Source organism: Saccopteryx bilineata, chromosome 7, assembly GCF_036850765.1.
Source record: "Saccopteryx bilineata isolate mSacBil1 chromosome 7, mSacBil1_pri_phased_curated, whole genome shotgun sequence".
NCBI lineage: Eukaryota > Metazoa > Chordata > Mammalia > Chiroptera > Emballonuridae > Saccopteryx > Saccopteryx bilineata.
Window position 1 is genome coordinate 58,556,555 of NC_089496.1, and position 565,087 is coordinate 59,121,641.

Below are 565,087 nucleotides of genomic sequence, written 5' to 3' on the forward strand. Positions count from 1 at the left end.
TTCAGGTCAGCAGCTTGTAGCTCAAAATCTCTGACAGAGACACCGGGGATGTAACATGGTCGGCGCTGTCCACTGCACACTCGTGTGGTTGGGTGATGAACTTAAAAAGACAAGTGCGCTCACGAAATTCTCCAAAGAGCGCTTTGAATGACTGCAGGAGATTAGATGTGAAGCCCGCTAGCTGCTGGAGATCAAGATGTTGAGCAGGGTCACTTGCTGTGCATGCATCTTTAAACTCTCCCAGTTCTTCAAAGTGTAGTAAACAACCTGTTTCAATGTTGGCGATGAAGAGTTCCAGCTTGTTTTCAAATGCAAACACTGATTGTTGAAGTCAGACTGTATTTCCAATGCCTTGCATTTTCACATTGAGCTGGTTTAGATGTTCAGTCATGTCCATGAGATAGTAGAACTTCAGGAGCCACTCAGTGTTAGCTAACTCAGGATGCTCGACATTTTTCATTTCAAGAAACATCCGGATTTTGCTCAGACAAGCCGCGAAATGGCTGACCTCCTTCCCTCTTGACAACCAACGCACATTGCTGTGCAGAAGCAGACCAGGATAATTATTCCCAACTTCATCCAGCAGTATTTTAAACTGACCATCATTTAAAGCTCGGGCAATAATAAAGTTGACCACTCAAATGACCAGCAACATCATCTCACTAAGCTGCTCGCCACACATCTGAGCACAAAGCGTCTTCTGATGTAGGATGCAGTGAAAACTTAGGATGGGTCTCTTTTCATGTTCACGAAGAAGCGCTATGAATCCTCTGTTTTTCCCCACCATGCACGGAGCAGCATCAGTACACACTGAAATAAGTTTATTCATCGGTAGTTTTTTTTCTTTAGTGAACTCAGTGAAAGACTTGAATAAATCCTCTCTTCTTGTTGTCTCTTTCATAGTCAAAACAAGACTTTCCTCACGTAGTGTGTCACCGACAGCATACCTTGCAATCACCCTGAACTGGGACAAATTGCTTACGTCTGTTGACTCATCCAAAGTGAGAGAAAAGAATGGTGCTGCATTTATGTCCTTCACTTGTGTTGCCTCATTTTGATTTGCCATCATGATGGTACGATCGTGAACAGTTCTTGCCGACAGAGGCATGTCTTTTATTCGTTCGATTATCTTGTCTTTATCCGAAAAGTCATCAAAAAGTTCATTGGCAACATCAAGCATGAATGTTTTGGCATACTCCCCATCTGTGAATGGGTTTCCATTTCTCACAATTGCTAAAGCACCAGCAAAGCTGGCCGAATTCCAGTCACCTTGTTGGGTCCAAACACGGAGTTGCTGCTGACTAGCTTGCACTCTGCACAGTAGCTCTTGACATGCTTTCTTCCTGCTGTCCCCCGCTGGATATTTCGATGCAAATGTAGTATGGCATGTGTCGAAGTGCCGCTTTATATTTGACCATTTCATCGATGCAATTTTATCATTGCATATTAGACACACTGCAGAACTTGTGCTCTCCACAAAGGTGAATTCCTCTGTCCATTCCTGCTGAAAAATACGATACTCCTCATCTTTTTTTCTTTTAGCCATCTTCTTTGTCAAAAGGGTTTCTGCAATTAGCTAGCTGACTACTTGATTAAAAGGAGGGAAGTTTACTTCCTGACCTCACAACAACTCATGTACGTTATGCATTATCCAATAAAAATTTGGTGTAGTCCCTCCGGAGGACAGCTGTGATTGGCTCCAGCCACTAGGAACCATGAACATGAGCAGTAGGAAATGAATGGATTGTAATACATGAGAATGTTTTATATTTTTAACGTTATTATTATTTTTTATTAAAGATTTGTCTGCAAGCCAGATGCAGCCATCAAAAGAGCCACATCTGGCTCACGAGCCATAGGTTCCCGACCCCTGTCCTTGTACATTGAATTTCCCATTGTTATAACACAGAGACAATTTTTTTTTTACAGAGATAGAGAGAGGGATAGACAGGGACAGACAGACAGGAACGAAGAGATGAGAAGCATCAATCGTTAGTTTTTTGTTGCGACACCTTAGTTGTTCATTGATTGCTTTCTCATATGTGCCTTGACCACGGGCCTTCAGCAGACCGAGTGACCCCTTGCTCGGTCCAAGCTGGTGAGCTTTTGCTCAAAACAGATGAGCCCGTGCTCAAGCTGGCGACCTCAGGGTCTTGAACCTGGGTCCTTCTGCATCCCAGTCTGATGCTCTGTCCACTGCACCACCGTCTGGTCAGGCCAGAGGCAAATTTTTATCAGAAAATGTTAGAGCAGTGGAAATGAATGGAAAGCTTCCAAAGAGCAGGATAATAAAACAAGCCAACAACGTCCCCAGGGCACAGAGCACACTGAATTTCTCAGTCATAACATCGGAAACTTGGTGACCATGGAGCCAAAACTTCAAATGTGAGTCCAATCAGTGGCAACCTAGAATTCTACACTCAGTGAAACAATAAATCAAAGTGATGGTAAAGTCATGACATACCAGATATGCAAAGTCTCAGAAAAACTAGGTATCATGTGTTTTTTTCCTCGGCAAGTTCTTAGATGAGATTATCCATCAATACAAAAACGTAAACCAAGAAAGAAGAGAAGAGGTCCAGCATACCGGGGACCTAACATAGGAGAGACACGAAGGACTGCCCTGGACAACAGCTGGGCGGAAGCATTGAGAAGGAATTTGTACAGAGTGGAGCAGGAAGGTGGAAGTCTCCCAGAGGGTGGGTCTGGGGAAAAATGAAACGAACAGACCCTGTCTAGTCCAGTGTATTGGAAAACTTGTATTGCTGAGAGTTTCACATGACTGTTGCAGATGTAAGAATACATCCATGGGATATTAGACACATTTAAAAAGCTGGAAAAAGAAACAAGGCAATTATTAACTCCAGGTAAAATGACACGTTTATGAGAAAGGAAATATCATTGTGGTACATCAGGGACAGTACCAAGTTATGTTTAAATAGTCACAAAAGGTAAATATATGGGTTTAACCAAAAATGTGGATGGCGCGGATGATGGGAGGAGACAGAAGGCTCTTGTTTGAGGGTGCCAACATTCTGGACCTGGGCTGGAGGTGAGAACTTAGCTTCTCATCACCCAATACTCGAGCTAAGACCTACAGTAAGAATGAACCTTGTACCTGTGAAATTGCCCAATGTATAAATTAAACTTTTTCCTAGGTATATATGTATAGAGGGGAAAAAAACATAGTATACACAGGGTTTGGTACCACCCAGGGATTCAGGCATCCACTGAGGGTGGTGAAATGCAACCCCTGAGGATAAGGGGCAGGGGGGGGGGGTGGCTGTAAAAATATGCCTACAGGCAGTCTTTACAAGTTCAGCTACTATGGTTTAAATAGCACCTGTCGCACAACAATATGGTTCAAATTTCAGTTATCACGGCATAGTAGCCGTAGGTAAATGCATACAGTGCAAATGCTCTTCCATCCACAGGTCACTATGTAGATAACCAGCGCATTGTGACCAGTGACAAATCACAGCAGTTCTTTCAGAGCCTGCCACAGAGGCGTCTCTGAGCATCTGCTATTCGGGTTAGGTACCGACAGAATGTGGGCAATAAATAGTGTCTCCTCCTTTTCTCCCGGGAGTAAACCCCCAAAGCATCATATGAAAAACGGGGAATGGAAAGAGGGAACCGGTCACCCATGATGAAACAAAACAAGCAAGAAACAAGACAAAAAAGAATGGTAAAAACCGAAGTGAAAGTGAAATTTGAACAAAATGTAATTGGAGTTATAAAAAGAAAATAATGCAAAAATAATAATAATAATAACCGTAGGGATGTTGACATTGTAACCTTTCCAGAGGAGCTTACTGAATATAAACTGGAATGAGGAAAGAGTGAACAAATAATGAGGATGTCCCAGCAGACGCCACATGAAATGATTCAGATATTGTCTCATCACAGCAAAAAAACAGGAGATGAAATGTTGAAACAATGTTTTTCCAAAGACACTGCTTAACAAGTTGCTCTTTTGTTTTTTTCCCCAAGAGTTGTTGACATTCAATATTATATTAGTTTCAGGTGCACAGCATATAGTGGTTAGACATTTATATTACTTATAAAGTGTCCCCCCCTCCCAATAAGTCTAGTAGCCACCTGGCCCTATCCATAGTTATTACAATATTATTGACTCATTCCCTGTGCTGTTGTTTAAGTTCTTCTTGCTGTTTTTCTTACAAAGGAATAAAACACTGGACTTCTCAGTGTAATGTTTTAAATTATAGTGTATTCAGTAATCGGTTTTACTATTTTTTTTTCCATTTCCCTATATATATGTTTATAACCATCAATGAAGAGAGTTTGGAATGTCTGGACAAGTTTTTTAAAGGTAAACAATCTTTAATTTTTCCTAGTGATTATCAAGATCGTGTTACCTGGTTCATGGTCCTTTTCACAATCCCAAACTACCCGGCAAGTGAAGACTGCATGTATGTGTGTGTGTGTGTGTGTGTGTGTGTGTGTGTGTACATGGTGGGCAAAATAGGTTTACAGTTGTGAATATGGGAAACATAGTTTATTCTTGTTGAATTAATGAAGCTATTGTCATAACAACTGCATGACGACTGTAAACCTACCCCGGCCCGCCTCCGTATGTGTGTATATGTATCTATACACATATGTCTGTATATACATGTGTGCATGTATATACGTGTATGTGCACAAACATACATGCCTTTTATGTAGATGCATATTGAACACGCATCAACTCTCCACTTTTGGCTGGAAAACGCAAATGATAGCTACGAACCATTAAACGGTCATTAGAAATGTAAACAGAAGTATTCTTTTCTGCCCAGGAAGCCTGTCGTTGAGATTCTCTTGGAAGAGATGAGCTCCCCTCACCCTGGGGGAAACTGAGGCCCGCAGGGGCGGGGCTGGCGCGGCGCGGGTGGGCGGGGACGGCCCTGGCTGGCCCGGCGCTGCGGGATTGGTGCCTCGCCCGCCCGGCAGGTGGAGGCTCGCGCAGCTCGCCCGGTGTGCCCCGCGGGGACAGTACGGGAACGGCGGCGGACACGCACGGAGGCGGTGGGGACAGGATCCCCGGGCACGCACGGCGGAAGGAGCGGGAGCCCCGGGCACGCACGGCGGGCACGCACGGCGGCGGCGGGAGCCCCGGGCACGCACGGCGGCGGGCACGCACGGCGGCGGGAACGGGAGCCCCGGGCACGCACGGCGGCGGGCACGGGAGCGGCGGGAGCAGGAGCGGGAGCAGAAGCGGCGGCGGCGGCGCATGGCCCAAGGCTGATCTATGCGGCGCTTGGAAGGGCTGTGTCTGCGGCGCCGGCGGCGGCGGCGGGGCCCGGCCCGCGAGCGGAGCGGGGACAAGATGAAGTACCAGAAATACCTGACGGTGCTGCAGATGGCCATCGGCGTCACCCCCTCCAACCGCGGCAGCCTGCTGCCGCTCAAGAGGAAGCTGTGGTGAGCGCGGGGCCGGGCTGGCGGGCGGGGCGCAGCGGCCATTCGGGGCCCGGGGCGCGCGCTCTGGGCACCTTCCCGCGACCCCGCTGCGCTGGCCACACGCGGCCGGCTGGGAGGGCGGGAGGGCCGGGCCACGGGCGGAGGGCACCGACTCCCGCTTCCGCTCCCGCCCGCGGCTGTCTGGGGAACCGCGAACCACGCGTGACCTCCGCGTGCGCCTCCCATCAGGGCCGCGTCTCCGTCCGCGGGTGGTACTCGGCGGAGGACTCGCCGCTCCCGCGGTCCTGGCACAGGTTGCCAGGTGACAGTTGCGTGAACGGGGACTGTGGGTCATTAGCGCGCGTCTCTGTTCCTCAGACCTGGAAACTGTTCTTGAGGGACACGGACAGGATGCTCGTAAAGAAAAATGTCCGGGAGGTACCGGCTCCCGTTCCCAGAGTTGGTTTTCTTTCCAGTTGGATTGCACTTGATCCGCATTTAAATGTCCCATGGACTCCCAGGGCAGTCTAGGTGTTCCCTCCACGGGAGACTTGGGTGTGATTTTCTAGTACAAAGGAAACAGCCCAGTAATAGAGGCGTCTTGATAGAAAAGAAGAGGCCGGTGATCTTAGTATTCAGTGCTCACTTCAATTTTAAAATTGATGGCCAGTGTAGTTCATCGAGGTTGTATTCGGTGCAAGGGGACATACTCTCGTTTTAAGGTGATAGAGAAGAGGGAGGTTAGGGTGCTTTTAGGCTTTTGAGAAAAGAAATTTCTGCTATAAAAGACAAAATGAAAGCATGACCCAAGGACTATAGATTCAGCGGCTGAGAAAAAGAGTAAAAAAAAAAAAAAAGCTCCCAATATTGGACCATTTTGGAGGTGAGACCAAGAAATATGGGCTGCGGAGTTCAGCCCTTCCACATACTGTGTGACCTTAAGCAACTTACTGGAGTATCTGCTTGTTCCTCGTAAGATGAGAACGATGCTCTATCTGTCTGGCGGGGTCACACACAGATCAACAGAGAATGCATACAGGAGCCAGCCGCTGAGCCTGGCTGAGGACAGGTTTTTTAGTCAACACCTGTGTCTTCCTCCCTCCTGCCTCCCCCGTTTGTTTAAAATGCAACTGATTCTGCACAATGTAGTTTCATTTGATGGACAGCAAGTGGCAACCCATGGAAGACTAGACAACAAAAGTTCGGCAGGAATTGAATTAAGAAATGTCCTCCAGGCCCTGGCTGGTTGGCTCAGTGTTAGAGTGTCCGCTCGGCACATGGAAGTTCTGGGTTCGACTCTAGTCAGGACACACAGGGGAAGCAACCATCTGCTTCACCCTTCCCCCTCCCTCCTGTTTTCTCTCTCTTTCTCTCTCTCCCTTCTTCCTGTAGCCATGGCTTAATTGGTTCGAGCAATATGGCCCTGGGTGCCGAGGATGGCTCCATGGCCTCACCTCAGGTGCTAAAATAGCTTGGTTGCTGAGCAGTGGAGCAGCACCCTGGATGGACAGAGCATCACCCAGTAGGGGGCTTGCAGGGTGGATCTGGGGCTCATGTGAGAGTCTGTCTCTCTGTCTCTCCCACCTCATTTAATTAAAAAAAAATGTCCTCAGGTCTCTTGCCAGTTGACTCAGTGGTAGAGCATCGGCCTCGTGTGTGGATATCCCAGTTGGATTCCGGCCAGGGCACACAGGAGAAGCGCCCATCTGCTTCTCCACCTCTCCCCCTCTTGCTTCTCTCTCTCTCTTTCTCTCTCTCTCTCTCTTCTTCTCCTGCAGCCATGGCTCCATCAGAGTGAGTTGGCCCTGGGCGCTGAGGATGGCTCCATGGCCTCTGCCTCAGGTGCTCAAAAATGGCTCTTGTTTCAACAGAGCAATGACCCCAGATGGGCAGCGCCCCCTAGTGGGCTTGCTTGGTGGGTACTGGTTGGGGCGAATGTGGGAGTCTGTCTCTGCCGCCCTTCTCACTAAAAAAAAAAAGAAAAGAAAAAGAAAGTCACTGTTAGGAAGCTAGACGTAGTAACGTGAAGATGACTTTTCCAAGTGTGTGGCAGTGGTGGGGAGGGAGAGGTCAGCACTAACAGTCATACACCCATCCTGCGTTTCTCCTGAGCAGTTACCATATCTAACAGACTACATATTTTACTTAACTTTCATGTTATTTTGGGATTCACATTTGAGGCAGGCGGTAAGCTGGGTCCAGGGTTAAAACCACCGTAAAGGAGCACACCCAAATTTCCACACCACATTAAGCGAAGTTGCTGATGTGAATTTAATTTCTACAACAGCAAAGTGGAGAGCATCTTCTACAAAAACTCTGGCGTGGATGGCATTTTAAATAGAGATATCTAATCCTGGGGAGACAGAGACAGACTCCTACATGTGCCCTGATGGGATCCACACAGCAAGACCACTAGGGGGCGATGCTCTGTCCATCTGGGGCATTGCTCTGTTGCTTGGCAGACAAGCTATTTTAGCACCTAAGGTGGGCTATGGAGCCATCCTCAGCGCCCAGGGCCAATTTGCTCCAACCCAGCAAAGGAGAAAAGGGAGAGGGGGAGGAGTAGAGAAGCAGATGGTCACTTCTCCTGTATACCCTGACTGAAAATCGAACCCAGGACAGCCACACACCTGGCCAAGACTCTACCACTGAGCCAACCAGCCAGGGCCTAATTCATGTCTTATATCCTTTGGAAATATTTTTTTTCCTTTTTAGATAACATTTTATTTCTCTAGTGTCATAGCAACCGCACATAGAGGGGAAAGCACCATTATTTGAGGAGAAAAGATGAGGGTATGGGTTCTGACACCAGAGTTGTACCAATATTAGCAAATCAGCAATGCCTGTCAGACCTGGAAGTCACCACCTTGTGCCAGTTGACAAGATGGGAGGGTGTCCTCTGGTAATTGATCCTGGCCTACATGGAGATTTATGTTAGAAACTGTGTACGCTCCCTGTGTTTAGAAAGATGGTTAGAAAATGTGTACGCTCCCTGTGTTTCTCACTTTTTAATGATTGCAGTCAGCATGGGAAGACTGTGTTTGCAACGCTAATGCCAGTGTACTTAAGGGTGCGGTTGAACCATCCAGGGCTTCTGTCCTGGCTTGGCTCATCAGTTTCCTTTGTACAGTGTCCGTCCATCTGTCTTACTCAGGGGTCCCCAAACTTTTTACACAGGGGGCCAGTTCACTGTCCCTCAGACCATTGGAGGGCCGGACTATAAAAAAAAACTATGAACAAATCCCTATGCACACGGCACATATCTTATTTTAAAGTAAAAAAACAAAACAGGAACAAATATAACATTTAAAATAAAGAACAAGTAAATTTAAATCAACAAACTGACCAGTATTTCAATGGGAACTATGCTCCTCTCACTGACCACCAATGAAAGAGGTGCCCCTTCCGGAAGTGTGGTGGGGGCCGGATAAATGGCCTCAGGGGGCCGCATGTGGCCCGCGGACCGTAGTTTGGGGACCCCTGGTCTTACTGAATGGCTCTGCACACCTGTTAAGGGGAGCTATGTTTGCAGACCAATTCATGTGGAAACGGAAACAGACAGACAGCCAGACTCACCTCAGGGGCACGTGCAGAAAGCCCTCTCGTTCTCGGCTCTCCCTCCTCCAAGATGTTGAGGGGAGAGGAGCATTTGCTTTTGAGTCGTTACTGTGGAAGCACCTGGAACCAGGTCCTGTTCCCTCAACCTGCTGCCTGCCTGCCTTTGGGGCCTCCTGTCATTGCCACTGATGGGAAGGAACAGCGTTTCTTGGAGCTGCTGTGATAAGCCACCACAAACCCGGTGGCTTAAAACAGCAGGAAATAGTTCTTATGCAGTTCTGGAGGCTAGACATCGGAAGTTCAGACGTCAGTAGGGCCAGGCTCCCTCTGGAGGAGAAGCATCCTTCCTCCTCTGGCCTCTGGTGGCTCTTACGGCCACATCAGTCCAGCCTCTCTCTGCATCTTCCTGTGGCCTTCTCTCTGTGTCTTCGCTTTGGTCTCTTATGACACTTGCCATTGGATTTAGGGCCCGTCTGTATAATCCAGTATGATCTCATCTCGAGATCCTTAACTTAATTACACTCCGCAAGATCACATTCCATGGTTTCTGGGGTGAGGAAGTATGAGGAGGAGGGTCGCCCTACAGCCTCCTGCAGACGCCCTGGCCACCTCCCTGCTGTTTGCCACGTATGAAATCCAAGTAATTGTTACTCTTGTCTCTTTTATGTGCAATGTAAAAAAAATGTTTTCATCATAATTTTATCGTTGTGAAGACTCGTGATTATAGTACTGAGTGCTCTGAGGAGTGCTTATACCGAACGTAGTGGGGGAAGGAGGTACCATTTCATTTTCTCTATGCTTCTAAAAATATTCCTCCTGACTATGTGGTTCAGTAATTGTTGAAGGCCATGCAGTATCCGTCCATTCATTCAAGTAGTCATCCAATAACCAGATTCTGAAAATAATAAGACCTGTCGGTCATTGAGCGGGCCACCTGCTGGGCCCCTGTGTGAGTGCTTTACAAGTGTCCTCTCCTGTAACTCGTAGCCCTGCTGTGAGGGGTTGTTTGTCAACTGCATGTCACCAGTTTACAAATAGGGTTATTGGCTTGTCCAGAGTCACACATCAAGTTTTATGCCAGTTGATAGGGTTAAAAGCACATTTGATTTTTTTTAAATTTTATTTTAAAAATCACATTTAAATGGGGACATAAAAAAAAAACATTGAGCAGGGACATTACAGTCTACAAACAGAGAACTAAAAACAGGTACAGAATGCCTGGCAGGTGTCTTTTTTTTAATTAATTTTAATGGGGTGACATTGATAAATCAGGGTACATATGTTCAGAGAAAACATCTCCAGGTAATTTTGACATTTGATTATGCTGTATTCCCATCACCCAAAGTTCAATTGTCTTCCGTCACCTTCTAACTGGTTTTCTTTGTGCCCCTCCCCTCCCCAAACTCCCTCCCTCTCTTCCCCCCACTCCGTAACCCCCACACTCTTGTCCAGGTCTCTGAGTCTCATTTTTATGTCCCACCTATGTATGGAATCATATAGTTCTTAGTTTTCTCTGATTTACTTATTTTGCTCAGTATAATGTTATCAAGGTCTATCCATGTTGTTGTAAATGATCTGATGGCAGGTGTCTTACAGGATGTTGTTTTACCAAGCATGGTCCGTGGTCCACTCATAGGTCACAGAAGTTCCCCTACCCGACACCATGGGATGGAAATGGCTCTAATATCCAAGTCCTTTATTAGTGTCTTTAATGAGCAAATTATAGGCAGTTACCCACATTATAAATACAACTAAAGACCACTTACCATTAATTTATTATAGCGAGCTATTAAGGTTTCTAAAGATTTATACTTTTAAATTAGTGTTTTACAAGATTTCCCTGAAGAATCCTTCAGAAAGGGTCAGTGTCATTCTAAAGCAGCTGGTTTGAGGTACGTCACAGTATCTCAAGACTCCTGGTCTCATTCCCTTGTGTGGAATTCCCCTCGTTTTTCTGGGGGGGGGGAGAGGCTATGTTCTTACTCGTTAGTGCTTTCGAGTTGGTCCTGGCCGTCCATGGCCTGTGTTTTAAAATGAACATACAATGGAAAGATGATTAAATCTTACTAGTGTTGATAGTTTGGGTCTTGCATAGCTGCCTTGTGACCATCTGGATTATTTTTGCCTGGTTCTTTGTTATTCTTGAGCTGCTGCTGTTGTTGTTTTTCCACTTGAAATTTGAAGTGGGCGAGAGTGTTGGCCCTACATGAACCATGGTCAAAAAGGGTGGCGAGCCAGGGCTCCTGAGTTATAAACAAGACGCAAGGATGCAGCAGCTCTGCCCACTAGGGGAAACATGGCCTCGGTTCAGAACTTATTATGGAGGTAGAGACAGGCAGAGATTTTCTCCCCAGCCGCCCCCTAGGTGATTAAATGGAATGCATATTTAGGAAAAGAAAAACTTCGTTGTAAACTACAGCTTTCCCCAGAGTTCAAGGGAAACTGTCCAAGATGCTTATACTTCCATTCTTTTTTTTTTTTTCCTGAAGCTGGAAACGAGAGGCAGTCAGACAGACTCCCGCATGCGCCCGACCGGAATCCACCCGGCACGCCCCCCAGGGGGCGATGCTCTGCCCATCTGGGGTGTCGCTCTGTTGTGACCAGAGCCATTCTAGCGTCTGAGGCAGAGGCCATGGAGCCATCCTCAGCGCCTGGGCCATCTTTTGCTCCAATGGAGCCTCGGCTGCAGGAGGGGAAGAGAGAGACAGAGAGGAAGGAGAGGGGGAGGGGTGGAGAAGCAGATGGGCACCTCTCCTGTGTGCCCTGGCCAGGAATCGAACCCAGGACTCCTGCATGCCAGGCCGACGCTCTACCACTGTATACTTTAGTTCTTTATTTCCATGTCGTCAAGGGTCAGACTCCTAAATAAATGGGGAGTAATCCCCAAAGTTTGAGTTACTCGGTGCAGACCTGCACCATCAAGTTGTGGAGAGTGGTACCTTGGGATTTAAAAAACAAAACAAAGCACTTGTATTGTACTCCACATCAGGAAGATGGTCTTCAGTGGGCTTTCTGTACGCAGGTACAACCTGAGTCTAGGTAGACGTTTGTATTTGTGGGAGCATTCAGCAGAAAATTCTTTGAACACATACAGCACCAAACCCAGGGAAAATATTAATTCTCAGAAACAGTCATAAAACAAAAGGGAAGGGACATCCCAAATTCTCCTGCACCTCACACCCCTTCCACCTGCATATGAGTTCACATTTCAGATGCTTGTCTGAACCTGTTTATTCCGTTTCTTTATCTCCCACCAAACAAAAGGGGGAGGGTAGTACTGAGTCATCTGCTTTTTAACAGTTAGCCTCACAAGGACCTGGTTGAAGCTTCAACGTTGCTAAAGTGACTCCACAGGAGCCTGGTTCTATCCTTAGACGAGGCGCCATCGTCTCGCAGAGTCTGTGCCGCGAGTTAGTGCGACCTCATACCCACTTGGAACATACCAGTTCAGCTGTAGTGGTTAGCAAATATTTTTAAGACTCTGGTGGAGCCTGACCAGGCGGTGGCGCAGTGAATAGAGCGTGGGACTGGGATGCGGAGGACCCAGGTTCAAGACCCCGAGGTAGCCAGCTTGAGCGCGGGCTCATCTGGTTTGAGCAAAGCTCACCAGCTTGGACCCAAGGTTGTTGGCTTGAGCAAGGGGTTACTCGGTCAGCTGTAGCCCCACAGTCAAGGCACATATGAGAAAGCAATCAATGAACAACTAAGATGCCACAACGAAAAACTGATGATTGATGCTTCTCATCTTTCTCCGTTCCTAAAAAACTCTAGTGGAGAGAGGGAGGGTCCATCCTTGGAGTGATCGTTAGGATTTTTCTTTCTGTTTTACTTTGTCACTGGGTGTACAATTATAGAGTTAAGTCTGATCAATATCTTGGGTTTTTCATTTATAAAGTTTGGTGGGTATCCATGCTGACTGCAGACTTTCAGTTCTAGGCTTTTAGGATTGGGGAGGAGGAAACTAGTGAAGCCTTTTTAAGTCAGATGAAAGCACAACATACGAAAGTTTTGTCAGAAATGTTTCTGTTCTGTTTGTGTTAATTTTTCTGTAATACAATTATGCCCCATAACTAGCCCTATCAAAGTGAGAGAGAAGAAATAAAGAGAATTTAAGGCTTGTATATTGTTTTACAGTTCTTTTCTTCTTTCTCATACTCCCTCTTTTCTTGAATGGAGTCCTCCGTTATTTTTGTGGGAGCATTCGCCTCGCAGAGGAGAGAGCAGAACGGGACAAGACGCCACGTTTTGGGTGGAGAATAGGTTGCCTCATCCTAAATTGACTCTCTGAAGTGACCAGAAAGGTGGATGCATTGGGTACTCAGCGAAATAACAAAAGTATACATTTTAAAAGCTACAGCAAAAATAGCAACAGTCTAAGTGAGCAGTGCGGAGTGCCGTCAGTGAGTTGCATTTTGGAGTAAATTAGTGGAGAGCAGGAGAATCTGAGAGAGGAACGGTGCAGAAGCCATTGTCCAGAGCAGGTGCGGGCAGAGCGTCCTGAGAAGGTAGGGTGGGTGGCTTGAAGTGGCATTAGTAGGCAGATTGGATGCACTAGGTTGGTTGACATCATCCCTGATTGTTTGTGACAAGCAGTGGACGGCAGTATCGCTTTCTGGCTTATTAAAGCAGTAAGTGTGGGTGCTGGGGCCCGAGAGACAGGGCTGTCCCTGAGCTAGCGTGAGAGTCCCCTGACCTGGAAGAGAGGCTGTCTCACCAGCCTCCCAAGGGCACGTCCCAGCCCTCTGCTAGAGTTGCCCAAGGCGGGCCACCATCAGCACAGCAGTGGGGAAACAGATGTTTTCCAATACAAGTGGAAGTAGACACAAACAATTGCCAAAGAGTTGGAAAAGCCAGTAATAAGAGAATTACTCTCTGCAACAGATAGAGGAATGGTTCCCGAGAAAACAGAAAAGTGATGGTTGGATTGACCTATTTTCAGAAAGATTCAAAAAGAATCTTGTGTGAATTGAAAAGGAAACATACTAGAACCTTTAAAAATTTAAATTTTGCTCATTGCCGTAAGAGGGAACTGGTGGAGTTGACAAAGTTGAAAAGCCAGTTAGCAGCCTGGAGGAGTGAGCAGAGGATCACGAAAGAACAAGAGGATTAAAGCAGGGAGAGAAAAGTTAGGAGACCTTGAAACTATTTCCTACAGAGGCTTGGACTTGAAGTAGGGTGGGGTGATGTCAGGAAGAAGGGAAATGTGCTAGGATCAGTTCTTGTGTAAGAGGAGACAGGCTGCCTGTGAGCCCTGAGTGTTCATAGAAAATGATGACTTTAAATATATACCCATAAGTATCCCTGTGTACATACGTGTATATATGTAGACCTATGTAAGTGTGTGTGTGTGTGTGTGTACTTAGCAAGACTTAGAGTTGCCTAATAACATGTAAAACTTTCAAACTACTAATTGAAAAGGGAGAAAATAATCCAGGGGTGGGCGGGGACAAAGAAAACGCAATTATACTAACACGCGGGGGGAAAAAAATAAAAGAATGCGTTTAAATTTAAAAGCCGCAACACCGTAAAGCAAGAGGTCAGCAATAAATGTGAATGCATCAGCACACATGGTTCCTCTGGTTGGATTTGGTTCCTCTTGAAAGATACCGATTCTCAGCTTGGGCGAAAAGGAAGACCATCTGGCTGTATGTTGTTTTTGCTTAGAATAAAAAAACACAACTAACAGCAGAGAGGGAGGCAGACAGACAGACATGTGGAAAGGTTGAAAACATAGGCGCAGAAAAAGAGAAGCCAGGAGAAGATTTATGGAAAAATAGAGGTGGGGAAAGTTATCAGACATAATAGCGTTTAAGGTAAAATCATCGAGGCAGAGAGTTTTCATATGCTAAACAGTTAAGCCCCTAAGGAAATAGGAGTGCTTAACATCAAGGCATCTAATAGAACAGATTTGAAATATCTAAAGGAAAGTAATGAATGACCTATAAAGGGCAGTGGACAAATCCATATTCATGTTTGGAAACTCATTTGCATAGGAATAAGCAGTTCAGCAAGACAGAGGACACAGAGAATTTTTATAACGTAATAAAATGATGTAATTGTGTTTAAGGATCCCCCCCCCCAGTGGGAGTTCTTATATTCTGTTGATGGACAGACGGGTGTGTAGACTGGGAAGGACTTTTTGAGAGGCGGTACTCAGCAACCATGAAAAACCTCTGACACTGGCTTTTACTTTTAGGGACCTTTCCTAAGTCAGTAATTGCATTGGTACCCAGAGATGTGGTCAGAGATGTTCATTGTTTGAGAAGCGAGGAGGATGGGATGAAGTGGAGGAGGGAGGCATTTACTTTTCATTTTTGTATCTTTCTACACTCTTCAAATATCCTAACGGTATGGGTGGATATATATTTACTTAAAGCTGTAGCTGTGCCTAACCTGGTCTATTTTGTGATCCTCAACCCAGTCTTCTCATAGAAATCAGTTTTGTTTTGCTCAGAGTCTGGTTGGTATATCCTTTCCAAGCAACGAGAGACCCACTCTGTTCCTTCCAGACGACAAGTTAAGTAGAAAACTTGTGTTGGTCACGGAGGTTGATAAATATACATACATGGAATGTATTATACAGAGGAGATCTGACTGTAGAATAAGGAAACTGATTTTCATGAACCTCACTTCCAAGTCAGTCTTAGGGCTTGATACTCTGTATCATTGCCAAGATGGTAATCCATGGAGCGGTACTCCAGAGCACCTTGTTCTGAGGCTGCCCCAGCCAAGGCACAGAAATGAGAGCAACTGACAGTTTTGAGTAAGTGTATATGTGTGTGTATGTACACACCTCTCAATGTGCATTCTGTAGATGGCTTAGATCAGTGGTCTGCAAACCGAGGCTCGCGAGCCACATGCAGCTCTTTGGCCCCTTGAGTGTGGCTCTTCCACAAAATACCATGTGCAGGCGCTACCTGGATAAGGAATGTACCTATCTATCTAGTTTAAGTTTAAAAAATTTGGCTCTCAAAAGAAATTTCAATTGTTGTATTGTTGATATTTAGCTCTGTTGACTAATGAGTTTGCTGACCACTGGCTTAGATTGTTGCCATTTCTTTTTTTTCTTCTTTTTCTTTTCTAAGTAAGAGGAGGGGAGATAGAGAGACAGACTCCTGCATTCATCCCCAACCAGGATCTACCCAGCAACCCCCCCTCCTGTCTGGGGCTGATGTTCTGCCCATCTGGGGCCATGCTTGCAACCGAGCTATTTTTAGCACCTGACGTAGAGGCTCCATGGAGCCATCCTCATCGTCCAGGGTTGATGCAATTGAATCAATCTATCCATGGCTGCGGGAGGCAAACAGAGAGAGAGAGACAGGGAGAAGGGGGAGGAGTGGAGAAGCAGATGGTCGCTTCTCCTGTTGCCCAGACCCGGAATCAAACCTGGGACATCCACACGTCAGGCTGATGGCTGTACCACTGAGCTAACCAGTCAGGGCTACATCATTGCTGTTTCTTATCTGTAGTTTCTGAGCTAACACTGAATTAAATGTTGACTGCCAGGCTGGCATTTTCAGAGTTACGTTCCCGCTTACCCAAAGCGTCCCAAACAGTGTCTGTGGTTCTGCACCATGACAGCTGGTGTGTCCTGGGTGTGTGCAGCAGGCCCCAGGCCGAGCGACACATAACTAACTATCCAGAGGGAAGGAGATGCCTCCCGGTTCCCTGGGAAACCTCCGTCCAGCCTTAATTGCTGCTTTGGAGCTGACAGAGTGGACATTTTGTGAATCTTCATGTTGGAATCTTTGAAGTCCGTTGAGCAAGGTTTCTGAACGAGAGCAGGCTGCAGAGAAATGTTCAGGAAGCGTCTCTGGGAGACTGTGCATCCCCATGACTCTGAGCTTGTGGGTTAACCCGGGAACGTGACATTGTCAAAGCTCTACCGTGAAGACATGCTTGAGAAGAGGGCTCACCCCATAAGCCTGTGTATTTAAACACTTCCCCCTTCTGGCAGGGTCACGCCGTCCTCTGAGAATCCTAACGGTGCTACTTCCAGCGTCAGCCAAGGGAAGCCGTCCCTCAGACGCATCAAGGGGAGAATTCACCGGAGCCGAAGCCTGGACAGTGTGGATTTCTGCGAGCTCGCTGTGAGTAAGACTGTGTGGTACTTTCCTCATTTTTCAAGGGATGCGGAAATTTTCGTTTCATATTTTAAAATTTTCATACAAATGCAACAGGCTTATTTTGTGTGGTAAGCTTTTTTTTTTTTTTAGTAAAAACTGGTTTATCTAACAGATTACCAACCAGCTTACTTTCATAAATGGTAGCCATATGGTTCATTTATAATAAATGGCTCATGATAATTCCGAGTCAAGGACCAAGATCAAGAAATGTTTCCTGAACTCTGCAACAAAGATGGAATTAAGTTCAGTAGAGTATATTTATAATACAGTGTAATCTATTGTAACAATATAATGTAACATACTGTATAAGTATCTTAGAAAATTAGAACTCCACATGTTACAGTAAGTAGAGACCTCAGTATTTGATAAACCTCAAACAACTGACTTCCTGGTAGGGCCAGAAAATTGTTACTCTAACCTAATTAGGACAGATCCCAATTTACTTAACGATGGTGCTGTCTTTCCATTCTAAGTGATGAACATTAATAGTCTTTTAGGAGGCTAGCGACAGGTTTTCAGATGGATGTGTGATAAATTCATGCATGGTGTTTGGAGGAACACAGGAACTTCCAGGTCCCACTGTTTTTTTCTATTAATTGTATTATCCTAGTCCAATGCTATAGAGAGAATGCTAGAGCTCTTGGTGCTGTTGGAAGGTTCTATGCCCATTTATGTGTTGTAAGGTTCAATGGCAAATTAAAGGAATGTTTAGGGTGCTGGGTACCCCAGCTGTTAAGATCCCTCCCCTTTGAGCTCTGACCCAAACTGAATCTTGAAAGTACCAGTAACTATTTTTATTTCAAAAGGTGGTCACAAAATGAGAGATTGAATTCATTGAGAGACAAATCTGAATTGCTCGTTGGAATATAAAGAAGTAGAAATTGAAATCTTATTCGGTTCTTTTGTATGATGGTAAACAGTGTCATTACCGAAGTGTAACGGATAACTAATTCACTTGGCATGTCATAAACTGTGTTGACCTTCTCAGACAGAATCATGGTGCTTGGGGAAGAGGTTAAACTTTCTTTAACTATGACAGGAAAGCAGGCTTTGTTTCACACAAGGTTGCCTTCAGTTCCCCAGAAATAGAGATACCGTATTTCCTCATGTATAAAATGCAGCTTTTTTTCCCAGAAAATTTGGGGTCTAAAAACTGAGAGCATCTTATACCGTGGTTGTAGATATTTTTACCTGCATTTCCCGCTTTTTTGCGCTTGTTTTTGCGCTCATTGTGGAAGACAGATTTGTCATCAGACACACATGAGGACAAACAAGGTAATGGATGGGAGTTTTGACAGTGATGAGGAGTTGTATGAATTTTATGATGAATAAAATTTGACCTCGATAACTTTATGTAATACATTATTTTTTCAGACGTCAGGCCCCAAAATTAAGGTGTGTCTTGTACATGGGGAAATGCAGTACATTGAATAAGAATTTACCTTTTGCCTGCCCACGGAACCAAGGCTTGTGGCCTGACGCAGGAGCCCGCTCCTCCCGCAGGGGTGGAGCGAAAGCCCAGAAGAGGCGGAGTCTCCCGACTAAGCTTGGGCACGCAGCCCCACCCGGCCCGTGGAGTCAAGGCCTGCAGCCTTCCCACAAGCAGGCTCCTCCTGCAGGTGTGGGCGAAAGCCCAGAAGAGGCGGAGTCTCCCGACTAAGCTTGGGCACGCAGCCCCACCCGGCCTGTGGAGTCAAGGCCTGCAGCCTTCCCACAAGCGGGCTCCTCCTGCAGGTGTGGGCGAAAGCCCAGAAGAGGCGGAGTCTCCCGACTAAGCTTGGGCACGCAGCCCCACCCAGCCCGTGGAGTCAAGGCCTGCAGCCTTCCCACAAGCGGGCTCTTCCCGCAGGGGTGGAGCGAAAGCCCAGAAGAGGCGGAGTCTCCCAACTAAGTGTGGGCACGCAGCCCCACCCAGCCTGTGGAGTCAAGGCCTGCAGCCTTCCCACTAGTGGGCTCCTCCTGCAGGTGTGGGCGAAAGCCTGGAATCAGGCGGAAACACGCAGCTGAGCAAGGGTGCTCACCCCTGCCCTCAGGGCTGAGCATAACCCCACCTGTGGGGCGGGGCAAAGGCCGAGGCTACAGAGGCTTGTACACCTGAGCACGTGATCACAGCCACTCCTGTGAAGGAGAGGCAGAAACCACAGCAACAGCCCCAGTGGGCAGGCACCGGCAATGCCCATACCCAAACGCCCTAGGCAGCAGCAGCAGAGGGGTGGTGGGCCTGCAGACAGACCACACCTAGGAAACACAGAGGCCACACCCATGGACTCCAGTGGCCAAAACCTTCTTTTACACAGACAAAATGAGAAGGCAGACAAATGCAACACAAATGAATCAAGAGAAATCCCCAGAAAAGGACCTGAATGAGTCAGATATAACCAAATTACCAGATGCAGAGTTTAAAATAATGATTGTTAGGATGCTCAAAGATCTTAGAACAACAATAGATGGTCATTATGAACACCAAAATAAAGAGATAGCAAGTATAAAAAAGGACATTGAAATAATAAAAAAGAATCAGTCAGAAATGACAAAAACAGTATCAGAAATGAAGAACACAATGGAAGGAATTAAAAGCAGAATGGATGAAGCTGAGAATCGAATCAGCAACTTAGAGGACAAGATAAATGAAGGCACGGAAGCAGAGCAGAAAAAAGAAGAGACTCAAAAAGTCTGAGGAAACTCTAAGAGAGCTCTGTGACAACATGAAGAGAAATAACATCCGCATCATAGGGGTTCCTGAAGAAGAAGAGAAAGAACAAGGGATAGAGACTTTGTTCAAGCATATCATAGCTGAAAACTTCTCTTAATTAAGGCAGGAAAACATCTCACAAGTTCAAGAAGCACAGAGAATTCATTAAAAAGAAACCCAAAGAAATCTACATCAAGACACATCATAATTAAAGTACCAAAACTAAGTGATAAAAGAGAAAAATTAAAAGCTGTTAGAGAAAAAAAGGCTATCCTGCAAAGGAGCCCCCATAAGGATGACTTCCGACTTCTCAACAGAAACACTTGAGGCCAGAAGGGAATGGCAAGAAATATTCAAAGTAATGCAGAACAAGATCCTACAACCAAGATTATTTTATCCAGCAAAGCTATTGTTTAAAATTGAAGGAGAAATAAAAAGCTTCCCAGACAAAAAAAACCTCAAGGAATTCACTACAAACAAACCAATGCTGCAAGAAATGCTAAGGGGCCTGTTGTAAACAGATCAAAGGAGAAAAAGAATATAGCAAAAGAGGAATACAGTTTTAATTTTTTTTTTTTTTCTGAAGCTGGAAACGGGGAGGCAGTCAGACAGACTCCCGCATACACCAGACCGGGATCCATCTGGCACGCCCACCTGGGGGCGATGCTCTGCCCCTCCGGGGCGTCGCTTTATTGCGACCAGAGCCACTCTAGCACCTGAGACAGAGGCCACAGAGCCATCCCCAGCGCCTGGGCCATCTTTGCCCCAATGGAGCCTTGGCTGCGGGAGGGGAAGAGAGAGACAGAGAGGAAGGAGAGGGGGAGGGGTAGAGAAGCAGATGGGTGCTTCTCCTGTGTGCCCTGGCTGGGAATCGAACCTGGGACTTCCACACGCCAGGCCGATGCTCTACCACGAGCCAACCAGCCAGGGCCGAGGAATACAGTTTTAAAGAATAAAATGGCAATAAACAACTACATATCAATAATAACCTTAAATGTAAATGGATTAAATGATCCAAGCAAAAGACATAAGGTAGCTGCGTGGATAAGAAAACAGGACCCATACATATGCTGTCTATAAGAGACACGCCTTAAAACAAAAGATGCACATAGACTGAAGATAAAAAAATGGAAAAAAAAATATTTCATGCAAATGGAAATGAAAAAAAAGCTGGGTAGCAATACTTAGACAAAATGGACTTTAAAACAAAGGCTATAGTAAGAGATAAAGAAGGTCACTACATAATGATAAAGGGAGCAATCCAACAGGAAGATATAACCGTTATAAATATCTACGCACCTAATATAGGAGCACCTAAATATATAAAGCAGACTTTGATGGATATAAAGGGTGAGGTCAACAGCAATACTATAATAGTAGGGGATTTCAATACCCCACTAACACCACTAGATAGATCCTCAAGAAAAAAAATTAACAAAGAAACAGCAGACTTAAAGGACACACTAGATCAACTCGATTTAATAGATATCTTCAGAACCTTTCACCCTAAAACAGCAGAATATACATTCTTTTCAAGTGCTCATGGTACATTCTCTAGGATAGACCACATGTTAGGGCACAAAAGCAGTCTCAACAAATTTAAGAAGACTGAAATCGTATCGAGCACTTTCTCTGATCACAATGGCATGAAACTAGAAATCAACCACAACAGAAAAACTGAAAAATACTCAAACACTTGGAAACTAAATAGCATGTTATTAAATAACGAATGGGTTAACAATGAGATCAAAGAAGAAATAAAAAATTCTTAGAAACGAATGATAAAGAGCATACATCAACTCAAAACTTATGGGACACAGCAAAAGCAGTCCTGAGAGGGAAGTTCATAGCATTACAGGCATACTTTAAGAAGCTAGAAAAAGCTCAAATAAACAACTTGACCCTGCATCTAAAAGAACTAGAAAAAGAACAGCAAGTAAAGCCCAGAGGTAGTAGAAGGAAGGAAATAATAAAGATCAGAGCAGAAATAAATGACATAGAGACTAAAGAAACAATACAGAGGATCAATGAAACCAGGAGCTGGTTCTTTGAAAAGGTAAACAAGATCTATGAACCTTTAACCACACTTACCAAGAAAAAAAGAGAGAGGACCCAAATAAATAAAATTAGAAATGAGAGTGGAGAAATAACTGACACAACAGAAATACAAAATATTGTAAAAAAATGCTATGAAGAACTGTATGCCAAAAAACTAGACAACCTAGATGAAATGGACAAATTCCTTGAAACATATAATCTTCCAAAAATTAATCTGGAAGAATCAGAAAACCTAAACAGACCAATTACAACAAATGAGATCAAAACAGTTATCAAAAAACTCCCAACAAACAAAAGTCCTAGGCCTGATGAAGAACTAACTTCTATCCTTCTCAAGCTATTTCAAAAAATTCAAGAGAAGGGAAGACTTCCAAGCTCCTTTTATGAGATGAGCATAATTCTGATTCCAAAACCAGGCAAAGACAACACACACAAAAAAAATTATAGGCCAATATCCCTGATGAATTTAGGTGCTAAAATCCTCAACAAAATATTAGCAAACCGGATCCAGCAATATATGAAAAAAATCATACACCACGATCAAGTGGGATTTGTTCTTGGGAGGCAAGGCTGGTACAATATTCGCAAATCAATCAATGTGATTCATCACATAAACAAAAGGAAGGACAGAAACCACATGATAATTTCAATAGATGCAGAAAAAGCATTTGATAAAATCCAGCACCCATTCATGATCAAAACTCTCAGCAAAATGGGAATACAGAGAACATACCTCAACATGATAAAGGCCATCTATGACAAACCCACAGCCCACATTATACTCAATGGGCAAAAATTAAAAGCAATCCCCTTAAAATCAGGAACAAGGCAGGGGTGCCCCCTTTTACCACTCTTATTCAAAATAGTTCTGGAAGTCATAGCCACAGCAATCAGACAAAAAAAAAAAAAAAAGAAAGAAATAAAAGGCATCCAAATTGGAAAAGAAGAAGTAAAACTATCATTATTTGCAGATGATATGATATTGTATATAGAAAACCCTAAAGTCCCAGTCAAAAAACAACTGGACCTGATAAATGAATTCAGCAAGGTAGCAGGATATAAAATTAATACTCAGAAATCAGGCATTTTTATACACTAACAATGAACTGTCAGAAAGAGAAATTAAGGAAGCAATCCCCTTCACTGTTGCAACCAAAAAAATAAAGTACCACCCTGGCCGGTTTGCTCAGTGGTAGAGCGTTGGCCTAGCGTGTGGAGGACCTGGGTTCGATTCCTGGCCAGGGCACATAGGAGAAGCGCCCATTTGCTTCTCCACCCCTCCCCCTCTCCTTCCTCTCTGTCTCTCTCTTCCCCTCCCGCAGCCAAGGCTCCATTGGAGCAAAGATGGCCCGGGCGCTGGGGATGGCCCTGTGGCCTCTGCCTCAGGTGCTAGAGTGGCTCTGGTCACAACATGGAGATGCCCAGGATGGGCAGAGCATCGGCCCCCTGGTGGGCAGAGCGTCGCCCCTGGTGGGCATGCCGGGTGGATCCCGGTCGGGCGCATGCGGGAGTCTGTCTGTCTCTCCCTGTTTCCAGCTTCAGAAAAATGAAAAGAAAAAAATGAAAAAATAAAATAAAATAAAGTACCTAGGAATAAATTTAACCAGGGAGATTAAGATTTGTACTCAGTGGCCCTGGCCATTTGGCTCAGTGGTAGAGCATCGGCCTGGCGTGCAGAACTCCCGGGTTCGATTCCCAGCCAAGGCACACAGGAGAAGCGCCCATCTGCTTCTCCACCCCTCCCCCTCTCCTTCCTCTCTGTCTCTCTCTTCCCCTCCTGGAGCCGAGGCTCCATTGGAGCAAAGATGGCCCGGGCGCTGGGGATGGCTCCTTGGCCTCTGCCCCAGGTGCTGGAGTGGCTCTGGTCGCAACAGAGCGACGCCCCCTGGTGGGCAGAGCGTCGCCCCAGGTGGGCGTGCCGGGTGGATCCCGGTCGGGCACATGCGGGAGTCTGTCTGACTGTCTCTCCCCATTTCCACCTTCAGAAAAATACAAAAAAAAAAAAAAAAAGATTTGTACTCAGAAAATTATAAAACATTGATAAAAGAAATCAAGGAAGATACAAACAAGTGGAAGTATATACCGTGCTCATGGTTAGGAAGAATAAACATCATTAAAATGTCTATATTACCCAAAGAAATCTATAAATTCAATGCAATACCAATTAAAATACCAATGACTTACTTCAAAGATATAGAACACATATTCCAAAAATTTATATGGAACCAAAAGAGAACACGAATAGCCTCAACAATCTTGAAAAGGAAAAATAAAGTGGGAGGTATCACACTTCCGGATATCAGGTTATACTACAAGGGCATTGTACTCAAAACAGCCTGGTACTGGCATAAGAACAGGCATATAGATCAATGGAACAGAACAGGAAACCCTGAAATAAACCCACAACTTTATGGACAACTGATATTTGACAAAGGAGGTAAGAGCATACAATGGAGTAAGGACAGCCTCTTCAACAAATGGTGTTGGGAAAATTAGACAGCTACCTGCAAAAAAATGAAACCAGACCAGCAACTTACACCATTCACAAAAATAAACTCAAAATGGATAAAAGACTTCAATGTAAGCCGTAAAACCATAAGCATCTTAGAAGAAAACATAGGCAGTAAGCTCTCTGACATCTCTCACAGCAATATATTTGCCGATTTATCTCCACAGGAAAGTGATATAAAAGACAGGATAAACAAATGGGACTTTATCAAACTAAAAAGCTTCTGCACAGCTAAAGACAACAAGAACAGAATAAAAAGACAAACTACACAATGGGAGAACATATTTGACAATATGTCTGATAAGGGGTTAATAACCAAAATTCATAAAGAACTTGTAAAACTCAATACTAGGAAGACAAACAATCCAATCAAAAAATGGGCGAGGCCCTGGCCGGTTGGCTCAGTAGTAGAGCGTCGGCCTGGCATGTAGAAGCCCCGGGTTCGATTCCCGGCCAGGGCACACAGGAGAAGCGCCCATTTGCTTCTCCACCCCTCCCCCTCTCCTTCCTCTCTGTCTCTCTCTTCCCCTCCCGCAGCCGAGGCTCCATTGGAGAAAAGATGGCCCGGGCGCTGGGGATGGCTCCTTGGCCTCTGCCCCAGGTGCTAGAGTGGCTTTGGTTGCAACAGAGCGATGCCCCGGAGGGGTAGAGCATTGCCCCCCTGGTGGGCAGAGCGTTGCCCCTGGTGCGCCTGCCGGGTGGATCCTGGTCGAGCGCATGCGGGAGTCTGTCTGACTGTCTCTCCCCGTTTCCAGCTTCAGAAAAATACAAAAAAAAAAAAAAATGGGCGAAAGAAAGAATAGATACTTCTCCGAAGAGGACATACAGATGGCCAATAGGCATATGAAAAAATGCTCAACATCACTAATCATTAGAGAAATGCAAATTAAAACCACAAGGAGATATCACCTCACACCTGTCAGAATGGCGCTCATCAACAAAACAACACAGAATAAGTGCTGGCGAGGATGTGGAGAAAAGGGAACCCTCCTGCACTGCTGGTGGGAATGCAGACTGGTACAGCCACTGTGGAAAACAGTATGGAGATTCCTCAAAAAATTAAAAATCAAAATGCCTTTTGACCCAACTATCCCACTTTTAGGAATATACCCCAAGAACACCATAGCACTGTTTCAAAAGAAGAAATGCACCCCCATGTTTATGGCAGCATTGTTCACAATAGCGAAGATCTGGAAACAGCCCAAGTGTCTGTCCATCAGTGGTCGAGTGAATTAAAATGCTTTGGTACATATATACTATGGAATACTACTCAGCCATAAGAAATGATGACATCAGATCATTTACAATAACATGGATGGACTTTGATAACATTATACTGAGTGAAATAAGTAAATCAGAAAAAACTAAGAACTATATGATTCCATAGGTGGGACATAAAAATGAAACTCGCCTTGGCCGGTTGGCTCAGCGGTAGAGCGTCGGCCTAGCGTGCGGAGGACCCGGGTTTGATTCCCGGCCAGGGCACACAGGAGAAGCGCCCATTTGCTTCTCCACCCCTCTGCCGCGCTTTCCTCTCTGTCTCTCTCTTCCCCTCCCGCAGCCAAGGCTCCATTGGAGCAGAGATGGCCCGGGCGCTGGGGATGGCTCTGTGGCCTCTGCCTCAGGCGCTAGAGTGGCTCTGGTCGCAATATGGCGACGCCCAGGATGGGCAGAGCATCGCCCCCTGGTGGGCAGAGCGTCGCCCCTGGTGGGCGTGCCGGGTGGATCCCGGTCGGGCGCATGCGGGAGTCTGTCTGACTGTCTCTCCCCGTTTCCAGCTTCAGAAAAATGAAAAAATGAAAAAAAAAAAAAAAATGAAACTCAGAGACATGGACAAGAGTGTGGGAGTTATGGGGTAGGAGGAGGAGAGGGAGGGGGCTTGGGGAGGGGGAGGGGCACAAAGAAAACCAGTTAGAAGGTGACGGAAGACAATTGAACTTTGGGTGATGGGAATACAGCATAATGAAATGTCAAAATAACCTGGAGATGTTTTCTCTGAACATATGTAGGAAAAAAAAAATTTACCTTTTTATTGCAATGACTGTTTAAAGATTATTGATGGTTTATTCCTTGTCTTGTCTCACAAAAGAGTTTCATGAAGTTTTAATGCACATCTCTTTTTTTTTTTTTTTTTTTTTTGTATTTTTCTGAAGCTGGAAACAGGGAGAGACAGTCAGACTCCCGCATGCGCCCGCCCAGGATCCACCCGGCACGCCCACCAGGGGCGACACTCTGCCCACCAGGGGGCGATGCTCTGCCCCTCCGGGGCATCACCATGTTGCGACCAGAGCCACTCTAGCGCCTGGGGCAGAGGCCACAGAGCCATCCCCAGCGCCCGGGCCATCTTTTCTCCAATGGAGCCTTGGCTGCAGGAGGGGAAGAGAGAGACAGAGAGGAAGGTGCGGCTGAGGGGTGGAGAAGCAGATGAGTGCTTCTCCTATGTGCCCTGGCCGGGAATCGAACCCGGGTCCTCCGCACGCTAGGCTGATGCTCTACCGCTGAGCCAACTGGCCAGGGCCTTAATGCACATCTCAAGGAAGGAAAAAAAATAACACTACCCAAGTGCAGTCAGCACCTGCAGGATTAATTTCTTTTTCACGGTCTCTCTCATTGGACTTTATCTTGAAAGTGAGATGTCTGAGCATCTCTGGAGGGAAGGAACTTTGACACTGACGTTAAAAGAGAGGCAAAGTTGAGGTTTACAGCAGGTTGATGCTGGGGGGGTGGGATGTTGTCGTGAACCAGCGCAGCTAGTAATTTTAGGTCCTGAGTGGGAATGGCACGGAATTAAGAATATAGGCTTAAGCCCTGGCCTGTAGAGCGTTGGCCTGGTGTGCAGGAGTCCCGGGTTCGATTCCCAGCCAGGGCACACAGGAGAAGCGCCCATCTGCTTCTCCACCCCTCCCCCTCTCCTTCCTCTCTGTCTCTCTCTTCCCCTCCAGCAGCCAAGGCTCCATTGGAGCAAAGTTGGCCCCGGGCGCTGAGGATGGCTCCTTGGCCTCTGCCTCAGGTGCTAGAATGGCTCTGGTTGCAACAGAGTGACACCCCAGATGGGCAGAGCATCGCCCCCTGGTGGGCATGCCAGGTGGATCCTGGTCGGGTGCATGCAGGAGTCTGTCTGACTGCCTCCCCGTTTCCAACTTCAGAAAAATACAAAAAAATATATATAGGCTTAAGGAAATAAAGTATGGGGTTGGGAGGGCTGTGCCATTGCTGCTGGCAAGAAGAGAACGTGCCCAAAAAGTGCTTATTCATTTATTTATATGGCAAAGTGGGCCATTAACAAATCAATGAGATTTCTGATCATAGCTCCAAGGCACTCCAAGAATTTTACCAAGTGCAGAAAACCCCCACCATAGATAACATCTTATCTTTACACAAAACAAAGGATAGAAGAAACTTGCCTCCAGTCTTTCCAGGGGACATGAGGGGGGGGGGGTAGGATGAGTATAAATAATCCAGCACCACAGTTTAATAGCCTTTTGCAATTTCACAGAACAAGTGAGATGGGGGGTTGGGCAGAATGTCAGCTTACTGCCAGTTCCCCACACCTCTGTCCTCCCCAAATTTAAACTGCAATAACCCTGTTGGCTTTTTGGTCCCCAACAGGGTGTCATATGTGATCGTTCACTGAGCTTCATGGGCTGTTTGTGACTTAGGCGTACTGATAGCTAGTTGATCTGTCAGGAGTGGGAATGTACTAATAAAGTCTTATTACTGTAATCAATGTGGGCTCTTTGCAATTTGAGTTCATTTTCTTTCTCTGATTCCCCCCAGTCATGGCTGGTGGTGCAGCAATCTATATTTATTACACTCTTGAAACATGGTTTTAGATTGCTAGACATGTTTACAATGAGCACGTTCCATTTGTAGAAAACAAACAAACAAACAAACAAACAAAAACCACCAAAAACAAGGGAAAACACAACAGATTTTCCAAACAATAAGAAATAAGAAGAGCTGGCTAACATATCTACTCCCACTTTCTGCCCCAAGCTATGACAATTAATATCCAACACGCAGAGGCAGAGGCGTGTAGTGTCTTTGGCATGGGGCTAGAAGAGGACGTTTTCCCTCCACTTTTAAAATTCTTACCTTCTTTTCTAAAAGAAGGAAGTGTGACACTCTTTTTTAAAATGTAGATTAGGAAAGGGTTTCATGGGAAGTAAAAGGTGTTCAGGTTTGGCTTTCAGATGTGTTTGACTTTGTCATATAATCATGGAAAACCAAATTTTAAAGCTTAACCACAAAGTCTACAAGGAGGATCTTGGCGAAGAGTCTGTAATGACTTCCAATTATATAGGGAGACATAATCCTAATTCCCTTTAGGAAATAGCTTATCCACCATATGAATTTATCTCTTCATAAATGTTCTCCTCGTTCAAAAAGACTGAGAAATAATCCTTCATACAGTTTTTTTATTTGTTTTTATTTGACAGAGACAGAGAGAGAGAGAGACAGATAGGGACAGGCAGACAAGAAGGGAGAGAGATGAGAAGCATCAACTCTTTGTTGCAGCACCTTAGTTCATTGAGTGCTTTCTTATATGTGCCTTGACTGGGGGGCTACAGCAGACTGAGTGACCCTTTGCTCAAGCCAGTGACTTTGAACTTAAGCCAGCAACTTCTGAGCTCAATCCAGCGACCACGGAGCATGTCTGTGATCCCACACTCAAGCTGGTGAGCCGCACTCAGGCCGGTGACCTTGGGGTTCCGAACCTGAGTCCTCTGTGTCCCAGTTCAACACTCTATCCACTGTGCCACCGCCTGGTCAGGCTACTGTTTTTAAATTTTATAAACATTTTAATGAAAGGTGTGGCTTCCTTTGACTGCCAAAGTAAAAAAGAAAACCTTAAAATAGAAAGACTTAAACTTAGTTTTTAATACCCCTAGTTCAAAATCTCAAATTTACATCATCAACAGAGTAACATTTCTATATTGTGTGTGTGTGTGTGTGTGTGTGTGTGTGTGTGTGTGTGTATATATATATATATTACTTTTAAGTTTGCCTAAGGGGGAAAGAAATACAAACTGTACTGCTTTTGGAAAAACAGAACAAGTGGAACACAAGGTCCACTTGCTATGGGTTTAAGGTCCCCGTTTCTGGCTGAGAAGCCGCTGGTTCCTGCTGAGACTCTTGGCTCCGGTCCCTGGCATTGGGTTGATGCCCTTTGGTTCCCGGGAAGAGGGGAGATTGTTTCAGCACACTCTGAGGGAATGAAGTGGGATGGGCTTTCTAGTTCATTCTCTCAACCCCACGGTGTAACCGATTGACATCTTAGTAGGGCGAGGGGCCTGGGGTCCATCCTGTCTCCCTGGATCTTGAGACACTGTTTCCAGAAACACTTAGTAAAACTTTCTTAGGTGAGGCCTTTGTTGGTCACATCTGTTGTGAAGATGTATTTTGCCTAGAAAAACCTCAGCCTTTCTTCAGTATGATTATTTATTGAGTGAACAAAGGGACTTGATTAGGTGAATAAATACCCTGGCTGATAGGTAGGCTCTGGGGGCTGGGGGGGGAGGGGTGTCACCGAAAGTAGAAACAGAACCACAACTTGCAAAACATGCCCTGATTTGCAAAACAGATAAACGATGCCAGACCACACAGTGATGCCCATGGTAAGCTATGGTCAGGCTCCTTACCACCACTTGATACAGACCCACAGGTCCAAGGTAAGACTAGAGACCAACTGGTCTATCAGTAGCTCTTTGACCACTATTGCTGAGACACAATTGTTCCAGCAACTCCCCAGTTTTTAATATTTAAAAACAATTTTTTTCTTTCTTTTTTTTTTAAATTCAGTGAGAAGAGGGGAGGCAGAGAGACAGACTCCCACATGTGCCCCAACAGGGACCCACCCAACATGCCCACCAGAGGCGGTGCTCTGCCCATCAGAGGCATTGCTCCATTGCTCAGCAATCGAGCTCTTCTTAGTGCCTGAGGTGGCCATGGAGCCATCCTCAGTGCCCAGGACCAACTCACTCCAATCAAGCTATGACTGCAGGAGGGAAAGAGAGAAAGGAGAGGGGGAATGATGGAGAGGGTGGTTCTCCTCTGTGTTCTGGCTGGGAATCAAACCCAGGACTTCCACACACTGGGCCGATGCTCTACCACTGAGCATGCTTTACCAACTGGCCAGGGCCAATATTTTTACTTTTTTTTTTTTTAGATTTTATTTATTCATTTTTAGAGAGAGAACAGAGAGAGAAGTGGGGAGGAGCAGGAAGCATCAACTCCCATATGTGCCTTGACCAGGCAAGCCCTGGGTTTCGAACCGGTGACCTCGGCGTTCCAGGTCGATGCTTTATCCACTGTGCCACACCACAGGTCAGGCTATTTCTTATTTTTCAATTAAAGTTGACACACAATATTGTACACCTGAAACTACTTGTACCTGCTTGACGAGGAAGTTGGTGGGACACGCACCGTTTCACTTGAAAAGTAAAAAGGGGTTCTGTTGCTGGGTTGGGTTTCTGAACTAAAAAGCCTAATGCTAGGACCAGGGGACACCACCGGGTCAGGGGCAATCTGGAGTGGACGGGAAGCCAGGGACAAGTTCATGGGTGGACAGGGAAGAAAGCTGAGGCGGGCAGTTTCCAGGGGGCTGTGGGTGGTTGTCCACAGGTTCACGCGGCTGCAGGTCTTTGGGGGAAAGCGATGGCGTCCTGCCCCTGCCGGCGGTCAGAGAAGCTCGTGGGAGGAGCTGGACGTAGAGTTCATCTTCTCCTTTTCTCTTTTGTCTCGAGGGGAGGAATACTGTGGTTTCTTCCGCAGTCACAGAACCGAGAGCCCTTCACCGCTTCACAATCCACAGACTTGATGTCATGGGCCTGACAGTTCTGTCACATTTCTGACAGTTACAGCTCCTCCCCCCCCCCCCCCAATCTGTGCACAGAGCACATGATGGTGGAACTCACCCCAGGCTGCTGTGCTCATGGTGACAAGAGGGGGCAGGGTGGAGGGCATCGCTGGGAATCGGTTGGCAACATTGGCCAAGGGCACTGGGGAGGAGGCTGCCAATGTAGCGATGCAACGATCGAGTGTTTTCATGCGTTCTGAATGAGAACATTCACAGGAAGAATTTTTTCTTTTAATTTGAAATGGGTCCTGCTTCGGCTTTTCAGGGATGATCCTGTGTTATCTCATCACTTCTCACTTGTGGAGTCTAAGGGCCTGCGTCCCACGTTGTTACCAAACAGGAGAACCTCTGGGAAACATAGCGAGGGACTAGGTGTATCGGGGGTCTGTGCGCACACACACGTGTCATTTCCAGCACGCGTAGAAAACTCCCGGGAGTTGCCTTTGAAATGGATGCCACTCTGTCCCATTGGTCTAGATGAGAGCGTTCTAACTCCTGAGGTTATTGTGACCTCTGAGCATTCGCAGGAAAAATAGATGTTTCAGAATGTGCTGTTGTAGGCCCTGGCTGGGTAGCTCAGTCAGAGCATCATCCCAATACACCAAGGTTGCAGGTTCGATCCCCGGTCAGGGCACCTACAAGAATCAACCAGTGAATGCATAAATAAGTGGAACAGCAAATCAATATTTCTCTCTTTTAAATCAGTAAAAAATTTATAAAATGTGTTGTTTTCTATCCAACATTTTCTGTCATGTCTCAGTAGCAGACAGATGTTTAGTGAGGACTGTCCCTGCACCTGGTGGAAGGGCGGAGGAGGGCCACACAGAACGAGAACGCCAGTTCTTCACGCTGGCTGGGGTGTCCTGAGGAAATACACCAGCAAGAATGGAAGCCCCCTCTCATTTCCTTGGTGCCTGACTGCCTTCTCCTGTAGCAGACGGGGAACGCAATAGGGACCTCGACGCCTCTTTGGTCTTGACTTTGTAGCTTATGGGAAGGCTTGTGCCTCACGGCCGGATGCGGGTGCTGCAGTGAGACCAAACCTTCTTTATGGCCTGTTTGTTCTAGAAGTCCCTCTCATAGAGTCACTGGACCCAGAGGTCATGATTGGAGCTGGCTTTCCTTTTCAGGGGCGCTTAGAGGCTGCCCCTTGGGTCGGGGTGGGGGGACAGCACAGGCTTGGGAAGTGGCCACTGGAGGGTGGAGCTTGGTAGCTGAAGGCTCTGCCTGGGGTGGTGGCCCAGGGTGGAAACCAGAGAGACCCTGGGCGGGTTCCGGAGCACACAGTGGGTACCAGACAGACCGAATACCGAAAACCCAATGTGCCAAGATGCCTTGTTTACCCCAGTACCGAAGAAAGCCCAACTTTTATGTTAACTCACAAGTGGCATGTAGTGAGGCGTGACCAGCAGGACACAGTGGGGAACGGGAGCTGTCATTTCTCGGGGCGCTGGCTTTATCTCAGACTTCGGTGTCCCTGTTTGTGGGAGCCCTGTGGAACGACCCGGCAAAGTGCACAATGCAGACACAGAGCTGGTCTCTGTTCTCCAGGACTTAATTGTCACACTTTCATGTTGTCCGAGAGGCTGAGCCTGGGAAGGATTTAATTTCTACTCAGAGGACTTGATCCTGAATCTTTTAGCAGCCTGAGGTGGACCGTAACATGATTATTTTGGACCTGGGTCTTCCCCGTTTGTCCCCAGGGCAGGTGGCTGGCTACATAGCAGGTCGGTGGCCACACGGGGGCAGGACTTCCCAGCCAGTGCGTGTGGGCAGCCTGGCGGGACCTCCGGCTGGGTCCTTTCGGGTTAAAAAAACTTAATTCTCCCTGCCCCTCTCCAGTGCGTCACTACTTAAATTTATGAGCATGGACTTGAATGTGGAAATGAAAATGGAGAAACCTTTCCAGTTTGTGGTGATTTTGATTGTTTGGATTTCTGGAAGCAGTTGATCTTTGGAGAGATGCTACTTTGGACAGAGGGGATTTGCGAGGAACCCCGTGCTTATTTGGAGGTGATTTATTTGTGCAAAAGGTGCGGGGATGAAGTACACATTAGCAGTTACATAATAGCCACAGTGACATAAAGTCCAGCACAGGGAATACAGTCAGTAATAGCCCAGTAATTATAAATATGTATGGTGCCAGGTGGGTACTACTAGACTTATTGGCAGGGTATTACTTTCTAAGTTAAATAATCGTCTAACCACCCTATGCTGGACACGTGAAAATACTATAATAGCAGACGTCAGCTGTGACTAGAAAATAAAATAAAATAAGTAGAAGAAAAGAAAGGTAAGGGAAAAGGCGATGGATATGTCGCGAACTTTGAGAATCGGTGGGTTATGAGTAGAATGGCATTGGTGGGTCTGGTTTTATTCTTTGGGATGAAAAGTGAAAGTACTTCTGTTCCTAAGAACTTACATGCTCTCAGGAGTCATGCTGTTTGTTGCTGATTTTTTGAAAGGCACCCTAAAGGAAATTCCTTTTCACAAGCAGTCTCAAACCTGTACGTCACTTTTGAGATCCTTTGCCATGTTTAGATGTGGCGTGAGCCTTATTTATTTATTTGTATACTTATTTATTATTAAGTGAAAGACAGACTCCCATGTGCACCCCAACCAGGATCCACCCAGCAAGCCCCTGCTGGGTGATGCTCTGCCCATCTGGCCCACTGTGCCATTGTTCAGCAACTGAGCCATTTTAGTGCCTGAGGTGAGGCCAAGGAGCCATCCTCAGCAACTGGGGCCAACTTGCTCAAACTAATTGAGCCATGGCTGTGGGATCAGGAAAGAGAGAGAGAGAGTGAGAGAGAGAAGAGAGAGGGGGAAGGGTGGAGAAGCAGATGGGTGCTCCTCCTGTGTGCTCTGGCCGGGAATCGAACCCGGGACTTCCACCCGCTGGGCTGATGCTCTACCACTGAGCAGACTGGCCAGGGCTGATATGAGCCATCTTTATAAGGACTTGTTAACTTTGTTTTCCCAGTCTCCGGCGTGTATTAAGTTTTGAGGGAGTCGTTATAGTGAGAGAAGGAGAACCACAGACCAGCTTTTAAAGTATTCTGCTTTTTTCTTTTGACCTAACTACATCCGTTGAGTTATTTCACTCAGGTGACTCCTGATGGCTGGCGTTGTTAATGTTATCTTGGCCTGAAATTTTATTTATTTACTTTTGGTGGGGGGGGGGGAAGGAAATGACATCATTGAGAATATTCTTATTACTACTGTTTGCATTATTTAATAACCTATTTAACCTCTGGCTCCTGCATCAACACGATGCTTTTGTACATGGAATAAGACAAACACGCTGTGGTCTCTGTGTTCATGGCAGGATGTTGTAAATGGGCTATTTAATTTTAAGTGGTTGCTTGTTTATGTTCTTTGAAACTGCTAGCAGGTGTAGGAAGCTCGGAGAGGCATGCTTTGAGGCGGGGTCACAGTGGAATGACTCTGACTTTGTTTTCGTATGACATCAGCTTTAGCCACTGATCGCGGCCTCTCCCTCTGGTAAAGGAACTGTCTTTTCTTTCCTTGTACTTTCTTTCCTCTGCATGTGACCGCACCAGGGCCGGCGGTGGGGTGGGAAGGGAGCATGAAGGACAAGGGGAGGACAGCTGACCTTCAAGGTGAGAGAGTGATGGACAGGATGGACAGGGCCACCAGTTCCCTGAGGTCAGTGAAGAGGTGAATCCCGGAGGGGCTGAGGCACCGGTGGGGGTGCTCAGTGCAGAATGCAGGAGCTCTGGCCCAAGCACGGCATGGTGGAGTGGACCAAGTTGTTGGGAACCTTGGTGACCAAGCCCAGGTGTGGCTTTGGGAGTGAACTGCTGGAGTGGAGTGAGGGTCAAGGCCATTCTAGTAAAGCCAGGAGTTTCAAAGTTATTTGAAGTGACCGTGGGTGGTGAAGCCAGCAGTCCCTGACTGTCCTTTCCCGACTGTGGCCATTGCTGCTCTGGGAGGACCCGGGAGAGCCACCAGCACCTCCCAGGAGATGCAGAAGCGTTAAGAAAATGTCTAACAGTTGATGTTGAAAGAGACAAGGGGTTAGCGCAGGGGTCAGGAACCTATGGCTCGCGAGCCAGTTGTGGCTCTTTTGATGGCTGCATCTGGCTTGCAGACAAATCTTTAATAAAAAAAATAATAACGTTAAAAATATAAAACATTCTCATGTATTACAATCCATTCATTTCCTACCGCTCATGTTCATGGTTGCGGGTGGCTAGAGCCAATCACAGCTGTCCTCCGGGACAACACCAAATTTTTATTGGATAATGCATAAGGTACACACGGTCGTTGTATGGCTCTCACGGAATGACATTTTAAAATATGTGGCGTTCATGGCTCTCTCAGCCAAAAAGGTCCCCGACCCCTGGATTAGAGAGTCCTCCGCTGATCACTGGAGCAGAGGAGGTGAGTGTAAAATGTTCAGGCAAATGTAAAGCATTTAAAGTGGAATGAAGTTCAAGGAGGAACCGGAGACAAAGGCCCTTTGAAGGAAAAGGAAAGAAGTGGTTTGTGGAGGCCCCTTTGAACCAACCGGAGAGGTCACCGCTGGACACCGCAGACACGTAGGGGACCCACGAGTGTCCCCCGGGAGCGTGTGGAAGAGCAGAAGGTTCCTGCCGGCCACGGAAAATGCACACACATGGAGCAAGGAAGCGTGTTGGTTTCAGCGGGATGTCGTTTCTGGGATGCCTGGGTCTCCTTACAATTCCACGAGTGGCCTTTCTCGGCTTCCCCCTCAGTGTGGCGTCGCTGTGACCTCTACACCCTCCACGTGCCACCTCCTAATTTACTTGAACCTGTGGGAAGATGACGGCTAGTTTGGAAACTGGATTTGTTAGCTCTTTTTCGTGCGTGTGTGTGTGTGTCCACAGCCAGATGAAAATGTTTGCGAGCTTCATGTCCTTGAATCACACAGACGCTTCCTGCATCACTTACAGTGACAAAGCTCATCAGCTCTGGCCTCTCGTAAGCATTTGTGACTCAAGTTGGAAACCACTTCAGACGTTCGCAGCTGAGGTGGGTGTCTGCCTTCGTCCTGTGCGCATGTGGAGGAGGCAGACGTTCTTTTTGAAAATTTTTTTACTACTCATCAGCTGCGGCTTTCTTTTAAAGGAGTCGTTACACAGGTCGGCCCGTGGTCTCGTTCCTCCAGCTGTCTGGGTTTATGGCCCAGGGATGTCGACCTTACTGTTTTAACTTGGCGTCGCTGAAGGTGGGGCTGGTATGACAGGCGGGAAGGGGTGCGTGGGGCTTAGATGTGGGAGGGGCTGGGACGATGACAGGGACAGCCCAGCCCTCCTGCTCTGTCACTGGGAGCAACCTCAGTACAGCGTTCATACACATCCTGTGAGTCACCATGTTCCGTTTAATCTCAGGTGTTTAGAAAGACATAGGCAGGGCTGTTTCTCCTTGGCTTGTTTTGCTTTTAATGCTTTATCCTTGTGTGTGTGTGTGTGTGTGTGTGTGTGTGTGTGTGACAGAGACAGAAGAGGCCGAGAGAAGAACAGATAGGGACAGACAGACCAGAAGGGAGACAGATGAGAAGCATCAATTCTTCGTTGCAGCTCCTTAGTTGTTCATTGATGTCTTTCTCATATGTGCCCTGACTGGGGGGGGTGGAGGGGAGGTACAGCAGAATGAATGACCCCTTGCTCAAGCCAGCGACCTTTGGTCTCAAGCCAGTGACCCCGCACTCAAGCCAGATGAGCCTGCACTCAAGCCGGCGACCTTTGGGTTTTGAACCTGGGTCCTCCGCGTCCCAGACGCTCTATCCACTGCATCACCGCCTGGTCAGTCTAATGCTGTATCTTAAAATAGTGCTTACAGAATTGGCCACCAAGCACTGGAACCGTCATGACATGTGGCACTCACCAGAGGTGTGCACAGACATGGTGTACGATAAAAAAAAAATTTTATATAAGTCGGTGATTTTCCTTCTTCTAAGGAAATGAGAGCCCATCGGTCATTGGCGTCAGCAGCGAGCCGTTCTCAGATGTCGCCTCAGTCTGTCTGGGATCCTGGTCTTGGTTCTTAGGCCTGGGTGAGGCGAAGCCAAGACAGAGTGAGGGGTATTTTGTCCTTTCTTTCATATTTCTAGTAAGTTCTCAGATCATTTCATGGGGATGCCACTTGGTTTCAGTGGACATTTGTCCCGTGCCAGGTCTTGGTACTAAAGTCACCAAGTTCACGCAACCTGGGGTCCCTCTTCTCATCATCGCCAGCTTGAACCACCTCTGCAGGGATGTGCTGTCTCTTCCCGTGGGACCGGAGGTGGAGCAGGGTCCTTCCTCTCCGGGGGCCTCCAGGGCCCGCGTTCCCCTTCCTGGCCCTCTCTCAGCGTCCTCCGGCTTTTCTGGGTGTCGGGCTCTCTCTCTGGAGCAGTGGTTCTCAACCTTTCTAATGCCGTGACCCCGCAGTACAGTTCCTCCTGTTGCGGTGACCCCAAAGCAAAAAATAATTTTGGTGGCTACTTCATAACTGTAATTTTGCTACAGTTATGATTCGGAATGTAAATACCTGATAATGCATTATGTATTTTCCGATGGCTTTAGGCGACCCCGCTGGGGTCGCAACCCACAGGTTGAGAACCGCTGCCCTAGAGCGACACAGAGTTCTAGCTTGAAAAACAATAAAAAAGCCTCCCACTGATCGGTCGCCTTCTCTTTCCTGCCCGGTTTTTTGACCATGTGATACACACGCACACGCACACCTCCCTCTCCTGTTTTCATTGCCTCTGTAATCCGTTATTGTCACCACCACCCCCTTGACCGCCTTTCCTTTGCCCTCCTTCTCTTTCATGTCTTCATGGGGTTTGGCCGCTGAGCAACATCACACTTTTCCGGAACATCTCCTGCAGTTAACCTGCAGGACCTTCTCTTTTCTCAAGAGCTCTTCACGCGGTCCTTCTCCCAACACCAAGTCCCCGTGCTTGTTTCCTCCTCCAGGAGTGATGCTTAACTTTTCTTTTTTCCTTAGAGAGAGAGACAGACAGACAGACAGACAGACAGGAAGGGAGATGAGAAGCATCAACTCATAGTTGCAGCACCTTAGTTACTCATTGATTACTTTCTCATATGTGCCTTGACTGGGGGAAGGGGGGGCTGTAGCCAAGCAGTGACCCCTTGCTCAAGCCAGCAATCATGGGCTCAAGCCAGGGACCTTGGGCTCAGACCAGAGACCATGGGTTCATGTCTGTGATCCCACATTCAAGCTGGTGATTTTGTGCTCAAGCCAGCAACCTTGAGGTTTCAAACCTGGGTCCTCAGCATGCCAAGACTACATGCTGTCCCCCTGTGCCACCACCTGGTCAGGCAGATCTTTAACTTTTATTGATCTAAGAGTGACCTCACAGGTCAACATGACCACACCCAGTCTTCCTCAGTCTCCTGCTGATTGATGGGTGTCATCCCTTGAATGGTCCGCTCTTACTGCAGAACCCCAGCCCCCCATGAAGGAGGGTGCCCCAGGCTCCCTGGTCGGCCTTGGGCTCCAGTTTCCGACGAAGGTGCTGCTCAGCAACCCTGCAGAGTCAGAAGATGCCCCTGGGGGCCAGGGAACCCCACTTGTCTGGCACACCTTCTTGGACCCCAGTTCTCCCAGGATTTGGCTCGGCAGTTCTGATCCCATGGTACCTTCAAGAAAGGGTCCCCCACCCCCACGCTCGCCCCCCCCTTATGATTGGAGGGAGGCTTAGTCTGAATTTCCTAGTCTGCCACTCCCAGAATCTGAATTCTTCCTGCAGACACATTTTTTCCCCTTTTTATGTTCTTAATCTCTCTGTGGAGGTATGTGTCTCCATGGACTTGGTGGGGTTTGTTTTTCCTTTTACACCATCTAAATTTGTCTCTAATTAAATGGGCAGGTTTCATTTATTTATACGGACTGTGAGTTCTCATGGACTTGGATATATTTCTATCGTGTTTTTCTATGTTTTGTATCGGTCCTGCTATTCCCAGGATATTTCTATGTCCGGTATTGCACTGTTCGATACACCTATAAATTCATTCCTGTCTCAAAATGATTGTTTACTATTTGATGGGTCCATGTGGTTACTGGTGGGGTTTTGATTATTTGTGGGAATAAGGATAAAGATTGTGCCACAAAAGTCTTTCTTTATATGACAGAGAGACAGAGAGAGGGACAGACAGACAGACAGGAAGAGAGAGAGATGAGAAGCATCAATACTTTGTTGTGGCACCTTAGTTGTTTATTGATTGCTTTCTCATATGTGCCTTGACTGGCAGTGGAGATTATAGCAGACCAAGAGACCCCTTGCTCAAGCCAGTGACCTTGGGCTCAAGCTGGTGAACCTTGCTCAAACCAGATGAGCCTGTGCTCGATCTGGCGAGCTCGGGGTTTCGACCCTGGGTCCTCAGCATCCCAGTCTGACACTCTTATCTACTGCACCGCCGCCTGCTCAGGCAAGTCTTTTTTTTTTTTTTTTTTTTTTTTAAATCTCTGGTTTTACTTACTAACTTTCAACTTTCCCTCTGTACTCAGAGGTATACAAAAAAGTAAATTTTCTTTCTTTCACCTCCCTTTTTGTCCTCGTTCCTTTGGTTTTTCAATAAGATCGTGTATTCTGTGCCTATAGCTTGTTTCACGGGGGAGTGCTGGGGTCACTACACAGTGAGCTGAGCCCCCTGCCCTGGTTATAGCCACATCCCAGGCTTGCCGGCCAGCAGGAGGTGCTGGAGCGGGGCTGAAGGTGGCCGTGGGTTAAATGAGTTCCCCAAGAACACACAGCAGAGGAAGGGAGGGTGAAGAGGTGGTGGGAACAGAGGGTGCCAACTCACTTTTTATCTTCCTGTGCTGCTTGAGATCGCCTGCCGATAGTATGAACCACTGAATTTTACCCTTGAAGGGGGCCAGTTTTACAGCGTGTGAAACATTGCTCAATAAAGCCCTAAAGCAGGTCGATCTGTCTGGCAGAAGAGTTCAGCGAGAGGCGTCGGACGCTGACCTGCTCTAGGCTCTTGGTAAGTGCCGAGGCTGCAGCAGCGGATGCTGGTGTCTTTGGTTTATAAATGCCTTTTTTTTTTTTTTAAAGCAGAAAAGGAGGGACCCGAAGTGACCTGGGCAGACCTCCTTCAGCGAGGTGAGAGGGCTGTCCGGGCCTCAGCTGCTGGAGGGCAGAGCTAGAGGCTGCTCTAAGGGGCGGAGCAGCGGCCCTCTTTCTGGCTGGTTTGCCAGAGCCGCCCGGTGCCCACCCTCTTTCCTCAGAGAAGGGTGCTCTGCTGTCTCACTTGCCCAGGGGAGGCTAAAGACACTCAGCTGGAGAAGATTCCCCTAAACATTTTCTGGTCCTTCTTGCCGTCCTGCAGTGGAGCCCTCCTTCTCTGCTCTGGGACAGAAGGAGGCCTGAGGGACACTGGCCGTGCGCCCCTGCCATGTCTAGGGGCGGAACGGCCACGCCCCGGGCAGCAGAGCACTTGGGCCTCTGCCACAGGAAGAGCAGCAATCAGTGGTGATGAGGACCCGATGGCCACACCTATGAGTCATACCTTAGATAGGCAGTTAGTCATTGTAGATGGGCCCGCATTCTGGTTGTTTGCTGGGCAGAATCAGCTCCTAGATTGCTTCCTGTGATTGGGGCAGGTTACCCAAGATGCTGCAGGTGGCTGTTGGTACAACGCTGGTCCAGGGCGACACCAGCCAGCAGTGCGCCCGAGGGGTTAGACAGAGAGAGAGAGTCAGAGAGAGGGATAGACAGGGACAGACAGACAGACAGGAATGGAGAGATGAGAAGCATCAATCATCAGTTTCTCATTGTGCATTGCGACACTTTAGTTGTTCATTGATTGCTCTCTCATATGTGCCTTGACCGTGGGCCTTCAGCAGACCGAGTAACCCCTTGCTGGAGCCAGCGACCTTGGGTCCAAGTTGGTGAGCTTTTTGCTCAAACCAGATGAGCCCGCGCTCAAGCCGGGGACCTCGAGGTCTCAAACCTGGGTCCTCGGCATCCCAGTCCGACGGTCTATCCACTGCACCACCGCCTGGTCAGGCAGCTTTGCTTTTTACAACTAGGGGGCAGGGGGAGGCAGGGAGGCTTCCTGCCTCAACATTCTAGCAAAGCTATGCATGTCCTCCGAGGAATTTAAGTGTGGCGACTTAGCAGGGAGGCAGAGCTGCTGTTGGGAGGGAGGGGGCTGCATCAGGCGGCATTCCTCAGATAGCGTCTGGCAAGCAGGAGCCTTACACACAGTGCCTGGGGTGAATTCTCTGCTGTTCAGGAGAGCAGCCTGTTGCCTCTCCCGGTCTCAGTTGTGTATTTCTGGGGCAGGAACTGTGAATGCCCATGCCATCTCCAGATCCCTTCCTGGGTGGGCTGGGCAGTGTGGCCATATTCCACTAATGGGTGGCTCTCAAGGAAGGGGCAGCAGGCCTGACCTGTGGTGGCACAGTGGATATAGCGTCGACCTGGATATGCTGAGGTCGCCGGTTCAAAACCCTGCACATGTCTGGTCAAGGCACATACGGGGGTTGATGCTTCCAGCTCCTCCCCCTTTCTCTCTCTCTGTCTCTCTCTCTCTCTCTCTCTCTGTCTCTCCCTCTCCTCTCTAAAATGAATAAAAAATAAAAAAAGGAAGGGGCAGCACGTGGAGAAGGCCATGCTGCCCCCACACCCCTGCTGCCCGCGTGCGTAAGGTTCCGCCCAGCAGGGTCGCCCTGTGTGCCCACATCCTGTGCTGCTTGTTCAGCATACAGATCATGAACAGTTGTCGTGATGTTCTGTATTCCTTGAAGACGTTTTAATGGCTTTCTGCTCTTCCATCTATGGGCATCATCTAGGTCAGAGGTCCCCAAACTTTTTACACAGGGGGCCAGTTCACTGTCCCTCAGACTGTTGGAGGTCCGGACTATAAAAAAAACTATGAACAAATCCCTATGCACACTGCACATATCTTATTTTAAAGTAAAAAAACAAAACGGGAACAAATACAATATTTAGAATAAAGAACAAGTAAATTTAAATCAACAAACTGACCAGTATTTCAATGGGAACTATGCTCCTCTCACTGACCACCAATGAAAGAAGTGCTCCTTCTGGAAGTGAGGCGGGGGGCTGGATAAATGGCCTCAGGGGGCCGCATGCGGCCCCCAGGCCGTAGTTTGGGGACCCCTGATCTAGGTCATTGGTTCTTTGACTGTTAAGTGTTTAGATTGCTTGTATTCTCACCCCCCCCCCCATTAAAAAAAAAAGGATTGCTTTGGCTATAAAGATCTAAGTTTATATTTCCTGATGATCAGCCTCCCAAAGGTAAATCTCTGAGTCAGCGGATGGGAGTTGTTTTAGCTGCTGGTGTGTCTTGTCGATGGCTGTCGATGAAGGTGGCGTACTGAACCTCCCACACATTAGAATAAACTTACTTGTTTAGCTTTCAGGGCGGCAAACAGGCACGCGAAGATATTCCACATATGGGGGAGCGTTTTGCTTTTTTTAAAAAAGTTACTCTTTTTTTAAAAAAAAATTCATTTTAGAGAGGAGAGATAGAGAGAAAGAGAGAGAGAAAGAGAGAGAGAGAGAGAAGGGGGGAGGAGCAGGAAGCATCAACTCCCATATGTGCCTTGACCGGACAAGTGCAGGGTTTTGAACCAGCGACCTCAGCGTTCCAGGTCGACGCTTTATCCACTGCGCCACCACAGGTCAGACGCGCTTTGCTTTTTTAATACCTTTATTGAGATATAATCTAGGTGCCATACAGTTCACCCATTTACAACGTACTGCCCTGGGGTTGGTTGTATATTTACAGAAGTGTGCGTCCATCATCACAATCGATTTTAGAATATTTTTTATTACCGCCCCCAAACCCCACTCCCTTTAGCCATCACCTCCTAATCCACCCCCCTTTCCCACTACACTCCAGGCCTATGCACCCCAACGATTAGCTTTCTGTCTCTGTAGATTTGCCTCCTTGGGTCCTTTCGTGTGAATGCGGCTGCACACTCGGTGGTCCTTTGTGACCGAGCACAGGGTGTCCAGGGTGCATTCCTGTTCTGGACTGTGTGCCTCCTTCATTCCTTGTTTCTGCGACTAGGAGAGAGCCGCGGTTAGGTCAGCAGAAAAGGCCTGCAGGCCTGTGGTTACAGATAGTGTGTAGACAGCCCCTGTGGGAACATGGATGTGGATGGATCGTGATACAAAGTTTCTTTGTTACATGTGACTTTTCCCAGCACCTTTATGTTTGTTGTTTTTTGTTTTGTTTTGTTTTGTTTTTTTTAGAGAGTCAGAGAGAGGGATAGACAGGGACAGACAGGAATGGAGAGAGATGGGAAGCATCAATCATCAGTTTTTCGTTACGCCTTGCGACACCTTAGTTGTTCATTGATTGCTTTCTCATATGGGCCTTTAGCCTTGCTTGAGCCAGCGACCTTGGGTCCAAGCTGCTGAGCTTTGCTCAAACCAGATGAGCCCATGCTCAAGCTGGTGACCTCGGGGTCTCGAACCTGGGTCCTCCGCATCTCAGTCCGATGCTCTATCCACTGCGCCACCACCTGGTCAGACACCTTTATGTTTTTAACGGTTGTAACAATAGCCCTTTCTCTCTCTCTCTCTCTTTCTTTCTTTTTTAATGGATGTATCACAGGGTGGTTTTTTGTTGTTGTTTTTACCCTATTCATTGTTAATGGATATTTGATTTTTTCCTGGTCTTCACTCTTTTGAACACTGCTTCCGTGGGCTGTCCCTTTGAACATTTCTGGGACCATCTTCTGTGGGTAGCTTTATAGAAGATTAGAAATTTCATGGTATCTTTTCGTTTCTGTTAATTATCACTATTCTACTGGTAACCTGTTTACTATCCCATTATCCTTGTCTTTGTTATATTACTATTTTCTTTCCATTCCTTTCCTTGGGGCTCTTAATACCCATTTAATTTTATTTTTAGGGTTTTTTTTATTTTTAGGTTTTATTTACTGATTTTAGAGAGGGGAGGGAGAGAGAGAGAGAAGGGGGAGGAGCAGGAAGCATCAACTATCATATGTGCCTTGACCAGGCAAGCCCAGGGTTTCAAATGGCAGCCTCAGTGTCCCAGGTCGATGCTTTATCCCTGCAACACCACAGGTCAATGTTATTTTTAAAATGTCACCTTCATTATTACTCTTCAAAACATTTATTCTCCTTGAGATAGAGAAACTTATAACCCTTAATTAGACATTTTCCCTCACAGCTAACCCTTGCATTTTCACACTAATTATGTCGTTTTACTTTAATTATAGGAGCATCTAAACTGCTAACCAGAGATTTTTCTTATAAATTTAAGACAGCATGGCCCTTTCTACAAATGTTGTTTATGTGCAGCCTAAGGGTTAATTTGTTCATTTATTTACCAAAATTTCTAAATATCAAAATTAACAGACTGCAGGCCCTGGCTGGTTGGCTCAGTGGTAGAGCATTGGCCCAGTGTGTGGATGTCCTGGGTTCGATTCCTGGTCAGGGCACACAGGAGAAATGCCCATCTGCTTCTCCATCCCTCCCCCTTCTCTTTCTCTTTCTCTCTCTCTCTCTCTCTCTTCCTCTCCCACAGCCATGGCTCTATTGGTTCAAGCACATCGGACCCAGGTGCTGAGGATGACTATGGAGCCTCTGCCTCAGGTGCTAAAAATAGCTCAGTTGTGAGCATGGCCCCAGATGGGCAGAGCATTGGCCCCAGATGGGGGTTGCCAGGTGGATCCCAGTTAGGGCACATGTAGGAGTCTGTCCTAGTATCTCCCCTCCTCTCACTTGGAAAAAGAAGAGAAGGAAAAAAAAATTAAAAAAAAATGAATGGTTGACTCTTGATAGATAAATAGTATGAACTCTGACAGGTTTTGCCACCACACAGACCTGGGTTTGAATCATAGCTCTTCCATCGCCTTGAGACGCAATCACCTTTGTCATTCACTTTCCTGATTTTCAAAAGGACGAGATCACCTTCCTTTCTAGTGACTATTCATCTCGAATGCATGTAAGATGCCTGGTGCACTCAAGTGTAAAAAAAAATAATAATCATGCTGTTCTTTCACGTTTTTGTCATCGAAACAGCTCCATGAAGTGAACCGACCACGTGCGGTCCTGACGTGAACTCATCCCTGTCACTAATGTTTCAGGAAGATGCTAATGGGGGATGTCAAGGGAAAAGCAGAAAGTGGTCCTGAGACTCCAGGGCCCTCTCCTTGCAAGTGCAGGGACAGGGGAGGAGGAGCATCTCACCCGAGTGACAGTTTATTCTAAACGGAACACAGAAGTGATGATCGCTTACAGCGTCGCTGTGGAGCAGGGCTCAGATCTAAAACAAACCCCGGCGTTCGCGCTCCACGGACACGGGTGGGGCTGTTGACGCCCAGACAAAGTCTGCTGCGTCCCCAGGCGGTCTCGCCACTCCTGAGCAGCAAAGCCACACTGGCCTCTGCTGGTATCAGGGCTACGTGCCGGCAACATGACGTCTTTCGAGTAAAACTAATAGCACCTGGAGCAGAGGGGGCACGGCCTACAAAGGAAAAGATAAGGCAAGTTTCAAGTGGAAAAAAAAAAAAAAGTTTCAAGTGAAAACAAAACTTCCTGACAATGTGGACATTTTTAGAGTGGTATGCCCGTTTTCTCTAAGATATAAGTTTTTGTTTGTTTGTTTGTTTTTAAATGAGAGGAAGGGAGATAGACAGACTTGCCCCCTCTGTGTCAGACCTGGCTGGGATCTACCCCAGCTACCCCTGTCTGGGGCCGATGCTTAAATCAACCGAGCTATCCTCAGTGCCTCGGGTGACGCTCGGACCAACTGAGCCACTGGCTGTGGGAAGTGAAGGAAGAGAGAAAGGGGAGTTGGAGGGTTAGAGAAGCAGATTGTCACTTCTCATGTGTTCCCTGACTGGGGATAGACCTGGGATGTCCGCACACCTGGCTGACGCTCTCTATCCACTGAGCCAACCGGCCAGGGCTGGAATCTCTTACTGTGCTGAAAAGCAAAGAAGGTGAAAGAGAGTTGATATTATGTGGAGAAACACAGGAGCCAGCATGGGAGACTGTCATTGGCCAAAGATGGGACAGTTTGAGAATCACACAAACACACACACATGCATAAAAATGCCATTAATGGAAAACACAAGGAATGTGTAAACACCTGTGAGTTTATAGATACACTTTAAAAGGAGGAGGAAGGCACACACACGGCTCATTGGATCCTTGTGGTAAAGTTTGTGACGAGGTTCCTGGTCTTCCCCTGGAAGTGAGCAACGGAAGGAAGGAAAGAAGGGGGACACTGATCTTGCCCTTTTGCGTTTCGAGTCTGGTACAGCTGTGGCTCACACGGGAACGTTGTGCCCTGCGGAAGAATTTCCGCTAATAGCTGCGGAGAGAGCGATGGAGTTAGAAAGTCATCAGTGTACAATACGACCCTCTGTGAAATAATAGATGGAAACGAGGACTGTCGGTAGACGGGACCACAGGACGAAGGGTTGAGGGGAACTTTACAAGGCAGAGGGGGGGCTTTCATCACCCCCCCAGTCCACCGAGGGATGGCTAAGAGGGGAGCACGGGGCGCCCCCACACGCCATATGAGAGGAAGCACGCAGCTCTGCCTAGGAGCTGTTGTTACCAAAACTGGGAACCTGGGTTCGTTCAGTTGTGCGTCTAGAGCAGGGGTCCCCAAGCTACGCCCGGCCCGCGGGCCACATGTGGCTCCCTGAGGTCATTTATCCGGCCCCCACCGCACTTCCGGAAGGGGCACCTCTTTCATTGGTGGTCAGTGAGAGGAGCACAGGATGCGAATGTACTGTATGTGGTGGTGCCGCAAAGCGCGGAGTCGCTCACTACAGTGCTATTTCCGGTGACGTGGCACACACACTTCACAGATCCAGAAGTGCGTCATATGACACACTTCCAGTCTGCACCGCCCCGTCCCACACCACCAGAAGCAGTGTGAAATAACAGCAGAAGTAGGAAGAAAGGCAAAGCGCTTATAACCATTACTACACAGTACAATGGCCCCCGTACTCCCCCAAATGTACAACTAACGGCCCCTATAACCTCCCTTTGCCCAAAGTCTCCCCCCACATTACTACACGCCATGTTTCCCCTATTATAAGACTCTGTCTTATATTAATTTTACCCCCAGAAGGCAGGGCTGTCTTATTTTAGGAGGTGTCTTATAATAGGGGAAACATGCAGCAGTGGGCTTCCCACAGAAGAGGCCCATCGCTGCTGCTGCAGGTGTCCAGGACGCTGTGTACACAGTGTCACAGGCTGGTCACCGCCATCCCTGAACACAGCACTGGAGGCGGTGCTGGGCAAGGTGGCATGTTTTCAAGTTGCCAAGCTAATGGTGTGCACTGACAGACCATTCGTGGAAGGAGAATTTGTTAAAGAGTGCCTTCTTTCAGTTGCCAAAGAGATGTGTCCAGAAAAGGCAGACTTATTTAGTACAGTTAGTCTTTCAGGATTTACAATTACACGAAGGATTGAAGAAATGGGAGATAATTTGCATCAGCATTTGCAAAACTCTGCAAGAAAACTTTTCTGTTTTTCCTTGGCACTCGATGAGAGCAATGATGTTTGTGATTCTGCACAACTTCTAATTTTTATTCGTGGGACGAATGACAATTTCGAAGTCACAGAAGAGCTTGCTGCACTGCAAAGCATCAAAGGAACAACTACAGGAGAGGATGTCTATGAAAAGGTGTCCCAAACTGTGAAGGATTTGGAGCGGGACTGGGCTAAACTAGCCAGTGTGACAACTGATGGTGCTCCTAGCATGGTGGGGTCTAAGAATTAACCAAGAGATGGACAAACGTAACATTCTCATCCAATAGCCATACACTGCCTCATCCACCAACGAGCGCTATGTAGTAAACCATGGAAGTGGGACTCTGTTATGAAAATTGTGGTATCTTGTGTTAACTTCATTAGAGCTAATGCACTAAACCACAGACAATTTCAGTCTGAGCTAAATGTGGCCTATGAAGATGTTCTGTACTACTCAGAAGTCAGTTGGCTGAGTCGAGGGAGAGTTTTGAGACATTTCTATGACTTACTTCCACAGATTACAGCTTTTATGCTTTCAAAAAACAAAGAAGTACCAGAGCTCAGTGATGCAGAATGGAAATGGCACGTCACCTTTCTGACAGATGTAACAGGGCTACTCAACAGTGTCAATGTGCGACTTCAAGGAAAAGGGAAGCTCGTCTGTGATATGCAATCACATGTGAAAACATTTGAAGTAAAATTAGGCCTCCTTATCAAACAAGTGAAGGAGGAAAATTTCTGCCATCTCCCCTTCACTCAAAATCTGTTAGCAGAAAAACCCTTGATTGCATTCCCAAAAGAAACATGTGTGGATTCACTGGAAAAGTTGCAAAAGGAGTTCCAATTCAGATTTAAAGAGCTTCATCTCCATGAACAGGAGATACAGCTTTTCCTCAACCCATTTTCTACTGACACTGAAAATGTGGGTACAATTGACCAAATGGAACTGGCTGAACTGCAGAATTGTGACTCTATGAAAGACGCATTCAAGTCAAGCAGCTTGCCTGATTTCTATGCCTCTCCCCTCTGAGACATATCCTAATCTCAGGAACCATGCACTCAAAATGGCAACCATCTTTGGCAGCACCTATGTCTGTGAACAGACTTTTTCCAGAATGAAACATCTGAAATCTCCAACCAGATCTAGACTAACTGATGCACACTTGCCTCACTTGTTACGGCTAGCAGTGACAAATATGGAACCGGACATTGACCATCTCAGCCAAAAGCAGGCCCACAGTTCCCATTGAAATACTGGTCAGTTTGTTGATTTAAATTTACTTGTTATTTTAAATATAGTATTTGTTCCTGTTTTGTTTTTTTACTTTAAAATAAGATATGTGCAGTGTGCATAGGGATTTGTTCATAGTTTTTTTTTATAGTCCGGCCCTCCAACGGTCTGAGGGACAGTGAACTGGCCCCCTGTGTAAAAAGTTTGGGGACCCCTGGTCTAGAGCTAGCTTCAGAGTGCGGGACGCGTGTGTGTGTGAGTTAAACAGCAAGACTGTGGGGGAACAAGCAGACTGATCCGGACTGTGGGTCAATTAGAACAAGCTCAGCGAGTTAACTAATAAAGGGGGAGGGGTGACTTCTAAGATTAAAGAAGGCATGCAACCATGTAGGTTCCTGTTTGCATCTGGATTAAAGCCTGTTGGGGCAAAAAAAGACCATTTTTTTTCAGAAAGGACTTTTTTTTTTTTTAATTGTGGACCAAGTGTTACAAGATTCCAGGAAGATATTTTTAATCGTGTTATGCATGATAATGACACTGTGGTTATGTGTTTTTTTTCAAAACTCTACACGTTGTCGAGAGGCAGGGGAGGAACTGACAGTTTTTTCGAAAGTACTCCTGCAAAAAAAAAAGGAAAAGGAATAAGAAATGGGATGGACCATTGCCTGAAGCGAATCAGTGAAAATCCTGATACTGTTCAGTCTCGGGGACGGGGTCCCTTGGCAGTTCTCATATTGAAAATATGTCACGATGGAAAGTTTGGGGCTGAGTGTGAAAGAGAGTTGGGAGTCACACTCGTGAAGAGGAGTGTGAACGAGCTGTCTCGGAAGGCAGAGGCAGGCAGGCCCCCAGCGTCTTCCTGAGACAGAGGCAGCCGGAAGGGGGGTGCTGGGTGGAAAGGAATTTGGTCTGAAGACACAGTGGCTTCCTCACGGGCAGCAGCCCTGTCCTGAGTGGCGACGAGGTTCGAGAGGTGAGGGAGCCCCTGCGTGCCGAGGGTCAGGAAGCTTGAAGCTGGCTGGCTGTGGAATGCAGCCTTCCCATGGATACTGAAATTATCCAGGGTGATGAGAAAGCCCCCCTCCCGCATGTTTTGTTAATGAAAAAATTTTAAAATGTAACAAAGCTGGGCAAATGTTACAGTGAATATTCATATCCGATATGTGATTCTGCCTTGATCATTTTTCTTCACTTGTTTTATCACTTCTCTTTCTATTCACCCACCCGTCCATCATTCCATTAATCCATTCATCCATCCATTCATTTATTCATTCGTCCACTAATCCATCCACCCATCATTCATTCATTCATACATTAACCCACCATCTGTTCATCTACTCTCTGTCCATCCACCCACTCATTCACCCGCCCATCTATTCATTGATCCATCCATCCATCATCCATCCACCCATCCATCTATACATCCACCATCCGTCCATCCACCCACAATCTGTCCATCCATGCATCCACCTACTCCTCCATCCACCCACCCACTCCTCTATTCACTCATCCATCCTCTGGTTCATCCATCCATCCATCCATCCATCCACCCACCCACTTCTGACTCCTTTCAGGTAAATTGCAGACCCTGGTGTGCCTCTCTCATGCAGGAGTTTTGAGGATTAATGGGATTAAGCTGTTAAATACTATAGACGTGCACGGTCTCTCAAGTCTGGCCAAGAATCTGTCTGACCTCCGCGTGCACACGATGAGTCAGCGCCTGAGTCAGTGCTGGGAGCCAAGCCAGCGCCCGATGGGATGGAGACGGGGCCACACCGACATTTCCTTCCTCAGCGGGGGCATCAGGGCCCAGGCTGCTGACTCCACGAGGCAGGCAGGCAGGCAGGCAGGCAGGTGGCACCCGCCCCTCTCACCCTGCACCTTCCCATTCCCATACCCCCCCCTCGCAGATGCAGACCCCCCTCTGCTCTCACGGGATCCGTCTGCAAACCAAAGACAGGTGAAGAGAGTGAGATGCAATGTCGGGGATGGGAGGCCGAGGTGGCACGCTCTCGGAGGGACGTAACGGTGATGCCGGTAACTCAGCCATCCGAGCATCTCGCTCCTTTCTGGCTGACTGTGCCTCCTCTTAGGTTGCCTTTCTTTCCTGAATTATGTTTTGGTAAATGCTGAGCTAAGAGAGCTCTTGTTCTCGTGAACCACTCACAGGGTGAGCCTTCCCCTCGCGTGTATGGCGAATGGAAAGCAACAGGACAGACATGTTTACAGCTGGTGTTGGGTGGTGCCTGGCATGTCCATGTCACCGTGTGGGCTCTGTGACCCGGGGCAGGGTCCTGACCTGGGAGTACCCTGGTGCCTGCGTGTCAGTGAGGGTGACACCTTTCTCTCTCTCTCTCAAAAACACACTAAGAGGCCCTGGCCGGTTGGCTCAGCGGTAGAGCGTCAGCCTGGCGTGCGGGGGACCCGGGTTTGATTCCCGGCCAGGGCACATAGGAGAAGTGCCCATTTGCTTCTCCACCCTCCCCTTCCTCCCTGTCTCTCTCTTCCCCTCCCGCAGCCAAGGCTCCATTGGAGCAAAGATGGCCCGGGTGCTGGGGATGGCTCCTTGGCCTCTGCCCCAGGCGCTAGAGTGGCTCTGGTCGCGGCAGAGCGACGCCCCGGAGGGGCAGAGCATCGCCCCCTGGTGGGCAGAGCGTCGCCCCTGGTGGGCATGCCGGGTGGATCCTGGTCAGGCGCATGCGGGAGTCTGTCTGACTGTCTCTCCCCGTTTCCAGCTTCAGAAAAGTAAAAAAAACCCCAAAACACTAAGAGCTAAAGAAGGGTGAACTGGCGTGTCTGCCTAGACTGGGTTGGAGCTTGGACTTACCATGGTAGCATTTACAGCGTGCATCTTTCCTATCTCTCTGGGGTCCCATCTCCCTTGCAGGCCCCCCCCGGGGGGGGGAGGAGTAGTAGAAGAGGATCAGCCAGGCAGGACCCCAGCCCTGTAGTCACTGGGGCGGCTTAGCCATGATACTGGGCTCCAGGACGCCCTTTCTCAGAGCCCAGAAGAGATGAGATAGCCGGGAGCAAGTGAAACACCTTGGAGAACACCAGCTGGGCCGAGTGACATGGGGAGGCCTGGAGTCCCCCTGCCCCTCTTCCCCCGGAGCCTCTCAGGACATGGCTCTGAGACCCCGTGATGATAAGGACGGGAGCTTTATTTTATCCACCCCGTGTCCCCAGTGCCTGGCACGCAGGAGACACTCGGGAAATGCCACAACATATGGTGTGTATATAAACACACGAGACATAAAGCTTTGTTCATTTAAAGGGTTACCCAGGCCAGCAAGTCAAAACCTCAAGCTATATGAAGTGTTTTAAAATTTAAATTTAAATTAAAAAACACTTTTTCCATTGATTTGAGAGAGAGGGAGAGGGGGAGGGGAGGGGAGTAAGGAGAAGGGAAGTAGGAAAGGCAGAGAGAGAAGCATCAACTCGCTGTTCCACTCAGTTGTGTGCTCACTGCTTTGCTCCCTGTACCTGCCCCGATGGGGAATCGAACCCACGACCTCAGCGGGCAGGGACGATGATCAACGCGGCCAGGGCCATGACATGTTTTTTGTTTTTTGTGTTTTTTTTAAATTAATTATTTTATTTTTTTGAGACAGAGAAAGAGTCAGAGAGAGGGATAGACAGGGTCAGACAGACAGGAATGGAGAGAGATGAGAAGCATCAATCATCAGTTTTTTATTGCGAGACCTTAGTTGTTCATTGATTGCTTTCTCATATGTGCCTTGACCGCGGGCCTTCAGCAGACCGAGTAACCCCTTGTTCGAGCCAGCGAGCTTGGGTCCAACCTGGTGAGCTTTTTGCTCAAACCAGATGAGCCCGTGCTCAAGCTGGCGACCTCAGGGTCTCGAACCTGGGTCTTCTGCATCCCAGTCCAACGCTCTATTCACTGCGCCACCGCCTGGTCAGGCAATGACATGCTTTGTATGCTTAAAAAAAAAAATGAACGCTGTCTGCATTGCCATCATTAGCGTCCTTTACATGTTACATTCATTGCCTCCTGTGACTGCGGCCGGAGCCGTGTCCCTGAGGTGTCCTCACGCCACGGAGGCTGCAGAAAGCAGGCCCGCGCAGAGAGAGACGGCGCTCTGGGGAGGGCTTTGAAGATTGTTTTCTCATCTGCTTTTTATTTTTATATGCAAGTAGGGTCCTCTGTAGTTCATCTTATCTCTGTCTTTAGCCAGAAATATTTTGGCTCATAAAAATGGGGTGGGGAAATCTCCAGCCAAGAGTGCCTCAGGAGAGAAGGTTAAGTATTCTGTGCTTTGAAGTGAAATCACTTTTTTTTTTAGTGTAATGCTACCCCCTTCTGTTCCTTTCCTCTCTCCCTCATTCCTGCACTTCCCGGTACCAACAAGAACCTTTATTGTCAGCTTTAAATTCCCCCCGCCTCTCACTCTCACTCACTCACTAATTGCAAGCCTGGAAATGCAACCTTTGTATACAGGGTCTTATGACTTCAGTCTGTTCTCTGCTGATGTACAGTTCCTGTCCCATCACCAGGCACATGAATGTGCCCTCTGTCGTTCTGAGACCTTTCTTGTGCCGAACTGTCTTTTTTGTTGTTGTTGTATTTTTCTGAAGTGAGAAGCGGGGAGACAGAGAGATAGACTCCCGCATGCGCCAGACTGGGATCCACCCGGCATGCCAGGGGGTGATGCTCTGCCCATCTGGGGCATTGCTTCGTTGCAACTGGAGCCTTCCTGGCGCCTGAGGAGGAGGCCATGGAGCCATCCTCAGTACCCGGGCCAACTTTGCTCCAATGGAGCCTTGGCTGCGGGAGGGGAAGAGAGAGATAGAGAGGAAGGAGAGGGGGAGTGGTGGGGAAGCAGATGGGCGCTTCTCCTGTGTGCCCTGGCCGGGAATTGAACCCGGGATTTCCACACATCGGGCTGACGCTCTACCGCTGAGCCAGCCAGCCAGAGCTGTAGTGTCTTTTAAGTACAAAGACTCCTCCAATCACGGCGCTTAGAGCTCATTTCCCCCACTGCCCTGTGTGGCCGCCCACCCCCTGTCTCTCTCTTCCGTGGTGGTGAGGCAGATGTCCTTCCCACGGGGAAGGGAGATCCATGCTTTGTTGCCTTTCCAAGAGCAGAGACGTTGGAGGGCCTTGGGGCAGAGCTGTGGCCAAGGGCGTCTGTTGCAGGAACTATGTCCAGTGAACCCCAGGGTCTCTCTCTCTCTGTTCGTTGTCACATCAGTTCTTCTGAGGTTAGCAGCTCCGGTCGCCACACCCAGGTTACCAGTGTCACTCTTGATGACATCAGTCTTCTGGCCCATCTCCAAATCCATCTGAATGGTGTCGTTCACCTTGATGAGGGGACCAGGGTGGCGGATGGTGCGAGCATCACAGGTCACCAGAGGAGGGTCCCTCTTGTGCCCACAGAGACCGCCCTCACTCTGCATGACCTGTGCTTACCTGTGCTTGGTCCTCTCAGCTGTGATGCGGTGAACAGCAAAGCCACCCTTGGCATCGAGGATCAGAAGGAAATTCTCTCTGATCTTGTTGGCGCTGATGACCTCCGTGTAACTGGCAGGAAGGTTATGTCTGTTTGGACCTTGCTATCTTAATGAACTTCCTCCCCTGTCTGGGCGCACTTCTGTGTGCTCTTCAGGGAAGTGACAAGAGGGAGGCATCCTCCCAGCTTGTGGGGACCGGTCAATGGCCAAGGAGCAGACACACCAGCCAGTTTATCCAGCACCCAGTGCCCTGGAGCAACTACAGGCATCAGACACTTCTTGGGACCACAAGCTGTGGCTGTGCTAGGCACGGATAGACCTTGACCTTGTTGAGGTTATGAACCCCTTGAACGTCTGATGAAAAAAACCACAGGCCCTCTTCCTAAGCATGTGTGTGTGCCCACCTGCATGTACACACCCACACACAACACATCATTTTGCAATCGTCTCAAGGGACCTGCAGACCTTGGTTAAGAAACTCTCTGATTGGAGCCATCTCCTCTGATATCTCTTGCAACAAATTCATCCTTCACGTTTTTTACCAAAGTTACCTTTCCAGAGTAGGCCTAGTTACGCCCCTCCCCTGCTTAAAAACCTGTCTTTGGCTGATGCACGGAAGACGGGGTTGATTGATTCTTACCTTGCTGTCGCCTGAGCTGTTGCCGTTGCCCAGACAGACCGTGCGTCTGCGTCACTTTGCGCCAGCTCTGGCTGCCCCTGTGGCGAGACCCCTTACCTGCCCTCCACCCCACTCTTCTTCGTCTGTTGAAGGCTTCTTTGTTTTTCCCCGGCTCTGATTAAACAGGTTTCCATTCCCGAGACCCATCAGTGAGTCTCTCGTTCATCTCCACTGCCCTCAGTGTCTTCCTCTCCTCCTGCCTGTCCTGAGGCATGGAGTGGGTGAAATCCCGTGGAATTGCTACGTTATAGGTGCACTTAGAATGTACTCTTGGATGTACATACCGTAAAATTCACTGTTTTGGAGTGTGCCGTTCTGAGCATTTTACCAGACACGTCAGGTTGTGTGACGGCCAAGACGGTGGAGACGCAGAACAGTTCTCTTGCGCCCCCCCCCCCCCGAATGTCCCTGCCTGCCACCTCCCTGTGGGGTTCCGTTTCTAAGATGAATACGTGTGGTTCCATCTATTGTTTCATCCCCCAAACTAAGTAGTTGTTTGCTTTTCTGTCTCATGAGGTTGTAGACGCCTCCAGAATCCAAACCACGCCTCACTTTTCCGTTCCCTGGAGTTTCTGATGTGGAGCTGGGTGCATTTGAAAGAGCCCAGAGCCCGAGTCTTAAGTGGAGTCAACACCTGATTGCACGGTTAACACGAGTAATTACGAGGTGTGCTTTAACTGTGAGACGGGGCTTCCCTCGTCCACGCTTTCCTGCCTCTGCCTCCTCCGTCTGAGTCTGCCCACGGGCTCCACCCTGGCCTGCCCAGGCCCTGTGCCCGTCGGGGTAGCAAAGGCACCCGGGGCTCAGAAACCCTTCAGCCTCTGGGTTTTTGAAATGAAGTCATGAGGTTGAGCAGACCTAGCACGTGTTGTGCCTGCTCTGAACCTGGGGCGTCTGGATAGCTTGTCGGTGGCCCGAGGTACCAACGGCTGGCCCGGCGGCATCCCCGTGGGTTTCGTGGGAGGGACCCTCATGGGTCAGCATGTTGATGAGGGAGAAGGTGGACTCACCACTCTTTATTGGCCGCTGTTCAACTCAAGATCATCACGGGGTCGCTTCTGGGCCTCCCGCCCCCTGAATAGCATCAGCAGACCATCCTGGAGCGGTGAGTGCTGCTGGTGACCAGTGTGGGGTCGCTGGAGACCCTCTGACCTCAACTGTCTCTGAGCCACACACCTGTTGTCTTTCCTTGCCTTACCTCTCGGGGCTTCTGGCTCACTTATTTGTACCTTTGGAATCTCCTCTTCTTTCTGGGCACCCCGTTTCCCCGTAACTGATGGTCCCTGTCTAAGCTGGGGGCTCCCTGTGCTTGTGTGTGTTACTTCCAGGAGAGGAGGTGATGAGTCTCCCGTCCTTAGAGCTCTTGGTACGGGGTTGACATCAGTCACCCTGCCTCTCAGTGCTTACAAACACTGATTTATAAACCCATTTTGGGGCACGGCGTGTCCTAGCAGGGTTATCGACAGGCTCGTTGGAGTCATACCACCCCCGTCAGCCTTTTCAACGTCGACAGAGCATTCCGGAAACACCTCACGTAGGTGGGACACACGCTCTCTTCACTGCTGGACTTAATTAAAATTCTTTCCCTCCTATAAACAGCACCAGAGATGTAAAAGTAAACACAACATCGGGGAAAAAAATGTTTCAGAAGAAGTGGAAAGGTTAAGGGAGGGGCGAAAAGTGTTCAAATCAAGACTGTGGTTGGGACTCCCCAGTGGTGGGGTGAAACACTTTGGCAAAGAGTCAGGTATTGTGATTCGTGAACCTGAGTGGAGTCAACCTAGTCAAGTTACTCTTTCCACTCCGTTATTTAAGAAAAACAAAAACAAGAAATCATAAGCCAAGCCTTTGATGTTAAAGAGAAAGTCAGTGGACATGGAAAATAAGCGCCGTATTTATTTCTTCTCAGGTTTCCGTGACATTATTAACACATCTTGGTAGAAAAGGCTCTGCCTTCCTCCCCGCCTCTGCTATTGTTTTGCAAGGAAAGTGAGGGGTGTTAGATGTCCATTTAGATTTGGGGAGGTGCCTAAACGTTCAAATTGTTTTTCCAGATAAGGTGTTTTCTCCAGTGGGTACAAAAACCCCCCCAAATATCACGTTTGCCTTTTGTGAGAGTCCTGCTTCCAGAGCAGAGAGCCCAAGCGCTTCGCAGGGCATGAATCCGGATCATTCTAGAAACTGCTCGGATGGAGATCTGTGATGAAGGCTTCTAGAATACTTAGGGACCTGACTCCGTTTCCCGCTTCCCCGGCTACAGCTCCATCCGCACGGGTGGGTTCCATGTGAAGTCCGGACCTTCCCTGGGTCCTGGCCATCCTGGTGGCCCAATACGGAGACCTGGGTTCTAACCGACAGACGTCAGTTTGGCACCCGTGCACAGAGGCCTTGAGTGTGGTGGTGGTGGGGTGCTCAGCTCCCCTTACAGCTTGGTATGACCGGAGGTTGCCGGGAACAGTGTCCTAAGAGCAACAGCAGGGCGGTGCGTGGCTGGACTGCTGGCCTTGCGCCCAGAGCTACAGAGGTCCTCGGCTCTGGCAAGGGTGACTTTGCTTTTGACTCCTGAGCAGTTCATCCACTACGTGGGTTAGAATGTCTTCTCATTGGATCATCCCATTCGTTGAACTGTCGTCTTAAAGTTATACAACCATTTCTTAGAAAAAGGTTAACACTTAATTTTTATTGGGGAGTTAATGAAATTCTTTGAAGTTGAAAGAGGGGGGGAAATGGTGGGGGAGGGGGCTTTTGGAGCGGAGGGAGGCCCAGCTCAGTGGGAGTGGCTCAGACAGGCCCTGAGGGGCCTCCAGGTGGGAGGAAGGAAGTCCTGGAGAACCAGTGGACACTGAGGACAAACTTTGCTCTGTCACTTTGCCTTTGGCCAACTCCAGCAGGAGGGAACTGCCCGCTCCTTGTTCTGAAGATGTAGAAATAAATGCCCACCCATGTTGACAGTCCCCCTCTCCCCCCAGGCAGAAGCCTTTCTTTAGGGTAACATTTCCACAGAAAAGTCCCAGAAGCCTCCTGTTCTGCATCCGCTGAGGAAGCCAGGCCTCCAGTCCCTGTCCCGTGCTGCGTGCTGTGCCGTGGGCCACCCTGCATTGCTGTCTGTCACACGGAGATCCTCCACCCTTGTGTGGGCCTTCCCACCTGGGCCACTGAATCTTTGATGATTAAGATCTTAGAAAAATTTGGTTAGCAAAGTAACTATTCTGTTTCCACTGTCAGTGGGGACAACCACACTCCCTTCAGACACTGCCCACTGGGAAAGAGTGCACAGCCCGCAGGTGATAGGGCATGGTCCCCAGCGAGACTTCCTTTTGCCTTCAGAAGGCAGCTGACCTTCTGACCAAAGGGACTGGCTGTCCAACAGGGGTTTCCCGTGGTCCCCTCAGGTGTGATAACTTGCTTGAACAATGAACGGAACTCAAGAAAACACACGGGACTGGAGCAGTTACAGTTTTATTACAAAAGACAGACCTCAGGAGGACCAGCCCAGGGAGGAGGTGCAGCAAGAAGGTCTCGGGAAGCAGCACCACGCTTCTGCGTCCCCTCCCCCCTGTGCCCTCTCCCCCCTGCGCCCCCTCCCCCTGTGCCCCCTCCCCCTGCACCCTCTCTCCCTGCGCCCCTCCCCCTGCGCCTCTCCCCCTGTACCCCCTCCCCCTGCAGCGGTGAGTCAGCCTTGGGCCTCACATCCACGTGTTCACCACCCAGGAAGCTCCACGGTGTTTTTACTGGGGCGTTATTACAGAACTGGGATTCCTTAAATCATTGGCCCTGTGATTGGACTCAACCTTTGGCCCGCTTTCCTGCTGTCTGTGCAGGTGGGGTCGGCTGAAAATCCCAGCCCTCTCAGCTCAGGGTTAAGTCTTCCTGGTGACCTGCCCCCCACCCCCCAGCTATGGAGTGACCCTCTGGGGAGTTGCCTCATTAGCATAACAAAGACAAACCATTCCTCTGGAAACTCAAAGGTGTTTTAGGAGCTCCAGCCAGAAATCTGAGACAGGGGCCAGACTTCTTCATTGCACCACAGTTTTATAAGTTAAATGGCACCACTGTTTCCCATATTGTGAAATGACTGATGTCTGCTGAGGGTCTAACCCTTGGTATCACCTGCTGACTTCCCATTATGGAACACGGGGAGGCAGCCCCCTCACCCCTGGCTCTCACTCCCCCCACACCCCTTTTCCTCCCACAATTCCGAGGTTTCTATAGTGTGACTACATACATATTATTTTTACGGCTGAGCCAAGTAGTGTTATTAGGACCACTCCTCCTTCCTTGTGCAAATGCTTGTTTTCCTTGGACTTAAAAATGGCATCTTTTAATTTGCTTAATGTAGGATGCATCTCTTAGTAGGTCTTCTTAAACCGTGTAAAGGAAATGACAGAATCCTTCTCGATGTTATTCCTTACTCGGTCATAAAGTTGACGTCTGTTGGTTTCCCCTGGGACCATCTTCTGGCCCCACTCTGGATGCATTGTTCCCCAGGAACTTCCCACAGCTGTTTCCCTCACATGAGCTTTCACTGTCATTCCAGAAGTTTCCTTTGCCTCTCCAGCTTCTTGGCTCCAGGGGGGCCAGTGTGGGGCCGCTAGCTTTCTGAGAAAGGGTGCCCATCAGTCTGTGATGCTTTGTGCCGCAGTAGTGGCCAGCTGGAAGAGACTTAAACAGAATGGACGTTGAGTAGATCAGATATGTCAGAGTTGGGATGGCACAGGGCGTAGGCTGAGTGATATTTTCAAACGCAAAGGTCTGTCAGAGCTCAACTCTTTGAGCCTCCGTGTGAGGGTTTGGCCTCATGGGCTCATGGACAGGTCACTGCCGTGTTTCTGGTCTCGTGTGCAGACGACAGTATCCAGAAGCCAAAAATGAACCATTTTCTCTGGTGAGCCAGGAAATCCTTTTTTTTTTTTTCCTCAAAACCTCTTAGACAACGTGCATTGTAACCCTGGCCATAGCAGAAGGACTGGAATTTACCATAACTGAATTCTAGTAAGGACTCACCCTTGTAGACTGGTGCTCACCTCCTTTGAAACAGATGACCGCTAAGAGATGGATGAAATGGAGGTTTGTGAGAGACTTAGAAGAGGGCTGCGGCTGGGCCGGCCACGGACCACAGCTGTCCCGGTGTCCAGGGAGGTCAGCTGAATGTCGGAGAACATGTCACCAGGCCACTGGTAGTGGCGTTGGGCATCGTCGTCTAGGCTGGTGATTAGCTTCTCCTAGTTCTGCAGGCACCCTGCGTCGTCTGATGCTCAGTCCTTTACAAGTTCTGGCTCCTTCCTTCTCTTTGGAAACTTTTAGGGAACTCTCTTGGTTCCTGGTATTCTGATACGCTGTGGGGAAGGTGTGTTTTTATTATTATTTTTATTTTATTCATCCTGATAAGCACTTGAAACGTTAGGAACTTGAAACTAGAAAACGTCTCCCACATTTTGGGAAATTGTTCAGTGGTGTTTTCTGCTTCTTGAGTTTTGGACCCCTTGGGCTGAAGCTTTCATTTCTTTCTATCTCCTATTTTCTACCTGTTTATCTTTTTTTTTTTTCTGCTGCATGAGAGAATTTCACAACTTTATCTTCCCAGTTTCTATCGATGTTCCCTGTATTTTTAGTTTTCAAGAGCACTTTTCTTGTATTTTATTTATTTTTTAGTAAGAGGCAGAGAGAGGGACAGACAGGGACAGACAGACAGGAAGGGAGAGATGAGAAGCATCAATTCTTCATTGCGCACCTTAGTTGTTCATTGATTACTGTCTCATATGTGGCTTGACCAGGGGGCTACAGCAGACCGAGTGACCCCTTGCTCAAGCCATCAACCTTAGGTTCAAGCCAGTGACCATGGGGCCAGGTCTATGATCCCACACTCAAGCCAGCGACCCTGCGCTCAAGCTGGTGAGCCTGCGCTCAAGCTGGCAACCTCAGGGTTTCCAACCTGGCTCCTCAGCATCCCAGGCTGATGCTCTAACCACTGTACCACCACTAGGTCAGACTGTCCGCGTGAATATATATATTAAGAGCAGTAAATGACAAGAGGAGTGGAAAATACAGTGGGTGAAAATTCTGGGACACTTTGTTATGTAAGCGAGAGAGTCCAGGGTTGTTCACATTAGATGGATTTCAGCATTCCGGAATAGGTGGTTGGGTTGCTTAGTGAGAAGGAGAAGCAGGAGGTTGAGTAACCGGGCGGGAGCTTGGGAATGATCTGGAATGTTCAGTGGCCAGGAACAGGAGCGCAGTGGGTAAGTTACAATGACGAATCAGCTGGCGTTGATAGCTCAGTTGAAGAGGTTTGTTATTTCTCAGATTAATGTCATTCAGTTTGTCAGACCCTTGCGTTTGTTATTGCCTTTAAATGACATTAACGTGACATTCCCGATTGTAACAGCGATGCATTCTCATTGTAGACACTTTGGAGAACAAAGAGGTAAACATGATCTAATCCTTCCACTCAGAGAAAACCATCATTAACATTTTAGTGGTTTCTGGGCTGCATCTAAGAGCATGTGACTATATGTGTTCCTTTAAAAAAGAAAGGAATTAGAATCATCTGTAGGTTGTCTTTTTAGACTGTGCTCTTTCCACTGAACAATATGTCACAGATTGTGAACATCAAACTTTTCTTTTTCAAGATCACTTCCCCACCTCTTTGAGACTTGATCTTGCCGAGCAGTTGTGGGTTCACGGTGAAACTGAGCACAAACAACAGAGAGGTCCCGTACACCCCTCTCTGCCAGTCTGAGCTCAATGCTTTTCAGATGTAAATAGGCCCCTGTCCCTCCCCTACTCCACAGCCTCCTGTGTCTTCCGGTCACTTTTGAACAAAAACCTGAGCCCCAACGTGGCCTCCGGTAGCCTGCCCGTTCCTGCTCCTCTGCCCCTCTCCCTCCCTCCTGTGGATCCAGACATTTTGACTGATCCGGGACCCATGGGTTCAGCTCCGCCAAAATCTGGTCTGGTTACGGTAGACCTCACACTCAGCTCCAAGAGGTCAAGGAAGCTATGAGGATTGGGAGCCCCCAACACGTCGGTGACCCAGCTTGTCCTGTAGAGCATGATATTTTGTATTGCCTTCTACAAATATGTGTCTTCAGTTGTTCTTTTGGGTTTTTTTTAAAGGGATTTTTAAGAATTGATTTTAGGGGGAGAGAGAGGAAAAAAAAATACATTGGTTTGTTGTTTTAATTTGTTTATGAATTCATTGGTTGTCTCTTGCATGTGCCTTGACCGGGGATCAAACCTGCAACCTTGGTATATTGGGACGATACTGTAACCAACTGAGCTACCTGGGCAAGGCTAGTTGTCTTTTTTTTTTTTTAAGTTAAATTTCCATAAAGGAACTTCCCGTTGTTATGGTCTCCTGTTTCATCTGCGGCAAATTATGCTCAGAGACTATCTTTGCCATTAATACAAATTTATTTAACACAGGTTCACTCTGGGAACTATTTCTTTTTCTTTTTTTTTTATTCATTGAGAGGAGGGGAGACAAAGAGACAGACACCCACATGCGCCCTGACGGGGATCTACTTAGCAAGCCCTCTAGGGGGCAATGCGCTGCCCATCTAGGGCATTGCTCTGTTGCTCAGCAGCTGAGCTCTTCTTAGCACTTGAGGTGGAGGCCATGGAGCCATCCTCACCCCCCGGGCCAACTCACTCCAATGGAGCCATGGCTGCGGGGGGGGGGGGGCAGGGAGGCAAGAGAGAGAGAAGCAAGAGGAGGAACGGGTAGAGAAGCAGATGGGTGCTTCTCCTCTGTGCCCTGACCAGGAATTGAACCCAGGACTTCCACACGCTAGGCCGACACTCTACCACTGAGCCAACCAGCCAGGACCTATTTCTAATACTACTGTTTAATAAGCCGCTAGCATGCAGGATAATAGGTCTTCATAGGCCAGTAAGGAATAACATATTCCAGACCAGTGATGGATTCATCACACCATTGTTCCAGGCAAAGGGCAACTGAAGCAGTGAAGGTCGACCTTAGTGGAGGGATGTGTCCCTTCCTACTTGCTGGTTCTCAGGAGAATCACTCCTTCTACTGTATCAGCTGCCAACTTAGGCCCCTCACTGCTGGGCCAGCACTGCGGTGGTGTCAGCTGGTAAGATGGGCTACTCCAAGGGAGAGGTAGCCACCCCAAGGCAGGAACAGATGTCTCCTTTTTCTGAGACTGCTGTGTTGTTTAACACCCCAGCCAGCCGACAGCGGCCTGGCCACCGCAGAAACAAGTGACCCAACACCTTCAGAGAGCTATTTGGATCAGCAAAATGGAGACTTGTCTGGTGGCCACAACGGAACACTCTCAGCAGGTCCTTCCTGACTCTCAGTATTTGAAGTTTCAGCGTCCACTATGTCATAGCCACTCTTCCATGTGTGATCAATACATCCCCAGTGGTGCCGGTCAACAGGCTGAGCTACCGAGGGCTTATCTGCGGCAACAGAATGCACGACGGCACCCTGGCATGGCTTCTGCAATGTATACAAGCTCCCCCTCCCATCAGCACAACCTCCTTGATGTCAGAAACACATGGCCAGGAAATCGTAACAGACCCAGACACCACATCTGCTTAGATTTCTGTGGTTGGCGAAGGTCCCGTTCCGCGCTCTGCAAAAGGAAGGACAAGTGTCTCAAAAGACGGTCAAGGGGAAATTTTCTGGCTTTTTAACATTTTAAGACTCGGTGAGATGAGGCATGTAATATGGAATGCTAGATTTCTCGGTGCGTAAGGCCCTCATCTTGACCGCTGTTGTGAACAGCAAGGGGACCCTTATAGATGAATAGTATATGATGGTGTGGGTACATTTGACCCTGCAAGGAAGCCAGATGTTAAGTTTGCGGCAGGCGTGTCTTGTGCCTTTGTCAGACAATTCACCTTGAACTTGGGCAGAGATGGCAATCGGCTGGAAAGTTTCTCCGCATTTGGGGTCCCCCTGCTCCAAGTCCTTTGCTTTACATGAGCTTGCAACAGTCATTTCATTTTAGAAGACAGGAGGCACATCTCACTTCCATGGTATATCCTCATCTCTGACTTGTTTTTCTAAAAATTTTTATTTATTGATTTGAGAGAGAGAGGGAGAGAGAAAGAGAGATTAATTAGTTGTTCCACCCACTCATGCATTCCTTGGTTGATTCTTGCATGTGCCCTGACTGGGGATCAAACCCACAACCTTGGTGCATTAGGATGATGCTCTAACCAACTGAGCTACCTGGCCAGGGCCCCCTCTTTGAGCTTTCTGAGCTCAGGGTGGTAGGGGTGCATGGCCACTGTCTGGCCCACTCTGCAACTCAGGGCCAGATTTAGATCTTGAGAGAGGTGGTCGGACGGAAGAAAAAGAGATAATGAAGCCAGCAGAAAGAGAATTTTTGAGCAGAAGAAAGGAGCTATCTAAGAGAAGAAATTATTTTTTTTTCCCTGGGTGCAGAAAGTATTAATTTTGCAAACCATCTCCCCATGAATATTTAGTCTGGGCTCTCTCTGGAGGATGGGATGAGTCACCGAGTATGACCGCAGAGTGGGTCACACTCGGGAAAGGGTGTGGAGGGACACGGGCCTGCCCTGAGCTCACAGGGACGGCTCCCCTGGGTGCAGCGGCCGCATAGAGGCTGTGGGAAGGCGCTGATGACGAGTTCACTGTGTCCAAGGGGACACTGTGTCCCGACAGAGAACCACTGTAGTTGTCCTTAAAAGTAATAATCAGTTTACGGAAGGCATACTTTTTAAAGGCTCAGTTTCCTTTTCAATTTACTAGAGCTCGTCATTTCATCTAATTATTTTGCATAATTTTAATTTATTGGATTTCCCTCCAATATTTAAAACTACACTTATAAGTTTAGTATATATATATAGTATATATATATATGTATGTATAGATAGTAATTATATAACATATATAATAATTTTCCATTAATCTGAGAGAGAGACAGGCAGGGAGAGAGAGAGAAGCATCAACTCATCATTCCACTTAGTTGTTCCCTCAGTTGATTGCTTCTCATATGTGCCCTGAGCAGGGATTGAACCCATGACCTTGGTGTGCTGGGATGATGCTTTATCCCCTGAGTCACCAGTCCAGGACCTAGTTTATATTTTAAAACCTATAAACTCTCTGAGAGGCAAACTTACAATCTCAATAGTAAAAAAAAAAAAAAAAAAAAAAAAGCCTCACACAAAAGCTAATAAGTTAAACTTCTACATACAGTAGTCGGGTTATCTCAAACATAGCAGTATTATTTACACACAATACCTTTCTGATATCTCTTTTAGCTTACGGACAACAAGACCATTCTGACAGGTTTTCTACAATATTAAGAACGCTTTCCACGGCTGTCGCTCAGTTTATCTTCTATTTAACACGAAAGCCACATACAGACACACACAAGCCACGTCCTGGATGTCCTGTGAGGTCTCTTCTTTTGTTTCCTTCCCCAGGATTGGTTATCCAACGAAAGAAACAGGTGTCCTCCCCCCCACACACACACGCACACACACACACACACACACACACACATATACACACGTCTTTTTTTCCTTTGTCCTTCATTCCATTCAATGGCATTGATAGAATACATGATCTCCGAATTAAAAAGGGAGAAGGCGAACACTGTTTAACTGCTAAAACATTGTGTGTGGAGGGTATTCTTGCAGAGATGATATTTATTTTATCATTGTGTGCCTCAGTCATGATGCAAGTTTATCTCCCCGGGAGGAGCAAATGTGTAGCTTATTGAAGCTGGCGCACAGCATGTGGAGTCAGAAAGAATCCAGGAGAACCTGCATTCCGGGCATTCCCCAAGCGTTCTGAAGGGGGACAGAGTCACCGCCCAAGAGCTTTGCAAGGTGGCAGCAGGAAACTGGACCGCGCCTTGCTCCCAGTCCCGAGGCACACAGCTGAGGGCTTGGGAGAAAAATCTCTGACTTTATTAGATTCCAGATTTAAATGTCTTTGACAACAGTGGGAGGAAGCAGACAGACTCCCAGAGGGCTTCAGGTGACAGACAGACCGTCAAGCAGAGAGGTCTCGCTACATGTTGGACGTTCTTTTCTAGCTAGAAGCATAGTCCTGAAACACAAGTGGAAGCTGGTAATTTATTTATTTATCTTTTCATTAATGAGATCAACCATTTTAAAGGTACTTAAATGCTTTCGGCATCTCTGTCCTCTCCTCCCTTCTCAGCGTCCCCGGGAATGGAAGGGTCAGGAGGGGCTGTGGGAAGGCCAAGACAGAGTTAGAAGGCATTACAGAGCTGTGAGGTTGTCACCTCAGCCAAGGGCGTAAGCAGCCAGTTGCTCACGTCCTGGGTCTATTTAACTGTTTCTAGTGACTCTTGGGAATGTCCTCCGCCAGGTTAATCCAGCAGTTTCTTGTTTGTTTTTGTTTTTAACATTTATTGATAACCTACTGGGTGCATCAGACCGATGGGACCCATGACTCAGAGGCCGGGAAGGACAATTAGATATTTTCTCTGTTAGGCGGAGAGACACAATGGTTCTTTGTCTTGTCCCACACATGGAATCCAGCCCCTGAAAGAAGTCCCTTCTCCATAAACCTACGGACAAGTTTAATTCCGATCCTGTTCCCTCTCCCGTGCGTGAGCTTGCATGCCTGCTGGGCTGCGTGTGGCCCGTTTCCTGAAGTCCCTCGAATGAGTTGATTTAAAATGAAAGTCACAAATCATTTTTACAAAGATTCTTCATGTCTCTAGAATCAGCAAGTGTTACCAGGGAGTCTTTTTGTTGGTAATTTTTTTTTTTTTTTTTGGTGTATTGATTGATTGATCTTGTAGACTAGAGGAAGGCAGACAGAGGCAGATTCATTGATTTTTTTTTTCACTTATTCATGTGTTCATTGGTTGATTCTTGTATTATGTGCCCTGACTGGGGATTGAACCCACAACCTTGGCATATGGGGATGGCGCTCTAACCAGCTGAGCTACCCAGCCAGGGCTGAGGCTCATTTCCTAGTAGAAGTCTGTCTCTGTTGTATAGCTTGGCACCCACTGAAGAAATAATCCTGCCTTTTATGTCCCGGAGTCAAATGTTAAGCCGAACCTTCTAAAGTCTTTTGTGTCTGTTACTGCTTTACCTGAAATAATAATAATAATAATAATTATTATTATTATTATTTTTCCCTAAGTGAGGAATGGTGAGGCAAAGAGACAGACTCCTGCATGCACCCAACTGGGATCCACCCAGCATGCCCACCAGGAGGCGATACTCTGCCCATTTGGGGCATTGCTATGTTGCAACCAGAGCCATTCTAGCACCTGAGGTGGAAGCCATGGAGCCATCCTCAGCGCCCGGGCCAACTTTGCTCCAATGGAGCCTTGGCTGTGGGAGGGGAAGAAAGAGATAGAGAGAAAGGAGAGGGAGAAGGGTGGAGAAGCAGATGGGCACTTCTCTTGTGTGCCCTGACTGGGAATCGAACCTGGGACTTCCACACGCGGGGCCGACACTCTGCCACTGAGCCAACCGGCCAGAGTCTTATTATTATTTTTTTAAGTGAATTTCAATTAATGTAAGATCCTGAGCGAGTAAAGATTAGATGCGGAGCGCTTCCAACACCAAAGCCGCAAAGGAACTGACGTGTCACGCGGGAAGTTGGAGCAGCAGGGAGGAGAAACCAAGTGAGCTTCCAGTCTGCATGGACTGAAGTTCTTCCATTTTAGGGAGCGCTCCTGTTACTCAGGTCTTCACCCTGCTCTCAGAGGTGCGTGATGTGAGCCCCGGGGGAGTGGTATAACCGTGTCACAGGAAATGCCTTAGGATGCTTTCAGGATCCAGACAGGTGGGCTGGCTCCTCAGATTTTAAGTCACTATGTTGCCTGGTCCTGCCTTGTGCCCGAACCCCTCAGAGGAGTGGAAGTTCTGGGTGGACGTCACTCGTTTTGATATTCTTGGTGGTGTATTCTGTATCCTCCAGCGCACGGGCAGTCCCGTCTTTCATCGTGCAAAAGGGTGCCTCCCGACAGAACTTTCTACACTGTTGGCATGTTTGCCACTCACGACCCGTGACTGTGGGTCACTTCGAGTGTGGCTTTAGTGTGTCTGAGGAATTAGTTAATTTAATTGAATAGTCACACCTGGCGAGGGCCTGCCACATCAGACAGCAGAGGTGTAGCATTTTGGGAGAGGCACCCACAGGCTGGAAGGAGGCACGTTCCTCCTGATGGGAGAACCGAACCCCACCGCGGCTGTGGAGGAGAGCTGTGGACTCGACCGCGGCATTGCCAGGAGAAGTTCGTCCGCAGGCACTTGCCCGGTGATTTGCTTTAGGGATACATACGCCGAGTGGAAAAGAGGATTTGAGTGAGTAGAAGATGACACAGTCCGCTGCGGTGCTCCACGGCTGCATGAGACCGAACTCACTGAAGCCACCGCAACGAGAACAAGGTTGCGACTGCTCTTCAAACACCTCCCAGACCAGAGGCCGGCCTGTCTTACTCCTGCTCTGGGGTGGTCCTGGTGCCTCCCGGAGGGGCCCACTGGCTGGGACATTGTAGAGAGGGTTTGCTTGGAGTTCCCAGGGAGTTCTAAGCCTAGATTTAAGGCTCCTTAAAAGGATCTGCTAAGTGACTGGCAAGTGTGGGTACAGGGTGGAGAGGGTGGTGGCCTGCATCTAAAATAAGAAATCCTGATGTGAGAGATTCCATCCTTCCTTCAAGTTGGGGTTTCCTAGCCGCACGTAGACATGCAGCAAATAAATGCTGCTTTCCACTGGGGAAGAGAAGGACCATCTGACACCCTGTAGGAATTGTGTTGCCCTGGCCAGAGAACTCGGCTGGTGAAATCATCGTCCGGATGGGCAAAGGTTGCTGGTTTGATCCCCAGTCAGGGCACGTATAGGAACCGATAGATGTTTCTCTCTCTCTCTCTCTTAATCTCTCCCTTTCTCGTTTCAGTCAATACATTAAAATTTTTTTAATTAAAAAATGAATTGTTTTAATTGGTATTACTACTTACTGCTTGTAATCATGAGTTCTGCCTTTATCCAAATGCTTCTACTTCATGTTTATGTGCGTCGGAATCGGTGACATAACACCGTTCACGTGATCTTGTGTGATAGGTATCTCATTGGAACGAGTCACACGTTCATTGCTGTAATATTAATAGTTATGGATTACATGGCGTTTAGAACCGTTTCTTATTGAATTAGGAATCGGACTTTTTGTCTCAAAACTCATGATCAAGTTCTCCCACAAGGAAACACGTTCAATTCTCACTGTGTTGAAAAGGATGATTCTGCCGGTTTGTGCTTGGTTTCGGGGGGGGGGGGGGGGCGAGCGGCCACGCTCTGGCCCATTGTCAGGCTGGCTTATCGGCTTGGAACAAACAGACAGCGATGTGCTGAGGTTTCTACTCTTGCATAATAGGGTGGAATCCTTGTGTGGCCCTGGGCATTGTCTCTGACCGCTGTCTGCTGCGGGCTTGTCTCGTGGTGGACGGTGCCAGTTCTGATCTGTCCCTTGGCGGAGATACGCCGTTGGGGAGGGCAGGCCTGCTCTCCTCCCCCCACTACTGTGTCAGCCGGGTCCCAACGGGCCCGATGGATTCCGACAGCGCACAACAGTGGGGACTTCGTGAGGCTGTGCAGCCCCGTCCTGACCTGCTCCCTTCTGTCCCCTGCAGGCCTGGCTCACCCTGTCCCCCCCCCACACACAGTTTGAGAGGGGGAAAGCTGTGACACGGGTTATTTGGTGTGACAGTGGGGACAGACACGGACATTTTGGGGGAGAAAAGAAGAAAAACACCTTTTCCTTCCTGCCCCTTGATTTTGTTTTAATTTGTACCTTTGTGCCTGTGTAATTTGTTTGGAGCTTTGCCCAGTGGGGGACCTGGTGCACCCTCAAGTGTGCTGCGTATTCTGAGCCAAACGTGACATAGCGATCGGGAGGTCTGCCGACACCAGGGAGACTCCTGGATCTCTCTCCAGAGACAGGTCCGTTTGGCTCGTGCCCTGTGAGACCCTCCAGGCCACACGGCCTTGTCTAGCCGAGCGGTGGGCCCTGCACCCTCGCCAGAGGGAAGGAGGACCCGCCCGGGAGATCTACCGGGTGGGGATGTTAAACTGAATGAGAATAGAAGCCGGAAGTATGATCATGTAGAGCCAGAATGGCCTTGATCGTGAGGAACGGTCCGCTGGGTTTCTCTTGCATCTCTGACTTAATTCAGATGAGAAATGGACTCATTTTCTGGGACGTTTGCTCTCACACGGTGAGGTGCACGGGCCATGCGGCCACGCTGGGAGCAGGGTCCCGGGGAGTGGGGGGTCTGTACAGCATGGCCATGCTGGGTCTTCTCCCCCAAGGGGTCTCCAGCCCCTGCATTAGGTTTTAGGGGTGAACAGCAATGTCAGCTTTGAACTTTGGAGCAACTGAGATCCGGAATTCCCTTGTTTAAGACTGGAAGACGGAGTCCCTTGTTGCTGGAGGAACACAGCCACTCGGCTTCTTTAATGAGAAATTCTTCTGCCAGACAGACATCACAAGGGACGCTCAGAGCCGCATGGAGGCCCCTACCCCACCCCAAGCCCGTGGTGAGCTCGGGACGGAGCTTCGCCCACGGCGTGGGCTTGTTGAGTGAGGACGTGTCCCTGCGTGAAACCCCAGGTCCCTTTCCAGTGCAGCTTTGAACTCGAAAATGATTCTGTGGTCATGCCTGACATCCACATCTGCTTGTAAAGGCTGAGAAAGCCGTGAGACGGGACCCCCCAGTGTAGGGCACTGCCCTCCCTCCGGCCTCTGAACCGTGTTTTTGTTAGGCTTGCCTGCAATTATGTCTTGTCTGGGTTTTGTGGGGTTTTTTTCCAGTTCTGATCTGTGCTTTCATCTTTGTTTGATATTTTACATTTGGACCGGAGCTCCAGGCCCTGAAGAATCATCTCTGACTGAAATACAGCAAGACCTAAGTCTCAAAGACAAGATGTAAATCTACAGAAAGGAAGGCATAGAAAGATGCTCTCCGGCCATCTAGGGTGGGACAGGTAATTCTGCATTTGTGCTCACAGTGTAAACACCTCTCTGACCCTGGAGCCTTCTCGAGTTTGTAGTACAAACAGCCGGCGGGCTGGATTTGCTTCTCCTGGACCCCACTGTGGTCATCATCGGTCTCTGTCCTGCCTGCCTGGCCTGCCTCCCCACAGCTGCCTGCCTGGACCTGCTCTCCTTCAAAATACCCCAGAAAATACAGAAACTTAAGGCCTTCCATCCAAAGAAACAACATAAGAACTCAACAGTTGTTTATTATTATTTTTATTTTTATTTTTTTTTGTATTTTTCTGAAGCTGGAAACGGGGAGAGACAGTCAGACAGACTCCCGCATGCGCCCGACCGGGATCCACCCGGCATGCCCACCAGGGGCGACGCTCTGCCCACCAGGGGGCGATGCTCTGCCCCTCTGGGGCGTCGCTCTGCCGCGACCAGAGCCACTCTAGCGCCTGGGGCAGAAGCCAAGGAGCCATCCCCAGCGCCCGGGCCATCTTTGCTCCAATGGAGCCTTGGCTGCGGGAGGGGAAGAGAGGGACAGAAAGGAAGGAGGGGGCTGGAGGTGGAGAAGCAAATGGGCGCTTCTCCTGTGTGCCCTGGCCGGGAATCGAACCCGGGTCCCCCACACACCAGGCCGACGCTCTACCGCTGAGCCAACTGGCCAGGGCAGTTGTTTATTATTTTTTAAAATAATTTATTTCTCATATCTTTTGAGAGACAGAGAGAGAGAGAGAGAGGAAGGAAGAGAGAGAGAGAGGAGCATCAACTTGTTTCACTTAGTTGTGGACCCATTGATTGCTTCTCCTATGTGCCCTAATTGAGGCTTGAACTGGCAACCTTGGGGTCAAGCTGGCACCCTTGGGATCAAGCCGGCAACCCCAGGATCAAACCCGTCACCTCGGCACTCCGGGATGACACTCTGTCCACTGTGCCACTGGCCATGGCCGTTTCTCATATCTTGTAGCAGGAAATCTATTTTAGTATTTTACAGTTTGGTGAGTTGTTGCAACGATCTGTCGCTGAGTAAGTAAGTAAGCTCCTCAGAACTCAGTGGCTTGTTGATGACTGTCTGTCTTGGCTCTTTGAGTTGGGGGTTCCCCACTCTAGGGGTTTCTCCCGGGATCACTGCCAGATGGTATTTGGTCCGGATACACTTCAAGGCTCACCTGGGCCGTGTGTCCAGGACGGGCTGTCCGTGTGTGTGTGTACATGTTTGGTGCTTCCATGGTGGCTGCTGGGCCAGCCGGGGGCCGACAGTCATCTCTTTCTCTCACCGCATGACCAGAGTGGACTTCCTCTTAAGAAAGTGTCCTAGGGCACACGGGTGGTTCCCGCAGCCAGCGTTCCAAGAGGCTCAGGTGCCCCGTGCCAGGTGGCTTCCTACGACTGTGGTCTCAGAAGTCACCACAGTTCTGTGCCTGCCACGTTCAGGGGAGAGGAAGGCACAGGGGTCGATGGCAGAAGTGGGTGTGGGGCGTTGTCTTCAGTAATCAGCTCTCACGTCCAGGAAACCAACTAGCTCCATTTCCCCATCTTAAAATATTAAATATCCCCCACTCCACCCCCAGCGTCTGAAGACGCTCTCTCTGACCTCATTTCCTGTTTTTGCAAACTTCTGTAGAGCTATCTTGGGAAGTCACCCAAAAGTTGGGTAAGTGAGCCGTGTGTGGCCGATAGGCTTCAGTTACCAGCTCTAAACGAGGGTTCAGAGCCGTTCTTAGAGGATTGTCTTTGCTCCTCTTTGTCTGGTGGAGACACTGCCCATATTGAGGGTGCAGCTCTTGGAAATGCCCCCCCCTCCCGCCCCCAGCCATCGGAGGAGACGACCCAGAGGGGGCGGGAAGGCCCCCGGGGACCCTGGCAGGTTATCTCACACATACACACACGCACACACACACACACACACAGAGCGCCTGGGTTTCCTCTCTTTGTCTGAACCTATCGGTCAGTGAGTGTGTTCGTGCTGTGAATCGCCCCATCCTTCCCTTACCCTTTTCTTTGCTTCTGCCCTCAATTCCAAACCGCTCTCCTGCCCGCTGCTGGCAGGGTGCTGTTCCCAGGCAGAGTCTTCGGCCTCCCTCACCTCCCCACGAGGGACAGACCGTCCCCCCTGACAGGAATTGATAAGGGCACTCGTTATGTAACAGCTCAGGGCAGAGCTCTTGCCCCTTCAGGTCAGCGTTCTGCTGCAGGCGGAAAGGGTTCGTCCACGGGAGTGGTTTTCTGTGTTCATTCCTGAGACTGTCCCAGCGGTGCAGTGAATCGAGCCTGGCTGTTTACAGGAACGTGGTCATTGAACATGCTGGTCTCCCAAGCCCCAGACTGACCTGCTACGTTTGGAAGGATTTACTGCAACATTACACAGAGCTCTCTACGGACTGCAAGATCCTTTTCATGCTTACCACAAAAACAGCCTTGACACATAAGACGTGTTAAATTTATGAGAGAACTACATCTTGTAGAGTCTTTCTCTCTCTATTTTTTTTCTTTTTTCCCCTTCTTTTCCAAGTGAGAGGAGGGGGATAGAGAGACAGATTTCCACATGCAACCCAACCAGGATCCACCTGGGAACCTCCATCTGAGGCCGATGCTCTGCCCATCTGTGGCCATGCTTGCAACTGAGCTATTTTTAGTGTCTGAGGGCAGAGGCTCCATGAAACCATCCTCAGAGCCTGGGGCTGATGTGCTTGAACCAATCGAGCCATGACTGCAGGAAGAGAGAGAGAGAGAGAGAGAGAGAGAAGGGGGAGGGGGAGGGGTGGATAAGTAGTTACTTCTCCTGTGTGCCCTGACCAGGAATCGAACCCAGGACATCCACATGCCAGGCCAACACTTTACCACTGAGCCAACTGACTTAGGGCCTCTTTTCTTTTTTTAACCTTTCTTCTATGTTTCAATCACTAATCTACCCAATGGTATTTCCAATGAGCTGATTGATTTCACGGACACATTCATTCGTTCAGCAAACGTAATTTTCCATACCTACTCTGGCCTAGATAAATATCATGTAGGAAAGATAAGAGGGCATCATCCTGCCTGCAAGATGCGGGATCTTCAGAATCAAAACTGAACTTGGAGAAGTAAATATGTCTGAGCGCCTTGAGGAGGCGGCCACGTCAGCCGCACCAGGCAGTGAGCCTCATTGTCATGTGGATGTGTGGATGATGCCCGCTCAGTGTGACAGGGGACAGGGGGGAGGGGTTGAGTGTCATGGGCAGTGTCCATGGGAGGTGGGGTGAACCTCGTCACATCGTGAGGGGACGACCTGGAGACAGCTCCTTCTGTAACCTTGACCTCCGAGCGGGGCTTGAAATACGGGAGTATATTTATAGGGCAAATTCCATGTGGTCCAGAGATCGCTGAGCTATGTGCTTTCTCGTTTTCAATAAACATTGCCAGATTCCCCAGAAACATTACATCTCACACATACCCTCCCCACCCCTCAGTGACTTACCCCCCACCCTCCGGCGTCTTGCACGGTTACCGGGGTAGGGAGGGCGAGAAACAGTGTCTCCTGGCGTCTTGGATGTGACCTCTTGAAGTGTGTGTGTGACGCTGAGTGTCTTTAGGATTTTTGCTTTGATTTTGAGATTCCCGTTTCCTTTCCTGTGTATTTTTTGGTGTGTTTTCCCCATTTGGTTGGCTGCTTATTTTTTGTTTGGATGAACACTCCCTAAAGTGAGGAAGTTGAGCTCACTGTGTCTGTGTTGCAAATGTTTTCCCTATTTATCGTTTGAGTGTTAGTGTAAGGTCCCTCACCGAAGGAGACGGGCCCTCCCATCTTTGAAATTATTCACAGGCTTCCTCGGGCCTCCACACTTTCTCTTAGGATTTTCATTTTCATCATTAGAGACATTGACCCTTCGAACTGTGGAAACTTGGAAACTGATGTTGGTATGAGGAGTGAGAGGAATCTGTTTTTTTGTTTTTTCCAGATAGCTACTGGGAGGCTCAGGGCCACTGGTGGTGGTTCTGCGGGTCCCCATGCACCTGGGAGACCAGCTGTCTCCCTGGCCGTCTCGGGCCAGGGCAGCCCCCGGAGAGAGACCGTGGGCGGTCTTGTCTTCTCCCACAAGTTCCTGATGTCTTCATTTGAACCAGAAGGCGTCTTTATTTTCATGAAACCCACCTCACCCCTTTAGTTAATGTGTCCTTGGGGCGGGGGGAGGCGAATTCTAGTTCTCAATAAGATCAACAAACGTGGGGACGCACTCCCAGACTCCTGTTTTCTGGTGTGACATTTGACTTTACATAAAACAGAGGCCTGTTTTTCCTCTCTCTACCCCCTGCATAAAAATACACGCTAAGGACGGCTTTGTGATATAGTAAATAAGGTCCCACGCACATTCCGCACGACATGCTGCGTGGGGGAACTCACATAATAAAATGAAGAATGCTGCCCTCCTGTTTTCCGACCCAGGCATGACGTGGCATTTGTGCCCTGCCCTGTGCCCATCAAAGCCGTGTTCCGATGCAAAAATGATGTGTTTGGACACAATGGACACTTCTTCTTCATAAATAAAACACCCCCGATGGCAGCGGCCTTTGTATTTGCTCAGGGCGAAGGCAGAGTCTAAATATAGTTGGTGACTGAGGCTGATGCTAAATTTGTGAGGGAGCACTGTGTGGACATGATGGTGGGTGTCATCAGAAGGGACAGGACGGTGGTGGTGGTGGGGGCAGGACTCGGTGGCACGGCGTCGGGCAGCGTGGTGGAGGGGTAAAGGTCATGCCAGACATACACGCAGATTTCAAAGAGAAGGTTTCACAGAAAATTAATACCCTGTTATTTTTGAAAGGGAGAAGGTGTCAGATCACTGGAAGAAAAAGAGGAGGAATTAAAAAAAAAAAAGCTGAAAGCTACATCTGCATCCCAGTTTGTGTCAGGTCTTCCTCGTGTCCAGGGTGAACATGCATGTATGCCGTTGCGGTCGGTGCTTGGGAATTTCTTTCTGCCGGATTGCCAACCAAGGGCAGGTCTGTGTTAGCTCCCATTCCTACCAGCCCGTGGCCCCAGGACGTGTTTCTCTGCAATGCTCAGCCTTTCTCTGCTCCTCCTTCCTGTTCACTGCTTCTCTGCCTGGGCTCCTCTTTCTGGCCGTGGTGCCTCCCACTGTCCTAGAGGCTCTTCAAAGCCCAGTGTGTTGACCGTTGGGTGTCGGCGGTGACGTCTGGCTCCTGCCGTGTGCGGGAGGTTGCCGCGGGATGCGGGTACCCCCCGTAGCAACCCCTCCTTGGCTGCCGAGGCTCCTACGAGGTTTGTGGGTGTTCTTCAGGGAACGCACGGGGAGCTTCACGGGGGTTTCTCGTATTTTGTGCACACCGACTCGTTCCTATGTTTGGTAAACGTACGTTAAAATGACTTCCACAAATAAACACAGCACATCTTCGGAACACGATCATGTTCTAAAAGGCCCTCCCGATTCTTATAGATGCCACAACTTCCTCTCTGTGTAAGAAAAACAGTCACTCGGGGCCCTGGCGGGGTAGCTCCGTTGGTTTTGGTGTCATCCCGATACGCAGAGGTTGATGGTTCGATCCCTGGTCAGGGTGCCTACAGAGACAGATTGGTGGTTTGGTCTCTTTCTCTCTCTCTCTCTCTCAAATCAATTAAAAAAAATAAATCACTCAGTGTCTCAGGAAGCTGCGGCCCATGCCTTTGGGAGAACTGTATTTTGAGGGTGGCCTGACCCGGCAGAACAGAATTTCCGACATGATGGTATGGTATCCACTGCGGAGCTGACACAAGACCAGAGACCCACCACCTCCTTCCCCGTGGACATGGGCTTTCAGAAGATGGGCTGCTCTCGGGAACTGCTGAACAAGGAATCCTTATCCTAGCCGAGGGGTTGCTGTCGATTTGTGAGGGTAGAACCAGGGAAAACAACCATCTAATCTTGTCCTGGAATAGTTTCTTGATCTCGTGACTTAGTGCGTTTCCTGTTAAAAATCCACTGGTAGATTCCAACACAAGCAAATTCCGAGGGTCTTCTTGGCTCTCGTGAGCCTCCATGGTTTCCTTAATTGCGGCGTCATGGAGTTGGCAGGGCCATCCTGGTGAAGGGGATGGGAGAATGATTTCAAGCCTCCTAGATTCAGCATCATGTTTGCTGATGATAACATAGGTCCTTTTGATCTTAGAAAAGAGATTTACAGGCAATATCTAGGTGTTTGCAAAACAGAACAGGTAAAAGGGATCATAAACAGCACACAGATGTTGGCCACTGGTTCCCAGTCAGGCAAAGGGGAAAGAAAGAATGCCGACCGAGTGTGAAGGGTTTGCAGGAGAGAAAGAGCCTCGTGCGTAGCTAGCTGATAAGAAACACCGGCCTGTGATAAGACAGGCAAGACCTCAGGGACACAACCCTAGAACCACAGAAAAGATCTTGTAGATTCCAGGCTCCTTCCTCCATGCTTTTCATTCCCCTCGTTTGGATGCGAGCCCTGTGGAATCAAACCTGGCCCCGGAGCTGACGGTAACCAGAGCCGGAAAGAGGTGATAGGTACCCGTCTGAGCAGGAGGAAGCCTGTGTAAATCTCTGTGCTAAAGCACCTGCGGTGGGCCAGGAACCCTGTTCATCTCTCGAAACCAGACGCCTCACATGGCCTCTGCCCTCAAGGAGCGAACGCTCCCTTTGCGTTCGGCGTTGTTCTGTGTTGGTTTCGGAAGGGCAGCATCGTGATTAGACCATCGTGGGCTTTACAAAGTGTTCCCCCGCTATTTCCAGTCCCTACCGGGCTCCCTACGTAGTTACCACAATATTATTGACTGTACTTCCTAGGCTGGACGTGCACCCTGTGGCCGTTCTGTGACTGCCAATCTTCCTTCTCCATCCAGTCACCTTTGTCACCCGCCCCCCCACCCCGCCCCCGCTTTCCTGTGGCAGCCACTGGTCTGCTCTCTGTTTATGGGTCTCTTTTGGTTTTGTTTGCTTACTCGGAAGGCACTTACACCCCGAGAGAAGGACTCGAGCACACACCGTTGAGACAGAAACAGAGTGGTGTTATTTCACAGTGACCCCAAGTCCAGCATCTGGTATGAATGGGGAGCCAGGCGTGGTCTATCCGCAGGACAGACTCTGCAGCCCGAGGGAAGCATGAGGTCCTGTCACCAGCTTCCCATCGTGCTCAGTGAGAGAGGCCAGTCGTGAAGGGCTCTACATTGAATCATCTCATTCATATGAAATGTTCAGAACAGACAAATTCGTAGAGACGAAAAGGAGATTTAATGGTGGTCTGCGACCAGGTGGTTGGGGATGGGGCCAGGCTGGGGAGGGACTGCTGATGGGTCTGAGGGTTTGGTTTTTTTTTCATGGGGTCCTGAAAATGTTCTGGAGTTAGGCAGTGGCGGTGGCAGTGAACAGACTAACCACCACTGAGTCAGCTACTTTAAAAGGGTGAGTTTTATGACGAGTGAGTTACAGCTCAATAAAGCTAGTTTTCAAAATCCCTTTGAGAGCTTTTCTAAAATACGCACGTGGCCCGCTCTGTCCTCCTGCCGTGACTCGGGCTGAGTAGACCGGGAGGGTCTCCATCGCTCCGCCCGCCACCTTCTCTTGTGACTTTGTAAACCAAGAGCTATGACTAACAGCGGGCACACGTGGGTTATCCTAGAGCATGTGCGAGGTGTCTTCTAGATATTTAAGAAGACACAGCCGTGCAGATCCGGGGGTGCCTCTGGGTGGGAAGCAGAGGTGTCCTGTATCTTCTCTATGATGTTTGGAACCAGGCAGCCGGGGGGCAGGGAGGGCAGCCTGTGACACTGAGTCACGTGACGAGGTCTCCCAGGGAGAGGAACAGAAAGGAGCATCCCTCTTGAGGTCAGAGTGCAGGCGGTAGTGATATCCAGAGCAGGTCCCAGAGCAAAGACTTAGATGTGTTAATGGACTCATGATCACATTCGCAGTAGGGAAGTGGTTCTCAAAGTGTGCGCCAGGGTGCACTGGTGCGCCCTAGAAGCTTTCCAGGGGCGCCCTCTGGTATTCCAGAGAAATATGTGCCTGTTGGGGTCAAAAAACCAACAGGGTTTTTGGAGTTTAGATTTTCAGGGGACAGAGGTGTGGAGAATTGGCTGGAAGCTGACAGTCTGCCCAACCCCCACCTCACTTGCCTGATTAGGTTGCAAAAGGCTGTTAAGCTGTGATGCTGGATTGTTTACACTGCCCTCCATGTTCCCCAGAAAGACTGGAGGCAAGTTTCTTCTATCCTTTGTTTGGTGTCAAGTTAAGATGATATGCATGGTGGGGTTTTTTTGCACTCAACACAAGTAAGAGTAAAAAGAGAGAAATTCTTCAACGTATTGACAAGGAAATGAGAGTTTGCCTTTCAAATATATGCCCAAACATTGAAGAAATCACTAGGACACATCAGACTCATGTTTCTCATAAATACAAGAATGAAAAAACACATTCACACCAGGACCTGCCGAATTTACTAAATCTTACTAAGAATGTATCTATATCTATAAAAAGATAACTTTTTTGTCGGTTTTTAATTTTTTTTAATTAGTTCTTTTTTTTATTTTATTCATTTTTTAGAGAGGAGGGGGGGGAGGAGCTGGAAGCATCAACTCCCATATGTGCCTTGACCAGGCAAGCCCAGGGTTTTGAACCGGCAACCTCAGCATTTCCAGGTCAATGCTTTATCCACTGGGCCACCACAGGTCAGGCGGTTTTTTTTAATTTTTAACCTCTTTTTTACAAATTCTAAAAAGCATAACTCAAAAAATGTAACATAAAAATGTTTTTTTAATGTCAGAGTAAATTTAATTTTGACATATCAGTTTCCTTACACATGATTCATGGGAACCTCGCGGTGGTGCAGAGAGGGAGCAGTGACCATCTGCTGGAAATGCAGGGGCCTTATTGGCCCTTCAGTGTGTTGTGTGTCTCCCTTGTGGAAAAGAAAAACACCCCGTCGTTGCTTGATCCCACAACACAGAGTCACATTGCGACATTGCGTGAGTCGCTCTCAAAGGATATTCTTCTAGAAGGTCTGGCTAGATCTTGCTATAAGGAAACAGTTTTCATGATCCTGGAAACAAGTATGTTTTATAGAGCTCTGAATTTTTCTTTTTTAGAGGTACTGGTATTTGTTTTAGTTTTGATGTGTGGATAAGTAACCACAGGGTATCAGTTCCTCTTATTCAACTTGGATGGCACAGGCATTGTGTTAAATATTAAGCTTGTACAAAAAAAAAAAAGAGCTCCTTTGAAGAGTATATTTCTCTTTCACCTATACTTCTAATTAAAACGTTATTGTCGTTTTACATAATAAGACTACATTTTCTTTGTAAGTGTCCATGCAGAGAAGTTCCTTGTACACCTGGTTTAGTTTCCACAGTGGTAATTGTTGGAGAGCTCACACACAGGGTAGTATCACGAGTCGTAAGGGCATAGGAGCAGCCCTGTGGAACCGTCTGTGTGGGGAGCAGGGAGGCCTGCAGATGGACAGCCGTGTGACTGAGCCCCCTGGACAGCGAGCCCTTCAGGTGGCCGCAGCCCTCGTCAACATCTCGACTGCACCCTCACAAGAGCCCCAGAGCCAGAACCACTTGCAAAGCGGCTCTGGATTCCTGACCTTTACAAACTTACAAACTATGGGAAATAACACATGTGTCATTGTAAGTCATGAAGTTTTGTTATGTGTCTATAGATAAATGCAGTTGACCATCAAAAACAGCAGGAGATTCCGGGCACTGACCCCCCCCCCTCGCTCCCTTGAAAGTCCACAAATAACTTTGATTCTCCCCAGATTTAACTAAAATCCCCCCATACCCACAGGAGATTGGTTCCAGGACACCCTGCAGGTACCAAAATTTTCCGATGCTCAAGTCCCTTCTATAATGTGACGTTGATCAGGGCCTCCTCTACATCTGCGGACTGCCAACCAGAGGCTGAAAATGCCGATTCCGACCCAGAGTGGATCGAATCTACGGATGCAAAATCCAAGGATATGGAGAGCCCAGTGTATATATATTGAAAAATAACTTTGGGCCCTGGCCGATGGCTCAGTGAATAGAGCGTTGGTTGGCATAATGGATGTCAGAGGTTCGCTCGATTCCTGATCAGGGCACACAGGAGAAGTGACCATCTGCTTCTCTTCCCCGTCCTCTCCCCCTTCTCTTCATGTTCTCCTCCTACAGTCAGTGCCTTGATTGGTTTGAGCATCGGCCCTGGGTGCTGAGGTTAGCTCTCTTGGTCTGAGCAAGTCAGCCTCAGGCACTAAAAATAGCTTGGTACTCGAGCATCGTCCTTAGATGGGGTTGCCGGGTGGATTGCAGTCTTGGCACATGTGTGAGTCTGTCTCACTCTCTCCCCTCCTCTAACTTTAAAAAAAAATAACATTCTTAGTTAGGTGGACTTGTGCAGTCAAACCTGTGTGGCGCAAGGGTCAAGTTTAATGCACAACTGGAATTACATTTTAGCAATTACATTACTGTTGCTCTGCAAACAGTAAGTACTCAAAAAAATATTTACTAATTTCTCCATAAAGCATTTATTTGAATGAAGCATTTGTGTGTTTTCAGACACTTTTCTGTGACTCCTCCTAGCCCTTTCCTTTTCCTCCGTGTACCTTTTCCCAGGTTTGACATGATCAAATCCCAACTCTTTAAATCCTTACGGTGCCAATTTACCTTTATAAACACATATTGGAATGGAGTGAAAGAACTGGTCTTTTTTTTTTTTTAACTCTTTCTGTTTCTCATATCCTCTTCTCTCCAAGATTTACCTGGCCTGTGTTTCATTCCTTCATTCCACTAAGGGCTCTGATACCAGGTCAGCAAATGAGTACACCCATCATGATGGATAGCCTGTGTTAGGTACCCCGTAATAATGGAAATGTGTTTTTTTTTTGTTTTTGTTTTTTCTTTCTGAGGCTGGAAACGGGGAGAGACAGTCAGACAGACTCCCGCATTCGCCTGACTGGGATCCACCTAGCATGCCCACCAGGGGGTGATGCTCTGCCCACCAGGGGGCGATGCTCTGCCCCTCTGGGGCATCGCTCTGTTGCGACCAGAGCCACTCTAGGGCCTGGGGCAGAGGCCAAGGAGCCATCCCCAGCGCCCGGGCCATCTTTGCTCCAATGGAGCCTTGGCTGCGGGAGGGGAAGAGAGAGACAGAGAGGAAGGAGAGGGGGAGGGGTAGAGAAGCAGATGGGCGCTTCTCCTGTGTGCCCTGGCCGGGAATCGAACCCGGGACTTCTGCACGCCAGGCCTATGCTCTACCACTGAGCAAACCGGCCAGGGCCAATAATGGTGTGCTTTTTATTTTGAAGTTCACCACTATCTCTATTCTTGCTTCCCTCTGTGTGTATGTATTCTCATCACCTGCTGAGATCGCAACCTTGTGGCTTTGTTGTCATCCCAGGAGGTCGCTGTGCTTCCTTTACTGTCTCCAGGATGTCTGTTCCTCTGTCATTTCTGGGAAGACCAATTAGATGTAGCTGGAAAATCTGTCTTTGAAGAGATTCCAGGATCCGCTTAAAGTTCAGGGGAGGAGAAAAGGAAGAAGACACATCCTGAGCGATACTGTCTCTTTTGTCCCTGGGTGTTTATAACTTTCTTATATGTAGTGTCATTTTAGTGAGATTTGGGATAGGAGATAAAGGCACGTGTAAATAAATGATCATTTCCATTGGGAGGCCTTATGAAAACTGGCTTATTTAGCCTATATATATATATATTTAGGATGTTGGAGGATCCATTCTGTTCTTACCTTCTTAGCATAGCAACAGCATTTGACACAGCTCACCGTGAAATGGCTCCTTCTCCTTCCAGGGTTCTCTTCACTTGGCTGATGACGCTGTGTGTCCTGCGCCAACTCTGACCTCTCTCGGTTGGCGTGCCCCAAGATGTGGCGCTGAGTATCTTCTCTGCCTTCACTCCGCTCCTTAGTGAGCTCCCCCACCTCTGGCATCTTCCGTTGAGAGGACCCACCATCTTAAACATTGATTATTTTTTATCCATCCAACCTTGACCTCTTCCCCGAGGTCCAGCGTCACCTTTCCAACTGTCCACTCAGCCAGCACCGCTACCTGGATGTCTGACACGGGCCTCGCAGGTGATATGTCCACAACTAGCTCTCAACCTCAGTCTGGAAAGCCGGCTCTCCCCACAGGGCTGATGATCTTATTTGATACCCACCCCACTATTTCAAGAACTCTGATAGAAAATCTTAGCATAAAAAAGAATTTTTTAAAAAAGATTTTATTGGCCCTGGCCGGTTGGCTCAGCGGTAGAGCGTCGGCCTAGCGTGCGGAGGACCCGGGTTCGATTCCCGGCCAGGGCACACAGGAGAAGCGCCCATTTGCTTCTCCACCCCTCCGCCGCGCTTTCCTCTCTGTCTCTCTCTTCCCCTCCCGCAGCCAAGGCTCCATTGGAGCAAAGATGGCCCGGGCGCTGGGGATGGCTCTGTGGCCTCTGCCTCAGGCGCTAGAGTGGCTCTGGTTGCAACATGGCGACGCCCAGGATGGGCAGAGCATCGCCCCCTGGTGGGCAGAGCATTGCCCCTGGTGGGCGTGCCGGGTGGATCCCGGTCGGGCGCATGCGGGAGTCTGTCTGACTGTCTCTCCCCATTTCCAGCTTCAGAAAAAATGGAAAAAAAAAAAAAAAAAAAGATTTTATTAGGCCCTGACCAGTTGGCTCAGTGGTGTAGTGTTGGCCCAATGTGTGGATGTCCCGGGTTTGATTCCTGGTTTGGGCACACAGGAAAAGTGTCCCATCTGCTTCTCTACCCTCCCTTCTCGTCCCCCCCCCCCCGCCACTCTCTCTTTTTCCCTCCCCTCCTGCAGCCATGACTTGATTGGAGTGAGTTGGCCCCAGGTGTTGAGGATGGATGGCTCCATGACCTGTGTCTCAGGCGCTAAGAAGAGCTTGGTTGCTGAACAACAGAGCAATGCCCCAGATGAGCAGAGCATCACCCCCTAGTGGGCTTGCCAGGTGGATCCCAGTTGGGGCACATGTGGGAATCTATCTCTGCCTCCCCTCCTCTCACTGAATAAAAGAAAAGAAATAGAAAATAAAATGATAATAAAGATTTTATTGGTTTTAGAGAGAGGAGAGAGACGAGAGAAAGAGGCAGGAAGGAAGCATCAAGCCATAGTGGTTGCTTCCTGTATGTGCCTTGACCGAGCAAGCCCGAGGTTTTGAACCAGCGACCTCAGCATTCTAGGTCAATGCTTTATCCACTACGCCACCACAGGTCAGGCCCTTAGCAATTTTATTGACTGCCCTCGTTCTCTGTAGCCTGCACCCATCAGCACATCCTGTGGTCTCTACCTTTAGATGTTAAGAGGAATCGACAGGCAGGTCGTCCACCAGTGCTGCCTGGTCCTGGCCACCATGATCTTGCCCCCTTGGCCACCGCAGCGCCTCCTGACAGGTCTCTGTCCCACCGTGACCCTCTTGCTGCATTCTCTGCCCGGCTGCAGAGCGTGGCTGTTAACACAGCGGCTCCATTTTCACTCCCCTTTCAGATGCATCTGGTCACTCTCCATCAACACAGGAAAAAGCCAGGGAGACCCAGCGTCCCCTGCCCGCCTGACCACGGCTTCCTTCCTGTCCTTGATCGGTTCCCGGTAGCTCTCACTCTCCTCCAAGCACACCAGCCGCCTCCTGTCCCTCGGTCACATCGAGTGTCCTCCCGCCACAAAGACCTTGTACTTGCTGTCCCTCCCACCTGGAGGGTCTTCTCCAGATGTGCATGTGGTTTGCTTCCTATACCCAGATGTTGCCTTCTTAAAGAGACCTTCCTGAATCCACAAACGGAACTATCCCCTGCCTCCCCCCACGGAGTCCCTATTTTCCCTCCTCACTTGATTCCTGCCCTGGCACTTATTAACTACCATCTAACATTTTCCATATTTTTATTTATTTTATTTTATTTCTGTCTTTCTCCGCTACAGCGGGGAGGACCTTTTGTTCTGCTCTTAACTCTGAAGTCTCCAGCGTAACAGGTGCTCGGTCCTTCAATTGGGTCTAGAAAATAACTTGTGTCATCTTCAGCATGGTTGCCTACCTCTTTTGACTTTTCATTGATATCAGCAGAAAAATAATAACACCAATAAATAGCAAGTAACAGGTCAAATTTAAAAAAGGAATCAAAGAATAATTCAGTAACAACAAAAAAGAAGGAGCAGATCCTTATTGAGCTCGTTGACTCTTTCCTCACGGCACCAACTGATAAAATTCAGTGCTTACCCTGCTTTGTATTGACAGGAAAACTGAGGCTCAGAAAAGTTAGGCCGTTTGTCCACAGGTAGACAACCTATCACCAGCAAAGCCAGGGTCATTGTGCAACGTTGTTGCCTGGAACCCCTGAGTAGTTCAGCATTTCAGAAGTGAGGTTTTCTTCTCCCGTGTGGAGAAAAATGTGTTACTGCAGAAAACTGATTTATTCTTGTTGCTGTGGGCATCACGTGTTCAGGAGACCACAGCATGGCTCTTCCAGGAACGTGGCCTTCTGATCTTGTAAGTGGAGCCCCTGCTCACCTACCTCTTCCTGGAAGCGACCTACCCTTTGCTCACATTTTCATTGCTCTCTCAAACAAAACAAAAACCCTACCTTGGGCTGGACCGGGAGGCCAGAGAGCCCACTTGATCCCACCAGCTCTGCAGAGGTCCCTAGTGATAGGAATCGTTTATAGATCTCTGGGCCTTAGAAGCCCAAGTTAAACCCAACTTTATTACGTGTAGTGTGTTTAAGACCTTGTAAGACAAAGACCACAGATTCCAATTTGAATCATGTTAAGGGATGGTCAACAGGGTATTTTTACCCTGTTGATGATAAATGTTGTTTTCCCAACAGTCATTAAAAATTATTAAAGAAAAAGAAGGGCTACCTTTTGACCTTTTAAAAATCTTGTTTTGAAAAAAATTTGTTTGTTTTGTTTGTTTTACAAATCCTGCTACTTCTGGCTGGAAAGTTGAGAGACAGGTCAGGATGTCACGGCTCACCCACGGCCGGCCGTATATCACCAGGTTAGACACATTGAGCGCTGAGCAAGATGGAATTAGCCAAAAAGTAAAATTATAGCCTACAAAGCAATGCAACTTTTCCATAGTTTTCTTATAACGTAACTCCAATTAAATGGTAACTAAGTGTTGCAAAGTATACGTCCTTGAAGGGTGGGTCTCCTTTTAATGAGTAGTTAAGGATCATTTTCAGATCAGCAGGGTGTTTGTACACAAGTGTCAATTACTTTCGGTGGGCTGAATATTTTGGTGGAAATATTCTCCCCCACCACCACCACCTTTCTGCGTGGTCAACTATTTGTCTGGAGCTAGCCAGACTCACCTGCAGCCTGGCCCAGGCTGCATCTGAATGCTGGGCTCAGCACCTGATGGGAAAGTTGAAGGTCCAGCCTTCCAGACTCGTGGGGAGGGTGTCAGGCTTGCCTCCCTTCCTGTCAGCCTGAGGTGGTCATAGTCCCCCTGTGTGGCTTCTTGTTGATGATCATGGGAAATGCCGATGTCTTGTTTTTAGAAGAGCAGCCCTCAAATGCTGAGTCCTCTGGTAAATAAATCCATTGTTAGTTTTGGAAGGAATGACCGAGCTGTTTTTCAGACTAGCTTTACCATTTTACCTTCCTGCCCGCAATGTCGAGGTGGTCTCTGATGCTTCATCCATTGTTGTCTGTGTTAGGTGTCAGCCCTGCCCCCACACCATCGCTTAGGGATGGCGAAATACCTACAGACAGTCCAGAGAAGTATTACTGGAAAAGGGGGGAAAAAAGAGTAAAAATAATTCAGTATCACAGAGCAGAAAGAAACAGGACATTGTCATTTTGTGTGTGTGTGTGTGTGTGTGTGTGTGTGTGTGGCGGTTAAACAAAGGTAAGATCTATTTCTTTAGCCCTGTTATAATTTTCTATTAAGAAGTCTTAAAAAGACACAATACTAAGCCTACCAATTTAAATATTCAACAAATAATTTTTAAAAAGTTACAATGGCTTCATCAGAAGCCAGAAGAAAACATTTAAAAATATGGTTATATTTTTCTCACACGATGTTCACTTAGTCCTACAATTAATTATTACTGATGGGCACCGTTAGCTAGTTCTATTTTTGTTTTATTTCAAGAATAAACATTTGTGTCACAGAAAAGGAAATAATATAGAATAACATACAATTTTTTATACGTGTCAATTTTTTATGTGAAAGCAGTAACACATGGTTATAACTACTCCTATATCATGTTATTATGGCTGTGTTACTGCTTGTCCTGGGTTAACTCTCAAAAATTTGGTCATCCCACGAATAACTTCTCTGAACAATAGTGGGAGCAGTACAAGTACATCTGGCCTGAACTCTTGTCCCTTGAGGTGGGGTGGGGATGAGGGAGGGCACCCCTCTGCTCATGTGTTTGTGTACCCCTCCTGACTCCGCAATGTGAAGGATTGACCCATGTGGGCTATGATTTTCCCCTTAGTAAGGGAACTTTCTGCTTTTAGCATCACACGTTCCACACTTGTCCTTGAGTAATCAGACATGACCTCACACCCCAACCAAGGCAGGAGTGCAAGTAAAGGCATATGATGTTACAAACCACAAACCTGAACTTGACTTTGGATGGTGTGCACACAATGCAGTACACAGGTGACGCATTATAGAATTGTACACCTGCCACCTGTATAGTTTTATTAACCAGTGTCACCCCGATATATTCAATTAATAAAAAACCCTCAAAAAATAAAAACATTGTTTCTGGCACATAGGAAGAAATAGTATTCATACTTTATTCAACAATACATGAAAAGTGAATGAATGAATGATTGAAAAGTATGCTGTATGACTAAATTGTCTGGTTCAGCCTACTGTGAATGAAAATTAGAACTCTTTTGGGTGCTTCTCAAGTTGCTTACTTGACTTACATTGATTCTGTGTATGGGAGTATCATGTTTTGTGCTATTTTAGGCACCGGATTCTTTCGGCCCTCAGGACATCAGAGAAATGAGTTTGGCTTTGTGAGAATGTTCCTGCATCACCCAGAGTCAGGAAGCCACACCCTTTCAGAAGCACACACTCGCTCACACACAGATTACGCATAGCTGGGTTGTGTGTGTGTGTGTGTGTGTGTGTGTTTTCATTTACCCAGCTCTTATGCAACTTTCCATTTTTGTGTAATATTCACTCTCTAATGGAAGTACTAAGCATATGGAAAATTAGCCTTTCACAGAGACACAGTGTGTAGTTTTATAATATATATCTTTCCAAAATTTGTTAAGATCTGCAAATAACCACATCCCACACTGGCCTCAGAGAGTCAGGGCTGGAAAAGGTCTTCAGCTTTTGCCTGTTCAGATCACGGAAAGTTATGGCTAGAAAGGGTTTTAGAATTAATCCACCTCCCCTATGCACCCTACACACATACCAGCCCCCAATGGACCCCCTTCTGTTGTGCCATGAGAAAACTTTTGCCCCAGAAGACCTTTCCAAGATTATAGTGTTTTCTTTCTTTCTTTCTTTCTTTCTTTCTTTCTTTCTTTCTTTCTTTCTTTCTTTCTTTCTTTCTCTCTCTCTCTCTCTCTCTCCCCCCTCCCTCCCTCCCTCCCTCCCTCCCTCCCTCCCTTCCTCCCTCCCTCCCTTCCTTCCTTTCTCTTGTTTCCCTTTCTTCTCTTCCTTCCTTTCATTCCTTTCTTTTGAAAGAGGAAGGGTGAATGGGGGGGAGAGAACGAGAAGCATCAAGTCGTTGGTCCGCTTTCGTTGTGCACTCAATAGCTTTTTTTTAAAGATTTTATTTATTTATTATAGAGAGGAGAGATAGAGAGATAGATAGAGAGAGAGAGAGAGAGAGAGAGAGAGAAGGGGTGAGGAGCAGGAAGCATCAACTCCCATATGTGCCTTGACCAGGTAAGCCCAGGGTTTTGAACCGGCAACCTCAGCGTTTCCAGGTCAACGCTTTATCCACTCGCCACCACAGGTCAGGCCTCAATAGCTTCTCACACGTGCCGTGACAGAAGATCAAACTGGCAACCTCAGGCTCCAGAGGCGACCTTGGGGTTTCAGCATGTTCTTTTTCCTTTTGATGCTTTTGCTATCTCTGTCCACACTTTGTTAACCAAAGAGAACATTTAATTTAGCGTTAGGTAAAATGTTAATGAGTCTGATGGCTTTTGCTCGGCTCCTGGTGTTGCCCTTCCAAAAAAAAAAAAAAAAAAAAAAAAGAAGAAGGCAGAACTGTCAGGGTCAGGAGATCAAAAACGGTCTCCCCAACTGAGGGACCCTCTGGGGTCCCAGTTTCTGCTGTGCCCGCCTTAAGCTTGGCCACACGTCTTCCGTGTGCCCCCCCCCTCAAGTTTCGTTACGCAAGTGATGAAGCAGCCAGTTTTCCTTAGCTTTACAGTCGGTTCTTCTCAAATAGTATACTTAACCCTCTCTTTTGTGTGTGTGTGTTGTTACACCTTATTGAACAAGGTGAATTTCAAACTAATAATCCAAAAAGCATTTTCAACATTAACTCAATGAGAGTTTGCTAGTTTAGCCTGGCCTGTGGTGGCGCAGTGGATAAAGCATCAACCTGAAACACTGAGGTCACTGGTTCGAAACCCTAGGCTTGCCCAGTCAAGGCACATATGAGAGTTGATGCTTCTTGCTCCTCCCCCCCTTCTCTCTCTTCACTCTAAAATGAATAAATAAAATCTTGAAAAAAAGAAAAAAAAAGAGTTTGCTAGTTCAAAATAGTATGAAATATTGTCATTGACTTACAAGATCCTTGTGCTTTAAAAATGTACTTACAAAAAATTCTACCGTGTCTTTTAAATTGTAAATGAAGAGGTTGGATCACTTTGCAGGTACATGTGGGTGGCATTTATGCAAACAGTAATTCTAATGTACTGAAAATAGCCATATTCATAAGAAATTAAAATATCAAATTAACTTTAAAGTATTTCCAAATAATAAGCCAGTGTTATGGAGAAACATTTAACGCTTGAATTTGTCTTTGACGAGTTACAGCGTTTTGCTGAGACAAAAATGAGCTATGTGATCCTTGTGAGGATTATTTTAAAGCTATGTGATCCCACTAAATTGATCGGTCATAATATAAAATCCTTTAATATTTTCTTTTAATAAAACGAACAAAAAAAATCTTGACTAAAACAACATAGGCACCTCAGTGACTTCTGTGTAGTTTTATTCTGTGGCATGCTAAACCCTCTCTAATTAATCCTTGTCCCTGGGCCCAGCATTAACAGGTAAATACGATGGTGAGGAGGACACGTGATTCGCTCTTAGCACGCGTGCTTAGGGCGAAAGCTGCCCTCTTAGAAAGTGTCTCAGACGTGTGCCTGGATGCTGGGGCCCTTCGAGGAGGGCGGGTCAGCCTGGCGCTCACAAGGGGGTGTGTGCTCTGTGCCCTGGTGACTTGAGTTGCAGGGTAGTTTCAGGGAAGAAAGGCATGGCCATCTGCCAGCCATCCCAAAGATTATTTCTGTAGTGGCTGGTTGTCGTTGGCCAAAACGGGAACCAGAGCCAGAACTTGTTAGTCACAAACAAACAAACAAACAGTCTACACATCTGCAGTTCATCTCCTGTACCTACCTGCCTCTACGCATGGAATAGCTCCCTGGTTTTATGTGGAGTTCTCTCTCAGATACCCATACTGAGTACAGGCCCTACCCCACGTAACTAAGAAACTAACCCTTTGCTTATCTTATGTTTGTGTAGTCCTCCTATGGGGTTTAGCCTTCTCCATATCAGTTTGCCCTTGGCTGGGGAACAAACCACCCCAATACTTAGCATCTGAAAAAGCAATCTTGATTTTTTTTTTTTTGCCGGTTGGCAGTTTGGGCTCCCAATCCGATCTGCTGAGCCGTCCTTTTGCGAGACTTGCCTGGGCTCACTCCTGCAGGTGCAGTCAGTGTGTGGCTTTGGCTGGGACGGCGGGGTCTAGAATTCCCTTGCTCATCTGTCTGAGGGTTGGCAGGCTTTCAGCAAGGGTGTTTTATTTCTTTTCCCTGTGACCGCTCCAGCAGGCCAAACTGGGTTTCTTCCTGCGGTGGCCTCAGGGGTCTCCACAGCTAGAGAGAGCAAGCCCCTGTGCCCCCAGTACTTTTCATATTTGTGTCTTCAGCCAAACCAGATCACATTGTATCTTAGACTCCAGGGATCCATCTCTTGACAAGAAGAGCTACAATGTCACATTGTAATGGGACATCCAAACAGGATGGTAAGAGTTTCTGACAATGAGTTACAATCGACCTAACTTTGCTAACAGTAATATTTGTTTTTATTGTTTTTTTTGTGATAAAAATGTTTTCAAATGTACACCACATTCAAACATACCCCCAAAGTACGCAGGATAATACAACAAACCTCCCATATACCTGTAAGGTATTCTCCCCCACCAAGAAGGAAAGAAAGGGGGCTGGAACCACCAAGGGTGGAATAATAAAAGGCTTTATGGAGTACAGAGCTCGCATCCTGCCTGACGAGGTTCCCTGGCCCCGAGGAAAGATGGAGGCCAGGGAAGTCACAAGTGGTGACCTGTGTGGGAGATATTTAAAGGGTCCCTAGGGTGGTCGAGCTAATATGACGTGGTGAAATCTCACTGGCTGGCAGATGGTCGCTTTTTTTCCAAAGGGCTCCTGGGAAGTTTCTTCTGGCACGCCTGGATGTGGGCAGTCCTAGCCAAAGTTCCCGGCTAGGGAACCCACGTGACCTTCCTCCAGTGCCCAGCGACCTTACAATACCCATCACCTGGATTCACCAATTTTCAATTTTTGCTACATCTGCCACCTCTATTTTTTAGTTTTCTCTTCGTGAAGTATTTTAAAGCAAGTCTCAAGCATCTTGCTGTTTCAACTCTGTTAGTGTTGATGTGTATCCCTGATACCATTATCACATCTTGGTATCATCTAACCAATTTTCCCAGTCAACTTAAAAATACCCTTTCACAATAGATAGATTTGAATAGGAAGCCATCCACATAAAGTCCGTGACAGTCTCAATGTGCTTTGGTTTTTCCTTCCTTCCTTCCTTCCTCCCTCCCTCCCTCCCTGTCTTTTTCTTTTTTTTTTTTCCTGTCGACTTTTTTGAAAACTAGGCCACTTTTCCTGTGTAGAACCCCCGCCCCACGCTCTGTATTTGTTCATATTTGTGGGGTTCTGAACTTCCATTTCTATCTCCTGTTTCTGTTCATGAGGTTAGCCCCACGGGCTGATTGCATTCACGGTCCACTCTGAAGATAGGCATCCTTTGTAGACAGTGTTTTGTGCTTCCAAATTGCATCACAGAAATGTGTGCTTGTCTTTTAATGATGCTAACTAACACTGATCCGCAGGTTGATCCCTTGGTGACTGTTGCCCGAGTCTGTTATCTCAGTAAATGTTACAGGAAGGTGATGTTCTCATTCCTCTTTCCTTCCAGATGTCTTAGCTGGAGTTCTTTTTATAAGAAACTCTACCTCACCAATTCAAGTTACTTGGTTACCTGCCATAGAGTTCATACAAAAGATACTCTTTTCTTTTGATCCCCAGCTTGCAGAATAAGGACTTGGTATCCAGGTTATTTGCAATAAGTAGTTGTTTTGGTGTTCTCTTGTTTATTCTTCTTTGTTATTATTATGAATTTATGGGTTTTAGATATTTGGTGAGTTTTAATCAACTGCATTTTTTGGGGGGAAGTCTCAGATTGTTTCATCTTTGGCCAATAGGAACTGCCTGTTGGCTTTTGTATCCTTTGATCCATTATTCTTTGAGAACTTTCTTGCTTTCTGCACAAACTGTCCCAGGATTGGCTTGTATATTTCTTGCTCTGTTCCTAGCTGGAGATTACAATATTTGGGAAGTAGACATGCTCATTGCTATTGAGTTTTCATTATTTCTTGTCCTTTTCCATGGCAAGAACTAGGAAACATATATATCCAAGCACTTCTTCTTTCTTAAAGCTTTTTAATGGTTATATTGAATTTTTAAAACTCAAACTACAAAATTTTATCTTCTTTGAATTTATATATTTTTATCTTTTCTTGTAAATGGAAAATCTTGGTTCCTAACAATGTTAATGTACACTAATATATGTTGATATATTAACTAATATATAACTAATGTAAAAACATAATATTAGCACTATTAGCATATACTATATATACTAACATAGTATTAGCATTATTACTTTGAAATTGTTATATTTATATGTAACTTTGAAATTATTATATTCATAATGTAATAAAGCTAATATGATACATGGTTATATGTTAATGCTAATATACACTGCTCACAAAAATGAGAGGATCAGGGAACGTGCAGATACTCCAGTACTTCAGCCTTTTGTATAGTGCATTTTCACCCATGAAATAAGTTGGTTCTGCATCTCATTTGCATAATCAAACAGCTTTCTTTGACTTGTCATTTGCTTTTCTGATGTTCATGTTTAATAAAAAATATCAAATGCTTCTTTTTTTATCGCTTCATATTCATTTGAAATATCCCCTAATTTTTGTGAGCAGTATATATTAAATATACCAGTATATTAGTTAATACACCTATATATAACAGCTAATCATTACTTAGTAGATTAACGAATATGTAACAGTTTATTTAATGCACACACACATATATAACAATTTCAGAGTAATAATGGTGATGCTATTACTAACAGGCTATTGAATGAAATTTAAGACTTCTTTACAGTACTATTTTCCTTAGAATATATTTATACTAAGAATATATAGTCAAAGCACTTTGGGGAAGAATCATTGAAAATAATTCTTTACCAGGGGTCTCCAAACTTTTTACACAGGGGGCCAGTTCACTGTCCCTCAGACCATTGGAGGGCTGCCAAATACAGTGGTCCTCTCACTGACCACCAGTGAAAGAGGTGCCCCTTCCAGAAGTGCAGTGGGGGCTGGATAAATGGCCTCAGGGGGCCGCATTGTGGCCCATGGGCTGTAGTTTGGGGACACCTGCTTTATACTAACTCTTTGTACATTTTCTTGCTTTATAGATTCCTTTCTTTCTTTCTTGATTTCATTTTATTTTTAAAAAACATGTAACACATTTTCATGTTTCCAAAGTCAAAACTATATAACAGAATACATCCAGAAAAATCTTATATTATTGATGTCCTCTCCGTCTTTTAAAGCCACTTCTCATATTTGTTCTTAGTTGTCCTTCCAGTGTTTCATTTGCAAATATATTTTACTCGCTTTATTTTATTTTTTTTAATTTTATTTATTCATTTTAGAGAGGAGAGAGAAAGGAAGAGAGAGAGAGACAGAGAGGGAGAGAGAGAGAAGAGAGAGACAGAGAGAGAAGGTGGGGTGGAGCTGGAAGCATCAACTCCCATATGTGCCTTGACCAGGCAAGCCCAGGGTTTCGAACCGGCGACCTCAGCATTTCCAGGTCAACGCTTTATCCACTGCGCCACCACAGGTCAGGCTTTACTCACTTTAAAAAATAGTTTTAAGTATAAAAGTGTATTTACTTCTTTTTAAATGGAGTTCTACTACTTTTTCTATATTTTATTTGTTTTAGAAGACTATTATTATAAATGTTTTATCACAAACACATTGCCCTGGCCAGATAGTTCAGTTGGTTAGAGTGTCGCCCCAAAACACAGAGGTTGCCGGTCGGATCCCTGATCAGGGCACATACAGGAACAGATCAATGATCCCATCTCTCTCTCTCTCTAAAATCAATAAGTAAAAAGTAACACACACACACACACACACACACACACACACACACGCACAAACATTGAAAAAAGAAAACCCAAACACTATACTTTCAAGGACTGGACCTTTCAGCTTCTCTTAATAGAATTTTGAACTTCTCCCTACTCTGCCGCCATCTTGGATCTCTGAGTTAATAGAATTTTAAAAGATTTGGCATAGGAGTGAGATTAGGATTATTTATTTTTTTGTTGCTGCAATGCTTTGATAAAGTTCTCCTAATTCTAGTATTTTGAATATACATTGTTTCTTCTGTGACATAATCAAGATGGTCTCATATTCAATCACAGTGTCATGATACTTACCCTTGGCATTTCATGCATAAACTCATAGCTCCTACCAGAAGTAACATAAGTATGCCTTTATAAGGATATTTTTTTTTTGTAATGGAAACATACATATAAAATGTAAACATACAACATGCGAATATGGATCTAGTTGTTCATTCGGTCAAGGCTATTTTAACAAATTGTTCATTCCAAGACTTACAAAGATTTTTTTTTTTTTTTTTTTGCACACATAGTGTTTTTTCATGCTGAGCCGCAGACACCAAAAATCCCACAGGAAGTTGTCTTTTCTGAGTGTTGTGGTTTTTAGTTTTCGGTTCAGTTTGCATTAGATGATCAGAAAAAAGATAAAACTGTTCAATCAAAAGAAGATTTTTTGGTTAAACTTGACTCTAGATGAGAATCTCAAATTTGTTTGTATTTCTTCCCATCTGGAAATCTGGAGGAGCTATAACCACTTTCATATGGCAGCGTTAAAGTTGTGGTATAATTTGAACATTTTTTTGGTGCTCAGTGGATAAACTTTTCATTGCTAAAAGGGCAATTACGTGAGGTTATGCTTTATGCTTGCCACTTCTTATGAAAGCGTCTCCCCCCAAATAAACCGAAGAAATGGAGCCGTGTTTTTTAGTGTTTGATAACAGTGTTTAAGCATTATTTTTATGAATGATAAAAACTGTGTTTGGAACAAAGGAGATGCATGAAACACACATTCTTCAGTTTAATTTAGATATATTCAATAAGTACCATTGAAAAATTTTTAAAAAGGGATACTATTATTCATTGAACTGTTTTTATTAATATAGTTTTAAATCATAGTATTCTCAAGGTGGAACTTTTTGCTTGATTTCGCTATTTTCTTAAACCATGGCAAAAGTAAAATAAACTAAAACTGTGATCAAATATATTAGATATGTGACAAATTGGTGTAATCTAGCATTTAAGTCGTATACAGGAGACTGGGTGAAAAGTGACAGGTGAGGAGGGAAGGTTTCAGTGCATTTGTAGATAATGCCTCTCGTTGAGGTGCTGTTAAAGACAGTGTATATACCTAGGTCTAGCCAGGTTATGTGAACGGCACATCTAATTATAGTAAGATGATAAAGATAATGTGAGAGGCCTCCACAACTACCTTTTAAATACAAATAATCTCCCAAATGTACTTAAAAAATAGCGTTTGCTCATAAGGAAATTTTAATTACAGTTCTTGCAAGAATAAATAATACTTTGTCTAAAAACAAAAAAATACACAACCTTTAAAAAATAATCATTTCTCTGGGCGGGGGGAGGTGAATAAGGCTATCAGTTCAGGTAGCTTTGGATTGCAAAATATATATGGTACTTTGAAAATCTTAATTGATATTTGCATATGATAGGACAGATATTTCTTGGTTAAGATAAGGTTGATTTTTTTTCACACCATTGAATTCTAAAGAGAAAAACCATCCTATAAAACTTGAGGCTTTAAACTCCTCTATTTCTTGTGTACTTTTTTTGTGGCTGTTTAGGGATGTTACCATATCATGTTACGCAGAATTTCTGGCATGTATGGAGCGCTTTACATCTGACAAAATGCAGGATAACGTTTCTTGCCTATTCCTGGGTGGCAAGTTTGAGGCAAGCAAAGCCCAATCAACTGGACCATGCGTGGGCTGCGAGCGTCTCTGCGGAAGGACAGAACAGGGTTTAGGGTTTAGCACCACAAGGCAGCCAGACCTCTTCACCCACCCCTAAGAATTTCAGCATTCCTGATGCCAAAGTCTATTTTTAAGATCTGGCTGGTTGGTTGGGCTGGAGAGGGGGTGGGGGTGGGGGAGAGACAGAGACTTCAGCTAGTCTTGAGGCCTAATGCGGGTGAGCCAAGATACCACGGGCCTCTGGGGCATCTTTCAGACTGCTGGCCTGGCCCAGCGTGCCCATGACATCGCCACCAGTTTTAGGGAGTCCGTCGGTCTGTGTCGAGGACGAGCGCAGGTCCTTTTGACCTTAATAGGAGCTCATCAGACAGCAAAGCGCTTTGCAGGACAAACGCCTTCTGCCTTCCACCTGGAGGCAGGACCCCAGCACGTGGTGTGTCCCCAGGTTCCAGGAGGCAGTCAGGTGTCTGCAGGAGCCGCCCTCCATCCCGCGTGGGGCTCTGCCCGCGTGGCTGGCTTGAGGACCAAGTGGACAAGCCTCTGTTAGAAGTCAGAAAGGCCCTGGGGCCAGGGGCCTGGTCCTGGGGGGATGACTTCCGGCGGACCCTGGATCAAAACAAACAGGAAGCCTCGCAGGCCAGCGGAAACGCAGCCTTCCAAGTTACTTCGGAAACGGGGCTCTTCCGCGACAGGGGGTCGCAGCCCGGGAGGAAGCGGGCCCGGCCGGCGCTCGCCCTCGCCCCGCCCCCGTGACCACGCCTCCTGTAACCACGCCCACAGAGCCCCGCCCCCAGCGCGCTGGGCATGCGTAGTGGGCCGGGCCAGTGGTAGGTTTGCGTGGCCGCCCGCAGTTGCCGGCGCCGGCTCAGCCCCGCGTCGCGTTCCGGGGAAGTTCCGCGCTGAAGGCGGCTTCTGAGGGGCCGCCGGGCGGGCCGCGGGACGGCGGGAGGCCGCGGGGCGGTGGAGGCCGAGCGGGCGCGGCCGAGGCGCCGGCAGCCGACTCCGGAGACCGAGCGGCGCTGGCAGGGGGGAGGCGCCGGCCGGGCGCGCCCCGCGGAGCGGCCTCGGGCGGGGCGCGGGCGTTCCCGGACTTTTGTCCGAGTTGAGTCCCTCCCCGTGGGCCGAGCCTCCTTGGCCGCCGCCTCAGCCCTCAGCGCCGCTCGCGCCCAGGCGATGTGGATCGGGGCTGCAGCGTGAGGGCCGGTGGCTGCGGGCGCGGAGGGTCGGTCCGAGGAGCGGCGCGCGGCGCTGGAGAGACAAGATGTCCGCCAGGGCCGCGGCCGCCAAGGTGAGCGGGGCTGCCTGCCCTCCCGCGGGGCCGGGGGCCGGGGAGCGCGGGGGGCCGGGCAGGTGCATCGCTCGGGCCCGGCCCGGGCACTGCGGGCGGGCGGGCGGGCGAGCGGGCGGGGACGCTCAACAGGTCGGCGCGGGGCCGCGGCTCGCGGGGGCCGGGCCGGCCGGAGCGGGGCGCCCCCCACCCGCCCTCCCGCCGGGCGCGGGCTGTCCCGGCGAAACCGCGCAGTTTCGGTCTGATGTCACTCCCGGTGAAATGCGCACCGCGATAAGCCCTGCGGACGGGACCGCTCCTTCGCCGCGGCTCGACCGGGGCGCCCCTTCCGGCCGGTGGGATTCGGGCAGCGCCGGAAACAGCCCCCCAAACGCTTGTTCAGGATTCCAGTTTCAGTGAAACTTTTCACAAGTGAACACAAAGTGTCCCTGCAAGCGGAAGATGACCTCTTCGGCGTCCAAGTTAGCAAAACTCCGTGGTGCAGCCAGAAAAGGGACAGCTTCCTGCGCTTTCAAGTATTGTGGCCTTTTCCCAAGTTCTCGGAAACCTGCTTGCGTGTTACAGCAGAAAGCTGAGGTTCCCGAGAAGCAGAGTCCTCCTCCCCTTTTGCACATTTTTATTTATTTTTTATTATTTTTATTTTTATCATGGAGTGGTGCTTGTTCTTCTTAACAATTAATTACAGGACTGCAGAAAGGGAAGGGTAAAACTCTCCCGCTTTTGCAAATCTAGACAGAGCTGGGAAACAGTTTCGAAGTCCTTAAGCAGGTTGCGGTTTTGTGTACTAATTTTTCAGTTTGCAGTGGGCATGCCTAGTATCTGCCGGCAGGTATACTGTGGTGCATAAATTATTTTAAGGAATATGGGATTCTTGCTTCGAGAAGACCTCAATTGTGTATCTTTTCGACTGTCTGCGGATGAAAAACACTCTAAAGATAAAACTTAATCCAGGGGGACTTAAAAGAAAAGGCCTAACTTTTGTTTTGATTTTAAAAGCAGCCTACATTGCTTACCTTTTCTCTGGGGCTTCCTTTCCTAGGAGGAAAGGCTTTGTCTGCGTATTACAGAGCGTGTCACTTTGTCCCTGAAGTGTGGTGTCTGGCACTTGGTAGCCAACACGGCCCACTTTTAAAAAGGTTACTTCAAGACTGGAGAGAAAGAAGTTCTTGGTGAACTGCCATAGTAAGATGGAGGAGTAGTACTTTCCCCCCTGTATTACGAAACTGAGATTTTTATGCCATGATGACAAGCACCACAAGTTAAATATTGTATTGTACGGACATTTGCATTCCTTAAATATTTATGATTTGAAAGCTTATCAGGTTGTTGCTATTATTTTGAATGCTGTATTATGAGGCCACCGTGAAAATTATATAGAGCAATGCAGGCCATAAAACAGGTGAAAGGAGATAATAACCGGCCTTCTGTGTTCAAGTCATATTTAATTTTTTAAGGTGATTAAAGTGCTTATTCAGAGACAGGCTCTGTACTCACTACTTTACATATGATACTTTTGTCTCCCTCACCCTCAGTTTAAAAAAAAACAGAAAATGTCATTGAATTGGCAGCTTCTTTATTTTTAGCATGATAGTTTGTAGAACTCTTCTCTAAGTTAATCCCTTCAATTCTGTTCTTTGTGAATAGTTGGATCGCTTTCTGTCCCGACTATGCTCTGTATCATCATTGCCTAACTCGTTCCCACGATTTTGTAGTAAGTAGCGTTGCACTTCTGTATTTGTGTACTTATATTACTATAGGTCTGAGTCTTAAAAATGGAATCGCTGGGTCAAAGGGTATGTGCATTTAAAATTCAGATAAGTACCAGTAAATTTTTCTCCAGAAAGATTGTACCTAGGGATAAATGTAAATTATTGGCAAATTACCAGAACTTTAAAGAAGGTCATAAAATAAAACCTGGATAAATGAGACCATAGACTGACTGGATGGGAAGAGTCTATAACATTGTGGAACATACTAATTTTCCCTGAGTTAATGTATAAGTGTAATACAATTTCAAGTTGAATTCCAGCATTGTCTTACAGAAAACTTGATATTGATGAGATAGTTTATCTGATAAAATAAATGAAGGATAGTCAACGGAATTTTGGAAACAGGTCCTATCAGAACCTAACATGTTACAAGTCCAGAATAATGTAACACAGGCTGTCCTTTCAGAGTAGACAGTGGCCCTGAGTCCGGAAACATCTGTGTTTATGAGCTTACAGTGATCGTGGTTATCAGCATTCAGTGTGTCGGGCTGTGCTGAGTGCTTATCGTGAGTGAACTGATTTAATTCTCAGAGCAGCCCTAAGAAGTGAGCAGACACTGTTATTTCCACTTTATGGTTGGGGGACTCGAAACAGCTGAAAGTAACATACCTAAATTCACTTAGCCAGAAAGAGGGAAAAATTGAGAATAGAGGATAAAAATATCACTGTAAATTATTGGAGAAAGGACAGGTTATTCAGTTAGTCATAGGCCAAAAATAAATAAGTAAATAAAATCCAAATGAGGCTGACCAGACAGTGGCGCAGTGGATAGAGTGTCGGACTGGGATGCTGAAGACCCAGGTTTGAGACCCCCAGGTCGCCAGCTTGAGCGCAGGCTCACCAGCTTGAGCCCAAGGTCGCTGGCTCGAGCAAGGGGTCACTCAGTCTGCTGTAGCCCCCCCGGTCAAGGCACATATGAGAAATCAATCAATGAACAACCAAGGAGCTGCAGCAAGAAATTGTTTCTCATCTCTCGCCCTTCCTGTCTGTCTCCATCCCTATCTGTCCCTCTCTGACTCTCTCTCTCTGCCACCAAGAAAAAAAAAAATCAAATGAAATTTGAAAAAGAGAAAATAATAGAATACTAGAAGGAAGTGTAGGATACTTGTTAAAAATAAGTGCCTTAGTTGAAAAAGGGCTTCTGTGTGCATGCTAACTTAAATAATAACAGACGGGTTTTTATGTGTGTGATACAACCTGATTTTGTGAATACAGTCACTAGTGTATCTGATATAAAATTACTAAGATGCTGAAATCAGGATCTGAGGGTGGTTTCTGTCTCACCAAAGAATTGTTAATATAAGAAAATGGCACAAATAATTATTAGGAACATTTCCATTGGTTGAATCACGCACAGTGGCTGAAGGGAGCTGCAGCGTTTCACTTTGGAGGAAGCAATGCAGCTTAAAATCGTGCTGTTGTACATGCTCATTAGATTTGCTGCTTAAACGTTTTCATTATATCTCTGAGACTGTATCCTTTTTCCTGTGGTCATCTCTAAAATTACAGTGTAGTTTAGTTTAGTATGACAATTATTTACTCCTTAGGAATTGATTTATTGTATCAACTAAAGCACAATGGACTTTTCTTAGTAGGTGAACATTTGAAAGTTAACTGTAGAAATTAGTTAAATTAATGAAAAAAGCTAATTGACAATTAGTCTAAATTGATAGGAATCCTGAGTGGTGGTTGGTTATAATGTCATTTTAATTTTGGTAATTAGTGGTCAATGCATATTTGTTGCATATTGCTGTAAGGTAAACCAAAACCTCAAGAGAGTCAGAGAGAGGGACAGACAGACAGGAACAGAGAGAGATGAGAAGCACCAATCATCAGTTTTTCGTTGCGACACCTTAGTTATTCATTGATTGCTTTCTCATATGTGCCTTGACCGCTGGCCTTCAGCAGACTGAATAACCCCTTGCTCGAGCCAGTGACCTGAGGTCCAAGCTGGTGACCTTTTTGCTCAATCCAGATGAGCCCACGCTCAAGCTGGAGACCTCGGGGTCTCGATCCTGGATCCTCCGCATCCCAGTCCGACGCTCTATCCACTGCACCACTGCCTGGTCAGGCAAAACCTTGCTGTTCTTTATGAGAGTTCACTTGATTGTCTGCCAACGTTAATGGGCTTTACTGTAGTAACTAGTAACTTTTTCTGGACCTGCGAAGTTTATACAATAATTATTCACTAGAAATATTTTACAGTATTTAAGGCAAATAGGCTTTTAATTTTTTATATTTTAATGTGTATGGCATTTTAGACATTCATGGTGAAAACTAATTTATGTGCTTGGCTGATAACCCAGACTCTATTTACAGCCCTGAAATTTGTTTTAGGACAGCTCTGTTAGCTACACTTCAGACCCCACACTGCCTTTCTCCCAGGTTGTGTAGTGGTACAAGTGGTGCTTGCTGTTAGAAAGGCCTCTGTTTCTTCTCTGTCTTTTAAATACCGATGTTTTTGTGTTAGAGATTTGCAGACTTTTATTTTATATTCAAGAGGCTTTTGCTGTCCATTGATTGCTGTCAGCAAAGATAGAGGTCAGCCATCCACACCAACAAATAATGAGATTGAAACCAATCTATGACTTTGAGGGCTATAATTCAGTGTGTATAGTACTGTTTCCTGTTTGGTTGGAAGGAAAAAGATTACAGTATTTTCACTCATTCTTTTTTTTTTTTAATCTTGGAAACAATGTGCTGGCTCTGACTTTTACTTGCTCTTTAATCTTTCTTCTATTTAGAGAACAAATGTAAACTCAGTACAGTTCTAAGAATAAAACAGTATAAATAAGATCACTATGCTGCTAAGGAAAATGGCTTTAAAAGAATAATTTTGGTGAAAATTTTGGAAATGTAATTGTTTCTGTATAGAACCCTGACATGATAAAAATTTAGTCTCCTGAAAGCCTGTCCATGTGGTGCTGCCACCAGGCCTGACGGCTCCACCAGCGTGTCCCGTGCAGGTCGCATGTGGTGCTGCCACCAGGCCTGACGGCTCCACCAGCGTGTCCCGTGCAGGTCGCATGTGGTGCTGCCACCAGGCCTGACGGCTCCACCAGCGTGTCCCGTGCAGGTCGCATGTGGTGCTGCCACCAGGCCTGACGGCTCCACCAGCGTGTCCCGTGCAGGTCGCATGTGGTGCTGCCACCAGGCCTGACGGCTCCACCAGCGTGTCCCGTGCAGGTCGCATGTGGTGCTGCCACCAGGCCTGACGGCTCCACCAGCGTGTCCCGTGCAGGTCGCATGTGGTGCTGCCACCAGGCCTGACGGCGCCACCAGCGTGTCCCGTGCAGGTCGCATGTGGTGCTGCCACCAGGCCTGACGGCTCCACCAGCGTGTCCCGTGCAGGTCGCATGTGGTGCTGCCACCAGGCCTGACGGCGCCACCAGCGTGTCCCGTGCAGGTCGCATGTGGTGCTGCCACCAGGCCTGACGGCTCCACCAGCGTGTCCCGTGCAGGTCGCATGTGGTGCTGCCACCAGGCCTGACGGCGCCACCAGCGTGTCCCGTGCAGGTCGCATGTGGTGCTGCCACCAGGCCTGACGGCTCCACCAGCGTGTCCCGTGCAGGTCGCATGTGGTGCTGCCACCAGGCCTGACGGCGCCACCAGCGTGTCCCGTGCAGGTCGCATGTGGTGCTGCCACCAGGCCTGACGGCTCCACCAGCATGTCCCGTGCAGGTCGCATGTGGTGCTGCCACCAGGCCTGACGGCTCCACCAGCGTGTCCCGTGCAGGTCGCATGTGGTGCTGCCACCAGGCCTGACGGCTCCACCAGCGTGTCCCGTGCAGGTCGCATGTGGTGCTGCCACCAGGCCTGACGGCTCCACCAGCGTGTCCCGTGCAGGTCGCATGTGGTGCTGCCACCAGGCCTGACGGCTCCACCAGCGTGTCCCGTGCAGGTCGCATGTGGTGCTGCCACCAGGCCTGACGGCTCCACCAGCGTGTCCCGTGCAGGTCGCATGTGGTGCTGCCACCAGGCCTGACGGCTCCACCAGCGTGTCCCGTGCAGGTCGCATGTGGTGCTGCCACCAGGCCTGACGGCTCCACCAGCGTGTCCCGTGCAGGTCGCATGTGGTGCTGCCACCAGGCCTGACGGCTCCACCAGCGTGTCCCGTGCAGGTCGCGTGTGGTGCTGCCACCAGGCCTGACGGCGCCACCAGCGTGTCCCGTGCAGGTCGCGTGTGGTGCTGCCACCAGGCCTGACGGCTCCACCAGCGTGTCCCGTGCAGGTCGCATGTGGTGCTGCCACCAGGCCTGACGGCTCCACCAGCGTGTCCCGTGCAGGTCGCATGTGGTGCTGCCACCAGGCCTGACGGCTCCACCAGCGTGTCCCGTGCAGGTCGCATGTGGTGCTGCCACCAGGCCTGAGGGCTCCACCAGCGTGTCCCGTGCAGGTCGCATGTGGTGCTGCCACCAGGCCTGACGGCTCCACCAGCGTGTCCCGTGCAGGTCGCATGTGGTGCTGCCACCAGGCCTGACGGCGCCACCAGCGTGTCCCGTGCAGGTCGCATGTGGTGCTGCCACCAGGCCTGACGGCTCCACCAGCGTGTCCCGTGCAGGTCGCATGTGGTGCTGCCACCAGGCCTGACGGCGCCACCAGCGTGTCCCGTGCAGGTCGCATGTGGTGCTGCCACCAGGCCTGACGGCTCCACCAGCGTGTCCCGTGCAGGTCGCATGTGGTGCTGCCACCAGGCCTGACGGCGCCACCAGCGTGTCCCGTGCAGGTCGCATGTGGTGCTGCCACCAGGCCTGACGGCTCCACCAGCGTGTCCCGTGCAGGTCGCATGTGGTGCTGCCACCAGGCCTGACGGCGCCACCAGCGTGTCCCGTGCAGGTCGCATGTGGTGCTGCCACCAGGCCTGACGGCTCCACCAGCGTGTCCCGTGCAGGTCGCATGTGGGCACAGACTCAGTACAGAGTGCCGGTTGAACACTAGGGCTGAAGATAAGTTAGCGGGTGGAGAAGTTATTTTTTGTTGCTGAGTTTTTGATCAAATGTTAAGATGAAAAGATAGTTCACATCTAAGATGGTATTTCTGATATATTTGACCAGAACTTGCTTTGTATCTCTGAATTTTGAAAGACAGTCTTGAAACTTCTTATTAGTTTAACAACTTTTAATCTTTTAGGAAGAGAGAGACATTAGGATAGTTCACCGAATTTTAAATTTAATCTAAAATTGGCATGTTTCAGAACAGTATTTTCAGTATAAGGGAGCAGTAAAAATAGGCCTTTTGCTGTCTGTCACCCAGAGTGCTTCTTTATTTATTTATTGCAGAGAAGAGTGGCTTCAGGTTGCTCTGTTATGGTTTAGCCAGGTGCTTTATTTCCATTCCTCTTCAAACAGATAAATTCTCAGCAGTAAGAAGTGTGTGGTGAGTACATGCGCAGGGAATTTCCTTTTACACCTAAAAATTGGATGAAATAAATGACTTTCGATGATCAACTCTGCCTCCTAAGCACTGCTTTAAAAAGTCAGAAAACCTATGTTGCCAACATTTGTACTACAAAACACCTTTTGTGACTTAATAACAAAGCCCTGGCTGTGGTATATGTAGTGTTAAATACCGGCTCTCAGATGGTCCTTAACTTTGGGATACATCGAAAAATAAGTTTTTATTGGTTTGAGTTGTACGTTTCAGTTCAAATATCAGAACCACCTAACTCACTGGAGAATGCTGGCAAGTGAATTGACTGATGAATGACCTCAAATCATTCTAGTTTATCATGCCCAGAAGGGAGGTGGGAACAGGAGCAAATACTACTTTATATAGTTAGTTATTAAGAACATAAGATTAACATATACCTGGTGTAATTAAAATTTTTTTTGACTTGCTGAAATTTCTTTGTGTGTATGTGTATGTGTCCTTTTTTTTTTTAATAGTGTTTATTCCCAAGAAGTGAAAAGTCAGTCTTTATCCTTGATTATCTTAAGAACTTCCACTTTCTTGGAATTGTTTCTAGTAATCTTTGACATTAATGTTTCTGGTAAACTTAATTTATGATTAGCTCTCTTAATTAGCTCTCTTAATGATCCAGTACAGGACCATATTTGTAATGACTAGTGTTTTTTGGTTAGTTCAACAAACATTAATTGAACGCATTTTATTTTGGATCCCTGTTCTTTGGAAACTTAATAGTTTTCCACTGCTTTGTACTGGCTTCATCAGTTGTGAGATGTGTAATTCATTTTTAGGATCCAAATAATTTGTACTGCTTACCCTGAAAAATAAACCTGAGTACTATTGGTCATCTTATAACAGTGTTCTGGTGTGCTTTTTTGGTTGGGGAAAGTGATGGAATTCTATCCAAAGCTAGAGCTTGATGTAACAGTTGATTTTTTGCATTTTTAATTTTAAAAAAGCTTCAATTAAACCAGGACACACCCATGTGTTTAGTGAATGTATCTCAACAGAAAAAGTTTAAGAACTACAAAGTAATTAGAATTTACTTTCATGCTTATAACTCCTTGAATATACTGATGTGGATAGTATGCTAGCTGTTACTATTTACTTAGGGTCTAACAAGATGTGAAATAGGTAACAATTTAGATTATTTTTCAACACATATTTATTGCAAACCTAGTATATACCAGGCACTGTGGTCGATGCTAGAGGGGAAGCAGTGAGCTGTGTCTGTGCTCAGGGCAGGGCGCAGTGCAGTGGGTGTGGGCCAGCAGCAACGGACAACGTGCTGTATGTGATTCGCAATGCCAGGATCCCTCACCTGCCATTTCTGGACCATGACCTTCCCCCAAAGACTACAACTATCTTGTCATTTCTGGTCCCCATTTTGTAGCTTTTCTTCATAACTGTACCCCTTAGTCACTCATTCCATAAGCACTGCAGCTTTGCCTGTGAACTCTGCACAAGACGGGACCTTCCTGTGTGGCTTTTATTGTGTGGCTGCTTTTGCTCAGCACTGTGTGGGTTGATGTTGAGAGTAACTGCAGTTCATTAGTGTACATTGTATTTGCGGGTGAAATTCCTAGTAATCATTGTATGAAGGCTTGCTGCCAATTGGCTGGGAAAAAATGGTTTGAATTGGACTTTTGTAGTTTCTTGGAGAGAAATCTTTCACATCTTATGAGGAGCAGGACTTGGAGAAGCGTGCTTCCAGTCACTGGAGCACCAAATGTGTGAAAGACAGCAAGTGCTTCTGCTGCTCACCTTGCGAATCCAGTGGTAGTGTGGAGGGTGTTTTATGATTAAGGTCTTAAAAGCCATAATCAGGCAAAATATGTGCTTTGAACAAAAATAACTAAAAACAAGGCTGCTTTTAAACTCTGATTGTAGGAAGTCTTTCCCATGGTGTCACGTGAAAGAACTTTGGCAGATTTATTTACTGGCTGTTGTTTTTAACAGTGGTAAGTGCTGGAATATTCACACAAACATACACACCGCCTGTGTTTGATGCTGCTGTGCCTGTGGACCAAGGAGACGGCGACCCTGGCCCCTGGATCTACACTCTGGTCCTAAGTGTGAGAAACGCGTGTCAGGAATGAGGAACAGCCTTGCAGCACAGAGCACTGATTCTGAGGCGGGTGCCGCGCTGCGCGTGCTGTGTGCCATTTCGTCTGCCCCTCGCTGCGAGGTGCCTCTTGTTATCTCCCTTGCAGAGGTGGAGTCTGAGTCAGACGTCTGCTCTGGCTGCACACACACCTGCTTACAGCTTTATAGTCCATGTAGGCATCTGCTCAGCTGCCCCGTGTTCTGAAGGAGTGTCGGGGAGGTGCCTGTGGAATGGTATCAGGTGAGTCCAGACCAGACCTGGTGTGAGTCATGCAGGCTGGAGAGAGTGCTCCAGGGTCAGAGGGCACGGGCTGGTCCACAGGAAGTGGCTGTTGCACAACCCCAGCTGGTTGTGGGCAGGAGGAAGACCTGCCAGATCTTCCGGTTTTTTAAAGCAGGTTGTAAATCCAGATTTGTATGTAAATTGTTTTCCCTTAGATGCTGTCAGCTGATTTTATTTGTTTCTTTTTTTTTTTTTTTTTTGGTGCAATAGAATACCTGTATAAAAATACATAAATGTGCATTAATGAGTTGTTATAAAGTGTACGCCTGTGTAAACCTCATCCAGGTCAAAGCACAGAACATTGCCGGCTCCTGGGGAGCTCCCCCACTGCTTGCCTCTTCCTAATGAGATTACCCTGCTAAGAGCTCAGGCAGCCTGTCCATCGGTGCCACATGCTCTGACCTTCCTGGTCACACCTTTCCTCTCCCAGGGCAGCTGCTGTTCTGACTTTGTTGTTCAGATTCATATGTTGTTGACCTGAACTCATTCTCTTCATTGCGTCCAGTATTGTGGAGTGACTATACCACAGTGTCTTTAGTGTACCAGCCACGGACATTTGGGTTGTCTCCTAACCTTGAGTGTAAAGAGTGATGCTTCCACGACCACTTGTATCTGGCTCTTGGTGAACGTTGCACAGGTCTGTGTATTTAGGGTGGCATTGCTGCTGGATTGTTGACTGTATCTGCACGTTTAGCAGGTGACGTCTCTTTCCAGAGAGCTGTTCCGGGCACACTCTTCATCCTCAGTGTCTGTGGCTCTGCGTTGTCCTAGGTGCCTGGTGTCAGACACTCATTGTAGTTTTAATTTGCAGTTCTTTGACTAGACGAGCAACTTTATATTTATGGCCTATTCAAGTCTTTTTGTCTGCCTTTCTTTGGTATTACCTTTCTTCTTGATTTGTCTCATTTTTTTGATAAAAACTAGTTGATTATATGTTCTGAAGATACAGTTTTCAACCTGGTGATCATCTCTTAATGGTCTTTCCATGACTAGAAGTTTTTGACCTGAATGTAGTCTGAGTGTGGTGGCACAGAGAAAGGCCAGTGAGGGGAAGGGTTTCAGGGGAGGGCCAGTAAGTGGACCACGTCCTGCACAGAGAATTCAGGTAAAACACGGACTGAAAAGATGACCACTGAGTAACCTAAGTCTTTGTTGCTTTATGATGTTAGGCTTGGATCTTGGGTCTGCCACGAATAGCTGCTGTCTTATCTGGGAAGTGCAGTGGGCCCCAGCCCTGTTGCCTTGCATAGCATGGTTTGTGCTCGGCACAGTGCCCAGCACATCGGGAGCTGTTGTGCCAGCTCTTGTCTTTTAAAAACATTTAAGTGAAGCCCATCTTAATACCAGAGGAGAGGCCTGTAGGAGTCATGTGTGAGTGTGTGCCCTTGTATAGTTAATCTTTGTGTGTATGTATGTATATGTTTGTTCACGTGATAGTGGGAAGATGTCAGCCCGTAGGTTGGGAGACTCAGCCAGCACGGTGTGGTTTCAGAAAAGACCCTTGAGCTCCGTGGATACTTTTTTAGAATTGCATTAGCTTTAAATAAGAGGCACAGTCTTGAGTCTGATGGATTTGGGAATGGAGATTAAAGACTATTCCAAATCTAGTGCACCTGGCTCAGTTGGGTATTCATCCAGTATGGTGAATGATTGATTAGCAAATTCTCTTCAGTTTTTGCCTCCTGAGCACCTTGTATCTTTCCATTCTTCCATCAGTCGGTCCATTCTTTCTGCCATTTACATCCCTCCCCCAACACACACACACACAGACACACACACACACACACACTCTACAACCCATCACAATCTCGCTGTATTCCTCTAATAGACTCCTGAGCAGTATCACATCCCTTCACCTCCTTCCAGTCTATTTTTCTAAAATAATCTTTTCAAAATCCCTAGTTTGATTAGTGCTCCCCCCGGCAGCCAGTGCACACACTCATCCTAACACTCCTAGGCTTCTTAACTGCCCTTAGGAGTAAAAGACCAAGAGTGTAGTATGGTCAGCGAGCTCCTACCGGCTCGCTTGGCCCTGCCGGCTCGCTTGGCCCTGCCAACTCGCTTGGCCCTGCCGACCCTCTAGCCTCACCTTGCGTCCGTCTCCTGTGCTCTGTGCTTTCAAACTGGGCTGTCCTCTCTCGTTCTTGCCAGGTCCTGTAGTTCCTGCCAGGTTCCTTTGAATTCTACTGGTGGCACTGCCTGCCTGCCTGCCTTTCTTCCTCTCTCCTTCCCTTCCAACTTCCCCCCTCTCTTTCAGTATTTTTTTAATCTTGTGATTATGTGTTTGTTCATAAACTTTTTTAGTCCTTCGGTTCTCCCAGTAGACTGTAAGCCCATGAGAACAAGACCCGGACTGACTGTATCCTGTGACTTGCAGAGCCTAACAATGTCTGGGGTTTCATGAACGAGAGAAGCACGTTCCTACCCCAGAGCTCTTGCACATGCTGCTTTCTCTACCTGAAAAATCTCCCCCCCACCACCCCTCCTTCACCAGCCTCTCTCCAGTTCTCTTCATCAAGAACCTTGCCCTGAACCCAGAAACTAGGTGTTCCTGTACTTTTCCTGTATAGCACTTAAAACTTGTTCTAATTTGTCTCCTGTTTATTTGACTAGTATCTGACACTACTCCTAGACTGGATTTGCCTTTTTTTACTCTGTTGTTTGCACACTTACTGGTAACAGACCCGCTTAAATTCAGCCTAGAAACTCCCAGAAGCTCCTAGTGCGTCTCCAGGACTAGTTGCATTTCTGTTTTCTGCAGGGGAAGGCAGCGCTGGAGTAGCCAGCACCAGGGACATTTGCTTGATGACCTGGCACCTTGGTAGTAGCCCTCTTGGTTTGGGTCTTTCTTAGGTCAATAATCTCTAGTCCCCCAAATGAATTTGGTTTCCCTTGTTGATTAGTGAATTTGAACCCTTTCCACACATGTGTATTGGCCATTTCTGTGCCTCTTGGGGTGGGCTTCCTCAGTCTTTTCTTTTTTTTTTTTTTTTGTATTTTTCTGAAGCTGGAAACGGGGAGAGACAGTCAGACAGACTCCTGCATGCGCCTGACCGGGATCTACCCGGCACGCCCACCAGGGGCGACGCTCTGCCCACCAGGGGGCGATGCTCTGCCCCTCTGGGGTGTCGCTCTGACGCGACCAGAGCCACTCTAGCGCCTGGGGCAGAGGCCAAGGAGCCATCCCCAGCGCCCGGGCCATCTTTGCTCCAATGGAGCCTTGGCTGCGGGAGGGGAAGAGACAGAGAGGAAGGAGGGGGTGGGAGTGGAGAAGCAAATGGGCGCTTCTTCTATGTGCCCTGGCTGGGAATCGAACCCGGGTCCCCCGCACACCAGGCCGACGCTCTACTGCTGAGCCAACCGACCAGGGCCCAGTCTTTTCTATTAGGCTGTCTTTGACGGGAAATCTTTGTATATTCTGGATGTGACTTTTGTGTTGGGTAGATACTGGGTTACTTAAAAAAAGAACAGTTTTACATGAAAATAAATGATGTTGCTTCTTAGTTATGGATGGGAAAAGGCATAAGTTTTAATACCTAAACAGCTTGAATTAACTTATTATTGATGGTGTTTACCTTATTTGGTTACGGTGGTCTTTCCCCTCTGTAAAGTTACCATATTTTTGTCATTGGTAAATGTTGACTGTGCTGACCCTGCTGCGCCTCAGACCTTTCACCCACTAATGTCAGCCTCTGGGGTCTTCTCTGTGCCAGCTTGTGGGGTCTGCCTCACGGGCAGTGACTTCCTTTTGCACTAATGTCAGCCTCTTCTGGGGTCTGCTCTGTGCCTGCTTGTGGGGTCTGCCTCACGGGCAGTGACTTCCTTTTGCACTAATGTCAGCCTCTTCTGGGGTCTGCTCTGTGCCAGCTTGTGGGGTCTGCCTCACGGGCAGTGACTTCCTTTTGCACTAATGTCAGCCTCTTCTGGGGTCTGCTCTGTGCCTGCTTGTGGGGTCTGCCTCACGGGCAGTGACTTCCTTTTGCACTAATGTCAGCCTCTTCTGGGGTCTGCTCTGTGCCTGCTTGTGGGGTCTGCCTCACGGGCAGTGACTTCCTTTTGAGAAGACCTGTCGCTTTCTCTTATTTTTTTATGAGCCCACAGGTATCTTTTATTTTATAGGATATCTTAACACTATCGTTATTTATTTTGTTGCTCAAGTTCATTCTAGCTTTGCCCATTAGAAGCTCTTTCAGGTTGCTTCTGTGTTCCAAAACCTATGCTTTTTTTTTTAGCAGTTCCTAAATTTCTGGGACCACATAATGGTAGTCCAGGTTTGTCTTATATTTTCCCTGCCTTAGCCCTGAAACCAACTGCTTCTCCAAGGAATCCTGGTTTGTTTTGATTAGAGAACAGAATTTATAAGTTGACACCTCCATGCTAACTGTGCTCACTGCTTTGGGGTTGTTTTTGCTTCTAGGCTCTCCCAGCAGACAGAGCTAGGACACAGACACGTGTATATCTACGTGTACCTATAGTATATGTAGATATACATATAGTATATTTAGAATCTGGGCTTGTACTGATAGCCAGAGTCCAGTCTCACATCACAGACTTCATTTCAACCTTCCTTTTCTTTTTTTTTTTTCATTTTTCTGAAGCTGGAAACAGGGAGAGACAGTCAGACAGACTCCCGCATGCGCCCGACCGGGATCCACCCAGCACGCCCACCAGGGGCGACGCTCTGCCCACCAGGGGGCGATGCTCTGCCCATCCTGGGCGTCGCCATGTTGCGACCAGAGCCACTCTAGCGCCTGGGGCAGAGGCCACAGAGCCATCCCCAGCGCCCGGGCCATCTTTGCTCCAGTGGAGCCTTGGCTGCGGGAGGGGAAGAGAGAGACAGAGAGGAAAGCGTGGCGGAGGGGTGGAGAAGCAAATGGGCGCTTCTCCTGTGTGCCCTGGCCGGGAATCGAACCCGGGTCCTCCGCACGCTAGGCCGACGCTCTACCGCTGAGCCAACCGGCCAGGGCTCAACCTTCCTTTTCTTATCTATAACTTTTTTCTATAAACCCAGGTTTCATTATCTGCAATGCGTGTTTATTTGTTCACTTCTAATATACATAAACTAAATAACATGGTTTTGCCTGGCCTGTGGTGGTACAGTGGATAAAGCGTCAACCTGGAACACAGAGGTTGCCGGTTCAAAACCCTGGGCTTGCCCTGTCAAAGCACATATGACAAGCATTCAACAAACAACTAAAGTGAAGCAACTATGAGTTGATACCCCCTCCCACCCTGCTACTCTGTAAAATTAATAAAAATCTTAAAAAAAAAAAAAGGACATGTATTAACCACATTTAAATGGCTGTTTTAAAAAATCAATAAATAACATAGTTTTAAAGTTTTACTCATACCCTCAAGAGAAAAACTTACTCTGTTTACAAAATTGCTCTACAGTTTTTGTTTCTTGCTTTAAATCATTTAGGCAAGGTATTTTTTTCAGCTACTTAGGGTCCTTCCTTCCCTGCCTTCTGCAGTGTGGTGGTCAGCTACTCATGTGTAATACAGTTAGGTTCCTTTGTTACTGTTTGTATTCCATTGTGGATCCTCCCAACCCCTTTATTATAAGGGCTTTTTTTGGGGGGGGGGGATATGTGAAGGATATATATATATATATATTATTTGAGAGGTAGGACTGAATAAACTATTTTAGATATGTATTTAATGATATTTAAGGGTTCAACAATTTTTAAAATACAGTTAGTCCTAAACATTGTCATTAGATTCTTGGAAACTGAGTTTAAATGAAAAGATATATAAAGAAACAAGTTCTACTATGGGTTTATTGATATAAACAAGAGTTAAGTTCCTATAGCATATTTCTGATTTTTAAAAAAATTCCCAAACTCCTAAATAAAAGCTCAAACCCTTCTCTAGTACATTGAAGTAAATGTGAGTTATACATACATTTAATTTAAGAAAGATGAATAAAAATAAGTATTTTCCAATGTGCTCATTCTAGTTCAGGGTCATGGTGCCAGGCGGGAGCACCCTGGACACAGGACACCCTTCATTGCAGAGCCCCTTGAAGTATCCACGCTCAGACCGGGCAGCTCAGACATGCTGGTTCACCTGGGTGCACCGCAGTGGGATGTGGAGGGACCCAGAACCCTCGGGGAGAGGGCAGACACGACACACAGGCTCTTCTCAGCAGTGTTACAACAAAATGACTGAACCAAACGACGGTATTTGAGGACCTGGTGTATATGAAAATTTTATTGTATACTATCATTTTTATCTTGTGTGGTGTGTCCTCCGGACAGTACTCTCCGTTTCGTCCCTCGCTGCTAGTTCTCCAGTTTGTGTGTGTTTTCCTCTAAAATATCTGTAGTCCACAGGTCATCTTGGTCCTTTGGTAATTGGACCTTTTCTCTTGTGTCTAATACAACCATGTTGATTACTTCTGGGTCCTTATCTACTCCAGATCTCAGGCTTGATCTTCAAACCTGCGTGCCCAGCTGCCTGCTGCACATGTCTCTGTGCTGCTTGTTCCACAGGGGCCTTAAATTAAGATTTTTAAGCGGAATTTGTAGTCTTCCTGCCTTTTCCCTCAGTTGCCTAAGTCAGAACCCTAACAGCCATTTCTGACTCCTCCCCGTCTCATCTGGTCTCCGCCCTCACTGGGGCATCTTCCACCCAGTGGCCTGAGTGTGCACCCACCACGCCTACAGTGCCCGCATGTTTCCCGCTGCATTTCTGGCCTGCAGCGTAGGAGGCTGTTGTGAAGGTGCTCATCCTGCTCCACTTTACCCTGTGCCTCTCCACGTCAGAGCCAGCGTCTGGGGCAGCAGCAGTGACCTCCCCAGAACAGCTCTCCCTGCTGTTGCCTGGCGTCCTCCAAGCGCATGCTTCAGCGTGGCTTTCTGAGTCTCCGCTCTTCATCACGGGCAGCCCTCTCCATCTTCCGTGGCAGCACCTCCTGTGCACAGCTGTGGGCTGTGCACCGGACCGGCCTCGCCCTTGAGCCCCAGGTGGCACTGGGACCTGTTTGCCTCTGTAACACTTAGCATATCTGATTAATGTTTGTGAATGAATGAATGAGTCTTCTATTATTGTTGTTACTGCTATCAAGATGGTAAAACTTAACTGTCCATGTATTTAGATACTAAGAGTTAAGATTTTCCTTTATTTGGAAACCACTTGCTCTATTTATTCTGCTTTGTGTTTGGTCTTCTCCAGTCGTAGCTTCTTCCTGTGTCTTCATTTCCTGTGTTCTCCACACTCGATTTGTCACAGCCCTGAGGACAGTGAGGCTGCCTGGGGCTGGGATCTGAAGTTTTGGCAAGAAGCCCTTCCGAGTAGATGATCTGAGTAGTGTCGTGGCCAGCTGGAGCTTAGAACAAAGAGACCAAACAGACTTTTGGTGGATTCTGAAATGCAGCTTTCTGCTTCTGCAGAAATTGTGATTCTCGTCGGGTGATGCTGACTTAAACATGTACGATGAACTTGGAGCCTGGGAGCCATGAACGGCAGTGTCAAATGGAGTTACAGTCTAACAGCATTTTGAAGCCAGAAATAACTTCTTACTTGAGGAGATTTCATCCCATTCCCTAACTTTGTAGGTCACTTGTCTGGTTAGTGGTGGGTTTGGGCTCTCACTTTGCTCTTCCTGGTCTAGCTCATTTCTGTGTAACAGCATTTACGAAGTTACTGAGGCAGGTGTCCCCAAACTACGCATGTGGCCCCCGAGGCCATTTATCCGCCCCCTCCTCTGCACTTCTGGAAGGGGCACCTCTTTCATTGGTGGTCAGTGAGAGGAGCACTGTATGTGGCGGCCCTCCAATGGTCTGAAGGACAGTGAACTGGCCCCCTGTATAAAAAGTTTGGGGACCCCTGTCTAAGGAGTGGGCGGTGGCGCTGAGTCATGCTGGAGGAGTGACCCTCTCCTTGGTCCCCAGACCTAACTGCTTCCGGGTGATACTGGAGAACACCAGCAAATCTTCGCCGGAGTCAGTTACATGTTTTGCTCTTTGTAAAAAGAAAATGACAGGTTTACTGTAGGGTGTTGAGCTTTAGAAATCATTGATTTGACTAAGTAGCAAGTGACTTTGGTGAGGCTCTGCAGAGGCTGCAGTGAAAAAGTCAGTGTCCCCACCCCTCCCCCAGGTCCATCTCTGCACCCAGGGCCTGGTTTCCTTGTCTTCACAGGAAGACGTTCTCCTCTTCCCTTCACACAGTTCTCACGAAAGCTGCTCAGTCACCAGGGCACGTGTGTGCTGTCAGGTTGTCTCTAGTATCTGAGAGGGTCACTGTAAGAACCTCCTTCCTCTCCACCCTCAGCAACTTATTAGGACTCTTTCAGAGTGCAGCCAAGTTGAATCCTGACAGCCAGGGGTTTCTTCCTGTGTGTGCTTGTCACAAGTGCGTGTGTCCGTCCAGCCCTCTCCAGAGTCGGCCGAGTGCAGACGGCCGGGCAGAGCTGTGCTGCTGTTGCCACCGAACGAGCTGGAGGCTGAAGAGTGAAGAGGGTAACAGAGCTCAGGGTCTAAAATGGGAGCACGTTTTTTCTGTGTCTTTTTAAGTGGTAAGATTGGCAGACATGGTCACTCACTTATATTCTGGGTTAAATTGATTTAGTGTGCTGCTCAGGGGCCCAACTACCTACCTGTTGGGATGTTTCATTCTCTGCTGACTCCTTGTACAGAGGCCTCCTGTCCGGTGTGTCCAGCTCGTGAGGCTGTGTTTGGCCTTAACAGAGAGGGAGAGGTATTATATTACACTTTTTGGGGAAGCATTGAGTTAGTTGAGATGTCTTTTCTAATTTCTCCAAAGAAGAAACCTATTTTGATTGGAATGCAGAGGAGAATTGTTTTAGTATTTTTATTTTTCCTCTTATATAAACAATAATTTAAATTTATCTTATTGTATGCCTCTTGAAGCTGGTACACTAAGAGCTTAATATATAAAATCCCTTAGTAACAGTAAACTAAAAATACTTTTTATGATTAACAATAAAACAATAATCTTAAATATTGTTTGATTTTCCTAAAAGCTAAGTTAAAAACAGGTATTTGAAGTTTCAAATGGGATTTGGTGAATGTGGCTCAATGTACTTGGGCACTCTACTCTGGTTGGGACTGGAGAAAAGAAAGCCAAAAATTGCCACATGAAGAATGTGGCTTTGAAGGTGACCAGAGGTCATGTTTTGTCTGTCCGTCAGCCTTTCTCTTTCTACTCATGTTTAAACAAAGCGAGGCTAACAGTGTATAAGCTGTTTCACAAAATTACATTAAATTAATTTATCCATTAGTGTTCTCTTACAAAGTGGACAGCTATGTGGTCAGTAAAACCACATGGAGAATGATGAACGTTTGTGGACTGGAGGAGACGCTGTCAGGGTGTTGCCAGTTGCAGGCCCCTCGCAGTGCAGTGATGGGAAAGGGACTAGAGAGGCCTGGCCGTGGAGCAGGTGGTGAGCTGGAGTGTGGGCAGCTGAGCCAGGATGCGCGGGCAGGGACTGCAGGTCAGCTCCTCGTGTTTGGCACACCTACTCATGCCATCCTTGCCTCACACTGATGAGGGATTTTCCTTCAGTATGTTAAGTCCTGGTTGTCAATGTTTGTTGAAAAAAAATAACAAAACAGCTTTGTTTCCCACGGAGGTCTCACTAAAGGGAGGCTTTGCTGCGTTGATTGGAAAGTTGAAACAAAGCGCGGGTGAGGCTGGCCGTCCTTATCTAGGAGTGGACAGAGGGAGCCTTTCTCCCTCCCGTGGTCTGGCAGGAAAGTTTATCTGGTCCTCTGAGTTTAGGGAAGCAGGCTTTCTTCAGAGGGATTCATTTTCCGAAGTGGCATTAATCTTTAATTAAAGTTGCTCTGGGAAAGAAGAAATAGGCCCCTGCCACTTGATGGCCATATTCCCATGATGCTGCTGACAGCGGTGCCACAAAGAGCAAGTGGCACTTGTGAGGTGGGCAGTCAGCACACGGGGTGCCAGGAGGTGCTCTGAGAGGTGTGCTCAGCGCGCTCCCTTCCACCATCCGTTGTTGGCTCTGCAGAGGCATAAACAATGATTCGTGGATGGATTTTGTTTAGGGACCTCAGTTCCATAAAGTGGTCAAAGAAAAAGACTGACTGTAAGTCTCCAAGACCAATGAACCCAATTTATAAGAAATTTACTTTGAATTTTTAGTGCCCACCCCTTGGGTAGTAACTGATCTCCTCTCTAGTAGAGTGTCTTCACAGGAAGTGACCCTGAGCTCCACAGTGCTTTGAGCATTACCTTCATTGGAACTTGCGTTGCTCTGACTTCATGGTGATTCTTGGGGAGCTTTTCTGGTTGTTTTGTTGTTGTTGTTGCGTGTGTAGGCATGTGTGCAGGCCTCTTTTTTCCCTTAGAAAAGCCTTTCTTTCAGAAAAAGTCTTGAGAAGACAGTTGTGTAGTCAAACCTTACGTAGGTGGGGCAGGGGTGTTTAACTGTGACATTGAAGCAGCCATTGGCCAAACCTATCAATGGTCCTATCTCTCTTCTTGTAATGTGGATATTTATAATTCTGAGTTCAGGGGGATTGGACTTTTGCTTCTCTGTGCACAGCGTAAGGAACACTTTAGAATGTTTTATATGTCGATGCATATTTTAAAATAATACCATTCCAACTTGTACTTGTTTCTGTCTCACACGGAGTGTGAAGTTGCAGAATTAGCCAAGTGCTCATTTCAGTGGGCAAGCAGTGCCCACAGGATGGCACCTGTCCAAATTAAGTTAAAAACACAGGAAGTTCCTGTGTGTTGTTTCCCGTCTCTTACAATAAAAGCAAATGAAAAACCTTCCGTAATTAGTAAGCTCTTTTCAGAGTATCTCATGTTAACAGTATGGATTTTCATGTGCTAAATTGTTTGCTAGATGTTCTTGCTCACTTGATTCAAGGTGTTTTCTGGAAAGATAAATAACTTGTTTTTCTTCTCGTTATCAGAGCACCACAATGGAGGAAACGGCTATATGGGAACAGCACACAGTGACGCTTCACAGGGTGAGTTTCTGCTGCAGTAAATAATCTTGTATAACTCAGGATATTGGCAGCTTTGGAGAAACAATAGAGGAAAGCCAGATGTCAGGAAGCCCGAGGAAAGGGGAAAATCTTTTCTATATTCCTTTGTTTAAAATTAGAATTGCAATAAATTCTTTATTAAGGTCAAAAGTGAACATTACTTTTTCAAATATCCTTTTGAAAAAGGATATTTGTATATTTCCTATTTGTATATTTACTGTTTTTGATAAAAGACACTGTACACTGCATAAATGGTAAACTGCTTCAGCCTTTCTGAGTATATCTACAGCTAGTGCTCAACTTACGACCACGATTGGTTCAGACTGGTTGTAACACGATTTGGTCGTAAGTTGAGTAGGCTATATGTATAGTACTGTGAAATGATGTTATAAAAATGTTTAAGTCATATTTTATAATTTTCTTTTATTATTGTTATATCATAATTTTCTTCATTTTATGCCATTTGTATCATCTCTACACCATTTTGTTTCTTATTTTTACATTCATCAGTTTTAAGTAAAACACTGCATTACCAGTACAACTGGTTTAATATTTGCAAAACATACAAAATTACAAAATACAGGTGCATACAAAAATACAAAATACAGGTGTAAAAAATACCATAGGAAACATTTTCCCAATTGCAAAACATATCAAAATATATAAATGTGTACGAAACATTTTATTGGCCAGCACTGTCGTACGCCCAGCTGGGCAACGCTTGCGCTACCAGACGCGGAGCAGTCGTGGCTAGCGATTGTGGTCGTCAAGTCGAATGGTCGTAAGTCGCATAGGTCGTAAGTCGATCAATACCTGTACATGTATTGTAGGATTGAGGTTTAAAGTGAACCAGGTCATGTGGGTCATAAAATCCTCGAGGATACTTGTTGATTTGACACACGCTTCCCCTGAGCTGTCACTTAATACAGTTCAGAGACACAGAGCCAGCAGCCATGACTGGGGGAGGGGCAGTTGTCTGCCCTGAGCTTGAATGTAGGTCTGCCTCTTCCCTTTGGAAATGGGCACAGGGCCCAGGCCCTCTCTCAGCCTGTTCCACAGGTTTGCACTGGGCTGGTGGCACCTGTGTGTGCTTGACATAAAATTAGTCCCTCCATGACTCCCTTGCTCTCCCCGTGAAGAGAGCTGGCTCTGTCACCCCGTTAGAGAGTGACTAGAAGGAGAGTAAGAGCAGTTCACCGTCCACCCTCACTGTTTCTGCCAGCTGTGTCCATTCCCAGGACAATGGAAAGGGGAAAGCGTGCTCCTGAACGCTGCCCTGTTATCTGTGAATGTTTGCATCTGCACACAGGAGATAATGGGTAAATTCATTATTAAAAAACAGTAATTTCGGCCCTGGCCAGTTGGCTCAGTGGTAGAGCGTCGGCCTGGCGTGCGGAAGTCCTGGGTTCGATTCCCGGCCAGGGCACACAGGAGAGGCTCCCATCTGCTTCTCCACCCCTCCCCCTCTCCTTCCTTTCTGTCTCTCTGTTCCCCTCCCACAGCCGAGGTTCCATTGGAGCAAAAGATGGCCCAGGCGCTGGGGATGGCTTCTTGGCCTCTGCCCCAGGCACTAGAGTGGCTCTGGTCGCAACAGAGCGATGCCCCGGATGGGCAGAGCATCGCCCCCTGGTGGGCGTGCCGGGTGGATCCCAGTCGGGCACATGCGGGAGTCTGTCTGACTGCTTCCAGCTTCAGAAAAATACAAAAAATACAAAAAACAAAAAACAGTAATTTCAGATAAGGTGTAGTGGATTTTTTTAATGCCTCCCTAAATGATAAAAGAAATCATTAAGCCTGACGCGTGGTGGTGCAGTGGATAGAGCATCAGCCTGCGATGCTGAGGTCCCAGGTTCTAAACCCCAAGGTTGCCGGCTCATCCGGCTTTGGCATGGGATCACTTTCCATTGGCTTGTTTTCTTACTATTGAGTGTTTTCTTATAATTGTGGTAAGAACATTTAAAATTTGCCATCTGTTCAAGTCCTTTGTCAATTTTATCATTGGTTTATTAAGTGTTGAGCTATAGGAATTCTTGATGTATTCTGGATGTTAACCCCTCACCAGCTAGATGAGCTTCCTGTTCCGTGGACTGTCTTCTCATTCTGCTGTTTGTGTCCCTTGGTGCACAGGTGTTGTTACTGAGTTTTGAGAGTTCTTTCTGCCTTTGTCAAAAACTAGTGACCATAATATGCGGTCTTTCCTTGATCTGTGTATCTGCCTTTCTGTTGATATCTTGTCTTGATTACTATGGCTTTATATTAACATGCATAGTAAAAAATGTGCTAATTGGAAGTGAAGGGCCCTGGCGTCTAGCATCCCATTTCTGAGAAACATTGGCAGAGGGACGAGGCACTTGTGCTCCCTGAGTGACCGCGTGGGCTCTGGTGCCAGTGGTGGTGGTGGTGGGGGGGTGATTTCAGACTGTTCTTTTGGCAGGGACCTGGAGCACAGACACTGTGTGCTGCCAGGTAAGGGCAGTCCATCCTCATTCTGGGACATCCAACGGTCAGTGACATGTAAGGCAGAGGTAACTTCATCTATGCGAAGAGTAAAAGTTTGTGGATTAAAACTCCACTCTTCCTGCTGTTAACTGTCAAGACTAGTGAGTGGTAGACCTCTCTGCTGCGTCCGTCTTCTGTTTCCATTCCCAGAGGGTGCTTTCTTCACCTCTGTCAGGGTGTTAGGGACTAGAGATCCTAGTCATTCTTCACGGCCGAGGAGTGGTGGGTGCTCCCCTGGGTGTCAGTCATTGCTACAGCCCAAGGATTGGGTCAGAGAACAGTGCAGTAGGGCACCTGGCCTCGCAGATTCTGTCTGCTCCCCGTGGTCCTCAGTGACGGGTGGACGGAGACACCTCAGGAGTGAGTTGTCTGCCCTGTGTCCTGCTGCACCACACTTTTCTTAGGGCTAGGAAATCTTAATTTTATACCCCCTTAGTGCTTGGTACTTAGCTAAAAAATCCCAGTAAAACTTAATTTCTTAATGACCACCCTATTGAACAAAGTCACTTTCAGGAGCTGACAGAGCAGCATTGTCCAGTAGAAACATAATGCAGAGCACATACGTAATTTCTAGTCTTCACAGTAAAAACGTAAAATACAAGTAAAATTAATTTTATAGTAGGTCTTATTTAGGATGGTATATCCAAAATATATTACCATTTTCAACATGTAATTAATATTTTAAAATTTACATTTTTTCATAGTCTTACAAACTGATGGCACATTTTACAGTTCAGCCCACCTCTGGAAAGACTAGCCACTTTCCATGCTTGGTAACGTGTCTCTTGTTTGTCATTATTGAGTTTCCTGACCGGACAGAGATTAAACACACAGTTGTGGCTGCTCGTGGCTGCTGTGGTCTTGAAGATGAAATGCAGGGAAGGGAAGGTCCCGGGTGCTCTTCCTTCCATTATTTGGGAGCTACCGCTGCATGTGTGGTCATGCTCTACCGCTCTAAACCACCCCCACCACAATCATTCACATTATTTTGGACATTTTCTCATGTAAACATATAAAACCCAACTGTCTTTTGACACACCTAAAAATTCATATTGTAAAGCTATATAAGAAAAAATAGAATGTTTTGTGTTTTCTGTTGAAAATTCCTCAGAAGGCAACCAGCCCAGTCTCTCAGTAAGCCCAGCACAGCCTGTGGTCACTGTGCAGGAGTAATAATTCTGCTATATCAATCTTGATTCCTGGAAACAGTATTAACATTTTTACACACGCTGTTCCTGTTCCTCTTCCCTTTTAAAATGGCTCTACACCATCTCATACAGCTGTTAAATAACATAGCCTTTCTACCCTGGTCCTTACCTGACCTGACACTGCAAGTATGCATTGTCCTCTCCACGTGTCCCTTGTCATTGTGATTGTCAGAATGTTGCCCTCTGTTAGATCCCTTAGGAAGAGGTCATGAGAACAGCATTCCCTGTCCTGGCATGTTTATCTGCCCCCTTCCATAGTCAAAGGTCAGTTTTACTGATACAGAATCTTGACCTTTCCCTGAGTGTCTGTGTATTATCTCTGGCATAATGTGTTGCACTCAAACTGTGATGATAATCTAACTTTCTTTTCTTTTTAAGTTATGAGCTCTTTTTGCCTAGATGCCAAAGAATCTGTCTAAAAATCTAGGCGTGTTATTTGAATATATCTTAGTTATATGTTAGTCCCTATGAATTGATATTCTCATAACTCAGATATTACAGTGATGTGTGTCCTTTGAATACTTTATAATTTCCATGAAAAAAAATAACATCAGGAAAGTTTTTACTATTTTTTTTCTTCCCTTTTTTTGGTTTGTTTTTAGAGACTCCTGCTACCCATAAGGTTGTGTCGTGTTGGCCGCTGTGTGCTTCATGGGCTTGTATTTCTAGCTAACCTGGTTCTTTAAACTTTCCCATGAGGTCTTGAGTTCTGTCAACTCATTTCTGAGTTTTTATAATTCTTAACATACTTTTTCATGTCTTGTATACTTTCTTATGCCTTTTCGTTTGTTTTGTAATAGTGACAGTTTGGGTTCCTCTCCGGTGAGGACCGGTATTTTGGGTTCTTAGGTCTCAGGTGTGTCAGTCACCTTGTGGGTTTCCTCCCATGTAGATGCTGGGAACACACACGTCCCATAGGCACTTGTCTCACCTGCTTGCATTTCGCACTTGGGATATTTTGGTTACCTGGTTCTGTTGTAAGTGTACATGGACTTTTGGTTTGTTGTGTACTTGCTCAGATTGCATATTGGGAATTCAGAAAGGTTCAAAATCCATGCTACCACGGCTGCGACATTTTCCAAAAGTGTGTTTTTAGTGCTCAAAGTAGTGCTAGTTAAAAAACAAACAAAAAAAAAATCTCTATAAAGGGGAACTGAATTAAAACTGAATCGAACAATTAAATACTTGTGTTCAGTTCTCTAATGTTGACGTGCACTTGGTGCTGGGCCCTGTCGGTACCCTTGGTGGAGTCATAGATGTGTGGGACCCCCTCCCCAGGCAGTGTGGGGGCCAGGCAGCTTCCACAGCAGCACGGGGTGCCTGCCGTGGGGGCATGCAGGAGAGCCACGGTGGTTTTCTGTGTGATGAAACGACCTGGGTCTGGAAGGCTGAGCTGAAGCTTGTGAGGTTCATAAGGCACTAATGAAATCGGAGGCTCGGAGGAGGCAGGGAAGCATGGGGTGTGACACGGCGTGACGTGGCACTCAGGCAGGGTCTGGACCTTGTGTTTGGAGCCAAGATGGTGGGGCAGCAAGCTGGGGTTCTTTTTACGACGCCAGACAATAAGGAATTTGGGCCTGTGGGCAGTGGAATGACAGGATGGGGTGGCGGTCGAATAATCCTCAAGCTTGGACTTCGAGCACTCCGTTTCCTCTTGGGGGTGCGTGTTTTCTTTGAGAATAGGTACTTTTTTAATTACTTGGAAATACTTTGAATTTTTTCTGTATAGGGCTGTTCTTAGTCATTGTGGTAAAGATTTCCAATTCATTTAGATGCAATTTATTATAATTATTAAAATTAAATGTATTATAAAATGTTTGATATGATTCTATCTACATAATGTGCATAAAACATTGTAGTGAAACATCTGTCCTTCTAGAGAGATGTTAGCATAGTTGAAGATTGAAATAACATTTGGTTGTCAGAGCTGTTGATGTTTGATTGTGTAATGGGGCACCAGTGTCCATGCTAATGACCTCTGTCACTCGGTGACTGTGGTGGTGGTCATGGGCCAGGGCCAGTCCTTCAGGAATGCGCTAATAATCAGAAATACACAGTGTTTCAGTATTCGGGATTTTAAAAGTATTTTGGTTCTTAAAGAACAATTTTGCTCTTACGCCATTTAATTAATTAGCGCATGCATTCCTGTCCCAGGATAGATCAGCACAGGGGTGAGTGGGGATCACAGGTGTGGTAAGATTGTAACTCTTGCATTGTAATATTTTTAGTTTACAGAGGATGACATGATGAGCAGTTATTTTTCTTAGTAATAACGTGTTGTTGTAATTATTATCCAGGCTCCCGGGTTTGGATTTGGAATAGCGATCTCTGGTGGGAGAGATAACCCCCACTTCCAGAGTGGGGAGACCTCCATCGTCATCTCAGACGTGCTGAAGGGCGGGCCGGCAGAAGGGCGGCTGCAGTAAGTGGGGTCTCCTGGGGGTCGGCACAGGAGCACCAGCTGGGGTCACTGCACACTCTTCATTGAGCGGCTGCCTGGGAGCCCTTGATACTAACACACGTTTTTCCCTGTCTCAGCCCTTACCTTAAACAGGAGGTCACTGTAGAAACAAAGATAATGAGCAGTAAACTTTTACCTTTAGGAACCTCTCACCCTGAGTGTTGCCCCTTTTGTTCAGTAAGATTATTAAGGGGAAAAGAGGGAAGAGGTAACATAATGCACAAAAATAAGAGTTTTATCATAAAGATTAAAAGAAAAATGGAAAGAGGGAATTTTATTTTTTTAAAAGGGGGACTAACAAATTTCAGCTATACATGTGACATAGTGTCTTTTATGCCCAGCATTTGTACCACCTACAGTCCTATGCGCTGTGGTCCCGGGCATCCTGTGGGAAAACATTAATGGTTTTAAAAAATAGGTGATCTGTGGTTCGTTACTTGCTAACCCTTCTTGTGGAAGATCTGAGAGTAAATAGTTTGACATTTTATCAATGATCTGAAGACAAATAGGTTAATTACTCCATAATTAGGGTATCTTTTTGAAGTACTTGTCTTGGAAATATCTTCACCAATTTATCTGTATGTTTTTTTCTAACATGTTATTTTCATGACTTTTTTCCTTAGGGAAAATGATCGTGTTGCGATGGTTAATGGAGTTTCAATGGATAATGTCGAACATGCCTTTGCTGTTCAGCAACTAAGGAAAAGTGGGAAGAATGCAAAAATTGTAAGTCTCTTTTACCTTGACTTAGTAAAGGTACCAGCTTTATTGTTATGTTCCTAGTGTTTGAATCTCTTCCTCTTTAAAAAAATGAAATCTTGCCTGATGGGTGGTGGTGCAGTAGATAGAATGTCAACCTGGGATGCTGAAGTCCTAAGTTCAAAACCCTGAGGCCACCAGCTTGAGTGTGGGGTCTGGCTTGAGTGTGGGATCATGGATATGATCCCATGGTTGCTGGCTTGAGCCCAAGATCATTGACTTGAAGCCCAAGGTCTCTGGCTTGAGCAAGAAGTCACTGGCTCAGCGGGGAGCCCCCCAATCAAGGCACATAAGAGAAACAATCAATGAACAACTAAAGTGCCACAACTACAGGTTGATGCTTCTCATCTCTCTCCCTTCCTGTTTCTATCTCTGTCTCTGTCTCGCTGAAGAAAAAAGAAAAAAATGAAACCTGGATCCATAGGTCTAAAGTCTTCTTGTAGTCCTGGCTGTGTGTTCTGTCCCTGGTGTGTTTATTCTCTCAAAGGTCAGGTGTCAGGATTTTTCTGGTGTGTTTATTTTCTCAAAGGTCAGGTGCCAGGATTTTTCACTCGAGAAAGACAGATGGCTGAGTGGCTACTCGTCTCTTCAGGACTTGGTCCTTCTCTGTAGGTACTTAAGTGAGATGGACTCTTGGCATGTGGTCTGTTTGAAATACACAAGATGTGGCAAAAGTAGGTTTACATCCATTTGTATGGAAAATAATACAATAATTAATAAATAATAAGAAGAATAAAGGGTGTGTTTCGTGTCCTTACAACTATAACTCATCCCAGGGTCTTAGAACGTGGCCTTCATTGCAGGATGTCTCTCTCCACCTACCTGGCCGTCACCAGACCTCAGGGTTATCACGTGCAGGTTTGGCTGTTTGCGATTGAATGCTCACCCCTACCCCCGGCTCCTAATCAGGTCTCCTGGCCCTGTGCTGCCACATTTTCGTGGGGGTTGTTGATATGGTCACTTCTTCATAAATTGAGAGCCTGTAGGCATTAGGCTTTATTAATAAATGATCTCTTTTTCCATTGACTTAAAATATCAGCACTTTGCTAATATAACTACCATAAACATGCTTAATTTTGTTTAATAGGTGAAGTGAGGATAGAAATAGATATTGCTTATAACAGTGAGCATGTGTAATTTTTACTAAAATTCTGCACATACTGGAAAAGCGTTGTGAAGCAAATGGACAGGCAAAACGCCTTCCTAGAGACGCCATCTGTGAGCACAGCAGCCGATCCGCATGGTGGCGGCACAGGTCTCTGCATAGTCCCCAGCCCATCGGGGGTGCGTGGTGTTCCCAGCATGGCTGTGTGGAGTTAGGCCCTTAGGAGGCTCTGTGGTGGCCAGTGTGCCCTTCAGAAAACCAGAGGTCACCGAGAGGTGAGTGTCATCAGCACATTCTAACCTTGGCCAGACTGATAGACTAGCGTGATCTTTCAGGTGAAGTGTGTGAATTACAAGTGAGTTCGATAATCTGACAGTTGTATGTTGCCCACGTATGTTTGTTTCTTACTCATGTCCTCTGCATTCATGTGGGTGACGTCACCCTAGAGTGGTGTGTATGTGTGGTTTGCCTTTTGTTACATGGATTGCATTGGGGTTTTTTGCCCGTTTGCTTTTGTGACCGTGTATAAGGTGTTTGTGGTAGTTTTTTGGTTTGTTCTTGTATCAGTTTGTTTCAGATGGGAATGCTTTTTAGTTTTATATTGTTCTGTCACTGTCACTTGTTTGGTTCTGTCTTTGGTGTCATGCTTACAGAGCTTTACCTTGATGGAGTTACCAAAGCATATACCCTGTATTTTGTTCTCATAATTGCCTGATTTCATTGTTTTATTGTATATTTGAGTCTTTAATTCAAATAAACTGTTTTGAAGTAAGCAATTTTTCCCAGAATTTCTGTTTCAAAATTTTCAGTGTTAAAATCAAGCATAAACTTTGGCTGGTATGGATTTGATCCCTGGTCAGGGCACAAGTGGGAAGCAACCAATGAACAAGCAGCTAAATAGAACAACCAATGAACGCTTCCCTTCCCCATCCTCCCTCTCTCCCTTCCTCTCACTGTTTCTCTAAAAATCATTCAATACATAAATAAAAAGCCCTGGCCCAATAGCTCGTTTGGTTGGAGTGTTGTCTGGGAGTGCAGAGTTGCTGGTTTGATTCCCTGGTCAGGGCACATATAAGAGCAGCTCCCTGTTCCTGCCTTTCAAGAATAATTGCCAGATCTGCTAAATGTCTTCCTTGGGGGTTCATTGCAGCTGACTCATAATTAGAGCATCAAAGCAAGACTAGATATTTTTCAGTAAGTTAAGCACTTAGCTGAGTGCAAACCTTTCGTTAATATGCACAGTTAATAAGGTGCTGCTTCTCATAAGAATGCGGGAGGTTGACGTGGAGGTGAGCCAGGAGCCCTGTGCAGAGCATGTCACTGGGTCACTGTCTCGGCCCTGGGGCGGTGAGTGTGGAGGCCACTCCTGACAAGGTGCCGGGCGCTGTCCTGCACACGTGGGCCTCCGCTCCGCACTCTTGCAGAAGGGTCTCTCCGCTCCCTGGTTGTAGTGAGTGAGCAGCAATAGTGCTGCGTGTGGGGCGGCCCTGTGACGAAGGAGCCGGGGGAAGAGATGTGGTCGGGGGAGACAAGGAGCTGCACGGAGGGAGGGAAACTTGATTGGCAGGTGAGTGGGCAGGGGCAGACTTGGGGAGAGTAGTGGGAAGTGAAAGCTGTGAGCCCCTGGGGGTGGCAGTGGTGGGAGAAAGGTTTTGGAGGTCTAAGGTGGGGACACAAGCAAGAACCCACCCTGAGGGCTTTCGTTCCCACAGGAAGGGGCTCAGCTGGCCTTTGAGACCAGAGGAAAGGAGAGCCGCGTGGGTGATGGGGTGGGACGGGCCTTGTATGTGGCTGAGGTCTTGGAGAACGACCTGTGCTAGTCCCGTGGGAAAGAGCACGGTGAATGGAAGGACCGCTGTTGGTGAGAGGAACCTCTAGGACCTGCATGTGGACGTGCGCCGTCTGCGGGAGGTGCCCGATTGCGGTCTGTCGCAGCGGGGGGCTGAGGGCCAGGAGGAGGTCACATCAACACCGCACACTGTCTCGTTCAGACATGGGAGGAAGGCAGGTGAAGCAGGAGGGAAGGGATGCTCTGAGAACAGTGAGGGGCGTTGGAAATCAGACAGGCATGGGACATGTCAGTAGATGACACTGTCGGAAGTGAAGGTGAGGAGGGTGCCCCAGAGCCAGTGGAGTCAGGTGTGTGCCCGTGTGAGAGGCCAAGTACAGACCAGGGCCACAGGGCCGTTTCCTTGGGAGGTAGCGCCTGCCGACCTCAGCCTGTAGAGGGTGGAGGAGAGAGTCAACGGGAGTGACCAGTTACCAGAGTCTCTGAGGAAGGAAACCTGAGTAAGTGATTTTCCCGTAGACCAGAAATTGCAGGTCGGAGGCAACAGGCACTGAAAGCAGTTTGTGGTGAAGTGTCCTGCGTGTTAGTTCCAGCACGCAAAGGTGGATGATGGCATGCAGGTGGAATGCACGTACCTCACAGAGGTTTTCTAGTTTTTCCATTGATTTGAGAGGGAGAGAGCATCAGCTCATTCCACATAGTTGTTCCATTTAACTGTGCACTCATTGATTGCTTCTTGCAGGTCCCCTGACCAGGGATCAAACCAACAACCTCTGGCTTACTTGGACAGCTCTTTATCCACTGACCCACCTGGCCTGGGCCGATTCTGAAATTTTTAAGGAACCAAATTGGGCTTGCAGATTTACCATGGTGTGGTAGCAATTACAGCGTATTTTTGGTATTGGAGTATAGTGCCCCAGTTCTTATTCAAACCACCGATAATTATTAGTTTTCCTTTAAGTTTGTGGTTATTACATTGAGAAGGTATTTCTGAATTGAAGGGTTTATTAGGGCCACTATTTCAGGTTTGGTTCTCAAGCAAATTTGTGTAGCAGGAGAGCAGAAACCAACCATTGTGCACATGCATTCCTTAGTAGTGTATTATAATGTGCATTATAGCTCTCCGGTTCATAATCGATTTAATTAATGTGGCACCAGAAAAATGATTCTCCTTTCTCTTAGGAACTGAAGCCTCCTATGATATGAAAACCAGTCAGCTTATTTTCTTATCTTTTTTTATCTGTAGACCATTCGAAGGAAGAAGAAGGTTCAGATACCTGTGAGTCGCCCGGACCCTGACCCGGTGTCTGAGCACGAGGAAGACAGTTACGACGAGGAAGTGCAGGACCCCAGAGGCAGCCGCGGGGGTCTGGTCAGTAGGCAGAGCGAGAAGAGCTGGGCGAGGGACAGAAGCGCGAGCAGGGAGAGGAGCCTCTCCCCGCGTTCGGACAGGCGGTCTGTGGCCTCCAGTCAGCCTGCCAGGCCCACCAAGGTCACTCTGGTGAAGTCGCGGAAAAACGAAGGTACCCTCCCCCAGCTTTGTGTCTCTTTCATGTGGACGGGAAGTAAACGCGCTCTTCGTGTCTCTGCTTTGGTTGCTTGTGGTCACCTTCACTCTCGTGTCCGTTGCCCTGCGTCTCTCCTGTACAACAGGCCTCGGAAATTATGTTTTCCCTCCTTGACTCGTTCTGTTGTAGCGGGGAGGACCTCAAGTCAGTTGTCTGCAGCCGGGTTCTGGATTCTTGTTGTGATTAAAATAGCTAGGCACAAACTGTGCTGACAAGAAGTGTCACACCATCACCAAGTTCAGATTCAGTATTTTCCTTAGTTGTTAGGAACACTTAGAAAGTGGTTTTTTTCCTCTTTTCTTTTAATGCATATTTTATTGATTTTAGAGAAAGAAAGAGACAGAAACGTCAATCTGTTCCCGTATGCGCCCTGACCAGGGCTGGAACCAGCAACCTCTGCGCTTTGGGATGACACTAACCAGCTGACCTACCTGGCCAGGGCTTAAGTCATTTTCTTTTTTTCACCCTGATTCTGTTCCTACGTGTGAGTGCTCTCTGTATATCTGCCTTATGTTAAATTGTAACTCCTGTAACCTTTAGAGGTTGGAGTAGCAGGTTTATTAACTTATATTTATGCCCTGGCCGGGTAGCTCATTTGGTTGGAGCATCATCCTGAAGTGCAGAGGTTGCTGGTTCGATCCCCAGTCAGGGCACTTACAGGAACAGCCTGACCTTTCTGTCTCTGTTCCTGTCTCTCGCTCTCTCCCTTTCACTAAAATCACTGAAGTGAACATAAAGGAAAAAAAGTTCTCTATTTCCTATGTTGGTTTTGTTTTCTTTAGTGCAGTAAGACTCGAGGTCTTTGCTCCCTCCCAGCAGAACCAGCAGCGGTCCTTTCCTATCGACATCATCTGGTAGTCATTGTTCTAGTTTTTTTAAAATGTACAGCTTTGCAGACCTCTGGACAGCTTTCTGGACTCTGCTGATAATTTCCTCAACTCTGCTGCCCTCGCCCACGGATACATTTACTGTTGCCCGTTCTTGGGCACTGGTGGCACTTTTAGCTCCAGCCCAGATTCACCTGGCTAGTTGCAAAGCTTGCCCGCCCTTATATCAGCAGCATGTGCTCGTCCATGCTCATGGGGTGTCCCTCCAGTGTCCCAGATGTGCAGGGTCAGACGGAGACAGGTTTGCTCCGGAGCCTGGGAAACAAAAGCAGTGTGTGCTCGGCAGCACCAGTGGTCGCTGACGCGGTGACCTCTCCAGTCTTTTCGGACCGCAGCCACGTGACTGTTGGAGTCGCATTCATCAGAGCTTTTGAGTAGCTAGTTGTCATCAGCTGGTGAGACAGAAAGGTCTTCCCTTTGGGGCTTCCCCTCTTTCAGGAGAGCAGGGACACGGGGTGTCAGTCTCCTGTCGAGCCACACCCTCCTGCTGTGCTGACTCTGGTGATGGAAGGGAGTGCTGTCTGCAGGGTGACTGAGGAGTTCTGTTACTGCACTCTGTGTGGTCGTCATCAGTCTTATGCTTTTAAACTAAGTGTGTAGGACTTTACACTAAAGACATTGAAATATATTATTTCAGAATACGGTCTTCGGTTGGCCAGCCATATATTCGTAAAGGAAATTTCACAAGATAGTCTGGCAGCAAGAGATGGCAACATCCAAGAGGGCGACGTTGTGTTGAAGGTACCCCCTTACTCTGCGTGGTGTTGAGTGGGGACAGGGGACAGGCTTTCATGGGACCACACGGCATCTGCTTGCACTGGGAGCAGTTTTCCAAACAATTGAAAGCTAATGTTTGGGGCGGGCTGGTTTGTCTCCCTGTCCATGTTTCCCTGTGAGCACTGATGTGTGTGTTAGGCATGGTCGTCCTGAGAGGGTTAATCCCCGTAGATCGACGTCACTGCTAGGAGGAGCCACTGTGTGGACAGATACCTTTCTTATACATGAGTAGTTTTGACAACTGCTCCAGATCATATGGAAATGTTTATTTTGTTAATTTGCTTATGAGTAATAAAAGTTGATAGGCTTTGGGGGAAGCAGTAGGGTTGCTGGCTCAGGGTCCTGACAGTCATACTGCAGTAAAGGTTTCGTTATTTCAGGAAGGAGGACTTGGATAACAGACAAAAGTGAGGAGACTGTTTTGGATTTGCAGTGCAGATATTCCTGCTCAGATTAGATGAGAGCTAACACTTGTCCTCGTGTCATTTACTTTCGACCCATAGTTTCTTCTCCTGTTGCAGATAAATGGCACCGTGACCGAGAACATGTCGCTGACAGATGCAAAGACGCTGATAGAGAGGTCTAAGGGCAAGCTGAAGATGGTGGTGCAGAGGGATGAGAGGGCCACCCTGCTGAACGTCCCTGACCTCTCGGACAGCATCCACTCTGCCAACGCCTCCGAGAGAGATGGTGAGTTCTGCTCCGTGCGGAGTGTCCTGAGAGCCCTGGAAGGTCTGATGTGTTTGAGTGAAACCAGCTACCATCGAAATCTAAGAATTGCAAATATGTGTGTGTGTGTATATATATAGTTTTATTTCTTCCAGGTTTATTGAGAAATAACACTTATCACTGTGTACATTTAAGGTGTACAGAGTGATGATTTGATGTTCACATCCTGTGAGATGACCACAGTGCATTCAGTTAACACCTGTCATCCTTGAGATACAATGAGAGGAGAGAAAGACCTCCTTGTGATGAGGGCTGTTAGGCCTGCCCCCCTTAAATTGTTCCTGTGCGCCCTGTGGCCCGCCAGTGTCATCACCGTGTTTTCATGGCATCCCTGGTGCTTGCCAGTGTCATCACTGTGTTGTCATGACGTCCCTGGTGCTTGCTTGTGTCCACGTGGGAAATCCGCACCTTTGGGTCACCACCTTCCGGCTCCCCCTCCTCCCCTCTGGTCGGATGTGAGCTCGTTTCCCGGGGGGGTGGGGGGTTGTGTTGTTCCCGAGAGTCCATGTGTGAGGGAGGACATGCAGTGTCTGCCCATCTCTGCTGACTGGTGTCACCTGGCGTGATTCCTGCAACGCCATCCCTGTGTCCCTGGGCCTGTCTTCCTGTGGACAGATCCTGCTGTCGGCCAGCGGTTGACAGTCACTGCGTGGGTCAGACGTCTTGTGTGAAGTTACACTTGCAGCTCGTCTTCGCTACCCCAGAGCGCCTTGCACTCTACTGTACCCACTTCACGGGAAAGTAAAGGGCACCCTTTTATTTAACAGACATTTCAGAAATTCAGTCGCTGGCGTCAGATCACTCTGGTCCGTCACATGACAGGCCTTCCCGCCACAGCCGGCCGCGATCCCCAGACCAGCGGTCGGAGCCGTCGGACCACTCGCGGCACTCTCCGCAGCAGCCCAGCAACGGCAGGTAACCGTGCCCGGCAGCTCGGGACGGGCGGTTCTGGGTGCTGGGTGGTGTTTGGGGCAGCGTACAGATAGAGCCACTCGGGACAGGTAGTTCTGGGTGCTGGGTGGTGTTCTGGGGCAGCGTACAGATAGAGCCTCTCGGGACGGGCAGTTCTGGGTGCTGGGTGGTGTTCTGGGGCAGCGTACAGATAGAGCCACTCGGGACGGGTGGTTCTGGGTGCTGGGTGGTGTTCTGGGGCAGCGTACAGATAGAGCCACTTGGGACAGGCGGTTCTGGGTGCTGGGTGGTGTTCTGGGGCAGCGTACAGATAGAGCCACCCGGGACAGGCGGTTCTGGGTGCTGGGTGGTGTTTCGGGGCAGCGTACAGATAGAGCCAGAGGGCGGGGTTTGTTTTGATAATGCAAAATTAAATTTTTCTATCTCGGTTTAACCCTTTGAATCAATAGTGAGTTTTTTTCCATGCTCGCTGACCCCCAGGAATGTTTTTTCCCCCCAAAATGAAATTAGTTCCATTTACAGTTTTATTAACTTAAAATGTTTGATAACCAACTTATGGAAGCAAGAAGAACATACATTTGCCCTTTCTTAACATTGCCTCACATATTTTTAAAAATTTTTGTTCGATGGTACTCTGCATGGCCAGGAGGCACGAGGACGTACATGAACGTTCATGCTACTGAAAGAGTTAAGTACTCCTTATCTAGGAGAATAGAGGTCAGTCAGACTTTTCCTTAAAGGGCCAGTAGTCAGTGTCTTAGGCACAGGTGCCGTACGGCTCTCACTGCTCAGCTCCAGATCAGCACACGTGATGTTCTCCGTGAAGTCTGGGCAGTCCCAGACTCTGCAGGCCACCTGCTGACCTGCAGTTCAACAGCAGCAGGACATAGAGATTTGTTTGGCTTCCTGGGTTTGTGCCCCAGCCCACCATTGGGTCTCGCTTGACCTTGGACCCTCCCTGTGCTGGCATTTCCTGTTGGCTGTCAAGTAGGTGTGGCCGTGTTATGGAGCTGTGAGGATCCCAAGGGGCTTTGTGGAAGCTGACCCAGTGTGAGCTGCTGCCGTTAGGATGGGGGGTGCTGGTCCTAGTGTCCTGAGGTTCAGGTCTCCTCTCGTATCTGCCAGGGTGGCACCATTTCTGAGGTCTCCACTGCAGGCGCGGGGAGTGAGGCTGTGAGGTGGTGGCGTCCCAGCAGCCCGTTGGCAAGAGGCTGGCGCCAGTCTTGACCTTCCAGTCTTTGACCTCACTGTGTAGAGAAAGGAGGGAAGTGGAGGTTAATTGCTATTTAACCTTCACGAGACGGAAAACTGTAAAGCGCCCCATTCTTGTCACGACCTACTTATGTGCCTGTGGACAGAGTTCTGAGGAAACCGCATGAGCTGTTCCTCATTATAACCAGCAGAGCGTGTGCCCTCACTATGTGCAGAGCAGGGCTCAGCAAGCCACAGCCTGTGGGATGCGTCCAGCCTGCTGCATCGTTTACAAATAAAGTTTTATTGGAACCCACCCTGCAATTATGAGATAGCAGCAGAGGCTGTGTGGCCCACAGGGCTGCACAGAGACAGTATGCCAGTCCCTGGTCCACAGCGTTAAAGTGGTTTTGTTTGTAAACTAAAAAAAAGTCTGTGTGTAGAGAGTCGTTATATTGATTTTCTTCATCCTTTGATGTTTGTTTTGTGTTCTTTATTCACTTGTTTCAAGCCCACTTTGGGCCATGACTGGTGCCCGTGAGAAAAACCAGGTGTAATGCAAGGAGGGTCTAGAATGTGTAAGCTACAGAAGTGACTTCCTCTGCACAGCACAGCGGCAGGTCCCCGTGCAATAGGGAGCAATGCCTCCATCTTTTGGTGGGTAACAGAAATGCACTAGAGAGAGTATTGATCTCATGTTGATTGCATGAAAAATTTAATAGAATGAGCTTTCATTCTCTGAAATGTCAAGTCATAATGATTGTATTAGGGGAAGGAAGGTGACAGGCAGTGTGGTGTGAGCAGGAGTTCTGTGTGGGGAGTGGGTCGGGCTGTGCTGCACATGCAGGACCGTCTGTGGGTCACCACTGGGGAGGACACTCAGACTAAAACGTGGTCGTGGGTCCTTTGTGACCGAGTGGCAGCTGTCCCTCATGCCCTAAGTTGAGAAAGCTTCTGCTAAGTCACAGGAAAGAAGGAAGCAGTGGGCCCATTTCTGCATCTCCGGTAGCACAGTCTAATTCTAGTCACTCATATGTGTGACATGATGACAGCTGTCAGGGTGGGTCCCAGCTGCTGCTGTGTGAAGTTCTGCAAGTGTTTCACACACACCCCTCACGTGTACGGTGTTTCCTTTCATGACTGAAGTCTCCGGAGCAGAGAGGAGGAGAGGGTCTCTAAGCCTGGGCCCATCTTGACACCAGTGAAGCATGCAGACGACCGCACAGCTAAGCTGGTGGACGACGTCGTGGTGGAGAGGAATGAGAAACAGGCACCCACTCTGCCAGGTGAGCCTCACAAGGCGCTCAGTCCAGAAGACATTAGCACTTTGTCGGGATTTACAGTAGACATAGAAGGTGTTGCCGCCATTATTGTTATCATCATCATCGCCATCATCGTGACGGCTACTACCTGTATTTGAGTCTTTCTGTGTGTGACTCAGCATTTCCTTCATGGGTGGCAGGTGGGTGTAGGTCAGTTCCTGGATGTTTTCTAGACAGAAATTGTTCCTGGTTAATAGCTCCTCAGTGAGTAAGCTTTCTCATCAAGAGGAAGCAGTAGATTACCTTAAGAAAAAATGTCGCAGCTATTTATATTGACAGTTCCCACAAACACTGTGAAGTTCACCTGCAGAGCTGTATGTGAGCTCAGACGTGAGCGTCTCAAGGTTTCACGGTCTGGTCGCTCGGATGGCCTGGAGGCTTCAGCTCTAATGGCTGTAGTCCCTCTGCTCACAGCTTTCTCTGTGCTTGTTCATGGTGGGAAGGGGGGTATTAAAATTAAAGTTTACCACAGGGAAGGAGGAAGGTCCTCCTGTATTCTTACTCCCCTGTTGTTCTTCCTTAAGCATAGATTTTTCAGACCATAGCAGCTGGTTCTGTGGAGAGCCCAGGTGACCGTGTGACACACAGCCTTGCTTTAAGGACGTTAGACTCTGTAACTAAGGCGTGTTCTAACAGCTGTAACATACATGTTCCTATGTTCCTACCAGGTCCTCTGAACACGTGCCTTTGCAGACTGTCTTGTTTGGCTGTTTCACGGGTTGCTTACACATGGTTACTTCATTTCTTAGTGAGTGATTGCTGCATAGCTTACATTTTCTCTCGTTTGTAGAGCCGAAGCCTGTGTATGCCCAGGTTGGACAACCAGATGTGGATCTGCCTGTCAGTCCGTCTGACGGTGTTCTGCCTGACTCAGCGCACGAGGACGGGATGCTTCGGTAATGCAGCGTTAAACTGGTGTCACCTTTGCTTTTAAGGGTTCTTTACAGTGAGAGTTCAGTCGCAAACCATGTTGTGTATATATATATATATATTTAAATTGAAAGGCAGGGAGGCAGAGAGACAGATTTCTGTATGCACCCCGACCAAGATCCACCCGGCAAGCCTCCTTCAGGGTGATGTTTTGCCCATCTGCTACTGCTATTTTAGCGGCTGAGGAGCCGTCCTCAGCACCTGGGCCAACTTGCTCCAGTCATTCGAGCTGTGACTGCAGGAGGAGAGAGGGGAGGAGGAGAGGGGGAGAGGTGGATAAGCAGATGGCACTTCTCCTGTGTGCCCTGTCCTGGAATCGAACCCGGGACTTCCAGACACCGGGCCGATGCTCCACCACTGTGTCAGGCAGCCAGGGCCACAAATGCTTTTAGAAATAGTGTCTACCATGAATGTTATGATTAGGGTTTTTTGAAAATTACTTGTGTGGTAGAATCTGAGATTAGAGAACAACAAAGGAGCTTTTTGAAATTTTGCTTTTTTTACCACTGTCTTCTACCTAGTTCCTAAGTCATGAGTTAAAAAGTTATAAAAAATTTTTTTTAGACATCAAATTTTTTATAAGCTAATGCGCTGGCATTTGGAAAAAAAAAGTGTTTATTTCTGCATTATTGACATTTTGGCCAGGTAACTTTACCATGGTTTGCTTGTGGCCTGTTTAATAGCACCCCGCCCCCAAAGTTGTGACCACTGCAGATGTTTCCAGATGCTGCCACATGTTTCCTGGGAGCAGAACTCCCTGCTCCCTCCCCCATTACCCCTCTCCCCTCCATGAGCCTGTTCTGGGCATCTCTAAGGTTTTGATACTCTACATCTCTTATTGCTTTTTATTTTATAGTTGATGGGATTGGAGTATAAATTTTAGAACCAAATTTCAAACCAACTTGATTATTGAATTAGTTTCCAGTTGCCTCTGTGGTAAAAGGAACATGGTGGGATTCCGTGAGATGGAGCCTGAGGCTGTCCTCAGGCAGTGGTGTCTAATGAGACGTGTTCGTCACATTGGGCTTTGCATCTTGAGGCCACGGATTAGACAGCATTAGAAGAGGGCTCCAGGGGCCTGGGCCATGAAGACTTGGGCGGGGGCATTTGGAAGAGCTCTCTGTGCACTTGGTTTGGAAGATGAGTCTCCCACGAAAGGGGTGGAGGCCAAGTGTGGGGCTAACCCGGAAAGGCTTGAGTGAGGTGAAGGCATGGGTTTCACAGTAAGGGACCTTGGTGACTTCCCGAGAGCCCCCAGCAGCTGACTCGCAAGTCCACCGGTAGTGGTTGTGGGGATCAGCGTGTGGGCGCCTGTCCCGCCCCGGTGTCAGGAGGCCTGTCGAGGTGTCTGCCCCGAGAGCAGGGCTTCTCAGCCTCCCAGCAGCACGGCCGGCCATGTGACCTGCGACAGGGTCACGGGGGGAGGCGGGGGCTGCTTAGTTGTTGGGAGGGCAAACACTCTGAGTTGGGCAAACACTGTTTTTATGAAGGAGTGTTAGGAATTAGTATATAAAGGGGTACTTGCACACTAAATTTGGATATTTTAAAACTTAGCAGAAAATAAAAGTGATGTTAAACGTGATTTGGAATTCTAACACTAAACTTAAGTTTCATTCAGTGAGTTAGTGTGGGGGAAGGAAATTCAGAGGTGATGGTCCTTTATTTTATTATGGTTTTCACTGGAGCAGTTCACTGTAACTTTTCAAGCTTCTCTTAACTGCTTCAAATAAGATATTTGTTTCAACAGGCCCAGCATGAAATTGGTCAAGTTCAGAAAAGGAGATAGCGTAGGTTTGCGGCTGGCCGGAGGGAATGACGTCGGAATATTTGTAGCTGGTGTTCTAGAAGACAGCCCTGCAGCCAAAGAAGGCCTAGAAGAGGGTGACCAGATTCTCAGGGTATGTCAGTCCGTCACTCCCCCGGGCATGCAGGCTCAGCTCTCCAGACAAGGCCTCCACGTGGCAGAGCTCCTGGAATGGGTGGCGCCTGGCCGACAGTGCTGTCTTGTGACCCAGGGGAGCGCTCAGGGAAGAGCCGCAGGTCCCGGTGTGCTGTCACTCCCCTTCCTGCTGGGCGTAGTCCCTCCCCAGTGTGATGCTTTGTCTCGTTGTCATCATCGGTGTTCGTAGAACGTACGAAACAAAGCAAGTCCCCTGTCCCTGTGATGTGCCCCTCGTCCAGTTCAGCGGAACACTCAGGCGGGCAGGACTGCCATGAGCCACAGCTCCCCAGCAGGCCCCCGTCAGCTGTGCTGTCTTGTCCTGTGGGGAGGCAGGAGTACTGGGCCTCCCTCGCCCCGACAGGACGCACACAGGAGGAGGAGGGCACTTAGGCAGGTGTGTGAGCTGCGCTGGCTCTGAAACGCAGACTCCATGGGAGTCAGGAAAGCCCTGTTGATGTGTAGTCCACCAGCGGGGTCCTTTTTCTCTCTCTCTTTTCCATAACTGGGTGGCCAGTAACATAGGAACACCTTTACCCAGCTCTTCTCTTCTCTGTAAAATATCCAAACCCCTGGTAGAGGAGCCCCTTTAATCAGAAGATCAGATGTGTCAGATGTGAGTTTATATATTTGCTCTCTTTCTTCCTCACACTGCCATTGCCACCTCTGTGTCGTGTTTCCCTGCTGGGTCCTGGGTTCAGGCTCCTGGCCCAGGGTCCTGCTGGGCTCCGGTTTTCTCTTTGCCTCCACTGTCTTCTTTCTCTCCCGTTGCTGTTGGGCTTCATCGGGTCTCTACCTGCCTTTCTGTCAGCGCTGTTGTCGAGGGGAGTAGGTAGCTTCACCCTGATCACGAGTGAGCCTGAACTCGCAGCCCTCGTGCACCCGTCCCCTTCAGCTCCTCCTCCTGGTGTCCGTGGTGCCCTCCTGGCCCCGCGGCCGTGTGCCCGGCCTGCTGCTCGCTCCCGTCCCCGTCCTGCTGTCCTCAGTGGTCCTTCTAAGCTGCAGGGAGTCCAGGCAGGTGTCACGTCATTTTAAAAGTATTTTTTCATAGCTTTTGTTCTGGGTCGTAAAAGTAGTGTTGACTCCTTTTTTAATGTGGGAAATTTCCAAAAGATGAGAGGAGCCCCTCCCTGTAGCCCTGCACGCAGTACTGGTGACGTCTGGATGAGGTCACTGGGGGTCCGTAGCACTGTCTGGTACCAGAAACGGCCACCGTGGCAATGCCATCAGCTGCTGTGCGTGCCTGGCTCCCCTTCCCCTTGCGCCCTGGGGGTCTCTCCTGAGGGGTCTCTCCTGAGGGGTCTAGTGAGGCAGGCTCTTCTGTGCGCAGGACCTGTGCAGCCAGAGGCTCTCCGGTAACAGCAGCTGTTGGAGTTAGAAGTCACCTGTGTTCACAGGGGTTGGAGCTGCCGTGGTCGTCCTTACTGTCAGGCTGCATGGGGCGGCCCCTTCAGTGACGGCACGGCCACTCACCATCATGGGGCTTCTACTTGTTTTACGTGACAGTGTGTTCTTTTCTCCAGAGTAGAGTAGATTCTTCTCTCTTAAAGATGGGACGTTTTTAAGTTAGGCAAACTCTGAGAATACCTTTTTCCTGTGTAATGAGTGTTTTTGTAATTGTGAACGTGGCCAAGAGTGATTTCCATGCATGTTAACAGGTGAACAACGTCGACTTCACAAACATCATAAGAGAGGAAGCCGTCCTGTTCCTGCTCGACCTGCCCAAGGGAGAAGAGGTGACCATCCTGGCTCAGAAGAAGAAGGACGGTGAGAAGTGTGGAAATGGAGGACTTACATTGGGATTTTCAGTTTCTTTTAAATAGATCAAAGTTAGGTACATGAATTTGTTAATCTCAAAGGGAGTGTATTTATTTTAGGTCATTAGGGGCTTACAATCTGACACCCTGCTGATGAGTTCAGCATAGTAATAGGGCTGGCCAGCCTTTACGGCGCTCTGACGGAAGTGGGGTGCTGCCCAGCCTGTGAACAAGGCACAGCCAAGTCCCGTCTGCTCATCAGCCGTCAGAACACACACACGTGTAAACAGGAAGCGTCCAAGTTTGGTGCTGACGTCCGCCGGGCATGCTTCCTGGTGTGTGTGAGCACTGACTCAGAGGGGGCCTGATTCCCTCTGTGATCAAACAGGTACATTGTTACTAGGACAGGGTTCTTCAGCCTTCACGCTACTGACATTTAGGTTAAATAATTCTGTTGTCGGGTCTGTTCTGTGCTTTGTAGGGTATTTAGAGCACCGCTGGCCTCTGCCCACTAGATGCAACTCACACCCTCCTGACACCCATAGTTGAAACAATCAGAAATGTCTCAGGTATTGCCAGACACCCCTTCAGGGCAGGGGTGGGGGCAAAAGTGTCCTTGTGTGAGAACAGCTTATTTAGAAAACGGGACTAAGTAGTGCTTGCAGGGAGGTTAGACAGTTTTACCTAGAAAGTGCACGGCTTTGGACAAGTTGCTTGATGTGTTGTGCATCTGTCACCTGCAATGTGGAGGGCCTCAGAGTTCCCATGTGACGTGGCAGCTCGCTGTGTGCCCTGTGCACAATTGGCAGTGACGTCTGCCGGGCCCTGTCACGTTGCTCGTGTTGTCTGCAGCCTCTTCCCGGCTTGTGCTGCCGCCCCAGCTGCTGACGGCACTGTCACGTTGCTCGTGTTGTCTGCAGCCTCTTCCCGGCTTGTGCTGCCGCCCCAGCTGCTGACGGCACTGTGTCTTGGTTCTTTCTAGTCTACCGCCGCATCGTGGAGTCAGACGTAGGAGACTCTTTCTACATCAGGACCCATTTTGAATACGAGAAAGAGTCTCCCTACGGACTTAGCTTTAACAAAGGAGAGATATTTCGTGTGGTGGACACCTTGTACAACGGGAAGCTGGGCTCATGGCTCGCGATTCGAATTGGCAAGAACCACAAGGAGGTGGAGCGGGGCATCATCCCAAATAAGAACAGGTGCGCATGTTAGGATGCTGCTCAGGTAACGTGAGTTAATATAGGTTTTGTTGTGTTCGTGTTATACCTGTAGTCGGCTTAGTTGTGCAGATGTCTTTATTTTAGTTTAACTGTTAGGATGTAAACTGCAGCCTGCACCACACAGCCTGACCTGGTGGTGCAGTGGATAGAGTGTCAGTCTGGGACACGGACAGTCTGGGACGTAGATGACCCAGGTTTGAAACCCTGAGGTCTCCAGCTTGAGCGAGGATTCATCCAACTTGAGCACGAGGTTGCTGGCTTGAGCGTGGGATCATAGACATGACCCCGTGGTCTCTGGTTTGAGCTCAAAGGTCACTGGATTGAAACCCAAGGTCGCTAGTTTGAACAAGTGGTCACTGGCTCAGTTGGAGCCCCTCCAGTCATGGCATGTATGAGAAAGCAATCTATGAACAACTAAGGTGCCGCAATGAAGAATGGATGCTTCTCATTTTCGTTTCTATCTGTCCCTACCTGTCTCTGTCTCTGTCTCTGTCTCTCTCTCTTTCTCTCACTTAAAAAAAAAAATAGATGTAAACTGCATGTGAGATTCTGTCCAGAATTCTGACATTTTGTTCATTGTGCTCTTTTCCAACTTTGTGTTGTTTCTGCCATGTCTTCTCCAGAGCTGAGCAGTTAGCCAGCGTCCAGTACACACTTCCCAAGACAGCAGGAGGGGACCGTGCCGACTTCTGGCGGTTCCGAGGTCTGCGCAGCTCTAAGAGGAACCTTCGGAAAAGCAGAGAGGATCTGTCCGCTCAGCCCGTTCAAACAAAGTTCCCCGCCTATGAGCGAGTTGTTCTTCGAGAAGGTGGTCTATTTTGTACACACTAGCCTAATACCCTTGAATGTCATCGGTGTGCTCCTGGAAGGAGATGTGCCAACCAGGCTCCTTCTCATTTGAATTTCTCCCCAGCCGGATTTCTCAGGCCTGTGACCATCTTCGGACCAATCGCTGACGTCGCGAGAGAGAAGCTAGCACGGGAAGAGCCGGATGTTTACCAGATCGCAAGTGAGTCGCGTAAGCGCTGACTGGGCGTGGGGTGAGGCGGGGTTCTGCTCGTTCCTCCTCCACGGGACAGGTCTGATCGGAAACACTGGGGTTCTCGGGTTTTTTTGTTTGTTTTTTGCATGCTTGTCACTAGAGTCACAGAATTTGCTCTGCCTTTTTAGCGAAGACTTTTGTGGGAATTGGGCCTCTGAGGTTCTAGGTTAGATGCGGGCCCAGGCTGCAGTGTGAAGCCAAGGCTGTGCCTCTGTCTGGGTTGGCTTGTGCTGATATGTGCCTGGTCTCTCACCAGAGCCCCATGCCCTGGCAGTCGCATTGCTGCTGCTGGGCCGTGGGCCTGCTGGGGTGCTGACTGCAGCCCTCGGGCCCCTGACAGCAAGTTCTCGTGTCCTGTGGAGAAGGCTCGGGAGCGGGCCGTGCAGAGCCGTCTTGGAGTCTCGGCCACAGAGCACAGGGCACTCCTGCAGGCGTCTCTGTGTCCTCGTGGCTGACTTCTTTCTCGAATGGGAAAGGAGGTGGAAAATCTGCAAAACATGCTATACTAATACTCTTTAAGTATTTTGTTTATATCAACTTATTTATTTTTTTTTTGGCTTTAATGGAAACAGTCTTTTTTTATATTTTATTTATTGGCTTTAGACAGAGGATAGAGAAAGGCAGGGGGAAGAATGGGAAACATCAACTTGTAGTACAGTCGTCCCTAGCCATACTGGGGTTCACTTTTCGTGTCTCACTATATCGTGGATTTTTAAATTGTCTACGTCTAATTTTGTATCATGGGTTTTTTGCTATATTGTGGGATTTTACGTAGGTTTGAGAGTGTAGAAAGTTAGCTTAAGAGCATAGGAAGTGTTTATAAGAGTGTGGGAAAGGTTTATAAGAGCGTGGGGAGGGTTTATAAAGCCTTAAAACATAAATATAGCCCTGGCCGGTTGGCTCAGCGGTAGAGCGTCGGCCTAGCGTGCGGAGGACCCGGGTTCGATTCCCGGCCAGGGCACACAGGAGAAGCGCCCATTTGCTTCTCCACCCCTCCGCCGCGCTTTCCTCTCTGTCTCTCTCTTCCCCTCCCGCAGCCAAGGCTCCATTGGAGCAAAGATGGCCCAGGCGCTGGGGATGGCTCTGTGGCCTCTGCCTCAGGCGCTAGAGTGGCTCTGGTCGCAACATGGCGATGCCCAGGATGGGCAGAGCATCGCCCCCTGGTGGGCAGAGCGTCGCCCCTGGTGGGCGTGCCGGGTGGATCCCGGTCGGGCGCATGCGGGAGTCTGACTGTCTCTCCCTGTTTCCAGCTTCAGAAAAATTAAAAACAAAAAAAACAAAACAAAACAAAACAAAAAACATAAATATAAGGTCGCTACTTCGCGGATTTTCGCCTATTATGGGGGGTTCTGGAACCTAACCGCTGTGATAGACAAGGGACCACTGTAGCTGCTTCTTGTATGGGCTTGACCGGGCAAGCCTGGGGCTTTGAACCAACAACCTCAGCATTCCATGTTAGTGCTCCATCCACTGTGCCACCAAAGGCTAGGCTACAATCTTCATATCATGTTTTAAGTCTTTTTAAATATTATTTTAAAAAATATTATTTCCCATTGAGAGAATTGCCGTAGCTGACAGTTTTTCTTGGCCACGTCAAAGTCTTAAATAATCTTCACTCAAGTTCCATTTCCTGATTCTCCCTGAAATTTCAGTACATAGTTCACTGTGTAGTACTTTGATTGTTTGAACACATTGCACCCAAATATCCCATGATTACTGACATTGGGGGGCATTAAATTTTGCCCTGAGGCAAGTGCATCTCTTGCCTTCTCCTAATCCCAGCGCTGTTGGGACAGCTGGTCTGACCCAGCGGTTCTCACTTCGGGTGCTCGTGCCCCATTGTCTGGAGACATTTTTGTTGTCACCGGGGGCTGCTACTGGTATCTAGGGGGTGAAGGACAGAAATGCTGCCCACTGGGCCGCACTGCACAGGACCTGCCAGTGTCACAGAGCCTTGCATGTCCATCGTGCCCGTAGTGGAGACATTGCAGCCTAACAAGTGACTGTTCGATGTTCTGTGCTTCCTGTCCGTGAGCAGAGAGTGAGCCGCGGGACGCGGGGACGGACCAGCGCAGCTCCGGCATCATCCGCCTGCACACCATCAAGCAGATCATAGACCAGGTGAGCTGTGGGCGGCCTGCACACCATAAAGCAGATCACAGACCAGGTGAGCTGCGGGCGGGCTGCACACCATAAAGCAGATCACAGACCAGGTGAGCTGCGGGCGGGCTGCACACCATAAAGCAGATCACAGACCAGGTGAGCTGCGGGCGGCCTGCACACCATCAAGCAGATCATAGACCAGGTGCGCTGCGGGCGGCCTGCACACCATCAAGCAGATCATAGACCAGGTGAGCTGCGGGCGGCCTGCACACCATCAAGCAGATCATAGACCAGGTGAGCTGCGGGCGGCCTGCACACCATCAAGCAGATCATAGACCAGGTGAGCTGCGGGCGGCCTGCACACCATAAAGCAGATCATAGACCAGGTGCGCTGCGGGCGGCCGATCTCGCGTCAGCTGAGCATTGTTTTCCAGTGGGACGAGCTTCGCTTCATGTGCAATTACACAGTTGTTTTCTAGTTATTACTGGGATGCCGTACTGAGAGGCGGTCAGTGGTAGTTACTTTCAAGGGAGTAATGTTGCATGCATCCAAGATGATTTTGGTTACCACAAAAATGTGTAATATTCAAGCATATCAATAGACTGTTTTACTGCATTAGTACAGCTCAAGCTGCAGTCTGTTTTTACTCTGCTGCACCACGTGTAATCGGTCTCACCAGCAGTTTTCAACCGATGTGCCATAGAAATTTTAAAACATGCAGCCTCACTGGCCTCTTTTCCCTATATTATCAAGTAAAAAATGACAACAGCCAACACAAAATAGCTGTCCAGATGAATGAATCAAAATTACACCTAATTTTTTTGTCAGATTGGCAGAAAGTGTGTTTTATTAACATAGCGTGTGTGTGCCGTGATACAGAAAGGCCGAGGATCGCTGATGTGACCGGACAGATGTAGAACTGTCAACTTGCAAAACCAGGATTGTCTTGAAAATCAGCTGGTTAAAAGTTGTTTTTTTAACGTGGGCTAAAAATTTTGTTAATTTCTGATTGCCAATGTCCTAACGTGTGCTCCTAAGACGACATGCATACGTGAAGGCCCGCTGCCGCTGCCCCTGGTGTCCTCAATGTCGTCACTCTGTCTCCAGGACAAGCATGCTTTGTTAGACGTGACGCCGAACGCCGTCGACCGCCTGAACTACGCCCAGTGGTACCCGATTGTGGTGTTCCTCAACCCTGATTCTAAGCAGGGCGTGAAAACAATGAGAATGAGGTTGTGTCCAGAATCTCGGAAAAGTGCCAGGAAGTTATATGAGCGATCTCACAAACTTCGTAAAAATAATCACCATCTCTTCACAAGTGAGTGTTTGTAAAGGCCTTTACACGCCAAGGTCTGGGCTGCAGTCTGGAGGCAGACGTGTGTGTAGTCCCAGCACAGTCTCACAGGACTGGGCCCTGGAGCCTTCTGGGCGTGTGCCTGGTGCCCTGGGGTTGAAGGAGAGTGTGCGGTGCCAGAGCAGGGACTTCAGTCTGTGTATCTCAGTGACTCGGCCGTGCAGCGGGCTCTAGCAGGGTCATGAGTCCTGACGTCACTGACGGTGTTGTTTGCCTCTCACAGCTACGATTAACTTAAACTCCCTGAATGACGGCTGGTACGGGGCACTGAAGGAAGCGATTCAGCAGCAGCAGAACCAGTTGGTGTGGGTTTCCGAGGGAAAGGTAAGAACTTTCCTTTTATTTTTTAACCTCTTTACTGAATTATATAACTAGCCAGAGATGCCTTTGAGTTACATTGTTCTCTAATTGGGCAGCTTTTATAATTTGTGTGTAGGGTTATGAAAGTTGGTTTTGATAGCATTATAGTCAGAAATTTTCCCAGCTATGAAATGACCATTTCGGTGGTGTTCTCTCAAGAGGATTCCTGAGTATAACTCCAAGAACAGGCTGAGTTCTGACTCTGCCCCTGTCAACCGAGGAATGACCTTGAACCTGGCTCCAGTGCCCTCTGAAAGCAAGGGGAGTTGGTGGGCCAGGCAGTGTTTCTATGCTGCATTCTCCGCACCTGGTGCAGGACCTGCTGTGAGGAGGTGGGCCCTGCAGGCCAGGGGTGGGGACCCTGCAGGCACAGCTGGGGGGGGGGGCTGTCTCTGCCCACGTTCTTGCCCAGGGGTTTTTCCATTCAGCACTTGTTAATGTTCTTAGAGCATACCAGAAAATGTTGCATAAGCATTTGTGTCCTCTTTGACTTGATATTTTGATTTTATATACATCCAGATGGCCAACGTTAAAATCCTAATTTCTGCTATCCTTCTTTCTGGCTTGAGAGCAGCCTTTGCTGGGAAAGGCCTGTTCACTTTCTCGGGGGAGTGAATAGTTTTCTCAAAGTGCACAGTTGGAAGAACAATTTGATTTTGAACTCTTACCTTCAGATCGTTGTACTGTCAATACACTTTGGTTGCTGGGGAAGACAGAACGCCTGTTTTAATTTTGTTGTTTCTGTTTCTGTGTTGGCTTGGGTTCTGTGCTTTGCCCTGCAAGGCCCCCTCCTGCCTGGCTGGGGACAGGTGCTCTGACTGCATGCTGCCGCTTGGGACACCCTGACTCTCCAAACTGCACACACTGCTGCACACACACCTGCTAGCATGCTGACCGCCGGGCTCGCTCCTCCCCCACGGCGACACACCAGAGCTGCCGCCCCTGCTCTTCAGCATGTGCTGTGCAGAGCCCGCTGGGACACTGACGTGCTCTGGGCCCTGGGAGAGAAATCGGGGCGGGAACACCCTGCACTTCGCAGCAGTGTGGTGGTGCTGGCCTCACAGCCCCGTGCCGACCAGTGACAGCACCACCTGTCCACACCTTTGTCCTTGGGCTGCCAGCAGCCCGCCTGGTCAGTCCTGAAATGCGGTCAGCTTATAAGTGCACAGCATCCTGTCGTCCTGTCTAGGAGGGTTCTTCAACCTTCAGATCTTTATTTTCTATTATTTCTCTTTGTGATGGTATTGTTTCCTTGCTTTGCTTGGATTTAAAAAGGAGAGGTCTGACTCTCCCAACTTTCCATGTGAGAAAAATAGGTTACTTGTTGGGATCAGTTGATGTGTTTTGTAAGTCAGAAAAAGTTGTTACAGTTTAAGTCTATCTTGATTTGTCCCACTTTCTTCCATTCAGGTACATTTATCTGAATAGGGTCTTAGAGCCTCTTCATTCACGTGGGCTTTTCTGAGCTAACGGCTGTTGGGAGGAGTTCCTTTGTCCACGGTCGGATACGTCTTGTCCGCTCCTTGCTCAGCCTGGGAAGTCCTCCTAACCCTGCCGGGTGCACATGGAGGCCCGTGTCACCCCTGCCCACTGTAGCACCTCAGACCCCAGAAGCTGGTGGCTGCTTCGGCGAGGTCCAGTCACTCTTCCCCAGGGCCTGTCTGCTTCCCTGGCTGACTGCTGGTGACCGTCCCCCAGAACCCTGGCAGGGAGGAGACCGCAGTAGACAGGCGACTTCTCTTGGGCAGCAGCCGTCATAATGCACAGGAGCCATGGTGGTGTCACGGGGCAGACGTGCTGTGGCGTGGTTGCTACGTCCCGAGCACCGGGTGCTTTTGTGCAGACCGGAGCCTCCAGGAGGTCTAACCCACCTCGCCTGTCCTCTCAGAAGGCAGTGACAGGGTCGGGCCCTTCCAGGGCAGCCATGCTCTCTGCAAAGCCCTGTTCGGTGGTTCCGGCTGTGTGTGTCCTTCAGTCTATGCAGGAGCGGAAAGGGGTTGTCTGAGCTCTGCATGCCAGATCTTCGCTCTCCTGCCCGGCGGGCACCTTGTCCAGACAAGATCTATTTAATCCGACTCCACTTTCAGCTTAGTGCCCTCTTCCCTCCCCTCAGATGCATCTCCTCCCCTCTCGTCCACTCAAGATGGCGTGGACTGAAAAACAGCCCCCCTGGCTCCAAGTTCCTGCAGCAGGAAGCCGGCTGCCTCCCTTCGCCCCCGCTGGGTATAGACGCCAGGAAACAGTCCCAGCGCTCTCTTAGGCGACGCTGCTCTACCATTCTCCCTCAGCTAACTGTGTGTCCGTTTCCATGGTTGCTCCGGCTGTGCGTCTCCTTGTTTCTGTGAGCGTGGTCTGGGGGCACTGTCCCTCTCACCTGCTTGGCCGACAGGCTGGGGACCGGCTAGCTCTAGGGACCCGAGTGGTGCGAGGACCTTCCGTTGTCCTCCGGGGCTGGTCTGAGCCCGAGTCCAGCCTGGTTCTGCCTGGCCAGCAGCCCCCCCCCCCCCCCCCCCCCCCCCGTGTCTGGGCTTCCCGCTCTCAGAGCACACTCTGTCTGCGTGTGTGCCTGTCCAGTCCTTCCTGACCTTTCGTTAGCAGGGATTTCCAGAACTAGGTGGGATTTCTTCAAAGAAAAATACTCCTTTGATCTCTTGTAAAATGAAGGCCATCTCTTAACTATTAAATAAGGTTTTTAATTTACTTTTATTTGACCTAGGCGGACGGTGCTACCAGTGATGACCTTGATTTGCATGACGATCGTCTGTCCTACCTGTCCGCCCCGGGTAGCGAGTACTCAATGTATAGCACGGACAGTAGACACACTTCTGACTATGAAGACACAGACACTGAAGGCGGGGCCTACACTGACCAGGAGCTAGACGAGACCCTTAATGACGAGGTGGGGACTCCGCCGGAGTCCGCCATTACTCGGTCCTCCGAGCCCGTGAGAGAGGACTCCGCGGGGATGCAGCAGGACCACCGGGCATACCCTCCCTACTCACCACAAGCACAGCCTCAGCCCGCCCATAGACTAGACTCCCCCGGATTTAAGACAGCCTCTCAACAGGTAAGCGCGAGCCTTTGGCCTTCTCTAGGTAGAGGTGCATTGTCGGATAGTAGAGTGGCGAGTAAGTTCAAGGATACATTCTGTCCTTTCTCCAGGTTAAGAATTAGTTTTTAATTTTAAATTCAGGATTCCAAAGGACTTAAATCTAAACTATGTGTTCATCTTACTTGGCAACATAACAGAGGGGTTTTTTTTAAATGTAGGACCTGAAATCATAGTTTTGTTATTTAGCACACTTAAAATGAATGACTACCAACCACGATAGATGGCCATGGGAAGTTAGCAGTAAACAAAAACACTATTTAAAATATTTAAAACACTTCACAGAAAGCAGAAGCCTCATCTCCAGTCCCTTACCCTTCTTCTGAAACAAACCCAGCACCGTCACCCTCTGCTGTTAACTGTAACGTAGAGCTCCCTGGTGTCAGGCTGGAGGGGCCCCCATGGGCTGATTCTGAGGCAGCTCACGTAAGGCTAAGGGACCAGGACACTGGGCTGTCGCCGCATGCAGACCCCCCCCCCCCCAGGTCCCCGTGTGCAGCCCATCCCGCTCCCCACCCGCCGCGGCGTCCCTCTGCCGTGGCGTCCCTCTGCCGTGGCGCTGTGGCACGCACCCGAGCGCTTCCCGTTGGCCCGAACCATTTCCGTTTGCGGTTGCATGGCTTCTGGTGGATACGGATTATTTGGAAACAGGCCTTTTAATTGGGAATTTGCTTAATAATTTTATTGGTTTTATTTTGGGGTTTTCTGCATTTTCCAGCCAGAGGTTCTTACTATAGACTTGACACTCTCCCTCAGACGTTTTTATGTTTGATAAATTATGGAATCTGTAAATTTCCTTCATGATTTTTGTTTACAGTATTCAAATCAAGGGGAATTGGTGGTTCAGTGCATTGGTGTTCTACTAAATTGAATAACGATTTTTAGCTTACTCTGTTCAGCGCGTGAGAGCTGTGTCTGCCTTGTAAACCTTAACCTTCTACTGAAACTTTCTCCACTCATCTCTGCCCTGGTGTTAAATGGTAGACCATATCATTCCCACCTACTGAGTCCTAGTTTTGTATTTTCAAGTAGACTGGAGTTAGAAACGAGCCTGTGTACTCACCTGTGAACCTTTCATACAGGTGTACAGAAAGGACCCCTTTCCCGAGGACGTGATGAGGCAGAACCACATTCTGAAGCAGCCGGCTGTCGGCCACCCGGGGCCGAGGCCAGAGAAGGAGCCCGGTCTGAGCAGCGACTTGCAGCCCGCGTTCGCTGAGAAACCAGCCAGCAGGGACTTGGAGCAGCCCGCCTATAGATACGACAGCTCCAGCTACACAGACCAGTTTTCCCGGAGCCTGGACCCTCGTCTCTGCTACGAGGAGCACGTCCCTGCCTACGAGGAGCACTGGTCCTACTACGAGGACAAGCAGCCCTACCAGCCTCGGCCCCCTCTTGACGACCAGCACCCCCGAGACCTTGACCCCAGACAGCATCCTGACGAGTCCTCAGAACGGGGCTATTTCCCACAGTTTGAGGAGCCAGCCCCTCTGTCTTATAACAGCAGGCCACGCTATGAACAGCTCCCTAGAACCTCCACCTTGCGGCACGAGGAGCCGCCAGCCCCCGGCTACGACGTGCACAGTAGGTACCGAGTGGAGGCTCAGCCCTACTCCTCGGCAGGCCCCAAGGCCTCGGAGCCCAGGCAGTATTACGACCAGTACCCACGAGCTTATGACCAAGTGCCGTCCCACGGAATCACCTCCAAAGCAGGCCAGTACGAACCTCTCCATGGTGTTGCCGTGGTCCCTTCTCTGGTATCTGCCCCACAGCAGAAGCCGGAAGTCCCGCCTCCCAGTACCAAACCTCTGCCTCCACCCCCAACTCTGGCGGAGGAAGAAGAAGACCCTGCCATGAAGCCACAGTCTGTGCTCACGAGGGTGAAAATGTTTGAAAACAAGAGGTCTGCGTCTTTGGAGAGCAAGAAGGACGAGAACCACACTGCTGGCTGTAAGGTGAGGGTGGGCTGTCTTCCGGCCCGAGGGAGCAGCTCGGGAAGCCTTGCAGCCCCCCCCCCCCCCCCCACTGCAGCCTGATTTGTGACTTGTCTGTTCTGCTGTGTCTGGTTTTTTGCAGCCTCCAGAGGTAGCGTCTAAACCTCCAGCGGCTCCCCTCATCATTGGTCCTAAAGCCACTGCTCAGAGTCAGTTCAGTGACCATGACAAGACGCTGTACAGGTGGGTGCACTTCCTGATGTTCGTGTGGGAGCTGACCCTGCACCCGCACCCTGTAGCCAGGAGCAGGCCTTCCGCATGTTAGAGGAGAGGAAGGCGGGAGGACCGAGTGTACACGGCCGCCTCTAAGGAGAAGTGAGGGTCTTTGTGACAGCTTCGGGAAACAGCATCTTGAAAATACGTTATTCCAGCAAATGATTTAAAAAACTTTTAAAGCTGTTAACACTTATTTTGTTTTTTAGTTTTAAAAGTGTTTTTAGACAAACGAAGTCTTAAGTTTTGAGGGATAAGGAAAGAGACTCAATTGGCTGAAGTAACACATTGACCACGTAGCATGTACTGCATGCTTCTGTTGTGCTGCCCTCTCCAGTGAGGGGAGGCAGCGTGGGGGGAGCGCATGGCCTTTCAGGACCCAGGGGAACTGGGGGGACCTGGTGGCCCTGCCCCCCGCAGTGGCCTCCACCTGCTCACAAGGACAGGCTGGGCATGAGTGGCCGTCGGAGAGTCGTGTGCCGCAGGGAGGAGGAACTAACAAGTGCGCGTTCCTTATGGTCGCATGACGTCCGCGAGGACCATGAACGGCAGCTGTGTCTCCTCACCAGGGCCGTCCGCACACACGTCATGCAGTAAACCTGAGGACTGAGGACCCTATTTTGGGGTGTAAACCTAGCTTCCTTGTTTTGAGGCAAAGTTTCTAAAGTGCACTAAGCAGAGCACTAGTGACGGTGTGAGCTCACTGTTCCCCTCTGCCTCGTGTGCCATCAGGACGGGGTCGCCCAGAGCTGTGTCCTTGTATGAAGGTCACGTCTTGGTCCTGCAGCCTGGTTCTCAGAAACCTTCCTAAGTTGTTAAGCCCTTGGTCGCTGGTGGTCACTGTCATTGGTGTGTGTGCTCAGGGAAGGCTCCGCTGTGTTCTCTTTCTGGTTAACTGCTTTGAACCTGCTCTGAGGCCTCTGACCAGGTGACCCTCAAGCCTAATGGACTGTTGGAGAACTCGGGCAGAAGAGGCTGCTCATGAGCATTGTGAAGCCATGGGATTTGTATATACTCTGACTGTTGGCCAGCTTGGCCAGGCCCTGAGCGGTCACACTGGCCTGCCACGGGTCAAGAAACAGCTGAGTCCCACTCTGTGTGACGTCAGGGCCTGAATGCTGTTCGTTTGCCATTCCTCGTCAGGGCCCCCGAACCTCAGAAGCCTCAGCCAAAACCCCCTGAGGACATCGTCCGCTCCAATCACTACGACCCCGAGGACGACGAGGAGTATTACCGAAAGCAGCTCTCCTACTTTGACCGCCGCAGTTTCGAGAACAAGCCTCCCTCTCAGGCCGGTGCGGGCCCCCTCCCGGAGCCCGCCAAGGCGCTGCCCCCCCAGCAGCCACCACTCCTCTCCGGTCTCGCTTCCAAGTGAGTGCTTCCCGTGGCTGACCTCGTGACGGGGAGGGACACCGGAAGCTCGGTGTGGAGTCGGTGTGGTGCAGCTCACGGTGTGGTGGAGTCGGTGTGGTGCAGCTCACGGTGTGGTGGAGTCGGTGTGGTGCAGCTCACGGTGTGGTGGAGTCGGTGTGGTGCAGCTCACGGTGTGGTGGAGTCGGTGTGGTGCAGCTCACGGTGTGGTGGAGTCGGTGTGGTGCAGCTCACGGTGTGGTGAGGGCCGGTGGGGGTGCAGTGTACGCGCTCCCCTGGCGCTGGGCACGCAGCCCCGTCCCAGGGTGCGTGGTTGCTGCGTCTTAGCCCTCGACAGCACCTCTGCAGCTTTTGCCCAAGAAGGAGGAGGTGAGAAGATGGGAACAGTGAAGACCCTGATTTTTAGGTGAAACGTGAGAGTTTCTCCCTTCTGGGCAGGCAGGTAGTGCTTCTCTTTACTTCTCGTGTCTCTGTGAAGAGAGACGGGCTGGCTTGACGTTGTTGGAGGGAAGATGATGGAGAGTTGGTTCTTTGAGGCCAGAAAGTGCTTGTCATCTTTATTATAGTAGCTGGGGCCCTTCAGGGACTTGGGCCCAGCTCTAGCCAGAGCAGCAGCTGCGGGAGGGGACGGGATGCAGGGCGAGCGCCGGCCGCCCTTGTGCTGTACTGGTCTCTCGGGCTTCGCTGCTGGTTCTCTCCCTCATGGGTGTGTTGGGAAGCAGACACACACGTGTCTCTGGGCTCCTTCTCCTGGCTGTCTCCTGTCAAAGTTGCATGACGGAGAACGGATGCTGAGTGGCACAGCTGGGCTCTGACATCGGCGAAAGCAGATGGGGGTGTTAACAGGAGCTTGCTCGTGGGGTACAGCCTGGCTGAGCCCACCTGGGTCCCTGGGGCCGGAGGAGAGATCGAGCTGATGATGGGAAGTCTGAGCTAAGGGAGGTTCTTTTAAAAAGCCCTTCTAGATCCTCTTCCTTTTTTTTTTTTTTTTTTCTGAAGCTGGAAACGGGGAGAGACAGACAGACTCCTGCATGCGCCCCACCGGAATTCACCCGGCACGCCCACCAGGGGCGAAGCTCTGCCCACCAGGGGGCGATGCTCCGCCCCTCCGAGGCGTCGCCCTGCGGGGACCAGAGCCACTCCAGCGCCTGGGGCAGAGGCCAAGGAGCCATCCCCAGCGCTCGGGCCATCTTTGCTCCAATGGAGCCTCAGCTGCGGGAGGGGAAGAGAGAGACAGAGAGGAAGGAGGGGGGGTGGAGAAGCAAATGGGCGCCTCCCCTATGTGCCCTGGCCAGGAATTGAACCTGGGTCCCCCGCACGCCAGGCCAACGCTCTACTGCTGAGCCAACCGGCCAAGGCCGATCCTCTTCCTTTTAACATACTTAAAACTCAGTTGATGGAGGCGTTGTGTCTGGACCCCCCTCACACCCCTGCCTTCGTGTTCGAGTGCGTGACTGGTGCCGCCCAGCCCGGTGACGTGTCAGGGGCCCATCACAGGCCCCTTGTCCTGAGACCATGTCCTACTGTCACTCGTTTGAACCTCATCCACGGAGAAAGCAGTGGATGAGAGACGCAGTGCGGAGGGGTCTCCTGCTGGCGTGGGGACCCCGCGGAGGCTGGAGGTTGTGCCCCAATTGCCGTCAGGCAAGTCCCTTCGGTGCGGTGGTTACACCTTTGCGGTCATTCTGGCGTTAAGGGGCATTTTATTTACCTTTTCATTTATTTGGTAAATAAAACATGGCCTAAAGTAAACATAGGTCTAGAAAGTTCTGCCAGGGGATCAGTTAGCAAGGCGGATTTGGTTGTGTGCTCATCTGGGACCTGTGCTGTGTGACTGGTGCGAGCCCAGCGCCTCCCTGCGGGGTGTGGTGGGCAAGGCTGGGCAGGCTGCTGAGTGACAGCCTGGCCGTTGCTATAGGCACAGCAGTGCCATCTCCTGGGGGGATCTGAGGCTCCCAGGGTCCTGTGGGACGTGTCAATCAAGACGACTCCAGAGTGCGTCTCCTTCCCTGAGGGGTTTGCTGCCCCGTACGGAGGAGGAGGCGTGATGCCCAGTGCCCCTCTGCCATCGGGAAGTCTGACATGGGGCCTTGTTTGTCCCACGTTTCAAGTTTGTGTCCTGTGTGTGACCAACAGGTTGCTTGCAGCCTTGATTTTCTGAAGTAAAATGTGGAAATGGCAAAGTCACCTTCTTCTGGGTAACGTGTGCTTACATTCTGCTTATAAACACCCCCAGATGTTGGGTCTTAGAGAGGGGAGATGCCTTTGTCAGCCTAGGACAGGCGCCCTGTCTCTGTTCTGGCGAGCGGGGAGTCGCCCTTGCTGCAGAGAGGGCGGTCTGACACCAGTCTCTCTCCTGAGTCAAGTTGCTGTGGACTTCCAGGTGTTAGAATGACCGTGGGTGGTTTGGGGTGGTCTCCAGCCTTTGAACAGCCGAGTGTGAGGTTCCTGTGCGCCTGTTTCTGCAGGGGGGGTGGTGTCAGAAGGGAGGAGCTGGAGATGCCAGCGTGGCGGCTTTGCGGGTGTCTCCACCCCACGGGGTGTGAGGTCGGGCCTTGCTAGAAGGTTCCCAGGGAGCGTGTGGTGTGCCCGGTGGCCCTTTCCCTGGCAGGGGTCCACACGGCTGTGTCATCACTCGTCCCAAATCTCCACTGTGGGGGCTGCTCATGCAGCCCGTGTTCCCGAGCGCTGCCCTGCACTCGGTTCATCCCTGGTCACCGGGAGCACTGCAGCAGAGGGGGGAGGTGGCCCGCGTCGTGCAGCCCGTGTTCTGAGCATTGCCCTGCACTCGGTTCATCCCTGGTCACCGGGAGCACTGCAGCAGGGGGGGAGGTGGCCCGCGTCGTGCCCTGCACTCGGTTCATCCCTGGTCACCGGGAGCACTGTAGCAGAGGGGGGAGGTGGCCCGCGTCGTGCAGCCCGTGTTCTGAGCATTGCCCTGCACTCGGTTCATCCCTGGTCACCAGGAGCACTGCAGCAGGGGGGGAGGTGGCCCGCGTCGTGCCCTGCACTCGGTTCATCCCTGGTCACCGGGAGCACTGCAGCAGAGGGGGGAGGTGGCCCGCGTCGTGCAGCCCGTGTTCTGAGTATTGCCCTGCACTCGGTTCATCCCTGGTCACTGGGAGCACTGCAGCAGGGGGGGAGGTGGCCTGCGTCGTGCCCTGCACTCGGTTCATCCCTGGTCACCGGGAGCACTGCAGCAGAGGGGGAGGTGGCCCGCGTCATGCAGCCCGTGTTCTGAGCATTGCCCTGCACTCGGTTCATCCCTGGTCACCGGGAGCACTGCAGCAGGGGGGGAGGTGGCCCGCGTCGTGCCCTGCACTCGGTTCATCCCTGGTCACCGGGAGCACTGCAGCAGAGGGGGAGGTGGCCCGCGTCATGCAGGGGTCAGAGGTGTCTTCTGTTGTAGAGCGAGTGACATTGACTGCTGGATGTGTGTCTCTTGGTTGATATTTTAAAATGACATTGAGTTTCATTTGCTACACAATTCTTGGTTAGATTGACCATTTTCTCTCATTTTTCTGTTGCACATGTTTTGCTCCTACCTAGATTTCTTGGCTCTTACACTAGCTATGACTGCTTGAGAAGGAGCGTCAAGTGGTAAGACTGGCCTTTGTGTGAAGCTGTGTGTGAGCTGTCCCTCGCCGTGTCCTTGGCATTATGTGCACTTGCAGATATGAACATCTTCTCCAAACACTCAGTCTAAATGCGGAAAACAAGATAACAGTGTAGTTTAAAAGCTCACGATCAGAGACTCTCGATGGAACCATGTAGCGTGCGCCCAGCGTGTCTGGCTGGTGCACATAACGCCAGGGCAGCCGTGCTGCAGGTCTGGGGGGCAGTGTGGCAATCATGGGTCTGTTTCCAAGGTTCTCTTGTGTGAATTTTGTGTGTCACAGTAACAATTGGCATCTGAGAAGTAAGCACACATGGCGAAACATAACTTCAGCGAGCCTCTTCTAGAATTAAGGGGTGTCTGCTCTTGTTAACGAGCAGTGGACCTGGTGATCCAGGCAGGCTGAAGTCCTAGCATCAGTTCTCCCGTGTTGCTGGGCGCACTCACACACCACGTGTTGTGGCTGCTTCACCTAGCTGGAAGGTTGTGGCTGAGACCTTATGGCCCAGAAAGCTGCAGCATTTCCTGTCTGGACCCCCGACCTTGCCACCGTGTGCATGGTGGTCTGCGCCAGGAGTCAGCCTGTGTTCCCTAGATACAGAATCAGAGTGAGCCTGAGGGAGATTTGGGCAAATAAGTATTTTTGAGAATAATTACAGACTTTCTCAAATTGTGATCGCCACGGTTAAATATTACACGTGTACCCAAAATTCCACTTTCCGTGTGGTTGCGTCTCCAGGTGTCTCCTGATGCCGTGCAGTGTCTGTGCTGTGCTCTCCGGGCTCATCTGGGGGGGGCAGGGTTTGTCGGTATATTTTTGTTAGAGTAGCTGCCCGTAATAATAAGAGTAAGTTGTGAAACTATTAGGTTTTTAAAAAAAACTTAGAGGTTTTTAGAGAAGGAGAACTTGCTTTGTCCACGTGAGCCCGTTTTCAGATGCTGGTGTTGTTTTCATTCCTCACAGGGGCAAGTCTCCTGAAGCTGAGACTGCAGACAGACCGTTCAGCGAGAAGCGCTACGAGCCTGGCCAGGCTACGCCACCCCCGCCCCCGCTCCCGCTGCCTTCCCAGCACCCCCGGCCGCCGCTGCCTGGCCCCAGCTCCGCAGCCCACATGCATGTGCACGCTAAGGGCACACACAGGGAAGGTAGGACATACAGAAGCTGGTGTGACCACTGGAATAGAGTGATGCCTGCAGAATTAAATTCTTGTTTCTAAGCAAAATGGTTTTCATCTAAGAAATAATATAAAACTTTTAGGCTGGGGGCCCTGGCTGGTTGGCTCAGTGGTGGAGCGTCAGCCCGGCGTGTGGAAGTCCTGGGTTTGATTCCCAGCCAGGGCACACAGGAGAAGCGCCCATCTGCTTCTCCACCCCTCCCCCTCTCCTTCCTCTCTGTCTCTCTCTTCCCCTCCCGCAGCCAAGGCTCCATTGGAGCAGAGTTGGCCCAGGCACTGAGGACGGCTCCATGGCCTCCATCTCAGGCACTAGAATGGTTCCGGCCACAACGGAGCAATGCCCCAGATGGGCAGAGCACCGCCCCCTAGAGGGCATGCCGGGTGGATCCTGGTTGTGTGCATGCCCACATGTGCTTTGGGAAGGGCCACATAAGAAAAGAGATGTTGGGAGATGGAGGGAGCAGTTTCCACTTCCGTCTGTTTCTCTGCCTCCCCGCTTCTCACTTAAGAAAAGTAAAAAATAATAAAAACTTTTAGGCTGAGAACAGTAAAAACAGGATTTTGGTCGAAGTATTTCAGTTGCTATAATGAATGGTCCTGTTGGACAAGCCTTTTCACTAATAGATCTTACTCTGTTTATTAATGTACGCAGTCTCTGGAAGTGGTGTTTGCTCACCAGTGTGTCTGATACGAACTTCTGAATAGTGATTTGGAAAAATTCCTGTTCTGTTCCCTCTCCACACGAGACACAGGGAAGATGTCAAGTCTCACATAGTCTGTGTTCCTCCATCCCTCGCCCTGGGCACTCCTGTTCCACAGCAAAGTCGCAGCAGGGTGAGCAGCACGGAGCTGCAGCTTGTTCCTTGTCATGCTGTGCCCTGCGCTCTGTGCCCTGCTCCGCGGCTCTCCTTGTCCATGCCAGCCTCCCCCTTCCTGTGGCCGGCTCCTCCTTCCTTCCTGTTCCCTTCCTCCTTTTTCGTCTTTCCCTCCACCTTGACACCTCTGCTCTCCTCACGCTCCCTCCATCTCCAACATCTCCTTTCTTATGTGGCCCTGCCCAAGGCACACCACAGGGAAGGTCGGACATACAGAAGCTGATGTGACGACCTCCTGTTGACACTGCTCCTACCAACTCCTGTGTCTCCACCAGACAGCTGTATTTGTAGGTCGATGTCGCTTCCCGCTTCCCGGGAGGGCTTCTTGCACACGGGCAGTCTTGAGTGGAGGTTGCACCCCTGCTGTCCCTGTGGACGCCTGTTCTCTGTCCTACCCAGCACCCACTGGGCCCCCAGTGAGGTCGGTGGACAGATGCGGTGAGAACAGAGGACTGTCTCCCACCACACTCCCGTCTGGGGGGGGCTCCATGTTTCACCTCAGGCCTTTGCCCTGGGGCCTTTTATAGCGTGGGTCCCTTCTGTTTCAGACTTGCTAGAATCCTCGTCAGACACTTCGTGTGTGTCTCTGTGTGTGCGCGAGCGTGCACAGATGCTCCTAACTTGCTTCTCTGTCCTGGGGGTGGAGTAAGGTCACTTACATGACAGTGGTCACAGGAATGTTGGTTTGTCATCTTTTCTTGTATTGTTCTTGCCTGGTTTTGGTGTCAAGATTGTGCTGGTTTCATAAGGGAGCTAGGACATGTCCCTCATTCTCTTTTCTGGAAGAGTTTGTAGAGCATTGATAGTTTCTCCTCAGTTTTGTCTCTGGCTCAGATTGGCATGGTTACGTGCCACCAGAGTACGTGGGACTTCCCGCTGGGCGCGTCTTGCCAGCAGTGGGCTTCACGAGACTGAGGTTTGCTGATCTAGTGGGTCTGCAGTCATGTTTCCAGTTTGGAGTTTCACAGTGAGGGTGAGTGTCTCACTGTGCGGTTAGTAGGTATTCCAGTCGCACTCCATTCAAGTCTCCGCCCACCTTCCTGTCAGGTTGTCTGTCTCATGATGGACAGGTGTTCCTCATGAGTTTTGGGTCCTAATTCTTTCTGTGTTATTAAATAGCTGTACCCAGTCTGGGGCTTTTCTTTTGACTTTGTGTTGAGTTGTCAGTACTGATTTTGTTAACTCAGCTGAACTTGTTCTGTTTTGAAGTTGTGGACATGACAGAGGTGTCTCCAGAGGCCAGGACCCTGGCAGCAGGGTGCCCTGCAGCAGCACGTGCCCCCCTCAGGCCCTCAGCGTCACATAGCCTCCTGTGTGGAAGGCGGCCCCTGATTGGCCATCCCAAACGAGGCCTTGGCTCTGGCACCAGGACCAGTTCAGATGGAAGCGATGTTAGAGGGCTGTGAAACCTCGTCTGAAGAAGTTTTAGAAATGCTGTTTCTGTGGTTTTTTACAGGTAACTTGGTGTCATTGGATTTTCAGAATTCTTTAGTGTCCAAACCAGAGCCCCCTCCCGCTCAGAACAAGCCAGCGACTTTCAGACCACCACAGCGGGAGGACGCCGCCCAGCCCACTTTCTACCCCCAGAAAAGTTTCCCAGACAGAGCACCAGTGAACGGAACCGAGCACACGCAGAAAACGGTCGCCCCGACGTACAATCGGTTCACCCCAAAGCCATACACGAGTTCTGCGCGGCCATTTGAGCGCAAGTTTGAAAGCCCCAAGTTCAGTCACAACCTTCTGCCCAGTGACACTGCTCACAAGCCAGACTCGTCTCCAAAAGTCCCAGCTTCTCCCAAAGCCCTCGCGAGAGCCCACGGCTCCACACAGGCTCCCGAGTTCGACAGCGGCATGGAGATGTTCTCCGTCCACGAAGACAAGGCCAAGTACCAGGTCAACAGCATCAGCACGGGGCCGAAGGCCGTTCCTGTGAGGTAAGCATCTGCCCGTCCTGGCCTCGTGTCTGTCTGCTGAGAGTTTGGTGTAGCGCCTCTGACTTGGGACCCAACACTATAGTTTCACCTCACACTGGAAACTGAACACCGCTGGCCAGAATGTTGCCGCGGATGCCGCTGGGCAAAGGACCTGTGAGGTGTGTCAGTGAGGCAGGACCACGGGGCAGCGTGTCCACAGGTGCTGAGCTTAGAGACACTGGCCTGCCCGGGGTTTTGTGACCAGGGTGCAGGCCTGTGGCTGTGGCTCCTTGACCTCTCCCCTTGGCCATGAGAGAGTACCCACGTTTCCTCTCCCCTGTCTAGTCAGCAGGGATGCTGGGAAGAAGAGGGTGCCGTGAGCGCAGAGTGGCTGTTGGGGACAGTCTGGGTTAAGCCTGATTGCGGCAACCGTGTGTGCAGTGGGAGGGCCACCGGGGGCCACGTTGCTGCCCTTGTTCCTTGTTGTTGTTCCGTGGTGGGGAGCAGACCCGAGCCAGCCACACGTGTGCCCCCCCCCCCCGCCTGCACCCACTCATGGCCACGCCCCTGCACTGGGGCACTGGGGAGGGGGACAAGCAGGCCGAAGGCGAGGCTGCACGCCCTCCACACGCCTTTATCTCGTTCGTCTGTCTTCCGTTTCCCTTGGGGTCCTGGCTGAGCCCCTCCCTCGGGAACCTGGGCAGCCCCGAGTGGAAGCACTGTTGGGGTCACGTCCTTCTGAGAGGCCTGTCCTCCGTGGTGCTTGATCCCTGCTGCTTCGTGTCCGTGATGGCAAGGGCTCACGGGCACGGAGGGGGCTGTTGTGACCTCGCTAGTGCGCTTGTCACCCTACTGTGCCACCAAGTGTGCAATGCACCATTGTCTGGGTATCGCTAGGGAAGAGGCCAGTGCTAGTCACGACATGCCAGCGCCTTAAACACCAGTGCTGTGGGTGTGAGGACGTACTTCTTACTGCCAGTGACGGTTGTAGCTGGTGAGCAAGGTGTGGGCTGTATGCAACCTGGTGACAGACGTGGGCGATGAAAGTAGTGTTCTGAGTCACCATGACAGTGAGATAAATCCGGGAAGAATTTGCTTAGTCCATGAGAGAGACTGTCCCCAGGGACCGAGCTTGCCCAAGTGAACGAGGCCCTGGGCGTGTGGAGTGACGACCACAGGGGTCCCAGAGCACCTGGGGTCCCGACAGTTCTCTCACGACCGGTTTCTGAACTCAGTCCTTCAGCCGTGGAGGACGACGACGAGGATGGGCACACGGTAGTGGCCACGGCCCGTGGCGTGTTTAACAGCAACGGCGGGGTGCTGAGCTCCATCGAGACGGGGGTCAGCATCATCATCCCCCAGGGGGCCATCCCCGAAGGGGTGGAGCAGGAGATCTACTTCAAGGTGTGCCGGGACAACAGCATCCTCCCGCCCCTGGACAAGGAGAAAGGTAACCTCCCCTCCTAGGACACTGGGCACCTGTGGCCTTCAGGGCTCTGGGGGGGACAGGGGGGCTGGGTCCTCCTGCTTCCAGACCCCACACAGAGCTCCCTATCATCAGAGGCAGCTTCTCCATGGGTGCTGGGTGGGGCCCCTGGTGTCTGTAGGACAGTGAGCTCTGCACCTGCCCCATGGTTTGCTGTGCAGACGTCTGTGTGAGGGTGCAGGTAGCGGGCTACGGACTGTTCCTTCTTTCTGCTGTGCAGTCAGCGACCTCTCCAGACTTGTCTGTGACTTGTCCACCCTCCCTGCCCAAGAGACAGGGCAGGGACAGCCACGCGTCAGACTCTGTCTGCCCGTCACCAGTTTGTAGCACGTAAGCCTCAGGTGGGTCTGCTCCCCCAGGCCCAGCACTGGGGCACCCCAGGGGAGTGCGCACCCTCCCAGGCATCATGGGGCCTTGCTGGGCCTGTCAGGATGGCGTGAGGACCTGCGGGGACTTCCCGGGTCCCAGAGCAGTGTCTCAGGGCCTCGTGAGGGACTTCCCTGGCTTCTTACATTTTGCCAGAACACTAACGTATGTTGAACTCCTTAAACCAAGTCTGTAACATTAGAAACATATGATGTAAGTAACGTATAGAAAGTGCATTGGGCCCTGGCTGGATGGCTCGGTTGGTTAGAGCATCGTCCCCAAGCACAGAGGTTGCCAGTTTGATCTCTGGCCAGGGCACTGACAGGAGCAGATCAATGATCCTGTCTCTCTCCCTCTCTCCCTTCTCTCAAATCAATAAATTTCTTTAAAAATTTATGTAAAGCCCATTGACCGAGCCTCACGCTGCTTGAGGGGCCGGCCGCCAGTGCAGTGGTGGTTCATTCCTGGATCTGGGCCGACCTTGTTCAACAAGCTGGAAGCATCAGGTGCACACGCGGCATTCAGAGGTTTCGGGGCGGGCGGCATGCTGGCCCGATCTGGGCCTGTGCTGGGGTCCCGTGGCTCCTGGGGAGTTGAACGCTGCATGTGTGGCTCCTGTGAGGTCTCTTTGGTCAGCACGGCCTCGGCCCATCCGGCATTGGGGGCGAGGGGCCCCGTGGTGTGGAAGGAAGGCAGCCGTCTAACCTCCTTGTCCCCTGACCGCAGGTGAGACGCTGCTGAGCCCGCTGGTGATGTGCGGGCCCCACGGCCTCAAGTTCCTGAAGCCCGTGGAGCTGCGCCTGCCACACTGTGCGTCCATGACTCCTGACGGTTGGTCTTTTGCTCTAAAATCATCCGACTCCTCGTCGGGTATGCTGTGTTCTCTCTGTCCTTTGGGGGCTCTGGGACTGTCATTGATTAGTGCCTGGGCTGACGGCAGCCCACACTGTCAGCGTTGCTCTGCCTCTGGCCTCGTGGGTGTCGCCAGCATGCCGTGTGCCCCGCCCACGTGGGGAAGTAGGCAGTTCTGCCTGGGAGGCGTGGCTGGTCTGGCCACAGGCTGACTGCTGCTTGGTGCTCAATACAGTGGGAGAAGTGGGCCTTTCCTGTGTGTGTGGGCCTTTCTGCCTTCTCACTGAGACGATTTAATTCCTTTATGTGATTCTGGTTTTGGGTTATGGTCTTGAATCAGTCCGGGAAGCTTGTAGATCAGAGAGGCTTGAGAGACAGGCTTGCACGGGACCATCCTCAGCCTTGGTCTTCCGTGTGAAACTTCTGTCACATACTGTGCGTGGCTTTCCTTCCTCAGACCCTCATTCTAGGGCTTCCGCTGCGCTGTCACCTTCCTCCCTTCCTCAGGGACTGGGGGTGACCAGTTGGAACTTTGTATATTTTTGGCACTGTAATTACTTTAATTGAACCTGATGCCAAAAAACAAAAAGGTATCGTTCTGCTTCTGAATTTCTGTAAGTCAGGTGAGCACCGTGCAGCTGTGTGGGCATCGGGAAGCGAGCTGCGTGGTGTGAAGCTGCAGAGCAGCGTGCCTGGATAGGAAGTCCCACGTAAACGTGTATCTCGCCAGTGCCCCGCTCCCTGGAGAAAGCTGATGAATTAACACAGGGTACACAGGCTGTTTCCTCGGGGGCACCGCTGAGCAGCATCTGTCAGTGGGTGTTTCTGGTGACCTGGCAGCAGTCGGGGACACTGGAGACGTCCCGATGGTCGGGGTTGGCATGAGCTGCAGCTGTGCCTCACATCCCGGGTGTTCTCTACGTGTCCCGGGAAGCACGTGTTCTTGTGTTCCTTCTGTGCTTTGTGCCATAGATTCTATGGCATATAGAACATGCTGCATTAGCTGAACACAGGAGGTGTTCACGCACCTGCACGCTCACCTGGAGAGAACGCACCTCATGATGCGACGTCACTCGAGTGCTTTGTGCTGCAGGTTTCTGTTCACAAAGTCAGACAGGTTTTGATGATTACTGGCTTAATCCTTACAAAAGTTAGAATATTAGGAAAAAGGTTACCTAAAGAAGGTTTTAAAATTTACTTCCAAAGCATAACTCCATTTCGTTGTCTAAGGAACTTGTTATTACCTGCAGTCTCATAAGCCCACACACAGCTGTGGAGAGAGCTCACTCAGAACTTGGGTTTGACCCTGAGCCATTGTGACAGATGCCGCTCAGGTCGGCGCCACGGCTAGGGGTTCCCCCCATGCACAGTGGGCGTCTGGGCCAGGTGGCGCTCCGCGGCGGACTGTCCTGTGTGTTGTGCTGTGCTCAGCAGCATCCTGCCCCCCCCCCCCACAAGCGAGGGCCAGGAGCGAACAGTGGAGTCGGCACTGGGGCTGTCCCTGCTCCTGGCCGGGGCTGTCTGGTTAGGGAAGCAGACGCTGGGGCTCCTGTTAGTATCACTTAGCTGGGTCTGCACCGAGATGCAGTGTCCCTGCTGGCTCACACGCCTGTCCACTCCCAGGACACACAGCCCCAGCTCATTTCCTGGTCACAGCCCCTCGTGACTGCAGCCAGAGTTGGGGCTGAGGGGTTCACCCCAACTTAGTTTCTGTCATGTCAAAGAGGAGGGTCCTCAGAACCAGATCCTGCGGAATTTCCCGGGTTTCGTTTGTTGTCACTCAGCGGAGAGGCCTGGTCCTGTAACTCCTGACCAGACTGAAGGTGCAAGGAGGGCGTGCAGTCAGGCACACGGGTCCCTGGTGTGTGGGCCCGGGCTCATGACCATGACACTGACTGGGACAGGCCCGTGGGTCCTCGGGATGGGGAGCCCTCGGGTTGTGGATGGTGCGATGTGAGCTGTGGTCATTGTGATGGCAGCGCAGTGATCTGTGCGTTGTGCCTCCCTGTGGGACTGCCGCTCACTAACGAGTAACACTCAGGCACCCGGAGCTGGGTGTGAGTGCAGGAGGGCCAAGAAGAGAAGAGGTTACAAGTGCGTGAGTCTAGAAGTGTGCCCTTGACTGCAGGCGTGATGGCTGGCAGCTGAATGACACCAGCGTCTTCTTCTCTCGTAGGTGACCCTAAGACCTGGCAGAACAAGTGTCTTCCTGGAGACCCCAACTACCTTGTGGGAGCAAACTGTGTCTCTGTCCTGATTGACCACTTCTGACCTGGACACAGGAACCTGTTCAGCAGTGTGGCCCGGTGACCTTCGGGCGAGTGGGAGGCTCTCCTGAGCACCGGGCTGCAGTGTGTTAGTGTGACTTTGTTTGATGAAGACGCGAGCGCTCCTGAGCCTGGTCAAAACTCCCGCTGCGGGCTGCCGTCTGCACCTGGAGGGGCGTGGGCGCGTGGGAGATCTGTTGTACTTCTTACAGTCTCCGCTTACTCCACATACTGATTTGTGTTAAACTACCGGTCAAGGGGTGCGTCTGAGTTCTCTTCCGAAGGACACTGTTTCCCACTTGGTTGTGGCCCTGGCCTGACGCACACGTCCTGTTTTATTATGCATGAGATAATGGGCACACATTGTAAAACGCACCTGGAATACATACCCAATGTAGGGATCTAACGATACTAACAGGGAACCCGATAGCTTTGGGGCGGGGGCAGTGAGGACCAGGACTGGCAGGGCGTGTGGCTGGCCCCGTGGGCTCCGGACCTGGACACTAACCATATCACCAGACACTAACCAGCAGGAATGCCTTAGCCTGTTTCTAATTCCTGGGTCGTCCTCTCTGTGTTACTATGTTTTCATGGCTTTCGTGTGCATCCCGACACTGAATCATGAAGCAGGTTGAGTAAATTGTGGATTTGGTGGTTTCCAAAACATGAAGAAAATAATGGTATGATTTGGGGATTTTTCCTTTTTTATTTTTTTTGGTAAGGGGCAGCAGTGGTTTTGTTTTTTGAGCTCTGCGTTTGAAAATTTTGATGTTTTAAGGATGCTTGTATATAACGCGTGCATACCACTTTTGTTCTTGGTTTGTAAATTAACTTTTTATAAACTCTACCTTTTTTTATACATAAACAAAACCGAGTTTCTTAAGGCGACCTTTGTACTCTCTCCTGTACCTCTTGAGCCTTGAACTTTGACCTCTGCAGCAATAAAGCAGCATCTGTGGGACATATAAGGTCATGTTTTTTAAGAGAAAAGAATGCACAGTTACATTTTTAAGTACTGCCTTTAAAAGACACAGTTACTAAAAAAAAAAAAAAAAAAAGACACAGTTACTCAGAATTCTCTAGTTTGATTAAATTCTTGCAGAGTATTCCTACCATAATTTGTGATACAATGCTGTGCCTGAAAGTGTATTTTTTTACTAGTAGACGATCTATGATGGCACGCACACCTCTGTCTGGATAACACACTACTACATCTTGTTCATCGCTAGGTGTGACTGGAGTTCTTTTGCAGTTATTAAAAAAAAATCTCAAATTTCTAAATCAGAATAAAATTTTTTAAATAAAGTGCTGGCTTGGTCTGTCCGCTGCTTCTGGTCTCATGCAACTTTTTAAAGCCTGTTTTAGATCTGCCCACGTCATGCTTGGTGGGCGCCCATGACCAGTGCCCCGTGGCCAGCACGTCCTGTGGGCTGAGCAGGCTGGTCACAGGAGCCTGGAGGTGGGGCCGGGGAGATGCTGGTGAACGGTGGCGTGGGGGCCGGCGCCTGTGAGGTATGTGTGTTGGGATGTGTTCCTTAGAGCAGCGGTTCTTAACCTGTGGCCATCGGAAAATACATAATGCATATCAGGTATTTACATTCCGAATCATAACTAGCAAAATTACAGTTATGAAGTAGCCACCAAAATTATTTTTTGGTTTGGAGTCACTGCAACATGAGGAACTGTAGTGCGGAGTCATGGCATTAGAAAGGTTGAGAACCACTGCCTTAGAACCACTCTGGACAGAGTTCTGTGTCCTGCTCTGTCCCCAGAACGTGGGTCACTTGGGCCTTTCCTCGTGCATCAGGGGAGAAGAGGGTGTGGCGCCCTGTAGCTGCTCCGGCACAGTGGCCGTGCTACTTAGCACCAGCTCTTGACATTTCGGTTGTTGCTGCCTGGTCAGCATCTGGGTAGGTTTCGTGTATCTTATTTTTTTTATTAAGATAACGATTTACGCCAAGTATAAGTATTTGTTTTAGCTTCCAGGTCTCCACACTGTGACCGACACATAGTCTTAGAACTGTGTCAGCACGGGGAGCAGTTTCACCCCCCAGGTCACGGTGCCCGTCACACACTGCCCCCTCTGGCCCTGGCAGCCATGCGCCCTGTCCCGAGAGCTTGCTCGTGCTGAGGCGTCACAGAAGGGGCATCCCATGGTGGGCAGCCTGGCGTCTAGTGGCTGCCCAGGCACAGAGCACGCTGACATGCTCGGGAAGCTGCAGGTGGGAGCACCGGGCTCTCCCTGCGGAGTAGCATCCGCAGTCACTGTGACTGCACTACACTGCCCACCTCCGGGCAGTGCCCAGGGCTGGACATTCTGAGAAAGGCTGCCGCGGACACTCCCAGACAGGTGTCCCTGTGACTGACCTCGTTTCACCTGGCAGACACCTGGGAGTGGGGTCACAGGTGCACACGGTGAGCATGTGTAGGGTCGCTACAAGGAAAGTGCCACCCGATTTCCAAACCACCCTTCTCAGCAGTCTACGCGTCCAGGTGTCAGCCCCAGAGCTGTGACTGTCGTGTCTTCTCTGCGGTTTCACGGACTGTCCCTCTGGGGCTTGACTGGGTGTCCCCATGATGCGGATTGATGAGCTCCTTCTCATGTGCCTGCCGTTCGCACCTCCTCTTCAGTGAGGAACCTGCTCAGCTCCTTTTTCCCACGTTCTGCACCTCTGCTGCCTGACCGTGTGCTGATCGCCTCGCAGTCCCTCTCGGGTTGCAGTCCATGGTCCCCTGTCAGCCCCGTTTCTTCGCCTCGGCCACCACATTGGGGACTTAGTGCCCAGACGGAGCCCTTTGCTCGTTTACTTCCCTGTCTACATTTGACTCTTCAAAAGTCACGTTATTGAAATACTCCTCAGAGGCCAGCTGATCTGTCCATTCAGGATGCCCACGTGAGTGTCTTTTACTGAAGTCCCAGCGTTAATAGATCTCTCTGCACAATAAGGGGTCATCACAGGCCTGCAGGAGGCCACGGAAGGACTTCGAATAACCAGAGGTGGGACAGTTTGAGCAGCATAATAAACAGTAGTACAGAACCAAGATCACAAGAGAAATAGCCTCAGGTCCACGATCGTAAAGGAATGATTTAATACAGAAGGATGTCTACAGTGGAGAAGATAGATATCTTGGAAAGGTGTGGGTGCAGAGTGACTTCACAGTCAAGACACCTGACGGACCCTTCCTGCTGAGTCCAGGGGCTCAAGGTCAATACCAACAGTGATTAGTCCAGTTGCTAGTATGTGCCCTTGATGGGGTGTGCTCAGGGTGGCCTTTTATACCTCTGATGTCTTCCTCCCCCAAAACCATATTACCCCAGTCTCCCCAGTGAGAGAAATATCAAAACACACCCGGGCTGGCGGAAATGCTACAAAATATCTGACCAGTAACATGCAAAATGGGCAAAGGTATCCAAAACAAGAGTGTCTTGAGGAACTGTCACATTTGCAGGTACTAGGGGGTGTAGGACATCAATATACCTTTTCGGGCCTGACCTGTGGTGGCGCAGTGGGATAAAGCGTCGACCTGGAACACTGAGGTCGCCGGTTCGAAACCTTGGGCTTGCCTGGTCAAGGCACATATGGGAGTTGATGCTTCCTGCTCCTCCTCCTTCTCTCTCTCTCTGTCTCTCTCTCTCTCACTCCTCTCTTTCTAAAAAAATCAATAAATAAAATATTTTTAAAAAAATATATTAAAAATATATATATATATATATACCTTTTCGGGAGACTGGATTCAACCCATAGCAGGCAAGGTGGGCATCACTGCCCTATAGGTGATGTGGTCCAGGCATTGGTCACATTGATCCTTCTTTCTTTGCAGTGAGGCTGGAGCCGTGCTCGCCACAGTGCTCAGGGGTTCAACCACGGGGATCAACATCCCCCTCATGAGAATCTTGTAAACCTGAGTGAACCTTTTAAAGGGAGATTTAAAAAAACAACAAAAAAAAACTAGTTAGGCACCAATTTCAAGAAAATGAATCCTTTCATAAGGAACCTACTTGCAACAGCACCTCTCAGGGAAGACAAATTTTTCTCCTATCTTTTGGAGTGTTGCTATATTTGTGCAAGATAGATGTAAAGAAAAGGTGTTTTCAGGAAAAAAGAACTGACACTTTATTGAATAATGACTGTAGGGAGATTGTCAACAGAAAGACGGGCCGTTTGAAGATTTAATTAATGTATATGAGGAATGTAGGAAGTATTAATAGCTGATAATTTACACAGCCGTTTGTTAAACTTGTGAGGAGAATCGCATTATAGGTCCCTCGGGGCGTTCATTTGCATTTTAACAGGGATTCTTGTTGGAGTGCTTTATGAAGCACAGTCATTCTTATCAGCGTGTTTATGAGTATCAGTCCCTTCAAAAGCCTTCTGCATGGCTTCTTCAAACATCCCATTATAATAGCAAAAACTTCCTCCAAACTGAATTGTCCTGGAAGTTGGGAGGAGGCCCTGGAATGTTCTGGATCTTGTACCAATTCCGAAGACATCTTCGTGTGCAGCCATCCTCATGGGTCTGAGCTGTCGTCCTTAATGAATACAGGGTGGAGACCCCCTCAGGACCCTTGGTCTCTCTCTTTTCCATGAATTGTGCTTCAGCTCAGTGTTTTGTTTTGTCTGACAACACAAGCTCCCTCCTTTGCGTGTGCCCACGGAGAAGGGGCGTTAGGATTTTAGGTCCTAGGGTACCACTTACGAAGTTTTGTGCGGCCTAGGATGCTGCCACCCCAAAACACTCATTTACCAGAGAGCAGCCTACTTTGACTAGATGATAACGGTAACGGACTCAATTTCACTGAGGAAGTCATTTCCTCAATGGGACCCTGGTGTCCTGGGTAAGCTGTTCCAGTTCCCTGTCCTCCCTGAAAGACACAGCCTGTCAGAAGATCCCGCGGGCCCCACAAGTCGACGGACTCACGGGCTCAGTGGTCTGTCTGCCGGAGCTGTAACTCGGGCTGAGCTGAGTGGGCACCCTGAGGGGTGTCGGGGGAGGCGGGCAGGGGAACTCAGCACACGGGGGAGCCATGCAGGCGGCCAGGGAAGAGGTCAGCCCACCCAGCAAATACTGCTGTGCAGATGCCAGGTGGGCAGGCCCAGGCTGGGGCGCCTGCCCTGGTGAATGGGGGCCAGTTGAAGCCACCCTGTCCACTGTACCCCCTTGATGGGGGGGGGAGGGTCATGTGCAGGTCACAAGCACACCGGGTCATCCAGTTCTGTCTTTTAAATATAATAGACGTAGGGCTAGGGTTGACTGCATAGCGGTGAGCATGCTCACAGGCAAGCAGGAACATCGGAAATGGCTCCTGGCTTGACCCTAGCTGTCTTTCATCATGTTTTACTACCTAATAGGATCCCCAAACCTGGGAAAACCGTTTCTCTGATGGAGAAATGGTACCTCAAAGGCCACTCATCAGGGCCTGAGGGATATTCCTTGCTCCTGGGTTGGTCATTGCTTATAAACTTTGTTCCTGGAGAGAAGTAAACACACACGGTTCGCTGACAAAATCCAGGTCCATACCGCTCTTCTAATTCTGGGTCAGAACCACGAGATTTTTCACGAAACCTCACCTGTGTGACATCCCCAACTCCTTCCTCCTGCAGGGAGAACCCTGGTTCTCGAGAGTAGGAGGGACGGCAGCATCAGAGTATCCCCATCATTCCTCCTCTGCTCAATCCTCTACGATGCAGCCAAGAGTCTTAGGATAGTAACAGGGAGGCTACCACTGCCACCCAATGACCGAGAGCAGTGCAGGTTCGGCACACGTTCAACCTTAGACTTAGGAAATGGCCGTGTTCTCCCCGTCGGAAACCCGACATCCTCGGAGACGGGCAATGTTAAGTGGGCGCCCATGACAACGTAGGTCACTCCCAGCGGGAAGGGCCCACTACCGTGCGGAAACTCACAGCAGAGGCCTGTGCCTCGCTGCAGCAGAGGGCCAGGGACGAGGTGGACGGGTCAGAGAGGGAAGACCGTCTGCTGGTTGGTCCGGCTACTTTTCCTGGCACGCCGCCTACAGCCTACACACGCATGGAAAAGGCCAACATTGCCCCCGAGGACCACATCTCGGCAACATTCTGCAGCGTTAATTGTGACGGTCACCCAGTGGGCACTTAAAATGAGTGAGGCCCATTTGTCCCTGAGCAAAGCGATTTCCTTTTGTTTCTTAAAAAAAAAAAGAAAAAAGAAAAAGTTTTTCAAGGACTTCCGGTTGAAGGTGACTCTCACGCTTCCAAACCAAATGATATATTTTACTCCTGTTATTTTCTGCTCAGCTTGATGGGTGAGAATTATCAAGTCTCCCTGTGCTTTGACTCATAATTCTGATACATTTTTTTCCCTACAGGCAAAACACAGTTTTCGTGTGTATGGTTAGGTTTGAGTCAGAGGGTGTGACTGTGAGAGCTGCTTCGTCTCATGAAATCATAACATATGTTTCTAATAACCTGATTTAATAGTAACGCTCGTTGAGTGGATTTAAGTGGAACTTACTTCTTCAGCTTGCATGCCCTCCCTGAGCAATTATGATTTCTCGGGGGCTTCTCCCAAAATTCTCGTCAGTAGCTCAGGAGTAATAATAATATATATATATATATATATATAAAACAACTTCAATTTAACAGAGAGTTGACGATATACACTTCAATTGCACCAACATTAACTGAAGACCGCTATCCGCCAATGATCCCATCAGGTATTATTTACGGGATTGCAAGCATTCATGAAACTGTTTCCACCTGACTGAATAATGTCACCCCGCATCCATAAGGTGGCCTAATAGTTGCAGAATACTTTTATATAGTCGCCATCTAATTTAAATGTCATCACAGAACCTGTGAAGTATTACTATTAAGTGTGAAGGCCTGTCCAAATTAGGTCTCTTCCCTTTCTACACCAAACCGTCCTTTAATTATTTTAAGTATAAAACACCTTGGGTAGTGACATTTTTTTCTTTGTTCTGATATGTTTTTATTAGAATTGTGTACAGTTGTAATCCTTCTATCATATCTATTATATACAGTGATAATTCAAGTGTCTGAGACTCTGGTAACTAACTGACAAATTCTAATGCTGGGCTCAGAATATGATTTAAAAAAACACACGCCTGACCAGGTGGTGGCACAGTGGATAGAGCGTCGGGACTGGGACGCTAAGGACCCAGGTTCGAGACCCTGAGGTCGCCAGCTTGAGCACGGGTTCATCTGGTTTAAGCAAGGGGTCACTGACTTGGCTGTAAACCTCTCCCCCCCTCCCCCCCCCCCCGCTGTCTAGGCACATATGAGAAAGCAGTAAATGAACAACTAAGGTGCCGCAACGAAGAATTGATGCTTCTCACCTCTCTCCCTTTCTGTCTGTCTGTCCCTATCTCTCTCTCTCTCTCTCTCTCTCTCTCTCTCTCTCTCTCTCTCACACACACACACACACACACACACAGCCACTGAGTTTCTCTTGGGAAATTTAGATTCGGGCCATCATCTGACAATTGGGAAATGTGAGCAATCTAGCTGTAAGATGACGTTCCTTTTGTTGATGTTTGCCCCGTCACTATGTGACATGGGACTTCCCTCTGCACTCGACGCTCTCTGGAGATGGGCCCTCGCAGCTGACCTTGCCCTGTGCCCTGGTCAGTGTTCTGGACTCAGCCTACCAATCCCAGCTCTTTACCCCCAGCCTGAGTGGACTCGCAGAAAAACACCCCTTGCACCTTCCCAAAAATGTCATGATCCACTGACACCAGGGTGCCCCTTCTGCCATGGTCATGCTCAAACCCTTCTGGTGGCCAGGACAACACCATGACCGCCACGCCAATGGCCCCCCCAACCCTAGTGACATCTTAATATCAAGTCTTCCTGTGCATGACCCTGGTGTCTTTCCATTTATTTAGGTTTCCTTTGGTGTTGTTCAGCAACGTGGTGTGATTTCCGATGGACGAGTCTTTCACCTCCTTGGTTAAATTTGTTCCCAGGCGGCAATGAGGGGTACCTTTTGTAACCCAGAAAACAGAGTCAAGTTCCAGTTTTCATACACATGTTATTCTCTGTCCGAGTCCCGGGAGGCCTACACTGTTTCCAAACCTCTGTGTGTGAACATCGGCACAAAGGTGGCCCCGAGCTGGTGGTGATGCTCAGAGGCCCCTGGGAACAAGGTCAAGTCACCGATGCCCAATTCCCTGACTCGAGATGGAGTGACGGGGTCGTGTGACAACTCTGTACTCGGTTCTGAGGAACGGCCGGCCTGTTTTCCGTCAGTACGGTTTAACATTCCCACTAGCAACAAACCAAGGTCTGCTTCCCCTCCCGCCTTGCTGTCCCTTGTCAGGCGCCCGTTTTTAATATCTTATTAGAGTCATCCTAGGGGATGTGAGGTGGCATTTCATTGGATAGTTTGTTTTGTTTTTTCTGGTCAAATATACAAGAGACAGAAATGACCCTGGGGACCCTTTCTCAGTGTGTAACTGCGGGGCATTCTGTACATTCACATTGTTGTGCAACCATCATCCACCCCAGAACCCTCTCCCCTCCCCCGTTGGAAACTGTCCTTGTCCCCCTTCCTGCAGCCCCTGGCCACCACCGCGGGACTTTCTGTGTCTGTGACTGTGACGACTCTAGACCTCAGGTAAGTAGACTCCCACGGGATCTGTCCTTTTGTGACCGGCTACATCCCTCAGCATCATGTGACCGAATTACCTACCTTTTTTAAAACACCCCCTTCTGTTCTTCCATCCATGCACTTGGGAGGGACACGGGTTATTTCTGCCATTTGTCCGCTGTGAATAATGCTGCTGCTATAAACACAGGCATGCAGCTGTCTCTAAGACACCCAGGAGTGGAGCTGCTGGCTCTTGGAAGATCCTGTGATGGTTCTTCTAGGTGTGACTTTCGAGGTGCCCTCACACTGTTTCCCCCACAGTGGCTACAAAGTGTGCCTGGTGCGAGGAGAGTCCTCCGTGAACTTCTGCTGGAAGCATGAACTAATTACCGAATGAGTGAGGTGTCTCCAATGACAAGGGAACTGCCAGGCAGTTGGGATCTTGCCCTGGCATTTCCCAAAGCCTGCCATGGCCGCCCTGTGGAATTTCTAGATAGAGAACATTTCCAGGAAATACACTGGAGTACTCTAAGTCAGTTGTCCCTAAGCCCCCTGGGCTGTGGACTGGTACCAGTCCGTGGGCCATTTGGTACCGGTCTGCAGAGAAAGAATAAATAACTTACATTATTTCCATTTTATTTATATTTAAGTCTGAATGATGTTTTATTTTATTTTTTTAAATGACCAGATTCCCTCTGTTCCATCTGAGACTCACTCTTGACGCTTGTCTCGGTCACGTGATACATTTATCCATCCCACCCTAAAGGCCGGTCCGTGAAAATATTTTCTGACAAGCTGGTCCGTGGCCCAAAAAAGGTTGGGGACCACTGCTCTAAGTGGTGCTGATGCTGGGATAAGAGCAGGAGGGGAAAGCAGCTTTGGCCTCCTGCCGGCCAGCAGCGCCAGTGTTCTGAGGTCAGCCACTTGGTGGGATTCCCCGCCCCTTGTTCATCCCCAGGCCATCCCATTAAATTGGAAAATAAATCCCATCCCTGCGAAGGTGTTGGCTGATAAAGGCTAGAGCTATTGCCCCGACAAGAGGAATTTGCATTTTAATAGCTCGGCAAGCCCCCGGGGAGTCAGTATCTCTAACCATGAAATTTCAGGCACCAGGGAGGCTCTGCAGCGTCTGTTCTCCAAGCAGGTGGGGGTGGGGCACTCAGGTCTGCGTCAGGCTGTGGAGGCAGAGCCCACCGTTTCCCGGGAGCGCCAGACGTTGCCCCGTAACCCCTTCAGACTTCCTGACGCTCCTGGCTCTCCTTACTGTGTCCCCAGAGCCTTCTCCCCACACCCACCGGGCCACAGGGCAAGACACGGCTATCTAAACCCGCAAGTGTTCTCGGCGTTCCCGGGAAGCTGATCGTCAGGGATTTAAAAACCTGTCCTTGTGCAGAAGGGAGTGGAGATGATCTCGCAGGTCCTTAGACTCCTTGTGTGCCATTTGCCTTAGGCCCAAACTTTTGGCGTGGATCAAAAGCCCTTACTGCGCAGGAAATGTGGGTAAAAGACATCCGCGGTGCCTTGGGGACACTTTATTTATTTATATGTATTTTTATTGAATTCACTGCAGTGGCATTGGTTCATGAAATCATACAGGTTTCAGGTGCACGATTCTAGAATGCACCATCTGGATATTGTGTTGGTTGTTTACCACTCCATGTCCAGTTTACCCTCCTCTACCTCCCCCCACCCGCTTTCCCTCTGGTCATCACTACACTGTCGTCCGTGTCTATGAGGTTTTCAATTATTCCCTTAATTTGAGAAAAAGACAGAGAGAGAGAGAGAGAGAGAGAGAGAGAGAGAAGTATCAACTTGTTGCACTTAGTTGTGCACTCATTGATTGCTTCTCATATGTGCCCTGACTGGGGTCCAACTGTGACCTCTGGCCTGTGGAGATATGCTCTATGCACTGAGCCACCCTGCCAAGGCTATGAGATTTTAAAAATTTTCTTCTTTGCTTAATTTCTTCACCTTTTTTCACCCAGTCCTGCAGCCCACTTCCCCTCTAACAGCTGTCAACCTGCTCTCTGTTACATCCCAGCGAGATAGGCCACAGCAGACACAAAGTGAATTTTATACATTTTATTGCAGACCTGCACAGGGACTGCAGGCAACCCATGCAAGGGAGCACTGCAGCCCCCCAAACCTGTGCAGGGACTGCAGGCAACCCACGCCTCCGAAGAGACTGGAGCACTGCAGCCACGAGCTTCTAAAATGGCTCCTTTTTATAGGGTGGCTATCTAGGATGAGCAAGCATCATACAGAAGCTGATGTGGCTGTTAGTCATTGGCTAGGGAGGTCGTGCGCAGTTACGGCGGGGGGGGGGGTATTACTCAGTGGAGAATTTCAAACATAAACTTCTGATAAGGGTCTCTGACTCAATGCAGGATGTTGCTGAACTCTTTGTTCTCAGCGTCACAGGGACCTTGTACACTCTTGGCAGCCCCAGCATGTCAGTACTCCCTGAATCTAACACTCTCTATGAGTCTGTCACTATTTTGCTTGTTTGTTCATTAGACTCCACGTATGAGTGAAATCATATGGTACTTGTCTTGCTCTGCCTGGCTTATTTCAGTATATTTTCCAGGTCCATCCATGCTGTCGCAAAAGGTAAGATTTCCTTCTTTTTTCCTGCTGAGTAGTATTCCATTGTGTATATGTACCACAACTTTTTTTATCCACGCATCCACTGATGGACACTTGGACTGCTCCCAAACCCTGGCTATTGGTGCACTGGCAACGTTTGAGTCCGGCAGGCCCTGGTCCTGAGGTCTGGCTCGGGAAAGCCTGGAACTGTATACAGAAAAGCGGCGTCCTGGACCTCAGAACTGCGCCCTGGAGAGGCCGCCGCCGCCGTCACACCTGGGGCGGCGCGCTTGGAATGCCCCTCACCTGCGCTCCCGCGCGGCCGGGCGCTCTCGAGGGTCCCGCCCCTCCCGTCCCCGCAGGCGCGCGCCCACCCTGCGCCGGCCTCCGGCTCGGCCCCGCCCGGCCCTCAGACCCCTCCAGCGCCGCCGGCCGGGGAAGCGGGCGCTCTCGCCCTTGACCCACCGGCGGTGCGCACTCCCGTCCCCGGCCCCGCGACCACACCTGCGCCTCGGTCCGGCCCAGCGCGCGGCGGCGGGGCTCGCGCCCGTGCTCCACCGGGGAGCGCGCGGGGCCGAGCGGGGGAGGGCGCAGCGCGCGGCGGGCGGGCGGCCCTGCGGAGCGGCAGCGGCGGCATGGACACCGGCACCGGCGGCAGCAGGCGCCCGGCCCCCCGCGCGCGGCCGCCGCAGCCCCCGCGGCCCGCAGAGCGTCCGGCCCCGCGCGCGGCGCAACTTGCATGAGACGCGGGGGGCCGGGCGGCGCCGCAGGCGGGAGCGGGCGATGCCTCCGGCCGGCGGCCCCCGCGCCCCGCGCCCCGCGCCGCCCCACAACCCGTCCCGCCCGCGCGGGTGCCCGGGCCGCTCCCGCATCGTGCTGGCGCTCGGGGCCACGCAGATGGCGCTCGGCTGCCTCATCGTGGCCGTCAGCTTCGCGGCGCTGGCGCTGACCACCTCGGCGCGCGTCCGCCACTCCTGCCCCTTCTGGGCTGGCTTCTCGGTGAGTGTCCGCGAGTGGGGACTCCTCAACTCCGGCGCGGCCCCTCGGGGACGCCCCGCTGCCGCCCGGGCGTTTGTCCCCGGCCCTGTGGCCGCCTGTGGGTACTTTTCAACGAGGACAGCAGGCGCCCGCCCTGCGCCGGGGAACGTGGGTAGCGGGCAGTGGGCAGAGGCCGGACCCGCGGGGACCCTGCGCGCTGGGACCCACACCAGTGTCCGCGGCGGGCGGGCGGGGTCCTGCGGGCGCGCGCGCACTTGGCGGCGGGGACCCCGCGATTCCCGCGTCCTCTGGGTCTGCGTCCCGCGGACGGCGGGACTGGGATCTGAGACCCCCAGGGTGACCCCGCATCAGAGGACCCCCTGAGTGTGACTCCTGCGGGGGAGAAAAACCACCAGGAAATCTCTATGATGTGACTGCCCGCAGGCGTAGACCCTTCTGGTGGAAGTTGCCTTCCCCATCTTTATTGAGGCAGATGGACCCATGGAGACAGGACAGGTAGACTCCGCGCAGGTGTCTGTAAGCAGAGGCACTTGAGAACTCCCGTCATCTGTCACCACGTTTGGGTTTGGGGGCTGAATCACATCGTATCAGGCTTGAACACTCAATTTGGTGTGGTTTGATTCTACCTGGGGAGATCCAAAATCCAGATCAAGTCTTGGCGGTGACCTGTTCGTGGTGTGTTCTTAGAGTTTTGAATTTTAAAAAAAAGCAAACACAAATCCTGTCCACCCGTGTTTGTTGTTTTGTCTCTGGTGACTGGCCTTTGCTCTCTAAAGTTCATTGCGTGGCTATGAAAACGAGATCCCAGCCCCATCGACACCATACACCTGGATGGATCCAGGTGTAGTTGTTCATCCTAATGGGAGCGTTAATTTTCAAAGCTGCTTTCAGACCAAGGGTGAGTGTCGGAGAGCTGATTAGGGAAAAACCGAAGGAGTGGCCACAGTTGTGAGCGTCCAGATGCCAGGGAGGAGGCTGGAGGCAGGAATCTTGGGAGCCAGGACCCAGAGGCACCACACTATATATAGTCTCCGGGGTGTCTGTTGCCGTTTTGTTTTTTTAGCATTATTTAATATGCATGGTTTTCCTATCTGTTCGGTGGGCGCTGGGGTTTCTGTCTGCTGGGACCAGCCTACAGGCGGCAGACTGGTAAGTTAGTTTCACTTCTTGGCCTCTTGTCTTTGGTACTCTCAAAGGGCATAAAAAAAAACAAGCTGCCTTTTTTTTAAAAAAAAAATTGATTGATTTTTAGACAGACAGAGGGGAAGGGAGCGAGGGAGGAGAGAAACATTTATTTGTTGTTCCACTTAGTTGTACATTCACTGGTTGATCCTCGTGGCATTTCCAGAGGACGCGCTTTTAACCAGCTGAGCTAGCCAGCCAGGGCCCCAAACCACTGCCTTTTAATAGAAAACACGAAAGGGAAAACGTTCATTGGACATGGCGGGAAAAGCTATTTATGTGAACAATGTACATCTGCCCCATTTTGTGCTAAACTGTTCAGTAACAAGGGAAAGCACCAGTTCAGTTTGCCGCCCAATGTTACGACTCTCAGCAACTATTCGCTGAAGTGAGTCTAAGGTCCCGTGACTCACAGTGATCCCACGTGTACCCGCTGTGTGGGGACTTCCCCTGGGCTTTGGGGGCAACTGTGAACACAGCAGACTCTCACCTTTCAGAGATTTTAAGGTAACTTCTGCACTCAGACCACCTCCCGCTCATCCACCCTTACCTCCACTGTCTCCTGGGCTTGTTCTCGGGTTTTGAACATGATTTGCCACAAGCAGCTTTAAAATCCTTTCCAAAGAGTACGACCCCCCCCCCCCCACACACACACAGACACAAATTGTCTCTGCCCTTTGCAGAAACGATGGTTGGTTCCAGTTGTGTTGGAACAAGTTTTCGTGTTAGCATGGGTCTCCTGCCCTTCTGAGACCTGGAAACCCCTAGCAAGGATACTTTTCATTGAATCTGCTCTGTAGGGATTAGAGTTCCCCTCTGGCTTCTTTGTGGCTTCTGAAGTGGGGTGGCTGTTGAACAATCTCTAGGTGTCTAGCCTTCTCTGTGGTTGGTAGGAGGTGAAGAACCATTGGAGGAACGACTCTCCTCTGTTTACAAGAAAACACCACCTGGGGAGAACAGCACAGGGGCTTCTGGGCAAGATGGCAGCGTCAGTCAACACAGCGCTCGCCTCCTCGACAACCACATCAGAGTGACGTGGAAACTGCAGAACAGCCATCATTTAGAGCCCCATAAAACCTGGCTGAACGGAAGTCCTACGACTAGGAAATTAAAGAAGAAGCCACACTGACACCCGTGGGGGGTAGAGAGAGGGAAAGGGGCTGTCCCACACCCGCCTGTGGCTGATAGAAAATCTTCACTGCAGCCTGACCAGGCGGTGGCGCCGTGGAGAGAGCGTTGGACTGGGATGCAGAGGACCCAGGTTCAAAACCTGGAGGTCATCTACCTGAGCACCGGCTCATCCGGGCTTGAGCGTGGGGTCGCTGGCTTGAGCGTGGGATCATAGACATGACCCCATGGCCCCTGATTGAGCCCGAAGGTCGCTGGCTTGAGCAAGGGGTCACTCGTTCTGCTGTAGCCCCCGAGCCAAGGCACATATGAGAAAGCAGTCAGTGAACAACTAAGGAGCTGCAACAAAGACTTGATGCTTCTCATCTCTCTCCCTTCCTGTCTGTCCCTCCCTCACTTTGGCTCTGTCTCTCTCTCTCTACCCCCCTCTTTCTCTGTCCCGCCCCCCAAAATCTTGGCTGCAGAGGTCCCCCCTGAGGAGTGTGGGGGGGTGCTGGTCCCAGTTCCCACACCAGGCCCCCCATCCCAGGATTCCAGTGCCAGGAAGACAAGTCCCCCTAACTTCTGGCTATAAATACCAGTGAGGTTTGAGGCAGTACCATCATTGTCTTTTTAATAGAAAAAATACCAGTATACTTTTATTTTTAAATTTTTCCAACGATTTGAGAGACAGAGAGAGGAAAAGGGGGTGGGGGGAGAGAGACAGAGAGCAACATTGATTTGTTGTTCCACTTATCCATGCATTTATTGGTTGATTCTTGTATGTGCCCTGACTGGGGATTGAACCCACAACCTTGGTGTATTGGGATGGCACTCTAACATAGCCGGCCAGGGCTCAGTCAGGGTTCTTAGTTGCAGAAAACAGTCCAGCTGAGCCAATTTCATGAAACCCCGTGGAGCCAGGACCAGGGCCAAGACCCCAGCACAGGGATACGACAAGGGAAGGTCGCTCTGAAACCACCACTCAGCACGGACCCCCTCCCCTCCAGCCTGCTGAGGACCTGGTGCCTCTGTGGCCTCAGGAAGCTGGCCACCTCATCCCCTTGGGTACCGGGTCCCACGAGGCCCACGGATAGGCACGGTAGTCACCAGCCCGAGCCCTGGCCTCAGGGAAGGCTAGATGGGGATGTTCTCCAGGTGCAAGACAGGTGTCCCAATGGTGCCGGTTAGCCGCAGGTTTGACAGAAGTACCTGCTGTGGAAATGTTCTCTGCTGGGGGTGTGTGGGGGGCAACTGAGATTTGGAGGGGGTGTCCAGTTGGAGAATGGATGGGACTGGAGTTGAGGAAATTCAGTCCACCACCCCCCGCCCCCAATCTCTCATTTTTATTCACTCTGAGTGGGGCAGGGGGCTGACTGTCTCTGACCTGTTTCCTCAGCTGTGAGAGAGGGCTCAGGAAGTGTGGTGTTCTAGATCCTTCCGGCATGTGGAACGTCACTTAGGCTGGATTTGCTGCGTGAACGAGTGAATCTGTTCTGGGTTGGGCCTCGGAGAAAGACCAGTGAGCCAGAGTCATATAATCGAGGAGGGAGGGGAGGGCTGGTTAACTTTGGGCAATGATTTTGTTTCGCATTGGAGCTTGCTTACATGCTGGTGGTTTTAAAGTGCCGGAAAGCCTTTGGATTTTAGCTTTTTGAAGAAAAGTTCATTTATGGTGAGAACAAGAAGACTATAGTCGTAAACCTGTTATACGGTATTTAGTGTCTACGTACGGTTAACATGACAAGTTGTTTTCAGTGTTTTTTTATTATTTTTTATCAGTAATACTGAAGATTGAATTTTGCAATGCCCATATTTGACTAATTAAAAAAAAAGAGAATAGTTTGTATTCTACCTGTATTAAGAGAGTTAGCGTTGGGTTCAGAATGAAAAGTGGGGCCCTTAGCAACTTTTTTGTTGTGACATCAGTGACTGGGCTCAGCACATAATTGCTGGAGAATAAAACCTGTGACATGTCCTCTGTTATGAAGACCGCGTTCTGTTAGGCATCCTGTTTTTGGTAAAAAGAAATACTGTCGTAACTGTCTTATGTCATAACATACTTCCATAGACTAACCAGTGGTGGTTACATCGATAACTACACCTGTCTTCTTTAGTGTCACGGGCTTAAACTCTTCTCGTTCACAGTATAATCGTTTCTTTTATCTATGTTAGTCACTTTTTTTTAAAAGGATTTTACTTATTGATTTGAGAGAGAGAGAAGGGGGGAGGAGCAGGAAGCATCAACTCCCATATGTGCCTTGACCGGGCAAGCCCAGGGTTTTGAACTGGTGACCTCAGCGTTCCAGGTCGACGCTTTACCAGCTGTGCCACCACAGGTCAGGCTGTTTTCTCTTGATCTCTTTTGACCGTGGGCGTGGGCATGGGCTGCCTTTTTCAGGACATGTCTCCTCTCCACGCTCGGGTTCTTGCCATTTAATATCCTCTCAGGATGGATGGCATCATTTTGGGGCATGTTGAAAACGACGGCTGCATTTTCTCTTGGGGTTTCACCTCTGACGTTGGCATTTCCCCAGAATTGCGCGAGGTGCCTGCGGAGACTTAAACAGCTACTCTTGGAAGTCAGCTGGCGCTTTAGACCGAGAATGACATCGGCCATTCTCATCAGCCCGTCCCCGCTGTGACCATTCCACACCCTCTCAGAAGATTCCGTGGCTGTACCTTGCTTTAAACCTTGCCGCTTACTCGTGTAGGAGGTGGTCTTCCTTCCACACAATAATATGTTGGTTTAGTTCTGTATCTACTAGGGATAAATTCTATGGGCAGTCTCTCCTTTTTTCTTTTTCTTTTTTAAGTCGTATATGCCAGCTCTGAAGAGCACATGGCTAGCAAGCCCACTCTCCTTTCTGCCTAACTGCACATTATTCCTGCAGAATAGACTTCAGATGAACTTGCAGGTTTTAGCAAACACGGGTCATTTCTGGGGTATTTTTTTTTCTTTTGGTCAGCAGTGGTGTTTTCTGAATCCATTCATTTCTTTTCTTTTCTTTCTTTTTTTTTTTTTTTTTTTTTGTATTTTTCTGAAGCTCGAAACAGAGAGGCAGTCAGACAGACTCCTGCATGCGCCCGACCAGGATCCACCCAGCACTCCCACCGGGGGCGACACTCTGCCCATCCAGGGCATCGCTCTGTTGCAATCAGAGCCATTCTAGCGCCTGAGGCAGAGGCCACGGAGCCATCTCCAGCGCCTGGGCCAACCCTCCTCCAATGGAGCCCTGGCTGCGGGAGGGGAAGAGACAGAGAGGAAAGAGAGGGGGGAGGGGTGGAGAAGCAGATGGGCACTTCCCCTGTGTGCCCTGGCCAGGAATCGAACCCGGGACTCCTGCACGCCAGGCTGACGCTCTACCACTGAGCCAACTAGAAAGGGCCTCCGTTCATTTCTTTAGGTCCCAGTGTCATGACGTAAATGCAGAGCAGCCCTCCATACTGTGGGGTTCACATCGTAAAGGGGATGTCGCAGACGGCCCCTTAAGTCCCTCGGTCCTCCCCAGGTCAGCCCTGACCTCGGAGCCAGGGTGTCCTGGACCTCCCAGGAGTTGTCAAGATGAAAGGTGGTTGTTTCTCCACGTGGGCCTGCTTCCCGAGGATCAGACACTTCCACCGTGAAATTCTGCATGGCTTTACGTTCTCATGGTCTCAGGTCCAGCATTTGGAATGACCATGAGAGCCCAGCTGGAAAAGGCAGTAGGTGTTGAAAATATATATGTTCACTGAATAAATACTTGGTAGAGAGAATCACCTGTTCCCCCCCCTCGCCTCCCCACCTCCCAGCTCACGGATGTAGGATTTGCAAAGGCGGGGAGGGGGGCGGTTGATAAAGGACCCCTGCGGGTAAGAAGAAAATCTCGAGGGAGGCTAACACACACCCAGCCTGGGGCAGAGCTTCACCTATGTAACCCTTCTCCTACGAGAGGAGTTTAGACAGGTTCAGTTTTATTTACGTATGCATTTTTGCTACTTGAAACACAAAAATAGGGTTTTCTTCTTTTCTTAATTAAAAAAAAAATGTGATTGATTGATTGATTTTTAGAGAGGAAGGGAGAGAGAAACAGAAACGTTGATGTGTTTCTCTATGTGCTCTGACCAGGGATCGAACCGGCGATCTCTGTGCTTCGGGATGATGCTCAAACCCACTGAGCTACCCGGCCGGGGCAGACCTGTGCTGTTCGGATGTGGGTGTGTGTAAATAAGTGAATTACGAAAGCTCCATGGCACAGGGGTTTCTGTGGTGGGACTGCGTCTCCTACTTCTTAGGGTGACCGCTCTCTGTCATCACGAGGCTATCGGATGGACTTGATTTGACGCCAGTGGATGAGTGCCCCAAGGAAGTGTCAGCTGGCTCGCTTCCAGGGCCCTGTTGTCACATCTTTATTTTGGGGCTCCTCCACCGTTTGAAACCAGCTCGTTATCTCTGAAGCAGGCACAGGGCCATTGTTCCATATGGCCACGACCAGAGGCACTGTCCCCACTGGGGGACAAGCCACCTGAAAGAGGAGTGTCACCTCGCCAGCTCGGAAGGACATGTGGCATCTCGTTCAACTCACCCCCCTCCTTTATTTATTTATTTATTTTGGCTAGCTGTTGACATTGTGATGGTTGCTTCTTACTTCGAAGGAGGTGCTTTACCCACCTCGATGGGACTTGCACGAACTGGACCTTCCGATGTTGTGTACAGATGACGTTACTGACCTGAGGTGCTCCCCACTGTGGGCTCTCTGCTCCCCGAGGGAGGAGTTCACCAGGAGGGGGTTCCGGTATCTGTCTTCTTCCAGAACAGCACCTAGAGCAGGGGTCCCCAAACTACGGCCCGTGGGCCACATGCGGCCCCCTGAGACCATTTATCCGGCCTGCCACACTTCCGGAAGGGGCACCTCTTTCATTGGTGGTCAGTGAGAGGAGTAAAGTACGGTGTCACTCACGTACAGTACTACTTCCAGTGACATGGGACGTATGCGTCACGGCTCCGGAAGTGCATCCTATCACTTGTTAGGGCTAGCAGTGACAAATATGGATCTGGACATTGACCATCTCATTAGCCAAAAGCAGGACCATAGTTCCCATTGAAATACTGGTCAGTTTGTTGATTTAAATTTACTTGTTCTTTATTTTAAATATTGTATTTGTTCCTGTTTTGTTTTTTTACTTTAAAATAAGGTATGTGCAGTGTGCATGGGGATTTGTTCATAGTTTTTTTTTTATAGTCCGGCCCTCCAACGGTCTGAGGGACAGTGAACTACCCCCCTGTGTAAAAAGTTTGGGGACCCCTGACCTAGAGCGTAGGCTGAGCTCAGCAAATAGCTGTTAAACGAGGGGTCCGTCCCTCTGGCAGGGCTGACCCATGGGCTGCAGGGTCGCGGTCAGGATGCACGGTCGTTCCCATTGGTCCTGGCTGGTTCTGAGCCTGGGGTCTTTCCATCTGACCTGTGAGACCCCTCCGTGCTCCCCTCCCCCAAGTGCAGCGTTATATCGTACACCTGGAATTTTAATTTTACCTCTTGCATCCAAGCTTGAACAATTCTCGTCTTTCGGTGTGTAGCGTACACCTTTGCTCTACTCCCAGCCTGTTAAATCTACCCCTTCGGAAACATTTGGGTTTAATAATGACGGAATGGATGAGCTCGTGTGCAACATCACGAACTCAGCTAAACTTGTTCTTTTAGGTATTGCGAAAAAAATTTTCTTTTAATTCATGACTCAAGGGTGTTGGCACTGGCCGTTTGGCTCAGTGGTAGAGCGTTGGCCCGGTGTGCAGACGTCTCTTGTTCGATCCCTGGTCAGGGCACACAGGAGAAGCACCCATCTGCTTCTCCACCCTTCCCCGTCTCCTTTCTCTCTGTCTCTCTCTTCTTCTCCTGCAGCCAAGGCTCCATGGGAGCAAAGTTGGCGGGGGCGCTGGGGATGGCTCCTTGGCCTCTGCCCCAGGCGCTGGAGTGGCTCTGGTCGCAACGAAGCAACGCCCCAGATGGGCAGAGCATCGCCCCCTGGTGGGCATGCTGGGTGGATCTGGTTGAGCGCATGTGGGAGTCTGTCTCTCTGCCTCCCCACTTCTCACTTCAGAAAAATAAAAAAAAAACATCCTCCAAATCAAGGCTTTCCCCATCACTCTGTGTTTCCCCCTGTGGTGGTCTGGTCTTTCTTTCCCCTGGATCGCTCAGTCCCTCCTCTGTGCTCCATTTACTTACTTAGGAGGTCTCCTCCTTCTAGAACGTACACCCCAGGAGGGCAAGCTTGTGTAGTTTACCGTTCCTCCAGACCAGTGCTGACCACCCGTCTTGATAAACAGGTCGATTACGTGAGTGTGCCCCAAATCTCGGCACAGCCAGACCTTGGAGACGAGGACGGGGCCCCAGGAGATGCTCCGGGTGGTGGCTGAGTGTCTGCTCTAAGCTGGGGACTTGGGTTCGGGGAGGGAGGCTGCTTGTGGCATAGGGACAGACAGGCAGGATCCGGAAGGGGTGCCGTTTGCTGGTCAACTGGACCCGATTCACCGTGTCCGAATGAATGACTGTTTAAAAGTCTTGCAAAGTGAGAATGTCCTGGTCAGCTGGGTGGACTCCCCTCCCCTCTCTCATGGAGACCTGGCTTTTGCAGAGGGGAGAGCACCAGCCTGCATTCTGGTGCTTCTTGCTTGATGGTCATGGAGATGGGTGGCTTTCAAATGAGGGTGTGTGGAACCTTAGGGTTGTCTGTTCCTTTTCAAACAGAGCCATTCAGTGTCAGCGGCTCTGCGGTTTGATGTTCAGCCCAAGCGTCCACTATGCAGAGGGCCCTGTCCCATGTGGTTTGCAGGGCCCAGAGTACCAGGCATTCTGAGGGAGGCGGCATAGGTGTCTGCCGTTGGCCCCTTTTACACCCGAGTCATTCAGAGCAGGTGGCCCCAAGAGGCTTGCTTCTGCCCTTTTCAAAGGTCAGGGAGAGCAGCCCGAAAGGAAGGCACTGCACAGAAAAAACAGCTTTTCTTGACGGTTCGGTACTCAAGGCTGAGACTGCACGCAGAAGGAAATGTTGAAAGAGGGGATTTGAAGAGGAAAATCTCCTAGCAGATGAAACGTGGCTGACTTTTTAAAGAGCCTGACTTGAGATGTCAGAAGAGGCTCCTCGGGCGGCTGTTCCCTGCAGCATTTAGGAAAGGTGCCTGGGCTCACCCTGTGTGTGAGAAACAGCAGCGGCTTCGAGAGCCAAGAGCTCGCTCATGGGTGCAAGTGTGACCGGACATGGTCATTACAGAGGGAGGGCAGGTGTCCTCGTCGGCCCAGGTGGCCATAAATAACCCCAGACGGGGGAGTTTAAATAACACACGTTTCTCTCTCCCAGTTCTGGAGGCTGGAAGTCAAGATCAGTTCCCGGTGTGGGCTCTCTTTCTGGCTTGCAGATGGCCACATGTGTGCCTTATGCCCACATGGGAGAGAGAGAGAGAGAGAGAGAAAGATAGAAAGAGAGAGAGAAAGAGAGAGAGACACACATAGAGAGACAGAGATCTCTGGTCTCTTCCTCATCTGATTAGGGTGCTAATCCCATCATGGGCCCCACCCCCATGACCTGATCTGACCCCAACCACCCTCTGATACCATGACACCGGGCATTAGGGCTTCAACATGTGAAATTTTTGTGTGTGGGATGGGGACACAATTCAGTCCAGAGCAGAGGGGGGTGGTAATCACGGAAGGCAGAGACGGAGAATTTCTTGTGTGCCTGCCTGGGTGTGATTACCGAGGCTTGCTTTTGTCTTCAGTGAAGTTGAAAACGTTTCCATTTCTCTCTCTCTCTTTTTTTTCTTTTTTAATTTTTCTGTTGAGAGAGCATCAGCTCATTGTTCCGTGTAGTTGTTCCATTTAGCTGTGCACTCACTGATTGCTTCTCGTACGTGCCCTGACCGGGGGTCGAACCTGCGACCTTGGTGGGTTTTACCCACTGAGCCACTCAGCCAGGGCCACTTCTCTCTCTTATATATATATATTTTTAAATTTATTTATTTATCTCTCTTTAAAGCAGTAAGCACAGACTTGTTAGATGCTCCATATTTGTTGGGTTCCAAGACAGATGACAGTCTCACGGGCCTGAAGCATGTGCCGTGGGGGAAGAACCAGGATCCGTGGAGCTGCACTAGAAATGGACCTCATGGGCAGCGGCCACCTTAAGGTCATAAGAAACGCCAGATTCCTCATCTGATTGTTGGGATCCATTTGTACTCCTTGTGGAGGCCAAGAAGGTGACTGTTTTCCAACTTCCTCTCCAGGTTCTGTGGGACCCAACTCTTACGGCTCTTTTTAACAGAAAGACACAAATTTGGTTACAAAAGTGGGTATTTATTCGGAGTGAGAAAATAAATCACATGTCATAAATTTAAAAATGCTTAAGATGTACCCAGGCTATCATGCAATCCAGAAAAATAACATTTGGGAAAAAAATGTTTTTAAGAATTGCAGGGCTCTCCTGCATTCCATTTTTTTTTTTTTTTTTTTTTTTTTGCGTTGTGTTGTGTTGTTTGGTGCTCCTTGGTGCTTATTAATGGGGCAGTGATTTTATAATTTGGTTTTTTCTTGGCTCTCAAAGATTTTTTTTTTTTGTATTTTTCTGAAGTTGGAAACGGGGAGGCAGTCAGACAGACTCCTGCATGCGCCTAACCGGGATCCACCCAGCATGCCCACCAGGGGGCGATGCTCTGTTGCAACCAGAGCCATTCTAGCACCTGGGGCAGAGGCCACAGAGCCATCCTCAGCGCCCCGGGCAAACTTTGCTCAAGTGGAGCCTTGGCTGCGGGAGGGGAAGAGAGAGACAGAGAGGAAGGAGAGGGGGAGGGGTGGAGAAGCAGATGGGCGCTTCTCCTGTGTGCCTTGGCCGGGAATCAAACCCGGGACTTCCGCACACCAGGCCAACGCTCTACCACTGAGCCAACCAGCCAGGGCTGGTTCTGAAAGATTTGAAAAAAAAAAAATGTTTCCCCTCTCGTGTGGCTGATTAAAAAATGATTTCATTTAGTTTTTTATTGTTGAGGCATTATTCACATCACGTTCAGCATTTTATTTTATTTTTAACATTTCAGAGAACCTCTTCTTAAATTTTTATGTATTGATTTTAGCGAGAGAGGAGGGGAGAGAGAGAGAGAGACAGGAACATAGACCTGCTCCTGTGTGTGCCCCAACTGGGGATCGAACCAGCAACCTCTGTGCTTGCGGATGACACTCTTAACCAACTGAGCTCCATGGCCAGAGCACCGTTCAGCGTTTTAAAGTCTGCCACTCAGTAGTGGCTCTCAGCATATTCCAGGGTTGTGCCATCATCGTCCTGATCTAATTTCAGATCATTTTCATAACTCCAAAAAAGAAATCCTACACCCCTTCAGCAGGCACCTCCAGCTGCCGACGGCCAGTAATCTGCTTCCTGTTGCGATGTTTCATCTAAATGGAGCCTGATGGCGTGTGCCTTCTGTGTCTGGCCTCTGTGACTTAGCATGATGTTGTCAAGGTTCGTCCTTGTTATGGCTGAACCAGTATTTCCTTCCTTTTAATGGCTGGTGATATTCCGTTACGTGTTGTATAGCACAGTGTGTTCCACCATTTATTTGTTGATGGACATTTGCCTTGCCTCGACTTTTTGGCTGTTATGAAGAACTCTTGCTGTAAGCATCAGTGTACTTTTTGGGTCCAGAATTTCTGTTCGTTTCTTTTTATATCTTCTCCCTTTTATATGAGGCATTGTTCTGGGACTCTCCTTGACTTCCTTAGTCACGGTTTCCTTCCGTTCTTTGACATTCGACACTGGCTTCAAGTGTTTGCCTAGTAAGTCTAACATCTGTGCTTTATCAGAGACAGTTTTTATATTTGATCACCTATTTTTTTTCCCCCCTGTGTCGGATCTTACATTTTTGTTCCTTTCTATGCCTCACTAAATGTTCATTGAAGAGGGGACATTTTTCATGGTGCTGTGTCTTATCTCTGCTGGTCACATCCTCTGCTCCCACCGGGGTTTGTCGTCGTAGCGACCGTGATAGCTGTTCTTTGTTTTGTCGTTTTCTTTTTTTTATTTTCTTTTTTCTTTTTCTTTTTATTATTTATTTTTTACAGAGACAAAGAGTGAGTCAGAGAGAGGGATAGACAGGGACAGACAGGAACGGAGAGAGATGAGAAGCATCAATCATTAGTTTTTCATTGCGCATTGCAACACCTTAGTTGTTCATTGATTGCTTTCTCATATGTGCCTTGACCATGGGCCTTCAGCAGACCGAGCAACCCCTTGCTGGAGCCAGCAACCTTGGGTTCAAGCTGGTGGGATTTTTGCTCAAACCAGATGAGCCCGCGCTCAAGCTGGCGACCTCAGGGTCTCGAACCTGGGTCCTCTGCATCCCAGTCCGACGCTCTATCCACTGCGCCACCGCCTGGTCAGGCTGTTTTGTCGTTTTCTTGAATGGATTTGGCAATGTCTGTATTTCTTACTGTGTGTGGCCACTAAAATGTCTTGGTTTATTGCAGTGATTAGACAGACGTTTCCTTAGATACCTGGAACTAAGAGAGTGTCCCGGTCCGTCCAAGGGGCCTTCAATAACCAGGCAGGCAGGTGCCCGCTCTGCCTTAGCCTTCCTTCCCTGCTCGTGTAGAGCCTCAAGGTCAAGCCAGAGATGAATGTCCACTCCCTTCTCGGGTGTCCCTTGAGCACGCACACAACTCTGTGCATGTGTGCGGACTTCAGCATTCCCAGGAATACTTACTTCAGAACTTATTGTTGCTCTGACGGCGTTTCATTCCCTGGACTTTCATCCCAAGCTTTCTGGGTAGCATATTGTCCGCCCAAACTGATACATCTCATCACCCCAGGAAGTGGAGAATCAAGTGGTCACCCGGACATGTTTGGACAAACATCCCTGGGTCGTAGCTTTCACACTGTCCCTGTCAGAGGACCTAAAAATAAGCCTCTTGATCAGGTCTTGCGGGGAGCCCCAGACATGTCCCGAGAAATGATGACATTTCCTCATGTAGGCTCTTTTCTGCCTCCTCTGAGGTTGTGACTATGGCTGTCCCCTGACGAGGCGACCCCTGGGAAGGGCAAGGCTTACTGTGCCGAGACTCAGGCATTTTTCTTGAACGAACACTCCCTGTGTTGCCATCCATCTTTGATCGTGTTTAGAGTTCCTGAAAAGCGGATTCTGACCGTTTTTACAGTTTTCCTGTGGTTTTTACTGCGCGGTAGAATTCTGCAGCTCTTTAGTTTGGTATTTTTATAGACATCACTTTAAAAAATATATATTTTTTATTTCATTGATTTTAGAGAGAGAGGAAGGGAGGGAGAGAGAGAAGCAGCGATCTGTTGTTCCACTTATTCATGCATTCATTGGTTGACCCTTGTATATACCCTGACCAGGGCTCGAACCTGCAGCCTTGGCATATTGGGACGACACTCTAACCAGCTGAGCTACCCGGCCAGGGCTGTTGACATCACTTCTTAAGTTTTCTTTTTTCTCTCTAATAACCTAGAAAAGTTTATGTCAGCAGATTTAAGATAATTGTCAAGTTTCCAAAACATCTGCTAATTATCCTTGACTGCTTTTTGCTCCGTGAAGCATACTTTTTATTGTGTTGCTTTTTGGTATTTCTTAAAAAACTCCCAGTTACTGTATTATCTTAAACCAGCGCCCCCACTGCCTCCCCGCAGATGCTCATGGGACCGGGCAGGTGACAGGAAGAGGGTGAGCAGAGGCTGTCCGTGCTGCCCCTGTGGCTCCCGCGGAGTCGAGACCTCTGTCTTATTTTTCAGCAGCTGGAACATTTTGCTTTCGATTTTAATTTTTTTGAGGTGACATTCTTGTAACATGAAGTCAGCCGTCCCCCAGGGACCCTCCATTGGCGTATCGTCCGTTCACCTTGTTGGGCAGCCATTCTTTCTGTTTTCTTTTTTTCTGAAGTGAAAAGTGGTGAGGCAGACAGGCAGACTCCCGCATGCGCCCGACCGGGATCCACCCGGCACGCCCACCAGGGGGCGATGCTCTGTCCATCTGGGGTGTCGCTCTGTTGTGACCAGAGCCACTCTAGCGCCCGAGGCAGAGGCAACAGAGCCATCCCCAGCGCCCGGGCCATCTTTGCTCCAATGGAGCCTTGGCTGCGGGAGGGGAAGAGAGAGACAGAGAGGAAGGAGAGGGGGAGGTGGAGAAGCAGATGGGCGCCTCTTCTGTGTGCCCTGGCCAAGAATCAAACCCGGGACTTCCACACGCTGGGTCGATGCTCTACCGCTGAGCCAGCCAGCCAGCCATCCAGCAGCCCTTACTTCTAAACGTTCTCACCACCCTGGAAGGAAACACCACGGCTGTGCAGCACATCCTCCCCGTCCCCCCCTGCACTCCCACCCAGCCCACGAAGACCACTGGTCTGCTCGTAGTTTGTGTGTCCTGACTCTGGGTACTTCAGAAGGCTGCAGTTCTGCATGATGTGGTACTCGATGCCTTAGTTCACAGAACCGGACATGTGCACGCGTCTCAGGAACCTCCCGCTGTCTGCTCGGGGCTCTCTCTGGACCACTGTCCCTGCCTGCTGTGTCAGAGACGGGCGGGGTTTCCCTCCCGGATAGCCTCCCCGGCCACCTCCTATGGTCCCCAGGCTGGCACTCAGCAGGTGTCCAGTACCGAGAAGCCATTACTGGCCTGGCGTGGTGTCTTTCTGGTACTAAAAGTTCCTGAAACATTCCCTAGACGTCTGTGTGCATCCATCCTCTGAGCTCTCAAGGCCAATAACCACAGCTGGAATCCTGGCTTCTTGGTCTCCTAGCAACGGTTTCTCTACTAGCCCCCCCCCCTTTTTTTGAACTTTTTGTTGAAGGCTAACACGAACTTGAAGAATTGCACACCTTCTTGGGTGCTTCACTCAATGGCTTTATTATATATTACAAAGTGAACATCTTTGCATGAGCAGCTTGTGTTCTGTCTGGCCGTCTGTGCTCACTAGGAGGAGTGATGAGCAGTCCGGAATGATGTGGGGTTTCTAGGCACTGGGACACAGGCAAATGATTGGGAGGCAGGAGCAATCAGGGGAGGCTTCAAGGAGGAGGCAAGCTGGAGCTGGCAATGGTAGATGGATAGGGCTTGTCCAGTGGGGGTGGGATGGGGAAGGACAGTGGGGTAGGTTCCCCCAAGGTAAGTAGGGGAACCAGAAATAAGCAGGGTGTACTTGAAAGTGAATGGGTCACCCTGCAGACTGAGCCATCACCAAGAAGTGGGGCAGGGCTGGGCAGTTCTGTTTCCAGCTGTTCCCCTGGACACCGTGAGGCGACCATGTGTGGTCCTAGAAGGAGTGATGTGATGACAGGACAATGTGGCCTTCTCGCTGTGCAGCCCCTACACCTAACTCCTCTGACAGAACCTCAGGAAGGGCCTGTGTCCAGGATGGGAATGCTCACGTGTCCTTTCCTCAGCATTTTAGCCAAGCCGCCTGCGTGCAGACGGTTACAGAACAGTCCCCCCGTGCCCATGGGGGGACATGTGCCAGGACTGTGACCACCCACAGAGAGGGCCCACCCTGACCATCCTCACCCATAATAAAGGTCAGTGTATCAACTGGGCACAGTAAGAGACTAGTAACAGTAACTAATAAGGAAGGATGACAATATAGTGCAATAAAAGCTATGTGCATGTGTTCTCTCTCAAAACACCTTATTGTGCTATACTTACCCTTCTTTAAGTTTTTACAGAGACAGAGTCAGAGAGAGGGATAGACAGGGACAAACAGACAAGAAGGGAGAGAGATGAGAAGCGTCAATCATCAGTTTTCATTGCAACACCTCAGTTGTTCACTGATTGCTTTCTCATATGTGCCTTGACCGTGGGCCTTCAGCAGACCGAGTAACCCCTTGCTCGAGCCAGCGACCTTGGGCTCAAGCTGGTGAGCTTTTTGCTCAAATCGCATGAGCCCACGCTCAAGCTGGCAACCTCGAGGTCTTGACCTGGGTCCTCCATATCCCAGTCCAACACTCTATCCACTGCGCCACTGCCTGGTCAGGCCATCTTTAAGTTATTAACAGTTTTTTATTGATTGATTTTAGAGAAGGAGAGGTGAGTGGAGACACTGATTTGTTGTTCCACTTATTGATGCATCATTGCTGAGTCTTGTACGTGCCCTGACTGGGGATCAAACCTACAACCTTGGCGTATCAGGAATGATGCTTCAACCAACGGAGCTGCCCCGCCACTGCCCACTCACCCTCCTCCTTGAGATGACAGAGGACCGACGTGATGAGATGAGGGTGGGTGACCGGGTCAGGCAGGCGCGGTGACACCGGACGGCAGCTCTGCTGACCGAGGTGGCCGTGCTGTGACTAGGAGGCGGGGGAGCCTGCACAGCGCAGACGGGCAGGATGACTCGCAGCCCAGGCGCGATGGTGTGAGACTCCCTCACGCCTCTCTCCGGAACAGCATGCAGCTGAACGCTGGCGGGCTTCCCATTGCCTGAACTCTCCACGCAATACTGTCGGGCTGTGGGTGACGGGGTGGGGGGTGGGGGTGGGGGTCACGGAAACGGAGGAAAGCGAAACCCAGGGTGAGGGGAGACGGCTGGACGTACCATGTCCCGGACATTCGTCTCCGAGGCGGCAGGGACGTCCTGCCATCGCTCAGGCTACACATCAGGCAGTGACCATCTGGGCAACGGACAGGGTGTGACTGTTGGCCGGGACACTACCTGTCTGCATCTCCAGAAAACAAAAACGAAAGCTTTCTCCCCTCGTCCATTGTCCAGAAACCTAAGTGGTGTCTTGATGCCTCGTTCTCCTTCACCCCCACCCCTTGGTTCTCGGGCACACCCAAGCTGGCCTTCCTCACCCCACTCTGCGGTGGCACGCCTGCACCTGGGGACCCCACACTGCTGCTTACCTGGGGCCTTCTGCGTCTTTCCTGCCTGTCTGCTGACCTTCTCCACCAGCTGCCCGACTACAGGAACACAAATCTGACCTCGGAGTGTCCCAGCGTCAACGCTCTCGCGCTCCCTCTCCCTCCCTCCCCTTTTCTTGTCCACCTGGTGGTTGCTAGGGCTGGTGGAGCTGACTCAGCCCTTTCCTGCCTCTGGGGGCCTTGGCCCTCCTGTCCCCCGCCCCCCAGTCCTGAGCCTCACACAGCTGGTGCCTGGTTTCCTGCCACAGTGCCCCCCCCCGGCACACCCAACATCAAGGAGCCCTCGGCTCCCACGCCTGCATTCCCGGTGTCCCTCTGGTGGCTGCCTCCTCTGTCCACCCATCCGATCAGTCCTCTGCTCCTGTTTGCTCAGTACCTGTGCCTCTCGTTTCTTGACGACCACATCTCACCCATCTGGTTTACGGCTGACTCTCCAGGACGCCAAAGGGCACCTGTCGCGCAACTGGAACTTGGGGAGCAGTCGTTGGATAAAATGAACGAACCCAGCCTTCATAGACACCAGGCTGAGCCGGGCCTGGCCTGGTCTGATCCGGCTTCCCTCACCACAGACCCTGTGACACCCATGAGGAGGTCTCTACTTCCACAAGCACTTGCGGGGTCTGAGAGCTGCCAGGGACGCCACTGACCGCGCTGAAAGAATTAGGGGGCAGGGGCAGGGGCAGGGCAGGGGCAGGGGCAGGGGCAGGGCCTTCTTATTTGAAACTGATGGCATGTTGTTGTTTCAGCGTAAAGGGCTATAAAATCATTGAAGTATGACCGACACCTTGAAGAACTCGAGATTTATGGGAAATAACTTTTGGGGGGGGTCAGGTGGTTGATACTCTTGAGAGTGGACACAACACTCGGGAATTGAGGAATTAAGAGAATAAGGAGGCGCTGAAAATACCTGGTGTGGTCTGGTTCTGGGAAGCCATGCCCGCTGTTCTTTTTATCGCTGCTATTGGTCTTGGGGTAGAGGGTGTGTTGGGGGGTGTTTACAGGGGTGTGTCTGGTCTGGGGGGGCGTGCCATGCCACTGTTCCCCATGTCTCGTTCTGCACAATAGTGGTCCCTCCTTGCTTCTTCCTGCAGAACTAGGTTCCCCAATGCCCCTTCCCACACTGAGGTCCTTCGGGTAGGGAGACCATTTCTGCACCCCCGTTTCCCACACGGCTTGACCTCTGGTGGTTTCCAGGAGTCTTGTCCTTGTGGACACGGCACCAGCATTGACCAGATGTGGGGACGTCAGGCGGACTGTTTTCATTGTGATCTGGACAGCTCCCAGCTACATGGCTCCCTGTTGTGCGTGGAGGTGGGGGTCACCTACCACCCCCCCACACACACTTCCCTCCTTGTCTCCATAGTTTGCTGTTCACAGCATTTGATGAACTTCGGTGCTGAAATGCAGAACCCGAGGGCACTGACAAACTCATCTGTCCGCTTTTAAGTCAGCGTCCCTGCCCGTGGCGATGATCCTTCGTTCGGCATGTGGCTTCTGAGGGCTCAGGCCCCGTGCTCTTGTCCCCAGCGGTGTCCCCACCCTTCAGTCCTTTGTCCAGGCCTGGCCTCTGTGCCTGGGACCCCACCCACATCCCTGCTGGGCTGAGCAGGTGGTGACGGCCAGGCCTGGCCTCTGTGCCTGGGACCCCACCCACATCCCTGCCGGGCTGAGCAGGTGGTGACGGCCAGGCCTGACCTCTGTGCCTGGGACCCCACCCACGTCCCTGCCAGGCTGCGCAGGTGGTGACGGCCCCGCCCAACATGTCCACATCTTGTCACCTTATTAGGGAGAAGAGGAAACGGGCTTACCTGGCACCCCCTTCCTGAGGACACACGAGCCTTCTGCTTGGATAACCCCCCTCAAGATTGACGTCGGGTTTATTGACTGCGGCTTCCTCCGTGGGCTTTTCTTTCCATCCCCACGGCTCCCCTTTATGCTTTACAAGTAATATAAAAAAAAACCCCGCCTGGCACACCACAGAGTGGAAGTCAAACAGCGTCAAGAGGCTGACAATAGAAACAGCCGTCCCGTCCGCCATGTGCGTGCGCACCCCCGACTTCGAGTTGGCTAGCCTTGTTTGCTTTTATTCCTTTTTTTTTCCTGAAAAAAAAAATAGATATCTTTTTGTGTGTGTGTGACAGAGAGTCAGATAGGGACAGACAGACAGGAAGGGAGAGAGATGAGAAGCATCAATTCTTCGTTGCAACTCTAGTTGTTCATTGATTGATTTCTCATATGTGCCTTGACCGGGGGCTACAGCAGAGTGAGGGACCCCTTGCTCGAGCCAGCGACCTTGGGCTCAAGCTGGTGAACCTTGCTCAAACCAGGTGAGCCTGCGCTCAAGCTGGCGACCTCGGGTTCTCAAACCTGGCGCTCTATCCACTGCGCCACCGCCTGGTCAGGCTAAAAGTATGTATTTTTTACATTCATTATTTTGTACCAGGTGTACAGCATCGTGGTTAGCCAATCATAGACTCTGCAAGCTGTCCCCCCGATACTTTTACATGTCCAGTTTAATAGCATTGGGGACGGTCACACTGTGGTGCAACCATCACTACCCACCTCCCTCTCTAGAACTTTCCCATCTGCAGAAGCCGGACTCTGTCCCCAGGAAACACTAACTCACTCCTCGTCCCCTCCTCTCCCAACCCCTGACAGCCACCATTCGGCTTTGAGTCTCTGTGACGTCTGTGACGCTAGGAACCTCGTGATATATGGGTCTTGTTGTCACTGGCTTATTTCACTGAGCCCAGCATCCTCAAAGTTTGTCCATTTGGTAGCAGGTGACAGAATTTCCTTCCTATTTAGGGCTGAGTCGTATTTCGTTGTGTGTACAGGTCACATTTTCTTTGTTTGTCTCTCCACCAATGGACATTGGGTTTCTTTCTGTCCACTGTGGTGCATGATGCTTTTGTGGACATGGGTGTACACACATCTGAGCTCCTACTTTCAATTCTTTTGGGCATATACCCAGAGTTGGGCTTGCTGGGTCACATAGGGTTCTCATTTCTTCTTTTTAATTTTAATTTTTTTTGTTGATTTTAGCGAGAGAGAAAGGGGGAGAGAAGAGAGAGAGAGAGAGAGAGAGAGAAGCATCAATCTGTTCCTGTAGGTTCCCTGACAGGGGTTCGAACCGGCAACTTCAAGGATGAAGCTCTAACCAACTGAGTTATCCAGCCAGGGCCATTTCTTCTTTTTTTTTTTATAACTGGCCCCATCTTTTTCTCAGAATCATATTCTACTGGGTGTCAGGGGAAGAACCTGAACCTTGCCAATTTGATATCTTGGTCAGTTCTGTCCATTGTCTGCCTGTCTGCCTGTCTGTCTTTCTGTCTAGCTAGCTATCAGTTTTATTGAGATACAGTTTATAGACTATACTCTCCGCTCATCGTAAGTGTACAGCTTGGTGAGTTTTAGTAAATTATGTGGTTGCCTATCACCAAAATCCAGTTTCAAACATGCTCATCTCCTAAAAAAAGGATTAAACTGGTCAATCGTATGTTATATGTATTTTACCACAATTAAAACAAACAAACACCAAATGAATAATTAATCCCTTCGGGGTAAAAATACGGGGATATTGAGAACAAACTCGTGTTTGGATTTATTGATATTGATATCGGCCTTGGTTTGGAATATGGTCTCAACTGTTATATTCGGTTGGCAAACTTAAGTGACAGTGAAGTTAAATAAACTTGGCATTTACAAAATGAAGAGAAAGGCTTGCCAACGAGGTTCTCCGTGACAACGCATTTATCACCCAGATCGCACATGACAAGGCAATAAGTTTACAAAGTAAGGTTGGTGTCAGGCATGTCCAACATCCGTGACAGAGGTAGAAATAGATTTCTTGCAATCAGCCCAATGCTGTTACGATAGTTATCGTCTTGAGAAGACCTCATTTGCAGAAAAATGTTCTATGGCGGGGCGCGTAAAAAAGTTGTCACTTGAGAAGTTTTCCTTTTATTGAAAACTAGAAAGCAACCAGAAAATGACTGAAAAGCTAGCAAGCATTTTTTCTTCTTTCTTGTCAATGTACAGCTTCTAGGAGTCTGGCTTCTAGGTTTTATTCACTGCAAAACGGAGTGCTGGCTTGGACGTTGGTGTTCTTTTTGTGGTGGCCAGCTCTGGGCTCTTCCGTTTCCCAGTCGGCGTTTCCAGTGGCTCGCTTAGGAGAAGGCTAATCGTTTACTTGTAGTGGCTCAGTTTCTCAAACTGTGTTAAGGACTTGACCTCCGTTGGTCATGACCTTGTAAGAGCTGGAATGGACATTTGGAAACACTCTCTCTGATGGGTCTCGATGGTGGAAATAGAGGGTCCTGAGTCAGTGGACTTAGAAGAACGTGATGTTGTCGGCCAGAGGACACTTGGAGACACAGACATGGTAAAGACTTGATGTTGTTGCGGTTCGCAGCAAGGGAGGACCCGGGGAAGGACTTAGTAAGAATCTGTGCAGAGAACAACTTGTGGAGGCATAAGGTAGAAATATGCCTTGTTGAGACTGTGAACTTGAAGACTCCTGAGGTTGGGCATTGCCTGGCACTGCTTTCTGCTTCATGATTAACGTCAGGATAAGTAGGCCATCAGCTCACAGGGCCACCATCCTTCCCTTTTCTTCCCGTTATCAGTGGGCTTGGGTTGTTAGGTATCCGGGCAGCCTACAGCCTGTCCTGGGTTCCCTTCACCTAAGAGGTTAGAACCTGCCCAAGAGGGTAGAAGGGGATCAGCAGCCAGATTAATCTCATCTTTTTCTGTGACAAAGGAAATCAGGAGACAGTCTAAATGTCCACCGTGGGAGGATGGATGTCCATGGATGTCCACAAGTCCATTTTTTTTTTAATCTTTTTTTTTCTTTTTTATTTATTTGTTTTTTTACAGAGACAGAGAGTGAGTCAGAGAGAGGAATAGATAGGGACAGACAGAAACGGAGAGAGATGAGAAGCGTCAATCATTAGTTTTTCATTGTGCGTTGCAACACCTTAGTTGTTCATTGATTGCTTTCTCATATGTGCCTTGACCACGGGCCTTCAGCAGACCGAGTAACCCCTTGCTGGAGCCAGCGACCTTGGGTTCAAGCTGGTGGGCTTTTGCTCAAACCAGATGAGCCGCGCTCAAGCTGGCGACCTCGGGGTCTCGAACCTGGGTCCTCTGCATCCCAGTCCTACGCTCTATCCACTGTGCCACTGCCTGGTCATGCCACAAGTCCATTTTAAAAAAAAAAACTCAACTGTGAACGTAGTCTTAAAAAAACAAAATGAGCCCTGGCCGGTTGGCTTAGTGGTAGAGCGTCGACCTGGCGTGCAGGAGTCCCGGGTTCGATTCCCGGCCAGGGCACACAGGAGAAGCGCCCATCTGCTTCTCCACTCCTCCCCCTCTCCCTCCTCTCTGTGTCTCTCTTCCCCTCCCGCAGCCAAGGCTCCATTGGAGCAAAGTTGGCCTGGGCGCTGAGGATGGCTCTGTGGCCTCTGCCTCAGGTGCTAGAATGGCTCTGGTCGCAACAGAGCGACGCCCCGATGGGCAGAGCATCGCCTCCTGGTGGGCATGCCGGGTGGATCCCGGTCGGGCACATGTGGGAGTCTGTCTGACTGCCTCCCCATTTCCAACATCAGAAAAATACAATAAATAAATAAATAAATAAAATGAGCTTGAGCTAGGTATAAATCCACTCGAGGCCCTGGCCGGTTGGCTCAGCGGTAGAGCGTCAGCCTAGCGTGCGGAGGACCCGGGTTCGATTCCCAGCCAGGGCACACAGGAGAAGCGCCCATTTGCTTCTCCACCCCTCCGCCGCGCCTTCCTCTCTGTCTCTCTCTTCCCCTCCTGCAGCGAGGGCTCCATTGGAGCAAAGATGGCCTGGGCGCTGGGGATGGCTCTGTGGCCTCTGCCTTAGGCGCTAGAGTGGCTCTGGTCGCAACATGGCGACGCCCAGGATGGGCAGAGCATCGCCCCCTGGTGGGCAGAGCGTCGCCCCCTGGTGGGCGTGCCGGGTGGATCCCGGTCGGGCGCATGCGGGAGTCTGTCTGACTGTCTCTCCCTGTTTCCAGCTTCAGAGAAATGCAAAAAAACAAACAAACAAACAAAAAAAAAATCCACTCGAATAGCGCCCGTGGTTGATGCTGCCTTTGGGTGTCTGGGTACATTTTCCTTTCTATAATTTTTCATATTCTCTAATTTTAGCAGCATGGTTATGTATTATTTATAGAGTCAGAGAAAAGCCATTTCCATTTTGGAAAAGAAAAATTCCCACTCTACCTGATCTCCCTCTGAATTCCCGTATAATTTCCAGCGCCAGCATTTCCTGTAGTGTGCACAGTGGAAGGCTGCTTCTGCAAGGTGTTAAATATGCATTCCGAATTAAAAAAAAAAAAAAAAGACTCCAAGCTCACTTTTGGAGAAGGCCTCACTGTCTGAGGTTGAACTATTTTCTCCTCTCCTGGGCCCTGTATTAGAACTTCTTAGTGTTTGTTGTTCTGATAGGCCCTGTGCCTCTCAGTGAGAGGGATGATATCCCATATCATGGATTCAGACTTCACGGACCGTGGAAACCTTTTTTTTTACATGCGTCTCTTGAGAAACTAGTATTCTGTGGGAGACATTCTGAGACAGGCTCACCGCTCCCAAAATTATTCATTTGATTAATGTGCCTCATTTTCCCCCAGGGACCCCTTGCCCTCCCAAGATCTGGTATAATTGTCTGGGACCTGGCCAAGAGGTCCTAAGTGACTGCCCTACTTTCTTCTAACCCCCTACTTACCCGCCCCCCAGGTTGTGGAGTCCAATCTCTCACATCCCCATGCTCAGGGGTCATCTCAGCACTACCAGTGTCTTATCCACACTCGACACTCAACATCGTTGTGATTCCTTGTCATCTTCCTTCCATCCCTGGTCTATCCGTATGAAGCTGACTTTTCTGAAGCGTCCAAAAACAGATTTACTGATGATTTTGTCAGGGAGACGGTGGTGGTGGTGGGGATTTCCCTTGTGTAGTTGAGAGCCAGCGCCACTAACATTGGAGCCACCAGGGACCTTACTTTCTTATTTTTCTCTGATTCATCCTCTGTCCCTCCAAACCCCTCGATTATACCCTGCTGTTTCTTCTTTTTCAGATACAAGAATTTCACGTTTCTTTCCCCTTCTGTAATTCACGGACTTTTTATCTCAACCCCTTTGAAAGTGTCACAGGATTGTTAATGCTCACGGAGAGGCAGGAGAGCAGATCTTAGGTCCCTGGGGTCCGTATTCTAGGGGAGAGGTCACCTCCTCGGTGTCACTCAGCCAACATGCCCTCGTTTTGAGTACTTGTTCAGGACTTCCTGCCGCCTTTGTCATCGGCAATCATGTTGGCGGCTGTCCCAAGCTTCGTCCGTTGCTCATGACATCATGATTGAGGAAATTAACTGATCTTAATTCTTTTGGTGTTCCGGGGAAAGAAAAATCAGATTTGCTGTTCCCTATGGTACCATGAAAAAAAAAAAAGGAGAGATTTAGGAGTTTGGGCATAATTTAGAGAATTTAAACTCTCTATTTAAATGTCCAAGGATGAACTGTTTTCTTGCGGGTGTCAGAGTTGCTGGTGGTGATTATATGGTTTGAGCATTTAAGATTTTGCATTACTAGAAAGAAAACTTTTACTTGATGTCATCTAATAAATGGACATAGTAAAAAAAAAGACTTCAAGTTGCTAATAGGCTCTCTCTGATTCATTGCTTTTACACATCATTTTAGACTTCTTGATGGCAATAAGGATTTACCTTTCGACTTCACTGTCCTCTCTCCTTCCTTTTCCTCATGCTCCGGAGGGGGCATATGACAAATTAAAATGTGTAGTATTTGTATTTAGGTTCCCATGCTGATGCAAATGTTATTCGCGGCAGAATGATGTAGTGTCTTGACTGTTGCCTAACTTACCTTTTGTTTTCCTGGAGCTGACACTTGCCTTGCTTCTTCCCTTTGCGTGGCCATCCCACCCCTCTCCTTGCTGTAACCCTCTCAGTCCAGTTGTGCCCGAGGTCAGTTCCAGCAGGTCATCTCTCCGTTCCCCCTTTCTTCTCAGACACCTCCTTGTTCTCTCTTGAGCGGGTGACTCTGTAGGCCTGTTGCACACTGGAACCTCCCCCTTGTCATAATTTTTGGAATTCCATTTGCACCCCCCCCCCGTTTTCTGAATCTCAGGTTTTTCCCTGATTTGGGAAAATCTCAGGTTTTTCCCTGATTTGGTGTTGTTCCCTTGTTCTGGTGGAGCACAGCCTGCATTAGTTTTCTCTAGAACAATGCTACAGGAACAGAATGCCTGGCCTCAACAGGCCCTGTTGGCTTACACTGCTGTAGTGTGGGCTGTTGCTAGTTGATCCCCCACAACACAGACCTGTTGTTTTAACCTTTTCGGGGTTAAATAAAAACAACCTATAGAATTCTGCCAGGGTGAACACATTGTTCTCAAGATTGCTGTGGCTATTCGGGATTGTGTGTGGTATCAATTTTGGGGATATCTGTTCTAGTTCTGTGAAGGGACACCCCTGGAGTCTTGATTCCAGTTGTTCGAGAACACTAATGTGCCGCTAACAGCTTCATCCCGATGCCGGTTCTGATGTGGTTCTGTTGATGGTGTGGAGAGAAAAGAATTTTAAATGACCCACGTTTGGAGAAGCTTAGGCTGTTGCAGTTAAGATTTATTCAGGATTGCAACAGAGGGTTACTCACAGGTATTCAGTGTCTCTTCTCTGTCTGTCCTTCTGAGGAAAAAGTCCAGTCTTCATTATGACCGGTATAAAAACCAAATACCAGATACTGAGCACGTGGTCTAGTCCAGCCCAGGGGCTGTTCAAAGCCTGTACTTCGGAGACCATCCCGCTGAGCCCGGAACAAACGTGGCTAGCACATGTCTCCAAGCCGGAAGGCATCAGAGAGGAGGGGAAAAAGGGTCAATCTCCGTTAAGCACGTGTTTATATTTTGGGGCTAGGACAGACCAGCTTGCCTTTAAAGCCCACCAATCAGATTCTTTAAAACTGCACCGCTTTATGTTGGTCCCTCCCACCAACCAATCAGGTCCTTCTTCTAGGCTGGACTGACAGGCCCCTATGGCTGTCAGTCTGGCTTCCAGGGAGCATGTGTTAAGGTGGAGGCACAGCGGCCCCTCCCCCCACAGGCTGGGTGGGGCTGGTTTTACCCTGAGGGGGCTGGAGAAACGGGCACAGTGGCCTCCGGGAATGTACCAGTGAGCCTGTGCGTGCTCCTGCCTTCCAGCCAAATTAAGCTGCATGGTAAGGTGACCAATCGCCCTCCTTTAGGGAGGACAGTCCTTCTTTTGTAAGTTCCGTCCTCCCTCGAAAAGTGTCCTCCTACATGTCCTCCTTTTTTTTTTTTTTTTTGTATTTTTCTGAAGCTGGAAATGGGGAGGCAGTCAGACAGACTCCCACATGCACTCGACCAGGATCCACTGGCTTTCCCACCAGGGGGTGATGCTTTGCCCATCTGGGGTGTTGCTCCACTGCAACCAGAGCCATTCTAGTGCCTGAGGTGGAGACCATGGAGCCATCCTCAGCGCCCAGGCCATCTTTGCTCCAATGGAGCCTTGGCTGCCGGAGGGGAAGAGAGAGACAGAGAGGAAGGAGAGGGGGAGGGGTGGAGAAGCAGATGAGTGCTTCTCCTGTGTGCCCTGGCTGGGAATCGAATCCGGGACTCCTGCACGCCAGGCCGATGCTCTACCACTGAGCCAACCAGCCAGGGCCATGTCCTCCTTTTTGATATTGGAAGACTCATCTGTTAATGCCCGTATTCGATCAATGCAGAGTTGATCCATTGCGTGTGATGTGACGTATTTGTATCTAAATGAGTACTTTCTTCTTACAATGATTATTAAAAATTAATAGGCATGTAAGCATAATGACAATATAAAATATGACATGTTTTTATTATGCATTGATGCTAGTATAGTGGATTATTGTTGCAATGAATAAAATGTTTCTTTTATTGATGATATTGCTTTCTTCCATTTATTTTTGTCCTTTTTGTTGTAAAAAAATTGATCACCTTATGCATGGATGCTGGAGCTTCTTGGAGCTGGCATAAGACACACCTTAATTTGGGGGCCAAAATTTTGAAGAAAAAAAGTATTACATAAAGTTATCGAACTCAAGTTTTGTTCATCGTAAAACTCATACCACTCCTCCTCACTGTACAAACTCCCATCCATGAGCTTGTCCTCATCTGTGTCTGATGACAAATTATTGTCTTCAACAATGAGTGCAGAGACAAGTGCAAGAAAGCGGGAAATGCAAGTAAAAAATGTACAACCATGGTAGAAGACGCAACCAGTTTTCAGACCCCAAATTTTTCAGGAAAAGGTGCATCTTATCCATGGGGAAATATGGTAGCTACCTGCCCATGTTGCCAGCCCTTCCTGGTGGTGGAATCCCCTGGACCACCATAAACCGCCTTGCAGAAGCAGCAACCAAACCTGGCTGCACCCCCTAACCCCTCTGGCCTGTCCGGGTGGGACCTTCCCGTTGGTAGGTGAGGTGCCTGCTGCATGTTGTAAGTCATGCCACTTGGAGAGGAGGGCCCCCCTGGGGTCTCAGCCACACCTGGCCGGACAGGGTGACCCGATAGGTGAGCATCCTCTCCCCTGGTCGCGGGAGGGGTGGCCACCTGTGCTCCTCTTCCTGAGTGATTTCAGTAATTCTGCTGCGCAGCTGGGTGGGCGTCTGGACCAAAACCCCTCCAGGGAAAGGAAAACACGCCATGCTAAGTGCTTCTGCTCTGAAGTGTGGGCAGAGTTGCTGGGCAGGACATGTGTGATGGGAGCTTTGGTCTCCAGAATGCCATCGCTGGTGTTGGCGATCATATCCCGGGCGCCCTGGGCACGCGTGGTGGGTGGGCTGCATCCCGGACACGCGGCTGCAAGCGGGACCCCGCGATGGGGTGTCCTGACCAATGTGTGAACGCATCTCCCTGCGCGTCCTTCTCAGACGCCCTAAATTGCTGCTCCTCTTGCTGTGCTTACTTAACATGCCGCCCGCATCCCATTCTGATTTTTTTTCTTTCTTCTTCTTCTTCCTTTTTTTTTTTTCTGCTGAGCCAGACATAATTGCCTTTGTGAAATCGCGCTCTATTGATGGGGCAATCAAATATTAAAAATAGCACTGCCAAGTTTGGCAGGAAATGTAATTAAAGGAGCCGTGAACCCCGAGTGTGCGTGCGCATGCGTCTCTTCCCTCCTGTTTGTAAAGGGTCCCTTCGGACTGGTGCTGTGAGGAGGGAGAAAAAAATCAAACCTCGATTTGAGATGATTTATATGGAAATGATACTTGAATTATATATTTGCAAGATCATAGACACTACTTAATACATTTTACCCGCGTCAATGTGGCCTCTTTTTTTTTTTCTTTCTTTCTTTTTAAACTGAGACTCCTGCACATAGGCCTGGAGAATGAACACAAGCTTTTTCTGTTTATTGGTGTCGAGTCTTTCATGGGATTGGTTAGGGGTCCAGGGTGGACGCTGCAGTTTACCTGATGCATTTCCTCAAACAGGTGACTTCACATCTTGGCGACTTGGTTTCTTTGTAGGAAGAGGAAATGTGTGCACCCTGTAGCAGCTGCTTAGGGAGGTCATCGCTGTTTGAGTCCCTTGAGGTCTGCTCTGTGGAGCTAAAACCAAAACTCTCCACCACCACCCCCTCCTACGATTCCCCCTAGTCATTGGCATTTTGGGAAGTCCAGTCAAAGTTGTCAGAACCGTGACGGAATCTGGCAGGAAGAGGGGAGGAGATGGTTCGTGAGCAAGGGACTGTGTGGAGGGGTTGTGACTGGTGAGCCCAGGTCACGATGTATTTGGGAAATTGTAACTTCTTGTGTCGGGATTTAAATAAAAATTCATAGACTAGATGGCAGGGTAGGAGACAGAGAAAGCTTGGGAAATAATCTGCTGCACCCAGTGAATGTCCTTGGGAAATTCTGAATTGAGCTGAAAGTTGGGTCATAAACCTGGATTCAAAGAATAGATTCGAGTGTTGGCCCGGCATGTGGAAGTCTCGAGTTAGAATCCCGGCCAGGGCACACAGGAGAAGCGCCCATCTGCTTCTCCACCCCTTCCCCTCTCCCCTCTCCCCTCTCCCCTCTCCCCTCTCCCCTCTCCCCTCTCCCCTCTCCCCTCTCCCCTCTCCCCTCTCCCCTCTCCCCTCTCCCCTCTCCCCTCTCCCCTCTCCCCTCTCCCCTCTCCCCTCTCCCCTCTCCCCTCTCCCCTCTCCCCTCTCCCCTCTCCCCTCTCCCCTCTCCCCTCTCCCCTCTCCCCTCTCTCTTCTCTTCTCTCCCCTCTCTCTTCTCTTCTCTTCTCTTCTCTTCTCTTCTCTTCTCTTCTCTTCTCTTCTCTCTCTCTTTTCTCCTCCTGCAGCCATGGCTCAATTGGAGTGAGTTGGCCCTGGGAGCTGAGGATGGCTTCATGGCTTCTACCTCACGCACTAAGAAGAGCTCAGTTGCTGAGCAACAGAGCAACACCCCAGATGGGCACAGCATCGCCCCCCTACTGGGCTTACCAGGTGAATCCTGGTGGGGTTGCATGCAGGAGTGTCTCTGCCTTCCCTGCTCTCGCTGAATAATAATAATAATAATAATAATAATAATAATAATAATAATGGTTTCAAGAAGGGACCATGATGACCAGGCACAAGACCCATGTGTGCTCCATGTCTGGCACCCAGCGTGGGACACAGTGTTGCAGCAACTGTTTGCAAATCACTTGGGCTCTCTCCTTTGAGAAGTCTCTTCTCTGCACCATAAAAACAACGTATTTGTTGACACAGTACGTTGATTCCATTAAAATTGCATTAAGTGTACTGGAGAGCTATCAGGGTATAATGAAGCCGGTGTACTCACAGACCCACATCCACTTTCTGAGCCGCCGGAATGAGGGTCAGAAGGGAACCTGTCTGGCGGACAGATCGCGCCTGCCTTCCCAAAGGGTTACGAGCAAAGGCAGCCTGGACGATGGTCAGACTCCATGCAAGGCTGACACCAGTGGAAATCTGTCCCTTCGAGATGCCTTGGCCTGGGTTTTCCTGAGACATCCTGTTCTTGGGGCCCGACACGCCCTGTGCTCCTGAGTCCTGGGTCTTCCCCATTCACCTTCCCAGAGCACACTCCATTCTTGGAATTCCTGCCTGGAAGGGTCCCCTCAATTCCTGAACGTTCACAGGTGCTCCTCGGAGGGCCCTCTACGGTCCAGACCTGACCACTGTGGGGCCGCAGCCTGCCCACCTCCATCCCAGGGGAGGCTCCCTCCTGCCCTCTGCCCTCACACCGGCCCTGGCCCTCCGAGGCTGCCCGGGACGGACGCAGAGACTCGTAGGCCTTTGTTTTCTCACCTGAGTTTCCAGGTCAGCTGGTGTGGCCCGCCCCACTTTGAACTGGAAGCTTCCATTTGGGCTTGAGTCCATGCCATGTGTCCACTCTGGGATCCAGGCTGAAGCGACAGTGGCTGTCTTGGCTGTGGCCAGGAGCAGGAGCAGTAACATGTGATGTCCCCAGATGCCTGGGAGGTGACAGCCACCCCCCACCCAGTGTGGCCAAGCGAGTCCCATGGCCAAGTCCAACGTCAGGCAAGGACTAGAACTTCTAATCCGGGGGGCTCTGGGACGGAGAGCAAAGACCCACTCTGCCACATACAGGTGTCTTTTTTATTTTAAACATAAACTTTTACATTTTGTTAATCCTATCTATTGGGACTCTTGATTCTATGGTGTGGCTCAAATGCTGAATTCTTTTCAAGATTGTTTTTAAACAGAAATGTGCTCCCTTGTTCTTCTAGGATGTGTGTGTTTCGATTTCTGTTTCACGGTTCGACTCTTCTAGGCTTTATTTTGGTAGAAAGGGTGAAGCAGGAATGACGTTTTCTTTCTTTCCACCTGGCTAGCCAGTTGTCTTGCAGTGTTTTGTTTGTTTATTTTTTGTTTTTGACAGAGACAAAGGGAGTGAGAGAGAGGGACAGACAGACAGGAAGGGAGAGAGATGAGAAACATCAATTCTTCACTGCGGTATCTTAGCTGTTCAGTGATTGATTTCTCATATGTGCCTCGACCTGGGGGGGGGGGCTACAGCAGACGAGTGACCCCTTGCTCAAGCCAGCGACCTTGGGCTTCAAGCCAGCAACCCTGCACTCAAGCTGGCGACCTTGGGGTTTCGAACCTGGGTCCTCCACGTCCCACTCTGATGCTCTATCCACTGCACCACCGCATGGTAGGCTATCTTGCAGTTTTTAATGAAATAGAATTTCTTTCCCCCTCATTAGCACATTGCTTAGACACATATGCAATTGATACATTCCTTGGGGTCTTCTGTTTTAAGTATATCTTTTAATAATTTTATTTATTGGTTTTTAGAGGGAAGAGAGGAGAGGAGAGAGGGAGAGAGAGACAGACAGACAGACAGAGAGAGAGAGAAAGAGAGAAGGGGGGAACAGAAAGCATCAACTCCCATATGTGTCTTGACTGGGCAAGCCCAGGGTTTCGAACCAGTGACCCCAGCGTTCCAGGTCAGTGCTCTATCCACTGTGCTACCATAGGTCAGGCTTAAAGAAATGAAGTTTTTTGCATCTAGTACTGAACCTATGCCCTTGGTGGGTGATTAAGTTCGTCTCGCTCTCACTGTTATGCGTTTCACAGTCGTCCACCTGCTCCGAGATGTTCCGCGCCGTTTGCTTGCTGTCGGAAACGGGATCTCCGCCTCGGTTTGCGACACACACGTGAGCGTTCAAGTCAGCCTTCTCGGAGGGGTTGCTTCATGCCCTCAAGTGTTGCCTTTGAACCGGATTTGAAGAGCTGAGGAAGATCCTTGATCTTAGGCAGTGAGAAGACTTTTCAGTTTGGGGAGGACTGGGATTAGAGAGCTCCCTCACTGATTCCAGCCCCCCCCCCGTGTCAGCAGCCCCCACCCCTACCCTGCCGTGGGCTCCAGAGATGACAAACTCTTATTCTCTGTCACCCACCTCCACAGCAGGAAGTCCTTCCTCGTTTCTAATGTTATCGGCTCCGTTTAGGCCGGCAGCAAGTGTGTGTGGGTGTGGGGGTGGGTGGGCGGGGGGCAAGCTGGGACCCTTCTGGCCGCTCTCAGGTGCTTGGAGAGGGAAGCTCTTCTTAGAGCGGCATCAGCCTCGCCCCTGGCTTTCGGGCTTCCTGTCACATCCTCGTAATTATAGGTGACTCCTGTGACCCTCCCCGGGGTCTTCACAGTCTTTGTATAGACTGCGGGCTTTGGATAACAGCCCCAGCCAAGGAGACAGGGCAGAGGCTTCGCAGGACGCGGTCGTCTTCACGGTGAACTCGGTTCCCGACCCCCGTGCCTGGCAGGAGTGGCCCAGGACGAACCTGTAGAATTGCAGCAATGTCAGGGCAGGCGGCCTGCCCTCACTGGCGGCCTGCGTTGAGCACCAACGGCACCAACGAAGACCCGATAGTCCCAGAGCAGGGTACGGACACAGGGCTCCCCCTGGTCGCCGAGATCGGAGCAGGGAGGCATGCTCACCCAGGAGGCACGCCAGCACGAGGGCTTTGAGGAGCCTCTTCCACCCGACTGGTGGTGGCTCGGTGGGCGCAGCACTGAGGTCACTGGTTTGAAACCCCGGTCACTGTCGCGATCTGGTCAGGGCACATAGGAAGAGCAACCAAGAGGCCCACAACTAAGTGGAGCAACGAGCTGATGCTTCTCTCTCTCTCTCTTCCTCCTCTCTCTTATCCCTCCTCTCTCCATCCCTCCTTCCCTCCACCTCTCAAAAAGAAAGGGGAAAAGCCTGTTCCAAGATTTCTGCCGCGGTGGTCCCTTGTTAGAGCCGGTGCTGGTGTTTCTAGAACGGGAGAGGCAGGAAAGGCCCTGCTTCTGCGGAGACACAGGGAAAGGCGGGCATTTGGGAATGATCATCTTGTATTCTGTTCTGGTTGTCACAGACTGTGGGGAGGGGGCCCTTAGACAGAAGTTAATTCTCTTCCAGTTCTGGAAGCTGGAAGTCTGTGATCGGGGTGCCACCACAGTCAGTCAGGGTTCTGGGAGGGTCCTGGCTCACAGGTGGCCCCCTTCTGGCTGTGGTCTGCCCTGGCCTGTCCACGGTGTGTGCGTTCTGAGAAAACAACTGCTTTCTTTCTCTGCACCTGCAGGGTCCCTAGTCCCTTCATGAGGGCTCCTCCTTCCCAACCCCACGTGACCCTAATCACCTCCCTCCTTCCCAACCCCACGTGACCCTGATCACCTCCCTCCTTCCCAACCCCACGTGACCCTGACCACCTCCCTCCTTCCCAGCCCCACGTGACCCTGATCACCTCCCTCCTTCCCAACCCCACGTGACCCTAATCACCTCCCTCCTTCCCAGCCCCACGTGACCCTGATCACCTCCCTCCTTCCCAGCCCCACATAACCCTGATCACCTCCCTCCTTCCCAGCCCCACGTGACCCTGATCACCTCCCTCCTTCCCAACCCCACGTGACCCTGATCACCTCCCTCCTTCCCAACCCCACGTGACCCTGACCACCTCCCTCCTTCCCAGCCCCACGTGACCCTGATCACCTCCCTCCTTCCCAGCCCCACGTGACCCTGATCACCTCCCTCCTTCCCAACCCCACATGACCCTAATCACCTCCGAAAGATGCTGTCTCCAGATGCGATCACATTGGGGGTTAGGGCCTCAGCTTGTGGATTTGAGGAGCACACGGACACTCAGCCCTAACCATGAGTCTTCAGTCACAGGGTAGCAAATCACCACCAGCTTTATACCCATTCATTGTCTCGCCGTTTTCTTGGGTCATGAATATGTTTTGTTTTTAGTGTGTGTGTGTGTGTGTGTGTGTGTGAATAAGGTGCCAGAGTCCTTTGTAGAAACATCTGAAAGATCATCCAGGTCTTCTTGGCAGTCCTCCTGCTCTGGGTGTGACGGAGGCACAGTTGAGTCTGAGATGTGGTACTGCCTGTGGCGGGAGCGTTTGAGGGTGACCTGGAGTCTGTCACCAAGGGGACCTTGTGAGGCAGTTCAGTGGCATCCTCAGTCCTTCCGGAACCCCCGGGGGCATGTAGCCAGTCCTGTCCAGCTTGGCCCCCGCGTGCCTTGCCCACGCACACCATGGAAACTTGGGCGGTTTATCCTCATGGAACTCCTGCATGGAAACACCAGGACCCAATGAATAAGGGGGCCTCCTGGGCTGTTGCCCTGTTGAGGGGGGAGCCGTAGCCTCCTTCTCCTCACTGTGCCCGGTGGGGTATTGGGGTGAGGGACAGGGACCGTCCTGGAACTGAGGAAGCAGGAGCAGGGGCACCACTGTGGGAGGGAGAGGTGGCAAAGGGGAGCCTGGGTTGGGGAGGGAGAAAACAGGTGTGTTTTTTTGTTTGTTTTTTTTGTGTATTTTTCTGAAGTGAGAAGCGGGAGGCAGTCAGACAGACTCCCGCATGCACCTGACCAGGATCCACCCGGCATGCCCACCAGGGGGCGATGCTCTGCCCATCTAGGGTGTCGCTCTGTTGCAACCAGAGCCATTCTAGCGCCTGAGGCAGAGGCCACAGAGCCGTCCTCAGTGCCCAGGCCAACTTTGCTCCAATGGAGCCTCGGCTGCAGGAGGGGAAGAGAGAGGCAGAGAGGAAGGAGAGGGGGAGGGGTGGAGAAGCAGATGGGCGCTTCTCCTGTGTGCCCTGACTGGTAATTGAACCCGGGACTTCCACACGCCGGGCCAACGCTCTACCACTGAGCCAACTGGCCAGGGCCTAGCAGGTGCATTTTTGAACATGAGCTGGGGAGATACCAGGAGCCCTGGGCTGGAGACTGACCCGCAGAGGGTGTTCATGTGCAGAGATTAGAGGGTGCCTTCTGGGTCTGTTTTCAATCCTGGCTGTGATTTTGAAATCACACAGCCACGTGACTTCATGGACCAGAGTGGAGTGAGGTCTGGTGGAGAGGCTCTTTCCAAAAACACGTTCATTCTTGGGCTCTTGTGTGGGTTGCCCCTCGGGGGCGTCTGGGGCCTCCCAGAGTGGCTGCAGGCTGGGGAGGCCTGGACAGCCGATGTACCTCGTGGTAACCTGCTCCCCGGGGTGTGTGCTGCGTCCGACAACGGCCCCTTTCCTGGGCCGAACGGGTTGCTACTGTGTTGCTGACTGTTCGTGAAAGCTTACAGAGCGTCTCACCTTCCTTCCTGCACCGTTTGTCTTCCCAGGTGCTGCTGTCGGGACTCATTGGCGTCGTCTCCTGGAAGAGGCCTCTCTCCCTTGTGGTGAGTCGCACCCGGTCCCCGTGGCAGGCGACTTGGGCACAGGGCACTGCCTGCCGCGGTGTGAGCATGGGGAAGGGGGCAGCGGAGAATTCTGGCTCCTTTGAGGAAAGGGGACACCAGACCTTGCTAAAAGCATCCGAGGCGATGGCCTGCCGTTGTGCGCCTGACCAAGTGTCACCTCTGAGTGTGGCTCCCGGGTGTCTGCCTGAGGTGCACCCGCCTTCCCCTCTCCGTTTGTTCTGTTCCGGTGCCACCCTCCGAGGACATGCCCCGTGAACGGAGAGTAGTGTAGGTGCGTGCGTTTAATAAGTGTAGATGCATGCATTCGGATGGCTAGATGTGTGCACGCGCTCACACAAACGGGACGCAGTTTAACGGAGTTCAAGAAATGTCCGCTTTCTGTGTTTTGAGGACCGCGCGCCTCTGTGAAGGGGACGCCTGCTGGAGCAGGAGAGGGACGGTGTCCCATGGTGCTTTGGTGCAGGGCTGGGCACCCAGGGTGCAGAGGGGGCTGGCGGCTCCATCCCAGAAGGGCCCCGAGCAGACATGTGTCAGGTGGTCTGTGGGCGTGTTCTTCTTGGTGGACGCAGGAATATCCTCCTGTGTCCGTGTCTGGGCTGGAGGCAGAGGCCTTCCGGTGCTGGAGAATGGAGTGGATGGCGTGGCTCTTGTTCTTCAGGAGTGATCAGTTATTTAAAGCTTCTTCTTCTTTTTTTTTTTTTTTTCTGAAGCTAGAAACAGGGATAGACAGACAGACTCCCACATGCGCCCTACCGGGATCCACCCGGCACGCCCACCAGGGGGCAATGCTCTGCCCCTCTGGGGCGTCACTGTCGTGACCAGAGCCACTCTAGCGCCTGGGGCAGAGGCCAAGGAGCCATCCCCAGCGCCCGGGCCATCTTTGCTCCAATGGAGCCTCGGCTGCGGGAGGGGAAGAGAGAGACAGAGAGGAAGGAGAGGGGGAGGGGTGGAGAAGCAGATGGGCACCTCTCCTGTGTGCCCTGGCTGGGAATCGAACCCAGGACTTCTGCACGCCAGGCCGACGCTCTACCACTGAGCCAACCGGCCAGGGCCATTAAAACTTCTTTAAGTGAGGAGGCTTGGAGATAATGACATGGGCTGGGCAGGGGCGGGCAGCGGAGAGCCAGGAACACAAACTTGTGCGCCATGCATAGCTACCCCTATCCCCTACCCCCCCCCCCCACGAACGTAACCACGATGCCTTCTAGAGCGTGAGGGCGTCGGCTCAGGGGCGATGCCTCTTCCACAGCAGGTCAGCTCAAGGGAGAGACACTCCCTCCACATGAGTGTTTTACAACAGACGTGCACAGAAGTACAGAGAGGAGTGTCACGGACCCCCACGGACACCCTCCTCACACACTCATCTTCAACAAAATAAGAACATCGATGTGTCTTGTTCCATATACACCCCTTGCTGGGTTATTTTATTTTTTACCTTAGTCTTTTTTGTTGTTGTTGTTAAATATATTGGGATGATATTGGTTAAAAGGATCATGTGAGTTTCAAGTATACAATTCTGAGATCTGTATATTGCATTGTGAGCCCACCAACCAGAGTCAAACCATCTTCTGTCCCCGTGTATGTGGCCCCCTCTACCCCCTCCCCTCTACCTCCTTCCATACTGGGTTATTTATTTATGTATTTATTTATTTTAAGAGAAAGAGAGAGAGAGAGAAGCATCAATTTGTTGCCCCACTTACAGATGCCTTGATTGCTTCTCCTGCATGCCATGTGCCCTGACCGGTGACCTTGGGCTTCGAACCAGCGACCTCAGCACTCTGGGTCGATGCTCTTATCTACTGCGCCACCACTGGTCAGGCCCTGCTGGGTGATTTCAAAGCAAAGACCCGTTAGTGTGTCGCGACGGTGACTTTCTTGTGCAGAGGGACATGGTGGTGGACATGCTGGTTGGCGCCTGCTGTCCTTAGACTGTGTTCCCTTCCAGGGCCCTTGGGGACAGTCTGCTCCATTGCTCCTTACCCACCCCGAGGTGCAGAAGGAAGCCCTCTGACCCTGGCCACCAGACAAGGCACAGGGCACAAGAAATAGGAGGGAACACCCATCAGCGTATTGTGGGATGTATAACACACACATCCATGCACGTGTATACGTAAACTGTAGGTAAAAATCGTGTAAAGGTTGAGCTGATAGAGGTTGGCAACACAGGCAGCTTGAACTGCACATGAAGAAGTCTGTCACTTGCAGCTACACTGGTCAGTTTAGATGTACACTCCAAACCGTAAAGCAACCACCGAAACAAACTATAAATTAAGAAGGAGCTGCCAACCAAGCAAACCCACGGGAGTCATAGGAAGTAGCCAGTTAACCCAAAAGAACGCAGAAAAAAAAGGGAACAAATAAAAAGTCAGAAGGAAAACCGGGAGCAAGATTCGGTTCCCATTTGAATTTCTTCCGTTTATTGCTTGTTTGTATCTTTTTCTGTTTTATTTTTTGTAAGACTGCATTTCATTGATAATGTGGAGTTTCTTCCTGTAGTTATTCTCTGTGTTAAGGGGTTAATGTTTTATCCCAGCCTATTGTCTGTTGTCTGTCTTTGAATGTTTGATGAAGTGTATTTTTATATATAGAACTGTCGATCTTTTTTTTTTTTAGTTCAGTGAGAGAAGGGGAGAGAGACAGACTCCCGCATGTGCCCCAATAGGGATCCACCTGGCAAGCCCCCTACCAGGCAGTGCTCTGCCTATTTGGGGTGTTGCTCCATTGCTCAGCAACAAAGCTCTTCTAAGCACCTAGGCAGAGGCCATGGAGCCATCCTTAGCGCCTGGGGCCAACTCGCTCCAATCAAGCCATGGCTGTGGGAGGGGAAGATAGAGAAGGGGAAGGGATGAAGAAGCAGATGGTTGCTTTTCCTGTGTGCCCTAACCAGGAATTGAACCCAGGGCATCCACATGCCAGGCCGACACTCACCACTGAGCCAACCATCCAGGGCCCAACCTTTTATCTTACAATATCTGGTGGGTTTTTCCTTTCTATGGATTTATTATGGCTTCTAGTGTTTCTTTCTTCATGTAAAAGATCTTTCTGGCTCCACAATTCTGAAATTATTTTCCTGTGTCCTTTGTGCTTCTAAAACATTTATAGTTTAGGGTTTTTTGTGTTTTTTTATGTCTAAGTAATTGGTCCAAAACTAATTTTTGTCTGTGGCCTGAGGTAAAGGTTCTAACTTTATCTTTTTCAAGTGGGTAGCCATTTCTCCCACACTGTTTTTTTGTGTCCAATGTTTCTCCTCACATTTGAAGTGTCCTCTTTCTTCCCACTGCTACAGTTTATCAATCTCTGTTCTATTTCATGAACTTACCGGTCCATTTCTAAGTCAATAATATTACGCTGCTTGGATTAGTCTTGCTTTAATAATAAGTCACCCCTTTATTTTTTCATAACTTTCTTCATTGTTTCCATGTGTTTTCTCTTTGGTTATCAACTTTAGAATCAGTTTGTAAAGTTCTATATTGACAATGATTTGATTTTGGTTGGGATGACGTCCACTCTGTAGATTAATTTCTGGACAGATAATAGCTCTACTGCTGAGAGGTGGAAATATATTTTCTGTTATAATTTCTAGAAAGACTGGGTGTTGCTCTTACAACACACCATCGTGAACTGTTGTCTTAGAACTAATTGTCCGTCTTTTGAGAGAAAATTGACAGAAATTTCTATTACGTTTTTTGGGTTTTTTTTGGTATTTTTCTGAGGTTGGAAATGGGGAGGCAGTCAGACAGACTCCGGCATGCGTCCAACCGGGATCGACCCAGCATGCCCATCAGGGGGTGATGCTCTGCCCATCTGGGGCGGTGCTCTGTTGCAACCAAAGCCATTCTAGCACCTGAGGTGGAGGCCATGGAGCCATCCTCAGCGCCCGGGCCAACTTTGCTCCCATGGAGCCTTGGCTGTGGGAGGGGAAGAGAGAGACAGAGGGGAAGGAGAGGGGAAGGGGTAGAGAAGCAGATGGGCGCTTCTCCTGTGTGCCCTGGCTGGGAATCGAACCCGGGACTCCTGCACACCAGGCCGATGCTCTACTACTGAGCCAACCGGCCAGGGCCTCCATTACGGTTTTTTTTTGTTTGTTTTGTTTTTTCTTTTTCTGAAGCTGGAAACGGGGAGAGACAGTCAGACAGACTCCCGCATGCGCCCGACCGGGATCCACCAGGCATGCCCACCAGGGGCAACGCTCTGCCCACCAGGGGGCGATGCTCTGCCCCTCCGGGGCATCGCTCTGCCGCGACCAGAGCCACTCTAGCGCCTGGGGCAGAAGCCAAGGAGCCATCCCCAGTGCCCGGGCCATCTTTGCTCCAATGGAGCCTTGGCTGCGGGAGGGGAAGAGAGAGACAGAGAGGAAGGGGGGGGGTGGAGAAGCAAATGTGCGCTTCTCCTATGTGCCCTGGCCGGGAATCGAACCCGGGTCCCCTGCACACCAGGCCGACGCTCTACCGCTGAGCCAACTGGCCAGGGCCTCCATTACGTTTTTAAAAATATTTTAATAACTAACTGATGTTAGAGAGGTAAGGAGAGAAAGACATGTCAATTTGTTATTCTACTTTATTTATGCACTCATTGGTTCTTTTTTTTTTAGATTGTATTTATTCATTTTTAGAGAGACAGGAGAAAGAGAGAGAGAGAGAGAGAGAAGGGAGGAGGAGCAGGAAGCATCAACTCCCATATATGCCTTGACCAGGCAAGCCCAGGGTTTTGAACCGGCAAACTCAGCATTCCAGGTTGATGTTTAATCCACTGCACCACCACAGGTCAGGCTCATTGGTTGAGTCTTTTATGTGCCCTGACCTGGGATTGAACCCACAACCTTGGCATATTGGGACAACATTCTAACCAACTGGGCTCCCCGGCCAGGGCTCCGTTAACTTTTTAATTATATCCATTCTCATATTTTTTTGCCCTTCTAAGTTTATTTTATTTGGAGGAGGGAGTAAGATGTTCTGCCTGCTGTAAGAGAAATCGTTGCTACCAAAGTCTTAAATTTTATTATTATTTTTTATTTATTAAATTTTTTTTTACAGAGACAGAGAGTCAGAGAGAGGGATAGATAGGGACAGACAGACAGGAACGGAGAGATGAGAAGTATCAGTCATCAGTTTTTCGTTGGGACTCCTTAGTTGTTCATTGATTGCTTTCTCACATGTGCCTTGACCATGGGGCTACAGCAGACCGAGTGACCCCTTGCTCAAGCCAGTGACCTTGGGTCCAAGCTGGTGAGCTTTGCTCAAACCAGATGAGCCCGCACTCAAGCTGGTGACCTCGGGGTCTCGAACCTGGGTCCTCCGCATCCCAGTCCGACGCTCTATCCACTGCGCCACCGCCTGGTCAGGCGCTACCAAGTTCTTAACACTCTCCTTCTCTTTTTATTTCCTTTTCAGGATATTTCTTCCGTGTTAGTTTCTAAATGAGTCCTCTGAGCCTTAGCTGTTTCCATTCTGTGGTTGCACCCGTCTGTTGAATTTTTCATTCTGACAGACTGTCGTGTTCCGGGGAAATTCACAAAGCTCTCGGTTCCCTAATTGCTTCTCTCTCCTAGCACTGTGTTCATAGCTCATGTGGCACCTGTTGGGGTGGTCTCCCCATCGGAATCTTTCCGTCAGGGCTGCTCAGTGCCCTGTGTTCTCAGCTCCTCCCCTCAGGACGGTGGGTCTCTTGACTCGTCTGCGTCTTGGTTCATGGTGATTGTTTTACTCGAATGTGATCAGCCCACCTTTGGTTGGCTTGTTCTTATTGACAAAAGATGCACTGTGTTGATGATGAGTGTAGGTAGCTGGCGTGGTTGGTTGGTTGGTGCCCTTTCTTTCACTGGGTGTAGGGGGGAGTGGAATGTGTGGTGGTTCATACTCCCCCCCACCACATTCTGATTGGTTTTGCCCAGAATAGGAAGGTTGTCTTTGGCATCTGTGGGAATGAGAGGTCCCTGTTGATTGGAAAGATCTACTCAACGCTTGCTAGGAGAGGAGGCATGCCCAGGAAGGAACACCTCCCACCCCCAACGTCACTATCCAATGTGAAGGCTTCGGGTCCTGGCCTGGTTGCTCGGTGGTTAGAGCGTCACCCCAGCGTGCCAAGGTCGCGGGTTCCATCCCTGCTCAGGGCACATACAGGAGTCAACCAATGAATTCTTAAATAAGTGGAACAACAAGTTGATGTTTCTCTCTCTCTCTAAAAATCAATTAATAAAACAATGAGTGAAAGCGGAGAGGTCCCTCTATGTGCGCTTGTCCAGGCAGGAATGGCAGGAATGGCTAACGTTTATTGATCCTTCTCCGCGTGCCAGGCTCTCCCCTGAGTACTGACCTCTGACGCGGGGAGAGGCGTCCTGCCCGTGGCGCTGCAGCCGAGACGCGGCAGGGGTCAGGGTTAAACCCCACAGCGTGTGTGAGCCCACAGGCTCTCAGCCCCTGGGCCAGGATCTCTGTGCCCTGTGTGCCCGTCAGCACCAGCCCGAGTCACCATTAAAAAAAATATATAAATACTGCTCTATAGAGTCCTTGTGACATTTCTGTTCACCTTCCACAGAGACAGACACGGATGTGGTGGGCCATACAGACGTAAAAACATTCTCAACATGTACTTCTCATGACACCCTGGGGGGGCTTCTCTGTTATTGCTCCACGCAGAGGAGGGACTAAGACGCAGGATGGGTGTGTGTGTGTGTGTCTGTGTGTGTCTGTGTGTGTGTCCGTGTCTGTGTGTGTGTGTGTCTGTGTGCGTGTCTGTGTGTGTGTGTGTCTGTGTGTGTGTGTCTGTGTCTGTGTGTGTCTGTGTGTGTGTCTGTGTGTGTGTATATGTGTGGAGGGTAAACTCCCACCCAGGCCAACCGGCCCTGTTGTTTCATCCCTTAATCATTGCACCACCTTCCTTACTAGAGACTTTAAATTTAACAGGGGAGAAAAAAACGCTCTTTCTTTAGCTCCCTGGGCCAGAAATTCAGCTTCCTTGGCAGCGCAGACTGACTCCAGCCCAGTGCCCAACTACGTGAACTACTTTTATGTCCAATGAATTTTTTTTCTTTTTTTCTTTTTTTTTTTTAGCGAGAGAGAGACAGAGAGAGGGACAGATAGGAACAGACAGACAGGAATGGAGACAGATAAGAAGCATCAGTTCTTCATCACCTTAGTTGTTCATTGACTGCTTTCTCATATGTGCCTTGACCAGGGAGACTCAAGGGACCCCCTGCTCAAGCCAGCGACCTTTGGGCTCAAGCCAGAGACCATAGGATCATGTCTATGATCCCATGATCAAGCCAGATGAGCCTGCACTCAAGCTGGGGACCTCGGATTTTTGAACCTGGGTCCTCAGCATCCCAGTCCAATGCTCTAACCACTGTGCCACTGCCTGGTCAGGCCTGATTCATTTTTTTTCCTGTTTTTCTTGTTCATTACAAGCATCCAGATAGAGGGAAGATCTTTTCTTTTTCTATGTTCCTGTCTCAGAAAAAATGAGGGGGCTTCCACAGTTTTGCGTTCATTCCAGCAGATGTCGAGGTAGCTCTTCCGCTGCTGCAGGGAGTGTTCCAGCCCCCAGCCGGCCCACTTGTGTTCACTAGGAGCCGTGCTGAGCCAGGCGCTGCCCGTCAGAACACATCCGGTCCTTGGCAGCTTCCTTCCTTGGCACTGTCCCCAGAGTGGGAGGAATTCGTGTGTCTGATGTTTAGTCCCCAGTTTGGGCCCAATTCTTAGCACAATGTCGGTTTTCTTGGAAACCGACTGACAGCTGGTGAGAGAAACAGCTTTGATTGCCTCCCCATTCCGCGTGAGTTCTGCTCTCTCCATCTCTGTCCCCTGTGGTATTTAATGACACGGGCAGACGCCCAGCAGCGGGACCTGTGTGACAAATGGACTTCAGCCTGGAGCACGGTTGTTTTTCTTTCTCTGTCTGTCTATCTCTCCATTGCTATGCTCATCACTTTCCAATGGAAGAAAGCTTAACCTCCTACCCTGCATAGATTAACTTCCTTCTTAAAAGTGTCTCTGAATTTCTGAGCTCACAAATAACGTTTCCCACTGCACCCATCCGAAATTCAGTCCTGGTCTCGTGAAGGCTTCCTGTGTTTGGCCATATTTTGGGGGGGGGAATAATTGAATGAGTCACTTTAACCTTTCCTACACATTGTAGAAAGCCTGTAGGGCTCAGATATAACTTTAATATGTTATTTGAGAGATACAGGTGAGCTGAAGGTTAATAGATGTCATATCCACTGTATGGGGCATCATTATTTATTCAGAAAATGTGTTATAGGTCCGTGTTGGGGGATTCATAAAGTCAAGATCATCTTTTCAAGAGGAAGCATTTCAGCCTGACCAGGCGGTGGCGCAGTGGATAGAGCATCGAACTGGGATGCGGAGGACCCAGGTTCAAGACCCCGAGGTCACCAGTTTGAGCACAGGCGCATCTGGTTTGAGCAAAGCTCACCAGCTTGAGCCCAAGGTCACTGGCTCGAGCAAGGGGTTACTAGCTCTGCTGAAGGCCCACGGTCAAGGCACATATGAGAAATCAATCAATGAACAACTAAGGTGTCACAACGAATAACTGATGGTTGATGCTTCTCATCTCTCTCCGTTCCTGTCTGTCTGTCCCTATCTGTCCCTCTCTCTGACTCTCTCTCTCTCTGTAAAAAAATAAAATAAAAAATAAAAAAAGAAAGCATTTCACTCGAGCACCCTGAAGAAGAAGGTTTTGTTCGTCAAGTGCTGAAGAGGACAGGAAAGGGGTGGGGGTAGACACAGGTCCTGCAAACAAGGCCGAATTTTACTCTGCTGAGAAAGCAGCTGAGTTTCTAAAAACCCCACTGCTGCCACCACCAATCTGGTATGTAAGAGCTAGCCTGCCTATCAGTCTTAAGTTTCATCAGAGAGAGGCGGTCTCACCGGAAAACCAAGACCGACATGAGCAAATTAAACCGTGATGAAAGGCGATCACTCAAGACCAAGTGAAATGAAAAATGGTCATCGATAAGATACCCCCTTTTCTTAAAACATGACCGCCATTCCTAGCCACTTGAACCTGTTTGCTTCCAAGTATAGGTTCCTTCATGTGGACATATCAGGCTTCTGTTTAATTGAAAATGAAATTTTATAGCCCTGGCCGGTTGGCTCAGTGGTAGAGCGTCGGCCTGGCGTGCAGAAGTCCCAGGTTCGATTCCCGGCCAGGGCACACAGGAGAAGCGCCCATCTGCTTCTCCCCCCTCCCCCTCTCCTTTCTCTCTGTCTCTCTCTTCCCCTCCCGCAGCCAAGGCTCCACTGGAGCAAAGATGGCCCAGGCACTGAGGATGGTTCTGTGGCCTCTGCCTCAGGTGCTAGAATGGCTCTGATTGCGGCAGAGCATTGCCCCCTGGTGGGCATGCTGGGTGGATCCCAGTTGGGCGCATGCGGAAGTCTGTCTGACTGCTTCCCCGTTTCCAAAATTAGAAAACAAAAAAAAAAAATAAGAAAATGAAATTTTATAGAGGAAACCGAACAAGCCCGCCAACAGTGTGGGGATTGCCGGGGGGAGAGGAGGGTGGAGGAGGTAGACGAGGGTGGAGAGGGAGTAGGTGGTGGTGGAGGGGACTAGACTCTTGTTGGCATGTCCGTGACTCCGCGTGTTGTAGACGATGTGTTGTAGAGCAGCACACTTGAGACCTATGTGATTTTATTAACCAGTGTCACCCCAGTAAATTCAATAAAAAGTATTTTTGTTTTGCAAGGGACAATGAACTTAGAGAAGAATAATAAAAACCAGGTAGAGAATGGGGTGCACACTATATATTGGAGATTTGAAGTTGGAGGGGCAGGTGGGTGACAGAGTAGAATCTTTGTATCCCGAGAGAAAACATAAATCAAATCCAAGAAGCAAGAGATGTGCAAGGTCTAAGGGTGCAGGAGTACTTCCAGCTGTAGACACTTTGGGGAGAAAAAGATGGTTGGTGATGATGGAGACGCCATCTGGTTGTTGAATCTTCTCTCTAGCTTTCATAGTTGTCACCAGCATCAGGAGATGGTGGCTGTCCCTGAAAACCCTGCTTGTCCATGTATTAGCTTCTTAGAAGTCCTTCCCTTCCCAGTGACACTTGAGCAACTAACTCCTTGACCGCAGCACTGACTTCATCACCTGATGCTTGTGATCTGGACAAGAGGGAGCTACTGTCAGATCAAAAGGATCTTCTGTCTCCTGGTCTGGGGGATTGGAGCATGGAGTCTTGGTTGGCTGAAACAGACCAGGGAGGGTCAGGTCCGGGGTGACTTCTTCCCTGAGCGTCACAGGTGCAATGACCAGTGACATACTTAATGTATGTTTTGCTACGTTGGCAGTTGAACCCACTGTGTTAGTGTCTTGCAGATTTCTTAGCCTTGTGTTTACTATAAAGACGGTTCAGAGGGATTGGATGGTCTCCTGAAAAGAATTGTCTGACGTTCACCTTGGAAATATACCGCCTCCTCTTCCTAATAGACTTCCTTTGCCTGATAGCCTCCACGTTTTAGAAGAAAAAGAAAAAAAAAAGTCGTTAAGAAGGGGAGAAAAATGATCTAACACACAGAGGTAGCCCTAATATCAGAAAAGTAATAAATGGAGTGCCTGTAGATTGAAATTGCGTATTCTTTCTGAAAAAAGGCAATTACTGTTACAACGATAGAGTGTTCAAGAAATTATTATGGCTGAGAAGGATGTGCTATGTCTGTCTGCAGCCCCGTTAATTTTAAAAGTATCACCCGGCATACAAATCATAAGACAAAAGTGCTGAACTCTACTAATTGAAAGGGGATTTAATAAGCTATTCCAAGACACTGTCTGTTCTTTTCCAGCTTCAGAGAAAAAATTATAAATTATAGGCTATTAGTGATCAGATTTCCTTTCAAATGCCCAACGTCTTTGACTGAAGCATATTATACTCACGGGTTTTGTCTTTGATTTCTGAGTCCTTTTACGCCATCCAGTAAGTAATGAGAATATTAGAATAGAACATACGTATATTTTACCCCAGTTTTATGTGTCTTAAATCAAATGGTTGTAGGTTTCGGTTTTTTAATTTTATGTTATTAAAATACAAAAATTCTGATTAGGGATGGAAGGAGGACACAAAGTATCAAACTTGGATTGTTTTTGCTGTATTCACTTGGATTCAACCATGGATAGAAAAATTAAATTGATTTAAGATAGGACTTACGGAGATGCTACCACCTGATAATGACTATTAGAAGTCTGCACTGATCATTTGCAGATAGATTTCAGGAGGAGGAAGGAAATGGTCCGTCATTCTTGGATGAGTTAGGTCCTGTCAGCAACCATAGGTCTCAATGTTCTGTGTAAGTGATCGATGTGTGTTATGTGGGACGCCTGGGAGGTGCAAGGAGGTAGCTGAGAAGACACAGCGGGGGTCCTGCCCCTTCAGCGGCCCCTGCAGCCCCGCCCCACTCAGTCCTTTTCTACCAACAGCTCTTTGCACGGTGACCCATCCTCATTGTCATAGCTCCCACTACAGCTAGAGTTCTGTCAAGCTCTCGTTTGCATCACCTTTTTTTTGCTCTATTTGGGTTTTCGGTTCTTAAGTGGATGAGTGTCCATCATCTCTGGATTGCGCCATTTAATTGATACAAAGTGATCTCGTCCCCATTTAATGTTTTACAGTCTTGAATTTGGCTCTAAGATGAGAGGACTACACTCTCATCGTCCCTCTGTTAAATTTGTGTTAAAATTTGCCCGGCCCTGGCCGGATAGCTCAGTCGGTCATGAGCGTCATCCAGCAACATCAAGGTTGCTGGTTCGGTCCCCGGTCAGGGCACAAACAGGAATCAACCAAAAAAAAATGCATGACTGAGTGGAACAACAAATGCTTCCTTTCCCCCTCCCTTCTCTCTCCCTCCCTCTCTCTGTCTCTCTTAAAAAAAAAAAAAAATTGGCCCTGGCCAGTTGGCTCAGCGGTAGAGCCTCAGCCTGGCGTGCAGGGGACCCGGGTTCGATTCCTGGCCAGGGCACACAGGAGAAGCACCCATCTGCTTCTCCACCCCTCCCCCTCTCCTTCCTCTCTGTCTCTCTCTTCCCCTCCCGCAGCCAAGGCTCCATTGGAGCAAAGTTGGCCCGGGCACTGGGGATGGCTCCTTGGCCTCTACCCCAGGCGCTGGAGTGGCTCTGGTCGTGACAGAGCGACGCCCCGGATGGGCAGAGCATCGCCCCCTGGTGGGCGTGCCGGGTGGATCCCGGTCGGGTGCATGCGGGAGTCTGTCTGACTGCCTCCCTGTTTCCAGCTTCAGAAAAATACAAAAAAAAAAAAAAAAAAAATCAATAAAAATTAAGCCCGTGCTAGATAGTCAGTCGGTTGGGGTGTCGTCCTGCAGCACAGAGGTTGCCGGTTCAATTCCCCGGTCAGGGCACACACAGGAGCAGCTCCATGTTCCTGTCTCTCTCCCCCCCTGCCTCTCTCAAAGAAAAAAAAATTGCCTGATCCGAAGGCCTGTCACAGGGCCTGTCATTTTTACTTTAGTGTCTAGAATACATCTGCTGTCTCTTCTACGGATCAGTTTTCTTAAACTAGGATAAGCTATTGATTGTGAAATCTCTATTTTTATTTGTGGGTTGTTTCAGTGATTCTTTTTCTATGAAATTTACTCTGTTTTTGGTGCTTCCGACTTTTATTGCTTTGTTTAAATACTGCATTCAGTGTGTTTGTCAAAGATATTTAAAGGGCAGCTAGTTTTTTATTCACATTTCAAATACCTTTTCTCTATTCTGTTTTACATAATGAGATACGTGTTCATAAAATACAACTTTATTAAACATAACCATGTGGCATGCCGGAATCGTGAGTAAAGTTATGAAGTGTCACTTTGAAGCATACACCTGAATCCCCTACAAGTCAACACAGGAAGCCCAAGTCACCCACACCAACCCTCTTCTCATCTGCTGCTTCTCTGCAGACCAGTGCTTGGAGGCTCATCATTCTCTTCCCACACTCGTACCTGTCCCTCAACGATGGGTTCTTCTTTTAATTATTATTAAGTGAGAGGAGGGGAGGCAGATACAGACTCCTGCATGTGCCCCAATGAGGATCCACCAGGCAAGCCCACTAGGAGGCGATGCTCTGCCCATCTGGGGCTCTTCCTCTGTTGCTCAGCAACAGAGCTCTTCTTAGCACCTGAGGTGGAGGCCATGGAGCTGTCCTCGGTGCCTGGGCCAACTCGCTCCAATTGAGCTGTGGCTGCAGGAGGGGAAGAGAGAGACAGAGAGAAGTGAGGGAGGGGTAGAGAAGCAGATGAGTGCTTCTTCTGTGTGCCCTGACCAGGAATTGAGCCCCAGACATCCACACGTGGGGCCGATGCTCTACCACTGAGCCAACCAGCCAGGGCCTCAATGATAGATTCTTTTTAGTTGCTTTTGAACTTTTTTGTATGTGTATTTTTCTGAAGTTAGAAGCTGGGAGGCAGAAAGACAGACTCCCGCATGCACCCAACCGGGATCCACCCGGCATGCCCACCAGGGGGCGATGCTCTGCCCATCTGGGGCGTTGCTCTGTTGCACCCAGAGCCATTCTAGCACCTGAGGCAGAGGCCATGGAGCCATCCTCAGAGCCCGGGCCAACTTTGCTCCAACGGAGCCTTGGCTGTGGGAGGAGAAGAAAGAGATAGAGAGAAAGGAGAAGGGGAAGGGTGGAGAAGCAGATGGGCACTTCTCCTGTGTGCCCTGACTGGGAATCGAACCCAGGACTTCCACACGCCAGGCTGATGCTCTACTGAGCCAACCGACCAGGGCCGCTTTTGAACTTTCTAGACGTAGAATCACACTCTGTGTTCCCCTGTGACTTGCTTCTCATCACTCACCCTGGTGTCTGTGAATTCCTCTGTGTGTATGACACTACTTCTGCTGTGTAGCTGGTGAGATATTCTATCGTGTGACAATATCACAGTGTGTGGGGGGGTTCTCCTTTGTGGACAAGTGGGACATTTATGTCATCCTTTTTTTTTTGCCATTATGAACTGAGCCGTTGTGAATGCTTTTAACACCATTCTCCTGTTTATGGGCCAGCGTCCCTCTAGTGTAGGCACCCAGTGTGCAGTCTCCCTAGTAATGGGGGGGCATCTGTGCTGGTGCAGATGTCCAGCTGTGTTCCACAGTTGTTTTCCTAGGAATTCACAGATCATGACTTTTGTGTTTGTGTGAGAGAGACAGACAGACAGACAGACAGATGGAAAGACAGGAAAAGTGAGAGATGAGAAGCATCAACTGAGAGTTGTGGCACCACCTTAGTTGTTCATTGATCGCTTTCTCATATGTGCCTTGATGGAGGGGCTCCAGCAGAGCAAGTGACCCCTTGCTCAAGCCAGCGACCATGGGGTCATGTCTGTGATTCTGTGCTCAAGCCAGATGAGCCTGTGCTCAAGCTGGCGACCTTAGGGTTTCGAACCTGGGTCCTCAGCATCCCAGGCCAATGTTCTATCCACTGCTGCCACCGCCTGGTCAGGCTCATAGGTCATGACTTTAAAAGCCTGCCAATCTGGTGGGTGCAACATAAAGTACCTCGTGGCCTCAGTGTGCATGTATCTCCTTCCTGATGAAGTCGGTCAACTTTTTTTTTTTTTTCTTTTTTCTTTTTTCTTTTTTCTGAAGCTGGAAATAGGGAGAGACAGTCAGACAGACTCCCGCATGCGCCCGACCGGGATCCACCCGGCACGCCCACCAGGGGCGAAGCTCTGCCCACCAGGAGGTGATGCTCTGCCCATCCTGGGCGTCGCCATGTTGCGACCAGAGCCACTCTAGCGCCTGGGGCAGAGGCCACAGAGCCATCCCCAGCGCCCGGGCCATCTTTGCTCCTATGGAGCCTTGGCTGCGGGAGGGGACGAGAGAGACAGAGAGGAAAGCGCGGCGGAGGGGTGGAGAAGCAAATAGGCGCTTCTCCTGTGTGCCCTGGCCGGGAATCGAACCTGGGTCCTCCGCACGCTAGGCTGACGCTCTACCGCTGAGCCAACCGGCCAGGGTGTCGGTCAACTTTTAGTCTTCATTGGTCATTGTGTTTCCTGTCTGTACTGTGTGAGCTTCGTGCTTTACCCACTTTTATTGTTTTATCTTTATCCTAGTTATTTGTAGAAGTTCTTTATATCGTGTCTGCTGAAGGCTGTTTGTTCAACATGTGAAAACAATCTCTTTCTAGGTTTTGATTTACCCTTTCACTTCCTTTGTGGTTAAATTTTGTGCATTCACGTAGGTACCTTTTATAAAGAGATCTGCCCCGGCAGGATAGCTTGGTTGGTTAGAGCGTCGCCCCGATCCGTAGAGGTTGCGGGTTCGATTCCCCAGTCAGGAATCAACCATTCTGAAGGGAACAGGGCACGTGGAGCAAGCACACCCACGGAGGAAGGTCTCAGACAGCCTTGAACATACCTCGCAGGATGACAGAAGGTGTTTCTTCTCTGACCAGGTAGCTCCAGGTGCTTGGAGCAGCATCCCAATACTGGAGAAAATGGACACTGTAGGCCAGGTGTACCTCTGCCATCGTGAAGATGCACTACTATAAATGTCACCGTCATACACATTCTAAGTCACTTAGTGTGGAGCAAAACCTGGATGGGTTGAATGTCATGGAAACAAGCAATAGAATTCAAATGCTTGTGCCTCTTGACTAATGGAATCAGAAAAGCTGTCAAGTGACAAGGGACGGGTCCTGTCGTGTGATAATAAGCAGACGAACCAAGGGATGGACCCCCCCAGAGAATACTGAGGGGGGGGGAATATAATCTAGGAATGATTGGAAGGTGTGTTCACAAGGGAAAAAAAGTAATAAAATGACCTGGCAAATGAGATGACGGCAGCGACCGAGGATCGTGCCAGTTTGCCTGGCTCAGGCTGACGGGCAGCTGGCACGCTGGAGCGGGCGGCAGCTGGGGCGCGGGGGAGGCGTGTGGAAGGACAGGCTCGGAAATGGCAGCACGATGAGTGAGCGAGCGAGCGAGTGAGTGGAGCTGTCAGATGATGAATGAGTTACAGGGCACAGCGGGCAGGCAGCTGAGAGGGGCCGCGGGAAGGAGGAGGAGGTCTGCGTCCCTCACACCGCCCCTCAGTAATAGGCTGTTTTTAGGCCCTAACCGGGCAGCTCAGTTGGTTGGAGCGTCATCCCAAGACACCAAGGTTGCGGGTTCGATTCCCCCTGGTCAGGGCACCTACAAGAATCCACCAAAGAGCCAGATCTATGGTGGTGCAGTGGGTAAAGCATCGTCCTGGAACCGGGAGGTCGCCGGTTCAAAACCCTGGGCTTGCCCGGTCGAGGCACATACAATAAGCAACTAATGAACAACTAAAGTGAAGCCACTATGAGTTGTTGCTTCTTGCTCCCTCTCCCGTCTCTCTGTAAAATCAGTAAATAAAATTCAAAACAAAGAATCAAGCATGGAATGCACAGGTAAGTGGAACAACAAATCAATGTTTCTCTCTCTCCCCCCCCCACCTTCTTCCTTTCCCTCTCCCTTCCTCTATGTCTAAAAAAAGTTAATAAAACATTTTAAAAATATATTTTTAGCCTGACCAGGCGGTGGTGCAGTGGATAGAGCGTCGGACTGGGATGCTGAGGACCCAGGTTTGAGACCCCAAGGTTGCCAGCTTGAGCACAGGCTCATCTAGTTTGAGCAAAAGCTCACCAGCTTGGACCCAAGGTCACTGGCTCCAGCAAGGGGTCACTCGGTCTGCTGAAGGCCCGCAGTCAAGGCACATATGAGAAAGCAATCAATGAACAACTAAGGTGTTGCCCTGGCCGGTTGGCTCAGTGGTAGAGCATCGGCCTGGTGTGCGGAAGTCCCGGGTTCGATTCCCGGCCAGGGCACACAGGAGAAGCGCCCATCTGCTTCTCCACCCCTCCCCCTCTCCTTCCTTCCTCTCTGTCTCTCTCTTCCCCTCCCGCAGCCAAGGCTCCATAGGAGCAAAGATGGCCTGGGCGCTGGGGATGGCTCCTTGGCTTCTGACCCAGGTGCTAGAATGGCTCTGGTCGCAACAGAGCGACGCCCCGGATGGGCAGAGCATCGCCCCCTGGTGGGCGTGCCAGGTGGATCCCGGTCGGGCGCATGCGGGAGTCTGTCTGCCTCCCCGTTTCCAGCTTCAGAAAAATACAAAAACAAACAAATAAACAAACAAAAAAACAACTAAGGTGTTGCAACGCACAACAAAAAACTAATGATTGATGCTTCTCATCTCTCTCCGTTCCTGTCTGTCTGTCCCTGTCTATCCCTCTCTCTGACTCACTGTCTCTATAAAAAATAAATAAATAAATAAAATTTAAAAATATATATTTTTAAATGCAAATGTATAAGCACCAAAAAGAGAAGAAAGTCATGTACGTAGTCACAGTCCTTGATCAGCTCTGGCAGCTGTTACCACAGCGAGGCTCTATTCTCAACACCACCCGGGAAAACTAGTTAAGAAGGGGTTCCTCTGAGCAGGCACAAGCACACCCACAGAAAGTCTGCAGCGTGAGGTTGCGTTAATGTTTTTAAGTGTTTGAAATTAAATTTGGGAGCAGGCAGGAATGCCTGCTGTTAACACTGCTCTTCAGTTTTGTCCTGGTGACTCTAGCCAATACAAGTAGCCAAGAGAAGAGTAAATCACAAGTGTAAGAATCAGGAAGGGGCCCTGGCTGGTTGACTCGGTGGTAGAGTGTTGGCCCAGCATGTGGAAGTCCCAGGTTTGATTCCCAGTCGGGGCACACAGGAGAAGCGCTCATCTGCTTCTCCACCCTTCCCCTCTCCTTTCTATCTCTCTCTTCCCCTCCCGCAGTCAAGACTCCATTGGAGCAAAATTGTGCGAGGTGCTGAGGATGGCTCCATGGCCTCACCTCAGGCACTAAAATAGCTCGGTTGTCAAGCAGCAGAGCTATGGCCCCAGATGGGCAGAGCATCGCCCCCTAGTGGGCTTGCCTGGTGGTTGGGTGCATGCGTGAGTCTGTCTGTGCTTCCCCTCCTCTCAATAAGTATTTTTTTTAAAAAAAGAAGGGAATAGGAAAGGGAAAAAACATAATTCTATCCTTCTTCACAAACTGTTCCTCTACATAGAAAATTCGGGGCCCTGGCCGGTTGGCTCAGCGGTAGAGCATCGGCCTAGCGTGCGGAGGACCCGGGTTCGATTCCCGGCCAGGGCACACAGGAGAAGCGCCCATTTGCTTCTCCACCCCTCCCCCTCTCCTTCCTCTCTGTCTCTCTCTTCCCCTCCCGCAGCCAAGGCTCCATTGGAGCAAAGATGGCCCGGGCGCTGGGGATGGCTCTGTGGCCTCTGCCTGAGGCGCTAGAGTGGCTCTGGTCGCAACATGGCGACGCCCAGGATGGGCAGAGCATCGCCCCCTGGTGGGCAGAGCGTCGCCCCTGGTGGGCGTGCCGGGTGGATCCCGGTCGGGCGCATGCGGGAGTCTGTCTGACTGTCTCTCCCCGTTTCCAGCTTCAGAAAAATGAAAAAAAAAAAAAAAGAAAGAAAATTCGGGAGAATCCACACACTATTAGAGCCCATAAGAAGATAAGAGATGACCAGTTACAAACACAAGGAGCCTTTGTGTGGAATGGCACAGCCCAATTTAAAATTGTAATTTAAACATTTAATTAAAAGCTAAGGTGAAATGTAATAAAAGATACGGGAGACCTTTACCAAGGGACGTAAAAGTCTTGATTAAACGGAGGAAGAGCCTAGTTCAGGCAGGGAAGTTGGGTGTGAGAAAAATGGCAGTCCTTTTAAATTAACCTGTAAACTAAATGCAACTCTGATCAAAATCTCAGAGGAATTTCCCATTGCGGAACTCAACAAGCTGCTCCTAAAGTTCATGCAGAAGAGGCAAGATCAGCCAGTTTTGAAGTAGACCTGGTGAGCGGTCATTCACTCTACCAGGTACTGAGGCTTAGTATAAATCCATAATGATTGAAACGGGATGGTGTGGATATAGGAATAGATCAGTGGAACAGTATAAAGAGCCCAGAGATAACCCATCAAGATCAATATTCAATTTGTCATAGAAAGGATGTTATTTAAATTGGTCCGACAGGGATGGAGAGAGAGAATGAGAAAGAGAGGGACAGATGGACAGACAGGGACAGACAGACAGGAAGGGAGAGAGATGAGAGGCATCAACTCGTTGTTCCATTTAGTTGTGTGCTCATTGGGGTTGCTTCTCATACGAGCCCCAACTGGGACTTGAACCGGTGACCTCAGCACTCTGGGACAACACTCTGTCCACTGTGCCACCAGCAGGGTTCACCGTCTTTTTGATATTCCTTCTAGTCCTGACCTGAAGACAGACTGTAACCAGTTTCCCAGCTCTTCCTAGTTTCTCAGAATTACATCGACAGCCTTTTTTTTTTTAATGTCACTCTTCATGTCCCCATTCCCCAATGGGGGGTGGGGTGGGGTCTCATTGGGTATTTTTGGACCTTCTCCCAGTTCCTAGCAAGGAACCCTCCCTGCCCCCTGTGCACTAATTAGAATGTGCTTTGGAAAGATCCAACGCGTCAGATCCGAGTCTCACGTTTTTAGAAAAATGCAGCATGCTTCCTCGGTTTCTCTAAGCCCAGTGGGTACATGGGGCTATGTCATGTGTGGTGTGGCTCTTAGCAGCCCGGGTTCCAACCACTTCTATGTGTTTATCGCAGCACAGCAGGCTGGAAGGGAACCCTCCCTCCCTTCTTCCCACCAGCAAAAAACATCTCAAAGCTCTTCAGCCAAATGAGGATTTATTCCGTGTTCTGCCTCCTTGAAAACACTCAGCATTGCCTTCCATTAGGAGCTACCTGTAAATAACCAGTGTAAATAATTGAGTGCCTGTGATTTCGCGGTTACCACGGAGTTTGCATTTTGCATTCGGTGTTACGGCACCAGAATTTCCATGGAGTCATCGCTCCTCATTTTGTTCTCTGTGAATTTTTCACCACTTTTAATTCTTTTTTTATTGATTGATTTGAGAGAGAGAGAGTGTGAGAGGGATCAGTTTGTTGTTCCACTTAGTTGTGCATTCACTGGTTGACTCTTCTGTGTGCTCTAACCGGGGATTGAACCCGCAACCTTGGTGTCTTGGGATGATGCTCTAACCAGCTGAACTACCCAGCCAGGGCCACCCTGAATTTTTATACCATCTGACTTGGCATTTTCTGTTTCCTTTCATTAGGTACATTTGCAAAAAATTGGCCCTTGGCTCAGTGGTAGAGTGTCAGACCAGCATGTGGATGTCCCGGGTTTGATTCCCAGTCAGGGCACACAGGAGAAGCACCCATCTGCTTGTCTACCTCCTCCTCCTTTCTCTCTCTCTCTCTCTCTCTCTCTCGCTCTCCTCCTCCTCCTCCTCCTCCTCCTCCTCCTCCTCCTCCTCCTCCTCTTGCAGCCATGGCTCCATTGGTTCGAGTGCATTGGCCCCAGGTACTGAGGACAGCTCCATGGAGCCTCCACTTCAGATGCTAAAAATGGCTTGATTGTGAGCATGGCCCCAGATGGAAGTTGCTAGGTATATCCCCATGGGGCACATGCAGGAGTCTGTCTCTCTGTCTTCCCTCCTCTCACTTGGAAAAGAAGGAAAAAAATCATCAGTGGCTTTTCCCCAGTGAGCAGTACCCACTACCTCATCGTGGACCTGAATTATTGACATTTTAATTATGCTTTGGTAACCAGATACCAATGATATGTATTTCTTTTTCTACAAGATTTGTTCAGAAATGCAGTGTAGGTAGGTTTTTATACTCATTTAATTATAACAAAAGAACAGCGATGACGGTGTTGGAGAAGCCATTCCAGAACGTTCTGTTCTGGTTCTAGGTGTTCCGATCTCTAATCTGACTGAGACGTTGCCCAGTGTGAAGACCCCAGCTGCCCAGGTAAAGGAAAGGCCCAGGTGTCACGACCAGGCAGACTGATTCTCGGTCTCTCAGTCCCCTTTCTCCAGAGGAGTCTGGGCTGGCAGCCGGAGGCAGGGGACCTCAGAGCCTTGATGTTGGTAGGGTCTTGGCTGTGAGCTGTGGACCTCAGAGTCTTGGTGTTGGTAGGGTCTTGGCTGTGAGTTGTGGACCTCAGAGCCTTGGTGTGGGTAGGGTCTTTGCTGTGAGCTGTGGACCTCAGAGTCTTGGTGTGGGTAGGGTCTTTGCTGTGAGCTGTGGACCTCAGAGTCTTGGTGTTGGTAGGGTCTTGGCTGTGAGCTGTGGACCTCAGAGCCTTGGTATTTGTAGGGTCTTGGCTGTGAGCTGTGGACCTCAGAGCCTTGGTGTTGGTAGGGTCTTGGCTGTGAGTTGTGGACCTCAGAGCCTTGGTGTGGGTAGGGTCTTTGCTGTGAGCTGTGGACCTCAGAGCCTTGGTGTGGGTAGGGTCTTTGCTGTGAGCTGTGGACCTCAGAGCCTTGGTGTTGGTAGGGTCTTGGCTGTGAGCTGTGGACCTCAGAGCCTTGGTGTTTGTAGGGTCTTGGCTGTGAGTTGTGGACCTCAGAGCCTTGGTGTTTGTAGGGTCTTGGCTGTGAGTTGTGGACCTCAGAACCTTGGTATTTGTAGGGTCTTGGCTGTGAGCTGTGGACCTCAGAGCCTTGGTGTTTGTAGGGTCTTGGCTGTGAGTTGTGGACCTCAGAACCTTGGTATTTGTAGGGTCTTGGCTGTGAGTTGTGGACCTCAGAGCCTTGGTATTTGTAGGGTCTTGGCTGTGAGCTGTGGACCTCAGAGCCTTGGTGTTTGTAGGGTCTTGGCTGTGAGTTGTGGACCTCAGAGCCTTGGTGTTGGTAGGGTCTTGGGTGTGAGCTGTGGACCTCAGAGCCTTGGTGTTGGTAGGGTCTTGGCTGTGAGCTGTGGACCTCAGAGCCTTGGTGTTGGTAGGTCTTGGGTGTGAGTTGTGGACCTCAGAGCCTTGGTGTTGGTAGGGTCTTGGCTGTGAGCTGTGGACCTCAGAGTCTTGGTGTTGGTAGGGTCTTGGCTGTGAGTTGTGGACCTCAGAGCTTTGGTGTGGGTAGGGTCTTTGCTGTGAGCTGTGGACCTCAGAGTCTTGGTGTTGGTAGGGTCTTGGGTGTAAGTTGTGGACCTCAGAGCCTTGGTGTTTGTAGGGTCTTTGCTGTGAGCTGTGGACCTCAGAGTCTTGGTGTTGGTAGGGTCTTTGCTGTGAGCTGTGGACCTCAGAGTCTTGGTGTTGGTAGGGTCTTGGCTGTGAGCTGTGGACCTCAGAGCCTTGGTGTTGGTAGGGTCTTGGCTGTGAGTTGTGGACCTCAGAGCCTTGGTGTTTGTAGGGTCTTGGCTGTGAGTTGTGGACCTCAGAGCCTTGGTGTTGGTAGGGTCTTTGCTGTGAGCTGTGGACCTCAGAGCCTTGGTGTTGGTAGGGTCTTGGCTGTGAGCTGTGGACCTCAGAGCCTTGGTGTTGGTAGGGTCTTGGCTGTGAGCTGTGGACCTCAGAGCCTTGGTGTTGGTAGGGTCTTGGCTGTGAGCTGTGGACCTCAGAGCCTTGGTGTTGGTAGGGTCTTGGCTGTGAGCTGTGGACCTCAGAGTCTTGGTGTTGGTAGGGTCTTGGCTGTGAGCTGTGGACCTCAGAGCCTTGGTGTTTGTAGGGTCTTGGCTGTGAGTTGTGGACCTCAGAGCCTTGGTGTTGGTAGGGTCTTTGCTGTGAGCTGTGGACCTCAGAGCCTTGGTGTTGGTAGGGTCTTGGGTGTGAGCTGTGGACCTCAGAGCCTTGGTGTTGGTAGGGTCTTGGCTGTGAGTTGTGGACCTCAGAGCCTTGGTGTTGGTAGGGTCTTGGGTGTGAGCTGTGGACCTCAGAGCCTTGGTGTTGGTAGGGTCTTGGGTGTGAGCTGTGGACCTCAGAGCCTTGGTATTTGTAGGGTCTTGGCTGTGAGTTGTGGACCTCAGAGCCTTGGTGTTTGTAGGGTCTTGGCTGTGAGTTGTGGACCTCAGAGCCTTGGTGTTTGTAGGGTCTTGGCTGTGAGCTGTGGACCTCAGAGCCTTGGTGTTGGTAGGTCTTGGGTGTGAGTTGTGGACCTCAGAGCCTTGGTGTTGGTAGGGTCTTGGCTGTGAGCTGTGGACCTCAGAGCCTTGGTGTTGGTAGGGTCTTGGCTGTGAGCTGTGGACCTCAGAGCCGTGGTGTTGGTAGGGTCTTGGGTGTGAGCTGTGGACCTCAGAGCCTTGGTGTTGGTAGGGTCTTGGCTGTGAGTTGTGGACCTCAGAGCCTTGGTGTTGGTAGGGTCTTGGGTGTGAGCTGTGGACCTCAGAGCCTTAGTGTTGTTAGGGTCTTTGCTGTGAGCTGTGGACCTCAGAGCCTTGGTGTTGGTAGGGTCTTGGCTGTGAGCTGTGGACCTCAGAGCCTTGGTGTTGGTAGGGTCTTGGCTGTGAGCTGTGGACCTCAGAGCCTTGGTGTTGGTAGGGTCTTGGGTGTAAGTTGTGGACCTCAGAGCCTTGGTATTTGTAGGGTCTTGGCTGTGAGCTGTGGACCTCAGAGCCTTGGTGTTGGTAGGGTCTTGGCTGTGAGCTGTGGACCTCAGAGCCTTGGTGTTGGTAGGGTCTTGGCTGTGAGTTGTGGACCTCAGAGCCTTGGTATTTGTAGGTCTTGGCTGTGAGCTGTGGACCTCAGAGCCTTGGTGTTGGTAGGGTCTTTGCTGTGAGTTGTGGACCTCAGAGCCTTGGTATTTGTAGGGTCTTGGCTGTGAGCTGTGGACCTCAGAGCCTTGGTGTTGGTAGGTCTTGGCTGTGAGCTGTGGACCTCAGAGCCTTGGTGTTGGTAGGTCTTGGCTGTGAGCTGTGGACCTCAGAGCCTTGGTGTTGGTAGGGTCTTGGCTGTGAGCTGTGGACCTCAGAGCCTTGGTGTTGGTAGGTCTTGGCTGTGAGCTGTGGACCTCAGAGCCTTAGTGTTGGTAGGGTCTTGGCTGTGAGCTGTGGACCTCAGAGCCTTGGTGTTGGTAGGGTCTTGGGTGTGAGTTGTGGACCTCAGAGCCTTGGTGTTGGTAGGGTCTTGGCTGTGAGCTGTGGACCTCAGAGCCTTGGTGTTGGTAGGGTCTTGGCTGTGAGTTGTTCGTGGGGCTCACGGATCTGGGGCAGGAAGGCGGCTCTCCCACACTGGCCACTCAGCCTGCGCTCTTGGCATCTGAGCAACCTTGCTATTGCCGACCCAGGTCAGCGCACCTGTGTGGACATTACCAGTGCCCAGTTCAGAGGATGTGTGAAGACATCAGAAAGGAACCCTCTGATCGATTGTGTCAGCTGTCGGCAGGGAGCGAGGCTCTCCCATTTGAAGTGCGCTAGGGAAGTTGGCTCACAGAGTGTGCAGAAAGGAGCATGTGAGCCCGGCACCCACGGGTCACCGACGCTTTCTAGTGACTCTCTGGAGGGACCCACGCAGCTCCCCAGTTCCGTCTGGATTGGAGAGCCCCTTTGGACCTTCCGGAAATCCTGCTATATGGTTATTCCTGCCCCCCTGTCAAGTGGACACGAAACCCTCATTCTCAGTCTCACATGCCCCCTGTAAATGGATCTGATCTGGGGGGTTGAACCCCGGGCAGCCAGCCAGCTCGCCCAGTTGTCCCATGAGCGGTGAGGACGGCATCTGTTTGCTCACAAGAGCAGTTTGCAGGGGAGGTTGGGCGTGACTGCCTGAGATACTGATGCTTCGTGATGGCCGTTTAGATTCTTAAAATAAACTTCATCTTCTAGACCAGTCTCAGATTTACAGGATAATTGCAAAGAGAGTACAAAGAACCCCCACAGTTCCCCCTGTTAGCAGCATCTTTCGTGCATGCACACTGTCCTTTTTTTTTATAATTCACGAGCCAATAGCAACCGTTATTGTAAAGTCCACAGTGTGTCCAGGTTTCCTTGTTGTTGTTTCTTTGTTTTGGGGTTTTTTTGTTTTTTTTAACCTATTTCCTTTTTCCCTAGCGTCCCATTCAAGACGGGAGATGACAGTTAGCCGCCATGCCTCCCTAGGTGCCTCTTGACGGTGACATCTTCTGTCTCGCCTGGCTTTTTTTTTTTTTTTTTTTTTTTTCATTTTTCTGAAGCTGGAAACAGGGAGAGACAGTCAGACAGACTCCCGCATGTGCCCGACCGGGATCCACCCGGCACGCCCACCAGGGGCGACGCTCTGCCCACCAGGGGGCGATGCTCTGCCCATCCTGGGGGTCGCCATGTTGCGACCAGAGCCACTCCAGCGCCTGGGGCAGAGGCCACAGAGCCATCCCCAGCGCCCGGGCCATCTTTGCTCCAATGGAGCCTCGGCTGCGGAAGGGGAAGAGAGAGAGAGGAAAGCGCGGCGGAGGGGTGGAGAAGCAAATGGGCGCTTCTCCTATGTGCCCTGGCCGGAATCGAACCCGGGTCCTCCGCACGCTAGGCCGACGCTCTACCGCTGAGCCAACCGGCCAGGGCTCGCCTGGCTTTTTTGTGACCTTGACAGTTGTAAGGAGGACGCTTTTTTGTGACCTTGACAGTTGTAAGGAGGACGCTTTTTTGTGACCTTGACAGTTGTAAGGAGGACCCGTCAGGTGCTTTGTAACCGAGAGTGACCTTTTACTGGGAGTTGTCTGATGCTTTTCTCGCAATTAGACAGGGTCGCGGTTCAGGCTCGGGACGTGCCTCCCACTCACTTGTCACGGGATACCAAGGGCACACGCTGTCACCACAGCGTCACTGTCGATGTTGACCTTGATTGCCGGGCAGAGGGAGTGATTGTCAGCCTTCTTCTCTGGAACCTGTCACACTTTCCTCTTTCCATTTCTCTACTGTCTCCATTGGAAGTGTCCTCCTTGTCACACACACACACACACACACACACACACACCCCACGCGTAAGGATGGGGGAGTTTTATATACAGGAAAATAGACGTGTGTATCCTGACAAACGTAGATAGTCACACCTGCAGATATTTCTGCTCCCGTTCCTCTCTGCGCTCAACGCTTGACTTCCGGCCACTGAATGTTTGGGGCTTTTCCCCGCACAACCAGTTCTGCGCCTCTCTGTACACCAACTGGTGCCCTATAGTCGCACCGGGAACCCAGAACTAAGGACAGAAACATATACTTATTGCACGGCACGGGTCTCCCAAATTCTGGCGTGGACCAGACCACTACTTTCAAGCAGTGGTCCCCAACCATTTTTGGGCCACAGACCAGTTTAATGTCAGAAAATATTTTCCCGGACCGGCCTTTAGGGTGGGATGGATAAATGTATCACGTGACCGAGACAAGCGTCAAGAGTGAGTCTTAGACGGGTGTAACAGAGGGAATCTGGTCATTTTTTAAAAATAAAACATCGTTCAGACTTAAATATAAATAAAACAGAAATAATGTAAGTTATTTATTCTTTCTCTGTGGACCGGTACCAGATGGCCCACAGACCTGTAGTACCGGTCTGCGGCCCGGGGGTTGGGGATCACTGCTTTAAAGCATCAACGAGTCCCTGGCCGGGTAGGTCAGTAGGTTGGAGCACTGTCCCAGGACACCAAGGTTGCAGGTCACTACCTGGGTTAGCGCAGACTCCACAGGTTAAGGACTCCATCCCACAGAACTGACCCCCCCCACACACACACATACACACTTCAAGTGCTGATTGCATGTAGTGGGTCTTGAGGCTATTCACAACTTCTGTGCGATTCGGTCACACGTTAGAGGTTCCCACCACCCAGTCTTCATGGCCACTAGGTTGCTAGAATGGCTTCCGGAACTCAAGAGAACAGTTTACTTCCCATGTCACTGGTTGAAGATAAAAAGGCACAGCATAGGGATAGCCAGGTGGGGAGATGCGCAGAACGAGGTGTGGGGGAGGTGCAGGGGGTGCCCATGACCTCTCCGGACACTGGAGGCTCTCCAGACCCCGTGGTTAGAGGAGTTTCTTTGCGGATTTCATTATGGAGGCGTGATGGACTCCATCCTTGGTGGCTGGGGGTTGATTTGGATAGCTGGGGGTGCAGTTGGCGATCGTGGGGGTCATCCAATCCAGACATCCTTACATCACTGTGGGAGCAGCCAGGGCTGACTGAGCTTCTTGTTCAAAATAACTACTTAGTGTTTTATTTGTTATTGATGGATTGAGTGATTGGTTTTTTTAAGAGAGAGAGAGAGAGAGACATCTGTTCTACTTATTTCTGCATTTATTGGCTGATTCCAGCATGTGTCCTGACTGGGGATCAAACCCACAACCTTGCTGTATCGGAGCAATGCCCCATCCAGCTTACGGAGCTCCCTGGCCAGGGGCTAGCTGGTGCCCACGCCAGAATTCGGGAGACTGGTGCGATGTCATAAATAGATGCTTCTTGTTCTTTGTTCTGGGTTCCTGGCACCGAGTTTCTGAAACCTTTCCAATTTCCAGAAGGATGATAAAAGTGCCTTTTGGATGCTAACTGCTGCCCGTTTGGAAGAACCTCACAGGATCTCGTGTTTCCGTTCATCTGAACTGGGGGAAGAAGACAGCCTGTCTTCAAATGTCTTTGGCATCCGCAAGGGGTCAGGGGGGGTATGCTCTCCAGCACCCCCTACCCCGCCCCCGCCCGGGGCTCTGCAGCAGCTGTTGGCGTGCAGAACAGGTGTAAACACAAGCTGGTCTTACTTTTCATAGCTTTTCTTCTTTAAAAAAATAGGATAGGTATATTTGGTGGCCTACAGTTCAATTTTAGGTTGTTTTTTGTTTTTGTTTTTGTTTTGGGGGGGGGGACAGACAGACAGGAAGGGAGAGAGATGAGAAGCATCAACTCATAATTGCAGCTCCTTAGTTGTTCACTGATTGCTTTCTCATATGTGCTTTGACTAGGGGGCGGGGAGGGCTCCAGATTGAGCCACTGACCTCTTTCTTGCTCAAGCCAGTGACCCGGCACTCAAGCTGGTGAGCCCTACCCCAAGCTGGTGACCTTGGGATTTTGAACCTGGGTCCTCAGCATCCCAGGTCGACGCTCTATCCACTGCACCGCCACCTGGTCAGGCTGAGTTTAGGGTTTACTTTTACGTGTAACCTCTAGCAAACTGACTTCTCTTTGAAACTAGTGCCATAGAGGACAGGGCACACAGGACGGCTGCCATCCACAGAGAAAGGTAATGTTCACTTTGCAGACGTCGGTTTCTACCCAGAGACAACCAGTTTGCATCCTTGCACCAAAGCCAACCTGCAGAAAAACCCTTGATAGATGATCAATCCTTCAAGCCCGTGGCTGAGAATTTGCCATCGACGTATGAGCAGCTGTCAGGAAAGGAGGAAAAATGTGCACCCCCGTCCAGATGTTATCTGTTAACTGCGAGAGCCCAGTGTGGGGTGGGACGGGGTGTTCCCTCAACTCAGCACCCATCATCAGAAGAATCTAGCGGTGTCCAAATGACCCCAGTGTCCCAGGGAAAAAGCCACCCGCTCAGCAAACATCATTGTGAGACGGTGTCTGGTTTGGTACCTGTTTACCCATTGGCCCTTGACTTCTCATCTTCTCTGTGGAGTGGTGCTGAGAATTCTTCTCTCCGTCCATCCCACATGGCTCTTCTGGACGGGACTTTGTTGGTACTGACCCCTCTTTGAGTGGGTTAGCCTCTAAGGCATCTTATTGTTTGATGGTTAAACCCTGCGTGTTTTTTTGGGGGGGGGTGGGGGGGCTGGGAAAGTGGTAGGAACATTCTTGGAGTGATAGAAGATCGAATTTTCCGCTGGCCCATCTAATGGCGCGGGCATTTGGACAAGCCGGCGGTTACGATCATGTTGATGGGAGAGTCTTGTTCCATTTTTGCAGACGTGGTGAATTTAAATGTGATTGGCTTTGAATGTCAAGCTCGCGAGTTAGATCTGGTTTCTTAATGCTTTTGAGGTCTGTCTCAGACTAGTTCTTATTAAAATATATGATCCTGTTTACCAGGGTATTTTTAAAAGGAGCAATATTTTCCCTGTGGCTTTATAATTAACCTAATCTGGTTACTGTGTTGCTTTTTATTTTTTTAATGGAACAAAAGATAGACTATGTCAGCAGAGTTTTAAGAACAGCAGACAGCAGAGCATCACAGATTAAATAGTACGTATGGTAGCTTCCTGATTGTCGCTCAGACTGACTCCATGTTACCCGGTGTTTGAGTCTGGTGGTAATTGAGGGGTACATTTGGGCCTAAGCTTAGTCTTATCCCAACATTGCTATTTTGTATAATTATCGAACTGAAACGCTCAGTTCTTTACTTGCTCTTGAAGGCGTCGTTTCTGATCTTCCGTTGACTTATGTACTTCATCAGGTATTTTCAGTAACTTGGCTGCATTAATACTACTCATATGTTCCTTAATTTTATACGTGCAGAAAGGTTAAATATATATATATATATATATATATATATATATATATATATATATATATATATATAACTAGCCTTCTATTCAGTTCTGCTGCGTGGCCAGCCTTTGTTGTAGCGTCTGTTGGCCTCACGACTTCGGTTGACGTGTGTTCTTAAAGAGGAAGGAACAGAGGCTCCAGAAACACAGGAAATTAAAAAAAAAAAAATCAGATGCGTGACTAAGCAGCAGAGCTGAGTCCTGAACCCACGTCTTTCATCCTTTTTTTAAACTTTTAATTGTGGATCATTTTAACATTTGCAGAGGTGAGGAAAATAATGCACTTGCTACAATTGATTGCAACTCCAAGCGGTTCCTGTAACATCAGCACACGCTCCCGTCTCTCCCCCGGATTATTCAAGCAAACCTGGGGCAGTCTATCATTTCATTTTAAAAATATGAAGATATGATTTTCTAGAAAGGATTCTTTAAATTTTTTTTTTTTAATTTAGTGAGAGGAAGGGAGGCAGAGACAGACTCCCACCTGCTCCCTGTCTGGGAACCACCTGGCAAGCCCACTAGGGGGTGATCTTTTGCCGCGGACCAGCGTGGCTCCTAATGGTGCAGAATTAAGGAAACACACTTATTAAGAAAAAATGGGACCGGGAGGACTCTTCAAATGCTGATGGCAATATCCGAGTGGCCCATAGCCCCGGTTTGCTTTATTATATAGCCATATGCAAATCAAGGAAGTTCCTGATACAAAGTTGCACATCCAGGCTTAAACAGGAACTCTGGCAAAGCATAAGCAGGGATCCCCCTACCATGCATAAGTGAAGTCAACCAACATCTGAACAAACAAAGAGTAAGAGGAAGGGCATGTAAATTGCTTCCAGCAACTTAAGGAAGCAAGTGAAGTGGGTGCAAACACTCAGCATCATAGCCAATATGGAGGTGAAGGGGGGAGAACTTAGCCTTTTGCTAAGCCTGGAATCTACAAAGGCTTTTTGCCATTTATGGTCCACAACAATTCTTTGCCCATCTGGGGCCCTTGCTCTGCTGCTTGGCAACTGAGCTATTTTAGTGCCTGAGGTGAGGCCATGGAGCAGTCCTCAGCACCCAGGGCTGCGGGAGGGGAAGAGAGAAAGAGGGAGGAATGGAGAAGCAGATGAGCGCCTCTCCTGTGTGCCCTGGCTGGGAATCAAACATAGGACATCCACATGCTGGGCTGACGCTCTACCACTGAGCCAACTGGCCAGGGCAAGAAAGGATTCTTAAATTAAAAAATGGATATGGTCACAATGCCATTATCACATGTAATAAACACCTGTAATTTGACCATCAAATGTCCCCTGTTGAGATTTCTCTATCCTTATCTGTTTCTCTCTCTCTCTCTCTCTTTGCATTCAGTTGACATGTCTCTTTAAGTCCCTCTCTTTTCCATTGATTGATTGATTAAGAGAGAGAGAAGCATCAACTCGTTGCTTCCCTTAGTTGTTCCATATAGTTGTGCACTCATTGGTTGCTTCTCATGTGTGCACTGACCAAGGGTCAAACCTGCGACCTCAGTGCACCAGGACAATGCTCTATCCATTCAGCAACCCTGCCAGGACCTATTTCTGGATCTCTTGATTCTGTTCCATTGGCTTTTCAAGTCATGCACCTTTGTCTTCCTGAATCTGTGGTTTATCAACTGCCAGGCAAGGTCTTGGTCTGGCTTGTACCTTCAGTGCTTAAGACCCTGGTCACTCTATATAGCTGTTGAAGGAACGTTGGATAGCTTCCTTTTGCGATAATGATTACACCTGTCAAAGGAAACCACAATGCGTTTCCTTTGATGCGCTCAGCAATGCGGAATCATGGCGTCAACACAGGCAATGAATGGCAGAATCGTACCCTCCAGAAACGAGGAGTCTTTCCCATCATGTGGGAAATCTCTCCATGCCTGTGATGCTGAAACACTTGACCCACACACAGTGTTACATTTTTAAACAATTGTTTTTGTTTGAATTGAACAGAACAGTCCCTGAGCTTTATTCTAAACTTCAGACTGGGGCTCCTTCGCAGTAAGACGCTTTGGTGTCTAGAGTTACGGGGGTTCTAACTCGCCCTCCTCCTCCTGGGACCTCTTCATGGTCATTTATCTCATTTCTCTCCCTTCCTCCCCGGGGTCCCTGTGGCAATGCCGTGCTCTCCCCGTGCCATGACTGTGCCTTTACCTCACGGCTGCTCTGCTCCGTGCTGTTCCCAAACTGTTTATTTGAGGTGCCACGGTGAGGCTTCAATTCTCACTTTGTAATTGGTTTCTTGCCCTCCCTCTCTGGTCCCTGATCATCGCCGTCCCTCTGATGATCACCTCCAGTCCTTCTGGCGTCAGGCTTATGCGCTGACCAGGATCTCAGAGTCCACGGAGGACTTGGGGATCTCCCATCTTCTTGGACTTCTTGGACTTGGTTCCGTGTGTTGATGTGCTTACTTGGAGGGGTGGCGTGTGCACCCACTCACCCTGCCATTCTCCCTCTCGCTCAGCTCAGCTGTGGTGTACTCAGCGGTGTCCCTGTCCTCCTGGGCTTCCTCTGGGGCCCTCTGCCCTGAGGACCTTCACAGCAGTTTGTCATTCATTCCTTGTTAGAGACGGGTGCTGCCCACCCACTTCAGTTTCTCCTCCCCATGTCCCCCCCAAAGAGAATGACGGTGTCTATCCTTAGCCCTTGCAAAGGTCCTGGTCCTTTGACTTTGAGTATTTTATATGTAAACTGAAAAAATAACGTGATCAACTTTAAACAGTGGCTGTTAACCTTCTCATTCTACCTGATCAGGTTATCATCCTGTTTCTTTTCTCTTTCATTCTTTCTTTCTCTATTTTGTATCAAAGAAAGGACAGGGATTCCTGCGCAGTTTTAGTAGAGAGACACATTTGAAATGTAACATTCTCATGTAGCAACAGAAAACCACAGAGAACTACTGCTCAAAACCGTTGGGTTCTTGGCAAATGGACGTAAAAATAAAAAAGGTCATTTAACAGCTTTTTTTTTTTTTCCTACTGGTCTTAGGTTCCTCGATATCACTTGCTCTTGTGGGAAAAAAATAGAAGATGCGTATAAAAAAGGGAGCTCGGTGTGATCCGAAGAGAAGTCTCTCTTTTTTTGGAAATGTGCTGAATGCTGAGAGTTAATTAAAATCAAGTTCTGTCACAGGGTATTCTGAACCTGTTATAATGTTTAGCTTTTTTTCCTTGAAAAGAGGACACCTCTTTCTTTTCTGTAAATGTCACTGGCCACACCCAGATCCACCAGCCACACCCCACATCATCTGGCCCTTTAATATTCGAGTGAACTGATGTGCACCAGGGGAAGGGGAAGATCTCTTGCATTTTAGTTTCATACATGACATTGTAGTCCGTGAGCCAAGGTTGAGTTAGTATTTTGCCTACGTCGTGATGTGTACCTTGAGGTTATATCCTTTGGCAGACGGACATCTAATTTTCCCCGCACCATTTTTTTTTGGGGGGAAGGCCATTCTTCTCTACAGAATGGCCATTGTACCTTCGTCCAGGTAGAATTGGTCGTGTTTGTATGCTAGGTATCTCTGGGCTCACTGTGCTGTCCCGGTGACCTCTTGTGTGACTACCGTGCCGTGTGGATTACTGTCACTGTAGAGTCAGGCTTAAAATCCAGTAGTATGAACTGCCCACCTTTGTTCTTTTTTATAAATTTAGTGAGAGATGCGGACTCTTGTGCTTGCGCTCTGACTGGGATCCACCTGGAAAGCCCACTAGGGGGCACTGCTCTGCCCACCTGGGGTGTTGCTCCATTGCTTAGCAACAGAGCTCTTATTAGCACGTGAGGCAGAGGCCATGGAGCCATCCTCAGTGCCTGAAGCCAACTCGCTCCAATCGAGCTATGGCTGCAGGAGGGGAGGAGAGAGAGAGGGAAAGAGAGAGAGTGCGAGACATGAGAGGGGGAGGGGTGGAGAAGCAGATGGTGCTTCTCTTGTGTGCCCTGACTGAGAATTGAGCCCGGGACACCCACACGCCAGGCCAACGCTCTACCACTGAGCCAACCAGACAGGGCCTCCGCCTTGGTTCTTGTTCACTGTTGTTGTAGCTCCTCAAGTTCTCTACGGCCCTCAGGGTGCGCCCTTGCCTGGGCGTCTGGCTGTAACGTGTGGCAGGCTCTTGCCTTCGCGCATGTCGCTCCCATGTTTCCCACTAGGCCTGCATTTGCTGAGCAGGTGCACGAACAAAGCATGGAGAGGAAAGAAGCCATGGGGGCGGCATCTCCTGCTGTAAAAAGAGGTCCTTTTCCTCCTGTGGCAAGGTGAAGGGTAAAACACCTAGTCCCAAAATTAACAAGACGCATCATGAACCTACAGGGGAAGGAGAGCTCTGCAACTCGGCAGAAAAGCCACATGGTTTAAAAAAGAGATGAGGCCTGACCTGTGGTGGCGCAGTGGATAAAGCGTTGACCTGGAAACGCTGAGGTCACCGGTTCGAAACCCTGGGCTTGCTTAGTCAAGGCACATATGGGAGTTGATGCTTCCTGCTCCTCCCTTCTCTCTCTCTCTCTGTTTCTCTCTCTCTCTCTCTCCCTCTCCCGCTCTCTCTCCTTTCTAAAATGAATAAATAAAATAACTAAATAAAAATTAAAAAAAAATAAAAAGACGAAACGAGATACAAATGCTCACTCTTAAAACCGTGTCAGCTCTCCGTAAAAGAGGATATAGACGTAATTAATCCCAATCATGGCAACCACTGGGTTGGGATGAGTATTACTGTCCCAGGACTCTGGGAACAAAGTGCCACTTACCAACCCAGTGGCTTAAAACTACAGAGCCTCCGTTAGAGGAGGGGTCAGATCAGGTCTTCCCAGGGGGCGTGCCAGGGAGCCCTGAGGTCCCTCCTACCTCTGGGTGACAAGTTGTGTCAGGTAGCATGGTGAGTGCCCACATCCCGGGCTCCAGACCGGGTGCATGCCATGGTCCCTGCAGGCAGCAGCGTCTAGCACTCAGACGAGCGTCACAATGTTCTGAACCAAAGCTGCGTGTTGCGGGTCGGGGCCCAGGGAACTTACAGAAGCCTTGGTTCCCGTTGCCCCGGTGTTGTGAGTAGGTGGGGTTGCAGGAAGACAGGGTTTCTGGAGAGAGGGGTAGCCGCAGTCGATGACGTCGAAACTCTTGTCATCATCTCTACGCGATACTTCCGGCCACGTGGGCTACTGTGTCCTTCACCGCCCTCTGCACTGACACAAGGCAGAGAGACTCCCAGAGGGCAAATGTGTCTCCAGATTAGAGCCTCAGGGTGATGGAAACATGAATAATTCTGAACTGATTTGAAACCCATTTGCATTATTAAAAGACGTTTTAATATGACATTCTTTGAGAAACGCTAGAAGAAAAAAAAGGAGCAGTCTTTAGTTCTGTCAGCATGCTTCCATTGTTGTAAAGTACCGTACCCCAGATGCTGATAGTACTGCCCCTCACTTCTGCAGGTTCACATAGAGACACCAAGTCCGGATGAGTTTTGAAGGGTTTTATTAAAGGAGGAGATTTATTAAATATGCCGGCTGCATATGGCTGACACGGGGTGCTTGCAGACCCAAAACATGTGCACCAAATACATCTCGGGCTGTTTCTATACCCTTGATCACACATGGGCTGGGGAGAGCATGACATCATGGCACAAGCTTACAACATTTGTTTAGGGCAGGGGTCGGGAACCATTTTGGCTGAGAGAGCCATGAACGCCACATATTTTAAAATATAATTCCGTGAGAGCCATACAACGATCCGTGTACGTTACGCATTATCCAATAAAAACTTGGTATTGTCCCGGAGGACAGCTGTGATTGGCTCCAGCCACCCGCAACCATGAACATGAGTGGTAGGAAATGAATGGATTGTAATACATGAGAATGTTTTATATTTTTAACGTTATTATTTTTTTATTAAAGATTTGTCTGCGAGCCAGGTGCAGCCATCAAAAGAGCCACATCTGGCTCGCGAGCCATAGGTTCCTGACCCCTGGTTTAAGGGATACACAAAAACATTAAGACTTTCAAAGTAACACAAAGATATTTACAATCTTTCAGGGTTCATCTTCCCTCTTTTGCCTAGAGCAGAGGTTGGGAAACTTTTTGGCTGAGAGAGCAATGAATGCCACATATTTTAAAATGTAATTCCGTGAGAGCCATACAATGACCTATACACATTATACATTATCCAATAAAAATTTGATGTTGTCCTGGAGGACAGCTGTGATTGGCTTCAGCCACCCGCAACCATGAACATGAGCGGTAGGAAATGAATGGATTGTAATACATGAGAATGTTTTATATTTTTATGTTATTATTATTTTTATTAAAGATTTGTCTGCGAGCCAGATGCAGCCATCAAAAGAGCCACATCTGGCTCACAAACCATAGGTTCCCGACCCCTAGCCTAGAGGTATGTTACTCTCAGGATTCCAGGAAGGGGAGGAACTATGATCAATGCAAGGTGGTATGTAAATTCTGTCTCCCATTGAAAGAGAAGAAGTTTCTCAGTTAACCTTTATTTTAGTTTTAAAACTAAATGACCCATTGTTCTTGCAAGCCAGAAACTTCTACATTCTTCTCCCTCCTCTCCCCAAAGAAAGGACGGGACAGGAAAGCCTGACCTTTCCTCCTAAAATATCAATATTAATTTTGCACTTTTTGGCACCTTACTACACCATTACAAAGTCGTGTGGCTGAAAACACAGGTTTCACGTTCTCAATCACCTTCTGGTGTCTTTCTCAACCACGGAGACGGTCAGAAACGGAAAGAACTCATTCTTCTCGAAGTCTTCTCGGAAAGGTCTGCTTCCCACCCCAGCGGAGTCAGGGGTAATAAAACGAACGCTCCCGCCACAGACATGTGTAGATAGATACAGAACGATAGGAGTTGAGGATGACAGACCCTGGGAGAACGGGGACTTGATGAAGGAGGCCTGTGGTCACCCCCATGTTCTGCCCGAGGACATTTCCACACAGCTGTGTGCCGAGCACGGCAATCACACTGAGCTCAGGGCACAGAGACAGGTGCCCAGAGAGCTGCTCATGAGGAAAGATGTCATCGGGGCTGCGTTGTGGACAGAAGGGAGCTAGCTGCCTGGGGGAGGAGCCCCAGACATTTTCACTGGGACTCTCAGTGATTTAGCTTACTGAATAATTAAGCTGTGCGTCGGAAGGGGAGAATCCTCCAGGCCTGACAGAGGACAGTGCAGGGCTGTGAGTTTAACAGTCCAAAAGTTGCAAAGAGAGACCCGGAGTTCCAGCCATGGGCGGGCATCGCCTGGGCACCTGGCTCACAGCCCGGAGAGGCCTCAGCTCGGGAGAAGGAGTTACTCTCCACCAGGGGTTTGGGAAACAACAGTTCCCGGGCCGAATCCACTCTTTCGGCCGCTGTTCTTGTGCAACCCATGAGCTAAGAATGATTTTTACATTTTTATAAATGACAGTGGAAAAAATAGATGCAACAAAGAGCCTACGTGATCCGCAAAGCCTAAAACATTTACTACAGAGCTTCAAAAACCTGGCTCCCATGGGGAGCTACTCCTGTTTTCATTGTAAAACAACAGAAGTTTTTTGTAGTGTGTGTGTGTGTGTGTGTGTGTGTGTGTGTGTGTGTGTAGGGGTGGTGGTTAGATTATAGGCTACTTAAGAGATTTTTTTTCTTGGCAGCGTTTACCTCTAAAATAATAAGTAATGGCTATAAAGTAAAAATGATAAATAAAGGTATTTCACTTAACAAAACCCAAGACAATTGTTGCTAATCTCCAGGGACTTTGTTGGAGCACAGAAATGTCTCAATTCATCACAAGAAGATTAGGTATGGCCTTCAGCAAGCAAAAATCCCAGATAATCAGAGGACATTGTTCTGGAGGCTGTTTGCTTTCCTGTAATTTTGCTGTTTATTTATAGTCTTTAACAGATGGCCAGAAAAAAAAAATCTCTCAGCAAACAGGCAAAGTAGTAAACGTTTTTTTTTTATACCAAGTTTTGTGTCTGAGCCTGGGACTTCAGATGGTACCCGCGACTCAGTGGTGGCGGAATGGGGTTGCCCATGAAACCAGAGCTCCCCGGGAGCTCCCTGCGTATTTGAAGCCCTGGGTCCTCGTCTGGCTTTTTCCACAGTGAACCTGTATGTCCGTTGTCCCTGAAATTTGTTTTGTACTGTTTGCTCAAGTTTTCCCTCTTCATCCTCACACTGCAGCTAGCCGAGACACCCTGCAGCTAGCCGAGACCATACAAGTTTTGCTAGAGGCTCCTTTCCTTTTTTTTTTTTTCTTTTTTTTTTTTTTCTGAAGCCGGAAGCGGGGAGAGACAGTCAGACAAACTCCCGCATGCGCCCGACCGGGATCCACCCCGCACGCCCACCAGGGGCCACGCTCTGCCCACCAGGGGGCGATGCTCTGCCCCTTCGGGGGGTCGCTCTGCCGCGACCAGAGTCACTCTAGCGCCTGGGGCAGAGGCCAAGGAGCCATCCCCAGCGCCCGGGCCATCCCTGCTCCAATGGAGCCTTGGCTGCAGGAGGGGAAGAGAGAGACAGAGAGGAAGGAGGTGGGGCAGGGTGGAGAAGCAAATGGGCGCTTCTCCTATGTGCCCTGGCCGGGAATCGAACCCGGGTCCCCCGCACACCAGGCCGACGCTCTACTGCTGAGCCAACCGGCCAGGGCCGAGGCTCCTTTTCTAATAAGACCTCACGAGAAACATGAAAAGGCAGAAACTATTTATTTACTTATTTGACAATTGAGAAAAGACATTTTTAAGAGATGTGTTTGATGACCAAGACCAAAAACAAGCAAACAAACAAAACCTATCCAATATATCATGACCAGCTTTTCACCCATTTTTTTTTCACCTGAAAATTTAAGACATAAAGTCCCTCTATTCACCAACGTTTTAATGTCGGAGGGTGCTGCTGGGTCAGGGAGGTACTGATTCTAGCGTTTTTAAAAAGACAGACGGTTCACTTAAACTGCAGCAAATCAGAGCTGGCTGTTTGAATACACGTACGCAGAGCGCTGACACGAGAGGCAAATAAGAATTCTCCTGGAACTTAATAAAGTTGAAGCCCGTTAATAACCTGACAGCTTCACACTAGGTATTCAAACGAATGAGAAGTTAATGAAGAGATCTCACTTTAAAGTGGGCATATTTTATCACCCTATCCTGCTTGCCAAAAATAAGGACGTCTCATTTTTCTCCTCCCTCCCCCCTCTCAGCCATTTCAACGCCTTTCACAGAAATTGGGAAAAGGGGGTTGGTGCAAATAGCATATTACCCCTCCAACCCCCAGGAAAGAAGAAAGGTCTTGGAATCCTTGAATCCTTGAGATGTTTGTCAGCCTTGTCCATTACGAAACCTTCTGTCTAGGAAGGTTCTCCGTTTTTATGTTTATTTGTCTGCCTGTTCTTTAATCTCCAAGTCCATGACACCCAACATTGATTTCCAAATGCCGTGATTCTGAGAGACAGACATCTCACTCTGGATTGCTAGGTATGTGCCCGTCTGCCGAGCAGCTTGGGTTTGGTTCATGAGCTGAGGGTGACCTCGGTGACCCCAGCTGACCTGATCCTTGGTCCCCACCGAAAAGGAGTCAGAAAGAGTCCCTTTTAAATGGTATTGTTGTCCCTCATTTAGTTCATATTTGTGTGTGGTCATTCAGTTTTTGAGATACATGTTACGTGTTCTGAACAAGGAGTGTGTTTTGTTTGTTTTTATTTTTTTTTATTTTTTTTTATTTTTTGTCAAGTGCAGGGAAATGCTCGATGTTTTTCAGGAATGATGATAACAACCAAAACCGATTCTGACCTTAGATGCTGGAGAGTTGTTTTTTTTCTTTCGGATGAATTCTGGGCATTCTTAATTATGTCTAAATGAATGTAGATTTCAAAAGAAATGCAAATTCATAAAGAATTAATTAAAAAAAGGAAAATTATGCTTTTTAGAAAAAAAAAATTGTGAAGAACCATAAACAAAGTACAAAATCAGACTGCGTCTGGGCTCTCACCAAGGTTTTCTGTAATTCAAGAACCCTTAGCAACAGTTGCAGTATAATTTACAGGCCCTGGTCAGTTGGTTCAGCGGTAGAGCATCAGCCCGGCATGTGGAAGTCCCGGGTTCGATTCCCGGTCAGGGCACACAGGAGAAGCACCCATCTGCTTCTCCACCCCTCCCCCTCTCCTTCCTCTCTGTCTCTCTCTTCCCCTCCCGCAGCCAAGGCTCCATTGGAGCAAAGTTGGCCTGGGCCCTGAGGATGGCTCCATGGCCTCCGCCTCAGGTGCTAGAATGGCTCCAGTTGCAACGGAGCAACGCCCCAGATGGGCAGAGCATTGCCCCCTGGTGGGCATGCCAGGTGGATCCCAGTCGGGCACATGCTGGAGTCACTGTCCATTCAGATGTAAAAATAAATACCCATTGCTGCTCAGGACAGAGTGTCTTTGCCTCCCCTAGGGTCCCTGTTTGATCTGGTTCTTGGGTGAGAGTGTCCTGGAACCTTCTCTGACAGAGGCACACCTGGAGAACATGCTTCCCACCCTGCACTTGCAATAATAAACTCTTGTACTGACATAATAAGATCCTGCCTGGGAGGGGTGGAGAATTCTTGTTTCCTGGTTAGTTCTTTCTTCTTCCTAATCACTAAATGTTATTATTCCATTGTCTATTCTTTCCAAGATTGCCATTGAGAAAGAGGAAGACAATGTGATGTTAAATGTATTGTTTCTGGAAACAACATGTTCTTTTCTGGATGGAAGCTTGGGTGGTGGTGTTTTTTTTTTAAATTCCGTTTCTTCTCTGCAAGTCAGATTGTAGAAAAGGAAAACACATTTGCTAAGATCTGTGGAAGTAATGGCCACAGATTGCAGATAGTCTTGAGTTTAATGAAATGGTTCACGTTGGCTGTAAGAGCTGCACAATTATATACAAAGTGCACACATCACAGATTATAAGGGACGGTACCCTGGGGCTCTCTTTCCTTTCCCATTGAGCCCTGAGGCTGATGGAGTAGGAATTAAGAAATTTAAGAGATTCACTTTATTGCAATTCTTGATCAGCGATGCTCAAAATTAAACGGTAACCTCACGAGGGAGCACATTTCTTTCTGTTTGTAGCATTCTTTCTTACCCGTTTCTGCTCAAATTGTGGTTCTGAGCCCAAGGCAGTTTTAACAGGATCTTGTGCTTTCCAAAAGATAAACTCATTTGACCAAGCAAAACACTTCCCTGAGACAAGATGCTTTGTGCGGTGGTTTGCTGGTCGTTGCCTCGCTGATGGAATTTCTTGCGAAATATAAATACTGGAGCAGTGGAAAGATGGGCAAGCCAGGCAAACCTGCCTTCAGCCAACGGTCCTTGGTAATAGACTCTCGGCAGGTGGTCAAGGGTTGGGAGAGTTTCAACCTGAGCCAGAGGAGAGGTGGAGAAAGGCAGAGCACATGGGGCCTCCCCTGGGTCTTTTATTCATTTTAGTCCAGCTTTGATTAGAAGTGTTACCCTTCAGCGGTAGAGCGTCGGCCTAGCGTGCGGAGGACCCGGGTTCGATTCCCGGCCAGGGCACACAGGAGAAGCGCACATCTGCTTCTCCACCCCTCCGCCGCGCCTTCGTCTCTGTCTCTCTCTTCCCCTCCTGCAGCCAAGGCTCCATTGGAGCAAAGATGGCCCGGGCGCTGGGGATGGCTCTGTGGCCTCTGCCTCAGGTGCTAGAGTGGCTCTGGTCGCAACATGGCGACGCCCTGGAGGGGCAGAGCATCACCCCCTGGTAGGCATGCCTGGTGGATCCCGGTGGGGCGCATGCGGGAGTCTGTCTGATTGTCTCTCCCTGTTTCCAGCTTCAGAAAAATGCAAAAAAAAAAAAGAAAAGAAATGTTACCCTTCAAATCTACCTAGGGCCAGCCGGTAGGTAGTGTGTGGGTTCTTGACTTCGGGCCGGAAAAATTTCACAGCACGAGTCCAGGGGATGTTGAGAGTACGTTTTTCAAGCTTTCAAGCTGGGGGCAAGTCAAACCAGGAAGGGCTTAGGACAGAAGAAGCAACAGGAGAGAGTGTGGGCAGGGCTGCCTCGGGTTTCCAGAAACCTTACAGGAAAGAAGTGAGCTAACAATGGGAAGTCAGCGAAAAGGGGGCCTCGAAGACAGGAGGTGGGGTGTCAGCCCAGGACGAGCTGTCGGTACCCACTGCTCCCCCGGTTTCTAGTCTCGTGGGGACCCTTAGCGTTTAGGAGATGCATGCCTGTGCAGGAAGAAGAGGGGAAGGGGGCAGGGGGAAGGGCAGGGCACAGGTGCGCTCCAGGGATAGAGAGAGCGGGTTGGATCCTCCACCCCTGAAGTCGGTCAGGGTGGAGGTCCCAGGGGAGGATCTTTAATAGAAGAGTCATCAGTCCTCCAGGTGTGTCCCTCTGAGGTTATGGTCTCCACTGATTGGTCAGTGCCAGGGCAGGGGGTCATTAATAATGCAGCTGGTCCTGAGGTCAGCAGTGGTATTGCTTGTGTGGTGTTGCTGCTTTTCTGGGCTTGGAGCCTTCCTTGTTCCCCCTCTGAGGGGGTCTAACCTGCATGACTAGGAACCTGTCAGAGAGGAAGTCGGGGAGGGGGGTTTGAACCCCATGACCAGAGATTAACTCGGGGGTCTATTAAACGGCATGACCAGAAGCAGTATGAGGACAGGTTACCCTGCGGGCAAGATCCTTGTCTTCTTGGTGTTGTCCGTTGCTAGGCACCTGGGACGTTGTGCCATGGTGACCTTCTGCTCTGCTCACCTCTAACTGCAGAAGGGGAGGCTCTGTCTCCTTTTCCAGCCTCTTGTCTTCCCCTTCACCTGACTTTTCGCCCACATTCACCAGTTCCCTCCATCTGTAAACATCCCCGCAGTCTCTGTGCTTCCTGACAACGCCCTGACCCCCTGAGCTAATCGGCCAGGGCTTCGGGGTCAGATGAATGCTTCTCTCTCTCTCTCACCCCCTCCTCTCCCCTTCCTGTCTAAAAACCAGTAAATCAAAAAAATTTAAACAAAACCGCCCAAACACTACTGATTTTCAGATTCTTGATCATCGCTTTCTAGACCACTGTCCTGGGCTTGAACTTGGCCACACACTTGTTAGGGAGTCTTGGTTCCGGTTCTGTACTTGCATGGTTTGCCAAGGACACTTTTTACTTATTTTTATTATTTTTATCAATGTTTAAACTAAATGAAATGTTTTACAGTTTTATTTTTCAAATAGTATTTAAAATTTTTTCCCATTGATTGGCGGGAGGAGAGGGAAGCATCCACCGCCTTGGTTCCACGTCCTGATGAGCTCGTTGGTTGCTCTCGCCCTTGCCTGGGGCTCGAACCTGCGGCCTTGGTGCGCGGGGAGGACGCTCTACCCACTGAACCACCAGACCAAGGCTTAAATTATTTTGAGTCTCACTTCTCACTTTATTTTATTTTATTTATTTTTATTTTGCTTTTTGAAATGGTTGCGTCTGGAACCCCAGCGTGTAATAAAGACCGCGGCGGCGGCCGCAGAACGTCGCCCCAACCCCGTGACGCAACGCGCAGTGTCTGCCGACGCGACGCGTCGTCGCTGTGACGCAAAGGCGCGCGCGCCGCCCGGGCCCCGCCCCTGACGCACGGCGCGCCGGCCCACAATCCCCTTCGCCGCCGCCGCTCCCCCCTCCCCCCGGAACCCCAGCCCGCCGCGCCATGCTGCCGAGGCCGCGCAGCCGGGGCCGCCCCAGCTCCCAGGCCGAGCGGGACGAGGCCCCGAGCACCTCCCGCGGCGCAGGCGGCTCTGCGTGGCATGGCGCGCGCCGCGCCCCGGCTGCCCCGAGTCCCGGCTCCGGCTCCGGCCCGGGCCCGGCCGTGGGGCCGCGCTCGCAGAAGCAGCTGGAGCTGAAGGTGGCGGAGCTGGTGCAGTTCCTGCTCATCAAGGACCAGAAGAAGATCCCGGTCAAGCGCGCCGACATCACCAAGCACGTGCTGGGCGAGTACCGGGACGTCTTCCCGGAGCTGCTGCGGCGCGCGGCCGAGCGCCTGGAGTACGTGTTCGGCTACCGGCTGGTGGAGCTGGAGCCGCGCAGCAGCGCCTACGTCCTGGTCAACACGCTGGAGCCGGTGGAGGCGGACGCGGCGCTGCGCGGCGACCAGGGCACGCCCACCACCGGGCTGCTGATGATCCTGCTGGGGCTCATCTTCATGCGGGGCAACGCGGTCCGGGAGACGGAGGTCTGGGAGTTCCTGCGCCGCCTCGGCGTGCACCCCACCAGGAGGCACCTGGTCTTCGGCGACCCCAAGAAGCTCATCACCGAGGACTTCGTGCGCCAGCGGTACCTGGACTACCGGCGCATCCCGCACACGGACCCCGTGGACTACGAGCTGCAGTGGGGCCCGCGCACTGGCCTGGAGACCAGCAAGATGAAGGTGCTCAAGTTCGTGGCCAAGGTCCACAACCAGGACCCGCGGGACTGGCCGGCGCAGTACTGCGAGGCCCTGGCCGAGGAGGAGGACCGGGCCCGCGCGCGAGCCCAGGCCAGCGCTCCGGCCGCGGCCCCGGCCCCGTCCTCCTGAAGCTCTGCGCTCCCCCCACCCCCCAGGGGACCCCCGGGTGTAGGGCGCGCGCGGGGTCCGCGGACGGGAGCGCATTTCTGCAGCGCTGACCTGTGTGTGTCGCTTCTAGGGCGCGTTTGGCAACTTTTGTCCTTTTCCTACCATGAAGTGTTGGGCTCCACATTTCATTTAGAAAAGACAGGAGGAGAGGATTTATTTTAATTGTCAGGCTTTTTAAAAAATTATTATTGTTATTGTTGTTACTTTGTACCGTGATCTAAAACAAAGAACTCATCGGTCAGTTTAGTTGCTTTGGAGCCGAGAAAGGGAAAGTTGGATAGGCTCTTAACGACCACGGTTTGTAAGGAAAAATAAAAGCCTTTATAAAGTAAAACGATAATGGTCCATGTCCTTTTTACTTTTTGTCTTAACACAGTTATCTTATGTTTTTGGCGTATGTAAGCATTGTACGTCGTTGTAAGGAAAGCGTGTTTTCTCCGAATAACAATTTTTTACATTCACAATTATTCAACTCGGTAATTCTGTGGTTAACCATTGAGCTTAGCTTTTGTTTTTTGGGGTTTTTTTGCTACATAACTCATCGGGTGCTGGTTTTTCATGACTCAAAACCAGCATTTTAAAAAACATTTTTGGCTGCATATGAAGGTAAAGAGTGTTTTGTAGATGTTGCTTTGTGGCGTGTGTTTGCGCGTGCGAGAGTGTAGATTGGATAATATAAAATATGTTTCCCTAACTGGGGGGTGGGTGGGGGCAGGTCACAGAAAAGTTGATAAATCTGCGGTGATTACCTACCTGCCTGCTTGGGAAGCAGACCAGCTGGGTTCGTATCCACGCTCTACCTGAACAGCTGACACCTGTTGCTCGCCTAGAAAAGGATCTGATGAGCTTCCATTGTGTGGGCTGCCTGACGATTAGATGTGGAAGTATTTGTAAGGTTCTTGGCACAGTACCTGGTGTGGAGGGTTTCATACTTGGTTTCTTAAAAATTTTTTTAAATAAATTATTTTCTTTGGTCAGGAGCAGTTTAAAAAAAAAATTTATTTAAAGGTTTCCTTTCATTATCTTGCTCTGAGTCATTCCTAGAATTAGAATTATTACTGGCTCAAAAGTTAGGACAGCATTCTTTTAGTCTTGACTGTTCAAAGGTTTTATGAAGAAAACATAATTCCTGGTGTGGAGAATGCAGCCCATGAGAAATATAGTAAGAGGCAGAGAAATGAGAGGTTAACCTCTCCCTTGGGCCTCAAAGAGAGATCATTGGAGGATAGTGAAAATTGGGCGTAGGTTTTGAGGTTGACAAACTGAAATTGAATTATGGCTCATGCTGTGTCAGTGTGGTGATTTGGGGTTGGTTTTAAACTCTCTGAACCTCATTTTATCTGTAAAGTGGGGAAAAAAGAATCATTATACCCTAGTCTGTTGTATGGATTAAATGCACCCAAAGAAAAGCGCTCATGGTCTCCTCCCTTATTCATAACGTCTGGCGAAATGCTGCTTATTGACAGAGCCAACAAATAATTTTTCAGTGGGTGACTAAGTGTAATTGTTTTGGGAGGAAGGTATTGCTCCTTAACTGTGAAATGAGGTAAATAATTAAAAAGGTGATGAACACTGTCATCTGGAAACATCTTAGAAGAGTCTGGTGGGTATGTGGTGGTGTGGAGGAAGGCAATAAATAGGCTTACCAGGTTTCATTCTGTTGATTTGGAACTTGCCTTTATATCATCCGTGGAATGTCTTTGGTCCTTGAACTTGGTTTGCACATTTCATTTCTGGATCCTGGTCCCTTTAGCTCAGGACTGCCTTTCCTTCCCCTCGGGTCTGCATTCTGATACATAATTGGTATTTTCACCTAGGCCAGGGGTAGTCAACCTTTTTATACCTGCCGCCCACATTTGTATCTCTATTAATTAGTAGTAAAATTTTCTAACCGCCCTGATTCTAGTATTTTAAAGGTTTTCTAGTATTTTCTTCTAAGTGTTCAACATTTTGATTCTGACATTTATGGTTTTAATCTTGGGGTATGGTGTGAGGTATGGATATAATTTGCCTATTTTTTTTTCTGTTGGCTCCTAGCATTAGTTTTTTTTGTTTGTTTGTTTTTTATAGGGACAGAGAGAGTCAGAGAGAGGGATAGACAGGGACAGACAGACAGGAACGGAGAGAGATGAGAAGCATTAATCATCAGTTTTTTGTTGTGAGACCTTAGTTGTTCATTAATTGCTTTGCTACTATAATTCTATAGATTCATAATAGTTTTTTCCCTTCTTTTCCAGTTCTTACACTTTTTATTTTAGTGTTACTATTTTTTGCATTGGCTGGAGCCACAGTACATCATGAGAAAAAAGTGGCAACCTCTTCCCTCAAGGATGTTCCTGATTCCCGGTTTCTGATTTTAAAGGGAACAATTTTTAAAGTTTATAATCAGGTGTGTTGTTTGCTTAGTTTCCCCCCCCCCCCATGAATATTTTTAACTGGGTTCTTTCATTTCCCTCTTGTTCCTAGCTTACTTAGAGATGTTTAGTAAAGTTATGAATGGCTTAACGTGTATTTTATCATACTCTGCTAACGATTACATTGTTTATACTCTGTACACTTGGTCTATTTTTTGGTGTCGTGTGATTAACACCAGTGTCTAACCGTTCTTGTATTTCTGGGACAAGCCCTGTCCCTACTCTTGATTCATTAAAGATTATTCTTGATCCCAAAGATGCGTTTGGTCAGGTTTAGCCCGAGTGTTCGCTGACAACCGAGGTTGGGTTTACTCTGTCCACCCAGCACAGTCCCCACCAATTACATGAATTCTGGAAAATTGACAGAGTGACTGTCACGTATATCCTGCTTTTCCGATATGACCTGTCCCCAAGGGTAACAAGACAGTTAAGGAGGGGAAATCTATGTATACCTGATGCCTCGGGATAAAAAAAGGAGGAGAAATGATAGCGTGAAACCAGCACCATCTTGGAAATCCAAATAAATTAACGGGTCTAAGCAAGCATCAGAATGGCTGCTAACATCGTCTGCCTTCCGTTAGCCTTCTCAAACCCCTGGATCACACCACCAAATTACCAGAACCACAGGGGGTTCGAGGTACTTATGTCTGGTGATGGGGGACAATCGGCAGTCCAGGCTATAGGAAACTACAACACATTTCAAGGAAGGAAAAAACGGTGAAGGGGAAAGCCCTGTAAGTAAAAAAACAAACACATATATATCCAAGAAAAACAATCTACGGTTCATAACAAGTTGGCATTCTGTGTAACCTGATTCAAAGTACAAAATTATCTAGGACAGGGGTCCTCAAACTTTACACAGGGGGCCAGCCAGTTCACTGTCCCTCAGACAGTTGGAGGGCCGGACCATAAAAAAAAACAAAAAACTGTGAACAAATTCCTATGCACACTGCACATATCTTATTTTAAAGTAAAAAAACAAAACGGGAACAAATACAATATTTAAAATAAAGAAGTAAATTTAAATCAACAAACTGACCAGTATTTCAATGGGAACTATGGGCCTGCTTTTGGCTGATGAGATGGTCAATGTCCGGTTCCATATTTGTCACTGCTAGCCGTAACAAGTGGTATGACTGCACTTCCGGAGCTGTGACGCGTGCGTCCCGCGTCACCGGAAGTAGTGCTGTACGTGAGCGACACCGGAAGTAGTGCTGTACGTGAGCGACACCGGAAGTGGTACTGCCCGTGAGCGACGCCAGGCTTTGCGGTGCCGCCACAGACAGTGCTCCAGGACCACGGGATGCGGATCCTCTCACTGACCACCGATGAAAGAGGTGCCCCTTCGGGAAGTGCGGCGGGGGCGGATAAATAGCCTCGGGGCCGCTTGCAGCCCGCAGGTCGTAGTTTGGGGACCCCTGATCTAGGACAATTAAGGAAATGTAATGAATTTTGAAGGTAAGTGCTGTGTTTTGGTCACATTTTTTTTCCTTTTTTTTTCCTGTATTTTCTGAAGCTAGAAACCGGGAGGCAGTCAGACAGACTCCCGCATGCGCCCGACCGGGATCCACCCGGCACGCCCACCAGGGGGCGACGCTCTGCCCACCAGGGGGCGTCGCTCTGCCGCGACCAGAGCCACTCTAGCGCCTGGGGCAGAGGCCAAGGAGCCATCCCAGCGCCCGGGCCATCTTTGCTCCAATGGAGCCTTGACTGTGGGAGGGGAAGAGGGAGACAGAGAGGAAGGAGAGGGGGAGGGGTGGAGAAGCAGATGGGCGCTTCTCCTGTGTGCCCTGGCCGGGAATCGAACCCGGGACTTCTGCACGTCAGGCCGACGTTCTACCACTGGTCACATTTTTGAAAAGGAGTCTTACGCCTTTAGAATCACACACTTTTAATTTTTTTTATTTATTAATTTTAGAGAAGAGAGAGAGAGAAGGGGGGAGGAGCAGGAAGCATTAACTCCTATATGTGCCTTGACCAGACAAGTCCAGGGTTATGAACCAGCGACCTCAGCATTTCCAGGTGGATGCTTGATCCACTGCCCCACCACAGGCTAGGCCCACACACTTGAAATATTTAGAGTAAAATCATTCAATGTAATGCCACAGAATTGCCTGAAGGGGAGAAGTAACTGAATCACAATAATGAGTTGACTAATTGTTGAGAGTGGGTGATGGGTGTGTGAGCTCCGGCTCACCACTGGGTCACAGAGGTATGGAATTCTCCATAAAAAAGAAAAAGAAAAAAAAGGCTTTCTAAGAAAGAAACGTTTGCTCGTTTTCCTCTAGAAATTTCTAAGTTGTTTTTGAGATTCTTAAACTATTTGGAGCCTATGTAGTATTTGCCAGTTTACTTCTTTTTATTAAATGTATCAGAGTGACGACGCTGGTTACCAGGATCACCTGGGTTTCAAGCCTACGTCTCCATGATGCGTGAGCTGCGCATTGCGTTGCGTTTCGCTTCTAAAATATCTCAGGACATGTTTCAAGTAAGATCGCGGCCCCTGACAGCAAACAGCCCTTCAGAGGTGACCGGTTTGATGGAAGGGAAGGCAGGTTTGAAACTGGGAGGCCTGAGACTCTCCTTGGAACCCCGTGACGCGGGTCATCATTTGATCAGCTGAAATGCAGCCCGGTGCTTCCCCTCTGAGTGTCTCCGAGCGAATGACCCGTTTTTTGTTGTTTCTGTTGTTCGGTCGGTTCCCAGATCACCTTCTTCATGCTGCTCTCCGCGGTGTGTGTGATGCTGAACCTGGCCGGCTCCATCCTCTCCTGTCAGAACGCCCAGCTGGTTGGCTCCCTAGAAGGCTGTCAGCTGGTGAGTGACCGGCGGGACCCACAGCTTCTGGGGAATGAACGTAGGTCCGGGCTGGCTTTCGTACGGAAGTAATTTTTAAAAAAGCAATCGTATCCTATCCTTGGCTTTTATTCTGCTGGGACTGCATAAGGAATTGAAAAGTTGATTCATTCCGAGACATTCTGAGGTGACAGCTAGTGTCCCTTTGTAAATCAGCTCCCAGGGGAGTAGTTCTGAGCACCGCCTGGTAGGTGCCATTTCAGAACGAATCTGTTTAGGAACGAGGATGTTTTGGCATTTTGCAGCAATTGATTTTTTTTTTTTCTTCCCTGGGATTTGAAAAAAATCAATGCTGTGAGTCGATTTCAAGCGCTGAGATATTCTATATTGCTCACAAAAATTAGGGGATATTTTATGGTTTCCTATTCATTTTGAAATATTTCCTAATTTTTGTGGCTCTCTCTATAGATGATAAGAAGTACACCAAAGCAATTTTGCACTCGTTTTTCAATTGAAAACGGGAATTGGGTTTTAGATCTAAGAAAACTAGACACGGTGCGCTGTGTACGTGGTTGGGAGTCAGGACGTTGTGTGTTGCGCGGGAATCATCCTTCCGCACTCAGCTCCCAGGACGGTAAGACCAGGGAGGAGTCAGGTATGTCCGGTCAGGTTCTGTAAGGGTGCAGTTGGACTCCTGACGAAACTGTGGCTGCCGGGGACGGGGGGTGGGGTGGAGGGGGCCCTTTCACAGCCGCCTGGGTGGGGTAGGGAGGGGCCCCTTTCACAGCCGCCTGTGAGAGTACCCAGCCTGTGGCCATTGTTTCCGAGAGAGCCGGGGCTGTCCTGAATTTAGCTGTGGCCGTCCTGCCTCAAGGCCACAGGTCCGTTCCCCGTGGCCGTGCCACTAGGGTCCCCAGGGGCAGCTGCGGCCTCCGCAGGCCTTCCCGACCCAGGCTGCCGGGTCTGAGAAAGGCTGCCCAGTGTCAATGCCGAGGTTCCTGCTGAGTCAGTTCTGAATGCCGACACTGAGAGCTTCCCGTGTGGCCCAGACCGTAGTGATCCAGTGTCCCGAAATGATGCTCTCAGAGCATCCCGGCTGTGGGACAGCGTGTCCCCGGAGCTGCTGAGGACCCCCCCAGCCCCGAGCCCGTCCCCCTCAGAAAGGCTGACCTCCTGACTCACATCCACCGCTCGGTCGGCTCCCTCTCTCCTGAACGCTCGGTGCTGTGAGGACGGTGACCCCGGCAGCTCCCGGGGACCGGCCGTTTGCTCTGTGACCCTCTGATCCCAGGACAAGGCCACTGCCTGTGGGAGGAGGTGGCCATGCCCAGAGGTCCAGCCCCGAGAAAGCCCAGGACCCAGCCTTGCAAGGCCACCTCCTCCTCGTCTTGTCTCAGACCCTGTTTCCTGGGTCACGCTCTGTATGAACGGCTCGGAAAGGGGCACTTTAACTCTCAATCTCACACTTCTGTATAGTATACATACATACGTACGCACCATTTATGTATTTTTTTTTCTGTGAATCACCTGGGGACCTTTACCCATTTTTATATTTAATGGTTTATCTTATTGATTTGGAAGTGCTTTTTATATATTTACGGTTTTGAATCCTGCAGCTTATGTTGGTCAGATATATTTCCTGGGTGATTGTTGGCTTTTTAATTTTATGTTTTGACATAGGAAAATTTTAGTTTCTGTGTGTTGGGATCTATGACTTTGTGCTCTTACCTTGGAACCAAAGGCAAGATCTTCTTTCTCCCAATATCATGTGACCCAGTCATTTCTCCTGGTTATGGTGTGCTTTCTTCTGTTTCCTTTTTATTTTAATAGTTAACTCTTTAATATTCTGGAATTTATTTGATTAACTTAGCTACCCACCTCCTCCAAAATAAGAGGGAAGCTAGCTTTGCTAAATCTGTTTCCTGAGTAACCTAGTACTTCCCCCAGTGATTTGATGCCACCTGAGTTCTTTCTTTCTTTCTTTTTTCCCCCTGAAATAAGAAGCCGGGCGATAGACTCCCACATGTTCCCGACTGGGATCCACCCAGCATACCCACCAGGGGGTGGCGGGGGGGCGATGCTCTGCCCATCTGGGGCATTGCTGTGATGCAACCAGAGCCATTCTAGCGCCTGAGGCAGAGGCCATGGAGCCATCCTCAGTGTCCAGGCCATCTTTGCTCCAATGGCTGTGGGAGGGGAAGAGAGAGACAGAGAGGAAGGAGAGGGGGAAGGGTGGAGAAGCAGCTGGGTGCTTCTCCTGTGTGCCCTGGCCGGGAATCAAACCCAGGACTTCCACATGCTGGGCTGATGCTGCTCCCACTGAGGCAACCAGCCAAGGCTGGCACCTGAGTTCTTAAGTGTCCTTGGGTGGCACTGCCAGGGGCCATTCATTGGAAGGGTGCGGGCTGATAGGATCTGGGTCTGCCTGGTCCCAGCAAAGCTCTTGGGGGCACAAGGCCTGGCCAGAGGGGCCTGAGCGGGAACCCCAAACTCACCGGCACACAGCTCCAGAGCCGTGAAAAGGGCCAGTGGTTTGTGACCTCTTTGTTCCTTCTTTGTTGTCGGAGTCCAGGAAGGGAGCACTTTGATTGGCCGGGACAGGAATGCATCTGTTTAACGGTTCTTCCAGGGGGACCCAACAGATGATTCCCAGAAAGGAAGTTACGGTGGAGGAGGGGGGGCAGGAGGTGCATGCTGGGGGTGAGGTGGGCAGGAAACACAGTGTCCACTCTGACGGTGCGGCATGCATGGGCACACACGTACACAGGTAGTAGATCTATTTGTCTTGCTCTCTCTGGAGTGCGGAGTGGTGAACAACACCCTCACGGAGCAGTGGCTAGTACCTGTCAAAGGACAGCTGAGCTGACCGCAGTTTTTGGTTATCAGGACCACAGTCGCGAGGAACTCCCGATGCATAGATTTTGTGACCACCTTCTTCCTCCCAAAGCCTGCCAGACATTTTCCCCTGAGGCTTGTCACTGCCTTTGTAGCCAGAGCTCTGGTCTCAAAACTGAAAGCATCTGGTAACCAAGCCAACGCCAATTACGCAGCCCCAGCCCCCGGAAGAGCCCTACGTCACCAGGGCAACCCTGGTTTAGCCTCCCCGTGAGGAATGACACACAGGGAGAGGACACGAGACTGTTGACGACACCCGGTTGGAGGAGGAAGGGAATCGTGGCTGAGAGTCCACAGGCGGCTGTTGGTCACCATCGGATTCCTGCGCGGCTTCCACCGTTGCCAGAAGACACAGCTTTCATTGTGCTCACCGTGGACCAGGGAGAGTCTTGGCCTGTCTTGATTCCATGAGAAATTTACATTTGACTGACCTTTGCCGTTGGTCACCTTCGCCCAGAATTTCCCGTTGTAGCAACACCGTTCCCTTTCCGTGTGACTTCACCATCATCCTCAGTAAACAGTCCATGGCTGGAGCTGCCCATGAGTGCTGGAAACTGACCGCTGGGGACAGCACAGGCCTCAGGGTCTGGCACCTGCAGCTTCAGCCCTGGCTGGGCCCCTGGGTCTCTGAGGACCTCGCAGTTCTCAGACCCTCCAGCCTGCTCCACAGCTCTCCTCCTGACTTCCGAGCTTTTAAGAACACCCAAATTGTGTTTTTTCCCTTTTCCATGGTTTTAATTACTCGAGGCATTTACATTTATTCAGCATTTACTGAAAGCTGACAAGTCATGGGCACAGCGAACGCTGTCATAGTAGATGTGGTGGCTGCCCTCAGGGGGCACCTGGGACCTCGGAATGTGGGACTGGATGACACACATGTCTCGGCAGAGTGGGGCTCAGGGGAGAGGCTCGCAGCTCCCGGCATGGGAAGCGGGACAGAGCCTCTAGCGTGCAGCAGGAGCGGGGTTTTTTTTTTTTTTTTTTTGCATTTTTCTGAAGCTGGAAACAGGGAGAGACAGTCAGACAGACTCCCGCATGCGCCTGACCGGGATCCACCCGGCACGCCCACCATGGGGCAACGCTCTGCCCACCAGGGGGCGATGCTCTGCCCCTCCGGGGCGTTGCCATGTTGCGACCAGAGCCACTCTAGCGCCTGGGGCAGAGGCCACAGAGCCATCCCCAGCGCCCGGGCCATCTTTGCTCCAATGGAGCCTTGGCTGCGGGAGGGGAAGAGAGAGACAGAGAGGAAGGCGCGGCGGAGGGGTGGAGAAGCAAATGGGCGCTTCTCCTATATGCCCTGGCCGGGAATCAAACCCGGGTCCTCCGCACGCTAGGCCGACGCTCTACCGCTGAGCCAACCGGCCAGGGCAGGGGTCTTGATGGATGAATAGGAGTTCGCTAAGCCATGAAGTTGGGTAGGAAACGGCTGCCCCAAGGAGCGGACCATGCCAGCATGTGACCTCTTTCTCCGAATATCATGTGACCCCAGTAATTTCTTCTGGTTATGGTGTGCTTTCTTCTGTTTCCCTTTAAAAAAAAAATAGTTAACTCTTTAATATTCCGGAATTTATTTGATGAACTTAGCTACTTACCTCCTCCAAAATGAAAGGGAAGCTAGCCCTGCTAAGTCTGTGCAAACGCACAGCTGAGTGTGAGGGGTTTCCTCTCCTCCTGCAGTTTGTCTGTCATTTCCCATAACTGCCTGGCCTAGGTTCCTTCACGTCCATTTGTTCTTTCTTACCTGTCACTTTTAAAACAGGGATGGGAAGTAATCTTGATTGCTGGTGTTCTCCGTGGGTTCTGTCCACGACGACAACACGGTCGTTTTGGCCTCGACACTGAGGCATGGCGGTGTACCAGTCACCGTGCAGGTCAGGTGTGCCAGCCCGGCGGCAGGACGCTGGGCTGACCGTGGCTCTGTCTGCGTCCCTCTGTCCAGATCAAGTTTGACAGCGTGGAAGTGTGCGTCTGCTGCCAGACCCAGCACCCGGCCGCCGGCTGTGGACACCTGGGCGAGACACTGAAGCTGAACCCGCTGCGGGAGGACTGCAACGCCGTGCGGCTGACCCTCCAGGTGACGCCGGGCCCCGGGCACCCGGCAGATGCTTGGGAAGGGGATCGGGCTCCTCCACCTGCCCCTTTGGGTCCCTTCTGGTTCCTGATCCCCCGATGTGGGGTCAGCGCGAGAGGGCGTCTCTCTGCGGGGAGGGTCTGTGGAGGGTCACGCGTCTTCACGCCGAGGGCGTCGCCTCTCCCAGCTCCCGTCCCCCATGGTCACTGTGGGGGTGCGGGGGGCCAGCAGGCACACAGGTCTTGACAGACATGGGCGTGGTGGGTTCTCCTGCGCGTCGGACATCTCGGCTGCCCCCGCTGTCTGTGGATGGGTGACCGGTGGTTTTCCCTTTTTTTTTTTTTTAAAGAAATTCAGGAAATGAGATTTGATCGCTTGTCCCTGGCTATCTGCTCAACAGCACCTCATTTTTCTTAAGTGACAGGAAAGCATTTATATTATTATTTTCCTTTCTGCGACTATTCTTTTTTTATTCCTGAAAACCAGAACTGACTGCTGGAAAGTGCCTATGGACTGTGGGCTTGCTTTATATAGAGCGGTCGTGGCCACCTGTGGGCGCTCTGTCGTGTGTGTGTGTGTGTGTGTGTGTGTGTGTGTGTGTGATACAATGTGTGTGTGTGTGTGTGTGAGAGAGAGAGAGAGAGAGAGAGATACAATGTGTGAGAGATACAATGTGTGAGGGATACACTGTGTGAGAGATACAATGTGTGAGGGATACAATGTGTCAGAAATACAATGTGTGAGAGATACAATGTGTGAGGCACTGGAGAACCCAGAGAGCTGCCCTGGCGTCTGGGGCAAGAGGAGGAAGGTGCTGCCCCCCCCCGATATTGGGAACCTGTGATTGGTCCTCCAGGGGTGTGGCTTCAGATGCCAGCGTGGTGACCCCTCAGTCCAGGTGAGGGCCTTGTTCACTTCAGCACACTGGAGCTGGTGGACAGATGAGCAGGGCAGACGGCACGGAAGGGGCCTAACCCTCCCCCATGCCAAGCAGAGATTCCCAGAATCAACCCCCCCCACACACAATTAAACAAGGAGGCCACGGACCGGGCCGGCTTGAGTGGTTTCATAGCCTGTGTGTCAGCCGGGCCCCAGCCAGTGTCACGGCCCTGAGACCCCAGTCAGCCAGCCGGGTCTCTTCCTTCTCTGTCCCTGCACCCTCCCCATTCACCCCTCTTGTCACCTCCTGACCCTGCTGGGAATCTGTGTGTGCTCAGAAACATTCTTGGGGTGTCCAGCGTGCCTCAGTTTACCTTTTAACAGGCCCCTGGGGGCGTTTAAAGAGACAGGTCCGGTCTGGGCGGTATGAGAGAAAAAGGTGCCTATGCTTTTTTTTTTTTTTTTTTTTTGTATTTTTCTGAAGTGAAAAGCAGGGGAGAGGCAGAGAGACAGACTCCTGCACGCGCCTGACTGGGATCCACCTGGCACGCCCACCAGGGGACGATGCTCTGCTCATCTGGGGCGTTGCTCTGCTGTAACTAGAGCCATTCTAGTGCCTGAGGCAGAGGCCATGGAGCCATCCTCAGCACCTGGGCCATCTTTGCTCCAGTGGAGCCTTGGCTGCGGGAAGGGAAGAGAGAGACAGAGAGGAAGGAGAGGGGGAGGAGTGGAGAAGCAGATGGGTGCTTCTCCTGTGTGCCCTGGCCAGGAATCGAACCTGGGACTTCCACATGCTGGGCCGACGCTGTACCACTGAGCCAACCGGCCAGGGCCGTGCCTGCACCTGAGACGTCCTTGGGCATTTACGGAGGCTCATACACAGGCGTATCGAGACGGGCTTGGTGATGGTGGGAAAATCACAGAGCAGGACCTCCACGAGGGGCTGAGGACATGCCACCCGGCCCCCCAGGTGACGCTCCCCTGCATCTCTCTCCCCAGGACCTGCTCTTCAGCGTGTGCGCCCTCAATGTCCTGTCCACCATCGTGTGTGCGCTGGCCACGGCCACGTGCTGCATGCAGGTGGTGTCCTCTGGCATCCTGCACACGGTGAGTGGCCTTCCCTTCCCAGCCCCGGGGCAAAGGGGGCGTTCCGGCTGCCACCTCCAAGGGGTCTGGGCTCCACAGAAACGTCCCTGGGTCACAGACGCTGTCGTTTGAAAAACACGCGTTTAGCCAGCAGGGTCTGATAGTTGCGGTGACAAACGGAGGCAGCATTAGCTTCTGCGGACAGTGGGCCCCGTGGGGTGACGGGCTCCCCGTGAGGTGACGGGCTCCCCGTGAGGTGACGGCTCCCTGTGTTCCAGTTCCTGCCCCAGAGGGCGCGGTCCTCCAGCCCGGCCTGTGTGACCCCCCACAGCGCCGTCCTGCACCAGATGCTGGACTTCGACGAGTTCATCCCCCCGCTGCCCCCGCCACCGTACTACCCGCCCGAGTACGCCCACACGCCCACCGCCGGGGCCCCCAGGTGAGCCCGCCTCCTGGCCAGTGGCTGTCACTGACCGTGGAGCCGCTGTTGAATTACAGCCGCTACAGCCACTGAGGTCACATGTTTAACGAACGGTGGGACCGGCTGCAGGGCCATTTTAGTGGACGGGGCTGTGGGGGGGATGGACATGGTGCTGACACCACCCGGGGAGTCGGGCTTTTATCTCACACACGGGGCGTCCGTGCGTCCAGGGGAAGCTCTGACCAGAGACGGGCTCTCTCGGCGAGCTGCTTGCCGTTCCCGCTCCTTCCCCGCGAGTGACCGCTGGGTGGTTCTGCCTTCTCAGGGGCCTCCACCTGGACTTCACGCCCTCCCCGCTCAGCACGCTGTACGACCTGGCCATCAACAGCCCCAGCCTGCTCTACCCTGCCGAGCTGCCCCCGCCGTACGAGGCCGTGGTGGGCCGGGCGCCCGGCAGCCAGGTGAGCCCCGGGCCCAACCCCGAGACCCCGGCTGGCTGCGCGGGGGTCTCCCCGAGCCTGCGGGTCGCCTCACCCTCCCCGCCCCGGAGCTCGCTGTTTGCAAGTGTGTCCCCAAAGTGAGTCTGAAATAGCAGGAAAATGCAGGGTTTTTTCCTTTGGGCTCTTCCCAGGGCTCAGGTATGCCATTGTCATCGCAGTGGGGCTCATGGCCTGGGTGGGGCCACTGAAAAGAGGCCGGACAGGCGGGGGGCAGGGGGGCGGAGGATTCCCGAGGTCTCTGCGGGCACAGCGAGTCCATTCATTCCAGGACAACCGACAGGGCCGTTGACTGCCGGGCCACCTGGGGTCCCCGCTGCGCTGGCCCCGAGCATACAGGGCCCTCACTGTCCCCCACAAGGGAAGCGGGAGCAGAGGGTGGTGAAAGGAAGGGGTCAGCTGTGCAGGCAGGGGCTGCCGGCCTCCTGTGGGGGCCCTGAGGCCCCTGTGTGGCTCTGATACGGAAGGCAGGGGCTCTCAGGGCAGCACCTGGCCTGGGAGTGCACGGCGCTCTGACTGCGGAAGGTCAGACGAATGCCCTTGACCTCAGCGAGGGCATCCTCAGCCTCGTCCCTGGGACATCAAGGACCCAGGGGACTGGTGGGGACGTTAGCGCCCGTCTCTCGGCATCCCTGCGAGACACTGGGCCCCCGTCAGCCCTTGTGGCGGGGGGCTATTTCTGTGGTGCCCCCAGAGCAAGTCCACCTGGAACTCACTGGCCACCCTGTCCCCTCCCACAGCTCCTGGGTGCAGACCCGCTGGTGACCGGCTCCCGGGACCCCGAGGCCGTGGCTGGCTTCAGCACCCCAGGTGACTGCACCCCAGGTGACCTCACCCCAGCTGACCTCACCCCGGCTGACCTCACCCCGGCTGACCTCACCCCAGCGGCATTTGAACTGAGCTCACAGCTCTCACAGGGTGTCCCCCTCCTCTCTCTCCTCTCCTGCCGCCCCCCAGTGTTCTGTCACTCGGCCGTGGGGATGTCTGACCTGCCAGCAGCTGCCCGGATGGGGCCGTGCCTGGTCTCTGCCTCTCAGTCACCTGTGGGGTGTGGAGTCCACCTCGCAGCCCTCCTGGGGTGACCCTGGGAGGTGCTCTGGCCCCCGGCCTCGGTGCATTTGTCAGCCTGGCCAGTGTGTCCGCACCCCCAGGACGACAGCTCTGTCCGGCCTGGGTTTGAAGGGCAGGCTGTCCACACCCCCACAGGGATCTGGGAGGCCATGCCTCCCTCTCTGCTCTGATGGGCATGTGGGCAGGCTCTGTCCCTGCACGGGGGTGGCGCTGTGGTCCCCGGCCCCAGTGCTAATGCTGTGTCCTGTGTCTTTCAGCCCCGGCCGACAGCACGGGCCGCCCAGCGTCCGAGGGCGCCACCATGCCTGGCCCGAGCCACCTGTCTCCCGAGGGCCCGGCGGGAGCCTCGCAGCCCGACCTTGCGTCCCCTGAGGGCCTTGACCGGGGCACACGGGCACATCCAGGTCCTGGCCGCATGGCCCGGTCCACCAGCGACCCCACCGCGTGCTCGTCCAGGGCAGCAGGTACAGCTGGCCCCGCCCACCCACGGCCCCAGCGGGTGTCGTTGGGCCTCGCTGACCCCGGGTTGGGGCCCTGGGAGCCCCGAGTCTGTGCAGGGGCCTGTCGGCGGGTCCTCCTCGGCTGGCCGGGCATCTCCGGTGTATTCCTCGGCCACGGAGGCTTTCTGTAGTGTCACCACGGGCTCCCTTTTCCCTTCTGTGTGTCAGCCGAGTTCTCTGTGGATTAGACGGTGCCTCTTGGCACCCGGGCCTACTGCCAGGGGCTTGGAGCAGCCCTGTCTCACGCCGCTCTGGGCCCTCATGAGGGGCTGCTGTTCTAAGACTGGGTGACACCTGCTGTGGAACATGGGGAAGTGACGTGCGGTCCCGGGCTGCGGGGGTCTGACCCCAGCTCCTCACAGGAGGTGATATGGGGTCCCGGGCTGCCGGGGTCTGACCCCAGGTCCTCACAGGAGGTGACTTGTGGTCCCGGGCTGCCGGTCTGACCCCAGCTCCTCACAGGAGGTGACTTGTGGTCCCGGGCTGCCGGTCTGACCCCAGCTCCTCACAGGAGGTGACATGGGGTCCCGGGCTGCGGGGGTCTGACCCCAGCTCCTCACAGGAGGTGATATGGGGTCCCGGGCTGCCGGGGTCTGACCCCAGCTCCTCACAGGAGGTGATATGGGGTCCCGGGCTGCGGGGGTCTGACCCCAGCTCCTCACAGGAGGTGACATGGGGTCCCGGGCTGCCGGGGTCTGACCCCAGGTCCTCACAGGAGGTGACGTGTGGTCCCGGGCTGCGGGGGTCTGACCCCAGCTCCTCACAGGAGGTGACTTGTGGTCCCGGGCTGCCGGTCTGACCCCAGCTCCTCACAGGAGGTGACATGGGGTCCCGGGCTGCGGGGGTCTGACCCCAGCTCCTCACAGGAGGTGATATGGGGTCCCGGGCTGCCGGGGTCTGACCCCAGCTCCTCACAGGAGGTGATATGGGGTCCCGGGCTGCCGGGGTCTGACCCCAGCTCCTCACAGGAGGTGATATGGGGTCCCGGGCTGCGGGGGTCTGACCCCAGCTCCTCACAGGAGGTGATGTGTGGTCCCGGGCTGCCGGTCTGACCCCAGCTCCTCACAGGAGGTGATATGGGGTCCCGGGCTGCCGGGGTCTGACCCCAGGTCCTCACAGGAGGTGACATGGGGTCCCGGGCTGCGGGGGTCTGACCCCAGCTCCTCACAGGAGGTGACGTGTGGTCCCGGGCTGCGGGGGTCTGACCCCAGCTCCTCACAGGAGGTGATGTGTGGTCCCGGGCTGCCGGTCTGACCCCAGCTCCTCACAGGAGGTGACATGGGGTCCCGGGCTGCCGGTCTGACCCCAGCTCCTCACAGGAGGTGACATGGGGTCCCGGGCTGCCGGTCTGACCCCAGGTCCTCACAGGAGGTGATGTGCGGTCCCGGGCTGCGGGGGTCTGACCCCAGCTCCTCACAGGAGGTGACGTGTGGTCCCGGGCTGCCGGGGTCTGACCCCAGCTCCTCACAGGAGGTGATGTGTGGTCCCGGGCTGCCGGGGTCTGACCCCAGGTCCTCACAGCGCCCCGGAAGCCTGTGCTGTCTGTGGGCTGGGAGAGAATGTGGTTACGAGAGGCTGCGTGGGACCTGCTGGTCCCTCTGCGTGCACGAGGTTCTGTCGGAAGAGGAGACAGGCCACGTGCCAGGGCTGGCGGGCTCACCGGTTGCTCCCAGAATGCCCTGGGCCTCCCAGATGTGTTCCTACAGTGGACAGGGCAGGTGGGGCTTTGATCTGGCTCTGGATGGGTCGGTCAGCTGATCACCCATCACTGGCTCTCTGGGAATGCCACCAGCCCCATGCAGGGAGCCATCAGGGCCACGGAGCTGGTGCCGTGTCCCAGCCCTTGGCTCTGGTGGGCCCTGGGCATGGGGCCCTGGGCGCTCTAAGCTCTGCTGCCCGTCAGAGGGGGCTGCCGTCTGCTCAGGACCTGGTGGAGGGGCAGCCGTGTCTGTGCGTACGTCAGAGGGGCCCCTGCCCTGCTGTGAGCTGGAGGTCCTAGCCGAGGGGACCGAGGGAATCCTGCCCTGCTGTGAGCTGGAGGTCCTAGCAGAGGGGACTGAGGGAATCCTGCCCTGCTGTGAGCTGGAGGTCCTAGCAGAGGGGACCGAGGGGCCCCTGCCCTGCTGTGAGCTGGAGGTCCTAGCAGAGGGGACCGAGGGAATCCTGCCCTGCTGTGAGCTGGAGGTCCTAGCCGAGGGGACCTAGGGAATCCTGCCCTGCGTGGCCCTCTTGGCCTGTCCCCTGTCCTTCAGCTGTGCCATCCTGACTCAGAGCTGAGCAGGGCCAGGCCATACCGGGCACAGGGCGGGCACAGGAGACAGGGGCGTGTCCAGGCGCCAGCCCAGGGCCCGAGAACGTCAGAGTCGAGCCCGTCCGGAGCGTGCTTGCGTCTGCTTCCGGAAGGTTCACTGAACAGCGGCTTTCTCCCTTGGTTTTCAGTGGCCCGGTCTGTGTCCGTCACAGCAGCCCACGTCCGTCAGCACCCGGCATCCCCACCTGGGGAACCGGACGCCTGGAAAACCCAGCAGTGGCTGGAGCCAGAGCCCTCCCAGGTGGCCTCCAAAGAGCAGCCCTGCCCTGTCCCGGACAGCAAGGCCTACACGGACACCCGGGTTCTGGTGGCTAAGTTTCTGGAACACTCCAGCTGTGCCCTCCTGCCCGAGGCCCAGCCCACAGCGGGTGCCGCCTGCCCGGAGGTCAGCTCAGAGGAGCACCACGGGGAGGAGCCCGCCTTCAGCGCTGCCGTTCTGGATCAGCTGTGAGCGGTCACGGGTCTCGGCAGGGACATGGACAGGCCTGGCGTCGGGGGCCTCGCTGGGGAGAGGCCAGCAGCCCAGGGGCACCTGGGGCGGCCCGGAGTGGCTCCTGTCCCCTCGCTAAGGAGGGCTTGATCAGTCATTCCCTTGCGGGTGACACTTCCCACCCAGTCCGGTCGTACAGAGCAGGACCCCCGTCGCGTCCACCGTGAACTCTCTGACCTTGCGAGGCATGGAGCCCCTGGAACTGACCTGCGTGACAAGGGGACAGTGACAGTGACTGGCATGAAGACACGCGGGATTTTCAGAGTCGGGGCCATCAAACCCCAGGACCCTCCCCATCCCCGATCTGGCTGAGCGTTGAGTGGATGCAGGTGGTGTCAGGCCACGAGGCTGTCTTCTCACGTGGTTTCATCACTCGGACGTGGACGGTGTGAGCACCGGTGTCCTGCCGACACGAGCAGCAGGCAGGGGCTCTGCGGAGACCCCCCCTCGGCCCAGCCCCATGGAACTTCCTCTCCAGCGTCCCTGTGACCAGGTCGAGTCGTGCAGAGACACGTGGTGTTGCATCCGTGTCAGTGAGCACCCGGGACAGCGCGTTTTCCCCTGGGTCAGCGTCCGGGGGGGCCCGGCGGATGGAGGTCCAGTCCAGGGAGAAGATGCTGGTGCCTCCAGAGATGAGCGTCTCCTGGGTCAGCGGGTCTCAGGTGGCCCGGCCACCTGTGGGCTGGAGGACCCGGGTCATGAACTGTTCGTTTGTGACAAACACCTACCGAGTCAGCTCGGCAGAAGCAGAGGCCCGGCCTCCTCTAGACGTGGCAGCCGTGGAGACACCTGCACCCGGCCGCCCACGACAGCAGTCAGGACAGCTGAACTGGCCCTGCAGCCAGTGGTCCCTGCGGTGGACAGGCCAGCAAGAGCCACGGGCCGGGCCAGAGAACCGTATGGCACCTGCCCTTCCTGCTCTGCACCCTGTGGTGGCATCTGTCTGCGTCGTTGGAAGCTGAGATGGGGCCGGGTGTCCAGCCCAGAGACCCAAGCCCTCCTGTGGCCCCAGGCAGTGACAGCCAGCTGGGAACCGGCCCCTGCTGCCCACGGAGATAGCTAAGGACTCTTGAGAACCCAGGACTCCCTGGAGACACCAGAGGTACATTCACAGGTCCTGTACTCAGACCGGGAAGTGGGAAGTCTCTTCTCTGTCTCAACCAGGGGCGTTTCCAGTCCCCCAAAGCACGTTCCCTTGCAGGCAGTTAGGTGAGGGCTTTCCCAAGGGGCCCCCGGGGTCCTGTGTCCTCTGGGTGGTCTGGGGGGAGCCCCCTGTGCTCCCCTCCCCATCTTTGGGGGCAGCTCAGGCCGGTGTGTCTGCAGGAGACGGGCCTGGGGCTCTGTCAGTCGCTGCTTCCCCCTCCTCAGCCCCCCTCACCCCAGCACCCCCTTTAAGGACGAGTGGCTGTCTGGCCAGAAGCCCCTGCTCAGTGTCCTCAGCCCACACCCCTCCTGCTTGGTTTTGTATTTCTGTTTGCAGGGGGGGGCACTTTCCCCAGGTGTGTCCCTCCTCCTGGGCTGGCACCTGCCCACCTGCTCAGGGCCCCACCTGGGCGTCTGGGAAATGTCCTGGGAAGAGAGGTGGTTAGAGCCGTGGGAACGGGCCGGGATCCCACGCCTCAGCTCCCTGGGGGGTGGGGGCGCGGGAACTAGGAGCCCCCGGTCGGTTGAGTAGAAGAGACACTGAACGGAAGGCAGGCTGGGAGCCTCCGTCCCTCTCACAGGCTCCCCAGCCCCCTGACAGGTCGTAGTGGGACCCCCACCTGCACAGGCCTGGGTCCTGGGTCCCGGTACTCTTCCTGCTCTCTCCCCGGGACCTGAGGTGGGGACCCTGGCCAGGGGCCGTGAGAACAGGAGGTGGGTGAGCTCTGGGCCCCACGCTGTGGCGACTGGGGGCGGAGGCTCCTCCCTCACGGGGGACTTAGTCTCAGGTGGCCTCAGTGGTGCAAGTTCAGTGCCTGTGACAGAAACCTCACCCCCCCTACCCCCCCCCCCCCCCCCGGCTGTATTGATTCGGATGCTGCCCTTACGGCAGAATTTGTAGGAAACAGTTTTCAGGCCACAGGGGACCTGTTTGTACAACGGGAAGCTTGTGTTTATTTGACGTATTGCAAAGTGTTTTCATGGTGATCAGTGCTTGATGTACACCGTTCCTGGCCTGTGTCGGAGGTCTGACAGGGCAGAGAGGGCAGCTGGGAGAGCACAGGCATGGCCGGTGACCAGGGCCCCAAGGGCGGGCACAAGCTGGGCTCAGGGGCTGGCCCGCAGCACGAGGCGCCCTTCCTGGGGCTGCCGGGTGCCCGGACACGTGCACGCCCCATGGTGTTGGCACTCAGCTGCCCTCCTGCACGCGACCTCAGAGGCCCCCCAGGAGGAGTGCCCCCCCCCCCGGCTCAGAGCACCCTGCAGTCGGGGCCTTTATGTGCATCCTCGACTGCGTCCCCCTCCCCCGTGTGTCATTTGTGAGCTGGGGGGTTCCTCTCTGGGCCCCCTTCACCAGCCTTGTCCTGGGCACTGCAGGGACGTAGCCCTGGACTCTGTGACTTCCTCCTCACCCCCCGAGGGTGTGGGCTGTCCTGGGCGGGCTCCTGGCGGGAGTGAGGGTTGCTTGTAGGTGGGCCAGAGGTCGCACCTGCCTGTCCAAGGTCCCCGAGCCCCCTGACCAAAGCTCACGCTCACCCCGGCCTCCCCACACCAGGTGACCCCGGATGATAGCCGCGGAGAGAGAGAAGTTACGGGGGGTCCTGTCCAGTCCTCCTGTCTGCAGCTCACCTGCAGGTAAGGAGACTCCTGCAAGCTGGTCGGACCATTCACACACGCACACGGCTCTCGGGTCTGAACCAGGAGGCGCCTGCGGCTCTCCCGTTCACACACGCACACGCCTCTCGGGTCTGAACCAGGAGGAGCCCGCGGCTCTCCCGTTCACACACGCACACGGCTCTCGGGTCTGAACCAGGAGGAGCCCGCGGCTCTCCCGTTCACACACGCACACGCCTCTCGGGTCTGAACCAGGAGGAGCCCGCGGCTCTCCCGTTCACACACGCACACGGCTCTCGGGTCTGAACCAGGAGGCGCCTGCGGCTCTCCCGTTCACACACGCACACGCCTCTCGGGTCTGAACCAGGAGGAGCCCGCGGCTCTCCTGTTCACACACGCACACACGCACACGTCTCGGGTCTGAACCAGGAGGCGCCCGCGGCTCTCCCGTTCACACACGCACACGCCTCTCGGGTCTGAACCAGGAGCCCGCGGCTCTCCCGTTCACACACGCACACGCCTCTCGGGTCTGAACCAGGAGGAGCCCGCGGCTCTCCCGTTCACACACGCACACGCCTCTCGGGTCTGAACCAGGAGGAGCCCGCGGCTCTCCCGTTCACACACGCACACGGCTCTCGGGTCTGAACCAGGAGGAGCCCGCGGCTCTCCCGTTCACACATGCACACGCCTCTCGGGTCTGAACCAGGAGGAGCCCGCGGCTCGCCCGTTCCGTTAGCCGGCAGCCTGTCTCCCGACTGGGCACCATGGACAAGCGGCGGGCCCAGGGACCCGTCACCACGGATGGGGCAGAGCCCTGAGGCCGCAGCCCGGAGGGAGGCTGAGGGGCCACAGGGTCAGCGGGCGCTGTCCACTGTGTGGGGGTGGGAAGTCGCACGTCTGCTCCGGCTAACAGACCAGCCACACGCAGACATCTCTTCATCACGACACCAGGTTTATTGGGGGGGGGGGGGGAGCGAGTCTTCCTACGGTCGGCGGCATGCAACGCACAGGTCATCCCGGGACACGGCGACCCTGGAGTGGCGGCTACTGCGTGGTAAGGCTTCTTCAAGTCACAGTGTATTCTTCGGGCCGGGCCAGAGAGAGACTTCCAGGCCAGGTGACGTCAGGTGACCGTGATCTCTAAGGGACAGAACTAGACGGGGCGCTCTAATACTGCTTGCGGCTGTGGCTCCCCGGGTCTAGGTGCCCGGTGGGCTCCGTCCTGGGGGAAGCGTGTGTGTGTGGACAGGCTGTGCCCAGAGGGCTGGTGCCCGGCCACCGTCCTTGTCCTTGGGAGGAGCGTGCCCAGGTAGGTGCGGAGACCAGGGGACAGGTGGCAGGTGTAGTCGAGTGGCTCGTCGGAAGTCAGACCAGACGCGTTGGTAGACAGTTCTGGGACTTTGACGTAGTGGCCGTCATCCTTTATTTGACGCTGAACGGCCCCTGTTCCCAAGTTCAGCCTCAAAGCTATCCTGAGGGCCGGTGACCCATGGGCAGGGCAAGGCAGTGGCACCATCAGCCCCCGGGGGCCACCAGGGCCCCCTGATGCCCTCGCTGTGCGGCTTCAGGACAGACAGACACCACGCCGCTCAGGGACGCACACACCTTGTCGGCCTCGATGAGAACACGGGTTGGAACACGTGACTGTCCTCAGTGAGAACACGGGTCGGAACACGTGACTGTCCTACAAACACAGGCTCCTGCGAGCCTCCTTGGACAGATGCACCCCTTTTCGTCAGAAAGAAGAAGTGGGTGGGGAGGCTGCCCTCCTGGGGAGCCGGGTCCTGGGCTGCGGCTGAGGGCAGGTCTGGCCCCGGCTCTGCGGAGCGCCTAGATGTACAGCGGTGTCTCCTGGCCCGTGAGCAGCCTGAACATGGCGGCTGGCATGGTCTTCATGTGGATCTGCAGGCGAGAGGGGGGCTGAGGAGCTCCCTCCCGGCCCCCTGCGGCCCCCCGGGTAAAGGACGAGGGCCCCCGTGGCCGTCCCCGAGGATGGCTTTGCAGACAGTGTCCCCGGGCCCCGCCCAAGGCTCGAGCTGTTTCACCTCAAGTGCTGGGTCTCCCTCAGCCCGAGCTGCCACCAGGCGGTGACCCTCCTGCTGCGTGGCCGGGCCCAACGGTCTCACCTCTCCCACCGAGTTGGACAGAGCCTGCACAATCTTCTCGTGAGCCATGGCCACCACGCTCTGCCCGTTGATCTCGATGATGCGGTGGCCGACGCGCACGCCGCCACGCTCGGCGATGCCGCCCCGCATGAGGCTGCAGATCTAAGCAGAGGGGCCAGTCAGCGCGCCGGCCCGCCACCTGGGAGGCACGCACGCACGCACACCTGTCCCCAGCAAGGGGACGGGCTCACATTCCGACAGATGCTACCTGCAGCTACTCTCTCTCTCGAGGGTTTCACGGCTCTTAGGGGTCCTCATGCTCGTAGGCAGGGAACCCCAACGAGAGTCAGGGGGCGAGAAGCTGGTCAGCACCCCCAGAGGTCAGGGGGCCTGCGGGGGACTCCGCTGTGGGCGGTGGCACAGCAGACCCTGCAATGATGGGATGCCTGTCTCGGTCAGTCTCACCCACCCTCCGCTGGCATGTGGCTCTGACTTCACGGGGTGCCGTTCTCGGGGAAGCAGATATTCCCCACTGGAGACCTCACCCCTTGCAGGGATGTGCAGGGAGGGGGAGGAGGGGCTGTTTAGAAAGAGCGCTGAGGGGTTCCCCGGGGCCTGTGCTGGGGGGGTGACAACGCTGAGATGGGGCAGGCACGTGGGCACAACTAACTCCGCTGTCGGCAAACTCTTCCAGGGACCCTGGGGACCCGCTGCATCGCACGCTGTCATCACTGGGCGCGGTGGACCCAGTGAGCGGGAGGCCGGCCGGCGGGCACACACACTCCTGTGGCGCGGACACTGGCACCCTGGGCCCTGCGTGCAAACACGCCGGCCTCGTCCACGCCCCGGACCAGCGGCTCCTCCTCCCTGTGAGACACCGACAGGCAGTGCCACTTTGCCCTCGGACACCAGGTGGTGCGGCCTTCACTTCCTGAAACCCAGACGGACTTGTAGCCGTGACAGAGGCGCCCTCTGCCCACGTGCACGGCAGCCGAGCCAGCGGCTGGGAGGTAAAAGGTTCTGGGCGCCTTTGCCGCAGACGTGTTTGCTGTAGCAGCGTGTGCGCCCACCCGAGGGACAGGAAGGGGCCTGAGCCAAGTCCACACCTCCCCCAGTATCCACACTGCACGCCAACAGCAGTAGGGCCATTCTGGTGCCTTCCAGAAGATTTCCCAGGAACCTGGGCTCCCACGGGCACGATGCAGGCCAGAGAGAACACTCGGACGCTAGGCTGGAGGACTCTGGCCTGAGAAGCAGGCACCAATTCCGGGGCCAACCAGCACTCACTCGAGCCTCACATCACCTCCTCCTGGAAGCCCTCCCACCTGCTCAACAGATGAACAAGTGGATGTCTGCTGGCTGAACACACGCTGCAGTGGCTACAGGGGTCCTGCGTCCCCTCTGGAGCAGGTACTCGCCGAGGGCAGAGCTGGAGGGCCCGTCTCCCTTCCTGACCTGTGTACCCAGCCCGTGTGGAGGCGGCGAAGGATAGAGAACGTGGACTCACGATGCCGTTCTGCACGCTGAAGCCCAGCTGGTACTTGAGGTCCGGCCGCTTGATGAGGACGGTGGTGACCGGGGGACAGCTGACGATGTTGAGCTTCACCTGCGTCTGGTTCTTCAGACCCTGGAGGACACAGGGGAGGGGTCACAGGTGACACAGTGGAGGAGGACACCCCTGGCTGGGGAAGGCAGCCTCAGTGCCCCCCCCGTGAGGGCTGAGACACCCCCACCCTGACTATGTGCTGGGTGTCCCAGGTGGCAGTGCCCTTTGACCCAGGCTCAGGGGCACCTGGGTAATGCAGGAGGTGCACAGCTGGTTTGGGGGGACAGGGGGCCCCAGAGAGAACACAATGTCACCAGGCACCTCGGGCCAAGGTCCTGGGGTCAGTGCCCGTGTGTCAGCGTGGCTACAGCTTCCGCTCCCTCCTGGGGTGGGGTGCTTGGTGACCCCACACACACACACACAACCCTGTCACAGCCTGGTGACAAGTGTCCACGCCTCTGGCCGCACTGACAGAGGCCTGTCCCACATCTGTCTGTCCACCTGCGAGGTCACCCATCAGGGGACCAGTGCGAGGGGTCAGGCTGATGAGAAGGCAGATGCGGCCTCCAAGACCCCGTGCGGTAGAGACAGCACAGCAGGAGGCTCTGACAGCCCTGCGGCCCAGCTGTGAGGCCCCGTCCTGCCTGGCTCTCCGGAGGTCACAGCACAAACCCGTGGAGTGGCCTCTTGCTTAGACCTGCCTCCCAGTTTGCCCAGGACGTGGGACACAGTGCTGACCCGGCAAAGTCCTGGGCAAGCCGGGGGGCCGTTCCCCCGACACCCACAGGTGCTCAGCCCGGGCCTGCAGTCAGCGTGGGGTCAGTACTGGGCTGAGGGAAACCAATCACACCTCCCACCGTCTTGAACTTGGCCTGGCACGGTCTCGGGTGGCTCTCTGGACCCGAAGCCTTGAGGCGGGGGGTGGGGAAGGTGGGAGGCTGGGGGGCCTACCTTGATGATGCCCTGGCAGGTGGCGAGGGGCAGCCCCACCAGGCTGGTGCCGTTGATGGACATGATCTGGTCTCCGATGCTCAGCTTTCCCGAGCGGGCCGCGGGGCCTCCGTTCATCATGTTGGCCAGGATGACGGTGGGCAGGATGGAGCCCCAGCCGGACTCCACCACCACCACGCCCAGCATCTCCCCCTTGTGCTTCTCTAGCTGCAGCTGCCAGAAAACCGAGCTGGGTCAGCGGGTACCCCCCCCCACGCCCCCTGGGGGACAGCAGACTGTCCCCTCCCCGCACAGCTAAGGCTCCCCCAGCCCCCAGGACTCACACCCTGAGTCCTTCCTCTTGTCTCTCTGCCTCAAAGGTCTGGTTTTGAGAGCTGCCTGTTAGTGACAACACACAGGACCACTCCACTCACTCAACAGCATTGGGGGCGTCGTCCCCCACCCTCCGGCATCAGCTTCCCACCCCCCCGGGCGGAGCACCCAGCTCCCTTCTTAGGAGACACAGCCTCCCTGCTCCACCTCCTTCCACACCCAAGTGTCGGAGCCTGCTGTGGGGGTGAGGCTGCCGGGCCGACACAGGCCCCCCAGCCCTCTGTCCAGGGGGGAGGACCCCGAGGCTGACACAGGCCCCCTCTGTCCAGGAGTGGGGGGGCCCCGAGGCTGCTGGGCCGACACAGGCCCCCCAGCCCTCTGTCCAGGGGGGAGGACCCCGAGGCTGACACAGGCCCCCTCTGTCCAGGAGTGGGGGGGTCCCGAGGCTGCTGGGCTGACACAGGCCCCCCAGCCCTCTGTCTGGGAGTGGGGGGGCCCCCGAGGCTGCTGGGGTGACACAGGCCCCCCCCCAGCCCTCTGTCTGGGAGTGGGGGGCCCCCGAGGCTGCTGGGGTGACACAGGCCCCCCCCCAGCCCTCTGTCTGGGAGTGGGGGGGGTCCCGAGGCTGCTGGGGTGACACAGGCCCCCCCCCCAGCCCTCTGTCTGGGAGTGGGGGGGTCCCGAGGCTGCTGGGGTGACACAGGCCCCCCCCCAGCCCTCTGGGAGTGGGGGGGCCCCCCCCAGCCCTCTGTCTGGGAGTGGGGGGTCCCGAGGCTGCTGGGGTGACACAGGCCCCCCAGCCCTCTGTCCAGGAGTGGGGGGACCCCGAGGCTGCTGGGCCGACACAGGCCCCCCAGCCCTCTGTCCAGGGGGGAGGACCCCGAGGCTGACACAGGCCCCCCCCCAGCCCTCTGTCTGGGAGTGGGGGGGTCCCGAGGCTGCTGGGCTGACACAGGCCCCCCAGCCCTCTGTCTAGGAGTGGGGGGGTCCCGAGGCTGCTGGGCTGACACAGGCCCCCCAGCCCTCTGTCTAGGAGTGGGGGGGTCCCGAGGCTGCTGGGCTGACACAGGCCCCCTAGCCCTCTGTCTGGGAGTGGGGATGGGGACTGCTGGGGTGACACAGGCCCCCTCTGTCCAGCAGGGGGGGGCCCCGAGGCTGCCGGCTCACCTCCTTGCAGTTCTCCGAGTTGGAGAAGTGGACGAGGTCGTCGTTGTACATCTCCTGGGTGCTGATGATGTCGCTGTACTCCTTCTGGCTGAGGTCCTCGGGGTTGATGCCATTGGCCCGCAGGAACTCCTGGTAGGCCACGCTGAAGGCCTGGCCGATGGACTGGGCGATCAGCTGGGCCTGGAGGGGGGCAGCCCTTAGAGACCAAAGCGGCCGAGGGCCCCCTGCTGCCGTCCTGCAGGACCCGGTCCTCGGGGCCCCGACGCTCCAGCACAACACAGTGTCAACCGTGCAGGACTAATAAATATTTCCTAGACACCGAGTGCCGTTGCCTTCACTGGCGACCGGACTGTGTTGCTTCCCACCCGCCTTCGTCCACGGGCAGCTGGCTGAGCTCTCGGGGGCGGGGGACACTGTCATCCCCCCACAGTCTGTTGTCTTGGGCAACAGAGCCCAGGGCCAGCGGGGGAGGAGGTGTGTGTCCACTGCACTGCTGGGGAGGGGTGGCCAGGCCAGGCTGAGGCCGGTGACAGCCCTGAGCCCAGACCCCACGGGCAAGCCCAGCAGACCACGTCTGTCTGTCTCAACAGAACCACCTCTGTGGGCGGAGGATGGCGGGGGGAGAGCTAGGACCCGAGTCCCTGGGAAGTGTGTGTGTGTGGGGGGGGGGCAGAGGCCACCCTGGCTCCCGCTGCCATGGGGGGGGGGGGGCTCTGCGTGGCGGGAAGGACCTGAAGATGGGAGAGGACACAGATCCGGCCTGAGTCCCTGTGCGATGTCACGGCTCCCACCAGGGCGTGCAGGCTGGCGCTCCTCAGAGGGGGCTACGCTGCACGGACCGGCCTCCCAAACAAGACTGACCCTTCACACGAAGGGTCTTCACCCGGCCACAGAAGCCTGGCTCCCTCCCACACCCAGCGTCTGGGCACCTGCTGCCCTGTGGTCAGCTGGAGGCACAGTCCCCAGGGGCCACCAGGTGGCACCACCAGCCTGGACACAGGAGAGCACTGGGAGGGGGCAGAGGCTGGGCATCAGGCCCTGGGGAGACGGGGAGGGGGCAGCGGGGAGGCCAGGACCTGCCCCACCCCACAGGGCTCCAGGGTGGGCAGCTGCCCCCGGGTCCATCGGGCCCTGACGCAGTGCTGGCGGGGAAAGGGACCTGGGGGCACTCTCCCTTCTACCCTGGGGGACAGCTGGTGGGGGCTGCCTGCTGTCCTCGGACTCTGCCCTGGGGTCCGCCAGGACCCCCAGTCCACCCTGTGGGGGCTCCTGGGCACAGTGAGGCCGCCCACACCTGCACGTGCTGAGGGCTCCGGGCCCCTCCCCCCTGGGCTGGGGCACTCAGGACCCTGTAAGCAAGGGGCTTCCCATGCCCTCGCTCACAACCAGGGCCCGGGCGTCCACTGAATTGAGGCCACGAGCCTAGCCCAGGCATGTGGGGTGTACGCGGGGCCCCTGCGATGGCCCGGGCACGTGGGGTGTACGCGGGGCCCCTGCGATGGCCCGGGCAGGTGGGGTGTACGTGGGGCCCCTGCGATGGCCCGGGCAGGTGGGGTGTACATGGGGTCCTCGGTGGGGCCCCTGCAGCTCCTTTGCCCCAGCACATGCATCTCTGCAACTCATCTGCTTGGCCCAGAGGGGAAACTGAGGCTCCAAGAGCAACACTGCTGTCCTGCATGCCACCAGGTGTTCCCGCTCGGCTCACATCGGACCCTCCAGCCCTGTATTCACCCCAGCCACCTGCCTTGATGGAGCCCCATTGGGGTCCTGCACCCTGGGCAACCGCTCGGGGCCCCTCACACCCCCCGGGGTTCCTTCTCACTCCTTCAAGGACACGGATGGATGGACATACACTGTGTCTGCCTCTTCTCCCGCTGACCTGACTCCACTGGGGCCCAGCAGCTCTGACTGACCCCTCTGGCCCAGTCTCTGAGACCCCCTCAAGCCCAGTCACCCAGAAGTGTCCAGCAGGTGTTCATGGGCCTGTGCACAGGGGACGGGTGCATGGACCCATGGGCCTACATCCACATCTCTTCTAGAAACGGGCCGTGGTGCCAGAGCACTTCGAGTGACTTCGACCCAAAACAAGGGACTGCTGCCTCCACCCACCCCGCCCTTGACCATGAAGCTGTCGGGCCCTCTGTGCGGCTCCTGCCCCCTGGCTCCAATCCCCGTGGCTCCTACCCCGTGGCTCCTGCCCCGTGGCTCCGATCCCCGTAGTTCCATCCCTGTGGCTCCTGCCCCGTGGCTCCAATCCCTGTGGCTCCATCCCTGTGGCTCCTGCCCCATGGCTCCATCCCCGTGGCTCCTGCCCCGTGGCTCCAATCCCTGTGGCTACTGCCCCGTGGCTCCAATCCCTGTGGCTCCATCCCTGTGGCTCCTGCCCCCTGGCTCCATCCCCGTGGCTCCATCCCTGTGGCTCCTGCCCCGTGGTTCCAATCCCTGTGGCTCCAATCCCTGTGGCTCCTGCCCCGTGGCTCCAATCCCCGTGGCCCCAGGTCCCCGAGGAACCCTCCAGGCCATGTGAACAGAGCTCACCCAGCAGAACAGCTGGAGACTTCTCTGGCCCCTCCTGCTGTCCTTCACCGAGTCTCCCACAGGGGCAGCTAGGAGACCCCGTCTCTGCCGTGGCCACCTCTCCTGGCCCCTCCCCCCTCCCTCTGCCAGGCTCTGAAAAGTGCCCCCAGCCCGTTGGAGGAAGCAACCCATGGCTTCCTGGTCCCTTCATAAGTCCACCGTTGCTTCAGCCTCAGACTGGGTCACCACGCCTGAGGTGGTGCCACCAGAGGAGGCGGGCCAGGCTCAGTGCACACGTGACGATGCGCGTCCTGACCACGTCAGCCGGAACCCCTTAACGCCAAGGGGAACAAGGCCCGTTGAGTGACTTTGACAATCGAGACAGTGCCCAGGACAGTGGCTGCCGGTTCAGTGCAGAAACGGCTCAAAGGACTGACATCGTAACGGGACACGCCCGTCACGTCACTAGCTGTGCCCTCAGAGCGTCTGAGATGCGGCGGGTTCCACTGGCAGCGTCAGGGATGGCGTTCCCGGAGCCCAGGGTCCCGGGCCCTGCGGGGTCGGAGCCTGGGACCGGCCTCACATCAGCACCGTCACTTACGTCCTCGGACTCAAAGACGTGGCAGACCATCTTGTACTGCTTCTTCCCCTCCGGGGCGCCCGGGGTGGTCTCAATGCAGTCCTGGGAGGCTGCCCGGGGCATGCGCCGCCGCGCCATCAGCACCACGATGCTCCCGATGTCTGCGATGTAGGAGATGGTGCGCAGGGCGTGGTCCATCATGGTCTCCTGTCCGGGAGGCGTGGGGGGGTCCAGGTTATTAGCCAGCACTGCGGGGAGCATGGCACCGGAGGACACGCAGGGGTCACGTGGTTTCTCAGCCTTGACACGGCCAACTCTTAGGGCCAGGCCACCCTTCCCGGTGGGAGTCTGTCCTGCACCCCGTGAGGCGTGGAGTGGCGTCCCTGGCCTCCGACCCGCAGAAGCCAGCGACACCCACCACCATCCCAGGTTGTGACAGCAGAAAATATCTGGTGCCCTTGCTAAGTGTCTGCTGGGGGATGACACCATGCCAGGTAGATGTGGCTGCCGCATTGGTTAACACAAGGCTTCAGGGCGGTGGTTCACGGTCAAGGCCACTCTGCCTTCATTCTGCCCCACAGCTTCCAAAGTGACCCTGCTGGTCAGAGGCCACGTGGGGCTCTGGACAAGGATCCCCACCCCAAGTGTGCGCCTGGCCCAGACCTCCTGCCGAACAGAGGAGGGGAGTGCACAGGCCCACGTGGGCCACGCTGAGTCCTCCAGGGAGCCCCACTGGCTACACCTCGCCCTGCAGTCCCTGCGTGGGACGTGGGATGGGGATGAGGGATGGGGGATGTGGGATGGGGATGTGGGATGGGGATGTGGGACGGGGGACATGGGATGAGGGGGACGGGGGATGGGAGACGGGGGACAGGGGACGTGGGACAGGGACGAGGGGGACGTGGGACGGGAGACGGGGGACGTGGGACGGGGACGTGGGACATGGGACGAGGGACATGGGACGAGGGGGACGTGGGACAGGAGACGGGGGACGTGGGACAGGAGACGGGGGACGGGGGATGTGGGACGAGGGGGACGTGGGACCTGGGACGAGGGGGACGTGGGACCTGGGACGAGGGGGACGTGGGACGTGGGATGAGGGGGACGAGAAATGGGGGATGTGGGACGTGGGACGTGGGACGTGGGACGGGGTGGGACGAGGGGGACGTGGGACGAGGGGGATGTGGGACGTGGGATGAGGGGGACGAGGGGGACGTGGGATGAGGGGGACGTGGGACATGGGACGGGGACGGGGGACGAGGGGGACGTGGGAAGGGGATGTGGGATGGGGGACGTGGGACGAGGGGGACGTGGGATGGGAGATGGGGGACGTGGGATGGGAGATGGGGGACGTGGGATGGGGGACGAGGGGGACGTGGGATGTGGAACGAGGGGGACGTGGGATGGGGGATGTGGGACATGGTGGGACATGGGACATGGGACGAGAGGGACGGGGGACAGGGTGGGACGAGGGGGACGTGGGGCGGGGGACGTGGGATGTGGGACGGGGGACATGGGAGGGGGACGTGGGACGGGAGACGGGGGACATGGGACGTGGGACAGGAGATGGGGGAGGTGGGACGAGGGGGACGTGGGACGAGGGGGACGGGAGACGGACTTGGGATGGGAGACGTGGGACGTGGGATGGGAGATGTGGGACGTGGGATGGGGACATGGGATGGGAGACAGGGACGTGGGACGAGGGGGACGTGGGGTGGGGGACGTGGGATGAGGGGGACGTGGGATGGGGACGTGGGACGAGGGGGACGTGGGATGGGGGACGTGGGATGGGGGACGTGGGACGAGGGGGACGTGGGATGGGGGACGTGGGACGAGGGGGACGGGGGACGTGGGACGTGGGATGGGTGGGGTTTGTCACAGGAACCTCTGTGCTCACCTGCGTGTCCGCATTCAACACCTTGATCCTCTGGGTGGAGATGAAGAGGTCCACCTCGGTCAGCGTCTGGGCATCGCCCTCGGAGCTCTGAGGAATGACAGGTGGGCAAGGTGACTAGTCAGAGCCTGGCCGCGTCACCAGTGGCCCCAAAGGGACAGTCGGCTCTGGGGCCGCAGCCGTCAGCCGCTGAGGCAGGCGCCTTCGAGGGCGGTCTGCAGCTGAGTGAGTGCTGACCGCAGAGGCAGGAGGGGAGGAAGGAGACGGCTTCCGGGAGGCCGGGCACGGAGGGAGGCTCGGCGTGCGCACGTGGCCCCGGAGGCTCTGCCTCAGCGTCCTGGAAGCCGCCTCTCTGCCCGCTGACCCGATCCTGCGACCAGGCAGATACTGGGTCCCTGGGCTCCAGCTCCCGGGTCTGGGATCCTGAGTGTCCCCAGGAAACAGGGAGCGACATTTCCAAAGAAGTCGGATTAAAACGTCAGCGTTTTCTTCTGGTGGAAACAGTCACGGTCACGTCTACGCTCCTGCCACCCCTGTGGGCTTGGGCCTGGACTTCCAAAACCCCTCAGGGAGGCAGGACCCCCCTGGACCGTGTGCTGCCCTCGGATGGCCACCAGTGGTGTGCGCGTGGGATGGTCTGGAGGCCGAGTAGCCTGCTCAGGGTCTGCCCCAAACCAGGACAGCCTTCTGCTGGCCGGCAGACTTGGGGGACTCCTCATGACCACCATGCGGTGTGGATGGTGCCTGACCTGGTAGATATCTCCTGCGGTCACTTGGGACCCACGGTGCTACACCTTTTGCTTCCAAAGAGCGCACGCTATGACTAATGCCTCCTAGGGAAGTTTGGGACCAAGAGTCCCTCCCACCCCCCGCCCCGCCCCGCCCCGCTGCCGACTCCTCCGGCATTCCAAGTCACAGGAGGCCCCAGGCAGCGGTGAGAAAACCAGATGGTTGCTGGGATTTCAAGGGACCAGTCGTTTGGGCGTGCAGCCTGCTGCAGGGCGATGCCGATTTTTTAAATGACCAGAAAGATAAGAGAATCCAGTTGGAAACAGTCTGCACCCGACTGGGGAGGAACGACTTCTCCCGTTTTTAGAAACTGGGTTAGACCACGAATCTGGACGCTTTGGAAGGACGTATGCTGGGGGCGTCACTCGAAACCTTCCTGCCGAGAAGCAGGTCAGGACAAGAGATGACACGGAAGTTGCGGGTGGACCGTGGTTTCTCGTTTTCGGGACAGTTTTGGAGGTGACGTGAGCTGTGCTCAAGGTGGGAGCCAGCGGAGGGAGCTGACCGCTGACCGCTGACCGGGAACAGGGAAGGTCACCCTGTCACACTCCCCGCGGGGACACGGGGAGCATGACCTGGATCCCACAGAGGGTCACCAGACCACAGGGTGGGCCTGTCTGCAGACGGAGCCCTGACCCCATGGTCCTCAGGGGACCTGGGAGCGGCTGGCTCTGCTGGGGACAACCCTCCCTCCCGGGCCTGAGACCCACAGAGCACCTGCCATCGTCATGTGTGTGGCTGGCTGTGGGCAGACCAGAAAGGGGCCTTGGCAGTGACTGTGAACCTCTCCCTGCCTGGAAGGTGCACGGGGGCAATGGCCTGTCCTGAGCCCCCTCTGCCTGCCCCCAGTCCCGAGGAGCAGCCTGCAGGCCACAGGGAGGGAAGTGTCACCCAGGGGAAAAGGACCCTGACAGGCCCTCTGAACACATCCCAGAAAACAGTGTTCTAGGCTGGTCGGAAGACACGACCTCTTGCTCTAGACGCTACAAGCCAAGTCGGAGCCTCCAACAGCAGGCGTTTGCTACTTTCCACGTCAGGGGAGGAGCTGGAATGTGCCCGGCGTTGACTAGATGACCAGGGTCCCCGAGGACTGAAGGTCAGCCCCATTCCCAAAGGCCTGTTCATGCTCCAGAGACTTTCCAATACAGCAGAGGTCGGGAACCGTTTCGGCTGAGAGAGCCATGAACGCCACGTATTTTAAAATGTGATTCCGTGAGAGCCATACAATGACCCGTGTACGTTATGCATTATCCAATAAAGAATTTGGTGTTGTCCCGGAGGACAGCTGTGATTGGCTCCAGCCACCCGCAACCGTGAACACAAGCGGTAGGAGATGCATGGATTGTAATACATGTTTATCTTTTTAACATTATGATTTTTACTAAAGATCTGTCTGCGAGCCAGATGCAGCCATCAGAAGAGCCACCCCTGGCTCGCGAGCCGCAGGTTCCCGACCCCTGCGAGAGGAAGCATCTCATGGGAGAGCCGAACTCCCTTGTCAGCTGATTGAGTAAATTAAACTTAATGAGTCTTTAAATATCAGAGCAACTTAATTAATTCACCACAGGAGGCCCAGGCACTGAACGTGCCGCATGGGCATTGTCAAACGCCCCATTTTCCGCGTCTCTGTAAAACAGTGACGCTGCAGCCTGAACCCTGCCTTGCGAGTCCGTCAGGCAGAGTTGCGGAGAGAGAGAAAAGGGCAGTGGTTAAAATCTTCTGTTGGTGGGCGGTTAAAAGAAAAAAGGAAAGGTGTCTGGTTTCATTCAGAAGTCCAGTCCTTCCCTACCTAATGCATCACCTGGGTCCCAGCGGGAACCCTTACCCCCCTCCCTGTCGCCTGCACAGGGCGAGTCCAAGCCCCACGGGACCCACGGTCCTACACACCGCTTTCTTCTTGATCTTGGCAGCTTTCTGCATCCTCTGAGCAGCGTGTAAGAGAAAAGAGAGCAGGAGGGCACCGTGGGGGGGGGAGAGAGGGAGGAAGGGGAGAGAGGGAGGGAGGGGGAGAGGGACGGAGGGGGAGGGAGGGAAGGAGGGGGGAGGGAGGGAGGGAGGGAGGGACGGCAGAGTTATTTCACTTCTGGGGTCAGACCTCATGCCCAGGGCACAGGGACGCAGTCACCACACCTCAGCGGGTCTCATGCTGAGAAGCCCGCACACCTTATCGCTCAAGTGCTGGACTTCCCTGGCAACCCCCGTGTCCACCAGGGCAAGGTGAGGAGGTGCCATCTGCCAGCCGGGCTCCAGGGTGGAGCCGCAGGGCCTGGGTGTCTGCTAACGGCTCGGGCGGGCAGGACTCTGTGGACCCGTTGCCTCTGTTTACAGAGGTCAGTGGATACGCTGAGGGCAGGGGAGAGGCTGACACGGTCTCACCGTGCAGAGCAGCCGAGTTCCTAGACCGCTGCCCCCCCCACACACAGACGCACACACACGCACACACACGCACGCTTGTGGCTCGGGCTGTGTCGTCCTGCCCAGACAAACCAGAGTCAAACCCCTGAGCCTGGAGCTGCGGGTGCGCCGAGGTTTCCTGGGGGCCGTGAACTGGAGCCAAGTGTAATGCGTTTCCCTTCTGCGAACAGCACCCCCAGTGGCACCAGAGATCCATAGACTGGGATGCAAACGCCATACGAATGTGTTTTACAACGGTGTGCTTCCAGACCATCGTCTTTAAGAGGTCCCATTTCTAGGGCCCTGGCCAGGTTGGCTCAGCGGTAGAGCGTCAGCCCGGCATGTGGAAGTCCCAGGTTCGATTCCCAGCCAGGGCACACAGGAGAAGCGCCCATCTGCTTCTCCACCCCTCCCCCTCACCTTCCTCTCTGTCTCTCTCTTCCCCTCCCGCAGCCAAGGCTCCATTGGAGCAAAGGTGGCCCAGGCGCTGGGGATGGCTCCTTGGCCTCTGCCCCAGGCGCTAGAGTGGCTCTGGTCACAACAGAGCGACGCCCCGGAGGGGCAGAGCATCGCCCCCTGGTGGGCATGCCGGGTGGATCCCGGTCGGGCGCATGCGGGAGTCTAACTGCCAACCTGGCTTCTCACTTCGGAAAAATATAAATTAAAAAAATTTAAAAAATAAATAAAACCAAAGGTCCCGTTTCTAGGTGGCCCAGAGGCAGGTCCCCAGCCCAGTGTCCTCCCACTCGAGGCCAGAGTCTCCCTCGGCCCCACCAGGCCCCTCGGGCGTCCCCGTGGGGGGCTGCTGGTGCAGAGCCCTTGTGGTGCCTGTGCCCCGACCCGCTCCCCCCTGCCCCTACCTTGACCCGGCTGACAGCCTCCTGGGCCTGCATCATCCTGATGTTCTTGGAGGGGTTCCGTTCCGACAGCAGCTGGGTCGACCCCAGGTAGTTGGCGGCAAAGATGATGCCATCAATGAGGTCCTCCGGCTCACAGGGCCCTGGAACTGAAGGGGCACAGTTAGTACCTCCCCAGAGGACAGGGGTCAGGGGACAAAGAAGGGCTGTGTGTGCCGGGCAGGGAGGTCGGTCCACTCCATGGTGCACGGCCAGGAAACCCAACACTAACTGTCAGGAGGACAAAAATACTGGGACCCTGGGCAGCTGTCACTCGAGGCACCTCTGTCACCTCCAAGGTGACAGCCAGCTGCTACCATTCCAGAAGGGACCTTGCCTTATCATATGGCACTGCCTCCACCTCCGAGGTGTGCCTTTTAAACACGCTTTTCAGGAGGAAACCCAACCAGAAAGGTAACAGTGCCCTCTGCTTTGACAGGAACATGCAACTGCCCTCCCCCCGAGATAAAATTCAGCCACTTACCAGCCACGAAGCTTGGGAAGGATGCCACCTTCTTTGTCTGTTAGGGAGAAATAACAACAGTTGTAAGCAGGGGGCCCACAAGGTGTCGGCTAAGATGAGCAGCATCAGGTGGACAGGGGTTCCCAAGGGGTGAGATCCATGAAGCAATGGAGTCTCATGCAGGGACCAGGATGTTCGGGAGGGCACCTGTGATCTACTTCCGAGGGAAAACCTGCTTCCATAATTATTCTTTTTTTTTTTTTTTTTTTTTATTTTTCTGAAGTTGGAAACGGGGAGGCAGTCAGACAGACTCCCACATGCGCCCCACTGGGATCCACCCAGCATGCCCACCAGGGGGTGATGCTCTGCCCATCAAAGCTGGGACTCCTGCATGCTAGGCCGATGCTCTACCACTGAGCCAACCGGCCAACGTTGGCCCAGCATGTGGAAGTCCCGGTTTGATTCCCGGCCAGGGCACACAGGAGAGGCGCCCATCTGCTTCTCCACCCCTCCCCTTCTCCTTCCTCTCTTGTCTCTCTCTTCCCCTCCCACAGCCGAGGCTCCATTGGAGCAAAGATGGCCCGGGCGCTGGGGATGGCTCCTTGGCCTTCTGCCCCAGGCGCTGGAGTAGCTCGGATTGCGGCAGAGCATCGCCCCCTGGTGGGCATGCTGGGTGGATCCCGGTTGGGCACATGCGGGAGTCTGTCTGACTGCCTCCCTGCTTCTCACTTAAAAAAAAAAAAAGAGCCGTGGGGTACAGAAGGCCATTACCTGACACCCAGGGACGGTGACCTTAGCACCTTAGCTCACGGGGACCTAGAACCCGTACAGCCCGGTGGTTCTCACAGCGCGGGCACGCGAGCTACCAGGGCCTGGCTAGAGCAGGAGGAGCCCGGATTCCACTCCATGGGCAGCTGTTGGTTCTTCGTCAATGTTATAAAATCTCACCTGGACCTCATCACCCAGGAAAGGGAAGTGACTTGCTTTTGGCCTCAGTTTAATAACCTCCGTTACGGCAGCATTTGTTTACAAAGGACCGTTTCTTCAAATCACGCTGTTGGTAAGAACAGCTGTTCTCCACTAGGGTGCCTCTCCTCTCTGGGGTGGGGGGACATGTGGCCTTGCCCATCTAACGTTCAGCTGTCACCACCCGAGGAGGGGGGTTCCCGCTGGCTTCGGGTGGGGCGAGACCAGGGATGCTTCCAAATAGCCTACAGAGCGAGGTCACCCCACGACACAGAACTGTCTGCCCCAAATGTCAGCGACACCACTGTTGGAGAACCCGGGTTTAGAACATGTCAGAGGACGGGAGCAGCAGTGACCCCTCACATCCCCCCGGCCGTAGGGACACCCAGCCCTTCTGGGCCTGCTCCCTGTCCCCCAAAGGCACTGGAACAGGGCAGGCGGGCGGGCAGCCCCCACGGGGCCCTGGGCCGCAACACTCATCCTCGCAGGAATTACCTCTGGGACGTTGTTGTTGTCCACGGGTCCGTTGAGGTCGGAGCGCTGCTGCCTCCTGGGCTGCTCCTCGCCGTTGCAGACCTGGGACGGGGGGCAGAGGTCAACGCAGCCTTCGAACGTGTCGGGAGAGGGAGCCGTGACACAAAACCGGAGACACCGCATGACACGGCTTTGCAAAAACCACATGTGTATGTCACACGTGTATGTGTGTATGTGTGCTGCGTATGTGTGCACGCACATGCAGGTAGATCTAAATTAAACTTTTCTTTAAATGTATACTTTGATGCTTCTAAAATTCATTGGAATCATGTTTTCCAACTTCAGTGACATTTTTTTTTTTTTTTACAGAGACAGAGAAAGAGTCAGAGAGAGGGGTAGACAGGGACAGACAGACAGGAACAGAGAGATGAGAAGCATCAATCATTAGTTTTTTTGTTGCGCATTGCGACACCTTAGTTGTTCACTGATTGCCCCGGAGGGGCAGAGCATCGCCCCCTGGTGGGCATGCCGGGTGGATCCTGGTCGGGCGCATACGGGAGTCTGACTGCCTTCCAGTTTCCAGCTTCAGAAAAATACAAAAAAACAAACAAAAAACAAAGCAAAAACAAAACAAAACACTGTACAACAACCTGAACCCGATGTTCTGATAAACATCTTGGCTCCCGTCAGTGAAACTCACACCAGGCACTTTTGAGTGCTCATGCTCATTTGTCTGCTCGGTTTCACTGAAAATAGGGCAACGTGACCCACGCCACTTCTGCTTCGTGTGACGTCACCACCCAGAGGCCGCCCCCTCCTGCTCCCACCGGCTGTAATAATGGCCAGACGTTGCCAGGCTCCCTCCTGAAGACCAGAGCTCAAGGGAGGGGCAGCGGGGCAGCTCAGAGCCACGCATGGCATGGTTCCCCCGGGGACGGTCCTGCCGACCCTCACGTGTGACGCTGGGCCAGAGGAATCCCGGGGGCTGATGAGGGATCCACCACCTTCCCCGGGACACATTCCACCCGCCCTGCTTTCAAAGCCGTCAACCATCCCGCCCATCGAACAGGCCCGTGAAGATGCCTCCCTTCGACCCAGTCTGGAGGGTCCCTGGGACCCTCTGCAGGACGGGGACTCCACACGGGACCCAGCCAGGGTCGCGGACCAGCAGGGTCAGGCCGGGGGCCCGACTCCACGCCCTGACCATTTCCTCAGGCCCCTCAACCCGTTCCTGAAACGCAGACGGCTCAGGAAAACCACCACATCATCCTCTCTCCTCTGTCCCCTTACGATGCAGGTCGCTCCTGTGATATTTATCTGGCAAATGACAGGGGGCTCAGATAAAGAGTATGTTCCTGTCATAGTTATTCCCATGGGGTAAAGGGGAACCCTATCTTATCAAAGCCAATCTGTGGTTTAAAAGAATTGTGACAAGACCCACTGGGCACACGAGCCAGGGGAGTCTGTGCTTTCACATCTCTGGGCTGACCTGTGAGTGGGGGGTTTCCTCCCGTACCCCCCTCCCGTGGCCAGGTATGCCCTGGAACATTCCTACGCTGAACAGCTATTCACGGGCTGTCTGAATTCGAGTTTAGCTGGGTGTCTTGCCGTCGTTACTTTGCCACATCTGGCTGCCACCTCCACGGAAGCCTGTGTGGCACCCTCGGGGACCGGCTTTGTCCCCTGCACCCTGTCTGCGGAAACCTCCACTGACCGCGAGGCCTCCAGGGTGTCCGGCATCCTTCTCTCTCTCCGTGGAGCCCCTAAAGGGCTGGCTGTTCCCAGGGTGGGGGGCTCAGCACAGCATGTCTGAGTAGAAATCCGTTTCTCTAAACTGGCCTCTGTGTTTCAACCCTACGGCTGAGAGCACCATCCAAAGGCTGAGTGTGCACGGCTGGTCCGAACCAGCACCGGCTGTGTGTCCTGTTCCGCACTGGGCGTCCCTCTCGGGGACGAGGAAACACGCGCAATAAAGGTCTTGGCTCGGGACGGCTTCCCATCCAGCGTGAAGGTCCTGCCTACCTCACACCTCCAGTGGAGCCAGCTCGGAGGGACACACACACACACACACACACACACACACACACGGTCAGGCCTGAGGGGAGGGGAGGGGAGAGGAGGGAGGTGGTGTGCCCAGAGGCCAAACCGTCAATCCTTTGGGCTTAAATCTTCCTCCTTTGAGTGTACCCAGAGCCCCGGGCATCACCGATGGGCACATAATCCGTCCAGAAGCTGTGCTGATCCCTCAGATGTCAGATGTGGAAGAGCCGCATAACGGAATTCCAACGTTAAAGCAAAGCGAGCTACAGAACCAGAGGGGGTCATGTCTGCTTCTATTCAATTCTCAAAAAGAAACAATGTGCCCCGGAATCCACACCTTTGCTGCAAACATGGCACAAACACAAACACACACACGCACACACACGCACACACAAACACACACACACAGTTAAAGGTGAGCAGCCCCGTGTGACACACACACACAGTTAAAGGTGAGCAGCCCCGTGTGACACACACACACAGTTAAAGGTGAGAAGCCCCGTGTGACACACACACACACACACACACACACACGCACACACAAACACACACACACAGTTAAAGGTGAGCAGCCCCGTGTGACACACACACACAGTTAAAGGTGAGCAGCCCCGTGTGACACACACACACACACACACACAGTTAAAGGTGAGCAGCCCCGTGTGATCTTTCCAATGGCAGCGACCCTCTGAGTCAGAGGCAGTCTCCTGGCTCCACGGCAGGGCCGGGCCAGCACTCTGCTGTGCTCCCCTGACTGCTGGCAGCACACAGCTCCCGAGAACCCCGTCCCAACACGTGAATAATGAGCAAAAACGAAGGCGCCAAAGGAAACCAGTGCTGACAGGAGAATTCCGTTTCCGGGGAGTGGGGTGGAGGGGCTCACCCAGCCAGGCCCCATGCCCTGTGCGAGAAATGCTGAGACCACACCCTCCTCTCCCACCAGGAGGGTGTCTCCGTTTCCGTCAATGTTCTGGGTCCTAAATAATGATAAACCGCTGAGTTTAGACTCAACGGAGCTGCCTAAGGCCTTCCAACGCTAACACAAAGCCCCACGATTCATCATCTGAGAAGCAAGCTATGGAAAGAAAACATCCTGTTCAACTTTTATGAATATGCAAAACAGAAAATTCAGTTTTCCTAAAACTGAGGGCAAAAAAGGGAGACTAGAGCTCGCTGTTATTTTCTTTTTAGCAGTGTATTGGTCGAGTGGGGGTGTAGCTCAGTGGCAGAGCGCACGCGTGGCACGCACGAGCCCCCGGTTCAATCCCCAGCACCTCTACGTTCTGAGAGGCAAACAGTATATTGGACGCTATAACTTTCTTTGAATGATACTAAGTATGACCTCCGCTATATAAAGAGCCCAACGGCGTTAGTAACGTGGGGTCCACTCTGGCTCCTGCCCAATCCACTCCCGCCCAGGTGGGACCGCGTCTGTTACTGAGCAAGACATGCAAGGAGAGAGGGGACCCTCCCGTCCCACTCAGGACGTGGCCGCCCTACCCAGGGCTCATTTTAACCCTCACTGTCCTCCTGAAAACTTCCCAGAGCTGTGAGGACCCACTGCCCTGCGACCACACACCCAGCAGTGTCCACACAGGGGTCAGCCCCCCTCTACCACGGGGACCCTCAAACTAGCCCTGACCGGCCCTGATGCTTGCTTGATCCTGGTGACTCGGGTTCAGACCAGCTCAGCCTGGTTTTAGCTCATTCGAACTGGCTCACGCCATTCATGAGCCAGGAGCCTTTTTACCCTCCCTTCTCTCTTCATTGTGATAAATATACATGTAACGGAATTTGTCGTTTCAACCACCTTAAGTGAATAGCCACGTGGCTCTGGGTGCATTCACGTGGCGGGACCACCAGCACTGCCATCCGTCTGCAGAGCTCAACAGCATCCCCGACGGAAACTCCGTACCCACTAAACCCAACTCCCCACTGCTCCTCCTCCTTCCCCACCCCCACCTTCTACTTTCTGTCCCCACGAGTTTAGTTATTCTAGAAACCTCGCACAAGTGGAATCATGCAGTGTCTGTCCTTGGTGCCTGGCTGACGTCACTGGACGTGGAGTCCGCAGGCTTCTCCCATGTTGTAGCATCTGCCACGGTTTCCTTCCTTAAAGGATGCATGATACTCTATCTGAAGTAGAAACCCTTTTCTTGGGGGGGGGGCTTTATCATGAACTGCGCCACAAACCCTCCCACAAATACCCTCTGAATATGGACCAGACTGCCCATCTTTTTGATGATCTGAAGTCACTGTTTAAGTTTACTCTTTTTATTTCTGTTCTCGGTGTTTACCCTGGGGGGGTGTAGGTTAGACATCACTGAGACGTCGGGCCCGGATAACCGCAGGCAGCAACCCCTTTGCCACACCTCTCATCATTCGCAAATTTGATGCAGTGAGAGGCGTCTGGAGCCACCCTTGCTTTTGTTTCTGGAGTGAGTGTTGAGAATTGGTGAATGATGGGGTTATCCCTCTTTTTTTTTTTTTTTTTTTTTGTATTTTTCTGAAGCTGGAAACAGGGAGGCAGTCAGACAGACTCCCGCATGCGCCCGACCGGGATCCACCCGGCACGCCCACCAGGAGGCAATGCTCTGCCTCCCGGGGCGTAGCTCTGTCGTGACCAGAGCCACTCCAGCGCCTGGGGCAGAGGCCAAGGAGCCATCCCCAGCGCCCAGGCCATCTTTGCTCCAATGAAGCCTCGCTGCGGGAGGGGAAGAGAGAGACAGAGAGGAAGGAGGGGGGCGTGGAGAAGCAAATGGGCGCTTCTCCTATGTGCCCTGGCCGGGAATCGAACCCGGGTCCCCCGCATGCCAGGCCCTACTGCTGAGCCAACTGGCCAGGGCCTTTATCCCTCTTTTTTTTTAAGATTCATTTTTACATTTGACAAAGTGGCTAGCATGCTATCTTTCGTATACTTGGGTTCCAATGGATGGATGGATGGACGGGTGGATGGATGATGGATGGATGGATGGATGGACGGGTGGATGGACAGGTGGATGGACAGACGGGTAGACGGAAGGATGGATAGGTGGATGGGTGAGTAGATGGATGGGTGGATGGACGGACGGGTGGATGGACGGACGGGTGGACGGACGGATGAGTGGGTGGACAGATGGGTGGATGGATGGATGGGTGGATGGGTGGGTGGGTGGATGGGTGGGTGGGTGGGTGGGTGGATGGATGGATGGATGGATGGATGTAGCAGGGAATAGATTGAAGCAAGAGAGAGTGTCCTTTTTCAATGACCAGAAAAGAACAAAGCAGTTACAGTGGCCAAAGATACCCAGCAACACAGAGAGGCCTGGCTTGGGGGAGGGTGGTCTGGGTCTGGGTCCACCTGATGAAGACTTTCGGTGGGGCTGAGCTTGTGTTGTGTGTAACGGTCAACAGCCAGCAGACCCAGAGGTGCTGGGAGGGAACAGGTGTCTCCCGCTGTCCCTGGGGCTGCTCCGAGGGGGCAGGGGCCTCAGAGTCTAGGTGGGGAGTGTCGAATTAGAGGTAAGGGCTACATCGAAACCAGGCTGGCCAAACAGGTCCCCGAGGCAGGATCAGGAGCCACTTGCAAGCGTTTGGGCTGATGAAGGCCTCCACCTCTGTGCACACGCACACACACTCTCACACACACACACAGACACACTCACACACACACAGACACACTCTCACACACACAGACACTCTCACACACACAGACACACACACACACAGACACACTCTCACACACACACACAGACACACTCTCACACACACACTCACACACACTCACACACACACACAGACACACACTCTCACACACAAGCGGCAACATCCCTACAACCAACCTGACATTGTGCCCCGAGCTGCTCTCCTGAGTGGCACCCCCAGGTCCAAAGTCTGGCTCGGTCTCACTGACCGATAAGGCCTGACCACACCCGGAGCAGGACAGAGTGACCCACCATGGGCAGACCCAACACACACCCAGCACCTGGAACAGCCTGTGACCATCTCAGGAAATGCCTCCTAAGTGCCCAGGGACCAGACGCAAGCCTGGACCGTGTGCCCTCTGCTGACATGGAGAAGTCGAGCAACGAGCTTCTATGACCCAGTTCCAAACACCCTCAGCTCCAGTAGTCTGGGCCTCGGCTTGGTCTCAGGCAGAGAGGGACCAGCTTCTCTCCCACGAAACAGAAAGAGCTCACAGAGCAGCTCTTGGCAGGCTGTGGGGCCCGCCGTCCGCCCTGGGACCCTGTCCTGTGTCACCTCCTTCCTCAGCATTTCTGAGCCGTGCTTGGTTCTGCTGAGCTGTCCGTGGCGACACCCAGCGTAGGGCTGGAAGCTATTCTCTGTTGGCCGTCTGGGACCACAGACCCGTGTCATCTTCAGCAGCTGGCTGACTGGCCCCGGCTGCGACCCAAATGTTCTAGGGTGAAAACCCTGTGGCCGCCATCACCACAATGTCACATCTCAGGCGAGCACCCCACACGTGATGCCACGCTTCTCGGTGAGCGCCCCGTGTGCGCCATGAGGCGGTGACGCATCTCTCAGGCGCGTGCTCAGCGCTGTGGCCGTTCTTCCTCCTCGGAAGGTGTTTCGGAGCGTCCTAGGGAACGTCATGTGACTCACCGCCTCGGTCCGCTGGGCGTCCCTCAGGCCCCGGAACACGGGAGGGTCGGAGGGAGAGGCCCGTGGGCCGACACACGCACGGGCAAACCCACGTGATCCAAGCCAAGCTCCACGCATGGCGGCGTCCATGCCCCACAGCACCTCCAGGTCCCCCCACCGGTCCTTACAGACGCTGCCCAGCTCCCCCTTCCACGAACCTCCACCCTGCGATCCACCAGAGTCCACGGAGCTGCCGGCAAGACCCCCTACCTGCCCTCACACCGTCCCTGCCCCCAGCTGCCCCCTGGCTGCCCTCCCCACCCACAGCTCTTCTCTGTCCCCGTCTGCCTGGTCACTGCCCTCCACCAGGCCCCTCCCCTTCCTCTGGTCACCTCAGGGCTCCTGCCCCCCACCATCCAGCACCCCCTCTCTGGGCTGAGGACACGTTTATGCACCTCCGTGTTCAGTCCTGCCTGCCTAGTCAGCTGAATACCCAAAGTCCCCCTCAAAGTCCCAGAATGTCTCTGCGTGTCACCACCCACGCCGGAGCCTGTCCCCGGGCAGGTGGCCTGGAACACGTGAACCATGAGGGTGCCGAGTGCCCGGACCCAGCTGGACAGGGGACTTTCTCTGTCTGTCTCCCTCCAGAACAAGGTCTCCAGTAAAGGCTCACGCCATTTCCATCTCTGCGGCCCTGGTGCCTGGCATGTCCCAGGTGATTCCCATGGGGTGCAGGAGGGAGGGAGGGAGGGAGGGAGGGAGGAAGGGAGGGAGGGAGGAAGGGAGGAAGGGAGGGAGGGAGAGGGAGGGAGGGAGGGAAGGAGGGAGAAAAGGAAGGAGGGAGGGAGGGAAGGAGGGAGGGAGGGAGGGAGGGAGGAAGGGAGGGAGGGAGGAAGGGAGGAAGGGAGGGAGGGAGAGGGAGGGAGGGAGGGAAGGAGGGAGAAAAGGAAGGAGGGAGGGAGGGAGGGAGAGGGAGGGAGGGAGGGAAGGAGGGAGAAAAGGAAGGAGGGAGGGAGGGAAGGAGGGAGGGAGGAAGGGAGGAAGGGAGGGAGAGGGAGGGAGGAAGGGAAGGAGGGAGGGAGGGAAGGAGGGAGAGGGAGGGAAGGAGACTGAAAAGGAGGGAAGGGAGGAGGGAGAAAAGGAGGGAGGGAGAGGAAGGGAAGGAGGGAGGGAGGGAAGGAGGGAAGGAGGGAGGGAGGGAAGGAGAGAGAAAATGAGGGAGGGAGGAAGAAGGAGGGAGAGGGAGAGGGAGGGAAGGAGAGTGAAAAGGAGGGAGGGAGGGAAGGAGGGCAGGGATGCAGCCGCTGGCCAGCCTGGTGGGTCAGAGTTGGCTCTGAGGGACCGTGGGAGTGGATTCCTGGTGAAGGAGTCCCCGGGGAGCATGTGTAGTGAGAGAGAGCCCGGTGGTCCCGGCTGGGCTCGTGTGCTCAGGGGAGCCCCTGGGAATGTGTGGGCGTCACCCTGTTCCATGGCACTAAAGTTGCTGTGACGTACTGATTTCTCTCCCCTTCTCAGAGTGCTCTTTCCAGAAAGCACCGGCCGGGCCCATAATGAGCAGAAATCATAAAAACCCCGAATAATCAAAACATGCTTTCGTTTGCCATCTGAACGTCCCGTAAACCGAACGCTTTCGACCCGATGGCAGTCTGGTGTGTGCCCTGCCCACGGGGGGCGCACACCAGGCAGAGAACACCAGCAGCCCAGGCACCGGCCGAGGCCCAGAGGAGCGAGATTCTTACAGGGCATCAGGCGCACAGCAGACACTGTTGGAGCACTCGCCCCGTGACAGGTGTCACAAGGTGGCTCGAGAAAGGGGGCCTCGCAAACACTCGATCCAGTCCTTGCCAACGCCGGACACACAGAGGCACCAGGGACCTGCCCCCTGGCCACACTCGATCCAGTCCTTGCCAACGCCGGACACACAGAGGCACCAGGGGCCTGCCCCCCGGCCACCTGGCCACACTGCACACCCACAGCACTTTGAGCCTGGGTGCTTGACAGACCGGCTCATGTGACTGGTGGCCGGAGCAGCGCTGTGGTCAGAGCCCCCGGGGAGGAGCCAGGCACCCAGAGCTCACCCCTGGAGCAGCGGTCCTCTGTCCACCCCCACCGCCTGGCTGCCGGTCTCAGAGGACAGCAGGGGAGAGGCACGGAGATGCCAGTTCCACCTTGGTACTTGGTGCCAGTGTGGACACAGTGGGCACGCAGGAGAGCTGCCCCGTGTCGGCACGCCCCGCCGAGGGTGTGGGCACGCAGGAGAGCTGCCCCGTGTCGGCACGCCCCGCCGAGGGTGTGGGCACGCAGGAGAGCTGCCCCGTGTCGGCACGCCCCGCCGACGGTGCGGGCACGCAGGAGAGCTGCCCCGTGTCGGCACGCCCCGCCGAGGGTGCGCGCACACAGACAGGCACGGGCGCGACGGAGACTCGAGAGGCGAGCAGTTGCAGAAAGGACAGGGCGTGCGTGCGGGGGGGGGGGGGGAATACCCACAATCAGGTTCTGCATGCGGAGTGGGCGGAGCCACGTCTGGACCCCAGGGACAGGCGCCTCCATCACTTACTCTCAGTGTCCTCGTGAGAGAAGAAGCGCGGGAAACAGGAAGACCCAGTGGGGAGGGGGGCCGAGACCCCGGAGTCAACGGGCCACACGCCCACCGCTGACTGCTGTCCACACAGTGACTCGGGCCACGGTCAATTAAGATGCTGCCGGCTGCTCAGAGATACGACGGTGTAACTGTTCACGCTTTAGAACGAGCCGGGACAGAGCGCGGGAATGCTGGGTGAGTGCGCTCTCTGACCACAGCCCTCCGGGGTTCGGCTCTCCACACCTGAGCGTGGCGCCTTGTGGAGATGCATCAGGCCTGGACTCGGCAGTTCTGGGGTCGGCACCCCAAAGTGCCCCTGCTGCCCCCCACCACACTTTAAAAGTGAGAGTAAAAGCCCCGGCCAGGTGGCTTCGCTGTTTAGAGCGTCATCCCGATAATGCCCAGGTTGCAGGTTCGATCCCCGGTGAGGACACACACAAGAATCAACCGATGAGTGCACAGATAAATGGGACAACAGAGCAACCTCTCTCCCTTCCTTTCTCCTTCTCTAAAACCAGTCGGCAAATAAAGCTTTTAAAGAAAGAAAAAAGAGGACAAAGGCATCAAATGTATGTCCTAGAACTCTAACCATCAGCCAATGGGACTTATTTTCCAAACACAAGCTCTTTCTATAAATATTTCTCAAACTCATGAACTCTCCTAGCAAAAAAACAACCATGGAGGCTTTAAAAGCTGTGAACACAGCTCATTCACACTTGTCCACAGAATGGCCACACAGGAGTTTCCTCACACAGAAGTCTAAGAACTGCGTGAGGATGGCCGACGGTGCTGTTTTTTTCAAAGGCAGCTTTTCGAACGTAGTTATTAGCACACACACCTGCTTTGCTGTAATTAAAAGGAAATATGGTTATGCTCGAGTCCATTAGATTCATCAGCATGCGTTCTTCCCAAGACTTGGTCAGACCTCGGTGTAATTATTCTTCACGACGGTTATTTACAGCCGACTGGCCGGCATACCAAGGCCCCTGGGCTCCCGCCCTGGCTGGGGAGGGGGTGCTGACAGTCCCACGGACCACTGCCCACCACAGGCAGGTCCAGGCAGAGCAGGCAGGGTGTCTGGGGAGCGTGAGGGGCCAGTAAGCCCTCTAGACCTTCCTGGTGTTTACTAAGTGCCTCTGGATGAGCCCGAGGGAGCCCAGCAGGCCCGCGCTTGGAGCTGTGCCCAGGCCCACAAACCCTGAGCCTGCCCCCCCCCCCCCCCCGGGGCACTGGAGTCATACCTGCTCCTGGGGCCACGCCGGCCTCTCCTCGGGAGTCCTGGTCCGGGTCTTAAAGGCTCTCTGGGGGTCTGCGGGCAGCCTGGCCTCAGGGGGGAGGTGGAGCGACCGGGGCCTCCCCTCGTGTCGGCTGGGGCCGCCTCTGGCCTCGCCCGGCTGGCCGCCCTCGGCGCAGTCCGCGGCCCCCGGGGCGTGCTCGGGGCCGGCCTCCACGGCGCTGGCCAGGCTGGGCATGCTCAGGCTCATCTTGAGCTCGGCCACGATCTGGTCGATGTCCTCCTCCTGGTCCTCCGGGTCCCCGGCCGCACGCCTCGGGCGGTAGGGAGCCGCGCCGCCCTCATTCCCGTTGGCCTCGGGCGAGTAGTAGTCCTGGTAGCCGTCTTCGCTGGGGCAGTAGTGGACGCCCTCCTCCCGGTCCTGGGCCTCCAGGACGGAGGTCTCGTCCTCGGGGGCGGGAAGGGGGCCGTCCCGGTAGTCCAGGTGGCTGTCGTGGCCGTGGCCGCGGGGGCGCAGGCCGGCCGCGTCCATCCACTCCTCCACCGCCTCCTGGCACTCGTCCGTCCCCAGGGGCAGCGAGCCGGGGCTCAGGCAGCCCACGCCCTCCAGGTAGCTGTCGTCCTCGGGGCAGTAGCGGATGTAGTAGGTGACGCCCTCCTCCTCCTCGGGGAGGCCTTCATCGTAGTCCTCCTCCTCCGAGGTGTTGTTGACGTAGTCGGAGCTGGAGTCCCCGTCAGGGCTGTGGTCCGGGCTGTGGTCGGGGCAGAGCTCCTCGGGGGGCGTGGGGCTCTCGGGACGCAGGGCGGACAGCTCCAGGCCGGGGGGCACATGGCCCTCCAGGGGCAGCTCCGCGTCCTCGCCCTCAGGATCCTGGCCGTGGGGGACGGGCTCCGGCCTCGCTCTGAGGTCCAGCATGCTGCTTTCCGCGCTCTGACGCCTGCGGTTGGCCATGGTGGAGGCTCACGCGGCCATCCTCGCCAGGGGGCAGCCACTGTGGGAGGAGCGTGGGAGAGAACAGAGTCAGACCCCTGCAGAGCGTGGGAGAGAACAGAGTCAGACCCCCGCAGAGCGTGGGAGAGAACAGAGTCAGACCCCCGCAGAGCGACCGGGACCCAGAACAGAGTCAGACCCAGGACAGAGTCAGACCCAGAACAGAGTCAGACCCAGAACAGAGTCAGACCCAGAACAGAGTCAGACCCAGGACAGAGTCAGACCCAGAACAGAGTCAGACCCAGGACAGAGTCAGACCCAGAACAGAGTCAGACCCAGGACAGAGTCAGACCCAGAACAGAGTCAGACCCCCGCAGAGCGACCGGGGCCCAGGACAGAGTCAGACCCAGAACAGAGTCAGACCCAGAACAGAGTCAGACCCCCGCAGAGCGACTGGGACCCAGGACAGAGTCAGACCCAGAACAGAGTCAGACCCCCGCAGAGCGACTGGGACCCAGGACAGAGTCAGACCCAGAACAGAGTCAGACCCCCGCAGAGCAACTGGGACCCAGGACAGAGTCAGACCCAGAACAGAGTCAGACCCCCGCAGAGCGACTGGGACCCACCCCGTCTCCCCAGAACCCAGGTCACGCACGTCTGTGCCCACAACGCGGCTCCCCACCCCAGCGGACTGGTCTGTGGAGAGCGAACCACGCCCGTCCGGGAAACAGGACGGCAGGTGGGGCCAGAGGAGGAGGAGGAGGCAGAGGCGCGGTGCCCACCAGACGCCCACTTCCTGAAAACACACACCCAGTGTGCTCAGCCCTGGCGAGCAAGACGAACTGTCAGAGGGGATTAAATATATGACGACAGAATATCTGGATGTCGTTTTAAAAAGGAGCCCCCTGGCCACATAGCTCAGTTGGTTAGAGCATTGTCCAGATACACCAAGGTTGCAGGTTCGATCCCCGGTCAGGAAACATACAGAAATCAACCAATGAATGTGTAAATAAGTGGAACAACAAATCAATGTTTCTCCTTTTCTCCCTCCGTCTCTCTAAAAATGAGTAAAAGAAGGTGTGGAACTAAACTTTATAGAATGTTATGAATCGATGCGCTCTCAATAAATGTTTTCCATAAATGTGACTTAAAGCAGTTCTTTAAAAAAAACAACAAAAAACTTTGTCTCCATTTGAGATCCAAGTCCTCCATGTGGAGGAGAGAGCTCACCAGCCTGACAGTGGGGACCGATGGCCATATGGAGGTGCCCTGCTTAGGATGAATCGTGATCATCACGTCAAAGACACACCCTTCACGAGGGACCGCGGGGAGAGCGACGCCAACGCGCAGGAGAAGCCAGCCACCCTTGCTCTACGTCCCTCCGAGAAAACGAGGCCCCATGTCCAGACTTGGCCGGTTCAGGAGCAGCTCAGAAATCAGTAGAGAAATTCAAGGGCAACAGCTGGACTGTTGAGACCGAGCGACTGCAGCCCGGACCAGTGAGCACAGAGCTGGTGACGACACTGGCACGGAGCGTGCAGTTCCTTCAATGCACACCAGCCACGGGTGCTGGTGAGGACAAGCAAACAGGACCGAGTCCCCTCTCTCACTCAGGGGTCACCCCTTCCAGTTCTGCCAAGAGCTGTGCGTCCCTGCTCTCGACGGGCCTGACCAGGAGAGTCCCCTTTGGGACACACCTAACGCCCCCCACTCAAGGTCTGCCTGTTAACACCACCTCCTCTTCTCTGTAGCAGGAGAGCACCGTGCCTACAGCCGGCCCTCCATGCACAGCCTCCCCCGGGGTGGGGGTGGCCATCCTGAGATACAGTGTCACCCGGCTGGCTGAATCCTAGGTAGGCCCCTGTGCTGTGGAAATTCAACTTACCCCAAACTCCGCGGTCATTCATACCTGCTCACTAAGGAACAGGGTCCTCTCCTTCACATATTTCTTGGAAGTACCAGACCTTCTTCCACAAAATGAGGGGTCTTTAAACTCACTCACCAGAGCATCTAAGGGACCACCTCTGTGTGATTCAGGGGTTGGGTCTCATAACTGTAAAAATAAAAACTGCAGTAGGTATCACTAACATTGGAATGTAAATCTCAAAAGTCTTCTCCCTCCATCCCAAACCCTCTGGAGTCCCCTACCTTCCCTCCAGCAACTAAGGCCACGTTTTCTTAAAAATGACTCAGAGGAGACAGAACACACTGGGAAGTGACTAAAATACTGCCTCTCAGAACACGACTCAGATTCCCGAACGGCAGCGTGCGAGAGGCAGGCTGGGGGGAACGTTCCCCTCTGTGAGTCACCTCATCAGTTCCTACGCACCCACGTCTGAACGCAGCTGCCCTACAAGATGCCTTCGATACGTGGTGAGCCCGCTTTAAAGTAACCGATAATAATAACGTGACTTTGGTGGATCTCAGACTTCACGAGTCACTGAACAGGAAGGCAGACTGAAGGAAACACAGCCTAAAACGGACACAGAGGGAGCTGCCAGGGGAAGTGGGGGAGACCCCAAGGCTGCTCTCTCTCACATGATGGCTTCCAGGGCTGGGTGGTCACAGAGTGCCGGGCTTCGGGGGGAAGGACGAGAGGGAGGGCGTGGAGCAGGGCCACTGAGAGTCCAGCCAGCGGTGCGGCTGCACACGTCACGGCGAACTCGTAAGACCAAGAGGAGGAGAACCAGTCCTGTGAGCCCCGAAGGCCAGGGTGGGGAGGGAAGAGGCGAGATCCAGGTGGTCAGGCTGACCTCGGACGGACTTGTCCTGGGGATGCGGTGTCTCCCACAGGCTCCCCCCTCCCCAGCGGCAGCCTCTTTCTACGACCGCTACAGAAAGACACTGGAATGTCACATCCTGAAGACAGAGCAAGAATTCAGTGACAGGAATTTAAAAGACCAAGTCAGAAACAGCCCAGACGCGGTGCAGAAAGACCAGAGAGACGTCCAGACTCTCTGTAGAGCCCTTGACTCCTGAGTCAGGGGTCCCAGGTCCGATACGTGGGAGTTCCGGGAAGAGGAAATGAGAGAAGGAAATGATCACAAACGGAAAGACATTTCTGGGACCCACGCGGAGCAGACTCGGGCAGCCCTGGTCTGTGTTCTGACGGTCCCTCCCGCACGGCCCCAGTCGGTCAATCATCCAACGAGCCACACATCCACTTCACGTGGCCACACACGGCTCACCACTTTTCATTTTGGGCGTCCTCGCATCTGGAGAGCGGTGCCCTCGGCCCCCACAGGTCAGGGAGTCCGGGAGGAGCAGGAGACGACCCTGCAGACTTCCGAAGGCTCCGTGAGAGACTGCCTCCTCGTGGGCACGGGGCACAACTGCCCGGAGGTCCAGGCTAACAGCAACAGGGACTCGAGGTCACCTTGACCTGCAGGGAACGGCCCTGCTCCCCGGCACGTCTCCTGACGAAGCCCACGTCCCCCGTCCCACCAGGAGGAAAGTGCCAGACAGACCTCGATGGGAGGCTCTTCCCTGAAACACCCACCCACGCAGTGCTCAGAACAGTCAAGGTCCCTGAAAACAAAGGGCATCTTGAGGAGCTATCAAACCCCAAAGATGTGGAGATCAACTGTCACGTGGCTTCCTGAACAGGGACCCCCGGAACAGAACAAGGACATCGGGGTAAAAACTGTGGAGATCAGAACGAAGTGCAGGCTGTCGCTGACGGAAGTTTACTTAACCCCTTTTGAGTAGTAAGTGTACTTCAAGCTCGCTGACCCCCGGGAGTGAGGTGTTTTTTTTTCAAAAAAATGAAATTAGTTCCAGTTACAGTTTTATTCACTTAAAATCATGTTTGTTTGATGACCAATTTGTGGAAACAAGAAGAACATACATTTGCCTTTTTTTTAATGTTTGTTGCCTTACCCATTTTTAAAATAAAAATTTTTGTGCGGCCGTACTCTGGTCAGGAGGCACGAGGAAGTACATGAATGTTCGTGCTACTCGAAGGGTTAACTGGCTCGTCACGGGCAGCCAGTGTCAGGTGTCAACCGTACAGGACACATGGTGACCCCCTCCCCACTCTAACATCTTCTCAGCCTCTCCGTCAATCTCAAGCTATTCTAAAATTAAAAGTACACTTTTTTTTTTAAAGAGAAAAGTTGGTGAGTTCTGATAATGAGACAAAGCAGGCTTTAAGAAAAGTGCCATTCCTGAAAGAAAAGAAAAATAATTCATGGTTTAAAAAAAAAAATGTATTCTAAGCAGGGGGCACAGCCTGTCAGGAATACATTCTAAATTTAACCTGAAATGGAGGTGTACTGAGGTATGAACCACCCAGACTTGTAAGGGGAGAATGGACAAAACTATAAAAAGACCATTGCAGGCCCTGGCCGGTTGGCTCAGTGGTAGAGCGTTGGCCTGGCGTGCAGAAGTCCCGGGTTCGATCCCCGGCCAGGGCACACAGGAGAAGCGTCCATCTGCTTCTCCACCCCTCCCCCTCTCCTTCCTCTCTGTCTCTCTCTTCCCCTCCCGAAGCCGAGGCTCCATTGGAGCAAAGTCGGCCCGGGTGCTGGGGATGGCTCTGTGTCTCTGCCTCAGGCGCTAGAGTGGCTCTGATTGCGGCAGAGCGATGCCCGCTGGTGGGCGTGAGGGTGGATCCCCATCAGGTGCATGCGGGAGTCTCTCTTCCCGCTTTTCATTTCAGAAAAATACAAAAAAAAAAAAGACAAATTTAAATTTATAGCCAGGGTGGGAGCTCGAATACACTCCTCTCGACAAGGGCAGAGCCAGAATCAGGACAGAAACAGAAGATGGTGACACTACAGCTACCCAGGGTCTCCTCTCTGGCATCTAAACCTCGCCACGGCGAGGAACCACACGTGTGCGCACAAGGAAAACTGCGTCCAAGTCGACCGCTCTCGTGACAAGCTCGAAACAAACTTCAAACTGTTAATATCACAAAGAACAGGTTTCTGATGACAGTGCAATTAAGTTAGAAGTAATTAACAACAACAATAAATATATATATAACTAGAAAATAGACAGACTTTTGGAAATCAACCTTTAAAACAACCCCCAGATCAAAGAAAAAATTACAGAAATTAAAAATCTCTTGGAGGCCCTGGCCAGTTGGCTCGGCGGTGGAGCGTCGGCCTGGTGTGCGGGGGACCCAGGTTCAATTCCCGGCCAGGGCACACAGGAGAAGCACCCATCTGCTTCTCCACCCCTCCCCCTCTCCTTCCTCTCTCTCTCTCTCTCTTCCCCTCCCGCAGCCGAGGCTCCATTGGAGCAAAGATGGCCCGGGCGCTGGGGATGGCTCCTTGGCCTCTGCCCCAGGCGCTGGAGTGGCTCTGATCGCAACAGAGCATCGCCCCCTGGTGGGCGTACCGGGTGGGTCCTGGTCAGGCGCATGCGGAAGTCTGTCTGTCTCTCCCCGTTTCCAGCTTCAGAAAATACAAAAAAAGAAAAAAAAATCTCTTGGAACTTATTCGTCATGAAAATACAATGTACCCCCAAAATGGGGCTGTGCGCCCGTAGAAATAGCTGCACTGTTCACCATGCCCAGCAAGAGGCAGCAACCCAAGTGTCCGTCAAGGGGTGGGCGGCACAGCCACCCCAGGGAATGCGATGCGGCCGTGAACAGAAAGGAGCTTCTGACACGTGCTACAGTGTAGCTGAACCTTGAGGACAATATGCTCGGTCATCCCAGGTCATCCCAGGGAATGCGATGCGGCCGTGAACAGAAAGGAGCTTCTGACACGTGCTACAGTGTAGCTGAACCTTGAGGACAATATGCTCGGTCATCCCAGGTCATCCCAGGGAATGCGATGCGGCCGTGAACAGAAAGGAGCTTCTGACACGTGCTACAGTGTAGCTGAACCTTGAGGACAGTATGCTCGGTGACATGCACTAGTGCCAGGGAGAATAACACTGTGCGGTTCCACTTAGCAGGCTGTGAGTTCGTACAGAAAGACGGCACAATGGTGGTTTCCAGGGGCTGGGGGTGCAGGGGGAAGGGGAACTGTTTCATGGGTTGAGCGTTTCAGTTACGCAAGATGAAAAAGCCCTTGGAGACAGCTTTCCCGACGGCGTGAACCTACTTAACATTCTTGAAGTGTACACTCAAAAAAATGGTTGAGATGGCAAATTTCACATTATGTGTTTTTTAACCACAAAAAAAATTTTTTTTTTCTTAAGTGAGAAGCAGGGAGGCAGAGAGACAGACTCCCGCATGAGCCCAACCGGGATCCACCGGGCATGCCCACCAGGGGGCGATGCTCTGCCCATCTGGGGCGTCACTCTGTTGTGGCCGGAGCCATTCTAGCGCCTGAGGTGGAGACCACAGAGCCATCCTCAGTGCCCGGGGCCAACTTTGTTCCCATGGAGCCTTGGCTGCGGGAGGGGAAGAGTGATAGAGCAGTGGTCTCCAACACCCGGGCCACGGACTGTTACAGGTCTGTGGGCCATTTGGTACTGGTCTGCAGAGAAGCATAAATAACTTACATTATTTCCGTCTTATATACATTTAAGTCTGAACGATGTTTTATTTTTTTTAAATGACCAGATTCCCTCTGTTACATCCATCTAGAACTCACTCTTGACGCTTGTCTCGGTCATGTGATATATTTATCCATCCCACCCTAACGGCCGGTCCGTGAAAATATTTTCTGACATTAAACCGGTCCATGGCCCAAAAAAGGTTGGGGACACTGTGATAGAGAGAAAGGAGAGGGGGAAGGGTGGAGAAGCAGATGGCTGCTTCTCCTGTGTGCCCTGGCTGGGAATCGAACCTGGGACTTCTGCACACCTGGCCGATGCTATACCATTGAGCAAACTGGCCAGGGCCTTAACCACAATTTTTAAAAGAAGTATATTACAGTGAAAGCACGCTTGCAAGGAAATTTTTAACCTTAAATTCCTGTATGAGGCCCTGGCCAGTTGGCTCGGTGGTAGAGCGTCGGCCTGGCGTGCGTAAGTCCCGGGTTCGATTCCTCTCTGTCTCTCTCTTCCCCTCCCGCAGCCAAGGCTCCATTGGAGCAAAAGATGGCCCAGGCGCTGGGGATGGCTCCATGGCCTCTGCCCCAGGCGCTGGAGTGGCTCTGGTCGCGACAGAGCGATGCCCCGGAGGGGCAGAGCATCGCCCCCTGGTGGGCGTGCCGGGTGGATCCTGGTCGGGCGCATGCGGGATTCTGTCTGACTGCCTCCCCGTTTCTAGCTTCAGAAAAAAAAAAAAAAAAAAAATTCCTGTATGAGAAAAGAAGAAAGGTTGGAAAGATAAATATCTAGATAATCCACTCACTCCCATGGTTTGACATGAACAGCACATTAGCACATTACCCCCCCCCCCAATAGAGCTGGTTTATTGTGCTCAGTGACGTAAGAAATCGGTCTGACTTCCACCGGCCTCTCCTTGCGTCATACCTGGAGGGCAGGTCAGAAAAGCCAGTTTGGAAAAGGGATGCGTTAACACAGAATTCAGTCCCTGCCCGACCCGAATGTGGGCTCCCGTCTCCACGGGGATCTACCAGGACGCTGCAGAACTCGTCCAGGAACGCTGGCTTAGACTCATGTCGTTAACTAGAACGAGACACCGTTAATCAGATCTGAGGAGCGTTAATGAAAAGATACATCAGAAATGGCAAACGTCCTTCAGTGAGGTCGCACTAATTACACCAGGCTCAGCCCCGGAGCGGCACAGGGGGCCCTTGTGCCAACACACTTCTTTTGTTTTTTAATTTTTTAATTTTTATTATTTATTCATTTTAGAGAGAGGAGACACATACACAGAGAGAGACAGAGAGGGGAGGAGCTGGAACTCCCATATGTGCCTTGACCAGACAAGCCCGGGATTTCAAACCGGTGACCTCAGCATTTCCAGGTGGACACTTTACCCACTGCGCCACCACAGGTCAGGCCACACTTCTTTTAGGTCTTAAGACTGGTTTGGAGGTTCTAGCAGGAAGCGCAGTTCCTCACATACCCTTGACCGAAGAACGGTCCCTCCTCTAGCGGGGAAGGTCGTCCTCTTCGACCGAGCGCGCAACTTCGGGAGGGACGCACAGGGAGCCGTGAGGGAGGAAGGGAACACCTGCCCATCCAGCCAGGTCAGCTGAACCAACCCTGGCGGTCAATGGGGTGACAGATGTCGCAGCCAGACTGCCCTCACATCCCACACTTCTTTTAAAAGAAGGTGGTGAGTTCTTCTCTGGGATCGTAAAACTTAAAAAAAAAAAAAAAAAGTTGGGTGTCAGAACAAGAACTGTTGGGTATTTGGAGACACACTCACACCAGGTCCAGACACAAAGCATCAGACCAGCCCTGCGGCCTCCCTCCTCCTCCTCCGGGGAAGGAGACGAACGACTCTGAGGAGCTATCATGTGCTGTGCGCACCCCATCCACATGTGGCTCAGGATCACAACCCCCCCCCCGAAATTAGGACTCTCTACTTTATAGGTGAGGCAGGTGACCTTCCGAGAGTTTCGGGAACAAGAGCCGCGTGGTGACCGTGGGTTTCCCGGGTCCTTGCACAGGCGGCACTGGACCTGAGGTCCTGAGGGAGCGTGACAAGTGGTGTACAAGTCCACACAGAGGAGCGGACAGGCAGGGAGGACAGACCAGGCTGACACGTGGCCTGAACGTCCCCCACGGCCCCCTGACAGGGTGGCCCACGGACTTGGTCTATCAGGACGGACAGCAGCACTTGAAGGAAAGTCGACCCCCGCAGCCAGGACGGACCCCCACGGGAGCCCCTGCTGCTGGTCACTCCCAGGGCTCTCTTGCAAGAGGACGCCAGGTCCACCCTCTGGGCACCAGCGCCCGAGTCACCGGACGGTGCCTCTGCTTACAGAACGAACAAAGCCAGGCCCCCCCCCCCGAGAGATTCCGGCTGCATAACCGACGTTTAAAACACCCCCTCTCGTGGCTGCTCTTCCCTCACGGAGGGGAAGACGCTTTTCTGTGGGCACACGGCAGAGAACCGAGTGAGCCCGGTCACCAAGCAACGGTCCCCCTTACCACGCAGAGGGGCGGGGGCCTCGGGAAGAAAACGGGGCAGCTCGTCCACAGCAACCGGTTCTGACGCCTCAATAGTGTTCGGGGATCTGAAGAATCCCATGAGGCCTCTCTTAGCCTCAACAAGAAAAAACAAAACAACGAAACCACCTTATTCCTGAGAGGCACCAAAAGAACCGCCCGCAGCTGCAGTGAGGACCACCCCAGTTTCCACTCGTAAGGAAAACGCGAGCAGTTCCTAGAGGGCACTAAGCGAGTGACCATGTGAGCCCGGAGTCCCCAGGAGGGCAGCACTGCACCACCTCCCATAGTGACAGCTCTCCCGCCTGCCTCCTCGCTGCCAGCTACAAGCAAGGTCCCCTCCCTTTCCAGATCCCCCCAAACTCCTCACCGTCTCCACAGCAGAGGGGACAGGGGCTGAGGCCTCTGCTGCCTCTCGGGCTGAGATGCGTTTACAACTCTAAGTAGTAAACCGAGCGAATGGAGGGACCTCGCTGGGCTCACACAGGTAAACTCACAGACTTCAGAACCTGACAGCCGGAAAAGAGCCCTTTACTCTAACAACCGAATGTGCCAAAAGCCAGGCGCGCCCTGGGACGCTCCCCTCACACGGGCTGACAGTACAACATCACTTCGCTGCCTCACGAACGGGCCCCCTCACCCCCAGACACACCCCAGCGTCCGTTCTGGACTCTGGGACGAGACCACTCCCCACGTGCCGGGAAGGAATGCCTGTCCAAGCACGGCACAGTGTGCCGGGGGCCCCGGGTGCAGCCCAGGGGCCGGGTTGGCTGGAGAGGTCCAGGAAGACGCGCTGCCCAGCGCTGCCCCTTCCGACCGGCAGTCGCTCTGTCCCCTGAATGTGTGAGCACCCATGGAACCCATCGGCACCCGGCCCTGTTCCTCACCCCTCCGTCAGCACCCCTGGTCTGCACACCGGCTTCCCTAAGATCGGGCCACTGGGTGTCTCTGGCCCCAGAACAGAGGCACCCCCTTGGCCCCAGTCCAGAGCCCACCTCCTGCCGATCACCCTGCAGCAGGGACCGTGCTGGTCCCCCGGGCGCACCCCCTGCATAGACCTACCCCCGCAGGTGCCCCCAGGGCGGGAGGAAGCCCCACACTGACCTTGGTCAGCGTCCTCAGTGTCCCAGGACAGTGTCACCCCCAGGGAGACAGCTCCATGGGCTGCCCCTCACCCCAGAGCAGCCCAGGAATGCTCGTTTTAGCCAACATCAGAGTGTTCCACACCGGGTCCCGGTCACTTCACAGTGGTGGACCCTCTGGGAGACCAGCAGTGTCACCCAATCTGACAGTGACAGGTTCTGAACGGCCTCGATTGTTGGTGATGTGACGTGTATCTATTTCTGGTATGGGCATCGAGGTAGGGGTTACACAGATGGATGAATTCCATGAGGATTGTGACTTACAGGGAGGGGATGGGGTGAGTGTCACTGCTGTCCCTGGGGGTGGCAGAGAGAGGTGACCCATCCCAGTAGAATAGGTGCCCAGCAGTGAGCTTAGAGCGCACCAGCCCCTCGGCTGTGACTCAGCCCCCAGCCTCAGAACACACACACACACACACACACACACACACACACACACGGCTCTCCAGGACACACACACACACACACACACACACACGGCTCTCCAGGACACACACACACACACACACACACACACGGCTCTCCAGGACACACACACACACACACACACACACACGGCTCTCCAGGACACACACACACACACACACACACACACGGCTCTCCAGGACACACACACACACACACACACACACACACACACGGCTCTCCAGGACACACACACACACACACACACACACACGGCTCTCCAGGACATAACTGCGGTGACCGCCCTGTCCCACCCAGAGTGCAGCATCCCCACGGTCCCCACAGTAAAACGATCCCGTCCAGAAGCAAAACCTCACTCCATGGGAGGCTCGTACTTCTTACCAAACACGAGTGGTTTGGGAAGGCCCAGAGAACCCTCCTTGGGATGAAGTCTTTCTGAACAAAAGAGAATTAAGAGAAGAAATGACTTTGGTTTCAGACACGAGCCTGGGCTCAGAGGGGGGCCCATTTGGGTACAAACATTTTGGCGAGCAGGAGGCCCGGTCACAGCAAACCAGTGACAATTCTAACGAGAGGATCCTACATTCCCCCAAAACAAATAATTTTAGAAAACGGTGCTTTCGCTGTTGGTCACGTAAGTATTGCTCTGAGAACACCGCGTGGTGTGCGTTGGGCAAATAAAGCCACAGCTGATGTTTCCTCCAGGAAGGAGAGAGGCCCGCATTTCAATGAAGCCCTCATGGATATGCATCTCCCACAACAAAAGCTTGACCCCTTGGGTTGGCAGCGCTCGCCTCTGGGGACACTCTCAGAGCCGGGGTGGGGGTGCCTGTGGGGCTGGTGGGGGGCAGAGGAGAGGAGAGGAGAGCACAGGAAGAAGCAGGCGGCCCCTCACCCCCTCTGCCCGGGTTCGCAGCCCTCCCTGCCTCTCACGCACACGCGCACACACACGGCTGTGTCCTAAAGGGACAGAAAGGAGGCCACCACGCTTCTCTTGAGCAGAAGGAGCTCTCTGTACCTGCAAGGCCCGTGGCTGTCCTGAATATCACATCCCAGCTCTCGTCCCCCCTCCGCCCATTCGGCGGAAGACAGACCAAGTCAGCAAGCAAGGAACTGGAGGACCCTTTCCACACCACAGCGACAGCAGGCAGCCTCCTCCCCTACCTGGGGCCAGTCTGCCGGGGACAGCTGAGCTGAGAGCTCATCGTAGACAGCTGAGCCCCTCGGAAGTCGGCCTTCCATCTGTCCGCAGGGCACAGGGGCTGGCCTCTCTCTCTGGGACGAGGTCGCAGGGCCGCCGGCACCTGCTGCCAGCACCGGAGGCGATGGCTCTGTCTCGGCACAGAGGTCCCCTCCGGACCCGGCGCTGTCACTGGCTGAACAAGCCCGAGCGCTGCTCCCCTTCCCTGGACAGGCGTTCCTAGCAGTGGTTTTCATCAGGGAACTGGGAGAAGCCCCCGGCCATCCCAAAACTGGCCCCATGCGGCTGCCTCTGGTCTAGAGATAGAGGAAAGTGATTGGCTATATCCCTTCAGAGGCCGACGACCGGGACCTGCTCGCCCGACCTGGGCATCTATTCACAGGGCGGTTCCATCACTTTCCGAGCACACGGCCCTCCCACTGCCTTTCACACCCCTTCGGGACACCGGCCTCAATGCTGTCACCCTCTGCCATGTGGACGACGGGGTCGACCTCGGAGGGGGTTGGAAAGGTGACAGGCAACAACATTGCCCGGTCCAGAACACAGCCCAGGACCCCATCCAACCACTTCCTTCTTCACCTGCGGACCTACCATCTGGGGACTCCAAAAAGGAGAGATTGGGGGTGAGCGTACGCCCTCAACCTCCTGTCCAGTGACAAGGACACTTCCCCGGACCCCGGGACACGGGGCCTCCGCTCCTCACTCTGCTACAAGTTAGCTCTGTGACCTTGTGGACAAAAAAAAAAAAAAAAAGGCCACACATAGGGAAGGCCAACATGGCAGCCTCACAGACTCAGAGACCTCAGGAACCACACAGGAGGGTCTGAAATGAAAACCTCCTAACTGCAAGCCAGTCAGGGCCTGACCGGTGGTGGCACCGTGGATAAAGCGTTGACCCAAAACGCTGAGGTCGCTGGTTCAAAACCCCCAAGGTCACTGGCTCAGAGAGTGGGCTCATCAATGTGGGGTTACTGGCTCAAACAAGGGGTCACTGGCTCAACCCCGTCAAGGCACGTATGAGAAGCTATCAATAAACGACTTAAGTGATACAACTATGAGTTGATACTTCTCACCTCTCTCCCCTCCCCTCCCTCAAAACTAACTAAATAAAAGGGGGTCATGCTGGGTCATAGTGCCTTAGGCTGGTATCTTCCTTGACCAAAGTCCTGAGCCTGTCCACTGTCCCTTTGCCTTTGTAATCACACACACCTCTGGAATGTCACCATCAGGGTGATCACCTTCTCCAGACCCCCCCCTCCAGGGCACAGTTCCCACTGAAACACGAGACCACAGGGCCCCTCACTGTCACCCTGTTCCCCGCACACCCTCTCTGCATGCCGCTCATGGAAACACGAGACCACAGGGCCCCTCACCGTCATCCTGTTCCCCGCACACCCTCTCTGCATGCCGCTCATGGAAACACGAGACCACAGAGCCCCTCACTCTCAGCCTGTTCCCCACACACCCTCTCTGCATGCCGCTCATGGAAACACGGGACCACAGAGCCCCTCACTCTCAGCCTGTTCCCCACACACCCTCTCTGCATGCCGCTCATGGAAACACGGGACCACAGAGCCCCTCACCGTCATCCTGTTCCCCGCACACCCTCTCTGCATGCCGCTCATGGAAACACAAGACCACAGGGCCCCTCACCGTCACCCTGTTCCCCGCACACCCTCTCTGATGACGCTCATGGAAACACTAGACCACAGAGCCCCTCACCGTCATCCTGTTCCCCGCACACCCTCTCTGCATGCCGCTCATGGAAACACGGGACCACAGAGCCCCTCACCGTCATCCTGTTCCCCGCACACCCTCTCTGCATGCCGCTCATGGAAACACGGGACCACAGAGCCCCTCACCCTCATCCTGTTCCCCGCACACCCTCTCTGATGACGCTCATGGAAACACTAGATCACAGAGCCCCTCACCGTCATCCTGTTCCCCGCACACCCTCTCTGCATGCCGCTCATGGAAACACAAGACCACAGAGCCCCTCACCGTCAGCCTGTTCCCCGCACACCCTCTCTGATGACGCTCATGGAAACACTAGATCACAGAGCCCCTCACCGTCATCCTGTTCCCCGCACACCCTCTCTGCATGCCGCTCATGGAAACACGAGACCACAGAGCCCCTCACTCTCAGCCTGTTCCCCGCACACCCTCTCTGCATGCCGCTCTCGGCCGCTGTTAACTGCCCCGCACCTGCCAGGTGGAAAAGAAGTACGTGTCTGTCCGTTTCATTTTTTATCCGATCTTGGCGATTTTTCCCCTTTGCTCTCTCTCCCGCCTCCCTCATCCATCACCAAGGGATTTCCTGTAACCCTTCCGTCTCCCCTTAGACCCTAAAGTGTAAAAAAGAAAGCTGCAAAACCGCCGTCTCGGGAGCGTTTTCTCAACCTGCTGCGGTTTCGCTTTCCAGCAACTGTCGTCTGGTGCAAATAAACTTGTGAAAATCCTCACGGGTGTGGTCTGGATTTTCCCGATGTCAACAATCTTAAGCGGGTGTGACAGAAAGACCAGGGTCTTCTCTGGGCAACTGTCCACCTCTGGGCAGTTGTGACCAGGAAAGGGCGAGCCCAGAGCACCGGCGGGAATTCTCCCCATGTGTCCACTGGGCCCTGGCCGGGGCCACTGGGCCACCCCAGCACATGGGGCTGCGTCCACCTCCTCCAGAAACTGGGACGTGTCTGTGGGCTTGGCCGGCCGGGCTTCTGCCCTGGGAGCCCCGCCCGCCTGCCGCCCCTGGGGCTGCCACGCCCGGTGGAGGGAGCCAGCTTCTCCTCTGCCCGCCCCGTCTGCAGGTCTCTGAAAGGACAGTCTTGCTCCCGTGTGGCCCGATCACCCCATGCCTCCCAGACTCCCTGCAGAGGCACCGAAGCCCCGAGACTCTTCGGAAGGACGCACGGTGCTGCACCTTACGTAAGGCTTTCCCACGAGCAGAACCAGGCCCACATCGCAACCCGATTTAGAACCGGCTTTCAGGTGTCTGTTTATGGCACCACCCGGGCGCCCCTGGTGGCCAGCGGGTGAACCAGGACCCTGGGCTCCTGACCACCGCAAGTCGACGGCATCTTGCTCCTGTCTGTCTCCTCTCCTGTCCCCAGCAGCAGTTTAACTCGGGGGCAAGGCCCCCACCGCTGGGCCCAGCACCCCTCCCCTTCCCAGGTCCCCCAAAGGGAAAACAGAACTTTCCTTCTCTGGGCGGTGGTGCCCGGTCCACACCCGCTCGCCTGCGCTGGCCAGAGCCGTGTTGCGTTATTCTTGCCACCTGCCTCTCTGCCCAGATGGCTCGCCTCACAGACCTGCCACGAGGGCAGAGACCCGGGAGGGTCCTGGGGAGGCAGGGGGTCACAGTGTGACCGCTGGATTTTCCAGGGTCCAGGGCTCGGGCACAGAGAGTGCTTCCGACAATCCGTCCTTCAGCCGCGTGACGTCCGACGCTGCGGGCTCCGTTCTCTCAGACACATGGCTGCTGAGGCCACTGGCGTGTGGCTTCGTGACTCACTCATTTTCTCGCCAGACGCTCCCTCAGCTGCCATCGCAGGGTCCCTGCTATGCTACAGGGCCATTTCTAGCAAAAAAAAACCCCAAAAAACAATGTGCAAATTGCTACCATCCAAAGGGTCAGATGCCTCCATCTTGGAAGCTCATCTTTCCAAGTTTGCAGGTGACCGGCCACAGAGGACGGGTAATAATCACCCCCCCCCAGTCCTCGGTTTGGGAAGACCCTCACTGCCTCATCTAGGGAGCTCCTTAGACGTAACGAGCTCAGTGAGTAGGGACCGTTCTTCCTCGCTGGGGCGGTGGAGACGTGGAGTATTTCAATCCATTTTGAAACCCACAAATTTACTCTAAAGCCAAACCAACTGTCACATTCTGTATCTCTAACTTGTTTTTCACATGTCTGCTTTTACGTAAGACCCTCTGAGACTCTGTGAAGTAAACCTGGGGCTCCCCACAGCAGGGCCGGGCTCGTGTGCATGGCGCTGGGGTCGGGACACACAGTGTGTGGACCCAGCTGTCCTGGGACCTCTGACCCCTGTGCCCTTGGTGGCTGCAGGCTCCGTGCCAGGGGTGTTCCCAGCCACATCTGACGCCGCACCCAGTCTCCTGTTTGGGGTTCCTGCCTGGCTTCGGTGAACAGGACAGTGCCACGCTGAGTGTGAAAAGCCAGAGCTCAGTGCCAGGGTGTGTCCAGGTCACGGGAATGGGAGCTCTGCCCGTGGGCTCAGCCCAGCCGACCGCAGGGAGTGGAGTGGGGGGTTCAGACAAACCCAGCTCGCCCGCCCGCCATCCCTGACCTGGCTGTCACTCATGAGGACTCTCTGGGCAAAGGAGGCTCCTGTGTTTGCTGCCAGGAGCCTGATGCTGCCTGCCTTCCCCGGGAGGGCAGCTGGGATTTCGCGTTCTATCCGGGCAGTACTGGGTACTGAAGGTGGGTCATCAGGCGGCTGAGGGCCAGAGAGATGCATGCCTGCCAGTCATACTGAATGAGGATGTGGACTGGCGGCAATTCCGGGCAAGGTGACGAGCAGGCCTGTGGGCTCAACTCCCGGGGAGGTGGGTGTGACAGTGCAGCGGGCAGGGCGTCACAGGTGGCACCTTCGACCCTCCCAGTACCACGGAGCAGCAAGAAGGGAGGCCATCACCCCCACTGCACAGTGGCCTGAGGAAATAAAAGTCATTACGTGGTGTGCCCAAGGCCACACACGGAGGGTGGGAGCTGGCACTGAATCCAGCCCAAGAACCCACGCTCTCAGCCCCTCTGCCACGTTGATAGAACAAGTGCAAAGAGGCATTTCTAGCGCATGAGCCAAAGGAAGGGTTAGAACATTGAACAAGGGCACGCGAGGTGTGAATCGGTAATTCCCAGAACAACAGACGCAGGAAACACAGGGGAATAAGATTAGAGACAGCCCCTGTGGAAAACAACTCAGCTGCTTCTAACAAATCTGAAGCTGAGCCTGCATTCTGTCCCATGACAACCTCACTCCTTTCTGAATACTCTCGACGAGTCCAGCCCACAGTCACAGGGAGACACGTACACGGGTCCCCAACAGGCCTGTTTGCAGCAGCAGAGACGGGACCCACCGGAACCTCCAGGCACAGGAAACAGACCGACAGCTCTGCCAGGCAGAGAAAACGTCCGCACCACAGCTGTGTCTCCACACACACAAACCTCACACACGTAACGGGAGGCCAGAGAGGGACACGTTTCAGAAACACGCCTGCGATCTGACGTCACTGACACGTGCAGAAGTGGTAGGACTCGGTAAACAAACAAACACAGTCGCAAGCACACACCCAACTCTAACAGCACCTCCCTGCACGGGGAGACAAGGGCGAGGCAACTGGGGAGGGGCTTCACTATCTCGGTAACTGTGATGGCTTAAAATACGACCCCCAGCCCTGGCCGGTTTGCTCAGTGGACAGAGCATCAGCAAGGTGTGCAGACATCCTCAGTTTGATTCCCGGTCAGGACACTCAGGAGAAGCAACCATCTGCCTCTCGCCTCCTCCTCTCTTTTCTCTCCCTCTTTCCCTTCTGCAACCAGTCGCTCGACTGATGCGAGCTTCAGCCCCAGGAGCCGATGACAGCTCCACTGGTCCAAGCACTGGCCCCAGGTAGGGGTTACCACTGGATCCCGGTCGAGGAGCATGCTGGAGTCTAGTCTCTCTATCTCTCCCCTCACTTAAAAAAAAAATTTAGACCACCAATTCTTTGACACGGCCTTCAATAGAGGGAGACTCATCCCCCTCGCCTTGGTCATGAGCTGGATGTGGCAAATTGCTTCTAGCAAACAGGAAAGGGACAGCATGTGGCGAGTGAGACCAGGTCACAAAAAGTACTGCGGTCTCATCGAGAGTCTCTCCCGGGTCTGCGGGAAGCAGCTACCATGCTGGGTGGACACTCCATCAGCACCACGGAGAGCGCTGCGCTCTGCGATCAGCACCACGGAGAGCGCGCACGGGGCTGCGATCAATCAGCGCCACGGAGAGCGCGCACGGGGCTGCGATCAATCAGCGCCATGGAGAGCGCGCACGGGGCTGCGATCAATCAGCGCCACGGAGAGCGCGCACGGGGCTGCGATCAATCAGCGCCATGGAGAGCGCGCACGGGGCTGCGATCAATCAGCGCCAGGGAGAGCGCGCACGGGGCTGCGATCAATCAGCGCCATGGAGAGCGCGCACGGGGCTGCGATCAATCAGTGCCAGGGAGAGCAGAGAGGACCAGCCCTGTGGCCTCCTGCCCCCTCCCCCACCCCACCCTGTGAGGTCCAGCTCCAAGTGGCTCCTTCAGCCTTAGTCCAGCCTTCAGCTGACCGCAGCCCCAGTCCACATCTTGACTCCGAGCCAGTCAGAGTCACACAGCCGAGCTGCTCCCAGACTCCTCACCCGCTGGTGCCCCAGGAAGTCAAGTCCAGGTCCTGGTGGACTGCCCACTGTCAGCCCCTCAGAGGGGGCACCCCAGACCCTGGCCTGCATCCACAGCTCCCAGCACAGCCCCTGGCACCCAGGAGGGGTTCTGCTACCTGATTCCGGACCCCCACTCTGCTCCCTGCACAGCCGACACAGCCGCCAGACCTGGAGCGAGCGTGAGAGTCTGGGCGTCCTCCCAGGATGCTGCCCTTCCAGAGTGGAAGCTGAAAACCGCGGGGGGGGGGCAGGCGCCTGGGGCAGCTGAGGGGTCTCGCCCCACCTGAGACCTCAGCAGGATCCTGGCCCAGGGTGGGGGGAGCCCCATCTCCTGCATAGGGACTAGGAGGTGTTAAGTGAGCGTTAGCAAGACCATCGAGGAACAGAGCATGTGTCTTCACACGCACTCTCCCCAGGCAGGCTGCTGCTGACCTCGGTACAAACACTGAAGAGAGACGAAAGGAGACTGGGACACGGTCAGCCAGACTCCCTCGTGAACACGCACACAGAAGTCCTCCGTGGAAACATCAGCCGAGTGGCCCCGCAGCATCTAAGCAAACACATCACGATGACATCTGGGCTCTCACCCCAGAAGCGCCCAGTGGGTGCTATACTAGAAAAGCTAACGAGGCCACTGCACACGTCACCATGCTCACAGATCATCCCGCTTGATGCAGAAAAAACCATTTGACCAAATTCGCCTCCCATTTGTAATTCAAGGCGGAGGCCAGATTCTTAGCAGATGAAGAGTACCAGAGGTGTGTGTGTGTGGGGGGGTCTTCCCTTCACAGAGACAGTCACGGCCCGGAGTCAGGCCACCTCACAGCGGACAACCAGACACAGCCCCGCAGGGAGCAATGAGAACCGGCAGCCTCGCTGCTTCGGTTTAACACTGCCCCGTGGCTCCTAACCAGAGAAACAAGAAAAGGCAAAGAAATCCGAGGATGAAGACTGGGGTGGACAAGACCCAACTGGCCTCATTCGCAGGGAACAGGCTGCCCACAGAGAAACCCCGAGAGACCCCACAGACGACTCAGCACAGCGGCCGGAGCGCAGACATGCAGAGACCCCAAAGCAGTCACGGAGGTCACTGCAGAGGACACGCCACCGGGACGGGAGCCAAAAACAGGGGCCTCGGAACCCATCCGACGTAAGAGACACAAACAAAACCACAGGCGCCTTTACGGAAAGAGACCCACGACTTGACTGTGAGGGACAGGAGGAGACCTCGTAAAACAAGGTCCCTCTGAGCACATTTCTATTTGGGGTGTGGTTTTCCAAGTGGGTGTTTACTTCTGCGTAGTCACGAAGGTGGGATGGGTGGGTCAAGGTCAGGGCGCATGCCCAGGGGTCCATGCAGTCTGTCCTCTCCAGGGGCTGGAGCACAACTTTGCCACAGAATTACTGGAGGCTGCAAGTCCAAGACCAAGGAATCGGCAGGACTGGTCCCTTCCCTGGCCCCCACCCTGGTCTCTGCTCCATGTCTACATCCTTATTGCCTCATCTGTCTAAGGACAGTGGTCATCTTGGGTTGGGCCCTCCCTAATGACCTCACGTTAACGTAACTACACCTGCGAGTCCCCATCTCCAAATACAGTCAGTCACGTGCGGCCGTCCTGGGGGTGGGACTTCCACCTACGAATTTGTGGTGGGCACAATTCATCCTATAACAAGAACTGATGACATGATTCTCCCTGCTTTGATGGATGCGGGTGTTCCCTGGGTTACAAACGAGACAGGTCCTGCAGGTTTGTGCTTAGGTTGAGTTTGTATGTATGCTGGAACAGGTACATACATGTACCGATCAATGACATGCAACTTAGACGGCTGTTTGCCTTAACACGGTGTTTATTTTTACCCTTCTGTGCACATATGTACTTAAGACAATTTCAAACCTACAGAATCGAGTCTTGCTCATAACCCCGGGGATGGCTTCTACTTAAAACGTCCTAAAATGGAATGTGGAAACAGAAAGATCTGCTCACTGAAGTTTCCCGAATGACTGAACTGACACTAAACACACGGCCACAGCCGATGAGGGAAGGCCTTGGAAGTGTTCTGATATTAAAATCACCCAGGCATTTCTGCCTCCAGAAACACTCGGGTAAACAACCCTCCCGCTCTGGAAGTGTAATGCGGTCTGTGGAGTTTGGGGCTGGCTCCTGAGATCCAGACCGGCCTGGGTGCGCTCAGCACTGGAAGACACTGATGTCATTAACTGCGGGCGGAGCCCAGTGGGCTGAGCTCTAGGCAGCTCTCCAACCCCAGGGTGGGCTGTGGGCGGTCCCGGGTGAGGGCTACCCGCTCCCAGCAAGATGAAACAACCAACATCTGATCATCGGAGTCACCTGCAGGGATACGCAGCCCGTTCGCTGCCTCAAAAATCATCCGCTGCAATCCAGGGGCCTGCTACTTCAAGACAGGAAGGGGCTTGTGGGGTCACCCCCCCCAATCTGCATCTTTCTTATAATGCAGCTTTGCCTGGTGTAGACCCGAGCAACCCTCAGATTCCTCCTGGGTCGGCCAGGGAGGCGGGTCCGTGCTGCGGGACAGGTGGGTACTAACTCACGGAGCTGCGGTTTGGGCACAGTTCCCGTCTTGCTCACTCAGAGTCTCCTGTGGGCCCGGCTCCCCCTCCAAGGGCCAAGGTCGGCCACTCGATACCGTGGCCCTGCCTTCTCGTCACGTGACCACCAGGAAGAAGACACACGAGGAAGGTGGGTACTCTCAAAGCTTCTCCTAACGGTCACATCTGCTTGCCTCTCATTGGCCAAAGCAAGTCACACGGGCTCTGACTTTGAGGAGGTGGAGAGGTGCCGTCCGGAGAAGCAGTGACACCTGCCATTCCGACAAAGACACCACGCCACAGAGGTGGCCCCCCAGGCTCCCAACATGCCCTCTGAGCTCCTCTGCGGTCACCTTGTTGACAGCAGGGACTCTGTCTTGGGAAACGTGGTGGGTCTGGTGAAGAGAACGTATGTCTGACTGAACAGGGCTCCCTCCCAGCGTGGGGACAGCACACCCAGTGGATGGGACCGGGTCCCGCCCAAGACCACAGCCACGCCCCTGGGGAACCACGCGAAAGCCAGCCCTGAGCATTACGAGAGCTGCACGCCCCCGGGCACCCGGGTGATGCCTCGGTGGACACCCCTCCCCATTCAAGTCGCTGCCACACGCCCACGGGTGGAGGTGCCCTCTTTGTTCCTGTGTTCCTTGCTAGCTATCGTTGCATCAATGGCTGTGAGAACAGCGTCTCAGACCCCGTTAATCACCCAGAGGAAACTGTCTCACGGAAGGTGCATTTCTCTAGGTGGAGCAGGTGGGCGGCTGCAGTAAAACCCTTTGAGCCAGTGTCCCTCCTGGGCTGATTAAACGAAGCCACAATGGCACGGTCACTGAAATTAATCACGAGAGCCTGAGACAAGCCACGGGGCCGGGATCAGAGGAGCCAGAGACACCCGTGTGTCCTGAGTGGCAGTGTTCTGAGTGGGATGTCAGGATGCTGGTGTCTGATGCCCCAGGACGGGCCACAGATAAGCATCTGGGGGCGCCACCACTGTGAGTCACAGCCTCGGTGCTCGGAAGACACAAGCAGCAGCCAGCAGGTCCCACGGGGGCGGGGATGAGGGGCTCCCCTCCACCCCCCAGCTGCGCCAGCTCAGGGGCTCTGCAGGAGGGAGGCGGGGAGGGGCCAGTGCTGCTCACCCAGCACGACACCTGGGAGGCCTCAAGGCCCCTTGGGGCACTGCCCCTGGGCCAGCAGGCTCAGTGTACACTGGTCAAGGCCCGGATCTCCAAGGGGTGGGTGGGCAGGCCTGGCGTCCTGTGTGTGAGCAGGGGAGGCCCTGGGGGTTGCCCTCCGATGTGAAACCCCCTGCAATGGGCCAGCCCCCCACCGGGCCCACACACTCTGGAAACAGAGCCTGTACTACCCGGTCCTGGCGCCCGGACCAGATGCAGGCCCACCAGGCCCACTGGGAGGGCGCAGAAAAAGTCCAGGAGCCTCTGAAGCTCCGTGTGCGGCACGAACCTCCAGCAGGCCCGCTGAACCCGCCTACATCACCCCCCCAGTTCAGCCACTCTCCTCCCTCCACACGCCGGTCACCAGATCAGGCCGCGCCCGATGTGGGAGGAAGACGTTCACAGAGGCTTCGCCTGCGCCTGCTGTCCGGGACGCCCTCTCCGCCCTCCACAGGGCTGAGGGTCACCCCGGGGGACCCACCCCCACGGGGACGTCCATGCGTCCGGAACACCTTCCCAGAGGATGACTCTGCAAGTATGTCCAGAGCCGTGAGGGGGACCCCCAAGTTCCCACAGTGAAGACTGAGAAGTATGTCCAGAGCCGTGAGGGGACCCCCAAGTTCCCACAGTGAAGACTGAGAAGTATCCAGAGCCGTGAGGGGATCCCCAAGTTCACACAGTGAAGACTGAGAAGTATGTCCAGAGCCGTGAGGGGACCCCCAAGTTCACACAGTGAAGACTGAGAAGTATGTCCAGAGCCGTGAGGGGACCCCCAAGTTCCCACAGTGAAGACTGAGAAGTATGTCCAGAGCCGTGAGGGGATCCCCAAGTTCACACAGTGAAGACTGAGAAGTATGTCCAGAGCCGTGAGGGGATCCCCAAGTTCCCACAGTGAAGACTGAGAAGTATGTCCAGAGCCGTGAGGGGATCCCCAAGTTCCCACAGTGAAGACTGAGAAGTATGTCCAGAGCCGTGAGGGGGACCCCAAGTTCACACAGTGAAGACTGAGAAGTATGTCCAGAGCCGTGAGGGGGGTCCCCAAGTTCCCACAGTGAAGACTGAGAAGTATGTCCAGAGCCGTGAGGGGGACCCCAAGTTCACACAGTGAAGACTGAGAAGTATGTCCAGAGCCGTGAGGGGACCCCAAGTTCCCACAGTGAAGACTGAGAAGTATGTCCAGAGCCGTGAGGGGATCCCCAAGTTCACACAGTGAAGACTGAGAAGTATCCAGAGCCGTGAGGGGGACCCCAAGTTCACACAGTGAAGACTGAGAAGTATGTCCAGAGCCGTGAGGGGGACCCCCAAGTTCACACAGTGAAGACTGAGAAGTATGTCCAGAGCCGTGAGGGGGACCCCAAGTTCACACAGTGAAGACTGAGAAGTATGTCCAGAGCCGTGAGGGGATCCCCAAGTTCCCACAGTGAAGACTGAGAAGTATGTCCAGAGCCGTGAGGGGATCCCCAAGTTCACACAGTGAAGACTGAGAAGTATGTCCAGAGCCGTGAGGGGGACCCCAAGTTCCCACAGTGAAGACTGAGAAGTATGTCCAGAGCCGTGAGGGGGACCCCAAGTTCCCACAGTGAAGACTGAGAAGTATGTCCAGAGCCGTGAGGGGGACCCCAAGTTCACACAGTGAAGACTGAGAAGTATGTCCAGAGCCGTGAGGGGGTCCCCAAGTTCACACAGTGAAGACTGAGAAGTATGTCCAGAGCCGTGAGGGGGACCCCAAGTTCACACAGTGAAGACTGAGAAGTATGTCCAGAGCCGTGAGGGGGACCCCAAGTTCACACAGTGAAGACTGAGAAGTATGTCCAGAGCCGTGAGGGGGGTCCCCAAGTTCACACAGTGAAGACTGAGAAGTATGTCCAGAGCCGTGAGGGGGGTCCCCAAGTTCACACAGTGAAGACTGAGAAGTATGTCCAGAGCCGTGAGGGGATCCCCAAGTTCCCACAGTGAAGACTGAGAAGTATGTCCAGAGCCGTGAGGGGACCCCAAGTTCCCACAGTGAAGACTGAGAAGTATGTCCAGAGCCGTGAGGGGATCCCCAAGTTCACACAGTGAAGACTGAGAAGTATGTCCAGAGCCGTGAGGGGATCCCCAAGTTCCCACAGTGAAGACTGAGAAGTATGTCCAGAGCCGTGAGGGGGACCCCAAGTTCACACAGTGAAGACTGAGAAGTATGTCCAGAGCCGTGAGGGGATCCCCAAGTTCCCACAGTGAAGACTGAGAAGTATGTCCAGAGCCGTGAGGGGGACCCCAAGTTCCCACAGTGAAGACTGAGAAGTATGTCCAGAGCCGTGAGGGGATCCCCAAGTTCACACAGTGAAGACTGAGAAGTATGTCCAGAGCCGTGAGGGGATCCCCAAGTTCCCACAGTGAAGACTGAGAAGTATGTCCAGAGCCGTGAGGGGGACCCCAAGTTCCCACAGTGAAGACTGAGAAGTATGTCCAGAGCCGTGAGGGGATCCCCAAGTTCACACAGTGAAGACTGAGAAGTATGTCCAGAGCCGTGAGGGGATCCCCAAGTTCCCACAGTGAAGACTGAGAAGTATGTCCAGAGCCGTGAGGGGACCCCAAGTTCACACAGTGAAGACTGAGATCGCGATTTTAAATTACTGCTGATTGAATAAACAGAAAGGCCTCCTGTCTGCACCCCAGATGCAGACGGCAGCATCCCAAGTGACCCACGTGACCCTGGAAGGCCACCCTGTGCCTGCAGCCACCACCGTGCACCTCACAGAGAGAGAAACGTCTGGAGCACCCTCCGCATGTCCTGGACACGGTCACCACCTCCCCAGCTTTGCAAAACGAGAGCATTTCTGGCCGACCCCTGAAGGGGCAGTGCTGCCCTGAGCAAAGTGTGGCCAAGGCATGGGCCTCCTGCACCAGCGCTCGGCCAGGGGACAAGGACACAGGGTCCCCCGCCATCAGCCCTGCTCTCCTGGACAGAGGCGTGACAGTCTCTCTCGCTCACAGGGGCCTTCTGTTTGCTGTCCCCACCCATTCCTGGGTCTCCTTAAAAGTCCAGGAGCTAAGGCCCTGGCCAGTCAGCTCAGTGGTAGAGCGTCGGCCTGGCGTGTGGAAGTCCTGGGTTTGATTCCCAGCCAGGGCACACAGGAGAAGCGTCCATCTGCTTCTCCACCCCTCCCCCTCTCCTTCCTCTCTGTCTCTCTCTTCCCCTCCTGCAGCCAAGGCTCCATTGGAGCAAAGATGGCCCGGGCACTGGGGATGGCTCTGTGGCCTCTGCCTCAGGTGCTAGAATGGCTCTGGTCGCAACAGAGCGACGCCCCAGATGGGCAGAGCATCGGCCCCTGGTGGGTGTGCTGGGTGGGTCCCAGTCGGGCGCATGCGGGAGTCTGTCTCTCTGCCTCCCCACTTCTCACTTCGGAAAAATAAAATAAAATAAATAAATAAAAGCCAGGAGCTCCAGAATGACCCACGTGGGCTGTCCCTCACGAAGGCCACCAGCTGGGGGGCAGATGTTTAGTGTGACCTGCCCAGCTGCCCCCCAGGGCCGGCAGAGGCAGCACGCACACCCATGTCCTCCGCTGACGGACACCACCCGCCTACCCTCCGCTTCCCCAGTGTCCTGGCCCACGTAGACCAGGAACGTGGGAGAAGAGCTCTCTTTGGAGGGCTGTGCCCATTGGGGGGAAGGGTGGGTCTGTCTCCACCTCTGGAGCAGGGGTTCCATACCCCTCGGACAGCAGCCCTGCGTCCCCGGGGGGAGGGGTTGTGCCGGGTCTCATGAGAATTCACAGGCTGGAGGCCGTGGCCAGCTCATCCCCATGAGGGAGAGAGAGGAGCTGCCTAGCGGGAGCTGCCTGCTGCCCGGGGCTGTGGAGTGTGGCCAGGAGGGCTCCCTAAGGGGCCTGGGGCGGGACACACAACTTGAGGGACGGGCACTTCCTCGGGTCTTGGAGGTGAGCAGCAGGTGCCCAGAGGAGCACGTGTGAGACGCTCACAGACGCATCTCGGGAAAGATAACCCAGAATCCATCGTCTGCTGGACCTGAGAGCAGCAAGCCCTGAGGGATGAGGCCGGCCTCTGCCCAGACACTCCACGCCCGGGGCCAGCCCTGGCCAGCAGGGACCGAGGCCCGAGACGAGAGGTCACACACGAGAGGAGAGGTCACACACGAGAGGAGAGGTCACACACGAGAGGAGAGGTCACACACGAGACGAGAGGTCACACACAGTCCTCCACCACCAGCCCCCAAGACAGGTCAGGCTCCAGGCTGGTGGGAGATGCCCCGGAGAGCCTACGACAGCTCGTTTTTATCACTCAAATGAGACTCTTTCTGGGACTGACAGTCACCAGGGAACAACTTACTGCCTTTAGAACAACAGAAAATCTCCAGGACGTCCCTGAGTGTTCACTTGGGCAGAGGAACCAGTAGCCCCCGAGGCAGGTTCAGGGGGACAGCGCCAATAAACTGGATAGAAGGACGAGTCACGTCCCCAGTGGGACAGAGCGGACGGCACTGGATTTCGCCACGGGATTACTCAGAACAGCGCAAAATTTAAAACTTATGAGCTGTTTATTCCTGGAACTCCCTGCTGTCAACTCCAAGTATCTAAAACGGCTGAAAGTATCGTTTTAAATAGGAACGGTCTAAATACACCAATGAAAAAATAAAGGTCACCACAGTGCGTAAAGCTACGAGACCCAACTGTATTCTGTCCACAGAAAGCCATTTTACATATAAAGACCCTGAGAGATTGGAAGTAAAGGGGTGGATACACCCTAATTCCAATCAATTAAAAAAATGTTGCAGTACCAATACTAACTTCAGACAAAGCTGACTCAGAACAAGGAAAATGATCGTGGAAAAAAAGGGGGCGTTTAGATCATGAGATCATTCAACTCAGGCCTCCGATCAGAGATCACAATCCCAAACGACTAGGCATCAAAACACGTAAGGCAGACACTGATGACAGAAGTGAGAGAGGAGACACACAAAGGCACTGCTGTGACCAGAGGCTTCAACAGCCCGTCCATGCAGGCAGGCAGGCAGGAAACCAGCAAGGACAGTTCATGTGAATAACACCATCAGCTGGGGGCCCAACTGATGTCTGGAGAGAATCCCAGCTAACAAGAGCAATGCCCACATTCTCCCCCACGTGGATGGGACACTCAGCTCACCAAGTGTCCTTGTCCCTGGGGGCCGCCACAGCCAAAGCCCACAGAAGTCTGGTGGCTTGTGAACCACACACACGGGTTTCTCACAGTTCTAGAGGCTGCAGATCCAAGGTCAAGGTGCCAACGCAATCAGGCCAGGGGGTCTCGGGCTTCTCCTTGTGCCCCATGTAGCGGGCACGAGGGAAGCTACTCCGGACGTTGGTAAGGACACTGATCTCATCATGAGGACTCAACCTAGTCCCCTCCTGACGGGTCTCGGACTTCTCCTGTGCCCCATGGAGCGGGCACGAGGGAAGCTACTCCGGACGTTGGTAAGGACACTGATCTCATCATGAGGACTCAACCTAGTCCCCTCCTGATGGGTCTCGGACTTCTCCTGTGCCCCATGGAGCGGGCACGAGGGAAGCTACTCCGGGACGTTGGTAAGGACACTGATCCTATCATGAGGACTCACCTTAGTCCCCTCCTGATGGGTCTCGGACTTCTCCTGTGCCCCATGGAGCGGGCACGAGGGAAGCTACTCCGGGACGTTGGTAAGGACACTGATCCTATCATGAGGACTCACCTTAGTCCCCTCCTGATGGGTCTCGGACTTCTCCTGTGCCCCACGTAGCGGGCACGAGGGAAGCTACTCCGGACGTTGGTAAGGACACTGATCCTATCATGAGGACTCAACCTAGTCCCCTCCTGACGGGTCTCGGACTTCTCCTGTGCCCCATGGAGCGGGCACGAGGGAAGCTACTCCGGACGTTGGTAAGGACACTGATCCTATCATGAGGACTCAACCTAGCCCTTTCTGAAACCACCAGGATTTCAGTATGAATTGGACTGGGGGCTGGTTTGTTTGGACACAAACACTCAGACCACAGCACCAAGGTAGACCCCCTTGGGGGCCGTAAAGAACACCAGAACAGCCGTTTAAAAATAAAACTACAAGCCCAGAATGGGGTGATGCTAAAAATCAATTAACAGGCAGATTAGGTGCAACACCTAAACATCTGCAAATCAAACAATGCGATTCTAAATAACACCTGTATCGGCAAGAAGATATCAAGTGAAGGGGTGTGTGTGTGTGTGTGTGTGTGTGTGTGTATATATTTTTAAACTAAATGAGAATGAAAACATCGCTGGTCAAAATGTAGCAAAAACGGTGCCTAGAGAGAAATTTATGGCAGTAAATGTGTCTAAGGGGAAAGAAGAAAGGTCTAAACTCAGTCACCTCACCTTCTGCTTCAAGAAATGAAATGAGGTCAAGAGCAATTGGGACCTCAAGCGTGCAGGAGAAACAGAGCAGACACCAGATTGTAAATCAACAGAATTGGAAAAGGGACCCTCGCCGGACCGCATCACAGGAAACGCACGTCCACAGCACAGTTGTCTCTCCCAGACGTTCCCATCTTTCTGCCCCAAAGAAAAGCCGATTTGTAAAAACAGAACACAGTGAGAAAAAATAAAAATCAGAGTCACTGCGTTCTGGCTTTTGAGGATGACGCTGGGGCAACAGAACACACACACACACACACACACACACACCCATCTCCCAGAACACACACACACACACACACACACCCCCGTCTCCCAGCCCCCTCAGCACGCAGGACGCTGGGGCAACAGAACACACACACACACACACACACCCATCTCCCAGAACACACACACACACACACACACACACACACACACACACACCCGTCTCCCAGCCCCCTCAGCACGCAGGACGCTGGGGCAACAGAACACACACACACACACCCATCTCCCAGAACACACACACACACACACACACACACACCAGTCTCCCAGCCCCCTCAGCACGCAGGACGCTGGGGCAACAGAACACACACACACACACACACCCCCATCTCCCAGAACACACACACACACACACACACACACCCGTCTCCCAGAACACACACACACACACACACACACACACACACCTGTCTCCCAGCCCCCTCAGCACGCAGGACGCTGGGGCAACAGAACACACACACACACACACACACCCATCTCCCAGAACACACACACACACACACACACACACACACACACCCGTCTCCCAGAACACACACACACACACACACACACACACACCCGTCTCCCAGCCCCCTCAGCACGCAGGACGCTGGGGCAACAGCACACACACACACACACACACACACACACCCGTCTCCCAGAACACACACACACACACACACACACACCCGTCTCCCAGCCCCCTCAGCACGCAGGACGCTGGGGCAACAGAACACACACACACACACACACACACACACACACACACGTCTCCCAGCCCCCTCAGCACGCAGCCTGGAGCCACGACGCACACAGGAACGGTCCACAAGCCACAGCGTGGCAGTGGCGCCCCAGCCCTACTCACCCCAAGTCTCCGGGCGCCAGGGGACCCTGCGCCTTCCACAGGGCAGTCCGGGCCGGGCGGTGGGCTGGCCCACACGGGGTTCAGCCACGCTGACACCTTCCTCCCGGAGACTGGCAGGAAAGAGGAAGACAAGGGGCATCAGTGGGGTGCCCACTTACGGACAGGGGAACGGTGCCGCCCTAGACGGGGCTGACAGCTCCCACGCCAGCAGCTCAGAACCGGCACCGGACTCCGCAGAGCGGCCAGACACAGTGAGCGGCCTCAGAATCCCGAGCTGCCTCCCTCCGTGTCCCTCCCCCCGCCCCGAGGGAGGCCCCCACTTATTCCCGAAGGCTGGTGAGCACAGGTGACCGGGGATAGGGGGCCCCGGCACGGTGACAGGGCTCCCAGACCCTTCTGGAGCAAGATGCGGGAAACAGGCGGCTTTGATGTCTCCGGCTTCCTGCGGGGAAACAACACACCTTCTCAAGGTTTGTTGCCAACTTGTTTTTCCAAAGTAGCAGAATGCTACAGGAGACACAGGGCTGGGTGTCTGCTATTGAGGTTACTCCTCTTAGCATCTGTGGGTTACCCATGGTGGGGGGGATGCTACAAAACAGTGAACAAATCCTTCACAAAGAAATGGTGACCACGCACACGTGCACAGGGAGAGCCACCCTGGGGACAAGTGACATGTGGGGGAGCCAGTCGCAGCCCACAGCCTGCAGAACCACATCACCTGGGCGGTCTGTACACGGCCCACAGAGACTCCCAGCCTACCGCGCCACTTAGGAAGATGAAGGAACCCACCCATGCCTCAAGGGTCTCCTTGCCTCAAAGGATGATGGGAGCACTGAGATACTGGGGTTCAGGGTCCTGGCCCCTCTCATCCCTGTTTCTCCATCACGTTACCATCTGGCATCCACCTCCCCCCCGCTGACCTCTCCTGCTGTCCCTCTGCCCTCCTGGCTCTTCCTCCCACCCAGCAGACAGGTGTCACCCCAGGGCCTTTGCATGGGCCACTCCTCAAGCTATCCACAGGGCTCCCACCCTCCGCTTCTCCCTGAGCACCCCACTTAGAACTGTGACTCCACTCATGTCTTTCCTGGCACCCCCCTCTGCTGATGCTTTCCTGGGGCACTGGCCACCACCAAACACGGGACGCATTTTTAATTTATCTCGGTTACTGTCTGCTTCCCTCCCTGCAACGTCAGCTCAACAAGGGCCAGGATTTCTGGTCAACACTCGACAGGCACTGGTGGAGTGAGTGAGTGAGTGAGTGAGTGAGTCTGCCCTCTGCCTGGGAGGGAGCAGGGACACTCGACAGGCACTGGTGGAGTGAGTGAGTGAGGGAGTGAGTCTGCCCTCTGCCTGGGAGGGAGCAGGGACACTCGACAGGCACTGGTGGAGTGAGTGAGTGAGGGAGTGAGTCTGCCCTCTGCCTGGGAGGGAGCAGGGACACTCGACAGGCACTGGTGGAGTGAGTGAGTGAGTGAGTGAATGAGTCTGCCCTCTGCCTGGGAGGGAGCAGGAACACTCGACAGGCACTGGTGGAGTGAGTGAGTGAGGGAGTGAGTGAGTCTGCCCTCTGCCTGGGAGGGAGCAGGGTGAGCTAGCACCCTTGGCCCCGGAACCTGCACTGTTCAGGGTCAGCTGCATCGGCCCTTGGACATGAATCTGAGGGTCACAAACATTCAGTCTGGGGTGTGTGCACATGCCTGGTTAGGGTCCTACATCAATGACGCAGTCACTTCAATAACTGCACCGCCCCTTGGACATGAATCTGAGAGTCACAAACATTCAGTCTGGGGTGTGTGCACACGCCTGGTTAGGGTCCTACATCAATGACGCAGTCACTTCAATAACTGCACCACCCCTTGGACATGAATCCGAGGGTCACAAACATTCAGTCTGGGGTGTGTGCACATGCCTGGTTAGGGTCCTACATCAATGAAGCATTCACTTCAATAACTCAGAGCAGGGCGGGGTGGGGTGGGATGGGGCGGGGCGGGGTGGGGAGGCAGGAGGGCCTGCTAACAGAAATTGTCTGAAAGGAGACGGTGGTGATTGTCGCCCCTGGTGACCGCTGACCTCCTCAGCGTCCCTGCTCAGGTGCTACATTCTGCCCACCCAGGGACACTGCACCCCTTGTCCCACCCTGAGCCCATAACCCGCCCCATCCACGCTGTTCTGGGGGGCGTCCCAACCTGCAGCAGTGCCGGACGGCGACCGGAGGAACGCCCCCAGGACACCTGTGGAGGGAGATGTCCAGGGAGGCCGAGTGGCCGCTTCAATCAGGATCTGGGGGCCCCCGCTGCAGCCCCCCACCAGACCCACACCGAGTTTGAGACCATCTCTCCTCTCGTTAACCCTCCCACGTGCCGGGCACGGGCTGGGCGTGAGCCAACGCCCCTTCAGCGAGACCTGGAAACCCAGCTCCCATGGCCCCTCAGAGCCCCAGCTGCAAGGGCCTGCAGGCAGAGGGGGCCCAGGGGGCGCAGGGGGCCCAGGCTCTGTGTTCTGAGGGGTCAGCACCGGGGGGCAGCCACGGGGGAGGATGCCAGGCAGGCCTGCAGAACAGCCTGTTCCAGCGAGACGCCCACACCAGGGCTATTTCCTGTTCCGACAAAAGAGAGGCTAGTTTTCGTTTTTGGTTCTCAGACTGAAAACACGCAGCTAGCTCCCTGCCATTCTCCTGTTTACGTCCTCCCCGGCGTGAGCGGGGTCAGGAACACTGACCGGTGTCCCGGAGCCCTGGCCGCACCAGCGCGGCATGTGTGCCTTCCCACGGGGCCATGGCAGCAGCCCCCACCGAACCCCGCCTGGCCACCCCCTCCTGGGCCGTCACAGGGAGGCCAGGGCCTGGGGACAGCCATCCTGCTTCCTGCTTCCTGCTCCCGAGACCTGGCCCCCACACAGGATCTGGTGGCCCCAGCACCCCATCCACAGGGCCCCGTGCCACTCTGCCCCACCTGGGACAGCTGCTGCCTGTGCTGGCTAACGGGGACAGATGTCAGAGCACAGAAGAAAGACTGAGAGACATCAACCACACGTGATGCGGACATCGCACTCGCTCGCTGAAGGAGGGACCCCCGGAAACCCATCCTCACACACTCGCTCAGTTAACAGGCGTCCTGTTTTTGAAACAATGGATTTTTCCAAGGCGCTGATCATCAAACTGACTGGGAAAACCACACACTACACGTTTAATTACATTAACAACGCAGAGCGCAGTTCAGAACGATCCGTACGTGGAGCTGGGGTATGTACACACAGACAGAAGCACACGTCCCAGCTGAAAATCCTAAATGCCAAGACTCTCTACGCCAGGCGTCCCCAAACTACGGCCCCCGCGGGCCGCATGTGGCCCCCTGAGGCCATTTATCCGGCCCCCCGCCGCACTCCCGGAAGGGGCACCTCTTTCATGGGTGGTCAGTGAGAGGAGCACTGTATGTGGCGGCCCTCCAACGGTCTGAGGGACAGTGAACTGGCCCCTGTGTAAAAAGTTTGGGGACCTCTGCTACGCACTGACTCTGCTAATACTGCTCAGGACACGCCCCTGAGCCCTTGAAAGCCTCGCACATCATTGCACAGGTGACTCGAGGGACAGAAAGTGCGAAGGGTCTGTGTCAGTTCCAGGTGCAAAAAAGAGACCGCCTTAGAGGCCCCACGTCAGATGTGCTCCCGGGTGGCAAGCTCCCACGTCCCCTTGCTGTCCCCACGAAGGGCCCCCCGGTCACCCAGCACCTGTCAATTACTCTTCAACTGCCCCCCAGCACCCACGTCCACTGGTCAGCCGCTGACCGAGTCCCCAGGCACACGCTGGAAACAATCCCTGGACGACTCCCAAGAGTGGTCCCAAGTCGTCACCACGCCCGCCCAGTTCCTAAGCAAATCCACTGCCAGCAGGGCCTCCGTGGGGTCCTCCTACTGGGGTCGGGGGAGAGAGTCAGCGTGGGCCTTGCACGCTGTCCAGCGCGACTGGGCCCCCAGCCCTTCCCTGGAGTGCCTGCAGGCTCGGTGCTCTGGGACGAGTCTCAGCTGCTGGTCCCTGGGTTCCGCGTCGAGGCCAGGGAGAAAGGGAACCCCAGTGCACAGCAGTGGCGGCCACGGCCAGGTGCACTTAGTTCCGGTTGGTTCTGCGGCCCCGAACCTTCCTGGAACGCTGGGCCTCCTGATGCTCAGAACCACAAGACGCAGGTATTTTCACAGTCGAGAGGCGCAGGGGATCCTGACTGTGCGTCTTTTCTTTCTTAATTTTGATCCTTCAACCACAGAACAGCCCCTGACAACAATGTTGGCAACCCAAGTTTAGATGCTCCATCCTCTGACCAGGTTGTGGCTGAAACCGGCAAACCTGAGCGGTCCGACTCCCAGGAGACAGGAGGGCCGCGGGGTGCCCATGGAGGACGCCCCGTTCCCGCCGGCCCGTGGGACACTGCGCTTTGCTTGTGACTGAGAAGGACCGTGGCAAAACGCACAACCTGTGAGGGCAGACACTGGGAGAGGTTCTCCAAGCAGGCGGCTCGCTGAGGACCAGGGCCCATCAGCAGGCGGCTCGCCCGAGGACCAGGGCCGACCAGCAGGGGGCTCGCCTGAGGACCAGGGCCGACCAGCAGGGGGCTCGCCGAGGACCAGGGCCCATCAGCAGGCGGCTCGCCGAGGACCAGGGCCCATCAGTAGGGGGCTCGCCTGAGGACCAGGGCCGACCAGCAGGCGGCTCGCCGAGGACCAGGGCCCATCAGCAGGCGGCTCGCCGAGGACCAGGGCCCATCAGCAGGCGGCTCGCCGAGGACCAGGGCCGACCAGCAGGGGGCTCGCCGAGGACCAGGGCCCATCAGCAGGCGGCTCGCCGAGGACCAGGGCCGACCAGCAGGGGGCTCGCCGAGGACCAGGGCCCATCAGCAGGGGGCTCGCTGAGGACCAGGGTCAACCAGCAGGGGGCTCGCCTGAGGACCAGGGCCGACCAGCAGGGGGCTCGCCTGAGGACCAGGGCCCATCAGCAGGGGGCTCGCCTGAGGACCAGGGCCCATCAGCAGGCGGCTCGCCGAGGACCAGGGCCCATCAGCAGGGGGCTCGCTGAGGACCAGGGTCAACCAGCAGGGGGCTCGCCTGAGGACCAGGGCCCATCAGCAGGGGGCTCGCCTGAGGACCAGGGCCCATCAGCAGGGGGCTCGCCTGAGGACCAGGGCCCATCAGCAGGGGGCTCGCTGAGGACCAGGGCCCATCAGCAGGGGGCTCGCTGAGGACCAGGGCCGACCAGCCTGCCAGGTTTGCACCGAGCTCTCAGTGCCACCTCTTCCCTTGACCAGTCCCCACCTTCCTCTCCCCCCAAACCGAAACCACCCTGCCTGCCCAGGGCCAAGGACAGAGCCCTGCCGGCAGCCAGGCAGGGAGGCTCCGGAGGGGAAGGCTGGCAACAGGGACGGCCAGGCTAAGCCGGGTCCGACAGAAGGCACGAGACGAGTTTAGAAACACCCAGATGGACGAGGAAGGGAGCCTGAGCACAGAAAGGGGCGCCTCGTGCCCCACCGTGGACGATGCCGGTCTGGGTCTGACCCCAGGGACAGCCCGACTGTCCACCGTCCAAACAACTGAAAATCCCAGAGGGAATTTCTGTAAGGAATCAGAATGCCCACTCGTCAGGGCTGGAATCCTTGCCCGGCCAGGCCGCCTCTGGTCTACATGATGAATGACCTTGGCCACACAATTGCGCGGCTCTTTCTTGCCTACCCACTGGACGCTGGGTCCTCGGGGGGGGGGGGTTCCATGAGGGGACACAGCTCCGTTCCAGCCCTGGGTGTCGGGGAACCTCACAGCAGTGCACCAGGCTCAGAAGAACCACTCATTCCCGGGGCTTCATTCCTCCGTTCACCCGACAAGCAGAGCCAAGGGTCCACAAGGTGCCAGGCACGGTCTGGCCACCAGGGATACAGAAGTGGCGCGGGAGGAGACAGCCAACAACAAACAAGGCTTACAGGCAAATAACACAGGGCTTGTTAGATACCAAGAAGAAACACAAATCAGGGCTAATAAGCAGCGAGGCCAGTGGACGCAGGTGGGACAGGAGGCCGGCACGTACACAGAGAACCAAAGCAAGTGATGGGGAGCCAGGTGGACTGCCGGACCAGGCACAGGCCACAGAGTGTGGAAACAGCAGGTGCAAAGGCCCTGAGGTGAGCATGAGTGTGGCAAATCTGAGGGCTGGGGGATAAGAGGGAAAGAGCCCGTCGTCAGCTGGGATTGTCCAGGATGGAGGTGAGGTCTCCGGGGCCAAGATGGCCGGTGGGGGTAGGGCGGGGATGGTGCAGGGCAAGGCTGGGCAGCGAGCCCATCTGCATGGAGCCTGAACAGCCCAGGGGCACCCCGAAGGGGAACCAGAGAGGGAACTGAGAAGACCTGGTTAAAGACTGTGGGCGTGGAGGCACCAGAGAGCCATGGACAGATGGCTGGAGCACAGGACAGCAGACCTGGCCTGGGGCGACCCTGCAGCCCCTCCTGGGGAACCCCCAGCCTGCGCAGAGATCCTAATTCCCACAGCAACAGCGCCCCCTCCCAACACGTAGGGCGCTCGAGCCCACAGGGAGTCTCAGCCCTGCGAGCGGTGTGACCTGGGTGTCCCCGTCCTCCCCCCCCCCCCCCCGTGGGACCGGGAAGGCAGAGACAGCGTGGAGGAGAGGAGCAGAGCGGGAAGAACGCGCCCACCACGCTGACTCAGCCTGAGCCACCAGCTGCTCCGAGACACCAGCTGGACCCAGCCTAGGTGGTGGGTGGGGGCGCGGGGAGGGGGAGGCAGCCAGAAATCCTCCCCACAGGCACACAGCCCAACCACCACCAGCAGGGCACCGGGGCCACCTTCCAGTGAGCAGCCGTCACAAACGTGACCCGCGTGGGGACCGACTGCTGGACTGCACTGGCTGTCTCACTCCCTCGCCAGTCCCCTCCCGCCGCCCAGCAAGGCCGTGGCCGTGCCCGCCACCAGGCTCTCACCCACTCTCTCCGCACCCCTACGTCCAGCCTGCAAGGCAAGGTGTGCTGGCTCCTGCCACTCGTGCTGGAAGACCCTGGAGGGCGGCCGCTGATGTGCTCAAAGCCCCTCGGACTCGCCCTGACAATCTAGGTTTCCCTGTTTTCACACTGGGGTGCCCTCACCTGCCAAGTCATTGGTCCGGCGTACAAAACCAAGGACAGGAGGAGGGGGTGCAGGCTGGGGAGGGGGTGCAAGCTGGGGAGGGGGTGCACCCAGGCTCTGCCCCCTCTGACCCCCCACCCCAGGACAGGCCTCACAGCTGCCCAGGTCAAGCAGAGCCCGGCCTGACGCTGACCTCCCTGTCCAGCCGGCATGTTTTCCCTCCGAGCCCCGCAGCTGTGACCAGGAAGGTTCCCTCTCGGCTTCCAGGGGTGTGACTAGTGTCTCTTTATTTTTATCCAGCGCAGCTTAGCTCAGCTGGCAAACGGGATTATTTATGGGCCTATGTTTCACAATCCATCCCCACCAATTATTCCTGCAAAGCTAATATATTTTTTAAGAGGGTTGGAAATACCCAAGGGACAGTTCTGCAAACAGGTGAAAGGGCCCCGTGGCAGGACAGGTGTCTGAGAGAGTCAGCAGAGTAGAGAGGGAAGCGTCCACTGTCACCTACTTGGGCCTCCTGCCAGCATCCACCCTGCCCCTCATGCACACACCTGTGTGGTTCTGCCCACACCTCTCCCGGGCATGGAAGCCCGGGACCCTGGAGGTGGACAGTCAGTCAGTGGAGAGGTGCACGGCCATGCTCTGGAATAACCGCCCAGAGATCTGGAGAGACCAGCTCCCACAGTGGATGCAGGGTGCCCCATCGCTGGTACTCCCACTCATTCCTAGCCCAGCTCTGGGGGCCACTCCCAAGGGTCTGCCCACCAGGGAGTCTGTCCCCAGCAAGCTCCAACTTGTATGCCGATGCCGGGGACAGGTCTGTGTCACTCTCCACCCAGGGAGACCTTCCCCAGCCCAGGCTGGGGGGGGGGAGGGCGGCAGCTAAGAGAGCCGCCCAGGAATGAAGGCACAGCGCAGGTGTGCTGGTGGCTCTGGACTAGACTCCAGACCTCCTCCTCTGCCTGGTGGACTGCCCAGGAAAGGAGGAGAAGCCCCCCACCACCTCGCCAGGGGACCACTCACCTGAGGCCTGAGCACCGGCCCACCCACAGGCTCTGAGAACCTGCAGGCACCTCCAATATGGGACTCGGGAAAAGTTGGTTCCCTTGCACCCTCAAAGCGTTCAGGTCATTATTCCTAAAATAACTGTTCTTTCTCAAAGAGAAAAGCAGAGGAGAAATCCCAGGAAGGGAGGCCAGAGGCTAAAGAGGCCAAAGGCCGCTCAGCCCACAGGCCCAAACCGCGGAATGCGAGTCCCAGTGTTGGGTGCTTCACGGTCTGTAGATGAGAAGGCGCTACCATAGATGTGAGTCCGGCCCCTGAAAGGCCGCACCTGAATAGATCTGGAAAAATGAAGTCTTCGGTCCGCGAGTAGGTACTAAGTTAGGACTGGCCGGGTCCACCGCAGCCTGCGATGTCCGGGAGGCTCAGGCAGGGCGGTCACCCGCGGGAATCCGCCGGAACCCCCGGGCAAGTTCGTCCCTAGCCTTGGCACGCAGGCCCGCCGCCCGCCCTCGCGAAGCCCAGCTCGGGGCGCGGGGGCTCCACGGGGATGTGGACCATCAGCGCCCCAAGTGCCGGCAGCCGAGGGAAGAGGCCAGCCGGTGGGGCAGGATCCCGCTGCGCCCGGCCCCACGCGCCAGGCCCAGGGGACCAGGTGTGCGGAATTTTTAATAGAAGAGTTTCCCCGGCTGGGCCTCATTAGAGAGGGGGAACGGGAGGGGGCGAAGATTCGAGCTCGGCTTCCCGGGGTGGGGGGGCCGGGAACCTCCAGCCGCCCCCAAAGTCGGGAGTTGTCGCCCGGAACGGAGACTTGGTGCCAGCGCCCAGCAACGCCACCGGCCGCACTGGGGTCCGCTTCCCCACGAAACCCGAGCGGACAGCCCCCGCCGGCCAGTGCCCCTCGTCCGCGCGGGGCACCCCTCGCCGCGGAGCCCCCGCCTGGGATGCGCGCGACCCGGCCCCGCCGGTCCAGGGGGCGCCAGTCCGCACCTCCCCCCCACCGCACCCCACCGGGCGCCTGGCCATCCGCAGCCCCGCCGGGTCCGGGCGCAGCGCTGGGGTCGCGGCCACCGCTCCCCGCACCGGGCCCCTCGCCGGCCTGCGCCCCGGCTGCGGCCGGGCCCCGCTTACCTGGCCCGGGTCCGCGAGGCCGCCACGCCCCAGCCCTTTGTGAGCTCGCGCCCCGCCGCACACGGCGCTGCCGCCGAGCCCCGGAAGCTGGATGGCGGCGGGCGCGCCCCGGACGCGGCGCGCCGCACGCAGGGCCGCCTTCTCCGCGGCCCCCCGCCGGGACGCGGGCTCCGGGCACGCCCGCGGGCTGTGCGCGGCGCGGACAAGGGAGACAAAGATGCAGTCGCGCCCGGCCCCTCCCCCCGAGCCGGCGCCGGGACCGGGACCGGGACCGTCGCCGGGGCGGGCGCACCTGGGCTGATCCTGCGGGGCTGGTCTGGGGGACCCGGGCGCGCCCTGGACCTGCCTGCTCGGGAACCCGAGGGTCTGGTCCTCCGGCGTGGAGAGCGGGCGGCGCGAGGTCCCCGCGCGCGGCGCTGCCCCCTGGCGGCTCGGGAGCGCGGGCGGCGCCGAGGGGCCAAGGCGACCGCGCCCAGCTCGATCCTGCTCGGTGCTGAGGACGCGGTGGGGGGCCCCCGCGAGAAGCCCTCGAGGATTGCAGCTTCGGGAAGCCCCGTCTGCGAGGGGAGGTCCCCAGCAAAGGTCGCCCCGGTCGCGGGCTGCATTCCAGGTCTTCCCTCCCCAGCCCCTGGTAACCGCCCATCACTCTCCATCACCCTCTTTTCTGGTACCCTGTGCTGCCTCAACCCTCCCCCACCGCAGGGGCTCACCCCAGGCCTCCCTCTCCGGCCTGGCCCGAAGGAGGAGACCCACACACACAGTGCGAATAACCCCACTCGAAGCCCTTGAAGGTTTGTGCTGGAGACGCTGGTGTCACCTTGGACCCCTCTGGCTCCTTCATTCAGTCCCACAGCAGGGCAGTCGGTCACTTGCCAGTTCCATCTGGAGACGTGCTCAGAGCTGGGGCTCAGGTGCCTCCTCCACTAAGTCCTGGTCACTTGCCTTCTGTTTTCTTCTTGCCTGGATCAGGCTGGAGGGATGATGGAGGGAGTTATGGAAAGTCCTGGGTGGGTGAGGGGGGACCTGTCTTGGAGCAGGAGGGCTGAAACCCTGAGGGGAGGGGCTGGAAACGCTGGCCTGAGCCACCATGGCGGACTCTCTGTGGACTTCCTGTGGCCTTGAGATCTTGGGCTCCCTCCCATTCTACAACTCCCTCTCCCCCTCTCAAATAAAATAAAATACCACACACGCTGACCTGGAGAGCCAGACCCTCCATTTGGGGGGCAGGGGCGGGTCATGGTGGGCAGTTTTGTAACCAAATGCCGAATGGAGACAGCAAAGACTAAGCCCAGAAGCAAGTCAGGCGCAGCTTCCCCACCGGATCCCTCAGCCCCAAGGGGCCCTGTCTTCACTGTTGTGTGCAAATAGTTAAATGTGCTGGTCGCCCAGCCGACAAAAACTTCAGCTTCACCTGGGCCTCTCTGGTCCACACTTTTCTCCAAATGCCAATGGACGGCAGCATGAGAAGGGAGGGGCTCCACAGACTGAAACACGAAGTGTGGGGTGCAGGTGCCCCCAGCTCCTAGCCCACTGCAGAGTGGTCCTCACAGAGGGAAACCAGACCCCTGGGTCCGCCTCAGCTCCTAGCCCACTGCAGAGTGGTCCACACGGAGGGAAACCAGACCCCTGGGTCCGCCTCAGCTCCTAGCCCACTGCAGAGTGGTCCACACGGAGGGAAACCAGACCCCTGGGTCCGCCTCAGCTCCTAGCCCACTGCAGAGTGGTCCTCACGGAGGGAAACCAGACCCCTGGGTCCGCCTCAGCTCCTAGCCCACTGCAGAGTGGTCCACACGGAGGGAAACCAGACCCCTGGGTCCGCCTCAGCTCCTAGCCCACTGCAGAGTGGTCCTCACGGAGGGAAACCAGACCCCTGGGTCCGCCTCAGCTCCTAGCCCACTGCAGAGTGGTCCTCACGGAGGGAAACCAGACTCCTGGGTCCGAAGGTGGTGGCACAGTGCTGCGTGGGCGGACTTGCTCTTCCTTGGGCCAGCGCTGAGCCTCCGCTGAGGTCAGCCCTCACCAGGCACAGAGTTGCAACTGTGGCTGATGGCCACAGACCACAGGGTCCCAGACACAGGCCCACCCGGTTCACTCATGACTCCCAAACGACGGTGGGCTCAAACCGTCGCTGCTCAGTGAATTTTTAGACTCTCGGAGTGGTCCAAGCCTTTCTCAGCACTCCACAACATTGGAAAGCCGCAGTGTATAATTGCCAGATTTGACTTCAGAGAGATTCCTGGCCCTGGCCGAGTGGGTCAGTGGGTAGAGCATTGTCCTGGCGCGCTGAGGTCTTGGGCTCCATCCCTGGTCAGGGTCCAGTACGTCAAGAAGCAACCAATTGCCCTGGCCGGTTGGCTCAGTGGTAGAGCGTCGGCCTGGTGTGCAGGAGTCCTGGGTTCGATTCCTGACCAAGGCACACAGGAGAAGCACCCATCTGCTTCTCCACCCCTCCCCTTTTCCTTCCTCTTTGTTTCTCTCTTCCCCTCTCTCAGCCAAGGCTCCATTGGAGCAAAGTTGGCCCGGGCGCTGAGGATGGCTTTGTGGCCTCTGCCTCAGGTGCTAGAATGGCTCTGATTGCGGCAGAGCGACGCCCCAAGATGGGCGGAGCATCACCCCTTGGTGGGCATGCCGGGTGGATCCCGGTCAGGGCGCATGCGGGAGTCTGTCTGACTGCTTCCCCATTTCCAGCTTCGGAAAAATACAAAAAAAAAAAAAAAAAAAAAAAAAGAAGCAACCAATAAGTGCACAATGAATGGAACAACTAAGTAGAACAATGAGGATGCCCCCTTCTCCCTCCCTCTTGGAAATCAATAGAAAAAAAAATTTTTCTTAAAGAAAAATTTCTGCATGGCAACCACCTCCATAAGCAAAGCCAACAGCAAACCAGGAACAAAGTATGTATTTGCAACCCACATCGCCAGTAGTTCATTTCTCTCATATATAGGTAGCATCTGGAAACAGTGAGGAAGAAAACAATAGAAAAAATAAATAAAATCAGGCAAAAGTAAGGAGCAGGAAAGGAAGTGGAAATGGCTTTCTGGACCCCTGAGGAGGCGTCCCTGCTTGCCCATCGTGAGAGATGATGACTTTGGGGAAAGCGTGAGGACTCAGCCGGACACCAACTGGCACCCAACTGGCACGTCGCCACAATGGAGGAGCCCAGGGACCGCGTGCTGGTTGACCTGGGAAGCTCTCAGAGATGTAATGTCACTGTCTGTGGTGTACCACCGTGCGTGTCACCGTGCGTGTAAAAACGCAGGAAAACAGAGTGAGCCGACACGTGCTGGCATGCCGTCACAATCTGAAATGTACACTATCATCTACCCCCAAGCAATGGCCTCTCGTCATCCTGGTTTTTGACTCTTTATAGAGAGCAGCAGACCTCTGAAATCTCTGTTCTCTTTCCCCAGGGATAAAAAAGATACACCCTCTGACCAGGAGTCACAGAGACATGCACGGGGTTGAGCTGCGTGGCTGTGCTACCTACCGCCTCAGAGTGGCCACACTCATGAATTGCAGGCGTGGTGCTCAGGCCCTTAAGCCCAGAAAGCTCAGGCGAGACTTCTTGCAAAGTGTTTGTAAAGTGAAGCTAAAACCTTGTCAGTTCCTGAGCAGGCCCCGTAGGTCAGTTTTCAAAAACTAATGCACGCCTTCCTTGCGCAGGGCAAAAGATGAATGCTGGAGAGGACGTTCCCGTATACAACTCCAGCATGACGGTATTAATGTTCCTTTCATCTCCAAGCTGAGGGTGGGAATGGGTTTGATTGATAAAAGACGAGCGCGCTCTCTGTGTCGAGGGCAGAATAGCTCCCCTCCCACGAAGCTGCTGCTCGGCACAGCTCACGTCTTGTGTGAACTCCAAGCTCACGAGTCTTCCTCGCCCCTTTACGCTGCGTGGTCAAAGTGCCCTGAGCGGGAGGTGGGGGTCCTGTACTCTGGCCAAGGCACCAGCCAGACCCAGGCTTCGGGACATCCCCTGGGCCCTCCGTGTGTCCAGGGGAGGAATTTAACATCAAAACCCTCCCCGAGGCCCAGGATGCATGAGAAGAAATGTGACCTGAGCCCCCGCAGCCCCCACCGCAGTCTCCGACTCCCTTACCTTCAGGATCTAAGTCAGTGGGGAAGCCCCCGGCCAGCGCACACTCTCACAGGTGTTCCCACGATAGGAGTGACAGACACCTCCTGTGGCAATGCCTCTGACGAATGGCTCCTTCCTATGATGTGAAAAATCAGACACTATTGATTTTTTTTTGTTTCTTTGACTGAAATGCTGTGAAGGGGGCTCTCTTCCCGCCGAGGCTGTAGCGGTAAGTATAAGCCCCGAGCTCCTGGAGCCCCTGGTGAAGGGGCCTGTTGAGACAGAGGAAGGCAGGGCCAAGGGCTGGAGGCAGAATCCGTGATGATGTCACGGGAAGTCCTGGGTCCAGCCACGCCTGACTTCCCTGCCGCTAGGCGTTTCTGTTCCCTAAGTCTGCTTGAGTTCCTGTCGCCTGCAGCCCCTGGCGCCTCGCTGGGCAGCATGAGCACGGTGGTTTCTTGGCCGTGGCGAGTACCACTCCGCATAGGGAGAAGCGCAGCCTCGAGACTTCCAGGAAGAGCCGCGGGACCTATGGACACCGGCCTCTTTCAAGTCCAGAACTCATTCCACTGGGCCCCTCTGGGAGCTGCGGGGTGCGCTGAAGAAGGGCCGGCGGTCATGGGGAGGCAAAGACCGCGCTGGGCCCGGTCAGGGTGTCAGCCGTGGAAGCTCTGGACGCAGGGGGCCCTTTGCAGGGACTGGCGCCGGGCTCTACAGCGAATGGCAGTGTTGCGTGGGCTCGCCGGACGGCTCTTCCGGTGTGGGTGCACCAGGCCGAGAGCGTGCCTCTCCTGTGGCTGCCCTTCTGTCCTCGAGACCAGAGTCCCCGCATTTCCCACATCAGAACTCGGGCCAGCCCTGGGCGACTGTGCGGCGACCTGGCAGTGTCGGGAGGTGTCTCTGTTCATCACAGACGGGCGTCTGCTGGGGGCGCCTGGTGGACGGAGACCAGGGATCCCGCCCAGTACCCCATGATGCACAGGACAGCCCTGCCCCACAACACCCCAAGGGATCTGGTCTGAGCCAAGATGTCTTCTAACGTGTCCATTTATTTACATGGAAAAGAGCCTTATAAATATTATTAAGTCAACCACAGGTAGGGAGTGCCTGGCCCTGGCCGTGGTAGCTCAGTTGGTTAGGGTGTCGATCCAATTCACCAAGGTTGCTTGTTTGATCCCCAGTCAAAGCACGTACAAGAGTCAACCAATGAGTGCATGAGCAAGTGAACAACAAATCCATGTCCTTCTCTCTCTCTCTCTCTAAAATCAACAAAAAACCAAAAAGCAAGTAGGGGGCGACTTAAAGAAAAATGCATGGTACATTTCTATGCTGTGAGAAAAGAGCCAGACAGTCACGGGCTGTGAGCCCAGCTTTTGGGGCCACTCCGGGTGAGGCAGGGTCTTGTCACGGCCATCCTGCCTGGCCAATCCTGAGCAGAGCAGGGGCACCTGTGAATGTTCCCGGTGATGCCCGGGCCCCAGTCCTCCACGCCCAGATCTAGGCCTGGTCCAGCCACCCCCACCCAAGTGCAAACGCTGTCCTGGCCCAGGGGACCAGGGGCGGGTCTGGGCTCCACGCCCACCATGGAGTTCCCGCTGTGCTGGGTGAGGCCCCAGGAGGAGCCACGGTGCTGAGGGACAAGGACGACCCTGGCACCGGTGTCAGGGACAAGGAGACAGAGGATGCCCGCCCACCCTCTGCTCCTGGGCTGCCTGGCACCCGCTCTGGCTCCCAACGCCCCCCCCCCCCCACCAGCTCCCACGTCCCCACCCGGTCCCTGCGCTGGCTCCTGGCTCCTTTCCTGGCTCTGCCTGCCCGTCTTGGAAGCGTTCCTAGAACATGCCTCACAGAAGGCAGAGGCTCCGGGAAGCCGCCTCACGGTCCCCCCAGAAGGGACGGGGAGCTCGTTTCTCTGCGGCAGGCGGCTCTCTCTCTCTCTGGCTTTCTCCGAGGAGCTCTTGTTAGAGCCACTCCTGGCAGAAAGCCCCGCCAGGGTGGGGGCACGGGCTCCTGTGTGGCCCTGAGCCCCTGGGGGCGGGAGAGGCCGGCATCCCAGCAGGGCCCACACCCCTGCTTGACAACGGCTCCAACTTCTCAGCCACCCCCAACACCACTGAGTCCTCCGCCACAGTGCTGATCTCCAAAATGCCTGTTCCTTCTCGGCATCTCATGGGGCCTGCCAGTCCTGGTCAGCATGCTCACCTGGCTAACTGTCCCCCTGCACCCACCCCCTGTGCCCTGTCACCCGCATGCTCTTTGACACAGCTCAGGGCACACTGTCAGCTCACAGCCCAGTTCCTGGCCAAGGGTACGTATGTCCTCAGACGTGTTGACAAAACAAACACATGAAAGAAAAATCCGTAAGAGACAGGCAGTGGGGGCTCCAAGGCCAGGCAGCCTCCCGTGGCACACGGTCTGCAGAGGAACATGACCCCGAGGTCACACGCGGCACAGGAGGCCGCTGGCCGCCCCACCGCTATCTCACTGTCCCCGTCTTTGCCACGCTGGGCAGTGGGAGGCGGCGTCTCCAGGAGGCCTGAAGTCACCCGTTCATGTCGTGTGAGGTGGATGTCCTTTCAACATCCTTGATAGCTGCTGATGTGACCGCGGGTGTTGTAAGAAATAAGTTATAAATGAAACGCCCGTGGTGCTCTGGCTGACATGAGGGGGTGGCGGGGACGAGAGTGGAGGCGGGGAGCCCAGGTGAGGTGGGCGGAGGGCAGCAGATGGACCAGAACTACTGGAAAGACGGAAGAGAGAGGCCTTTGGGAGGGCACTGTGTGTGCGTGCATGTGTGTGTGTGTCTGCACACACTCAGGACTGGTGGACGAGGGGCCGTGTCAGGACCCAACTGCAGTCTCCGCCTTGTGCAACTTGAAGAAAGATGAGGGACCTCCCAGGAGTCAGGACCGGGGTGGGGGTAAGTTCGACTATGTTTTCACCGTTGCCATGAGAACCACTCCGTTCCTGTACTTGCTCTGTGCTGGTGCCTCCATCTGACATCTGATCATATTTTGGGGGTGGCCAATGCCAGACAACCTCTGTGCCCCTGACACGGAATGGAGCAGACATGGGGGTCTTCAGGCCTTCTTGGCTACACACCTGTTTACAGTAAGAAGACCTCGATAATGCCCCCCCCATACTGGCAAATTTAATTGTTACAACACATATGCAGACGTTATGGACATCACGGGACACAAACAAAGGCAAAGAATTTCAAATGCCGTGAAGGATAAATGCAGGTGGAGGCTTTACTATCTACCTCCTCTCTCCATTCCGGTGGGGCCTCCCCGACTGACCTTGGGTGAGACGAGTCGCAGGGACGGGAACTCTTAAGGAAACCGGCACCGGGCTGTGGGAGTCCAGGGCTGCCGTCCCTCCAGGGAGCTATTGTATGGCACCTGAAAAGCTCACCGCGAGGCCTCTGCAGCTCCTGGTGGTCAGGATGCTGCACAATCAGAACACTTGAACATGGGCGTGTGCAGATCTGGCAAAGCCCCCATGGGCTGGCCTCTGTCCTGTGTCCCTCGTGGATGTGACGTGGAGGCAGCCCCCACTGAGCCTCCTCACACAGATCCCAGTTCCTCTGTCTGGCCCTTGATTTCAGGGGCTGGGGTTCCGTCCGGCTGCCTTCCTCTGAAGTCTCAACACAGCCAGACAAGGGGGAGACAGGAGCTGTTTGTCATTAAAGAAAATGAGGGTGCGGGGAAGGGAATTTGGTGCCTCTGAGTCCCCCTGGGAAGCAAAGTGTTCTGGTCACCAGGCAGGTGTCAAGTGGGGCGACTGGCAGGCATTTGTCCTGGGGGGGATGGGCTTAGTTGGTCTGAATTCAGCAACCAGAACATCCTGAGTCAGTGTCATCGCCTTCATGTGCAGAAATCACATCGTGTGCCTGCTATACCCACGGGAAGCTGAAACGGGCCAAAGACATGCGGCAGCCTCCTCTCCTGGCTCTGAAGAAACTTATCAAGACAGAGAAGCCACCTTACATCGATGAGTTGCTTTTTCAAGAGGTTGAGCCGCCTGACCAGGCGTTTGCACAGTGGATAGAGTGTTGGACTGGGACATGGTGGACCCAGGTTCAAACCTCCGAGGTTGCCAGCTTGAGCACATGCTGCTCACCAGCTTGAGTGCAGGGTCGCTGGCTTGAGCATGGATAAGAGACATGAGCCCATGGTCGCTGTTGAGCCCAAAGGTTGCTGGCTTGAGCAAGGGGTCACTCACTCTGCTGTAGACCCCTGGTCAAGGCACATATGAGAAAGCAATCAATGAACAACTAAGGTGCCACAACGAAGAATTGATGCTTCTCATCTCTCCCTTTCTTCCTGTCTGTCTGTGCCTAACTGATCCTCTCTCTGACTCTGTCAAAAAAAAAAATTAAATAAATAAGAGGTTGAGGCAACCAAGTAAATTTATTCAACAACATCCTGACTGCTAAGTGTGAGTGTCATGCAAGGCCCTGGGGCGCAGCAGTGAACAACGAAATCAGGAACAAGAAAGGCAGCCAAAAAACCCCAAAACACATAGAGAAATCAAGATAAATTTTAAAATGAACTAAGTGAAAATGGAAACATAACTTATCTGAATTTGTGGGACTCAGCAAAACAGAGGGATTAGAAGGAAATTTGTACCAACAAATGAATGTAACAGAAAATAATCTTAAACCCCCAGTTTAGGAAATGAGGCAGAGATGTCGAGACGTCCTGTGAACCCGTCCTTGTTGAGGGTGACGGACCTCAAGTCTGACTCTGGGACTTTCCCTCAAGTCAGAATTCTATGGGGGCGAGGGGACATGAGGAATGAATGCTAAAGAGCTGACAACGTCATTCACTAGACATACCGTTGGCATACATTGTTACCAAATGTGATCCTGCCTAGGAAAGCAGGGTTTTATTAAATTATCAATTTATGAATTAAATTCACAAAGTGAATTTTATTTTAAAAATATGTATTTTCATTCAGCCCATTGCTTTTTTACTTCCCCAAGACTGGTGGATTACCTGAGTGCGCTGGGCAATCTGCAAGCGTCCCCGAGACATTGCTAGTATGTTACTGACTTCTACTTTGATCAGTTACGGCCACAAACTGTCTTTCATATGGCTCTATTATTTTAACTATCTCGATGCTTCTCCCAAACGTGGTTGAAAGGAAATGTGCTCTCTGCATGGGTTGCGGTCCTGTTGAATTTTTCTCTATGCGGAAGCCCCGGACGTGACTGCCATTCTGCCTGTTGGCCCCTTCAGTCCTGGGAGTTCTCACTCTCGGGCTGGCTCTGCTGCCCCAGCACATTCACAGTTCACACTGTTGCTGTCTTGTGTCTGTAACGTGCCTCTCTGCCCGGGCCGTTTCTTTTGTTCTGAAGTCTCCTTTGTCTGAGAATCCCGCCACTATAGAGTTCTTTGGGTGGGGGGGGGCAAGTCTTCCTTGCCCACTTCTTTTACCGATCAATGCCATTGTATTTGAAGTGCGTGTCTTGCCGCCAGCATATGGTTGGGTCATGTTTCCTGTCCATTCTCCCGATCAGTCCTCTACCTGGTGTGTGCAGACCGCTCACAGCTCATGTAACGACTGATCCTATGGTGTAGGTCTGTTTTTATTGTCGTTTATCCCATTCCCCTTCTCTGTCTCCAGGCAGGTTACTTGGACAGTCTTTGTATTCCATGTTTACTTACCTGTTTCTGAGGGTGTCTCTTTGTATACTACGTTCAGCAGTTCCTCTGGGATCACATCACACACCCGCGGTCTACCGCAGCCCATCAGAACCAGCACTAAGCTCTTCAGGTGGGATGCAGACACGCACCCACCACACAGACCCTTTATTCCCCGCTTTGGCGTTGCTGTCTTAACCGTCCCCTCTGCATCGTACACTGAGAACCACAGACCATGTTGTCAGTTTTGCTTATTCCATCAGAACCAGCACTAAGCTCTTCAGGTGGGATGCAGACACGCACCCACCACACAGACCCTTTATTCCCCGCTTTGGCGTTGCTGTCTTAACCGTCCCCTCTGCGTCGTACACTGAGAACCACAGACCATGTCGTGAGTTTTCCTTATTTTTTAATTTTTAAAAATTTTTTTAAAGATTTTATTTATTCATTATAGAGAGGGGAGAGAGATAGAGAGAGAAGGGGGGAGGAGCAGGAAGCATCAACTCCCATATGTGCCCTGACCAGACAAGCCCAGGGTTTTGAACCGGCAACCTCAGCGTTTCCAGGTTGACGCTTTACCCACTGCGCCACCACAGGTCAGGCGTGAGTTTTGCTTTTAACTTCTAAATGACTAAATGTTGCCCCATCTTCCGTGACGAGTGCCACGTGCATGCGCCTGCTCACTCACACGACACCCAGTCACCGTGAATGTAAGGTGCTCGTCGCTCTCTGTATGCCTTGCATTCTACGCGTCCACCTGGCCCTGGTTCTTGAAATTCGCTCACACTTGTTTCTAGTACACTGGAAGTCTGAGCCAGGACCATGGACCTGCCTCTCAGCCCGAGAGCTCATTCCCTGCTTCTCCTGGTCTTTTCAGCTCAGTCACCCTGCTTTGTAAGTGCTCACACTGACTGGGAAGTGGTGAGTGTTCCCCACTGGACCATACGCTTCTTAGCAACAGGTTCTCTTCGCTTCCTGTATTCCTTTAGGGCCCGTTTTGTTTCAGCCCCTGACTAACAGTTAACTCTACAAATTCACTGCCCTCTCAGTGTCTACTGATTTAAAAGAAAACACAGCTATCTATGCATCCAACAGATCATGCACCCACCTTCCCACAAAACATCCCTCTCGTACCTCCGTACATAGCTGCCCCGAGGAATCTGTGAGGCATGACTTGTTCTAGAACAAAAATTCCAGGACGGTAACTCCATTGTGAGTCCTTCCCACCTCAGTCACACACACAGGACACGCAGCATGTGTACACACGCACACACACGCACACCCTTTCACACAGCTAACCTCTTGTACTCAATGACCCCATTTTAGAACAGGAATAACTTATTTCTCCCGATATCATTTTAATAATACCCCCTAGGTAATTAGGAATTAAGATTTTCTTTCAATCAGGAAAAAGCCCAAAGTCGTTAACAAATATTTATGTGTGTTGTGTATCTGTATACAACACACACAGACCCACACATACACATAACTCTTTGACTCTTTTCCTGTGACACTAAGTGAAGCGACAGGAGGTGTGTGGGACTCAGGGCCACAGGCATCGTCCTGACAAGGCTTTCCCGGTCAGCAGACTCCGCGCCGAGCAGACCGCAGTCACGCCTGCTCCAGCTCCACGAGGACGCCGCCGCAGTCTTTGGGGTGGAGGAAAACCACGGGTTTCCCGTGGGCCCCTATCGTGGGCTTTTCACTGAGACAACGGACCTTTTTTCCCTTCAAGTTCATCACGGCAGCATCTATGTTGTCCACCTTGAGAGAAGGACATAAATAAGAACACATCAAAACACCTAACCACAGCGCCTCCCGACCCAGGAGAAGCTTCAGTGTCTCAAACCACCACAGAACTAAGAAGGAAGAGAAGCTGCTAAAATGGTCCTAGGTGAGCAGCTATGAAGCTAAAAACTTTCAGCACCTGTAGACATCTCTCCTCAAAACGTAAATGACACGTGCTGTTTCGTAACATTTCCTTCTACTGGCACTACTGGTGACACGGCACAAACCACTTCGCCCCGAGAGCCCTGGGCCCCTCACCTGCAGTAGGAGGACGAGGCCCCACACAGACAGACCAAGGGCTAAAACGAGAGAATGCAGAGCTCTCGGTGCAGGTCCTCCACCCTACATGCCCTGGCCCCCAAACCTCTCCGCCTGCCAAACTACCTACTTCACACACACACACATCACTAGTGAACTCTCACCAAAATGTCTTCTTCCAGTCCAAAAAGTCCAAACACATGTAATTCTGCAACTCTCCTCTAAACCACTTCTATTCTCTCCATATTCACGGCCGTCTGGGGACAGAGCACACGTGACCCCAGGCACTTGTGGAGAAATGACTTCTCTATCAGGAAGACCATCCTCTCAGACTAAGAACCACCAGGTGGGCGAGCAGAGCACGGCACGAAGGGCCATCTTCCGCAAAGGTCACAGACCACCTGGCATTTACTCATCTAATAGCACTCCAGACAGGTTAATTTTACAAGCACAGAGACTAACAGAACACCTATGGACCCAGTACATACATCTGACAAATGCTCACATTTACAGAATCTTATTCTCACAGAGCCGAGGATCATACATACACTGGATTCTAAAACTGGTCAAAAACCCGGTGAGGACCCTACACGTCACTGTGAATGAACTATGATTTCTTCAAACAACGTGCATTCCACTCGTGTGCTCCTGATAGGGTTCCTTGTACTGTAAACGCTGAGGGCTCTATCCGAGCCCTGCCAGATGGTGAGCGTGGTCACTTGTGCCGTGTGAAATAGCCGCCTGTTCTCATTCTTCTCGGAGCAGTAGGGCTCCTGCTGATAGTGACCTCTTTGTACCTCGACACGGTGATTTTCAACCTATTGATCTTGACCTCTTTTCCCATTCCCCCATCATTAGCCTAAACCCAGTCTTCCCACTTGAAAATAATTCTTAAATTATACACTGTATGAAAATTTAAACACACAGACCAAGTTAAGCACTCCCTCAGCTACCACTGAAATCATCTTCCTCTCCAGAGGCTAACGACTAGACTCCTGACATGTCCTTCCAAATCTTAACATTCCTTCTTCTTCCTTCCTTTGTCCTGGTAACCAAACGCCCTTTCTTTTATAAAACGAGGTGGCAGCAGATGGACGCATACAAGTTTTCCTTCTGCGAACAACATAGGAAATTTAAAACCTCATCCAGCTGCCCACTGTGCTGCTCTACGGAAATGTCATCATCACATGACACCCCCACATCTGGGAGCCGGTGACATGCAGACGCCCCGTGGAGGGAGGCCAGCCATTCCTGAGGGCTGATGGTAATGCCGGAAAGAGGATGGGATTTTTTTTTAAGTGGCATTTCCTCCCTTCCTGTTGGAAGAGCAGCCATTTCCCTGCAGGCAGGAAACGAGCTGCCTCCCTGGCCTTTTACCTGCAAGTTGCACCATCTTCCTTCCTAAGGGACATGTGAGAAAAAACAGCCATAAGACACACAAAAGCGGCCCTGGCTCAGTGGTAGAGAGTCGGCCTGGCGTGCAAGGAGTCCAGGGTTCGATTCCCGGCCAGGGCACACAGGAGAAGCGCCCATCTGCTTCTCTACCCTTCCCCCTCTCCTCCCTCTCTGTCTCTCTCTTCCCCTCCCGCAGCCGAGGCTCCATTGGAGCAAAGATGGCCCGGGCGCTGGGGATGGCTCCTTGGCCTCTGCCCGAGGCGCTAGAGTGGCTCTGGTCATAGCAGAGCGACACCCCGGAAGGGCAGAGCATCGCCCCCTGGTGGGCGTGCCGGGTGGATCCCGGTCGGGCGCATGCGGGAGTCTGTCTGTCTCTCCCCATTTCCAGCTTCAGAAAAATACAAAAAAAGAAAAAAAAAAAAAGAGACACAAAAGCATAAATGAGGAACAAGTCATCTGTTACCTGACTACCTAGAACATAACACTGGACAACGGCTGCATTTCCTTACACCTTTCCTACCTCGTTTTGGAAATAACGTCCCTGCCGCGTGCTTCCCCCGCCAGCCGGGCCGGGGGCGGCGCACGCAGATGAGCTGATGTCCTGTGTGTGTCTGTAGGGCCCTTCGCTGACCCTGGGGCCCTGGGGCCCGTGGCCTCCTCCCTCGGCAGTACAGCCCCTACCCCTGCACTGCTCCTCCCTCAGAAACGCACTTTCATTTTTTCATTTTTTTTAATTGAATTTATCGGGGGGCACTGGTTGATAAAATGATACAGGTTTCAGGTGCACAGTTCTACAGCACATCTGCACACGATACTGTGTGTCTCCCCCAAGTCACAGCCCCCTCCTCCACCATCTCTCCCCCCTTTAGCAGAGCGGTCTCCAACCCACCTGTCTCCCTCCACCACCCTGCCCACCGCCCAGCTGTGCCAAGTCCCTCTCTCTCTCTCTCACACTCACACACACTCACACACACACACACACACACACACACACATCGGCCAGGTGGGAGAGCAGGGACCCCAAGCAGGAGCAGTCGCGGGGGACCGAGCTGTGCCAAGCATCACCTTCAGCAGCCGTGTGTGGGGGGTGTTCTGAGGGGCCCCAGGGAAGGGTCCTTCTGAAAGGAGGCGTTCCTCAGGAATTAAAACAGCAGCTGTTTACCAACCAGCAGGGAAGCATGTTAATATTTTTACAACTCAACACAAATTTGTTGAATAAGCAAACGTTTTCAGTGCCCTTCAGGCATTCATGGGACTGACCCTGCTGTCTGGGTAAGTTACTTGGGAGAAGCCTGGCTGGTTCTATCTGGTACCGAAAGTGTCTCCTCGGGGAGAGGCCTGCAGAAGCCGGGAGGCAGTCACGGTGGCATCACCGGTCAGCCTGATCCAGAAAGCAGGGGTCCCTGTGTGAGTCCCAGATCACCTCCACTTCCGTAGAGGCCTTGCCCTGGCTCCTCCCCGGCGGTCACGGTGGTGCCGGTGTGGTGTGGACAGCAGGACTGCCGCCAGCCTGGGCCGCTCGCTCAGGCCTGTCTGCCTCGTTGGGCCCCTGGTCTTCACAAAGAGCAAAGACTATGGTGGGGAGCGTAGCGCAAATGTGGGCACTGCCGCCCCTCATCCTGTCCGAGGCTGTCTCCATCTCCCTCTAATCCAGGGGTCCCCAAACTTTTTACACAGGGGGCCAGTTCACTGTCCCTCAGACTGTTGGAGGGCCGGACTATAAAAAAAAACTATGAACAAATCCCTATGCACACTGCACATACCTTATTTTAAAGTAAAAAAACAAAACGGGAACAAATACAATATTTAAAATAAAGAACAAGTAAATTTAAATCAACAAACTGACCAGTATTTCAATGAAATTATGCTTCTCTCACTGACCACCAATGAAAGAGGTGCCCCTTCCAGAAGTGCGGCGGAGGCCGGATAAATGGCCTCAGGGGGCCGCAGTTTGGGGACCCCTGCTCTAATCTCTGCGTCCAGATCCCTGCTGCGCTCCTAGACTCGCGACTCAGACGTGCTCTCGACTCAACTGAACTTCTCACTCACACTGGCTTCCTTTGCAGGCTGGGCTCTGCTGTCGGACACAGTGCAGCGGGGCAGGGGACAGAAGCTTCAAAGCAGGGGACCCGCCTGTTGTCCTGGGGGGGGTCTGAGACCAACCCCCAAGGCCACCGCAGTGAAGACCTGGAGCAAGAACTGGCCCCTAAGAAGGGGATGAAGGTGACACACGGGCCCGAGCAGCTCCCTTGCTTGACTGCTAGGGTCGGCTGCCTCACACAGGGCAGGCGGTCCGCATGGCGAAGTGGGCGGGCCTGGGACCAAGACAGCTCTGGTTGGACCCCAGCCCTGCCGCTCACCACTCACGTGACTGTGGGCTGGCTACACCAGGTCCGCTCCCCCCATCAAGGGGGAGGACGGTGCCTTGCGGGACAGCGTGGGGGTTAGAGGACACAGCACACAAGGGATCCCTGTGCCGCCAGAGGACCCAAGGGTGCCGCCAGCCCCTCGGTGCCCTCCACAGCCTTTCCCTCCACCGGGGGAACGCCCCCTCCTGCCCACCTGCGGAGCCCCTGGCTGGTGTCTTCCCACCTCCTCCCCCTTCCCCGTGCTACAGAGTGACTGCTCACACTCAGGGCAGAGCGCTGAGACCGCCCGTGCACACAGTGCCCCCCCCCTCACAGCGGAAGCAAGCGCCCAGCAGAGCACACGCCGCAGGCTCTCGAAGACATCTGCCATGGGCACCAGGCCAGCTCCTGTGGTCCACACCCCTCTCTTCTGGACTAGGGACCAGGCCTAACCGTTCACGGGGCCGGTCCGTCTATCAGAAGAGTTTACATAGTTGCCTGAACATGAGCTTCTAAAGATAAACACCCTCACGAGAGAGTCCCTGCCTGACCCTCCACGTTTCCTTCAGGAACTGTGACCAGGTGCCACCGAGGAGATCTTGAAATATCAGTCATTAAAAATGTGCTGTTTGCCTGACCAGGCGGTGGCGCAGTGGACAGAGCGTCGGACTGGGATGCCAAAGACCCAGGATCGAGACCCCGAGGTCGCCAGCTGGAACACGGGCTCATCTGGTTTGAGCAAAAGCCCACCAGCTTGGACCCAACGTCGCTGGCTCGAGCAAGGGGTTACTCGGTCTGTTGAAGGCCCGCAGTCAGGGCACATATGAGAAAGCAATCAATGAACAACTAAGGTGTCGCAAAGAAAAACTAATGATTGATGCTTCTCACCTCTCTCCGTTCCTGTCTGTCTGTCCCTGTCTATCCCTCTCTCTGTCCCTGAAAAGAAACAAAAGAAAAAACCTGTGCTGCTTGTGTGCTACGAGACAAGTCACCAGGATGCTCGGGATAGAACACAATTACATGAAAACTTAGCATGGACACTGAGCGTCTTACTTTATCCAGTCTCTTAGCTGCTGCTTCTAATTGCTTTGTGACAGCAAAAGCAGTTGCATTCCTATTACGTTGGAGGTCAAATGTGATCGATCAATACTGTAGTGAGAACTCAAATCTGTTTGGGTAACTTTGGTGCCTTTTATCGTGGCTGCTGAATCCCGGTTCAATAAGCCACACACTATTACTATTTCTAGAGGAAAAGGGGCTCTGAGTAGGACCAGCAGTGCCGTTCCCCTTGGAGAACTCTGTCGAGTTCCCGACGGCAGGAACACTGGCGTCTCCAAGACCGACAGACACTCGAGAGGGAGGAGTGTTCCCGCCCCAGGCCCTGGGAGAGACGAGATACCTCAATGCAGATGTGGTGCATGCCGCCGGCTCTGTTTTTCTGCAGAAACCCCGCAATCGGGCTGTCGTCTCCCAAAGGGTGAAGCAGCTCCACCTTGGTGTTTCCCAGGTCGACAAACACGACGGACACGCCGTGCTCGGGGAGGGGGGCCACCTCGCTCACCTGGCCCCCCAGCACGTCCCGATAAAACGCCCTGGCCTTGTCCAAGTCCGGCACGGCGACAGCCACGTGGTTCAGCCTCCCCAGGTTCCACACGGCGCCAGCCGCCTGGTGTGAGCACCGTGAGGTGGAAAAGGCTCTTGGTGTGGGAACTAGAGCTGAGAGTCTGGAAAAGAGACCTGGAAAAGAAACAGATAATGAAAGAGTCGTTGATATCCTTCTTTTGAGATGAACGAACTATTTAGATTCAGAACACAGCACGGCATTTTTCAAGTTTATGTTTACTGGTAACACGTAGAGATGGCGGGTGTAACTGAGTCACGTGCTATTTTCCGCAGGTCACACAGGGTGCGTTTGAGTGTGACGGTGAACCAGCACACCTACTGACAGGAGCCAGCAGGTCACTTCCCTGCCTAGAACCAGCCGGAGACACGGTCGTTAAAAGCCATGACCATCCTTAATGTGCATTTTGTTTGAAGGATGATCAACTAAGACAAAATAGCTCACTGTTGGAAGACAAAGAAGCAAAGATCAAGAGGGTGCTTTGACTAATGAGAATTTCACCCAAAGGGACCAGATTTTAAAAAATTGTTTCTTATAACTGTGAAGGATTAGAAGCCAAACTGCTTCTAGATGTAACTCTTCTTCATTGAGACCCCGAAGGGACCTGCGCTGTGTCCCCTGTGCACCAGGGTTACCCTGTCCCTAAATACTGGACTTGAAGCCACGTTCTCCCCAGAACGAACATTATACAAGGTCTAAATAGGATCTTGTAAAGTTACATCACTGAATAAAAAAGTATGAAATGGCAAATGGAAGAATACTCTTTAAATAGCAGCTTTTTAGCTCTTGAGGCTGAACCCTTTAAAACAGTACCTAGGATCACAGAGCTTTGGCGAACATAAAATCCCCCTTGACTGAAATTCTTTTTTTTTTTTCTTGTGGGAGAGACAGAGAGAGTCAGAGGGGCAGATAGAGACAGACAGACAGGAAGGGAGAGAGATGAGAAACATCAATTCTTTGTTGCGGTTCCTTTAGTTGTTCATTGACTGCTTTCTCATATGTGCCTTGACCGTGGGCCTTCAGCAGACCGAGTAACCCCTTGCTCAAGCCAGCAACCTTGGGCTCAAGCTGGTGAGCCTTGCTCAAACCAGATGAGCTCGCACTCAAGCTGACGACCTAGGGGTCTCGAACCTGGGACCTCCACATCCCAGTCCGAAGCCCTATCTACTGCACCACCGCCTGGTCAGACATTGACTGAAATTCTTGATAATGAGGACATTCAAGTGACACTATTTGATTTTATTGGGGGCCACAAAGCTTGTTGGGAGAGGCAGCCTCATGCACGCAGTTGTTCACCCCCCCCCCCACACACACACACACATACACACATCCTCGCTGAGAAAAAGAGCCCATCCAGCCTGGGCCAGACCCACCCCCTCGTGCTGGGAATAGCTCTTCCTCTTTCAGGCTCAATGAATGCTCCTTTGTCTCTGCTTACCGCGTGAGCAGTGGGCCACCCCCACTGTTCCATCTGTCTTCCGAGGGGAGGGGACAGGGTTCTTACTACTGTGGCACAGAGGGGTGTGCAAAGGTGACCTGTCCTGTGCTGGCCGCTGGGAGAGACCCGCTGGCCCTGAAGGACTGACACCTGCTCCTGAAGCTGCTCTCGTGGTCTGTTTCCTGTGGAGGTCAAGCGTGTTCCCGCAGGGCTTGGAGACTCTGATCCGAAATGCAACGGGCATTTGTTTCGAGTACCCCGCAGGGACCGACAACCAGTGCCTGGTGCTCTGCGCCACAAAGACAGACCTGAGGCACCAGAGGTCAGAAGGCAAAAGTTCAGCCTGACGTGGTCTTCTGCTCTGCCCCAGCCTGTATCACTGACTACCGAAATATCTAAAAGTCCTTGTGATCATAGCTTGACACAGCCCTCTTATGTGACCTCACTATGGTCCTTCTGGTATACTCCAATGCAGGACACACATATATAAATGTACACCTGAAAGTCAATTTCATAAAAATACCTAGTCTTCTCTAGATGTGCTAATATATATTTATTCTATTGTATTTTATTTAAAATCCTGGTACTTGCCACTAAATCTCTACCTTGCTAGCGTGTTAAGAGTTAGGTATTTGGTATAAATATATATAATACAGTGCCCGACACGTCTAATGGGTGCAGTGAATCAGCCATTCTTACTGTTAATGGCATACAATGCTTGCTTGCTAGTGAGTGGCATGCAGGGTTACCTATGGAGACCAAGACACTATCTCAAGGGCATGGAGATAGTGAATGTAAAAAACGTTGCCAACCAGCAAAATCACCGGTCCACCTGCTCGTACCTTCCTTCCCTGCATCCCTGCTACATGTGCAATTTGCAACGAAAGCTCAATATAGAATATATTTGTATTAAAAACCATGGATATGGCCAATGAGCTTTAGAGTAATGCAATGCCAACTTACAATATTTCCAAGTTAAAATGAGTTACCTAACTCCCTAACTCACTCACACTGCTCATGACAATTGTTTTAACTTAGGAATGACTTCTAATATCAAAGTCAAGTGGAAACTACACTTCTAACAACTCTGCCTTCAAAAACCTAGAAACAGGTTATCATCTGCAATCCAGATGTGCCTTAGTCGGAAGGCATTCTCCCTGCTGCTGGGACCCAGAATCCGTGGACAGAACCTCTGAGCATTAACGTCTCACTGACCTGACCTCCTCTTTCCTGTGCAGATCCATTGGTTACTTCCTCGGTTAGTTATGCAACATTTCCCAGAGTAACTCTAAGAGCCTGAGAGTACTCTTTTTCTCGTTGAGAGACAGGGAGAACAAGCCCGACCGAGTCATTTTCTTCAAGGTCACACTAGGTGGCAAAGCTGGGCCTCATGCCCAGGTCTGATATCCAAGGTAATGTTAAACCATTGTGTTCAGTTTTGTCATTCCTCTGACATGCTTTACCCCTCTTTGAGCCTCAAGTTTTAGTATCTTTAGTGTACGTCCTATGAGCAATAACTGCTTGCTAAGAGATGACTTTCTGAGAGATAATAAAATGACTTTTTTTTTTTTTTTTGCAAAGGGCTACCTGCAACGGTACACGGACACTGACCTGTAGTTTACCAAAGCAGAGGCAGGAGGGTCTGGGAGGGCGTGCTATTCGCACAACTTGAGTATCACTAGTTAATAGGAGATGCATTCTAACAAGCTGTGCCTGGCCCAGGGACAGCTTATATATACCAGCAGTCCCAGGTTACCAACAAGATAGGTTCTGTAGCTTTGTTCTTACCTGTTACTTGTATGTAAGTTGGAACAAGTCCATCTACCCTATTAAATACAACTTAGATGTTTCACATACTACTTATTTTTACCTTTCTGTGGCTATACACAAACATTTTCAAACCTATAGCACCTAGCTCTGCAGAACCTATCTTGCTGGTAACCCAGGGACTGCCTGGAGTATTTTTTCGTGTACACCCATCTAAACGGATAATGGACTCGCCATGGCCGATGCGCAAGAAAGCCTACAGGGACCAGTCAAGAACCGGCTCAGCGTGACAGGGGACTTCGGTGACACAGGTGGCATGGAGCGCTTTCTAGGAGAGAAATCTGATGTTATCGCGGGGTCACCCCTTTGCACCCGTCCCGAAGGCTCTGAGCTCAAGGGCGAGTCACACACGTTGGGGAGGGACGCGGGGACACGCCACCTGGGCTCCCATCCGAGCAGGGGATGTGACACGGAGGGAGACCGCTGCCCTCCAAGAAGGCAGGGAAGCCAGAGCGGAGGGGCCGGGGTTGGGGGGTCGGAAAGCCTGCGACAGTGTCACCGCTCATCCCATGCGACCTTCTGTTTAAGGGACGGAAAAGAGGCGCCTGCTTGTCCCTTTCCCGCCCGTCTGGACGAGAGCAGGTGGAGCGCGCGCCTCCGTACACAGCCGCCCCCCACGAGCGCCCGGAGGTCAGCGGCGTGTCCGGCAGGACGTGCCCTGCTGCTGGGTCCCCCGCGTCCCACGTGCGCGCTCGCGCGGACTCGCTGTCCCTGCGCCCCTGGCTCCTGGCCCGGCCCCGCCGTCCCCGCGGACAGCTCCCCTCGCCTCCCGGAGGCCTCGCGGGCAACGGCAGCGCCACCCGCACCCCGTTCCAGGGCCGGGAGACGCCCGGAGCGAGGACAGGGTGTTCCCTCGCGCTGACCGGGGCGCCTCGGGAGGACACCGGCCACCCGCCGCAAGGTGGGGCGGCGGCTGGGAGCGCACGTGCGCAGAGCGTGGGGGTCCGGGCGCTCTGCCTCCCCGCCTCCCGCGGCCCCGGCGAGCCCCGACGGCGCCGGGTATTCACCTCCCGCGCTCGCCACCGCGGCCCTCAGAACGCGCGACATCTTGGGGGCCGACGGGCTCGACGCCGCCGTGCGTCAGATGGCGCGAGGACGCGGCCGAGGGGCGTGACAACGTGGCCGGAGGCGGGGCCTACGGAGCGAGGGGGCGTGGTGAGTGGCGGAAGCTGGGGGCGGGCCCGCTCTTCTCTACAATACAACGTGCAACCTAATGCATCCGAAGCCGACACAAAAGGAGGGCGCGTCACCCACTGTGGGCCCCTCAGGAATACAAAACAGAACGTCTGGAGAACTTCCGCTCCCCGCCCCGTTCGCTGCGCAAGCGCCGGGGAGATTCTCGCGCTGCCATTGGCTGCGGCTGGGGCCGGAACTGTGCGCCGCGGAACCTTTGCCTCGCCGCCGCCGGTTGCGCGCGGCGCGTCCTAGTGACGCATTTCCGGGCGCCCCTGTTCCTGGGCATGCGGCACTGAGAAGCCGGGTCGTGAACGGCCATGGCACCGCGGGTGTGGCGTCGCCGGACCCTGCAGCGCTGTCTGGACGAGGTGGGGAAAGCCACGGGCCGGCCGGAGAGCTTTCTCACGTGAGTGCGCGAGGCCCGGACTCGGGGTTCTGTCCACGTCTGTCGTGGCGCGGGCTGCAGAGCCCTGGATGGAGTAGGGGGAATGGAAAGGGAGGCGTGGATCTCTTTTTCCCCCCAAAATTGCAGATCGGGTACGCTTTCTTAGCCTATCAGAACTTTAAACACGTTTTTAAAAGGCTGCACAGTGCGGGTCTCCATTGAGTCTCAGCGCACCTGCTACCCCCGGGTATTTCCTGCCTCGTATTTTCCAAAGCACCCAGTTCTGGCCGGCGCGTCCTCGTACTTGATTGACAGCGTGAACTTGTCGCTTGTCGTCTGGCCAGCCCAGGGCCGAGCGTCTGGATAATCGGGGCTGTCTGTCATCCCTCTTCCCAGCGTTAAGCGCTTTGTGTGTATTTTGTCGAAGGACTCATGACCTGCGAGAGTGTGGTTCTGAGATTTGTGTCTCACACCTCGCCTCCTCCTTCAGCTCCAGGCTCCCAGCAGCTACAGCCGTGCGCTCTCCACATCTCAGATTAAACAGGCTCCCACTGAACTGTCGGTTCTGTTGACTCCCCCTGTGCTCTGCTGCCCCCAGTTCTTCCCTATGTCCCCTCCGCCGGCCTTCTCTTTTGGTAAATGGCCCCTCTGCCCTCCCAGTTATTCAGACATATAACCGAGCTACTACTTCTTTTGTTTTCCTTTTCCTCAATTCTGCATCTTGTTCTTGAGCAAATCCCGTCCGTCCTAACTCCAGCCCGCATTCTAAATTCCACTGCTCAGCATATCCACTGGTCTTAGCATAGTTCTTGCCCATCCTTTGCCTAGAAGGCTGCATCAACCTCCTTCTCACCCGCTTTTTATTCCTTTTTCTCCATAGATTATATCATGTTGCTCTGCTGCTTAACAGCCTTGGGATGGCTTCTCTTCACACTGAAAAGGGCAAGCTCTTAACCCTGAGCCTTGGGCTCGGGCTCCCACCTGCCTCCCTAAGCTTCCTTCACCACCCTCCAGCCACGCTGACCGTCCTGTTCCTCCGACTCACCAAGCTCAGCTCCATCTTGGGAAATTGATTCTTGCAGTTTCTTCTACCTAGAATGCATGTTTCCAGATTTTTGTGGGACTGTCTCCCTGTGTGTGGCTCTCACTTCAGATGTCACAGCCTCGGTCCTGGAGGTCGTCTCTGTTGACCGTGGGCTGGCTGCATGCATGGGGTGGCACAGAACATAGTGGAGTTGAGAGTGTGAGGTTGGTATTTACGCTGTAGCTGTAGGCAAACTGATCTGTAACAGACTCCCTGCCTGAAACCCTCCAGCAGATTCAGAGCTTGGTGACACATATATCAAGGTGGCTCATCAGCAAGACTGTTCATTCTTGGGGACCAGAATCTATACTTAAAATGGACATGTCATTCATATTTGATTTTGCATAAGAGTTGGTCTTTTTTTAATTTCAGAGTGCTGTGAAATTGTTACCTGTGATTATCAATCTCATTTAACTAATTTCCTCCCCTGCTCCTTTAATAGGGTTCAAGATAAATTGGCATCAAACTTCACTTCCTTAACAAAAATACTTTACGACTTGAGTAAAGCACTGGAGAATGGCAGTGTCCATGGGAGTCCTTTACAGAAACTGGTGATAGACCGTTTTGATGATGAGCAGATTTGGCAACAACTGGAATTGCAGAATGAGCCGGCATTACGGTACTTTGAGAACGCCATGAATGAAAGCATTGCGGATGAAGACATCAGTCTTCTTCCGGAAGGTGAAGGTGAAGACCAGGAGTCTGAACAGGGTGGCTCGAAGGTGGAGGCCAACGGCCAGGCAGACCCAGAACAAGGTGCGGAGGAGGAGGACGCAGCAGACCTGAGTGGTGATGACCTCGAGGGGGAGGGGACAGCTGAACCCTCGAGCAGAGCTGACCTGAGGGAAAGCCCAGTTTTCAGTGACGAGGGTTCTGACCTTGACTTTGATATCGGCAAACTGGAACAGCAGAGCAAGGCGCAGAACAGAATGCCCAAGAAACCCAGAGAAAAGTCCATTGTGGACGACCGGTTCTTCAAACTTGCCGAAATGGAGACCTTTTTAGAAAACATGGAAAAGGAGGAGGAACGGAAAGATGCTGCTGAGGAGGAGGAGGAGGAGGAGGTGGCTTTGTTTGAAGATGTTGGTTCTGACACAGATGAGGGAGGACTGTTTGGAATTCAGAAACTTAAGGTAAAGTTTTGGGAGAGGAGGGGAAGGAGTGCTCCTCACAGAACACTTGTAGCAAAGGACCACAGTCACACACGTTAGAGATACTCAGAACTTTCCCTCAAATGTGTGTTTTTTTTTGTTTGTTTGTTTGTTTTTCTGAAGCTGGAAACAGGGAGAGACGGTCAGACTCCTGCATGTGCCCCACTGGGATCCACCCGGCACGCCCACCAGGGGCGAGGCTCTGCCCACCAGGGGGCGATGCTCTGCCCATCCTGGGCGTCGCCATGTTGCGACCAGAGCCACTCTAGCGCCTGAGGCATAGGCCACAGAGCCATCCCCAGCGCCCGGGCCATCTCTGCTCCAATGGAGCCTCGGCTGCGGGAGGGGAATAGAGAGACAGAGAGGAAAGCGCGGCGGAGGGGTGGAGAAGCAAATGGGCGCTTCTCCTGTGTGCCCTGGCCGGGAATCGAACCCGGGTCCTCCGCACACTAGGCCGACGCTCTACCGCTGAGCCAACCGGCCAGGGCCTCAAATGTGTGTTTTCACCAAGCTCTAGAGACCCTCATGAAAGGAAGGCATTTGTATCCTTTATTTAGGCAGGGATACTTTGGAAATAATTGTAGTTAGAAGATTCAGAAATAGGGATGCTCTGCTTTATCAAATATGTTATAAAGCATCCATACTTTCAGGCCCTGACTGGTTGGCTCAGCAGAAGAGCGTCGGCCTGGCGTGCAGGAGTCCTGGGTTCAATTCCCAGCCAGGGCACACAGGAGAAGCGCCCATCTGCTTTTCCACCCCTCCCCTCTCCTTCCTCTCTGTCTCTCTCTTCCCCTCCCGCAGCCAAGGCTCCACTGGAGCAAAGTTGGCCCGGGCACTGAGGACGGCTCCATGGCCTCTGCCTCAGGCGCTAGAATGGCTCTGGTTGCAACAGAGCAACGCCCACTGGTGGGCGTGCCGGGTAGATCCTGGTTGGGCGCATGTGGGAGTGAGTCTGACTGCCTCCTCGCTTCTCACTTCGGAAAAATACAAAAAAAAATCTATACTCTCAGTGTGTTACGGTCCGGGTGTCCTTAGGGTTTTACAGTAGTGTTATTAGTTGGCCAGTTTTCTGAATATATGATACTTCAGTGCACGCAATAAGCATGATTTAATTCCTTTTTCTATCCTTAATGAAAAAAATTTAAAGTCTTTGGTTTCAGTCAGGTAAAAGTTCCAGAAACCTGAAATACAAAGATTATTTTGACCCGGTTGAAAGTGATGAAGATATAGCAGGTGCTCATGGTGGAGAACTGGGATCAGATGAGGAAGAGGAAGGAATTGCCAAAGAAGAGGAAGAAAATGCTGAGGAAGGAGAAGGAAGCATTTCGGAAATGTGAGTGTTCTGAATGATCCTTTCCATGTAGGCCAGGGCTGCCCAGTCAGACGGATACTCATAGTTGTCAGGCCTGTTTGTCCTAAGAAATTAAGTCTCCAAGATCACACAGTCACAAGAGAGCCCTAAGAAAGTCAGCTTCAAAGGGCATTGGAGAGTGCCTAGTGCAGTGGTAGAGAGACCTTTATTACAAGCAGCTTTGGTTTGTTTTTTTGTGCCAATAAAAACACCTGTTTTTAGTTGTGTGAGATAACCTTGTGTTATAGGTGGATGAGTAATTTGTTTTCTTTGTGTTGGACACTCTTTGCTCTATTTCACCAAAACCCCTGGCTTGTTTCTTAATAACTGAAATGTCTTTTTTTCTTCTTAGTTTTTTGTGTGTTTTTGTGTGTGTGTGTGTTTTTCTGAAGTGAGAAGTGGGGAGAGAGGCAGAGAGACAGACTCCCGCATGCGCCCAACCAGGATTCACCCGGCATGCCCACCAGAGGGTGATGCTCTGCCCATCTGGGGCATTGCTCTGTTGCAACCAGAGCCATTCTAACGCCTTACCAGGGGTCCCCAAACTTATTACACAGAGGGCCAGTTCACTGTCCCTCAGACCATTGGAGGGCCGCCACATACAGTGCTCCTCTCACTGACCACCAATGAAAGAGGTGCCCCTTCCGGAAGTGCAGCAGGGGCTGGATAAATGACCTCAGGGGGCCGCATGTGGCCTGCGGGCCGTAGTTTGGGGACGCCTGCCATGGAGCCTTCCTCAGTGCCCAGACCAACTTTGCTCCCATGGAGCCTTGGCTGCAGGAGGGGAAGAGAGAGATAGGGAGAAAGGAGAGGGGGAGGAGTGGAGAAGCAGATGAGTGCTTGTACTGTGTGCCTGGCTGGGAATCAAACCCAGGACTTCCACACACCAGGCCAATGCTCTACCACTGAGCCAACCGGCCAGGGCTCAGAAATGACTTTTTAAGTTCTGAATATTTAGTTGCACTAGTTAGAAAGGAGAAAAGTTTTAACTACCAGAAAGTTTCTTTTTGTTTGTTTTGTTTTTCCTAATGAAAAGTGGTGTTTCTCCTTTTGTAAGTTTTCTGGTGTTACAGGGATGAAGAGAATGACCTTGAAGAAACTGAAGACAATAAGCAACATAAAGAAACCTCGAAAAGGGTGACGTTCGCCTTGCCAGAGGATGAGGAGACTGAGGATGCCAGTACCTTAAATGTACAGAGAGCTTCCTCAGAAGTTAAATCCTCTTTTGAAATAAGACAGGAAAAGGTAATAAGTAGGAACTGCAGGAATTTGTTACTATGCATAACGCGCCTGTGGACCCTGCCGACTGCTGACTGACCTGTTTTTCGTGGTGAATGCTCAGTTATCCTTGAGCCAACCACAGGTCTCCCTGCTCTGGGCAGCTCGCAGCAGCTCATTTGTAACGGTCGGTGCCGCACGTCCTAACCTTTAAGTAACAGGCAATCGAGGGCTGTTTAATCAGTTCCCACATAAGAAGAGAAAAGCTCCCCAACGTGCTTCCTGTGAAGTTATTAAAGCAGGACTACCCAGACCTGAGGAAGGGAACATTAAGACGCACAGGCAGTCTCACTGATGAACAGTGACGCAGAAGTCCAGAGGAGCCCGGGAAAGGACAGAGCCACCACTCCCCGGGGGCTCGCTCTCGAGTCAGGGTTAGAAATGCTCATTTAAGTCTTCGTTGTAACAGGTTAAGGGGGGAGAAACTATAGGGTCACCTCCAAATAAGCCAAAATAAAGAAAAGATAACACTATTACCACTGGTATTTACATTCCCAGGGCAGCATTAGCCAGTGCAAGTCTGAAAGGAAATGAGTTTTAAAAACCCAGCTAACACTGGGAAAACAAGGCAGGTGAACTGAAAAGCCACTAGGGAGAAAGGGAGTTCAGTCTTGTAGCAGAGAAGGCCAGTGCTCTGTACTCTGTGTAGTCGTTTTAGACCTTGTCTTTCAGACATTCAGAGACGGTTGGACTGGGGTGTGGACTCCGAGTGTTGGGCTCCACCAGAGACCGACGTTCTAATGAACCTCTCTTAACCTCGGAATAGCGGAATAGCTACAGTCGTCCGTGGCCAGTGAAGAGATCGGTCCCTTGGCTAGTAGAGCCCGGAAATACAACCCCATGCTTATGAGGGTGTAGTTGTGTCACACACTGACCGGAAGGTCAGTGGGCAGAGGTCCTCTGCAGCTTCCCCGCCCCCTGCCACCACAGGTGACAGGACTGGGACGTCTCTCGCATAATAGAAGGGGCAGGAACACCAAAGAAGTACAAGGAATGGCCCATTTTCCCCACTTTTAAAAATACACTGCTCACAAAAATGAGGGGATCCGGGGATGTGCAGACACTCTAGTACTTTCAGCTTTGTGTATGGTGGTGCATTTTCACCCATGAAATAAAAGTTGGTGTTGCATCTCATTTGCATAACTGAACTTTTTTTCTTTTTTTAAAAAAATACTTTTTGTTTATTCATTTTAGAGAGAGAGACAGACAGAAAGGAGGAGCAGGAAGCATCAACTCCCATATGTGCCTTGACCAGGAAAGCCCAGGGTTTCGAACTGGCGACCTCAGTGTTTCCAGGTCGACATTTTATCCACTGTGCCACCACAGGTCAGGCTGAACAACTTTTTTTGACTTGTTTGCTTTGTTGATTTTCCTGCTTAAAAAAAAAAAGTTAGCCTGACCAGGTGGTGGCACAGTAGATAGAGCATCGGACTGGGATGCAGAGGACCCAGGTTCAAGACCCCGAGGTCGCCAGGTTGAGCGTGGGCTCATTTGGTTTGAGCAAAGCTCACCAGCTTGGACCCAAGGTCGCTGGCTCCAGCAAGGGGTTACTCGGTCTGCTGAAGGCCTGTGGTCAAGGCACATGTGAGAAAGCAATCAATGAACAACTAAGGTGTCGCAACAAAAAACTGATGATTGATGCTTCTCATCTTGCTTTGTGTCTGTCTGTCCCTGTCTATCCCTCTCTCTGACTCTTTCTGTCTCTGTAAAAAAAAAATCAAATGCTTTTTTTATCACTTCATATGTATTTGGAAACATCCCCTAATTTTTGTGATCAGTATATTAGTTGCTTTCACTTCACTCTGCGTCTAATTCTGTTTCCCACATGTGTGATAAGTCTCTCTGTGTCTCTCTCTCAGATGAATGAGAAAATTGCGTCTTTAGAGAAAGAGTTGCTGGAGAAAAAGCCGTGGCAGCTCCAGGGGGAGGTCACGGCGCAGAAGCGGCCAGAGAACAGCCTGCTGGAGGAGACCCTGCACTTTGACCACGCCGTCCGCATGGGTGTGTGCACCGGGCTCCCCGCAGTTCTCATTCAGAGCTGGACAACAGTGCAGGGCCTAGGCCCTTCAGCTGGGTGCCCCTGTTAGCATTTTGCCACATCTGCTCTGTGTGTGTACTTTCCTTCCCACAGCCATGTGACACCTCACTCCGAGGCACTGTCACATGGCTCTTCCCAGCACCAGGACAGTCTCCTCGGTCAGCATGATCCCGTGAGCCCACCCAAGGATCACTGACACATAGTATCAACATGCTGTCTCAGGTCTCTGCTAGACATCTGTTCACAGTGCCTGTCAGCACTGTCTGCTGACTAAACCGTGAGCTCCAGCCAGAAGCCCTGATCACCCGTCAGACTTCCTAGTACCCGTGAAGTCAAAGTGAGGTCCACTTTATGCCGTGCTGGAGGGAATGGAAAAGGGGGAGATGCCCCGGGGGTGTGGGTTAAAGGGGTCAGCACTGACTCCCTTATACACTGGTGTTGTGGGTCTCACACTGGAGGGAGGCACCCCTCTCTGATTCAGGAGTGGGGTGGGCCCAAGAATGCCCATCTTCTGCATGTGCCCAGGCACTGGTGCTGCCGGCCGAGGGGACCCTGGGAACTGCGGGCCCGGCTCCCATCTACCTAACGAGGATGTGCCTTGTTGCCTCTAGCACCTGTGATCACCGAGGAAACCACCCTTCAACTGGAGGACATCATCAAGCAGAGGATCAGAGATCAGGTCAGTGAGAACAAAACGAACGTCATTTAAAATATACTGGAATTTTTGTAGAGAGAACACGAGAGTATTTTGGGTGTGGGAGTAACACTTTTCACAAAAGTGTACGTCAGTGTTCACCACAAACGCCAAGCCTACACTAAAGGCCGCCTCACCTTTTGTTGGGCGAGGCACTAGTTTCACTGGTGCCCCGGAAACACAGGCGCTGTGCCAGCAGGGACGGGGCAGGCGCGGCCAGTGTCCCTGTGCACGCTCGCCTGCAGGCCAGCGTGGGAGGGAGCTGGTGCAGGGTGGCGGCGCGGTGGCTGGTGTCTGACTCGGTGTCACACCCAGGACTCCTGGGCCAGGCATAGTATCTGGTGCCACAAAGAAGGGTCGGGTTTTCTTGAAATGCTGACAACCTAGCAAAGGGCTTTTGTTTAAAGACCGATCCTCTTCACACTTAGACTAGAACTTGTGTGTGACGTGACAGGAGACTGCGGAACGCGTGTCATGCTCGCTTAAAATAGGAGGGTCCAAAGAGTGGGCATCGCACGTGGCAGCTCTTTAGATTTGAAATGAGAGAAGACAGACTTGGATCTCGACTTTTAAGTAAGCCATGCCGGGGAAGTAGGGAGTTGACATTGGTAACAGGCCTGACCAGGCAGTGGTGCAGTGGATAGAGCGTCGGACTGGGATGTGGAGGACCCAGGTTTGAGACCCCGAGGTCGCCAGCTTGAGCGCGGGCTCATCTGGTTTGAGCAAAAGCTCACCAGCTTGGACCCAAGGTCGCTGGCTCCAGCAAGGGGTTACTCGGTCTGCTGAAGGCCCACTGTCAAGGCACATATGAGAAAGCAATCAATGAACAACTAAGCTGTCCCAACGAAAAACTAATGAGTGATGCTTCTCATCTCTCTCCGTTCTTGTCTGTCTGTCCCTGTCTATCCCTCTCTCTGACTCTCTGTCTCTGTAAAAAAATTGGTGACAAGAGAAAGACTCACACAACACAAAAACACAAGAGGATTCTCGAGTGACCCCGTTTTCATGCTACTTACTCCCTGTGGCTTGAGTGTCGCTTCGGAGTTGATGGTCACCTCCTCGCTGTGACAGTGGACGTCTCAGAGGCAGGTTCTTCCCTGCACCTGGGAAGGAGTGACAGGTTTCGTGAGCTTCTGCTCCACCTGCCCTTTAAATTTCAGGCCTGGGACGACGTTGTCCGGAAGGAGAAGCCGAAGGAGGACGCGTACGAGTACAAGAAGCGGCTGACGCTGGACCACGAGAAGAGCAAGCTGAGCCTGGCTGAGATCTACGAGCAGGAGTACATCCGACTCCACCAGGTGGGAGCCAGAAACCAGAGCCCGGTCACTGGAGGAGGGAGTCAGAACCAGTGCTACTGCGGCCGGAGTTCACAGGGCACAGAACACGGGCTCCCGCTCCCGTCTAAGCGTGAGGCAGCGCGCTCCGAACGGGGCTGCAGCGTCCCCACCGAGGGGAGGGGCTGATACGTGACCGCCTAAGCCTGAGGCAGCGCGCTCCGAACGGGGTTGCAGCGTCCCCACTGAGGGGAGGGGCTGATACGTGACCGCTGTTCCTAACTTTCCGCAATTATACTAGTGCAACAATTTTTAAGTCATTTCTCATTCCTGCTATAGGAGTGCTGATGTGTTCTGTAGGGTTATCTGTGGATGCATTCTGGTGGGTGTTTTTGAGTTTTTCTTCTTTTTTACTTAGGTTCTTAAACTTTTGGTTCAATAGGACAAAGTCCTGTTTCAAAAAATGTTCTATCCCCAATGTCATAACTGAATTATTTTTTATACCTGACTTAATAGGAATGTGGGCAGTATGTGCTTGGGGCGGGATAACACCTTAATTCTGCAGAAGCACTTTAAGATCCCAGATTCTGTAAATCAGTGCTAGTTAGCGAGAGCACACGGTGCCCTCCGCGCCACCGGGAGACTGAAGAACTGGATGTGATGGTGCCACCGCGCCCCGTACACCCGCGTTTCTTGTTTGGGGGTGCTGGCACCGTTGCGGAGCATGTCTTTAGAATGAAAGCTGTGAGGATGGGAAACAGGGAACCCTCCCTGGCTTTGCATGTGTTGTCCTGTGCTGTATCTTAAGCCACTTAGTCTGACGGTGTCAAATTTACTTTCTAAGCAAAAAAAAGAAGAGGAAGAAAACCCCGAGCACATGGAAATTCAGAAGCTGATGGACTCGCTCTTCTTGAAGCTGGACGCCCTCTCGAACTTCTACTTCATCCCCAAGCCGGTAACGCACATCCCGGGTGTGGTGCAGCAGGATGCAATCTCGGCCGCTTCTGAGCTCTTGTGGTTTCTGTCTGTAAAAGCCTGTTGTTAGTCGCTGGAACATGTATCACGGCGTCCACAGTGACCGTTGTCCCAGTGAGCTCTTTCCTGCATCTTCTTCCATCTGTTTCTGATAGTGAGCTCACACACACACACACACTCGTAACCAAGAGCCCCGTGATATTTAGGAACTTAACAGGTTCTGTTCACCGGTAGAAGAGATTGAGAACATTCACAGTCATGGGAGGGAGATAGTTTAGTGGCAGATGAAAGGTCTGGCGTGTGAATACAGCACAAATGTCACACGCACAACAGTGTAGGAACTGGTGCCCAGGCGTAGTATGAGACAGAAGACCCTGGCGTACTCGGGTGACGTAAGTGCGGCTGCAACACAGCTGTCGTTCGGTCAGCTCAAGGCTTCCTCTGCCACACAGCTTACGTCTCACATGACCTCTCCGAGGTATTTTTTGTGTTAGATTTTATATAAATTAACAGGTTTGCAGTTCAAATCCTTTCTGTTAGGACTGCGTCTGACTTCCTGCTAAATGTGCTGACTCTCTCTTTCCCAGCCCGTTCCAGAGATGAAAGTCGTGTCGAACCTGCCGGCCATCACCGTGGAGGAGGTGGCACCCGTGAGCGTCAGCAACGCGGCCCTCCTGGCACCAGAGGAAGTCAAGGTCAGGAGCCAGGGCTGAAGCGTAAAATACCGGTTATAGCTGGACCTCCCCTTACTGTCACTTCCCTTTGTGGTTCTTCTAACAGATTTCAGTAATGAAAGTAACGATGTTATAATAGCATTCCATATTCAAACACCAGCCTTCTGTAGTCAGGCATTATTATGAGAGTTGCTGTAGATTACTGTGAAAAGCTGCTGGTGAATATCCCGTCTCAGTGTCCAGTGATGACCCACCTGAGTACTAGCAGGGTCCACTTGACAGCAGATGGCCTGTAATGCTGACATACGGGCAGTCTTCCAACACCATCTCTTCCCCTCACATCCATCTGTGCGTCTCAGCAGTGCAGTCAGAATGGGGGCGTGTAGGCAGCCCGCCTTGTGCACAGCGTGCTCGCCCGCACCGTCACCACGGTGGTTTCCACCGGGGTCTGACTCCCAGGGGCCCAGCAGCTCGGCCCTCTTCTCCCCTCCCCTGCTGTGCGGCCGCACACTCCAGCCAGAGCCTCTGGGCCCCCGTGGTGACAGCCCCGCGGCGGGGCGGGCAGCACATATGCCCACACAGATTCTGGCCCTGCCTGCACCGTGGTCAGTGGTCAGGGCTGGGTGCGGGCTGGCTCGGGCGTCCCCGGAGCTCCTGCAGGGTTGGCCTCACCAGCGTGTGGGGACTCCTTCCCAACAGGAGAAAAACAAAGCCGGAGACATCAAATCCGGTGCGGAGAAAACAGCCACAGACAAGAAGCGCGAGCGGAGGAAGAGGAAACAGAGGAAGCGCGAGAAGCTGAAGGAGAAGGAAAAGCGGAGGAAACTCCTCGAAAAGGCCGGTGTGGGCCAGGCAGGGCAGCTCAGCAGGGCCGCTGCCACCGAGACACTGAAGCAGCTGGCCCGGACGGGCCGGGCGGCGCTGCTCAAGGTGAGGCCGCAGAGCGGTCCTGTTGGCTGGAGGGGCCTCTGGGAGGAGTGGGGGGGGCAGCTCACGTGCCTCTGGGAGGAGGGGGATCAGTTCACGTGCCTCTGGGAGGAGTGGGGGGGGCGGCTCACGTGCCTCTGGGAGGAGGGGGGATCAGTTCACGTGCCTCTGGGAGGAGTGGGGGGGCAGTTCACGCGCCTCTGGGAGGAGTGGGGGGCAGTTCACGCGCCTCTGGGAGGAGGGGGGATCAGTTCACGCGCCTCTGGGAGGAGTGGGGGGGCAGTTCACGCGCCTCTGGGAGGAGTGGGGGGCAGTTCACGCGCCTCTGGGAGGAGTGGGGGGCAGTTCACGCGCCTCTGGGAGGAGTGGGGGGCAGTTCACGCGCCTCTGGGAGGAGGGGGGGGCAGTTCACGCGCCTCTGGGAGGAGTGGGGGGCAGTTCACGTGCCTCTGGGAGGAGGGGGATCAGTTCACGTGCCTCTGGGAGGAGTGGGGGGGGCGGCTCACGTGCCTCTGGGAGGAGGGGGGATCAGTTCACGTGCCTCTGGGAGGAGTGGGGGGGGCTCACGCGCCTCTGGGAGGAGTGGGGGGGCAGTTCACGCGCCTCTGGGAGGAGTGGGGGGCAGTTCACGCGCCTCTGGGAGGAGTGGGGGGCAGTTCACGCGCCTCTGGGAGGAGTGGGGGGCAGTTCACGCGCCTCTGGGAGGAGTGGGGGGCAGTTCACGCGCCTCTGGGAGGAGTGGGGGGCAGTTCACGCGCCTCTGGGAGGAGTGGGGGGCAGTTCACGCGCCTCTGGGAGGAGTGGGGGCAGTTCACGCGCCTCTGGGAGGAGGGGGATCAGTTCACGTGCCTCTGGGAGGAGTGGGGGGGGCGGCTCACGTGCCTCTGGGAGGAGGGGGATCAGTTCACGTGCCTCTGGGAGGAGTGGGGGGGCTCACGCGCCTCTGGGAGGAGTGGGGGGCAGTTCACGCGCCTCTGGGAGGAGTGGGGGGCAGTTCACGCGCCTCTGGGAGGAGTGGGGGGCAGTTCACGCGCCTCTGGGAGGAGGGGGATCAGTTCACGCGCCTCTGGGAGGAGGGGGACCAGTTCACGCGCCTCTGGGAGGAGGGGGATCAGCTCACGCGCCTCTGGGAGGAGGGGGATCAGCTCACGGGCCTCTGGGAGGAGGGGGATCAGCTCACGCGCCTCTGGGAGGAGGGGGATCAGCTCACGCGCCTCTGGGAGGAGGGGGATCAGCTCACGCGCCTCTGGGAGGAGGGGGATCAGCTCACGCGCCTCTGGGAGGAGGGGGATCAGCTCACGCGCCTCTGGGAGGAGGGGGATCAGCTCACGCGCCTCTGGGAGGAGGGGGATCAGCTCACGCGCCTCTGGGAGGAGGGGGATCAGCTCACGCGCCTCTGGGAGGAGGGGGATCAGCTCACGCGCCTCTGGGAGGAGGGGGATCAGCTCACGCGCCTCTGGGAGGAGGGGGATCAGCTCACGCGCCTCTGGGAGGAGGGGGATCAGTTCACGTGCAGGCACGTTTTGTACAGGAGTGTGGGCTATTTTCGATTTCAGGATGAAGGCAAAGACAAAGCCTTGAAGTCGTCTCAGGCCTTCTTCTCCAAACTGCAAGATCAAGTGAAAATGCAGATCAGTGATGCGAAGAAGACGGAGAAGAAGAAGAAAAGACCAGAGCTTTCTGTCCATAAGTTAAAGCTGTGATCTATTTGGCTACGTTGTAAATGTGGATGTGTACATTCATATTCTGTCTGTCGTTCTGTTTCATAAATAAAGTCTTTGAGAACCTTTCTGGCGTGGATGGCAGACACTTGAGAACCTCACAGTGTGAAGACACAGACTCCAGACCACCTTCAGACAGCCCCATCCTGCTCTTTCTGGGCACGAAGCAGGACCTGCTCGCGAGGAGTCTCTTCCTACACGGGGCCCTTGTGAGAGCCAGCTTGGGCACCAGCGCAGTGAGCAGAACTGGCCTACAGGCGTTCGGGGCCTGGAGCCCGCCAGCCTGTCCAAGCCAGTGTCTATAGCAGAGGGCTCTCTGTGGGGTCTCAATTTTCTCCTCCCACTGCCCTGCCCTCCTTGCAGAAGACAAGGGGGTTCTCATGCATGTGACTTACCTTTCTCTGTGGGAAGTGAGCTCGTCACTGCACAAAGGCTTCATGGGCCATCGGAACCGTCCAGTCAGGTGTGATCTAAACAGAACAGAAGGTGAAGACAGGGAGGTAGCCTCCTGGTCAGGTGGTCGTGGCTTTCAACCTCCCCAATCCAGGGAAAACCCTTTTTTTCTCAGAACCTAATAGTACGCTGTGGAGGAAAGACTTAAACCTTACAGGGGTAGAGAACTTTCCTGGTGGTGTCAGGGTTGCTGGGCAACCTTGTGCCTCAGGTCCACTCCTGGTAAGCTCCCTGCTGCTCTTTCTTCCTCTCAGCCACTGTTTGACCTCCAAGTCTGCTCAGATGCTACCTTCACAGGGAGGTCTTTCCTTCCCACCCTCACCATGAGGCTCCTGGCTGTATTTCTCTTCCAGGTGCTCATTTTTTAATTCACCACCTAATTTACTTTATTTCTCTTCCTCCACTAGAATATATTCTCTGCAAAGGCGGAGGGAATCTCCTACCCCCATTCCTCTGTTCACTGCCCCTCAGCGTCGAGGACAGTCCATAAGGCGAGGAGCACGCAGTAAGTGTTGGCTAACGAGTTCCCTCTGCGTGCTCCTTTGCTCTTGGGTTTGTTCACGGGCTCGTGTCTGCAGCGACAAAGGATCGGGGACTCGGTTCAGAAAGTTGGTATTGGTCATTGTTGGGGACGCTGGAGGCAGCGGTCTCAGGGCTTGAGCGCTGACTGACGCACTTGAAATAACTTTTCAGTTAAACAGCCATTGTTATAAATTACATAACCTCACAATTAAGCTATATTAAAAGCAAAAGTGATACACACCCCAAAGTGACCGCTGCCTTGTTACAAGTGATCCACCCTTATCTGCGGTCTCAACATCTGCTATTTCGGGTACCTGCCTTCCAGAAATGTCACATGGTTATCACCAGATTCAAGGTCAGTCACATGACTTGTCGAAGTGTGTTCTTATGATCGCTATACAGTGCTCACAAAAATTAGGGGATCAGGGAACGTGCAGACACCCCAGTACTTTCAGCCTTTTGTCCAGTGCATTTTCACCCATGAAATAAAAGTTGGTTTTGCATCTCATTTGCATAATCAAACTTTGACTTGTTTGCTTTTCTCATGTTTAATTTAAAAAAATCAAATGCTGCTTTATCGCTTCATATTCATTTTGAAATATCCTCTAATTTTTGTGAGCAGTATATTTTATACTTAGTTATCGTGCACCTGTAACGTTGAAGTTAAACGCAATCACCGGGACGTCTGTACAGGGAAAATGTGGTCTCTGGGTTCGGTGCCACCCGTGGCTTCGAGGCCGAGCCCCGGAATAGGGAGCGCTGCGCGCACCGCAGGGCCCAGTCCCCAGGGCAGCCTCCCCTGCACCCTGACTGCTCACCCCGCCATCCCGACTGTACTGAGCCCTCCCCGTGGTGAGGGAATCGATCGATCGCTCGGGCCACCACTGGCCGAGCCCGGCGAGCGGGCGCGGGGATCGGCTGCGCATGCCTGAGCGCGCGGAGGCCGCTGGGAGGCGCGGCGGCCGGGAGGCGCGGCGGGGCCATGCGTGCGCCCCGCTGCGCACGTGCGCGGGGCGGGCCAGCGGGACGGGACCCCGCCCCCGGAACGGGCGCTGTGCGGCGGCCGGACAGCGTGCCCTGGGGCGCCCGAGCCCCGGCATGCAGACGGGTTGCCCTGGGTCCTAAAGCAGGTCCGACCCGCGGACCGTCCGGGCCGCACGCGCCCGCCTTGCGGGGACCATGCGGACCCGCGGCGAGCGGGGGGATGACAGCAGGCCGAGGCCCCCGGCCCCGGGCGCCGCCCGCCGTCCCGCCGCGTGAGCCTCGCGTTTCCGACACCACGATGCCGGGAGCGGGACCGTCCGCGGCGAAAAGGCCCCGGAGGAGTTTATCGAGCCGCCGGACCGAGAAGGACAAGTCCCGGTCCATCGTGCTGCTGTTTCAGAACGCGCCGCCGGCCCGGCTCGCCTGCCCCGTGTGCAGGGCCCTGGTAGCCAGGTACGACCTCAACCGGCACCTGGACGACAGGTGCGCCGGCGGCAGCGCCCCCACCGGTCCCGCTGCGTCCCCCGCGGCGCTGGCCGGTGCTGCCGCCGGCCCTGCCACTCCAGAGAAGCCGCCACCGTCCAAGACGCACGTCACTCCCGACCCGGGCGACCCGGCAAAGACGGGCTCCAAGAAGCAGACCAGCCCCTACTTCTCCGGGGACGGCGGCGCGGCCTGCGGACAGCGGGGCGAGCGGACCCGGGCTGACGTTACGGTCGTGCCCTTGGGGAGCCCGTCGTCCAAGTTCCGAAGGCTCCTGGAGGCCCAGAGAGCGGTCGGGAGGAAGGAGGAATCGGCCCCTCGTCCCCCTCCGCGCCCCTCGGCTGCCGCCGTGGTGTGCAGGACGGAGAGCTGCTCGGAGGTGGAGGACCACGACCAGAGTTTGGAGAACAGTTCTCAGAAGGAAAACCTGTTTGCCTATGATTCTCTTCGGGAACAAAATACGGAGACGGCCGCAGAAGGCGCTAAAGTAAGGGAAGCCGGAAACCAAGAGCCTGCCGAGGACTCTGGGCGAGCCACCTACCCCGCTGCCTTCCCCGGGGATGCTCCTGTGCCACCCCCAGAATCGCCTCCTGGGGACAGAGTACAGTCCGCTTCAGGGGACAGTCTTGCAGAGCACGAGCATAGCCAACAGGTAGCTGGGGAAGGGCCCGAAAACCGTGAGGCAGGTGTTGGTGAAGAAGTACAGGTGACCGCAGCTTCGGACGCTGAAACACCGTTCTCCAGCCAGGAGGCACAGCCCCACAGCCCAGCCCCTGACGCTTCTAAACGCAGTGACACCCAGAAACGGCCTCTGGGAGGGGACAGAGGCTCAAAGAATGAAACCACTTGCGGGGTTCCTCCGGAGCCGGGGTCACGCCTGGGTGCCCCGGGTGAGCTGCTCCCCGCCTCGCCTGGCCACCCGTACTACCTCTGGAGCTTCCTGGTGGTGCTGGGAGCCGTGTTTGAGAACGAAGAGGACGGGGCGCTCTTCAACGAGCAGGAGAAGGGGGTTGTGACTAGGTTCCGTCAGTTGTCAGGTATCTCACGCCCGGTTTGGTGCTGGTCCTGATTCGGGGCCACGGTGGGGTGGGCTGTCATCTCCTGACCACAAGGAGTCAGTGTGGTCCTGAGAATCATCTGGGCCTCTGGTGGCAAGCGGCCTTCTACAGGGTTCCTTTAGGGCAGGGGTCCCCAAACTTTTTACACAGGGGGCCAGTTCACTGTCTCTCAGGCTGTTGGAGGGCCGGACTATAAAAAAAGCTATGAACAAATCCCTATGCACACTGCACATATCTTATTTTAAAGTAAAAAAACAAAATGGGAACAAATACAATATTTAAAATAAAGAACAAGTAAATTTAAATCAACAAACTGACCAGTATTTCAATGGAACTATGCTCCTCTCACTGACCACCAATGAAAGAGGTATCCTTCCAGAAGTGCGGTGGGGCCGGATAAATGGCCTCAGGGGGCCGCATGTGGCCCGCGGGCCGTAGTTTGGGGACCCCAGCTTTAGGGAATGATGTGCATGTGGCACGGACACAGGGTTGTGTGCTCTGCGGTGTCTGCTCTTGCTGTCCCGTGCCTTTCTCTGTGCAGAGCGGGTCCTTGAAGGACGTTCATTCAACATCTTTCTGTTCTAACATTGGTTGGAACTTAACTCTTGTTTCCATCTATGAGTCCATGGTGAGATTGGTTTCAATATAAAGTCACAGAGCCTGTTGACATTATTGATCACTGTAAAACAACTTCCTCTAAGTTAAAAAAAATGCAGTCCAACTTAGAAAAGCGTGCTCTGCATTTTGAGTGCGTCATTTGGGTCACAGGTAGGTCGTCTTGTTTCTGCTCAACCTTCCCTCAAAAAAAAAAAAAATGAAAGCAAAAGGAAGTAACAGGAAAAAACAAACGAAGGTTTATTGAGACATAGTCTAACCACCCCCACCCCACCCCAACAATATTTTAGGTTCCCGGACTCTGCCTCTTAAAGTCTGGGTGTGGAGGAAATGGAAACTCAGGCTAAATTGGTCCATTTAAAAATATGAGCCCGTGCCTCAGCTCCGTGGCAGCCGGGGATGGCTGTCAGCCAGAGGCGCAGGTTTGGAACAAAAGCCACCTTTGTGACAGCGGCCCTGCCTGTCTGAATGGCTCGATGGGACCATATCCCTCCCGAGGCAGGAAAAGCTTGCTCGGGGGTCACACTGGCCTCAGGTGAGACGGCGCTGGGTCTTACTCCTCAGTCCGTTTTTTAAAATCCTAACAGTACTATCAACATGTAAGGGAAAGGTCTTTGTTTTAAGTTGATGCGATGGAGTTACTATGGAGTTCCTCGTGTTTTTTGCGTGTGAGCAGCCCTGGGCCCAGTCAGCCGCATTCGTGTCCACGCGGCCTCCATCTCTGCCTGTGCGTTCTCGCCGGGGCCGTGGACAGGACGCCACCCACGGGCTCTTCTGTCCAGAGTGGCCCTGCGTCTCTGGTTGGGTGTTGGTTGTCTTGGTGCAGGCACGCGTTTGAGCAGCTGGTGGCTCTGGGTGTCCGTCTCATTGGGAAGTAGGACCGTTTTCCCAGAATGCGTTCTGCACGGAGATGCCTTTACAGTGTGTGTCTGTGTGTGTGTGTCTGTGTGTGTGTGTCTGTGTGTGTGATCGTAGGTGCTGCCCAATGCTTCATTTAGTCTCTAGCCTCTTAAAAAAAATGTTGGACATTTAAAAAATATAATTCTACCCTGCTAGAGTTGACAGAAATTTTGTGATATTCCAGGCACAGGGCAACAGAGGCCCAAAAGGTTGAACAGCTTGGCTGCGACCACAGAGAAGGCTGCCTTCCCAGAGCCGGACATGTTTTGAAAATTGTTTTGGTTGAAATTATTTTCAATCAGAAATGGAGGGATGCATATTAAGTGGAAAGCAGAGAACAAAGTACCTGGGAATCTAGGTCCGGCTTCTCTGCGTGGGTGGAGAATGGTGGCAAGACAGTCATGAACTTGGTGCTCAGAACTTGTGCAGGGGTCGACGCTGGGACTTCTTTAATGGCTTACAGGCCAGTCGTTGAAGGTCTCACCTTTAAGCTCTCCACCAGCCTTGGGGAGATGGTGTCAGTGTCATCTGCCACCCCGTCCTTTTCATAGAAGAGAAGATGGAGTCTCAGTAAGGTGCGGTGACTTTCACACAACTCCCAAGCGGCCGAACTGGCCCTGGGCTCTGCGTCCTGGGTGTGCTTGCTGTCCTCGGTGACAGGCACACACAGCAGGGAGACAGTCTCCACAGGGACTTTCCATCTGAAATAAGTTACAGCTCCCATGGGGGAAGAAAAGGTTTTCTTGGAAGATCATTTGAGGATACCTATATGTATTTCTGATGAGAGCGTACTTTTCCACGGTTTTAGAAAGTAAATGGTGTCTGTACTGCATGTTGTTTTGGAGAAGGAAGATGATAATCCCCCCCCCCCATTTTTCTGATTCCAGATAGTGGTCAGAAGCTCTATGTAAGGCTTTTCCAACGTAAATTCAGCTGGATTAAGGTGAATAAACTGGAATATGAAGAGATCGCCCCAGACCTAGCGCCTGTGGTCGGAGAACTGCGGCAAGCCCGCTTTCTGCAGACAGGTAGGCTGTGCTGAAGGCAGCAGAAGGTGAGAATGGTATGTGGAGGATCATGTTTCTGCAGGACCTGGTGCCATGTCCTGGTGCGTGCTCCATCAAGAGCAACTGTGTGCGTTTCCTACGCTGAGTGTTTAATCTCAGGACAAAAACTCTCCCTGTGACAGGACGCTGCTCTTCACCTCCGGGGGAAGGCGGCCAGGACAGCGAAAGGGCATCTGCTCTCATTTCCTTGACTGTCACAGGTTTAGGACCCGCAGCCTCTTAGGGACAGGGGTGGGGACGGGCCACTCCGGTTCCTCAGCAGTCTCCTTCCAGCAAGAATGTCCTCATCTCACGCAGATTCCTCAGGTTACAATGGAATAAAGCAGTTTGTTTGATGCTAATGTTGTCTATAGAAACCTTAACCCCCTCACAAGCCCACGCATGCACACACACGCATGCATGCACACACACACATGCATCACACACATGCACACCTCAGTTTGCAGATGATTGCCTCAGGGGTTGTTTAGTTGATGGAAGCCCCTGTGAGCGGCAGGTCACCTTGCTTACCTTCCCAGCGCCACCCAGTGCCCCCTGACTGAGCACATGTGTGTGGGGCACTTAGGTATGAGCAGAGGACACATGTCAGTCTTGGGTTCGAGGTGCTGGTGGTTTAGGGGAAATAGGCCAATCGAGGGAGAGCAGGTTTCCCTGAGGCAGAGTCTGACGTGGACACAGCCAGTGCAGAGGGCTGACGGCTGGTGGGCAGAGGCTGTGGGGACAGGGAGACAGACGGAGAGGCGTGTAAGCGCTCAATGCGGGGCCGGGCCAGGCGGTGGGACCCAGCACCCTGCACGGGCCGAGGCTGCCCGCATGGCAGTGCCGTCGGGGTCTCCTGGGAGGGCCGGGGCTGCCCGCATGGCAGTGCCATCGGGGTCCCCTGGGAGGGGCAGGGCTGCCCGCATGGCAGTGCCATCGGGGTCCCCTGGGAGGGCCGAGGCTGCCCGCATGGCAGTGCCGTCGGGGTCTCCTGGGAGGGCCGGGGCTGCCCGCATGGCAGTGCCGTCGGGGTCCCCTGGGGGGGCCGGGGCTGCCCGCATGGCAGTGCCGTCGGGGTCCCCTGGGAGGGCCGGGGCTGCCCGCATGGCAGGGCCGTCGGGGTCTCCTGGGAGGGCCGGGGCTGCCCGCATGGCAGTGCCATCGGGGTCCCCTGGGGGGGCCGGGGCTGCCCGCATGGCAGTGCCCTCGGGGTCCCCTGGGAGGGCCGGGGCTGCCCGCATGGCAGTGCCCTCGGGGTCTCCTGGGAGCTCGGGCCCCACGTGACCACAAGATCTGGTGCAGGTTCCAGAGATCTCCACCTCACCCTTCACAGGCATGCCCGGTGACTGTCAGGTGAGCCCTGACTTGCCTCTCAGTAACCTAGAAGCAGCAAACTGAAACCCCCGTGGCTCACGGTCACACGGGGTCAAGTCCACATCCGGCCTCTGATCCACACGGCCCTGTGCGTCTGGCGCTGGTGTCCCTCAGCTCACTGCTGCGGCCACTCTGCTGTCCCTGTTCTTCCACATGCCCAGTGCATGCCTGTCACAGCCTGGTACTTGCTGCCATAGGGGTCACCCTCACTTCATCCAGCTCTGCCCTTCTGACCACATGAGCACGCTGTTTAAGGTCACCTGGCCTCTCCCGGGTCTGTTTTGCTTGGTGGCCGTTGCCACCACTTGACGTTGACGTATCTGCTTGTTTGTCACGCTGGGAGGTGAGGTGCTGTGGGCAGGACTTGGTGGTTCACTGCAGGGCTCCAGGGCTGCAGAACGCTCCTGGCACGCAAGGTGTGCCCAGAGGCACCTCCTGAGGGGCACTGCCTGAAGCTGCCGGGGCCTCCAGTGGGGCCGGAAGGTCTGCTGCGGCCCAGCTGGGGGTCAGGAACGCGTCTGTGTCCACAGCCATGACACGGACGTGGATGGAGAGTGAGAGAGCCCGCGGAGGGAGGGCCCGGGCAGGGGACGGCGGTGGTGGCTGGCTCGGACGTGCTCCCCGCGGTCCAGTGGGAGGGTCTGTAATTCGAAAGACAGCAACGGCACCAGTGAGCTTTTAAGACGGGCGCCCACTCCATCGCGTGCCTCCCACACCTCTTTGTTTTATGCAGGTTTTCCTTTCCTCCTTCGCGAGGAGTTCTGTTACCGCTTTCCGAGTTACCTCTCTTTTGTACCCTTTAGTAACTGCTTTGGCAAACTGGTTGATATTTCCACAGTAGAACTGCATTTCACCTGCAGTTCCTTAAAGCAAATAAATAAAACTAGGAAAAGGCTAAAGTTCTTTAAAACTATTAAAAAAATTTTTTTTTCAGAATCAGAGTTGCAAGACCTCCCTGACGTGCTTGAGCTCCTCTCTGTCCCTGAACTGAGGGCCCTGGCGAAGACCTTCCGCGTGGCGAGCCACCGGCAGAAACAGCAGCTGGTGGAGGCCTTGCTCAGCCTGGCCCGCCAGCCCTCGGTCTGCATGTGGGGCAGGGGCCCACCTGGCGTCGGGGCAGTGATGTTGCAAAGGTGTGCTGGCTCTTGTTGTGTAAAGACGCGCAGACTCTCGGGGCGCCTGTGACGCGTGGTCGGCGTGCGTGCTTCGGAGCTGTCCCCATGGGTCCCTTTGCGATTAGCCTGCGTGGGCGGCAGCGTCTTCCCGCCGACAGCCCGTGCCTTCCTGGCTCTGGCGTCACAGCCCTGTGACACCGCGCGCTTGTCTAGACCCAGGGAGACCGGGAGGCACGGGGGTGCGGGTGCTGGGCCTTCTGTACATTCCAGTCTTGTTACTCGAGAAAAACGTGGGCTCAGCTACCGCTCTTGCAGGACATAAGGGGTTGAGTTCCTTGCGGCTTAGAATAATGAACGTCCCCTCATCTTTATTCTCTCTGGAAGTCATTTGTAAAATCTGACACCTAGTAGCTTAAAAACAGGAAGTGACTTCTCTCGTCTGGCGTCTACTCCTCAGGGCCAAGGACCTGGCAGGCGGCTCGCTGCGGCTGTGTGCGGGCCCGCGGGCTGTGTTCTCCCGCGCTCTGCTGCTCTTCTCCCTGACGGACGACCTGGAGGAGGAGGAGGCTGCCTGTGGCGGGCAGGGGCAGCTGTCCACTGTGCTGCTGGTCAGGCTTGGCCGAGTGGCGTTTCCTCAGTACACTGTCAACCGGAGCACCCGTGTCTTCCAGGACAGGGACGACCTCATCAGGTCAGGGCACAATAGCTTGCTGTCACAGCTACATGTCTGTAAACTCGCGAGAACTATAGTATTTCATGGTTTTCTTTCCAAACACAATAGAAACGTAAATTCATAGAACAGTTATTTTGTTATCTTTCTGCCTGATGTGGATACATGTCTGAGACTATAAAGAGAATGCAGAAACGTGCTTCAATGACAGTGGCCAATACCAGTGAGTTTTGGGTCAGAGCTGCAAACATTTCCCCTGGCATATGTTCCCAGAGAACTCCGGCAGGGAGCGCTTTTAAAAATGTAGGCATCTGGCCCTGGCTGGTTGGTTCAGCAGTAGAGCGTTGGCCCGGCGTGTGAGGGTTTCAGGTTCAATTCCCATCTAAAGCACACAGGAGAAGCACCCATCTGCTTCTCCACCCCTCCCCCTCTCCTTCCTCTCTCTCTCTCTCTTCCCCTCCCGCAGCCAAGGCTCCATTGGAGCAAAGTTGGCCCGGGTGCTGAGGATGGCTCCATGGCCTCTGCCTCAGGCGCTAGAATGGCTCCCGTTGCAACGGAGCAACACCCCAGATGAGCAGAGCATCACCCCCTGGTGGGTATGCTGGGTGGATCCCGGTCGGGCGCATGTGGGAGTCTGTCTCTCTGCCTCCCTGCTTCTCACTTCAGAAAAATACAAAAAAAAAAAAAAATGTAGGCACCTGAACACACCTGCCTCGTGAGTACGCCCTCGGCATGAACGAGTTTGAATGAAGATGAACGTTCTCACAATAACGCTTCAGATAAAGCCAATGCCAACCTCAGTACCTGTACCTGACTCATATATCTGACAGGTTAGAAATTTTCACCCATCTGTACATAGACTCAGTGGACATTTGGTTTGAGTAGCAAATGCAGGTTTCAATAACAAATGGTATAGGTATTACAGTACAAAAATACTTGCTCTGGCCGGATAGCTTGGTTGGTTAGTGTCATCCTGCTAGGCAGAAGTTGCTGGTTCGCGTGGCGATTGGGACACATGCAGGAACAGGTCAATGTTCTTGTCTCTCTAAAATCAATAAATAAAAATCAGAAAAAAAACCCAACTTGCATTTCCTATAAAATAAAAAAGAAAAATAAATTTGAATTTCCTAAAATGTTACCTCTGATCCTTCATTTGAGGTTTATGACTCAGATGAGCTGAGCTCGAGTCTGGTGTCTGATTGCAGGAAAGTCGTTTGTTGTCTGGTCTCCAGTGCTGTTGAAATGAGTGCTTCAAAGCAGTGTCGGTACAAACTGGTTTTAGCCCATTTTGCATGAGGCGGCAGGAAGCTCAATCTCTTGTTTGTGTTCACCTGGAATAATCTTTTTTTGTTGAATTTTCTAGGATGGATATTTCCTCTCACCCTGATTTTAGTTGTCTCTTCACTTTTAGTGACTCTACTTTGCTCTTTGTGAGCCTGAACTTGGCAGCCAAGTTCCAGTCTCTAGTCTAGACCAACGAGCCGTGATGCCACTCTGCCTGCTTCCTCCCCTGTAGAAGGGGGGTGGTCACAGGTATTCCTACACACACACGTGGCTGCCCCCGAAGAGCTGAGAGCCTCAACTGTGGGGGTTTCATATTTCTTAGTGTGGCAATTACCATTACAGCTGAAGATTACCTTTTAATTCTATGATTGACAGAACTGTGGCTGACAAGTTCAAAAGTTGAGTGTAGAGATAGGAAGGAAAAAATAAAGCACACTCTTAGCCCTGGCTGGTTGGCTCAGTGGTAGAGCGTCGGCCTGGCGTGTGGAAGACCCAGGTTCGATTCCTGGCCAGGGCACACAGGAGAAGCGCCCATCTGCTTCTCTACCCTTCCCCTCTCCTTTCTCTCTATCTCTCTCTTCCCCTCCCACAGCCAGGGCTCCATTGGAGCAAAGTTTGCCCGGGCGCTGAGGATGGCTCCATGGCCTCCGCCTCAGGCGCTAGAATGGCTCTAGTTGCAAGAGCAACACCCCAGATGGGCAGAGCATCGCTCCCTGGTGGGCATACCGGGTGGATCCTGGTCAGGCGCATGCGGGAGTCTGTCTGACTGCCTCCCTGCTTCTCACTTCAGGAAAATACAAAAACAATAAATAAATAAACCATACCCTTTTTTTTTAGAAAGGTATGCTGAAGGTAATAAGAATAATTAAAACTCAAAGGGTCTTAATATGTCAGTGGGTTTGGACTTGGCACACTTGAGGAAGGGCAGTTGCTAACACCTGGTAACATGGTCCCAGGCCCAAGGGCATGTTCTGCCCTTCTCTCTACTTGAAATAACTGCTCGTTCTCTTCTTGACTCAACAGTATCCGTGAGGTGCGTGTTGAGCACCTGTTGGGTGTCACGGTGGGGGGGCTGTCACACAGACAGGATGGGATCTCACCGTGGTGGGGCTGCCTCTCCCCCGGGGCAGATGGGAGATGGGCTGGCAGGAGACGGCGCACTTTGTAGCAGAGTCAGGCAGACAGCCTGTCCCTGGAGAGAGGACACGGGTTGAGACAGGAGAATAAGCAGTCAGTTGGGCAAAGGTCTGGGTGGCCATGTCCAGGCGACACGGGAGCGTGCACACGGCCCTGAGGAAGGGGACAGCTTGCTGGGCTGGAGAAAGTCCGATCTCTGTGGCCAGAGCCCCGAGGGCCGTAGTGGGCGGGGTCCCACAGGGCCAGGGCGCTCGGCCTCAGAGTCCCTGGGAAGCTGACGCTGGTTCCACGTATGTGACGGGACACATCATGTCCTAACACGGTGTGATGCTTTCATCCTCCCGTGTTAGTGATTGCCTGCTCCCATGAAGCTACGGGTTCAGTTGTTAGTAGAATACAATTTAGGTAATTTTATTCTAATTTTTTTCAAAGGCATGCTTTCTGCCCTTCTGCATTAGAACTAGTGGGATGTGGAAATGTTTTATGTAAGGGCTCCTTCTGGTCTGCAACTCGGATGGCGTGGGCTCTTTCTCCAGATACGCAGCTGCCGCCCACACGCTGAGCAGCATTTCTGCCGCCATGGCCAACGGCCGCTGGGAGGAAGCCCACGCCCTGGCTCAGGGTGCCAAGAGAGACTGGGACGCCCTGAGAAACCACCCTTCCCTGAGGTGAGGTGCTGTGTTTTTAGGTGCCTGTAAAAACTGACATACTGACGAAGTTGTTCCAGCCACTCCAGGTGATTTTCTTCATGAAGAACTTTCTCTTTTTGCTCTGTGGCCAAAACTGCTGGGGAGGTGACCGTCCTGGATGTTTTGCACAGAGTTAGAGGGCTGTGTAGAGACAGGAGGAAATGTCTGTGAGCCTGAGGGGATTTCATAGAGTTCAGGGAAAAGTGGGCATACAGGGGGGCTGTCCGCTGGCCACCTGTGGGTGTGCTGGCTGCCCTGACCGGCCAGCTGAATTGAACATGGCGGGGGGGACCCAGGAGCAGACGGGCATTGTGGGAAGCATAGCAGATGCGGTCTCTCAGTAGAAATTCAAGTATAGGTGTTCTGAGAAAGAAAACTGAATTGAACATCTGCCAAATTTCAAGGACACAGCACACGATCTTTCATTTTCTTTTATTTGTGGGATAAATAAACATACCCCACATATAAGAAATTTTCCCTTTATTGTTACATGGTGGTGAGAAAATTAGTGTTATTAAATACATCTTCCAAAAGGAATGTTTCGGAAATGTTTATGAAAATAATATTGACTTAAGAGCCATCGCCAGGAAATGGCGTTGACTGTTTGGACTGAATGTTTTGTCTGTATTTTGTTTGGGAGTATCCTGTAATTCAGACAGAAGAAGGAACCGTTTCCTTAGAGGCCCTCTAGAAACAAGGTGACCAATGTCGCCCTGGTGTACACTGTGACATGCATATGTGTTGGAGGGTCTGCTTCAGATGATTTCAGTAAACGTGTTCACATTTCTCAGGCCAGAGGAGTTAGTAGGTGACTTTCTTCCTTTTAAAAAAGACAAGATGTCATAGCCAGGAAGTTACTGCATTTCCCCACGTATAAGATGCTCCCGTGTATAAGACGCACTTTTATTTTGGGGCCCAAAATTTGAAAAAAAAAATGTATTACACAAAGTTATAGAACTTAAGTTTTATTCATCAGGAAATTCATACAACTCCTCATCCACACAAAAAAGTGGGAAATGCAAGTAAAAAAAATAAATCTACAACCACTGTATAAGATGCACCTAGTTTTTAGACCCCAAATTTTTCAGAAAAGTGTGCGTCTGATACGTGGGGAGACACGGTAGCTTGCTGCGTAACAGGTGGGGAGGCCTCTCTTCTGGGATGGACTCATTCTCCTTTTGGCTTATTTCGACCATTGAAAGACGGGGAAACCGCGATTAGTGTGCACAATGCAAAAGGTCCAGTGGCCGGACCCAGGTTCGGTCTGAGGGCCGTGGTCTGCTGCCGTGCCTCAGAATCCGACCGTCTGTTCCCGTGTTCCCGTCCCGCTGCCTCCGTGGTCCGGGAGCTGGTGCCGCCTGGGAGCACGCGGCGATGGTGTGGAGGACACACCTGTTGAGAAGACAGGCGTCCGGTCCTCCCCTCACTGCTGAGGACGTCTCACGGTGCGCACACCAAACCCCCGTTTCAGGTACCACGAGACTCTGCCGCTCTTCCTGCGGCGTTTCACCGTGGGGTGGATGTACACGAGGATTCGGTCCCGGGCCGTTGAAGTCCTGCAGAGACTCCACATGTACGGGGTGAGGACACAGACATCCACCTGGCTTTCCGGGGATGTGTCCATGGCAAGCTGCGCAGGGGGGTCCAGCAAGCTCTTGACATTTCCACGGACACTTCCCATGGGCCCCAGCTGCCTCCCGGGGGAGTGGGACATGGCTGCAGGCGGACAGCTGACCTGTGAGCTGACGAGGATGCCCGGTGTGTTTCGGCCCACTCTAGGGGTCGTCCTCGCCTTCCTGGGGACAGGAAGCTCCGCTCTGAATACATGTTGCCAGTCTGGTGTTTCCTTGGGTGTGTGACTAACGAGCTCCTTCCACTGTTGCAACAGGAGGCGGTCCAGGAACTGGAGGAGCTCTTGTCCCAGACAGTCTACTGTCCTGACCGCAGGGGCCGCTGGTGGGACCGGCTGGCACTCAACCTCCACCAGCACCTGAAACGTCTCGAACCGGTTGGTACTCGGTAGCTGTGGACACCTTAAACGTCGGGCTGTAATAAGGACATTTTTAACAAGGTCACTAACACAAGTGTGGTGATGGGGGTGGGAGACTTGCTTCCGCCCCATGGTCACTGATTTGGGAACAGGGCTGGCCGCTGACCTATGCTGGGATGCGGGACTTCACCTAGGCCTGAGGGGCCAGGGGCAGGAGGCATCTCCACCCCCAGTAGGCGCTTTCCAGAACCGTGCTTTTGGTTTTGGAAATGGTGGCTTTGTTGATGGGTGCAGGGGGCCCCCAGGTAGCGAGGTTGCTGCAAGGCGTCTTGTTACAGGTGCTTCCTGGGGGACGCTGCACTCTGGGGGTGCTGTGCACTGCTCCCGAGCAGGCCACTGTCTTCCGGGCACTGCTGTTCTCCGTGACAGGGGTCTGGGGAGTCACGGGGCCCCATTAGGGACACCCTGTGGCCAAGCGTTACGGGGCCAGTGAAGGCAGCGGCAGCTGAGCCGGCACCACAGTGGCCCTTTGTGTGGCCGCCTGAGTCCCCGTCTCCATGGCAGCCTGGCACTTGCCAGGATGGAGGGGCAGTGCCTCTGGGAGCTTTTGTTCTCCCGGCAGGTAGCTCAGCAAGGGAACCAGGTGACGTCAGGCTGGAAAACGGACCCGGGCTGTGGACGTGTGTCGGGCTGTGGACTGTTGAGGGGAGCAGAGGAGGGCGGGGTGCCCCTTACCCCGTGGTGTCACGCAGCAAAATCCGCAGGGGGGGCAGCCCGCCCGGGAGGCTGCGTCTCTCACGTCATGAGGTTCAGAGGAGGGGGACCGCTGTGCCCTCACCCGGGTTCCAGCAGGAGTGTTGACACGTGTCCCGGAGGAGGCCGAGTCCCACAGCCTGTGGAGCGAGGGAGGCCTCAGTTCCCGTCAGCCTCTTCCCAGGGAGCTCTGGCCACGTGCACAACGTCGTCATCCTCCTACGCTCTCCACCTCCCTGCCTTCCGCCTGGTGCTCCCGCCAGGCCAGGCCAGGCCGTGCCGGAGCGGCCCTGCTGCCCCTCCCCGTGCCGGCCCCACGGGCTCTGGCCCCTGCCTGGGCGCTCTCGGTCTCCCCAAGGGTGTAGCGGCTGAGACCTGATAGGAAGTTGTGTCCGGAGCACGCCCAAGATGCTCCCGACATTTTTAGTTGGGAACCGTGATTCCAGAGGGACATCCACATGGCTGCTTTGTCCACTGCTGATCAGAAAACCTGTGACTAACGGTGGGGTTTCCTGTCGCACGAATCGATGGACGCGGCCACAGGGTCCCTCCGGGGCCTGATGTGGGACCACGTTCTTCGCTAGGCTGCCAAGTGCATCGCAGAAGGGCTGGCAGACCCCCAGGTGCGGACAGGACATCGCCTGTCACTCTATCAGAGAGCCGTGCGCCTGAGAGAGTCCCCGAGCGCTCGGAGATACTGGCACCTCCTCTGTCAGGTGCCGGAAGTCACCGTGCAGGACGTGACACACGTGAGTCAGCATCCTGTTCCTGAGTGAGCCAGCCCGGGAGTGATGTTCAGTGTCACCTCCTGTTCAACGCAGACCGCCGGTGCTCCCGTAGGACAGTGGCTCGGCCACAGTTCTGTTCTCACACCAGCCCCCCCTCGGGCGGGGCTGGCTAGTGGGTCTGCTCAGGCATTTCCCTGCGTCGAGTGAGAGGCTAACAGCCTTGATCCGTTTATCCTTTGTGGTCAGGGCACCGGGAGAGCCGCTCTGGGGTCCTCATGCTTCCTAGGGACGCATCCTCGCAGGCACCACGGGCAGGTCCCACGCCCTCCAGCTGCCGAGAAGGGGCGGGTTTGGGGCACGTAGGACATTGTTCTCAGGACATCAGTCCAGTCTAAACCCTCAGCTGCAGTGAGGCTCACGGACGGCCCCCTGCTGCCGTCACAGGTGACCATCACAGGCCGGCTGTGCCCGCAGCACGGGACGAGCAAGTCAGTGTTTGTGATGGAGGCCGGGAGGGCCCCCGCCCCCGCCACAGTCCTGTGCTCTGTGGAGGAGCTGGCACTGGCCCACTACAGACGCAGCGGCTTCGACCAAGGTAACCAACGCCAGGTCCTGTCCTGGCCACCCGGTCACCCGTGGTCCCTGTCAGCTGCCAGCCTCCCGCCAGTCCCCTGCAGAAGACACTGCTGACCGGGAGGGTGTGGGAGAGAATCGGACTCACCGTGGCTGTTAAAGACGGTCTTCCGTTCAGCCGTGCAGAGTGGTGCGTGGTGGGGCCCAGACCCAGGGACACGGCTGCTCCCACATTCTGAGTGTCACGTGGGAGGGAGGCAGCTGACATGTTGCCCACAAACAAAATGTTCAAGTCCAGGGCTTGGGGCCCGGGCCAGGCTGTGTCTGATGGGAGGGGCTCTTCGCGGCCGGGCACGGCTGTAAGGAGGCAGAAGGACCAGGAACCCAGAGCAGGTGCACAGCGTTTTAATTCCCATGGTTAGCGAGGCTCCTGTGGGGGACACACAGTATTTAGAAATGAGCTGGGAATGGCGTGCAGATGGTGTTCGAGTCCAGGATAGTCCTGTGGCTCCTTCGAGCTGACTGGCGGGTCGCGGTGACGGTGCTCCCACAGAAGGGAGACCGCCCGTTCTTGTGTGCTGGGCCCTAGGGATCCACGGGGAAGGGTCCACCTTCACCACCCTGTACGGCCTCCTCCTGTGGGACGTCATCTTCATGGACGGGGTCCCAGACGTCTTCAGAAACGCCTACCAGGTAACCAGCCTGGTTCCCGGGCCCCAGGCCTGTGTTCTGTAGGTGAGCACACACTTCTGCACATCGGTGAGTCATGCCCACCTGGACCACCTGTCTGCAGCCACCCAAAACCTGCCTCTCATGGCCTTTATGTCACCATGCTGGTTCCACTGACCTACCTCACCCTCCCATTCAAAGCAGGAGCGTTATCTGCGGCTTTGACCTGAGCACCTGTCTGGGTCCAGGTGTCAGGTGCTGTGACAGGCGCTGTTTGTCACGTCTGTCTACTTGGAGTTCACCAGCGTGACACGCTGCTCTTGCAGTAGGATTATGTGGTTGTTACGCATCCCCTGAGGACAGGGCCACTCCCCAGCTCTGGGCTCTGAGCATCCCCGATGTGTCGGTTCTTGGCAGGCACTTCCGCTGGATTTGTGCACGGATGGCTTCTTCGCGAGCAGGAGGCCCACCATCGAGGCCAGGCTGCAGCAGATCCACGGGGCCCCCACCGAGCACCTGCGGGCCTGGGTGGCTGCCACCTGGCAGGCCCAGGAGGGCCGTGCGGCATCCATCGTCAGCTGGGACCGCTTTGCTTCTCTGCAGCAAGCTCAGGTGATAGCCTGCATGCAGGACACAAGTACACGTGTGTGTGTGTGCATGCCTGTTCATGACAGCCCCCCAGCTCTGATGCCAGTCACCAGTGGGGGCACGTTAGGCACATGAGCCCCAGTCACGCCTCCTCCCCTGGCCGACCGCAAAGACGCTGCCCCTGTCCCTGTGGCCTCGATGTCATCCCTGTCACGCTCCGAGTGCTTGCCCACAGCTCCTCTTCCCCTGCCCAGCAGAGCTGCGGGGGTCCCAGCCAGTGGTTCCAGCAGCAGAACCACAGCTGGTGTCTCTGGAACCCGTTACCCCGTCCAACAACCCCTAGGGCACCTCAGGGCCTCAGTTACTGGGGAGCGGCTGGTTACCCATGTATCGTCTTCAGGACCTGGTTTCCTGTTTGGGGGGCCCTATCCTGAGTGGCGTGTGCCGGCGCCTGGCTGTGGACTACCGGCACTGCCGGGGGGGCCTGCCCGACCTGGTGGTGTGGAGCTCCGAGGACCACCGCTGCAAGGTCAGTGAGCCCCAGGGGACAGTCCCACGTGCAGGCTGATGAGCACCTTCACCCAAGGCCACACCTGGCCACTTCATGCTCGGCTGTGTGTGATGGAATCCCTAGCACTGCTGGACGGAGCGCGGGCTCCTTGGGTGGTGGGGGTCCCCCATTCCTTGCCTGTGAGCGGCATCTCTCCCCAACAGCAGCCGGCGTGAGCGAGGTGGAAGTCCATCTCCTCTAACCTGACCTGGAAAGTGACCGTCCACCACTTTTGCTGTATTCTACTGTTGGAAGCAGGTCACCAGGGGCAGCCCCCTTGGGGAGGCACTGTGTAGGCATGCACGTGAAGGGGCCAGGATGGGGAGCTATTTTCAAAGCTCCCCGAGTGGGCACCTCACGTGTCGCAGGCCCAGCTGCTGCCCACTGCAGGTTTAGAGATTGAAAAAAAAGAATTGTGGACACACACCCTTCATTAGATACAGGTCATCCCGGTCTGCGGCCTGTGTTTAGTCCTCTTCATAGTGTCCGTTTACGAGCAGACATTTTACACGGGCCGCGACGCAGCAGGACTAACGCGTACACAGCTCGTGAGCTGTTCTGGCTCACTCAGTACGCGGCTGTCCTGTCTCTGTCAGACACTGACGACTCTGCCTCTGCTCCTCCAGCTGGTGGAAGTGAAGGGCCCCAACGACCGCCTCTCGCACAAGCAGATGGTCTGGCTGGATGAGCTGCAGAGGCTGGGGGCCGACGTGGAGGTCTGCAACGTGGCGGCCACGGGGGCCAAGGGCTCAAGCCTGCGCTGAGCGCCGCGGGCCAGCGGGAGCCTTGCCGTACGGGACCTGAGGGCCTCGGCAGCAGACAAGTGATGGTGTCACCTTTAGTTTGCACTTTGTTGTCGGAAAGAAAGCGGATAGTGGTCTTGGTGCTGGCCTGGGTACCCGCCCCAGTTCCACATGGCGGGTGATGGGAGATATCCATGTGATTGGACTCAGGAGGGGACCCGAGCGTTTGGAGAAGTGTGCACCATTCCTCTCTGTTGAAAACACTCGTTTTCCTGTGAGGCTCGACCCGGCCAGCTGTTCCATACTCCCGTCTCAGGGTGACCCAGAGAAGGCTTGGGAAGTTGACATTCTGATTTCTTTAGGAAGATCCAAGTCTCCTGAAGTCCTCATAACATTGGTCAGGCCTCAGTCACGAGAGGAGGGGACAGTCTCTGTCCCCGCCCTTTCTGGGAACAGCCCTGATGACTAGGTCAAGGGCAGTTCTCTGTAGGGAAGGTGTAGGGACGGGCCCAGCAGGCAGGGCCAGGGTCCCGGTCCCCACCGACCAGCTCTGGGACCTGGGACATCAGGAAGACATTGCTCTCAGCTTTTTAATTTATTAGGTGGGATGAGAAGTTCAGCCGTGGTCCGCGGCCTTCACCACAGCCAGTTGTGAAGGGGTATGGGAAGGGTCAGTGGTCACTGCTCAACTTCAGTAGCAAGAACGCTGGGTGGGTTTCTCACACACACACACGCACACACACATGCACGCACACAGACAGCTGCCACACCCGCACACACTCAGGGACAGCCAGAAGGAGACGGCTTTGCCCCTGGAGTCACGACGTGTTTGTGGTGACTTCACAGCAAAACGACAACCGGCAGCTGGGGAAGTTTTATTCAACGGTCAGCATTTCCTTCACACTCCTCTCTGCTGGACAACAAGCCGCCTCCTGCTCCTCCTACCTGAACTCGAGCCAGGGTCTGTTTCAGGCACAAAGGTTTTAGTTTTCTCTACAAGTTCAAGTTTGGCTACCAGAGGTGACCACGGCCCAAGCGGGCGCCTCCCTCCGCAGGGGGGTGTGGTGAATGTGACTAGTTCCCACTGTTAGCGCAAGCTAACATACTTCTTAAATAAAGTTAAGACATTTTTGGTTTTAAAATTGGTTTCCATCGTAAAGTAACAGTAAGACATTGTATACACACCTGTAAGGTCAATGCTGGAGTCTGAGCCGTGGGGCACAGCGTACATCCCCTGCAGGTACTGTTGCTACGGTGACCCCATGCGGCCTGCGGGGCCGGACAGCCGCGCAGCAGCTGGGACATAAGGCTGAGAGTTGTTTTTCCTGTTACGCACGGCGAGCGGTTGCACAATAATCATACAACCACCATCACGTCACTACCTCTGATGATCATACAAAAATATGCACACTTCCTATCTGAAAATAGCATTCATAGTACCTAGTTTTTCAGCTTGTAAATCAAAAACTTACTAAAGGAATCGAAATAAAGGTATGAAGGGAAGAAAATTAGAGACCGCTCAACCTTCTCCGAATGTTAACACACCGAGAACAAGTCGTGGTGGTGAGAAAGCAGCTTCATGAAGAGGGAGAACCCTTCAGCACACTTCCGATGGCAGGACAGTCGTGAGGTGTTTGGAGGGGTGGGACTGGTCTCCTGGGAGGACTGTGGAACGTTTGGTGGCAACAACGCTGTCACGCAAACTGGAGAAAAGCCTTTGCTTTCTAGGCAGCACGTTGGCACAAACGCTGGGTTGACCCCACAGGACGAATTTCCTAAGACACCACGTAGGAACGTGTGTCCCTGAAGTCCAGAGGCATTATCAAACAACTTGTAAAAGGCAGATAATTCAAATGGAAACAGCTATGCACTGCATGGAAAGGTAGAACACTTTTTAAAAGACTTGTTTAGAAGAGGACCCAAGTTAGCCAGACACTGCTATAGACTTTGAGAGCACAGACGGCAGTTTAAGGAAGTGACAGCCGGACACTGCTATAGACTTTTAAAGCATAGGTGGCAGTTTAAGGAAGTGACAGCCGGACCTGAACACACTGCTGCTCCTCGGTCCCCTCGTGGTGCTGTGACCAAGTGTGTGTGTTGTAGGGGGCCCTCTTGCTGTTTATTAAATGGCAGTGTTGTAAGGACATTTTTATTCCTGTTCTCCACTCCTAAGCATGAAGACAGCTGCCCGAGGGGGGACCTCTGTGCGGGTGACCTGGCCCCTGACCTCATCAGTTTTATCCAGGGCAAGTGCCAACAACAGTCGGCCACACTGGAAACACTGAGGAGCCCCTTTCTGGGGGGGGGCCCCTCTGTGCAGGCACACCCCCCCCAGCCAACCACCACAGGCCGGCCATGACTTCTGAGGGATGACAGTGGCCTTGGAGACAGACTCCTGGCTCCTGGGATGAACTCAGTGTGAAAAGCCCTTTTCTAATACGCAGTGGGATTTTAACTCCCTAATTTCAAAAACCAATTATATTCAACAGTATTGTTCATACCTTAATATTAACATCAAAGGCACTTCTAAGTTAAATACAGTGTCTACAGCAAATGCTTTTAAAGTTAACAGTGCATATCATTTTAAAGTTAGTCCTAAGACGTTAAGAACACACTCAGGATTTGAAGATGGAGGGATCTAGGATAAATTATGGTGTCCCAACACGGAGCCCTCAGGTGAGTTCAGTTAGAGACGAGAAAGCAACCAGAAACCACACGCATACTCACGCCTCCTGTGGGTTATCGACGCTTCCTGAAAATACGCTAACCGTGAACTTAACTTTCCCAACACCTGCTTCTCTCGGGTGCACACCTGGGGGTCAGGTAAGCACTGGCAGGTGGCAGGAAACAGGGACGCAGACACATCTGACTGATCTGCCCACAGATTACCGGACGCTGAGCCTGACCTAACAGGACAGACAGAGGAAGGACACCAAACCTGAAACGTGTGTCTGTCTCCTAAGAACAGTGAAAGAAACACAACTCGACATGTCCAACGTTAGTGCAAATCTCAAGTTACTCTTCTGTATAGAATCACTAGAGCTTCAAAGGCCTAGGTTAGCGACTGTAATTCAGAGGGGAAAGTTTCTGGCTTCCCTCGTGGTGTGTGGGAAACGGCCCTAGTCCTCGTTCACTAGTGTCTCGGTGGACAGCCAGATCTTGGCCCCACTCAGAAACTTGCTCAGCGGCGTTCCTGAAATGCTCCGTCTGCACAGGTTGCCGACGGGTGAGAAGGGGAAGGAGGAGGAGAGAAACTCGGGCGTCTCAGCGGTGTCGTGGGGGCCGCGGGCCCGGAAGTACATCCTGCTCTGGTCCAGCTCCGAGTAGCAGGCCTGCAGGGGGCCGGCCCGGCGCTGCCGCAGGGTCCTGCTGAGCACATCCACCTCGTCGGCCAGCAGCGAGAGCTTGTGGAAGGCGGTAACGGAGCCCCCGCGGTGGATCTGGGCCTCAGGCACCCAGCGGAGGTAGCACAGTTTCCACAGCTTCACGTGCACGCCAGACAGACGCGGCAGAAGGACGCCGTGCAGGTCGGCCGGCTTGGAGAACCACTCCCGGAAGAACGTCTCCATCCCTCCATCCTGGCCCTCGGCCAACAGAGTGGGGGCCGACAGAGCAGGGGCCGGGGCGGCCTTCCCTCCCAGTATCAGTGAGTTTCTCCGCGGGAGGGACTCTTGGTCACTGATGAGTCCGTTTTTGAAGGAGGCTGGCATTCCTCTCAGCGTGGAGCTGTAGTTTTTCTGCACGGGGGAGAGGGGAGCATTACTGTCCGCGGCTTCCCTTCTCAGAGACAGCAAAGGCGCGCCGGCAAACAGCGCGGGGCTACGGGACACTGGTGGAGTCCGGACAGAGGACACTGCTCCTCCCTTCCACGCCGTTCCAGCCCCTCATGGGGCAGCCTTTCGCCTGGCGCTGCCCTGCCCCCACCAGCCGGCACCGAGCGGGAGGGGTGCTCACATGCACATGGCTAAGGTTTCTGGCTCAGAACCCTATCCTGGCTGACTCTGGAAAGAACAGGCAGATGGACAGGTTTCAGGAGTGAGCCTCCAGGCTGAGCTGCAATCAGCTGACTCTCAGACGCCCAGAAGAAAAGTCAGAGTCTATCCGGTCAGTTAAGAAGGAGTGACCTCTCAAGCCTGCACTGAAGGCGTGGCACGGGAGGGACTTGACTTTCATGCTCTGTTCTACACAAGGCCCTGGCTGCGGGCAGTGCCAGGCCCCTTGCTAGTGCTCCCACCAGTTACCTGGGTCCGCCGGAAGGACTGTGCCGAGCCGTTCTGCACCCGGGGCGTGCTCCTCCCAACGTACAGCGGGTTGTGGAAGAGGGTGCGGTCCTTGGCTGTGAACTGAAGGGACCAGTCCCACACCGAGGGAAATTTTAAACCCTTCTCATCACCCAATTGGATATTTTTGCTTATAGCAAATTCCTGTAAAATGAAATTGTTGAACCTCTGTGAGAGCCGCCACAAGAAAGGTATGCTCCCACGACTTCCTGTTCTTGGACGGCTGCTCACCAGCAGACAAGCCACCTTCCAGAGCCAGAGCGACTCCAGCCCACGGAACCATGCGCTGTCCTTCCAGAGCAGGGGCTGCCAGCTCTGCAGGCCCGAGGACACCCACCCCCGCGTGAGCGAGCATGTCCTCGTCCCGAGAACACGGAAGCCAGGCGTCTGGGCCGTGAGGTGCTACTACGAGAAGTCAGACTTCATGAATGTGGTGACATGTGTCAAGGTCCCTCTGGGACTGCAGCATCCTACTGGCTACGCACATGATGACACATGTGCACCATCACCTGCTGGGTGTAGAACCGGTGAGCGACTCAGCAGAACTTCCCCTGGGAGCAGTCGCTCCATGTCCCTCCCACTGCATTCTCACGGAGAGCCACATGTCACTACCTAGGGCCCTTGGTACCGGGATCACAGTGCAGGGGCCGGGAGGCTCGTGCAGCCTGGTGACCTGCTGCCCATTCTGCCCAGCACGACAGAGCCAGGCAGCACTGTGCTGTGGGAGACAGGTGATGGCCTTGCTGTCAGCCGGCCCATGCTCGCCTGCCTCTCTGAACCCACACGTGGCACAGACACAGCTGTGTCCCCATGACCTGGGAAGGACTGTCCTCACACAGGGTCTCTCTGATTACTGGGCAGCCCAAAGGTGAAAATATAAACGCAAAAGCACAGTATTTCACACAGTTAAGACAAACTCACATCTGTAAACTACTTTAACATAATAACGTATGTCAGAAAAAAATACATAAACCACTCGCTCATAAAAAGAAAACAAATTCCTAGATTTCCAAGTCTTCAAATAATTCAGAAAACTCATTCGTTATGGCTTTGCTGTAGCTAAAATAATTTTAAGTTATAAATTTTACACCGCTCACAAAAACTAGGGGATCAGGGACCCTGCAGACACTCCAGTACTTTCAGCCTTTTGTACAGTGCGTTTTCATCAATGAAATACAAGTTGGTTTTGCGATCTCATTTGCATAATTGGACAACTTTCTTTGACTTGTGGTTTGCTTTTCTGACATTCTTTTAATAAAAAAGAATCAAATGTTTCTTTTTTTATGGCTTCATATTCATTTTGAAACGCTCCCTAATTTTTGTGAGCAGTGTACAAATGCAAGTTGTCCTTCAAGTCCATCTCGAAAGAGCTGCAAAAGCCAAGCCATGGCCCAGGCCCCTACCGTGCTCTGCTTCACGCGCTGGTGCGGGGAGTTGAAGAGGAAGGTGCCCAGCAGCGGGAGGCGGGTGCTGTCGCCCAGCACGGCCAGGTAGGTCTCGGAGAACTCGAAGGCGGCCGGGTGCTGGTCCAGCAGCTGCCACGTGGCATCCAGGAACAGCAGGAACAGGGGGGACTGGCAGGGCAGAGGCGAGGGTCACCTGGTGGGTCCTTCGTCCCACATCCACATTCCCGTCTGTCACGGATGCTGGGGGACGTGACTGACACCTGAGCAGGAAGCGCTGGCCTGGGCGGGGCCGAGGGCCTGCACAGAAACTGAACGCGGCCAGGCCAGGCCACACGGACGCTTGGCCTGACACACATCTCCCCGCTGCCCAAGAAGCATGTGTACAGACGGGCAGAGCACAGGGAAGAATGCATCTCAGCCCAGCCTGGAGACAGCTCTTTAGGTCATAAAGCCACCACCCAAACCCAACTGCTGTCACGAGCTGTGTCTGGCCCTGCAGGCTCTGCTTCCAGAACCTTCTGCAGTGTCAGAGAACACAGGCTGCGCCTGCGCACAGCCGCTGACGCCCACCAGGACTCCCCAGCGTTTCCCAAGCTTCCAGCTGAGGTTCCCCACGTTCTACGGTTTGTCCCTGAACGTGACATGTCACAGTCATTCACAGCCTGATGGGGGACCCTGGCAGCCATCGCCCCAGCTGTTACAAGAACACCCCTCTTAACTTCCCATCTCGTCACTGTGTCCCCAAGCAGCCACGTCACCCTGACAGGCCAAGGCCATCACGGCCAACGACAAGAGCCGGCCAGGAGTGCGGCCGGTGCAGAGTGCAGCGAGCGGCCAGGGAGAGGAAGGTGGGCTCTCACACACCTCCTGTGCTGCTCTGAACTGCAGAAGAGCCCACGCTGCTCTCCGAGCACCTCCCCACTCGGGTGGCCTCAGTCCCCTCCCTGGGCAGCCACAACACTGTCATCAGCATTGCTGCTCGGCACTGCAGAGGAGCCCACGCTGCTCTCCGAGCACCTCCCCACTCGGGTGGCCTCAGTCCCCTCCCTGTGCAGCCACAACACTGTCACCAGCATTGCTGCTCGGCACTGCAGAGGAGCCCACGCTGCTCTCTGAGCACCTCCCCACTCGGGTGGACGCAGTCCCCTCCCTGGGCAGCCACAGCCCTGTCACCAGCATGCCCCCTCCCCCATCGGGACGCAGTGCAGCCGTCAGCCCGGAGAGGGCACTGCTGCACCCACTGCGGTGCCCCCGCAGGACACCAGGCACGCCTGCGCACACTCAGACCAGCCTGAGCACGAGGTCCTCACCTCCTTCTCCGACCTCTTCAGGTGGTTGCACCTGTCCAGGAAGGGATGCCCTGCCATGACCCAGTCCTTCTGAACCAGGCTCTGGAAGCCGGGGATGGTCCGGAAGTAGGGGTCCAGCATCACTTGGACCAGAGAGGCCACAATGCAGCTCAAGTCTCGTCCCTCCTCCTCTGTCAACAAAGCGGAAAGAAAAGTCACCACACAGGGAAAGCTGTGGGGGTAGAGGCAGTGCTCCAGGCCGGCAGGAGCATCCATGCAAGGCCACCAGCAGCTCGAGGCTGCCGCACTTCCACGCCAGCTGACTCGGTGTGGGACGGGAGATGGCCTTTCATGTGGACATCCGCCAAGTCATGAATCGCACCCCTTGCAGGATTGTGGCCGAAACCTTCCCCAAATTCACTCTGCCCGTTGTGCCAAGGACAGTAAACACAAAACCATCCTACTGACAACTCCACGCGGTGAAGAGGGGACGGGGCTGTCCCCCACTATCTGGAACGGTGGCCCCCATTTCCCTCCCACCTCCTAGAGCTGGCGCCCAGTCCACCCTGACATCGAAGCCAGCCAAACCAACCAGGAGAAAATTACTGACCAGTATCCCTTATGCTCAGACGTGAAACCATCAACAAAACGTGAGCACACCCACATCCGCAGGAATGCGTCACTCCAAGAAGCGCGAGGCTGGCTGACCGTTGGCCATCAGCGAAAGGAGCACCCTGCGCTGACCAGAAAGGGCACGGGCAGCACGGCTGCCTCGTGTGACGCGCAGAGAGCTTCCATGTGACGGAAGCCACGCTCATTCGGGATGAGAGCTCCTGGGAAACCAGGCGCAGGGGGGCTTCCACCTGAGCACAGGAGTCGACCAAGAGCGTGACCAATACCCCAGACAGTGAGGACTGGACACCGTCCTGCTGAGGCCAGGAGCGAGACCCGCGTGCTGCTCTGGCCACGTCTGCCCGATCGCGCACTGGACACTGGGAGCTCTAGCTGGGGACTGAGGAGGAAAAGAAACCAGGTGTCTGGCTCAGAAAAGAAGACACAACCTGCACATCTGCAGACAACACGCTCCTGGACGCGAGGGCCCTAAGACCCCTCGGGAGTGCCAGCGGACCCGACACACGAGCCAGCGAGGTCGCAGGAATTCTAGCAGCCGCCTCAGGACACAGACACAAACCTGCCTGGACGGAAACACTTCAGACATAAAAACAACACTGAACAAGATGTGTAACAAACTGGGTGCACGCCTCGTACAAGCTATACGCTGAGACAACACAACAGAGAGGCCACAGGAGAGGGGCGGCCCCGCGGCCAGGCAGCCACATCCTTCAGACGGCAGCACGCCAGCAGCACCAACAGGTCTGGCACACTGCTGCCAGAATCCCAGAACACGTGGTCGTCCCCAACAATGGACACCACTCAGGAAAGAAGCCCTGCTGACACGTGCTCCGTGAGCTTCAGAACCAGGTCACAGGACGGGGCAGACACACAGGGCTACACACGGCATGACTCGTCCTGGGGCAGCCTGACAGATGGAACCCTGAGTCCAAGCCCGTGGAGGCCCAGGGCTGGGACACAAGGAATGTTCTAGGGGCGATAAAAACAATTCTAAAACTGTACTCACTAAAAATTATCGTTCCCTACATTCAAAACGGGTGAATTTTATAGCACGTGAGCTTTAAAGACACATGCTGTGGGCCACTTAGAGCACACGGGCGCACGAGCCGACCCGTGCTGGGTGAGAACGCCCGCCGCACTCCCGACAGAGGGCACTGCTGCCCCCCAACACGGCTGTGAGTGCCCCCGCCGCACGGGGCACTGGCACCTGAGGGCAGGGCCACCAGCTCCGTGGCTGCAGGACAGCACGCTCACCCTGCACACATGAACGTGGTGGGTCACCTCCTCCACAGCACCTTCTGCTTAACAGAGGAGTATGTTGCCAGCACTGCTCCCAAACATGAGACAAAATCCACTGACGGCCTATTCGGCCGAGTCAGCCTCTTGATACCACACTTTCCTCAGAGCCACAGCCCAGCAGGGGTCAGAGGCGCATGAGCTGGAACTTGTGTGAATGGGACGGATGACCACAAGGTCAGGGAGAAAGGATGCCAGGCCAAGACTGAGGCCCTGCATGACCCCACGAGGACTGACGGCCACCCCACACGGCAGGGAGGGAGACCACGTCCTCTCGAACAACGTGCGCAGCCCAGGCGCTACAGCGCGGGAACGCCGGTGCCCGGCCCTCACCCTGCAGGACCACGGAGACGCGCCGGCTCTCCAGCATGCACACCAGCTCCGAAGAGTGTCTCAGGAACGCCCTGGGGACAGAGAGGGAAAACACTGCCAACACCGGAGTCCCACCACACGGCGGCCAGCGTGCAAACACCTGACATCCAGCAAAGCCCGATTCCCCGCTACCTGCCCTGGTACTCAGTGCCCTTGAGACCCTCTCGGTGCTCATGGGGTTCCCAGGAGAGAACACTGTGACTGTCCTATCAGGACAGGTTGTATCCCCTTTACAGTGGGAAGGGCTGACTCAGGTCACAGTCCTGAAATGAGGAACCCACACAGGAGGGGAGGTCAGCCGGGTGCTGGGGGACAGGGGTGGGCTGCGCTGGGGGGACTCGAACTGGCAGCGGGAGGGAGCCCTGTGGTGCTGAGCTGCGTGCCATCCATGGTGGTGGCTATGGGGACCCACACGCGTGACTAGCAGCACCGAGGACACCACTGCCCAACTCCTGGGTCCCACGCCACAGTCTGGTCCCGGCAAACACTGCCGTGGGGGGGGGCAGGGAGCGGGGGAGGGGGAGGGGGGCCAGGACGCGCTCCTGTGCTGTGTCTGCACCTCCTGTGAGTCCATGATAGATAGAAAGTTAGAGAAGAAAGGACACAGCTGTACAGACCTCACGTGCTCCAGCCACCGGGTGCTCTCCAGGGAAGACAGCCACTTCTCTTCAGTCTCTTCAAAGGGCTCTGCAACAGGCGTGACTACACGTCATTACCTACACACAGTCACACAGACGCACACACTCAGGCTTTTCACGCTTCCTTTTACACAACCACAATCAGGCGCTCCATCGGTCTGTGACATCTCAGGGCTGGCCCTCCCTCGCACGTGGTTACCCAGCCCCGGTGGCCGAGTGCGGCAGGAAGGAGGCACCTCCCCGTCGGGGCCCATCCTGCCCACCCAGGTGTGCCCTGGCCTTTCTCAAGGTGACCCCACCTACACCCCTGCTTCAGTCACACTCAGTTCTGACGGGCTGAGGACCGTGCGTATGACTGTTGTCACCTCCCCGTCTCCCTCCAGGCGGCACCCGCCCTCTGCGTAGACTGTTGTCACCTCCCCCACGTCTCCCTCCAGGCGGCACCCGCCCTCTGCGTAGACTGTTGTCACCTCCCCCACGTCTCCCTCCAGGCGGCACCCGCCCTCTCCTGACACCCAGGGGACTCGGCCTGCTCTGCACACGCTTTACTGTGGACACCACAACTGACCGCCCCCAGGGACGCACTGCGGGCCCCTGGCACGTGTGAGCTCAGACAGGTGCACAACAATCTGTGCTGCACAGATTGCCACACGGTCTTGTGCACTTAGCCCTGGTCTGAGAGGCAGCGAGCCATCTGCAGAACCACGACCCAAAGAGACACTGGCCCATCTCCCTCCCACACAGAAGTCCATTTCCTGAGGGCTGCTGACCGTCCCACTCATAGTCATTTGAACAGATATCTCAGTGAGCCTCTCATTAAATAAGTCTATTTCTGTATTTTTAAGGACTATCACGTTTCCTGGTGTGCCCTTCACCAATGGGCTATATCCTCCATTCCCTACACACAGGTGTGTACAAAATAGCTGTGAAATTACCATTAACGCACAGTTGTTTCAGTTTCACAAAAGCCACTTGTACTTCCTGGATACTGGGCAGGGTCTTATCCAAATCTGACTTGTAAACGTCACTTCTCTGTGGATGGCTCTTAGTTATTGCAGTACAAATCCTAGTAAACACAAAGACCTTTAGTCACTCCTCATTCATTTATTCAACATGCGTTTCCTGGACACTTAACTCTGAGCCAAGACCCTGCTCTACGAGCTGGGGACAGAGAAACAGGACAGGCTGGGCCTCTGCCTTCAAGGGCTCAGGGTCCTGGTGCTGTTGGGGGACAAAAGAGAAAAGGGTCCACGGGGAATGCCATGGTGACGTCATCAAGTGAACACAGGCTAACGCAGGCCCCCTGGTCAGAGGCGGCCACTCTGTGCAGCTGGTACCGAAACCAAACCCCGGATGACTGGAGCCACGTGCAGATCTGGGGACAGTGCTTGGGGCCAAGTGGACAGCTAGTGCTCTCGAGACCTCAACGTGGAAGAAGTCTGATCAGACTGGAGATACTGATCTGATGGTCACAGAGGCCACCGGTGAGCTTGCTCAGGAGAGAGATGCAGAAGAGGAGGAGGACATGGCCGTGGACAAGAGGGCGGGCCTGCGCGGGCCCAGGGGGCAGGAGGCGTCTCCCAGAGGGAGAGGAGCAGGTGCTGCACGAGGGACTGGCAGGGCGCCTGTGGCGAGCGGCACTGAGAAGCGACAGGAGGCGTGCTAACGGCAGCAGAGCCCCCCCCCGTCCGTGGCGGCTAATGAAACCGCACATGAGCCACTGTGCCCACAGGCCGCAGACTGCATAAGAAAAGGTGACTTCCCCCGAAGTGCCTCAACAGGAAGTCTGTGCTGGAACGTTAAAGTAGCCCTCTGGCAAGATGTCAGCAGCACAGGGCCTTTGAACGCCTTACAGTGGAGAACGGACCTATGTTTAGACTCAATGGCGTATCAGTGAATTCTAACACAGTCCCGTTCTTTCCAAAGTGGCGATTCTCAGTAGGAGGTGTGGTGCTAACGCACGAGACCAGGAGTCCCGGGCTCACGGACGGCCGCATCCCTACCTCTGGTCGACCTTCCTCTGCTGCAGCGCGTCCTTCACAAGGGCCATGCGCACCAGCGCGCTGCCATTGGCGTGGCTCCAGCACCAGAGCTAGGGCAGGACAGGGCAGAGTCACGGGCTGCGTGGGGCACGGCCTCGCCGCCACGGCACCCAGCACGGGCCACTCACCGGCATCCTCCTGCCGACGAAGGCGTGGGAGAAGGTCTTGAGGTCCTGGTCTGCCAGGGAGCTCGGCACCACGAAGTACTCTGGGAGGCTAGAGGGAGCAGACCACGCGTGACCCGGCGGTCATCCAGGGCAGCAGAGCTGGACTGTCCGCACAGGTCACCCCGGCCACGCGCACGGGGCCAACCCGGACTCACCACGTGGATACCATGTAGCCCTCGTTGATGGAGCAGACCCTCCAGCCGGAAGCGCCCGTCCTCTTGATCTCTCTGTCCCAGTCCGAGTAGGTCTCAAAGAGGGGCGTTTTCTGGGGGCCGCCACCCCCAGCAGCACTGCTGCCTCCCGTGGGCATCCCGTTAATGGTGCTGGCTAGAGGAAAAACCATACTGTTAGTTCTGTTGTGACAGTCGACATCATCCGACATGCCCTGCCCTCTCCTGATGCCTCCTCCAGAGGTGGCCTCCTTCCTGCTCGTCCTCCAAGTCCCTCCAAGTCCCTCCGAGACTGGAATGTACCCAGCAGCCCTGGCCACAGCTGGCCTTCCCTCTGGGAGCCCGCATCTCATCTGTCCTCCTCCCTTCTGCCCCCCCCCCCCAGTGTCCTCCAGCTCAGCACCTTCCCACACAAGCAGGGCCGCCTGACCCTGAGGACCTGCCGTGGTCACTCAGGACCACTCGACACTTCCCTCCCCCCTGCCGCTGACCGCCCCCCAGGGATAAACGGTGCCCACGGCCCGCGTCTCCTCTCGTTTATTCTCCTCGGCTTCCATGGAAACTGCTTGCGGGCCTGTGTCACCCCCTGCCCCAAATTCCGGGGAGCCAAGTCACTGCTCATTTTCTCCGTGTTCTGCTGGAAAAAGAAATGCTGGCGAGCATCTCTGTTTCCAAGCCATCAGATCCAGCCCGTGCTAACGGAATTCTCAAGTCTTTCCTGTGTTTCACAAACTCTCTCTGCTACTTCTACTCAGGGCTTCTCTGACAAGCTCACGGGATCCCCTGTCCCCACCAGAGTGTCCGCCCACAGGGACCGTCAGCAGGAAGTGCCTGATTAGAAGTCCCGTAGCAAGGAGCCTTCTCTGCGTGGGGGCTGCTGCCTCCCCAAGGGGAAGGCGTCCCCACCGTCAGCCTCATCTCCCTGCCACTCTGGGCCGGACGGCAGAGTCTCCCAGCCCCGAGACTTGCTGCGTGGCCACAGCTGTGGCAGGTCTCCCCATGACCCCCGACTTGTGACTGTGCTGCATCTGCCACACGCCCACCTCCCTGATGCTGCCTGCTGCCCTGAACTTCCCACGGAACCAGCATACCCGGAAGGCCGCCCGCCCGGAACTGACCTGAACCTGACTTCCCATGACTCCAACCCCCGCCCTCCTCTGCAGCCACGAAGCCCTCCAGCGTCCCACAAACAGGCCACCTGTTCCACACTTCATTAACACCCAGCGTGAGTTGCTGTCTCCCAAGAGCCTGTGTGAAGGCTGGACAGTGACAACACAGTCAGGTCTGACGTCTGGCCGAAAGCCCAGCACCAGACCAGCGTGCTGGACATGCCCATATGACCCGGACACAAGAGGAAGCCACTGCCCTGCACTGCTCAGGTTGTGAAGGGCATGGTGCCATGCCAGCAAGCTGGGATGTTGTCAGCATTGTCTGGTGCCTCTGATTTTAGCAGAGCTTGTTGAAAACTAAAGTGCTAACTCCAAGCACAGTTCCTGAGTCCCTCTCCGTCTGAACCTTCTCGGAATAACAAAATGATAAGGAACCGGGAGCTGTGATCTCAGAATGCAGAACCTTCCCGGAATTCCCGGCAGAGCCCACTTCACATGTCATGGTCCCAAGCCCAAACCCACAGAAAGAGACGCAGTGTCAGGAAATCTGAGTGACCACATGACCCGCATGGTCAGCCAGCAAGTGCAGAAAAACGTCCGACAGAGTTTAACACCTGCTCGTGACTTAAAACAACAAACTTTAGCAAATCAAAATAAAAGGGAATTTCCTTAACTTGATTAAGAATATTTATCAGAAACCCACAGCAAACATCATCCTCGTTGAAACCAGGAAGCTCAATGTTCTCACTAACGCTCACCATGGTGCCTGAGGTCCCTGCCACACAATGACAGCCACCACCAAAACAGGAGGAAGAACTTCTACTCATCCTCGCAGGGCTGAGCCCGAGACAGAGCCCTCTGCAGTGCTCTGAGGGGGCGGGCTCAGTGGGCGGGGCTGAGCCCGAGACGGAGCCCTCTGCAGTGCTCTGAGGGGGCGGGCTCAGTGGGCGGGGCTGAGCCCGAGACGGAGCCCTCAGCAGTGCTCTGAGGGGGCGGGCTCAGTGGGCGGGGCTGAGCCCGAGACGGAGCCCTCTGCAGTGCTCTGAGGGGGCGGGCTCAGTGGGCGGGGCTGAGCCCGAGACGGAGCCCTCTGCAGTGCTCTGAGGGGGCGGGCTCAGGGGGCGGGGCTGAGCCCGAGACGGAGCCCTCAGCAGTGCTCTGAGGGGGCGGGCTCAGGGGGCGGGGCTGAGCCCCAGACGGAGCCCTCTGCAGTGTTCTGAGGGGGCGAGCTCAGTGGGCGGGGCTGAGCCCGAGAGGAAGCCCTCTGCAGTGCTGAGGGGGCGGGCGCTGTGGGCGGGGCTGAGCCCGAGACGGAGCCCTCTGCAGTGCTCTGAGGGGGCGGGCTCAGTGGGCGGGGCTGAGCCCGAGACGGAGCCCTCAGCAGTGCTCTGAGGGGGCGGGCTCAGTGGGCGGGGCTGAGCCCGAGACGGAGCCCTCTGCAGTGCTCTGAGGGGGCGGGCTCAGGGGGCGGGGCTGAGCCCGAGACGGAGCCCTCAGCAGTGCTCTGAGGGGGCGGGCTCAGGGGGCGGGGCTGAGCCCCAGACGGAGCCCTCTGCAGTGTTCTGAGGGGGCGAGCTCAGTGGGCGGGGCTGAGCCCGAGAGGAAGCCCTCTGCAGTGCTGAGGGGGCGGGCTCAGTGGGCGGGGCTGAGCCCGAGACGGAGCCCTCTGCAGTGTTCTGAGGGGGCGAGCTCAGTGGGCGGGGCTGAGCCCGAGAGGAAGCCCTCTGCAGTGCTGAGGGGGCGGGCTCAGTGGGCGGGGCTGAGCCCGAGACGGAGCCCTCTGCAGTGCTCTGAGGGGGCGGGCTCAGTGGGCGGGGCTGAGCCCGAGACGGAGCCCTCTGCAGTGCTCTGAGGGGGCGGGCTCAGGGGGCGGGGCTGAGCCCGAGACGGAGCCCTCAGCAGTGCTCTGAGGGGGCGGGCTCAGGGGGCGGGGCTGAGCCCCAGACGGAGCCCTCTGCAGTGTTCTGAGGGGGCGAGCTCAGTGGGCGGGGCTGAGCCCGAGAGGAAGCCCTCTGCAGTGCTGAGGGGGCGGGCTCAGTGGGCGGGGCTGAGCCCGAGACAGAGCCCTCTGCAGTGCTGAGGGGGCGGGCTCAGTGGGCGGGGCTGAGCCCGAGACGGAGCCCTCTGCAGTGCTCTGAGGGGGCGGGCTCAGTGGGCGGGGCTGAGCCCGAGACGGAGCCCTCTGCAGTGCTCTGAGGGGGCGGGCTCAGTGGGCGGGGCTGAGCCCGAGACGGAGCCCTCTGCAGTGCTCTGAGGGGGCGGGCTCAGTGGGCGGGGCTGAGCCCGAGACGGAGCCCTCTGCAGTGCTCTGAGGGGGCGGGCTCAGTGGGCGGGGCTGAGCCCGAGACGAAGCCCGAGACGGAGCCCTCTGCAGTGTTCTGAGGGGGCGGGCTCAGTGGGCGGGGCTGAGCCCGAGACGAAGCCCGAGACGGAGCCCTCTGCAGTGCTCTGAGGGGGCGGGCTCAGTGGGCGGGCTGCGGGCATGTAGGTTAGGACGGGAGGCCTTGACTGCGTGCTGTTCTCGTGGCTCAGCTGCCCAGGACTGCCCGTCTCCATGGCAGGACTCGGTCTTGAGCACACGCTGCCCTCCGCAGGGACGTGCAGCCGACAGGCTAGCACCGGAGTCTGGGAGCGCTAACCTTTCCAGAAGACCCCCATGGCCTGACGGTGCCCGCGGCCTGCTCTACGAACGGGACTCAGGTCCCAGCAGCCGCCGGCCCAGCCACTCGTCTCAGAGGACCTGGGCCTGGTAGCCAGGTGACAGGTTCTAGGACGCGCTCCTCAGCCACCCAGAGTGAGGCCCGATTCTCAGAGCTGCTGCCCCAGCTACGTCCACGACACGGCTGAGGAGTCTGAGCAGGACTGTGTCAAGTCCTCTCGGAGACGCCTACCTGTGTTCACAACGGCTCCCAGCAAGTCACGACAGGCAAGTGGCCAGCACAGGAAGAGAAGTCGAGCAGCGTGACAACTCAGCAGAAGTCAAGTGTGCAGGCAGAAACAAACTGGTCGTGAGGTTCGAGCACGGCGGGTCGGAGCACGGGCTCTCCCCGAGACCTGAGCCTGTGGGCTGGGCGCAGCTTCGCGGGCCGTGAGTCCCAGAGGTCCCCCAGGGGCTCCGGCACAGGCGGCTGGTGAGGAGACGCAGGGACTCAGGAGACAGGAGGACCCACTACAACCTGACAGCTACACGGGAATGGGGACAGGACCGCCCCGCCACGCAGGGACCTCAAAGGCCCCCACGCTGTTTCAAGTGAGCTGTGCACACTGGGAGTGGTTTCCAAACAAGCATTCAAGGAAGACCCAATACCAAGACCTATGTTAATGAAAAGCATAAAATCAAAAAGCAAAATAAACGTCACTGAGCACGTCCACTTCCTGCCGTGCGTCTACATCACGGCCGTGGGTGACACTGGCCGTGGACAGAGCTGCTGATCCTGAGGCTGCAGGGACCTCACGGGGTTCTCAACGCTTCAGAGGCACAACATGACTTCTCAACACCTGTGTCACAAAAGCACGTCTGTGCTGTTTGGACATAATTTGCCCAGCAACAGCCTGACTGATGAAAGCAGAGTCCTGTGGTTTCCTCCAAGTTCAAAGACAACAAATGGAAGCATTGTTCTCCTGCGACTGGACAGCCTGTCATGTGGGGCGGACCGCCTCCCAGAACGCAGGACCCGGCCGGGCACCTGGCTGACCGCCGAGCTTCAGAGACGGTTTACACTCTGGCCACGCCGACTGTGACGGACACCCGAACGCCCAGGGCCCACTGAAAGACCTCTCCTTAGCAAACGGACGGCAGGACCGCCCTCTGCCTCCGGTTTCCTGTCACCCACCTGCCCCACGGAGGACTTCCTCCTCCCGCCACGCGTCCAGGTGCCACCCAGGAGCTCGTGGGGATGGCTGGGTCTCTGTCACTCCCACTCGTGCACTCTGACTGTGGCGTGGTACCTCAGGCTCCTTCTGACCTTAAAGGTGCAGCGTGCGCTTCTGCAACGGCAGGAAGGGCACCGTGTCTGTGACCCCAGGAGGAACCTCCACGAAACCCTGCCACGTGTCACGTGAGTACTTGTCAAAAGAGAGTCTTCAGCATGTAATATGAAGTGTCCATAAACATTTTAAGTATTAGTTATCAATTGTATCAACAAGCTACACATGAGAAAATAGAGCTGACTGATACACAGCGACAGGCTGAATCAGCCACCTAAGGCATCACTAACCCAGACGCCCACGAGGAACAGGTGACGGCCACTGTGGGGAGTCCCTGAGGTGGCGTCCGGTCACCACACACACAGGAAGTCCCTGCACGTGCTCTGCACGCAGCCACTTCTGCACAGAACGAGGGCCCCGGCACTGGTCTGAGCTCAACAAGCCACAGATCTGTGCTCTGCACGCAGCCACTTCTGCACAGAACAAGGGCCCAGGCACTGGTCTGAGCTCGACAAGCCACAGATCTGTGCTCTGCACGCAGCCACTTCTGCACAGAACGAGGGCCCAGGCACTGGTCTGAGCTCGACAAGCCACAGATATGTGCTCTGCACGCAGCCACTTCTGCACAGAACGAGGGCCCAGGCACTGGTCTGAGCTCGACAAGCCACAGATCTGTGCTCTGCACGCAGCCACTTCTGCACAGAACGAGGGCCCAGGCACTGGTCTGAGCTCGACAAGCCACAGATCTGTGCTCTGCACGCAGCCACTTCTGCACAGAACGAGGGCCCCGGCACTGGTCTGAGCTCGACAAGCCACAGATCTGTGCTCTGCACGCAGCCACTTCTGCACAGAACAAGGGCCCAGGCACTGGTCTGGACCACGAAGATGTGGAGCGGGCGTCAGAGCGCCTGCAGCTCCTGCTCCTCCCGCCCTCGACCACCACCCGGTGACCAGGCCACAGTGTGCTCAGGGCGCGGGACGCTCGCCTGAGGCAGCACAGGACCCGCCCTGCTCTCTTAAAAGACAGAAAGGGGGTTTGCTTTACATGAAAAAATAAATGTAAAATGTCAACTGTATCACTCAGGCCCAGGTTACAATTAGGGAAAATTAGCGCTTTGTGGTCCAAGTTCTAGAAACACAGAGCCCTCAGAAGCAAGCTGCCCGCTCTGCTCCGCCAAGCAGACTGCTGCGTGCCACCGGGAAAGACACCGGGCCGGCTGTGAGCCCGCTGCCTCCACATGCGCCTGCAGGGGCTGCGTGGGGCCACGTCCTGACGCAGTCACAGCAGGGACGCTGGAACGCTTGCACTCTGCAGACCTCACACATGAGGGCCACAGGTCTTGAGGAAACAGACTGTGAAGACCAGCACAGTTAATGATTTATAAGACCCCCTCCAGGCCATGCTGGGTGGATGGGTCTTTCACTGTAAACATGTAACTGATTTACTTCTCCTCCTTCAAGAGTGGGAAATCATGTGACCCAGCAAGCACACTGATGTACAGTCACCAACCCACAAGGGGCTAATCTCTCTCTGTTCTTTTATGAGGTTTTAAAATATGGTTAATCTGCTTGACCAGGTGGTGGCGCAGTGAATAGACCGTCAGCCTGGGATGCTGAGGACCCAGGTTCAAAACCTCAAGGTTGCTGACTTGAGTACGGGCTCACCAGCTTGAGTGTGGGGTCACTGGCTTGAGTGTGGGATCTTAAGATATGACACCATGGTCGCTGGCTTAAGCCCAAAGGTCACTGGCTTAAAGCTCAAGGTCGCTGGCTTGAGCATAAGGTCGCTGGCTCGAGCAAGGGGTTACTTGCTCTGCTATAGCCCCCGGTCAAGGCACATATGAGAAAGCAATCAATGAACAACTAAGGTGCTGCAACTATGAGTTGATGTTTCTTATCTCTCTCCCTTTCTGTCTGTCCATCCCTCTCTCTCTCTTTCAAAAAAAATAAAATTAAAAAATAAAATAGGATTGACTTAAACTTTTAGTATAAAAAGGAATGCACAGAACTGCACAGCCATCTGGACTTTCCTGTATGGCCACTGCTGACCACATGTGGACAGAACAAGTTCACACTTATAAAAACTGCCCAGGATACACGTGTCCCTGGACTAATGCTCATCTTCCTCTCTTCAGCCGTACTCAGAAACGTCAAGTCAGCGTTCTGACCGCCTTTGTGAAGTCCGCCAAAACATTTAGGCATTTCAGCGCTGGCACAAAACCATACCATGCCGGAGAAGATGTGTTTAAATGCCTTTTAATTTTCTGCCAGTTTTCTTGAAAGGTAAGACTAACGAGCTAAACGTGACAAGGGGGCAGGCCTCTTCCTCCAGCACAGAACACAGGCCCCTGACCCGAGTCCTACGCTGACCACAGCTCACAGCTCTCCCTGCTCGCCTGTTAGGAAACAATCAAATACTCTCTCTCTCTCTCTCTCTCTCTCTCTCTCTCTCTCTCAGGATCCAGTGCTTACTCCTAACAGCCGTGGAGCTAATGAGTCTAGTCATTAAAATTCACGTGGTAGGAGACTTCTAGACACATAAGAATAAGAAACGTACACAGTGTAAAGTCAGTTACAATATCGAACGTTTTCATATTTACCTGAATTGTGGTATTTTTTCCCAACATATTCAAATGCAAAGAGCAGCTGGAGGTCTGCTGGCTGGGAGTAATGAGCTATGGCAAGGCACACCTAGGAAAAATTCTACATTTAGAATCGGGGTGACACACTTGTTAAACGCAATGCACAACAAGGCCTCGCCTCCCGGGAGCAGCATGGGGTGACGCACAACCGCACCAACAGGGCTCCCACCGACCGGGGGGTGGGGGGCGCTGGCTGCTGTGTCCTAGACACCGGCTAACCTCCAGTGAGTGGGCTGTAAGTGCTCAGCAAGTGTTTGCCAAGCAGAGGTACAACAGGGAAGTGACTTATTTCAGATAAATGGCACTTGAAAACTACACAAGCATTCCCCCAAGGGGCAGTGACACAGCCACTCCTAAATAAATAAAAAAAGGAAGTTTCCCATCCAAGTGGCCTGACCAGGCAGTGGCGCAGTGGATAGAGCATCGGACTGGGATGAAGAAGGACCCAGGTTCGAGACTCCGAGGTCGCCAGCTTGAGTGCGGGCTCATCTGGTTTGAGCAAGGCTCACCAGCTTAGACCCAAGGTCGCTGGCTCAAGCAAGGGGTTACTTAGTCTGCTGAAGGCCCGCGGTCAAGGCACATATGAGAAAGCAATCAATGAACTAAGGTGTCACAACAAAAAACTGATGATTGATGCTTCTCATCTCTCTCCGTTCCTGTCTGTCCCTATCTATACCTCTCTCTGTCCCTGTAAAAAAAAAAAAAAAAAAAAAGGGAAGTTTCCTTTTGGGTGGACTGTAATTTAATACCAGCAATTTGGAAGGCTTTATTGCAAGGTATGAAAACTTGATGTTCATACTTCGTGGATTAAAAAATGTAAACTTAGGCCCTGACCGGTTGGCTCAGCGGTAGAGTGTCGGCCTGACGTGCGGGGGACCCGGGTTCGATTCCCAGCCAGGGCACACAGGAGAAGCGCCCATTTGCTTCTCCACCCCCCCCCTTTCTCTCTGTCTCTCTCTTCCCCTCCCGCAGCCAAGGCTCCATTGGAACAAAGGTGGCCCAGGCGCTGGGGATGGCTCCTTGGCCTCTGCCCCAGGCGCTAGAGTGGCTCTGGTCGCGGCAGAGCGATGCCCCGGAGGAGCAGAGCGTCGCCCCTGGTGGGCGTGCCGGGTGGATCCCGGTCGGGCGCATGCGGGAGTCTGTCTGACCGTCTCTCCCCGTTTCCAGCTTCAGAAAAATACAAAAAAAAAAAAAAAAGTAAACTTAATAGAAAAGCTACAATCACAAAAAATAAAAATTATCAAGAAACCCCAAAATTCAAGGGTTGGCTCAAAGAGGTATAGTGAAAAAAACCCAAAAACCTGCGTGGCTAAGTGAAAGGGTCTGAGACGGCACCTGGGCCGTAAACCGTGGGCATGGATCACACGGGCAGCGCCGGCACCCTGACCAAGCACGTGCCAGGGGACCAGGAGTCGGTTCCTGTCTGGGCCCTGGTCGCATCTCTGTGAGATGAGGACGAGGCTGGCGGCCGAGGAGGGGACCGTCACCTCCACGCTCGGCCTCTGCAGGCGCTGCACACGGGACGTCTGGCTCCTGTTGTTCTGAGCAGCAGGTGGATGTCATGCCTGATGCCTACAGAGCCCTGAGCAGACGGTGGGACAAGCCCAGGTAAACGAGCAAGAAGAGAAGATACTGAAGACACAGGCAGGGGAGAACAGCAGACAGTCCACTGGAAGAGAGGAGAGCCACTCGGAAGGAAAGCGCTGAACCAGTGTGACAGGCTCTGAACAGCGAGCCAGTGAGCAGGAGTACGAGCAGGAGTACGAGCAGGAGTACAAGCAGGAGTACGAGCAGGAATACCATTGTCTGTTAGTCTGGGTGGGCTGAGCAGCTCTGAGAGTTCACAGGGGAGTGCCAGCCTCTTGTTTAATATACAATAAATACCATGTTTCCCGTCTCACTGAAACGTGCCCCTGAGAGCACAGAGGCCAGGGTTAGCTGTAGTCTGCTATGAACAACAAGCTTCTAGGGACATGCATGCCACCTCTCTCTGGGCCTGCGGCAGAGCCTCCGGTGCGAGCCCCCTCATGAGCTCAGGGCTGAGGCGCCACATTCGCATCCTGAGGCTGCGTGGCCGTCTCCTTAAAGCACCTGTTCTGGCAGAAAAGGAGTGCGACAGGCCCCCGGGCACCACGCCCAGCCTGTGGGCTCTGCGGAGCTGATGCCTCTGCGTCCCTGTCACAGGAGAAGGGTGTGCACATGCTGTCTAGCCCGGGTCCCAGCCACCTTCCCTGACCGTCTGCTCGGGAAGTGGTCCCTGCTCAGCTCGCCGGGCCTCCTCCATACGTCACCTCTGTCCACCTCTCCTCTCCACGGGCTTTCCTAGACTGAGCTGACTTCTGTGCCAGCTGCAGAAACCTGCTCTCTGCACAGCAGCTGCTCCAACACGAGCTTTCCTCAGTGCTGGTGGCAGTACTTCCAGGCAGTCAGCTAAGAGTCACACGTGTCAGCAACAGGTGAGACACACAGTTCTCTGCGTTCCTGCCATTGTTAAGTCCGGCCTCCCAAGGGTGGAGGCGACACCTGTCACTCTTCCCACAGGCACCCGAGAGCCCGCCCTGAGCCTGGGGCTGCGTGAGCAGCACACTCGCTCTGTTCTTGGGAAGCGACTCTGGCCGGGAGGCAAGGACAGGGGAGGGGACGGGTCAGCTGTCTGGGGGGAGTGCAGCAAGCGACACAGCGAGGGAGGAAGGCAGCGGCGAGTCGCGTCGTTTGGGGACAGAGACTGGGAGGACCTGCCACATGGGCGGGGCACGCCTGGCGACCTCTGCGTGCCCGCCCTGTCTGCGGAGCTCTGTGCACCCACGTGCTCGCTGACACGCTGGTTCCCACCGCAAGGCGAATGCTCCAAGCCTGTGACAATGTCCCTCCTCTGAGGCTTCTAGAGAGCAGTCACAGGCCTTGTGTTCACTAGAGAGTCACATGCCACTGATGACGGAGCCTGCCTTTATGGTCACAGAACAAAGACTACCTGTGAGGCACAACCCAACGCAGCCCGTTTCTAAACAGCCCCACACAGCTGACGTCCCAGTCACAGGGCTGGGACACAGACGCTGCGTCTCAGAGCCAGCACACTTAGAGACGACTGCACAGACACTGAGAGGGAAGCCCAGGCTGACCCTGCACAGAATGGCTGACCCCTGGGGCAGGGAGCACACCTGAACTTGGTCGGCAGTGAGTGACTAGTGGATGTGGCTTCCTTTCCTGTGACCTGAGCGAGGGGCACCTTGCGGGACCCAGAGGCACATCCTCCCGTGTCACGTGGGTCACTCTCGCTGTTGGCGAGGGTCCCGGAGACGGGAAGGCCAACCAGGCGTCCTCTGCCCTGAGCTTTTCCACTGAGCCTCCTTTCAGAGCCTCCGTCCACGTTCCTGGCTCCTGTCACTAAGCTTTGAAGACTTTAGGAAGTAGATCTCATCTCATATAAAACTGTTCAGATTTTGTCATGCTCTCACTAAAGCATCAAAATATGTCAGAGACACTCCACATCTTTGAACACCAAACAGTTCATTTGCCCTGGCAATCAAAGGAAATAAAGACAATCTTCTATTAAAGAAGTCAAACTAGGGTGAGCACCTTACTACAGGAAACACAATTCTCAACAACTTCTGAAGTGACCTCAGGACCAAGGCTCCAAGGCTCCCTCCTGTCTGGCAGGAGCCCTGCTCTCTGCCCTGCGGTCTCCCCTACGGCCGGCAGGAGGCCGCCCAGGAGCACTGGGCTCCCGAGTCCCCACACTGGGAACAGCACGGCCCCCTATGTGCCCATGGTCTGAAGGCCACCGAGAAAGTCCCCGATTCAAGGCAAAAGCGACAATTCAGGAAAGGCCAATTGTTCCTTTAAATCCATGAGCTGCCTTTTCCCTTCCAGGAAGTAGGCCGGAACAAGCCGTATGCGAGAATAAAATGGAGATTCAGGGCATGGACCTCACTCACCATCTTTACACATATGAACTGATACATGTAAGTGCTAAGTCGTTAAAAACAACCCTTCTCCACCCTGCTTCCGGCAAAGGTTCTCAAAAGGAAGTGGTGGCTCACAGCGGCTCTGAGCTGGTGTCTCACCTGCCGGTACAAGCCCTCTCAGACCTCCCCCATCTCCTCCCGCGCTGTGACAGCCCACGGCCGCAGACACGCGTGCGGGGGGCGGGGGGCGGCTGCACAGAGCCGCCCGGTTCTGTCCTCACGCGGCTCGTACAAGACTGCCAGGGGCTTCAGCGCAGTATTTAAAGAGTGTGACCCCGCTCTGCATTCTGAGAGGTCACATTTCAAATAGAAATGTAAGTGCTTTCAGTATTTCAAAATCCATCACTGGTGCACCCACCAGGGAACTCTGAGTGAGCATCCTAGTCATTCTAGAACATATAAGATCGAAGCTTTTCCAGAAAGAGCTAAGCACTCAGTCCCCATGAGATAAAGCCAGTCTGCAGCTGCCCCGGCTGTCAGCTAACTTTGGAGGGGAACTCCCCTTGACATGAAATCAAGCTAGAATTTTTGTTTTTAGCTGATGAAGGAATTAAGCATTGACAAGTCACATGTGATGCAACTCTCTGTATTTGGAAACATGTAAGTTAGGGAAAAATTGTCCCATTTATTTCTTCCTGCATGTCCTGCCTTAAAAAAGACATAAAGGGTATTTCTTTCGGGTCTGCGGTAACGTGCTCTTTATAGTTGGAGACAGCGGGGAAAGGACTCCTGCGAGAAACCTGGTCTTGGGGAAGGAACAGGAAGCTGGCCGGCTCTTCTGTGGACAGCTCAGGGAGGCCCGCACTTGACAAGCAGCACAACAGACAAGGGGCTCCCTGAATTTCCCGAGCATGTATTTCTTTGATCATTTCTGTGGGTGCACTTTTCACGTTGCTACTTTGTACTATTTTTCATTCCTTCATGCTTCATTTACTCAGTTAAACTTAGCTCATTGCCTCCAACTTCAAAAATGACCAACAAGCAATCTAGATGGCTCAAGAACCCCAATTTCCAATCACTGGATGTGTCCTCTGGAAGACCCGGCACAGCGGGAGATGCAAACCTTCTGGAGGAATACTGGGCCCGGGTCACGTTCTTACACGGCATCCTCTTCTCACTCGGCACCCAAAGCTCTGTGCTATTCCCACGCTCGAGACACTGCCCCTTCTCAAGACAGGATCTCACACACAGACTCTGATGCTTTAACTGATAAACCACTAGCACATATTTAGGTTCAAGAGAGCAGGCAAGAATATTTCATACACAGCCTACCACCTACTGGAGTCTAAGTCTCTCCATGTAAGAGCAGGCCTCTCAGTGGATGTGAACAGCTAAGGGGCCTTCAGAGCTGCCAGCTGAGTCTCACTAGTGCCGCAGGCTGACACGTGGCCTCACAGGCTCTATCTGAAGACCTCCAGCCAGATCCCACCACCGCTCTGCCAGGTAAGCTAGTCCCAGTGGCCGTGACCGTCAGATACACAGCTCACGCTGGCCATCCTCCTGTGGAGAGACTGTGGATTCTAGTCCTAGAAATAAGCCTACCACCTCCTGACCAAGTGCATACAGTGCCCCAGATGGGCAGAGCCGGGTGGATCCTGGTCAGGCGCATGCGGAGTCTATCTGACTGCCTCCCCGCTTCTAACTTCGAAAAAAACCAAAAACCTTCTTTAATGTGCTAACACTTAGAAAGCCCCTCCCCTAACTAGACACCTTCCTAACCCGTACATAACTAATTTCCAGTTTGCTGACAAAGTCCTGAGGTACTGAATTCAAAGTCTCACCAATACTCAATTACCTCCCCATCTTTTCAACCTTTAAAAAAACCTCAGCCGGTAATGGCCTTGACATAAAAGATATACTAATCAGCCCTGGCCGGTTGGCTCAGTGGTAGAGCGTCGGCCTGGCGTGCAGAAGTCCCGGGTTCGATTCCCGGCCAGGGCACACAGGAGAAGCGCCCATCTGCTTCTCCACCCCTCCCCCTCTCCTTCCTCTCTGTCTCTCTCTTCCCCTCCCGCAGCCGAGGCTCCATTGGAGCAAAGATGGCCCGGGCCCTGGGGATGGCTCCTTGGCCTCTGCCCCAGGCGCTAGAGTGGCTCTGGTCGCAACAGAGCGACGCCCCGGAGGGTCAGAGCATCACCCCCTGGTGGGCATGCCGGGTGGATCCCGGTCGGGCGCATGCGGGAGTCTGTCTGACTGTCTCTCCCCGTTTCCGGCTTCAGAAAAATACAGGAAAAAAAAAAAAAAAAGATATACTAATCTCCACACAATACTTTGCAATATTTTAGGAGCTGAATAAAAAAAAAAATTACAGACTACATTAAAGCCGCCATAAACCAGCCCAAAGAAATAGTGCTATTAACATCCTTGGCTCAGTCTTTAAGTGGTTACCTGGTCACTTCACTTTAAAAAAAAAACAAAGACCCTAAATAGCGGAGAGATCAGAACTTGCACACAGAACTAAAACTGGAGCGTATGGTGCAAAACCCAGACCCCGACAGAGCTCAACCAGAAAGTATTACCTTTTTGGCACTTTCGGGACCTGACTCGTCAAAGCGAAACCGGACGATTCTGAAGTCTTTGCAGTAAATAATAAGCTCGGTTGGATTGAACTTCAGTTTCTGGTTGGGGCCCAGGACTTTCTGCTTCCTCTTCTGGTCATTGACTAAATGAGAAAATAAAGAAACACGTAAACGTGAACATTCTTCCTGGCGTCTCACTCTTTGGTGCGTTACCAGGTCACCATGTTTCGGGTAATGACACCACTTCTCCGGACACTCACGTTTACGGGGTCCCTAGAACCTCAGGGGACTGATTTTAACACTGCTTTTGAAGACGTTTCAAATCATTCTTTGCACACTGGCCACTATCAACATCGAGATGTACTTTTACGATTAAAATTTTATTTTAAGACAGGACAAACACTAATAAATATTAAGAGGTATACAGTCTGTTATCTCCATTTTGAAATGATTTTTTGACCTCTCTCTTTCATTAATGATCCTGGAACTCAAAAAAAAAAAAAAAAAGAAAAGAAATAAAACCTACAGAAATAAAATTCCAAGGATCTGAGTATCTTCCAGCCATGTTTCCAGGGCACAATCAGAATCAGCTGTACAGACCAAGCAGAGAACCACATACCCGTGACGATCTGCTCAACGCATGTTAAAGGGACATCGTGTTCACCGAGGAGAAGATTTCTGTAATGGAACTTCTGAAATAAAAAGTTACATCCATGTTAATTCTTCTCCCAACAGTCTCATGCTGGTAACACGATCTTCAGTCACTTTCAGAGTCAACAGCCTGACGCGATCACAGGGCACACATGCACGCACACGCACACGCACCTGCAAAGGCATGGGGTCATCCATGACAAAGGAGATTTTGAAGTTACTGCAGATCACGCACACGCATGCACACGCACGCACACGCACCTGCAAGGGCATCGGGTCGTCCGTGACAAAGGAGATTTTGAAGTTACTGCAGATCACGCACACGCATGCACACGCACGCACACGCACCTGCAAGGGCATCGGGTCGTCCGTGACAAAGGAGATTTTGAAGTTACTGCAGATCACGCACACGCACACGCACGCACACGCACGCACACGCACCTGCAAGGGCATCGGGTCGTCCGTGACAAAGGAGATTTTGAAGTTACTGCAGATCACGCACAAGCACACGCACGCACACGCACACGCACCTGCAAGGGCATCGGGTCGTCCGTGACAAAGGAGATTTTGAAGTTACTGCAGATCACGCACACGCACACGCACGCACACGCACACGCACCTGCAAGGGCATCGGGTCGTCCGTGACAAAGGAGATTTTGAAGTTACTGCAGATCACGCACAAGCACACGCACGCACACGCACCTGCAAGGGCATCGGGTCGTCCGTGACAAAGGAGATTTTGAAGTTACTGCAGATCACGCACAAGCACACGCACGCACACGCACACGCACCTGCAAGGGCATCGGGTCGTCCGTGACAAAGGAGATTTTGAAGTTACTGCAGATCAGCTTCCCCCACAGATCGTACTGATTCGTGTCTGTGGCAATGCATTTCCTCACAAAATTGACTTCGTTTACAACAATCTCTCCTTAAAAAGAGAAAAATACCGCTGCGTGAGCTACGGCTGCACTAGGAAATGCCAACCATCGCTGTGTGACCTCAGAGGAATGCTGCAGGAGGATGACAGGAAGGAACGCTGGAGGCCTGCAGTGCTCACAACCACAGGGCCAACAGGCGCTCCTGCACTGGCCAGACACGGACCAAGGCACGAGGGGCTGGGCGCCTGAGCCCGGCCTGCCCGCCTGGCCTGCCCCCCACCCCCGGCCTGCCCTCCTGGCCCGTCCGCCCTCCCGGCCCCTCCCGTGGAAAGGCATTCTGGGGAAGAAACAGGCTCCGCCCTCTCCTTCAGAATATGACTTGATCGAACATTTGTATTTTATCAACATGCAGCCACATCTCCCAAACCAAGGTCTTCGGCTTCTTTTGTAAGGAATGAGAAAAAAGTTTGGCTTTAAACCTCAAAATTAACACAGAATGCCATCTATTTATTTAGGATATATTCCATAAATCCAAATGGGGTTTTCCTCTGATCTCAAATTATAACTTCGTGACAGAAGTTTAAACTACAGTTTTAGGGTTAAAAGAAAAGATTAAAGAATAAAAACAAGAAACCAAAACAAAAATTAAAACGTGCTTTGAAAAGAATAATTTTGCATAATATACTTAGAGCTTGGTTATCATCGCTTCTTAATCTCAAGGTCCAAAGCTCAGCCAGGCACAGTGACATCTTTAAGCCACCAGCCTGCAAGGCCAGTCACAGGGCCAGGGCCCTGACCCCCAGTCTATTCCACTGGCATAAGCCCCTTCCGCAGTCAGATGAACGGGCTGCCACGACCCCCTGGCCCCGACCGCTCCGATTGGGAAAGGTCCCAGTCAGAGTCCCAGCAGTCCTCTGGCCAAGTGACCGAGAGAGGGACAAGCCTGGCGACTCTGCACAAAGGGCCGATTCACGTCCCGGGAGGGGGCAGGCCCGCGAGGTCTCATCACGCGACCCAGACTGGCACACAATCCAAAACTTAGGAGTTTATTTCTGGAATGTTCCGTAGTATTTTCAGGCTGTGGGTGAGTGCGGTGACAGACGTGGACACCAGAACACATACTGGGGGGACTGAGGGCCTCCTGTGCAGGGCAGCATGCAGAGGCCAGCAAGGTGGCACACGAGCACGGCACGGGTGGACGCACCGGGACCTGACCCGGCTCAGGAGGACCTCACTCTGGAGGCGTAGGAACAGCGGGAGCTGCAGGTACAGGCAGACGGAGAATCAGGAGGGAGTAACAAGTGCGGCCTCAGCGATGAGCGGTGACCGGGGGCACCGGACCCTGAGAGTCCCAATGTGGGGCGCAACCTGGCACCCAGACACCGCAGGGGCTGCGCTGCTCCTGGTTCCAAGCTCTCCGCTTGTTCTAGAGCAATGTATCTACAAACCAAGACCCTACGAACACCAGTCTACAATCATCCCTCACCCTACTACACCGGAATCACACAATGGAACACACCCGAGAGAGAAAGCCCTCACCTCAGGCTGCGGAACCCCACCCCTGTAGGGGCAGGGGCGGGACCTACAGGGAGCGCACAGGGGCCAGATGTGTGGTGAACACGTACAGAGCACACGAGACATCTGCCAACGACGGCCACCCCCACTTCCCAGACGGCCCTTAGCTGTGTGCTGTTCTGATCCGATCACAAAGGACTCCGACAATCAGTGCATTCACCGAGCAGGGTGTCTCAGAAAGAAAATGCTGCTGGCGTTGGTGCTACAGAGGGGACAGGCTGGGTGGGGCCGATGCAGCCAAGCGCAGGGCGGAGGCCGGGCGGGCACTCGCAAATGAAGAGCCGCAGTCCTTTCCGGATCTGCCTCCTGCTCCAAACCTGCTCAAGGGGCCTCCCTGAACCTCCCCTGCGGGAGCATCTCCCCAGGGACCGAGATCGCCTGGGGCAGGAACTCACCTTTCCCAGCCTCTACTCCTCAGCCAGAGTGCAGACATGTGCCCAGTGCCAACTGACTCACTGTGGGATGCAGCACACGCCCTGCTCTCCTGCCCCTTGCCCAGCCTCAGACCAGGTCACAGTCCCAGGAATGAAGAGGCTGCCCCCCCATGCACCGCAGACCGCACACCCTCAGACAAGGTGCTGGCACACGGCCGGACAGGAAGTCCCTGCCTCCTGAGATGCCCCACTTTCTGGCAGCTGAAACAGCCGGGAAGCTGCTCCTCAAGCAGGGATGACTGTCACCGCCGAGGGGACAGAGTGAGAACTCCTTCCGGGATGACATCCAGTCCATGCCTTCCAGCCCCAGAGCCTAACCTGCTCACGTCACCTGTGTAGTCAGGGAGGCCCCGCGTCAGTGGTTTGAGGCACGGCCTGGGTGTGAGCGCAGAATTCCACTATGCCCTTCCTCATGGTGACACTGGGCAGGTCACCCTCGGCAACTCAAACGGAGACAGCGGGCACCTACCAAACGAGGCTGTTATGAGGAGCAGCCTGTAAGCTGCAGGTCAGCGAAAGAGCATAGCGGACATCACACATGCAGGAACCCGCTTAGTAAGCAGCAGAAGCCTGTGTTCGCAGGGCTCCAAGGTAACGACTCTGGAAGCTCGCTCTGCCCCACCCCCACCCCGCGTGACCGCGCTATCTGGACCGACCCACGGAACTGCGGCTGCCGGCAATGCTGCTGGGGAGGTGGCACTCAGCACCGATCTGAAAGCGGCCCGGGCACGCCTGTGCTCGTGCTGGCACACTGGTGCACTGTCAGCAGACGGGCTCAGAGTTCTGTCAGGCACTCAGCACCACAGTGCAGAACGCGGTGGACGTCCCAGCCGCGAGGGTTATCTGGCACAACCTCCATTTTATGGACTTCCACGAACCAGGCACCCTGGAAATCACCAGCCCACATAAAACACGAATCACATTCAATTATTAGTTGGCTGTTAGTTCCTTCTGTGATGAAGGTCATTTTAAATCGGGTTTGTTAAGTTTCAACAGAGCACTCTAACAACTACACACAAATAAACAATTGATTTTGTGTCCCAATTTTCATCTGCTTATTGAATCACAAGTTCAAGCTCCGGGCAGCTGAAGCAGGACTTCCTTGAACCCGAGGCACCATGCCAAAGCCTAGCACGAGACCCTGCATCTCAGAACAGTCACGTCTTGTTCCCTGTGCCTGTGGACAGCCCAGGTGACGGGCCAGGCTTGCTCCTGGTTTCTGACTGCTCAAGGCCAGGTCCTCACCGCCTCGCTCACTCTCGCGGCCGTCTTGCAGACTTCACAGGCAGAGCAGGACGCTGCATAGCTGAGGAGGGGCAACGGGGGTCCTAGTGGTAGTCAGACAGGTGACACGGCAGGTGAAGCAGGCTGGCCAGACAGGAAGGAGGGAAAGGGGGGGCTAAATGTGTAAGGAACAGGGTAAGTGCACATGGGTCACCGGGTGCCAGAGCTACTGAGTAGGCAAATATAGAGCTCTCGTGGATGCAAATACAGCCGTGCATGCAAATACAGAGCTCTCCTGGATGCAAATACAGCCGTGCATGCAAATACAGAGCCATGGAACAATTACCCTGGGTCAGAAGACGCAGATTTGGCTGTGATTCCCTAGGAGGAGACCGCATAGGGTCAGGAAAGGAACAGACACCTTCCCCAGAAAACTGCTTCTTCAGTAGAAAGGTTAAGCTTTTAGTGAATTCTACAGAGTGGCAGACCCTTCAATGTGAAGTTCTTCAAGCTTATGGGCAGTAACACTTTTCATAAGCACACCTTAAATACAAAAGCTGAGTTTTACAAACCAAACACTGCCTTTGTAGCTGAGACCAGTGCTGTTTATTGGCTGTTGGGTCACAACAGGGGAAGAGGCAAATCGCAGCCTGAGAATGGCCTGGCCTGTTCAGAGCAGAGGGAGCAGAGGTCAGAGGCTCACGGCAGGCACAGCTTCCCGCAGCCAGCTTCCATGCCTGGAGCAACGGAGGCTAAAGGCCAGCAGCCCCGACAGCAAAGGTGACTTGGCAGTTCTGCTCACTTGAGGACAAGCACAGGGGGATCAGTCAGCACACACTTTAAAATAAGATCATGGGAACAAAACTCACTCCCATAATCAAGTTTAACACAACTTTTGAGTCGTGGACCTATAAAATGCGGTTGATGCTTTTAACGTGTTTGTTCCTACTTAATATTTATATTTTTAAAGCACACCATGGGAAGGCTCCCTAATTGTCCAATTACCACCTGTAAAAGTTGAGTCACTTTACTGGGTTTAGCATAAAGTAATGACTGAAATCGTTAAATGTTGACAGTGGCCATACAAACTGGCACTGGGTTGTTATGGGTTTAGAACAGGCTTTTCTAAACAGCTGCTGACTTCCCCCAATGATCACAGCAAACGGCGAACTTTCCCTAACTATTAAACAAGGATCATACAACTCAAAACACCAGTCAAATATTTTATACGCTTTAAAACTAAACTACTGGCCCTGGCCGGTGGCTCAGTGGATAGAGTGTTGGCCCGGTGTAGGATGTCCAAGGTTCAATTCCTGGTCAGAAGCAATCATCTGCTTCTTCCCCTCTTTCTCGCCCTGCCCCCTTCTCTGTCTCTTCCCCTCCCACAATAAGTGCTTCATTGGTTTGAGCCTGGCCCTGGGCACTCCACTGGAGCAGGTCAGCTTCACGGCTTCATGCACTAAAAGCACCTTGGTGCTGGAGCAATCCCAGATGGGATTGACCGGTAGATGCCCCCCCCCCCCCAGGCACATGCAGAAGTCTGCCTCACTGTCTCCTTTCCTCACCTAAGAAAAACAAAACAACATAATAGTTCCCAGGTCCCTCCATATTGTTGTAAAAGGTAATATTTCCTTCTTTTTCATAGCCCCATAGTATTCCACTGTATATATGTATCACAGCTTTTTAATCCACTCGTCCACTGACGGACACTTGGGCTGTTTCCAGATCTTGGCTATTGTGAACAGTGCTGCCATAAACATGGGGGTGCATTTATTTTTTTCAGTCGGTGATATGGTGTCCTTGAAACTATTATGTTGAGTGAAATAAGCCAGACAGAGAAAGAAAAATATATGACTTCCCTCACTTGAAATATCCAAGCAATAATGAGAACTGAGGAACGGAATTGAGACAGAGGAGGGATCACAGGGACCAGAGGGAGAGAGGACAGAGCAAGAGGGGATGAGAGGATGGGATAACCCTGAAGGGAAGGGGGGAGGGCGCTGTAGGGAGGAGGCAAGGGAGATGTTGAGGAGAATAGGGGGAGGGGGGATGCATTCGGGGTGACCCTAGAATCTAACACAATTAATTAATTAAATAAATAAAACTTTAAAAAGCAAAACAAAACCTAAACTGCTACCTGCCACCAATGCCCACCTCAACCTCCAGGGTTCTCTGAGCACATTTTCTGCTCACCCATTGCTTCCCCAAACCCCCGGAGGAAATTCTGCTCCCAGAGGGCGAAACATAGTTTCACCACAGACATGCTGGACATGCTGGCCGTCACAACCAGGAGCTGGAAGGCGGGGGGCAGAGGGCAGGGTGCTGACAGACACCCCGGGGTGCACAGAGCGGGCCAACCGTGCCGCCGTGGGGAACCCCCAGCCTGTCTGAACCGAGACACCAGCACACCTGCAAACGCAGCTGACACCTTTGAAACGCAATTGCCAAGTAAGTAACTCAAAGTTCACCCGCTCCATCCGGGGTGCAGAGTCCCAGGCACGACACCAGCGGCTACTCAAGGTCCGTAAACACCTGAAGAGCTGCGGATGGGCCGGAACAGGGAAGGAGGAGGGTGTTCCCGACCTAAGCAGTCACAGGCCGCTGTCAAAACAACACTGGAGCCCGAAACCTATGTCATTCTAATTCACCATGTCACCCTCATAAATTCAACCTAAAAAGAAATGCATAAAAAGAAAAACATCCCAGAAGACAAGAAGAGGAAGTGGTGTCGTTCTCCCCGCGGCCTGGGATGCTGGAGTGTCCCAGAACCCACGCCGGTGACTTTCTGACCCTGCTGCTCAGTCCTCAGGACACCCGCCCGCTCTGCCCCTTCAGGAGTCGGACCCTCACCCGGGTCAGCCTGAAATAAACCCGGGGCCAGCCAGCCCGGGGCGCCCGTGAGCCCAGGGGCCAGCCAGCCCGGGGCGCCCGTCAGCCCAGGGGACAGCCAGCCCGGGGCGCCCGTCAGCCCAGGGGACAGCCAGCCCGGGGCGCCCGTCAGCCCAGGGGACAGCCAGCCCGGGTGAGCCCAGGGGACAGCCAGCCCGGGTGAGCCCAGGGGACAGCCAGCCCGGGGAGCCCGTCAGCCCAGGGGACAGCCAGCCCGGGGCGCCTGTCAGCCCCGGGAACGACGCCGGACCGAACCCGAACCCGAACCCGAACCCGGCCGCAGCCGCGACTCGGGCACCCGTCCGCGCTGCCGCGTTTACCTGGCAAGAGCGCGGGCTCCAGTCTTTTAATCTTGGGCTCCGAGTCCGTCTTGCCGTCCGTCTGAAACACAACGAGCGGGGTAAGTCGGACTCCAGGGCTCTTCCGCCCCGGGGCCGCGAAGGCGAACGACCGTCCGAGCGACGTGGACGCCGGCGGCCCACGCGGCTCCCGCCCCCCGAGGTCCCGCGCGTTTCCCCCGAGCTCTGTCCGACGCGGGGGCCGGGCACGGACACGGGGACCCGCCCGCGCCGCTCCCGGGCCCTGCACGCGGCGACAGGTGGGCAGCCGGCCGCCCGGTGCCCGCGCTCCCCGGTCCGTCCGCTCCCCCGGGCGGCGTCCCGCGGCCCCGAGCCCGAGCGCAGGGTTCCCGGGGCCGGCGGAGGCGCCGCGCGGCTGGGACGGGGACATGGGGCGGGGGACACGGGCTCTTCGCCGCTCCGGCCCCCCGGCCCCGCCGCTCCGGCCCCGCACCGGCCCCGGCCCCGCACCGGCCCAGCCCCGCACCGGCCCGACCCCGCGCCCCGGAAGCGCCGGCCCCGGCGTGGCTCTACCTGCGGCGGCGGCAGGAGGTAGGACCTGAACGTGGGTCTAGGCGGCTTGAGGGAGAACATGGTGCCGCCGCCTCCGCGCCCCGGGACCCGCCGCGGACCGGTCGCCGCGCTGCCGCCTCCCGTTCCCGACGCCCGCGGGCTCCGAGCTCCCCGCGAGGCCAGCCGGGCCCGGCGCACTGACGGGCGGAGACGCGGCCGAGCGCCCGCCCGCGCGGGGCGGAGCCGGGGCAGCCGGGGCAGAGTCGGGCCGGCTCGGGCGCCACCGCCCATCCCCGGAAGGGGCCCCGCGTCCCGCCTCCCCGCCCCGAGAGACAGCGCGCGCGAGGCCGGAACGCTAGGTTTGCGCCGCGCACCCGCTGACCCGACCTCCTCAGCGAGGGTGCCGGGAGGAGCCGGGCGCAGTAGCCATCTTGGGAGCGCAGCCTGGGGCGGACGCTCCTACGGCGGCTCGCGGGGTTCAAGGCATCTCGCGGGCATCATGGCGGCTCCCAGGAGGATCTACGGCGGCCCGCGGGAGTCATGGCAACCCGCGTGGGTCCTAACGGTCCTTAGGAGGATCTACGGCGGCCCGCGGAGGTCATGGCGGCCCGCGAAGTTTCTAGCGCCCCCCCTAACCCCCAGGAAGGGTCTACGGTGGCCCGCGGGGGTCATGGCGGCTGCGAGAGTTGGCTACTGTCCGTGGCTCAGGGTATCCTCTGTCGCGACTGTCCCTCCTTTCCGGGGACAGCTCCTCTAACTGCTGCTCGGCAGTCGCCCCGCTGGCGGGCTCACTGCTGTCCGAAGGGGTGGGGAGGAGCCGGGCGGAGGGAAGGGGCTCCGGGGCCCGCGGGGTGCAGGCGCGGGGAGCGGCCACGCGTGCAGCCGGCGGCGGTCCGGCCCCGTCGTCCGGCCCTCGATGTCCTTTGTAAACTTCTGCCCTCATTAAACTTGAACGTGAAAAAAAAAAAAAAACCACATGAAGCAAGTTGTTGTCCCCCTTCTTTTCTTGCCCATTCTGAACACGGGAAGGTGACCTCGAGCAGCTAAGGGGACCCCAAGCCCCAGGCGCGCGGGGCTCCCCCGGGGCTGCGGTCCGACCACGTGCGCATGCAGGGCGGGCAGCGGATGGACCCCAGCTCGCGTGGGCATCCGAGCCCGGGCAGCCGGTGGTGGACGGGGCCGATCTGACCCTGCTTCGCCTTTGTAGGAGAAAAAAACCCTCATCCATTATTCCATAATTCATGTCCCAGGGAAGCTCCAGTGTGGCCCTGCCAGTCGCAGTGACAAGTGTCGCTCATGGAGGCATGAAAAAAAAAAACTTTTAAAAGATTGCAACAATTGCCTTTTTTTCTTTTTAAACATTTTTTTTCCTGAAAAGAATTTATTCTGAATTCGGAACCCTACTGATGCTTCTAGTGAACTTGTTTGAGTGACACATGATTCGGTTCAGAAACCAGTGGTGTTTCAAGATGTTCAGTTTGCCGGGCTCTAGGTGTTAAAAACACTAGGGTGCATATGCATTAAAAAAATTTTTTTTTATGAATAGTTTGTGATTCCTTGACATTAAATGGATTAAACAAAACAGACATGAGAAAAAACCAGATTTGTGGTTACTGGGTTGGGGGAGAAATAAGGAGATTGGAGAAATGTGATTAAAATTAGGTGCAAACTTCCAGTTGATTGCTGGAATAAGTAAGTCCTGGAGATGAAACGAATAGCATTGTGACTATAGTTAGTTACCACGGCTGAATGGTATATATGAAAGTCGTTAAGAGAGTCAATCCTAAGAGTTCTCATTGCAAGGAAAAAGACCTTTGTGTTTGCTTTTTATTATAATATATTCATATGAGATAATGAATGCAAACTAGACTTGTTGTGGTCATTTTACAATCTATGTAAGTCAAATTTTAAGGCTGTGTACCTTAAACGTACGCAGTGATGTGTGTCAATTGTATCTCAATAAAACTGGGAAAAGTGGATTTTTATCCACGCATACCCTTCAAGCATTGTGTGGATGGTTCTTTAGTTTAAATGACACTGTGACTTGAGTTTTCCTGCATAGGTTTCCTTAGAATCTGTAACTGTAGCATGTGACCACATGATTGAAAAGGAGAAAGACTACTGACCTAACCCTAAATGTTATGACAGTTTCAGATCTCTAATTGTATTAGAGCTTTCTTTTTGATCAATTCAGCCCAGTTCAGGGATTCTAATCTATTAAAAATCTCAGTTTCAAGGCCCTGGCCGGTTGGCTCAGTGGTAGAGCGTCAGCCTGGCGTGCAGAAGTCCCGGGTTCGATTCCCGGCCAGGGCACACAGGAGAAGCGCCCATCTGCTTCTCCACCCCTCCCCCTCTCCTTCCTCTCTGTCTCTCTCTTCCCCTCCTGAAGCCAAGGCTCCATTGGAGCAAAGATGGCCCGGGCGCTGAGGATGGCTCTGTGGCCTCTGCCTCAGGCTCTAGAGTGGCTCTGGTCGCAGCATAGCAACGCCCAGAATGGGCAGAGCATCGCCCCCTGGTGGGCGTGCCGGGTGGATCCCGGTCGGGCGCATGCGGAAGTCTGTCTGACTGTCTCTCCCCATTTCCAGCTTCAGAAAAATACAAAAAAAAGAAAGAAAGAAAGAAAGAAAGAAAGAAAGAAAGAAAGAAAAAATCTCAGTTTCATTTAGGTGCTAATTTATCCCTGATCACTCCTTTTGGCCTAACCGCAGTGAATGTCTTATCTGCCTATCTGCCTGTCTGTGTTTCTTACCTCCCTTTTCAGTTTACAAGGTGTGACAGTCTGAATCTCAGATGACAAGGGGCGTGATCATCTTCCATATCTGTGAGACGTGTGCCTCCCTCCACCCCCACCCTGGGCCCCACCAGTTCCTGGGTACCCCTACCCAGTGCATGAAGCACATCCCAGAGGTAGTAGGTGTCAGTGCCTACAGGCCTGAGGCTGGTCTGTTTGTGCTAGAGACCCACGCGCTGAGAACTCACGAGAAGTGCTCTTGGGGGACAGTGAAGGCCCAGGGTCTAATTCTAAGCTCTGTGAATGTTGGTGGCCTGTCCTCTAGCCAGAAGAGACCCCTTTCTGCCCCTTATTTGTATAGTCAAGAGTGGTGGTGGTCAGGTGACCTAACGGGGTCCTAATGAGTGGCCTTTCACCGCAGCATGGGGGCCTAGCACAATAGTGGACCCGTGCACTTCCAAGCTGAAAGACAGAACATCAGGTTCTCAGCCACAAACAGGCTCTGCGATTCCTGATGGCTCCTACCTTGACCGCATACCCTTGACGCTCTGGCTACAACTTTGCAGCCACAGGGGGGGGCGGGCACAGACAGAGGTACAATTCATTCGTCTTGACTGCTGTCCAGAACTGTATGACAACCAGAAAATGCATAGTGGCTCCTTTATTTTTACACACTACAAAACCCTCGGTCAACCTCAACGATGACAGCGTGATCCTGTCTTTTCTGTCATGGTGTGTGACTTGAAAACTCCGACCTGTAAAGCAGAAACCCATGCCAAAGATATGATGCTTACAACTCCTTCTACCTCTCACTTCTCGTAGGTCACCATTTCACTTTTCTTCTCTCCCACCCCTCCTTTCTTTCACATTTACTTTCTCTTTATTTCCTCTTTCTTTTTTTTTTTTTTTTTTTTTTTTTTTTTCATTTTTCTGAAGCTGGAAACAGGGAGAGACAGTCAGACAGACTCCCGCATGCGCCCGACCGGGATCCACCCGGCACGCCCACCAGGGGGCGACGCTCTGCCCACCAGGGGGCGATGCTCTGCCCATCCTGGGCGTCGCCATGTTGCGACCCTCCTGGGTGTCGCCATGTTGCGACCAGAGCCACTCTAGCGCCTGGGGCAGAGGCCACAGAGCCATCCCCAGCGCCCGGGCCATCTTTTGCTCCAATGGAGCCTTGGCTGCGGGAGGGGAAGAGAGAGACAGAGAGGAAGGCGCGGCGGAGGGGTGGAGAAGCAAATGGGCGCTTCTCCTATGTGCCCTGGCCGGGAATCGAACCCGGGTCCTCCGCACGCTAGGCCGGCGCTCTACCGCTGAGCCAACCGGCCAGGGCCTATTTCCTCTTTCTTACATAGTTCTGTACTCCTTAACGTAAAGTAACCTAGTGGTGGCACCCAGAAGCATTTCTTAGGCTACTTGGTGGCCCTCAGAAATAGAACGTATAGACTCTTGTGTACTGATTAAGTAATTCATCCCGACTGGAGTATTGTCACTTTCATTTGCTCCTACTCCAACTAAAAAAAAAAAGAAAGAAAGAAAAGAAAAAGAACATGATGTTGACTCACAGCTGCCAGCAAAATCTTACTTTAAGTTTTAATGCATTGCATTTTAATCGCAAGTCCAAATGGGCCAAATGTGCTGAATGCAAACGTTTTCAGGAACGGACGATGATTTTAGATGGCCGGGGTGGTTCTCCTCCCTGGCTGCGATTTAAAAACCCAGAGGAACCGACCACACCCATTAGCATTCAGTTTCGGTGGAAGCCGCCTCTTGCTTAACCTTCCGTTCCTCCATCTTCATCCCAGACACGGCCTGGAGGCTGCTGACGCTGCTGGCGTGCCCAGATCTGTCCAGCTTCCCCGGGCTGGCGTTGGCGTGCTGAGGGCGGCCGTGCAAACTCTTTGACCTTGACGACGGGAATCCCAGCGTCTGGTTCGTCTTCACAGTCAGAGAGTTCTCCTTGCTGGCTCTCTCAGCCACGGCCAGCGACCCGGGAGGGATTCGAGGGGCTGTCACAGAGAAGCGGTTGTCACCCCCGGTCTCTGCCATCACAGGGCCCTGAGGCTCGCCGGCGCCCGCTGCCTTGCAGGGGATGTCGGTGCTGAGAGAACGGGTGACCTTCTGGACCTGGTACTTCCACTCCGTGGTCCACAGCTCCCCTGTCGAGGAACAGGCCTGGTCCATGATGGACCTGTACTCAGCGGTCCAGTTGTTCACCCCGCCGACCAGCTTTCTCCCGTGGGAGGAGACGAAACTCCTGGACGTCGTGGTCTCACAAGCACTGAACATTTCGTCTGGGTGACAGCCTGTCATTTGGGTGGCTTCCAAGGGACAGGAAGTGGTACCTTCCAGCTCTGCTGTCTCCACTGTGAGCTGAGCATCCTGGAAATCGGACGTGCCTCGTCCCGGAGTGACATCTGTTTGACTGAAGCGCGGGGAGGCCGTTTCTTCCCCCTTGGAGTCGCTTTCCACCGCGGTCCCCACTCCCGGGCCCACCTTGGTCTCGGAAGAAGCGCGCTTCCTGTGCCCCACGGCGCGTGGCCGGCCCTGCGGCGTCGCCGGGGCGCTGGAGGTGGGGAGCAGGTGCAGGCTGCCTTGCCTCTCCGGCCGCAGGTGCATCCTCCGGTCCCTTTCTTCCTTCGCACGGAAGGAGCAGGCCTTCTTCCCCAACCCCACCCTCGCCGGTGCCGGCACGGAGGGCGCGGCGTCCTCAGCCGCGGGCTCCTCCTCTCCGTGGACGCGGTGCCCGTGCGCGCCACCGCCCTCGGCGCTGTGGACGCTGCCCTGGCGCAGCAGGTGGGCGGCCTCGCACTCGGAGGAGGCCCGGGACCGCGTCTGCATCAGCGCGCCCGGGTCCATGCCCGCCAGGCCCTCCAGCGCGCTCGCCATCCGGCCCGAGAGCTCCTCCAGCTGAGCGAGCCGGAGGTCCACCGTCTGCAGGGACGCCTTCATGAAATTCTCTCTCTCGTTGATCTCTTCCAGCCTCATGGACATGTTTTCAACTCTGGGGGGGGGGGGGAACACAGGGATGGGCTTAGTCAGTGGAGGTCCCTCGAACAGTAGACAGATGAGCAAGCAAACAAACAAATATAACATTATGTGTGTGTGTGTGTGTGTGACAGAGACAGACAGAGACAGAGAGAGGGACAGACAGGCAGGAAGGGAGAGAGATGAGAAGCATCCATTTTTCCTTGCGACACCTTAGTTGTTCATTGATTGCTTTCCCATAGGTGCCTTGACCTGGGGGCAGGGGAGGCTACAGCAGAGCGAGTGACCCCTTGCTCGAGCCAGTGACCTTGGGCTCAAGCTGGTGAGCTGTGCTCAAACTAAATGCGCCCGCGCTCAAGCTGGCGACCTCGGGGTCTCAAACCTGGGTCCTTTGTGCCCCAGTACAATGCTCTATCCACTGCGCCATCACCTGGTCAGGCCGTAATGTGGTTTTTATGGATATGTGATTTTTACAGTTTTTTGAGAATCCTGGAGCTCAATGGGCACGGTTCCTGCACTTGGTACACTCCTGACAAAAGTGCTAAAAAAAAATACTGTTAGGAGCATAAAGAATCATAAAGAAATACAATTAATACCTATAGCGCTGTTTACCATTGACTGCTCCGAGTGCCTCATGGACTGATTGACAAGTATTCCAGGCATCCTGAATCCTCACAACAGCTCTGGGAGATAGGTACCATTATCCTCACAGCGGCCGAGGGGATTAAGGCACAGAGGGTGCGAGTGACTTGTCCAAGGTCACACAGCTGCCCAACAGTGGCACTGAGATGGGAAGTCACGCAGTGTGGCCCCAGCCTTCGCTCTGGCTTCTGTGCCTCAGCTGCCACACTGCAGCCCTTCTGACAGGGCCGTGGCGAGCCCTCAGTTCCTTGGCCCCCAGTGATGGCCCGTGGCCACAAATTGTTATGAAGACAAAATAACATGCTTTAAAATCCTTACCCAAAGTTCAGGGGAATTCAGGACATAAATCGTGAGTCACTAAGTTCAGATTGTCGGAGGGTCTACCCCAGGGACGGGAGGTCATTTCATTGTCTGAAGAAGACCAGCAGCTTCCAATGCCTTGTGAAGATGCATGATTAGTATGCCCCTAGTGGGTTGTAAGAAACTGAGACCACAGCTGACGGCCACTCTCCGCTGCTCGGTTTCCCTTTAAACCAGGGGAAGGGGCCACAGCCTAGGAAACTGTGAGGTGGCCTGAGCTACAGCCTTCCGGTGGAGAGAGTGCTGTGAGGAATATGCCCAGTATGAATTCTTTCCATGGGCTCGTGAAATCTAATTCTACAAGGCCCAGGGCCCAGGACCGCCTTCTAGAGGTTGACTCTGCCCCGCAGGGGGGTGGAGCAGGGCAGATGCTGGCTCCCAGTGGGGAGCCTCTGAATGGGAGGGCAGTGTGGCCACCTGTTCAGGGAGGTCGTCCCTGCGTGAAGGTGCACACCTGGTCCGACTCTGTTAGGCACCTGTTTCTTTCTTCCTCCCAGGTGCTCTTAGAGATGCACAGGCAATCTCCGGGGCCCCCGATTTTTGCCGCCTCTGTTTCTGGTAGGACTTCGCCACCCTCTCTATGCAGCCTTACAAACCCCCTCACCTGTTCTCGCCTACCCCTCTCTGTCACCTTGGCCCTCCTTTGCCCGTGAAGTGTCTGCTTCCTGCTCGACCACGTGTCCCCACCCTCACGGCCGCTGCCAGCCGCCCGCCCCTCTGCGTTCTCCCAGCACTGAGCCTGTGACAGTGGCTGTAGTCTGCGGTCACACTGACAGCTACCCTCCAGCACATGGGAGGGTCCCGGGTTTCTATTCTTAACTCTTTTCATGGGGCCGGGACTATTTTTATGTCCCCCATCCCCCCCAGAGGAAACCACATTATTTGAGTGGGAAGGAAGTTTACAACCAGGAGGACCGAATAGACCACATTCACCTTCTAAAGCACAACAGCGTCTAAGGGCTCCCTCTCCTCTTGAATCTCAGGGGTCGACAAAACAGCTGGTCCCTGTTCCTCTTTCCATGACTTTGGTTGGAAAAGAGGACTTGCTTTTCTCTGTTAGATGTCGCGCCTCCTCGCTCACTTAGAATTGTCACCCCTCACGATCCCTTCTGAGTGATGCTGCCTCTATACGCAGTCACGCTTGAGAGCCTTTCACAAACACTAACACGACACCTTTTCACTCAGGCTTTTTTTTTTTTTTTTTTTGTATTTTTCTGAAGCAGGGAGGCAGAGAGACAGACCCCCACATGCGCCCAACCGGGATCCACCCGGCATGCCCCCCAGGGGATGATGCTCTGCCCATCTGGGGCATTGCTCTGCTGCAACTGGAGCCATTCTAGCGCCTGAGGCGGAGGCCATAGAGCCATCCTCAGCGCCATCCTCAGGGCCAACTTTGCTCCAATGGAGCCCTGGCTGCGGGAGGGGAAGAGAGAGACAGAGAGGAAGGAGAGGGGGAGGGGTGGAGAAGCAGATGGGCGCTTCTCCTGTGTGCCCTGGCCGGGAATCAAACCTGGGACTTCCACCAGCCAGGCTGACGCTCTACCACTGAGCCAACTGGCCAGGGCCTCACCCAAGCTTTGTAGTTAATCTACTGGATGTCCCAACGCTGGTATCTGTCACCTCAGTGAGAAGGGACTAATACATTTGCCTTTAATTATTATTATTATTTTTTTTACAAAGACCCCCAATCTCCAGGCCACTGTCACACAGAGAGCAGCTTCCCCACTGGGGTCAGTTCCAAGTCCGGGGAAATCCAAACAAGCCTTTTGAGCCGGTCTTTCAGGGAGCCCCCAGACAGGATTAAATGCATAATCACTGTTCTTTGTGGGTGAGGTCCCTTCTGCTTCCTCTGGTACCAGGAATCCAGCCCTGTGATTATAAGGGCTCCCACTGGGCCAGGGTGTTGGGGGCTGGGGGAAGGACTGGGTCAATCAAAATGCCCTAAAGCTCACTTTAAAACAACAACAACAGCAAAAAAAAAAAAAAAAAAAATCAAGTTCCACCCATGTTTCTCGAATAAGCATTCTGTAGGCTGCTACAAGTCATTGGTTCACTTCCAGAGTTCAAAAAAAAAAGGTGATTTTGAAAGTTTGTTTTTTCTTTTTTTGTGTGTGTTTTTTTTTTTTTTTGGCCAGTTTTGGTGTTCCTTTTAGAAAGGGGTAAAACTCCAGAATCCCTTACTGAACCATTTTTTGTTCACATCAGCTCCCTCCACGCTTTTGGTACATGAATGAGGAGCGGACACCCCCCCACCCACTCTCACACATTACAGACATGCACACACATCAGATTGGGGGTGAGCCCCGTCGGTCCTACCTGACTTTATGGGGTTCCTTTCCTAAGCTTCTCCTTCTTGAAAATCTCCCTGGCATTTCTCGTTCCCTGGAGCTCTCCCCCTTTCCAGTCAGAAATCCGGGACGTTAATGACAAATCTGCTGCGACCCACACTTCCACAGCAAGGGTGGCGTGGCCATGTTGTGAATAATGTTCACTGCATCAGTGAAACAGTGCAGAAAGCAAACGTGCTCCAGAGACTGGTTTAAAAGCCACGCAGGTGCAAACCGGCACCGCCGTAGGGGGAAGGTATCATTGCAGACCCAACACACGCTTTTCTCTGTGCCTTAGTGTCTCTATTAGTTGGGCTATGTGATTCTGAAACATGACACCGCGGAACCTTTAAAGCAGTATCACTAAAGAAAAGGCGTTTCTGTTGTGGCGTTGTAAATGGCGTCCCCCACATCACGCAAGTGATAGTACAGCAGCAACATATACAGGCGGGGAACCTTTGTGGCTGCTTCCGAGGGAGTCCCTAGGAATGGTACGACAGCTTTGGACTTCCGTAGACGCTTATCTCTTTTTTGTTTGTTTGTTTGTTTTGGTTTTTTTTGTGACAGAGGCAGAGAGAGTCAGAGAGAGGGACAGATAGGGACAGACAGACAGGAAGGGAGAGAGATGAGAAGCACCAATTCTTTGTTGCGGCACCTTAGTTGTTCATTGATTGATTTCTCACATGTGCCTTGACCAGGGGGCTTCAGCAGACCGAGTGACCCCTTGCTCAAGCCAGATGAGCCTGCGCTCAACCTGGCGACCTTGGGGTCTCGAACCTGGGTCCTCCACATCCCAGTCCAACGCTCTATCCACTGCGCCACCGCCTGGTCAGGCCATAGATGCTTATCTCTTAAATACGGGGTCCAAGTTCATATTCTCATGGTAGGAGCGCCTATGCGTCTCTCCTGAGGACAGAGCTTAGACCTGTGGAGTTCTGTAGTCAGCCGGTTATTAAGACTTTGTTTTACATGCTGTCGGCTTCTCCCGGGGCAGCTGTCACCCTCCCCCTGAGAGGCAGCTCATAAATTATACGGGAGCATTTCCTTAATGACAGAGTTAGACGCTCACTAGGGAACCTGATGTGAGTGGAACAACCAGGTCCGGTTTGCGCTTGGATAAAATGAAATAAACCCCACATTTCAAGATCTCAGGGTATCCTATAGTTGAGTTCTCAGACCCGTTCCCACCCTGTAATTTTACTGCAGCCTAATAGATCATAAAGTTGTCTAATCCAGTCTGAATTCTACATCTGGCTGTCTTCATCGCCACTGACTTCTCCACATGGGGCTGCCTTTTAAGTGTGAGTAATTGTAGGGGGAACACCCAGGCTAGAGCCCTGACTGTGCTTACCTACTGAGTTTTTGTGTGCGAAAGGGCTACACAAAGAACACAACCTAAATCTTAAATTGGCCCTGGCCGGGTGGCTCAGTGGTCGAGTGTTGGACCAGTGTGTGGATATCCCGGGTTCAATTCCCAGTCAGGGCACACAGGAGAAGTGATCACCTGCTTCCCCACCCTTCCCCCTCTCCCCACCCCCCTCTTCCTACGCATTTATTGTTTCTTCCTCCACATCTATTGTCTCTTCCTATCCATCAGGGTTTTCCATGCATGCAAAACTCTTGGCCTCTCTTCAGTCTTTTACTTATCCTTGAGGGGGACTGATTTTCTGGTTGGGTTTAGGGACGAGGACACCAGCCTGCTTTTGTGTGTGTGTGTGTGTGTCTCTCTCTCTCTCTCTCTCTGGGAGCCAGCTGCCAGCACAGAGCAGGGGACTGTCACTCTGTCTTGTTCACATGACAAGCTTGGTGGGGAAGGTTGACTCTACCTGTGAGAGGGGAGGTGGCTCAGACTGCCCGGGACTGAGTGGGTACATCTAGTCCTGGGGTGTGTCTTTCGTAAGAACTGAACCACACCCTCTAGCTCCATAGTGATTACTAATATAGCCGGTATTTTTTTTTTTTTATCTTCATCTACCTGATATCAGCCTCCATCTCTGAATCAGCTCTTACTGTCAGATATGGAGCCAGAGTGTCACTCACTAGGCTCAGGAGAACTCCAACATTTAGTCCCACTCATCCATCCTCCATCATCCAGACAACTGCAACTCCTATTCATGTATACGACCGAGACATTTCAGGTGGGACCTTCCCAAACTTCTCCCCCAGCCTTCTCTCCATCCAGGAACTAGCGTGCCTCCCTTGTGGTTGCCCCCTCACTTCTCTTCCCCCGTGTCTTTCTTGTAAGGGTCTCGGTTCCCGGCATCTTTTTATCCTGGTCTCTTGGAGAAAGAGACTGTCAAATACGATCTCGAGGCCACGGATTGCTGAGAACCTATGGAAGCCCCGGGGAAACCCAAGACTTTGACCCAGATCCACAAAACAGACGAGGAACCACTGAACCGAGAAAAGTTTTTGGGGGGTCAGAGGAGAGAATCATAACCTGTTAGTAGAGGTTTGGCTACTCAGAGACCCGTGCGTAGATCCGTAAGGATAGGACCCACTGCACTTAACATGTCTAACCAAGGAGTTTCAAGCCTGCAGACTGAAATATTGCACATATAAAGTAACGGAACAGAAAATACGAGAGCGTCGAGTAGAGGAAGTGAGGAGGGGGTGTCCGCCACAGAGTCCCCACATCTACCTTAATACCTTTGTTATTATTAAGTGCCAAGTGTGGTGCTAGCTTTCCTCCAATCCCTGAAGAGAGGAAGAGCCGCCGGATTGCTCGTTGTTCCAGGGGAGGAACTGGAATCTCTGACAGAGTCTCGTCAGGACCTTCCCCGACTGGACTGCACGTTAGCCTGTGACCCTGTGACAAGGGGCGCCAAGCCTCACAAAACAGAGCAAAACAGAACCCTGTATCTAACGGCAGATGTGCGGGGGACTCCCAGAGAGGGCCTTCGAGCCCCAGCGGTTAAGGATACACATGACCGGTCATCCGCTGCTCAGAGGAGCACGGGATATCTCTGCCGACAGGTTCGACCTCTGCCGGGCTGGCAGAAGGGATTTATAGAGTGTCCTCCTCCGACCTAGTCCTCTTGGCTCTCCGGAGTCATCCCTTCCAGCAGAGAGATAACCCCGCCAACACCAACTCGTGTTCAGGGGTTGCTCATAGGAGGGGTTCTTCCTGACGATAACGAGTGGGCAGCAGGATAATTTGCATAGATTAACTGTTCCTAACTCCCAACTGTGGATACCCTATCGGGTATTCCAGGACAGAATCGGATAGAAATGGGCATTCCAATCAGGAGACAAACTTCTGGGTCACCAATTGTTTCAAAAGATGGAGCTCTGGGCCCTGGCCGGTTGGCTCAGTGGATAGAGCATTGGCCCGGTGTGCAGACGTCTCAGGTTCGATCCCTGGTCAGGGCACACAGGAGAAGCACCCATCTGCTTCTCCACCCCTCCCCCTCTCCTTCCTCTCTGTCTCTCTCTTCCCCTCCTGCAGCCAAGGCTCCATTGGAGCAAAGTTGGCCCTGGATGCTGAGGATGGCTCCATGGCCTCTGTCTCAGGTGCTAGAATGGCCCTGGTTGCAACAGAGCAACGCCCCAGAGGGGCAGAGCATCACCCCCTGGTGGGCATGCCGGGTGGATCTCGGTTGGGCGCATGTGGGAGTCTGTCTGACTGCCTCCCCATTTCCAACTTCAGAAAAATACAAAAAAAAAAAAAAGATGGAGCTCTGATTTTGTGGGGGTGCACAGGCTCCCCCACCTCATCTGCAGTGTGAGGTGGTCAGAGAAGTCTTTTGTAGGGAATGGGCATGGAGCAGAGGTCTAAAGGATGGTAGAAGGCAGAGAGGATGGCATGTGCAAAGGCCCCGGGGCAGGATGGGAGTGGTGACTTTGAGGACATGAGAGAATGCCAGCAGAATTGGAGGATGGTCTAGGGCAGGCGTCCCTAAACTACGGCCTGCAGGCTGCATGCGGCCCCCTGAGGCCATGTATCCAGCCCCCCACTGCACTTCCGGAAGGGGCACCTCTTTCATTGGTGGTCAGTGAGAGGAGAACTGTATGTGGCGGCCCTCCAACGGTCTGAGGGACAGTGAACTGGCCCCCTGTGTAAAAAGTGTGGGGACCCCTGGTCTAGGGAGAGGCTGGACAGAGGGCTGGGCCTCAGAGGCCTGGGGGCGGTGGGGCCGTGGCCGGGCTATTAAGGAGAGTGAGGGGGCAGAGGTGACAAGCGCTCACTCACTGACCAGACCCTGTGAACTGAGAGGGATTGGCAAGCACAGGAGCAAGAGAAGGACAGGGAAACTGGCAAATGGTGACTCAGAGGATAAACCAGTGGAAACAGATCAAGTCAGAGGAAGGGCAGAAACATCTGAGCCCTCCAAAGTCTGACTTTCCAAGTCACCCCTAGTGCCAAAAGTGAGGTGAAGAATAACTAATGTTATTCCTACTGCTCCTGGGCTGTCCTGGCTCAGCGTCTCCCCAACCCCCCCACCCCCCCCCCCCCACCCCGTCTCCAGTATCCACCTGTGACTCAGCTGAGCCAGGGAACAGGATGGGCAGGAATGTGGCCGTCTCAGCCAAGGGAAACGGGAAGGAGCCTGTTTTTACTGCACACGCAGCACACTTTCGTCCCCATTCTGTGTGAACAGAGCCCCAGGAGGAAAATGCAATTGAGTAGTGACCTGATAACCACATTCCTGGAGCCCCCGCCAAGAATGGTAAAAATTGAAACAATGCTTGGTGGGGGGGGGAGGGGGGAGGCTGCATGAGGCAAAACACAATCTCCATTGGAAATGACCTTCTGCGATGACCTCCAAGCTAACGTCTCACTGAAGGGTGGAAGTTTTCCGTGAAGAAGTGATTTGGATATCTTGAAAGCTTGTGGGATCGCTATGAAAATAGCAAGGAAGGGCTTTCCAAGCAGCATTTTGGAAAAAAAAAAATGTACCCGATGGAGACCAAAAGTTGGTGCAGATAACCCTTTGAGTTCGGCTGGCTAGATGACAAGGTGACTAAGTCTAGGAGGTGAGAGAGGCCAGAGAGCTATGGTTGCCAGGGGCTGAGGAAGAGTCACCGGCCTGAACATGCACCAGGGAGATTTCAAGGTGCATCGTGAATTCTGTTGCCATATTGAGGGGTGGGGGGCTTGACTGGGAACTGTGCTGAAATATCCTTTTAAAGTCCTACCATGTCTTTATGCTTCTCGGTAAACATGCGTGTCTGTTTCAGGAAGCTTTAATTCTGAGTGTCCGAGGATGAAATGATGGGTTACAGCCCTATCTGGGATGTCCCCTTCTCCATGCTTGCCCTTCTTTCCACACTGGTGGTTAAACTCTTTGGAACAAGATTTTTTTTTTTAAATCAATTAGCATGATCTTTTTATTTTAAGTGAGAGGAGACAGAGGGATAGAATTTCACATGCACCCCAACTGTGACTGGAGCTGTTGCTCTGCAACTAAACTATTTTTAATGCTGGAGGCAGAGGCTCCACTGGAGCCATCCTCAGAAGCGGGAAAGGGGAGGAACACATAAAAACCCCGAAGTTTGAATAAACCAGAGACCAGGGAATGCCTGTGCAAATGACCTGTGGCATCGCCCTTGGAATGGAGGGGGCGTGGAAGGAGTGGCACACCTCTCACAGGTGACACGGATGCGCTCGTCGCTGGATGACTGCTGCTCGTCCTCCTTCTCCTGGAAGTGCTCCTGCACGCACTGCTCCTCGAACTCATGCAGCCTCTTCAGCTCCTCCTCACTGAGAAACAGCTCTGTGTGAATAAGCATGCACCAGGTGAGGGAGAGCCCAGGTAACCACAAGGGGTCCATCCTGAACTCCTCAGCTCAGCCTCCAGGCAGTCTGCCAACTCCTCCAACCGCTTACGACACAAGAAGAGCGTGTGTCATAAGCAACACTCTTCCTTCCAACGGCTCACTCTTTTTAGCTCAATAAAACAAAACGACAGCCTGACCAGGCGGTGGCGCAGTGGATAGAGCCTTGGACTGGGATGCCTGGGACCCAGGTTCGAGACCCCGAGGTCGCCAGCTTGAGCGCGGGCTCATCTGGTTTGAACAAAAGCTCACCAGCTTGGACCTAAGGTCGCTGGCTTGAGCAAGGGGTTACTCGGTCTGCTGTAGCCCCACGGTCAAGGTACATATGAGAAAGCAATCAATAAACAACTAAAGTGTCACAATGAAAAACTGATGATTGATGCTTCTCATCTCTCTCTGTTCCTGTCTGTCTGTCCCTATCTATCCCTCTCTCTGACTCTCTCTCTGTCTCTGTAAAAAAAACCCAAACAAACAAAAAACAAACAAAAAAAAACTACAGCGATTCAGAGAGTGAACTCAAGTACAATTTTCTGCAAAACCTTTTGCATGTATTTTTATGGATAGAGTCAGTGGTGGGATTCAGCCGGTTCACACCGGTTGAGCAGAGCTGATACCTAATTCTTTGTTGAGTTCGGTGAACCAGTTGTTAAAATGGCACTTGTCTCCCATTTCCAGCTTCGGAAAAATACAAAACAAAACAAACAAACAAAAAAGAACAAACAACAAAAAAAATAGCACTTGTCATCAGGGTTAAGGTGTAGAAATCACAAATTAACATTACTCTTTTTTGTTTGTTTTTTTTGTATTTTTCTGAAGCTGGAAACGGGGAGGCAGTCAGACAGACTCCCACATGCGCCCGACCGGGATCCACCTGGCATGCCCACCAGGGGGCGATGCTCTGCCCATCTGGGCCATTGCTCCATTGCAATCGGAGCCATTCTAGCACCTGAGGCAGAGGCCACAGAGCCATCCCCAGCGCCCGGGCCATCTTCGGCTGCAGGAAGGGAAGAAAGAGACAGAGAGGAAGGAGAGGGGGAGGGGTGGAGAAGCAGATGGGTGCTTCTCCTGTGTGCCCTGGCTGGGAATCGAACCCGGGACTTCTGCACACTAGGCTGATGCTCTACCACTGAGCCAACCGGCCAGGGCCTAACATTACTCTTTTTAATGTCTATCTGCACAGCAGCGTATTCTCAGCGCCCGTAGTCATGTTTGTTCTGTCCACAGGCAAAAAAAAATTTCAGGTGAGAACGCCAATCAAGAAGCAATATAGAAATATCATTTTTTAAAGATTTTATTTATTCATTTTTAGAGAGAGAAGACAGACAGAAGGGGGGAGGAGCAGGGAGCATCAACTCCCATATGTGCCTTGACCAGGCAAGCCCAGGGTTTCGAACCGGCGACCTCAGTGTTCCAGGTCGACATTTTATCCACTGTGCCACCACAGGTCAGGCAATACAGAAATATCTTAAATAATAGTTTTTTTTTTTTTTATCAAATGTTATTTAATATTTTTCATTAATATTTTAAAACTCTTTCTTACCACATAAGCTAGTTTTGTGTACCTCTTTTATTGTTCTTATTGAAGCATTAAATGCATAAAATAATAAACTACCTTTCGGTATATATACACACACACACACACACACACACACACACACACATATATATATTTATTTATTTATATACTTAAAACAGTCATTAGGGCAGAGAACTGGTCATTCAATTATTCAATATTTGAATCCCACCACCGGATAGCGTCTAGTGTATACTGCATTTCTTTTCCACTCTCCTTAGAGGCAACACGTGCAAGCATTTTGAAAGGAACCCTGATTTGATGCCGAAGGGTCACTTTCAGGGACTCTCTGGACGGCTCCTCTGTTTAAGAGCAGCCTTCCCCATAATTACCGACCAAATCAATGAGGCTGGAATACAACCAGCGCAAGATGAGAAGCGTTAAAGAAAGATGAGCCATTGCGTGGGCAGGTTGTGTCTTCAGCCATTTCAGTAGTTTAATGAGAGATGTCCATGAGATGTCTCCCTGGAACACTCTTTTTGAAATTAGCCCAAGATGGCCCCGGCTGGGTAGCTCAGTTGGTTAGAGCGTCGTCCCGATATATACCAAGGTTGTGGGTTCGATCCCCGGTCAGGGCATATACAAGAATCAACCAATGAATGCGTACATAAGTGAAACGGCACATCGATTGCCCCACCCACCCCCAAATCAATCAATAAAAAAATTTTAAAAAATCAACGAACATTGGCCTGAGATAGAAAGGCAAAAGGTTTTGCACATACTCAGTCCGCGGTCCTGCTCGTCCTGGTCGCCTTCCCTTTTCTTCCGACAGCGGCCACTGAGGCGCATGATGATGATGTAGGCATGGCTCAGCACGATCATGGGCGGGGGCAGGACGGGCCGGTCGTGAAAGGTCATGATCAGCTGGTACCGCTGGAACTTCCAGACTTGGTTAGAGATGGACTTCACTTCGAAGAAGGTGTTGCTTTACGAAGCGATACGTTTTTAGTTAGTCATAGTATAAACATCTGATGTGGATCGTTTTGGTTTTTTTTTTTCCCAGTGCAATCAGAGTTACCATGAAATGACAAGGGACAATGGAATGGTCTTTGAGAGACACCTGGTTCTGACTCTCAGATCACCCTGTCTTTTTGTGTATATCTGTCAACATGGGGCTCGGGTACATGCAAAGGTACTTGACTCCTGTACGTAGTCATGAAGAGTGTTGAAAATTGCTACCCAAGGGGGCACAATGTGGAGGGTAGAGGATGTTATATTGAGTGGGACACTTGCAATCATGTCAACACAATTAATGAAAAATTAAAATTAAAAGCCCTGGCCAGTTGGCTCAGCAGTAGAGCATTAGCCTGGTGTGTGGCAGTCCTGGGTTCAATTCCCCGCCAGGGCACACAGGAGAAGCGCCCATCTGCTTCTCCAACCTCCCCCCTCTCCTTCCTCTCTGTCTCTCTCTTCCCTTCCCGCAGCTGAGGCTCCATTGGAGCAAAGTTGGCCCAGGCGCTGAGGATGGCTCCATGGCCTCTGCCTCAGGTGCTAGAATGGCTCTGGTTACAACAGAGCGACGCCCCAGATGGGCAGAGCATCACCCCCTGGTGGGCATGCCGGGTGGATCCCGGTTGTGCATATGCGAGAGTCTGTCTCTCTGCCTCCCCGCTTCTCACTTTGGAAAAATACAAAAGAAAAAAGAAAAGAAGTTGCTACCAACCACTTTCTTGAAAACCCGCACTGAAGCCCACGCGCTCATATGCTTGGGAAACTTTGTTCCACGTATTTAAAGGTACGAGCTCTTCAGCAAAGCGTGTTTAAGGATTCAAACTTTCATTTCAGTCTACTTTTATTTTGGGTAACGGAATGGATTCCTTATTGAATGTTATTGCTCAAAGACCCGTTGTTTTGGATGGTGGGTCGGGACTGTCCTTGTCTTTTAGCTTCCAGGGAGGGTGGTAAGGGAGTGATTGTTAAATTGGAGTCCCCACCAATGGTTGGGGACCTGCGAGAAGCCAGTTTATCTCTCACGACTTTTACTTTGTCTCTCAAACCTGGAGTTCGAACTCAAGTGTTTTTGGTGCCCTGGTTGGCTCTAAGATTCTATATTTTGGTGATGAATTTTGTTTTTCTTCATAGGTTTCACTTCAGAAGCTACAGTAATTTTGTTCAATGTTTATTAAGCTGTGCACTCCTTGATTGCTTACTCAACACATCGTGCCAAAATGGTCAAGTTTCATAAGGAACCCGATTTTCAATTGGAGCCATTTTTTTCCCCTAGTGTATCAACAACAAGGAGAATACTTTCTATATACTATTACGGCAACTGTCACAGCTTACAGAATCGACATTGCTTTCTGTGCTGCCGATAATTCATTAAAAGCACAGCTAGACCCAATCGTCTCTACCTCTGGAGACCTTCATCTAAGAAAATATTTTTATCAGATTAAAACGCCCCCCCCCAGAGTGTTAAAGATACGAACCAAGGTTTAATTGAAGTGGACTTAAAAATCAACTCTTGACCGATGAACACAGGAAGGATAGTTAAGGTGAGACAGAAAAGACCGCAACATTCTACCCAGCCCTGGTGACATCCTGTGTGGCGGAGGAGGGGAGTACAGAGACAGACCTTGAGACCCGTCAAGGGGTCACTAACACGGCCGTCGGCCGCGACACGTACTTGAACACTGCGATGAGCAGGTTGACCAGTAGGATGTTGGCCACCAGCAGGTAACAGGCCATGATGGCCGGGGTCAGCCAGGCGCCCGGGATGCAGGGAGGGAGACGCTTGCCTTCCTCGTCATACTGGTTGTCCCCGCAGGGAGCTGCAACGAAAAGCCTGTCTTTTTTCTGTGCTTGCTTTTACACACACAGTGAAAAGAGGGAATCGCTTGAAGAGGTTATTAAAGAGCTATTTCTTTTTTTTTTTTTTAATATGATTTTTACCCCCTGGGGGAAAATATCAACGCAGATAAAGAAGATAAGAAACTCCTTTGTGCACTCAGAGGGAGTCATTCTTCACTTGTTAAATTTGTAAACATTTCCCCATATCCCCCCCACCCATTAATTTGAGAGAGAGAGAGAGGGGATGTGAGAGGGGAAAGGAGAGAAGAGAGAATGAGAGAGAGAGAGAGAGAGAAGCATCGACTCGTTGCTTCACTTAGTTGTTCCATTTAGCTGTGCACTCAATAATTGCTTCTTGTGTGTACGAGCCCTGACTGGGAATCAAACCCGTGACTTCAGAGCGCCCGGACAGTGCTCTACCCACCAATCCTCCTGATCAGGGCTCCCCATTACTTTATGGTGTTTCTCCCAGATACAAGTTCTTACTTTTCAAGCAGCTACATCTCTCTCTGTGCTTTTTCTTCTTTCCTATTACCCATTAGAAAGTTACTGTCTCTCCTAATTATTTAACATGAGCCTACATTGGCGTCTGGGTTTCGCTCATCATTAACTCTGGAAATAATTTCGCTGTGGGGTGGGAGGATCTCTCTACCCCCCACCTCCATTATCCATTATTCCCCTGTTCTGGTGCCACATTTGAAAAGTAACCTTTTCTCTCTCTCTCTCTCTCTCTCTCTGTACATTTGAAATACTGCTTTGATCACAGGGGACCTATGTCCTGGAAGAAAAGATAGAATGGTCCCCAACAGGGATGGGTGAGGTGACCTTCATCAGTTTGTAGCCTACGTACTTCTTTACTGATGTACAGTTTTAAAAAAGAGACCGAGACACCAGAAAAACCAGAGAGGTTCCCTGCGCCTGGGGGTAAGACTGTCGCTAATCAGCTAAGGAAGAGACTAATTCACGCACATACACATCGCGGTCTAGTCAAACCATCGTTTCCGCATAAACTTACGATTGATTTCCATGGCGTAGACTACAGAACCACCGACCGGATCGCCGGGTTTTATTTACGTTTTTTTTTTTAGTGGTGGGGGGGGAGCGGGGAGGAGAGAAAATAAGACGACAGTTGAGAGGAAAGTAAAATTATTAACAACACAAGAAATGCAAAGCTCTCCACCGGGGAACTACACATTCACACCTGGAAACGGTGGTCTGTTGAGGATGCTTGTATGCTCTGTGAGTTCTAGGCCATGTAGATATGTTTCACGAGTATTGATTTTTGTCGTGCGTCATAAGCAATAGCAAATGATGATCATTTTAACGTTCAAAGGGAGCCAATCAGGCATCCTTTATCTCCCAACATGCACATCGCGAAGGCACCAATAAATACAAACTACGTATGCAACAGTCAGCTCAGAAATCCAAAACCAACATGAATGGTGTTGCTGGTAAGAGTGTAGCTTCCAATGATCTCTACCTTCTCTCTTTACCCAATTTAATAATAATAATAATAATAATAATAAAACAAGAAAACTGTTACAGCATATGTCTGGACCCGGGGACATTTTCTTTCCTGTCTACCTAGCTGACATTCTTGAAAAGCAAATTAGATTTGTGTGTTCTGGGGTTTACTAAGAATTGACTTTGAGATGCCAGTGGTAATAATGGGTCCTGAATTGTGTGATAAAAGCTAGCCGGGGGCGTTGGGTGAAGTAGTGGTCAGACTGACCTAACTGGCAGCCAACACACAGCCCCGTGGTTCCTACAGAGGGAGGATGTTCAAACTCTCCTCTTCCCGACGGAGACGGAAGGAGACTTGACTTGGGGTGCTGGATGCACAATACAACATGCAGGTGAAGCATTCGACCAGGCGTCCCCAAACCACGGCCCGCAGGCCGCATGCGGCCCCCTGAGGCCATTTATCCAGCCCCCCCACCGCACTTCGGAAGGGGCACCACTTTCACGGGTGGTCAGTGAGAGGAGCACTGTATGTGGCGGCCCTCCCACGGTCTGAGGGACGGTGAACTGGCCCCCCTGTGTAAAAAGTTTGGGGACCCCTGCCTCAGACAATCATAGACTTGACACCTACGTCATTTTATTGACCAGGGTCAGCCCCAATCAACTCACTTGATCTTAGCCAAAAGGCTGAGAAGTGATGGCCCCCAATACATTCAATTAAAAAAAAAAAATTCCATCTCCCAGAGGCCGAGCCCCGGAGACAGGAGATCTCCTATCCACCAGCCACTTTGTGATAACGCCAACGTGCCAATAAAAATATTGGTCCTGCCGTGAATGCTGGACTGCAGAGCCCTGGTGACGGGTGGTGCACTGGCCGTCTGGGTCACAAGGACATGGGAGCCTGCCTTTCCCCATGACAACCTGCTCAGCCTGGGAAGGGGCTGGGGGTGGGGGAGGGCTACCTTCCCCAGACATCCACGCAGGATTGCCGCTGTCTTCCTCTGCTAATGTCCAGATTATTGCTGATAATTTAAAATATATGTATAACACTCCACTAGGAGAGCAGAAACGGACAGCGGTGTGGAAAGAGAGCTTGGGGTGTCTCGCCGATGAGGACGGCATGAGCCACCGGCACCCTGCCATGCCGTGCCCACTGTCCCCTTCTCCCGGCAAAACTCTCAGCTCTGTCTCGGGTGAGGGAAAGGAGACTCAGTGGGAAACACGTGAGGATATCGGCACTGGAACCACCGTCTCGTGTTAGGGTGTCCACCAGGTCCAGCGAAAGAAACAGAAGACTCAGAATTCCAGGGAGTCATTTCTAGACCTGAAGGAGTGACCGACTACTGACCGATGTCTCAAACGCCTACACTTCAGGGAACGGAGCAGTGGTTTGGTTTTAGGATTCTCAAAAAGCTACACTTCCTTTTTTTGTTCTCTCTCTCTTTTTTTTTTTTGTATATTTCTGAAGTTGGAAACGGGGAGGTAGTCAGACAGACTCCTGCATGCGCCCGACCAGGATCCACCCGGCATGCCCACCAGGGGGCGATGCTCTGCCCATCCGGGGCGTCGCTCTGCCACAACCAGAGCCATTCTAGCACCTGAGGCAGAGGCCATGGAGCCATCCTCAGCGCCCGGGCCAACTTTGCTCCAATGGAGCCTCGGCTGCGGGAGGGGAAGAGACAGACAGAGAGGAAGGAGAGGGGGAGGGGTGGAGAAGCAGATGGGTGCTTCTCCTGTGTGCCCTGGCCGGGAATTGAACCTGGGACTCCTGCATGCCAGGCCGACGCTCTACCACTGAGCCAACCGGCCAAGGCCAAAAATCTACACTTCCTAATCTGCACTTGTTTCTCCAAAAAAATCATTCGATGTCTATGGCAGAATAATAATAATACTAATAAATACTTCATTCCCAGAGTAAGACACACCCTTCCATTCCTGCGGGCCTGGTCACCTGCCTCGGAAGCAGGGAAGAGAATCTTACTATGAATTCTAGTCTTACGGTCTATCTGGTCTGCAAACACCTCCCCATAGATCATCCAGTAGGGCATGTAGAAGATGTTCCGGGCCAGCTTCCAGGACGGCTCCTCGTCCGGGTGCAGGATGGCCTGGCGGGCGACCCCGAAGCTCATCAGCACAACCAGCATGATCACCACAAAGTACAGCATGTCGATCATCTGCGGGAAAGGAAACACCTCTCTCAGCGTCTTAGCGCCTGGGCCAAGGCCACTCGGTCGGGACATAGCTCTCCCTGAGGGCTTAGCAGTGCTTTCTCTTTCTTTTTCTCTTCTCTTTCTCTCTCTCTCCTTCCCTTCCTCCCTTCCTCTCTCTCTCTTTCTTTCTTTTATTTTTATTAAGTCAAAGGTGGGGAGGTGGTCAAACACACTCCCGCATGCGCCCGACCCGGATCCACCCGGCATGCCCACCAGGGGGTGATGCTCTGCCCATCTGGGGTGTTGCTCTGTTGCAACCAGAGCCATTCTAGCACCTGAGGCAGAGGGGTCATGGAGCCATCCTCAGCGCCCGGGGCAACTTTGCTCCAATGGAGCCTTGGCTGCGGGAGGGGAAGAGAGAGACAGAGAGAGTAAGGGTGGAGAAGCAGATGGGCGCTTCTCCTGTGTGCCCTGGCTGGGAATTGAACCTGGGACTTCCACACACTAGGCCTACGCTCTACCGCTGAGCGGACCAGTTAGGGCTTTCAGTGCTTGATCAGGATGAAGAAAGCATCTCTCCTTTCCCTCCATCCTGCCCTTTCTATACTCTGTGCCACGCACATAGTTTAGTCTCTTTTCTTTATTTTTTACATTTCTCCATTGATTTGAGACAGAGAGAAGCATCCACTTCTTGTCCCCTCAGCTGTCCCGTTGAGTCATGTGCTCCTTCATTGCTTCTCAGATGTGCCCCGACCCGGGGATCAAACCCACGATGTGTAGCATGCCCGGCCAAAGCCTTATCCACTGAGCCACCTGGCCAGGTATACATCTTACTCTAGAACAGTGGTCCCCAACCTTTTTTGGGCCATGGACCGGTTTAATTTCAGAAAATATTTTACATGACCTAGACAAGCGTCAAGAGTGAGTCTTAGGCCCTGGCCGGTTGGCTCAGTGGTAGAGCATCAACCGGGCGTGCAGGAGTCCTGGGTTCGATTCCCGGCCAGGGCACACAGGAGAAGCGCCCATCTGCTTCTCCACCCCTCCCCCTCTCCTTCCTCTCTGTCTCTCTCTTCCCCTCCCGCAGCCGAGGCTCCATTGGAGCAAAGATGGCCCGGGCGCTGAGGATGGCTCCATGGCCTCTGCCCAAGGTGCTAGAGTGGCTCTGGTTGCAGCAGAGCGATGCCCCAGATGGGCAGAGCATCGCCCCCTGGTGGGCAGAGCATCGCCCCCTGGTGGGCGTGCCGGGTGGATCCCGGTCGGGCGCATGCGGGAGTCTGTCTGACTGCCTCCCCGTTTCCAACTTCAGAAAAATACAAGAAAACCCAACCAAACAAACAAATAAACAAAAAAACATTGTTCCATCTTCAATATAAATAAAACAGAAATAATGTAAGTTATTTATTCTTTCTCTGCGGACCGGCACCAAATGGCCCACGGACCGGTACTGGTCCACGGCCCGGGGGTTGGGGACCACTGCTCTAGAGCAATGCTATTCTCATCTCTTTCTCTGCTTCTCCTCCACTGTCGCCCGTAAACAAAGACCCCTCTAGCAACCAGGACTGTAGGTGAGAATCACAGCACAACATGTGAACACGTGAACACGTGAGGAAAGCTGGGGAGGAGAGGGCGGAGCTATCGAAGGAGGCGACAGACTGTTGTGTGTGCGCCCGTCACTCAAACGCTGAGCGGTCACAGCGGGCAGTGCTCTGGGCACCAGCACAATAGCTATTATAATTTCTCGTTTTGAACGTTCGTTCCTGAATGCGAAGGACCTTGCCGGGATAAACGAGCCCCTGCATCCTTTCGCTCAAAAGCCTCATGCTTCGTGAGAATTATCCCTAAACTTTAGGAGGCTCCCTCCCTTCTGGGACCAATCGGAATGGGGACGTTATTTCAGGTGACGCGGTGAGGACCCGCGCGTTCTGTCTACGCCTCACGTTCTGCAGCCTGTCCCGGAGGAAATGTGGCCACGGGTGTGTCTGGACCTAACGACACACATGGCCTGTGTCCGATCCAGCCCAGAGCACGCACACTGAAGGCTGTCTGGAACACCACTGTGGAACGGCCTGGGGCCCCCTTTGTCCCTGTCTTTCGCTACATGTGAGGAGGTTATCAATCAGGTTATTGATGTGTGTATATGTGTGCATGTGTGTGTGTGTGTGTGCGCGTGTGTTTGCAGAGATGGCCCTTGCCTCATGTTGGTTAACTGGATTTTAAGTCATTGACATGTAGGAGAGCCAGGTATTTCAAAGCAAAAAAACAAACAAACAAACGAAAAAAAAAAAAACGAAGAAAACATGTCTCTCAAAGGAAAGACCAAATGAAATCTACCGGAGTCGTGTCCAAGGCCTGGCCTCATCCTAACCACAGCCCTGGCCTCTCCACTGACCCACGGGGTGTCCGGACTAACCATCTTTCCGATCATCATCACGTAGGGCCCCAGGTACTTGTTGACACCGAAGATGTCCAGGACGCGAATGTACCAGAAGATGATGTCCACACAGTAGATGACGCGGCCGTAGCCCATGTACGGCTGCTTCTGCAGGCGAAGGACAGCGCCGATCATGAACACGGAGATGGCCACCAGGTCGGTGATGTTCCAGTACTCCTGGAGCCAGACTTTTATCTTCTGGCTGAGTTTGCCCGGCTCAGACATGAGGATCTGCGAACCAAATGCCGAGGACCGGTGAGCCGGGCGGGCTGCGTGGGAGCCCTCCTTGCCTTCGCCACGTGGACAGACGGACCCGGTGGAACCCGAGTGTCTGGTTCCCTTTCCTTCCCTGCTGGGGACCTCCTGACACTGGGCCTCTCGGGGCGGGGGAGGCAAAGGTATCCAGAAAAGGAAATTCCACGGAATCCTCTGTGTTCCCAGATTTGGGATTTCACAGGCTCTCAGGAAATGCCTTCTCCATGTCTGTCCTCCGGCTCTAATGAAAGCCACTGCCTGTTGATCTCTTTCCTAACTCCCCAAACATCCAGGAGGGAAGCCCTGGAGTGGAGATGCACCCGTGTGGTCCCACGCACGGGCCCTCCACCGCCGGGGAAGAGAGCAGAATCCGGTGAAGAGATAGATGTTTATCTGCCAGAATCCCTTTGCAACTTGGGAGAAGTCATGGGAAAGTTAACCTTGACTTTCTCCTACGTGAGCTTCTACCCTTGGAAAATCACGGATTTAAAAGTAACTACTTCTGCCCTGGCTGGGCGGCTCAGTGGATAAAAGCATCGTCCCGGTGCACCAGAGGTCAAAGGTTTGACCCCCGGTCAGGGCACGTAGGAGAAGCAATCAATGAATGTACAACTAAGTGGAACAGCTAAGTGAGACAATAAGTGGGTGCTTCTCTCCCTCTCTCTCTCTCTCTCTCTTAAATCAATAGAAAAAATTATTAAAAATCACTACCCAGGCATCCACAGAGCAAGCCCCATGGTCACACAAAGGCGTGCAGAAGCGTGAGGACCTGCTGAGAACAGCCACACCCTTGTAGTCGTGACAACTCTGGGTAGTGGGTCCCAGGGACCCCAGGAGTGAGAGGAGGGGGTGACTATCGGCCAACAGAGAAGGGCTTTAACAGTGTGACAACCAGAGATGCCGGCTGATGGCCCCCTTTTTCCTGTCCCCGGAGGGTGTGCTCCTGGCATCAAGCACAAGGTCTGAGTGTGGCTGATGCCCAGCAAGACCACGGTGGCACGGTGCTGTGGCTGGCCCCTTGGGAAACCCTGTCTGGCCCTCTGCAGAGTCTGAATGAAGCCCAACTAGAAGAGGAGGAGGAGGAGGAGGAGGAGGAGGAGGAGGAGGGCTGTAAATTTTTGGATCAGACACTCTTGGGGTTTCTCAGGCTCTCCTTAGACTGACGGCACTAAAGCCACTCTACCCGGGAGAAGTTGCCAGTTATATACATATATATGGGCCCTGGCCGGTTGGCTCAGTGGTAGAGTGTCGGCCTGGCGTGCGGGGGACCCGGGTTCGATTCCTGGCCAGGGCACACAGGAGAAGCGCCCATCTGCTTCTCCACCCCTCCCCCTCTCCTTCCTCTCTGTCTCTCTCTTCCCCTCCCGCAGCCAAGGCTCCACTGGAGCAAAGTTGGCCCGGGCGCTGAGGATGGCTCCATGGCCTCTGCCTCAGGCGCTAGAATGGCTCTGGTTGCGGCAGAGCAATGCCCCAAGATGGCAGAGCATCGCCCCCTGGTGGGCATGCTGGGTGGATCCTGGTAGGGCGCATGCGGGAGTCTGTCTGACTGCCTCCCCGTTTCCAGCTTCAGAAAAATACAAAAAAATAAAATAAAATAAATATATATACATATTATGTAAATGTATATATACATTTTTCAGTTTGGTAAATGGGTCAATAATAATCGCAAAAAGATACTCTCGGTTCTATAACCGAGAAGGAATATGCAGCCCTGCTGTGGGCTTTTTCGGTTCAAGTTCATTGTTTGTTTTTTCTCCGATACAAGCTTTTCTCTTTAGAAATGAATGCAGTGAGTTAAAACCTGCAGATGAGGCCCTGGCTGGTTGGCTCAGCGGTAGAGCCTTGGCCTGATGTGTGGAAGTCCTGGGTTCGATTCCCGGCCAGGGCACACAGGAGAAGTGCCCATCTGCTTCTCCACCCCTCCCCCTCTCCTTCCTCTCTGTCTCTCTCTTCCCCTCCTGCAGCCAAGGCTCCATTGCAGCAAAGATGGCCCGGGCGCTGAGGATGGCTCCATAGCCTCTGCCTCAGGCGCTAGAATGGCTCTGATTGCGGCAGAGCGACGCCCCAGATGGGCAGAGCATCGCCCCTGGTGGGCATGTCGGGTGGATCCCAGTAGGGCACATGCAGAAATCTGTCTCTCTGCCTCCCCGCTTCTCACCTCAGAAAAATACCCCCCCAAAAAACAAGAACAAAAACAGGGAAAGTGTCAACTCCCGAGTCCCCCTGTTCCCAGTGTCACCTCCTAGAAAATGGAGGCAGAATCCGGAGCCTGCTGTGGTCACTGGCTTCTGTCTCAGGTACCCAGCAGCACTGAGGGGCCCGTCCTGGGCGCCCAGACCCGTTTCTATCGCTAGGGGCCACCTCGGTTGCCTTGCGCTTGGAGTACCAAGGTCGCGGTCCTGGGATGCAGAAGCAGCTGTGCGTTCAGCAGGGGCACAGCATGAACTTGGGGGGATGGGGACCCCCGAAAAGGAAAGTCCCACCGCACTCCGGATGCTCCTGGCATGGGTTTTGCCCTAAGACGGTCCCTCGGGGGCGCTGTCGGTGGATTGGAGGGGGGCCGCCCGGGACGGCAGGACGCGGGGAGGGTGGGCACTCACCTCTCGGACTTTCTCCAAGGCCAGGGTCACGATGTAGGAGATGACCACCCACTCCTGCAGGCAGGGCCAGCGTTCCATGCGCACCAGGATGATGTAGTTGAACAGCAGCAGGTAGCCCAGGTACGAGATCTGGAAGACAAGGAGGACAGGAAGAGGGAGGGAGGGAGGGCCGTGTGTCGGTGAAGGCAGATGGCCAGCTCGGGAAGGAAGTCTGCAACCATCGTTCTGGGACGACGCCCGCCCCCCAAAACCCACTCTTCATCGCTGGCCGGGCGGACTCAGGCCGGGGAACACTTCCTCCACATCCCCAGTGCGGACAGAGCACGTGAGGCAGGTGGAAGGCACCGTCAGCATCAGCGCGAGGGGACAGCTGCGGTGGTCGCAGTCGCCCTCCTGGGGGAGGTCAGGAAATAGCACGGAAGTCACAGCACCCTGGGGGGTGGGGAGCTTTTGAATCATTTCCGGGTGCGTCTTCTGCATTCCTGTAGACTGGACCGTGTTACTCACTCTTCCTTGCCTGCCACATACTTTCGTAAATCTTTCCAGGGCTGGTGGGTAGGTGTGGGAGGTTTGGGAAGGAAGAAGAGGAGCCATTGATTGGCTTGGGCACACAGAGCTGTCCTGAGTCCCCTTCAGGAGCACTGACAACAGGGTCCCTCGCTGTCTTGGTCTTTACGAGAGCAAGGTTTGCAGTGACAGGAAGTGGTATGGAGCTACTGTCTGAGCTGTGAACTGGACGACCCTTTAGCTTCAGGGATCCTCGCTGCTACAAGGCCCCTGCTGAAGTCTGGGGGGCCGGGCATGTGCTAATAACTGTCTGTTTGGGTTGGGCATTCTTTTTTTTTTTGTATTGTTCTGAAGTAAGAAGTGGGGAGAGACAGACAGACTCCCGCATGCGCCCGACCGGGATCCACCCGGCACGCCCACCAGGGGGCGATGCTCTGCCCATCTGGGGCATTGCTCTGTCGCAACCAGACCCATTCTAGCTCCTGAGGCAGAGGCCATGGAGCCATCCTCAGCGCCTGGGTCAACTTTGCTCCAATGGAGCCTTGGCTGCGGGAGGGGAAGAGAGAGACAGAGAGGAAAGCGCGGCGGAGGGGTGGAGAAGCAGATGGGTGCTTCTCCTGTGTGCCCTGGCCGGGAATCGAACCCAGGACTTCCACATGCTAGGCTGACGCTCTACCCGCTGAGCCAACCGGCCAGGGCCCCTCCTTTGTTTACTTTTAAATAAGATGTTATTTCCCCGAGTTTGTATGACTAAAGACATTTTAAACAGCCCTTTGTCGTAAAGCAAATAGAACACAAATGCTGTTTTATGAAACGGTGTACTGAGGGCTGGGGTGGCCCCATCCCCACCTACACATCCCTATACGACAAGACAGCTACATCAAGTCTTAGGTGAGGACCTGGATTAGTTCTGGCTTCATTTCCACAACTTATTTTAATTCCGTGACTTGTCAACTCTTTCTAAAGCCCTTCATGTTGTTTTACTCTTTTTTAAAAAAATAAAAATAAAATTTTTTTCAAGGCAACACGGGTTAATGACATTCTGTACATTTCAAGCATCTGTTCTGTCGTGTGCTCTCTCCCCCCTCCTCCGAACTCTAGTCTCCTTCTGGCCTTGACCCGTTTCTGGGTTCTAACCTATCTAACTCTTCAAAATACACTGCATGCCAGGCGCTAAGGGCGGGGGGGGGGGGGCGAGGGAGGGGGCGGTGGCTTCACCGTGTAGAACCAGAACTTGACAATGGGCGCGTTGTAGAATTCACAGATCTTCGTCCCGATGGGGATGCGTCTTTGCTTTTTGTGCGCGTTCTCCTCATCCCCCTTCCTGGAGCCGGCATCGGCGTTCGCGTCCTGGAAGACACGGCAAGCGGGTTGCCAAGTGGGAAATGCAGTGTTTCCCCGGCGCTGGATCGAAGACACAGGTGCCCTTAAAAATAAAGAACAGGCCTGACCAGGCGGTGGCGCAGTGGAGAGAGCGTCGGACTGCGATGCTGAGGACCCAGGTTCGAGACCCCGAGGTTGCCAGCTTGAGCGCGAGCTCATCTGGTTTGAGCAAAAAAAAAAAAAAAAAGCTCACTAGCTTGGACTCAAGGTCGCTGGCTCGAGCAAGGAGTTACTCGGTCTGCTGAAGGCCCGCGGTCAAGGCACAAGAAAGCAATCAGTGAACAACTAAGGTGTCGCAATGCGCAACGAAAAACTAATGATCGATGCTTCTCATCTCTCTCTGTTCCTATCTGTCTGTCCCTGTCTATCCCTCTCTCTGACTCTCTCTCTGTCTCTGTAAAAATAAGGAAGGAAGGAAGGAAGGAAGGAAGGAAGGAAGGAAGGAAGGAAGGAAGGAAGGAAGAGAGAGAAAGAAAGAAAGAAAGAAAGAAAAAAAGAAATAAAGGGCCCCGGGTGGGTAGATGGGTTGGATAGAGAGCATCACCAACCCCCCTACACCAAGGTTGCGGATTCGATCCCCCCGTCAGGGCGCCTACATGAGTCAACGGACGAATGCATAAATAAGTGGAACAACAAATGATCTCTCTCTCTTTCTCTCCCTTCACCTTTCTTTGTCTCTCCAATAATAATCACTACACTTAAAAAAGTAAAGAGTTATAAAAATGTCCTCCATTACTGAGGTTTCTCCATTCCAGGGCTCAGAGAAGCCTCAACGGCCTTGACGGCGAGGACAGACAGAGCACGCCTCCGACCTCGGGGCACACTGACCGCCACCTCCTCCTCCTTCTCCTTGCCGTCCTCGTTCTCCTTGGACGTTTGATACGAGAAGTCGTCGTAGCTGCGGAACTCCAGAAACAAGATGGTGGGGGGGAGGAGAATCCCCATGATCACCTGGGAAGGGCGAGAAGAAAGGAAACGGGGTTTTAGGCTACGTCGGTTCTCAAAATGTTCCCCGGTGCGGGCAGGAAGGTGGAGTGATAGCCTCCAGCGGAACTCAATATTCTCACAGTCTCGGAAGGGGCTCATCCCTGCGCCCGCGTTCGGTGGCTAGTTTGGTTGGGTTCATTGGCAGGACTGCAGGCAGGGAAGAGTGTAAGGTCCACCCAGTTTTGTTTTGTTTTTGTTTTTGTGCTTTTTTTTTGGACAGACAGCAAGGAGTCCTGTGTGGAATTCTGACTTACAAAGCAGAAATCATACATGAAGCTTCAAAGCTTGCAAATCTGTCATTGAACATCTCGTAATATAGGCCCTGGGCAGGCAGCTCCATTGGTTAGGGCATCATCTCAATACGACAAGATTGCAGGTTCGATCCCCGGTTAGGGCACACATAAGAATCAACCACTGAATGCATAAATAGGTGGAACAACAAATCGGTTTCTCTCTCTCTCTCTCTCTTTCTCCCTCTCCTTCCATTCCTCTAAATAAATAAAAATAAAATATAATTATATAGAAAATAAAAATTAAATCACATAAAAAATACTTCTAGTGAAATAAGCCAAATGTATTTTATATAGAAATTACTTAGATAGACCAAGAGTTGGTGGGGGGGGGGTGACTTACAAAAGAAGGACTTGAAGGCCCTGGCCGGTTGGCTCAGTGGTAGAGCGTCAGCCTGGCATGCGAGGGGTCCCGAGTTTGATTCCCGGCCAGGGCACACAGGAGAAGCGCCCATCTGCTTCTCCATCCCTCCCCCTCTCCTTCCTCTCTGTCTCTCTCTTCCCCTCCTGCAGCCGAGGCTCCATTGGAGCAAAGATGGCCCGGGCGCTGGGGATGGCTCCTTGGCCTCTGCCCCAGGCGCTAGAGTGGCTCTGGTTGCGGCAGAGCGACGCCCCGGAGGGCAGAGCATTGCCCCCTGGTGGGCAGAGCGTCGTCCCCTGGTGGGCAGAGCTCGCCCCTGGTGGGCGTGCCGGGTGGATCCCGGTCGGGCGCATGCGGGAGTCTGTCTGACTGTCTCTCCCCGTTTCCAGCTTCGGAAAAATACAAAAAAAAAAAAAAAAAGAAGGACTTGATTGGACTCAGACTAGAAAAGCAGAAGGTGCCTGGGCTCAGAGGTGGGGAGACCTTGTCCTTTGAATCAGGGTGGCCGCTGAGCTCCGTCTGTCAGGACCCTTGATTGGGTCTCAGGCGCTAGGTCACCTGGGTTCAGACCCAGGACTCACACCACACCTAAGTCAGACCTTAAGCCAGTCACTTCGTCTTGAATTTTCAGGGTCTTCCTCTGGAAGACAAGGGTTGTCACGGTGCCTCCCTCACAGGGTGGCTCAGAGCAGTCAATGGAAGTAACCGTGGTCAGCGCTTGGCTCAGCCTGGCAGAGAGCGGGGGGGGGGGGCTCCCAGGGCACCACCCGTCGCCGTGCCGCCCTCCTCGCCACCCTCCGCAACCCGACCTCGCACCTTCAGGCCGGGGTTCTTCCTCATGCGCAGCCTCCCCATCCACATGTCAGTCAGCAGCATCTGGCTGCAGGTGTGCGCGATGAAGTCGCGGTGTTTGGCGGCCACGGCCAGCTTGAGGCAGGTGGAGTTGCTCCAGTTGGTCAGCTCGTAGGTCAGCAGCTTCATGGCGATCTGCTCGTCGTGCTTGTAGGACTGGTCAAGCAGCTCCACGGCCAGCTGGCCGAAGTCCCTGCAAGGAGAGACGTGGAATTTGGGCTGCAGCCACGGCGGCCACGGAAATCCTTCGAGCCCGTGGGGCGTGAGTCTGCAGAGGGGGAACCTGGGAGCTGGGGCTCTGTGCACGGTCACGTTGCGGGGTGACTGTGGTTGCTGCACATGGAGCTCTAGGTAGATCCCCCCAATTCGCCTCTCAGGCCCCAGAAACACAGAGACAAGAAGACAAAGTCCCTTCCCTGGCCTGGTGCCCAAACAGGGACGCAGCTCAGAAAGGACTGCAAAGCCCCCCGTGGCACAGGACGTCAGAAGCATGGTGGTCGCCCCTTCGGGGTGGGGACAGTGGACACTGAAGGGGACAACAAGAGGGCTCGCAGGGGCAGGTAAGGTCCTGTCTCTTGACCTAGGTGCCGGTCATACTCAGGCGATCCATCGGAATCGCAGCCTACCGGAGTGGAAACCCACCAGCCCAAACCGTGGGGACCAGCCCCAGGGGAGGCACATCAGACCTCTCACTGACTGATTGCAGCAGGCTCAGTGAGGACCAGCCCTAAAAACCCCGGGGGCCTCCAGGCCTCTGGGACGGTGCCCGCTTGCGTGAGTTTTACCTCCTGGGGGACCCACCAATTTCTCAGAAGGTGAAGTGATAGGCACCATTTTGAAAAAAAAGTCCAGAATGTTCTGGTCTTCTTAGCAATGGCTGCCTTCAAGGGCAACTCCTTCACCAGGGCCTGGCCTGCTGCGGTTGTATCAGAGCCCTGCTGGGCTGGGGGAAGTGAAATACCCCAACTCCAGTCTGGGCAGCTTGTTCCACAGACGGGGGCAGAGAAACGGAGAGGCACTTGGGAAGGTCAAGTCCCAGGTGCAGTTTCACTGAAGCTGTATCCTTCTGAGTGTGTTTTCTGTTTCATTGTTCTTTTTTCTTTTTTAATTAGAAAAAAAGTTATTTAATTTATTTCCTAATTATGGACTATTCTTTTTCCCCCCAATTTTTATTGAATGTATTGGGGTGACACCGGTTAATAAAAATTATACCGGCTTCAGGCACACGGTTCTACAACACATCACCTGTATGTTGCATTGTGCATTCACCATCCCAAGGGGCTTCACTGTCTTTGCATTAAAATTGTGTGTCAAGCCTGACCTGTGGTGGCGCAGTGGATAGAGCATCGACCTGGAAATGCCAAGGTGGCCGGTTAGAAACCCCGGGCTTGCTCAGTCAAGGCACAGACAGGAAGCAACTACGATGAGTTGATGCTTCCCACTCCTCCCTCCTCTCTCTCTCTAAAAAAAAATTGTGTGTCGCTTGGACAGGCAGTGGCGCAGTGGATAGAGCATTGGACTGGGACATGGAGGACCCAGGTTCAAAACCCTGAGGTTGCTGGCTTGAGTGCAGACTCACCAGCTTGAGCATGGGATCACAGTCATTGGCTTGAGTGCAAAGGTCACTGGCTTGAGCAAGGGGTCAATTGGTCTGCTGTAGCCCTCCCCCCTTGAAGAACTAATGCTTCTCATCTCTCTCCTTCCTGTTTGTCCCTCTCTCTGTCCCTCTCTCTGTTTCAGTCACACACACACACACACTTATGTGCCAGGTGTTTGCATAAGAAACCAGCCAACAAAAGCAATGACAGTCCAGGGACATCTCAGAGAGACAGAAGGAAAAGTACTAGCATGCAAGGCAAAGCGATTCAGGAGCAAGCTTTCTTTTTCTTGTATTTTTCTGAAGTGAGAAGTGGGGAGGCAGAGAGACAGACTCCCGCATGCGCCCGACCGGGATCCACCCGGCACGCCCACCAGGGGCTGATGTTCTGCCCATCTGGGGCGTTGCTCCGTTGCAATCAGAGCCATTTTTTAGCGCCTGGGGCAGATACCTTGGAGCCATTCTCAGCGCCCGGGCCAACTTTGCTCCAATGGAGCCTTGGCTGCGGGAGGGGAAGGGGGGGGAGGAGGAGAAGCAGATGGTCACTTCTCCTGTGTGCCCTGACTGGGAATCGAACCTGGGACATCCACACGCCAGGCTGTTGCTCTACTGCTGAACTAACCAGCCAGGGCCCATGAGCCAGCTTTCAAGGTCATTGTGCTGAAGTGAGAAATTGCCTGTCACCCCCCCACACACAACGAGACAAGTGCTGAGGACAACCGGGCTCTCCTGGCTCTTCCGTTCTCCCCCAGACTCTCACTTGGAGTTGTTGTCCAGGTCCTGGGAGATGTCGTCCACCAGCTCGCTCTCGGAGGACTCGTGGGCCATGGACTTGTAGAGCTTGCAGGCCACCAGGGCCTTGGCCATGCTCTCCTCGCCGCGCTGCCACAGGAAGACCGCCATCTTCTGCCGCTTCATCAGCACGGCCCACACCATCAGCTCGTGGAAGGGGTACTGGAACCGGCTCACCGCCGGGTTGTCCACGTCGATGTCCACCTCTTCCTCCTTCTTCTTCTTCTTCTTCTTCTTCCCTTTGGCCGGCGGCTCGTCGTCCTGGGGGGGGGGGAGGGAGCACACGTGTGTCACGGTCCTGCCGCGAACGAACGCTCAGACGAAGGGTTTCAGGACGACTGGGAGAAGGGAAACCTCTGGTGTCCGCTCAGTGGGTTAACTCTTCTGAAAATGTGCTGCCTGCCCTGTGGTGGCGCAGTGGATAAAGCGTCAGCCTGGAACGCTGAGGTCACCGGTTTGAAACCCCGGGCTTGCCCGGTTAAGGTACATGAGGGAGTTGATGCTTCCTGCTCCTCTCTCTCTCTCTCTCTCTCTCTCTCCTCTCTCTAAATTAATCAATAAAGCCTTAATAATAAAAAATAAAATATGTCATGGCTATTATGCTAAGTAAGCCATCAGAATGGACAGAGACACATCCTACTGTTGGAAGACCTCATACCCTGCTGGGTTGGCAGCGTTTTCTTTCCTCCCAGAAGTCTTTAATAACTGAGGAGATGCCACCAAATCAAAACAATCACAACGAAAACACACTTAAATACAAAAAGCACCATGAGAGGCTTCTTTTTTCAAGAGAGAGAGAGTGGAAGGGAGAGAGAGAGAGAGAGAGAAACATCAATTTGTTGTTCCACTTATTCATACATTTATTGGTTGATCCTTGTATGTGCCCTGACTGGGGATCGAATTCACAACCTTCCTCAGGAAAATCTTCCCATCACTAGCAAATCTACTCATACTTGACTCAGCTGGTGTGGCTGGGGTGTGGGAGGGACCCCGGCTGTCTACTTCCAACAACATGTTTTTCATGACTGTCCCAATTTCTTAGAGCCTCCTCGTGAATTATAACATCTTTATAGTAACGATCGTATCTTGCCTCTGACTTAAATGTTTTTGTTCTAATTATCTCATCTGTCGAAGTAAAAGCATATTTACCGTCCCCTTGGGAGTGTTGAGCGATGTAGGTGAAAGACTGACATCGTGTAGAAATTTAAAAACGAACTTAGCTACCTGTTCAAGAATATCCCAGATTAAATTAAAAGCCATGGATGTTAACGAAATTTAAAACAGACACCTTCTTAAGCCTGTCTTGCAATAATAGAGGATTTTATAAAAATATATATTAATTGGATATAAATGTGCTTAAGATAATTTTTTAAGGAGTTTTTTAAAATTTTTGTTTTTATTTTATTTATTAATTTTCAAAGAGAGAGAGAGAGAGACAGAGAGAGAGAAGGGGGGGAGGAGCAGGAAGCATCAACTCCCATATGTGCCTTGACCAGGCAAGCCCAGGGTTTCAAACCGACGACCTCAGCATTTCCAGGTCGACGCTTTATCCACTGCGCCACCACAGGTCAGGCTAAAATAATTTTTTAAAGTGCTAGAGAGAGACTACAACATCATGGACTTGAACTGGATTAGTAAGTACCGTAGGGACACAAACGGAATAGCATCATTACCGAGTTTGATCAGAGAGAAACGTCTAAGAGTTGTGCGCAACAGATGGAGAACGCTCATGAATCACTCACAGATGATTCATTAAAGCCTGGTTCCCTTTGAGATTTTTGCATCTCAGAGGATTCCTGTTAGTCCACAGTCAACGAATAACATTAGGAAGTGACGTCAGTGACAATGAAAAGTCCGTGCTTGGAAAAGTGAAAAAGTTAAACTATGCACATCAATAACTCTGGGATGAAAGAGGAAGTGATAACTATTTGGAAACAATGGCCATCAAGGGTAACAAGGGCAAATGAGGGGATATTTTATTGCTTCATCTTCATTTTGAAATATCCCCTAGTTTATACTTACCCAAACCCAGGAGGCACCATACAACACTCAGAGAAAAATGACAGCTTTGATACGTTTATTGGAATACAGGGAGGACGGAAACTGAGCAGACCTCGCTTTCAAACCGAGTCAATGAGAAAAGTACAGTAACTCTACAGACAGCGTATGGAAGAGAAGGATAAAAATAAAAGCAGACATTATTAAAAATTAAAAAAAAAACACAGAAAAAAAAGGTTGCTTTTTAAATAAAGCAAAACTGCCAATCAAATACATAGGCAAGTATGGTTAAGGAAAAGAGAAGATATAAATTTTTAAAAAATGAAATAAGAGGCCCTGGCCGGTTGGCTCAGTGGTAGAGCGTTGGCATGGCGTGCAGGAGTCCCAGGTTCGATTCCCAGTCAGGGCACACAGGAGAAGCAGCCATCTGCTTCTCCACCCTCCCCCTGTCCTTCCTCTCTGTCTCTCTCTCTTCTCCTCCCGCAGCCAAGGCTCCATTGGAGCAAAGATGGCCCGGGCGCTGAGGATGGCTCCTGGGGCCTCTGCCTCAGGCGTTAGAATGGCTCTGGTTGCAACAGAGCAACGCCCCAGAGGGGCAGAGCATCGCCCCCTAGTGGGCTTGCCAGGTGGATCCCGGTTGGGCGCATGCGGGAGTCTGTCTGACTGCCTCCCCATTTCCAGCTTCGGAAAAATGCAAAAGAAAAAAAAAAAAAGAAAAGAAATAAGAGGCCTCGGCTAGTTGGCTCAGTGGTAGAGCATCAGCCTGGCAGTGGATGTCCTGGGTTTGATTCCCTGTCAGGGCACACAGGAGAAGCGCCCTCTGCTTCTCTACTCTTCCCTCTTCTCTCTCTCTCTCTCTCTCTCTCTCTCCCCCCCCCCAGTCCCCCACCCACAGCCATGGCTCGATTGATTCACGCACATCGGCCTAGGCGTTGAGGAAGGCTCTGTGGAGCCTCTGCCTCAGGCACTAAAAATAGCTCGGTTGTGAGCATGGCCCCAGATGGGCAGAGCATTGACCCCGGATGGGGATTGCTGGGTGCATCCCAGTTGGGGCACATGTAGGAGTCTGTCTCTCTATCTCACCTCCTCTCACTTGGAAAAAAAAAAAAAACTGGAACAAGAAAGAACACAACTAAAGATATTGAGGAGATTGAAAAAGAATTAGAATACTGTATAAAAGTGCACACCAATGAACTAGAAGGCTTAGAGGAAATAAGTTGTTTTCTAAGAAAATGTGCAGTTGACTCTGGGAAACACAAAGCCTGAATTGAGTCCTATTGTAAACAGTCACGAATGACCAAGGTGTCGTAAACTATTGAAAATGAATTTGACTTACTTCCATTCCCAGAAGTTTAAGAGCTTTCGGCTGCAGAATGGAAGGGAAGGAAAAAATATACATATATTATCAATGCAATCCGATCACTCAGTACATTAGTAGCGGTGTTACTAAAGAGACATAATAACAAATAGGTTAACAATGAAGGACAGCAGCTAAGAAGAGGAAATGCTTTAAGCGGGGACACCTCGACGTTCGTCAGCCGACAGTCGGTTGAAGAGAAAGACACGCAGGTGCATGACCTAACTCCAGCTAGAACCAGAGATGTCCCCTCACGGGAACATAAGGACACAGAGCTCCGGGCTCCCAAGGCGGGGCCGGGGGAGGGGCTCTTCACGGCCATCAGACATTTGAGTTGGGCTTGTGCTAAAGGAAGGATTTTGATCGGGGTGAGGGCGAGGTAGGCATGGCCGGTCCAGCCATACAACAGGATTCTGGCAGAGACCCGTGGTCCCTAATGACAGGGTGGGGATGGCGTCAGGCTGTCAGAGAACCTTGCATGTCGTGACAATGATCTTGGCATTGGGTCCTCAGGCGGGGAGGGGGTTGGGAGGAGCTCGGGGAGCCGCTGAGCAGAGAGCACACTGGCCTGTCCCTCGCTTTGGAAGAGTAGGGGTCACCACAGCAGTAGGAGAAAGAGGACAGAGCCCAGAGAGCCCAGAAGGAAGGCTATTGTGGACAGAAGACAGAGTCGGAGGAGCCGGGGCCGGATACAACCGATGGGTTGAGCATCCCGACTTGCTAAGGATGAAGGTGAAACTCTGGGTGGACGTCTGCAGGGACAGCGAGACCTCCCGCCCGAGTCCCCGCAGGGACAGCGAGACCTCCCACCCGAGTCCCCGCAGGGACAGCGAGACCTCCCGCCCGAGTCCCCGCAGGGACAGCGAGACCTCCCGCCCGAGTCCCCGCAGGGACAGCGAGACCTCCCGCCCGAGTCCCCGCAGACACAGCGAGACCTCCCACCCGAGTCCCCGCAGGGACAGCGAGACCTCCCGCCCGAGTCCCCGCAGGGACGGCGAGACCTCCCGCCCGAGTCCCCGCAGGGACGGCGAGACCTCCCGCCCGAGTCCCCGCAGGGACGGCGAGACCTCCCACCCGAGTCCCCGCAGGGACGGTGAGACCGAGACCTCCCGCCCGAGTCCCCGCAGGGACAGCGAGACCTCCCACCCGAGTCCCCGCAGGGACAGCGAGACCTCCCACCCGAGTCCCCGCAGGGACAGCGAGACCTCCCACCCGAGTCCCCGCAGGGACAGCGAGACCTCCCACCCGAGTCCCCGCAGGGACGGTGAGACCGAGACCTCCCGCCCGAGTCCCCGCAGGGACGGCGAGACCTCCCGCCCGAGTCCCCGCAGGGACGGGAGACCTCCCGCCCGAGTCCCCGCAGGGACGGTGAGACCGAGACCTCCCGCCCGAGTCCCCGCAGGGACGGCGAGACCTCCCGCCCGAGTCCCCGCAGGGACAGGAGACCTCCCACCCGAGTCCCCGCAGGGACAGCGAGACCTCCCACCCGAGTCCCCGCAGGGACGGTGAGACCGAGACCTCCCGCCCGAGTCCCCGCAGACACAGCGAGACCTCCCACCCGAGTCCCCGCAGGGACGGCGAGACCTCCCGCCCGAGTCCCCGCAGAGACGGCGAGACCTCCCGCCCGAGTCCCCGCAGGGACAGCGAGACCTCCCACCCGAGTCCCCGCAGGGACGGCGAGACCTCCCGCCCGAGTCCCCGCAGGGACAGCGAGACCTCCCGCCCGAGTCCCCGCAGGGACGGCGAGACCTCCCGCCCGAGTCCCCGCAGGGACAGCGAGACCTCCCACCCGAGTCCCCGCAGGGACGGCGAGACCTCCCGCCCGAGTCCCCGCAGGGACGGCGAGACCTCCCACCCGAGTCCCCGCAGACACAGCGAGACCTCCCACCCGAGTCCCCGCAGGGACAGCGAGACCTCCCGCCCGAGTCCCCGCAGGGACAGGAGACCTCCCGCCCGAGTCCCCGCAGGGACAGGAGACCTCCCACCCGAGTCCCCGCAGGGACAGCGAGACCTCCCACCCGAGTCCCCGCAGGGACAGCGAGACCTCCCACCCGAGTCCCCGCAGGGACGGCGAGACCTCCCGCCCGAGTCCCCGCAGGGACGGTGAGACCGAGACCTCCCGCCCGAGTCCCCGCAGACACAGCGAGACCTCCCACCCGAGTCCCCGCAGGGACAGGAGACCTCCCACCCGAGTCCCCGCAGGGACAGGAGACCTCCCACCCGAGTCCCCGCAGGGACAGCGAGACCTCCCACCCGAGTCCCCGCAGGGACAGCGAGACCTCCCACCCGAGTCCCCGCAGGGACAGGAGACCTCCCGCCCGAGTCCCCGCAGGGACAGGAGACCTCCCACCCGAGTCCCCGCAGGGACGGTGAGACCTCCCGCCCGAGTCCCCGCAGGGACAGGAGACCTCCCACCCGAGTCCCCGCAGGGACGGCGAGACCTCCCGCCCGAGTCCCCGCAGGGACAGGAGACCTCCCGCCCGAGTCCCCGCAGGGACGGCGAGACCTCCCGCCCGAGTCCCCGCAGGGACAGGAGACCTCCCACCCGAGTCCCCGCAGGGACGGCGAGACCTCCCGCCCGAGTCCCCGCAGGGACAGGAGACCTCCCGCCCGAGTCCCCGCAGGGACAGGAGACCTCCCACCCGAGTCCCCGCAGGGACGGCGAGACCTCCCGCCCGAGTCCCCGCAGGGACAGGAGACCTCCCGCCCGAGTCCCCGCAGGGACGGCGAGACCTCCCGCCCGAGTCCCCGCAGGGACGGTGAGACCGAGACCTCCCGCCCGAGTCCCCGCAGGGACAGCGAGACCTCCCACCCGAGTCCCCGCAGGGACAGCGAGACCTCCCACCCGAGTCCCCGCAGGGACGGCGAGACCTCCCACCCGAGTCCCCGCAGGGACAGCGAGACCTCCCGCCCGAGTCCCCGCAGGGACGGTGAGACCTCCCACCCGAGTCCCCGCAGGGACAGCGAGACCTCCCGCCCGAGTCCCCGCAGGGACGGTGAGACCTCCCGCCCGAGTCCCCGCAGACACAGCGAGACCTCCCGCCCGAGTCCCCGCAGGGACAGCGAGACCTCCCACCCGAGTCCCCGCAGGGACGGCGAGACCTCCCGCCCGAGTCCCCGCAGGGACGGCGAGACCTCCCACCCGAGTCCCCACAGGGACGGCGAGACCTCCCACCCGAGTCCCCACAGGGACGGCGAGACCTCCCACCCGAGTCCCCACAGGGACGGCGAGACCTCCCACCCGAGTCCCCGCAGGGACGGCGAGACCTCCCGCCCGAGTCCCCGCAGGGACGGTGAGACCGAGACCTCCCACCCGAGTCCCCGCAGGGACGGCGAGACCTCCCACCCGAGTCCCTGCAGGAGGAAGGGCGGGTGTGCTGAGGTGGGGGGAGGGCAGTGAGCTTGACTTCGGACAGGTGGGGTCAGTGGGCCAGACAGACGATGATAGGGAACCACGGGGCGGACAAGCACACACAGCCACTGAGCTCTACCCTCTTGGGCCCGAACAAGTTGTTGTAAAGGGTCCGGAAGCTCTTGCGGGTGTAGTTGCAACGGTAGGCGCCCCCCATGAGGTATTCCAGCACCAGCCCGATGTCGATGAGGCTGATGTGGTAGTCGGGCGGCAGGTTGCCCTGGAAGAGAAGAGGTCGGGGCTCAGGACCCATGAGAAGGCTCCGGCCGCGGGCGTGGTCTTCCTCACACCCCCAGACACACGGTGGGGTCACCGCGGGCCACCCCTTGGGCACTGGTGGAACAGAGGGGCAGTAAACAGTTCTCAGTCTGTTACCACGTGACTGAGGCAGACAATAGGTTAACCCAGGGGTCCCCAAACTTTTCACACAGGGGGCCAATTCACCGTCCCTCAGACCGTTGGAGAGCCGGACTATAAAAAACAAACAAACTATGAACAAATCCCTATGCACACTGCACATGTCTTATTTTAAAGTAAAAAAAGAAAATGGGAACAAATACAATATTTAAAATAAAGAACAAGTAAATTTAAGTCAACAAACTGACCAGTATTTCAATGGGAACTATGGGCCTGCTTTTGGCTAATGAGATGGTCAATGAGATGATGTGCTCCTCTCACTGACCACCAATGAAAGAAGTGCGGCGGGGGCCAGAAAAACGGCCTCAGGGGGGGGCCGCATGCGGCCTGCGGGCCATAGTTTGGGGACCCCTGGGTTAACCCTTCCTCGCTGAGAAGAGTCAGAAACCCACGAGGCTGTCCAGTTAGGGAGGGCTGGGCTGGGCTGTACGGAGCAGCACGATGCGTGCACATGCGTGTGTGCATGAACCATGCAGCAGGCGTGGATCTGCCTCTGTCAGAGCAGGTGGGTCTTGTTGAGAAGGTGCTTTGCTAGCGGCTTGCAGAAGCCCACTTCGAGGGGGGCTGGAGTCCCTGATGTCACAGAGAAGGGACGAGTGGCCAGTGCGACAGGAAGGGGGCTCCACGGGAGGCAGTGGGAAGAGGGACACTCCCTGGGCGGGGGCTTCCCTCGCGACAGCTTCACACGGTGCCTGGTGGCCCGTCGGGACCAGCCCGGCTTATTAAACCTCTTCCGGGCACCACGCGTCCGGCCAGCCCCTCGTGGAATTGGGGATTCCGTACACAGAGAGAAGGAGACACAGCCCTGTGACTAGAGAGCCGGCTGTTTAGGGGATGAGAAGGCAAAGTGACAAGTGGTCCCTGTGGCGGGGACATGATGAGAGAGAGTGAGGGACGCAGACATGGCCCTGTGGCGGGGACATGATGTCATAGAGAGAGTGAGGGACACAGACATGGCCCTGTGGCGGGGACATGATGTCATAGAGAGAGTGAGGGACACAGACATGGCCCTGTGGCGGGGACATGATGTCATAGAGAGAGTGAGGGACACAGACATGGCCCTGTGGCGGGGACATGATGTCATAGAGTGAGGGACACAGACATGGCCCTGTGGCGGGGACATGATGTCATAGAGTGAGGGACACAGACATGGCCCTGTGGCGGGGACATGATGTCATAGAGAGAGTGAGGGACGCAGACATGGCCCTGTGGCGGGGACATGATGTCATAGAGAGAGTGAGGGACGCAGACATGGCCCTGTGGCGGGGACATGATGTCATAGAGAGAGTGAGGGACGCAGACATGGCCCTGTGGCGGGGACATGATGTCATAGAGAGAGTGAGGGACGCAGACATGGCCCTGTGGCGGGGACATGATGTCATAGAGTGAGGGACACAGACATGGCCAGGCCGGCCCCCGGGGGGGCGAAGGTTCTTGGAAGGAGCTTGAACTTCATGAGACTCTGCAGGATGTTAATTTAAGTGGGGCCTCGGGAGCAGGGACGGTGGGAGGGATTTGGACTCGAGGATGTCAGCTGAGGATACAGAAAGCCACTCAGGCAAGAAACGGTTGGGTCAGAACTCGGGCAGCTGTGGCTTTTTTGAGTGCCGGCCCTTCCCAACCAGAGGCATCCGGGAAGTCGGATTCCTCGCGCGGGGAAACCAAGGCACAAGGCCCTGCCGACCCCCAGCTTCGTGGGTTCTGTTCTGACCCAGAGACCGTCTCCTCCGCGTAGAAGGCAGCGTCTGTCTGACACACGACCTGACTCTCTAGGTCTCTACGCTCTGACCTCTCACCAGAGTTGGTTTTTCATGCTGGGCACGTTTCACACAGAGCACGCCAGGGTGTTGTAGCGAAACGAGTCACTCTGAGGTTAACCCGCCCGAACCTTTCCGCCTGTGCCACGTGACAGCAGAGTGAGCCGACCCCACCACCACCCCCGCCCCATTCGTGCACTTTTCAGCACTGTCACCGCCTAGTGAGGGAACAGAGAGGCCAGGACAACGGCTTCGTTCCACAGAACACACAGGGGGACACAGGCACGTCCTACGGGTCCTTCCAGAAAGAGGCAATGCGACAGGTCTTAATGTCATCCCACAACACGAGGCGGCCCGGGCAGACGGTGGCCGGGTCAGAGGGAAGGTGAGGCCTCCTCTGGCTGCCCCCCCCCTGGGCCTTGGTGCCAACACCTCGTCACTCATTCAGCCCAAGCCTATATCCTGTGCGGGGGCGAACACTACGCTCAAAACACATTATTATCATCTCTCAGGTCGCCACTAAGACGAGCACACTTTTTTTAGAAATTTAAAAATTGCTTTATGAAATGTCTTCTTGAGAAATCGAAATTGCCCATTAGGCAAAAAAAAAACAAAACAGTCAGAGGGATGTCGAGTCCAGCACAGGGGATCTGGTGATAACTCCGTGCCGTGTCAGACGGGGATTAGACCTACTGGGGTGATTATTCTGTGCGCGACATAAATGTGTAATCACTGTATGGTGCAGAGAACACCGCTGTGACACTGCATGTCAACTCAAAGTGAACAATAAAATAAAATAGTATGTTCTTGAAAGACGCCCACAGGTAAGGATGATGAAGCAACAGACTGACCTTCTTTACATCCCTGACCAGCAAGTGAAGGGTGTTCGGTGGACCCAGTCTCTGAAAGGCAAGCATTCGGCCACATTAACCACGGTTTCCTTCTCAACTGGCAGCAAAACCCCACCTTCCTCCCCAGAATCAGTGAACGGGGAGGGCTGGCTAAGGGGCCTGCTGTGAGCCTGTATCCTTTAAGACACAGGATGTGCCGTGCTGAGGATGTATCCGACACGTCTGTCTATGTTCAATACGTTATATTGTGTCAACTGTCGTTGAGAAACAAACAAAAAAATGACCTGCCCCCAAATGTCAATAGGGTTGAGTGTGACACCTTCACAATCGCTAGTTACTAAAGTCACAAAAGAACCACGACTGTATACCTCCTTATATAAAAAGCACTTAAACCCACATCTGAACCGGTTTTGCCAAAAATCACCAGACCTCCACTCGATGAAGTGTCTCACTGCCCGTTTCCTCGGAACCACATACAAGATGGATAGAGAACCAGACTAAAATCAACACCGGGAACAGCTCAGCTGAACTTAGACTTTGAGAGATGCTGCAGGACCAGTGACCTGCTTTCTGAATTAAATAATCAATTAACTAACTAGTGATGGATGAAGAGACAGAGGACGGTTAAGGATTTGAAGAGATTTAAGAAATACATCAGCGGCATGAAGGACAGCCCCTATGCAGATTGCGATTCAAATAAACAGTTTTTTGTTTGTTTGTTTGTTTTTTGTATCTTTCTGAAGCTGGAAATGGGGAGAGACAGCCCGACCGGGATCCACCCGGCACGCCCACCAGGGGGGATGCTCTGTCCACCAGGGGGCAATGCTCTGCCCATCCTGGGCGTCGCTCTGCCGCGACCAGAGCCACTCTAGCGCCTGGGGCAGAGGCCAAGGAGCCATCCCCAGTGCCCGGGCCATCTTTGCTCCAATGGAGCCTCGGCTGTGGGAGGGGAAGAGAGAGACAGAGAGGAAGGAGAGGGGGAGGGGTGGAGAAGCAGATGGGTGCTTCTCCTGTGTGCCCTGGCCGGGAATCGAACCCGGGACTTCTGCACGCCAGGCCGACGCTCTACCACTGAGCCAACCGGCCAGGGCCCAAATAAACAGTTTTTAAAAACAAAATAAAGAAGGAAGAGGAGGAGGAAGGAAAGAAAGAAAGAAAGGAGGGAGGGAGGGAGGGAGGGAGGGAGGGAGAAAGGAAGGAAGGAAGGAAGGAAGGAAGGAAGGAAGGAAGGAAGGAAGGAAGGAAGGAAGGAAGGAAAAAAGAAGGAAAAAGGAAGGAGGAGGAAGAGGAAGAGAAAGAGGAAGAAGAAGAAAAAGAAGAAGAAGAAGAGGAGGAGGAAGAGGAGGAGAATAATAATAATAATAATGGGAAGAAGAAGGAGGAGGAGGAGGAGGAGGAGGAAGAAGAGGAGGAAGAGAAAGAAGGGGAAGGAAACAACTACCTGCCTCCCATCCATTGGTAGCCCTCCCAGCTGAACCGACATTTCAGAATTTCCGTGCTCCCCTGGGCTCACTTATGCAGAGAACCGCATCCGGCTGGCCGGCCCCTGCTGTCCCCCACCCCTGCCGGGACACTCACTGTGTTATAAAGCTCCTCCAGCCGTGGGATGGTGAGGAAATGCTGCATGTTGACTCCGTTTTCTATCAGGAGCTTCACAAAGTCCACGCGGTCTAAGACCAGCGCGTCCAGCATGGCCTGTTCCAGGGCGTTCACCTGCGCGGGGAGGGAGGGGAGCTCGAGAGTGGCCTCTCAAGGGGACTCTAGGCAGGAGGCAGGTTGGGAACACCTTGAAAAGCCTATCCTGCCCCCGGCCCTGCCACCAGATCCTACAACTCTCTGCACAGGGTCCTCTCTGCTATTTGTCTTCCAGTAAACATACCCATCTCCCCTCCCTTTTCTCATCAGTTAGGCCTCTACACATCTGACCAAGGATCCCACTTTGGCAAAAGCAGGAAAATATGTGATTTCCTCCTTTGTCAAACAAATTGAAGACAATTCCGAGTTACAGCCCAACTGCCCCTGCTCTGTCCAGTTTTCAGTGAGAAGAAGTTTATTAGCTTTTCTTTTAATAGAAGCCTGGGGAGGAAAGCCCACCGAGGGGGCAGTGCCCTTTGCAAAAGGAAACTGTGACCGGTACTTGAACCTCCAGGCTCCCATGTCCACCCACGACGTTCCTTGAGGTGGTGGATCTCCCTATTTTACTGCTCATTAGTTATTATTAACACCTCTGTCCTTCCAAAACGGCGGAACCTGCAGCCCTCAGTATAAAGCAAACGCTTGCTGAGACAGTTTATCTCCTCGACTTAGAATGACTCGTGCAGCAGGCTGGGGTGGACCAAGTGGGCACATGGCATGCCACCAGGGCGAGTGACAGCCATACCAGGGATGTGTCACTGCAGGGGCCTAGTGACCCTGTCTGGCCTGGGTCCCTTCAGGGGCAAGGTGGGATATGGTCGCTGTTACCTTCACCCCCATGACAAGTTACCTTCACCCCCAAGCCAATCACAGGCTCCGTGTTTTGTTCAGTGATAATTGGTGATATTTCCCACATTGTCACCCATCCAGCATCTGCTTGTCTGCCAGGCAGAGGGGCCTGCTGGTGAGTCTGATGACCTAGCCTCCCTTGTCTGTGGCTTTTGTCCCCCCCCAAAGCAGGAACCTGCGGCCACCTGGCAGCTGCCTCCCAGCCCAGGTGACGTTAGCCATTGGGAAATGCTGACATGACCCTGCCAAGCCCTCCCATGGCCTCCTGGGGCTCAGGGCCCAGGCTGGGGCTGGGGCAGGGGCAGAGGCACCCAGAAGGGGCCCCTTCCCTTTGAACAAGGGGGTGACAAGCTCCATGATCTCGATGATCCCAAGAGACAAGAGCAAAGACTCCCCACACCTACCCAGTTCAGCAGCTCGATCTTCCGGGGGTCGGTTTCTTCCTCCACCTCCTCCTTCACTTTCCCTTTTTTCTTGCCTTTTCCTTTTCCTCTAGGCCCCCCCTTGGTGGTTGCTGTGGGCGGCTTCTTGTCCTTCTCCGTGACCTTGCTCTCTGCTGGGGGGGCCAGGCTTCCCAGGGGCTGCAATCCACAGCAAGCAGGGTTGGGAGAAGGTATTAGAGCTGGTGGTCCCAACGGGTCCCTCACCTCCATGTGCATACCCATGTGTGCATACGTGAACATGCTGGCACACACATGCACTTGTGAGAACATGAGCACAGACTCACACACACTCACACAGAGTTCTCTGGGCCTCCAGGGTCTCATGGAACAGAGTGCACTCTGTGTAATCACCGTATTTAATTTTCATGAGCTATTTTTTTTTTTTTTTTCATTTTTCTGAAGCTGGAAACAGGGAGAGACAGTCAGACAGACTCCCGCATGCACCCGACCGGGATCCACCCGGCACGCCCACCAGGGGCGACGCTCTGCCCACCAGGGGGCGATGCTCTGCCCATCCTGGGCGTCGCCATGTTGCGACCAGAGCCACTCTAGCGCCTGGGGCAGAGGCCACAGAGCCATCCCCAGCGCCCGGGCCATCTTTGCTCCAATGGAGCCTCGGCTGCGGGAGGGGAAGAGAGAGACAGAGAGGAAAGCGCGGCGGAGGGGTGGAGAAGCAAATGGGCGCTTCTCCTGTGTGCCCTGGCCGGGAATCGAACCCAGGTCCTCCGCACGCTAGGCCGACGCTCTACCGCTAAGCCAACCGGCCAGGGCTTCATGAGCTATTTTCTTTAAAAGGTTAAAAAAAATGCCCTGGCAGTGATTTTCAACCTTTTCTTTCCATGGCACAAACACACACTAATTACTAAGGTCAGTGCCCTTGACTAAATACAACCATTTTCATCTCATGGCACAAATAAATTAGTTACTAAGGGAGAAGAGGTCAGGGCCCCTTTTTCTTTAGAAATTAGTTGATGAGTGAGTGAGAAACAAAGGTTGAAAATCACTGGATTAGAGCGTCGTCCCAGGACGCCAAGGTTGCAGCTTTGATCCCCGGTCAGGGCTCATACAAGAATCAACCAGTGATTGCATGAATAGTGGAACAACAAATCAATCCCCCCCTCCTTTCCTTTCTCTCTAAAAAATTTAAAACCATTAAGAAAATAAAAGGGTAAAAAAAAAAAAACCCGCTTTCACTAGCCATGCTAAAATATTTAGCAGTAATTTCTTCAAGAGCACTGGTTTGAGTCTGTGCTTCGTGCTGGTAGCGCCTACCTCCCTCCTGGTTTTTTGTTTGTTTTTTGCTTTTTTTTTTTTTTTTTTTTTTAAAATTCATCTTAGAGAGGAGAGGGAGAGACAGAGGAGAGACAGAAGGGGGAGGAGCTGGAAGCATCAACTCCCATATGTGCCTTGACCAGGCAAGCCCAGGGTTTCGAACTGTGCTTTTTTTTTAGAGAGAGAGAGAGAGAGGGAGGGAAAAAGAGAGAGAGAGAGAAACATCGATTTGTTGTTCCACTTATTCATGCATTCCCTGGTTGACTCTTGTATGTGCCCTGACCGGGGATCGAACCTGGAACTTTGGAGGGTGGAGACAGTGCTCTGGCCAGCCAGGGCCTTCCTCCCGGTTTCTTGATGTGAAATAGCAACGTCTCCTAAGACTCCCCGGTGGGTCGCACGCTGAAACATCAGAGACCCCTCGGGTCATTTCCCGAGACCGGTGTCACCAGGGCAGCGCACGGTGACGCGGGACAAGGACAGGGTCAGGATAAAGGGTGCGAGTCTGGAAGCACTCGGTCTCACCGGCCAGTGCGGCCCGAAGACGAAGATCTGGCTCCGCGCTATGTCCACGCGGTTCCAGGCCAGAGCCAGACTCAGCTGGTCCGGAGCGGACGCGTTCGTTCCTGTGGAGACCACAGAGCAGGCGGTTCTCACTCTGTGCCCTTGGACCACCCGGCCTCGGCAGGGGGCTGGGCAGTGAGCAGGGGCTCCCCGGACTCCGCAGGGCTGGGGCAGAGCATCGCCGCCTTTCCTCCGGTCCCCAGAGTGACCCCTCAGGCCCCAGAACTAAGAACTCCCTCTCTCAAAGGGCTGCCCGGGAGGAAGGTGGTGGCCACCTCTCTCCGTGCTGGCTTCACAGGGTCTTCTTGGGAGGGACAGGGGTACCCAGGGACCCTAGGACCCTCATCTAGAGACTTGGGGTGGCCAGACATCTGTCAGGGCAGGCCAGTGGGTGCTGCCCCTCCAGGCTGGAGGTGTCCACAGCCTGAGAACACCAGCCCCCAGCCACAAGGAGACCAGCCCGGCACGGCCAGGCAGCCGGCCGCTGGTGACACCTTCTCCTCTCTCCTATGGCTCATCACTGTCCCAGGGTCACCAAGAGGCAGGCGGGAAGTGTGTGTCCCCAAACCATCCCATGAGCGGCCAGGTTGCTGCTTGTCATGAGGACAGAGATGTGGAAAGTGAACAAGGCACTACAGAAAAAAATATATATTGTTTCCCGCTAGGAGCCAAAACATTTAACGAACTGGTGAGAAATGGAAACTGGTTCTGACTCCGGCCCGTCACGGTCCGCGGGCACCTGCGGAAACCCACCTCTGGACCTGTCATTCTACCCTGGCATCACACGGGGACACGTCTGGGCAGCTGGGGGGCTCGGGGCGGGGGTGGAGGGCTCTGTCACTGACCGACCCAGTCCCTGGCAGGAGAAGGAGAGGGCTCACCGGGGCGGCGGCAAAGCCCCAGCCGGGCCAGCACGGAGAGGACAGACGGCCCCGTGTCCTCGGAACTCACCTTTCAGCAAGGCGGTTAAAATGGCCATTTCCATGTCTTGCTGTCCCTCTGCTCCCATTCTAAACACGGTGACCTGGAAGTGGGTTGGTCATGAAAAGACTGAGTAAGGCTAGGTTGGAAACAGTGGGGGGAGAGCTGGGGTGTTTTTTTAAAAGGACCACCGAAGGTCCTGGCTGGTTAGCTCAGTGGTAGAGCGTTGGCCTGGCATGTGGAAGTCCTGGGTTCGGTTCCCCGCCAGGGCACACAGGAGAGGCGCCCATCTGCTTCTCCACCCTTCCCCCTCTCCTTCCTCTCTCTCTCTCTCTCTCTTCCACTCCCACAGCCAAGGCTCCATTGGAGCAAGGTTGGCCCAGGCGCTGAGGATGGCTCCATGGCCTCTGCCTCAGGCGCTAGAGTGGCTTGGATGCAACAGAGCAAAGGTCCAGATGGGCAGAGCATCGCCCCCTGGTGGGCGTGCCGAGTGGATCCCGGTCGGGCACATGTGGGAGTCTGTCTCTCTGACTCCTTGCCTGTCACTAAACAAAAACAACAAAAAAAGAATTTTACAAGCTCATCCAAACAGGTGGTATAAGGTCACTCCTCAAATCTCTCGATCTGATTAATACCACGGACCTCAGGATTGGTGCAATGTGGCACGATGCCACCTAACAGGCTAAGGTCTGAGAGCGCCTAGGTCCCTCATCTGCACGAGCTTCTGTCAACGGGGTGTGGATCTGCAGACCGCCTCTCGGACCAAGGCTGCCCTGAAACACAGACCACCCCACCACGCACACACGGGCAGCATTAGAAAAAAGACCCAGTTCTGTCTGAGGAAGCTGGCTTTGGACACGAACCCTGGCCACTCACCAGTTCTTTCTTCTTCATGCACTCCATGATAATCGCAAACAGCTGGTGTGACTGCATCTTGTTGTAGTTGAATGTTTTCTGAATGGTGACGAGCAGCTGGTCCCGGAGGGATTCGCTGATGAGCCTGTTCGGAGAGGAAACACGCCAGCACGGGACAGCGAGTGTGAAGTCTGCACGCGCGATGGGGCTGATGTCCCTGCGTGCCTCCGCTATCTTTGCCCATGGGAGGGGATCCCAGAACAGAAGTCAGAAGTGGGCCAGACCCAAAACACTGCATTCACGCTTGGTCCTGATTCCCAGGCTCATAAGGGCAAATGAGGTCAGGAGAGAGTGTGTGCCCCCAGAGAAGGACTCCTGTGAGCTCCCTCTCATGCCGACCTCGGGAAACAGAGGAGTCTAAGCCCTGGCTGGTTGGCTCAGTGGATATGGTGTCAGCCCAGTGCACGGGACATCCTGGGTTCAATTCCTGGTCAGGGTGCACAGGAGAAGCGACCATCTGCTTTTCCATCCCTCCCTCTTCCCCTTCTCTCTTTCTCTCTCTCTCTTCCCCTCCTGCAGCCAGTGGCTTGATCCGTCTGAGTGGGTCAGCCTTAGGCACTAAAAAGAGCTCAGTCCTTGAGCATCGGCCCAAAACGGGGTTGCCAGGTGGATCCCGATCAGGGTGCATGTGGGAGTCTGCCTCACTATATCTCTTCCTCTCACCTACAGAAAGAAGAAGGAGGAGGAGGAGGAGGAGGAGAAGGAGGGGGAGGAGGAGGAGGAGGAGGAGGAGGAGAAAAAAAGAAGAAGAGGAAGAAGAATCTAGTCAATCTTCCTTATTGAACACTTTGGGAGTGGGTAAGGTTTCCTTCTCAGCCTCTCAGGAAGGCAGTGGAAACCCCTCCGCCCTCTGAAATATGTCAGAAATCCTACCCTCCTTCCTCACAGTACTTGTGCGCAAAGGACAGGATGTCTGAGGCGCGCCCGCTTCCATCGCACACCACCACGGGGACCGGGGGCTCTTCTCGGAGGTACTCCAGGACGATGGAGAAGACATTGGGGCCCCCTTCCACCACGAGGCCCACGACCGGCACTCCCTGGCCCAGTCCTGAAACACACACACACCACCGCCGTCCTCAGACTGATAACCCCCGCTTTCATTTCCGACCTCGCAACCTTGGCTGTGCCCGGCGGGTGGGTGTGCCTGGCGGGGCGGACATTCTCCAGGAGACATGAAGGTTGTGGTTCCTGTTCTTTTACTCAAACCCCGTTCGGTGGCCTTTATTGGAAAAAAAAAAGGGGCGTCTAAAAGTCATGACCTTTCTGTATCATGGGGTTCAGCTCCACAGAGAACTCACCTGGCCTACGGGCTACTTCAAGGTGAGATGTGAGAGACATTGGGAGAGTCTCTTTGCTAAAAAAACAAACAAACAAACAAACAAACCTCCTTTGCAGCCCTGTCTCAGGGTCTGACATCCCAGCCCTGGACGGCTGTCCCCCAGAGACTAACTCAGAGAAAGGGGACCTGGACCAGCACTAGGAGAGCTCAGTCCAGCGCCTGGCCTCTCGCATATCAGCCGTGTGACACCGTGAGCCTCAGGGGACCGTCTGTCAAGGGTGAACCATCATCACCATGCTTCCTTTATCTCCTCACGGGGCAATGAATAAAAAATAGAGAAGAAGCTGTTTGGCTAGCCGAGGACTCTGTAAACTTTCAGGGGCCTGTGAACGGGGTGTGTTGGTGCTGCTGCTGCCTCCAGCGTCTGGAGCAGGCAGTGAGTTACAGGGAGGGCAAGCCCAGGGACCACCACGGAGCTGGTCAGTCAATCCTGTGTTCCCAGGGTCCTCCCTCCGTCTCTACCAGAAAACAGGGCTCCCCAGGGGCCAGATAACACTGGCTGGTAGCGGAACCAGCAGAGTGGGCTTTGGGGAGCAGGAGGCAGCAGGAGAACCCACAGAACCTGAGGTTCCGGAGAAGAGAGACGGTAACAGTGAAAGAGCGGCACAGACAGATTCGCCTCATTCGCAATCGTCCCCCAACCTGGCCACGATGTGATGTTCTGAGCATCTTTCTCTAGATGCCCCGGGAGTCGGTTGCTAAAACATCAGCCGACACCCTGTTGGAGACGAGTGCTTGGTCTCACGGTTCTGAGGGCCCTCGGAAGAGGTCTGCTCGCCTGGGTTGGGACAGCTTAAGAACTGTTCGAGTGGGGGAGTTTGGACTTCCTGGTTTGCCTCCATGATGCATTTCTACGGACAGGAATGTCTCGATATTTTTAAAGAATCAGATCCAGCTCAGTGAAGCCCAAGCCAGCAAATGTGCCTTGAAGGATCGGCTTTGTGTGAATAAGAGAAATTGGGGGGGGGGATGGACCAAGACAAGGCAGACTCCTGCCTTTGAGGTCGCCAACCCCAGCAAGGCTTAGCAATTTTCCATCTCCAGGGCGACGGTGGCCCGAATCACCTTCTTGTCTAGCAACAGGAGTGCGCTTAATTCTTCGTGGCTTTAGGCTGGACTCCCCCGAAGCTCCGCGCGGTGTCACCACTGGGCATCCCTTTGCTGTCCCCTGCCCCACTCAGAGCCCCAGGCAAAGGATGACAAAGGGAAGCCCACCAGTCACACGGGGCCGGCCAGGTGACGCTGGGCAGTGCCAAGCCAACAAGTCCAGGACAACCAGAACACACGAGAACAAAAAGAAATTCAGCCGCCAGCCGGTTTACCCGCAGCCTCCCGATTCTTGGGAGTCCACAGACTCTTCATAGAGAGCTACCTCCGCCCTTGCGTCCCCACAGTCCCTTCGAGTACGCTTCGTCACGAGAGTTTCTCAGGCCGCCTCTCGCCCACGGAAATCTTACCGGTTGTGGTCAACACAACACACTCTCTGAGACTGCTCTGTAGACGATTGTTGGATAGTAGGAGGCGCTGGGGTCAGAGCACATCCCAAGAAGTGACAGCAGTTCCTACCATCTTACCAGGTCACTATTATAATTTTATCCCCGGGGCAGTGACCCTCTCCAGGGGTCTCCCCACCTTGGCCCGTCTTGGTCTAGGTAGGTGACAGACCAGAGCCAAAGATATTCAATTACAAATTTTTTTGGGGGGAGGGGGATCGAGTTTAGTGAGACAGAGAGAAGAAGGGGGAGAGGGAAGCATTCGTGTGTTGTTCCACTTAGCTACGCGTCCACTGGTTGCTTTCCGTGTGTGCCCCAACCGGGGTCAAACCCGCAACCTTGTTGATCGTCGGGATGACGCGCTCCAACCAACGGAGCTAACCGGCCAGGGCTCAAGAGATTCAATTTAATGATCACCCAACTCTCAGTTGATGGTGGAAACCATACTATATACCTTTGAGAAATGTCTTTTGTTTAAACATTAAAATAATGATAATAATAATAATAATAACTGGGGTAATCCCAGGGAACAAGAACCATCCAGCAACGGGGCGGTAGGCAGCACCATCACCATGGCAACCGCAGCACAGCTGTCTCTGACGTCCACCCTCCTCGTGACGGAGTTCCACCAGCGCACTTTGCAGATGGCCAAGGGGAAGGGTCAAGGCAGGTCACCCCCCACGGAGTCCAGGTCCAGGTTCTGACCAGCCGGGGGCCGCTCCCCGCCCACTTGCCCCCACCCCGCGGCCACGCCCACCGCCGGGACTCACGCGTGTTGATCTTCTGCAGAGAGATGTGCTTTTCCAGCTGCCTGCGCAGCTTGACCTCGGCGCCGTATTTGCCCAGGGTGCCGTTGTCGGCCAGGATGAAGTGCGTGTGGCAATTGTTGAGCACGGAGAGCTTGCTGAGGGGGTTGGACATGGTCTGGTAGACCCGCATCACCTGCCAACACGCACGGCACAAACCAGAGCTGCGGCAGCCGGTGGATGGATGTCCACGCGGGCGTGGGGAGGGGGGGACAGGGACAGGCACGGACACAGCCGCGGCCTCCTCTAACTGTGCGCGCCAAACTAGGGTCACTGTCTTGTCCTCTCTGATGAAGGCTTTCTTTCAAATGTGCAAATGTCTATGCTGGATTAGAAAAGAGTAAATTAGCCTGACCAGGCGGTGGCGAGGTGGAGAGAGCATCAACGTGGTATACGCTGAGGACCCAGGTTAGAAACCCTGAGGTCATTGGCTTGAGCCCAAAGGTCGCTGGCTTGAAGCTCAAGGTCTCTCGCATGAATCCAAGGTCACTGGCTTGAGCAAGGGGTCACTGGCTCAGCTGGAACCCCCTGGTCAAGGCACATATGAGAAAGCAATCAATGAACAAACAAGGCGCTGCAACTATGAGTTGATGCTTCTCATCTCTCTCCCTTCCTATCTGTCCCTGTCTATCTGCCTCTCTCTCTCTCTCTCTCTCTCTCTCTCTCAAATAAATAAATAAATAAATAAGAAAATAGTAAATTATTTTCGATAACAGCAACCTAGCTGTGGTACTCCTGGACATTGATGGCAGAGAAAGAAAAACTCACATTAACCCCAAATCCTGCATATAAATGCTCACAGGCAGACATATTTGTAATAGCCAACCAGAAAGCACCCAGATGCACCACAACCAACAAACAGTTAAGTGGACCGAGTCCCCTCCGTGCTCAGCGGTTAAAAGGACTCAATCGGTGATAACCCCCTGAACAACTGGGGTCTCCAGAGCGTTACTGTGGAGCGCAAAAGCAAGCCCGCCAAGGTTACAGACGGCACGATCCCATTTACCGAACATTCTTGAAACGCTAAAAAATGGTCGGTGAGGGCAGATGGGTGGCTACCAGGAGTCGGGGAAGGAGTGTGGGTGGGAGGGCATTAGGGGTAAATGTTCGAGGGCAACTTGGGTGGCAGAAGTCCTAGGGATGGTGGAACTGCCCCTCTGTGTCTCGACCACATCCACGTCAATATCCTAGTGGCACCTGCTCCTGTGCCATTGTTTGGCCAGATGTCACCATTGTGGGAAGGAGACAGGGGACGTGGGACCCCTCTTTCTTATTTCTTACACCTACAGGTGAATCAACAATGACCTCGAAACAATTTGATTTTTTTTTAAAACTTGCCAACGTCTGGGAAGGAAACACTTACGTCCTTGCCAATCAGGTCTTCCTTGTTCTCCACGATGCCCCAGGGGGCGATGCCGATGGCGCACACCCGGCCTCTGGACTTGGAGGAGTGGTCTTTCAGGGCGTCCCCTACGTGGCTGATGACACCTGCGAGTGGCCGGAAGTCACATGTTTAGGCTCCACCCCTCCCATCGTGTCACTCATGATGAAGCGAGGAGTCACTTCTCTGAGCCACTCCATTCCCTACGGGACAGGGTTGAGACGGAATGATCTTCGCCATGAAAGAAATGTTCACTAGAAGTCTGAGTTTGTAGTAACCGGTCACCCTGCGTTGGCTCTTAGCAAAGGGAAGACAGATACAAAAACCAAACCTGTGGTTCAGGGACTTGCGTTACGGAAACCACTGGGGTCTGTTTGGCCGTCCCTCCCTGCCTTTAGCTAATGCTGACAGCCAGACCACCTGGTGTGTTCCTCTGCCTCTCCCTGGTTCAGTTTTCTCTCCTACTTGCTGGAGAAAAGATTGTCAAGAGCATCAATGAGCATGAGGCTTGTGCCGGGCTCATTCCAGGGAGTGGTGCATAGAGTAGGGGCTGGAAATGTCGATCATCATCATCACCACCACATCTAAATTAAAAAAACAAAAAACAAAATCAAGCTACTGAGCCTGACCAGGCGGTGGTGCAGTGGATAGATAATCTTCCTGGGATGCTGAGGACCCCAAAGTTGCCGGCTTGAGCACAGGGTCTCTGGCTTGAGTGTGGGGTCATAGACATGACCCCATACCATGGTCATTGGCTTGAAACTCAAGGTCGCTGGTTTAAGCTCAAGGTTGCTGGCTTGAGCAAGGGGTCATTGGATCGGCTGGAGCCTCCTAGTCAAGGCACATATGAGAAAGCAATCAATGAGCAACTAAGCTGCTGCAATGAAGAACTGATGCTGGCCCTGGCCGGTTGGCTCAGTGGTAGAGCGTCGGCCTGGCATGCAGAAGTCCCGGGTTCGATTCCCGGCCAGGGCACACAGGAGAAGCGCCCATCTGCTTCTCCACTCCTTCCCCTCTCCTTCCTCTCTGTTTCTCTCTTCCCCTCCCGCAGCCGAGGCTCCACTGGAGCAAAGATGGCCCGGGCGCTGGGGATGGCTCCTCGGCCTCTGCCCCAGGCGCTAGAGTGGCTCTGGTCGCAACAGAGCGACGCCCCGGAGGGGCAGAGCATCGCCCTCTGGTGGGCAGAGCGTCGCCCCCTGGTGGGCGTGCCAGGTGGATCCCGGTCGGGTGCATGCGGGAGTCTGTCTGTCTCTCCCCGTTTCCAGCTTCAGAAAAAAAAAAAAAAAGAACTGATGCTTCTCATCTCTTCTATCCCTTCCTGCCTGCCTGTCTCTATCTGTCCCTCTCTTTGTGTCTCTCTCTGTCTCTCTTGCTAAAAAAACAAAAACAAAACAAACTACTGAATGAAGGACTTTGCTGTGGTCACGAATCCAATCAGGACACCCTACATTCCGTGTTTGGACCTTAATTCTTTGAAAGCTCCTTGGGAGCCGTGTGTTCTGGCTTCTGGGTGGGGGGTGTGACAGCAAGAGGAAGGCTCTTACCAGTGCTCATGCCCCCCGTGAAGATCCAGGCCCCGGTGGTCATGGCCGCCTTGATCAGCCCTTTCCCAAAGACCTGCTTCAGCTTGGGCTGCAGCTCGAAGTTCTGGAGGCCTCCGTGCACAGATATCAAGAGCTTGGGGAGCTCCAGCTGCCAGTCCTTCACCATGAGGTGGAGCAGCAAGTCCGGCTTGGTGTCGTAGGCGACTCGGATATACTGCGAGAGGGCGTGGGAAGGGTGGTCAGCGCCCACTTGGGCCCTGCCTCCCCTGTTACGAGGCACACGGAGGGCAGTAGCAAGAGCTGACTCTGACCCTCTCTCTCTCTCTCTCTCTCTCTCTCTCTCTCTCTCCCCCCCCCCTCAAGTTCTGGGACCTCTAGTTGAGCCTGCAGCCGAGTGATGGAAGGAAACTCTAGAGCAGAGGTCCCCAAACTATGGCCCACGGGCCACATGCAGCCCCCTGAGGCCATTTATCCGGCCCCTGCCGCACTTCTGGAAGGGGCACCTCTTTCATTGGTGGTCAGTGAGAGGAGCACATTGACCATCTCATTAGCCAAAAGCAGGTCCATAGTTCCCATTGAAATACTGGTCAGTTTGTTGATTTAAATGTACTTGTTCTTTATTTTAAATATTGTATTTGTTCCTGTTTTTTTTTTTTTTCTTTTTACTTTAAAATAAGATATGTGCAGTATGCACAGGGATTTGTTCATAGTTTTTTTTATAGTCCGGCCCTCCAACGGTCTGAGGGACAGTGAACTGGCCCCCTGTGTAAAAAGTTTGGGGACCCCTGCTCTAGAATGATTTCCAGAGTTAGCAAGTCAAAAAGGCTGCCCAGTTCCATTTGAATTTTAGATGCAACACACACACACACACACACACACACACACTTCAGTCTAAGCAGGCTGCGCACTCTATTTAGAACCTATTTCTACTAAAACATCATCCGCCGTTTATCTGACATTCAGATACAAACTGGGTGTCTGTCTGTCTGTGACCTGGCAAGTCCAATCTGGAAGAATGCCACTCCAGAGCTGTCTCAGACAGAACGAGGGCCCAGAGGGCAGACAGGATGTTGTCGAGGGAGTGGCCCACTGTCCCACATGGAGTGGGTGGTGGGGCGTGGGGCTCCCTGGCCAGCCTTCAGACTTGACCTTCCCCTCAAGGTGAAGAGGAAGTTCTTCTTCACGGCCTTGGCCCCTACGAGCTGCTTCTTCGTGCCCGTGACCCTGGACGTCGAGGGGCCATTCCCGAGGCCCCTGAGCGGTGGTATTTGGAATGCAGCCGAGTATTATTTGAACAAGGATGTTCGGCCAGTGAAATAAAGCGAGATTGAAAAAACTAAAAGGTCTGACTGGGCATGTGGGAGTCCTGTTCAGAGTCGGCTGAAAAGGATCACAGTGCGGACTCCTCTCCTCCCTGGCTGGCCCTCCCGTTCACGGCAAATGAGAAAGTCCGTGGCCTCCTTGTCCAGCTAAATGCAGGCCAGGGAGGCTGTGGGGGAACTTGAGAGGGAAGGTGGTCCAGACACTCCTAACTCGCTGAAGCAGGGCTGAAGGTCCAGTTACGAAAAAACAAAAATAAAATAAAATAAAACCGGCACAGACCCCCATCCCCCCCAAAAAACAAAATAAACACCGCAATTTCCCTCTCGTTACTGAAGATGGAATGATGCATGAGGTTGCAGAGTTGGGTAAAGCATGACCCAAGGGTCTATAACGTTGGAATGGCTTTAAAGGATGCCACGTTCTTTGTAACAGGGCTCTATTTCTAAATCCCGTGGCTCCCGGCATGAGGAAGTCCAGGGTTCAATTCTTGGTCAGGACACACAGGAGAAGTGACCATCTGCTTATCCACCCCTCCCCTTTTTCTCTCTGTCTCTGTTTCTCTCTCTCTCTCTCTCTTTCTCTCTCTTTCTTCCTCCCGCAGACATGCTCGAATGGTTTTGAGCAAGTTGGCCCTGGGGTGGTTAGAATGGCTCCATGGCCCCACCTCAGGCGCTGAAATAGCTCCGTTGCTGAGCAACAGAGCAGTGACCCCAGATGGGGAGAACATCGCCCCCTAGTGGGCTTTCCAGGTGGATCCCGGTAGGGGCACATGTGGGAGTCTGTCTCTCAGCCTCCTCACTTCTCACTTAATTAAAAAAAAAAACTGGCCCTGGCTGGTTGGCTCAGTGGTAGAGCGTCGGCCTGGCGTGCAGAAGTCCTGGGTTCGATTCCCGGCCAGGGCACACAGGAGAAGCGCCCATCTGCTTCTCCACCCCTCCCCCTCTCCTTCCTCTCTGTCTCTCTCTCTTCCCCTCCCGCAGCCAAGGCTCCATTGGAGCAAAGATGGCCCGGGCGCTGGGGATGGCTCCTTGGCCTCTGCCCCAGGCGCTAGAGTGGCTCTGGTCATGGCAGAGCGACGCCCCGGAGGGGCAGAGCATCGCCCCCTGGTGGGCAGAGCGTCGCCCCCTGGTGGGCAGAGCGTCGCCCCCTGGTGGGCAGAGCATCGCCCCCTGGTGGGCAGAGCGTCGCCCCCTGGTGGGCATGCCGGGTGGATCCCGGTCGGGTGCATGCGGGAGTCTGACTGTCTCTCCCCGTTTCCGGCTTCAGAAAAATACAGAAAAAAAACCCCCAAAAAAACCAAACAACATTTTTTTTAATTGAAAAAAAAAATCTTGTGGTTAAAATGCTGAGCATGCAGATACAGTTCTTGTCTTTGCTGTGAAGTATCCAGGAGGGTGAGCCACAACCCTGGGAGCAGACCCAGGCGCCCACCATCTGGGGGTCCGGGAGGCTGGACCTCTGACAGAGGCCGTGGGCCCTCTGACCCCCCGCAGGGCCCCTCTCACCATGGCTTTATTGGAGTATCCGCCACCCTGGAGGTCCGGGAGGCTGGACCTCTGACGGAGGCCGCAGGCCCTCTGACCCCCCTCAGGGCCCTCTGACCCCCCGCAGGGCCCCTCTCACCATGGCTTTATTGGAGTATCCGCCACCCTGGAGGTCCGGGAGGCTGGACCTCTGACAGAGGCCGCGGGCCCTCTGACCCCCCTCAGGGCCCTCTGACCCCCTGCAGGGCTCCTCTCACCATGGCTTTATTGGAGTATCCACCACCCTGGAACTCAAGGGTCCCGTAGGAATCCGTTGGGTAGCTCTGGGTGTGCTTGCCGACAGACCACTTCTCGGGCTGAGCATCCGCCTCTTTATTCTCTTCCTCGTTTTTGCCGGATGTCACACTGGGCAGAGGGGTAAGATGCTGGTTGGTCAGCTGGCCACAGCAACACCTGAAGACAAAGGCAAAACAGAGGCTCTCGGTAGCAGTTTCCTCCTTAACCTGGGAGCGGCACCTGGGCAGGGGCCAACTAACGCCTCATTCACCGTTGTTGGGGACAGGACCCCATGAGGATGGCCTTTTCCAGATAATCGGTGCATCTCTATTTCCACTGCAAGCTCATTAGAGGGCTGCCTTTCCTCATTGGAAGAATGCATATTCTGTTGTAGGGCGTAGTGTTCTGTCAGCTTTTACGAGGGCTAATTGATTTATAGTGTTGTTCAAGTCAACTGTTCCCTCTTTGAACTTCTGTTCAGGTGTGCTAGCCATTATTGAAAGTGAGGAATTAAAGTTTGCAATTATTATTATTATTATTATTATTATTTTAAATTTTTAATTTTTTAATAGGATATTTTTTTTTGTGACAGAGACAGAGAGAGGGACAGACAGACAGGAAGGGAGAGAGATGAGAAGCATGAATTCTTTGTTGTGGCACTTTAGTTGTTCATTGATTGCTTTCTCATATGTGCCTTGACTGGCGAGGGGGGGGTGGCTACAGCAGACTGAGTAACCCCTTGCTCAAGTCTGTGACCTTGGGCTCAAGCTGGTGAACCTTGCTCAAACCAGATGAGCCCGTGCTCAAGCTGGTGACCTCAGGGTCTCGAATCTGGGTCCTTCATGTCTCAGTCCGATGCTCTATCCACTGCGCCACCACCTGGTCAGGTTATTATTTTAAAATTTTTAAATTGATGTCAGAGAGAGAGAGAGAGAGAGAGAGAGAAGCATCAATCCACCATTCCACTTAGTTGTTTCATTTAGTTGTGTGCTCATTGACTGCTTCTCACATATGCCCTGACCGGGGTCGAAATTGTGATCTCTTAGGCATGGGGTCAATGCTTTATATTGAGCAACCCGGCCAGGGGAGATTCCAACAACTATTGTTGATTGTCCTTCCTTTATTTCTTCCGGTTTCTGCTTCATGCTCTCTGGTGCTCTGTTGCTAGGGTGCATGTATGTTTATGGTTGTTATACCTTCCTGATGGATTGACCTGATTAGTATGATAAAATGTCCCTCTTTATCTCTAGTAACATTTTATTTCCTGTTTGTTTTTTTTTAAATCTATTTTGTGTGAAATCTGCTCCTCCCACTTTGAGTTGCTGCTTGCATGGGTGGGGCCTGGGCAGAAAAAGGGAGCCCCCCCCCCACCTCTCAGATGCTCTCACCTGGGTCTCACCGAGGGGAGACAGGAAGAGAGACTGAAGTCCTCCTGCTCCTCTTCCTGGGGGGCCAGAGGAGAGGGCACAACCTCCTCTGGCTGTAGTAGCTATCTAGAGTGGGAGGGGTCTCGTTCTGGCCGATCTGAGAGGGGGCAGGCAGTGAGCGCTCTTCGTTCGAATACTGTAGACTCTAGCCTTTCTTTTCTTTTTTTTTTTTGTATTTTTCTGAAGCTGGAAACAGGGAGGCAGTCAGACTCCCGCATGCGCCCGACTGGGATCCACCCGGCACGCCCACCAGGGAGCGATGCTCTGCCCATCTGGGGCGTCGCTCTGTTGTAACCAGAGCCATTCCAGCACCTGAGGCAGAGGCCACAGAGCCATCCTCAGTGCCCAGGCCATCCTAGCTCCAATGGAGCCTTGGCTGCAGGAGGAGAAGAGAGAGACAGAGAGGAAGGAGAGGGGGAGGGGTGGAGAAGCAGATGGACGCTTCTCCTGTGTGCCCTGACTGGGAATTGAACCCGGGACTTCTGCACGCCAGGCCGACGCTCTACCACTGAGCCAACCGGCCAGGGTCAACTCTAGCCTTTCTTACTGAAAATTTGTAGGTTTTCTTGAGCAGGTGTTTCTTCATTTGCTGTTGGCCCTTGGGGCCATTTGCAGGGACTTCAGATGGCTTTTTGTTTTCATTTTTGTTTTGCGAGCTCAGGTGAGAGAATTGTGGTGCTCACGGAAGGGTCTCTGGTGTGTGAGCCCTGAAGCTCCTTCTGCCTGAGCAAGGTTTCTTTCTTTTCTTTCTCTTTTCTCTTGTATTTTTCTGAAGTGAGAAGCAGGGAGGCAGAGAGACAGACTCCTGCATGCTCCCGACCGGGATCCACCCTGCATGCCCACCAGGGGGTGTGATGCTCTTGCCCATCTGAAGCTATTGCTCTGTTGCAACCAAAGACATTATTTTTAGTGCCCGAGGCGAGACTATGGAGCCACCCTCAGCACCCAGGGCCAACTTGCTCCAAGGGAGCCATGGCTGCAGGAGGAGAAAAGAGAGACAGAGGTGAGAGGGGGAGGGGTGGAGAAGCACCTAGAACGCTGACAGGGTTTGTAGAGTATTTTAGGAATGTTTCTTTTCTTGGGATGTTTTTGTCTGGTTTTAGTATCAGGTTACTAACAGGCCTCATAAACTGAGCTCACCGAGGGGACTGCAAGGCAGGCACAGACGGTGTCCATCAGGGAGGGCCCAGGTGCCACCAAAATTAGGGAGGGACAGTGAGGTGAAACAAAACGAAGACGGTGATCACTAGAATTATCTTGCGATGGTATTTCTTGCCTTGGAGGGGCAGCCACTGGGGGAAAGCAGGAGAAGAACCTGGGACATAGGGTGGAGGGGTGGGCTTTGGGATGGGGAGTCTGAAGCTGCCCACGTCCAGTGACTTTGAACGAGATGACCGCTAAGCATCGGCGTCCTCTGCGTGTGACCCCCACCTGGGTGGGCCTCGTATTGGGTGAACATGAAGATGAACCACTCTCCCCAGCCCTCCAAACAGCCTCGGAGCGTTCACCCCTCAGAGATGAGAAATTTTAAGGTAAATTCACGTCCAATCAACACCCACGGCCTCAGAAGGCCTCCTGCTGGCTTACAACACCCGCATTTCTGTGTCGGTGAGTGACATTGTTTGACTTTTTTTTTTTTTTGCATACAGAGCCAACCCTTTTGAAACATCACAAGGGGTTTCTTTCCCCTACATCCGCTCTTTCCTGCGGTGGACGCTCCTTTCCTCCGAACGACGTGATAACTAACAAAGTCGTCCGAGAAATGTGTCTAAAAAAGCCCTCAGCTCCCCGATCTCACTAAGACCAAGGAGAACTTTGTCGGCCCATCTGTGTCTGAGAGGTCACATTCGGGGGAGTGTCGGAGATGGTAGATAGTAGCCCTTTCTTGAGCCTGTTTGCATCTTAACAGAGGAACTACAGGTCCACGTGGCTCCCCAGCTAATGAGTCATGTAGGGAATAGACTCTGGCCATCCTTCTGGGTTCTTCTCCCCCCTCCCACCAACACTTAGGAGACTAGACCAGGACTGGCCACTGGTGGGCAAGTGTGGGTGTGGGTCATGCCTTCCTGAGGCCTTCTGACTCACCTGTTCGGGTCTTTGGAGCTGGGAATGACCAAGATACATTCTCGTTTGCAGAAGGTTTTTTCCACCCATGCTTTCTGTCCCTGGAAGAGAAGGGAGCAGATATTAGACCCCTGCCGTTTGCCAAGCTGCCATCGGAGTCCATTTTCTCACTTCTGTGAAATGCATATGCCCCTTACAGGAAGTCTACCTGGCCGCCCCTCCCCACCCAGCTGGGCAGCAGCGCTGACCTGCGGCTGCCTTGTCTTGTTTCCACAGATGCCACCTCCTCAGAGAGTGGCAGCCACCACCCAGTGTCACGGAGACCCTTTCCATCCCCAACGAGGTCACGTCAAGGACCGACACCGCTTTCTCCCGCTCCACAGAGAGACAGGGCCCCAGTACCACCCATGCAGAGATGGTCCGAGCTGGGCGTCCTTCCTTCTGGAAGAACCTGTGAGCCCCACCCAACCCGAGCTTCAGGGGAGACCTCAGAGTCCGCTGGCCTCTGGGAATAACAGGAGTGACTCTACTTCAAAACCTGTCCCCAGCGGGGGGTGGCTGGGGGCCTTCAAAAAGCAACACCGTACACTTTTCTCTACAAATAATTTAACAAACGGCAGCAATCAGCCCAGAGGAGAAAACGCAGAACTCCAAGGCTCCGAGGCCCCGTCCAGCCCTCCTCACACGGAATGTTTTAGCAATCAGTGCGAAAGACTAAAACTGCATGTTCTGTCTGGGAAGAAAATGGTGCTTCCCTTTTGGCCTGCCCTTCCTTGTTCTCCAGAGAAGCTGGGAGAGCAGCACCCTTTTCTATTGGCGGGGGGGGGGGATCCCATCAAGTTCAAAGTATTTTGGACCATATGCCTTTGACCCCAGACCACAAGAACTCTAAATGTAACTCTAAATGAATACTGAGCTCCGTGAGGCTGCTTCCTCGCAGAGCCATGGGACAGTCATGCTGGACCTCCTCTCTGTGCCCCCCAGGACTGACCAAAAGAATCAGTATCTTGTCGATAATGGGGTGGAGCTGGGGTTCCCACGGTAGAAGACAGGACGTTACTGACAGGGTAAGCCAGAGAGGTTAGAACGAATCCCCACAGCGTGGAGCTGAAAATGCAGTGATCTGTAGGAAACTCATGGTTGGTAAGACATAGAGATAGGCCTTGGCCGGTTGGCTCAGCGGTGGAGCTTTGGCCTGGCATGTGGGGGACCCGGGTTCGCTTCCCGGCCAGGGCACACAGGAGAAGCGCCCATTTGCTTCTCCACCCCTCCGCCGCGCTTTCCTCTCTGTCTCTCACTTCCCCTCCCGCAGCCAAGGCTCTATTGGAGCAAAGATGGCCCGGGCGCTGGGGATGGCTCCTTGGCCTCTGCCCCAGGCGCTAGAGTGGCTCTGGTCGCAACATGGCGAAGCCCAGGATGGGCAGAGCATCGCCCCCTGGTGGGCAGAGCACCGCCCCTGGTGGGCGTGCCGGGTGGATCCCGGTCGGGCGCATGCGGGAGTCTGTCTGACTGTCTCTCCCTGTTTCCAGCTTCAGAAAAATACAACAACAAAAAAAAGACATAGAGATAAATATAGAAACCAATATAGATGTGGGTGTTCTCTCTCTCTCTACACACACACACACAGTATATACAACATATTACCTCAGTTATCGACTGCTTAGCATAACTGATTGTCACAAAACTCAGTGGTTGGAGACAACTAACATTTATTTATTGTCTCCCAGTTTCTGTGGACTGGAAATTGGAGCTGGCTTAGCTGGGTGCTCCTGACTCGGGGTGTCTGGTGAGGGTCCGATCCCACGAGAGGTGGGGGGCTGGGGTCGCCTCAGAAGTTAGGTTACGGGTACGGCTCACTTCCAAGCTGTCTGAGACCCGAGGAGCGAAGGACAGGGAGGTGGAGGACAGGGGCAGGGTTGCAGGAGCTCCCAGGGTCCCTCTGCTGGCCACCCTGCATCCAGCAGGGGCCGGCCACTCCAGGCTGTGCAGAAAAGTCAGAGAGCACTGGGGCCGAAAACCATGGGAGCTGAGGCTGCCAGACCTTTCAGCGAGGGGGTGGGGGCAGGCAGGAGGGTACAGAAAGGAATACAAAGGAACGTCCGCTACAAGCACGACAAGTTCATCTCCGCACAGTCTGGGCGGCGGTCACCCACCAGCTCATCGTCCTGCTATTCTGCGGGCTCTTGGGCACGAGGAAGTGGAGCCACCAGCGTCCAGCCCCGGAGGCGTGTCTTGTGACCGGGGGAGGAGGGCTGAACCGTGGTCACGAGGCGTCGGGGAATCTGACATTCTGGACCAAGTCCACATGGGTGGGGATGACTCTACTCTGTGGGGTGCAGGAGGGGGGGCACAGAGGGACAGGCTTGAAAAGGCAAGGGCTGGCCTGGGGTGACAGGGGGACCAGACAAAAGGGCCAGGGCGGGGACAGCTGTGGCCTCGGGAAGTGGCTTCCCAACAGAAGGGTTGGTCTCTCTTCTGGGAAAGTCTGTTTGCTCAGAGGCCTTGTTCCCTGGGCCAAAATTAACAGTGGAATAACTGCGGACCCAGTTTAGCCAAAAGAAACCTCCCGTCTCCTCTGTCTATTTCGAGCAGACGCCTCACACCAGCCCCTGCTTGTGGCCTACACGTGGACCTAGTTTGACCCTCTCCTACGGAGCCTCTCTGCTATTATCCACGAGGAGGGAGGGAGGGCGTGGGTGGGAACCGTGACTTCGGGCTCCCCTGGCAGGCCCCTCAGGATGGGGAACTGTGGCTGAGAAATCCCTGGTGGCTGCAGGAGGCAGTGGTCCCCACATGCCTGGACCTGACCTTGCCTGCTGTCTGCTATGACCGCCTGCAGGCTGGGGCAGCCCCCAAGAGCCTGCAAACTCTCCCTTCTGCAGAATCACAGCACCTGCCCACCCAAGCCCTGCACAAACCACCCACCTGCAGGTGCACAGAGAAGTGAAACCCACAGCAGTGGCCCCTCCACCCACCCTCCACCACTTGCGAGGCCCTGGCCCCCCTGTTCAATAGCCCATTTTTGGATGGTGGCTAAAAGTCTCGGGGAGACTTCATCCCAGACAGACCCTGCCTCTCTGCCTCACATAGAAAAAAAGGACAGAGAAAACCCCGTCTGAGGGTAACTGTGTGGCTGCCCTTCGCAATTATAAAATGATCATGGGGTTTTTTTGGCCTGGCCGGATAGCTTGGTTGGTTAGAGTGTCGTCCTAATACAGTGTGGTACCTCGAGATACGAGCAGACCAACATACAATTTTTTTAAGACACGAGCTGCAACTCGGTCCATATTTTTGTTCGAGATCTTAGCAGAATTCCGAGATACGAGTCGTGCTTCGGGAAGCTGCCGCTAGTTGGCGCGTTGGCGCACGGGTCCAGTATCCGCAGCACAACACCAGCATCTCGTTCTGTCTCACGTGTCACCCGCAGAATCAAGTCGAATCTCGTGCGCTGTACTCGTTCTTGCATCATTTTTGCATATTTTACTAACTTTTTTCGTGTGCTATCATGGGGCCGAAGAAAGTGAGTGTAAAGGACAGTGGTGAGAAGAAGAAGAGAATGATGTCGATAGAAGTAAAGCAAGAAAGAGTAGAAAAGCATGAGCGTGGTGTAGGAGTGATTGAACCGGCACGGCTGTACGACCGTAATACATCTACAATTTGTACCATCCTTAAACAAAAGGATGCCATCAAAAGCGCAAATCCAGTGACAGGATCTACAATTCTGTCCTAATTAAGGACAAATATCCATGAAGAAATAGAGAAGCTTCTGCTGGTGTGGGCGAAAGAGAAAGAGCTGGCAGGAGATACAGTAATGGAGACTGTAATATGCGAAAAGGCACGTATTATTTACGGCGACTTAAGAAGAAAGAACCGTCAACCTCAAAAGAGGCAGCAGAAGATACCTTTACGGCAAGTCACGGCTGGTTTGAAAATTTCAAGAAGAGATCTGGCATCCACTCAGTGGTGAGGCCTGGTGAGGCTGTGAGTGCTGACGTTAAGGCATGATCTTAAGGTCTCTGGCTTGAGCCCAAGGTCACTGGCTTGATGCAACTGTGAGTTGATCTTCTCATTCTCTCTCCTCCCTATCTTCCTCTCTCTCTCTCTCTCTCTCTCTCTCTCTATATATATATATATATATATATATATATATATATATATATATATATATATATATACACACAAGGTTTTCTGCACATTGTCATTATACAGTTTCTATCATTTAAGAAGTGACCACATCGTATCTCTCCCTGTGGGTGGCCCACCATTGATATGCCCCACCCTCCATATTGAGCGTTAGGGTGGCTCCCTGGGTCTCGCCCTGGTAAGGAACACTGTGAGTGTTGGCCTCCCTTCGAGATGATTTCCTCAGGATGGACCCCAAGACCTGGAATTTCTGTGCTTGGGTGTCCGTTCCTGAACCGCCTCCGGGAAACCGGTTTCCGCTCCCTCCGCGGTTAGAGGGATGCTAGACTTCCCCTTCAGAGCCCCCTGTAGCCTGACCCAGCCCTGCCCTGAGGGTCTCATTAAAATACCTGCTGATAAAAGCTTACAGGGACCAGTGCCTCCCTCCCCGAGGGCTCCAGAGTTTTCTGGGCTCCTAAGGCAGAGACACAGGTCCCAGGAAGCACGAGAATGCAGGGCAGATGCTCAGGGAGACAGGTGAGGAGGAGGTGCCGTGGGGCTGGCCGTGGAGAAGCCAGCCGAAGGGATGCTCAGCTTGTGGGCACGGAGTGGTGGCGGGTGACACAGGGCTTTCCCCTCGGGGTCTCATCCTGGCATCCTCCTTGGCTGTGCATGGGTCCCCTGGCCACCCCCATGGGGCCATGTCCAGCCGGCCTCCATGGGAGAGGAGCTAGAATTCCCGGAAGCAGAGCCCCCACCTGAGCTTACCTGCAGCAGTGGGCACAGCGGGCACAGAGGGTGCAGCCCGGCTTCCTCCAGCCTCCTCCTCGTTTGGGGCAGGAAGCTGGCTCAGAAGGACCCTCCCTTTAAGACAAGTCCACATGAGGGGCACGTGAGCGCCTGGGGCCAGCCCTCATGATGGGGGGGGGAGGCAATGGCCCCGTGACCTCTCTCCATGCCTTGGGATCAGAAGGGGAGGGGGAGTGGGAACATTCCCTTTGAGGTGACCTCCCTCTTCCGGCCAGCTCTCCCCTGCTAGAAACGTAAGCGTGGTTTGCATAGTGGAGACAGTGGACATAATCAGTCCTTTCTGATGACCTGTGCGAGCAGTGCCCGGGGCCATCGGGAGCCCAGGAAGGGCCCTTGACACTCATCTTCCCTGACCCTTTCACAAGTCGTCTGAGGCTTGGCTGGAGGTCAAGTTGAACACCACCCCTGCATGCCTGGTGGGCCCCACCTGACTTCCAGGTCCCGGAAACTCTTCTTTGTCTGAAAGGGAGCAGTCAGTCCTTCATGGTCAACCTGGGGGAGGGGCAATCTGGCCAAAACACACGAGTCACTGTCCAAAGGGTTCCCGGCCTGATCAGTACTTTGAATGACAAAGGGGACCCGTAATCAATCTGAAAGGAAACCCAAAGAGTGACCCAGTCCTAAATTCTTTCTTTTTTTTTTTTTTTTATATGTGCCTTGACCAGGCAAGCCCAGGGTTTTGAACCGGCAACCTCAGCATTTCTGGGTCAACGCTTTATCCACTGCACCTCCACAGGTCAGGCTATAACTTCTTTTTTTTTTTTTTTTTTTTTTTTTTTGTATTTTTCTGAAGTTGGAAACGGGAGAGACAGTCAGACAGACTCCCGCATGCGCCCCACGGGGATCCACCCGGCACGCCCACCAGGGGGCGATGCTCTGCCCCTCCAGGGCGTCGCTCTGCCCACCAGGGGGCGATGCTCTGCCCATCCTGGGCGTCGCCATGTTGCGACCAGAGCCACTCTAGTGCCTGGGGCAGAGGCCAAGGAGCCATCCCCAGCACCCGGGCCATCTTTGCTCCAGTGGAGAAGCAGATGGGCTCTTCTCCTGTGTGCCCTGGCCGGGAATCAAACCCGGGACTTCTGCACACCAGGCCGACGCTCTACCACTGAGCCAACTGGCCAGGGCCTCACTCCTAAATTCTTAACCGGGCAGCTCAGGGAGGGTGGTCACTTCCTCCGGGAAAGGTTTCCCTCGGTCTTAAGCAGGCCCTGTCCCCTGGTTCCTGTGCAACCCGGCTCCCACACCGCGGTTAAACCACACACAGTCTTGTTCACCGTCCTGTAAACCGGCTGTGCGGATTTCCTACCTTGCCTTCTCCCACCCTCTCCTACTCACCCTGGCCTCCCTCCTTAATTCCTAACGCAGATGAAACGGGAAACCCTAGCGTTCTCTGGAGCCTCTGAGGTCTCCCTAGCCCAGCAGATCATCAGCTCGGCTCAAGTAAGATCCTTATAAAAATGCTCTACAGGTTCTAATGTTCTTTCTTTTCCTTTTTTTTTTTAAAGAAAGAGACAAGAAGGGAGAAAAATAAGAAGCATCAACTTGTAGTTGCTCATCAATCGCTGCTCATCTGTGTCTTGACCTAGTGGGCTCATTCCAAGCCAGTGACCCCTTGCTCAAGCCAGAGAGATCTTGAGCTTCAAGCCAATGACCTTTGGGATCATGCCAGTGATCGAGCCGGTGCTCAAACAGGTGACCTCGGGGTTTCAAACCGGGGACCTCAGCATTCCTGGTGGACGCATTTATCCATCGCCCCACCACTGGTCTGGCTAGACCTTCTTATACAGACACCTTCCACACCCCCCTTTCCGGTTCACTCCACAGACCCCAGGTAGCGGGAGCTGGATTTACAGAGACGCCTCCATCCCCGGTCATCGTGTAGTGGACTCCAGCTCCCGAGAGCCTTCCGTGGGCAGTGTGGCTTTCTGTCCAATCACAGGAGCTATTCTTTCTGTTTTTATTCCCCCCCCCTCGTCTCTTTCTTTTTTTATTTATTTATTTCTGGCTTTTCAGTGGATGATTATGTTGCAATGGGGGCCGATGACCTGTGCTAATTAATGTACAACAAGCACATGGGTGAAATCGACGAACAACAAACCAGCAAACCATCGGTTCAGTTTCCAGAATCGTCAACACAACGGGAAAGAGAGCCAGTGGCTTTTGCGATGACAATGACCCATCCTGTCAAAGCATCGGAGGCGTCCTGCCCCATGGTGCAAATGTCCAGAACCACAGTGTGTGGTCCCCGTCCGGTCAAAGGCGGGCAGTGTGCCTGGTCTCAGCTGACGCTTCTGGGAGTTCTGAGGAGAGAGCGTTATCTGAGCTGTATGTCCTTCTCACCAGATTCCTGGCATCTTGGAAATTGGCATATCCACCAACTCACCCCCATCACCCCACCCCACCCCGGGAAGAAGTCCCAGTGAGTCACAGTCCTGGAATCTTTTTCTTCTTTTTTTTTTTTTTGTGACAGAGACAGAGAGAGAGAGTCAGAGAGAGAGACAGAGAGGGACAGACAGACAGGAAGGGAGAGAGATGAGAAGCATCAATTCTTCGTTGCAGCTCCTTAGTTGCTCATTGATTGCTTTCTCAAATGTGCCTTGATGGGGGAGGGGCGGCTACAGCAGACGAGTGACCCCTTGCTCAAGCCAGCGACCTTGGACCCAAGCTGGTGAGCTTTGCTCAAACCAGATGAGCCCGTACTCAAGCTGGCGACCTCGGAGTCTGGAACCTGGGTCCTCCACATCCCAGTCCGACGCTCTATCCACTGCGCCACCGCCTGGTCAGGCAGTGCCGGAATCTATTAAAATCTGAAGGTGACATTCTGGCTCTGGTGGGAGGGAGGGGGGACTTCCAAATTCCAAGCACTCTGGCCCAGGCTTGTTCAGCCTGGACTCAGCACGGCGGGTCAGTCTCCCCAAATGTGGGTCCAGTGACACACAAGTCAGTTTGACCGTTTCTTCCTGCCAGATGTCTGCATTCTTTTTCTTTTCTTTTCTTTTTTAATTTAAAAATATTTTTTCATTTACTGAGAAACCTCGATTTGTTGTTCCACTCCTTTACGCATTCATTGGTGGGTTCTTGCACCTGCCCTGACCGGGTATAGAACCCCTGGCAAGAAAGCCCCTGTGGTTTCAAACCGAAGGTGTCCACAGCTCATGCCGGTGCCTCCTCGGAAACTTGCGGGAGTGCACGCATAAGTCAAACCCGGTCTCGGGCAGGAGTGGGGTGTGGCTCAGCCTTCCCAGCTTTGTGGGGTGCTCCTTTGGGGTCGGGCACCTCTCCACGGTGGGCTGTGATTGGCGGGCCGCACCCACAGGAGCTCGGCAGGTCCCCAGTCCAGGGGCTCAGCCATGGGTAGGAGAGCCTGTCACAAGACCTCTGCCCTTCAGCTCTGTCCAGCCGAGAGGTCCTGGGCAGTGCGGCTCTGTCTGTTCTGAGTCATCTGCCAGGAAGACCCTGCTCCATCCACAGCCCCACCCGGTGAACCCCCCTGAGTCCTGCCAGCTCAGCTCTCTGCTGCCCTCACCTGGCCAGTCTGAAAGCACCCTGGCCTCTGGCTGTAGTTTGCTCATTTGCCAACTTGGAAGGAAGGAAGGAAGGAAGGAAGGAAGGAAGGAAGGAAGGAAGGAAGGAAGGAAGGAAGGGAGGGAGGGAGGGAGGGAGGGAGGGAGGGAGGGAGGGAGGGAGGGAGGGAGGGAGGGAAGGGCCATTTGAATGTTTTTGACTGACACGAATGGCACTTCTTAAATGGTTTGACCTCCTGCCATGGATTGGAAGTGTCTTTTATTAAGGATATTGGAACAAAAAGGAATAAAAGTCAGGAAAGTGGAAAACCCATGGCAGGGTTGGGGGTGCCACCTGGAGGGGTTGGGAGGGGCAGGGAGACCCTGTGAGCCCCGGGGAGGCGGGAATGGGTGTGTGTCTGCGTGAGTAGCAGTGAGAAGGCACCTGGGGTCCCATTTCTCTAGCTCTCCATCTCTCTCTCATCTTCCCCACATCCCAGAAGGAGGGCTCGCCCCAGAGCACTTGTGTTAAACCGTAAATCGCTCCTAACCCAAAGCGATGCTCTCACGGGGCTTAGAAGTCTGGGCCGATCTCCCGGGTTCAAGGTTTTATCCACAGCTGTTAATCACATGAAAGTGCATATTAAGAAGCATTAGCCCAGCCAGCTGCCACGCCGGGTCCTGGGCCATTACGCGGATTACCTTGGACAGCGCCCTCAGCCTGGGTGAGGGTTTGCAGAGGGCAGTGCGGCCAGGCGGCTGCCCCGGGGCTCCAGTACTCTTGCCCGGCCTGCACCTGCACCCTTCCTCCCGGCCCTCCTCCGCCCTCCCCCGCGCCCCAGAGGCGGCTCCACTCCCGCTGACCCCCAGCTGGGGGCCCTTCATCACCTCCAGAAGGTCCAGCGCCCCTTCCCGTGGTCCTACGTGGGGTCACTCTAGTGACCACAGGCCAAGGACGCCAGGGACTCTGTCCCTCCTGTGGGCCGGCCAGCCCCAGGCCCCCTGTAGGGTGGGCAGGAGGCTCAAAGCGGCCTCACCAAGGGATGTCTCTGCCCAGCCAAGGGCGGCTCTTGAGGACCCTCTGTGCCCTGCTTGCTAAGATGAGCTCTTCCGTGGCACGCGGGCCTGCCTGGTCCCGGTGGGTAATGCCAGGCACTTTTCTTTATTGCTCAGGGAGCCCAATACTGCATTAGAGTGGTCGCTGGCTACCCAGCAAAATGAGCACGCACACACCTCCCCCCCAAACCTGCAGCCTCGTCTCTTCGGCTAATAACCTGGACCACCAATATTAAAGAGCACATTTGCTTCAGAGGCTCCGAGGGGGCCCCCTCCCAGGTGGGGACCGCGGGGGTCTTTACTGTGAACACCTCCCCAGCTCGCCCCATGGCCAGTGAATTCGTCCTACTCCCTCTGAGAGTCAGCTTCTAACCTCCCAGGGCCCGGGGGACTGTGGGGATTGGGCTGCCATCAGAAAACGGTCAAACGGAGCCCCAGGCAGGTGCCCTGGGGAAGCTCAGCCCTTCCAGGGCTCCTGTCTAGCAGAGCACCCTCCAGGCCCAGGGAGCTGACTTAGGCATCCTCTACAGACGGGTTTGCTGAGCTAGGAGACAGAAGCAAATCAAACCCTGGTCTCTGGGGCTGGGGCCCTCGGGGGACTGAGGATGAATAAACAGGCAGATTCGTCATACACAGTGGCCAAGAGGGAACTCTCCAGGGAAGGGCCAGGGTGGGGTGGTTCATTTCAGACAGTGGTGGCCTGAGTTAAGGAATGAGTGAGCCAAAGGCCCCCGCGTTGTGGGACAGGCACCAGGAGCAGGGGTCCGTGCAGAGTGCTGGGCAGAGCAGGATTGAGCAGGGCCGGCCCGCCCCAGACCAGCAGGTCACCGTCCCCTCCTGAATCTCTGCTCCCTCACACGAAGGGCTGGGGCTGATTCTACGCGTCTTCAAATCATCGAGGTCCCAAACACGGAGAGGAACACGTGAATTGGGATCTCATCTTGAGAAGCAAACAGGCTCAAACACCCTGAGCCGGGCCCGTGCTTGCTGCCCTGGCTGCCCTGAGGGTCAGTGGGTGTCTGCTGGGGGCAGAGGTGGGTGGACGGAACGCCCGGCCCTCATGCACACTGACCAGCCGAGAACGAGGCTCGGAGAATGAGATTCGGATAGCCCAGGATGGGGTTTGACGGGAACGGGGGGGGGGGGGGGGGGGGGCAGCGCTCAGACAGGACAGTCTCTCTGTGGCTTACTTGAAAAGTGTTAGACATTTTTCAAATTACGAAAGCATCACTTTGATTGCAGAAACATAGAGAATGCTGATCGTAGACAAGGCTAACACAACAGGTGAGGACCCACAATTCTGTTGCTGTAGGTAGTATGGCTTCCTATATGTGCTTCATGTTTTATCTCTCTTTAACAGGAGGGAGGGAGGGAGGGAGGAAAGGAGGGAGGGAGGGAAGAGGAGGAGGAAGAGGAGGAGGAGGAAGATAGGAAGGAAGGAAGGAAGAGAGGGAGGGAGGAAGAGAGAGAGGGAGGGAGGGAGGGAGGAAGGAAGGAAGGGAGGAAGGAAGGAAAAAATGGAGAAACAGAAAAAATAAAACATTATGGATACAGCTAACCACTTCCACCTTGAAGAAATATGTGCATCTATATAGAATATTCTTGTGTTTAATTGCATATTAATTGTGCCCTTTGGGGGTTTGCTTTTTTGTTTGTTTGTTTGTTTTTTTACTCAAGAGTTGCTATATATACCTTGATTCATTTATGATAACAGCTGTATGGTTCCATGGTTCCAATAAACCAGCCTGACCAGGCGGTGGCGCAGTGGATAGAGCGTCGGACTGGGATGCAGAAGGGCCCAGGTTCGAGACCCCGAGGTCCCAGCTTGAGTGTGGGCTCATCTGGCTTAAGCAAAAAGCTCACCAGCTTGGACCCAAGGTCGCTGGCTCCAGCAAGGGGTTACTCGGTCTGCTGAAGGCCCGTGGTCAAGGCACATATGAGAAAGCAATCAGTGAACAACTAAGGTGTCGCCACGAAAAACTGATGATTGATGCTTCTCATCTCTCTTCGTTCCTGTCTGTCTATCCCTGACTATCCCTGTCTCTGACTCTCTCTCTCTCTCTGTCCCCGTATAAAATAAATAAATAAATAAAATTAAAAAAGCAAAATAAACCAATGCTTATCGATAGCCTCACTGACAGGCTGTTTGCTTCTCTCTGCTTTCCTACAGAACCCAAGCTGACCTGAGCGTCCACGCCTATTTCCCGGTGCACGTGGGCCGGAATTGTTCAGGGGATGCTGGGGCATATTTGCTTAACTATTATTTAATTTTGCTCAGAACCCTCATGGTGGACTCCAAACTCCATCCAAGTCTTTTAGCCCAATGAAATGTGGGCAGGGAAGAAAGCATTAGACAAGGAATCACAGCACATCTTTCATCTCTCGCAATGAACTCTTGAGGCTTTTCCAAGAGAGAGGGGACAGTACTTGCTGGCTCGCTGCCCAATGGCTCCAGGGCCCTCGGAGTCCATGGGGTCTGACTCATGGCCTTTAAGACTCTGAGCTGGGCGCCTCTGTCTGAGACCCAAGGAGGAGCTTCCAGGGAGGTGCAGTCGAGAGGAGCCTTGGAAGTCTGGGCACAGGGGAGCTCATGGAGTCTTTCTGTTTTCATTTTTCCCTCCAGGGGCAGCTGGTGTGTTTCAGCCAACACGGGGCAGAGAGGGAGGGGACTTTTGGTTAGGAAACAGGGACCTGGCACCGAGCTGGCGATGTCAAAGGAGGGCCCAGTGTGTAAGAGCAGAGAATGAAAACAGTCCACATGGACTGCTGTGCCCCACGTGCTTGTGTGACTGTCCTAGCGCCTCCTTCAAGGGTGGCTTCATCCTAAAAAGTCACCGGTGTTGCCTGGCTTTCAGCAGCAGCTTGGCATCTTAGCCTGAGGGCTGCTTTCCGTAGGGTAAACCGTGAGCCGGGCATGGGCTCCTCGCTAGAGGGGGAGGCGGTCCCTCCGGCCCTTAGACTTGAAGTCACCGACAGCATGCCATCCTGTGGGGGGTGGGGGGTGGCTGTGCATGTATAAATGAGGTGCTGGTTTTTGTACCTTGACTGAAGTGTCAGTCCTCCACCCTCCTCCCCTCTCATTGAATTCTTTACTCCGGGACCCCGCCACTTGCGGTTGGGGTTTCCAACCGCTCCAGCACAACGTCAATAGGAGAAGTCAAGGTCGAGAGCAGCAAAAGCCTATTCTTCCTAAGAGTTTAACAGCAAGAACGGTGTGGGCTGACTCTGGGTAGGAGGGGGTCATGTGGAGCCTCGTGGCTGAGGCTGTGTGTGTCTTTTTTCTTTTTCTTTTTTAAGCCAGGGGAATGTGGGGGGAGGACACAGAGAGAGGAAGAGAGAGGGAGAGACAGGAAGGGAGAGAGATGAGAAGCATCAACTTGTCGTTGCTTCACTTTAGTTGTTCATTGAATGTGGCTTACATACTCCTTGACCAGGGGGCTCAAGCTGAGCCAGTGACCCTTGCTCAAGCCAGCGACCTTTGGGCTCAAACCAATGACCATGGGATCATCTTGATGATCCCACCCTCAAGCCGATGACCTTGGGGTTTGGAACCTGGGACCTCAACTCTCCCAGGTCAACGCTCTACCCACTGTACCGCCACCGGTCAGGCCTGCACATGACTTTTGTTTCTGCCCAGTGCTGTGCGTGTGTGTGTGTGGGGGGGGGGGTTCAAATGTCTCTGCAAAGAATACCGATGTCCCCCGTGCACACAAAAGCAGAGAGATGCCCTCCACACACACACGGAGCTCCCAGTGGACGGATCTTTTCTATTCTTGAAACGAAGGTGAGTTTTACTTCTTGACTTAATGAGGTTTGCATTTTCTCCGTTTGTGTTTTCAGGTTCAGGGGCTGTCAGAGACTTGCAGGATGTGCGGTTCAATACCGGCCCCTCTGTGTCCAGCCCAGAAGAATGACCTGCCTCCTATTGCTCCCTGGTTTCTGTCCCCAGCTCCTGGGAAGACAGGGGCATCCTCTCTGGTCCACACAGAACCTGCCCCTGCTCTGTGTTGAAAGACAGGCTGTGAACCAACCACCTTCTACACACAGTGGGGGGACACTGGGAGAAGCAGAGATCCCCACTGAGCCCTGAGGGGCTCACTCAGTGAGGGGGTGTCCAGAGGCCTCCGGTCTGAACTCCTGGTGGCCCTCACAGCCCCACCTGAGCTGCGGCCGGGGTAGAAGGGGTAAGACACCCTGTGCCCTCACAGCCCCACCTGAGCTGCGGCCGGGGTAGAAGGGGTAAGACACCCTGTGCCCTCACAGCCCCACCTGAGCTGCGGCCGGGGTAGAAGGGGTAAGACGCCCTGTGCCCTCACAGCCCCACCTGAGCTGCGGCCGGGGTAGAAGGGGTAAGACGCCCTGTGCCCTCACAGCCCCACCTGAGCTGCGGCCGGAGTAGAAGGGGTAAGACGCCCTGTGCTCAGAGCGTCATTGAAAACAGCACCCAGGAAAAGCACACCTAGGGCTCCAACCAGCACACGTTTTTGCAAGAAAACCCATCCCTGGGTTCTAGTGGGGCGGGGTGGTGGGGGCTTTCACAGCACCCACCCCCACAATTTTCTCTGAGTCCTGGGAGCCGCCTGACCCTCCGCAGGTGCTCAGAGGACATTCCGGTCCTCACGGAGGGCCCCCCGAACCCACAGAGATGCTCCCTCTGTGACGGAGAGCACAGAGTGGGCTCAGGGTCCAGCGGCAGAGAGCTCGGGGTGGGGGTGCAGACTCATTGTAGGGGAAGCGAGGGCGAGACCCCAGAGTGTCCAGGGGTTAGGGCGGGCCATGTGGCCAGAGGATCTGCACAGCTCACACCCCCACACGCATCCCCTGTGGGCCACGGTCTGTGATGGGAGTGGCCAATGACCAATGTTGGTCACAGCGGTGGGAAAGGGGGCCGCCTCCTGAGAAGGGGTCTGGATGCAGCAGCTCTGAAGGCAGGACACCCCCTCCCCACCAGGCACTGCCCAGCACTCCCAGGTGTCCGCGCTCTGTCCTTCTGCACCCTTGCCCGCAGGCCGCCGGGGGCCCAGCTCACTCACCTTCTGCGATCCCGACGTGGAGCTCTTGAGCGAGGCCCTCTTGAAAGAGCTGCTTGTCTTCTTCTGGGAGCCCATGGCTCTGTCTCCTGGGCCCCCGGGTGGGCAGAGACCGAGCCCTCACAGGGGCGGCCTCCCGGGGCAGTGCAGGTGAGGGGGCCCGGGGCCTTGGACGGGCCGGCTGGCTGGCCGACTGGCCGCGGCTGGGTCAGCCCAGGAGTCACTGTGCCGGCCTCTCTTGCCCAGGCCCTTCTAAAACATCTGTAATCAGCCTTAATCTCTCCATCCCCCGAAGGTTTACGGGGGCAGATTTAGCAAATGGCGATTGAAAGTAAATCTACTTTGAGAAAGTGGTGTCTGCCCAGGGTGGTCAAAATGGGGGGATTTGGGTCTCCAGAGAGGCACATCTCCAGAGCCAGCAGCCCACCCCCTCCAACAGCTGGTGTCTGAGCGCCCCCCCTGCGCGCCCTCGAGCACTCGAATCAGCATCAAGGCCCCTCCCCCCTGCCCTCAGTGCCCACTTCTCCCCATTCACTTGGTGGCAGTGACAAAGCAGGGACTTCTTATAGTTTATCCTGCTTGGATGGCCTGTGGTTTCTGTTTGGGGGGTGCCTGCCTGCCTTGCCCCCTTGAGAAAGGACTCAATCCCTTCAGAGTGGCCAGGGCCCCGGGGGTTGGCAATCAGTTGCTGTGCTGTGGGCCTGTGACTGGTGCTCCCCAAGGGGCTGCTGGGGCAGCTCCAGCGGAAGGTCTCCAGGGAGGGGACCGTCTTCTCTCCCTCATGGGTGCGGGCGTCACCTGCCACATGCAGGGCTCAGACTGAGTCTCCAGAGGACTGGGATGTAGTCTCGCTCATGGTCATCAATGAATGTTGAAAGACAAAACCAAAGATACGGTCCCTGGACCCCACACGGCCAGCCGAGCAGGTGTCTGCCTGGCGGTCTGGCTTCTTGACCCCCGCCCCCACCCCCTGGGCGGAGGGTGGCTCCACCCTGGAGACATGACCTGCCCCTCTTGGCAGTCCAGCTTAGGAATCGGGGGAATCCCACTTCCGGCCCCTGCTCACCACATACATCCCTGACCCTTCACACCAAAGACACCCGGCCAGGTGGGGCCAACCCTCTGCTCCTGTCCGCCCGCTCCTACCACACCTTTCCAGCGTTCGACAGGCCGTCTTGGAGCCCTGACTGGGGGCCCTGCTTCGTGTATACGGGATGCCAGGGATGTGGCAGTGAGCAGATGGGTGAGAATCCCTGCCCTCCAGCAGCCGAGCTTTCATTTATGTTGTGAAAGCAGCTGTATCAGGCTGGCTGGCTGGTCTCCCGGCTGCAGGCACTTGGATCGATCAGTGCGTGAGCACACGGCAACACGCGTGTGTACAGTCTATGTGTGTGAGGCTATGATTGCTTGCCCTTGGGGAGCAGGGCAGACGGTGGGCCCGCCACTGTGAGGGGCCCGTGTTGCCGTTTGTTCCCCTGAGACGTGGTTTCCCTTCTGTGAGACTCTGTGAAATGGAAATGGCCCAACGCTCTCCGGGCCCGCAGTTCCACTACCGTCTGCCCGAATCCAAGGTGGACCGGCCTGGCCTCGGCCACCGGCCTTACAGGTGGGACCGAGAAGCGGCCGGCACATTAGGGGCCACGGAAGAAAAGGAAGTGGGAGAAGAAACAGGTGGGGGGGGGCAGTCAGTCAGCTGCGATTTTAAATAGAAAACGTCTCTGAGAAGGATGACCTTTGAGCAGACCCGGGGGCGGGGGAGGGGCAAGCTGGCAGGAATCAGGGAGGAGGCTCCAGGCAGAGACCCTGGCCAGGGCGCAGGCCCTCATGTGGCAGTGTGGCCGCGTGTCCCAGCAAGAGCCGGAAGGCAGGCCTGACCTGTGGTGGCGCAGTGGATAAAGTGTCGACCTGGAAATGCTGAGGCCACCGGTTCAAAACCCTGGGCTAGTCCGGTCAAGGCACATATGGGAGTTGATGCTTCCCGTTCCTCCCTCTTCTCTCTCTCTGTCTCTCTCTCCTCTCTCTCCTCTCTCTCCTTCTCTGTCTCTCTCTCCTCTTTAAAAATGAATAAATAAAATAAAATTTTAAAAAAAAGAGCCGGAAGGCACAGGGGGCCTGAGGGGCGCTCCACACACTGCCAGGGGGACTGCACAGGCCCTGAAACCCAATCTGAACAGTTAGGGGTTTTGCTCAGACACATGATCTGCTTTGCAGCTTGGAAGGACTGATACGGTCTGATATGGGGAGGATGCCCACAGGGGCCATCGGACACGCCATTAGAAACCCATACCCACTGACTGTCTCCAGACCCCCAGAGCGTGGGAAGAATTAACTTCACATGAAAGCCCAAATGGTATTGCTCTTGGCCGTCCCCGGGGCTTAAACATCCTGCATTTTGAAGCATCCTAAATCAGGATTAAAGACCAGCGTGTGTGTGTGTGTGTGCGGGGGCCAGGCCAGAGCTGAGCACCTAAATGGAAGCTGGGGATGGACGGTCACTTGTGCCCACAGAGCGATCTGAGGGGGAAGGGGACTTAGGCATCCCCGGGGCCCATCTGGCTGCTCCTGTGTCCCCAGACAAGAGACAGGTGACTGAGTATTCACGCGTTGCACTCACTTCTCGTTGGCCTGCTGTGCACAGAAGTGGTGTTCCAGAGGCCACCGGCTCCTCGGGAGCATTTTCTTATACAGTATCCATGTGAGGAGCTACTTGCTACTTTGTTACATCTTCCCAAACATCCCAGTCCCCACGGAAGCAGGGGGACTTGCCTGGATGTTGTTTCCTTGTCTGCCCGAGTTCTGCATTGAGCTCAAGGTGGTTATTTTAAATTTTTGTCAGGTAACTCAGATCTCTCTGCTTTGTTTGTTTGTTTGTTTGTTTGTTTTTAGGACCGGTGTCTGGAGGTTGATTTTGTTCCTTCAATTGGGGTCCTGGGTCCCGGTTTCTGGGGCGTGCCTTGCTATTTTTTTCTATTGCGTTTTTGTGCATTGGGAACAGTGGTCAGCTCTGCTAGTCTTTAAGGGCTGGCTCAGTCCAGGGGAGGCTCTTCGCCCATCAGCCTGGGCGAAAGATGCTGAGGGCCTCTCAACCTTTTTTGGAAGGATGTCTCCTCTCTGGTTTTTTTTTTTTTTTGTGGGTGAGTGTGGGGGGTGTTTGACAATGAACTAGGTTTTCTGGTTTCTTTTTTCAGGAGCTTGTCGTCTTGCTCCCTCTGGTGGCTGGCCGCAGTACAGCGTGCCCTGCTCCCCACTTATTTCTGCATCCATCAGTTTATTCTCGAATGCTCCCCACCGGGAATCGGACCCACAACCTTGGCGTATGGGGATGACGCTCCAGCAGGCTGAGCGACCCAGCCAGCGCTCAGTGCAGCTGTTCCCAATCTTCTTCCTGCTGCGGCTTCCTCACTGGCTTCTGGAGGTTTACGGAAGACTCTTGTACCACATTTTGCTGCCCAGCCCTTGAGCCTGGGAGAGAGCCAAGTCTAGGGTGCCCTAGTCCACCCTCTTGCTAATCTCCCTCCCCAGGGTGGTATCTGTTTCTGTAAATAAAGTTTTATTGAAACACAAGCATGCTTGTTGCTTTTTCTGTCATCTCGGGGCGGCTTCCCTGCCGCAGTAGCTGAGTTTGAGCAGGTGGGACAGCGATCTAGATACATTTACTGTTTGGTCCTTTCAGAAAGTGTTGACTGACTTCTGTGCCAGATAGAAGATTGACTTGTCTTGTTTTTTATTTTATTTTCTCTTTAGAGAGAGAATGACAGGAAATAGAGAGAGATGAGAAGCATCAACTCATAATTGTGTCACTTTACTTGTTCATTGATGGTTTCTCGTATGTGCCTTGACTGGGGGGGCTCAAAGTAGAACCAGTGAGCCCTTCCTCAATCCAGCGACCTTGGGCTCAAGCCAGCGACCTTGGGCTCAAGCCAGCGACCTCGGGTTCATGTCGATGAATGCACATTGGTAAGCCTGCACTGCAGCAGGAGGAGCCTGTGCTCAAGCCGATGACTTCAGGGTTTCGAATCTGGGATGCCAGCACCACCATGGGTCAGGCAAGATTGGCTTGTCTTTTATACATATCACAGGAAATATGCCAACAGAACTGCTAGACACAAATGTGACCAAAGCGTCCAGCCAAACATGTAGGGCAGCGGGTTTTATACAATGATATCAGGCGGTGGATGAATAAAACTTTATGTTGCATATTTGGATTTCTAATGTTCACGATATCCGTCAGCTCTTTAAATTTTGAAATTTGTTGTGACTTATTTTCTCATCCTAAATCTCATCACTTTATATTTGCAACATGACATTCTTAAAGGGGGAATCTTACAATGTATATAATCTTCAGTCCCAACTCGGCTAAGTAACCATTAAGACCCGAGACAGTGTGGTTAACTTTTGGAGAATGATGCCTACGTTGCATTCGGGAAAACTGTGTTTCCACTGACCATGCTTGCGCAGACTTCAGATTCTATTATTTAATTTTAATTTTTTTTTTTTTTTGTATTTTTCTGAAGTTGGAAACGGGAAGGCAGTCAGACAGACTCCCGCATGCGCCCGACCAGGATCCACCCGGCATGCCCACCAGGGGGTGACGCTCTGCCCATCTGGGGCATCGCTCTGTTGCGACCAGAGCCACTCTAGCACCTGAGGCAGAGGCCACGGAGCCATCCCCAGCACCCGGGCCGTCTTTGCTCCAATGGAGCCTTGGCTGCGGGAGGGGAAGAGAGAGACAGAGAGGAAGGAGAGGGGGAAGGGTGGAGAAGCAGATGGGCGCTTCTCCTGTGTGCCCTGGGTGGGAACCGAACCCGGGACTCCTGCATGCCAGGCCGACGCTCTACCACTAGAGCCAACCAGGGCTGCGGACTTCAGATTCTTATTACTGGTTTGGTGGTGGAGCTAAGGGAACAGCCACTGTAATGAAAAGGTCTCTTCAGACCCAAGAACCGCGCGGGCAACTCCCTAGAGTGTAACAATTTATGGTTGGGCAATTTACTTACAAAAACATAGGATCGAAATGGGCGGATGATCGAGCTCTGAACCGGGGGCGGGGGTTCTGAAGGTGGACCCCTGGCTGGGCCATGGAGCTGTCTGGGGGTCCAACACTTCTGTGAGTCAGCAGCAGCTGCTGAGGGAGCTTCTGCCAGCAGAGGAACCCAGGAGATAAGAAAAAAAACCCTGACCAGCTCACGCTCCCTCCCAGGGGAGCCCGCCCGGGCTTTTCCCTTCCCCCTCCCCCTCCTCCCCCACAGACCTGCCTCTTCCAAATTCTAAGGGTCCTCACAGGGTTTGCAAGCAGGGCCGCAGTGGCAGCTTGTCCCGGGATAGATCCCCTGAATTTGTCTCCACGGCCCCCTTTTCTCCACCCATCCCCCCACACACACACACACAAGATTTCTAGGCCAAGGCAGCCCCATCTAAATTCCCTCTTTTTTTTTTTTTTTTCATTTTTCTGAAGCTGGAAACAGGGAGACAGTCAGACAGACTCCCGCATGCGCCCGACCGGGATCCACCCGGCACGCCCACCATGGGGCGACGCTCTGCCCACCAGAGAGCGATGCTCTGCCCATCCTGGGCGTCGCCATGTTGGCGACCAGAGCCACTCTAGCGCCTGGGGCAGAGGCCACAGAGCCATCCCCAGCGCCCGGGCCATCTTTGCTCCAATGGAGCCTTGGCTGCGGGAGGGGAAGAGAGAGACAGAGAGGAAGGCGCGGCGGAGGGGTGGAGAAGCAAATGGGCGCTTCTCCTGTGTGCCCTGGCCGGGAATCGAACCTGGGTCCTCCGCACGCTAGGCCGACGCTCTACCGCTGAGCCAACCGGCCAGGGCTTAAATTCCCTCTTGTTGCTTCTTCTATCCTAGCCCCTCCCTTGTTCCACTGTCCCCAGCTTTAATAAACATATTCTCAACAATAACCCACTAAAAATCACTAACCAGAAATAGTCCATCTTCATAGCATTAAGAGAAATGCAAGCAGGCCCTGGCCGGTTGGCTCCCAGAAAAGTCATGGGAATGTGACGTGCAGCCCAGGGAATAGAGTCAATAACATCGTAATAATTAGATATGGCGCCTCTTGGGTACTGTAAATATTGGGGGGAACACTTTGTAAAGGAAATATGATTGTCTAACCCTGTGCTATCCACCTGAAAGTGATACAAAATAATATTAGGTGTAAATGGTAACAGAAAAAAAATTTTTTTTTTTAATGTACAAAGGCCTTGGCCAGTTGGCTCAGTGGTAGAGTGTCGGCCCAGTGTGTAGAAGTCCCAGGTTCAATTCCCAGCCAGGGCACAAAGGAGAAGCACCCATCTGCTTCTCCACTCTTCTCCTTCTCCTTTCTCTCTAACGCTCTCTTCCCCTCCCACAGACAAGGCTCCATGGGAGCAAAGTTGGCCTGGGTGCTGAGGACGGCTCCATGGCCTCCACCTCAGGTGCTAGAATGGCTCTGGTTGCACCTCAGAGCAACATCCCAGATGGGCAGAGCATCACCCCCTGTGGGCATGTAGGTTGTATCCCAGTTGGGCGTATGCAGGAGTCTGTGTGTCTGCCTCCCACCCCCTTCTCACTTTGGAAAAATACAAAAAAAAAATGTACAAAGCTTGATTAAGTGGCGGCACAATGGATAGGGCATTGGGCTGGGATGCTGAAGACCCAGGTTCAAAATCCCAAGGAGGCCGGCTTGAGTGTGGGATCATAGACAATGACTCCAGAGTTGCTGGCTTGAAGCCCAAGGTCGCTGGCTTGAAGCCCAAGGTCGCTGGCTTGAAGCCCAAGGTCGTTGGCTTGAAGCCCAAAGTCGCTGGCTTAAGCAAGGGGTCACTGGCTCGGCTGGAGCCCCCCAGTCAAGGCATGTATGGGAAAGCAGTTCATGAACAATTTAGGTCCCACGACTACAAGTTGATGCTTCTCATCTCTCTCCCTTCCTATCTGTCTGTCCTTGTCTGTCTGTCTCTCCCTCACTTAAAAAAAAAATGTACAAAGAGGGGTGGTTATGCTTTGAGAATATATTCTTGGGATAGATTGCTGTAGTAACGGCCCCCCGTGAATGATCCACACCCTCATGCGTGTCTATCTGCCTCCCACATAGATTCTGAGCGTGGCCACGTGACTTGTGTTGGCAGAGGGGACACCAGCAAGCAGGGGCCCGTAAAACCACCTGCACCCTGGGGCGAGCCCTCTCCTGTCTCCAGCTGGCCAGGAGCGCGTGGAATGCAGCCATCACGGGAACAAGCCCAAGCTTGCCCGCTGCGGGAGGCCAGGTGGCATGCTGAGGCTCCTTGGTCAATCTGTCAGACGTGTGAGCGAGGCCGGCTGTCAGAGACTGTCCGGGGGCCCCAGCGACGTCACCGGGTCACTCCATCCGCCTGAGCGAGCCGGACAAGACCGACCGGAGAGCTGGTCAGCCGGTCCTGGCTCCAACCTTCCGCACGCAGACTCGTGAGCTCATAGACCCTTGCTGTTCCCAGCACGTAGACAGCGGCAAGCAGATAAGGAACAGCATCCTGAAATATTTACAGATGAACTTACCGACGCGTAGGGGTTTGGGGGTATAGGTGAACCAGACGGTGCAGCGACCGTGGTGAACGTTGATGAGGAACACGTGAGCTCATGGTACTAAGTGATCTCCACCTTTGATTATGTTTGAATTGGGAAATTTCTGTTAAAAAAAATGAAAGGAGGCCCTGGCCGGTTGGCTCAGTGGTAGAGCATCGGCCTGGCGTGCAAGGGGTCCCGGGTTCGATTCCCGGCCAGGGCACACAGGAGAAGCGCCCATTTGCTTCTCCACACCCCCCCCCCCGCCTCTTTCCTCTCTGTCTCTCCCTTCCTCTCCCACAGCCAAGGCTCTATTGGAGCAAAGATGGCCCGGGCGCTGGGGATGGCTCCTTGGCCTCTGCCCCAGGCGCTAGAGTGGCTCTGGTCGCGGCAGAGCAACGTCCCGGAGGGGCAGAGCATCGCCCCCTGGTGGGCAAAGCGTCGGCGTGCCGGGTGGATCCCGGTCAGGCACATGCGGGAGTCTGTCTGACTGTCTCTCCCCATTTCCAGCTTCAGGGAAAAAAAAAAATACAAAAAAAAATGAAAGGAAAAGAAGAGAAGAGAAAAGAAGAAGGAAGGAAGGGAGGGAGGGAGGGAGGAAGGAAGGAAGGAAGGAAGGAAGGAAGGAAGGAAGGAAGGAAGGAAGGAAGGAAAAGAAGGAAGGGAAATCAGTCTCCTGTCTGTTGACACATGAAGCAGTTGAGACCCAGAGATGGGCAGTGAGTTCTTCAGCACAGCACAGCCGAGTCATAGCCAGACTCACTCCTGGACAGACTCCTGACCCCTGGGCCAGGCTTCTGCCAGCCTCCCTGCACTGTCAGAGGCAGGAACATTCCACAGCATAGACAGCCCAGGAAGGAATATGTTTTCCTCTCTTCCTTGAAGAAAACATCCTTGGGGCTGCTCCAAAAGGCATTAGAAATGGTGAGAGAATGATGGTCATTCACTGGGATGTACTGTTGATCCAGTTTGGGGGGAAGGAAGACCTGTCCCTCCATGACGGGTGTCACATTATATAACAGGCGGGCGGGAGGGCCCGGAGGGTCTCCCCCCACCTCCTTCAGGCCCTGTGGCTGGCACCAACTGCCTGTTCTGTGTAGTAACCACGGCGGGGAGAGAGCCAGGGCTGTGTCACGGGGCATCACCGTGTCCGGACAGCAACGCCGCACGGTTTTCAAGTTCAAATGTGAGGTTCACGTCGCCCCTCTCCCACATGCGGACAAAAGGAGCAGGGCTTCCGTGACCCACCCCGTGGGAAAATTACGCCCTCCAATTATTTGTCTGTGGCCCCAGGGCGTGTTGGGCATCTCAGTAATCAGAGGTTGCTATGTGAAGCCACAGACTGCCGGCCCGCCTGCCCGGCCATAAACAGACATGAAAAGAGGGTTACTTCATGGAAAAGAAAGAAAGAAAGAAAGAAAGAAAGAAAGAAAGAAAGAAAGAAAGAAAGAAAGAAAGAAAGAAAGAAAGAAAGAAAGAAAGAAAGAAAGAAAGAAAGAAAGAAAGAAAGAGGGAGGGAGGGAGGGAGGGAGGGAGGGAGGGAGGGAGGGAGGGAGGGAAAGAAAGAGAAAGAAAGACGGAGTTTCCAACGTCAGTTTCTCTGAAACGTCGGAACCTTAGAACTCGGCCAGAGTTTACAGGGAGGAAGGAAGATGCTAGAAGCTGATAACTGGGCCTGTGACCAGAAGCAGGGCCGGACCACGTTGAAGGGTTTCTCACCAGCACACGCACATGGGCAGGCCTTGCTCATCTTGAGTGGTGTCTCGTGAGGTGTGAGTGTGTGTTGGGTGATTCGTTTGAAATCCTTGGGCCTCGGAACCGGACTGCAGAGAGCTTGGTAGGGTCCTGTTGTCACCAAGGGTAGGACACTAGGACAGAAACTAGCAGCCTCTCTCCTTTAGTGGCAAGTGGGGTGTTGTATCAAAATCCGTCTCTGTAGGGTGTGCGGTATGTGAATGCATCTTGGGGATGGGGGCCCCCAGCTCTCACCCCCCCCTCCAAGGAAGCCCCAAGACCCTCACCGACTCCCTGAGGGTCACACTCAGAAGTCCCATAGGTTTTTTCTATTTAATGGCCATTTATTTAATATGTTCAAAACAGGGGATCAGTGGAGGGGGTCCCAGCCCCGCGGAGGTCTCCCGCACCTGGGCAGACCAGGGGGCAGTGCTCTGGGGGCCCCAGGGCCCAGCCGGGTGTCGGAGAAAGAGGGAGGCTCATTCAGGCCTAGGGCTGCAGGACGCGAGGCCTGTGGCTGACACTAGGGGGCAGGGAGGGGTGGCCGGACGCCCGTTGAGGAGGAGGGAACCGCCCAGGCCGAGCGCTCTAGCGAGCGGGATCTGGAGGAACCGGGGCGGGCGTGGTGTGCGCGCTGGGGAGAGTGCAGGGGCTGCGTTCCCAGGGGCACCCGCAGGGGTCCCCGCCCTCAGGCTCTGGGGGCAGGAAGGGGACGCCCAGCCTGGCCCCCCGCGCGGGACATCCCCGCTCCCACGCGCCCAGGGAGGCCTGGGGACCCAGGGCCCCCCTCTGGGCACCGGGCACCGGACACCGTAGCGGCTACCGTGCCCGCGGACCCAGCCCCACGCGGGGAGTCAGAGCCGTCCAGCGTCCCGCAGGTGCCAGCACCCCGAGGGTTGCCCACGGGCCCCCCACCGTGCCACGCGGGGGTGTGTGGACCTCGGCTGGCTTCCGGGGCGGGGACTGTGGGAGAGGACAAATGGAAGGGGGAGCGAACAGGCCAGAGGGAGAGGGAAGAAAGGGGAGGAGAGATGGGGAGAGAGAAAGGGGAGGGGCGGGGAGAGAGAGAGGCTGCACCCCCGCCCCCGCCCCGGGCTCCAGGCCAGCCTCACAGGAGATGTTGAAACGAGGGAAGGGTGTAGGTCTCTCCCAGGCCTGAGAGGTCCAGGGCCCAGGCTCCTTGTGTCTGCTCCCATCCCCTGTCCCCTTTCCGAGGGCCCCGTGTCCCTCCCCAGCCCCCCAGGCCAGCCGCTGCCTCCACCAGGCTTCCGGTCAAGCCCCTCCCCTGACCCTACCTCAGGGCCCTACAATTTTAGACGCCAGCTCTGTTTGCAAATGACTGTGTCTGCTTGGGGACTCCCGTCCCCCCGACAGGGTGGAGCAAAGCAGGAGGGTCCTGTGACTGCTCGACGTCCCCCAGGGAGTTCTCACACTGCTGCACCTCGCCTGGGACCTGGGAGAGCCCCCACCCTCACCCCCCACCCCATGCGAAGTGTTCTGGGCACATAGAACCAGAGTTAATATGCTGTGAACAGAAATGGGGTGGGGATGTCGTAGGAACTAACAGGTAGTGCGTGTGTGCCCGATGCCAAGTGCATGGCCCGAGCACTTTTCCTACATTCAAGGAGCATTTAATCCTCACAGGCCTCTGTGAGTCCTGTGAACGCTTGTCCTGTTTTTTAGGAAAGCCTCTCGGAAGCACAGAGAGGCTAAGTAGCCTGCCCCGGGTCACACAGCCACCCAGGCAGGGCTTGAAAGCCTAATTCTGCACAGGGCCTGCGAGTTCACGCTCTGTTGACTTTCCTATGCACGTAGTCCCACGAACTGCTCTTCCGCTGAGACTATATTATTTTCTGCCCAAATGGAAGATTTCCTGGAAAGGAGCTGTTAGCTCTGTGCATTGGAGATTTTGAGAGATATCAGCAAAATCCTGGAAAGCAGTGGTGTGTCTCTCACCGAGCCTGCAGGTCCAAGCGCCATGCTTGATACACACAGAAAGGAGGGCTAGCCCCGAGGGATCAGGCCAGGGGGTGGGGACTAGAGGCGTCCCCAGACAAGGGGAAGAGGCCCACGCTGGCCCTGGAAGTTAGCATGAGGGCATTGGGCAGAGAATCCCAGGGTTCAGGGGATCCAGAGCCAGCTCTAGAAGAGGGTGTGCAGTGACGAGAGGTGCTGCCTGGGTGTGGCCCATTCCACTGTGACATCAGTGTCCCCTGGTGGCTGTGATCTGAGCAAGCTGGCTTCTGCGACCATTGGTTTTCCCAGCCCATTCCTCTACCATCCTCAAAATTCTTGGAGCACCCCTCAAAAATAACGCCCCACCCAGGCTGGATAGCTCAGTTGGTTGGAGCATCCTCCCGAAGCACAGAGGTTGCCGGTTCGATCCCCGGTCAGGGCACATACAGGAACAGATCGATGTTCCTCTCTCTCTCTCTTTCTCTCCCTTTCTCGCTCTAAAATCAATATAATAAACACAGAAAAAAATATATGAGTTGTTTAAGAAGAAAATGCATTTAAACTCAAGAACAAAACAAAATAAAGGCCCATTGCTCTTCTTAGAGAATATTTAATTTTTTAAAATTATTTATTTATTTATTCATTTTAGAGAGAAGAGGGAGAGACAGAGAGAAGTGGGGAAGGAGCTGGAAGCATCAACTCCCATTTGTGCCTTGACCAGGCAAGCCCAGGGTTTTGAACCGGCGACCTCAGCATTTCCAAGTCGACGCTTTATCCACTGTGCCACCACAGGTCAGGTGCACTTCTTAGAGCAGGGGTCCCCAAACTACGGCCCCGCGGGCCACATGCGGCCCCCTGAGGCCATTTATTCGGCCCCTGCCACACTTCCAGAAGGGGCACCTCTTTTATTGGTGGTCAGTGAGAGGAGCATAGTTCCCATTGAAATACTGGTCAGTTTGTTGATTTAAATTTACTTGTTCTTTATTTTAAATATTGTATTTGTTCCCGTTTTGTTTTTTTACTTTAAAATAAGATATGTGCAGTGTGCATAGGGATTTGTTCATAGTTTTTTTATAGTCCGGCCCTCCAACGGTCTGAGGGACAGTGAACTGGCCCCCCTGTGTAAAAAGTTTGGGGACCCCTGTCTTAGAGAATATTAATGGCACTTACTTCCACGTCTTCTTCTGATTCCCGAGTTGCCTGGTTTTCTCCAGGGTTCTGTCTGGTTTGACCTCCACCAGCTGTTTGTTGGTTTCCTTCAAATGCATGGGGGGAGATTCCTGGTCATCTGATCCCATTTGTAAAGGAGAGTCTCAAAGTGTGGTTCAAGGACCCCCTGAGGGGTTTCCTGAAATTTTTTTTTGGGGGGGGGAGGTCCCCAAGGTCAAAACTATTTAGTAGGACCCCAAAGACATTTTCCTCTCAGGATGGTTAGTTTTCTGGCATCTGCATGATGTGTGGTTATCATAACAGATCAGAATAAAAGGAGACAGAAAACCCAGCCGTCTGGTAAGCCACACGCTGGCAAGATTAAAAAAAAAACAAAAAAAAAAAAAAAAAAGAAAACACTGCCGTTCTTCCTATTAAAAGAAATGTTTTTTAGGAAAAATTGGCTCTATTCATAAATGTCACGCTATTCTGTGTTGACATCGAGGGCTGCCTCGACGATCATTTAAAAATAAACGCAAGCAAGCGTGTTTAAAATTGTTCTCTAGGCCTGACCTGTGGTGGCGCAGTGGGATAAAGCGTCGACCTGGAACACTGAGGTCGCCGGTTCGAAACCTTGGGCTTGCCTGGTCAAGGCACATATGGGAGTTGATGCTTCCTGCTCCTCCCCCTTCTCTCTCTCTCTCTCTGTCTCTCTCTCTCACTCCTCTCTCTCTAAAAAAATCAATAAATAAAATATTTTTTTAAAAAAATTGTTCTCGGTGTCTGACGTCTGTTACAGTCAATATCAGTAGGTTTACCCAGAGAAATAAAAGAGCTCTCTGGGCCCTGGGGCTGGGTGGTTCAGTGAATAAACATTATCCTGGCTCACTGGGCTCATGGGTTCGATTCCCTGTCAGGGCACATACGAGAAGTAATCAGGGAGTGTGCATGACTAAGTGGAAAAATGAGTTGATGCTTCTCTCTCTCTCTCTCTCTCTCTCTCTCAAATCAATGGGGAAAATGTTTTTTTTTATAATGTCAAACAAATAAATAAATAAAGCTACACTCTGGGGCTTCATCCCAGGGACAAGCAGGGCAGCACCTCTGCCTCTTGGGTGGCCCTTTAGATGGCTCCCCCACAGGTGGGCCATGGGCCGTGGCTGTCACTTCCTGCCACCTCTAGGCCCCGGGTGTTGAGGGTGGTCTCTCACCTGCACGGCATTCTGGGCCCCCCCACGGCTCTGTCGGGCTCGGCCACAGACAGGATGTCATTCGCCTTCTCGCTTCCAGAAATCTCTCCAGTGTCCTGGTCTGCTGCTGCCAGTGGCTTCTCCGTGTCTGTCCTTGTCTCCGTTCTGCATTTTCAGAGAGGCCCAGGGTAGTGAGAAGGAACCCAGGGGTGTTTTCTCATCGGCCGCCTTGAGCCCAACGTCAAACCCGGGTGAAGGAACGTGTGGATAACTGAATGTGTGTGTGTGCGCTGGGACCCCGGCGGAGGACGGAGCAGGAGGCTGGGAAGAGGGCCTGGCGTGTAGGTGGACCGTCCTCAGGGACGGACGGGGCTGCTCTGAGAGTCAGGTGGCACGTGGCTTTGCCGAGAAGACCTACCCGGGTGAGCACACCCGTGTGTGCATCAGGTGAGGACAGGTGTGCAGGACCTCGGCCGCTGGGGTCTGGGAGACCACACAGAACGTTCTAGCAGCTGTCCTCCCACTTGAGGCTCGATTTAGATGGTGGGAGTTAAGCCGCAGGGGAAGAACTGGTAGAGAAGAGGCGGGGGACATCCCTTCCTGCCTGGCATTCCCACCCACACTCTGGGAAAAGCCGGCTCCTGCGTCCAGGGCACTGGGCACAGAGTGAAGAGGGAGGGCACCATATTCCCAGGGAAGGAGAGGGGGCAGCTTGGGGCTCGGGGAACGTTGCCCTCTTCCCTGCCTCGGCCTGACTGGCTGGTGGCCGGCAGTGTGTCACGGTCACTGTCGTAAGAAAAGCAAGCCCCTTCAAGATGCCACCTGAGCCCTGGCTGGCTGGCTCAGCGGTAGAGCGTCAACCCAGCGTGTGGAAATCCCGGGTTCGATTCCCGGCCAGGGCACACAGGAGAAGCGCCCATCTGCTTCTCCACCCCTCCCCCTCTCCTTCCTTTCTGTCTCTCTCTTCCCCTCCCGCAGCTGAGGCTCCATTGGAGCAAAGTTGGCCCAGGCACTGAGGATGGCTCTGTGGCCTCTGCCTCAGGCACTAGAATGGCTCTGGATGTAGTGGAGCAAGGGCCCCAGATGGGCAGAGCATTGCCCCCTGGTGGGCGTGCCGGGTGGATCTCAGTCGGGCGCATGTGGGAGTCTGTCCATCTGCCATCCCCCACTTCTTACTTCAGAAAAAAAAAAAAATGCACCCTGAGTGCTGCAGAAGGCCAGGTGACTGGAGGGAAGCTAAGGCCGGGTCCCATTTCATTGACTAGAAACCTGTTTCCGGCCTGACCTGTGGTGGCACAGTGGATAAAGCGTCGACCTGGAAATGCTGAGGTCGCCGGTTCGAAACCCTGGGCTTGCCTGATCAAGGCACATATGGGAGTTGATGCTTCCAGCTCCTCCCCCCTTCTCTCTTTCCTCTCTCTCTCTCCCTCTCTCTCTCCTCTCTAAAATGAATAAATAAAATAAATAAATAAATAAATAAATAAAAAGAATCCCATCGTGGGTCTTGGGTCGGCAGCCTTTAAAAAAACAAACAAAAAACAAAAAACAAAAAAGAAACCTGTTTCCTCCCGGAGCCGTGCCTTGGCCCAGGCGCTGAGCAAGCCACTGCTCTGCTTCTCTGGAAGGATGGGTCACGCCCTTCAGACCCAGGAATGGGCTTCCTTTTCTGTGTCAAATGACCCTGTTTTGCTTCTTTTTTTTTTTTTCTTTTTTTTTAAAGGCAACTGTTTATTTGGTTGGACTTTGAAATGCTTCCCTGCAGCTGAAATCATCTCAGGCAGCTAAGCCAGAAGTGACCACTTCCTGAGCTGAATGGGGAACCCTCAGCTGAGGCCACAGAGGAACTGGCAGGACCCCTGTGGGGCAGCACCTGCCCCTCACCATCCTGACCAGGGCCTCCCGGGCTGACAGATGGGCTGGTGACCCGGTCCCGAGCTCCCCAGCAGCCTTCAAGCAGATGCTTCTGCAATGACCGTGACCAGGCGACCGGCCTTCGTCAAGGACCTGGTGCGCGCTCATCACCACTTCTGAGGGAGGAACAAGAGACTCGCTTTTTGGGGGGTTAGGAGGTACAATTTGAATTTTAACCCCTAACCCTAGAGCATCCCCCAGAAGGAATTTTGGGGTTTTTTTTGTTTTTGGGGGTTTTTTTGTATTTTTCTGAAGCTGGAAACAGGGAGAGACAGTCAGACAGACTCCCGCATGCGCCCGACCGGGATCCACCCAGTACGCCCACCAGGGGGCGACGCTCTGCCCACCAGGGGGCGATGCTCTGCCCCTCCGGGGCGTCGCTCTGCCGCAACCAGAGCCACTCTAGCGCCTGGGGCAGAGGCCAAGGAGCCATCCCCAGCGCCCGGGCCATCTTTGCTCCAATGGAGCCTCGGCTGCGGGAGGGGAAGAGAGAGACAGAGAGGAAGGAGAGGGGGAGGGGGGGAGAAGCAGATGGGCGCTTCTCCTGTGTGCCCTGGCCGGGAATCAAACCCGGGACTTCTGCACGCCAGGCCGACACTCTACCACTGAGCCAACCGGCCAGAGCTAGACTTTGTTGTTTTTTGGGGGGTTTTTTAGAGAGAGGAAGAAAGCGAAAGAGCGAGAGAAACATCAATTTGTTGTTTCACTCATTCATGCATTCACTGGTTGGCTCCTGTCTGTGCCCTGACCAGGGATCGAACCCACAACCTTGGCGTATCTGAACAATGCTATAACCCCCTGAGCAGCCCAGCCGGGGCCATGTGACAGGGTCTCGAAGGGAACATCTGCTCCCAGGAGCTGAAGCTCTTCGTGTCACTTCAGTCCTCGTCCCCCCTCCCCCCACCACACACCCCAAGCCTGACCTTCCTGGGACCTGCTCCTCACACCTGCTTCTCCAGTGACCTTTTCCGATCGCGTTCACGTCAGCCTTCATCAAGTCTCGCGGTAGCTCTTCGCCCTAAGTTGGGTGTTTTTTGTTTGTTTGTTTGTTTGTTATCAAATTGTCAGAGGAAAAAGTGCACAGAGGCAGGCCCCAATAATGACCCAAGATCTGGCCTGCGCGGTGAGCCCCTGGGTAAGAGAGTCCTTGCCGCCGTACGTCCAGGAAACGGGGACAGACGTCAGCCAGCCCAGCCGTCTCACCGAGACAGATGCCGTGACAAATGAAAACTCCTGATACAAAAGACAGCTCAGGGTGATGTGACACCACTGAGAGCCTGACTTGGCTGGGCCCCCCCCCAGGGAAGAGCCCCCCTTTGAGGAGGAAGGCGGGACGCAGGGGAATAATTCCTGGCTGCCACCAGGATCAGAGAACAAAAGAGAACTCGAAACCCCTTCATTTCGGTTCAGGCTAATGGGAGCTCGGGAGACACGTGGAGGGTTTCTACTTCTACTCACCGCGTCGTTCCTCCTGAAGGGGGAAGAGGAATAGATGGAACCCCCAAATTAAAAGTAATAATAATAATAATAACAGTAATAATAATGAAGGCAACCTTCAGTGACGGCTCTCTGCAGCCCAGGCAAGGTGTCCTCTTAGAGACGCACGGCAGAATCACCCAGAAGCAGGCGCCTAATTATAGACACGCCATCTGTGGGGTGTTATAATAAGCATGGTTATCAACACTATCTTTCAGGTTTTTCACTGAGTCAGAACAATCCGCTAAAAATAACGCACACTGTATCTATCCACAGACCGTGTGTGTTTGCCCATTCCCACGGCCCGCCCGTTCCCAGTGGGACTGGGGGGAGGGGAGGGAGGGGGCTGGCAGCGGGCTCCCTGGCTGGGCTGGTGGTCGTGCTAGGCTCTGTCTCTGTCTCTGTGTCTGTCTCTGGGGCAGCAAGAGATGAGCTGGAGGGAAAAGTGTGAATCCACACACAGCCCCGGCCAGGTAGCTTCATTGGTTATAATGTCGTCCAGGTATAGCCAAGGTTGTGGGTTAGATCCCACCCCCCCACCCCCACCCCCGGTCAGGGGCACAGACAAGAACCAACCAGTGAATGCGTGAATCAGGGGCACAGCATCCATGCCTCCCCCTGGATTACCTCCCCAGGGGCAAAGTCTTGGTCAGGTCCCCAGAATGTAGCCCGGGCGGGGAGAGCGATGACGGCCGGTGTCGCTTCCTGTGGGTCACAGGAGCCGCGGGCGAGGCAGGGCTAGTCCCGCACTCGGCCATGTTCCACGCCAGGCGCTCGGTTTCCCCGGCAGACAGACAGATGCCTCCGGGCGGGCTCAGCCTGCACTCGGCCAAACCCCGTTTCTCTCTGCAAGCGCCCGCCGCCATACTGGGAGGTCAGTCGCCAGACCAAGGGGGAAACTGAGGCTCAGAGAGACGGTGGGGGTGGGGGCTCGATTCCAAAGCCGCTGGCCCAGGGATGGGAGATGATGCCGTAGTCCCCAAATTGCAGAAGCAGTTTGAAGCCCAGAAGATAAGCGACTTGGCCAAGGTCACAGCGATGGGGCAGGATCAAGCAGCTGTTCCCTGGCCTCTGGCTGGGTCTCCATTCCCCAGTGAGGACTTATTTAAGATGCGTCCACTGATTCTCTGCTATTCCTCCCTTCTGACTACTGCTCCCAAGTCCCCTTTCTTTAGTGGCAGCTATGTTCGATGACCTGCTGCTAAGGAGCTGGAGGTGGCACAGTGACTGTGACTCCTGAGATGAGGGCATAAAAGGCTCTGTGGGGGGCCCTGGCTGGGTGGCCCAGTGGATATAACATTGTTCCTACACACTGAGGTCGTGGGTTCAGTCCCTGGTTGGGGCCACGTGTGAAAAGCAATTCATGGGTACACAGCTATATATAGGAATGGCTAGATGAAGCAATGAGTTGATATTTCTCTCTCCCTTCCTCTCTCCAATCAGTGCAAAAAAATTAAAGATAAAATAAAAGGCGGCCCTGGCCAGTTGGCTCAGTGGTAGAGCGTCGGCCTGGCGTGCAGAAGTCCAGGGTTCGATTCCCGGCCAGGGCACACAGGAGAAGCGCCCATCTGCTTCTCCACCCCTCCCCCCCCCTTCCTCTCTGTCTCTCTCTTCCCCTCCCGCAGCCGAGGCTCCATTGGAGCAAAGATGGCCCGGGCGCTGGGGATGGCTCCTTGGCCTCTGCCCCAGGTGCTAGAGTGGCTCTGGTCGCGGCAGAGTGACGCCCTGGAGGGGCAGAGCATCGCCCCCTGGTGGGCGTGCCGGGTGGATCCCGGTCGGACGCATGCGGGAGTCTGTCTGACTGTCTCTCCCCATTTCTAGCTTCAGAAAAATACAAAAAAAATAATAATAATAAATTTAAAAAATAAATAAATAAATAAATAAAAGGCACTGTGGCTTCCTCCTCACTGTGGCTTCCTCCTGACTCAGTCTCTCCTGGGTCCCTCGCTCTGGGTGGAGCAAGCTCCTGTTTCACAAAGACACTCAAGGACCCATGACTGTCATTTCCCACAGTGCCGGCTGTCAGTGTTCGGGGGGGGGGGCAGAGAGGTCCCAGGGGCAAGCAAGTGGGACCTTGTGTCCTGCAACGCCCAAGCCTGGATTCCAGGACCCCAGCCCACAGACGCCACACCCGCCCCTGGGCTCTTGGACGCTCTGCCGTGACTTTCTTGCCCTAAGTTCCTCTTTCTGTGTGAAGCCAGCAAGAATGAGTTGTTTGCAAAATAACTAAACTACGCATAGACTTTTGTCTTTTTTTCTTCTTCTTTTGAAACATCTGGCCTCAGCAGGAAGACCCCAGAGACCATGAAAACATTTTTATCTCCCAGCACACCCTCTAGCATCCGAGCCGTCACTCGGCCAGTGACCGTGGACACCTGGGATTGTATCTCTGCCTGGGACAGTGACTGTCCTCTCCAGGTGTTCACTGCATCCTGGTTCTTCTGACTTGAGCCCGGCCATTTCCTATGCCACAGGCTGCCCTGACTACTCATGAGGGCCCGTGTGAACGAACATCCCTTAGAAGGCCATGGTCATCCTGTTTTCACGTGCTGACACCACCTTCCAGAACCTCAGGCCTTAGCTGGTCACGGCTCCCCCGAAAGGGTTTGTTTGTGCCTAAGGCACCAGCTCAGACGCCCACCCTGTCCTGCACCCCACCCCACCCCCATCGCCATCCCCACCCTCACTGCCCTCCACGCTGCAGCCACGACCCCCCCACCCCCCACCACCATGGGACCAGCTTCTCCCAGCCTTGAGAACTTTGCTCTGCCCTTAGCACCCAGCCCCGGGGGGGGGGGGGCAAGGACCGGTCTTGTTGCGTCTGGCCCTGTTCCCCTTGGCGCTATCCCAGGGCTGAGCACACCCACCCTGGCTCAGGACTGGGGTTCCGCAAACGTGGGCTGAACCGAAACCCGGCTGTGGTTGCAGGTTCCTGGGCTGTTTCTCCTCTTGTTCCCATTCCCGCTGCATCCCACCCACCCCCCACGGCCCGTGCCGGGCTCCCTACACTGTGGCCCAGACAGGAGGGTCATGCCACAGGGCAGGGGGAGTGCGGACAGCCCAGGCACCCATGGGGGTCAGTCTGAGTAGCACCTGGGCTCCCTGGTGGCCCCTTGCTCATCCCCATTTTCTACGGTTGCCTTGAGGAAATAGGCCCTTAGGGTGAGGCTTGACATTGGTTCTGAGCTTAGGATACAGAGGAAGAACCCTGAGGAATTGGACCCGGAACCTTCTGGCTTCGAGAAGGAGAGAGAAGGTGACTGTGGAGTCCTGAGCCAGGGGCCACCTGTGGGGAGAGCAGTGGCAGCTTCAGGGAGCCCACAGATTGACACCCCAGCCCCCGGCGGGCCACCTGCGGGGGGAGCAGTGGCAGCTTCAGGGAGCCCACAGAGTGACCCCCCAGCCCCCAGCGGGCCACCTGCGGGGGGAGCAGTGGCAGCTTCAGGGAGCCCACAGAGTGACCCCCCAGCCCCCGGCGGGCCCCCTGCAGGGGGAGCAGTGGCAGCTTCAGGGAGCCCACAGAGTGACCCCCCAGCCCCCGGCGGGCCACCTGCGGGGGGAGCCCACAGGGTGACCCCCCAGCCCCCGGCGGGCCCCCTGCGGGGGGAGCCCACAGAGTGACCCCCCAGCCCCCGGTGGGCCCCCTGCAGGGGGAGCAGTGGCAGCTTCAGGGAGCCCACAGAGTGACCCCCCAGCCCCCAGCGGGCCACCTGCGGGGGGAGCCCACAGAGTGACCCCCCAGCCCCCGGCGGGCCACCTGCGGGGGGAGCAGTGGCAGCTTCAGGGAGCCCACAGGGTGACCCCCCAGCCCCCGGCGGGCCCCCTGCAGGGGGAGCAGTGGCAGCTTCAGGGAGCCCACAGAGTGACCCCCCAGCCCCCAGAGGGCCCCCTGCAGGGGAGCCCACAGAGTGACCCCCCAGCCCCCGGCGGGCCACCTGCGGGGGGAGCAGTGACAGCTTCAGGGAGCCCACAGAGTGACCCCCCAGCCCCCAGCGGGCCCCCTGCAGGGGAGCCCACAGAGTGACCCCCCAGCCCCCAGCGGGCCCCCTGCAGGGGAGCCCACAGAGTGACCCCCCAGCCCCCAGTGGGCCCCCTGCGGGGAGAACCCACAGGGTGATCCCCCAGCCCCCAGCGGGCCCCCTGCAGGGGGAGCAGTGGCAGCTTCAGGGAGCCCACAGAGCGACCCCCCAGCCCCCGGCGGGCCCCCTGCAGGGAGAGCCCACAGAGCGACCCCCCAGCCCCCAGCGGGCCCCCTGCAGGGGGAGCAGTGGCAGCTTCAGGGAGCCCACAGAGTGACCCCCCAGCCCCCAGCGGGCCCCCTGCAGGGGAGCCCACAGAGTGACCCCCCAGCCCCCAGCGGGCACCCTGCAGGGGAGCCCACAGAGTGACCCCCCAGCCCCCAGTGGGCCCCCTGCGGGGAGAGCCCACAGGGTGATCCCCCAGCCCCCAGCGGGCCCCCTGCAGGGGGAGCAGTGGCAGCTTCAGGGAGCCCACAGAGCGACCCCCCAGCCCCCAGCAGACCCCCTGCGGGGAGAGCCCACAGAGTGACCCCCCAGCCCCTGGCAGGCCACCCGTGGGGGGAGCCCACAGAGTGACCCCCCAGCCCCCAGCGGGCCACCCCCCCCTGGACTGGACACAAGGGTGAGAGGCCCCCCAGGAGCAGCAGCAGGAAGGAGAGAAACCTCTGGGTGTCCCGAGTGGGACATGGGGGGAGGGGGACTGAGGAAGCCGGCAGGGAGCAGGAAGTGCTCTGCCTCCTGGCTGGGAGCAACATTAACTGACCCCCTCGGACTCCAGTGGGAGATTTCCACCCGGGGAGCCTGTCTTGTCCCTTCTCTCACCCGTCCTCTTCCCAGACCCTGGGCTGGAAAGGGCAACAGGGAGGATGACCAACACTCAGACCGCATGGGGGAGGGGGGATGTGTGCCTTGGGCTGTGCTGTTGCAGGAATCAAAGGACAAAAAAAATGCCCAGACAAATTGGTGAAGGAAGTTGGATTTCATGAGCCCGCGGAGCAGCGCCCGTGACCTCCTCAAGAGGCCAGTCAAACACGTGCTCCCCAAAGTTAGACTTCTTACATCTTCTCTCCCCTTTACAGAACACGGGTTGACACACAGGGGCCCGTCAGCCCTTCGTCTGGAGGTGCACACATCAGTCACACGACTTCAGGGTGGGAGGAGAGGAGGTTTGATGTGAGGTAGAAGAAGAAGCGTTGGAAACGGCCCATGAAGGTCTTAAAAACTTTTAAAGAAAAGGAGAGAGGAAGGGGTGATTCAGTTAAGTTTTATCTTCCTTTCTCTGTGTAGCAAGCTGTCTCATGCACCTTTTCAGAGAACTGTAGGAAGCAGTTCACCCCTGCTGGCTCCCTTCCCCTCTGCATTCTTCCTTTAAGACTTTCTAGTAAGAAACCCTCTCCATTAGCAAAATATAGCCCTTTCCCAAGCAGGGAAGTAAGTCATTTGCAATTTTCACTAAGGTGACCGGCTTTTTTACAATGAAAAGGAGGACAAAAATAAATGGGAGAAAGCCATATCATACGTAAAAGAAACATTTTATTCATTGCAACAATAATACATTATAATATGATAGACACATAATAAAAACATTTGTAATATTTTATATTGTCAATTATGCTTACATGCCTATTAATTTTTAATAATCATTGTAAAAAAAAAGTGCTCATTTAGATACAAATATGTCACATCACATACAATGGAACGAATACGGACATTGACAGATGAGTCAGTCTTCCAATACCAAAAAGGAGGACGGGTAGGAGGACCCTTTTCGAGGGAGGAAGAACTTACAAAAGAAGGACTGTCCTCCCTAAAGGAGGGCAATGGGTCACCTTAATTTCACTGACCACTTTTAGCTGGTGTTGCCTGGCTTTCTTTGTAAATCACACGCAAGCATAAAAATCATATTTTACAAACTTAGTTGGCTTCCTTCCTTAGTGCCGGCCCCTCCCTGCGCTCTGGAGCTGGGAGGAAATGCATCCAGCTGCAAGGGACAGACAGACATCCAGGCAGAAGGGCTGGGAGCAGTAATAAGAGGTCAGGCCGACAGCGATGGGGGTGGTTCAAGCTCCCTGGGTCCAGGGTCCCCCCTGCGCCTTTCTCTTCATTGCAAGGGCTCCAGCCCAAGGCCAAGGTCAGGGTTGGAGAGAGGGGAAGGGCACCTAGCTGCATTGTTTTTTGCTCACGGTCAGGAGAACGAAACACTCCCCAGAGACTGCAGTCAGGGGTCCTGGGGCTGGCCATGCCGTACAGGAGGCTGGGACAGTGTCCTGGGAGCCGTGGCAGGTGAAAGAAGCCACCTGAGCAACACCCGCAGCTGGGGGCGGCTGGGGACAGACAGTGTGGCTGGCCTCATGGGACCACGGCCCCGTAGGGAGGACCAGGGATCTGGGGACCCCTGTGGAACAGCCAGTTGGGCTGGAAGCCCCGGGGAGCACATGTGAAAACCCCAAGCCCTGGGCTGAAGGCAGCTTCTAGGCTAAGAGGGGCACTGTCTGCCCAGGTCAGCCGGGGGACAAGAGTACAGGTCATCCCTCCGAGGGTCCAGAGAAAGAGTCCTGGTTCCCCACCACACAGCCCGCTGCCACCCCCGGGCCCCCGGTGACCTCCTGCGTCTCAGAAGCAAATCAGCAGGCGGTGGGCCCCGGGCACCTGGGGGCTCTCTCTGCCTGGTCGCCCTCTGGGGAAGCCAGGGAGTCTGGGAAGAGAAATGGGGCTGGGCTAACTTCCAGGAAGCTTGGACACTGGGGCTCCTCACCCAGGGCGGGGGGTGCCAACCCAGAGCCAGAGGCCCTCTCTGCTGAGACACCCGTGCTGCCCGATCAGCGATAAGTGTCTGCCCCCTGGCATCACCATGTGCTAATCTTACTAGAACACCCCTCAGGCAGCCCCACCCTCCACGGGGGCAGGGAAGGGGGTGCCTTCCGGGAACCCTAAGGGGGTCTTGTTCCCTTAAGGGTCAGACAAAGAAGGATCCCAGGGGTCCAGGGACTGGGGGCCCTCCCAGCACCCCCACCACCACCACCCCCCCCACACACACACACGGATCAGGCCGTGTTGACCTTGTGAGACAGGCCTGCTGCTCTGGTCCTTATGACAAGAAACGAAACATTGCTTAACCCCCAGAGAAACCACAAGAGCAGAAACACACAGGCGCAGCTGGGCTCCGGGCTCCGCCTCCCACCTCCCTGTTCTCTGTCTGTGTTCAAGGCAAGAGAGAGGTTGGCTGGGGGGGGGGCCCTTTGAAGTCCCCCCAACCCCCTCTCTTGCAGAGGAAGCCTGTTGTTGGCGTAGGGACCACGGGGGCTTGCTGCCTCTGTTATCCATCATCTGCTCTCTGGGCCAAGGTCCCCGGCAACCCTGGCTGGGGGGACACTCATCCCGATGTCTTGCTCAGAGCTGGGGTGTGGGCACAGAGCAGCTCCAGTGTGGGACCCCGCTGTTGTCTCACCACAGGGCCCTCGGCGCACGAGGGACCCGAGCCCACCACTCCTCACGAGAGCGGAATTGCCCACCAAGGAGACAGGACAGACACCCCCTCCATGAAGCCCCCCAAGGCTGTGGCTAAGGCCAAGGGCATGCCCAGAAGTCAAGGGAGCTGCCCCTTTTCATCGGAAGAGCAAGGTCTGTGCCTGCAGTTCGGGGGGGAGGGGCAGGCCACCCCCATTTATCCTGGAGGTCTGCAGGTTCCCCATGAGGTCAGGGGGGCCAGTTCTCCGTCCTTCCTCTCAGAAAGCACTCTGGCAAGTCCCCTGCCCTCTCCTCAGCCGGGGGGCAACATTGCAGGGGTCTGTGCCACTCGGGGGCGGGTGCTGGAGGCGTGTTCACTGGTTTTCATGAGAGGCCCGGCCCCAGCCCTGTGGGCTCCTCCTGGGACCCCTGGCCTCTCAGGCGCTGCCAGAGCCCTGAGCCCCAGAGCACACCCACCATGCAGAACCACAGGGGAGGATTAAGAATCCGAGGACCTCCGGAAGCCCCAGGGAGCGCATAGGAAAGCCCCACGCCCTGGGGAGCCCGCCTAGGTCAGCTGAGGGGCAGGAATACAGGACAGCCCTCTGATGGTTCAAAGAAAGAGTCCCCCTCACGCACACAGGTGTGTGCACACATTCACACTCACACATATAACTCCACACACTCACACACACATGTGCACATACCTGGGGGCTTTCCCTCCCTGGAAGCTCTGTCTGTGCCCCCCCCAACACACACACACACACACACACACACACACACACACACACACACGATGGTGCGGGCACCTGCGTCACCTTATGGATGTCTCGTGTCCACAGTCATTTCAGCTCACAGTCCCTCTCTCAGCTGGGAGACACAGATGCCTGAGCTGCATCCACTAGAGCAGTAGCCCCATGGATCCCAGACCAACTCCCTAGAAAGAGAATCTTTGTATTATTTTTTATTTTTTTATTTTTGTATTTTTCTGAAGCTGGAAACGGGGAGGCAGTCAGACAGACTTCTGCATGCGCCCGACCAGGATCCACCCCAGCATACCCACCAGGGGGCGATGCTCTGCCCATCTGGGGTGTTGCTCTGTTGCAACCAGAGCCATTCTAGCGCCTTAGGCAGAGGCCATAGAGCCATCCCCAGCGCCTGGTCCATTTTTGCTCCAATGGAGCCTTGGCTGTGGGAGGGGAAGAGAGAGACAGAGAGGAAGGAGAGGGGGAGGGGTGGGGAAGCAGATAGGTGCTTCTCCTGTGTACCCTGGCCGGGAATCAAACCCGGGACTCCTGTATGCCAGGCCAACACTCTACCACTGAGCCAACCGGCCAGGGTGTATTATTATTATTATTATTATTATTACTGATTTTGGAGAGAGAGGAAGGGAGACAGAGAGAGAAAGAAACATTGGTCTCTTCCCTTACGTGCTCTGACCGGGGATCGAACCCACAACCTTTGCCCATCAGGACGATGCTCTGACGGAGCTACACGGTCGGGGAGACGACTTCTTCACAGGGGCAGTGGTTAGCATGAGGCGCCTGCCCACCCGTCCTCCCCTGGGGACCCAGGAGAGTGAGCTCCCTGGATGTCTGCTTTGCAAAGGACCCCACTGGATGGTGGACCGGTTACAGCTCAGTTGCAGAGAGAGAAGACTTGGGGTTCAGGGGCTCTTTGCCCACCGCCAGGTTTGGACTGGGGCCCCCCACCCGTGAGTTCTGTTCAGAGTTGTCAGTCAGGAACTGGGAGAGCTGGCACGCTCCTCCTGGGGACGCAGCCTCGAGCTGAGCCATCCAGAAGCACGCTCTCACTATGTGTGGACGGGGGACAGGACCAGACAGAGCATTTGAGCCGGAAGTCCGCAGTTTCTACCTGCTGACATGGAGGCTCAGCCCCGTAAGAGCTTGAGTTTGGTCCAGGACAATTTTTTTTTAAAATAAAGTCATTTTATGATATTTATTTATTTATTTTTGACACAGAGAGAGAGTCAGAGAGGGATAGACAGGGAACAGGGACAGACAGACAGGAATGGAGAGAGATGAGAAGCATCAATCATCAGTTTTTCGTTGCGACACCTTAGCTGTTCATTGATTGCTTTCTCATATGTGCCTTGACCGCGGGCCTTCAGCAGACCGAGTGACCCCTTGCTGGAGCCAGCGACCTTGGGTCCAAGCTGGTGAGCTTTTGCTCAAACCAGATGAGCCCGCGCTCAAGTTGGCGACCTCGGGGTCTCAAACCTGGGTCCTTCCGCATCCCAGTCCGACGCTCTATCCACTGCGCCACCGCCTGTCAGGCTGGTCCAGGGCAATCTTTAGTCCCTTTCTGCAGATGTTGGACCCACCGGCATCTGCCCTCCAGGGGACGCTGCCTCTGCTGGCTGGTCATTGGTCATCGTGGCACTGCTGACCTGAGTCTCAGGTGTCCCCCTGGGCAAAGCCAGCACTGGCTGCAGGAGGGACACAGGGAAGATGGTTCTGAGACTGTCCAATCATCTGGGACGAGGGGAACAGGGAAACGGAGACAGATACTGAAACGGTCAGCACAATGCACAACCGTGGAGTAAATCACAGAATCTCATCGTCTGTAACCAAGTGTAAAGCCTTACACGTCTCCTCCCCAACCAATGGGCAAGTAGCTCGCATCACCCTACTCAAGGACATAGCAGAAATTCAGTTAGCACCATTTGGACTGACTACACTCAAGTACGGGTGAAGTTAAGGGACTAAGTCTCACCTAGGCATATCAGCCTAGAGCTGATGAATATCCTACTGCAGTGGTTCTCAAACTCTTTGAAGTCGGGGCACATTTAAAATCCTACAAATAGCCTGATCAGGCGGTGGCGCAGTGGATAGAGCCTCGGACTGGGATGCAGAAGACCCAGGTTCAAGCTCCCGAGGTCACCAGCCTGAGCGTGGGCTCATCTGGTTTGAACAAAAGCTCACCAGCTTGGACCCAAGGTCGCTGGCTCCAGCAAGGGGTTACTCGGTCTGCTGAAGGCCCGTGGTCAAGGCACACATGAGAAAGCAATCAATGAACAACTAAGGTCTCTCAATGAAAAACTGGTAATTGATGCTTCTCATCTCTCTCTGTTTCTGTCTGTCTGTCCCTGTTTATCCCCCTCTCTGACTCTCTCTCTGTCCCTGTAAAAAAAAAAAAAAAATCCCACAAATAAGTGTAGGTGCACTAAATACAATTTTCTGAGAAATATGTTATGATAATTAAGTTAAATATTAAAGAAAAAATATAAAGTCCAAGTGTGCTTTTATGGTAATTAAATGAAATAAATATGACAAAATTAAATTTATTCTGACATTAAAAAACATTTTTATGTTACATTTTTTGAGTTATGCTTTTTAGAATTCGTAAAAAAGAGGGGTTAAAAATAAAAAACCGGCCCTGGCCGGTTGGCTCAGCGGTAGAGCGTCGGCCTAGCGTGCGGAGGACCCGGGCTCGATTCCCGGCCAGGGCACACAGGAGAAGCGCCCATTTGCTTCTCCACCCCTCCGCCGCGCTTTCCTCTCTGTCTCTCTCTTCCCCTCCTGCAGCCAAGGCTCCATTGGAGCAAAGATGGCCCGGGTGCTGGGGATGGCTCTGTGGCCTCTGCCTCAGGCGCTAGAGTGGCTCTGGTCGCAATATGGCGACGCCCAGGATGGGCAGAGCATCGCCCCCTGGTGGGCAGAGCATCGCCCCATGGTGGGCGTGCCGGGTGGATCCCGGTCGGGCGCATGCGGGAGTCTGTCTGACTGTCTCTCCCCGTTTCCAGCTTCAGAAAAATGAAAAGGAAAAAATATATATAAAAAAATAAATAAATAAATAAAAAATAATAATAAAAAACCAACTAAAAAGTTATCTTTTTATATGTATAGATACATTCTTAGTAAGATTTAGTAAATTCAGCAGGTCCCAGAGCAAATGTGTTAAGGTTTTTCATTTTTGTGTTTATGAGAATCATGAGCCTGATGTGTCCTAGCGATTTCTTTTTTTTTTAATTTATTTATTTTATTTTTTACAGAGGCAGAGAGTGAGTCAGAGAGAGGGATAGACAGACAGGAACGGAGAGAGATGAGAAGCATCAATCATTAGTTTTTCATTGCGCGTTGCAACACCTTAGTTGTTCATTGATTGCTTTCTCATATGTGCCTTGACCGCGGGCCTTCAGCAGACCGAGTAACCCCTTGCTGGAGCCAGTGACCTTGGGTCCAAGCTGGTGAGCCTTGCTCAAACCAGATGAGCCCGCGCTCAAGCTGGCGACCTCGGGGTCTCGAACCTGGGTCCTTCCGCATCCCAGTCCGACGCTCTATCCACTGCGCCACCGCCCGGTCAGGCTGTCCTAGCGATTTCTTCAATGTTTGGGCATATATATATTTGAAAGGCAAACTCTCATTTCCTCGTCAATACATTGAAGAATTCCTCTCTTTTTACTCTTAATTAAGAGTTGAGGGTAGAAAATCCTAATTCACATGAATAGGATGTTGAAAATTGTAGTAAAATGTTCAAAGCTTTTTTTAGACATTGACACATATTCTTCTTTTATGGAAATCCAAAAGGCTTCAAGAGACAAGTCCTTATGTTTAATCATCAATCCAAAACCCCTACCATACATATCATCTTAACTTGACACCAAACAAAGGATAGAAGAAACTTGCCTCCAGTCTTTCCAGGGAACATGGGGGGTAGTGTAAACAATCCAGCACCACAGCTTAACAGCCTTTTGCAACCTAATCAGGGAAGTGAGGTGGGGGGGGGGGGGTTGGGCAGACTGTCAGCTTACAGCCAATTCCCCACACCTCTGTCCCCCAAAAATCTAAACTCCAAAATCCCTGTTGGTTTTTTGGTCCCCAACAGGCACACATTTCTCTGGAATACCATAGGGCGCACCTGGAAATCTAGGGCGCACATTTTGAGAACTACTGTCCTCCTTTAAGACCTTCCCCTAACGCAGATTAACGTGAAGTGGTTGCCAGGGGGACAGGGAGTAAAAAGTTACCAACCTACAGTGACAGAAGACAATTTGACTTTGGGTGGCGGGCACACAATGCAATCAACAGCTCAGATGTGATGGAGATGTTCACTTGAAAAACCTATGTACTCTTTTTTTTTTTTTTTTAAAGGTGATTCTTTTTTTTGAAATTTTTTTTTTATTCATTTTAGAGAGGAGAGAGAAAGGGAGAGAAAGAGACAGAGAGAGAGAGAGAGAGAGAGAGAGAGGAGAGAGAGAGAGAGAGAGAGAGAGAAGGTGGGGAGGAGCTGGAAGCATCAAATCCCATATGTGCCTTGACCAGGCAAGCCCAGGGTTTTGAACCGGTGACCTCAGCATTTCCAGGTCGATGCTTTATCCACTGCGCCACCACAGGTCAGGCTGTACTCTCTCTCTTTTTTTTTTTTTTGTATTTTTCTGAAATTGGAAACAGGGAGGCAGTCAGACAGACTCCCGCATGCGCCCGACCGGGATCTACCAGGCACGCCCACCAGGGGGCGACGCTCTGCCCATCTGGGGCTTCGCTCTATTACAACTGGAGCCATTTTAGCAACTGAGGCAGAAGCCACAGAGCCATCCCCAGCGCCAGGGCCAACTTTGCTCCAATGGAGCCTCGGCTGCGGGAGGGGAAGAGAGACAGAGAGGAAGGAGAGGGGGAGGAGTGGAGAAGCAGATGGGCACTTCTCCTGTGTGCCCTGGCTGGGAATCGAACCCGGGACTCCTGCACGCCAGGTCGACGCTCTACCACTGAGCCAACTGGCCAGGGCCTAGGTACTCTTATTGACCAAAGTCACTCCATTAAAGTTTATTTCTAAATTAGAAAAACAAAACAAAACAGAAAAGACCTCTCCCAGCTTCCCAGCCTTTAAAACAAACCCTCAAAAGAAGAGACCCAATGTGTCCTCCCTCCTGGGAACACGCCCGGAACCTTTTTCTTCCTTTTCCCCCTCTTTTTCCCTTGCGGTCATGCAACCAGGGGAGCAGGAGGCAGTGGCAGCTCCTCTTGGGTGAACCCCTGTCCTTATCTCTGAGATGCCCCCCACCCCTTTTCTCCAACTACCTGGTGTAAGCTCACCCCCCCCACACACACACACAGGTTTCTAGGGAGTCAGAGCAGCCCCCGCCTGGGCCCTCCTGCTGTTCCCTCTTCTATCCTAAGCCCTTCCTTGTGTCACGGTCCCTAGACTTCATAAAAGTGCTCTCACCGTCACCTGGACTTGTGCTGTGACATTTTTCCTGCACAGAATCAAGAACCCACACACTCCCGCCAGCCCTTGGCAGACCCAAAGGGCCAGCTCTCCTGTCCGGGAAGAGGCAGCCTTTGGTCGGGGGGGGCGGGGTCTGGACAACATCCGGGGGCTGACAGCTGCCAGCCGGGGTGGGGGGCTGAGCCTCAGGCATCCAGTTGTTCTGGCCTCACCACAGCCAGGCGGGTACAGGAGATGGGAACCCCAGGAGGCAGGAGGGGCCTCACCTCAGTTTAGAACCTGTGTCCCCCCACCCCCATCCTGCACAGGGGCCACCGTGCTGGTCCTGCTGCAAGGAGAGGAGACTGTTTTGGGGTTCAGGCTCCCTGGATGCTGCATCCGCAGGAGCTTGTCTGTTGCCCCTGGGGCTCCATGTGCCCTGACCTGTCCTAGCCGCCAGCCACAAGCCTTATCAGATGGGTCCGCAGGCCTGCCTGGGCTTGGAGGCCCTGCCCGCATCGAGCCTGAGAAGCGCCACTCAGACCAGCCCGGCCTCCAGGGCCGCAGCCTCCTCCCCAGACCTCTGGGCGAAGAGCAGTTTGGTTCCCCTGTTCTGAATCCAGAGCTTCGCTGTACAGAAGTCACACAGCCCTCCCAGGGATGAGGTTGGCCCACTCTAGGCCACGGCTTCGGACCCGGACTGTCCCAGCTCAGGTTCGCACGGGCAGACCAGGCTGCCATCCTGAGCTGCCCAGGCTGGGAGCCCTCCACCTTCAGGGTCTGCAGAACCAGCCCTGAGCCCACGTCTGCCAGGGTCACTCCTGGTGGCCGTGAGGCCCTGGAAAACACGCCCCTGGTCTTGAGACCGGAGGCCCGTCCCCTGTCCCCATGTGAGGTCCAGCGTGTGAGGTTCTGTGTGCTTTCCACTCCAAATCATCACCAAACCCCACAGGGAGAGGGTGGGAACCCTCAGGCATCTGCAGGCAGGTTGTGGGGGACCAAAGGCGAGTGCGGGTCCCCGAGGGGTGCTGTGTGTCTGTGTGTGTGGACGGCAGGCAGCCCTCCGCCCCCCACCCCATGCCTCCGGCCAGTGAAGGGACTGATTGGAAGTTCTGAGAGCTGGTGGAGAAGCCCCTCACAGTCAGCCTCGCACCCCGACTTCTCAGAGACACCCGGCGGGGAGGTCAGGGACCTGGCGGCTGAAGGAGGAGAACAGAGGACACGGTTCTCTGCCGCCTCCAGGTCTGTTCCGAAGGCAGCAGGGTGGGAGCATTTTTGTTCTCCTGATGTCTGGGGCTGGAATTCCCCTCTGGTCAGCCCTGGGGTGGAAGGAGGGCCCCAGGGGCCCCAGCGGAGCCAGGCTGAGGTACTAGCCCTGAGTCATTGGAGGGCGGGCGTCTGGGTGGGGATGGGTGGGGATGAGGGTTGAAGGTGGGGCTGGGGCCCTGAGCGAGCGCCAGTCGGGTCTTAGAGGGGCAGGGCTGGGAGGCTGGGAGGCTAGGACAGAAATGTTTCGCCTGCCGGAGTGCCCGCAGGTTGTATGAGCCCCAGCTCACCCATTGGGGGGCATCACATGAGGTTCTGTGGAGGAGAGGGGCTGTGGTTCACCTCTGGGCGTGGTCTGGGTGGGGGAGCTGGGTCAGCAGCAGAGGGGACCATTGAGAGGAGAGCGTGAGGACCTCACGAAGGTCACAGGGTCAGGAGCAGGCCCCAGGTGGTGAGGCCCTCCCAGAGTGCCTGGTCTGGGTGCCAGGTTGGGTCCAGCCAGGGGCTGGACGGAGGCGGGGGGGGGGGGCAGGACTCCACTTCCAATTGTCACAAAGTAATTACACGGTGCTGGTGGCCTCTGCCTAAGCATCATGTTCAGCACTGTTAAGGTGACCAATCATCCTCCTTTAGGGAGGACAGTTCTTCTTTTGTAAATTCCGTCCTCCCTCAAAAAGTGTCCTCCTAGCCTGACCAGGCGGTGGTGCAGTGGATAAAGCGTCGGACTGGGATGCGGAAGGACCCAGGTTCGAGACCCCAGGATACCCAGCTTGGGCATGGGCTCATCTGGTTTGAGCAAAAAAGCTCACTAGCATGGATCCAAGGTCACTGGCTCGAGCGGGGGTTACTCAGTCTGCTGAAGGCCCGCAGTCATGGCGCATGTGAGAGGGCAATCAATGAACAACTAAGGTGTCGCAACGAAAAACTTATGATTGATGCTTCTCATCTCTCTCCATTCCTGTCTGTCTGTCCCTGTCTTATCCCTCTCACTGACTCACTATCTGTCCCTGTAAAAAAAATAAAAAATAAAAATAAAAATAAATTTTTAATAAAAAAAAAAAGTGTCCTCCTACATGTCCTCCTTTTTGATACTGGAAGACTAATCAGGAAATGTCCGAATTCGATCGATGCGGAGTTGATCCATTGCATGTGATGTGATGTACTTGTATTTAAATGAGTACTTTTTTCTTACAATTATTATTAAAAATCAATAGGCATGTAAGCATAATGACAATATAAAATATTACAAGTGTTTTTATTATGCATTTATTATATTATAGTGTATTCTTGTTGCCTGACCTGTGGTGGCACAGTGGATAAAGCATCGACCTGGAATGCTGAGGATGCCAGTTTGAAACCTGGGTTTGCCTGGTCAAGGCACATGTGGGAGTTGATACTTCCTGCTCCTCCCCCTGTTCTCTCTCTCTCTTTCATCCCCCCTCCCGCCACTCTCTCTCTAAAAGTGAATAAGTAAAATCTAAAATAAAATCTTGAATACAATGCATGCCTATCATTTAAAAAAATAGTGATTATTGTTGCAATGAATAAAATGTTTCTTTTATTTACGATACTGTTTTCTTTAATTTATTTTTGTCCTCCTTTTCATTGTAAAAAAAGTTGGTCACCTTAAACCCTGTCCCTCTCAGCTCTGTCCCTGAGGCCCTCTGGTGTCTGTCTGTTTGATCTGCCCAGTGATCCCACATCTGCCCAGGTCTGGGACAGTGCCTACCCCCCCCCCGCCCCCACCCAGGGTGCCCATCCTAGGACACATGTGGTAACCCTCATCGTCACCCCTTCCCCTCCCTTGACCATGGGCTGGCTTCCCGTAGCCACCTGTAGTGACTCCTGTCCCTGTCCTGTGGTCCCAGCATGTAAGTGCCCTCTGCTGGCTCTTGACCTCTCTTTGGCATAATTTTTTTGTGTGTGTGTACTTTTCTGAAGTTGGAAATGGGGAGGCAGTCAGACTCCCGCATGAGCCCGACCGGGATCCACTCGGCATGCCCACCAGGGGGCGATGCTCTGCCCATCTGGGGCGTTGCTCTGCCGCAATCAGAGCCATTCTAGCGTCTGAGGCAGAGGCCATGGAGCCATCCTCAGCGCCCAGGCCAACTTTGCTCCAATGGAGCCCCAGCTGCGGGAGGGGAAGAGAGAGAAAGAGAGGAAGGAGAGGGGGAGGGGTGGAGAAACAAATGGGCGCTTCTCCTGTGTGCCCTGGCTGGGAATCGAACCCGGGACTCCTGCACGCCAGGCCGACGCTCTACTACTGAGCCAACTGGCCAGGGCTGGCAAAAGTTAATTTTATCCTGTTTTTTTAGGCCAGCTCCAAAACTACTGAGCCAGTTGGTGACAAGCCTGAAGGAGAAGCCATCTGTAAGCAGAATTTAATGTATATGAATCATTCCTTTATGAAATGACCAGACAGGCCATTGCCACTTTGGATAAATGTGGCCCACTGTCCACCCCCAGCCCCCCCACCTCACGACTGCACACCCATCCCTGATCCCCTCTCTCCTCAGGGACACAAGAGGTGACATTCCCAGGGCTGATGCCACGCCCTGAACCATGGTAACTGCTCTATACTGGAGACCCCACGTGACCCCAGGGCCCGGTCCTGGACACTGCTGGGGAGGGTGGGGGTTAACCGGAGCTAACCAAGGATTTCTGTGACTTTTTTCCGCCCTGAGATATGACAGATTTAGGAAAAGTTTCGAGGAACACGGCCACATCTTAGCCCACTGACCCTGTTCCTGCCATTCGGACGGTGACCAGATTGGCACCGACACCCCCGGTGTGACCTAGATGTGTCGTCACCGCTATGGGTGGCAGCTCGGGAGAGGTCAGAGGGGCACCTGTACCCTGCTCATAAACGGTGGCGCTTAGCCTGACCTGTGGTGGCGCAGTGGGTAAAGCGTCGACCTGGAAGTGCTGAGGTCGCCGGTTCAAAACCCTGGGCTTGCCTGGTCAAGGCACATATGGGAGTTGATGCTTCCAGCTCCTCTCCCCTGTCTCTCTCTCCTATCTCTCTCTGTCTCTCTCTTTCCTCTCTAAAATGAGTAAATAAAAAAAAAAACGTGGCGCTTGGAGTTTACATGTTGTGTGTTTTCCTCTTGGAGTGTGATGAAGGGGGACACCACCCTGAACACCAGCACTCCAAAAAGGGTTGGGCTCTTTTTTTGTGGGCGTCCTGAGGGTGTCCCCCACTGTGGCCGCCACTCCCACCACATGGAGCTCCCTCAAAGGCCCCCCAGGGACCCAGCTTCCCTGTTTGTTTGGGTGAGAGCTCATTATTTATAGAAGCCTCCAGACAGCTCTCTGCAGAGATGCAGGCACGGCCAAGCCGGGCTTAGGCTCCAAATGACACACACCACGGGGTGGGGCGGCCGGGAGGCGTCGTGAGGCTTAGGCAGAGCCCACCAGCCCGTGGCTGTCCTGGGGGAGCCGCCTCTAGGACCATTCCTCCCCGGGGCTTCCCAGGGAATAGTGGGAGAACACAGGACGATTGTTGCCGATTGTGTTTTGGGGGGAGAGAGAGTCACACAGACCTGAAGCCTGGGGACGAGGGACGATGAAAACAGCCCTTTGTCTGGGGCCTGGTCCACTGCACACACTGGACTTGTGTTTCTCCTGCTTTATGACAATTGGGTGAAACATTAGAGTGGGCATCAATTATTCAGATTTTTCTGCCGGGTCAGAGCGCCGAGCAAGGGGAACTCGCGGAGGCCATCCGTTCTGAGAGGGAGCCTGGCGGTGCGGGGGCGGGATTCAGACAGATTCCCGGGCGGGGGCCTGAGCCCCCGGCACCCCCATGTCGCAGCAGCCCACCCCACACCCCCGATCAGACCTAATCTTCTCCCACCAGCACCGGCCAAACGGCTGTTCAGGCTTCTTTCTGCATCTGGGGGGCGTTGGGCGCCAGGACACGTCCACCACTGACCCCATTTCTGGACAGCAAGTGTGCTCAGAGAGCTCAGACCCCCAGGGCCCCCGCCATGCCCACGAGGCCCTGACGCCCCCCTACTCTGCCTCATTGCCCCCCCACCACATGCTGACCTCCCATCTCTCCCCAAGTGCTACCTGAACGCTGCAATCGCCCACCCACCGGCTTCCTTTCTAACAAGAGAAGCATGACACATCATCTGTTTCCCTCTAAACACTCTTTAACTGTATCCTGCGATTAAAAAAAAACAAACACCTGTTTTTAATTAATTGATTTTAGTAAGAGAGGCAGAGAGAGAGAGAGAAAGAGAGAGATAGAAACATCCAACTGTTCCTGTATGTGCCCTGACCGGGGATCGAACCAGCAACCTCTGTGCTTCGGGATGAAGCTCTTAACCACACTAAGCTCTCCAGCCAGGGTTGTCCTGAGATTTCTGATAGCTTGTGTTGTCACCATCCTTCCATTCCAACGGGTCAGGGGACGTGCCTTGTTGTTCCAACCCTTTTATTTATTTATTTATTTATTTATTTATTTTTTTTTTTTTTTATGTGCCTTGACCGCGGGCCTTCAGCGGACCGAGTAACTCCTTGCTTGAGCCTGCGACGTTGGGCTCAAGCTGGTGAGCTTTGGCTCAAACCAGATGAGCCCTGGCTCAAGCTGGTGATCTCGGGGTCTTGAACCTGGGTTTTCCTCATCCCAGTCCGACGCTCTATCCACTGCACCACCGCCTGGTCAGGCCGTTCCAACCCTTTTAAACGTCTCATTGAGAAGATGTGTTTTCCGATCCAGCCCATGCTCTGTTTTAGTGAACGGCCCCCACCCCCCTGCCCCGGGTGCCCATGAAAATAAGGTGCATTCTGCCGGTTGTGGGGTTGATTGAACGTCAGCGAGGTCCAGTCGGGCGGGGGTGTCGGTCAAACCTTCTGTGCCCTCGCTGGTTTTCCGTGTAGCATGTTGTAAAGCCAGTAGCCGCGGCCACCATCACAGCCGCTTGGCCCATGCAGGTTTGCATTAGATTCGGACAGACGGTAACGAAACAACGGAGCCAAGAACTGGTGGGCCATTACCTTTAATCCTAGCTTGCACCCAGCGGGCAAGTAAAAACACACACTGGGCTCCAAAACCCACTCATTCAGCGCTCACAAAGCCACTGACTTATCCGAGTTTCCTAGAATCAAAAGTTTCTAGCTCACCTGCCTTATTCACCTCTTTTCCCCATCTCCTTCTCTCTGTACAAACTCTGCACAAACTGGCTTCTCCTTCAGCACTCCACCATCTTGGCTGCTTCTCTTCTCCTCCACGTGACCTTTCTCTCCTCTCTGCTCTCTCCTCTAATGCTAATCTCAGGAACCGAGAGAGAGCAAGCTCCTGGTCTGCCCCATTTTATAGTGTAGAAATCAAAACCTTTAATCCAATATACAGACAAGGAAGTCTCTGATACAAAGTCACTTAGGTTGGGAAAGGCTTAGTCTTAAAACTAAGCCTTAGGGTATAACAACCCTGCCTGCTTACAGCCTGTCCCCCACACCCAATGCAAACTATAAGCGAGCAAACCTATATATCATATTTACAAACTTATTTGACCCACACGTGTGTAGAAATCTCACGCTGCTGTCATGGAGTTGTTTGTTTCTCTTCCCAGTTTTATGAGTTTTTGCCTTGTGTGTTTTGCAGCTCTCTTATTATACGCATGTGAATCTTTGTAAAAATTTTTGTTTATTTAATTTTAGACAGAGAAGGAGGGAAAGAGAGAGAGAGAGGAGGGGGGAGGAGCAGGAAGCATCAACTCCCATATGTGCCTTGACCAGGCAAGCCCAGGGTTTTGAACCGGCAACCTCAGCACTTCCAGGTTGATGCTTTATCCACTGCGCCACTACAGGTCAGGTCTGGTTGTATTTTATTTTTAAAAGATTTTATTTACTGATTTTAGAGAGAGAACAGAGAAAGAGACAGCAGCAGAGGGGAGGGGCAGGAAGCATCAAAACTCATAGGATATCAACTCATAGGATTTGTTTCTTGTATGTGCCTTGACCAGGCAAGCCCAGGGTTTTGAACCAGCGACCTCAGCATTCCAGGTTGTCGCTTTATCCACTGCGCCACCACAGGTCAGGCTATTTGGGTGTATTTAAAATTCTCTGCCTTTTAATTTAGTTCATTTATTTGGTAAATTTTTGATTCAGTTGGCTTAAAATTGATTTTTCTTTTCCTTTTCTTGTCCATGTGGTCTTTTCTCTTTTCCTGCTTTTTCATCCTCTTACTAGCTGCTGGAGATTTACCGTGTCCATCAACTTATCAGATCATGTGATACAGAAGACTTAAGTCTTAAAGTACACATTTTGATTTTCCTTTACAGCCTTCGTTATTCCGCGGCTAACCTTCCTCCACCTTATTGTTATCAGGTACACTGCTTCTGTATAAGTAACAAATCCTGTGATATTATTGTTGCTGTAAACAGTTTCCTTCAAAGACATTTTTGGAATGCCAAAACACTGCCCTCGCCCCGGGCACCAGGAGCACCAGGAAGCCGTCCCTTTGACTGTGTCATGTTGCTTGCTAATTTGTAAGAGTGTTTTTTTCTCTTTATCACCAGATTTCTCCTGATTTGAATAAAATGACCTTTTGCTGTCATTTCTTGTGTGTCCATCCTGAATGGGGCTCTTTAGATTTGTGTTTACAGATCAGGTTTGAAATGTTTTCAGCCCCTCTTTGTTTATTTTATCTGCCTCTGGCCTTTGGAAGACTCAACTTTCACCCCTTGACACAGATCAGTAAGACTGTGGCTATTTTCTCCAGACATTTCTCTCTGTGTTTTAAGTTAGGATGGGTTTGGTATCCTGACTTCAAATTAACTGCTTTTTCTTTGGAGGAATGTTTGGAAGGAACAAAATTATATATATAAATTATATATATATATGTGGTGTCATATAGAGAGCAAAGATTTTGAATGTTTGTAAATTTTTTTTTTTTTTTAGTTCTCTGCCGAGTTTTGAGTCTTTTTTTACAGAGACAGGGAGAGTCAGAGAGAGGGATGGATAGGGACAGACAGACAGGAATGGAGAGAGATGGATGAGAAGCATCAATCATCAGTTTTTCGCTGTGACACCTTAGTTGTTCATTGATTGCTTTCTCATATGTGCCTTGACCGCAGGCCTTCAGCAGAGCTAGTAACTCCTTGCTCAAGCCAGCGACCTTGGGTCCAAGCTGGTGAGCTTTGTTCAAACCAGATGAGCCCGTGCTCAAGCTGACGACCTCGGGGTCTCGAACCTGGGTCCTCCGCATCCCAGTCCGACGCTCTATCCACTGCACCACTGCCTGGTCAGGCTATTTTACATTTTTCAATGTTTATTTTACTGATTTTAGAGAGGAAGAAGGGGGGGAGAGAAAGACAGACAAGAACATCCTGTATGTACCTTGACCAGGGATTGAACCGGCAACCTCTGTGCTTTGGGATGATGCTCTAACCAACCAAGCTATCGGGGCCAGGGCTCCAATTCACAAGTTTATTTTGGTTTTCGGGGTTTCTTTTTTTTGTATTTTTCTGAGGTTGGAAACGGGGAGGCAGTCACACAGACTCCCGCATGCGCCCGACCGGGATCCACCCGGCATGCCCACCAGGGGCGATGCTTTGCCCATCTGGGGTGTCGCTCTGTTGTGACCAGAGCCATCCTAGCGCCTGAGGCAGAGGCCAAGGAGCCATCCCCAGCGCCCGGGCCAACTTTGCTCCAATGGAGCCTCGGCTGCGGGAGGGGAAGAGAGAGACAGAGAGGAAGGAGGGGGGGGTGGAGAAGCAGATGGGCGCTTCTCCTGTGTGCCCTGGCCGGGAATCGAACCCGGGACTCCCTCACGCTAGTTCGACACTCTACCACTGAGCCAACCGGCCAGGGCCCCAATTCACAAGTTTTAATGGATTAAATGCTTTTGATGTCAAGTTGCTTTGATATCGCTTAAGCTGGCGACCTCAGGGTCTCGAACCTGGGTCCTCTGTATCCCAGTCTGATGCTCTATCCACTGCACCACCGCCTGGTCAGGCATATATATATATATATATATATATATATATATATATATTTTTTTTTTTTTAAAGAAATATCTCCAACAACCTAAACTTTCACCTGAAGATACTGGAAAAAGTAGGAAAACAAATTAAATACGAATCAGAGGAAGAAATAAGAAAGATTCAAGCTGAAATAAATGAAATAGGGAATATAAAAACAAAACAGGGAAACACAAGTTGGTTCTTTGAAAAGATTTTTAAAAAGCCACACAGTTTTAAACAGGCTGACCAAAAGAAAAAGAAAGAAAAGAAGAAGGAGGAGGAGGAGGAAGAGGAGGAGGAGGAGGAAGAGTAAACATCACTGCCAACCTTATGGAAATAGGAAGGATAATAGGGAATATAAGGGAATATCATGAACCATTGTAGGCCAGTAAATATTATATTCTAGGTGAAATGACAGGTTTCTAGAAAAGAAACACTAAGTACTGAAACAGATACAGGAAGAAATAGAGAATCTGTGTAAACTTACCTATAACTAGTGAAGAGACTGACTTTGTAACAAAAAAAACTGCCCCCCCCCACCTGACCTGTGGTGGCGCAGTGGGATAAAGCGTCAACCTGGAAACACTGAGGTTGCCGGTTCGAAACCCTGCAAGGCACATATGGGAGTTGATGCTTCCTGCTCCTCCCCTTTCAATCTCTCTCTCTTTCTCTCCCCTCTCTCTAAAAATCAATAAATAAAATATTAAAAAAAAAACAAAACTGCCCCCCCCATCTCAAGACCAGATGGCTTCCCTGGTGAATTCTACCCATGTTTAAAGAAAATTAATAGCAGTCCTTCACAAACTCGTCCAAAGACTAGAAGTGAAAGCGTATCCCAACTTACTCTATGAGGCGAGGGTTACTCTGATTCCCCAAACCAAAGACATCCTAAGAAAAAGAAAACAGAAGCCCTGGCCAGTTGGCTCAGTGGTAGAACGCCTGGCGTGTAGGAGTCCCGGGTTCGATTCCCGGCCAGGGCACACAGGAGAAGCGCCCATCTGCTTCTCCACCCCTCCCCCCCTCCTTCCTCTCTGTCTCTCTCTTCCCCTCCCGCAGCCGAGGCTCCATTGGAGCAAAGTTTGCCCGGGCGCTGAGGATGGCTCCATGGCCTCTGCCCCAGGCACTAGAATGGCTCTGATTGCGGCAGAGCAATGCCCCCTGGTGGGCGTGCTGGGTGGATCCCGGTCGGGCGGGTCCCGGTCAGGTGCATGCGGGAGTCTATCTCACTGCCTCCCCGTTTCCAACTTCAGAAAAACACAAAAAATTTAAAAAAAGAAAACAGAGACAAACGCAGCCTTACAGACCGCAGATGCAGCCCCTCAACACAATTCTAACAGACCAAATGCAGGAACCGGGGAGAAAGAATGTGGAGCGAGACTTTCCCTGTCTGTGTTCCCGGACTTCTTCCTCTGCTCCACATGGGAGTGTGGGGCCCGTCCAGCGAACTTTTCATCTTACTTGTTGTAGCTTTTTGTTCTAAACTTTTCATTCGCTTCATGTTTACATATTCTATTTTTTGCTAAAATTTCCCATCTGCCCTTTCATCTCAGGGGAGTTTCCCCTTACATATCGAAACATGGTTATAGAAGCTGCTTGGTGTCTTTGAGAATTCTAATATTGGTGTCCTTCTAGAGTTGGTGTCTTTTTTTTTTTTCTTCCAGTTATTGAGAGAGCGAGGGGAGGGGGAGGGGGAGAGAGAGAGAGAGAGAGAGAGAGAGAAACATCAATTCGTTGTTCCATTGAGTTGTGTGTTCCTTGCATTGATTGCTTCGAGGACCGATCAAACCCAATACCTTGGTGCGTTGCTGGTATATCTCTGCTTTCTCTTTGCAGGTTGAGATTTTTCTGATTCTTCAAATCCAAGGCATTTTGTGTGACGGCCTGAACACTTGGTTACGTCATGAGAACTCTGACTTGTTCACGTCCTAATGGGAACGCTGGTATTGTTGTTTTCAGCAAACCGCCAGCCTGGTGGTGTTCGGAGCTGCAAAGGCCCTAACCTACTTTCTGTGGGCTGTGGTTCCAAAGTCAAGTTAGCGTTCAAAGGCTGTGCAATGCTACTTGGATCTGCTCTGCCTACAGATGCCCTCCCACCCTCCTCCCTGCGCCATGAGCCTGTCTGTCCAGGATCTGGGTGGCGGTCTACCCTTGAGCTTCATCTCCCAAGGCTGTGGCGTATGAAGGACAGAACCGTGCACCGTGCAATTCGGAGGTGAACCCAAGGATACATACCCAAGTCTTCGTGATTACCCTCCTAAGTTCCTTCTTCTTCATCACCTCCAGCTCCCTGGAGTTTTCCTTCCTCATCCTGTGGCCAGAAAACCGGGGCATTCTTTTCCCACCGGACTGCCTACCCTCTCATGACTATGACAATAGCCAGGGCCAGACTATGGGAGGACAGAGGGAGAGAAATAGCAGTGAGACTCGGCTGTCCCATACTCTGGGTGCCTACCCCGGCTCTTCTGGTCAGAGAGAAGATTTCCTCTCCATCAGAGTTTTAGTTACCCTCCCAGCATCACTGCCGTGGGGTTGCTTGGATTTGGAGAGAGAGAGAGAGACGATGTTTGTCTTTAAATCCTTGAATATTACGTACAATAGTTATTTAAAAATTTTTAATTTATTGATTGATATTTTTAAAGAGAGAGGAAGGGTAGAGAGAGAGAGAGAGAGAGAGAGAAAGAAAGAAAGAAAGAAAGAAAGAAAGAAAGAAAGAAAGAAAGAAACAGTGATTTGTTGTTCCACTTATTTATGCGTTCATTAGTTGATTCTTATATGTGCCTTGACCTGGGATTGAACCCACAACCTTGGCGTATGGGAACAACACTCTAACTGTCTGAACTGGCCAAGGCTATAAGAGTTCTTTTAAAGTCACTCACTGCTAATTCCATCATTTCTTTGCCCTGGCCGGGTAGCTTGGTTGGTTAGAGTGTCGTCCAGATATGGAAAGATTGTGGGTTTGATGCCCGCTCAGGGCACGTACAGGAACTGTACTTTCTTTCTCTTTCTCTCTCTCCCCCTTCTTCTCTTTCTAAAAATCAATCTATGTTAAAAAATTAAAAATAAAAGTAAACAAATCTGTCATCTCTTTTTATGTCTTGGTCTGCGACGACCAATACCTTTTCCTTTTGGTCACGGGTTGTATCTCTCCACTTTCTTGCATGTCTAGTAATTTTTACTGAGGGTCAGACTTGAGAATGTGGTTGTTGTGTTTTGTGTCTGGGTTTCGCTGGCTTCCTTGATCGTGTGTTGTTGCATTTTGTTCTGATGGGTGCTTAACTCCGCCAGGTACCAACTTGAACCTTTTGAGACTTGTTTTTTAGGTTGTGCGAACCTTTACCTAAGGTCCTTGCAGCCTCATGCTTAACGTGTGGCCCCTCGTGTCTCTACTCTATAACCGGGTGTTCTGCAAGGACTCCCCACTCTGGCAGGTCAGAGCTGGCGTGCCTCCCAAACCCTGGGTGAGCTCTGGTGACTTCCTACCCACAGCCACCTATACGTCTCGCCTCGTGCGGATGGATGCACGTGGGTGCTCACCCGGAAGACTCAAAGGGAACTTCTGGACTGGGAAGGGAGGAGAGCATGTGGGAACCGCCGGCTGGGGACAGGTTTGGGCCCTGGCTCTGTTGTACAGGGTGTGCCCTTGCAGCCAACGTTCTGAGAACACTGGCCTGGGAGCCCCTCTCGTGGAGAAGAAAGGGACCAGTGATGGAGACAAAAGGATGAGACTTGGGTGACGTTGAAAACTAGGGGCTGGGCCCTGGCTGGTTGGCTCAGCGGTAGAGCGTCGGCCTGGCGTGCAGGGAACCCGGGTTCGATTCCCGGCCAGGGCACACAGGAGAAGCACCCATTTGCTTCTCCCCCCCCCTCCTTCCTCTCTGTCTCTCTCTTCCCCTCCCGCAGCCAAGGCTCCATTGGAGCAAAGATGGCCCGGGCGCTGGGGATGGCTCCTTGGCCTCTGCCCCAGGCGCTAGAGTGGCTCTGGTCGCGGCAGAGCGACGCCCCGAAGGGGCAGAGCATCACCCCCTGGTGGGCAGAGCATCGCCCCTGGTGGGCGTGCCGGGTAGATCCTGGTCGGTCGCATGGGGGAGTCTGTCTGACTGTCTCTCCCCGTTTCCAGCTTCAGAAAATTAAAATAAATAAGTAAATAAACAACTAGGGGCTGGGCAGACCCCGGTTGGAGCACCTCCTCTCATCTGACGGCTCTGTGTTCTCTCCTGTCCCTATGCCCTCCCCCCAACTAAAAAAAAAAAAGGTGCCCAGCCAGGCCCTGCTGCATGGGGTCTGTGCGAGGGGGCAGAGCCTGACCAGGGGAAGGTGGCAGGACACGGACCGCAGGCCCTCCGCCCACCCTCGGCCCTCACGTGCCCGCCCGCCAGGCCTAGCCCCACAATGAGGCTTTGTGCAGGGCAGCTGGCTGAGAATGCTCATGTGTCTGGGGCGGCCCTGGCCGGCCGGTTGGCGGTCCCAGCCCTGGAGGCCAGAGATGCCAGGCTGGGGCGGGCGGGCGGGCGGACGCGCCCTGCCCAGCTGGCCAGGGCCCCGGGCCAGCGCGCTCCAGGAAACACCTGGTCTGGCCCGGGACCCCCAGGAGACGAGGGACCACCTTCATCAGTCCCCCCCCCCCCAATCAGCCAGGCTAGCTCAGCCTGCCGCTGGGGCTCCCAACCAAGCCTCCTGTCCTGATTAAACAGAAAAACATAAATTAATAAGAAAAGGAGCAGCCGGTCATTTTTTATAAAGCTGAATGTATTTTTTTTAAAAAATATGTATTCTATTTCTTTTTAAGGTGTAAAGACATCCTATTTTAATGCAACAATGATGGGAGACAGACGTTGTTTTCATGACAACGCCCTTTGTTGAGAGAATGAAAAGTTGGCAACTCTATTTTCATCCCTTTAAAATATATATTTTTTTTTACAGAGGCAGAGATAGACAGGGACAGACAGACAGGAATGGAGAGAGATAAGAAGCATCAATCATTAGTTTTTCGTTGCGCGTTGCGACTTCTTAGTTGTTCATTGATTGCTTTCTCATATGTGCCTTGACTGCGGGCCTTCAGCAGACCGAGTAACCCCTTGCTGGAGCCAGCAACCTTGGGTCCAAGCTGGTGAGCTTTGCTCAAACCAGATGAGCCCGCACTCAAGCTGGCGACCTCGGGGTCTCGAACCTGGGTCCTTCTGCATCCCAGTCCGACACCCTATCCACTGAGCCACCACCTGGTCAGGCTTTTTTGTTTGTTTTTTTTTGCAAACGCTGACACCACAGTAGCAGTTATGGGGTGGGTGGGGGTTGGGGAGGGGGCTCTGGTATGTGAGAAGCCCCTGGGTTTCCAGAGCTGGCTCTGCGGTAGGAGTGTGGGTCTCTCTCGGCATGGCCAGCTGGGGAGAGATGAAGCGTATGCCCAGTGGCAAAATGAACATCCCACCTTCCTTGTTCTCCGACATGCATCCTGGGAGCGGAGCCAGCGTCTGGGGACCTCAGTGTCCAGCCCGGCTTTGGGGAATGTCCCCCGTGAGCTGGGGCAAGGGGGCCTGTCTTCAAAGGCTGAGATGCTGAGCATGGTGCCTGCAGACCCTGAGTGGTTACTCACGTGTCCTCTTTAATTAGAATATTGGTAGGAAGAGACATGCTTCTCGCCTGAGTGACTTCGCTTAGATCTGAAACGGGTGTCCCTTGGCCAGCAGGCACCGAGCATTTCCCGCCAAGGCACACAGGAGAAGCGCCCATCTGCTTCTCCACCCCTCCCCCTCTCCTTCCTCTCTGTCTCTCTCTTCCCCTCCCGCAGCCGAGGCTCCATTGGAGCAAAGTTGGCCCGGGTGCTGAGGATGGCTCCATGGCCTCTGCCTCAGGTGCTAGAATGGCTCTGGTTGCAACAGAGCAATGCCCCGGATGGGCAGAGCATCGCCTCCTAGTGGGCGTGCCGGGTGGATCCTGGTCGGGCGCATGCGGCAGTCTGTCTGACTGCCTCCCCGTTTCTGGCTTCGGAAAAATACACACACACACACACACATACACACACACACACACAAACAAAAAAACCCCTAATGATTGATGCTTCTCATCTCTCTCCGTTCCTGTCTTTCTGTCCCTGTCTATCCCTCACTCTGACTCACTCTCTGTCTCTGTAAAAAAAAAAAAAAAAAAGCCACCACATAAGAAGATATCCTTGTACCTAGAACATCCTGTGGGAGTTCCAAGCTATTCCTAATACTCCTGTATTTATTTTTTTTAAATGTGCTTTAAAAAGTGGTCGCTGTTGCATCCTGAGTGTGGCTCAGCCTTCCTACCTCCCTTCTGAACATAGTTTGAGAACTAAGCTACTGAGGACCCCAAGTCCAGCCCCTCCTGATCCCAACTTCCATGGCTTGTGTGAGTGGGAGCAGCGGGGAGCAGGGGAGGTCCCAGAAGCGGGGGACAGATGCAGAGGTCCCTGGCAGGGCTGATGGTCAGATTGTGGGGTGTTAGTGAGATAGGGGTGGGGAAGGGGGGGACACGGAGGCCACTGCCCGTCCACCTAGAGAAGAACCTCCAGGAAGAAGGAAGCACAGACGACTGCTGCTCTGTGAGGACCCAATGTCCTGTCCCGCTTCTGTCCCCCTTTTTGACCTACAAGGCCATTCTCAGGGGACATGGAGTGCCTCTGGCCCAGGTGGACAGAGGAGGAGCTGCCTGCTGAGCAGGGGCCACTACACCCAGAGGGCAAAGGTCATCTTCTGCTCTTCCCAACATGGTCAGGCCTGGGAGGTGCCTGGCACAGCTACACGGTCCCTGAGGCAGTTGGCTTCATGCCCTGGGACAAGGCCAGCGGTCCAGGTGCTGCCTTTCTGGAGAGACAGAGATGGTGGGATGACTTTGCAACCAGTTTCAAAGTGGTGAGGGCTTGGTGGTGGGGGCAAGCGGCTTGGGACACAGGTGGACGGCACCAGGTGGGACACTCACCTGGGTTTGTGCAGAAGGCCCCATGGACAGTGAGGCTGGACAGACCCTCCTGCCCAGAGGAAACACAATCTTCCTTCTTCGTTTTCCCGATAATTTACTTATTTATCGGGAAGACGCCTGGGTGACAGAAGTTCAGGGCTGCTCAGAGCCGTCTGTCCGTCTACCAGGAGGGCTGGAGGGGGCGTGGTAGCAAGGCAGCTCTGTGCCCTCTCTAAAGCCTGATCCCAGCCCTTCCCCCCCCCGCCCATCCCCTCCAGGCAGTGGGTGCAGAGGTGGCCCCGGTCCAACACTCCTCTCACCGATGGGGAGACTGAGTCACAGCACTGCGCCCACGTGCACACCTGGGGTTCCCGAGGTGCCACCCCAAGGTCGCAGGGCTGGGTGCCTGCAGCCTCCTCCTGTGCTCTGGGCCGGCTGCCTGCCTTCGGAAAATTCCCACTGCCGGTTGTCGCCATGGTGACTGGGTGTGTTGTTCCATCTCTGCAGAGCTGTGTGTCATGGAGTCCCAGCCGCCTCCACCTCCAGGTGTGTGTGTGTGTGTGTGTGTGTGTGATGGAGTCCCAGCCACCTCCACCTCCAGGTGTGTGTGTGTGTGTGTGTGATGGAGTCCCAGCCACCTCCACCTCCAGGTGTGTGTGTGTGTGTGTGTGTGTGTGTGTGTGATGGAGTCCCAGCCACCTCCACCTCCAGGTGTGTGTGTGTGTGTGTGTGTGTGATGGAGGTGTGTGTGTGTGTGTGATGGGAGTCCCAGACACTCTCCACCTCCAGGTGTGTGTGTGTGTGTGTGTGTGTGTGATGGAGTCCCAGCCACCTCCACCTCCAGGTGTGTGTGTGTGTGTGTGTGTGATGGAGTCCCACCACCTCCACCTCCAGGTGTGTGTGTGTGTGTGTGTGTGTGATGGAGGTGTGTGTGTGTGTGATGGGAGTCCCAGACACTCTCTACCTCCAGGTGTGTGTGTGTGTGTGTGTGTGTCAGCTGCCACCCTGGCCCTCCACCTCCAGGGGTGTGTGTGTGTGTGTGTGTGTCAGCTGCCACCCTGGTCCTCCACCTCCAGGGGTGTGTGTGTGTGTGTGAGCTGCCACCCTGGCCCTTCCCAGCACCCTGCCTGACACATCCTTACCCCTCCCTAGGCCCACTGGACCCCTGGCCCCTGGGGCACCCCTCCCAGCTTGCCCCTGGCGCCCTCAGGCCCCAGCGTGGGTACAAGGGAGCACTCCCCTTCTTGTTTCTATGAATGGAAAGCCTGGGATCTTTATTGAACCAACTCCCTGCAGACTGACAGGTAAGCCAGGTCCAAACCCTGTCCCAGAGACAAATAAATCTTGGAAGAATCACCTTGAACCTATGTCGTTTTGTACATATGAGGGTATGGATGGGATTAGTTCCTCGAAACAGCGTGGCTGGGAAATGAATGTGTCCGTGTCTAAGTTTTATAGACAAAGAAATCGAGGGTCTCCGCCCCCGGGGGCCACTGGAGAAGTCGGTCTGGGTCTCTGGCCCTGTCCTCACACACACACAGGCTTAGGAGCCCGTGGATGATGGGTCCGTTCCACCAGCCAGCCAGCGTCTCTCCACCTGGAATCGGTCCTCCACCTCGGGGCCTGGGCACACACAGTCCTTCTGCCTCGGAGGTTGTCCACCCAGAGGGTCCTCTTCCTTGCCTCCGTCTTCCCCACCAGCTGCACAATTCAAGGTGACGTCCTTTTGCCTCTGGTTTCTTTTCTCTGGGCCTGCGGCTCCCTGGCTGAACGGAGAGCCCCCCACCCCCGCCAGGTCCCGGCCCCTCACGGTGCAGGGCACGGCGCCCTAAAACCTGGCTAGGGGTGACAGTGGGGACTGCCGGCTCGCTCGGAGACTAGAAACCGCCGCCCAGCATGGGAAGCCCGACGCCATCTGCATCACAAAATGGTCAGCCCGGCGAGGGCGGCGCGCTGGGAACCACCCCCTGCGTTTGCATAACAAAAGCCATCGCCCCAAGCCGGCGGGCCACCACTCCTGGCGGCTTTGTTGAGTCACAGCAACGCTCTCGCAAGCCTTGGGAACTGTCCCCAGCACAGCTCCTCCCGGCTGACAAAAGCCACATTGTGGGGGTGGGTGGCAGCTGCCAGCGTCTGCTCCCTGCTTAGCCACCCACCCGGGGGCCTCGAGGCCCCGCGGGGCAAACACCGTCCTGGCTAGGGACACGGTCCAGGCCGCTGGTCTCACCTTGGAACAGGACAAGGGGACAGATCTGACCGCCTCTGGTGAAATGAGGTCTCCAAGTGACCTGCTGAACACTGGAGACCCCGAACTTGGAGGAGGGAAGACTACCGCGGAGGGATGCGCATCCGCCCACGTGGTGCGCGCCATACCTACAAGGGCGCATGACGTTATTTGAGGCTCCACTCACACACAGGTGTTCCCCGCACTTTTCAGGTGGGGAAGCAGGCTCAGAGAAGTTCCCTGGCTGGCCCCGCGTCACCCAGCAGAGCTGAGGTTGGCAAGACTCAGCCCTTCAGGGTGTGTGCCCCTCTCAGCCGTCCCTCAGGCTTGGGCTCCTCCTCCCCCTTCTCTTTCTGAGCATCTCTGCCTCCTCTTCTCTCCCTTCCTCCTCCTTCCCTGTGCTAATCTGAGGGGATGAGGGTCTTGTTAGCCACAGATGCAAATACACCCACATGCTGCCCTGTGAGGCGTTGACTATGAGCAGGTGCAGGTAGAGCTCAGGGTAGAATGAGCCCCTGACTGGGCCAGTTACCAGGCAGCGTCCCCTGGAAACAGAAAACAACGGTGTGGAAAGGGGTTCCCTCAAGCCAGGGCCTCCCCCCCCTCCAGGGGGCACAGCCGGTCTGCAGAGACCCCAGCGGTTGCTTGCTGGGGCTCCCTCCCCATAGTTCGAAACCAACCGGAAGCCGAGAGAGGTCCAGGGAGGCTGTGATAGCTGGTGGGCGGCGTGGAGGTGGGACCCAGCAAGGCCGGCGAGGCCCCTGTGCAAGCCAGACCCCAGCCCTGGCTGTCGCCATGACGAGAAGACAGGTTTATGGGACAAGGTTAACACCCTTCATCTGAGAAGTTGGAGCAGAGCTCGGGGCCTTGGGCAGAGAAACGGGTATCCCTGGCCGAGCTCACAGTGACCGTGACAATCCCACACACACACATGGGCTGGCCCTTTGACAGACGCACCAGCAGCCTCACCAGGAAAGGCCCGGAATATCTTTAGAGTCAGGCCACAGGTGGGTCCTCAGGCACCCTTCATCCTCTGCCCACTTCCATCAGGAATGTAAAGACCCATGCGCCGGGCACGCTCATTTGCTAGGTGTCCAATTAAATAAACCTCGCAGGGCAATGGGGATTGGAGCGAGCCCCAGACAAACACCTGACTTAGCAGGATCCGTGTTTGAGATGCCAGGGCTGGCCTGCATGGGGACGTGTCCAGCCCCCTGTCCCTTTGGTGGGCCTACCTCATGGTCACCCACCAGATCCTCTCTACCCCTGACCACTCAAAGGGGCCCTAGCGGTTTCCAGGGAGAACTATTTCTGGACCCTTCAGAAAATGACTTCTGGCCAGAGATGGCTGTGTTCTCAAGTTACCTGTAATGTGATTAACACTAATTCATTTCCAACTTCTCCCTTCCTTTTCCTTGGGGTGGGAGGAAAAACATTCACTTTTTTTTTTTTTCTTTCCCCTTTTCCTGGACTATCAATAGCCTAGGTTGTGCTGCTTTCTGCTTTACATATGAAAGAAGTTTCATACCGAGTGCCAAAACCAAACACCAAACCAGAAGGCTCCAGTTCAAAGAGGCTGAGGTAGAAAGAACCGATTCACACTACATTTTTGAAAATACTTCACCTCAGCGTGTGGGAATACAAAAATCAGGTCTCACAGCCGCTGCCTCTGCCGATGCACTGTTCTGTTCTACACTGGAGCCCAAAGGCCCCGAAAACCAACTGGTGAAGGATAGATGGACGGTCACTGGAGAGGGGATGATCCACAGACCTTGTGTGCCCACACTGAAGAGCTCACCTGACCGTGACTGGATGTTGCTCAAGGACTGTTATTATGTATCCAGTCATCCCTTCTGTACTAATAAGCACACTGCTCCATTGGTACCCTCTCAGCTAGCCCCCGCCACCCCTCAGTTCTTGGCAAAGTTCTACAGGCAAACAGCTGAGAGTTAGAGGGAGTGTTTTTTTTGTTTTTGTTTTTTGTATTTCTCTGAAGCTGGAAAAGGGGAGAGACAGTCAGACAGACTCCCGCATGCGCCCGACCGGGATCCACCCGGCACGCCCACCAGGGGCAATGCTCTGCCCACCAGGGGGCAATGCTCTGCCCCTCCAGGGCATCGCTCTGCCGCAACCAGAGCCACTCTAGCGCCTGGGGCAGTGGCCAAGGAGCCATCCCCAGCGCCCGGGCCATCTTTGCTCCAATGGAGCCTTGGCTGCGGGAGGGGAAGAGAGAGACAGAGGGGAAGGAGGGGGGGGGTGGAGAAGCAAATGGGCGCTTCTCCTATGTGCCCTGGCCAGGAATTGAACCCGGGTCCCCCGCACGCCAGGCCGATGCTCTACTGCTGAGCCAACCGGCCAGGGCCTAGAGGGAGTGTTAACCCTACCTACATCGTGCAAGGCAACCCTTCCAATCCCATTTAGCGGGATTCCTCACTAGACAGGATTCCCATGGGAGGGGGTCCTGAACAGACCCACGTTGCTCTTATTTAATGCCTTTGATAAATCCCCACGTTAATTAGCTAGCTTCCTATAGGCTGGGGGACGGCGCACCATTGTGAGGCGAAGGGATTTGGGGGCTGAGAGTCTGGGGTCTGCATCTTGCCCCCCCACCCCACCCCCGTCGGCCTTGGGAGGGTCTCTTGGCTTGACTGAAAAAGCCGAGGCTCAGGGTACTCAGTTGGAACCCGGGAAGGTGTGACACATTTTCCTGCAATGTTTCTCCTGGCGTCCAGGTGTCACGGGAGGTCTGAAGGATTCCCAGCCAGTTGATGGTTGTTGTTATTGACCTGGGCCGCTCAGGAATCTCAGTGTCAAGTCCAAAGGATGAAACGTAGCATCTGAGCCCCCATCCGGGGAGAGGATTATAAAGAACGAATGGTGGACAACCAACCAGTGAGTGTGGGAGGGGACGCCCCAAAGAATGGGCCGTTATCATCCTGACCAGAGAGCCTCCCGGGCATCATGAAGGCGGGCTGGGCCCCCCCCCCCCCATCAGTTGTCAGTGTTTGGATTGGGAGCCAGCTGCTCCCTCCAGCCTGGAAGGGGACTCTCCATCATTTTCACATGCTTCCCTTGTCCGCCTTGTCCATGTTTGCAGACCTTGTAAGGGTCTCCTCGATCTTTTGATGGCTAGTTCCCCCAGAAACGGTTCGCGTTGCAATCTTTTTCCGTGTCAGACGTGCCCCGGAATGGGTGAAGCAGGCTTTCATCAGCTAGGGCCTGGTGAGTTGTTTTGCTCTGAGTTCTGCCGGGAGACGGAGCATGGATACGGTTTTTCTACCCCACACCCATGTCCCACGACGGAACGGGCTTGTTTCCTTTCTCACAGGTCAAACCATCCATGACTGCGACCGGGGCTTGGAGCCGGCCCCCCATTCCGAAGTGGTCAGCAATCTCTTCATTGCCCTGTCTCTGACCACACAGATCCAGGTCTCAAAGGCTCCGTGAGAGTGGGCCAGGCCCCCTGGGTCAGGGAGGGGGGAAAGCGTGCATTCTGTGTGGGGAAGAAACATGAGTGACCCGTCTGGGTCAGTGCTCCCCCCTGTCTCTGCCCTGGAGACCGGCATGTTCCAGAGAGAGTCTGCTCCATCACCCTTGGTGTCTCCAGGGGCCTGTGGACACAGAGCAGAGCCAGGCATAAACCACGGAGATTTGCGGGATGTTTGTGCGGCAACATGACCCAGCTTCTCCTGAATTCTGTTTCACCTTCTGAAGGAGTGCCCCCTGCCGCATCTGACCTGCCCCAGACTGAGCTGGTGGCCCTCTGCGCCTCCCCACTCGCCTGTGTTGAATACCCGCTTTCTGGACCACCTGCCTCTCTCTTTCTGGGTTAATTTTCTCTTCTTCATTTATTGATTTTGACAGAGAAACGTCATTTGCTGTTCCACTTATTTATGCA

At 53.0% G+C, this 565,087-nt stretch overlaps 9 protein-coding genes, 1 long non-coding RNA gene, 1 other non-coding gene and 2 pseudogenes across 32 annotated transcripts; 6 read left to right on the forward strand and 7 right to left on the reverse strand.

Annotated features, from left to right (window-relative positions):
* The first annotated feature begins 5,051 nt into the window (after positions 1-5,051).
* Positions 5,052-166,953, forward strand: TJP1 (tight junction protein 1). Of its 8 annotated transcripts, none has more exons than XM_066240104.1 (29): positions 5,052-5,427; positions 16,922-17,054; positions 118,421-118,477; positions 124,500-124,624; positions 125,287-125,389; positions 129,563-129,839; positions 131,409-131,512; positions 132,070-132,238; positions 133,045-133,192; positions 135,527-135,666; positions 136,493-136,598; positions 138,380-138,530; positions 140,230-140,338; positions 141,311-141,530; positions 142,175-142,359; positions 142,465-142,560; positions 144,632-144,714; positions 145,805-146,015; positions 146,275-146,375; positions 149,128-149,478; positions 150,603-151,475; positions 151,597-151,697; positions 152,871-153,098; positions 156,648-156,698; positions 157,679-157,860; positions 160,221-160,698; positions 161,913-162,127; positions 163,256-163,339; positions 165,558-166,953. In XM_066240104.1, the coding sequence occupies exons 1-29, from the start codon at positions 5,255-5,257 to the stop codon at positions 165,650-165,652; spliced, it is 5,349 nt and encodes a 1,782-aa protein (XP_066096201.1). In that variant the 5' UTR covers positions 5,052-5,254; the 3' UTR covers positions 165,653-166,953. The 8 variants fall into 8 exon arrangements, with proteins under 8 accessions (XP_066096201.1, XP_066096197.1, XP_066096198.1 ...); XM_066240100.1 differs by having other exon boundaries at positions 5,053-5,427; positions 163,256-163,399; XM_066240101.1 differs by having other exon boundaries at positions 5,053-5,427; positions 163,256-163,360.
* Positions 53,918-70,366, reverse strand: LOC136310655 (small ribosomal subunit protein eS4-like; annotated as a pseudogene).
* Positions 166,954-173,120: 6,167 nt separating the features above from the next.
* On the reverse strand, positions 173,121-173,443 carry LOC136311152 (acylphosphatase-1 pseudogene; annotated as a pseudogene).
* Positions 173,444-177,606: 4,163 nt separating this feature from the next.
* Positions 177,607-280,618, forward strand: ENTREP2 (endosomal transmembrane epsin interactor 2). Its single transcript, XM_066238510.1, has 12 exons — positions 177,607-177,822; positions 213,179-213,235; positions 262,148-262,258; positions 267,072-267,206; positions 269,082-269,189; positions 269,447-269,607; positions 269,915-270,050; positions 270,827-270,911; positions 271,415-271,621; positions 274,097-275,560; positions 277,157-277,236; positions 280,015-280,618. Exons 1-10 carry the CDS (start codon positions 177,607-177,609, stop codon positions 274,417-274,419), a joined length of 1,539 nt encoding a protein of 512 aa, XP_066094607.1. The 3' UTR covers positions 274,420-275,560; positions 277,157-277,236; positions 280,015-280,618.
* TRNAT-GGU (transfer RNA threonine (anticodon GGU)) lies at positions 229,979-230,054 on the forward strand. The gene has a single exon. It is a non-coding gene; the product is annotated as a tRNA-Thr (tRNA).
* NSMCE3 (NSE3 homolog, SMC5-SMC6 complex component) lies at positions 256,072-257,367 on the forward strand. Its single transcript, XM_066239620.1, has one exon. It carries the CDS (start codon positions 256,125-256,127, stop codon positions 256,986-256,988), a length of 864 nt encoding a protein of 287 aa, XP_066095717.1. The 5' UTR covers positions 256,072-256,124; the 3' UTR covers positions 256,989-257,367.
* On the reverse strand, positions 278,180-344,696 carry APBA2 (amyloid beta precursor protein binding family A member 2). Of its 6 annotated transcripts, none has more exons than XM_066238504.1 (14): positions 344,612-344,684; positions 335,073-335,182; positions 304,713-305,697; positions 294,291-294,371; positions 292,851-292,887; positions 292,331-292,476; positions 290,964-290,999; positions 288,291-288,377; positions 286,415-286,600; positions 283,297-283,476; positions 281,818-282,030; positions 280,828-280,947; positions 279,342-279,482; positions 278,180-279,117 (listed from the first exon to the last, which is right to left on the reverse strand). In XM_066238504.1, exons 3-14 carry the CDS (start codon positions 305,655-305,657, stop codon positions 279,046-279,048), a joined length of 2,244 nt encoding a protein of 747 aa, XP_066094601.1. In that variant the 5' UTR covers positions 305,658-305,697; positions 335,073-335,182; positions 344,612-344,684; the 3' UTR covers positions 278,180-279,045. The 6 variants fall into 6 exon arrangements, with proteins under 6 accessions (XP_066094601.1, XP_066094600.1, XP_066094602.1 ...); XM_066238503.1 differs by lacking the exon at positions 344,612-344,684 and adding an exon at positions 344,320-344,380; XM_066238505.1 differs by lacking the exon at positions 335,073-335,182 and having other exon boundaries at positions 344,612-344,696.
* Positions 344,697-354,424: 9,728 nt separating this feature from the next.
* On the reverse strand, positions 354,425-365,881 carry MCEE (methylmalonyl-CoA epimerase). The gene is made up of 3 exons (XM_066240225.1): positions 365,728-365,881; positions 361,234-361,571; positions 354,425-355,809 (listed from the first exon to the last, which is right to left on the reverse strand). Exons 1-3 carry the CDS (start codon positions 365,765-365,767, stop codon positions 355,657-355,659), a joined length of 531 nt encoding a protein of 176 aa, XP_066096322.1. The 5' UTR covers positions 365,768-365,881; the 3' UTR covers positions 354,425-355,656.
* An 84-nt stretch (positions 365,882-365,965) lies between these two features.
* On the forward strand, positions 365,966-379,518 carry MPHOSPH10 (M-phase phosphoprotein 10). The gene is made up of 11 exons (XM_066240224.1): positions 365,966-366,302; positions 367,808-368,498; positions 369,677-369,849; positions 370,941-371,112; positions 373,005-373,146; positions 373,795-373,862; positions 375,038-375,175; positions 375,996-376,106; positions 376,714-376,821; positions 377,500-377,730; positions 379,284-379,518. The coding sequence occupies exons 1-11, from the start codon at positions 366,214-366,216 to the stop codon at positions 379,428-379,430; spliced, it is 2,070 nt and encodes a 689-aa protein (XP_066096321.1). The 5' UTR covers positions 365,966-366,213; the 3' UTR covers positions 379,431-379,518.
* A 1,923-nt stretch (positions 379,519-381,441) lies between these two features.
* FAN1 (FANCD2 and FANCI associated nuclease 1) lies at positions 381,442-401,285 on the forward strand. 4 transcript variants are annotated; one of them, XM_066240219.1, is made up of 13 exons: positions 381,442-382,927; positions 385,351-385,491; positions 387,818-388,016; positions 388,456-388,689; positions 391,626-391,757; positions 393,250-393,358; positions 393,667-393,786; positions 395,106-395,270; positions 395,694-395,844; positions 396,412-396,515; positions 396,909-397,103; positions 397,480-397,608; positions 397,794-398,246. In XM_066240219.1, exons 1-13 carry the CDS (start codon positions 381,628-381,630, stop codon positions 397,803-397,805), a joined length of 2,991 nt encoding a protein of 996 aa, XP_066096316.1. In that variant the 5' UTR covers positions 381,442-381,627; the 3' UTR covers positions 397,806-398,246. The 4 variants fall into 4 exon arrangements, with proteins under 4 accessions (XP_066096316.1, XP_066096317.1, XP_066096318.1 ...); XM_066240218.1 differs by lacking the exon at positions 397,794-398,246 and adding an exon at positions 398,256-401,285 and having other exon boundaries at positions 381,443-382,927; XM_066240220.1 differs by lacking the exons at positions 396,412-396,515; positions 397,794-398,246 and adding an exon at positions 398,256-401,285.
* Positions 382,934-387,641, reverse strand: LOC136311068 (uncharacterized). 2 transcript variants are annotated; one of them, XR_010726678.1, is made up of 4 exons: positions 386,924-387,641; positions 386,041-386,242; positions 384,810-385,004; positions 382,934-383,741 (listed from the first exon to the last, which is right to left on the reverse strand). It is a non-coding gene; the product is annotated as an uncharacterized lncRNA (long non-coding RNA). The 2 variants fall into 2 exon arrangements; XR_010726679.1 differs by lacking the exons at positions 382,934-383,741; positions 384,810-385,004 and adding an exon at positions 385,498-385,831.
* On the reverse strand, positions 399,233-433,710 carry MTMR10 (myotubularin related protein 10). The gene is made up of 16 exons (XM_066240222.1): positions 433,351-433,710; positions 432,799-432,859; positions 426,270-426,406; positions 425,447-425,519; positions 424,828-424,970; positions 418,302-418,392; positions 410,651-410,822; positions 410,457-410,544; positions 410,290-410,378; positions 409,222-409,352; positions 408,266-408,335; positions 407,610-407,680; positions 405,369-405,538; positions 404,056-404,226; positions 402,614-402,796; positions 399,233-402,109 (listed from the first exon to the last, which is right to left on the reverse strand). The coding sequence occupies exons 1-16, from the start codon at positions 433,618-433,620 to the stop codon at positions 401,492-401,494; spliced, it is 2,538 nt and encodes an 845-aa protein (XP_066096319.1). The 5' UTR covers positions 433,621-433,710; the 3' UTR covers positions 399,233-401,491.
* Positions 433,711-437,628: 3,918 nt separating this feature from the next.
* TRPM1 (transient receptor potential cation channel subfamily M member 1) lies at positions 437,629-512,436 on the reverse strand. Of its 6 annotated transcripts, none has more exons than XM_066239070.1 (27): positions 512,234-512,436; positions 497,731-497,810; positions 494,200-494,395; positions 491,136-491,349; positions 489,574-489,698; positions 488,175-488,346; positions 485,446-485,620; positions 484,534-484,657; positions 483,688-483,760; positions 482,698-482,798; positions 480,862-481,038; positions 479,552-479,686; positions 477,974-478,024; positions 475,028-475,168; positions 471,516-471,545; positions 468,150-468,442; positions 465,757-465,985; positions 464,131-464,253; positions 463,138-463,269; positions 461,413-461,541; positions 458,537-458,788; positions 455,976-456,150; positions 453,531-453,551; positions 452,352-452,496; positions 450,451-450,653; positions 447,962-448,094; positions 437,629-439,064 (listed from the first exon to the last, which is right to left on the reverse strand). In XM_066239070.1, the coding sequence occupies exons 1-27, from the start codon at positions 512,306-512,308 to the stop codon at positions 437,801-437,803; spliced, it is 4,968 nt and encodes a 1,655-aa protein (XP_066095167.1). In that variant the 5' UTR covers positions 512,309-512,436; the 3' UTR covers positions 437,629-437,800. The 6 variants fall into 6 exon arrangements, with proteins under 6 accessions (XP_066095167.1, XP_066095166.1, XP_066095169.1 ...); XM_066239069.1 differs by having other exon boundaries at positions 455,958-456,150; XM_066239072.1 differs by lacking the exon at positions 471,516-471,545 and having other exon boundaries at positions 455,958-456,150.
* Positions 512,437-565,087: the final 52,651 nt, after the last annotated feature.

Coding starts and splice junctions, on each gene's coding strand:
- NSMCE3 (XM_066239620.1), top strand. CDS start 256,125: ATGCTGCCGAGGCCGCGCAGCCGGGGCCGCCCCAGCTCCCAGGCCGAG.
- FAN1 (XM_066240218.1), top strand. CDS start 381,628: ATGACAGCAGGCCGAGGCCCCCGGCCCCGGGCGCCGCCCGCCGTCCCG. Junction 395,845..396,411: donor ACGCAGCGGCTTCGACCAAG/GTAACCAACGCC, acceptor GCTGGGCCCTAG/GGATCCACGGGGAAGGGTCC. Junction 397,609..398,255: donor CCGAGGACCACCGCTGCAAG/GTCAGTGAGCCC, acceptor CTGCTCCTCCAG/CTGGTGGAAGTGAAGGGCCC.
- TJP1 (XM_066240100.1), top strand. CDS start 5,255: ATGCGGCGCTTGGAAGGGCTGTGTCTGCGGCGCCGGCGGCGGCGGCGG. Junction 151,476..151,596: donor ACCACACTGCTGGCTGTAAG/GTGAGGGTGGGC, acceptor GGTTTTTTGCAG/CCTCCAGAGGTAGCGTCTAA. Junction 156,699..157,678: donor TTGAGAAGGAGCGTCAAGTG/GTAAGACTGGCC, acceptor CATTCCTCACAG/GGGCAAGTCTCCTGAAGCTG.
- MPHOSPH10 (XM_066240224.1), top strand. CDS start 366,214: ATGGCACCGCGGGTGTGGCGTCGCCGGACCCTGCAGCGCTGTCTGGAC. Junction 375,176..375,995: donor AGTACATCCGACTCCACCAG/GTGGGAGCCAGA, acceptor TTACTTTCTAAG/CAAAAAAAAGAAGAGGAAGA. Junction 377,731..379,283: donor GCCGGGCGGCGCTGCTCAAG/GTGAGGCCGCAG, acceptor TTTCGATTTCAG/GATGAAGGCAAAGACAAAGC.
- ENTREP2 (XM_066238510.1), top strand. CDS start 177,607: ATGCCTCCGGCCGGCGGCCCCCGCGCCCCGCGCCCCGCGCCGCCCCAC. Junction 269,608..269,914: donor CCCACCGCCGGGGCCCCCAG/GTGAGCCCGCCT, acceptor CTGCCTTCTCAG/GGGCCTCCACCTGGACTTCA. Junction 270,912..271,414: donor CCCAGGTGACTGCACCCCAG/GTGACCTCACCC, acceptor TGTGTCTTTCAG/CCCCGGCCGACAGCACGGGC.
- MTMR10 (XM_066240222.1), bottom strand. CDS start 433,620: ATGGGCGGTGGCGCCCGAGCCGGCCCGACTCTGCCCCGGCTGCCCCGG. Junction 418,393..424,827: donor GTCCCGAAAGTGCCAAAAAG/GTAATACTTTCT, acceptor AATTTTTCCTAG/GTGTGCCTTGCCATAGCTCA. Junction 404,227..405,368: donor TGAAGAGGTCGGAGAAGGAG/GTGAGGACCTCG, acceptor CTGCCCTGCCAG/TCCCCCCTGTTCCTGCTGTT.
- MCEE (XM_066240225.1), bottom strand. CDS start 365,767: ATGTCGCGCGTTCTGAGGGCCGCGGTGGCGAGCGCGGGAG. Junction 361,572..365,727: donor CGCGGTGGCGAGCGCGGGAG/GTGAATACCCGG, acceptor TTTCTTTTCCAG/GTCTCTTTTCCAGACTCTCA. Junction 355,810..361,233: donor TGCACCACATCTGCATTGAG/GTATCTCGTCTC, acceptor CCTTCTCTCAAG/GTGGACAACATAGATGCTGC.
- APBA2 (XM_066238505.1), bottom strand. CDS start 305,657: ATGGCCAACCGCAGGCGTCAGAGCGCGGAAAGCAGCATGCTGGACCTC. Junction 292,477..292,850: donor CTTCCCAAGCTTCGTGGCTG/GTAAGTGGCTGA, acceptor GTGCCCCTTCAG/TTCCAGGGCCCTGTGAGCCG. Junction 280,948..281,817: donor CCTGCCAGGGCATCATCAAG/GTAGGCCCCCCA, acceptor TGTGTCCTCCAG/GGTCTGAAGAACCAGACGCA.
- TRPM1 (XM_066239069.1), bottom strand. CDS start 512,308: ATGGGCTCCCAGAAGAAGACAAGCAGCTCTTTCAAGAGGGCCTCGCTC. Junction 494,396..497,730: donor AGCTCCAAAGACCCGAACAG/GTGAGTCAGAAG, acceptor CTTTGTCTTCAG/GTGTTGCTGTGGCCAGCTGA. Junction 463,270..464,130: donor AGAAGGAGGAGGAGGTGGCG/GTCAGTGTGCCC, acceptor CGTGTCTTCCAG/GACGCGAACGCCGATGCCGG.